This window comes from Bombina bombina, chromosome 7 (genome assembly GCF_027579735.1).
Source record: "Bombina bombina isolate aBomBom1 chromosome 7, aBomBom1.pri, whole genome shotgun sequence".
In the NCBI taxonomy this organism is placed as follows: domain Eukaryota; kingdom Metazoa; phylum Chordata; class Amphibia; order Anura; family Bombinatoridae; genus Bombina; species Bombina bombina.
The window spans coordinates 311248115-311773335 of NC_069505.1; the positions used below are offsets into that span (position 1 = coordinate 311248115).

The following is a 525221-nucleotide window of genomic DNA, read 5'->3' on the forward strand; positions in this document are numbered from 1 at the left end:
CAATCACACACAGAGGGTTAGAGAAAGAGAGAGAGAGACACAATCATACACAGAAGGTTAGAGAGAGAGAGAGAAAGAGAGACACAATCACACACAGAGGGTTAGAGAGAGAAACACACACAATCACACACAGTGGGTTAGAGAGACACATAAGGGATGAGAGTCAGAGGGGGAGGAAGAGAGACAGAGAGAGAAAGAGACCATGGGGGAGAACAACACATAAGGAGAGAGATGGATAGATAGAGAGACACACACACACACACACAAGGGGGGGGAGAGGGACCACTGCATTTTTAAGTAATAAAACAGCAGAGCTACAGAGAGTTCAGAAAATGAGTCTATAATTTAGTGTGAAGTACAGAGGCAAGCTGCTAAGTTAGTGGGTGTAAAGTTTGAGTAAACAAAATACAAAAATGACCCTGCTGTAAAAGAGTAAAAAAACACTAAACCACATTCATTAAATTATCATTTTCACTAACAGAATCACTTTCAGTAAAATCTTACTTTAATAAGATGTGGCTGAAACACTGCTCTCTCTGCCTCTCTTCCTGCTCTGTAAGGATTCAGGAAGTGACAGTGGCACATTCCACTACACTTAGAGGGGAAGAACAGAACTCTTTTTCACTTTAGCAAAGCTAGCAGGTTCACAGGACAGCAACAAAATATATGAAAGTGTTTTTTTCCGTTTTTGTTTTGTTTGATATGATTTAACATCCAGCCCCAACCCTATGTTCCACTTACTAATGCCTCTCACTGGATTGGTTCAGCCCAAATAGGACTGTCTCAAATAAGCAGTTAATGGGCCATGCAATGATCTTAACCACTTGCATCCAGTAGGTGGCGCAGCATGTTGTGTAATGGTGGGCAGACCTGCTTGTGCCTCTACATTACACAACATATAGCTGTGAGAAAAAAAAATGCTGGGGAAAAAAAAATACATTTTTTTTTTTTTTTTTTTTAAAGCCAATACAAAAAAATATATTTTTGCCCATATGAGAGGTGAAGCACTGCCTCACCTGCCTCTAGTGACTGCACATCACTGGTATGTGTATATATGTATGTAGGCAGGGCCGCCATCAGGGGGTGACAGGGGTGACTCCTGTCAGGGGCCCAATGGGCCAGGGGGGCCCCATGAAGCAAGAACTAAAAATAAAAAATAATTTATTTTTTTTTTTTTAACATTTTGGCAGCCACCAGTGGGTACTACAGCAGAGTGCTAATTGAGCATAGGAAATGTTATTACAAGGAGTAAAGTATTAGCATTTGAGAGGATTTCTGAGTGTGCACTAAACCACTATGCACAGTGTGAGACAGACTTGGCACTTTGTTTGTACAATGTGTGCCTGAGTCAGACGGCAGATCACTTTCATTTGCAGAGGAGGTAGGACTTAGCAAATGTTTTTTATTTCTTTGTGCAATTTCGGATTGTAACTTCAGTGTGGTAGTAGTTGTATGGTGGGGCCAGGGGTCCATAAAAACACATTTTTTGACAATGCTGTAGAAATTCTATAGTTAAACCATGCATAAATGTTTCCTCCTCAATACACAAATGGTAGGTGCCCTTTTGGCAGATATGCATTTTATATATGTATATATATATATATATATATATATATATTCCAATTTACTGCCCCTTTATTCAAGGACTTTCCAGATGCAAGGAGGCATTTTATCTAAGATTTTTACATCTGCATAAGATGTTATACTCTCAGACTAAGATTGCTCAGTGTTTGAAACGAGACAGGTTAACTTAAAACTGTTCAGTTTACACTACAGCTGACTTAATTTTGAAATACATACCAACAAGCCTAAATCCTGCATTTAACCAGATCTAATGGTATGAGGACCACAGCTTATGGTTCCACCAAGACCATATAGAGTAAAGCATTTTCAAAATCCATAAATACAGCTGACAGATGGGAACATTTGTAGACTATATTTGAAGTGGTGCTCTTGGTTGGGGAAAATGGGGAAAAAACAAACAAACATATGTCAACCTTTTAAAAGTACTTTTCTTCATCTAGCCATCTATCCAGATCATTAATGTACAATTTTGAATTCACAGAATTTTGTTTGCACATTTACAAATATGATTCTTCAAAAAGTGATCTCTAAATTTCTGCAATTTTTTTATCATGTATGTCACACACTGTTGATTTAGGGGATGCAAGGTGCATACATGTTTCCTCCTGTGAGTGTTTCTGTGGGTGTCTGTGTTTATGTCTTTGTGCTTTGGTTTGTGTCTCTATGAGTGTGTATGTTTTTTTTTTCTGTGGGTCTCTCTGTGAGGGTGGGTGTGTATGTCTTTGTGCATTTTCTGTGGATGTCTGTGAGGGTGTTTGCATATGTCTTTGAGCTTTTTCTATGGGTGTCTCTGTGAGGGTGTGTGTATGTTTGTCTTTGTGTATTTTCTTTGGATGCCTCTGTGCGGGTCTTTGTCTATGTCTGTGTTTTCTGTGGATGTCTCTGTGAGGGTGTGTGTTTTCTGTGGATGTCTCAGTGAGGGTGTGTGTATGTATGTCTTTCTGTGTTTTATGTGGTTGTCTTTGTGTGTTTTCTGTGGGTGTCTGTGTATGTGTGTATGTCTTTGTGTGTTTTCTGAGGTTGTCTCTGTCGGTGTTTCCTTGGGTGTATGTGCAAGTTTGAGTTTGTGTGTGTGTCCATTGTCTGTTCCTTTTTAGGACATTTTGACCTTACTACTGATTATTCACATCTTTCTACAGACTTTGAGACTAACAAGACCTTTACGGAAGTCACCAATCCACCATTTTACCTTTAAATTGTTTAGGCAGTTCAGGGCCCTTCCTTTTAGCCACTGCATGCTGTTGTCATCATTTAGTTGGGATCTTCCTTTACAAATAATCAGAACTCCATATTTTGTTTTCTAAATTTTTTTCTTTTTTTTTTACAAAACTGTAGTTTACCTCATTACTTGTCAGCTCAATGTAAACAAGTGCTGAGTGTCTGTTTGGGTGTCTGTGTCTGCGTGTGTTTCTTTGCGTGTCTGTTACAGTGTCTATATGTGAATCCTTATGTGTGAGTGTGTGTGTGTGTTGCAGTGTATGAATGTGTCTGTGTGTTTGTATGTTACTACCTTTACAACATTTCCAAGTTTAAATAGACACTTAAGAATAAAGTGCATATACGTTTTAGTCACTTGGTCAAAAATTGCACATGTCAAAGGAGGGGGGGGGTCCCTGATCAATGGTTGAGTCAGGGGCCCCAAAATTTCTAGTGGCGGCCCTGTATATAGGCATATATGTATGTATATATGTGTATATGTAATCTATGTATGTACTGTATATATATATATATATATATATATATATATATATATATGTGTGTGTATGCAAAATATGTATGAATGTATGTATATAAGTATGTATTGATGTATGAACGTATATATGTATGAATATTTACATTATGGGCCAGATTACAAGTGTAGCGCTATTTAACGCTCCCACTCAAGCATCAACTCCGCTAGAGGTAAACTTTTTGCGCACATTGAGTTGTGCTCATGCTATGAGTTGAAAGTAAAGTTTTCGCTTGCATGCTTACCCGATGCGCGTAAAAAGATGAAATTAGGATACCGTGCACGCGATAACCCATTCCCCTATAGAAGTTAATAAAGGAAAAAAAGTGGAAAAAACTTAACACTCTTCTCACGTACAAACACAATCGCATATTCTCATGCACTAACCCGGCATGGACATATCAATATTTCATGTTCTTCATTTAGAAGAAAGTACTCAAAATGTAACAGAAAACACAATTTTTTATTAAATGATTCTGATAGAGCATACAATTTTAAACAACTTTCCAATTCACTTCTGTTATCAAATTTGCTTCACTTTCTTGGTATCCTTTGTTAAAGGAGCAGCAATGCACTCTAGGGGACTAGCTAAGCACAATGGGTGAGCAGAAAATGGCATACATATACTTTCCAAAAAAGGATTCCAAGAGAACAAAGCAAACTAGACAATAGAAGTAAATTGGAAAATGACATGCTCTATCTGAATCATAAAAGTTTCATTTTAACTTTAAAGTGTCCCTTTAATAGAGGCAACACCCATAGTTTTGTTGCAAAGAGTGATAAGCCTCAACAAGCCTGGCATCGAATTTGGTTTATAAGCCGCAGGAACATCGCACGGCAAATAACTGTAATACATTTTGAAACATCCATTATTTTTTTTAAATGGAACAAATTTAAAAATAGAACTATAGTTCTTGATTTTAATAAAATGACGAAGAAACTAATATTATTTTCAACAGATCATATTCAATTTTCTCCATGCAAGACTATCACTGAAATCAACCAATCACAAAGCTTTCACTGGCAGTATCTAGGTTACAAGTCACCTAGATATATGTTGCTAAGAAATTTGAAATTTGGAGTTGCCAATTAACTTCACTAAACTGAAAGTACTTCTCAGCTTTAAAGGGACACTGAACCCAATTTATTTCTTTTGGAATTCAGAAAGAGCATGCAATTTTAAGCAACTTTCTAATGTACTCCTATTATCAATTTTTCTTCGTTCTCTTGCTATCATTATTTGAAAAAGAAGGCATCTAAGCTTTTTGTGGTTTCAGTACTCTGGACAGCACTTTTTTATTGGTGGATGAATTTATCCACCAATCAGCAAGGACAACCCAGGTTGTTCACCAAAAATGGCCCGGCATCTAAACTTACATTCTTGCATTTCAAATAAAGATACCAAGAGAATGAAGAAAATTTGATAATAGGAGTAAATTAGAAAGTTGCTTAAAATTTTATGCTCAATCTGAATAACGAAAGAAAATATTTGGGTACAGTGTCCCTTTAATAACTTAAAATGAGTTTACCATATGTCAATCTGAAACTCATTGTGATTGTAATTTATTTTAATTAGTTAATTAGTTTAATTATGCACAGAACAACTTTGTAATATGCTTTTTTTATTTATTTTGCTCCCTTTTCCCATCATTTAAAGGGACATAAAAACCAAAATATTTATTTTATGATTTATATAGAGCATACAATTTTAAACAACTTTCTAATTTACTTCTATTGTCAAATGTTATTTTTATTCTTCTTGTTATCCTCTGTTGAAAAGCAGGAATGCAAGCTCAGGAGTGTGCATGTGTCTGCAGCACTATATGGCACCAGTTTTTCCACATTGTTATACATTAGCAAGAGCACTAGGTGGCAGCACTGTTTCCTGTCATGTAGTGCTCCAGACGTGTGCACGCTACCTACCTAGGTATCTCTTCAACAAAAAATTAACATTAGAACAAAGTAAATTGGATAATAGAAGTAAAATTGAATTTTTTTTTTTAAATTGTATTCTGTAACTAAATAATTAAAAACAGATTTTGGGTTTATGTCTCTTTAATTCTGAAAGATGTAAAACATAGAGAGCTATGGGGCGCCACATAGCATAATCTTGTATTGATACAAATGAATGTAGATACACTAATAGGGGTAGATTAATCAATTGGTAAAATGCTTGTGCAATGCCGCCACCAATTGGCCGCTAGCAGGGGGTGTCAATCATCCCGATCATATCCGATTGGAATGATTGCTGTCCGCCACCTCTGAGGTGGAGTATGAGTTAGGGAGAAGCGTTATTACGACCACTGCTTCTTAAAGGGACATTCAGGTTAAATTATATTTTCATGATAAAGAACTAAAACTGTAATAAAGATGTGCACATTCAATATATTAAAAATAAATCATTTAAAAAAAGTGTCTAATACATATGCTTAAAGGGATACTAAACCCTAATTTTGTATTTCATGATTCAGACAGAGCATGCGATTTTAAGCAATTTTCTAATTTACTCCTATTATCAATTTTTCTTCATTCTCGTGCTAGCTTTATTTAAAAATCAGGAATTTAAAGCTTAGGAGCCAGCCCATTTTAGGTTCAGCACCATGGATAGTGCTTTCTTATTGGTGGCTGACATTTAGCCACCAATAAGCTAGCATAACCCAGGTTCTGAACCAAAAATGGCCAACTCCTATGCTTTACATTCCTGCTTTTCAAATAAAGATAGCAAGAGAACAAAGAAAATTTGATAATAGGAGTAAATTTGAAAATTGCTTAAAAATGCATGCTCTATCTGAATCATGAAAGAAAATATTTGGGTTTAGTATTCCTTTATTATACATGCAATAGGACATAAAAGTGCAAATGCACTATTACCTAGATTACGAGATTTGCGTTACGGTTTTAACGCTGAAAAATGGCCATTTCAACGTAAAAACAGTAAAGCAGCCAGTACGAGTTGTGTCGGAATATTTATACAGCAAGCATTTTAGCCTGTAACGCTACGTCAATCCCGCACTCAAAATAATGACATTTTTGTGTGGGATTTCCATAGCGGCGGAATTACAGGTTGTGCGGTGAGGCTAATATGCTTGCGTTACAGCCTATACCGACACAAGCTATTCCGCCATCTGAGAGCAGAGCAGTAGTTATGGATTTTGTTTAACAAAAATGTTTTACAAAACTCATAACTAAAGTGTTACAAAGTACACTAACACCCATAAACTACCTATTAACTCCTAAACCGAGGTCCTCCCGCATAGCAAACACTATTTCAAACTTATTAACCCCTAAGTAGTTATTTTAATTTTAGTATAATAGTTATGTTAGGTTAATTGTTAGTTTAAACTTAGTTTTTTTTATTTCACATGTAAGTTTTTATTTATTTTAAGATAGGAATATTGTAATTGTAATATAAAGTTAGGGGGTTGTTAGGTTTAGGGGTTAATAGTTTAATTTAGTTTTTTCCCAATGTGGGGGGCTGGTGGTTTAGGGGTTAATCAGTTTATTTATTAGCGATGATGTAGGAGGCCTGAGGTTTAGAGGTTATAATAATAACTTTATTTAGTGGTGGCGATGTTGGGGAGCGGCAGAATAGGGGGTTAATAGCTTTATTATAGTGTTGGCGATGTTGGGGTGCGGGGGGAATTGGCGGTTAATAACTTTTTTATAGTGGTGGCAATGTCAGGGAGCGGCGGAATAGGGGTTAATAGCTTTTATGAGTGGCGGCGATGTCGGGAGCGTCAGATTAGTGTTTAATAACTTTATTTACATGTCGGCAATGTCGGGGGCAGCAGATTAGGGGTGTTTAGACTTGGGGTTTATGTTAGGGTGTTAGGTTTAAACCTAACTTTTTTTTCCCATAGACATCAATGGGGTTGCGTTACAGAGCTTTTCATTCCGCGCTTTAGGTGTTTTTTTTCTCACACTCTCTCCCCATTAATGTCTATAGGTAAAGCGTGCATGAGCACGTCAAAGCAGCGCTTGGATTTTATGCGGTATGGAGCTTATCGCCACCATATCACATGCACAAGGATGCTTTTCAGAAACTTGTAATGGCAGCGCTATGGAGGGTGAAATAACGCAACTTTTGTTGTGTTCGTTTCGCACCCTCTATAGCGAAAATCTCGTAATCTAGGCGAATGTGTGCTAACAGCACCAAAACAGGCAATATTAATAGTCAAATTCACAGTTAAAACTCCCCCAATAGGGATGTTATTGATTAGGCAGAGAAAGACTTAAGATCTGTCCTATTGTATGTGTATTAAGCATATACACTTTTTTATAAATGATTTATTTTTAATATATTGGATGTGCACATCTTTATTACAGTATTAACTCTTTATGATTTAAATTTTTAATTGAGAAATAAACGTTTTTTCAGCATACTCTTTGGTTGCTTATTTAATCTTACATAAGTGCTGTCCTGAACACCCATTTATCTGTAGATTAAGCAATTTTTAATCATTTTTATATTTGATTCCACTAAAAAATTTGTTTGCGCCTATATAAAATACTTCCGTGTTAAGTGTTTAAATAGTCAACCCGTACGCAGTGCTAGTAGCCATAAACCTATCTAACTACGTGTATATAGTAAAGAGGAAAGTTAAAAGGGACACTAAACCCAAAAATGCTATTTCAGAATTCAGCATGAAAATTTCAAATATTTTTCCATCTATTATCAATTTTGCTTCATTCTCTTTGTATCCTTATTTGAAGGAGTAACAATGCACTACTGGGCGTTAGCTGAACATATCAAGTAAGCCAATTACAAGAAGTGTGTATGTGCAGCAACCAATCAGCAGCTAGTTCCCAGTATTTCATTGCTGCTCATAAGGCTACCTAGGTACGCTTTTCAACAAAGGATACCAAAATAATGAAGCAAATTTGATACTAGAAGTAAATTGGAACATTGCTTCTAACTGCATACCTTTAATTTTACTTTATAGTTCCATTATTCTTTTTTTCTTAAAGAATGGGAACCCCCTGAGTAAATGCCTAATGGTTATTCTGACTAACAAAATGACATCTTAACACAGAAACGCATACACAATTTTATGACAAAAAGAACACCATTAAAATAATTGCACCTGTGTTAATGTTTAATAGCTGCAGTACCAGCAAAATGTCACTCTGTAACAGAAGTCCAAATCTCACAAAATGAAGATAATCTCAAACTCTAATGGTGTATGCCAGGGGTTCAAAATACAGACAGAGCAGTCATAATCCCCACAATACGTATTCTGCAGCAGTTAACAGCACACCGCTGGGAAGCCAAAATTAAACATATGGGAGCTAGCTTTAAATCATTACATTCAGAATGTTTTGACTCTCCAAATGGCATTGGGGCGTTATCATAAATCAGCATAACCCCACATTTTGATGTGTGGATCTAGAGGCAGCAATTCCCTAAACACTAAAGATATAGCTACATCATTAAAAAAAACTAGCCGTAAAAACAAACAAAAGAAAAAGAAAATCCATTACGTTTTTTTTTGTTTTTTTTTTAACTGTTACTGCAAGTTGATTTTGGCCTCTCTAAGGAGCGTTGGACAAAACATACTTTTTAAACAATTGAAGTGTAATCTGGTAAATATTTGGGATATTAAAAGAGCTCATAAATAATTTGTGAATTAGACAGATCATAAAATTTTAAACAACTTACTTACTTACACTATAATTTACTTTTATTATTTAATTTGCTTCCTTTTTTTGTTATCCTTTGATGAAAGGTTTATCTAGGTAAACTCAGGAGCAGCAAAGAACCTAGCTGCTGATTGGTGGCTGCATATATATATATATATATATATACCGATTTTCATTGGCTCACCCATGTGTGCAGTTAGAAACCAGTAGTGCCTTGCTGCTCCTTCAACAAATGATACGTAGAAAATGAAGCAAATTTGATAATAGAAGTAAACTGGAAAGTTCTACCTAAATCAGGAAATAAAAATTTGGGGTTTTATGTCCCTTTAATTTCTCGTAAAATATTTGATTGGCTCTTTAACTGTAACTCAGTGATGCAGAGGAGCACTGAAAACACTTAAAGGGACACTGTACCCAATTTTTTTCTTTCATGATTCAGATAGAGCATGACATTTTAAGCAACTTTCTAATTTACTCCTATTATCAAATTTTCTTCATTCTCTTGGTATCTTTATTTGAAATGCAAGAAAGTAAGTTGAGATGCCGGCCCATTTTTGGTGATCAACCTGGGTTGTTCTTGCTGATTGGTGGATAAACTCATCCACCAATAAAAAAGTGCTGTCCATAGTTCTGAATGAAAAAAAAAGCTTAGATGTCTTGTTTTTAAAATAAAGATAGCAAGAGAACGAAGAAAATTTGATAATAGGAATAAATAAGAAAGTGGCTTAAAATTGCATGCTCTATCTGAATCATGATAGAAAAAAAATTGGGTTCAGTGTCCCTTTAAATAAGTCAGTGTAAATAGAGACCTCTGCAACACGTAACGTGCAGGCCTCTAGGGTGCTTTTGTGCCCCTAAAGGTACAGACCTCATCAGCATTTTTTTTATTTTTTTTAATACAAAGCCAGAGAGGTTGCACAGAGAAAATGTGAAAATGAATTGAAGTGCTGCATTGCTGTTTGGACGTGCTAGTCTGTCATGTGGAATAGATTAGTTTACACACGGTGTTACTGCAGTGAATTGATCTGTAATATATCCAGCACACCAGCAATTAAGGCTACACAATGCAGCCCCTGGAATCAAACTCTACTATCTATCTATCTATCTATCTATCTATCTATCATCTATTTATTTATCTTTATATCTATCTATCTGTATATATTGCTATCTATCTATCTATCTATCTATCTATCTATCTATCTATCTATCTCTATCATCTATTTATTTATTTATCTTTATGTCTATCTATCTATCTATCTATCTATCTATCTATCTATCTATCTATCTATCTATCTGTCTGTCTGTCTATCTATCGCTATTTATCTATCATCTATCTAGCTATCTATGTATCTATCCTCTATTTATTTATCTTTATATCTATCTATCTATCTATCTATCTATCAGTATATATCTATCTATCTATTTATCTTTATATCTATCTATCTATCTATCTATCTATCATCTATCTATCTATCTGTACATATCATCTATCTAACTACTGATATCTATCATCTATCTATCCATCTATCCATCTATCTATCAGTATCTATCAGTATTTATCAATCTATCTGTATCTATCTATCTATATCTATCTGTATATATCTATCTGCATCTATCTATCTATCTATATCTATCTATCTATCTATCTATCTGTATCTATCTATCTATCTATCTATCTATCTATCTATCTGTATCTATTTATATATCATCTATCTATCCATCTATATGTATGTCTATTTATCCTTCTATCTATTTTATATTTGCAGATGTCTGTCTTTATATCCTTCTATCCTTCTATCCATTTTATCTTTTGCAGATATAAAAAAGCAATCAATTAATGCTTTAGATATGTAAACGATATAAAAATAAAACAAAGCACAATAAAGAGATATTCAAGAGAGATGCCATAGTTTGTAAACAACACTAAGACACACAAACAGAGAACATATACCAGACAGGCAAAACCACCCCATTGACACAAACAATATTAAGTTATCAAATAAACACCTAATTCAGGCACACAGGCACACAATTCACATGAAACAGGCACACAAATGCTACTTGTACACAGATTCACACATATCAAGGCAATAAAAGCATACAAATACCATAAAAATACATAAGCATAGTTAAACAGACACTCAAGCAAACAAACACACTCATGCATTTAAAAAACACAAGAGACACACAAATAACAAATATAACAATCTACAGCTATGTGTCTTTTTATCCTATTTATTTAGAACGTGGTTCCATATTAAAGGGATACTAAACCCAATTTTTTTCTTTCATAATTCTGATAGAGCCTGCAATTTTAAGCAACTTTCTAATTTACTCCTATTATCATTTTTTTCTTTGTTCTCTTGCTTTCTTTATTTGAAAAATCAGGAATCTAAGCTAAGAAGCCGGCCCATTTTTAGTTCAGCACCCTGGATAGCGTTTGCTGATTTGTGGGTACATTTAGCCACCAATAAGTAAGCGTAACCAAGGTGCTGAACCGAAAATGGGCCGGCTTCTTAGCTTAGATTCCTGATTTTTCAAATAAAGATAGCAAGAGAATGAAGAAAAATTGATAATAGGAGTCAATTAGAAAGTTGCTTAAAATTCCATGCTCTGTCTCAATCATGAAAACAATTGGGTTTAATATCCCTTTGAACTAGGCTGAACTCTTGAGTTTTATGTATTATAGTGAGAGCTTAAACTGGGACATGAAACTCAAATTTCAACGTTCATGATTCAGAAATAGCATACGATTTTAATAGACTTTTCTGTTTACTTCCATTGTCAAGTTTACTTTGTTTTTCTTGGTATCCATTGCTGAAAAGCATATGCACATACATTCAGCAGCAGCAATCCATTACTGGGAGCCAGTAGCTTATTGGTGGCTACACACATTTGCCACTTGTCATAGGCTCACCAGATGTGTTCAGCTAGCTCTCAGTAATACTGGATCTGACTTTGTGCCTAATCCCTTTCCAGGTGTTAAACACAGTTATATGCAACTATGATATAAAACCCAAAGATTTTCTTTTGGGATTAGTCAGAGCATACAATTTTGAAAATTTGCTTTGTTCCCATGCATGTTATTAAGATATTTAGGTAGGTATCCTGCTTTTAGGTGTCCTGCTTTTCAACAAAGATACTAAGAGAACAAAGAGAATTTAATAATAGAAGTAACTCAGAAAGTTGTTTAAAGTTGCATGCTCTATCTAAATCATGAAAGAAAAGTTGTGAGTGTCATGTCCCTTTAAGTATAATGGAACCAGGTTAAGTAAATAGTGAATGCATAATGCAAAGTTGTTTTATTTTCATTAATTAACATTTTACAGCAAAATTAAATAATTAGTTTAATGTCCCCTTAATCACTCTCCTTACAGTATATATTATTAAATATCTCACAATATTATAAGCAGACCACAACTGCTCCTCTGAAATTGATGGTAGACTGGAAAATGTTGCTCCAAATAGGATCACAATCTAATACATGCAGGTGTCTAGATAAGGTAAATGTACAAAACGAGATGGCTAAATACAATTTATTACTAATAATAATAACTCATAATTTACAAATCTAGGATACTACTCCTTATGCACATCCAAAAATGCTCCACAGATACCACCACGCACCACCACCTCTGTTACTCTATGAAGAAAATGCACTAAAGAATGGAGAGATGGGGGTGCAACAATATATAAACTAATATGAATCTAGACCAAGAACTACTCTCATTTATTTACACTCCCCTGTGTTCATGAAAGGTGCTAATTCTATGTGCATTGCCATGATGTCTCACTGGTCACTACCCATGATCCCTCACCTGATTATCCCATGATACCTCATTGATCACTGACATTTTACCACTTTCCATTATCTTCCACTCAACTTGTACTCTTTAATCTTTCTCCTGTTTTTATTCACCACTCTGCCTGTGCTCATTGCCACTTGACCTGTCCTCTCCAAGTTAGTGCTTATTACTCTCTGTTTCCTAGCTCATACTCCTTTGCACATTCATGTCTGAGTTCTTCCATTCATCACTTACTCCTTCCTTCCTGTTCTCACTTGTTTTTACACCTCCAACCCCTTCTGTTCCCCATGTTCACTCATATCTCCACTCCCAAGCGCACAATCTGCTGTAACCTACTAAAACTCCCTCAGCTCACCGCTTGTACTCTCTATCTTATAGCCATTTGTGCTCAATAACCTTTTTCCTTCAACTTCTTGCATATTACTCTCTATCCATACCCTCTCATTGCTCCACCCAAGTGCTTGCTCACCTACCTGCTCACTCATCTCACAAAACTAATGCTAATTCACTTTCTTGCTCTTGTGTCATTAGCTCAGGAATAACTTGCATGCCTGCATGTGTCACTCACAAGTCACAGTGCAATCACATGTCACTGAGTGCACTCACATGTTACAGCATGCACTCACATGTTATAGAGTGCACTCACATGTTCCAATGCACACTAACCTCACAACATCAATGTCCCTTCCGCTTCTTGCTTTAGTGTCCTCTCATCCCCCTCCTAGTTATGTGTGTTAAACATTTGTAAGACTACAACTAACGTGCTTACTTACTGCAATACTCCACTGCCCACTCACATTCACTCCTTCAGTACTTACTTGTTTTCCTTCTCCAGGGTTCACTTTCCTCCCTGCTACTACTACTGCTCTAGCTCTCACTTATCAGAATCTAATAAAGTTCTCTATTCTTCCTGGTGCTTGCTCACCCCTGCACCAGTGCTTGGTTCACTGACTGTTCTAGTGCTCTCTCGTCCTACTGCTTTAATTCCAGTGTTTGTGCTCTCTCACCACTCAGATGCTCACTTACCTGTTTGTTTCAGTGCATGCACCATTGCTCACACATCTCCCTATTTCAGTGTTTGTCTAGTGCTCACTTGCATTCCTGTTTTAGTGTCTGTTCCTCACTCACTGTATCGCACTCACTGTATCAGTGCTCACACACTTCCCTGATGTAGTGCTTGCTCTGGTGCTCACTCACCTTCCTATCTCAGTGCCTGCATCTATGCTCACTCACTTCCCTGCTTCTGTGCCTCTCACTCAAGACTCTGATTTTGTGCTTCATCCAGTGCTCACTCACCTCCCTAACCCACTGCCTGCTTCAATGCTCACTCACATCCCTAGCCCACTGTCTGCTGCAGTGCTCGCTCACATTCCTGTTTTAGTGCCTGCCACAGTGTTCACTTATATCCCTATTTTAGTGCTTGATTTAATGCTCACTCACCTACCTGCATCAGTGCTCACTCACCTGTCTGCAGCTCAAGTAGCTAATTCAGTGCTTACTCATCACTCACCTGCCTGCTTCATTGCTCACTCACCTGCCTTCAGTTCAGGTGGCTGTTTCAGTGCTTACTCAGTTCCTTACTTCAGTGCTTACTCACCTATCTGCCCCAATGCTTACTCTGCTCCATGAGTCATTGCCTGCTCTCCTACCTATTCACTTCCATGCTGCAATGCTCACTCATTTTCCAATACACTGCCAACTAATTTCCCACATTAGTTCTTGCTCACCTACCTCCTCCAGTGCACACACTTCTGCTTTAGTACCCACTCCACCCATATTTCACTAGTGTTCACTCACCTCCCTGCTTCAGCACCCACTACCACCCCTATTCCACTAGTGTTCACTCACCTCTCTGCTTCAGTACACACTCACATCCCTATTCCACTAGTGTTCACTCACCTCTCTGCTTCAGTACCCACTCCCACCCCTATTCCACTAGTGTTCACTCACCTCTCTGCTTCAGTACTCACTCCCATCTCTATTCCACTAGTGTTCACTCACCTCTCTGCTTCAGTACCCACTCACATCCCTATTCCACTAGTGTTCACTCACCTCTCTGCTTCAGTACCCACTCCCACCCCTATTCCACTAGTGTTCACTCACCTCTCTGCTTCAGTACTCACTCCCATCCCTATTCCACTAGTGTTCACTCACCTCTCTGCTTCAGTACCCACTCCCACCCCTATTCCACTAGTGTTCACTCACCTCTCTGCTTCATTACCCACTCACATCCCTATTCCACTAGTATTCACTCACCTCTCTGCTTCAGTACTCACTCCCATCCCTATTCCACTAGTGTTCACTCACCTCTCTGCTTCATTACCCACTCACATCCCTATTCCACTAGTATTCACTCACCTCTCTGCTTCAGTACTCACTCCCATCCCTATTCCACTAGTGTTCACTCACCTCTCTGCTTCAGTACCCACTCCCATCTCTATTCCACTAGTGTTCACTCACCTCTCTGCTTCAGTACCCACTCACATCCCTATTCCACTAGTGTTCACTCACCTCTCTGCTTCAGTACCCACTCCCACCCCTTTTCCACTAGTGTTCACTCACCTCTCTGCTTCAGTACTCACTCCCATCCCTATTCCACTAGTGTTCACTCACCTCTCTGCTTCAGTACCCACTCCCACCCCTATTCCACTAGTGTTCACTCACCTCTCTGCTTCAGTACCCACTCACATCCCTATTCCACTAGTATTCACTCACCTCTCTGCTTCAGTACTCACTCCCATCCCTATTCCACTAGTGTTCACTCACCTCTCTGCTTCAGTACCCACTCACATCCCTATTCCACTAGTATTCACTCACCTCTCTGCTTCAGTACTCACTCCCATCCCTATTCCACTAGTATTCACTCACCTCTCTGCTTCAGTACTCACTCCCATCCCTATTCCACTAGTGTTCACTCACCTCTCTTCTTCAGTGCTGACTCATGCCTCCCACTTGTCTGCTCATCTGCTCTCCTTTCTCCTATCTGCTTGCTTCATATTTAGGATGCAGAATGTTTATTTCCTATCCACCTCCCTGTAGAGTCTTCAGTGTCTGCAGTTCTCAGGCCTTCCCCATTACTCAGATTCTTCAAAAAGCACCAGGGAGAATCGTGCCCAGAATACATAGCAGGGCCTTACTCACAGACGCCATAGCAACCGGTGTGAAGCTGCGGATATGTGAGCAAAAGAGGCCACTAGCAGGCTGTACACAGGCAGCAACAACAAGATGACAATGTGTGTGTATCTATGTGTTTACAAGGTGTTGTACAATGTTTTGTATATGTGTAAAAATAAAAAATCTCACATCAAAATATACTAAAAATGTATCCTCTATAATCATAAATAAAAAAGCAAATACTTATCTAAATAATAATAATAATAATAATAATAATAATAATAATACTTGTACATGTTAAAGGCAGACAATTTATATTCTAGAACAATTACTGAATATTTGTTGACAATCCACTTTTCATTACAGACATTTAGGTACATTGACAGTTCTTTTTTTTTAATTGTATAATGTGCAACTCTACTCTCCCGTATTAGTGATGGCAAATACCAGCACTGCATGAGGCTTTTCATTTGGGAGTGAAATCTATCAGATGTAAGATTGCCATCCAGCTGGTATGTGACTGGCAATGCCAGTATGCATAGGATTTGTGCCAATGTACAAATTATAAATTAAACATAGAAATAAGCTATGGCTATAACATATTGATGAAACCCATTTGGAAAAATATTGTCTTATGAAACAGATTTTATTTCTGTATGATGACACATAATTAATACTACAGTAATAAATTAGCACTGTGGGACCCTACACTTTGTTTTTCAAAATCTAGGAGACAGCCTAAACATGTTGGAGTCAGAAACATTTCTGCTTTTATGGTGTGCTTATATATATATATATATATATATATATATATATATACCCCAGTTCTTTCTTACCCTCACTTATACACTCCTGGTACTTTCCCTAGTGGCCGTTCAAGAACATAATATTTTTTTTTTTTTTGGTGGGGGGGCTAATTGGGGGCTAACAAAGGTGGTGAACATAATATATAGAGCCCTTTGTAGCTCAATGGGGGGGGGGGGGGTGCTACATGTTCATTTGGAAGTACCCTTCAGCAGCAACATAGAACTACCACTGACTCTCTCACACTTCTACTCTCCCCTAGACACCCTCCAACCCTCATGCAACACCTCCAGGTACTCTCTCACACTGCTACTCTTCCCTAAGCACCCTCCTACCCTTATGCAACATCTAGAGATACTTTGCCACACTTCTACCCTCCCCTAGACACCCTCCAACCCTCATGCTTAAAATTGCTGCTCTATCTGAATCACGATAGAAACAATTTGGGTTCAGTGTCCCTTTAAGCTCAGCGTTTAAGCTGCTGCCCTCAGAGCTCTGCGAGTCTGACTGACTACTGCCCACGCTGCAAAAACACTGCTGTCCCACTCACTGACTAAAATCAAGAAAATAGAGAGACCCACTCACTGAGACAGAACTATAGCTAGAAAAACTTCCGTGCTTGTCCACAAGGCCAGTGCCACTCAGGGTGCAGTCTCTTTTTGCACACTATGCCTTTTCACAGAGAAAAAATATCCTGTAGCATATCAGTCTGATCCTGCCCAATGACAGTCCAGCACCGAAATACCAGGCAATTCTTCTCTGAACAAGACAAACAATAAACCCCAGACGTACGTTTCCACTCACTGACTACACATGCAGTCACGAGCCGATTGAGGAGACTACACATGCAGTCAGGAGCCAAAGTGCCGCCAATAGGAATAGTTTCAGTTCCTGCTGAGCAGTACCAATAGGTTAAGATGATCTGTGACCCACTAGGTATCAATCACTTGTCAACCACGTGATATGCATAGCAGGCAGATGGAAAGTCGGAACCCCCCCCCCCCCCCAAAAAAATGTTAAATTAAAAAAAAATTGTGCTGTAGCAGAGACACACCTACACACTGCTGCCGACACACTAATGTGTCACGACACACAGTTTGGAAAGCACTGGACTAGAGTTTATATATAATGGCCTGGGGTGGACTCAGACCAACCAGGACCCATACTCAACAATTAGGAAAGGGCACCCCAATTGTCCCCCTTTTTCCTTCCCCCACCTGTGTCTTATGCCGCCTCACTGTTGTGCCCCACCGAGGCCCTCAAACTCTGGGGCCAGACCCCACACTTCAGGGCCCCCACATTGACAGACACCCTTTAGAGCTCCCACTCTCCAGACCCTTATGCAGGCACTGGGACTCCACTCCAGGGTCAAGAACAGGCTTCCCATTCCAGGATCAGGCACAGGGTCCCCAGTTTGCTGACCCTTAAAGTGATAGTAAACTCTCCCCTTTGGATAAATAGATCTGGAATGTTAGCAATATTTTAGAGGAAGTTTAATTCATCAGTTGTAATGAAGATACGCTATAACTTATTTTTCAATTTAGATATGAAATTTAAATAACCCGCACCTCAGCCGTCCATTTCAAAACTAATCTTTTTTATGATCTAAATAAAAAAGTGCCCTATGGCTAGAGTGCTGATTGGAGAACAATTCTAACCCATAGCTCACAAAAAAGATTAGTTTTGTAATTGGCAGCCAGAGCACAAGATATTTAAATTTCATATCTATATTAAAAAGTAAGTTATAGCGCCCCTTCATTACAACTGATGAATTAAACTCCATCTATAATATCACTAACATTCCAGATCTGTTTATCCAAAGGGGAGAGTTTGCTCTCACTTTAACATCTTTGTTCCTGCTTGCTTTGATGTCAGTGCTGTGCTAGCTCATGATTACCTGCCATTCTTCCAAGACCACAACTACTAATGCAGATGTGTGGGGGGGGGGGGGGGGGGCTGTAAGCAATCACTGTGTGGCGTGGTCCTATTCTTAGTGCTAAAATTTGCCTACCTGCTGCTGCCATCTCACACATAGTCACAAGCACTAGCACAATTTAGCTGTCAGCTTCTATGCTAGCGAATTTACAATCTGTGACTTGAAGCAGAGACAACGCACCAGATACAACTTCAGGGTGACTGGGTGGGCACAAAGGGGAAAACAAAATTATAGAGGGGGTGCTAGTGCCCTCCTTGGTGATGCAACTAGCAGTCCTCCCTATGTGCTGTGTTTTTCCGGCACAGTTTTTGTTATGTATTGCATCATATATTAACCAAAAACAAACATTGTTTAAAAGGCATCCAATGAAAGCTGAATAATTTAGTTTTACTGTGTGCATTTAAATCAGCACTTGGGATTCAAGTCTAAATGGATTTTGAAAATAATTTATCAAGATTGATGCTGGATAAAAAATAAAATCAACAACAACAAAAACCCTCTCAAACCTCAGGCACTGCTGAACTTAATTACAGTCACACCTCTGTTTCATTATTAGTGCAGCCTCACACAGCAAACACTTTCCGGTCAGACATTTGTATGACCCAGAGGGCTCTGTCTTTTTGTTTTCATTATTTTTGTTTACTTTTGTACCAAACTCTAGTTTGACTTATTGCAATTACTGCTGATTTGGAAACTATTTTATGTACCCTGAGCAAATTTATTTGATAGCATTCATTATAATCTGTAGGCTGCTAATTTTTTCCAATACTGCATTTTATTGCAACACAATTATATTCTTCAATTTCCTGGATTGGAGCAGGACACACCCTGGTGGATCTTTGTGGTACTACACAATATTTTTCTATTCAGTACATTTAGAACATTCAGTACAATTTTTTTATTTATTAGTGCTGCTTAATAAAATTTTGTATACGGCTGAAATATTTATCTATCGCTCGCTGTATTTTTAATTAATAATTTGATATTTGAAAGTTGTCCCATTTCCCTGACTTTGGGACAGATTACAAGTGGTGCGCTAATTAACGCTCCTGCTCGAGTGTTAATTGCATAAATATGCTTTAAAATGTTTTCAACTACTTTACTTTAAAGGGCTCCAATACACTTATATATATGTGTATATATCTGTCTGTAAATATATAAATACACATATAAATACATAATTACATATGTACACATATATGTATATATATATATATATATATATATATATATATATATATATATATATATATATATATATATATAAAGCACTCTCACCATACACCAAGTATCAAATATAAAGACCAGGGTGCTAAAAGTATAGATATAGGTCCTGAAAATAAATTGCACTTTCTGCATTTGAAAAAAAACTGTTTTACTGCATGACATTCGGGGGTTTTCACCCATTCCTCAGGTAAAAATATGAGTAGGAATTAAAACAAAACATTTTAAGTATGGGATTGCTAAAAGCCATTTCTAGATGTTGCTGTTGTGATTTGCGTTATCTTGCGTTTCCTACAGATCTCTTTAGCGGGAACACGTGTATGGCTATCAAATAAATCGACATATGTAAATTTCCATCCTGCTCACTACCGATGGATACTCACAAACATGTCAGAAAAAAAGGTTTCTCTTGTTAGGTGTATCCAGTCCACGGATCATCCATTACTTGTGGGATATTCTCCTTCCCAACAGGAAGTTGCAAGAGGATCACCCACAGCAGAGCTGCTATATAGCTCCTCCCCTAACTGCCATATCCAGTCATTCTCTTGCAAGCTCTCAACATAGCTGGAGGTAGTAAGAGGAAAGTGGTAAAATATAGTTAGTTTTTTCTTCAATCAAAAGTTTATTGTTTTTAAATGGTACCGGAGTGTACTATTTTATCTCAGGCAGCATTTAGAAGAAGAATCTGCCTGCGTTTTTCTATGATCTTAGCAGAAGTAACTAAGATCCACTGCTATTCTCACATATGTCTGAGGAGTGAGGTAACTTCAAAGGGAGAATGGCGTGCAGGGTATCCTGCAATAAGGTATGTGCAGTTAAGTTTTTCTAGGGATGGAATTTGCTAGAAAATGCTGCTGATACCGGATTAATGTAAGTTAAAGCCTAAATACAGTGATTTAATAGCGACTAGTATCAGGCTTGCTATCAGAGGTATATACTCTTATTAATGTGCAATATAAAACGTTTGCTGGCATGTTTAATCGTTTTTATATATGCTTTGGTGATAAAACTTATTGGGGCCTAGTTTTTTCCACATGGCTGGCTTTATTTTTGCCTAGAAACAGTTTCCTGAGGCTTTCCACTGTTATAGTATAAAAGTTACAGTTGGTGCAGTTAAAATTACAAACTGTGACATTCAGCTTCCCTCAGCAGTCCCCTGCATGCTATAGGACATCTCTGAAGGGCTCAAAAGGCTTCAAAAGTAGGAGCTGTGGCAGTTGTTATGACATTATGATATTTTTCGTTTTGTTAATCTGTTTTTTATATTAAGGGGTTAATCATCCATTTGCAAGTGGGTGCAATGCTCTGCTAACTTGTTACATACACTGTAAAAATGTTGTTAGTTTAACTGCCTTTTTTTCACTGTTATTTCAAATTTTGGCAAAATTTTTTCTCTTAAAGGCACAGTAACATTTTTTTATATTGCTTGTTAACTTGATTTAAGGTGTTTTCCAAGCTTGCTAGTCTCATTGCTAGTCTGTATAAACATGTCTGACATAGAGGAAACTCCTTGTTCATTATGTTTAAAAGCCATGGTGGAACCCCATAGGAGAATGTGTACTAAATGTATTGATTTCACTTTAAACAATAAAGATCAGCTGTTATCTTTAAAAGAATTATCACCAGAGGATTCTGACAAGGGGGAAGTTATGCCGACTAACTCTCCCCACGTGTCGGACCCTTTGACTCCCGCTCAAGGGACTCACGCTAAAATGGCGCCAAGTACATCAAAGACGCCCATAGCGATTACTTTGCAGGACATGGCGGCAATCATGGATAATACCCTGTCAGCGGTATTAGCCAGACTGCCTGAATTCAGAGGAAAGCGCAATAGCTCTGGGGTTAGACATAATACAGAGCACGCAGATGTTTTAAGGCCCATGTCTGATACTGCGTCACAATACGCAGAAGCTGAGGAAGAGCTTCAGTCTGTGGGTGACGTCTCTGACTCGGGGAAACCTGATTCAGATATGTCTACTTTTAAATTTAAGCTTGAGAACCTCCGGGTGTTGCTTGGAGAGGTTTTAGCTGCTCTGAATGACTGTGACACAATTGCAGTGCCAGAGAAATTGTGTAGACTGGATAAATACTATGCGGTGCCGGTGTGTGCTGACATTTTTCCAATACCTAAAAGGTTTACAGAAATTATTACTAAGGAGTGGGACCGTTTTCCCCCCTCCTATTTTTAGGAAAATGTTTCCAATAGACGCCACCACATGGGACTTATGGCAGACGGTCCCTAAGGTGGAGGGAGCAGTTTCTACTTTAGCAAAGCATACCACTATCCCTGTCGAGGACAGTTGTGCTTTTTCAGATCCAATGGATAAAAAATTAGAAGGTTACCTTAAGAAAATGTTTATTCAACAAGGTTTTATCCTGCAGCCCCTTGCATGCATTGCTCCTGTCACTGCTGCTGCGGCGTTCTGGTTTGAGTCTCTGGAAGAGGCCTTTCAGACAGCTACTCCATTGACTGAAATACTTGACAAGCTTAGAACACTTAAGCTAGCTAATTCTTTTGTTTCTGATGCCATTGTTCATTTGACTAAACTAACGGCTAAGAATTCTGGATTCGCCATCCAGGCGCGTAGAGCGCTATTGCTTAAATCTTGGTCAGCTGACGTGACTTCAAAGTCTAAATTACTTAACATTCCCTTCAAGCGGCAGACCCTATTCGGGCCTGGTTTGAAGGAAATTATTGCTGACATTACTGGAGGTAAAGGTCATACCCTTCCTCAGGACAGGGCCAAATCAAGGGCCAAACAGTCTAATTTTCGTGCCTTTCGAAACTTCAAGGCAGGTGCAGCATCAACTTCCTCTGCTACAAAACAAGAGGGAACTTTTGCGCAATCCAAGCCGGCCTGGAAATCTAACCAGGCCTGGAGCAAAGGCAAGCAGGCCAGAAAGCCTGCTGCTGCATATAAGACAGCATGAAGGAACGGCCCCCTATCCGGCAATGGATCTAGTAGGGGGCAGACTTTCTCTCTTCACCCAGGCGTGGGCAAGAGATGTTCAGGATCCCTGGGCGTTGGAGATCATATCTCAGGGATATCTTCTGGACTTCAAAGCTTCCCCCCCACAAGGAAGATTTCACCTTTCGAGATTATCTGTAAACCAGATAAAGAAAGAGGCATTCTTACGCTGTGTGCAAGACCTCCTAATAATGGGAGTGATCCATCCAGTTCCACAGATGGAACAAGGACAGGGATTTTTTTTTCAAATCTGTTTGTGGTTCCCAAAAAAGAGGGAACCTTCAGACCAATTTTGGATCTAAAGATCTTAAACAAATTCCTCAGAGTTCCATCGTTCAAAATGGAAACTATTCGGACAATCCTACCTATGATCCAGGAGGGTCAGTACATGACCACAGTGGATTTGAAGGATGCTTACCTTCACATACCGATTCACAAAGATCATCATCGGTTCCTAAGGTTTGCCTTTCTAGACAGGCATTACCAGTTTGTGGCTCTTCCCTTCGGGTTAGCTACAGCCCCAAGAATTTTTACAAAGGTTCTGGGGTCTCTTCTGGCGGTCCTAAGACCACGGGGCATAGCAGTGGCCCCTTATCTAGACGACATCCTGATACAGGCGTCAAACTTCCAAATTGCCAAATCTCATACGGACATAGTGTTGGCATTTCTGAGGTCGCATGGGTGGAAAGTGAACGAGGGAAAGAGTTCTCTATCACCCCTCACAAGGGTTTCCATCCTAGGAACTCTGATAGATTCTGTAGAAATGAAAATTTACCTGACGGAGTCCAGGTTATCAAAGCTTCTAAATTCCTGCCGTGTTCTTCACTACATTCCGCGCCCTTCGGTGGCTCAGTGCATGGAAGTGATCGGCTTAATGGTAGCGGCGATGGACATAGTGCCATTTGCGCGCCTACATCTCAGACCGCTGCAATTATGCATGCTCAGTCAGTTGAATGGGGATTACACAGATTTGTCCCCTCTGCTAAATCTGGATCAAGAGACCAGAGATTCTCTTCTCTGGTGGCTATCTCGGGTCCATCTGTCCAAAGGTATGACCTTTCGCAGGCCAGATTGGACAATTGTAACAACAGATGCCAGCCTTCTAGGTTGGGGTGCAGTCTGGAATTCCCTGAAGGCTCAGGGATCGTGGACTCAGGAGGAGAAACTCCGCCCAATAAATATTCTGGAGTTAAGAGCAATATTCAATGCTCTTCTAGCTTGGCCTCAGGTAGCAACCCTGAGGTTCATCAGATTTCAGTCGGATAACATCACGACTGTGGCTTACATCAACCATCAAGGGGGGACCAGGAGCTCCCTAGTGATGTTAGAAGTCTCCAAGATAATTCGCTGGGCAGAGACTCACTCTTGCCATCTATCAGCGATCCATATCCCAGGTGTAGAGAACTGGGAGGCGGATTTTCTAAGTCGTCAGACTTTTCATCCGGGGAAGTGGGAACTCCATCCGGAGGTGTTTGCGCAATTGGTTCATCGTTGGGGCACACCAGAATTGGATCTCATGGCGTCTCGCCAGAACGCCAAGCCTCCTTGTTACGGATCCAGGTCCAGGGACCCAGAAGCGACGCTGATAGATGCTCTAGCAGCACCGTGGTTCTTCAACCTGGCTTATGTGTATCCACCGTTTCCTCTGCTCCCTCGACTGATTGCCAAAATCAAACAGGAGAGAGCATCGGTGATCTTGATCGCGCCTGCGTGGCCACGCAGAACCTGGTATGCAGACCTGGTGGACATGTCATCCTTTCCACCTTGGCCTCTGCCTCTGAGACAAGACCTTCTACTACAAGGTCCTTTCAATCATCCAAATCTAATTTCTCTGAGACTGACTGCCTGGAGATTGAACGCTTGATTTTATCAAGGCGTGGCTTCTCCGAGTCAGTCATTGATACCTTAATACAGGCACGAAAGCCTGTAACCAGGAAAATCTACCATAAGATATGGCGCAAATATCTTCATTGGTGTGAATCCAAGAATTACTCATGGAGTAAGGTTAGGATTCCTAGGATATTGTCCTTTCTCCAAGAGGGTTTGGATAATGGATTATCAGCTAGTTCTTTAAAGGGACAGATTTCTGCTCTGTCTATCCTTTTGCACAAGCGTCTGGCAGGCTTTGGTTAGAATTAAGCCTGTGTTTAAACCTGTTGCTCCTCCATGGAGCTTAAACTTAGTTCTTAAGGTTCTTCAAGGAGTTCCGTTTGAACCCCTTCATTCCATTGATATCAAACTTTTATCTTGGAAAGTTCTGTTTTTGATGGCTATTTCCTCGGCTCGTAGAGTCTCTGAGTTATCAGCTTTACAATGTGATTCTCCTTATCTGATTTTCCATACAGATAAAGTAGTTCTGCGTACAAAACCTGGGTTTTTACCTAAGGTAGTTTCCAACAAGAATATCAATCAAGAGATTGTTGTTCCATCATTGTGTCCTAATCCTTCTTCAAAGAAGGAACGTCTTTTACATAATTTGGACGTAGTCCGTGCTTTAAAGTTTTACTTACAAGCGACTAAAGATTTTCGTCAAACATCTTCCCTGTTTGTTGTTTACTCTGGATAGAGGAGAGGTCAAAAGGCTTCGGCAACCTCTCTTTCTTTTTGGCTTCGGAGCGTAATACGCTTAGCCTATGAGACTGCTGGTCAGCAGCCCCCTGAAGGGATTACAGCTCATTCTACTAGAGCTGTGGCTTCCACCTGGGCCTTTAAAAATGAGGCTTCTGTTGAACAGATTTGCAAAGCGGCGACTTGGTCTTCGCTTCATACCTTTTCAAAATTTTACAAATTTGATACTTTTGCTTCTTCGGAGGCTATTTTTGGGAGAAAGGTTCTACAGGCAGTGGTTCCTTCCGTTTAAGTACCTGCCTTGTCCCTCCCTTCATCCGTGTACTTTAGCTTATGATCCGTGGACTGGATACACCTAACAAGAGAAAACATAATTTATGCTTACCTGATAAATTTATTTCTCTTGTGGTGTATCCAGTCCACGGCCCGCCCTGTCCTTTTAAGGCAGGTCTAAATTTTAAACTACAGTCACCACTGCACCCTATGGTTTCTCCTTTCTCGGCTAGTTTCGGTCGAATGACTGGATATGGCAGTTAGGGGAGGAGCTATATAGCAGCTCTGCTGTGGGTGATCCTCTTGCAACTTCCTGTTGGGAAGGAGAATATCCCATAAGTAATGGATGATCCGTGGACTGGATACACCGCAAGAGAAATAAATTTATCAGGTAAGCATAAATTATGTTTTTTGCGCTTAGCATTTGCTGACTTTTTAACAAGCTGGTAAAATGTAATGTAAAAGTATATAAACCGTGTTATAAAATGAAAGGTTATGGAGAATTTTATGAAGCAATCATTTTACCTGTCAATTATCAGCAACAATGTAAAATACACCAGTGGCATATTTAGCCTTTGTTAGGGTTGCCACATTTTCAGGGAAATACCTTTGCCTAAATAATAATACATCATATATCAGGAACTAATGCTGCTAGGACTGATTTTAGATGAGCATTTGTAGTAATTATGTTCTAATACACTCAGAATAAGTTTGACCATGATAACATTTTTATATCTGTATTTATATATTTATTTTTAACCTTGACTAGGACCTTAAACATACAGGTCATGTGGTAAAATACAGGCTGGGTGGCAACCCTAGACTTTGTTCTTACCTAGGCACTGAGAAATATGCCCCCCCCCCAATGCTAACAATTTTAGTTCGGATTTGCCTCACAACTCTCAACTGAAGCCAGAGACACATGTAGGGCTCATATACACCCCCTAGACAACCAGTAGAAATCTCAGATATCACAGCTACAGCACTTATTTTGAAATATAGGCTGTTCTCGTCACTACTTCAAAATTGCTGTTGTTTTTAGACTTGTTACCTGCTAAAAGACTACACATTATCACATTCTTCATGTCTACAGACAATTATATAATATAGCTGGCAATTATCGGGCAACTTTGTGTCTACTATGTATGCAACCACTAAATGGTGAAGTCTGTGTTCTTACATTGGAGGCCAGGGGGCATATTTATCAAGCGTCGTATGGAGCTTTATGCCCCTTGATTACGGCGAGCCGAAATAGAAGTTATGAAGCAGCGGTCTAAAGACCGCTTCTCCATAACTTGCCCACCTGCTCTGAGGCGGCGGACAGAAATCAACCCGATCGAATCAACCCTCAACACAAGAACTGCTGGTGCAATGATAAATGCCCACAGCGTATGCTGTGGGCATTTATCAATGTTTATCGATCTGCGGCGGACATGATACGCTACTACGTATCATGTCTGTTCACACATTGATAAATATGCCCCCAAGACTTCTATGTTACTTTCTAGTAGCCCTATCTACAATTGTAGAGAATGTCCTTTACAAATGACACTCTTTGGCAAATTTAACAATGTGCGAGCGGACATGATACAAAGTAGCATATCATGTCCACTACACTTCGATAAATGCCGACAGCATACACTGTCGGCATTTATCATTGCACCAGCAGTTCTTGTCGGCTGCTAGCAGGGGGTGTCAATCAACCTGATCGTATTTGATCAGGTTGATTTCTGTCTGCCGCATCAGAGCAGGTGGACAAGTTATGGAGCAGCGATCTTTAGACCGCTGCTTCATAACTTCTGTTTCCGGCGAGCCGGAAGGCTCATCGGAAACAAGGGGCGTCAAGCTTCATACGGAGCTTGATAAATATGACCCTCTGGGCAGACCAAAAATGAAACCAGAGGGACATACAAGTGATTTATTAAAGGAATATTTAAGGCATGATTTCCTGACACTTATAAGCAGTAACTCTTCCTTTTCATCCATTCAGTATGTTCTACGTTAGTTGATCCAATGTATAGGTCTTTGAGTACAATGTGGTCGATTTATCAAAGCTTTCAACAAGCTTCGCCCCATTACGACTGCAGGTTCTCACAAAAGAACCTGCAGTTCATATTTAACAAGCAGCGGTCATCAGACCGCTGCTTCCTTAACCTTTCGCCACCTCTCGTCTGACCTAGTGAGATTAACAGCTCCTGCCCGCACGTGATTGGCTGTGTGCAGGCAGGGGGTGGGAATGCACGTGAGCGCAAAATTGCACTTGTGTGCTATGCTGAATTCCGGCAGTGGAATTCAGCCCGCCAGAGGTTAGCTGTGGCTGGCAGGGGCGTGTATGTGCTCCCCTGTCTGCCGCAGCTTGATATATCGGCCCCAATATATATACATAGGTTCTGGCACCTGTTAAATAATTGCTCAGTTAAGAGTATAATTATATATTGATTATATGTTAATTATTCATTTATTTGGTTTTTAAATCAGAGGGTTATTCAATCACTGGGCTTCATCATTATGTTTTATTGAATGGTTCTACAATTCATTTCAATAAAATAGAGCACTTATCTTGGAATCTTCATTATCAAAATCAGCCACAAAATCAGATTATTGCATTGCCTCATTTGGAAAATTATACAAGATTTTAAGGTGTCTGCAAATATATCAACAGGAGGTAAATAGCAGTATAACATTATTTTTATTGCCCAGTATGATATAATTATTTTGGTAGACTGTGATAAATTAGATTTTCTGCTAAAATTACATTCAATTATCCTGGCAAATAAGGTTAACATCAAATGTCAGATAATATTTTTAATAGATATGAGCTAAACTCATTAGCATTACAGTGATGTCCCTTTAAGCTTAAAAGCGTATTAACTCATTGGTTGTGACATAGGTCTTCAGTGAATTACCACTCATACTTCTGCAGTAATCTGTCAACAAAGGAGTTAAAATGCTATGCAATGATTTTTATTTGCAGCCCTTAGTGAAGGTTAAACACATAGGACCGTTAGCCATAATTGAGTGAAAGCATCACTCTGACCCTTGTATAGACAGAATTCACCTTATTACCTAAAACATTACGGCCTAGATTTAGAGTTCGGCGGTAGCCGTGAAAACCAGCGTTAGAGGCTACCGCCGGTATTTGGAGTCAGTGATTAAAGGGTCTAACGCTCACTTTTCAGCCGCGACTTTTCCATACCGCAGATCCCCTTACGTCAATTGCGTATCCTATCTTTTCAATGGGATCTTTCTAACGCCGGTATTTAGAGTCGTTTCTGAAGTGAGCGTTAGACATCTAACGACAAAACTCCAGCCGCCTGAAAATAGCAGGAGTTAAGAGCTTTATGGGCTAACGCCGGTTTATAAAGCTCTTAACTACTGTACCCTAAAGTACACTAACACCCATAAACTACCTATGTACCCCTAAACCGAGGTCCCCCAACATCGCCGCCACTCGATTAAAATTTTTTAACCCCTAATCTGCCGACCGCCACCTACGTTATACTTATGTACCCCTAATCTGCTGCCCCTAACCCCGCCGACCCCTGTATTACATTTATTAACCCCTAACCTGCCCCCCACAACGTCGGCGCCAGCTACTTACAATAATTAATCCCTAATCTGCCGACCGCAAAGCGCCGCCACCTATGTTATCCTTATGTACCCCTAATCTGCTGCCCCTAACACCGCCGACCCCTATATTATATTTATTAACCCCTAATCTGCCCCCCTCAACGTTGCCGACACCTGCCTACACTTATTAACCCCTAATCTGCCGAGCGGACCTGAGCGCTACTATAATAAAGTTATTAACCCCTAACCCGCCTCACTAACCCTATCATAAATAGTATTAACCCCTAATCTGCCCTCCCTAACATCGCCGACACCTACCTTCAATTATTAACCCCTAATCTGACGACCGGAGCTCATCGCTACTATAATAAATGGATTAACCCCTAAAGCTAAGTCTAACCCTAACACTAACACCCCCCTAACTTAAATATAATTTAAATCTAACGAAATTAATTAACTCTTATTAAATAAATTATTCCTATTTAAAGATAAATACTTACCTGTAAAATAAATCCTAATATAGCTACAATATAAATTATAATTACATTGTAGCTATTTTAGGATTAATATTTATTTTACAGGCAACTTTGTAATTATTTTAACCAGGTACAATAGCTATTAAATAGTTAAGAACTATTTAATAGTTACCTAGTTAAAATAATAACAAATTTACCTGTAAAATAAATCCTAACCTAAGATATAATTAAACCTAACACTACCCTATCAATAAATTAATTAAATAAACTACCTACAATTAACCTAACACTACACTATCAATAAATAAATTAAATACAATTGCTACAAATAACTACAATTACATAAACTAACTAAAGTACAAAAAATAAAAAAGAACTAAGTTACAAAAAATAAAAAAATATTTACAAACATAAGAAAATTATTACAACAATTTTAAACTAATTACACCTACTCTAAGCCCCCTAATAAAATAACAAAGCCCCCCAAAATAATAAATGCCCTACCCTATTCTAAATTAAAAAAGTTAAAAGCTCTTTTACCTTACCAGCCCTGAACAGGGCCCTTTGCGGGGCATGCCCCAAGAATTTCAGCTCTTTTGCCTGTAAAAAAAAACATACAATACCCCCCCAACATTACAACCCACCACCCACATACCCCTAATCTAACCCAAACCCCCCTTAAATAAACCTAACACTAAGCCCCTGAAGATCTTCCTACCTTGTCTTCACCATCCAGGTATCACCTATCCGTCCTGGCTCCAACATCTTCATCCAACCCAAGCGGGGGTTGGCGATCCATCATCCGGTGGCTGAAGAGGTCCAGAAGAGGCTCCAAAGTCTTCCTCCTATCCGGCAAGAAGAGGACATCCGGACCGGCAAACATCTTCTCCAAGCGGCATCTTCGATCTTCTTGCATCCGGTGCGGAGCGGGTCCATCTTGAAGCAGCCGACTCGGATCCATCCTCTTCTTCCGTTGTCTCCCGACGAATGACGGTTCCTTTAAGGGACGTCATCCAAGATGGCGTCCCTTGAATTCCGATTGGCTGATAGGATTCTATCAGCCAATCGGAATTAAGGTAGGAAAATTCTGATTGGCTGATGGAATCAGCCAATCAGAATCAAGTTCAATCCTATTGGCTGATCCAATCAGCCAATCAGATTGAGCTCGCATTCTATTGGCTGATCGGAACAGCCAATAGAATGCGAGCTCAATCTGATTGGCTGATTGGATCAGCCAATCGGATTGAACTTGATTCTGATTGGCTGATTCCATCAGCCAATCAGAATATTCCTACCTTAATTCCGTTTGGCTGATAGAATCCTATCAGCCAATCGGAATTCAAGGGACGCCATCTTGGATGACGTCCCTTAAAGGAACCGTCATTCGTCGGGAGACAACGGAAGAAGAGGATGGATCCGCGTCGGCTGCTTCAAGATGGACCCGCTCCGCACCGGATGCAAGAAGATCGAAGATGCCGCTTGGAGAAGATGTTTGCCGGTCCGGATGTCCTCTTCTTGCCGGATAGGAGGAAGACTTTGGAGCCTCTTCTGGACCTCTTCAGCCACCGGATGATGGATCGCCAACCCCCGCTTGGGTTGGATGAAGATGTTGGAGCCAGGTTTATTTAAGTTTAAGGTTTGGGTTAGATTAGGGGTATGTGGGTGGTGGGTTGTAATGTTGGGGGGGGGTATTGTATGGTTTTTTTTTACAGGCAAAAGAGCTGAAATTCTTGGGGCATGCCCCGCAAAGGGCCCTGTTCAGGGCTGGTAAGGTAAAAGAGCTTTTAACTTTTTTAATTTAGAATAGGGTAGGGCATTTATTATTTTGGGGGGCTTTGTTATTTTATTAGGGGGCTTAGAGTAGGTGTAATTAGTTTAAAATTGTTGTAATATTTTTCTTATGTTTGTAAATATTTTTTTATTTTTTGTAACTTAGTTCTTTTTTATTTTTTGTACTTTAGTTAGTTTATGTAATTGTAGTTATTTGTAGCAATTGTATTTAATTTATTTATTGATAGTGTAGTGTTAGGTTAATTGTAGGTATTTTATTTAATTAATTTATTGATAGGGTAGTGTTAGGTTTAATTATAACTTAGGTTAGGATTTATTTTACAGGTAAATTTGTTATTATTTTAACTAGGTAACTATTAAATAGTTCTTAACTATTTAATAGCTATTGTACCTGGTTAAAATAATTACAAAGTTGCCTGTAAAATAAATATTAATCCTAAAATAGCTATAATATAATTATAATTTATATTGTAGCTATATTAGGATTTATTTTACAGGTAAGTATTTAGCTTAAAATAGGATTAATTTATTTAATAAGAAATAATTAATTTCGTTAGATGTAAATTATATTTAAGTTAGGGGGGTGTTAGTGTTAGGGTTAGACTTAGCTTTAGGGGTTAATCCATTTATTATAGTAGCGATGAGCTCCGGTCGGCAGATTAGGGGTTAATAATTGAAGTTAGGTGTCGGCGATGTTAGGGAGGGCAGATTAGGGGTTAATACTATTTATGATAGGGTTAGTGAGGCGGGTTAGGGGTTAATAACTTTATTATAGTAGCGGTGCGGTCCGCTCGGCAGATTAGGGGTTAATAAGTGTAGGCAGGTGTCGGCGACGTTGAGGGGGGCAGATTAGGGGTTAATAAATATAATATAGGGGTCGGCGATGTTAGAGCAGCAGATTAGGGGTACATAGGGATAACGTAAGTAGCGGCGGTTTACGGAGCGGCAGATTAGGGGTTAAAAAAATATGCAGGGGTCAGCAATAGCGGGAGCGGCAGATTAGGGGTTAATAAGTGTAAGGATAGGGGTGTTTAGACTCGGGGTACATGTTAGAGTGTTAGGTGCAGACGTAGGAAGTGTTTCCCCATAGGAAACAATGGGGCTGCGTTAGGAGCTGAACGCTGCTTTTTTGCAGGTGTTAGGTTTTTTTTCAGCTCAAACAGCCCCATTGTTTCCTATAGGAGAATCGTGCACGAGCACGTTTTTGAGGCTGGCCGCGTCCGTAAGCAACTCTGGTATCGAGAGTTGCATTTGCGGTAAAAATGCTCTACGCTCCTTTTTTGGAGCCTAACGCAGCATTTGTTTGAACTCTCGATACTAGAGTTAAATTTATGGTGCGGCCAGAAAAAAGCCCGCGGAGCGTTAACAGCCCATCTACCGCCAAACTCCAAATCTAGGCCTACAAATGGAGCGCTTACAAGTGGTGGTTATATCTACAGTGAGCTTGCAACAGCAATTAGTGCTCCAAAAATTAACCAGAGATTTCTCTGGTTAATTATTTAAAAGTGCCCCAAATGCCCTGAAAATAGAGGGCATTAAGGTTTTTTTTTTTAAATTTAAAAAATGTAGTATTTTTTTTAAGTAAAACAAACTGCACTAGGCAGCTTTGGGGCTTTAAAGTTGGTGGTAGTGGTGTGTAAGAAAAAAAATGGCACTGAAAAGTACCTTTAGATTGCGTTCTATGGGGACTGTGTGTTCCCTGTAAACATATATGTACTGTATATGTTTATATACATATATATTTATGTGTTAATATTTGTATATACACATATTAACACATAAATATATATATATATATATATATATATATATATATATATATATAATCATATACATATATAATTACAAATTTCTGCCCATGGCTGTGCTACTTACCCCCTGTGCGAATTATCATGGCGTGCCTTACGGCATGAAAACAAGTCTCCCATTTGAGCCTATGAAAGGGTGTTCTCATGAGTGCAATGCCTCCCAGCAATGCGAACGCGAGCTCGCGTTCGCATTGCTTTCAACTTGTAATACCAGTGCACATTCAAGAAAGCGATATTTAGCAAGGGGCAACAGCGTCAAATAGAAAGTGATGCAGCTCTCTGGAATGCAGAATCTTTCAGAGATAAATAAATGTAACAGAGCAAGCACCTTGCACTTTTTAAAGCATATACAAATTTATTTGTGCTGTTTTCAGCTTATTTCACATGCATTTGCTTCTAGTTTCACATACATATCTTTTCTGTTAATGCAAATAAGCACAGTGCATATTTTGAGACAAATTCTCCAGCTAAGATTTGGCAAGATAAAATAGTGAGAACTGCAGGTGTAACATGCTTAGTAAATACCATGGGACCTGTGAGAAAACTTCAGATGCACCCAGGGAATGCCACGTTGTGCCCACTCTCCAATGTTGTGTGACTTATTTTATAGTAGTAAAATAAACTTAATTTTGCACTATTTTGACTTTGTACTTCATCAATCATACCTCAGAGACAGTAATACACTACTGCAAGCTAGCTGGTAATTTGTGTCTACACACATATAGCTCTTGTCATTGGCTCCCATGCTGCTCTTTTCAACGAATTAACATATATTCCAAGACTTTTTTGAATGGAAGATAAGTTATACACATGGGCAAAATACACTGAAATGAGCCATTGATGCCATATTGACTGTATTTACAATAATCTAGATTAATTGAGGCTCTCTCCATCTATTTTTTATAATCCATCAACAGGGGCATTTCTGTAAGTAACATATGTTCAAACACTGCACAAAGATCAATCAAAGAATCTGTAATGTAATTGTTAAACCTGTGAAATGGCCATTGTATTTGTCACTTTGTGCTTGCATTTCATTTCATATTTTTGATGTGGTTTCTGTTAAAGTCTCTTTTGCGGCTAAGAGGTTTTAATGGTAAAAACAATTTGGGAATATTATCATTAAAAAATCTGGCAATACCGGGTGAAGTTTAAAACTCTGTATCTCCCACAATATATTGTGATCGACCCTAGAGTCAGTTATTTTTTATCTAAGATATTTTACCCCTAGGTGGCAATCTAACAATATCTCCATATTTCATTTAGCTACATTACTTAAATACTATATTAACTATATTATTGAAATGTATAAGATGAAACAGCCAATGGCTGGCTGAGAAACGCGTTGCTGTTTTTATTTGTTTTTATTAAAGTATGTTTTTTAACTTATCACTTATTGCCATTTGTTCATTCACCACCTACATCATTATTGAATGGAATAAAAACACTCTGGCGCATAGTATCCTGATCCATCCTATTGTTGTTGGAGTTTTGCTGGAGGCCAGTCTGCTGGATGACTGTTTGATTCCGGCCTGCGTTACTTGTTAAGAGGGTTGACTGTGAGTGGAATATTTCCTGCACATCTTCACACTAGTGCATACAATACTAGACCATGTGGCGCATCTGTTTCCTATCATCTTTTACAGACTATTGAAATGTGTCCTTATGATAGAATCCTATTTTTTCATGAAAGTGATGATAAATAATATAGCTGTATAATTTACCTGTGGAAACTACTTTCAATGAGCATCTAAACCGTTATATTATTATTAATTTTATTATTCATTTGTTTTACCAAATAATGGATACAATTATGTACTTTCTGCCCCCTTTCCATTTCCTATTAAAGGGACAGTCTACTCCAGAAGTTTTATTGTTTAAAGAGATAGATATTCCTTGTATTACCCATTCATCAGTTTTGCACAACCAACACAATTTTATTAATATACTTTTTACCTCTGCAGGCTGCCCCCTTATGTCAGTTCTTTTGACAGACTTGTATTTAAGTCAATCGGTGCTGACTCATAAATACCATCAAAGGAGAGAGCACAATGTTATCTATATGGTACACATGAACTAGTGCTGTCTAGCTGTCAAATTAATAAGAGGTGGCCTTCAACAGCTCAGAAATCAATTTATGAGCTTACCTAGGTTTGGCTTTCAACAAAGAATACCAAGAACAAAGCAAATATGATGGTATAAGTAATTTGGAACATTGTTTAAATTGCATGCCCTATCTAAATCCTAAAAGTTTAATTTTGACTAGACTGTATTGACGTAGAGAGTGGACCCACCCAATCGCTACATCGTCGTTAATGTGTGCTCCCGATAGTGGAGCTAATGTGTATGCAGAGTCTTTATGTAGCCATGTGAACAGATGCATGCACATATGGCCTGTCCAACCCTGAAAATAATTTGGCAATAGAGAGCATGTGTAGATCTTTCACATCATACGCTCATAAAGGAAAAAGAGGCATGCGTTAAGAAGCACAATTCAATTGGGTAAGTGGTGAAAATTTCACCCAAAGTATTGAGGGGGACAGATAGCAGTAGAATCTTGCTAAATTAATTATAATATTTATAATCTAAAGATAAAACATAGTGAGTACACCCCTCACATTTTTGTAAATATTTTATTATATCTTTTCATGTGACAACACTGAAGAAATGACACTTTTCTACACACAGCCTTTAATGTCTAAACTGTTGGCAACAAAAGTGAATACACCCCTAAGTGGAAATGTCAAAATTGGGCTCAAAGTGTCAATATTTTGTGTGGACACCATTATTTTCCGGCACTGCCTCAACCGTCCTGGGCATGGAGTTCACCAGAGCTTCCCAGGTTGCCACTGGAGTCCTCTTCCACTCCTCCATGACGACATCACAAAGCTGGTGGATGTTAGAGACCTTGCGCTCCCCCACCTTCTGTTTGAGGATGCCCCACAGATGCTCAATAGGGTTTAGGTCTGGAGACATGCTTGGTCAGTCCATCACCTTTACCCTCAGCATCTTTAGCAAGGCAGTGGTCGTCTTGGAGGTGTGTTTGGGATCATTATCATGTTGGAATACTGCCCTGGAGCCCAGTCCCCCAAAGGGAGGGGATCATGCTCTGCTTCAGTATGTCACAGTACATGTTGGCATTCATGGTTCCCTCAATGAACTGAAGCTCCCCAATGCCGACAGCAGGGGCAAAATTACAGGGGGTGCAGAGGTTGCAATTGCGACTGGGCCCCCAAGGGTGGGGGCCCAGCTTTAAAAATTGTTATTTTTTTTACAATAAAAAATGTTGACCTGCCACTGCCTGCACTGATATCATGTGAGTGTGACATGAGGCTTCACTAGTGTCTCTGACTACAAGGGTTAGTCTTTCTGTTTTACCCATTGGTGTCTATGTATGTATGTGACTGTGTGTATTTATGCATGCATGTGTGTGTGTCTATGTTTGTGGAACCAGCAAATAACAGACCTTATTACTACAGCATGGGGGGGGGGGCGGGGGGTAAACAGTGTCAGTAAACAGTACCACATATATACAGTATGGGGGGGCTGGACCATGTCACAGACTACTGTAGTCACTTTATAAAGTACTGGGGTGGGTGGGGTCAGGCCTGCCATCTCACTGGCAGTTTACAAACTGTGTCACTGACTCACTATATACAGTACTGGTGGGTTAAACAGTGATACTATATACAGTAATAGGGGGTCAGACCATCTCACAGACTGTGGGCACAGGGTACCTCCTTTTGCAGACATGTAATCTGATTCACATTTTTTTTTCTGTGTTAAATGTAAAAAAAAAAGATATGTATCAAATTCACTTTTTTTGGGGGGTGGGGGGGGCCCTTCTTAGATTCTTGCACCTGGGCCCTGTGGTTTTTAGTTACGCCTCTGGCCGACAGCACTCATGCAGGTCCAGACCATGACACTCCCACCACCATACTTGACTGTAGGCAAGACATACTTCTCTATGAACTCCTCACCTGGTTGCCGCCACACGCGTTTGACACCATCTGAACCAAATAAGTTTATCTTGGTCTCATTGGACCACAGGACATGGTTCCAGTAATCCATGTCCTTAGTCTGCTTGTCTTCAGCAAACTGTTTGCGGGCTTTCTTGTGCATCATCTTTAGAAGAGGCTTCCTTATGGGACGACAGCCATGCAGACCAATTTAAAGCAGTGTGAGCCGCATGGTCTGAGCACTGACAGGCTGACCCCCCCTACCCCTTCAACCTCTGCAGCAATGCTGGCAGCACTCATACGTCTATTTCCCAAAGACCACCTCTGGATATGACGCTGAGAACGTGCACTCAACTTCTTTGGTTGACCATGGTGAGGCCTGTTCTGAGAGGAACCTGTCCTTTGAAACCACTGTATGGTCTTGCCCATCGTGCTGCAGCTCAGTTTCAGGGTCTTGGCAATCTTCTTATAGCCTAGGCCATCTTTATGTAAAGCAACACATTTTTTTTCAGATCCTCAGAGAGTTCTTTTTTTTTTTTTTTTTTTTTTTTTATTTTTATTGACATGTCAACTTATGGTACTAAACAGAAAAGAAAACTAAAGATATTACAATCAGACAGGCAGTAACATTACAAAACCAAAATACAGAGCAAGAATATCTATATCACCTTTACAGGTTCTAGATCAAGAATATACAAATAATATTTTCTTACTAACATAGTTGTCTGTACTACTCATACTAATGCAAAAGAAATAATCATCTCTTATCTCGTAGACCAAATCAGAATACTCTAAGTACCAAAATTGCCACTTTTTATCCTATATAGCAAAACAGAAATCAAACACAGCATAACAAGACAAGACACGACAAGACAAAACAAGACAAGACAAGACACAGAAAAGGGGAAAGAAAGAAAAGGAAAAAAAAAAAAAAAAAAGGGGAAGGGGAAGGGAAAGGCATATGCCTTTACCAACTTCGAATATTATTTATTCCTCTCTGGCAGCGTAACTGGGCCTATCCTACAATTTATAACTCTTCTAGGCATACAAGACCTGATTCTCGCAGGGGGCCCAAAATTTCTACTTGCAACTCCACAGGTTGCCGTCTAATGACATTCTTCCATTTTAAATAAAACCTCCTGGCCTTTCTTTCATTATTGGGCTCCAGATTCATCTGCTCTATGATTAATTGGTCAATAATTTTTTGGCCAAATTCTGCTATAGTTGGGTATTTCTTAGCTTTCCAATAGCGAAAAATTAATAACCGCGCAATTTGTATGGCCGTGGTAATTAGTGCATATTCTTCTGATGTAAAGCGCTTATCAAATATAAAAAAGAAGATACTCACTGGTGTAAAGATCACCACTTGGCTCACAACTCTATTTAGCCAGAATGATATCTTCTCCCAAAATTGATATATTTTCGGACAACGCCATACACAATGAAGTATATCGGCCTGTGGAGCCAAGCAGTGAAAGCAATTCCCTTTACACTTCTTGTCCCATTTACCTAGACAAGTTGGAGTAATATAAGCCAAATTTATCAAATAGCTATGTGATTCTTTCCAGGAGGTGAACTTATAACCAACCACCTCAATACTCTGGTTTACATTCTTATCTACTAACTCTGGGATTATTTTTAACCATCTGGTATGCAGGGAATCGAGATGGCCTTTACCCAGATTTTTCATTATCATTCCATACCAAATTGATATGGAATGATACCCTGCGCGGTACATCTGAATACCACTTCCTATTATCCCTAGATGTAAGTTACCGGCAAACTTCTGAAGTGAGAGATTATAGAAATGTCTAACCTGCAAGAACGCAAAGAGGTGATGTTTTGGGATGTCAAATTCTTCCTGTATCTGTGTAAAGGATTTGAATAATCCTGACTCTTCCTCAATTAATTGCCCCATATACACTATACCTTTCCTTTGCCAGTTATGAAAAATCCCATAACTTAGTCCTGGTGCAAATTCTGGATGTCCCAAAATAGTGAGATATTTAGAGAACCTGAAATTAATTTTAAGCTCTGAGCAAAACCTCTGCCAGGCTGACACCACATTACTTATCACCTTAATATTTAATATCGGCAATGGCACTTTATCCATAGGCGTGTGTAGGATGGCTTTTAACTTGAAGGGCTTTATTAGGTTATCCTCTATATTTGGGAAAGAGCAGTAATCTTTTTCCGTAATCCAATCAATTGCTATTTTTAACATTGTGACCTGATTGTATAATTTAAGATTGGGGAGACCATAGCCTCCAGATTCTTTGTCAAGATATAAAATCTTTTTTGAAAGTCTCACCCTCCCTCCGTTCCATAAAAAAGTTTTACAGTCTTTGTCATATCTATTCAGATCTACATTTTTAATAGGGATTGGTAAATTCTGAAGTATGTACATAACCCGTGGAAATACAAATGTTTTCAACAACATTATTTTGGCCGATAACGAGATGGGCAGTGGTCTCCATTTTTCCATCAGTAGGCTAATATCTTGGAAAATTTTAAGATGGTTTAAAGTATACCATAATCCTGGATTTAAGCTTAAATATAGTCCAAGATATTTTATTTGTTCCACCTCTTGGAATGGGTGCTGACCTATGTATCTATTGGGGCGTCTGATCCAGAGTAGTTCTGATTTTGAATAATTTATTTTATACCCCGAAAAGGACCCATAATCATTAATTATTTCTAGTAATATTGGTATATCTCGTGCTGTCCTAGATAGAAAGAGTAACAAATCATCTGCATATAGAGATAAAATAACGTTATCACTTCCCAACTTAATTCCAGATAACATTTGTCTGAGTCTTACCGCTAGTGGTTCTATCGAGAGGTTGAACAATAAGGGGGATAGAGGGCACCCCTGTCTGGTTCCTTTCCTTAGTGTAATTTTAGGGGAGAATTGGCCGTTTACAAATAACGTAGAACACGGCGCTTTATATATTAATTTAACAAAGTTGAGAAGGTTACCGGTAATACCAAAACGGGATAATGCCGTAAATAAGTGTTCCCATACTATTGCATCAAATGCTTTTTCAGCATCCAGTGTTAAAAGGGCCAGGTCAACTTCCCCAGGTTTGGTTTTGGTGTTAATTTTGTTCCAATACTGACTTAGGACTAATAACACTTTCCGTATGTTTTTAGATGAATTCCTACCTGGCATGAATCCCGTTTGATCTGTATGGATCAGCTTATTAATGTATTTTTTTAGTCTATCTGCTACTATTGCTGTAAGAAGTTTATAATCGTTGTTTAGAAGTGATATTGGCCTGTAAGCATTAGGGTTCTCTGGATCTTTGTCTTTTTTATGTATAAGAATGACTGTGGAGGCAGAGAAAAGATTAGATTCTAGACAGTTTTTAACAAAATAGTGATTGAATAAATCTCTCAATGTATCTCCTATTTCGTTTTTAAGTATTCGGTAAAATTCAGCCGGTATTTGATCCGGACCGGGAGCTTTGTTTAATTTCACCTTCTCTATGGCTTTTAGAATTTCCAATTCCGATATTGGTTGGTTCAGCTCTGCCCTTTCATCCACTGTTAATTGTTGGAGAGAGACCTTTTCCCAGAACAAGTCTTTAGCCTTTTCATTACAGGGACCTGCCTCATATATTTCTGAATAGTGCTCATACATTATTCGACATATCTCCTTAGGTGCTGTATAACTTATATTTCCTTTTTTGATACTAACAATATTTTTCCTACCTTCTTTCCCTCCTTTAATTATTTTAGCTAGAAATTTTGCTGACCTCCCATGATAACTCGCAAAAAAGGCGTTTGCCCTTCTATCCTGCTTTATACTCTTTAATTTTAGGAATCCCTCTCTTTCATTTTTAGCTTTATTGTAACTAGCCCATGACATAGTATTGGGGTTATTAAGATATAATTTATAACTGTTTTTTAATTGATTTGCCAGTTGGATATCTTGCTCCCGAAATTTCTTTTTCCGTTTAACCAAGTATGCTTTTATTTCACCCCTTAAAACTGCTTTCGCAGCTTCCCAGAAGACCTCTATCTTCTTATAATAGTCTTTATTATCTATTTTATATTGGTTCCATTTATGGATTAGGAATCTATTAAACTCCATATCCAGTATAAGATGTTTTGGAAAAAAAAAGTTATTAGCTCCCCCCTTCCGGTGTCTAATATGATCCAAACTTAAACCAATTATTGCGTGGTCAGAAATGATTATCTCCTCTATTGTTGGATTTAAATCTAAAGACAGCATAGAGTCATTAATAAGAAATAAGTCTATACGGGACATTACCTTATGAGTTTTAGATATGCACGAAAACTCTCTGACATCTGGATTCTTAATTCGCCATATATCGTGGAGGTTTAATTTATTACGAAAAGACCCAAATAATCTTTCTTCTGCTTTCCTACCTACCGCCTGCTTACCAGGCCTGGTTCTATCTATCACTGGCGTCGTTGTCATATTGAAGTCCCCTGCGACAATCAGGTTCCCATTCAGGTATGGGGCAAGTTTAATGTACATGGTGTCCCAGAATTTTGGGTCTAACTCATTAGGGCCGTATACATTACAAATAATTATTACAGTATCACCATATTCTACTTCAATTATAATAAATCTCCCCCCCGTATCCCGATCTTTAACTAAAATTTTGCAATCCAGTTTTTTAGAGACTAAAATCGCTACTCCTCTTTTACGTTTAGGCCCAGGGGCAGCTATTACTTCTCCTACCCATCTACTTTTCAGTTTAGCCATCTCTACTTCTTGTAGATGGGTCTCCTGTAATAAAGCAATGTCTGGGTTCTTTTTTCTTAGTGTTTTTAGAATTAGAGACCTTTTAGTCGGGGAGGTTATTCCCCCCACGTTCCATGATACTATGTTAAGCATTCTATCTCCTGTGTCTTTCTACCCGTACTATGCCATCTTGGCCAAGGAAGAGAAAAAAAAAAAAGGGAGGAAAAGGAAACAACACACATAACATATAGACACATTGATTTAAACATTTCCAACATGTAGCTTCTAGTTAATGATAACTCAAAGATCCGACATAATCTGGCTTCTAGTTTCAACCTAGCACAACACCTTCCACAACACATTTTATCTATTTTATATTGCTTAGGGAGAACCGCTAATAAAAAACAAAAACAAAAAAAAAACAAAGAAAAAGTACAGCCCCTCCCTAACTATCTTATCATATACAACTAAAGGGTATTGATAAAATCCCTTGCTTCCTGGGGTGATTTCAGGGTCACATTTTCATTATTTATTCTGAAACAAATTTTCGCTGGGTACATAAGTCTTGCCTGAATACCTTTTTGGATTAATGTTGAACAAAAGGGGGACATCTCTCTACGTTTCTGGGAGGTTTCGCTGGAAAAATCTTGGAATAATAAAATATTCTCATGTTGTAACCTTATTGGTCTCTTTTGTTTAAATTGTCTCATAATCGTTACCTTATCTTGAAAATTTAGGTATTTCACCATGATAGGTCTAGGTCTTGTTAAACCATTAGTGTCTACTCTAGGGGCGCCTATCCTGTGTGCCCTTTCCACCAAAAATGATACTTCAGATGTTTGTAAACCCAACAGTGCTGGTAGGTCTTTAGAGGCAAATTTAATTAACTCAGCATCTTGCTGTTGGCCCGACTCAGGATAACCTATTATCTTAACATTATTTCTACGTGATCTGTCCTCTAGATCTTCTATCTTTGCCTGCATGGTTCTAATAATGTCATGTTGTGCTTTATTCCTATTTTCTTGGGCGCTCATCTGATCTTCCAGCTCCGAAATTCTAGTTTCTGCCTCTACTAATCTACCAGAAAACTGCCTAACTTCATCTGTAAGACCAGCTATTTCTGCTTTTATTGATGTAAGCTGTGGCAATATTAAGTCAGATATTTGTTGGACCAAATTTTGGGGGTCAAAATTGCCCGGCTGTAACCCTTGAACCTCCATACTCTGTTCTAAATCAGGGCTTTTTATTTTTTTATCTCTCTGTTTCGGTGGCATTGCTGGCGATTTATTTTTAGACGATGTGACAAATTTTTCCATTCAAGATGGAAAAATGATGTGAGAAAAAAAAAAAAAAAAAAAAAAAAAAAAAGGAAGGGAGAACTAGTTGTTCCCCGTACGTTATCAAATTTTAGTAAGTGTGTAATTAAACCAAACACAAGCAAGTGAAAAAAAAAAAACAAGTGCAGTAATATGCCCCTCTAGCAAGGTGGCAAAGTGAATATGACGCCTAGCAATTCCCCTAAATACTTAGTTACAGAGGTATACCCCAAATTTAAGGCCTGCCTATTTCTCTACGATCAATCTCTGGTATTGCTTGGTTATACACTGTCCTGACGCACTTTGTGGGAAAGAGGTACCCTTAATGTTACCTTGCAAATCAAAATGCTGGATTAACTAATCCAACAGTTACTCAAAAAGAGCTGTATCTTTAAATCACCTTCTACCGCTGTACAGCTACCCTCCCAGCAGTCTTTCTTACTCTTCGTATATACTTTTGGGTTTAGTCTGTATCCCTATCAGGCAGTACCTCTTAACACGCTGCTTCTATAATTTGAGCAGCTCAAGAGAAGGAGCGACAAAAAAAATAACACACACAGGCCCAACAGTCAAAAAAACCACCAACGGAGCCCCACACCTAGCAGAAAAATAATATGACAGTAATATAGTTGTCGTATAGCATCAATGTCACTTTATCTTAAGTCCCAGCTGTTTTATTTAACTTCTCACAGCCAAATTTAGTCAGCCAGTGTTCCCTGTTTTCTTCTGGTAAAAACTGTGCCTGCTGTGGACCAGGAACCCCCACTTTATCAAGCACACCTATCCTCTGTTATAATGCAGAGCCTCTCAAATACGTTCTTGAATACGTCTGGATGGTAGTCCAAACCTCTGCACATTCAGGGGCCTCGGCCAGCGTTATTATCCCAGCCGGCTTTTCTCTCCCAGTTTTTGCCTTTATCTAGCAGAGGTTTACCTGCTCACTATATACACAAATTTCAGCTGCTGACTACTAAGTAAGTTTCCTTTTTATGCAGGTGTAAATCCTTATTTTTTCCCTTCTCTCCTGTTGTAGATCTCACTTAAACAAAGTCCCAGAAAGAAGGAACAAACAGGGCCGTTCAGTCCAGTGTCAAAATAACCAGGTGATCCTGACCTCTCTTTATGTATAAGAAGCAGACATGTTTGTACATCCATTAAAATAGCTCACAACAAACACATACCGCCCGGGTGGTGTGACTAAACCATTGTTAAGTCTGTTATATTACATACAGGTTATTATTTTTTTCTTTTTCCTCCAGTGTATAGTAAAGTTAAAACTACCTGCTCGTTGCCACTTCACCGTCTCCTTCCTTACCAGGTTCAGGGCGAGATACCTCCCGTACTTTACCAGGTGTGGAGTCAGGCGGAATTATGAAGCTAAATCCGGCACAGCAGGAGCCGACCTTCTTCCCCGGTATCTTAACTTCGGGCTGCCGCGTTAACCTGTATCCAAGACTGTCACGGCTGATGACGCTGCACAGTGTGCGTCTCTTCTGTTACACCACCCGGCTCCGAGTCCGCCGTATGCGTTTGTGGCCAGTGCCTAACCGGCCTACGTAGGCAATTGGGGCTTCCGGCAAACCTCTCCGACCTCCGACTTCCCTGACCAGGATACTTGATCTCGGCTATAGGGAGCTTGTTTGTGGGGTAGTGTGGAACTAGCTCTTTGCACCTGAGCTGCTGAGCGTGCTACCTATTGCACGCCCCTCCCACCGGAACCCTCAGAGAGTTCTTTGCCATGAGGTGCCATGTTGAACTTCCAGTGACCAGTATGAGAGAGTGTGAGAGCGATAACACCAGATTTAACACACCTGCACCCCATTCACATATGAGACTTTGTAACACTAACGAGTCACATAACACTGGGGAGGGAAAATGGCTAATTGGGCCCAATTTGGACATTTCCACTTAGGGGTGTACTCACTTTTGTTGCCAATGGTTTAGACATGAATGGCTGTTTGTTGAGTTATTTTGAGGGGACAGCAAGTTTACACTGTTATACAGGCTGTGCACTCACTACTTTACATTGTAGCAAAGTGTCATTTCTACAGTGTTGTCACATGAAAAGTTATAATAACATATTTACAAAAATGTGAGGGGTGTACTCACTTTTGTGGGATAGGCTGCTTTTACAAATTCTAGTGGACACTGATGCCCATTAGTATAGAGGGTAAAACTATTGTGCGGTACCAGATAGATACAGAAGGTTTGAAGAAGGATTTTACTGCAATAGCAGACACAGGATACTCAGCAGGCACAGAATACACAGCAGGTAATCTTGGTGAGACTGTTATGGGATACCAGAAAGGTACAGCAGGCACAGCTGCTTTGAGAAAGGCTGTCACTGGTATAGAAGACACAGGATTCTCAGAAAGCACAGGATACCCAACAGGTACTGTTGGTGAGACTGTCACAGAATACCAGTTAGGTACAACAGACACAGCTTTAGAAACATGGTGAGCAGGCACAGGTATCAGGTAAGTTTGCTTCACTTTCACGAACCAGGTGAGCATACGCAGGTGCAAAATAAGTATGCTTGGTCTCTCTAACAAGGTGAGCATACACAAGTATCAGGTAAGAATGTTTGGTTTCTGGAATAAGGTAATCATACTTAGGTAACAGGTAAGTATGCTTGGTCTCTGGAACAAGGTGAGCATACGCAAGAAACAGGTAAGTATGCTTGGTCTCTGGTAATTAGGACATGGCCCCTTTAAATCTAGAGAGAATCAGATGCGGCAGCAGGAGAGGACTCTTCCACATGGGCCGAGGCTGGGAAGGCAGCTTCCAGCATCTCTCTGAAATGGGAGCAACGCTACCACTGCTGTTAAGTATCTGACAATAAACATATATGAAGCACAAGACATAATTCAAAATATATTAAGAAAGATCAGAAACTTTAACATCACTTTAAGAAAATGACAAACTTTATGGTTTACTAAGAACCAATGTCTGGGCCTGTTTGCCCAGACATCCCTATTTATTCTACAAATGCCAGAGAACTAAAAGATGAATATGTACCTTAGTTACAGAGAGACTGTGCAAACCAACAGCTGGAGTGTGCAAAAGACATCAGCTGTCTTAGAAGATAGCTTTGTGCACCCCCCCCCCCCCTTAACAGCTCAGTATCAAACCTGAGGTTTAGCTCTTTTGTGACTTTACAATGAAACTCTGTCAATATTGACATATTAAATGTCAAGTTCCTGGATGGTCAGATATAAATGTTACTACAGTTTAAAAATGTCTCAACTGAAATATTTATACAGAACATTTTTTTTTTCCAGGTTAATAAGTCCCCTTTGTAAACATTCTATGTTTCAGATATTATTTGGGTTATAATCCTGACAGTATTTTACTGACATGTCTGGTATTTTGAAGGTTCAGGTCAAAGTTGAAAACAAAGAATAGACACAGAAATAAAGATGCTATCATGGTCAAATGTCTTCTAAGGGGCATATTTATCAAGCTCGGTATGGAGCTTGATAAATATAGCTGGTGCAAAGACCGCTGCTCCATAACCTGTCCGCCTGCTCTGAGGCGGCGGACAAAGATCGCCGGAAATCAACACGATCGAATACGATCGAGTTGATTGACGCCCCCTGCTGGCAGCTGCACCAGAAGTTCACAAGAACTGCTGGTGCAATGATAAATGCCGACAGCACATGCTGTCGGCATTTATCGATGTGCAGTGGACATGATCCGCAATATCAGATCATGTCCGCTCGTGTTAAATCGGCCCCTAAGTGTATTGGAATCTAATTATAAAAAGATAAAAAAAATTCCCAAAAAAGGTAGCAACCCTAGATATTATTAAAGGGACAGTAAACGGTGTGAAAAAAAAGTGCATTATGTGCAGAACATAAATATAGAAGAACCTGTTAAAAAAGATGTGAAACTAAATATTTATGCACCCAAAAGTTTATTTACCTCGTATCACTGTATTTTTTTTCTTAAATAACTAGTCACAAGCTTGCTGCCCAATCACACTGTGCCTGACTGTCCCATTCAACTAAATATAGCGCATACCAGTGCTGGGCAAATCTATGGGCTGCTCTACTGAGCTCTGAAGGCCACAATCAGGTGCACTTTGATTAGATTAGGGTTGTCGCCATGGCCTTGTTTTCCAGGACACTTATGATTTATGCATGCTGCAGGGTAAGCAGGGCAGACCATGTATTGGGCCTCTGGACATAAATTAATAGTGCAATACATGTTCCTCTCCGTACACCCTGCAGCATGTGTAACTCATAAGTGCCCAGAAAACATAGCCGAGGTGGCAACCCTAGATTAAACATTGAGCCTGTGATGTTTTCTGCTTGTTTTTTTTAAAGGATGCCAAAACATGAGAGGCAAGCAAACTTTTAGGTGCATAAATCTTTTTTAACAGGTACGTTTTCTACAACATTTTCTGTCCCTTTAATAGCAGGCCTAATGAAAATTGTACCCTTGCCAACACCATAACAAATGACAAAGGCGAGCAAGCATATGTTTTATTAGGTTAAAAAAATAAGAGGCAATTGTGCATATCCCATAATATGACCAATTGGTATCAGATATAGATATATTATTTTAAAATCCAGTTTTACTGAATGAAAATGCAGCAAATCTGTGGATATATTAGCGAAGCAAATGATAAAGAAAGCAATTTATGGAGAAAACATACGCACAACGCACATTTATTTAATATTATGACACTAACATTATAAAAAAATTAAAAAAAAACATACTTATAGAACACGTTAACTGGCACATTTCATCATAACATATTTTCCTTGTGATATTTCACTGTGGCCCTATATCAGGCGCATGTCTCAGTGACACTTCCTTACAGTGATATACACTTTACCTGTGAGACACTTTATATTATCACTTCACAATCACAACTCCAGTCCTCAAATGTCACTAACTGTACACAGTCGAAAACAGTGAGGGAGCGGCTGACCAGCCCAGGCAGGGAATGAGGATCTGAACTGAAAGGGGTGATACCGTAAGAGACAGATTACAAGTGGAGCGCTAACTGTACACAGTCGAAAACAGTGAGTGAGTGGCTGACCAGCCCAGTCATGAGGATGAGGATCTGACCTGATAGGGGTGATAATGTAAGAGACAGATTACAAGTGGAGCGCTAAATATCGCTTGCATGCTAATGTGCACTGGTATTACAAGTAAATCACAGTGCATTGCTAGGAAGCATTGTGCTCACGAGAGCACTCTTCCATACGTTCCTATGGGAGCTTCGTTTTGATGCCATCAGAGACGTCATCAGGACCTCGCGCAGTGAAAGGGGTAAGTAGTGCAGCGATGGGCAGCATTTTTAAATATATAGATATATGACTATATACATAAATATTTATGTGTTATTATGTGTATATACACATATTAACACATAAATATATATGTAACTACGCAGATACATATGTATTTACTGGGAAGACACAGTTCCCTTAGACCGCTATGTAAAAAAGTCACTTTCAGTGCCATTTTTTTCTAACAACCCACACAAGCCAACTTTAAAGCCCAAAAACTGCCTAGTGCAGATTTTTTTTTTATTTAACAAAAATATTTTTTTTATATGAAACTAAAAGTCCCTCTATGTTGAAGGCATTGGGGGCACTTTTAGAAAATTAACTAGAGATTGGATCTCTGGTTATTTTTCTGAGCACTAATTGCTACCGAGAGCTTGCGGTAGCAATAACCAACCACTTGTAATGGCTGTTTAATTATCGTGCTCCTGCAAATGGGCAAATTTGTCCATTGGCGGAAGCATAATAATTTAGCACCCCACTTGTAAACTAGCCCTAAAGGTTTAAATTATTGGCATCAGGACAGAATATAAGAAAATGACAAGTCTCTGAGTACCCCAGATGCTCCGGGTACCCCAGGGGGAAAAACAAGGTCTTAGAGTTCTCAAAACCCATTCATTAAACTAATATCTTTTAGAAAGTACTTACTGCTATATTGCTGTTTAAAAGTGATGGAATTCATAAAGATTTGTTCTCACCCCTCATCATAATAATGAGTCATCTATTCAGCTCCCACCATATAACCTCTTCGCCCATAAACCAGTTCCACTGTGAAGAATTGTGGCTTCACAAAAACTCTTCCAAAACATAAAAAAAACAATTACATTAAAACATAAATAAAAATAAAAAAAACAAGGCTCTCTGTTAAAGCGGACCACTCTTACATGTGCAAAAACAGAAAACTTTAAAGGGATATGAAACCCAAATGTTTTATTTCAGATAGAGCATGCAATTTTAAGCAGCTTTCTATTTTGCTCATTTTATTATTTGTTCTTCATTCTCTTGGTGTCTTTATTTTAAAAGCAGGAATGTAAGCTTAGGAACAGGCCTATTTGTAGTGCAGCACCTGGGTAGCGCTTGCTCATTGGTGGCTAATGATTAAAGGAAGAGTAATGTTAAAATTAAGCTCAGATACATGCAATTTTTCATTTTCATTTTTTTTTTTTTTTTTTATTATTCAGCATAATAACTTCCTACATTTTGTTTATGCCATGCAAGGCCCATATTAGACAACAATAAGGAATTAAGTCAAAACTTGACTATCTTAATGATAGAACCTAAATTAACCATAACTAGATTAACAATTAATAATACAAAAGTAATATTGACATAAATTGACCCCTAGCTCTGCCAAGTTCAATAATTATCAAATATGGACCTGAATGTCTTTTTTACACTACTAAATTTTCTTTTCCAGATTATTTATTTCCAATTTAATAATAGATCACACACAGGGGATTTAGGAAAATTAAGACAAGTCAGAATCGATCAACCAATTTAAGATTACATTCAGCTGAATTTTATCTCTATATAAGGGGCGCCCAACCCCCACAGGAAGAAAAAAGAAAAAAAAAAGAAAAAAAAGAAAAAAGGAAAAACAACGTACATAAAAAAAAAAAGGGAAAAGAAAACCCCCTCCCATTCACTCCCCTCGCCCACCTAAAGGACTATAGTTGACGGGATCTCGTGGGAAATATACCCAGGACAGCGTGTTGGGTCAATTTTCGCTTACTTAATTGTTACCAGGCACCTAAGAGTATCAATTCGGGATTTTTGAATGGAAAAATTAGATCATTTATCTCCATGTCAGGCAGTGACCTAATAAACACTGACCAATTGCCAAAGAATAGTCTGATATCCGATTCGTTGTCTAAGTTGGTGTCTCTTTGTTCTAATAAACATTGTTTTTTCAGACAATTTTTAATCTCTGGGATAGATGGAGTTGCTCTCATCTTCCAATTTTTAAAAATAAGGTATCTAATTGCCAAAATGGACAAAAGAATTAGTTTATCATTTATGTGTTGTGAATTATGGTTCATCAAACCAAATATAATTTGTAACTGTGTTAGACCCGCAAGATGAATTTTGAGAGTTTTATTGAGCCAAAACTCTAGCTTCCACCAAAGATGACTTATTTTAGGGCATTCCCAGATCATATGCATTAAATCAGCTGCCGGAAACGAACATTTTGGACACTTATTGAAGCCAAGATTGCGAATTTTGCTGCCCTTTTTAGGGCATTATGTATAAGTCTAATATGCATCTCCAGCCAGGTAGCTGACAAGGTAGCCTGGGCCACTTTCTGAATTGATAATTGAACAGATTCAGTATCAATGTTGAAGTGAGGTATCATCTGGTTCCATAGTGAAGTGATTTTCTCTAGCTCCGGCTCACCTTTACTGGAATTGATCAATTGGTAGCACAAGGAAATGGATCTATGTCCATTTTTAAATAGTGTTAGCCAACTTTCCAGTTTGCCCAGGGACCAGGACCAGCCTGTTTCTTTCATAAGCTCTGTAAGAAAATGTCTGCTTTGCAAATATGCATAAAAATCCTTATTATTAATTTTGAAGTCTTTTTTTAATTCCTTAAAAGATTTAACACATTTCCTCTCTATATCAATAAAGTGTATTACCCTTTTCAAACCCTGATTATGCCAGGTCTTGAATAGTGCAGAGCTCAGGCCTGCAGGGAATTTCGGATTACCCAATAGTGGCAGATGCTGAGAAGCTTTGCAGTTTAAGGAGAGAAGTTCCCCTACTTTCCACCAAGCCTTCACTGGATTAGAAAAGATTTTGAGTAATTTAATTTCTCTTGGTAGTTCTTTGGGTGGACAGTGAATTAATGCTAGAGGAAGATAAGGATAGCATATAGTTTCCTCTAGTGGATTGTTTGTTACATAGTCGCTATGGAAAATCCAGTCAGCCACCACTCGCACAAGGAAAGCATAATTATAAAAACGAATATTAGGTAGCGAAAGACCGCCATTCTCTTTTGGAAGGGATAGTTTATTTAAAGATATCCTTGGTCTTTTCCCCTGCCATATGAATTTACTAAGTGCACTGTTGAGTATTCGAACATCAGTTTCCAGGAGAATTAATGGAGTATTCTGAAGTATATATAAGAGCTTTGGCAGTAAAACCATTTTAAATAGGGCTATCCGACCTGAAATAGATATTGGGAGGCACTGCCAGCTTTTCAATTTCTCCCTTATACTTGTTAAAATTGGAGTAATGTTAAGGTCATATAACTCCCCTGGTGTAGAGGGAATAAGAATTCCTAAATATTTCAGAGAATCTTTCGCCATACTAAAAGGAATGTTGGAAGGGGAGTTGTTATTTTTTCTAAGCCATAACAGCTCTGATTTTGCTTCATTAATCTTGTAGCCCGAAAAAGATCCGAACCGAGCGGCGATATCATATACATGCAATTTTAAACAACTTTCCAATTTACTTCTATTATCTAATTTGTTTTGTTCTTTTGGCATCTTTTGTTGAAAAGTCTACCTAGATAGGCTCAGAAGTAGCAATGGGAGCTAGCTAATGACTACTGGATTCACATACTGTATATATCTCTTGTCACTGGCTCACCTGTGTTCAATTAGCTCCTAATAAGGCATTGCTCCCCCTTCAACAAAAGATGCCAAGAGAATGAAGCAAAATTGATTATAGAAGTACTGTAAAAAATAAGAAAAGACACGAGCGCACAAAGCCACTCTAAAGGTAAAAGTTTTACTATACCCTTTAAATAGCGCAATACATAGAGAATGCACGTACAAAAGTTAAAATATAATATGCAATGTGTGAATAAATCACTGTGTGTTTCTCCTCTGCAAGCAAGAGTCCGTCTATGTTAATCGCCGTAGTAGCTCTTATTGTTTTCACCAGTCCGGAGTACAAGACAGCATAGAGACGTGTGTGAGACTTGTATCAGTAAAGAAACACGCTACCTCAACGCGTTTCCTCTGGTATCATCCAGACGTTTTCAAGAGGGAAATTACGGAGCCTCCTTACTCCTGAGATCTTTCCCGTGTATACACAGGAATATAATTGGCTGCTGTGTGTTCCATTTGCTATGATGTGTGATAGGGCTCATAGCAAACGGAACACACAGCAGCCAATCATATTCCTGTGAATACACTAGGAAAGATCTCACAATCACTATTTAAGTCAGGAATAAGGAGGCTCCGTAATAACCCTCTTGAAAAAGTCTGGATGATACCAGAGGAAACGCGTTGAGGTAGCGTGTTTCTTTACTGATGCAAGTCTCTATGCTGTCTTGTACTCCGGACTGGTGAAAACAATAGAAGCTACTAAGGCAATTAACAAAGACGGACTCTTGCTGGCAGAGGAAAAACACACAGTGATTTATTCCCATGTTGCATATTATATTTTAGCTTTTGTACGTGCATTTCTATGTATTGCGCTATTTAAAGTGTATAGTAAAACTTTTACCCTTGAGTGGCTTTGTGCGCTCGTGTCTTTTCTTGATTTTTACAGTGCTTCGTTGGGAAGTAGTTTACAGAGACCCTCCGTTTACACAGAGCAGCAGCCTCTATTCAGTTATAAGCAGCATTCTGGAAGATATGACCATATCTGAACAGCCAGATATTACTTTTTATCACTTCTGTTTTTTTAACCCAGGAATTTCCACAGTTCTAAGGTTGGTGACACTTTTGGAAATTAATATTCCAATATAAGACTTTGGATATGAGACTGTAGATATTCGTCTATTGGGACTCCTACTGAGGCCACTGACCTGTTTCATAGTTTTATGCTTTTATTTGAACATCATATGTGGATTGAATTAGTTGTTTTATTCGACATAACATACATTTGATTTATTTGTGTATTTATTTAGACACAGTATCACCTGTATAGGGAAGCGCAACTGTTTATTTACATTTTTTGATAATAGAAGTAAATTGGAAATTTGTATGCTCTTAAAAATAAAAGGAAATTAAAAATGTGGCAACCTCATCTGGCTTAAAAGACAATACACTTCACAGGGGAAAGTCCATGGCATCTATTTATCAAAGCGTCAACTTAAAATACGCCCGAATTCCGCATCGTACTTGTTGCGAGATTGCATCGCTGTAGTTATCAAAGCCTTAAGATCGCAAGAATTCAAAATTTGTGAAGTAACATATGATCCGACGGTCTCAATTCGACGCAGATCGTTGCGAATAGAAAACCTCTGGAATTCTCGCAGAATTCTGTGTATTCGCCGTGGTATTCGACACAATTTGAAGCTTTTCAAAAGTTATCAAAAAATGAACACTTACGCTCGCGTCTTATCCGATGCTGCGTATCTAGTTTTCAATCCGCCGCCTTAGAGGTCGCGGATGCTATAGTAGTCAATAGGAATCGCAAAAATGAAATCTTATGTTCGATGTTGCTATCTTGAAGCATATCACCTAATAAAACACCATGTATAAAACATTATTAAATATGTTTACCCTTAAAAAAAAATGCAAATATATTATTGATCTACATTTAATGCATTATTAGATATAAAGATAAAAGAAGTGCTTTGAATGGATTATGCTCCAACTTTGTCTCTCTTTAAAAATCAGGGATTACATATTTTGTACATAGTTTTGCACTTGACTTGTCGCAATAATAAAGATACAAAGACAACAAAAGAACTACATAACAGGCTCAATTAGCAGCTAGCTCCCACTATTGTAAATTAAATATTTTATTTCCTATCCCTTTCAAATAGTGATAGATTTTAAATAAATACATATTATACTCTGATTACGTTATATTTGCAACTTATATCTGTGTGTATATACATACTAAAATATGTATATACAATTTTGAAAAAAAACTCTCCATTTTGCTAATAATATGTCGCTACTTGCTATCTTTAAAATTTGATTTAAACAAACAAAATTACAATATCTATATACAATAATTTGCTGACAAGAAATGTGCTATGTTCGTGGACTGTACTGAAATTATATAAATAAAGTTGGGAAAAGCCTGAATAGCTGCGACATCGATGACTGTTAGTTAACACCAGTCCGATCCTCTTCGCAACGTACTTGACGCGTATGTTTTTGACGGGTTTTTTTATAATTATGGAGAGTGTATTTAGATCCGCGGCCGCGATGTGTAGCGAAGTTTGGCGAGCGTATTGACGCCCGCGAATGCACAATAGTTGACGCTTTGATAAGTAGATGCCCATATTTTTAGTCCCGCATGAAAAGTCAAGTTGTAAGGGCAAAATCCAGACCACGCTGCAGAACACTGTCAGTTAGTCCCTGTCTGAATTTAAACAGCACAAATATTTTTATCCCATGAAAGATAGTTTAACTAAACATACAAAACTTGATGCCATTTTGCAAGACAAGCAGATCTTTTCCAGTACTGAGTCCAACTTCTGCAAAAGTCCAATGAGTGCCTGAATTATACATTTCAATGGATGCTAAACCCATAAAAAATGTTTTGTGATTCAGATAGAGCATGCAATTTTAAGCAACTTTCTAATTTACTCCTATTATCATTTTTTCTTCATTCTCTTGCTATCTTTATTTGAAAAAGAAGGCATCTAAGCTAAGAAGTCAGCCAATTTTTGGTTCAGAATCCCTGGACAGCATTTAGCCACCAATCAGCAAGCACAACCCAGGTTGTGAACCAAAAATGGTCCGACTTCTAAACTTACATTCTTGCTTTTCAAATAAAGATAGCAAGTGAATGAAGGAAAATGAATAATAGAAGTAAATTAGAAAGTTGCTTAAAATTGCACACACTATCTGAATCATGAAAGATAAAATTTGGGTTCAGTGTCCTTTTAATGGCAATCACCATATTACAGAGGTACAGTTTCTGACAGGCTTGAAGAAGGTTGCTATTTTATGACATTGCTAGATGTTTCCAATGTGTTGCAGAACATATAAGAGTTTTATACATTTTCTTATTTTTAGGCAAAACTATTTTGCAATTTTCAAACCCATCTAATACATAAGATCATTTTATTTTTGAAGCTGTCTTTTTTTAAATATAAATCATGCAATAGTTTCCTTGTAAGTGTTGCACATATTCATACAAGTAGTATTTATAGAACTACAGATGTACTCCTACCTAGTAATGACTAATTCATATAAACTAGTAGCTATAGAACTAGAATTGTATTGCTTATGCAATGCCTGATTTCAATCACACGAGGGCACTGTTTCCCGTAGAATAAACAGGCACTTGAATTATTACCTAATTGTATTCTGTATAATCTAATGAATTATTATAAATAATCTGTTGTTAGCTACATTTCCCCATAACAAAATGTGATCCCAGATCATCACTGTTTCTACATTAAAAGGGACATAAACATATGTTTTTTTGTAATCCTAACAAATGTAATCATTTAAGTGCTACATGGTCTGCATACAAACAAAGGGCTAAATTTCAAGTGGAGTACAAAATATCGCTTTCTCTAAAGCGATATTTGTGCTCCACTGAGTAATACCAGTGCACGCAAATTTGCTCTGGTATTACAAGTTAACCGTAATGTGTACGCGGGCATAGAAGCCTTGTGCACATGAGAGCACGCTTCCATATCGCAGAGAAGGGGGTAAGTAGCGCAGTGATGGGCAGTAAATTGTTAATATATATGTATATGACTATATAAATATATATGTATGTGTTAATATGTGTATATACAAGCCATCATCCAATCACAGGCTAGAATATGTATACCCTGTGAGCGTGTGCACATGCTCAGTAAGAGCTTGGTTCCCCAGAAAGTGTGTATATAAAAAGACTGTGCAAAATTTGATAATGGAAGCAAATTGGAAAGTGTCTTAAAACTGCTTCTCTATCTGAATCATAAAAGTTTATTTTGACTTAAATGTGTCCCTTTAAGGGATGTAAAACTCACTTTAGAGCTGTGATTTTAATAATGCGGGACATACATCATTAGTTTAATGCAGTAATTGCTCCTGATGTTTCCTTCCTCTATAATGAAATCCATCCCTGCATTCAACCGGTTCATTTGTTATTTTATTTTTATTTTTCATTTACAATGAGGTTTTAATTATGTATTTTGGCCAAATATTTTTTTTTAAAAAAAATGCAACTATTTTTCAAGATGCTAGACAAAGCAGTCAGAGTGTATTTGTTTATCTTGTCACCCGAGATACGTTGCCTTGCTTTTTACACGATAATTAGTAGCGACAGACTGACAAACAATATGGTTCATGTCTTGAACTCTAAAAATTCCAGAGTAAGAGGATTATAAAGAATTCAAATCTGTTTTTAAAATTAAAAAAAAATAAAAAAATTACAGCTGGAGATTTTAATATTTCCTCCAATAAATACAACAATGTTTTTATTTTTTATATTATGTTTAGATTTAAGCTGTTTTGGCTACATTAATCTTCTAAATTTAATTATGTTTGAAGCGAGGGAACAAACTAAAAGAATCCATCACAAAAATAAAAGAACACATACAGGTAGATTACGAGTTTTGCATTTGTCTTTTAACGCTGAAAAAATGGTAATTTCAGCGTTAAAACAGCAACGTCGCCATTACAAGTCTTGTCGGTATAGCTGTACCGTAAGCCTTTTAGGCTGTAACGCAACGTCAGTCCCGCACTCGTAAAAATGACATTTTTTCATGGGACTTCCATAGCGCTGCCATTACAAGTTTTGCGGTGAGGCTAAAAAGCTTGCGTTACACTCTATAACGTCAAGATCCGTACCGGCATCTTAGAGCAGTAGTTATGAGTTTTACGCAACAAAACTGTTACATAAAACTCACATTGTTACAAAGTGCACTAAACACCCATAAACTTCCTATTAACCCCTAAACCGAGGCCCTCCCGCATCGCAAATACTATATTAAAGTTATTAACCCCTAATCTGCCGCTCCCGACATCACCGCCAATGATACAATTTATTAACCCCTATTCCGCCGCTCCCCGATAGCGACATCACTATAATAAAGTTATTAACCCCTCCCACATTGCAAACACTATTTAAATATTATTAACCCCTAATCTGCCATCCGCCCACATCACCCCCACTTTACTAAAGTTATTAACCCCTATTCCACCGCTCCCCAACACCTCTGCCACTATAATAAACCTATTAACCCCTAAACCTCAAGCCCCCCACAAAGAAATATACTAAATTAAACTATTAACACCTAACCCGAAAGCCCCCACATCGCAATAAACTAATTTAAACTAGTAACCTCTAAACCTAACGGCCCCCCTAACTTTATATTAAAATTATGATTTCCCTATCTTAAATGAAATAAAAAAATTTCTGTCAAATTAAAAAAAACGAAGTTTAAACTAACAATTAAACTAATATAACTATTAAACTAAAATGAAACGAACTACCAATTAAAGAAAACTAAAATACACATTAAAAATCTAACACTACTATAAAAATTACAAAGTATCTAATTACAAAAATAAAAAATACTAAAGTACAAAAACCCCACTAAATTACGAAAAATAACAGACGAAATTATCAAAAATAAAAAAGAATCACACCTAATCTAATAGCCCTATAAAAATAAAAAAGCTCACCCAAAATAAAAAAAAACCCTAGCCTACAATAAACTACCAATAGCCCTTAAAAGGGCCATTTCTAGGGCATTGCCCTAAGTTAAACAGCTCTTTTACCTGTAAGAAAAACCTGTAAGACCCCCCAACAGTAAAGCCCACCACCCAACCCACCCCCCAAAATAATAAACCTAACTCTAACAAAAACCTAAGCTGCCCATTGCCCCGAAAAGGGCATTTTTATGGGCATTGCCCTTAAAAGGGCATTCAGCTCTTTTTCTTGCCCTGAAAAGTGCATTTAGCTCTTTTAAGAAAAGCCCAAACCCTAAACAAAATTAAAAAAAAAAAAAAATAAATCCTAACACTAACCCCTGAAGATCCACTTACAGTTCCTGAAGTCTGGACATCCCGGCAGCGAGGTCTTCATCCATTCAGGCAGCAATAGGATGAGAGCTACTGAAATCCTATTGGCAACTCAAATCAGCCAATAGGATGAGAGCTACTGAAATTCTATTGGCTGATCTAACACATTCTCCCCATTGATGTCTATGGGAAAGCGTGCAGGAGTACGTCAAAACAACGCTTGTTTTTTGTGCGGTTTGGAGCTCAACGCAACCATATCGCACGCACAAGCCGGTTGTTTGAAAACTTGTATTGGCAGCGCTATGGAGGGTGAAATAGTTTGTTAAATACCCTCTATCTGATTATGAGCATGTTAAAATTTTCTTTTAGTGCATAAGAAAAGTTAAAGGGATATCAAACCCAAAAAATTGTGTTTGTGATTCAGACAGAGCATGCAATTTAAAAAAAAAGTTTCCAATTTACTTTTATTATCAAATTTGTTTTGTTCTCATGGTATTCTTTGTTGAAGAGAGCACTACATGGCAGGAAATAGTACTGCCCTCTAGTGCTCTTGTAAATGGATAACATTCTTGCAAAATTGCTGCCATATAGTGCTCCAAAATGGTCTGGCTTCTAAGTTTACCTCCCTGCTTTTCAACAAAAGATACCAAGAGAAAAAAAATATATACTAGAAGTAAATTAAAAAAGTTGTTCTTTCTGAATCATGAAAGAAAATATTTGTATATCGTATCCATTTAAGTTAAAGCTGTTAAAATACAGTTCGACAAATCCCTAAGGATAGATTGCTCATTTGCCCATAAGGATACTGAGTCCCACTGTTCTATTGGTGCGCACATGCAAAACAAAATGTATTTATACATTAATTAGGATTACTGTGCCTTTAATGTCAATAACTGCATTGCAATATGGGAAATTGTTATATTTGGAATCTCTGTGCCTTCTGGGACTGGCCAATATCTGTTGCACCTTGTAGATAGATATTAAGAGAAATATATATTAGGGAAGCTTTGTTATACATATTTACTGGACTTTACTGTTTCAACAATAGCTGTAAGTGAATAATACATTAGTGCTTATAAAGATGATTTGATGATTAAATATTTTTATTTCTAGCAAAATTATAAAAGAAAACAAATGACATAAGTCTACAGACGTATAATCCATATGGAACTATTTATAAAACATAATGGTGCTCTGTAATTGGAATCTACTGACAAAACCCTGGAAGAATATCATATTGCAGGAGTTTATTGGGTATGGCTCTGGGGTTTCATATAAGACTCTGTGGTTTCCCCTTAGATTAACCACAGGTCTACGAAGATCAAAAACATAAGAAACTGGCCATTTTTCTTTTTCCAATAAATCCCATTCACTTAATACTTGTCCCAATACAAAACACAGTGAATACCACAATTTATCCTGCACATAATAACTTAATGCTAAATAAATATTTGCCGTCATCTAGATTAATAACGGGATGTAAAGACAGGCAATTCCTTACACTTGCATGCGTATTTTAGTTTAAACAAGACCAGCTTTGTAATCTGAATAGAGAATATAATTCATTAGAGCATTTTATGATTAAACAAATGCTTGCTGGTAACTATGTATATAGTTCTTGCCAAGAGGTTAGACACATACTTAAATTCTGCTTAGAGGCAGTTTATATATTGCCACTTCTGAGCACAGTTCGGTTGGCCAATCAGAAGCAGTATACGCACATGGCAACCAAATACCAGTATTGCCTGGTCAGGACTGGCTTGAGAAATGCATGGGGAATATATGTTTATTCTCATTGGAAGGGTTAAACTCATATTTACCAGCAAGCAGTGAGCTACTAATAAAATAATGTAATGCATTTTAAAATGTAGATAAAAGACGGCCTTCAAGAGCTTAAAATTAGCACATGAGCCTACCTAGGTTAAGCTATCAACAAAGAATAACAAGAGAACAAAGCAAATGTGATGACAAAAGTAAATTGGAAAGTTTTTTTAAAATTGCATGCCCTATCTGAATCATGAAAGCATAATTTTGACTAGACTGTCCCTTTAAAGGGACACAAAACCCACATTTTTTTTATTTCATGAGCACACATTTTTAAGCAAATTTCCAATTTACTTCTATTATCAATTTTGCTTCATTCTCTTGATATCCTTTTTATTGAAGGAAAGCAATGCACTATTGGGAGCTAGCTCAAAACATTAAAAAAAACTATTACAAGAGGCATATATGTGCAGCCACCAATAAGCAGCTAGCTTTCAACTCTTGAGCCTACCTAAGTATATTTTTCAGCAAATTATACCAAGAGTACAACGCTATTTAGATAATAGACGTATATGGAAAGTTCTTTAAAATGGTATATTCTATCTGAATCATAAAAAGCATTTTTTTGGGTTTCATGTCATTTTAGACCATTTACTACTAAAACAGGCATGGAGACAAGACAGCCATTTTCATTTCTGGTACTAAAAATGTACATACATAAGGAATATTTAAAGGGATATGAAAGAGTGTTCCTTTAAAGGACCATAATACCCAAATGTTAAAACACTTGAAAGTGATGCAGCATAGCTTTAAAAAGCTGACTAGATAATATCACCTGAGCATTTCTATGTAAAAAAGAAAGATATTTTCAGTAGCCACATCCCATTGTAAAGGACTTCTAAGCAACAAATCAGTATGTCTGTCCCGGGACAGAGGAAGGAGCGAGCTTACGTGCACACTCATCTTATTTCCATATTCAGTGTAAGAAAGTTTACAATGAAATCTCATGAGAGTTAAAGGGACAGTCTAGTATAAATTAAACTTTCATTATTCAGATAGGACTTTTAATTTTAATCAACTTTCCAATTTACTTTTATCATCAAATTTGCTTTTTTCTCTTGGTATTCTTAGTTTAAACTAAACATAGGTAGGCTCATATGCTAATTTCTAAGCCTTTGAGGGCTGCCTCTTATCACATGCTTTTTAAATCTCTTTTCAACACAAAGAGACAGAAAGTACACGTGGGCCATATAACACTGTGTTCAGGCACAGGGGGTTATTTAAGATTTAGCACAAAACAATGCTAAATTTAAGACAATAGATAATAAACAGTCACAGTCATGTGATCGGGGGCTGGAAGGTTCCTAGATACAAGGTAATCACAGAGGTAAAAAGTATATTAATATAACTGTGTTGGTTATGCAAAACTGGGGAATGGGTAAGGGATTATCTATCTTTTAAAACAATAACAATTCTATGGTAGACTGTGCCTTTATGTCAAATCTCATGAGATCACAGTAAAAGAGTTCATAACCTCAGCACTGCTGATGCTGATTGACTGCAGTTCATTTCTTCATTTTTTATTTTTTTTTTACCTGCAGCTGAGCAACAGCTGAGTATAACTTTTTACACAGAACTTACTCTGCTGAGCTGAGGAAGTTGTGAGGTAAAATATCTTCTTTTTTTACATAGAGATGCTCAGGTGATATTTTCCTGTCAGCTTTTTACAGTTATACTGCATCAGTTTCAAGTGATTTAGCATATGAGTATTATGTCCCTTTAATAAGAAAAAAAATGTTAAATTGGAAGAAACATAAAAAAGTCATATTGTGTTAAAAACAGCAATAAACGTACTTGTTTTCTTGCACAATAAGTACTTAGAAATTCTCAGTGTAGCCACTGCCTTTAGTGAAATAAGGGAGCTTCCATTATAAAAGTTCTAATGTCACATGTTTTTTGCAGTAAAAGTTCTCTACTGATCATGGACAAGAAATTGACTGAACATGCATGTGTCTCCTAGCAACCACTTCAAAGGTTAAGCAACTAATTTGCCTTCCTGTAGAGACCACAGGCCCCTTGTGTGGATGTGACAGGAAGTAATGGACCCTACAAAGTTAAAAAAAAAAAAGTAACATCATTATAAAATGATGACTAATACATATTGCAATGATTTCTTTTAAATATAACCCTCTGCTTAGTTTTTTTCATTGCAACAAGACAGACTGCTTTATATCTCTTTAAAGGGACATTAAACTGCTAGATGTAACTACAGTAGTACCGTTACTACTCACCGTGGTAATGTTTTTCCCCTTGTGCATGCAGCTTACTATAAAGCTATTCTCTAATTCTAACCCTTTGCAAGTGCTGGTTAGTAAAGCTCTGCATCTTCACACTGGGTGCCGCCATCTTCGAATTTAAGTATACTCACACCATGTGACAGAAGTGGTGGGCATTCACAGGTCTCAGTGTTAATGTTGTCTTCTTGACAAACCTTATTGCACAATACAGAGTGGAAGCTATACATTTTGCAGTGGGTACATCGTTCTTTATTATTCCTGAGGCCTTTTTTATTTTTTAAGTAACTTTTAAACTGTGTAAAATAAACTGCAAATATGTAAAGCTTCTTTTTTCTGTTGTCTAAGCTAACCCAATGTGTACAGTACAGTTGTCAAAAGTCAGTAGCTTAATTAATCTGTGATAACCCACTGCTTCTGTCACATGATAAGGGGTCAAGTCAAGCGGGAACGCATGGGAACTGAGTTCCTGCACTATTTTGCAGGAGGAACTAAGTTTCCCCTGGACAAATACAGGAACACTTCAGTAAACACTGCTGCTGCTGGTGGGAGGAGCAGGAGTACAGTCTGGTTAGAGGGATAGTGAGATCATCTAGTAATGGGCAGTAGCACTTCCTACAATACACTAAATGCAAGCCTGTCAGCGGTCCTTCTGTGCAATTACCCCTGTACAGGATGTAACATTACACTAGCTACAAGATGGTGGTGCCCAGTATAACATGCAGAGCTTTACCAACAGGCTTCTGTAATGAGCTAAAGATTGGCTTTAAAGAGAGCTGCAGGTACAGTACCAAAAACAAAAGTATTGTGAGTAATAGCCATGGTACTGAAGTTTCCAGTTTTCTTCTATCATCAATTTTGCTTAGTTTTGTTGGTATCCTTTGTTAGAGAGTACTCTTAGGCAAGATCGGGAGTGTGCACATGTCTTTTGCAATCTGGCAGCTGTATTTGCAATATTTATAACAATGTTATACATTCAAAAAACTGCTGCCATAGACTGCTACAGAATCTCTATGGCAGCAGAGTTTGCAACTATGTACATAACATTGCTATAAACATTGTTGCAAACATTTTTGCAAGATGACTAAAAGGACACATGCACGGTCCTGAGCTTGCCTAGATTTACTTTTTTTAAAAAAAGAATACCGAGAGCTAAGAAAAATTAAAATAAAAGCACATTGAAGAGTTGTTTAAAATTGCATGTTCAACCTTAAAGGGACACTGAACCCAAAAAATGTCTTCCGTGATTCAGATAGAGCATGCAATTTTAAGCAACTTTCTAATTTACTCCTATTATCAATGTTTCTTCGTTCTCTTGCTATCTTTATATAAAAAGAAGCCAGCTAAGCTTTTTCCTTGTTTCAGAACTCTGGACAGCAGTTTTTGATTGGTGGATGAATGTATCCACCAATCAGCAAGGACATCCTAGGTTGTTCACTAAAAATGGGCCGGCATCTAAACTTACATTCTTGCATTTCAAATAAAGATACCAAGAGAATAAAGAACATTTGATAATAGGAGTAAATTAGAAAGTTGCTTAAAATTTCATGCTCTATCTGAATCACAAAAGAAAAAAATTGTGTTCAGTGTCCCTTTAATCATGAATATTTTAATTTTGACTTTACTGTCCCTTTAATTCCCATTTAATATACTCTCAGTTCATATCATATGATTCAAATGAATAGTTTAAGACCCCAGTAGACATGCTCTGCTGTGTAATCATTTAGGACATTCAAGGTCACTGAACTGTGTGACATGAAGACTTTCAAGGTCACTGAACTGTGTGACATGGAGAGGTGTTGTAAGACTGAAAAGATTTGGGGCTTTAGCCCACTGCAAAACTCGTGACCCTAACCAGATTTTATCCAGTTTTGCCATGGATGCTACTTCTTGTTTAAAACAATCTATAACCTTATATATATATTGATCTCAATCTTATAGAACTTCACTAATATAGGTGGTTGTTCAAACCACCCCACAAAGAGGAGTTTTATACAACCTACAGTAGCACAGACAAGAAAATATTTACAGAGATTAGTGACCGCCCAAAGAGGAGAATGTGAGCAGAAAATAAAAATAAAAATAACTCGGGAGATCTACTGTAGAATTTTTGTGCTTTTGGCTTTAAAGAGTGTACAGACAATCAGAAGAGACATATGAACATAGCTGCCAATCACAGTCCATATCTTGCTCAGGACTGTCACCAGAGTGCTTATTTAGACACATAGCTACCAACAGGCAGTTAGTGTCAGGTATATAAGACGTATACCTTATTAATTTGCATGTTCACTTTTTATTCATTTTATTTATTAACATACAAAATCAGCTCTGAAATGACTTATGCAGGTATAGTCTGCACATATGAGAGGAGGGGAAAAGTTCTTACCCGTGCTGATATTTTTTTACACTATAATGTCTCTGTAAATAGCTATTATTTAGGTGGCTATAGCTTCATTTTACTCAAGTTAGAATATTATAAAGATCAGTTTTGTTCCAAGCTCCTGAGATGATTCCAAAACTAATTTTCATCTGCACAACAACGTCAGGAAAGCCATGTTACAGCCATGCTATTACTATGGTGACAATGTAGAGATGGTCATAAGGTGACATTACAAATCTTGCCCACATGTCAATATCATTAGCAACTTTGTTGCAGTGGATAAAAACTACTGTTAAAGGGACATAAAAAAGCACCAACATTATTCAGATAGAGCATACAGTTTTAAAGGGACACTAAACCCACATTTTTTCTTTCATGATTTAGAAAAAGCATGCAATAATAAACAATTTTCCAATTTACTTCTATGATCTAATTGGCTTAAATCTCTTGATATCCTTTGTTGGAAAGCATATCTAAATAGGCACAGTAGCTGCTGATTGGTGGCTGCACAAAGATGCCTTGTGTGATTGGCTCACCCATGCCCATTGTTATTTATTCAACAAATAATATCTAATGAAGAAAAATTAGTTAAAGGGGCATGAAACCTAAAATTTTTCTTTCATGGTTTAGAAAGAGCATGCAGTTTTAAACAACTTTCTAATTTACTTCTATTATCTAATTTGCTTCATTCTCTTGATATTCTTAGCTGAAAAGCATATCTAGATAGGCTCAGTAGCTGCTGATTGATTGCTGCACATAGATGCCTCCTGTGATTGGCTCTCCCATGTGCATTGCTCTTTCTTCAACAAAGGATATCTAAAAAATGAAGCAAATTAGATAATAGAAGTAAATTGGAAAGTTGTTTAAAATTGTATGCTCTCTCTGAATCATAAAATAAATATTTGGGGTTGATGTCCCTTTAAAAATAGCTCTGATCCTAACCATGATGTTGCCACTCATTACAATATGGACAGCAAGATCTCAGACTTCTGCATTGCTGGCTGTGAGTATCTGATACCTCCTGAGTTTAGGGTCTTGACACCCCAAGTCTAAGTTGTAGAAAGAAACTGTTCCAATGTTCCTAATTCTGCTGCTTTGTTAAACGGATATTCCAGCCAAAATTGGAAACCACATGGGTGCATTTCGGTATTGAACAGAAGCAATTTTGTAATATACATGCATTAGCAAAAATGCTTCTAATAAAAGCAATAGCTGTTTCAAAAGAGTATTTAAGTATGCACCGTGCACGAGCATTTTAAACACAACACTTGTTCGGAGAGACTAAGGTGCTTGTACCATCTGGTAATGACTCATTTTGTTAATTGCTGACATGATGCAAGCCCCACCGATTATCCGAGCAGCTGCATTATTTAAAAAGTGGGTGCAGTGAAAATATCTAGCTATGCTTCACATGCACGTGCAGAGAAAAATGTTAACACTAAAACAGTGATAACCTAAAAGAAGCATTGTTTGCCAATACATGTATATTGCAAATATGTTTCTATTCAAAGATGTAATAAATCTATGTGCATTTATATTTTGACTGGAATGTCCCTTTAAGTCTGAAAAACTCTACTTTTTGTTGTTATTGTTTTGAAGAATCTCAGAAGTACGACACTTACTATGGGGCAGAACGGCTGTTCTTTGTTTATTATGTCTATAAAAGACACTGGTCTGGCCAGTTCTGCTGGAAGCCTGGAAGCAGAATTGTTTATTCAGGGTTTCTCAAGTAGGTATCCAATATAAATAGATGGCACATGTGGGAGGAATATTGATATATCCCATTCAGCTCACTCATTTTAAGTCAGACAACATAAATAGAATATTAATAAAGGGACATGAAACCCCAACATTTTCTTTTGAGAATTAGACAGAGCATACAAATTTAAAACATTTTCTGATTTAGTTCTATTAAACAATTTGCTTTGTTCCAATTATATTCTTTGTTGTAGAGATACCTTAGATGTCTGGAGCTCTATATGGCAGGAATAAATAGTGCAGCCGTATAGTGCTCTTGCAAATACATAGCATTGTTGTAAAACTGGTGCTCCAGACACTTTCCCTGCTTTTCAACAAAAAATACAAAGTGAAAGAAGAAAATAAGATCATAGAAAAAAATTAGAAAGTTGTTTAAAATGACATGCTCTAGGTGAATCATGAAAGAAAGAAAATTGGGTTTCATGTCTCTTTAAATCATTTGAAGCAATGTGTCAGCAATTATTTTTTCATTTGTTTTGTAAACCTTTTTCATTTGTTATGAAATGGCATTAAAATGATACCCAATATTGTAATATTAAATGTTTAATTAATTTTGGTTATATATATATATATATATATATATATATATATATATATATATATATATATATATATATATATATATATATATATATATTGCCATATACATTATTATTTTGTCCCATTTTCCTGTAAATTATGTCTGAAATTGTGGGCTTTCTAATTCCTACTAGAACTGGAAGTGCATATTCCCTATTTCACAAGCCTAACACTGCTATATTCCACACAGCCATTGTTTGCTCATTGTAGGACTCAGAGCACCCAATTCTCCCTATTTGAGAGGGACAGTCTGTAATTCTTAGCTCTGTCCTGCTGCCTCTCTGAGAAAGCCATATTTCCCTGTTTGCAAAATGTCCCTTAGTTCCAACCACAAATCACCCAGACACACCCACTGCCTGCCCAGGCACACCCACTGCCTGCCCAGACAAACCCACTGCCTGCCCAGGCACACCCACTGCCTGCCCAGGCACACCCACTACCTGTCCAGGCACACCCACTACCTGCCCAGACACATCCACTGACTACCCAGACACACCCACTGACTGCCAGGCACAGCCACTGACTGCCCAGGCACACCCACTACCTGCCCAGACACACCACCGACTGCCCAGGCACATCCACTACCTGCCCAGGCACACCCACTGACTGCCCAGGCACACCCACTACCTGCCCAGACACACCACCGACTGCCCAGGCACATCCACTACCTGCCCAGACACACCCACTGACTGCCCAGGCACATCCACTACCTGCCCAGACACACCCACTGACTGCCCAGGCACACCCACTACCTGCCCAGACACACCACCGACTGCCCAGGCACACCCACTACCTGCCCAGGCACACCCACTACCTGCCCAGACACACCCTCTGACAGCCCAGACACACCCACTGACTGCTGAGACATACCCACTGCCTGCCCAGACACACCAACTGACTGCCCAGGCATACCAACTGACAGTCCAGGCATACCCAATGACAGCCCAGACACACCCACTGACTGCCCAAGCACACCCAAGATCCAATCCACAAACCACATGTGACCCCACTCCTCCCAAAACAGCTCCACCTACAAAACAATGCCTGTTCTCCCTCAGCCTCATGCATCCCTAATACCCAGCCACAAATATTGAGAAGTAAAGTAACCTATTGATATCTGTAACAAAGTAGCCTCAGCAGAAAAGACAAGACAAACCTAGGTTAAAACATGGAGTAGACTTTTTGTTTTAAGTACAGTTTCATCAATTTTTAGTAAACTAATATAATTGAAAATGTATCTATCTACTATTCTCATGCTAAACTTTGTTTTGAAAACATCATTATGCCTAGCATTTATTTAATGTTTCATGTCTCTTTAAACAACCAGTAAACACAGTAGATTTGCATAATCAACAAATGCAAGATAACAAGACAATACAATAGCATTTACTCTGAATTTAAAAAGAGTAATAGATTCTTTTTTTAACACATTTCAAAGCTATGTATATTTCCACTCCCCCTGTACCATGTGATAGCAATCAGCCAATCACAAATGCATATATGTATAGTCTGAGTTCTTGCACATGCTCAGTAGGAGTTGGTGACTCAAAAAAGTGTAAATATCAAAGACTGTGCACATTTTTTTAATGGAAGTAAATTGGAAAGTTAATTACATGCTGTATCTGAATCATGAAAATGTAATAAAACCTGAGTGTGCCTTTAACTAAATCAACAAGCTACCTACTCAGTAATCTCCCCTTTTAATAAAAATGTTCCCATTCCCACCATTAGTAGAGCTCAATTTATACAATGGAATATTTGTAATTTACTATTGAGTCACATGAATCTTTGATCCAGTTTATAAAATAATAATCATCTCAGGATCAAACAACATAACATTCAGGCTGAAGTACCTTAAATGGACATTAAAGGGACACTGAACCCAAAATGTTTTCTTTCGTGATTCAGATAGAGCATAACATTTTTAGCAACTTTCTAATTTACTCATATTATCATTTTTTCTTCGTTCTCTTGCTATCTTTATTTGAAAAAGAATGCATCTAAGCTTTTTTGTTTTTGGGTTCAGAACACTGGACAGCACTTTTTTATTGGTGGATGAATTTATCTACCAATCAGCAAGAATAACCCAGGTTGTTCACCAAAAATCGGCATCTAAACTTACATTCTTGCATTTCAATAAAGATAGCAAGAGAATGAATACAATTTGATAATAGGAGTAAAATAGAAAGTTGCTTATAATGTCATGCTCTATCTGAATCACAAAAGAAAAAAAATTGGGTTCAGTGTCCCTTTAAATAAATGTTTCTATTATTACATGTTAAATAGGGTATATTAAAATGTTAAAGATTTTTTTGGTTGTTTTTATTTTGAGAATAGAATGTTCCTGCCCAGTGGTTCTTCTAAAGGGGGTGCATAGGATGCAGAAGTTCTCTTTTAGGTAGCGCTCCCATTGTGTTTAGTGGTCTGAAAGGGAAGATTAAAATCACCCCCTGCTACTGTTCCTTTTGATCTAGTCACACCCCATACGGCCTAATCACACCCCAAACCCCCTACTCATGCTCCTGAGCCACCCACTTAATGCATCTGACTCCACCTCCACCTATCTCTGCCCACTGACCACACACAGTCCCCTGTAGCACTTCAAATTATTTGCACTCCCCAAAGTTTACAATTTAGAACCTGAGTAAAGCTAACAAGGGAGTATTTTATGAATGCAGGTTTCATGTCTGTCTATCTGTTTAATGCATACAAAGAGAGAAGCGCTCTACCAGGAATGAACAACAGCTCAGTAGCTTGTTCTATAGCGAGTAGGGATGGGCGAATGTTTCTAAAAATTCTAAATTTAAAACGAATTTTGATACATTTGTTCGTTCGAATTGAATTTCAATGTTTATATAACATTCTAACATTCTATTTTTGTTTTGTTTTTAATATTTGTTCGAATAATAGAATATTTAGCTATCTATTCATTCAATTTCGAAATGTAATATTCAAATTTGAATGTGACATTCGAATTTGAAATAGTATTTCTAGTCTAATACTGTGTTTTAAATGTAATATTCGAATTTAAATGTAACATTCGAATTTGAAATAGTGTTTCTAGTCTAATACTGTGTTTTTTAAATGTAATATTCGAATTGGATGTGATATTCAATTTGAATGTGACATTCAAATTCGAAATAGTGTTTCTAATCTACAATTGTGTTTTATAAATGTAATATTCAAATTCGAAAGTGACATTCAAATTCAAATGTGACATTCGAAAACTGAAAATAACATTCGAAAATCGAATTTTTAAGAATATTCGTTCTTATCAACATTCTATTATGTAAATCGAATTTCTACAATAACATTCGTTCTAACATTCGAATTTGAATATAAACACATTCGCCCATCCCTAGTTACCACCTAGGAGCAGCCTCTTTTAGCCCAGTTGTGCTTTTCACAAAGGAAAACTTTCCTGAAGTATATCAGTCTGGTCCAGCCAAGTAAGGTCAGTCCAGGCCCGAAATACCAGGTAATTCGCCTCTGAACAAGGAACATGACAACCCCAGACCATCGTTTTGGCTTTCTGTGGGCCTCGTCAGTGAGGTGCAGCCACCTTCCTCTAAGCACACTGGGCAATGACTCCACATCTGATTTCCCCTATCCCCCTTGGGGAGACATCCCCAGGGTTATTATCTATCTATATTTCTAACTATCTTTCTTTCTATATATATATCTATCTATTTATCTATCTATATTTATTTTTATTTTTTTATCTTATCTTATTATCTATTTATCTTATCTTCTCTCTCTCTCTCTGTCTCTCTCTCTCTCAAAATCATTATAGAGAGCAGCATGTATAGTATTACTTTTGCTCACTACTGAGGTACCATTGTAGGGCACTAGGGCCCTCTGTTGCATTGGTGCAGTACTACTTGTACATTTGAATTTGTTTCCCTGCTCATGAAAAACAACTGTCCCTTTTTGTCCTTATAACTCAGTAAGAAATTAATTTCAAGGCATGTAATGTTAATTTCCTGTTAGATTTAAAGGGGCATTCTGGTCAAAATTGAAATGCACATAGATTAATTATATCTTTGAATAGAAACACATTTACAATATACATCAACTGGCAAATATGCTTATAGAAAAAGCTTAAACTCTTTAAGCATTTTGCTCTGCACATGCATGTGAAGCATATCTAGATAGTCTAATTACACCAGCATTTAAAATACTGCAGCTTCTCAGAGAGCCCCTGGGGCATGTATCATGTCAGCAATGATGCAAATGGAGTCATTACCAGATGATACAAGCACTTTAGGATCTGTGTGGAAGTGCTGAGTTTAAAATGCTGGTGCATGGAGCATACTTAAATATACTCCATATCTTTTACTGGATGCATTATTGCTAATACATGTATATTGCAAAAATGTTTCTATTCAAAAAGGAAATGCACCTGTGTGTATTCCAATTTTGTCTGGAATGCTCCTTTGCTATCAACTTTAACATGTCTTTTAGCTTGCAATATGACTTCTATTACAAAGCAAATTAGGTTTTCTTTAAAAGAAGAATACAAAAATAAAATTGAAAACATTCACAAGATATATATCCATGTTTCTGCTTTCGTCTGTAACATAATTTGCACTACAGTGCTGTTTAATGCATAATAGTGAACGTAATAACATGAAATAAATAATAACACAAATTAATTATCAGTGGTGCTGAGGGCCACACAGCAGAAATTCATGTTGGGCCAGGCAGCCCTGGTAACTCATTTGTAAAGTATAAAATGCAGGGTCATATGAGAGAGCACTTACCTAGACAGTGTGTTAGTTTAGCCCTCAGTGTTCCTGTGTGGCATCTGGTATCATACAGCACATATATGTCTCCTGCTTTTATTCATTTTAATGCTGTTTCTTGCACCATTATTGATGACTGATTCTGTCTCTAGACATTTTGAATGTCCTTCTTATTCCCATTTGCTATTTATGCACATTTCTTGTACTCACTACAGTTCCCAGTTGCCTTGAAGGCTTCCTGCAATGCAGAACATTCTCATACCTGCTTTTCTCGTTCCTAACTATGGTCTTTGCTTCCTGGCATGACCTTTTTGCCTTACGATTTGCTGTAGCGATCATGACCTTCTACATTACAATATCCCCTTCATTCCTCTTGCCTTCTAAACTAGTAAGGGATTTTACAGATTTCATATGAACTTATTTTATTTTGTTACTTTTACCTGCAAATAAAAGGGACATTAAGTATATGTGTGTGTGTATATATATATATATATATATATATATATATGAGAAGGAAGAGGACTGGGAAATATTCAGCACTAGATCTTAACTCGTATAATATCACTATTAACAAGTGCTCTGTGGATTGAGATCCACTAATATAGGATACACAAAACACAATATACAAAATACAAAAATATAAAAGTTTATAGGGATATAAAGCGTCCAGAAGGGATGTTTAAGCTTGAAAATATGTGTAGACAGTCTGTGCAGGTAATACAGATAGTATGTGTCCCCCGTAGTACTCTCTTATTGTAGTGTACTTACAAGCTAATACCTCAATCATATGAGGAAAGTAGGGCGCGATGTATATTCCAAAGGCCTCCGTGTGCAGCTGGCTGTCTGTGCTCACGATACAGGATTTCCCCACTTGATTAATTTTCGTAGCCCCACCGCTCCCAGACTCTGCGTATACTCCTCTCAATTCCCACCACAATTGGCGAAGGTCATATAATAGAGACAAGGGAGGGTGGCACAAATAGTATAATACCGTTTATTCACAAATATAATAGTATAACATATACTGCAGATCAATGCACACTTACAATTTAAAACCTCAATAAAAATTATATATATATAAATCAGCAAAGTAAGGGAGTCACTCACAGGGTCTTGTAGTGAAGAAAAAAGTCTTTGTTCTTCACTACAAGACCCTGTGACTGTGAGTGACTCCCTTACTTTGCTGATTTGTATTTCACTTGGAGTGCACGGTTTTTGGCCTTTACAATTTACGAGGAGTGCTTCTACCATCCTCCTTTGCTGTATATATATATGTATATAGTATGTATACACAATAAATAGGTTCAAATGTGTATGCACAAAATTGGTATGGTATAAGTCCAGCAATAATCAAATATATATAATATATATATATATATATATATATATATATATATATATATATATATATATATATAATGGAAATATAATATAATCACACAATATATATGATGGGAATACCAGCTGCTAAGAATATAACTGCCAGAAGTGCGGGATATCCTTCCCAAGATATCCCTAAACGAGTTTTAAAAAGGAAAATCATTTCCAGCACATTTGTAATTTTGGTGTCAATAAGACCGTGAGAATATGATTCTGTGTTAATATTGGCAGATAGTTTCTGATTTGATGATTGCGACTGTGTTTGTTTTTTCATATTTTTTTATTTTTTGTTTTGAATAACAATAAACACAACGCTCCTTCACAGATAATTGCCCTCACTCACTGGTTTGGCAGATTTTTAATAAGTCTGTTATTGAAGAGAACAATCCGTACGTTAAGGATTCACATCTGAAACTAGTTACCACTTATTCACGGAGCAGCTGCAAAATAGTTACAAGGTATCACAGTTTATAAATATCTTCTGGTTGAAAAAAATGTGTTTTTGTACAGACAGTAAAAATTGTTTTCTTCGCTCGTTGTTTTCCAAATTTTACTTTCATATGTGTTTAAAGGGACATTGTACTATAAAATTGATTTCTGATGACTTTTTATACCAGCTGCAGAGTTTAACATGTACCGAAAATTGAACATTTATGTTTATTTTTTTTATGAAATAGCTGTGTTTGAACCCACAACCTTTTCAAATGTGATGTACATGCAGGGAGAGCAGACATCCTTATCTTGTATTCCCCTATGTATACACAATGACCTCCTTACACAAAAACAGGTGCAATTGAAATTAAATATTTTAAGATAAATATCTCAAACCCCTTCCCCCCACACAATGGAAATGTAAATTATTCTGATTTTTGTTTACATCATATTATTTTTATTATTATTATCGGTTATTTGTAGAGCGCAAACAGATTCTGCAGCGCTTTAAACATAGGCGGTATACAAGGTAGCAATTTTATGGATCAAATGGGTAGAGGGCTCTGCCTAGAGTCGCATTGTTGTAGTCAGCTCTTGTGAAGGTGATCTGCAAGCAGTTGGACTCTTAAAGGGAGAGTCTACCATATAATTGTTATTGTTTTAAAAGATAGATAATCCCTTTATTACCCATTTCCCAGTTTTGCATAACCAACACAGTTATATTAATATACTTTTTACCTCTGTGATTATCTTGTATCTAAGCCTCTGCAAACTGCCACTTTTTTCAGTTCTTTTGACAGACTTGCAGTCTAGCAATCAGTGCCTGCTCCCAGATAACTTCATGTGCACGAGCACAGTGTTATCTATATGAAAAATGTGAACTAACACCCTCTAGTGGTGAAAAACTGTTAAAATGCAATCTGAAAAGAGGTGGGCTTCAAGTTTTCAACTAAGAATACCAAAAGAACAAAACAAAATTGGTGATAAAAGTAAATTGGAAAATTGTTTAAAATTACATGCTCTATCTGAATCATGAAAGTTTATTTTGACATAGACTGTCCCTTTAAGCTTACATGCTAAGGGGGTTCAGGAGATAGCAATGGAGGAGAGGAACTGGCATAAAGAAAGGTTAGTGTAGGTTGTATGCATCCCTGAACAGTAGAGTCTTTAGGGAGTGCTTGAAGCTTTCAAAACTAGGGGAGAGTCTTGTGGAGCGAGGCAGAGAGTTCCACAAGATAGGAGCCAGTCTGAAGAAGTCCTGTAAACGGGAGTGTGAGGAGGTAACAAGAGAGGAGGAGAGTAAGAGGTCATGAGCAGAGCGAAGGGGACAGGAGGGAGAGTATCTGGAGACAAGGTCTGAGATATAGAGGGGAGCAGTGCAGTTCAGGAACTTTAAGGATGAGAGAGTGGATTAAAATCTTAGTTGTGTCTTTAGTGTAAGGAAATGTCTAATTTTAGAGATGTTCTAAAGAACCATTAAATACGATAGAATTGCATAATAAACAAATGCATAATAATAAAAAAAATAGCAAAAGCACCATTTAGATTTTTTTCTGACAAATGTTAAAGTTAATTTAATTTTCCTTCCCTCCTCCATCATGTGACAGCCATCAGCCAATTACAAAATGTATATACTATGAATTCTTGAACATGAAAGTGTGCATATACAAATATTGTGTTGTAATACTGGAAATGAATGGGAAAGGTTTTTAAATGGCATGCTCAATCTGAATCCTGAACGTTTCCAATTTAATTTAGTGTTCTTTTAAGTACGGACATTTTCAGTATAGGTGGGGATATAAGGCAAAACTTGTTTTTTCAAATGTCAAAATAAAGGTAAATGAGCTATCTGTAAACAATTTAATACACTCCAGCAAGTAAAGTGGATTGTTAGGAACAAATTAAAGGGGAGAACGTTTTAAAATACACTGTACCTTTAAAGGGACAGTAAAATCTTTGAAATTGTAATTTAAAATGCTTCATTATGTCTTTGCAATACATTTGTATTATTTATTTGCAGATTTTCCAATCCTGAATACTGAAAGAGCAGATGGCAGGCCTCACAATCCTAACATGGAGATCATGTTAACATAATGACAGTGGCAAATACTGCAAGCTCCAGATTTAAATAATTAGCTCTTCCAGATAAGAAACGTGGTAGGTGGAGTCTGACTATTGAAAACCAATTACAGCAAACAAGGTGTTAATCTACTCTAATACTGTTCAGACACTACTGATATGTTAATCTATTGTTAGAATGTAAAAAATATAATTGCAATGTGTTTAAAGATCACTTAAAGGGACTTAATACACTAGATTTTTCTTTGCATAAATGTTTTGTAGATGATTAATTTAGATTTAGCCCATACAGTTTAAAAAAAAAAAAAAAAAAAAACATAATTTATGCTTACCTGATAAATGTATTTCTCTTGTAGTGTATCCAGTCCACGGATCATCCATTACTTGTGTGATATTCTCCTTCCCAACAGGAAGTTGCAAGAGGATCACCCACAGCAGAGCTGCTATATAGCTCCTCCCCTCACTGCCATATCCAGTCATTCGACCGAAACAAGCCGAGAAAGGAGAAACCATAGGGTGCAGTGGTGACTGTAGTTTAATTAAAATTTAGATCTGCCTGAAAAGGACAGGGCGGGCCGTGGACTGGATACACTACAAGAGAAATAAATTTATCAGGTAAGCATAAATTATGTTTTCTCTTGTTAAGTGTATCCAGTCCACGGATCATCCATTACTTGTGGGATACCAATACCAAAGCTAAAGTACACGGATGATGGGAGGGACAAGGCAGGAACTTAAACGGAAGGAACCACTGCCTGTAGAACCTTTCTCCCAAAAACAGCCTCCGAAGAAGCAAAAGTATCAAATTTGGAAAATTTGGAAAAAGTATGAAGGGAAGACCAAGTTGCAGCCTTGCAAATCTGTGCAACAGAGGCCTCATTTTTAAAGGCCCAGGTGGAAGCCACAGCTCTAGTAGAATGAGCTGTAATCCTTTCAGGAGGCTGCTGTCCAGCAGTCTCATAGGCTAAACGGATTATACTCCGAAGCCAAAAAGAAAGAGAGGTTGCCGAGGCCTTCTGACCTATCCTCTGTCCAGAGTAAACAACAAACAGGTTAGATGTTTGGCGAAAATCTTTAGTAGCCTGTAAGTAAAACTTTAAGGCACGGACTACGTCTAGATTATCTAAAAGATGTTCCTTCTTTGAAGAAGGATTAGGACATAATGATGGAACAACAATCTCTTGATTGATATTCTTGTTAGAAACCACTTTAGGTAAAAACCCAGGTTTTGTACGCAGAACAACTTTATCTGAATGAAAGATCAGATAAGGAGAATCACAATGTAAGGCAGATAACTCCGAGATTCTTCGAGCCGAGGAAATAGCCATCAGAAAAAGAACTTTCCATGAAAGAAGTTTAATATCAATAGAATGAAGGGGTTCAAATGGAACCCCTTGAAGAACTTTAAGAACCAAGTTTAAGCTCCATGGAGGAGCAACAGGTTTAAACACAGGCTTAATTCTAACTAAAGCCTGACAAAATGCCTGAACGTCTGGATCTTCTGCCAGACGCTTGTGTAAAAGAATAGACAGAGCAGAAATCTGTCCCTTTAAAGAACTAGCTGATAATCCTTTGTCCAAACCCTCTTGGAGGAAGGACAATATCCTGGGAATCCTAACCCTACTCCATGAGTAATTCTTGGATTCACACCAATGAAGATATTTACGCCATATCTTGTGGTAAATTTTCCTGGTGACAGGCTTTCGTGCCTGTATTAAGGTATCAATTACTGACTCGGAGAAGCCACGCTTTGATAAGATCAAGCGTTCAATCTCCATGCAGTCAGTCTCAGAGAAAGTAGATTTGGATGATTGAAAGGACCTTGTATTAGAAGGTCTTGTCTCAGAGGCAGAGTCCATGGTGGAAAGGATGACATGTCCACTAGGTCTGCATACCAGGTCCTGCGTGGCCACGCAGGCGCTATCAATATCACCGATGCTCTTTCCTGTTTGATTTTGGCAATCAGACAAGGGAGCAGAGGAAACGGTGGAAACACATAAGCCAGGTTGAAGAACCAAGGCGCTGCTAGAGCATCTATCAGTGCCGCTTCTGGGTCCCTGGACCTGGATCCGTAACAAGGAAGCTTGGCATTCTGGCGAGACGCCATGAGATCCAATTCTGGTTTAACCCAACGGAGAACAAATTGAGCAAACACGTCCGGATGGAGTTCCCATTCCCCCGGATGAAAAGTCTGACGACTTAGAAAATCCGCCTCCCAGTTCTCTACACCTGGGATATGGATCGCTGACAGGTGGCAAGAGTGAGTCTCTGCCCAGCGAATTATCTTGGAAACTTCTGACATCGCTAGGGAACTCCTGGTTCCCCCTTGATGGTTGATGTAAGCCACAGTCGTGATGTTGTCCGACTGAAATCTGATGAACCTCAGTGTTGCTAGCTGAGGCCAAGCCAGAAGAGCATTGAATATTGCTCTTAACTCCAGAATATTTATTGGGAGGAGTTTCTCCTCCTGAGTCCATGAACCCTGAGCCTTCAGGGAGTTCCAGACTGCACCCCAACCTAGAAGGCTGGCATCTGTTGTTACAATTGTCCAATCTGCGAAAGGTCATACCCTTGGACAGATGGGCCCGAAATAACCACCAGAGAAGAGAATCTCTGGTTTCCTGATCCAGATTTAGTAGAGGGGACAAATCTGTGTAATCCCCATTCCACTGACTGAGCATGCATAATTGCAGCGGTCTGAGATGCAGGCGCTCGAATGGCACTATGTCCATCGCCGCTACCATTAAGCCGATTACTTCCATGCACTAAGCCACCGTGGGGGCGCGGAATGGAGTGAAGAACACGGCAAGCATTTAGAAGTTTTGATAACCTGGACTCCGTCAGGTAAATTTTAATTTCTACAGAATCTATTAGAGTCCCTAGGAAGGAAAACCTCGTGAGAGGAGATAGAGAACTCTTTTCTTCGTTCACTTTCCACCCATGCAACCTCAGGAATGCCAGAACTATCTCTGTATGAGATTTGGCAATTTGAAAGCTTGACGCCTGTATCAGGATATTGTCCAGGTAAGGAGCCACCGCTATGCCTCGCGGTCTTAGGACCGCCAGAAGTGAGCCCAGAACCTTTGTAAAAATTCTTGGGGCTGTAGCCAACCCGAATGGAAGAGCTACAAATTGGTAATGCCTGTCTAGAAAGGCAAACCTCAGGAACTGATGATGATTCTTGTGAATCGGAATGTGAAGGTAGGCATCCTTTAAGTCCACTGTGGTCATGTACTGACCCTCTTGGATCATGGGTAAAATGGTTCGAATAGTTTCCATCTTGAATGATGGAACTCTGAGGAATTTGTTTAGGATCTTTAAATCCAAAATTGGTCTGAAGGTTCCCTCTTTTTTGGGAACCACAAACAGATTTGAATAAAACCCCTGTCCTTGTTCCGTCTGCGGAACTGGATGGATCACTCCCATTAAAAGGAGATCTTGTACGCAGCTTAGGAATTCCTCTTTCTTTATCTGGTTTGCAGATAATCTTGAAAGGTGAAATCTCCCTTGTGGAGGAGAAGCTTTGAAGTCCAGAAGATATCCCTGAGATATGATCTCCAACGCCCAGGGATCCTGAACATCTCTTGCCCACGCCTGGGCGAAGAGAGAGAGTCTGCCCCCTACTTGATCCGTTGTCAGATAGGGGGCCGCTCCTTCATGCTGTCTTAGAGGCAGCAGCAGGCTTTCTGGCCTGCTTGCCCTTGTTCCAGGACTGGTTAGGTTTCCAGGCCTGCTTGGATTGAGCAAAAGTTCCCTCTTGTTTTGAAGCAGAGGAAGTTAATGCTGCACCTGCCATGAAATTTCGAAAGGCACGAAAATTAGACTGTTTGGCCTTTGATTTTGCCCTGTCCTGAGGAAGGGTATGACCCTTACCTCCAGTAATGTCAGCAATAATTTCTTTCAAACCAGGCCCAAATATTTCTGCCCCTTGAAAGGAATGTTGAGTAATTTAGACTTTGAAGTCACATCAGCTGACCAGGATTTGAGCCATAGCGCCCTACGCGCCTGGATGGCGAATCCGGAATTCTTAGCCGTTAGTTTAGTCAAATGAACAATGGCATCAGAAACAAATGAGTTAGCTAGCTTAAGAGTTCTAAGCTTGTCAACAATTTCAGTCAATGGAGCTGTATGGATGGCCTCTTCCAGGGCCTCAAACCAGAATGCCGCCGCAGCAGTGACAGGCACAATGCATGCAAGGGGCTGTAAAATAAAACCTTGTTGAATAAACATTTTCTTAAGGTAACCCTCTAATTTTTTATCCATTGGATCTGAAAAAGCACAACTGTCCTCAACTGGGATAGTGGTACGCTTTGCTAAAGTAGAAACTGCTCCCTCCACCTTAGGGACAGTCTGCCATAAGTCCCGTGTAGTGGCATCTATTGGAAACATTTTTCTAAATATAGGAGGTGGGGAAAAGGGCACACCGGGCCTATTCCACTCCTTACTAATAATTTCTGTAAGCCTTTTATGTATTGGAAAAACATCAGTACTCACCGGCACTGCATAGTATTTATCCAGCCTACACTATTTATCTGGCACTGCAATTGTGTCACAGTCATTCAGAGCAGCTAATACCTCCCCAAGCAATACACAGAGGTTCTCAAGCTTAAATTTAAAATTAGAAATCTCTGAATTAGGTCTCCCCGATTCAGAGACGTCACCCACAGACTGAAGCTCTCCGTCCTCAGGTTCTGCATATTGTGACGCAGTATCAGACATGGCTCTTACAGCATCTACGCGCTCTGTATCTCGTCTAACCCCAGAGCTATTGCGCTTGCCTCTAAATTCAGGCAATCTGGATAATACCTCTGACAGGGTATTATTCATGATTGCAGCCATGTCCTGCAAAGTAATCGCTATGGGCGTCCCTGATGTACTTGGCGCCATATTAGCGTGCGTCCCTTGAGCGGGAGGCGAAGGGTCCGACACGTGGAGAGAGTTAGTCGGCATAACTTTCCCCTCGACAGACCCCTCTGGTGACAATTCTTTTATAGATAAAGACTGATCTTTACTGTTTAAGGTGAAATCAATACATTTAGTACACATTCTCCTATGGGGCTCCACCATGGCTTTTAAACATAATGAACAAGTATCCTCTGTTTCAGACATGTTTGTACAGACTAGCAATGAGACTAGCAAGCTTGGAAAACACTTTAACCCCTTAATGACCGAGGACGTGCAGGGTACGTCCTCAAAAAAAAGGCAGTTAACGCCTGAGGACATACCCTGCACGTCCTCGGTGTGGAAAGCAGCTGGAAGCAATCCTGCTTGCTTCCAGCTGCTTTCCGGTTATTGCAGTGATGCCTCGATATGGAGGCATCCTGCAATAACCTTACATGGCCATCCGATGCAGAGAGAGCCACTCTGTGGCCCTCTCTGCACCGGACATCGATGGCCGGTATCGTTGGTGGGTGGGAGCCGACTTGGGAGGCGGGTGGGCGGCCATCGGTGTGCCGTGTGACGTTGAGGGGGGCGGGATCGGGGGCAGGACCGCCGGGGGCGCGCACGGACGCGCGCGCGTGCACGGAGGGTGGCGGGTGGGCGCGTGCACGGGGCGGGAGCGGGTGGGAACCGCTACACTACGGAAAATTAATAAAAAGTATAAAGTTAAAAGTGCCATAAGCACACAAAAAAAAAAGCACAAAAAGAGATCGTGGAGGGGTGGGGGGTTGGTTTTTGTGTGGGGGGAAGCTACACTACAGAAAAGTTAAAAAAATGTAAAACAAAAACCTTTTTTCTTCTAAACTGGGTACTGGCAGACAGCTGCCAGTACCCAAGATGGCGCCCATTAAGTTAGAGTGGGAGGGTTAGGAAGCTGTTTGGGGGGGATCAGTGAGGTTGGGGGCTAAGGGGGGATAGTACACAGCAGCATATGTAAGTATGCTTTAAAAAAAACACCAAAAAAACAAATATAGCTTTTATTTTAGTACTGGCAGACTTTCTGCCAGTACTTAAGATGGCGGGGACAATTGTGGGGTGGGGGAGGGAAGAGAGCTGTTTGGGAGGGATCAGGGGCTCCCTACAAGCTACCTAATTAACCCCTTCACTGCTAGCCATAATACACGTGTGATGCGCAGCGGCATTTAGCGGCCTTCAAAATACCAAAAAGCAACGCCAAAGCCATATATGTCTGCTATTTCTGAACAAAGGGGATCCCAGAGAAGCATTTACAACCATTTGTGCCATAACTGCACAAGCTGTTTGTAAATGATTTCAGTGAGAAACCTAAAATTGTGAAAAATTTAACGTTTTTTTTAATTTGATCGCATTTGGCGGTGAAATGGTGGCATGAAATATACCAAAATGGGCCTAGATCAATATTTGGGGTTGTCTACTACACTACACTAAAGCTAAAATTACCCCAAAAAGCTCCCTACATGCTCCCTAATTAACCCCTTCACTGCTGGGCATAATACACGTGTGGTGCGCAGTGGCATTTAGTGGCATTCTAATTACCAAAAAGCAACGCCAAAGCCATATATGTCTGCTATTTCTGAACAAAGGGGATCCCAGAGAAGAATTTACAACCATTTGTGCCATAATTGCACAAGCTGTTTGCAAATAATTTCAGTGAGAAACCTAAAGTTTGTGAAAAAATTTGTGAAAAAGTGAACGATTTTTTGTATTTAATCGCATTTGGCGGTGAAATGGTGGCATGAAATATACCAAAATGGGCCTAGATCAATACTTTGGGTTGTCTACTAAAAAAAATATATACATGTCAATGGATATTCAGAGATTCCTGAAAGATATCAGTGTTCTAATGTAACTAGCGCTAATTTTGAAAAAAAAAATGGTTTGGAAATAACAAAGTGCTACTTGTATTTATTGCCCTATAACTTGCAAAAAAAAGCAAAGAACATGTAAACATTGGGTATATCTAAACTCAGGACAATATTTAGAAACTATTTAGCATAGATGTTTTTTGGTGGTTGTAGATATGTAACAGATTTTGGGGGTCAAAGTTAGAAAAAGTGGGGTTTTTTTCAATTTTTCCTCATATTTTATAATTTTTTTATAGTAAATTATAAGATATGATGAAAATAATGGTATCTTTATAAAGTCCATTTAATGACGAAAAAAACGGTATATAATATGTGTGGGTACAGTAAATGAGTAAGAGGAAAATTACAGCTAAACACAAACACCGCAAAAATGTAAAAGTAGCCTTGGTCCCAAACGGACAGAAAATGGAAAAGTGCTATGGTCATTAAGGGGTTAAAGCAAGTTAACAAGCAATATAAAAAAATGTTACTGTGCCTTTAAGAGAAACAAATTTTGACAAAATTTGAAATAACAGTGAAAAAAGGCAGTTACACTAACAAAAAGTTTACAGTGTATGTAACAAGTCAGCAGAGCATTGCACCCACTTGCAAATGGATGATTAACCCCTTAATAACAAAAACAGAATAATAAATGACAAAAACGTTTTTTAAACACAGTCACAACAACTGCCACAGTCTACTGTGATTGTTACCCTCCTCAAACATGACTTTGAAGCCTTTTGAGCCCTTCAGAGATGTCCTGTATCATGCAGAGGGAAGCTGAATGTCTCTGTCAGTATTTTTATCTGCACAGAAAAGCACTAAAATAGTCCCTTCCCACTCATATTGCAACAGTGGAAAGCCTGTTACTAGGCAAAAATCAAGCCAGCCATGTGGAAAAAAACTAGGCCCCAATAAGTTTTGTCACCAAACATATATAAAAACGATTAACATGCCAGCAAATGTTTTATATTACACTTTTATAAGAGTATGTATCTCTGTTAATAAGCCTGATACCAGTCGATATCACTGCATTTAAGGCTTAACTTACATTAATCCGGTATCAGCAGCATTTTTCTAGCAAATTCCATCCCTAGAAATATGTTAACTGCACGCCATTCCCCCTCTGAAGTTACCTCACTCCCCAGAATATGTGAGAACGGCAGTGGATCTTAGTTACTTCTGCTAAGATCATAGAAATCACAGGCAGATTCTTCTTCTAGTTAAAAAACTAACTATAATACACCACTCTCCTCTTACTACGTCCATCTTTGTTGAGAGTTGCAAGAGAATGACTGGATATGGCAGTGAGGGGAGGAGCTATATAGCAGCTCTGCTGTGGGTGATCCTCTTGCAACTTCCTGTTGGGAGGTAGAATATCCCACAAGTAATGGATGATCCGTGGACTGGATACACTTAACAAGAGAAATACAGTTTTGCTTATTTTAAAATAACATTGCTCTGATTTTCAGACTCCTAACTAAGCCCCAAAGTTTTAGGAGAATACTGACGTATACCTACTCCAGCTTGATCCTGTTTGTGTAAAGGGTCCTTTCATATGCAAAGGAAGGGGGAAGGGGGAGTGTCTGTTATTTGCCACTTGCAGTGGGCTTTCCAGCTACCTTTTAAACAGTGCTAAACTGGAAGCTTCTAAGTTTTTAAACGGTTCTATACTGGATTTGTATATCAGTATCTGCGTATTATTCTTTATAGTAGTGTCTATTACATGCAGTTATATGAAAATTGGTGTATACTGTCCCTTTAATACATATTCTGCTTACACTACAATGGAGCCTTCTAACTCTTGCCTCTAGCATGCACATCTATTATTAAAAAGGACATGAAACCCAGTTATTTTTTTCTTTCATGATTCAGATAGAACCTACAATTTTAAACAACTTTCCAATGTATTTCTATTATAAAATGTTCTTTATTTTCTTGTTATCCTTTGTTGAAAAGCAGGAAGGTAAATTCAAGAGTGTGCACTATATGGCAGCAGTTTTGCAAGAATGTTATACATCAGCAAGAGCACTAGATGGCAGCACTATTTCCTGTCACCTAGAGCTGCAGAAAAGTGCATGATGCCAATCTAGATATCTCTTCAGCAAAGAGTAACACGAGAACAAAGCGAATTTGATAATAGAAGTAACTTGGAAACTTTTTTTTAAATTGTATTCTCTATCTGAAAAATGAAAGAAAAAATGTGGGTTTCATGCCCCTTTAAAAAAACATTTATTTACTTTCAGCCAGATTACGAGTTTTGCATTATGGCTGGCTCGATAATAACTTGCAAGTTATTTCCACCGCTTACCTCCCTATAGCGCTGCTATTTAAGGTTTTCCAAAAACCTGCGTTAGCGGGCAATATGGTTGCGTTGAGCTCCATACCGCACACAAATACCAGCGCTGCTTTGAGCTGGTTTTAACGTGCTCGTGCATGATTTTCCCATAGACATCAATGGGGAGAGCCAGCTAAAAAAAAGCCTAACAACTGCAATAAAGGAGCTTAAAGCTCCGTAATGCAGCGCCATTGTTTCCTATGGGGAAAGAAAAGTTATGTTTACACCCAACACCCTAACATAAACCCTGAGTCTAAACACCCCTAATCTGCCGCCCCCGACATCGCCGCAACCTACATAAATGTATTAACCCCTAATCTGCCGCCCCCAACACTATACTAAAGTTATCAGCCCCTAAACCTCTGGCCTCCCACATCACTAACACTAAATAAATATATTAACCCCTAAACCTAACCCTAACCCTAACTCTAACTTTAATATAATTAAAATAAATCTAAATAAAAATTACTATCATTACCTAGCTAATTCCTATTTAAAACTAAATACTTACCTATAAAATAAACCCTAAGCTAGCTACAATATAACTAATAGTTACATTGTATCTATCTTAGGGTTTATTTTTATTTCACAGCTAAGTTTGTATTTATTTTAACTAGGTAGACTAGTTAGTAAATAGTTATTAACTATTTAATAACTACCTAGTTAAAATAAATACAAATTTACCTGTAAAATAAAACCTAACCTGTCTTACACTAACACCTAACATTACACTACAATTAAATAAATTACATGAATTAATTAAATACAATTAACTAAATTACAAAAAAAATAAACACTAAATTACACAAAATAAAAAAGAAATTATCAAATATTTAAACTAATTACACCTAATCTAATAGTCCTATCAAAATAAAAAAGCCCCCCCAAAATAAAAAAAAACCCTAGCCTAAACTAAACTGCCAATGGCCCTTAAAAGGGCCTTTTGCAGGGCATTGCCCCAAAGAAATCAGCTCTTTTACCTGTAAAAAAAAAATGCAAACAACCCCCCAACATTAAAACCCACCACCCACACAACCAATCCCCCCAAATAAGAGAATGAAGAAAACTTGATAATAGGTGTAAATTAGAAAGTTGCTAAAAATTGCATACTCAATGTGAATCACAAAAGAAAAAAATTTGGTTCAGTGTCCATTTAAGGTTTAATTAAAGAAGTCTTTTGCAGTCAAGGGGGTTTAAAGCATCAGCTCTTTCAAGCTCAAGGTCCCACATCAGGGCATGGGCATCCGCAGAAATTTTTCCCGGGAGGGGGGGAGCTTAGATATAAGGCAGAGCTTAAAAATCTCAAGCTTAAAAATATTTTTTGGGGGGACTGCAATATGATGAGAAAATATTTTATTTACAACACACACACACATCATATAAAAAGTCTGTCACTTGCAAGCACACAGCTAGATTAATAGCAAAATAATAGGGTTAGTTACAACAAAATTGTGATAGCCCAGGACCACATCAAAGTCTCTTCCTCCCTGGGTCCATAACATACTGCCACACAATGCATGCCTTCAAATAACACACTGAGATACAAACAAAGGTGACAAAGGCCTTTTGTAATTTATCTAGACACATACAAAATACAGAAATGGACTGCACTTTCAAACCGGACTGGGTGCACATCCCATGCCACTTGAAAACTCACAACCCTGGGTACTCTTCAGCACTCAGACAGCTGCACAATTCCCAACAACTCAGTTAACCCCAGACCAGCCTGCAAGCACACTGCTAGAGGAGTAAGGTTTATTTTAAAAGCAAAATAGAAGAGTAAGGTTTAATCTAGATGTGTAATTGCAAAAGGGTGCTTGACTTTTTATCTGTAGCAAAATTTCAAGAGGGGGGCAAGTGTCCCCCTTGACCCCTCTGCCCCCATCTGGATGCCCATGTTTCAGATGCTTCAAGGGTTACACTTAGGTTGCTGGAAATTATATGAGGTTGCCCTTCCATCTAATATTTAGCAGACAAGGGGTTAAATTCAGTACAGATGCTGGTAGTGTCATGTAATCAAACCTGCTAAAGAGATACTGAGAAACTTTACTAATGCAGGTGTTAAAGGTACTAATAAGAATATCACATTAAATCAAGTGACAAGCTGCAGCCCTTGATCTTGTTCAGTTAGGACTAACTTTAATAAGATTGTGCACTGCATTATTTTTTTCTTAATGGAAATATTTATGTTCTTTCTCTCTAACCCCCAACCAAATGTATCAAGTCTTTGAATAGGTCTATCATTACAAATTAATACTTTGTGTGTGTGTGGGGGGGGGGGGGGGTTCATTAAAGTTAATATTGTTTTGTATTTTTATTATATATTTTATTTTACTTTTTAATGCCAACCAGTTTACTAAATCCAGTGACTATAGCATACGCTCTTGGCATTTATCATTGCACCAGCAGTTCTTGTGAACTGCTGGTGCAATACCGCCCCCAGCAGGGGGTGTAAATCAACCCAATCGTATTCGATCGGATTGATTTCTGTCCGCCGTCTCAGAGCAGGCGGACAGGTTATGGAGCAGCGGTCTCTGGCGAGCCTGAAGACTCGCAAGAAACCCGGGGCATCAAGCTCCGTTCGGAGCTTGATAAATAGACCCCTTAGTCTCAGTCCAGCCCTTTATACAAACAACATCACAAGAATAAAATGGAGAACAAAGCTTTTTACCTCTACACTTGCTGACTTTTCCAATTTCCTTAAGTCTAGGACTATAGAAAAAGAAATCTAGTATATTTAAAGCCAGATCTTGAAATAGATCTACTGATTTTAGGTGACAGTTCCCCTTTGAACTATTATTTGATGGATTGCCTCTGAGATACTGTAAAAGAACCTCATGGAATAGCAGTGTTGCTCTTGGTTGTATAAAATCTGTTTTAGATTCAGAGCTATAAACAATTGTTTTCAGAAATGTTTCAGGAAGACCACATCATGTCTGCAATGTCTTTTGTTTATTATATTCTCATAACTTTGGCTTTCGCCTTCAGGAAATAAAAGAGCAGGATCATAACGGTTCCTCTGTCATGTTACATTTTTATCGGGTTTGGGTTATAAAGTTTTGTAATTCAGAAGAACATGAAAGTCAAAATTAAACTTTCAAGGCTTAGAAAAAGAATGCAATTTTAAAGGGACAGTCTAGTCCAAAATAAACGTTCATGATTCAGATAGGGCAGCTAGCTGTTGAAAAGCATACCTAGGCAGGATCAGGAGGTGCTGAAAAGCAAACCTAGGCAGGCTCAGGATCTGCTGAAAAGTATACCTAGGCAGGCTCAGGAGCTGTTGAAAAGCATACCTAGGCTGACTCAGGAGATGCTAAAAAGCATACCTAGGCAGGCTCAGGATCTGCTGAAAAGTAAACCTAGACAGGCTCAGGAGCTGCTGAAGAGCATACCTAGGCAGGCTCAGGAGCTGCTGAAAAGCATACCTAGGCAGGCTCAGGAACTGCTGAAAAGCATACCTAGGCAGGTTCAGGTGCTGCTGAAAAGCATACCTAGGCAGACTCAGAAGCTACTGAAAAACATACCTAGGCAGGCTCAGGAGCTGCTGAAAAGCATACCTAGGCAGGCTCAGGAGATGCTGAAAAGCAAACCTAGGCAGGCTCAGGATCTGCTGAAAAGTATACCTAGGCAGGCTCAGGAACTGCTGAAAAGCATACCTAGGCAGGCTCAGGAGCTGCTGAAAAGCATACCTAGGCAGGCTCAGAGGCTACTGAAAAACATACCTAGGCAGGCTCAGGAGCTGCTGAAAAGCATATCTAGGCAGGCTCAGGAGCTGCTAAAAAAGTATACCTAGGCAGGCTCAGGAGCTGCTAAAAAAGTATACCTAGGCAGGCTCAGGAGCTGCTAAAAAGTATACCTAGGCAGGAACAGGAGCTGCTAAAAAGTATACCTAGGCAGGCTCAAGAGATGCTGAAAAACATACATAGGCAGGCTCAGGAGCTGCTGTAAAGTATAACAAGGCAGGCTCAGGAGCTGCTGAAAAGCATACCTAGGTAGGCTCAGGAGCTGCTGTAAAGTATACCTAGGTAGGCTCAGGAACTGCTGAAGAGCATAGCTAGGCAGGCTAAGGAGCTGTAATGCACTAATGGGTGATAGATGGTGATATGAATGCTTAAAATTTCAAACAGTTACAACCTTAGTTCATATAAACCTTGTATTGATTTAAATTTTATACACTATGGACTAGATTACAAGTGGAGCGCAAAATATCGTGTTCGCCTTGCTACAATGGAAGCCTCGTTCTCATGCTGTGAGACACGGCATGAGAACTAGAGCGGCAAAGGGGTAAGTCAAGCAGCAAATTGTAAATATATATGTATGTGTGTGTATATACACTTGTAATGGATGGTTATTTATCACGCACTCGCAAACAGGCAAATTTCTCCATTTGCAGGCGCGCTATAAATTAGCACTCCACTTGTAATCTAGCCCTAAATTAAGATGTCTTACTATACACAATTTATCTTTGATAATGTCATAGCTAGATGGTAAAACTGTACAACATTGCTGTTTAGATTTAAATGCTTTTTGTGTTTGCATATTCCCCACAATCTTTTAACTCATAATATGTGCACAAATAATATTACGTTTTTGTTTAAGGGAATATGAAACAGATACTGTATGACTCAGATAGAGCATGTCATTTGAAACACCTTTCTAATTTCTTTCTCTTTGTATCTTTTATTGAAAAGCAGGGATGTAAGCTTGGGAATGTGCATGTGTCTGGTGCACTATATGGGAGCAGTTTTGCAAGAATCTTATCCATATGCAAGATCCATAGATGGCAGCACTTTTCTTGTCATGTTGTGCTATATGTTTTGCTCCAGGCATCTACCTAGGTATCTCTTTAAAATAATAATAAATTGGGAATGAAGCAAATTTGATTATAGAAGTAAATTGGGAACTTTTTTTTTTTAAATTGTATGCTCTGTATGTCTGAATCACAAAAGAACATTATTGGGTTTCGTATCCCTTTAAGGCAGTGTCCTTGTTTCAACTCTATTATTATACCTATTGGCTCCAAATCTTTAGAACTAACTACAATTAAAGGGACAGTCAACACCAGCATTTTTGTTGTTTCAAAAGTTTTGCATAACCAACACAGTTATAGAAATATACTTTTTACCTCTGTGATTACCTTGTATCTAAGCCTCTGCAAACTGCCCCTAATTTCAGTTCTTTTGACAGACTTGGATTTTAGCCAATCAGTGCTCACGCCAGGGTAACTTCACATGCATGAGCTCAATGTTATCTATATGAAACACATGAACCACAATGCCCTCTAGTGGTCAAAATGCATTCAGATTAGAGGCAGTCTTCAAGGTGTAAGAAATTAGCATATGAACCTCCTAGGTTTAGCTTTCAACTAAGAATACCAAGAGAACAAAGCAAAATTGGTGATAAATGTAAATTGGAAAGTTGTTTAAAATTACATTCCCTATTTAAATCATAAACGTTTTTTTTTTTTTTACTTGACTGTCCCTTTAACTCCTTGGTAGCAATTGTCCTCTCACGCTACTAAAAGGTCAAAGTTACAATAATTTACGGAATCAACAAGAAACGTCATTCTGTTTTATTAAATTCCAATACAGCAGGTCAAAAAAAATCCCTTTTTTATTGGAATCAGAAATTCCATGCTAGGCACCTGTGGATGTTTTGTTTCTTAAATCCCTTTCATGCAATTATTACAGTTTAGAATGGAATTAAATGTTAATCTTGTTTTGATCTAAAAAAAGAACTGATTAAACATAACCACTGCTATACTCATCATTTTAGATGAAAATAACTACATTAGCAGTAATATATCTATAATAAATTATTCTGTAAAGGAATAGGTCTGTATTGTTATATTTGAAAATCAGAACATGTTTTTCTTGACATGCAATTACTTTGATTCAATAAATACAGGAAATACCAACACTCAAACATAGAATTTGTTACCTGAATATCCAAAAATAACATTCAAATATTATATTTTGATTTTCATTTGATTTATATTGAAATATATGATATTATTATCAATTATTTGTGGAGCACCAACAGATTCAGCAGGACTATAAACATAGGTCTAATACACAAGGTAACAATTATAGGTAGGCTGACCATATTGCCGTTTTAAAAGGGGACACATATGAAAAATACATATGTCAGGGCTGTTTAAAGTTGTATAAGAACCCTCACATGTATTTTTCATATGTGTTCCTTCTTAAAGCGGCAATATGGTCAGCCTAATTATGGGAGACAAGTGGATAGAGGGCCCTGCCAAGAGTTGCACTGTTGTAAATCAGCTCTCATGAAGGTGATCTACAAAGCAGCTGGGCTCATTGGCTGACGTGCTAAGGGGTTTCACGGGGATGACAAAAGGAGGAGAGGAACTAAGATAGGAACATATAAGTGTATATTATATGCATCCCTGAACAGTAGAGTCTTTTAAGGGACATTATACACTCGATGTTTCCATGATGATCCATTTATATAGCCCATACAGGTTGTTGTTTTTAAAAAATACATAGTTTTGCTTATTTTTAAATAACATTGCTCTGATTTTCAGACTCCTAACCAAGCCCCAAACTTTTAGGAGAATACCGAGGTATACCTACTCGAGCTTGCTCCTGTTTGTCATATGCAGAGGAAGGAGGAGGGGGAGCGTCTGTTATTTCCCACTTAAAGTGGGTGTTCTAGCTACCTTTTTAACAGAGCTAAACTGGGATATTCTAATTAAGTTTTTAAACGGTTTTATACTGGATTTTTATATCAGTATCTGTCCATATACTTCTTTATAGTAGTGTCTATTACATGCAGTAATATGAAAATTGGTGTATACTGTCCCTTTAAGGAGCGCTTGAAAGTTTGAAAACTAGGAGAAAGTCTTGTGGAGTGGGGCAGAGAGTTCCACAAGATAGGGGCCAATCTGGAAAAGACCTGTAGACGGGAATGTGAAGAGGTAACAAGAGAGGAGGAGAGAAAGAAGTTGTGAGCAGAGTACAGGTTGCGTGATGACTAGTATCTGGAGACGAGGTCGGAGATATAGGGGGAAGCAGAGTTATTGAGGGCCTTGAATTCTGAGGATGCTAGTAAAGGGACTGGCAGAGAGGTGCAGCAGATGAGGAGTGACATGTAAGGAAAATCAGCCTGGCAGAGGCATTCATTATGGATTTAAGGGAGATAGACGGTAGCTAGGGAGGCCGGAGAAGAAGGAGTTGCAATAGTCAAGGTGGGAAATGACGAGAGAGTGGATTGAAGTCTTAGTTGTGTCTTGTGTGAGGAAGTGGCACATTTTGGAGATGTTTTTAAGGTGAAAGCAGCAGGAATTGGCCAAAGACTGGATGTGTGGAGTGAAACAGAGATCTAAATTGAGTGTGACCCCCAAAGCATTGGGCATGCAGGGTTGGGGTAATGATGTTAATTGGTTGAATCAGAAGAGTAGGGGACCAAGGACAGAGCCTTGTAGAACTCCAACAGGAAGTGGGAAAGGGGAAAATAATAATAAAAATTTGAAAAGTAAAATGTTAAATTCAATATTCAAATGTTACATTTGTTTAAGTGCATGTTAAAGGGCCCTGGAAGTCTAAATTAACCCTTTGTGACAGTTTTTGACAAGTATATTAAAATGTATTAAATATATTAAAATAAAAAATGCGGATCCATTATTCATATTCAGAATTTTTCATTGTTCTAATTTTTCATTGTTCCCCGACATCGCCGATACTAACTAAATCACTAAATAAAGCTATTAACCCCTAAACCGCCGTTCCCAGACGTTGCCGACACTAACTAAATCACTAAATTAAGCTATTAACCCCTAAACCGCCGTTCCCTGACATCGCCGACACCATCTAAATCACTAAATAAAGCTATTAACCTCTAAACCGCCTTTCCCCAACATTGCCGACACTAACTAAACCTATTAACCCCTAAACTGCAGTTCGCCGAAATCTGCGACACTAACTAAATCTATTAACCCGTAAACCGCCGTTCCCAGACGTCGCCAACACTTACTAAACCTATTAACCCCTAAACCGCAGTTCCCCGACATAGTCAACACTAACTGAAACACTAACTAAACCTATTAACCCCTATAATGCTGTTTCCAAACATCGCCAACACTAACTAAATCTATTAACCCCTAAACCGCCAACCCCCACATCGCAACAACCTAAATTCAACTATTAACCCCTAAACCTAACACCCCTTAACTTTAACATAATTAAAATAGACCTAAATTAAAGTTACAATTATTAACTAACTACCTATTTAAAAATAAATAGAAACTTACCTGTGAAATAAAAATAAAACCTAAGCTACCTACAATATAACTACTATCTATCGTTTCCAACTCCATCTGGAGGACGGACCTCCTGAAACGGATCAGGACTCAGGGTGGATTTGAAGCCCACAGAAGTCCCTACTAAGTTTAATTCATCGATCTGCAAACCTACTAAATAGGTAAAGATACCGGAAGATAAGTTCCTGGAGGAGTTTGTTAATAATCCGCAATAACCCTCAACACTTCATCTAGGAGTTCAGAACCCTCCTCCTCTAGTATCTACATACGGAGTGGAAAATAAGGTCAGATTGATTTACCTGCTAACTTTATTCCAGTAAAATAGGCTATCTGTAGCCACACTGCTATTGCTATATCAAAGACTGCAGCCTTAGCTCCAAATATATACATATGTCCTTATTCACATGAACTTTCAAGATAAATTTATAAGATGAATTTCTAATATTGAATTTTTAATAATGCACTTTTATTGTTTATGAATGTTCTACTCAGGAGTCCGACTCTCGGTTTCCGCTTTTTTAGCTTGAAGTTGATGACAAAAACCAATTTGTATTTTTAAAGGGAAATAGTATCAAAAAATCTATTTTATTTCTAAAGGGAAACAGTATTAATTTTTAAGTGAAATTGTTTTTTGATATTTGTTATGAAGTTGTATAAGGGTGGCCAACCTATTACTACCATTGTATTTGTTAGCAACATATTTGTATTATTCATATCTGCATTACACACAAACAGTATATACTATCAAATGTAGAAAATCAGTAAATAGATACCATTTCTACTAAGAGTAAACAATATTTATATGAATAAAATTATCTCCGATTTTATAAAAACATACGGCTAGATTACGAGTTTTTGTCGGTAAAGCTTGCGGTGCTAACACACAGTTTTCCCTCACCGCTCACCACAAACCCGGCGTTAACCGCAAAAAAGTGAGCGTAGAGCAAAATTTAGCTCCACATCTCACCTTAATACCAGCGCTGCTTATGGTAGCAGTAAGGTGGCAAAACGTGCTTGTGCACGATTTCCCCATAGGAATCAATGGGGGAGAGGTGGCTGAAAAAAAACTAACACCTGTAAAAAAAGCAGCGTAAAGCTCCTACCGCAGCCCCATTGATTCAACACCCTAACATGAACCCTGAGTCTAAACACCCATAATATTACACTTATTAACCCCTAATCTGCCGCCTCCGACATCGCCGACACCTGCATTATATTATTAACCCCTAATCTACCGCTCCGGACACCGCCGCCACTAACATTATACTTATTAACCCCTAATCTGCTGCCCCCAACATCGCCAACACCTATATTATATTTATTAGCCCCTAATCTGCCGCCCCCAATGTTGCTGCAACCTAACTACATTTATTAACCCCTAATCTGCCGCCCACAACGTCGCCACTACTATAATAAAGTTCTTAACCCCTAAACCTAAGTCTAACCCTAAACCTAACACCCCCTAACTTAAATATAATTTAAATAAATCTAAATAAAATTACTACAATTAACTAAATTACTCCTATTTAAAACTAAATACTTACCTATAAACCATAAGATAGCTACAATCTAACTAATAGTTACACTGTAGCTATCTTAAGGTTTATTTTTATTTTACAGGCAACTTTGTATTTATTTTAACTAGGTACAATAGTTATTAAATAACTATTATTACTATAGTAACTATTATAGTAACTATTACTATATTAACTATATATTTAGTAACTACCTAGTTAAAATAAATACATAAGTACCTGTAAAATAAATCCTAAGTTACAATTACACATAACACTACACTATAATTAAATGAATTCCCTAAACTAACTACAATTAAATACAATTATCTAAATTATGACAAAAAACAAACACTAAATTACAAAAAATAATAAAATAATTAAAAAAAAAATTAAACTAATTACACCTAATTTAATACCCCCTAATAAAATAAAAAAGCCCCCAAAAATAATAAAAAAGCCCTACACTAAATTATAAATAGCCCTTAAAAGGGCTTTTTGCGGGGCATTGCCCCAAAGTAATCAGCTCTGTTACCTGTAAAAAAAAAAAAAGGTACAAATACCCCCCCAACATTAAAACCCACCACCCACACAACCAACCCTACTCTAAAACCCACCCAATCCCCCCTTAATAAAACCTAACACTAACCCCCTGAAGATCACCCTTCCTTGAGACGTCTTCACCCAGCCGGGCCGAAGTCCTCAACGAAGCCGGGAGAAGTGGTCCTCCAGACGGGCAGAAGTCTTTTATCGAAGCCGGACAGAAGAGGTCCTCCAGATGGGCAGAAGTCTTCATCCAGGCGGCATCTTCTATCTTCATCCATCCGGAGGGGGTCCATCTTCAAGACATCCGACGCAGAGCATCCTCTTCATCCGACGGCTACTGGAACAATGACGGGTCCTTTAAATTACATCATCCAAGATGGCGTCCCTTGAATTCCACTTGGCTGATAGAATTCTATCAGCCAATCGGAATTAAGGTAGAAAAAATCCTATTGTTCCAATCAGCCAATAGGATTGAACTTTAATCCTATTGGCTGATTACATCAGCCAATAGGATTTTTTCTACCTTAATTCCGATTGGCTGATAGAATTCTATCAGCCAATCGAAATTCAAGGGATGCCATCTTGGATGACGTCATTTAAAGGACCCGTCATTGTTCCAGTAGCAATCGGATGAAGAGGATGCTCCGCATCGGATGTCTTGAAGATGGACCCGCTCCGTGCCGGATGGATGAAGATAGAAGATGCCGCCTGGATGAAGACTTCTGCCCGTCTGGAGGACCACGTCTAGAGGACCACTTCTGCCCGGTTGGGTGAAGACGTCTCAAGGTAGGATGATCTTCAGGGGGTTAGTGTTAGGTTTTATTAAGGGGGTATTGGGTGGGTTTTAGAGTAGGGTTGGGTGTGTGGGTGGTGGGTTTTAATGTTGGGGAGGTATTGTATTTTTTTTTACAGGTAAAAGTGCTGATTACTTTGGGGCAATGCCCCGCAAAAAGCCCTTTTAAGGGCTATTTATAATTTAGTGTAGGGTAGGGATTTTTATTATTTTGGGGGGCTTTTTTATTTTATTATGGGGATTAGATTAGGTGTAATTAGTTAAAAAAAATTATTATTATTATTATTTTCTGTAATTTAGTGTTTTTTTTCCGTAATTCATATAATTGTATTTAATTGTATTTAATTGTAGTTAGTTTAGGGAATTAATTTATAGTGTAGTGTTAGGTGTAATTGTAACTTAGGTTAGGTTTTATTTTACAGGTACTTTTGTATTATTTTAACTAGATAGTTATTAAATAGTTAATAACTATTTAATAACTATTGTACCTAGTTAAAATAAACTTGCCTGTAAAATAAAAATAAATCCAAAGCTAGCTACAATGTAACTATTAGTTATATTGTAGCTATTTTAGGGTTTATTTTACAGGTAAGTATTTTGTTTTAAATAGGAATTATTTAGTTAATTGTAGTAATTTTATTTCAATTTATTTAAATTATATTTAAGTTAGGGGGGGTGTTAGGGTTAGACTTAGGTTTAGAGGTTAATACATTTAATATAGTGGCAGCGACGTTGGGGGCGGCAGATTAGAGGTTAATAAATGTAAGTAGTTGTCGGCGATGTTAGGGATGGCAGATTAGGGGTTAATAAAATGTAACTAGTGTTTGAGATGCGGGAGGGCAGCTGTTTAGGGGTTAATAAATATTTTATAGTGGTGGCGATGTCCGGTTCGGCAGATTAGGGGTTAAATTTTTTTTAGAGTTTGCAATGTGGGGGGGGGGCTCGGTTTAAGGGTTAATAGGTAGTTTATGGGTGTTAGTGTACTTTTTAGCACTTTAATTAAGAGTTTTATGCTACGGCGTTAACCCATAAAACTCTTAACTACTGACTTTTAAATGTGGTACCAGTCTTGACAGAAGAGGCTGTACCACTCACTTTTTTGCAGACTCATAATACCGGTGTTGTGCAAGTCCCATTGAAAATATAGGATACGCAATTTACGTAAGTGGATTTGCAGTATTAACGACTCTGGCCAAAAAAGAGAGTGGTGAGCCTGTCATTTCAAGACTCGTAATACCAGCGTTAGGAAAAAAGCAGTGTTAGGACCTCTTAACACTGCTTTTTAACCCATAATGCAAGACTCGTAATCTCGCTGATAGTGTGTCATATATATTCTATCTCCATAGGGTTTTAGCTTTCTTAGCGCTCTTTTTCTATAATCTGTTCCCCCAACTATTTACTAACTACCTAGTTAAAATATTTACAAACTTACCTGTGAAATAAAAAATAAAACCTAAGCTTACACTATTAAAACCTGACATTACTAAAAATAAAAAGCTAACATTACTAAAAATAAAAAACCTAAGATTACTAAAAAATTAAAACTACAATTACAAAAAATAAAAAACTACCATTACAAAAATAACAAATTAAATTATCCAAAATAATAAAAATTATTCCTTTTCTAATACCCGTTTAAAAAATAATTAAAAAAAAATAATATATAATAAACTACCAAGGGCCCTTAAAAGGGTCTTTTGTAGGGCATTGCTCTTTTGCAAACAAATAAAAACAAACACCCCCTAACATTACAATCCCCCACACCCCAAACCCACAAAATACAATCTACCCATTGCCCTGAAAAGGGCATTTGTATGGGCATTGCCCTTAAAAGGGCATTCAGCTATTTTACTGCCATTAAAAGGGAATTCAGCTCTTTTTCGACCATTAAAATAAAAAAAGCCCTAATCTAAAAAATAAACCACCCCAAAAAAACAAAGAAATACCTAACACTAACCCCAAAATCAGTACTCACAGTTGCTGAAGTCCGGTCAAAAGATCTTCATCCCAGCGGCAAAGCATCTTCATCTAGGCGGCTCCATCTATATCCATCGCGGGACCGGCATCTTCTATCTTGATCCCAGCGGAGGCGGAGCGGTCGGTGGATGTGCGGAGGTGGAGGTCCAGATGGAGGTTCGTGCGGAGGTCCATCAGTCTGACATGGAGGTTCTTTTCATGCGATCATCCCCCGCACACTGAGGATTCAATGCAAGGTACCCCTTTTATATTGGAGTACCACTGCATTCCTATTGGATAAAAAAAAAAATTCAAATCAGCCAATAGGAATGAGAGCTGCTTAAATCCTATTGGACTTCAGCAACTGTGAGTACCTTTTCGGGGCAATGGATATATTAGGTTTATTTTTGTTTTGTGGGTTTGGGGGGTGGGGTTTTGTAATGTTAGGGGGTGTTTGTTTTTATTTTTTTGCAAAAGAGCTGTTAACTTTAGGGCAGTGCCCTACAAAAGGTCCTTTTAAGGGCCCTTGATAGTGTATTATAGATTAGTTTTTTTTAATTTCAGGTGTTTTTTTTTTTTTTTTAAAACGGGGTATTAAAATAGGAATAATTTTTATTTTTTTGGATAATTTAGTTTGTTATTTTTTGTAATGGTAGTTTTTTTTATTTTTGTAATTGTAGTTTTAATTTTTTAGTAATCTTAGGTTTTTTTATTTTTAGTAATGTTAGGTTTTTTTATTTTTGTAATGTTAGGTTTTATTAGTGTAAGCTTAGCTTTTATTTTTATTTTACAGGTAAGTTTGTATTTATTTTTAAATTGGTAGTTAATAATTGTAACTTTAAATTATATCTATTTTAATTATATTAAAGTTAGGGGGTGTTAGGTTTAGGGGTTAATATAGTTTAATTTAGGTTGTTGCAATGTGGGGGCCGGTGGTTTAGGGGTTAACAGGTTTAGTTAGTGTTGGCGATGTTTAGGAACAGCGGTTTAGGGATTAATAGGTTTAGTTAAAGTTGGTGATGTTTGGGAACTGCGGTTTAGGGGGTATTAGGTTAATTTAGTGTTTCAGTTAGTGTCTGCGATGTCGGGGGAACTGCGGTTTAGGGGCTGATAGGTTTAGTTAGTGCTGGCGACGTTTTGGAACGGCGGTTTAGGGGTTAATAGGTGTAGTTAGTGTCGGCGATGTCGGGGAACTGCGGTTTAGGGGTTAATAGGTTTAGTTAGTGTTGGCGATGTCGGGGAACTGCGGTTTTAAGGGTTAATAGTTTTTGGTAGTGCTAGTGATGTGGGGGGCGGCGGTTTAGGGGTTAATAGGTTTAGTTAGTGTTCACTATGTGGGGGGACGGCAGGTTGGGGGTTAATAGCTTTATTTAGTGTCAGCGATGTGGGTGGCAGCGGCCGTTTTAAATAATTTTGTTTATATTAGTTATGTAAAGTTAAATCGTTTTTTTGGAACCTTTCGTTTTTTCGGATCCATTCTTTATCCGTATGCATTATTCTATTCTAAACTTTAGAATAGAATAATGCATATAAATAAAGAATGGATCAGAGAAACGAACGGATCAGAAAAAACGATTTAACTTAACATAACTAGTTTGCCAAAACAATTTTTTTTTAAACTTAACTAAACTAATTTGTCGAAACAATTTTTTTTATTTAACTAATGAAAACTAAACGAAACAAAATTTTTAGCATTGCACATGTCTAGTAATCAAATAGAAAGAACCAAACCCAATATTTTTTAATAATAATAAAGGCCCTAATATATCATAAAATAATATCAAAGAAGCCATTAATCCTTTGCTCAAACGTATGTAAAAAATTCCCTTTTATAACTGTGTTTCACAGCTGCTATTAGCGGCATTCTAATTACCAAAAAAACGACAAGCCCATACATGTCTGCTATTTCTGATCAAAGAGGATCCTAAAAAAGCTTTTAAAATAATTGGTATTATCAGTTGACGTTATGAGTAAATAATGCCAGTGAGAAACCCAAAGTTAGTGAAAAAGTTATTATTTTCTTTTTTTTAAAGATTGTATTTGGCAAACGTCTGACTGCCAGCTGGTGACATGAAATATACCAAAATGGGCCTACAACATCAATATACTTTTAACATATATATAGTTTATTTGGACAATTATGTCATAAAAAACCATTAACCCTTTGCCTGAATGTATCTAAAAATATTTTGTATTATCACTCCACATGTTGTGTCTAAATAATTTTAGTAAGAAACTCAAGGTTTGTAAATGAATTTGGCATACATCTGAGCTTAACAGTTGCATGTAATTTACAAAAATGGGCCTAGATCAATACCTTGGGTTATGTACTTTAAAAAGTATATATAGTTTTGGGGGTACATTTTGGAAATTCATAACATTATGCTGTACCACATAGGCCCTGGACCCATTTTTATAATGTCTTAAAATTCTGTTTCAGAAGTGTGGTGCACAGCTGCAATTAGCAGCCTTTTAATTACCAAAATCAATGGCAAAGCCATGCATATCTGCTATTTCTGAACAAAGGGTATTCTAGAGAATCTTTTGCAGCCATTTGTCTTATGGCTGCACAAGTTGTGTGTAAATAATTTCAGTGAAAAATAATTTTTTATATGATCACATTTTGCATAATTCTGACGGCCAAATGGTGGGATATCAAATGTACCAAAATATGCCTAGATCAATACTTTTGGTTATCTTTTTTAAAAATATATATAGTTTTTGTGGTTGAGAAAGTCTTACTGGAAACCAGCTGCTGATTGGTGACTGCACATAAATGCCTCTTGTTATTGGTTCCTCACATGCATTAAGTTAGCTCCCAGTAGTACACTGCTGCTTATTCAACAAAAGATACAAAGACAATGATGCAAATTTGATAATATAAGTCAATTGGAAAGTTGTTTAAAATCTCATGCCCTATCTTAATAATGAAATTTAAAAAATTGGGTTTCATATCTCTTTAATACGTTCCCAATGATCAATTTTACATATTGAAGTGTATTAAATTGTTCACAAATAGCTCATTCACCTTTATTTCCTTATTTGTAATAGCTGATTTTGTCTATTTTTTTCCCACACCTACACTGAACATTGTTTAACTTAAGTTCTGGTTGCACAAAAACCATGTCAACAAAAAGATTTATATAAAATATTAATGCTCCCAATTGGTGGCTGTGACAAAGAGCTACTATAATGTTTATCTTTCCATTGTTCTCTTTAAGTACTGGCCTTTGAATAAACAGTAAAAAGCAGATAAGAAGGACGTGGGCAATTAATTAGATAAGATAATGAGACCTGCTTTCCCTGCTAGCTCAACCTATTTAATTGGGTTGTGATTTCAGTAGCAGTAGCAATTATTTCATATATACAATTATACATAAAGGTTCAATATCCACTACATTATATTGACTGCACTGAGATATTGGGTCGGACTGGGAATAAAAATCAGCCCTGGAAAATATGGAGACCAGCCCTATTTTACGTTGAGTCAGTAGAATGTGCACACCTGATTTTCCTCAAAGGGGATTACTGGGATACTCCTTCCCTAATATTTTTCTTAAAATGCCAGATTCTTGTTATATAGGTACCCTAAATTGTAAATTGTAGCTTTGCAGCCCCAGCTGCTGCAGTCCACCTGGAGATCAGCTGGTAGCCTGGTAGGCCAGTCTGCAGATGGTATAACAAGTAATTGTAAAGACATTAAAGGGAAATTATACACTCATTTTTTCTTTGCATAAATGTTTTGTAGATGATCTATTTATATAGCCCATAACGTTTTTTTTTTTTTTTTTTTTAAATGTATAGTTTTTCTTATTTTAAATAACATTGCACTGATTTTCAGACTCCTAACCAAGCCCCAAAGTTTTAGGAGAATACCGAAGTATATCTACTCCAGTTTGCTTCTTTTTGTGTAATAATGGGTCTTTGCAAATGCAGAGGAAGGGGGAGGGGGGAGTGTCTGCTATTTCCCACTTGCAGTGGGTGTTCCAGTAACCTTTTTAACAGTGCTAAACTGTGAGCTTCTAAGTAAGTTTGTAAACAGTTTTATACTAGATTTTTAGATCAGTATCTGTGCATATTATTCTTTATAGAAGTGTCTATTACATGCAGTTATATGAAAATTGGTGTATACTGTCCCTTTAAAGAGAAACCAATTTTACAGTATACTGTCCCGTTAACAACTATCGTTGCCTGAAGTGCCCAATAAATGACATCTCCCCCATTAAACAGGAACTGATAGCAACATGTGAAAACACTAATTACAACCGCAAGACTTTTGTAAACACACTTTCAAATCATTTTATGTAAATGTTTGTAATTGTAACATATTTGCATTGTTGTTCTGTTATGGTAATGTAGTTTTGTTGGATAGAACAAACAGTTTCTTGAGGGGTGGGCTGCTGGGATTCTGGGGGTGTGGTCAGAAACTTAGGACCAACACGAAGAATTTATAAAGAAACAGTGGGGCTGATTTATCAATGTCTGTCCGACATGATACGCTGTAGCGTATCATGTCCGACAGACATCCCTGAATGCTGACAGTAAGCATTCGCTGTTGGCATTTTACACTGCACAAGCAATTCATCAGAACTGCTTGTGCAATGCCGCCCCTGGGAGATTCACGGACAATTGGCCGATAGCAGGGGGTGTCAATCAGCCCGATCGTATGGGATCGGGTGGATTGCAGACTGCAGCCTCAGAGGCGGTGAACCAGTTATGGAGCAGCGGTCTTAAGACCGCTGCTTCATAACTACCGTTTCCGGTGAGCCTAAAGGCTCGCGCAGAAACAGGGGCATCAAGCTCCATTCGGAGCTTGATCATTCGGCCCCTATGTCTCACTATTTCAAAGCTAACAAGGTCTTGTTTTCATTTTTTAAAATTTATTTTTACAGTTTTCAGACTATTGTTTTTTGCTCACCAGATGTGTGCAGCTAGCTCTCAGTAGTGCATTGTTGTTCTGGGGCTGACTTTAACTATGTGTTTAATTCATTTAAAAGGGTTAAAGTTCTATGCAAGAAATAATAATATTCAGCGCTATACAAATAAATGATAATAATAATAATAGCCACTTTAATCATAGCAGACATGATCATGAGTTCTAGGGTTGTGTTTGTAGTTATATTGAGAGCATTTTTTTTTTCATTTTAATTAGTTCAGTAAGGTTTTAAAGGTGTGTTTATGATATTGGTATCCTTCACAATGGAATTATGTGCTGAGAAGTGAGCAATTGAGATAGACAAGGTTGGTAAGTTTCACAAAACAGGTAATTGTATTTAAAGGGACAGTTTAGTCAAATTATACTTTCCAATTCACTTTTATCATCAAATGCTCTTTGTTCTTTTGGTAAGTTGAAAGCTAAGCCTAATTTATAAACCCTTGAAGGCCGCCTATTATCTCAGTGCATTTGACAGTTTTTCACAGCAAGGGGGCGTTAGTTCATGTGTGCCATATATATAACATTATGCTCACGCCTTTGGTGTTACCTAGGAGTCAGCACTGATTGGATAAAATGCAAGTCTGTCAAAAGAGCTGAAATAAGGGGCAGTCTGCAGAAGCTTAGATAAAAGGTAATCACAGAGGTAAAAAGTATATTAATGTAACTCTGTTGGTTGTGCAAAACTGGGGAATGGGTACTAAAGCGATTATTCTTTTAAACAATAACAATTCTAGAGTAGACTGTCCCTTTAATAATGTTCTATGTATAGCACTTAAGACTCATACACATTCGTACAACTCTATCTAGATCATTACATTTTAATTAATTCCCATTCCTCTTTAACTTACATTTAAAAAAACAACAATAACAAATGCTGAATGTTTAGCCATGCACTTAAGTCATCCAGAACAAATGCATTCAGACAGCAGAAGTTAATTTTACAAATGTGCTGAGGCATTCTCCTATGCGTGCAGTGGGCTAGCTCTGTCACTGTGTAAACAAGTCAGGACTATAGGGGTGCTCAAAACTATTGGTAAGTTACCTGCTTGTTCAAGCTGGAACCTGGTTAGAAACATAGATATTGACGGCAGATAAGAGCCATAGGCCCAGCAAGTCTGTCTGATATTATCTAACAGTATAAACTTATCTAGTTTGTAGGATAGCCTTATGCTTGTCCCATGCATTTTTAAAGTCCCCCACAGTGTTTGTTGCTACTACCTCTTGAGGAAGTTTATTCCATAAATCAATCACTCTTTCTGTAAAGAAGTGCTTCCTCAAATTACTCCTGAATCTACTACCCTTCAGCTTGAGATCATGACCCCTTGTTCTTGAATTTTCCATTTTATGTAAAATACCCACAGCCTCAGTTTTACTAAGCCCTTGTTGCTATTTTATGTAAAATACCCACAGCCTCAGTTTTACTTGAAAGTTGCTATCATATCACCTCGTTCTCTTCTCTCCTCTAAGCTATACATATTTAGGTCATTGAGCCTATCCTGGTAAATTTTATTTTTTAGACCATGTACCATTTTGGTAGCCCTCCTTTGCACAGATTCAAGTTTGTTAATATCCTTCTGAAGATATGGTCTCCAGAACTGCACACAATACTCAAGATGACGCCTAACTAATGTTCTGTAAGTGGCATAAGAACCTTACTATTTCTGCTGCAAATACCTCTACCAATACATCCAAGCATTCTGCTAGCCTTACTCACTGCATTACTACATTGTTTACTAAGTTTTAAATCATCTGAAATAATAATTCCCAAGTCCTGTTCCTAATCTGTAACTGTCAGTAAAGTGTCATTGAGTCTGTAATTAGCATTTGGATTTTTCTTCCCTAAATGCATTATTTTACACTTTGCTGTAATACACTTTAGATCCCAGTCATTTGTCCAATCCTCCAATTGTTGTATATCACTTCTGATTTTGTCTAGCCCCCCTCCCCCCTGGAACATCCACTCTGTTACAAATTTTTGTATCATCTGCAAACAGACATACTTTCCCCTGTAGCCCTTTGATGATATCACAGATAAATATGTTAAACATAACAGGCCCCAGAACTGACCCCTGAGGAACACCACTAGTAACAGTCCCCTCTGCTGAATAAACTCCATTTACTAAGACACTTTGTTTTCTGTCCTTAAGCCAGCATTCCACCCAGTTCACAATTTTTGAATCTAGACCAAGGAGATACAGTTTGTGAATTAGTTTATTGTGTGGGACGGTGTCAAGCATTCACCTATAAAAAGAGCTTAGCCTATAAACCCTAGCATGCACCTATAACAAGAGCTACCTATAAAGATGAAAAATGTTTTCCAAAAGTAAAGTTGTAGAGAAGATAGACAAAGCAAAGTCAGGATTCAGGCCAAGGGCAAAACCAGGTAGTCAGACAGCTGAGCATCAAAACAAATGAGGAAAGCAGAGTTATGTCAAGTCCAGGAAGCAAGTCAGGGGTCCAAACAGCAAATACCAAAATAATTAGTAGATCAAAGATACAGGAAGCTCTCAGGGATGGAGTCAGTTAGGTCTAGGAAGAAGGTTAATGGTTGCAGGATCTTCTGATGCAGAATAATCAGAGCACCTGAGCATTGATGGAAGTGCATCATATGAAATTATAGGTTATGCCCTTGCCAACATGCAAACATCACATATAAAAATATGCATTATTTTAGACGCATTCAATAACATGATAAAGACATTGCCAAAACTGAAAACTTGTGTTAGTTCACAAGTACAGAATTTGATCAACATTACATAGTTACACCATTACTAATGTGAGTTTATTAGGATGCAGCAGAACCAGTTTGATGCTGGTGGTTGCAAATTCAGTGTTGGGAGGCAGGTAAGTGACCCCCTATAAGGTTGCAACCCTGACAAACTTGTATGGTTAGCCTTTCTGGCTGGTCACATAATGCAGATATGAAACGCTCTCCCTATTTTCTCAGTTTGGGCTAGATTACAAGTGGAGCGCTAATTTATTGCGTGCCCACAAACAGGCAAATTTACCCGTTTGCTGGCGTGGGATAATTAATCAGCCATAACAAGTGGCTGGTTATTGCTACCGCAAGATCGTGGTAGCAATTAGTGGTCAGAAAAATAACCAGAGATCTGGGGGTCGATCCGATAAAAATCGTCGCCCGCAAAAGCCGGCGACGCAAATATTTGCGCTGGTTTGGTATCCTATATACGGCGTAACCTAGAAGTTACGCCCGTATATTTCTGCCGTCGCCCGTAGTTTTTTTGGCCATAGGCAGGTATACCAAACCATCACAGTTTGGTATCCAATATGCAGCGTAAGGACTTACGTGGCGAAAATGGAGAAATCTTACTCCATTTTCACCTCACCACAAAAAGCAGCCGTAAGAAGCCTTACGCTGACTATTGGAGCCCCGTAACTCCCTAAACTAGCTAGAAAATAAACCTAACACCTAACGCATGCGCAATGTCTATCTAGCTGTCACCCGCGATCTGCTAAATAAAACCTAACACCTAACGCATGCGCAATGTCTATCTACCTGTCAACCGCGATCCCCCGCCACAATCCCTAATAAAGTTATTAACCCCTAAACCGCCGCCATCTACATAAACTAACCCCCTACTGTGAGCCCCTAAAACCGCCGCCACCTACCTTATCTATCGCCTAATGTGAACCCCTAAAACCGCCGCCATCTACCTTATCTATCCTTTGTTTCGCTAGTTCTCATGCCATGTCTCATAGCATAAGAATGAGGCTCCCATTGTAGACTATGCAATGCGAGCTTGCGTTCGCATTGCTGACAACCTGTAATACCAGCGAACATTAGCGTGCTCTGGTATTACATAGTGGAGCTCAAATAGTGATTTCATGAAAGCGATATTTAATGCTCTACTTGTAATCTGGCCATTTATGTGTAACAATATTGTCTGCATTGAGATATTGGTAAACTTGGTATGTAGGATCCTGTTTGATTGTGGACAGGAAGGATAAATTATATCAAGAATAAGTAAGGCATTTGAATAGACATACTTTATATCAGCACTTAAAGGGACACTATACAGCCTGCAATTACAAGATATTTCCGTTATCTTCTTCTGGAATAACATATTAGCTAAGTGTAAATATTTTCAAAACAAATTAATACCGTGCTTGCTGCAATTGATTTTCAGTAGCCAAACTCAATACACCACTTGTCTTATTTGAGAAGCTAATCCGGGCTTGTTAGTTACTAGACTACATTCAAAGAAAAAGTTCAGGAGTCGCAATAAAAGTGATTTTCAGCTTTATTCCATAAAACAGATGTGAAACAAAAAGACAGAAGACATGCCCTTTAGTGTGAAGATCAGCTTACGCGTTTCAGCATATTTGCCGTACTCATAGCTTCCTAGACTAGCCTTAACAAAGCAAGTAATGGTGACTATGTTAGAAAAAACTGTTTTGCAGTTATTATTGCAATTATGTAACCCTCTCCCTGCTGAGGTCAGTTAAGGACAGATATGTAGCAGGGTATGATTAGTGTGCTTTTCTATTTTATTATTTTAATTAGAAACCCCACAATTTTCCATTACATGACAAGCAGGCAAAATAAATAATAAAAGTATATTTACTACACACTTTTATATTACAATCTGAATATGGTTAACAAACTTTATAGCACTGCTTTGCAAACCATCTATGTACAACATAAATATTTTAAAAGAGAAATTCTAAATATTGTGTTAACAAACCACAGTAGTAGTAAACCACTTGAGAACGCAAGAGTGCATACTTGTCTTATTTACCTTCATTTTGATCAGTTAGGTTTACTTGTAAACAAGTTTGTTTACTGCTCTATAAAAAATAAATGTATATTACAATGATGTTTTTATTTTCATTTGATAAATTAAAGAGACAATCTCCAAATTTGTATATCGTGATTCAGATAGAGCATACAATTGTAAACAATTATCCAATTTTACTTCTGTTACCTAATTTACTTTGTTCTCTTGATATCCTTGAAAAGAATACCTAGGTAGGCACAAGAAGTGGGAGCTAGCTGCTAATTGGTTGCTGCTCATATATGCCTGTTGTCATTGGTTCACAGTAGTGCATTGCTGCTCCTTTAATAAAGAATGCCAAGACAATTAAGCAAAATTGATAATAAAAGTTAATTGGAAAGTTGTTTAAAATTGTATGCTGTATCTGAATCTTATCTTAAAATATATGTTGGGTTTCATATCCCTTTAATTAGTTTATGGAGGATTAATTTTTTTAGTTTAAAGGGATACTAAACCCAACTTTTTTTCTTTAATTCTGATAGAGCATGCAATTTTAAGCAACTTTCTTTTTTACTCCTATTATCAATTTTTCTTTGTTCTCTTGCTATCTTTATTTTAAAAAAGAATGTAAAGCTTAAAGGGACACTGAACCCAAATTTTTTCTTTCGTGATTCAGCTAGAGCAGGCAATTTTAAGAAACTTTCTAAGTTACTCCTATTACCAAATGTTCTTCATTCTCTTGGTATCTTTATTTGAAAAGCAAGAATGTAAGTTTAGATGCCGGACCATTTTTGGTGAACAACCTGGGTTGTTCTTGCTGATTGGTGGATAAATTCACCCACCAATAAACAAGTGCTGTCCAGGGTCTGAACCAAAAATTGACTAGCTCCTTAGCTTAGATGCCTTCTTTTTCAAATAAAGATAGCAAGAGAGTTGCTGAACCCCTTAATGACCGACAACGTACGCTATACATCCTCAGAAAAAATACAGTTAACGCCTGAGGACGTATGGCATACGTCGTCGGTCTGGAAAGCAGCTGGAAGCTATCCTGATCGCTTCCAGCTGCTTTCCGGTTATTGCAGTGATGCCTCGATATCGAGGCATCCTGCAATAACCATTTTTACCCTTCGGGTGCAGAGAGAGTCACTCTGTGGCCCTCTCTGCACCGGACATTGATGGCCGCATTCGTTGGTGGGTGGGAGCTGAAGTGGGAGGCGGGTGGGCGGCCATCGATGGGTTCTGAGTCTGAGAGGGGGGTGGGATCGGGGGCGGGGTCATCGGAGGCGCGCACGGACGCGCACACGTGAACGGGGAGGGAGCGGGTGTGAACCACTACACTACAGAAAAAAAAAGTTTTATAAGTGGGAGAAAGGGGGGAGGGAATGCCTAAAAAAATAATCTAAGGGATCTGGGAGAGGGTGGGGGTTGGTCTTGGGGGGGGGGGCTACACTACATAAAAAAATAAAAAAATAAAAAAATACATCAATTATATTGTAAACTGGGTACTGGCAGACAGCTGCCAGTACCCAAGATGGCTCCCAAGAAGGTAGAGGGGGAGGTTAGAGATCTGTTTGGGGAGGGTCAGGAAGGTTGGGGGCTAAGGGGGATCCTACACAGCAGCATATGTAAATATGCAAAGAAAAAAAAGAAAGGAAAAAAAGGATACCTTTTATTTTAGTACTGGCAGACTTTCTGCCAGTACTTAAGATGGCGGGGACAATTGTGGGGTGGGGGAGGTAAGAGAGCTGTTTGGGAGGGATCAGGGGGTGAGATGTGTCAGGTGGGAGGCTGATCTCTACACTAAAGCTAAAATTAACCCTGCAAGCTCCCTACAAGCTACCTAATTAACCCCTTCACTGCTAGCCATAATACACGTGTGATGCGCAGCGGCATTTAGCGGCCTTCTAGTTCTAAATACCAAAAAGCAACGCCAAAGCCATATATGTCTGCTATTTCTGAACAAAGGGGATCCCAGAGAAGCATTTACAACCATTTGTGCAATAATTGCACAAGCTCTTTGTAAATGATTTCAGTGAGAAACCTAAAGTTTGTGAAAAAGTTGACTATTTTTTTTTATTTGATCGCATTTGGCAGTGAAATGGTGGCATGAAATATACCAAAATGGGCCTAGATCAATACTTGGGGTTGTCTACTACACTACACTAAAGCTAAAATTAACCCTACAAGCTCCCTACAAGCTCCCTAATTAACCCCTGCACTGCTGGGCATAATACACGTGTGGTGCGCAGCAGCATTTAGCGGCCTTCTAATTACCAAAAAGCAACGCCAAAGCCTTATATGTCTGCTATTTCTGAGCAAAAGGGATCCCAGAGAAGCATTTACAACCATTTGTGCCATAATTGCACAAGCTGTTTGTAAATAATTTCAGTGAGAAGCCTAAAATTTGTGAAAAAAATTGTGAAAAAGTGAACGATTTTTTTTATTTGATCGCATCTGGTTGTGAAATGGTGGCATGAAATATACCAAAATTGGCCTAGATCAATACTTTGGGATGTCTTCTAAAAAAAATATATACATGTCAAGGGATATTCAGGGATTCCTGAAAGATATCAGTGTTCCAATGTAACGTGCTAATTTTGAAAAAAAGTGGTTTGGAAATAGCAAAGTGCTACTTGTATTTATGGCCCTATAACTTGCAAAAAAAGTAAAGAACATGTAAACATTGGGTATTTCTAAATTCTGTACAAAATTTAGAAACTATTTAGCATGGGTGTTTTTTGGTGGTTGTAGATGTGTAACAGATTTTGGGGGTCAAATTTAGAAAAGTGTGTTTTTTTTTAATTTTTCCTCATATTTTATAATCTTTTTATAGTAAATGATAAGATATGATGAAAATAATGGTATCTTTAGAAAGTCCATTTAATGGCAAGAAAAACAGTATATAATATGTGTGGGTACAGTAAATGAGTAAGAGGAAAATTATAGCTAAACACAAACACCGCAAAAATGTAAAAATAGCCTTGGTCCCAAACGGACAGAAAATGGAAAAGTGCTGTGGTCATTAAGGGGTTAAAATTGCATGCTCTATCTGAATCACGAAAAAAAAATGGGCTTAGTATCACTTTAAAGTTCCTTTAAACAATGATATATATATATATATATATATATATATATACACATATATATATGTGTATATATACAGTATATATATATATATATATATATATATATAGTATATAACACATAATAATTTAAATAACACATAATAATTTATATTACGTATAAATGAGAAAGCAATTAGAACATTAATTATTTTATTTCCCATATGTCTATTAATTAAATCAAAACCAGGTCAATAAAAAAACAGTATATTAAAAGATCAAGTGGAAACGAATAAGTAATATTTCCCATAGCAAATAGCAGACAAATGGATTTCAGACAAAATTAAAGTTTTTATGTTGTTTTTTTTTTAATGCAATGAATGATTTTTCAAAACAGTGTTTTGTCTGTGCACATATCTAATTAGTTCTGCTTTTACATATTCATATTATAAATCTCTGTCTTTAAAAAAATAAAACAAAATAAAAAAATAAATAATTTTTGTGTGATACTGCTGGCTTTTAGCAGTAGCACTAGTATTTTTGTGTTCTTCTGCTGCCATGAAGATGTTTTCCATAACAAATAGCAGACAAATGGATTTTCATTAACAAATTGACCCCTTAACAGATATGCAATTTTTTTAATTTTTTTTATACATTGAATGGTTTGCTCCAATTTTTTTTTGTCTGTACACATAATGGGCTAGATAAAAAGTGGTGTGATAAAGTATGCACGCCTGCAATATTAGGACATCATGGGCATGTTAATTTGGATGCGTATTAAAAGTTGAAAGTAATAGCACTCTTGAATTTGATGCACATCGGGTTTGAGTGACTGTAGACCTCACCTAAAAGGTTAGGGCTAAAAAAAAAAAAATGCACCAGACACAACATAAATACATTAAAATTTGAAACAATATCTGCTAAAAATTATTTATATAAATAAAAAATAAATTGTTATAAGAGTTCAAAGGTGTATGGTACCTTAGGGATGGGCGAATGTTTCGCAACATTCGAAAAACGGCACGAATTTTAACACATTCGTTCGTTCGAATCGAATTTCGAATGTTTACATAACATTCTAACATTCGATTTTCGAATGTACGGTTTTGAATTTTACGATTACATTAGAAAATATTCGAATTCGAAAAATTTGAATTTAGATTGTAATAGTATTTCTAATGCTTTTTCTTTAAATGTAATATTCGAATTATGCAATATTCGAATTTGAAAAATTCGAATTTAGATTGTAATAGTATTTCTAATGCTTTTTCTTTAAATGTAATATTCGAATTATGCAATATTCGAATTCGAAAAATTCGAATTTAGATTGTAATAGTATTTCTAATGCTTTTTCTTTAAATGTAATATTCAAATTATGCAATATTCGAATTCGAAAAATTCGAATTTAGATTGTAATAGTATTTCTAATGCTTTTTCTTTAAATGTAATATTCGAATTATGCAATACGTGTATTCGAATTCGAAAAATTCGAATTTAGATTGTAATAGTATTTCTAATGCTTTAAAATGTAATATTCGAATTATGCAATATTCGAATTCGAAAAATTCGAATTTATATTCGAATTCAAAAAATTCGAATTTATGTTTGTAATAGTATTTGTAATGTTTTCTTTAAATGTAATATTCGAATTATGCAATATTCTATATGGAAACATTCGAAATGATATATTTGTATCTATTATGTATCAATTTACTAAATTCCCACCCTACCACATGAACTATTGAACTTCTGAATAGTATTTGTTAAATAGAATGTTAAATTCAAAATTTCGAATGTGGACATTCGATATAATTATAAACATTCGAATTCTAAAGTGACATTCGAAAACTGTAAATAACATTCGATTTTCAAATTTTTAAGAATATTCGTTCTTATCGACATTTGAATTTAGAATTCGAATTTCGGTAATAACATTCGTTCTACATTCGAAATTCGAAAATTTACACATTCGCCCATCCCTAGGTACAGTATATGCTCATGTACTTAAAGGGACACTGAACCCAATTTTTTTTTCTTTCGTGATTCAGATAGGGCATGAAATTTTAAGCAACTTTCTAATTTACTCCTATTATCAACTTTTCTTCATTCTCTTGGTATCTTTATTTGAAATGCAAAAATTTAAGTTTAGATGCCGGACCATTTTTGGTGAACAACCTGGGTTGTTCTTGCTGATGGGTGGATAAATTCATCCACCAATAAAAAAGTGCTGTCCAGAGCTCTGAATAAAAAAAAAGCTTAGATGCCTTCTTTTTCAAATAAAGATAGGAAGAGAACAAAGAAAAATTGATAATAGGAGTAAATTAGAAAGTTGCTTAAAATTGTATGAATCACAAAAGAAAAAAATTTGGGTGCAGTGTCCCTTTAACTGCAAAGAGCTATAATGTATGTATATATATATATATATATATATATATATATATATATATATATATATATATATATATATATATACAGTATATATATATAATAATTCTATAATAATATTTTAAAATTGTGTTTTACTGTGTATTTATAGTAAATATTTCACATTTCAATGTTATTTTAATTTAAATAAATGTTTCTATATACATTTGTATATACTCACACCTATATATCTATTACTACATATATATAGGTACAGATATCATTATTAGATAAATATATATTTTCCTGTATGTGAAGAACATGGGAATGTCAAATATTAATAACTCCTGTTTGGTCAGGGCACAAGCGATAAGTGTTAGATTTTTTTCTTCAGCACTCTCCATTGAAGTCTATAGCTCACTCGCAAAAGGTTTACTTTCAACTTGTAATACGCATGCTAACCAGCACACACAAAAAGATTACTGAAGGTGTTAACGTTCAAGCAAAAGCGCCAAATAGTTTGTCACTTGTAATCTAACCCAATAAGTTCTGCTTTTCTTATGCATATTAAAAATGTCTGGCTTTTAAGGGACACTAAACCTATTTTTTTTCTTTCATGAGTCAGATAGAGCATGAAATTTTAAGCAACTATCACATTTACTCCTATTATCAATTTTTCTACGTTTTCTTGCTATCTTTATTTGAAAAAGCATGAATCTAAGCTAGCCTATTTTTGGTACAGCACCCTGGATAGCGCTTACATGTCTGCTTTTTCAAATAAAGATAGCAAGATAATGAAGAAATATTAGGAGTAAATTTGAAAGTCCCTTAAAATTGCATGTTCTATCTGAATCATTAAAGAAAAAAATTGGGTTTAGTGTCCCTTTAAAGTTCCTTTAAATGTATTTTTATAGTAATAGATTTTAAGCAACGTGTTAATGTCCTGAAAATGTAAGTGTCTTAATCAGTTGGAGGAAGTGTAGATAGAAAAGTATTAAACATAATTTCAAACCATGCAGCTGTAAATTGTAACTAAAATCTAGAAATCCCTTTTCACATTTTGTTATTACCAATGTTTATTTAGATTGTTAGCTCAGCCATCAACCTCATATTGATGATACCCCCTCTGTAGCTTCTCAGACTATAATTATAAGTGCATTATGTGCTGTGCCACAATTTCACAGCTGCTGTCGCAATAATACTAAGTGATTGGGATGCATATGTGGGATCACTCAGCAGTGATTCTCCCAGAGGCACAAAATGACCTATATCTTATTTTCAGCTTGGCAAAATGCGCTATAAATTCATAGACATGTGTACACCCTCAAACTGTGCCACAAATGTGGGACAGAAAACAATATGAGCGTAATTAGTTCAACTGAAGTTTGCACACTAATATTTAGGGGTCAATTTTTAAACCCCTCGGCAGGCTTCATCTTCCTACGACTGCAGGTTCTCACAAGAGAACCTGCAGTCCGTATTTAACAAGCAGCGGTAATTAGACCGCTGCTTCCCTAACCTTTCGCCACCTCTTAAGTGGCAAATATCAATTTCCCCGGTCTCGTACGACTGGGAGATTGACAGCTCCTGCCCACGCGTGATAGGCTGTGCGCAGGCAGGGGGCGGGATTTCACAAAAGCGTAAAATAGCGCTTGTGTGCAATGCTGAATTCTGGCAGCGGAATTCAGCCCACCAAAGGCAAGCTGTGGCGGACAGGGGTGCATATGTGCGCCCCTGTCCATAGTAGCTTGATAAATTGACCACATACTGTACTGGCATCTCAGTCTATTGATGCACAAAAAGACTACAGAATTTGTTGGGACTATAGAAATAATAGAAAAAGAATAATAATAATAATAATAATAATAATAATGCCGCTTAAAGGGATAGGAAGCTCTTTTTTTTCATTCTTGAGTCAGATAGAACATACAATTTGTTTGTTTTTTTAAATTTACTTCTATTATCTAATTTGCTTCATTCTCTTGGTATCCTTTGTTGAAGAAAAGCAATGCACATAAGTGAGCCAATAACATGAGGCATATATGTGCAACCACCAATAAGCAGCTCCTGAGCCTACCTAGGTATCCTTTTCAACAAAGGAAACAAAGGCCTAGATTTGGAGTTCGGCGGTAGCCGTCAAAACCAGCGTTAGAGGCTCCTAACGCTGGTTTTGGCCGCCCGCTGGTATTTGGAGTCAGTGATTAAAGGGTCTAACGCTCACTTTTCAGACGCGACTTTTCCATACCGCAGATCCCCCTACGCCATTTGCGTAGCCTATCTTTTCAATGGGATCTTTCTAACGCTGGTATTTAGAGTCGTTTCTGAAGTGAGCGTTAGAGCTCTAACGACAAGATTCCAGCCGCCTGAAAATAGCAGGAGTTAAGAGCTTTCTGGCTAACGCCGGTTCATAAAGCTCTTAACTACTGTACCCTAAAGTACACTAACACCCATAAACTACCTATGTACCCCTAAACCGAGGTCCCCCCACACCGCCGCCACTCGATTAAAATTTTTAACCCCTAATCTGCCGACCGCCACCTACGTTATACTTATGTACCCCTAATCTGCTGCCCCTAACCCCGCCGACCCCTGTATTACATTTATTAACCCTAACCTGCCCCCCACAACGTCGCCGCCAGCTACTTAAAATAATTAACCCCTAATCTTCCGACCGCAAAGCGCCGCCACCTACGTTATCCCTATGTACCCCTAATCTGCTACCCCTAACACCGCCGACCCCTATATTATATTTATTAACCCCTAATCTGCCCCCCTCAACGTCGCCGACACCTGCCTACACTTATTAACCCCTAATCTGCCGAGCGGACCTGAGCGCTACTATAATAAAGTTATTAACCCCTAACCCGCCTCACTAACCCTATCATAAATAGTATTAACCCCTAATCTGCCCTCCCTAACATCGCCAACACCTAACTTCAATTATTAACCCCTAATCTGACGACCGGAGCTCACCGCTATTCTAATAAATTGATTAACCCCTAAAGCTAAGTCTAACCCTAACACTAACACCCCCCTAAGTTAAATATAATTTAAATCTAACGAAATAAATTAACTCTTATTAAATAACTTATTCCTATTTAAAGCTAAATACTTACCTGTAAAATAAATCCTAATATAGCTACAATATAAATTATAATTATATTATAGCTATTTTAGGATTAATATTTATTTTACAGGCAACTTTGTAATTATTTTAACCAGGTACAATAGCCATTAAATAGTTAAGAACTATTTAATAGTTACCTAGTTAAAATAATAACAAATTTACCTGTAAAATAAATCCTAACCTAAGATATAATTAAACCTAACACTACCCTATCAATAAATTAATTAAATAAACTACCTACAATTACCTACAATTAACCTAACACTACACTATCAATAAATTAATTAAACACAATTGCTACAAATAAATACCATTAAATAAACTAGCTAAAGTACAAAAAATAAAAAAGAACTAAGTTACAAAAAATAATAAAATATTTACAAACATAAGAAAAATATTACAACAATTTTAAACTAATTACACCTACTCTAAGCCCCCTAATAAAATAACAAAGCCCCCCAAAATAAAAAATTCCCTACCCTATTCTAAATTAAAAAAGTTACAAGCTCTTTTACCTTACCAGCCCTGAACAGGGCCCTTTGCGGGGCATGCCCCAAGGATTTCAGCTCTTTTGCCTGTAAAAAAAAACATACCATACCCCCCCCCAACATTACAACCCACCACCCACATACCCCTAATCTAACCCAAACCCCCCTTAAATAAACCTAACACTAAGCCCCTGAAGATCTTCCTACCTTGTCTTCACCATACCAGGTTCACCGATCCGTCCTGGCTCCAACATCTTCATCCAACCCAAGCGGGGGTTGGCGATCCATCATCCGGTGCTGAAGAGGTCCAGAAGAGGCTCCAAAGTCTTCCTCCTATCCGGCAAGAAGAGGACATCCGGACTGGCAAACATCTTCTCCAAGCGGCATCTTCAATCTTCTTCCATCCGGTGCGGAGCGGGTCCATCTTGAAGCAGGCGACGCGGATCCATCCTCTTCTTCCGTTGTCTCCCGACGAATGACGGTTCCTTTAAGGGACGTCATCCAAGATGGCGTCCCTCGAATTCCGATTGGCTGATAGGATTCTATCAGCCAATCGGAATTAAGGTAGGAATTTTCTGATTGGCTGATGGAATCAGCCAATCAGAATCAAGTTCAATCCGATTGGCTGATCCAATCAGCCAATCAGATTGAGCTCGCATTCTATTGGCTGTTCCGATCAGCCAATAGAATGCGAGCTCAATCTGATTGATCTGATTGTAGTGTTAGGTTAATTGTAGGTAATTGTAGGTAGTTTATTTAATTAATTTATTGATAGGGTAGTGTTAGGTTTAATTATATCTTAGGTTAGGATTTATTTTACAGGTAAATTTGTTATTATTTTAACTAGGTAACTATTAAATAGTTCTTAACTATTTAATAGCTATTGTACCTGGTTAAAATAATTACAAAGTTGCCTGTAAAATAAATATTAATCCTAAAATAGCTATAATATAATTATAATTTATATTGTAGCTATATTAGGATTTATTTTACAGGTAAGTATTTAGCTTTAAATAGGAATAAGTTATTTAATAAGAGTTAATTTATTTCGTTAGATGTAAATTATATTTAACTTAGGGGGGTGTTAGTATTAGGGTTAGACTTAGCTTTAGGGGTTAATACATTTATTATAGTAGCGGTGAGGTCCGCTCGGCAGATTAGGAGTTAATAAGTGTAGGCAGGTGTCGGCGACGTTGAGGGGGGCAGATTAGGGGTTAATAAATATAATATAGGGGTCGGCGATGTTAGGGCAGCAGATTAGGGGTACATAGGGATAACGTAGGTTGCGGCGGTTTACGGAGCGGCAGATTAGGGGTTAAAAAAAATATGCAGGGGTCAGCGATAGCGGGGGCGGCAGATTAGGGGTTAATAAGTGTAAGGTTAGGGGTGTTTAGACTCGGAGTACATGTTAGGGTGTTAGGTGCAGACGTAGGAAGTGTTTCCCCATAGGAAACAATGGGGCTGCGTTAGGAGCTGAACGCTGCTTTTTTGCAGGTGTTAGGTTTTTTTTCAGCTCAAACAGCCCCATTGTTTCCTATGGGAGAATCGTGCACGAGCACGTTTTTGAGGCCGGCCGCGTCCGTAAGCAACTCTGGTATCGAGAGTTGCATTTGCGGTAAAAATGCTCTACGCTCCTTTTTTGGAGCCTAACGCAGCATTTGATTAAACTCTCGATACCAGAGTTAAATTTATGGTGCGGCCAGAAAAAAGCCCGCGGAGCGTTAACAGCCCTTTTACCGCCGAACTCCAAATCTAGGCCAAAGAGACCAAAACAAATATGATAATAGAAGTAAATTGGAAAATTGTTTTGACAGGGTATCTGTAGATGTCAGTGGACAATATATATATATATATATATATATATATATACAGATATATATATAGATAGATAGATAGATAGATATATATAGATATATATAATAAGATAAAATAAGTAGGAAATCTCTCAAATAGTAAGTTTGAGCATGCTCATTTAATCACTGAATACATTCTGTGTCTTCCAAATCTTAGATCAGACATAAGATACATTTCTCCTGATTAACATATCATCTAAGAGTTCAAAAGAGAGCATCTTTCTCATTATCCAGCACAAACCCCTGGGTTGATGGAGCCAATAGTCTGTGTTTTGGTGGAAAATATGCTCAAAAACCCTTTGAAAATTCTTAATATACATTCTGATCTGGGAGAAGCATATGCCAACTTTCACTAACAGACACATGTGATAATATAACACCATGGCTCACTGGATTTCATTTGAAGCTTAATTAGATTCAGGAAAAAACAGTCTAGCTGGAGAAATGACTAAATGTCACCTAGATGTTAAGTGCCCCCTATTGAGTTTTGAATACACGAAGTTCAGACATACGTCTGAATTTTAAAAAAAAATAGCTAAACAGAGACACATGTGACATTGCAGCTGTTAAATTCAGTTTGAAAACACAGCCTGTATAATTTTAAATATTGTATAAAAATGTGTATTTGTGGACATAAAAAGCAGTAACTAATAGTAACATATTAGATAAGTATTTGCTAAGCTTGATAAATACTGCAAATAGATGTATAAATGTTTGACATTTTTGACAACAGTTGTTTCTTTATTTTACAGACATCAAGATGTCCTATGAATATTAGCCATAAACATGGATATCTTGATAAAATACTGGTGTTTGGTGTCAGATTGTACATGTTCTGGTATGCTAAATGAAATATAGATGCTGACAAGAGAGGTTTATTAATGCAAGAAGTCATAGTATGTTAAATAATCACTTTATAAAAATAATTAGACTGTTAGCAATATTTGATGATGGGGCTATATTTCTGGTTGTCTGCTGCCACCTATAGATCAGAAGCAGTATTGCAGCCAAGAGGCATTTGGCTGCTCAGGGAGGCATTTCCCAAAATAACCTATGAGATGTTCAGATCCAGGGGCGAATCAGAGACAAGCTTCCGAAGGGCCTATCATCCTATTTCACTAATGATTAGAATAAAAAGGGGTGGGACTATATTGCGTTATATAACCTCAATGCAAGAAGATAAATAGGCTGGCTGACAGTTTGCTGAATTTTGGACTGATAACTTGCTTCGTTGGGATACAGTTACTTTAAGCAAAACTGGGCTACCCTTTCTTATCCATATTGCAATACCCTTATTTCATATGAGGTGAAACAAGAAGTTTGTGAAGCTGAAATATCGATTTGTTATTTTTGGTGAAGTATACGCGATTGATAAATATATATATAATATTTAAATCAAAGGTTTTTGGTAACTATAACTAGATTGCAGTTAGTAATTTTAAAAGGGCACTTTGTATTTTAGCTTGCATTCATAATCCTGTGTAGTCTTAAAGGGACAGTATACACTCATTTTCATATAACTGCATGTAATAGACACTACTATAAAGAATAAGATGCACAGATACTGATATAAAAATCCAGTTTTTTGTTAAAAAAATTACTTAGAAGGTGTCAGTTTGGCTCTGTTGAAAAGGTAGTTGGAAAGCCCACTGCAAGTGGCAAATAAGACACTCCCCCTCCCCCTTCTTTTGCATATGAAAAGACCCTTTACACAAACAGGAGCAAGCTGGAGAAGGTAGCTGACGGTATTCTCATAAAACTTTGGGGCTTGGTTAGGAGTCTGAAAATCAGAGTAATGTTATTTAAAAATAAGCAAAACTATATATTTATTTAAAAAAAAACCTTTATGGGCTATATAAATAGATCATCTACAAAACATTTATGTAAAGAAAAAATTAGTGAATAATGTCCCTTTAACTAGTCACTATTGCTAAATAATTTATTTGCTAAACCAAGGTCCTTTGTATTTCATATTTCTAGGTCAGGCTTATTAATAAGAATAAATCTCTCTGGTGTGTATTAAGTTATTTGCTCTCTCTCTCTCTCTCTCTCTCTCTCTCTCTCTATATATATATATATATATATATATATATATATATATATTATATATATATTTATATATATATATATATATATATATATATATATATATATATATATATATATATATATATATATATGAAGAGAGGGAGTAGGTAGTTGCGCCAAAATTGGAGAAGAGTTGTTTTAGAGCTGGATGCTTTATGGAAAAGTCTAATGTATGCTGCTATTAGTGGTGTCTCAACCCTCCTTGGTAAGACTAAAAGGGAAAGTGGTGAACAGGGTTTGGTCTAATAGCGCTTGCAGAAGAAGTTCCTCGTATGCATGTGATGGGAAGGGTACAAAAAGATACAAATATCCCAAATGAGTGATAGATCAAGTGGATCAAATAAATGCTTATAAATTCTCACCTGTTGATTCACAGGGGAGTAGTTATCAACGTGTCAACTTTCCTGCCTTCACCGGCCCAATACGCCCGCCTAAGCTCGCCTACCATCGCCGCTGCGGACCTGAAAAAATTTGCCTAAGTTATCAATAAATCTGTCAAAAACCTGCGCACCAAGTACGGGGCGATGAGCAGTGGACTGTGAGAGTTATCACTCATCCAATCTCGCTGCTCTTCGGCTTTTTTACAGCTTTATTGCTAGCCTGTCACTAAGCAGCCACACTAACTACACTGTTCTACCCCTATACTGGCGCCCCCGGAGCCCCCCGCAACTCAATAAAGTTACTAACCCCTAAACCGCCGCTCCTAGACCCCGCCGCAACTCTTATAAATGTATTAACCCCTAAACCGCCACTCCCGGACACCGCCGCAACCTACATTATACCTAGTAACCCCTACCCTGCCCCCCTATACCGCCGCCCTCTATAATAAAGTTATTAACCCTTATCCTGCTGATCCCACACCTCGCCGCAACTAAATAAATAGTTTAACCCCTAAACCGCCACTCCTGGACCCCGCCACAACCTATATTAAATGTATTTACCCCTAATCTGCCCCCCTACACCGTCGCCACCTATAATACATTTATTAACCCCTATCCTGCCCCCCACTACACCGCCACCACTGTAATAAATTTATTAACCCCTAAACCTAAGTCTAACACTAACCCTAACACGCCCCTAACTTAAATATTAATTAAATAAATCTAAATAATATTTCTATTATTAACTAAATTAATCCTATTTAAAACTAAATACTTACCTTTAAAATAAACCCTAATATAGCTACAATATAAATAATAATTTATAAGGTTAGGATTTATTTTACAGGTAATTTTGTATTTCTTTTAGCTAGGTAGTTATTAAATAGTTAATAACTATTTAATAACTATTCTAACTAGCTAAAATAAATACAAAGTTACCTTTAAAATAAATATAAATCCTAAAATAGCTACAATGTAATTATTAATTACATTGTAGCTATCTTAGGTTTTTTTTTACAGGTAAGTATTTAGTTTTAAATAAGAATAATTTATTTAATGATAGTGTAGTGTTAGGTGTAATTGTAACTTAGGTTAGTTTTTATTTAACAGGTAAATTTTTCTTTATTTTAGCTAGGTAGCTATTAAATAGTTAATAACTATTTAATAGCTATTGTACCTAGTTAAAATAAATTGAAATTTACCAGTAAAATAAAAATAAATCCTAAGATAGCTACAATATAATTATTGTTTATATTGTAGCTATATTAGGGTTTATTTTAAAGGTAAGTATTTAGTTTTACATAGGATTAATTTAGTTAATAATAGAAATATTATTTAGATTTATTTAATTAATATTTAAGTTAGGCGCGTGTGGGTTAGTGTTAGACTTAGGTTTAGGGGTTAATAAATTTATTACAGTGGCGGCGGTGTGGGGGGGCAGGATAGGGGTTAATAAATGTATTATAGGTGGCGACGGTGTAGGGGGAGCAGATTAGGGGTTAATAAGTTTAATATAGGTTGTGGCGGGGTCCGGGAGCGGTGGTTTAGGGGTTAATATGTATAGAGTAGCTTGCGGTGGGCTCCAGGAGTGGCGGTTTAGGGGGTAATACATTTATTTAGTTGCGGCGGTGTAGGGGGAGACAGATTAGGGGTGTTTAGACTCGGGGTACATGTTAGGGATTTAGGTGTAGACAGCTCCCATAGAAATCAATGGGATGTCTGGCAGCAGCGAACTTGTACTTTCGCTATGGTCAGACTCCCATTGATTCCTATGGGATCCACCGCCTCCAGGGCGGCGGATTGAAAACCAGGTACGCTGGGCCGGAAAAGTGCCGAGCGTACCTGCTAGTTTTTTGATAACTAGCAAAAGTAGTCAGATTGTGCCGCACTTGTGTGCGGAACATCTGGAGTGACGTAAGAATCGATCTGTGTCGGACTGAGTCCGGCGGATCGAAGCTTACGTCACAAAATTCTACTTTTGCCGGTCTCTAGCCTTTGATAACTAAGGCGAATCATCCTCGCCCCAAATACGCTGCGGAATTCCAGCGTATTTGAGGTTGACGGCTTGATAACTACCCCCCACAGGGTCCAGTTGTCAGCGTCGTGTGACCTATATTAATACTAGTAATCACAAAATAGGCAACAAAGAATACACCATTGAGGATGGAAAACAATATGACAAAAATATATATGTGTTGATATATTATTAGTAATCTTGACCGGGAGATAGCAAGGAGTATTTGTAGGACTTTCCTACTCTTACCACTCTGTATGATTGGACAGAGGGTAGATGGTATGGAAATTCCTAATTAATATTAGCTGAGATCCAGAAAGATAAAAAAAGTACACTTTTATTTTTAATATTAAAAAATGATTCGCCTTAGTTATCAAAGGCTAGAGACCGGCAAAAGTAGAATTTTGTGACGTAAGCTTCGATTCGCCGGACTCAGTCCGACACAGATCGATTCTTACGTCACTCCAGATGTTCCGCACACAAGTGCGGCACAATCTGACTACTTTTGCTAGTTATCAAAAAACTAGCAGGTACGCTCGGCACTTTTCCGGCCCAGCGTACCTGGTTTTCAATCCGCCGCCCTGGAGGCTGTAGAGGGGTGGCGATGTGCTGTACTGTGAGAAGGCTGAATGAACAATATATCCATTTTTTAATATTAAAAATAAAAGTGTACTTTTCTTCTGTTAAGTGTGATCAGTCCACGGGTCATCATTACTTCTGGGATATTACTCCTCCCCAACAGGAAGTGCAAGAGGATTCACCCAGCAGAGCTGCATATAGCTCCTCCCCTCTACGTCACTCCCAGTCATTCTCTTGCACCCAACGACTAGATAGGATGTGTGAGAGGACTATGGTGATTATACTTAGTTTTATATCTTCAATCAAAAGTTTGTTATTTTAAAATAGCACCGGAGTGTGTTATTATCTCTCTGGCAGAGTTTGAAGAAGAATCTACCAGAGTTTTTGTTATGATTTTAGCCGGAGTAGTTAAGATCATATTGCTGTTTCTCGGCCATCTGAGGAGAGGTAAACTTCAGATCAGGTGACAGCGGGCAGATGAATCTGCATAGAGGTATGTAGCAGCTTTTATTTTCTGACAATGGAATTGATGAGAAAATCCTGCCATACCGATATAATGTCATGTATGTATACTTTACACTTCAGTATTCTGGGGAATGGTACTTCACTAGAATTACACTGTAAGAAATACATAAAGCTGTTTAATAACTAGAGATTATGTTTAACGTTTTTGCTGGAATGTAAAATCGTTTTCATTTACTGAGGTACTGAGTGAATAAATGTTTGGGCACTATTTTTCCACTTGGCAGTTGCTTAATCTGTTTTCTGACAGTTTCTGTTCTCCCTCACTGCTGTGTGTGAGGGGGAGGGGCCGTTTTTTGGCGCTTTTACTACACATCAAATATTTCAGTCAGCAACTCATTGTATTCCCTGCATGATCCGGTTCATCTCTACAGAGCTCAGGGGTCTTCAAAACTTATTTTGAGGGAGGTAATTTCTCTCAGCAGAGCTGTGAGAATTATAGTTTGACTGAGATAAAAAACGTTTATTCTGTAATTTGTTTCCTGCTTTCAGAATTTGTTATCTTTGCTAATGGGATTAAACCTTTGCTAAAGTTGTGTTATTTACAAGGATTGAGGCTATAACTGTTTCAATTTATTAATTTTCAACTGTCATAGATCTTCTGTGCTTCTTAAAGGCACAGTACGTTTTAATATTATTCTAATTGAATTGTATTTCCAAGTTACAAGTTTATTTGCTAGTGTGTTAAACATGTCTGATTCAGAGGATGATACCTGTGTCATTTGTTGCAATGCCAAAGTGGAGCCCAATAGAAATTTATGTACTAACTGTATTGATGCTACTTTAAATAAAAGTCAATCTGTACAAATTGAACAAATTTCACCAAACAACGAGGGGAGAGTTATGCCGACTAACTCGCCTCACGTGTCAGTACCTACATCTCCCGCTCAGAGGGAGGTGCGTGATATTGTAGCGCCGAGTACATCTGGGCGGCCATTACAAATCACATTACAGGATATGGCTACTGTTATGACTGAGGTTTTGGCTAAATTACCAGAGCTAAGAGGTAAGCGTGATCACTCTGGGGTGAGAACAGAGTGCGCTGATAATATTAGGGCCATGTCAGACACTGCGTCACAGGTGGCAGAACATGAGGACGGAGAGCTTCATTCTGTGGGTGACGGTTCTGATCCAAACAGACTGGATTCAGATATTTCAAATTTTAAATTTAAACTGGAAAACCTCCGTGTATTACTAGGGGAGGTGTTAGCGGCTCTGAATGATTGTAACACAGTTGCAATACCAGAGAAAATGTGTAGGTTGGATAAATATTTTGCGGTACCGACGAGTACTGAGGTTTTTCCTATACCTAAGAGACTTACTGAAATTGTTACTAAGGAGTGGGATAGACCCGGTGTGCCGTTCTCACCCCCTCCGATATTTAGAAAAATGTTTCCAATAGACGCCACCACAAGGGACTTATGGCAAACGGTCCCTAAGGTGGAGGGAGCAGTTTCTACCTTAGCTAAGCGTACCACTATCCCGGTGGAGGATAGCTGTGCTTTTTCAGATCCAATGGATAAAAAATTAGAGGGTTACCTTAAGAAAATGTTTGTTCAACAAGGTTTTATATTGCAACCCCTTGCATGCATTGCGCCGATCACGGCTGCAGCGGCATTCTGGATTGAGTCTCTGGAAGAGAACATTGGTTCAGCTACTCTGGACGACATTACGGACAGGCTTAGAGTCCTTAAACTAGCTAATTCATTCATTTCGGAGGCCGTAGTACATCTTACTAAACTTACGGCGAAGAATTCAGGATTCGCCATTCAGGCACGCAGGGCGCTGTGGCTAAAATCCTGGTCAGCTGATGTTACTTCTAAGTCTAAATTGCTTAATATACCTTTCAAAGGGCAGACCTTATTCGGGCCCGGGTTGAAAGAGATTATCGCTGACATTACAGGAGGTAAAGGCCATGCCCTGCCTCAGGACAAAGCCAAAGCCAAGACTAGACAGTCTAATTTTCGTTCCTTTCGTAATTTCAAAGCAGGAGCAGCATCAACTTCCTCTGCACCAAAACAGGAAGGAGCTGTTGCTCGCTACAGACAAGGCTGGAAACCTAACCAGTCCTGGAACAAGGGCAAGCATACTAGGAAACCTGCTGCTGCCCCTAAAACAGCATGAATTGAGGGCCCCCGATCCGGGATCGGATCTAGTGGGGGGCAGACTTTCTCTCTTCGCCCAGGCTTGGGCAAGAGATGTTCAGGATCCCTGGGCGCTAGAGATAATATCTCAGGGATACCTTCTGGACTTCAAATACTCTCCTCCAAGAGAGAGATTTCATCTGTCAAGATTGTCAACAATCCAGACAAAGAAAGAGGCGTTTCTACGCTGCGTACAAGAGCTCTTGTTAATGGGAGTAATCCATCCAGTTCCACGATCGGAACAGGGACAGGGGTTTTACTCAAATCTGTTTGTGGTTCCCAAAAAAGAGGGAACTTTCAGACCAATCCTGGACTTAAAGATCCTAAACAAATTCCTAAGAGTTCCATCGTTCAAGATGGAGACTATTCGGACAATTTTACCTATGATCCAAGAGGGTCAGTACATGACCACTGTAGATTTAAAAGATGCTTACCTTCACATACCGATTCACAAAGATCATTATCGGTACCTAAGGTTTGCCTTCCTAGACAGGCATTACCAGTTTGTGGCTCTTCCATTCGGATTGGCTACAGCTCCAAGAATCTTCACAAAGGTTCTGGGTGCTCTTCTGGCGGTACTAAGACCGCGGGGAATCTCGGTAGCTCCATACCTAGACGACATTCTGATACAAGCTTCAAGCTTTCAAACTGCCAAGTCTCATACAGAGTTAGTGCTGGCATTTCTAAGGTCACATGGATGGAAGGTGAACGAAAAGAAAAGTTCACTCGTTCCACTCACAAGAGTTCCCTTCCTGGGGACTCTTATAGATTCTGTAGAAATGAAGATTTACCTGACAGAGGACAGGCTAACAAGACTTCAAAGTGCTTGCCGCACCCTTCATTCCATTCAACACCCGTCAGTGGCTCAATGCATGGAGGTAATCGGCTTAATGGTAGCGGCAATGGACATAGTACCCTTTGCACGCTTACACCTCAGACCACTGCAACTGTGCATGCTAAGTCAGTGGAATGGGGATTACTCAGACTTATCCCCTTCTCTGAATCTGGATCAAGAGACCAGAAATTCTCTTCTATGGTGGCTTTCTCGGCCACATCTGTCCAGGGGGATGCCATTCAGCAGACCAGACTGGACAATTGTAACAACAGACGCCAGCCTTCTAGGTTGGGGTGCCGTCTGGAATTCTCTGAAGGCTCAGGGACAATGGAGTCAGGAGGAGAGTCTCCTGCCAATAAACATTCTGGAATTGAGAGCAGTTCTCAATGCCCTCCTGGCTTGGCCCCAGTTGACAACTCGGGGGTTCATCAGGTTTCAGTCGGACAACATCACGACTGTAGCTTACATCAACCATCAGGGAGGGACAAGAAGCTCCCTAGCTATGATGGAAGTATCAAAGATAATTCGCTGGGCAGAGTCTCACTCTTGCCACCTGTCAGCAATCCACATCCCGGGAGTGGAGAACTGGGAGGCGGATTTCTTAAGTCGTCAGACTTTTCATCCGGGGGAGTGGGAACTTCATCCGGAGGTCTTTGCCCAAATACTTCGACGTTGGGGCAAACCAGAGATAGATCTCATGGCGTCTCGACAGAACGCCAAGCTTCCTCGTTACGGGTCCAGATCCAGGGATCCAGGAGCAGTCCTGATAGATGCTCTGACAGCACCTTGGGACTTTAGGATGGCTTACGTGTTTCCACCCTTCCCGTTACTTCCTCGATTGATTGCCAGAATCAAACAAGAGAGAGCATCAGTGATTCTAATAGCACCTGCGTGGCCACGCAGGACTTGGTATGCAGACCTGGTGGACTTGTCATCCTGTCCACCTTGGTCTCTACCTCTGAAACAGGACCTTCTGATACAGGGTCCCTTCAAACATCAAAATCTAACTTCTCTGAAGCTGACTGCTTGGAAATTGAACGCTTGATTTTATCAAGACGTGGGTTTTCTGAGTCAGTTATTGATACCTTAATACAGGCTAGGAAACCTGTTACCAGAAAGATTTACCATAAGATATGGCGTAAATACCTATATTGGTGTGAATCCAAAGGTTACTCTTGGAGTAAGGTTAGGATTCCTAGGATATTGTCTTTTCTACAAGAAGGTTTAGAAAAGGGTTTATCTGCTAGTTCATTAAAGGGACAGATCTCAGCTCTGTCCATTCTGTTACACAAACGTCTGTCAGAAGTTCCTGACGTCCAGGCTTTTTGTCAGGCTTTGGCCAGGATTAAGCCTGTGTTTAAAACTGTTGCTCCACCATGGAGTTTAAACCTTGTTCTTAATGTTTTACAGGGCGTTCCGTTTGAACCCCTTCATTCCATTGATATAAAGTTGTTATCTTGGAAAGTTCTATTTTTAATGGCTATTTCCTCGGCTCGAAGAGTCTCTGAATTATCAGCCTTACATTGTGATTCTCCTTATTTGATTTTTCATTCGGATAAGGTAGTCCTGCGTACTAAACCTGGGTTCTTACCTAAGGTAGTTACTAACAGGAATATCAATCAAGAGATTGTTGTTCCTTCTTTATGCCCAAATCCTTCTTCAAAGAAGGAACGTCTACTGCACAACCTGGATGTAGTCCGTGCTCTAAAATTTTACTTACAGGCAACTAAGGAATTTCGACAAACGTCTTCTCTGTTTGTCATTTACTCTGGGCAGAGGAGAGGTCAAAAAGCTTCCGCTACCTCTCTTTCTTTTTGGCTTCGTAGCATAATTCGTTTAGCTTATGAGACTGCTGGACAGCAGCCTCCTGAAAGAATTACAGCTCATTCTACTAGAGCTGTGGCTTCCACTTGGGCCTTCAAGAATGAGGCCTCTGTTGAACAGATTTGCAAGGCTGCAACTTGGTCTTCGCTTCATACTTTTTCCAAATTTTACAAATTTGACACTTTTGCTTCATCGGAGGCTATTTTTGGGAGAAAGGTTCTTCAGGCAGTGGTTCCTTCTGTATAAAGAGCCTGCCTATCCCTCCCGTCATCCGTGTACTTTTGCTTTGGTATTGGTATCCCAGAAGTAATGATGACCCGTGGACTGATCACACTTAACAGAAGAAAACATAATTTATGCTTACCTGATAAATTCCTTTCTTCTGTAGTGTGATCAGTCCACGGCCCGCCCTGTTTTTAAGGCAGGTAAATATTTTTTAATTTATACTCCAGTCACCACTTCACCCTTGGCTTTTCCTTTCTCGTTGGTCCTTGGTCGAATGACTGGGAGTGACGTAGAGGGGAGGAGCTATATGCAGCTCTGCTGGGTGAATCATCTTGCACTTCCTGTTGGGTGAGGAGTAATATCCCAGAAGTAATGATGACCCGTGGACTGATCACACTACAGAAGAAAGGAATTTATCAGGTAAGCATAAATTATGTTTTTTTATCTTTCTGGATCTCAGCTAATATTAATTAGGAATTTCCATACCATCTACCCTCTGTCCAATCATATAGAGTGGTAAGAGTAGGAAAGTCCTACAAATACTCCTTGCTGTCTCCCGGTCAAGATTACTAATAATATATCAACACATATATATTTTTGTCATATTGTTTTCCATCCTCAATGGTGTACTCTTTGTTGCCTATTTTGTGATTACTAGTATTAATATAGGTCACACGACACTGATAACTGGACCCTGTGAATCAACAGGTGAGCATTTATAAGCATTTATTTGATCCACTTGATCTATCACTCATTTGGGATATTTGTATCTTTTTGTACCCTTCCCATCACATGCATATGAGGAACTTCTTCTGCAAGCGCTATTAGAACAAACCCTGTTCACCATATATATATTAGAATTTGCCTTATTGCTGTTAAAGAGTTTATTTCAGCTCAATGAAATTGGCATAGGAATTGGTTGTTTGCACAAATAATATATATAATTTCTGATGTTTTAAATTAGAGTTATATAGGATAACTTGTAGGCTAAATAGTTTAATTGTGCTGGTCTGAAAGTTAGTGACCCATACTGTGGTATTTCCTTGTGGTAATGTAATGCAATTCAATTGTGAATAAGGTAAATTCTAAAGGTATATTTGGTTTGCTTTGTAAAGAATATTGTAACAGTTTACGCTTGTATAGTTTGATTCATAATCTGGTTCCTATAAATATAATTCAATGTGTTTATAAATTTAACTAATATAAAGAATTTAGGAATGTACATTCATTTTAATTGTTTTGTATATGCATTTTATTGGGGGTTTGTTTTAAAGAATAATTATTAAATATATTGTATTATAACCCGGCCATATACTGACAGTTTAAAATTGCATGCTCATTCTAAATGATGAAAGAATTTGGGTTTCATGTTCTTTTAAGATCAAATTTTAACTTACAAAAACAACATAAAATTTGATCTTTGTCTCTAATCTCTCAATTTACTGATCCTAAAATGAAATGCACAGGATTAAGCACACACAAAATAGTAATTTGGGGGGTTTAGTGATAACATCACAGGTTGAAAGGTCTGCATGTTAATTATTACATTTGAAAATTGGGGTGATTCGAAATACTTCTAAAAATATTGTTCTGAGTTTATCAGGTCCTTTTAGCAGTGGAATTTTATAAGTGAATTTGGACCTATAAACATGTCATTAAAGGGACATGAAACCCTCATTTTTTTCTTTTATGTTTTAGATAGAACATGCAGTTTTAAACAACTTTTTAATTTAATTCTATTATCAAATTGGCATCGTTCTCTTGTTATTTTTTTGTTGGAAAGCAGTTTTGCAAAAATGTTATCCGTGTGCAAGGGCACTAGATGGCAGCACTATTGTTTACCATATAGTGTCCCAAACAACTACCTAGGTATCTCTTCAATAAAGAATACCCTGGGAACAAAGCAAATTTGATAAAAGAATAGAATGGAAACTTTTTTTAAATTGTATGCTCTGTCTGAATCACAAAAGAAAATGTTTGGGTTTCATATCCCATTAAGTAAAGAGAATTTGGATCGTACTCAGTCAAACAAGAGGGTACATGTTAAAGGGACATGAAACCCAATTTTTTGTTTCACAATTCAGATAGAGAATACAATTTTAAAAAACTTCTTATTTACTTCTATTATCAAATTTGTTTCATTCTCTTTGATGTCATTGGGGCAGAAATGCACTACTGGTTTCTAACTGAACACATGGATGAGCCAATGACCATCGGTATATATATATGCAGCCACCAATCAGCAGCTAGAACCTAGGTTCTTTGCTGCTCCTGAGCTTGCCAAGATAAACCTTTCAGCAAAGGATAATGAGAGAAGGAAGCAAATTAAATAATAGAAGTAAATTGGAAAGCTGTTTAAAATTGTATTCTCTATCTGAATCATGAAAGAAAATGTTTGGGTTTCATGTCCCTTAAAGTATAGGGCCAGTTTTCCCCAAACTGATAATGAAAAAAGTCCAGACAATGAAAATGTCTCATTGTAATTATATCAACATTTAAAAGGGTGCATCATCAGCTGTCAAAATTCAATATTTATCAAACAAAAGATGCCAAGAGGGAAGGGAGCCAACCGCCGAGCTGACTGGATGCAGTGGTGTAGAGCTCCGTGTATTATACTTTTATTAACTTAAGATCTCCTCAGAATATTAAGCTACTATATATGATACTACAACCAATAATTCTGAGAGTATCTAGTGGTCAACACCAGACGCTAAATCTCTTTCCACAAAGCCAATTTAGAGAACTAAAGGGAGATTTCAGCACCCCCTCCCGGGGAACTAGGCCTGAGGAGGCAGGCTCACAGCCACAATCACACCGCAAGCAAGCCAAAATGGAGGCAGACTACGCGACTATTCAAGCTCTCCTGGCTGACTTTGAACACCAGATGTGTAAGAGATTTGATCACCTCCAGCATCTCATTGAAAGCACACATCTACAAGTCGAGGCTTCTGGGCCTGCTGAAGAAGTGGTAGAGAAGCCGGCAACTCAGAGTGCAGTTGAGCAGATGAACCTCGCGGATTCCTGGAGACCTATCTTGATGCCAGAGGGAAGAGAGGAGACTGGCTTGCTGCGGGAGGCTGACAACGGCTTCCAAGTATGGAGAGAATGTTCTGCAGCTGAGGCGATGGCTCAGTTGAGCGATCTGTCTGATTGCCAACCTGAAGGTGATTACCAGCATGGCACTGACATAGACGGCTGTGGAGGTCTCGCTGAGCCACCATTGCGGATGCACGGACAGGCTGGTCCACTCAGTACTCGAACCGGCATAGGATGAACTTGTTTTTATCTAAGAGACCTGCCTTCGAGTGCTTTGGCCCCATGACCCTTAATGACGGCTCTCTAACCAGAATGACCCGACTTATGGGCCCCAAGGCATGCTGACCGGCTGTTTGATAGTACCGCAGACTTTCCCGCATGGGTCTTACTTTAAGTACAATTCTCTATATTTGAAGGCAGCAGCTCCCAGCGCACACGTAGCAAGTTACTATGTTGATTTGTGTGGGGAGTATTTGTATTTCTATATGACTGTAGGGGTTTGGATCTTTTCTGACATTACATACATCTATACGTATTTACCTGGTCCTCCCAGTCATATACAGCTTAACCCAACTGTCGCTGCCTCTGGGACCCGCACTCTTTGACTTGAGCAAAAAAGCTAATCGTTACCCTCTGTGTTGTGCTTCCTACTTTAAAGTCGGGGGCAACACAAGAGGGTCTCAGTTTTTTGTTATACACATTATGCTTCTCACAAAATTCCCTGTAACTTGCTTTACATACTGTATAGTCCATTATGCTAACCTTAATGTTATTATTCTGCACTGTGTATTATAATGATATGTTGACCTGCCTAAAACTGCATAAATAGTACTTGCTGTGCTAGAACTGAGATTTGAGCTATGAGCAGTAGGGGGCTAGACTTTAGGGCTGGGTAATGTAGTGAGATGAGATTTTGACATATATTAGAGTTTCATTTACCTCAATGCACATTGTTATTCCACACTGCATTGTATATTTCCTATCCCCTATCTGCTCTAGACATGAGCTTTAGTGTTCCAAATGACTTTAGAGGTACAAATAGTTTTCTTTCCTCTCCTGTAAGTATCCCAAGTGATTGATCTGTATAACCAAGCGTATAACACCTTTAATATGCTCCCCCATAAGCTCCATGGTGGCTTTGTCACCGTTATCATTGTTGCCTGCAATAACCTATTATACTTGAAGAAGTTCTATTTCACTATCTGTACTCTAGATCAGAATTAGATGAGCCCATCCTAGCATAGACTTAGGATAGATGAACGAACATTGCCTATGAGTCTCATATTTAACAACCTATCTCAGGGAGATATTCTCTACGTGTGCTCCAGTATGTAAGAGCACAATGCTCATGGTATTGGTTGCTTGTTTTTTTATTTTTTGTGTTCTTTTTTTTTTTTTATCTATATGTATATATGCTTCTGAGCAACTTTATAACACTCACTGACGTGAGAACTTATGTTATTGGGGTCCTCACTGGGCACAAAGCATTCATTTTTGGTATTACCTAAAGCCCATCTCAGCTATAAAGGTTTTGCCTATGGGGCAGGTCAATGTATATAGAGAACGATATAATTAAATATACTTACTACTCCGCCCCCCCTCCTCCTCCCCCCCCCCCTCTTATGCGGTAAGGGATGTATCCTCTCCTCCGCATTCACACTTTGACAGAGTTACGTAGTCTCTGTCCTACCCGTAAGGCCTTTGATTGAGATTGTTCCCACATACGTGTAAATAGGCGCTGCGGGTTTTATTAGTGAGAATTATACCCCACTACTATTCTGAGTTCTAAAGTTTATGGAATGCCCATCCGTGTACTTTTGCTACATATTAGCCCCTGCATATATTCAATTTATGGGATTGAGCCCTTGTTGGGCAACTCAGTTGTTAGAAGTTATAAGATAACCAACATAAGCGTCTCTTGAGTTCTTTATAGACTTTGATCTTCCCGACCTGAATGCTATCTAACAAGGGGATAATAATGCTATTGTGTGTATATATACATACTCTTCTTTGCATGTAGCTTTCTAACTGCTGTAACTTTATATTTTCTATTCATATCACTGTGTCTTATTGTCCACGGTCTAACATCCTTGGGAAGAAGGACATTTTTCTTTTTAAAATTCCATTGCCCTCCCTATAGTTTGGTTAATTTCTGGACCCACGTGTGGTCCTGGTGACATAAGAGGGTGGCTGGTTGATATAGGCCCAAAAGTGGCCTATCTTCTGTTTAAACTATCCCCAGCTTAGTAGTGCATCTGGACCTGCAAGAGGTCCCTGTTGTCATAGATAAATGGGGACAAAAATGAGGGTAGTGGAGGGTTTGCTCTTACAATAATGTACCATGGTCTATATAACCAGCAATTTGATATGTTTACTGTGAATCTCTTGTCATTTGAGCAAACTGTTTGTATGTTTTTGTTTCCCTCAATAAAAATATTAAATATATAAAAAAAAAGATGCCAAGAGAACAATGAAAATTTGATCGTAGAAGTAAATTATATATTTTTTTACAATTATATGTTCTATCTGAATTATGAAAGAAAAAAATTGGGGTTTAATGTCCCTTTAAAATAAAATGCTGTATGGAGATAAAATATTTTATTTTTCCAGAATGTTTCTTTAAATTGCAATCAATTAAAGTGAATGTAAATTTTGATGCTAAAGTGCCCATTTTTTAAAAATTTGATTAAAAACAGGGGCACTTTAATTCATAAAAATTTACATTTCACTCGTGCTTTGAAAAAAACCTTACCTTTTAATATTGACAGCAGATCCAGCTTCCTCCACCCGTCGTAAAGCTTGTTCCTGGGTATAAAATTAGGTATCCGGCTTCCTCCAATCACGGCATTGAATCAGACACTGATTCCCCCAGGAGGGAAGCTGTGATTGGAGGATGACCGATCTATCATTTCTGACATCAGAAATGACTTGCGACGACCGGAGGAAGCTGGAGCAGCTGTCAAGTTTAAAAGGTAAGTATTTCTTCACAACAGGAGTGAAATGTAAATTTTGATGAATTAAAGTGCCCCTGTTTTTAATAAAAAATTTAAAAACCGGGCACTTTAGCTTCAAAATTGACATTCACTTTAATTGGCGGATCATAGTACCAAAGTTTATATAAATCCTGCTATAAATTTGCGACCTTCTTTATTTGCCTATTCTATGCAGTGCCAGCAAAAATATATTATTTTAATTTTTCCATGAACTCTCATAAACTAAGAAAAAGATATGTGCTTGGCTAAACCACCCATTATTATCAAGGTGAATAAGTTTAATTAATCCATGCTGTAACCATTATATGGGACAACTCAGTATTAATAAAGAGTGGGTTACAGGATGCACATTTGAACTAGGTGGTATTTATAAACATATGTATAAGAACCATTTCTGGGGTGTGGAAGGAAATCAGCTTGTTTCCTTAAGCAAATTCCAAACTAATGTGTAAAATGTGCGGTTGGGAATATCAGGTTTTAAGTGGTTGAGGGACAGGGAGTTCCTAAAATTATATAGGGTAATAATTTATATCTTTTTTAAGTGAAAGGAAAAAATAATAGTTACAAATCTGCTCTCTCAATTCTCTTTGTGAAAGACTATACATCACAGTTCATTTGATATATTTCATATAATTACACAACTGCACACATACATTGCCCCCCCAAAAAAACATTCATAATCATTAAATGTCATCCACAGAAAAAACACACACAAACATACACACACATATACATACATACACACACAAACATACACAAAAAAAAAAACTCTCAAACATATATACATACACACATATACATACATACACACACACATTCCCACACAAACACACACATATACATACATACACACACAAACATGTACACACACACACATATACATACATACACACACAAACATACACACACACACACACACACACACATATACATACATAAACATGCACACATTCACACACACACAAAAACATACACACACATATAGATACATACACACACAAACATGTACACACACACACATATACATACATACACACACACACACATATACATACATACACACACAAACACACACCCACATTCACACACACATATACATACATACACACACACATATATATACACACACACAAACATATACACACACACATATTCATATATACACACACAAACACACACATACACACATACACAAAAAGATACACACATGTACCTAAACCGTGCAATATTTTATGTGCCCCAATGGAATATGTAAGTCAGATGGAAGCTATAAAAAAGCAAATCTTAGGTAAACTCAAAAAGTAAATCTCTCAGTATATTATCTACTATATGATCTAGTTATAAAAAAAAAGATCTTGATTAAAATAAAAAGAAAGTCCGGGCCAGACAAGGCCAATACTAAAGGAACTTAAAACTGATAAATGCACAATTGCGCGACAGAATCCTTTTTTACAATAATTTATTTTTTGACTAAAATGCTTCTAGTAAAATTAATGGGTCAGTAAAGGCAAAATTAAACTTTCATGATTCAGATAGAACATGCATTTTTAAACAACTTTCCAATTTACCTCCATTTTCTTATTTGCTTTGTTGTCTTAGTATCCTTTATGGAAGAGCATACCTAGGTAGGCTAAGGAGCGGCTTGGTAGTTGCATATAAAGCTGCTGTTGCTTAAATATGCCTCTTGTCATTGGCTCACACAATGCATTCAGATAGCTCCCAGTAGTGCATTCCTGTTCCTAAACCTACTCTTCAACAAAAGATTCCAAAACAACAAAGCGAATTTGATAATGTACACAATTTAGAACGTCTTTTAAAATTGCATTCTTCATCTTTTTTTACTCTCCTTTTAAACATTATTTGATTGCTTTTATTGTACATGTAACATATTTCCAAGGCACCTGCATTCTAACACTGCACCTGCTCAGAGAACACATACTTTGTATATTCTGTTAACAATGACACAATTTTCATAATCACTGATAAATACATACCACAATTGCAGTATGTGAATGAGGGTGCACAAGACATATATACATATGCTCCATACACTATAAAGTCTGTGACACACTGCAAGCGGAGCGGCACGCAGCGTGTACATGCAGCTGTGTGCACTCAGTGTGTCCTGCCTTTTCATCTCTGAGCACTCTGCTGCATCAGGTCGCGTAGCTAAGCGGCTCAGAGATGAAATATATGAACTTCAGAAGCAATGCGACACGGAGCGAAGCAGCTGCTTTGCCTCGCGCCGCATCGCTTGCAGTGTGTCATATCCTTAAAAGATACCACTTAAACAGTAAAAATGTTTTATGAGAAGCATTATTGCTAATATATGTGCACTGGAAATTGTTTCTTTTCACATGTAAAATGCATTCATGTTTTTTGAGTTCTAAGTCCCTTTAAATCTGTCTTAAAATCTTTTATGTGTGAAATAAGAAAAAACGAAAATGAAATGAATTGAGGTCATGTGACTTAATAACTAAATTACCTTATAAACATAACACATCTCTCTGCCCCATGACATAATCATTCTTAGTGAATAGCTAGAGAGATGTAGGGTTATGCAAATTAATGATTTTACCATTGTAATTAATCTGTCCACTGTCAAAATAGAAGCATCACTGAATACGATTTTTATATATAACATACCACACTGATCAATATGCATAGCCTGCAGGAAATATACCTTTTCTCACTCAGTCATTTTTGCCCATTCTTCATACCTCAATGACTTAACAATGTTAATGCAGAAACAAAACGAATTGGACTCTATCCTCAGTTGCAATAAGTTATGGCTTACTTAACTGACTGTAAAGTCAAAATAAAATGTCAATTATTCAGATAGAATGATTCTGTACGGACAGGGCCGCCATCAGGGGGTGACAGGGGTGACTCCTGTCAGGGGCCCAATGGGCCAGGGGGGCCCCATGAGCCAAGAACTAAAAAAAAAAAAAAAAATTTTTTTTTTACATTTTGGCAGCAACCAGTGGGTACTACAGCAGAGTACTAATTGAGCATGGGAAATGTTATTACAATGAGTAAAGTATTAGCATTTGAGAGAATTTCTGAGTGTGCACTAAACCACTATGCACAGTGTGAGACAGACTTGGCACTTTGTTTGTACAGTGTGTGTCAGACGGCAGATCACTTTCATTTGCAGAGGAGGTAGGACTTACTTAGCAAAATGTTTTTTATTTTTTTGTGCAATATTGAATTGTAACTTCAGTGTGGTAGTAGTTGTAGGGTGGGGCCAGGGGTCCGTAAAAACATTTTTTTTAGCAGCAGTGTATTTATGATTATTTGACAATGCTGTAAAAATTCTATATTTAAAACCATGCAGAAATGTTTCCTCCTCAATACACAATGGTAGGTGCCCTTTTGGCAGATATGCATTTATATATATATATATATATATATATATATATATATATATATATATATATATATATATACATATATATATATATATATATATATTACATTCCAGTTTACTGCCCCTTTATGCAAGGACTTTCCAAACGCAAGGAGGCATTTTATCTAAGATTTTTACATCTGCATAAAATGTTATACTCTCAGACTAAGATTGCTCAGTGTTTGAAATGAGACAGGTCAACTTAAAACTGTTTAGTTTACACTACAGCTGACTTAATTTTGAAATGCACACCAACAAGCCTAAATCCTGCATTTAACCAGATCTAATGGTATGAGTACCACAGCTTATGGTTCCACCAAGACCATATAGAGTACAGCATTTTCAAAATCCATAATTACAGCTGAAAGATGGGAACATTTGTACACTATATTTGAAGTGGTGCTCTTGGTTGGGGAAAATGGGGAAAAACAAACAAACATATGTCAACCTTTTAAAAGTACTTTTCTTCATCTAGTCATCTACCCAGATCATTAATGTACAATTTTGAATTCACAGAATTATTTTTGTTTACACATTTACAAATATGATTCTTTAAAAAGTGATCTCTTAATTTCTGCATTTTTTTATCATGCATGTCACACACTGTTGATTTAGGGGATGCAAGGCGCATACATGATTCCTCATGTGAGTTTTTCTTTAGGTGTCTGTGTTTATGTCTTTGTGTTTTGGTTTGTGTCTCTATGAGTGTGTATGTATTTTTTTTCTGTGGGTCTCTCTGTGAGGGTGTGTGTGTATGTATTTGTGTATTTTCTGTGGATGTCTGTGAGGGTGTGTGCATATGTCTTTGAGCTTTTTCTATGGGTGTCTCTGCGAGGGTGTGTGTATGTTTGCCTTTATGTATTTTCTCTGGATGCCTCTGTGAGGGTGGGTGTGTATGACTGTGTTTCCTGTAGATGTCTCTGTGAGGGTGTGTGTGTATGTACAGTATGTATGTCTGTGTTTTCTGTGGATTTCTCTGTGAGGGTGTGTGTTTTCTGTGGGTGTCTCTGTGAGGGTGTGTGTATGTCTTTGTGTGTTTTCTGTGGATGTCTCGGTGAGGGTGTGTGTATGTATGTCTTTCTGTGTTTTCTATGGTTGTCTCTCTGTGTGTGTATGTCTGTGTGTGTTTTCTGTGGGTGTGTATGTCTTTGTGTGTTTTCTGAGGCTGTCTCTGTCGGTGTTTCCTTGGTTATATGTGCAAGTTGTAGTTTGTGTGTGTGTGTGTCCATTGTCTGTTCCTTTTTAGGACATTTTGAACTTACTACTGATTATTCACATCTTTCTACAGACTTTGAGACTAATGAGACCTTTCCAGAAGTCACAAATCCACCATTTAACCTTTAAATTATTGTTTAGGTAGTTCAGGGTCCTTCCTTTCAGCCACTGCATGCTGTTGTCATCATTTAGTTGGCATCTTCCTTTACAAATAGATAATCAGAACACCATATTTTGTTTTACAAATCTCCTTTTTTTTTTTTACAAAACTGTAGTCTACCTCATTACTTTTCAGGTCAATGTAATCAAGTGCTGAGTGTCTGTTTGGGTGTCTGTGTCTGAGTGTGTTTGTGTGTTTCTTTGCGTGTCTGCTAGAGTGTCTATATGTGAATCCTCGTGTGTGAGTGTGTGTGTGTGTTTCAGTGTATGAGTGTGACTGTGTGTTTGTATGTTACTACCTTTACAGCATTTCCAGGTTTAAATAGACACTTAAGAATAAAGTGCATATACGTTTTAGTCACGTGGTCAAAAATTGCACATGTCAAAGGGGGGGGGGCCTGATTAATGGTTAAGTCAGGGGCCCCAAAATTTCTAGTGGTGGCCCTGCGTACGGAGCTTGATACTCTGTGTTTCCAGGCTCGCCGGAAACAGAAGTTATGAAGCAGCGGTCTAAAGACTGCTGCTCCATAACCTGTTTGCCTTCTCTGAGACCGTGGACAGAAACTGCCAGAAATCAACCCAATCGAATTCGATCAAGTTGATTGACACCCCTGTTAGCGGCCGATTGGCTGCAAATCTGCAGGGGGCGGCATTGCACCAGCAGTTCACAAGAACTGCTGGTGCAATGATAAATGCCAACAGCATATGCTTTCGGCATTTATCGATGTTCAGCGGACAAGATTCGCTATATCTGATCATTTCCGCTCACACAATCATAAATATTGCCCAGAGCATACAGTTTTTAAACAGCTTTCCAATTTACTTCTATCATATTTGCTTTGTTCTCTTGGTATCCTTGAAGACTTAACCTTGGCAGGCTTATAGGACCTTAGGAGCATACTCGTGTCTATAGCAGTCTATGGCTGCAGTGTTTGTAACTATGTATAACATTGCTATAAACAATGTTGCAATGTTGCACCCCAAAACCGCGACCTAGCTATGGTGGGATCCCTATGTGACTATTGTTCCTATGGAGGTGCCAGCCTGCCTGGGGGGCAGAATGTTGGGATCAGATAAGGCTCTTATCAAGATTACAAATGTGTATATAAGCAGTGTGTTTGTCCCAATAAAGTCTGTTCGTGTTTCACCTTAATACTGGTCTTCTCTGGTTATTAGGGTGGGCTGTTGCTAAAATCACTTTCCGTGCTTTACAGCTAGAGGTTCCAGGCTAAAGAAGTCAAGGTATCCAGAGTCCGTCACATTTGGTGTTAGCGGTGGGATGTTGCCTTTTACCTGGAAAATTCAAACCACCAATAGTACCCCTTCAGATAGAATTCTCCCATTTAAATTGTTTCCAATGATCCTTTTTACCTGCTGGAAGGTAATTAAATTGTTTACAGCCTTAGGTAGCTTCTGTACTCCTATTTTGGCCTTTGAACTTACTGATTTAGCTTGTGGTTTCCCAACCTATACTGAACATTTTGCTACTGGAGTCTCAGCTATTGAATAGCCTAAGTAAACACAACCAGCAGAAGAAATTAAACTCACAGTGGGGTGCATGATAGCAAAGTAATACAATGATAATTTTCCATTGTTCTCCCTATATTTTAAGCTTTAGTTTCCCAGACAAATATATAATAAGGAAGCAATTGTTTGTACACAAAGTGATAACATAAGGAGATATGATATTACCTGAAGCTCAACCCATTGTATTAGGCTGTGGTTTAAAATCCCAAAACCATCTACTTCATATACACAAATAAACCTGAAAATGCAATTTCTCATACATTTTATACTCTGCAACTGGTATAACAAGTCATTGAAAATACATTAATATAAAAACAATTTTACAGTGTAATGTCCCTTTAAGAGGAGTACCCTAAAGGTTTGCTAGAAGTTCGTGGACAAGTGGCCAGAAACAAATCCAAGTTAGTGATCATTGCAGAGCTGATGGAGGGCGATTGGGCCAGTGATCAGGCCATGAAGCCAGGCAGTAGCTGGGGCAGTGACCAAGCCAGCTAACCCTCAACTGGGGGGACAGAAATGTCTTAGGTCCAGCAGGAGATCCAGTGGCAGCTGGCGCTTTATGGAACCACCCCACCACAGGAAATCATCACCAGATCATTGTCGACACTACTCTCCTCAGAATGTTGGAGGTCCAGAAAGCTATGGGGGGAGCCACAGCGGCCGATCTGAGGCCTGCTCCCCCCAAAAAGTTACCTCATGAGGCTTTCCAAGACTTTAAAGACAGAGAGGAAGAGATCAACCAGTACCTCCAGGTATTTGAGACTCAATGCAAGTTACAGGGCAATGCTGAGACCAACTAGGTCACCTTCCTGATCTGTAAACTGTCAGGCTTTTCCTCTGGAAGACAAGTGGAGCTATGACCGGGTGAAGGAACGCATCCTGGCCAGGTATGCCATCACTCCCTTTACTGAGTGGGCCCATCAGTTCAACTGCTCACTGGACTATTGGTTCTCAGGGTGCCAAGTCACCACCCTGGCCCAAGTCTCCCAGCTCATCTTGCTTGAGCACTTCTATGACCACTTCCTGCCGGGGGTACAAGAATGGGTCCAGGATTGTAAACCTGCCATGGTAGACCAAGCAACCATTTTGGTGGACCAGTTCCTAGATGCCTGGTTCGACCTGAACCCTGTCCAACGATCTTCACTCTTCATCCTCCAGTGACCCACCAATACCCCTCTGCTCCACCCACGCAACCCCACACTTCTAACTCCATTTGGCCCCGGAAAACCGGAATCCGGTGCTATGGGTGCAACCAGATGGGTCATGTACAATTACACTGATCAAGAAATCCGTCGCCTCCCAACTGGACCAGGGCAACCGCTGGGGGTTCCAGGGTAGCCATCAACTATTTGGAGTCAGAGGGCCCCAATGATCCCGCCCCTTGGGCCAAAGAGGAATTTGGGGTCTTGCACAAAGTGGGCCCAGTACAAGCAGCAACTTACGACAATCGTCTGCCATCGGCAGTCAGTATGGATTAACAGTTGGCAGGCACAAGGACTACAGGACAGCGGACCAGACTAGGAAATCTGTTACAGTTCGTGTGGCTGGGGGTAAGATGCTCTGGATCCCCACAGCAGGGGTCCTTTTGGACTGGGGTGCCAGCTCCCATGCTGTGGAAATGGGGGTCATGGCCCACTTGCCAGCGGAAGTTCTGTTAGGGAACCATTTGGGAGACCTGGCATTCTTCTTTGTTATGGATGGTCCTATGGATGTTTGCGCCGTTACAACAAGCCCGGCTACAGCACTTGACAATTGGACCCAGGTAAGCCACCCCACCTGATTTCTTCCCCCGACTGTTTACCCTGTCCACTGGGCTTCCCCCACTGGTCACTCAACGCCCAGGAGACGTTGAGTGACCCGACGTTAGCTTCATAACATGCCCGGGCTGGGATCGACCCAGTGGGGTTAGGAGGGGACCACTTTCAGTGGGACAGAGGACTCATGTAACGGGTTACTGAGGGTGGTGGAAGCAGGCAGATCCCCAAGCAACAGTTGGTGGTACCACAAAAGTATCAGTACGACATGCTCTGCATAGGGCATCTAGGGATTACTAGGATCCGCCACTGACTTAACCATACTTTTTTCTGGCCAGGCATTACTGGGGACATTAGGCAGTACTGCTGCACCTGTGACATTTGTCATAGAGTAGGGAAGACCGGGGACCACTCTAAAGCCTCTCTACATCCCCTTACTATCATCAATGAACCGTTCAGCAGGGTAGCTGTTGACATCGTCGGTCCCTTGCCCTGTCCCAGTCCCTCAGGAAAGAGATATAGCCTGACAGTAGTGGTCTATGCTACCCAGTACCCAGAGGCAATTGCCCTGCCCAACATCCAGGCAGAGACAGTAGCTTATGCGCTGCTCCGGATCTTTGCCAGAGTGGGTTTCCCTCGAGAGATTATCTCGGACCAAGGGACTCAATTTACTGCTGAGCTCACCCAGCAGCTATGGAGGCTTTGCGGGATAAGACACCAGCCAAGCTATCCATACCACCCCAAACCAACTGGTTGTGCAAGAGGTTTAGCAGGACACTGAACCAGCTGCTTCTGACATTCTTGACATCTAACAAGGACTGGGAGAGATAGCTGCCGCACCTCCTGTTCGCTTACAGGGAGGTGCCACAGGAATCTACTGAGTTTTCCCCCTTTGAGTTAATGTATGGCCAGAGGGTGAGGGGGCCCCTAGACCTGCTTAGAGCCCACTGGGAAGGATCAGTTGGGAAAGAGGGACCCTCCATTGTAGGGTATGTCCTGAAATTAAGGGACCAACTGAAGGACCTCGCTGCTAGAATGCGAGAGAATCTTCAGATTGTCCAAGGTAGGCAGAAGCGGTGGTATGACGTAATGCTCATAATCGCACCCTAGAAGTGGGGCAAAAGGTTCTGGCCCTAAAACCAACCAAGACAGACAAGCTGCAGGCTGCTTGGCAGGGACCATATTGAGTGATAGAGCAGCTTTGTGATACTACCTACCTGGTAGTTGAATGTTCAGATGAACAAGTCTGGCGGACCTTTCATGTGAACATGCTGAAGGCATACCAGGAGAGGCCAGAGGAGGTTTCCACCATATGCTTTCCAGCCATGGAGGACTCGGAGAGTCTCCCCATGCGGGAGCTACCTGGGCGGAGTAGGGCACCCACAGGCATCCTTGCGGCAGCCGGCGTACTGGGTCCTCAAGTCAGTTAGGAAAGGCATGGGCAGGGAAATTAGGGAGATGCTTGATATGGGGATTATTGAACCGTCCAACAGTCCCGTGCTGGTGCCCAAGCTGGATGGCACGACCCACTTCTGTATAGACTACCGTAGGCTTAATGACCGGACCACGACCGACGCCTATCCTATGCCCGGGGTAGATGAACTATTAGATTGCATCGTCCAGGGTAACTTCCTAATGATGTTAGATCTCTGCAAGGGTTACTGGCAGACTCCCTTGGGCCCAGAATCCATCCCGAAGTCGGCATTTATCACCCCATTCGGCCTGTACCAGTTTAAAGTCATGCCTTTGGGATGAAGAATGCTCTGGCGATGTTCGAAAGGATGGTAGATTGCCTCTTTGATGGCCTCCAGGATAATGCCTGTGCATACCTGGATGACATTGCAATCTACAACGATACCTAGAAGGAACACTTAGTCCACTTAGGCACCATTTTGGACCGCATCAGGGCTGCGGGTCTAACTCTGAAGCCAGACAAGTGCACAGTAGGGTGCTTGGAGCAAGTCCTGTGGTCCCCTGAGTGCAAGGCTGCCTTCCAGCAACTGAAGAGAGCACTTGTTTCTGCCCCTATCCTGGCCGCTCCTAACCCATCCAAACATGTTTGTGTTTATACAGATGCCTCCATGTTCGGGTTGGGAGCAGTGCTGAGCCATGTGGATGAGGAGGGTCGTGAACATTAGCAGAAAACTACTACCTAGGGAAGAAGGCTACGCGGCAGTGGAGAAGAAATTTTTGGCACTGGTGTGGGCTCTCAAGAAACTGCAGCCATACTTATACTGAAAGACCTTCACAGTGCTCACTGACCACAACCCACTGGTATGGCTTAACTGGGTTTCCGAGGACAATGGACATCTGTTGTGGTGGAGCTTAGCCTTGCAGCCCTTCAACTTTACAGTTCAGTATCGGCCGGGAAGGAGTAAGGCAATGCAGATGGCCTCTCCCAGCAAACTGAATTGAAATAGTGCCACCAGACAGCCCCAAGCAGACCTGTCAGGATCTAGCGGGGTCTACCGGACTATGAGGAGGGGCACTGTCATGGATACAAGGCTGTGGATTGTTTTCTTTCCTCAGCTCCCCGTATTCATTGTTACTATGATTACACCTTGCCCAGAAAGAGCTAATCACTGCCTGCTGGCCCCTTCCTGACTCGCTGAGACCTAGCCAGGATCTTATGGAACTACTCGCTGGCTGGGCTTGCTAGGGATCCCCGCTGAATTTTGATCTAGGTCCCTCCAGTGGCCCTTTGTCCCAGAGCTCCGCTATTTTGGGGATTTGTACTACCTTTGAGGGGCAAGGGTTGATTGCCATGAAGGACCTCCTTCCGGAACCTAGGGTTTCAAAACCCCTCTACCGATGGCTGACCCAGCGTGCCCTTTGTCCACTGCCACTCCGGCCCCCAGCAACAGATCATGATGCTTTTTGGACTGAGACATATAGGGCCCGGAGCTCTCCAATGATACCTGGGAATAGCCGCCATCTTCTTGGAATCACCCCAAAACTGCAACCTAGCTATGGTGGGATCCCTATGTGACTATTATTTCTATGGAGGCACCAGTCTGTCTGGAGGGATGGGAATCTTGGGCTCAGATAAGACTCTTATCAATATGGCAAATTGTTATATAAGCAATGTGTTTGTCACAATAAAGTCTGTTCATGTTTCACCTTAATACTGATCTTGTCTGGTTATTAGGGTGGGCTCTTGCTTAAATCACTTCTCCTTCTCTAGAGCTACAGGTCCCTGGCTAAAGAAGGATCATTTGGCGGGGATACCTAGTTGTCTGTCACAGTGACCCAGACAAATGATAAATAGCCACTGTGACTCCACCCCTTTGTGATGTCACTACATGTTTGAGTCAACAGCACTCCTATTGAAGGCTTGGAGGCTCCACCCACTAGGGATTTAAAAAAATAGGTTCTGATGAGAGACCCCCTGCATTACATGAACGCCTCATCATATGCATACAGGCTGAGATGCACGTGACAAAAACGCCTCATGCGCATGATGAGAACGCCTTTTCATGTGCATCAAAGTGGTTAAACATGTTGAATTCTTTTTTCCTTAAAAAAAATATTGTTTACATTTAAAGCACTTGTATACTTTCTACTAAAGCTCATTGGTTGATATAGACCGTTCCCAAAGCTTCTATTGGTGTAAAGGGACACGCCTCTGCATTATTGAAAAAGAAAATGTTGGTTTATTCATGGGACAGGAACATGCATTAAAAACTGTAATACATTTTCAAATAACCTCTTGTACAGTAGTTGTAGAAAACCAATACTGCAATGTGCCTTTAAATAAATTAGAATTAAATTAGAATTCTGATTTAAACCAAAACTTTCAATATGATAAAGTTTCCAGAAGCTTTTTTTGTTTGGTTTTGTTATTTAGATTTACAGTTTCCCAGATGCAGCCCTGTTTTCAAGTCATTGGGCTTTGTTTTGAAATACTGAGAGGAACAGCTGGTACATAGACATCGTGGATCCTAGGTTGCGTCCCGAATTACACCTGCTTAGGAAGAACCTGATCTCTCAGTGGCACAGAATCAAGGTGAACTCACATTAAGCTCAGTTACAATAATTACATTAAAGAGCTGATTAACTGGCAAAACAAAATCACTTGAAATATAAAGGAATATAAAAATGTTCAGCCCTCTGGGTATGTGAGTCTCTATTGAATTGCTGCTAATAATTGCCAAGCAAAAAAAATGGTAAGTGGTGGAGGTAAGCCATATTTAAAGGGACACTAAACCCATTTTTTTATTTCATGATTAAAATAGAGCAGCAATTTTAAGCAACTTTCTAATTTACTCCGTTTATAATTTTTTCTTTGTTCCTTTGCTATCTTTATTTAAAAAGCAGGAATCTAAAGCTTAGGAGCCGGCCCATTTTTTATACCCTTTTTTCCATTTAATGGCGTTTTTTTTTTGTTGAAAATTATTAGATACATTTTTCTAAAGTATTGAAATCTACTTCTATATGTTTGTAAAACAAATCATGAAAAGCAGGTTAGACACTCAGACCAACACTTTGTTTATATATCTAATATTTTTTTTAACATAAGTAAGTAGAACTATGGGCAAATTAAATTCTTACGGCTAGATTTAGAGTTCTGCGGCCAAAAGGGTGCGTTAGCTACGCATGCTTTTTTTCCCCCGCACCTTTTAAATACCGCTGGTATTTAGAGTTCACAGAATGGCTGGGTTTTCAGTGTATTAGGCTCCAAAAAGGGAGCGTAGAGCATAATTTAACACCACTACAACTCTCGATACCAGCGGTGCTTACGGACGTGGCCAGCTTCAAAAACGTGCTTGTGCACGATTCCCACATAGAAAACAATGGGGCTGTTTGAGCTGAAAAAAAACCTAACACCTGCAAAAAAGCAGCGTTCAGCTCCTAACGCAGCCCCATTGTTTACTATGGGAAAACACTTCCTACGTCTGCACCTAACACTCTAACATGTACCCCGAGTCTAAACACCCCTAACCTTACACTTATTAACCCCTAATCTGCCGCCCCCGCTATCGCTGACACCTGCATATTTTTTTTAACCCCTAATCTGCCGCTCCGTATACCGCCACAACATACATTATAGTTATGTACCCCTAATCTGCTGCCCCTAACACCACCGACCCCTATATTATATTTATTAACCCCTAATCTGCCCCCCACAATGTCGCCGCCAGCTACCTACACTTATTAACCCCTAATCTGCCGATCGGATCTCGCCGCTAGTCTAATAAATGGATTAACCCCTAAAGCTAAGTCTAACCCTAACACTAACACCCCCCTAAATTAAATATAATTTTATTCTAACTCTTATTAAATAAATTATTCCTATTTAAAACTAAACACTTACCTGTAAAATAAACGCTAATATAGCTACAATATAAATTATAATTATATTGTAGCTATTTTAGGATTAATATTTATTTTACAGGCAACTTTGTAATTATTTTAACCAGGTACAATAGCTATTAAATAGTTAATAATAGCTAAAATAGTTAAAATAATTACAAAATTACCTGTAAAATAAATCCTAACCTAAGTTACAATTAAACCTAACACTACACTATCAATAAATTAATTAAATAAAATACCTACAATTATCTACAATTAAACCTAACACTACACTATCAATAAATTAATTAAATAAACTACCTACAATTAACTGCAATGAAATAAACTAACTAAAGTACAAAAAATAAAAAAGAACTAAGTTACAAAAAATAAAAAAATATTTACCAACATTAGAAAAATATTACAACAATTTTAAACTAATTACACCTACTCTAAGCCCCCTATTAAAATAACAAAGACCCCCAAAATAAAAAAATGCCCTACCCTATTCTAAATTAAAAAAGTTCAACTCTCTTTTACCTTACCAGCCCTGAAAAGGGCCCTTTGCGGGGCATGCCCCAAAGAATTCAGCTCTTTTGCCTGTAAAAAAAAACCATACAATACCCCCCCCAACATTACAACCCACCACCCACATACCTCTAATCTAACCCAAACCCCCCTTAAATAAACCTAACACTAAGCCCCTGAAGATCTCCCTACCTTGTCTTCACCATGCCAGGTTCACCGATCGGTCCAGAAGAGGGTCCGAAGTATTGATCCAAGCCCAAGCGGGGGGCTGAAGAGTGACGTCCATCCTCGGGATGAAGTCTGGATCCAAGCGGCGGCTGAAGAAATCCATCATCGGGCTGAAGTCTGGATCCAAGCGGCGGCTGAAGAAGTCCATCATCGGGATGAAGTCTTCTATGAAGCAGCATCTTCAATCTTCTTTCTTCTGGAGCCATCATCTTCCAGCCGATGCGGAGCCATCCTTCTTCACCGACAGACTAACGACGAATGGAGGTTCCTTTAAGGGACATCATCCAAGATGGCGTCCCTCGAATTCCGATTGGCTGATAGGATTTTATCAGCCAATCGGAATTAAGGTAGGAAAATTCTGATTGGCTGATGGAATCAGCCAATCAGATTCAAGTTCAATCCGATTGGCTGATCCAATCAGCCAATCAGATTGAGCTCGCATTCTATTGGCTGATCAGAACAGCCAATAGAATGCAAACTCAATCTGATTGGCTGATTGGATCAGCCAATCGTATTGAACTTGAATCTGATTGGCTGATTCCATCAGCCAATCAGAATATTCCTACCTTAATTCCGATTGGCTGATAGAATCCTATCAGCCATTTGGAATTCGAGGGACGCCATCTTGGATGACGTCATTTAAAGGAACCGTCATTCGTCGTTAGTCCGTCAGTGAAGAAGGATGGCTCCGCGTCTGCTGGAAGATTATGGCTCCGGAAGAAAGAAGATTGAAGATGCTGCTTCATAGAAGACTTCATCCCGATGATGGATTTCTTCAGCCGCCGCTTGGATCCAGACTTCAGCCCGATGATGGATTTCTTCAGCCGCCGCTTGGATCCAGACTTCAGCCCGAGGATGGATGTCACTCTTCAGCCCCCCGCTTGGGCTTGGATCAACACTTCTGAGGCTTGGATCAAGACTTCCGAGGACGGATCGGTGAACCTCGCATAGTGAAGATAAGGTAGGAAGATCTTCAGGGGCTTAGTGTTAGGTTTATTTAAGGGGGGTTTGGGTTAGATTATGGGTATGTGGGTGGTGGGTTGTAATGTTGGGGGGGGGTATTGTATGTTTTATTTTACAGGCAAAAGAGCTGAATTCTTTGGGGCATGCCCCGCAAAGGGCCCTGTTCAGGGCTGGTAAGGTAAAAGAGCTTTGAACTTTTTTAATTTAGAATAGGGTAGGGCATTTTTTTTATTTTGGGGGGCTTTGTTATTTTATTAGGGGGCTTAGAGTAGGTGTAATTAGTTTAAAATTGTTGTAATATTTTTCTAATGTTTGTAAATATTTTTTTATTTTTTGTAACTTAGTTCTTTTTTATTTTTTGTACTTTAGTTAGTTTATTTAATTGTAGTTATTTGTAGGTATTTTATTTAATTAATTTATTGATAGTGTAGTGTTAGGTTTAATTGTAGATAATTGTAGGTAGTTTATTTAATTTATTTATTGATAGTGTAGTGTTAGGTTTAATTGTAGATAATTGAAGTTAATTTATTTAATTAATTTATTGATAGTGTAGTGTTAGGTTTAATTGTAACTTAGGTTAGGATTTATTTTACAGGTAATTTTGTAATTATTTTAACTAGGTAGCTATTAAATAGTTATTAACTATTCAATAGCTATTGTACCTGGTTAAAATAAATACAAAGTTGCCTGTAAAATAAATATTAATCCTAAAATAGCTACAATATAATTATTATTCATATTGTAGCTATATTAGGGTTTATTTTACAGGTAAGTATTAAGATTTAAATAGGAATAATTTATTTAATAAGAGTTAATTTATTTAGTTAGAATAAAATTATATTTAACTTAGGGGGGTGTTAGGGTTAGAATTAGCTTTAGGGGTTAAAAAATTTATTAGAGTAGCGGTGAGCTCCGATCGGCAGATTAGGGGTTAATACTTGAAGTTAGGTGTCGGCGATGTTAGGGAGGGCATATTAGGGGTTAATACTATTTATTATAGGGTTATTGAGGCGGGAGTGAGGCGGATTAGGGGTTAATAACTTTATTATAGTAGCGGTGCGGTCCGCTCGGCAGATTAGGGGTTAATAAGTGTAGGCAGGTGGAGGCGACGTTGAGGGGGGCAGATTAGGGGTTAATAAATATAATATAGGGGTCGGCGGTGTTATGCGCAGCAGATTAGGGGTACATAGCTATAATGTAGGTGGCAGCGGTGTACGGAGCGGCAGATTAGGGGTTAATAATAATATGCAGGGGTCAGCGATATCGGGGGCGGCAGATTAGGGGTTAATAAATATAATATAGGGGTCGGCGGTGTTAGGGGCAGCAGATTAGGGGTTCATAGGGATAATGTAGGTGGCAGCGGTGTGCGGTCGGCAGATTAGGGGTTAAAAATTTTTAATAGAGTGGCGGCGATGTGGGGGGACCTCGGTTTAGGGGTACATAGGTAGTTTATGGGTGTTAGTGTACTTTAGAGCACAGTAGTTAAGAGCTTTATAAACCGGCGTTAGCCCAGGAAGCTCTTAACTACTGTTTTTTTTCTGCGGCTGGAGTTTTGTCGTTAGATTTCTAACGCTCACTTCAGCCACGACTCTAAATACCAGCGTTAGAAAGATCCCATTGAAAAGATAGGATACGCAATTGACGTAAGGGGATCTGCGGTATGGAAAAGTTGCGGCTGGAAAGTGAGCGTTTGACCCTTTAATGACTGGCTCCAAATACCAGAGGGCGGTAAAAACCAGCGTTAGGAGCCTCTAACGCTGGTTTTGACGGCTACCGCCCAACTCTAAATCTAGGCCTTAGTCTGTTCAGTGCAAGAGCTTAATAAAATAAATACATTAATATTAACAGCTCACATTAGCATATGGATGGATAACTGATTGCAGGATATTAATAGGCATTCTAAAAATACCATATTCTAACTGGAGTAGTCAGTATGAACATAATTAGTTTCATGTTTATTAATGATTTTGAAGAATGATTAGAAGCAGTAATTCTATTTCAGTAATTCTATTAGGTTATTTAAGGTTCCTTCAAGAGAAAGCAGGAGAATCCAGCCGTGAGTGCAGTAAAAAACAAAATCTTTTGTTCTTTAAAAACAGCAAAGCAATCCAGAAAAAAAGTCAAACAAGCTGGCGATAGATCAGGTCTAACGCGTTTCAGCTCACAGGAGCTGTACTCATAGACCACTGATCCATCGCCAAAGCGGCTCTGATTTATAGCAATACAATTAAGGTCAACTAAAGCCAAATGTGCTAGTTTGATGTTACCTCTTAACCCTTTAGTGTGTACTTTTTACTAAATACTTTTTAAAGTCAACTAGGTTTGGTTATGCATATGCTGTGGAGGTGCTGTGGAGGTGATTATGATATATGATTAGCAATTTTGCTCTTTATGGTCCTTATTATATTGTACCAAATAAGTAGCCCATATATATAACCATACAGAGATCATATCTTACCTTAAATAACCTAATAGAATTACCAAAATAGAATTACTGCTTCTAATTATTCTTCAAAATCATTAATAAACATGAAACTAAACTAAGATGGGTGTCCATTCAATTTTAGAATGGGTTATTTGGTGGCACATGATGTTTAACACATAACAAATTAATTTAACATTATGCATTTCAGAAAGAAGAATAAACTTATATTACAAATAGAACAAAAAATAAAATAAGATATTGTTACTTCTTTAATAATTTAGTAATAAGCAATATTCATGTTAGGCAACAGCTTCAATAATAAAATAAAGGACATAGAAAAAAAGCAAACAGCAGTCTAATTTGCTTCCGTTTAGATTCCTGGATAATTGTTTTTAAGAACAAGAAGTAGCGTTTTATCCATGAAGAAGCTTTTCATAATAGTGACACTGAAAAAGAAAAAAATGTTCAGAAAAAGGCAACCATCATTAAAGGGACATTAAACTCCAAATAAATGCTAGATAGAATGATGCATTTAAAGAAAAGATTAGTCTGAGAATAACATGTAGATGTATTTTTAAAGTTTCATTAGCTGTTTAAATATTGACAAAATGTAAAGTTTTAGTGTCTATAAAACAAAGGGAGCTGCCATGTTGTAACTTAGGTTTCCTTCTCTGCTGCAGCCAATTAGAGACAGTTATAAATAGGTAACAAAAGTGTGCAGCCAATGGCTGTGTGGAATATAAGAGTGTTCTACACTTCCATTTCTTACAGGAACTGAAAAAAGCTCACAATTTCATAATAAAATTACAGGAAAGGGGACAAAATAAATACTGAAAGTATATTGCAGAATTTTTTATATACAGGTGGCCCTCGGTTTACAACGGTTCAATTTGCACCGTTTCAGAATAACAACCTTTTTTTCAGTCATGTGACTGCTATTGAAAAGCATTGAGAAGCAGTGGATTGATTAAATAAAGCCAGTAGGTGGATCTGTCCACTTGTGTTGCAGCAAAGATATGCAAGCCAAGCAAGCTGAAATTAATCAGTTTAACCAGACCTGAGCTATTGAGCAGATTTCAAAGGAACAAGATCTTCCTGTCTATAAATCAGTCCAGACTGGAATGCATAGAAAGAACTTTTTGCAGAAAAATGCAAGTAAAGTCTGTGTTGTGTGATTATTTTATTAGGTTTATAATGCTGTTTAGCATGTAAAGTCTTAATTTCAAAGCTTTAAAAATAATGTATTAGGTGTTACTTATGACAATTTTGAGAGGGGCTTGGAACCTAACTCCCTCACTTCCCATTGACTTACATTATAAACTGGGTTTCACAACGGTTTCGATTTACAACCATTCCTTCTGGAACCTAACCCCGGCGTAAACTGAGGGCTACCTGTATATCAATTATCATTTTATATTACAATCTCAAAGTGTTTAATGACCCTTTAAAGAGCCTGCACGTTTTATATTAGTGCAGGCCAACTGATGCCTATGGGCCACATGTGTCCCACTGTACTCGTCTTTGTGGCCCTGGGAAAAAGCAGCACTAAGAAAGTGTGCCATAGGTTTTTCAAAAGTGCCTTCTAAAAGGGAGAACAGTAGACATTTATTTCCATAAAATGTCCAGTGGAACAGGGCCATATTTTGGTAAGGTTAGTAAGTACCCACTAACCTTACCTAAATCTGGCCCTGTACCACTGGACATTTTATGGAAATATATTATTATTTGTGTGTTTAATAGCCATAAATGTATATGTGCGCCATAAGGCTACTAAAATACTGATCTGCAGGCTGCAGCCCCTATGTAGAAAGTTTTACTGTTTTAAATTATAAAGAGAAGCTGGACAATTTGGATTATTGTCTTTGGAAAAAGAACGCTCATGGAAAGATATATATATATGTTATATCCTAAGTCACTATAAGGGATTGCCATTAAAAGTGCATTTTAGAGAGTATCACCGTTTGATCCTATTAAAAAGAGTTCATCTCTCATGTTTTAATGAGGATGCTTTGCCTTTTGTTCTATTAATACAAATAAAAAAATTCTAACTGAAAAGGCAGCTTAATTAAAATCAGTAAAAATAAATGGGGTTGTGGGCATCCGTATACATTTTTTGAGGGCAAAAAAAAATGCCCCAAACAAAATAATATCAGTGGCAACTTGTGCCGTAGAAGAGACTTTCATCATGAGTTGTGCATCATTTTAAACATGGTGATTCAGTGGAATCCAGAAAGTAACTCAGTAACTCAGGCTCTAATGTTTGAATATAAAGAGCAAATTTCTGGGAGTGGGGGTATTTACCTCTTCTTAGCCCCCTCTGGAAACCTATGAATGGGCAGATGGTATACTACAAATATAGCTGTAAATTATGCATTTGTTTGTAATATATTTGAGATAAAACATGAGTTGTTCTTTTCCTTTTTGTTGCTTCTTTTCCATCTGCATTAGTTTTATTTATTTATTTTGTTTAGAACAATTATCCCTCGCACTTTTCTCAGTTTTCTGCAGAAACACAGCTGTTTTCCAACCCATCACCATGTTGTTGTTGGTACAAGCATAAATGTATATCATAAAAACGATGTGTTCCCTTGGCTAAGGAGATCTCAAACTGTTCTTTTATATGAGCTGTTTGACAGCTTCCCAACATCAGAGTATAACGAGTGGGTGGATGTTATTTGCCTGTGAAAACCATTTATTTAAAGTTTTCTTTCTATTCAATAATTACCATTTTTGTGAGCCTGGAAAAGTCAGATTTGCTTAAAGCATTGTTAAGGGTCTCAACTCAAAGTGTAAATCCATATAAATGACCAGATTGCAAGAGGTTTGCAAAAATTACAAAAAAATACAGATTGCTCAAAATTCATAAACATTCTATTTATTCACTCAAATTGATTCATTTTTTGCATGTCCCTCATGGTAGTTCTACAAGCAGTATTTATTACTCTAACACAAACAAAAAAGTTTGCATTAGCACAATGTATAGGGAAGGCAAAAAAAAGTTAACCAAACAAAATTTTTTTGACCATTCCCTTACTATTGTCTCATTGAAATCTTAACCCCTAAACTGCCAAACACCCCAACAAATAAAACCCCTCACGGCTAAAACATCCTCCGCTATTAATTCCCAAAACAACCACAACCCTCAAAGCATAAATCCCGTTCAGCTAAACATACCCCCCACTATTAACCTATAAACCACCACAACAACCATTAATGCAAAAAAAAAAAAAACTTCACTATTAATACCCCATACCTAAACTAACCCAATCAAACTCTAAGACCCCTAAGATATAAAAAAAATATAATTGAAAAAAAACTTACTGATAAAAAACAATCTACAATGAAAAACTAAAAAAGAACCCCCTAAAATGAATCTCCACTAACAAAAAAAAAATGATCTTGATTCAACATAATCCACATTCTAGTGCTGGACAGAATCCTAATCCTTTATTCACACACCTTAGTCAGTGTCTTCTCCATCATTTATTTGCTTTTATAGAGCTTTCCTATTCTGTATTAATTGATTAACCCAACAACCCTTATCTTCTTGATCAACCTTAGACTTCACAAACCAAAATAAGAACACTCTGCTCTCAGCTCTAACATCTCGGGCCTGCAATCACCCATTTTCTCTTACTAGCTTGTATTAGCTTAGGCACTCAAAAAGCTATGAAGAAGAATGCCAAAATACATGCCACATTAAAAAATAAAAATTGACCACAGAGACCATAGTCAAATCCTCACTAACCCATCAATGGGATAGTATATCAACAATCATGTTGACCCTTCCTAGACCATGCACCGCCTAAAGGAAACTATTCTTGCATGTCGTGGAGCTGAGGCAGCGCGGAGCAGAGACGGATTGGTGGCAGCACGGTCATCCGATGTGGAGGCTCCTCTTCATGTGATCGTCCGCCGCAAACTGAAGATTAAATGCGAGGTACCCGTTTTATATTGGGTATCTTGAATTCCTATTGGCTGAAAATTTCAAATCAGCCAATCGGATGAGAGCTGCTTAAATCTAATTTGCTGTTCAAATCAGTCACCTCAGCTCCGCCACACCTGGATGAAGATTGAAGATGGCACCGCCTCTGCTCTGCGACACCGGGATGAAGATTGAAGATGGACCCCCCTGGAAGAAGAGCTTCACCGCCGGACTTCAGAAATGGTAATTACCTATTTCGGGTTAGTTTTATTTTTTTGGATGGTTTTTGTTTTTTAGATTAGGGTTTTTTATTTTTTTTAATGGGCACTAAAACAGCTGATTACCCTAGTGTTAGATTGGGGGGGGGGTATTTTGGGGTGGCTTTTTTGTTTTTATAGGGGTATTAGATTAGGTTTATTTTTTTTATTTTGGATAATGTCGTTTATTTTTTTCTTGGATTTTTTTTATTTTTCGTATTATTAGATTTTTTTATTTTCATGTAATCTTTTTTTTTACTGTAATGTTAGGTTTTTTATTTTACTGTAAGGTTAGGATTTTTTATTTTAATGTGGGGAGTTAGCAGTTTAGGGGTTAATAGTGTTATTGGGTATTTTGTGATGTGGAGGGTTAGCGGTTTAGGGGTTAATAGTGTTTATAGGTAGTTTGCGATGTGGGGGTTGGCGGATTAGGGGTAAATAACTTAATTTGGTAGATAGTGATGTGGGGGGTTGGTGGATTAGGGGTTAATACATTAGTTATTGCTGTGGGGGGATGACATATTGTGCATGCCTTAGGTGTTTGATAAGGCGTCTAGGGAGTTACGGTACTTATATATTCAGCCAGTGGCGGCTCGTGGGTTATTCAAATAGGGGTTCACAATACATGAACTGGGGCTAAATACCACCTAGCAAGTTTTATAATTGGTTTCAACTATAGCAGTGGAGATAAAAGCAATACAGCAGTATTCATATTATCTGTATAGGTGGTGGCTTTAACAAGCAAAAACAGCTACTTCAAATGACAAAATAAAGGTAAAGGAGCTAACTCCAGGGGGTGGGGGGTTATTCATTTCCCCCCCTCAAGTTTTATTAAATCATTCTTACATTTTTTACTCTTATGAGTGGCGCGATGTGGTTACTGAAGTTTTAGTAAACTGATTTTACTTATTTCACTGCAGACTGTAATGCCTCCTGGCAGTGGAATGGTTAAAAAAAAGTGCTTAAAGCTAAAATAGCAAGATGAGGGGGATATTATTAAATCTGCCTATAACAACAACCTTTTAAATAAGCAGAAGCAGTTATTTTAATAAGTGTGTAGCAGCAGGGAAAAGTAACAGCACATACCTTACACACATGGGAGGGAGGAACTCCAGTTTTAGGTTGTAAACTGTTTGTTCTCTGCCGTTATCAGCACTTTAGATGTGGGGTTGGCATCTGACAGCTAGACAGACCCCTACTCTGGAATGTTTCTAAATGATAAAAGCCAGTTTTCCCCCCATAGACTGCAAAGTCACAGAAGCTCCAGAGGCAAGAGTTGATGCATAGGTAGATGTGGCTTAGACTTTTGCCCGGTATTGTTCATAAGCAGGCTCCTTCTGAATCTGCTCGTGGGAATGAAGAGGGAGGCCAGAGGGGTGGAGACTACACGTGGTTAGTGATGACTGATGAGTATGCGATATCACACTATGAAGGTTGCAGTTACTCAGGCAGGCAATAATGGTAAATCATTAGCAGCAGCTTTTTTGACAACTTGCAAGTAACTATTTGGTCTCTGGCTGTTGCTGAGTGTTTCGTCATCACTGCCTTGCCTGCCGCCTGTCATTGATCGCACTGAGCTCACCTCAGTCTCACCCTCTTTAGCACAGCCCTGACTCTGCTGTAGCACCTCTCCTTGCAGAATTTGCACCACGGGCAGCTGGTACTCTACAGTCAGCTCCTGCCAACTGCCGGCTCGACAGGATTTTTCCTAGTATCCTGACGTCCCAAACCGACCCTGGCCACAGGACGCTCCCATCTCACTAGCTCCAACTCAATTTTGTGCCGACCAGGCTCCTCCTCATGCATGCCATCATCACGTGCTCTCACTCAAAAATTGTGTGATTAAAGGGACATGAGACCCACATTTTTTCTTTCATGATTTAGAAAGAGAATGCAATTTTAACCCCTTAATGACCAAGGACGTACGCCACACGTCCTCAAAAAAAAGACAGTTAATGACCGAGGACGTGTGGCGTACGTCCTTGGTCTGGAAAGCAGCTGGAAGCGATCCTGCACGCTTCCAGCTGCTTTCCGGTTATTGCAGTGATGCCTCGACATCGAGGCATCCTGCAATAACCCCCCTTGGCCATCCGATGCAGAGAGAGCCACTCTGTGGCCCTCTCTGCACCGGACATCGGTGGCCGGTATCGTTGGTGGGTGGGAGCAAGTCTGGGAGGCGGGTGGTCGGCCATCAATGTGCCGAATGGAGTGGAGGGGGGCGGGATCGGGGGCGGGAGGGGCGGGAGCGCGCACGGGAGCGCGCGCGTGCACGGGGGGCGGCGGGCGGGCGCGTGCACGGGGCGGGAGCGGGAGGGAACCGCTGCACTACAGAAAATAAACTGGGAAAAGTAAAACCAAATAAAGTTTTTAAAGCTGTAAATAAACAGCTAAGGGACCTGGAAGGGGTGGGGGGTTGATCTTGGGGGGGGGGAAGCTACACTACAGAAAAGATCATTTAAAAAAATAAAAAGGCACATTTTTTTTACTACACTGGGTACTGGCAGACAGCTGCCAGTACCCAAGATGGCGCCCATTAAGGCAGAGGGGGAGGGTTAGAGAGCTGTTTGGTGGGGGATCAGTGAGACTGGGAGCTAAGGGGGGATCCTACACAGCAGCATATGTAAATATGCTAAAAAAACACAAAAAAAGCCCAAATATAGCTTTTATTTTAGTACTGGCAGAGTTTCTGCCAGTACTTAAGATGGCGGGGACAATTGTGGGGTGGGGGAGGGAAGAGAGCTGTTTGGGAGGGATCAGGGGGTCTCATGTTTCAGGTGGGAGGCTGAGCTCTACACTAAAGCTAAAATTAACCCTGCAAGCTCCCTACAAGCTACATAATTAACCCCTTCACTGCTAGCCATAATACACGTGTGAAATGCAGCGGCATTTGGCGGCCTTCTAATTACCAAAAAGCAACGCCAAAGCCATATATGTCTGCTATTTTCTGAACAAAGGGGATCCCAGAGAAGCATTTACAACCATTTGTGCCATAATTGCACAAGCTGTTTGTAAATGATTTCAGTGAGAAACCTAAAATTGTGAAAAATTTAACGTTTTATTTAATTGATCGCATTTGGCGGTGAAATGGTGGCATGAAATATACCAAAATTGGCCTAGATCAATACTAGGGGTTGTCTACTACACTACACTAAAGCTAAAATTATCCCTAAAGGCTCCCTACATGCTCCATAATTAACCCCTTCACTGCTTGGCATAATACACGTGTAGTGCGCAGTGGCATTTAGCAGCCTTCTAATTACTAAAAAGCAACGCCAAAGCCATATATGTCTGCTATTTCTGAACAAAGGGGATCCTAAGAGAAGAATTTACAACCATTTAAGCCATAATTACACAAGCTGTTTGTAAATAATTTCAGTGAGAAACCAAAAGTTTGTGAAAAAATTAGTAAAAAAGTGAACGATTTTTTGTATTTAATCGCATTTGGCGGTGAAATGGTGGCATGAAATATACCAAAATGGGCCTAGATGAATACTTTGGGATGTCTACTAAAAAAAAATATATACATGTCAATGGATATTCAGAGATTCCTGAAAGATATTAGTGTTCTAATGTAACTAGCGCTAATTTTGAAAAATAATGGTTTGGAAATAGCAAAGTGCTAATTGTATTTATGGCCCTATAACTTACAAAAAAAGCAAAGAACATGTAAACATTGGGTATTTCTAAACTCAGGACAAAATTTAGAAACTATTTAGCATGGGTGTTTTTTGGTAGTTGTAGATGTGTAACAGATTTTGGGGGTCATAGTTAGAAAAAGTGTGTTTTTTTCAATTTTTTCCTCATATTTTATATTTTTTTTTATAGTAAATGATAAGATATGATGAAAATAATGGTATCTTTAGAAAGTCCATTTAATGGCGAGAAAAACGGTATATAATATGTGTGGGTACAGTAAATGAGTAAGAGGAAAATTACAGCTAAACACAAACACCGCAGAAATGTAAAAATAGCCTTGGTCCCAAACGGACAGAAAATGGAAAAGTGCTGTGGTCATTAAGGGGTTAAACATCTTTCTAATTTACTTCTATTATCTAATTTGTTTTATTCTCTTGATATTCTTTGCTGAAAAGCATATCTAGATATGCTCAGTAGCTGCTGATTGGTTGCTGCACATAGAAGCCTCATGTGATTGGCTCACCATGTGTATTGCTTTTTCTTCAACTAAGGATATCTAAAAAATGAAGCAAAATAAATAATATAAGTAAATTGTAATTGTGTTTAAATTTCTATTCTCTATCTGAATCATGAAAGAAAGATTTTGGGTTTAGTGGCCCTTTAACAAGGTATAGGGCTGGGTTGGGGGCGGCGCTGCATGCACTTTGAAGCATGTGCGGTGTGATATATAGAAGTATTTTTTTATTTTTTTTTAACAAAACTGGACTGGAACATTTTTGTCTGTATAAATATACATTTTCCAATAGGTGGGCTATTGGAAAAAATATATTTATTCAGCCAAAAAGTTTTTTTTCTTTCTTTTTTTCTCTCTCAGAAGGTTCATGTGCGCCTGTGCTCCTATAGAGGAGCCTCCACTGTATTCAGCGCAAGGCTTGCTGCGTCTGCCTATGTGTGGCGAGGTAAAAATGGAGTAAAATTTCTCCATTCTTGCCGTGTAAGTTCTTGCACTGAATATATTATGCTGACTTGCAACGCCGGTTCTATGTTAGTTTATGGGTATAAAAACAGTGGGCAACAGGTAAAATATATGCGGCGCCATATATGTGATCGCTAGATTAAAAAAAGGCTTTTGCGCCTGACGCCGAATATGTGATCAGGCCCCAGTTTCCAGTGATACCTGCCACAAGTTTCCAGTGATACCTGCCACAAGTTCCCAGTGATACCTGCCACAAGTTTCCAGTGATACCTGCCACAAGTTCCCAGTGATACCTGCCACAAGTTTCCAGTGATACCTGCCACACCTGCCACAAGTTTCTAGTGATACCTGTCTTAGCCCAAGCTGACGGACAAACATCTTCACACACCATAGTATTAAAATATGTTTCAAATAAATAACTAAATAAATAAATAAAGCTTATCATTCGCAAACCAAAAAAAAGTGTAAGCAACATTTGTCACACAAAAAGTAAACAGAATAACTAAGAGATAAATAATTTAAAAATTCTTGTAATAAATAAAGTTCAATTAACAAGACACGGACACATTGTTACTTTAAGCATTTGGTATGCATAGACATATCCTTTATTTGTTACAAATATTTGTAAAATATTTGTCACTTATTTTTTGTCACCCGTAATTGCTGATTGCTTCATGATAGCCATGACTGAATTCATCCAAGAACATCAGCCATGCTTTTAGGTTGTCCTTCATCTCCCTTGTTACTTGAATCTAAGGCCAAAGATAGTCTTTTAAAGAAAAATCTTCGCACCAGGATAGCCTTACATGCAAACTTGATCTTACTGAGCAGCAACTCAAGGCCCTTTTCTTTTTCTGCAACCTCTCTGCTTTGATTTTCTGTAGGTCCACCAACTTATCAGTTGGTAAACAGTACTCCTATACCAACAATATTAATCTGGATATAATATTAATATCTAATCCCTAGGAAATATGTTGTCCTCCACAGTCCATGCAAACAAAACATCATATAATAATGGACAACTGATTAGAGACCCATAAACATCTTGACCACCCACTCCACAAAAAGGTATAACACCCCATAGGCAAACAGTGGTCCATATAGAATTCTGCTTGGAACTAACCTTATACCACCCTGACCCACTTGATGCCCACCTGCTAATGATCCCACACCCGCCAGGTTCTCCACCACAACAACCAGGGCAACCCACACTGCTTCTGCAGAACAAATAATACCCACACTCACTGTCCCCTTAGCAGCCTTTTCACTAGCTTGCATATACAGTTGAATCAACCATATGCTATGCATACCAGCCATGTGCACTCACTCCTGTTGACATGCAGCCCCCTTACCTGCAGGTTTAAGTGGTTTACCTGGTCCAAAGCCACCTCTGCCAGTCACTGTAGCCTGCCAGCCTCTTCAGTCACAGCTTCTACCAGTCTCTGCATATCCACAACCATTTCACACTTCTTCTGCTACACAGAGGCCACAACCATCCCAATCACAGTCCTCCTCTACTCTGTCTCATGCGCAATGGTAACCAGGACCTATACCAAACTGTGCAGCCCAGACTCACTGCCATTAGACCTCCCTGTATGCTCACATTAGACCTTTATCCTTCCCTGTGAATGTAAGAGTAATTACCCTGGATCTTAATTCCTGTTCCTCTTTTGACCTACCTTAACCTCCTTTCCACTGCTCCTGCCACCATTCTACCCTCTTTCCTACCTGCTGACCCCCACCCCAGACCCTGATGAACTGAGCAACTGCAACAAGGTAGCTAAGTCCCCTACCTGGCATGCTACACCTGGTCCTGCAGATGTTGCTTCTCCAGGACCATCTCCCCCGCGATCACTACAGGTATCCTCCACCGATATTGATCACACGCCAGGTCCAGATTAGCATATTAAAAAGCAGGCAACATCCACACGACAGATAACCACCACACAGCCAAACCAGTATTTCAGTAAAAAAATGTGGATTATAAGAGCCAACTGTATCCAAATGACAAAGAACCCCTTGCCCCCTTATTAACCACCTGACCCGTCAACCCTGTCTCTGGTTTACCCCTAGCCCTCACTGCCTGTATCTGCCAGTGCAACACTGTTTAGCTCCACTAAGCCCTTTGCCTATCAACCCCTTCCCTGACTCAACTTTGTCTCCTATCTGCTCCTCCACACCACAGGCTTATGTACAAGCAGAATGCCCCATCATTTAATGAACCCTAACTGGCACCAGTCCTCCTCTCCAATGGTCACTGCTGTTATATTCAACCCCTCTACTCTTAATGCCTCCTGCACCATAGCACTAAACCATTCCAGCACACAACAGCTTTTGCTACCCCTAAATTTCACACTTTGACTTCTAGCTAAGCTAACCAATTCACAGTCCTGGCCTATGGGCTAGATTTATTAAGCCCCTACGGCAGCAAGTTCTCTCAAGAACTTGCTCGCTGGGATTTATCAAGCAGCGGTCACCAGACCACTGCTTCCCTAACATCTATGCCACCTCTATTGTGGCGAAATTCAATCTCCTCGGTCGAGTCCGACCGAGTAGATTGACAGCTCCTGCCCGCGCGTGATTGGCTGTGCGCGGGCAGGGAGCGGGATTGCATGCGAGTGCAAAATTGCGCTCGTGTGCAATGTTAATTACCTGCGGGTAATTTCGCCCCACCAAAGGCGAGCTGAGGCGTACAGGGGCACGTATACGTGCCCCTGTATACCTCACGTTGATAAATCTAGCCCTATGTGCTGTCAAAAACACCTCCCTCAAGTGCCCTTCATGCAGGATTGCATGGAAGTATGTTTAACCACCTCAAAGTCTGCAACACACTGCCTGCCATGAGCTGGACATGGGCGATAAGCCAGGAAATCAGATTAAATCAGGAACAACATATTTGTGAATCTGCCTATCACCACCTGTGTCCAGCTCCAAGCTCAAAATTGCTATTTCTGAGCAGCCATCTGTTTAAGGCACACAGTATAAGTAACTGCTCTAGCTCAGTCATCTCAGTCATCTTTATTTAAAGGGATACTAAACCCAAATTCTTTGATTATTCGGATAGAGCATGCAATTTTGAGCAACGTTCTAATTTACTCCTTTTATCAGTCTGTCTTCGTTCTCTTGCTATCTTTATTTGAATAGCACCTGGGTTGCACTTGCTGATTGGTGGCTAAATGCAGCCACCAATCAGCAAGCACTATCTATGGTGCTGAACCAAAAATGGGCCGGCTCCTTAGCTTAGATTCCTGCTTTTTCAAATAAAGATAGCAAGAGAATGAAGAAAAATTGATAATAAGAGTAAATTAGAAAGTTGCTTAAAATGTCATGTTCTATCTGAATCATGAACTAAAAAAATGTGGGTTTAGTATTCATTTAATATTGAGTCAGATGTGAGACTTAATTTCACATTGAAGACTGCTTTTTTTAAACAATTTTGTCTAGATTATATTCCAGTATAATATCCCATCTCAGCTTAAAAGTGTCATTTAACTTACTCTTAAATATTTTTGCTTATAATGGAATATTAGACTTGTGAGTTTGTCTTGTGTTTATCTAATTGGCATTCAAAGACACCTTTACAGTTTCAGATGGTGCATTTGAAGATGTTCTGATGCATCATCTGAATACAAAATAGTTTCAATTTCTGATCGAATGAAGCCTCTTACAAAAACAGCTTAAAAACAGAGTCACTGTAGTGTTGTGTATCTATTTTATTTATATCTCATTATCTGCATTTCTTTGTTCATAGATGTAAGATTGTTGGTGTATTATGGAAATGTGTTTTGTTTTATACAGTAAATATCACCTGAAATATTGGATTACTTTATTTCATATTAAAGGGATAGAAATGTCAAAATTGAAATGTGCATGCGTGCATTTCAATTTTAAATAGAAGCATTTTTACAATATACATCCAATAGCAAAAATACTTTTAGTAAAAGTTATTACTGGTTTTAAGGGTCATATGCACATATGCTGTGAGTGCCCATGCACCACTATTCAAACTCAAATCTTCTCAGAGAATCAGCTCAGCAGTGGCTTATATGACACAAATTAAGTATTTACAGGCACAATATTACACCATCGCCAGTTCTGTGAGCTTTGATTACGTTGATAGTGTGTTTAACCTCTGTAAAACATTTAAGCACTTAGACAAACATATATACCCCTCTTGCTTCCTTGCCTCCCAAGGAAAACACAAGTGGATTTCTACAGCCAATAAAAGACTGATCTGTATGTATCCCTTTCTTTGGAGGTATGAGAGGAAGTCAGGTGCATGTGTTTATTTACCCCTTAAAGGGACAGTCTACCCCAGAATTTTTATTGTTTTAAAAAGATAATTAATCCCTTTATTACCTATTCCCTAAATTTGCATAACCAACACAGTTATATTAATATACTTTTAACCTCTGTGATTACCTTGTATCTAAGCATCTGCAAACTGTTCCTTTATTTCAGTTCTTTTGACAGACTGGCATTTTAGACAATCAGTGCTGACTCCTAGGTAACTTCATGTGCGTGAGCACAATGTTATCTATAAGACACACATGAACTAACACCCTCTAGTGGTGAAAACTGTCAAATGCCTTCATGTAAGAGGCGACCTTCAAGGTCTAAGAAATTAGCATATAAACATCCTAGGTTTAGCTTTCAACTAAGAATACCAAGAGAACAAATCAAAATTGGTGATAAAATTAAATTGGAAAGTTGTTTCAAATGACATGCCCTATCTGAATCATGAAAGTTTATTTTTAGACTAGACTGTCCCTTTAAGCATGAGTTAAACATATGGTAGAGGGAAAATCTTTTTTTTTTTTTTTTTTTTTTAAGTAATCTCTTAGGAATTCTGGCAAAATGTCTGCAGCCAGATACATTCAACCTCAGATTATAACCTTAATTAGACTGTCCTGTGCTTTACGTGGTTTCCATTTCTACCTGCATGTGGTATACTGTCTTGCAAGTGGCTCAGGCTCTCTGTGCAAGAGGAGACCACTGAGCCTGGCTGCCACACTGCCTGACAGACAGGGATTTGGAGAGCCCCAGCAGCAGTGGTAGTATACGCCGATTTACTGGAATTATACTGGCATTTTGGAAGGCCCTGGATTTTAGCTCTCCTTGCATACAGATGCTCGGTGGATTCAAGATTGCATTGCCATTTGCTACTGAAGATAAAGAGATCGTTCCACACCGAGAGGGCATTGTCTGGGTGAGTCCTTACCTACATGTTATTTGTACTTGGAATTTGTATTGCATATAAGAGGTGACATCCGCATTAGTGGGACTCATTGATAGAGTTGGTTTCACCTATGAATTTTCATACATCATGCAAAGTTGTTTGTACAGCAATATTACTGAGAAGTCTTTTTCTTTGAATAATATCTGCCTGACAGACAGACAGAAATAGAAGTGGAGCCAGAATGTGAAGACGAGAGACACCAAACGTCATGTGACCTCATTGCTGGCCATCAGCGCTGCTGCACAGGAAATTTAACAAATCTGGTACATGTATATATTTTACTGGACAGCTTATTGAAATACTGAACTGTCTGGTACCATACTAGACACCTGGCAACTCTATTTCTAGGCAAAATACAAAACACATATTTTTGTTTTTTTTAATGCACATGTAAGGTGTGAGACACACAGAATTGTATAGTGTTTTTTCTTTTCTTTTTTTAAGTTAAAGGGACAGTATACACATGTTTTCAAATAACTGCATGTAATAGACACTAGTATAAAGAATAATATGCACATATACTGATTTAAAAATCCAGTATAAAAACTTTTAGAAACTTACTTAGAAGCCCCCAGTTTAGCACTTGTTGAAAGGTTAGTCTGCGACACACACTGAAATGAGCTGGAAAGCAAAAAGAGTAGACCACCCCCCTCCCCCCGAATATGAAAAGACCCTTTACACAAACAGGAGCAAGCTGAAGTAGGTAGACAACAGTCAACTTCTAAACTTCGAGGCTTGGTTAAACTATACATTAAAACAACTCTGTATGGGCTGTATAAATGGATAATCTACAAAACATTTATGCAAAGAAATGTCTAGTATACAATGTCCCTTTAATATGGCAAATATCATTCAGAATGTGTCTCCGTGAAGTTGCTGTATAAATTATTCACAAATGACTAAAAATGACTGAGTAGGCATAATCTTGACTTCAGAGTGAAGAATTCTCTAGAGGGATGAAATATCTACTCTAGAATAAGGACACATCTAAGGAGGGAGAGATTTAGACTCTAAATGAATGTGAGAAAATACTTAGAGAGGAGTTATATGGGAAATAAGTCAAACATTCAAGGCAAACCCCAAGAGCTGTGTAGTCGGGATAAAGTCCAAGAATCTAAACAAGAACACAAACAAACAATACACCAGTGACTTCCTGACGCGTAAAACATATTTTCATAACCCCACAATAAATAATTCTATAAAACCTGAATTTTGTTATATTATAATATTTTACAGTGACTATAACATTTATATTTGTATTGATACATTTATCTGAGTAAAGGTCCAAGGTCATGATTTGAGGAAGCTAGGTCATAGCATATTCGATAAACCCTTAGCACCCCAATATATTTCTTATTTCTAATAACTACATGTATAAAATGCAGGTCTTCTATTACATCTAGTAAAAATATTTTTTTATTATAAACGTTTCAAGGGGCAAGGGCGGATTCATTACAGTGCTCTGGCATAAAATGAAAACAACATAATGTATGTAAGAATTTACAAGTTAAATTCATTTCTTTCATATTGGCAAGAGGCCATGAGCTAGTGACGTATGGCATATACAATCCTACCAGGAGGGGCAAAGTTTCCCAAACTTCAAAATGCCTATAAATACACCCACCCACAATTCAGTTTAACGAATAGCCAAGTAGTGGGGTGATAAAGAAACATCATCAAAGGAATTTGGAAATAATTGTGCTTTATACAAAAAAATCATAACCACCATAAAAAGGGTGGGCCTCATGGACTCTTTCCAATATGAAAGAAATTAATTTATCTTGTAAATTCTTACATAAATTATGTTTTCTTTCATGTAATTGGCAAGAGCTAGTGACGTATGGGATATCAATACCCAAGATGTGGAACTCCACGCAAGAGTCACTAGAGAGGGAGGGATAAAAATAAACAAGAGCCATTTTCCGCTGAAAAAATAATCCACAACTCAAAAAAAAAGTTTATTCTTCAAATGACAAGAAAAACTTAAAACATCAGCAGATGAATCAAACTGAAACAGCTGCCTGAAGAACTTTTCTACCAAAAACTGCTTCTGAAGAAGCAAATACAACAAAACGGTAGATTTTAGTAAATGAATGTAAAGAAGACCAAGTTGCCGCTTGCAAATTTGATCAACTGAAGCTTAATTCTTAAAAGCCCACGAAGTGGAGACTGATCTAGTAGAATGAGCTGTAATTCTCTGAGGCGGGTCCTGGCCCGACTCCAATAAGCTTGAAGAATCAAAAGCTTTAACCAAGAAGCCAAGGAAATAGCAGAAGCCTTCTGACCTTTCCTAGGACCAGAAAATATAACAAATAGACTAGAAGTATTCCTTAAATCTTTAGTAGCTTCAAAATAATATTTCAAAGCTCTCACCACATCCAAAGAATGTAAGGATCTTTCCAAAGAATTCTTAGGATTAGGACACAAGAAAGGGACAACAATTTCTCTACTAATGTTGTTAGGATTCACAACTTCAGGAAAAAATATAAATGAAGTCCGCAAACCGCCTTATCCTGATGAAAAATCAGAAAAGGAGATTCACAAGAAAGAGCAGATAGCTCAGAAACTCTTCTAGCAGAAGAGATGGCCAAAATGAACAACACTTTCCAAGAAAGTAGTTAAATGTCCAAAGAATTACATAGGCTCAAAATGGAGGAACCTGTAAAGGCCTCAAAACCAAATTAAGACTCCAAGGAGGAGAGATTGATTTAATGACAGGCTTAATATGAACTAAAGCCTGTACAAAATAGCGAATATCAGGAAGTTTAGCAATGTTTCTGTGAAATAAAACAGCAAGAGCAGAGATTTGTCCCTTTAAGGAACTTGCAGACAAACCCTTATCCAAACCATCCTAAAGAAACTGTGAAATTCTTACAATTCTAGCTTGTGGACTGAGTCCTACCCTGGTGATTGACAAATGCCACTGTTTGTGATATTGTCTGTCTGAAAACAAATGAACGGTTCTCTCTTCAACAGAGGCCAAAACTGAAGAGCTCTGAGAATTGCACAGAGTTCTAAAATATTGATTGGTAATCTCGCCTCTTGAGATTTCCAAACCCCTTGTGCTTTCAGAGATCCCCAAACAGCTCCCCAACCTGAAAGACTTGCATCTGTAGTGAATATAGTCCAGGTTAGCTGAACAAAAGAAGCCCCTTGAACTAAACGCTGGTGATTTAACCACCACGTCAGATAGAGTCAAACATTGGGATTTAAGGATATTAATTGTGATATCTTTGTATAATCCCTGCATCATGGATTCACCATGCACATAACCACTGAAGGGAATGACTGAGACTGAAGGTGCCGACAGGCTGCAACCAATTTCAAATGTCTCTTGTCTGTTAGAGTCATGGACACTGAATCTATCTGGAAACCTAAAAAAGGTGACCTTTGTGTGAGGAATCAAGAAACGTTTGGTAAATTGATCCTCCAACCATGTTTCCGAAGAAAAAACACTAGTTGATTTGTGAGAGATTCTGCAGAACGTAAAGACTGAGCTAGTAAATAAAGCAGGGCACCTAGAACCTTTAAAAAGATTATTTGAGCGGTTGCTAGTCCAAATGGAAGAGCAAAGAATTGGTAATGCGTGTCTAGAAAAGAGAATCTCAGGAACTGAAAATTATCTGAATAAATTGGAAAATATGAAGGTATACATCCTGCAAGTCCATTGAGGGCATAAAATGTTCTTGCTGAACAAAAGGCAGAATAGTACTGAAAGTCACCATTTGAATGAAATTTCCTTCTTTGGGACAAATGAATAGATTTGAATAAAACTCCAGACCCTGTTCCTGAAAAGGAACTGGCATGACTATCCCTGAAATTCCAGGACTGAAACAAACTTCAGGAAAGCCTGAGCTTTAACTGGATTTGCTGGGATGCGTGAGAGAAAAAAATCTTCTCACAGAAGAACTTACTCAGAATCATATTTGATACCCTTGAGAGACAATACTCTGAAACCATAGATTTTGGACAGAATTTATCCAAACATCCTTGAAAAAAACCTTAATCTGCCCTCTACCAGCTGAGCTGGAATGAGAGTCGCACCTTCATGCGGATTAGGGGCTGGCTTTTGGTTTCTTAAATGGCTTGGATTTATTCCATTTAATGAAGGTTTCCAATTGGAAACAGATTCCATAGGGAAGGAATAGATTTTTGTTCCTTAATTGACAAAAAGAACGAAAACGATTAGAAGCTTTATATTTACCAGTTAGGTCTCTTATTACCTTGGAAAAAAAGAGATAGCAATCTAGACTTAAAAAGTCATATTAGCATTCCAAGATTAAAGCCACAAAACTCTTCTAGCTAAAAATAGCTAAATACATAGATCTAACATCAATCTTGATGATATAAAAAAAATGGCATCAGAACTGATTAGTATGTTGCAGTAAGCGAACAATGCTAGATAAATCAGAATCCAATACTTGTTGCGCTAATTCTCCAACAAAAATGTTGATGCAGTTGCAACATCAGCCAACGAAATTGCAGGCCTGAAATGACCTGAATATAAATAAGCTTTCCTTAGAAAAGATTCAAGTTTCCTATCTAAAGGAACTTAAGTACTATCTTCCATAGGAATAGAGGTACGTTCAGCAAGAGTAGAAATAGCCCCATCAACTTGAGGATCTTTTCCCAAACTCTATAGTAATTGCTGGTAAAGGATACAATTTTTAAAACCTTGAAGAAGGAAAAAAAGAAGTACCCGGCTTATTCCATTCCTTATAAATCATATCAGAAATAGCATCAGGAATAGGAAATAAACCTCTGGAGTAACCACAGGAGGTTTAAAAAACAGAATTTACTAGTTCTAATATCAAGAGGACTAGTTTCCACAATATCCAAAAATAATTAACACTTCTAACAAAGAACGAAAATACTTCATTTAAAATAAGTAAGTAGGATTGTTAGTGTCAATATCTGAGGAATGATCTTATGAATCATATAGATCTTCATCAGAGGAGGATAATTCATTATGTTGTCGGTCATTTGAAATTTCATCAACCTTATTAGAAGTTTTAAAAGACCTTATAATAATTAGAAGGCAGAATAGCAGACAAAGCCTTCTGAACAGAATCAGTAACAAATTCTTTAAATTTCATAGGTATAACATGTACATTAAAAGTTGAAGGAACGGGGGCGGAGTTAACTGCCAGAGTGAGAGGACGTGTTGTTTGGGAGCTCCTCAATTTTTCTCCTAAAAACTGTTAAAATCTAACTGAAAATCTACAATTTTGTGCTAAAAAGTGGAGATCCTATCTCTGGGAAGCTTTGAGATTTTAGAGAACTTGGATTGAGGATTCCGGAGAGCTTTATTTCACCAGTATATGGAACCGGGGTGCTGCGCACTTGGATTTGCTCTAGGGAGCTGAGGATTTATTTGTGCCCTCCACACCACTGAAAGACCAGCTTGAGGCTTAACTTCACTCCAGAGGGTCGGGACTCCGCTCTGGAGTGTTAGGATTCCACCTACTTATGGCTGGGACTGTGACCGCAGGAATCTAGAGGTACCTTAGCTGCCGCACACTCAGGCAACCACCCGTCGCAGCTTCCCTGACTATTCTGTGGGCCCCGGTGCCAGCCATCGATCCGGGACCTCAGTTGGGTATGCGGGTTGGTGGCGACATCGTCCAGCTAAGAGTGAGGCCTGTTTGCCCGTAAGTGCGCCATCTCTGCTCTGGCGCGAACATCCGCCATTTTCAGCGCTCACAGGCTGCTTAAAAGAAAAGGAACAAACTACCAACACTGGTCCTGGTCAATCTTCACTAGCTCTGGTTGGAGGGTAAGATGTGTTATATACACAGTGTGTTTTGAATATTCCCTGAACCAGACTTATTTTGCTTTCTTGATAGATTTTGAGGCCTATAAGTGGCCGGTGGAGACTGTTAATTTTATCTCTCTGGCACCAGAGTAAATATGAGAGGCCTGAACTTTGCACTATAGTATGACAATATTCAGCTCTAATACTGTGTTAATTATAAGAGACTGTGTTTTAAGAGTGATACGTGTTAACACTGCTGCTTACAGCTCAGATCATGAGCTTGTTTATTGCATTTAGCCTGCAGATTTACATGTTATAAAGTTTGAAATGTAAATACAGTTACAGAATCAAGTTGTGCATCAGGTGAAGTTCTACAATCAAGCCTGTATTTAAAGAGGAGCTTTTACGTAATTGCTGAAAGTATATAAAGTGTGGAAAGAAGTACTAGAGGTTTATTTCCTTGTGCCACTTTTTAAAACCAATAATATAACAGCACCATTTCTAACAGTTAACAAGTCTCTCTCCTCTGAAAAAGAAAAAAGCGCAAAGAGAGACTCAAGTGCAATAAATAACACAGACACTGCTGCTCTTAAAAATATGCACTTACAATGTTTTATTAATAATACAGCAGTTTAAAAAACACAGCTTTCTCCTTTAGAGTAAAATATCCAAATACTCAGCTGCTCCGGTCTGCTTTCACAGCCTGGTTGTCTTTTTTCAATGTCCGCTCCCTTCAGCTGTTCACCGGAACTTTCAGTGTATGGGAAATCCTTGTTCCAAAAAGCAAAGCGTTCTATTCCTAGAACTACGGCTCCTCTGAAGAACCAAAGTACAATCCTATGATACCTCTACGCGTTTCTTCTGCTATCGTGCAGACTTTCTCAAGAGGATGAAGAGTCAAATGCTAGGTGGATACAATGTCCGTCACAATAAAAACCCTCATGGCAGATCCTATTGGTTAAGGTTTCCTCTATGTTATGCAAGTAAAAGATACGCTCTGGGTCCTAGAGACCAAATTCCAGAATGCTACGTTCCTTTTAGTGATAACAAAAATGTTCAGTTTAATAACAACATATCTAAAATTGATAAATGCTGCAATTCAAAAAACAATTAATTTGCACCAAAGATATAAAAATAAATACCCTAAAACATAAAAATGTGGCAATAATACTATAATCCTAAAACTAGGTAAAATTTAATAGACCAAGAAATATATTTAAAATTAATATGAAATATATTATGCGCATATTAAAAAGTCGAATCCCTGCAAACCAAACAAAATTCATCTATATGTGAAGGACATTCACAGTCTGGAGATCACATTTAAAAGGTATTTTATATATATATATATATATATATATTTGTAACCTTCCTATTAAAAATGGGTGATTTAATCATAAGTACCCAAAATAATCTGGAGTATGGAGGGATAGAGGTGTAGAAATGGATTTTAAAATTTTTTAATTGCATGTACATTGTTACATTCAATTCAAAACTTCATTATTACCAAAACTTAAAATAAAATATATTGGAGCCAGCAGCCGATGCAGCAAGTCATGAATCTCCTGAGCTCCCAATCTCTGTTCAAATAAATCACTTTAACATGTAAGCAAACAAATTTTCTACATAAATTCTTTATTAATTGAGCCCTGGGACTCTGGACAAACCTTTTGGGACTTTGACAATAAGAAATTGGGGCCTTTAGTGCCGTTTCAAAATGGAAGAGTACCATGCCACGCTTATCACTTTGCTGACTGCGCTCGAATCTAAGATAGACAAGAGTTATGGAGACCTTATGGTTATAGCTAAGGGTGACTGCGTCGAAGAGGAGACCGGTCCATCAGCGTGTCATAAACAAGACACATCTATATCTCTTGGGGTACACCCTGGCACAGACCGGATCATTGCACCACAGAAGGAGGCATTTGAACAACCCGGTGTCCCTACAAGCTCTCACGCTAAGGAGGAAGTGTGCGACCACATGTATGCTCTCGCTGAGCTTGAGATTACCAGTGCAGCTGCAGAAGGTATCTTTCTGGCTCTGGTCCCTGGCGGGGGAGATGCGGCCGGCTCCCGCGGCTGGGCTCCAGAGTGGCTTGGCTGCGGCCCTCCAGTTGGCAGATCTGCGTGGTCAGCGCATGTGAAAGGAAGAGCAGCAGCGATGTCTCTATATGTGTTAGAGGGCTTCCTACCTTCAATTGCCCTGGACATTCTAAACTCCGGCTGCAAGGAGCCAGATCTTTGTGGCAACATGCAGTACAGCTACCGCTCTGGTGTAGGGTAAGCAGGAGAACATTGCGGTATTACAAGGCCAGCCTGCACATGGCTATATGGACAAATGGACCCTCTTTATCGTTTTGAGTTATCAGAATAAAGTTTAATGACATGTTTTGTTATGCTCCCAGTTATATGCTACTCATTCTTGTTAATTACTGTTATTTGAGAATCCTAGTGCATGGATGCCTATTGAATGTTTATTTTGGAGTGTAATCTTGCCACGTGTAAACTAACTTCACATGCTGATATTCGCTCTTCCTAATCAAAATAGCTATATTACCTATATGTTTCGTGTCTTCTGGGCTATATTTACGTTTGTATGCATGCTCACTTAAGCTAGGTTTATCTCCTTTCATATGAACTTTATGCTTTATGAGGACTGTAGGGGTTAATTTTTTAGTAGATGCCTCGGTGTGGGGTTGCTGTTAGTATGCCTTTGCACTCATGGAGGGGGGATTTATGTATATCAATCAGCAGCTCATTATGCAGGTTTTACTATGTGTTACCTCTATACTTGCTTAAGCTTCCCCACTACCACCCCTTATTGCCTTATTGTTATTTTATAATATCTGTATACCATTAGTTGGGAGTGATAGGATAGAGCTATCTTTCTGTATTTCTATAGACTAGTCTAATATTGCTTTATTTCAAGTGATTAGATAATTCTCTGTTTCAACTGAATTCTGGGGTATCTGGGGCAGTTTGGAGGTGCTGGACCAGTCTCTAGCTCAGCTTATTTATCCTCAGTATACTGAGGGTTACATATGATAATCCTAATTTCTTACACTAAATATGTAATTTATTTCAATTGAGTCTGCCCCCCATGTGCTGTTCTCCTCACCATAAAGCCTTTACATATCAAAGCCCTTGTCAGGTGGAGTAGCAACCTCATTTAGCTTCATGTAGATTCACTTGTCAGTTACAGTCCTACTTTGACTCATATAACCTATAATTGGCAATGCTATGATTTAAGAGCTTGAAAGTTTTATCTATGATACCCTTTTCTCAGCGTTTATTATATTATCAGCTTAATGTTTTCTATATTTTCTCTTCCAGAATCAAGGGCTATATATCATATTAACCCCTCCCCCCCCATATTCCTTATCTATTCACCCAATTTGGTGAAATGTTTAATGGTATTAATCCATTACTATGTACCAGAAACTCTATTTTGGGAAAAAAGTACCTCTCAGTTGGAATACTTATTCTATGTATGTCAGACGAAAGTATCCTACCAAAGGACGGAATGTCTCACTAAAGAGGTTTTATAATAACATTCAGTAAAAAATAAATTAAGGTATCAATGCAAATCTTACCATGTATATTTCTGAAGTATGTGAGTAATAAGCTAGGATATACTTGTGTTCAGAGAATTTATCATGATTTATCACTTTAGTTTGTTATACTCATCTTGAAACCATTTGATTTGCTGTTTATTTGTGAATATTGCCATTCTAAAATACCTTAATAAAAATACTTGATTATAAAAAAAATATATATATATATATTTAAGTTCCATCCTTAATGAGCCAAATATATAACACCATATTATTAAAAAATTAATTCCATAATAAAAATATTAAGAATGTGATTATTACATAACACCATATTATTAAAAAATTAATTTTATATTAAAAATATGATTATTAGAGGTTATTTAAACATTGTTTAAAACCGAGGTAAAATGAAAAAGAAAAAGTTATACAAGGAGTGTTACTAAAGGAACCCTAAATCTATTTAAAACAAATCAGATCAATAATCACATGAAAGCTGCTATGTCAATGTCTATGTTCAATCCTTTTGGATGTAAACTGTTAAGTTTTTGTATCCAAAAGGTTTCTTGCTTCCTTAGGCTCATCAACCTATTACTACAACTATTAGGTATCCAATCAATCGCTTGTATTCTTAGAGACCTAGAGTCTCCCCCATGATGTTCTGCGAAATGTAATGGTACACTGTGATTATCTACTTTTTCTTTTATATTGTATAAATGTTCTGTCAGTCTACTTCTTATCTTCCTTTTAGTGCGTCCTACGTAGATTTTATTACACCCACAGGTTAAGAGGTACGCTACATAAGTGGTGTCACATGTACACCTACTCTTAATATTAAAAGACTTAATGCCTTCGCTGTCTTTAAATTGATTATCCTTATTGATATGTTTGCACATACTACAGATTTTCTTTCCACACTTGTATGTGCCTGGTTTTAGACTAAGCCAATTACTTTTTCTATTGATTTCTGTTGTTTCAGACTTCCTCAATTTACTGGGAGCTAGAAGGTTTTTCAAACTTCTCCCTTTCTTAAAGGTGAACACAGGTTCTTCTGTCAAAATAGGAGCCAGTACAGGGTCTGTCTTAAGAACACCCCAATGTTTTTTAATTACATTCTTAATAATCTTATGACCCTCGTTATAAGTAGTAATAAACCTTAAAGTATCCTTGTTATCTTGAATTGATTTATTATTTTTAGGTTTTAGAATAGAGTCTCTATCTGCTTCCTGCGCCCTATTGTATGCTAGTTCTATTGTATTTCTGTTATAGCCCTTTTCTCTGAACTTAGTACTCATATTTTCAGCCTCTTTTTTAAACATCTCTATATCCGTGCAGTTGCGTCTGAGTCTTAAAAACTGTCCATATTTTATTTTTGAAAATGTGTTCTATAAACAGGTCAAAGGAACAGCGATGGGGACTACATTTGCCCCATCGTATGCTAATATTTATATGCACAGATTCAAAATTGAGAAGGTTTGGAACAATAATCCTTTTATAAATAATATTATAAAATATTATCGTTACATAGATGACGTAATTATCCTCTGGGATGGTGACGAATCATTGATTAATAACTTTTTATCACATATGAACAATAATGTTTTTAACTTAAATTTTACAGGTAGACACTCAAGAACAAGAATTGAATTTTTAGACCTTTGGTTATATGTAGATGCCAACTTAAAAACAGCGGTGAGTAATTTCAGTAAACCAACCGATAGAAATAGTTACATAGACAATGGAAGTGCCCACCTTAAAAGGTGGAAAGACAATGTGCCATATGGACAGTTTTTAAGACTCAGACGCAACTGCACGGATATAGAGATGTTTAAAAAAGAGGCTGAAAATATGAGTACTAAGTTCAGAGAAAAGGGCTATAACAGAAATACAATAGAACTAGCATACAATAGGGCGCAGGAAGCAGATAGAGACTCTATTCTAAAACCTAAAAATAATAAATCAATTCAAGATAACAAGGATACTTTAAGGTTTATTACTACTTATAACGAGGGTCATAAGATTATTAAGAATGTAATTAAAAAACATTGGGGTGTTCTTAAGACAGACCCTGTACTGGCTCCTATTTTGACAGAAGAACCTGTGTTCACCTTTAAGAAAGGGAGAAGTTTGAAAAACCTTCTAGCTCCCAGTAAATTGAGGAAGTCTGAAACAACAGAAATCAATAGAAAAAGTAATTGGCTTAGTCTAAAACCAGGCACATACAAGTGTGGAAAGAAAATCTGTAGTATGTGCAAACATATCAATAAGGATAATCAATTTAAAGACAGCGAAGGCATTAAGTCTTTTAATATTAAGAGTAGGTGTACATGTGACACCACTTATGTAGTGTACCTCTTAACCTGTGGGTGTAATAAAATCTACGTAGGACGCACTAAAAGGAAGATAAGAAGTAGACTGACAGAACATTTATACAATATAAAAGAAAAAGTAGATAATCACAGTGTACCATTACATTTCGCAGAACATCATGGGGGAGACTCTAGGTCTCTAAGAATACAAGCGATTGATTGGATACCTAATAGTTGTAGTAATAGGTTGATGAGCCTAAGGAAGCAAGAAACCTATTGGATACAAAAACTTAACAGTTTACATCCAAAAGGACTGAACATAGACATTGACATAGCAGCTTTCATGTGATTATTGATCTGATTTGTTTTAAATAGATTTAGGGTTCCTTTAGTAACACTCCTTGTATAACTTTTTCTTTTTCATTTCTCCTCGGTTTTAAACAATGTTTAAATAACCTCTAATAATCATATTTTTAATATAAAATTAATTTTTTAATAATATGGTGTTATGTAATAATCACATTCTTAATATTTTTATTATGGAATGAATTTTTTAATAATATGGTGTTATATATTTGGCTCATTAAGGATGGAACTTAAATATATTTTATTTTAAGTTTTGGTAATAATGAAGTTTTTAAATGAATGTAACAATGTACATACAATTAAAAAAAAAATTAAATCCATTTCTACACCTCTATCCCTCCATACTCCAGATTATTTTGGGTACTTATGATTAAATCACCCATTTTTAATAGGAAGGTTACAAATATATATATATATATATATATATATATATATATATATATATATATAAAATACCTTTTAAATGTGATCTCCAGACTGTGAATGTCCTTCACATATAGATGAATTTTGTTTGGTTTGCAGGGATTCGACTTTTTAATATGCGCATAATATATTTCATATTAATTTTAGATATATTTCTTGGTCTATTAAATTTTACCTAGTTTTAGGATTATAGTATTATTGCCACATTTTTATGTTTTAGGGTATTTAATTTTATATCTTTGGTGCAAATTAATTGTTTCTTTGAATTGCAGCATTTATCAATTTTAGATATGTTGTTATTAAACTGTACATTTTTGTTATCACTAAAAGGAACGTAGCATTCTGGAATTTGGTCTCTAGGACCCAGAGCGTATCTTTTACTTGCATAACATAGAGGAAACCTTAACCAATAGGATCTGCCATGAGGGTTTTTATTGTGATGGACATTGTATCCACCTAGCATTTGACTCTTCATCCTCTTGAGAAAGTCTGCACGATAGCAGAAGAAACGCGTAGAGGTGTCATAGGATTGTACTTTGGTTCTTCAGAGGAGCCGTAGTTCTAGAAATAGAACGCTTTGCTTTTTGGACACTTAGGGATACCATAGCCCCAGGAACAAGGATTTCCCATACACTGAAAGTTCCGGTGAACAGCTGAAGGGAGCGGACATTGAAAAAAGACAACCAGGCTGTGAAAGCAGACCGGAGCAGCTGAGTATTTGGATATTTTACTCTAAAGGAGAAAGCTGTGTTTTTTAAACTGCTGTATTATTAATAAAACATTGTAAGTGCATATTTTTAAGAGCAGCAGTGTCTGTGTTATTTATTGCACTTGAGTCTCTCTTTGCGCTTTTTTCTTTTTCAGAGTGAAAGTTCTTGCCCTACTTCATTTGGTGTGAAGGATCCATTTGGTAAACAAGCAGCAGAGAACTATAGTGGCTTATGGACTGACATTTTTTGGAAAGTGGTAAAACGTTTTGTTATTCCATTTTGTTTTATTTTTAACCTGTTTGTATTTTATTGATTACCCTATAATTGCATACAGGGATTTGATTTATTTATTATTTTTTAGATATCACACATGTTTGTTGTAAGAATTGGCAAATAGAATTGACATTAGTGTTTTTATTATATTTTAAGAGGGGGTTAGCGCCACTGTTATTTATTTTTTTGGTGTGTAAGTCTCTCTCCTCCCTTTCCCGTTGGCCCACGTGTCCACGGGTAATAACCACTCTCCCTTTTCCCTACGTGGTTCAGAAAGAACGCCTCCCCAGGAGAGAGACTTTGGACAGTTGCACTAGAGGATTCTGCAAGCAAGTACCACCCCTGCTGAGAAGTTGCTTAATTAATATTTAAGGCACTCTTAACATAAGGAACTCTTTCAGTTCAATTTCCCTCTCAGCATTCCACTGGCCTTAGACACCTTCCTTTTGATGGAAAACTTCGGAATTGCTGATCTATAATTCTGAGGCAAATGGGGTGCTACTGTACTTGTGCCGGGGGGGGGGGGGCTATGACCCACTGATTCTTTTTTTTTATTGTCTTTTTTCTTTCTTTTTTTTTAATTTTTTGTCACATGGAAACCTAGTTTGACTAAACAGTCAATAAACATTGTGGATTGATCTCCTGTGGGCCCTTTGTTTGGATACTCATGGCGCACCTCAACAAAAGAAAGCCCAAAACACAAGCTGCGGGGCCTAAAAGAACAGTAGCAGACCACTTTAACACTATTTCTCCCTCATCTCCAGAAGATCAACAGGAGGTTTTAACCATGTCCCAACCTGAATCTGATGCTGTTGCTACAACTTTTCAGGCACTCCAAGAGGTGGCTCCGGCTACAGTGACTCCAAATTTTATCTTGGATTCTCTCAAATCATTATTGGCGGCACATCACTCTGCTTTTCAAACCCAAATTACAGCATCATTAGCTGACCTGAGAAGAGATCTCACCTCCACTACGGAGAGGTTGGATACAGTGGAGAGGAAACAGGAGGATATGGTAGTGGATCAAGCTAACATTCTAAGTTATGCTCAAAGTCTAGCGGAGCAGTTAACCACATTGGAAAATTGGCGGACATGGAGGACCGCTCCCGCCGCAACAACTTGCGGCTACGCGGTATCCCAGAAAGTGTGGCCACCGGAGATCTAATACCACTTCTGACGGAGTACTTTGGATGTTTGCCCCGACCTACAGATTATACTGAAGGCCTCATTGACAGGGCCTATAGAGCTTTGAGGCCTAGAAGTCTGGCATCTGAAAAGCCTAGAGATGTCATTGTTCGTTTACACTTTTATACATACAAGGAATGGCTGGTGAGGGCATCTCTTGCTAAGCCTACTCTCCCAGCTCAATTTCAGGACATTAATGTGTTTGCAGATCTTTCATATCGCACACTCCAGCAGAGGAAATAATTTGGAGACTTCACTAAGTTCCTAAGGATCCACATCATCAAGTACCGGTGGGGGCACCCCAATAGGCTTATAGTCCACAGAGACAATCAACAACATACTATCACTACTCTAGATCAGAGTCAAAGGCTAATGAAACTCTGGGATACCCAAGCGTTAACAAGTTGCCCTTCAAAGACTTCATTAGATCCAGCGGCCCCGCTATGGGTTTCCTCTTTGCAAGGAGCTTCTGATAGCTCACATCCTACTAACTCTACACAAGAGGCTGATGGTGATTAAGGACAGCTTGTCTATAAGGGTAACATGTCTGTTAACCTTTTTCTACATTTCAGGTACCCTATTGAGAATTAAGGGTGAAGAAGATCAGAATAAATGCTCAGTGAAAGTGTTATAAAAGTGTTTCTCTAGTTTCCTTTTTCTTTTTGTTATTGTTAGGCTGAAATGTGACATGTTGTTTTATTGTTTGTTTTGCTGCTATGTGTTTTTTTTTTCTGTCAAGATTGTGTTTAAAACAGGCAGATTCTGAAAATGTGTGTTGTTATAGTATCCTGTATGTTACCATATATTTCTTTCAAAGGGCTCCATGTACTAAGCCGTCAATTCATCCGTCATTTTAGACGCGGATAAACTCGCCGTTACTCGCCGCGGGCGAAATGGTGTCCGCTGTCACTATGTACTAATAATCCCCCAATAAATAGACAAGTCTAGCTAGCCGCGAGCAGTGGCGGATTATTGATAAATTTGACGCTTCGCTCGCCGCGACTAAGCTGATGTACTTAACTTTCAGTTGAATTGTCTGGCCAATTATTAACACGTGACATGCAAGGTGTCACGAACATCATAGTAGTCGCGGGAATAGAATTTTGCTCCTATAAAAGTTCAACTTATCTAAACAACTTTATTATTGTTCAAAATTTTTTGAAGAGTGATAACAGAGCGTTATTTTTGTAATATTTATTTACAATTTGGATATGGCTTCATCTGGATCTGATAATATATAAATATTAATATAAAAATAATTATAAAGATTGACAACTATACAATACAAATTTAAAATATAGATTACTCTTTAATTACAGTCGACAAATTTGGCGCAATTTATGTACATGGAAATGAGAGACAAATTAGACGCCAGTTATGCTGTACAATGCTGATATTACTGCCTTTTATATATGTCTAGACTGGCGTCTAGATTGACTTTCCTATTGTTTTGTACCTTGCCCGCCACCTAAAAGGTGGCGAGGCAAAAATAACGAGGTGGGAGCGGAAATTGTAGCGAGCGGACAAATAGATTTTTTAGTACATTCGTTTTTGGCGAGTTGGTGGTCAAATGTGTCTAATTACAGTGAAAAATGGAGAGGTAGCGAGGTTTGGCGGATAAGTACGCTCGCAATTTTAAAGATGCGAGTTTGAACATAGTTGACGACTTTGTACATATCAGTTTGCGAGTTTTGACGCGAGATTTGTTGCGGGTAGCTCGCTGACTGCTTAGTACATGGAGCCCAAAGTGTTCAGCTACACATTCTCTACTAGTTGTTAATATATACACATAGATTAGGTATATCCACTCCATTTTAGGTACATTCCAATACACCTAGCTACATCATTACCTACGGTCAGGCAAAGACCTACCCTGCTCTGTTACTAATGTTCTTGACTCTATGTATTTATTGTTTGCTCTACCTTGATAGGGTGTGACATTTTGTAATTGAATATTTGTACCTATGTGTTCAACTTTGCATAGAGGGTTAATTGAGTTTTGTTCTAGGTAAGTTAAATATATGATAAGATGTTGCTATTTTTTATTACTCAGGGAAGTATCCCGCCTTTCTCCCTACACCCCTCACTTTGACTGTTAGTTCTAATAATGTGCTACCTTTTCGCATGATGTTTGTGGGTGCTGAATGTGTTGGTTTTTTTGTGTGTGTTTGTGTTTGTGTGTATGAGTGTGTTTTCGTTGGTATGTGATTCAGTGGCTCCCCCCCCCCCCGCTTTTTTCCTATTACTGGTGCTCCCTGATATCCACTCTCAACTGGTTGCCAACTTGTGTTGGCTTATGTTATCTCCCCCTCCTTAAAGTACTCTGAATAGTAGTTTGTGGCTACCAAAGCGGATTATCGCTTTCAAATACCGCACAACCCTGTCTCATATTTTCAGGTTAAGACTTATCTATAAGATCTTCCTTCAGTACTCTCTGACTTTCCTCCTTCTCTAGATTCTTCTCTTATTTTTTCTTCTCTCCTTGCCTTCTCTCCCTCCCTTTTTTTTTTCTTTTTTTTGTTTGTTTTCTTTCTCCCAAAACCCAACTTTCTGCTACAATGCCATATAACTGTGTTACTCAAAACATTAGGGGGCTCAATTCCCCGACCAAGCGAAGTATCTTTTTAAGGTCTCTCTATAAGAGCAAGGTCCACTTGGTCTTTTTTCAAGAGACTCATTGACTAAGGGATGCAAAAGTTCCCTTACAATCTAAGCTGTTCCCAATGGTTGAGACGGCAAGCTTTTCCCAAAAATCGAGAGGGGTTGCTATCCTTATTCATAAAGATATAGCGTACGAATCTATCCATACTGAAATTGACTCACAAGGTAGATACCTAATTGTTATTTGTAAATTAGATGGTGTGATCTACACATTGGCCTCTTACTACGGTCCTAATAAACAGCATATACGGATGCTCCGCAGATTCTTAAATAAGCTAGACAGCCTACGCCAAGGTTTTCTCCTTGTTGCCGGAGATTTTAACACTGTCTGGGATCCTTCACTGGATAAAAAATCGGATAAGGCCCGTAAGACTGATAAAGCTCTAGTAGATCTCTCATACAAGTTTAGAACTCTCATTTCTCAATTTAATTTGTTCGATGTTTGGCAAGCTCTTAATGCGACATTGCGCGACTACACCTATTTCTCATCGGTACATCATTCTTTTTCACTAATAGATTTTTTCTTTTGTGAACCGAGACTCTTGGATTGTATATCTAGATCATGGATCCCTCAATGCTCTTGGTCCGACCATGACCCTGTACATGTTACTCTTAAATCACCACTGGAATTGCAGTGTCCCCCGGTGTGGCGGCTTTCACCAACTGTGTTTTCGGATCCAGGCATGGTTCCTTCTCTCGTTAAGGATATAACTGAGTTTATTCAAGTTAATGATAATGGCTTGGTGGATGATTTCACCTTATGGGCCTCATTGAAGGCATATGTGAGGGAGTCCTTTATCAGAATTGCGGCAGAGCAAAAGAAACGTAGAGGCGAGACGTTAGCACAACTAATGGTAAGCCTCCGCAAACTCACTACCGAGCATAAAAATGACCCGTCGCCAAGCCTATCTGTACAACTAGTGAATCTTAAAAACAAAATAGTCCAATTAGAAACTGATAGATCTGCGGGTAGACTTCTTAGACTCAAAGGGATCTTCTACTACAAGGGCAATAAGGCCGATAGGCTTTTAGCTAATAGGCTACGTCAACGAACAGCAGCAGCTCGTATCCACTCCATAAAAATAAAAAACCAGCACATTACTCACCCGAGAGAGATAGGTACAGCCTTCGCTAATTATTACTCATCGCTCTACAAGCTGTCAAAAGATTCTATGACCCCCCCTCCAGCTGTAGATAGTATTAATAATTTTCTTTCTACATTAGATCTCCCCACTGTTCCTACAACCCAGATGGAGACATTGCAGGTCCCTATCTCCAGCTTCGAAGTTAAAACAGCTATTCAGTCTCTCAAAACACTCAAATCACCAGGGCAGGATGGTTTTTTGGACCTTTTTTATAAAAAATTTCAACTACAGCTGATACCTCTTTTATTACGATTTTTCACTAAGGCTAGTTCCTGTGGTACATTCCCTGCTGAGTTCCTTCAGGCTACCATTATTACTCTACCCAAACAAGGGAAAGATCCTGCTGATTGTTCAAGCTATAGGCCTATTTCACTGCTAAACTTGGACGTTAAGCTGTATGCCAAAATTTTGGCTTCACGCCTTAACCTCCTTTTACCATCTTTGATCAACTGTGATCAAGTAGGCTTTGTAAGAGGTCGCCAAGGGCCTGATAACACCAGGAGATTGTTAAATATATATTTTGAGGCTGACAGACTAGGCCTTCCATGTGTCACCCTGTCGTTGGACGCTGAAAAGGCCTTCGACAGGGTGAACTGGGAATATATGTTCGCTGTCTTACGATGGGTTGCCTTCCCTACATCGTTCATAACATCCATAGCGGCCTTATATTCGAATCCTTCGGCTAAGGTTAGAGAACTAGGATTCTGTTCTGAGCCCTTTGAGATCACAAACGGAACAAGACAGGGTTGTCCCCTGTCACCGCTTATTTTTACTCTTGTCATGGAACCGCTAGCTACTGCTATTAGGTCCTCCCCCCAAATAATAGGAGTGGACATACATCATACCACCCAGACGACGGCACTATTTGCTGATGATTTGACAGTGTTGCTCTCAGATCCTGTCAAGTCCCTCCCTCATCTCTTTTCTTTACTGGAGAGTTTCGCTTTGGTTAGTTATTATAAACTTAACATCATTGCCTATTCCAATATCTAAAGCTCTGATACGCAAATTCCAGCAACAATGTAATAAATTCACATGGCGTAACAAGGTTCCCAGAATCGCCACCAGTACCTTGCAACAACCTATATCTGCTGGAGGGGTGGCTGCCCCCAATATCCTATATTACCACGAGGCTGCGCGCCTGTCTCATGTGACGCAATGGGGAACGCCGATTAATAGTAGATGGGCAGAATTGGAGCAAGCTTCACTCCCGTCAGGGTACTCTCTCGGGGATTTGATTTGGCTCCCTAAGCATGCTAGACCACAAACTATTATGATCAATTATATTATTGCTTCTAACCTGAAGTTCTGGGACAAGATTCATAACCTACCCACAATTGCTCCTCATCCCTCCCCGTCACATAAGATTAGGGGGCTTCTTCTAGCACTACCAGATACTCATCCGTCCCTTTGATCGGACTTGGGCATTGGGGACATAATAGATCTCTATGAGGGGACTCAGCTGATTTCATACCAGTCCTTTCTCCAGAAGTATAACCCACCTCTACTCTTACACTTCGAGTTCTGGAGATTGCAGAGCTTCCTTAGATCCTGGGGCTTTGACAAAGATCCGCTACGGCCTAAAACTAAGTGGGAGATGAAATGGGACTCAAAAACCTTATATAAAAAATTGCTCTCATCCTCTTACCAGGATATATTACACCCGCCAATTTTTATAAATCTTCACCGATAAGACAATGGGAATCTTCTTTGGGTACAATTCATGAACCATTATCATGGCACCTGGCAACTCGATTGACAAAAAAAGCAGTTCATTGTGTTACTCTTTATGAATTATTTCTCAAAACACTATTGCCGTGGCATATGACACCGGTCCGCCTGTTTAAAATATAAAACTCTAACTCTACCAAGTGCTGGAGGGGCTGCGATGCACTAGGCACCCCAGCCCACATTTGGTGGTATTGTCTGGTCATTGCATCTTTATGGCAGAAGGCTGTCCAATATTGCAATTTACAGGGTATTTCCATACCAATGTCACCCAGTGTGGGCCTATTCCATATTCTACCTACAAAATTATACTTGTCGCAAAAATTGTTCTGCATCTACTTATTCCTGGCAGTTAAGCTGTCCATTGCCAGGATGTGGCTTCAGTCAACCTCTCCACTCTGGGAACAAGTTGTGGACACCTTGCGATACATTAAATTAATGGAAGCATATGTCTTTCATATACATGGCTCAGAAGACCTTCATGCCTTGGTCTGGGACTTTAGCCCCGGGTAATTTCATTCTCTCTTTTTTGTTCCAGATTATGTGGCCTTTACCTTAACCTACCTATAGTATTGTGTTATAGTTGAAACCTACAGCCACCACGGTGCTGTAATATACATTCTAGTCATCTGCTCTTAGTAATATATCACTCCCCTCCCCCTTTTTTTTTTTTCTTCTCCTCTGACCCTCCTTTTCTTCCTTTTTCTTTCTTATCTCTTTCCTCCTTCCCTTACTTCTACGATGTATACCTTTTTCTTTCTTATTTCTACTCATAGATATCTTATCAAATAGAGGAACTCTTGTTATGAAACAACTTACTGAATTGTTGTGATTTGTTATGTTATGTATGTTTATTATAAGTCAACTTTGAAATATATTCATCATATGTTTGTTTCACGATTAGAATGTTGTCATAAATGGATGTTGATATTGGACATAAGCACTGTCTTCCTGTTTGAGTTAAAGGACATTGGACTATGATGGGATTTGTGAGGTTTGGGTCTCTAATGTTACATACCATGGACTATGTGGAGACCACCTCATTATTACTATTATAGAAACTCTCTTGGATGTTGTTTTTTGTTACTATAGGCATTACTGTGTAATGTTTCTCATTATGTCTGTATTACATATGTCCTAATAAAAACGTATTTAAAAAAAAAAAAAAAAAAAAGAAAGTTGAAGGAACAACAACAGGCAATGTACTATTTACTGATGGACACAATATCTGCATGTAAAAGTTTATCATGATAACCAATACAAATGACATTCGGAAATATAATGCACTTAGCTTTAGTAGAACCGACATCAGGCAGGAAAGTTCCAACAGATACTTCTGAGGCAGGATCAGATTGAGACATCTTGCAAAATGTAAAATAAAAAACAACATATAAAGCAAAATTGTCAATTTCCTTATATGACAGTTTCAGGAATGGGAAAAAAATGCAATAGCATAGCCCTCTGACATAGAAAAAGACAAGAGGCAAATAGCAATGGGGTATTAAAATAATGAAAAAAAATTGGCGCCAAGTATGATGCACAACATCCGGGAATGACACACTCACGTCACAAACGACGCAACCCTGTGTAAGGAACTCAGCGTCAACTATGACGCCGGAAATGACGAACTTGCGTCAACGGACGTACCTTCACGCCAAAAAAGAAGAATGACGCAATAAAGTCTAGCATTTGGCACACCCGCGGGACTAATCCTGCCCGCAATTTGCAAGAAAAATGTAGTCAATTTGAAAAAAAAAGACTAAACCCCAGGTAAGAAAAAATATTTCTTAATATGTTAATCTTCCCCAAATATGAAACTGACAGTCTGCAAAAGGAAAAACATGAACCTGACTCATGGCAAATATAAGTACAATACATATATTTAGAACTTTATATTAATGCATAAAGTGCCAAACCATAGCTGAGGTGTCTTAAGTAATAAAAAACATACTTACTGAAAGACACCCATCCACATATAGCAGATAGCCAAACCAGTACTGAAACAGTTATCAGTAGAGGTAATGGTATATGAGAGTATATCGTCGATCTGAAAAGGGAGGTAGGAGATGAATCTCTACGACCGATAACAGAGAACCTATGAAATAGACCCCCGTTAGGAAAATCATTGCATTCAATAGGTGATACTCTCTTCACATCCCTCTGATATTCGCTGTACTCTGAGAGGAATCGGGCTTCAAAATACTGAGAAGCGCATGTCAATGTAGAAATCTTAGCACAAACTTACTTCACCACCTCCATAGGAGGCAAAGTTTGTAAAACTGAATTGTGGGTGTGGTGAGGGGTGTATTTATAGGCATTTTGAGGTTTGGGAAATTTTGCCCCTCCTGGTAGGATTGTATATCCCATACGTCACTAGCTCATGGACTCTTGCCAATTACATGAAATAAATCACAATTAGACATGTGCACAGGTAAAAAAAGTTAGTTCAGCCGAATCTTTCAGGCCAAATATTACGATAAAATGGTTTTCTGAATATTTGGTTGCCATGCTATTCAATATTTGTTTTGTTTTAAATCAAACAAAACTGAATATTTGTGGACAATTTACATTTGTTTTCGTTGAACAAATGTAAATGTTCCTTTGCTACAGGTGAAACTTCACACGTAGAGGTATATACCTATAGCAGTTGGAGAGCCGCACTAATCCAGAAAATTCGTCACAGAGCCCAGGATCACAGTAATAGGAGGTTTAGCGAGCTCTAAACCTCATATTAGCAAAGCCCTAGGCTCTGTGAAGAAAAGTCGGGATTAACTCAGCTCCACATCAAGCTATAGGTAAGGGTTTTAACCCCTAAGGTAATTGAAAGGAAATTAATGAATAATGATGAATTCAGTCAATATTTATTCATTTTCTTTCAATTTCGTGGTGGCATTCGTTCGGATATTCATTTCGTAAAAGTGAAACAAATATCCGTGTATCGTTAATGAATTTCCATTCATAACGAAATTAATGCAAATGTCTAATCACAATGATCTTCATATGGGTAGACCTAGTTGCAAGGACAGTAAACAGTTTGAGATTTAAACAACTTAACAATTTATTTTGATCATTTATTTTGGCCCCTTTTCATGTAATTTAGTTATGGAATTATTATTATTTTTTTTAATTCTCAGAACTTTAAATGCACTCTGCTGACTTCTCAAGGATAACCCTTCTACATATTGACTTTAACAGATAACAACTGCAAAACAATGTACTTTATAGTAACATTATGACTGGGACTAGCCTTGTTATCTGCAAACTAAAGTCTGGATTGGCTCCTCCAAATAAAGCAAATTGTGGGTGGAGCTTTGTTACTGATAAACAATTGTAGTAAAACTTCTACTAGACTCATACCCCTCCCTTAACTATGTATCTCCCGGAAACAGACTCTCAGTATGCGCTGGTAAGGTGGCCGCTGTGTTTTTAATGTGCTGTCTACCAGAAACTGCAATTAGGCTATAAAACACTAAAAATATAATTTTCAACAACAGAATTATATATACTAGTGTTAAAGCCTGTGTACATGGGCAAAAATGTCCCTCTCCAAGATCCTTTCCCTAGCCTTTTTCCCACTCCCCCACACTCAAGGATTCACCTGTACCTCATTCTCTCTTCTCCCACCTCCCTCCTTCCACTTCCTTGCCACGCTTAGCATACATTTTTTCTGTAGTGTAGCAGTCCCACCTGTTCCCACCCCTCCCGTCCCCTCCAGCAATAAGCCATCCACCCATCTCCCTCCTAACCCTCCCACGCCACCAACAATCGGCACCACCGCTGCCCAATGCAGAGAGGGACACCGAGTATTTCTGCACTGCCTCACTCGTAGAGCATGCAGAAATAGCACAATCTTGCTACTTTTAGCAAGATCACGGTAGATGTCCTTAAGGGCTTAACGACAAGCAATGTCCTAACACTTGTTTCACACAGTCTCTACTGCGCATCGGCGCTGGTCATTAAGGGGTTAAGGCCAAGTATATTTTTCTCGTGCAGTCTCTACTGTGCATGACTTCGTTGGACAAACAAACATACTTGGCCTTTTATTATATAGGATATATATGTGTGTGTGTATGTATGAATATATACTTTTAATAATTATAAGACTTTCTCCAAATATAGACTCTGATATTTTATAGTACAAATTCCCAAATATGGAATTCCAAAATCCAAACATTCTAAAATCCAACTTTTTCACTAATACATTTTTGTAAAAGAAAATGATTAAACAAATTACTATTGTCCTTGCCTGTAAGTCACAAAAGTATTAGAAAATGATGTACAATTACCTGTAGCTACATGTATAAGCTGTATTATGAAATTGAACTATTGCCAAAATGACATAAGATATTGTTGTTTACACTTGGTTCCAAGCCCTCTTCTAACTGAACTGTCCCATTTTAAAGATGCAAATATTCCAAAATAGAAACTGTTCCAAAATCCAAACCTTTTCTGGTCCCAAGCAGTTTGGATAAAGGGTTTTCTAATTTCTACCAGCCGTTCCTTTCTGCCTATAATAAAGTATAACCTGCAATAAAGGGAAATACTATGTAATAAATATTTCAGACTGCAAAAACAATTTGGTTGATTGCTAATAATGGGTGTGTGTGTCTGAGTATTTTTGTCTTCATATATACTGCTAATTAAGGGTGTGACTCAGTGAGTAAAGGTACACGATTCGGAACATTTTTATGCTAATGTAGAAATAAAAAAAATGATTGGCAGAGAAGCATTACTTAATACACATTAACCATCATTTCCTAATAATGGATGATAGTGTTCACGTCTCTGTTTCTCAGTCTAACACACCTGTCAAAACATAGGCCTGGATTAAATATCTAATGGAAAAAAAAATTGCTGCAACATATCAAGTTGAAAATTGTGCACTTAAAAGATATTTGTACCTGGCCATTGCCACATTTGTGAGTTGCAAGTGACTCTCCAATATAACCAATGGAGCGGGAGCTATCTCATAAGTATTCTCTTCTTGGTGCATACAACAAACTCTACTGTGAAGAATATGGGCATCAACAAAATGACTTTAATTCATATTTTCATGGATATATATATATATATATATATATATAGAGAGAGAGAGAGAGAGAGATATATATATATATATATATATATATAGAGATATATATATATATATATATATATAGATAGAGATAGAGATAGATAGATAGATAGATAGATAGATATATATATATATACAGTGTATATGTGTATATGTGTGTATGTATATGTATACAATAACATTTAAAATTAGGGGGAGGTAAAAGATGAGTTTAAAATCCTCCACTACGCACAAAATATAGAGAAAATAACTAATTGTGTAGTTCATTATCAAATCTAGACAGACCAGAAGGCTTGTTTTTCCCATAGAAAACTTCTGGAATACATTGTTTCCAATGCAGCAACGGATTCTGGGTAAGATATGCAAATTAGGTTCACAATGGGCTTAGCTAGGGTTAAAAAGGTGTGTCATTGTGCACCTAATTTGCATATCTTACCCAGAATCCGTTGCTGCATTGGAAACAATCGGCTAGATCACGAGTCTTGCGTTAGCCTTAAAAAGCAGCGTTGAGAGGTCCCAACGCTGCTTTTTAACGCCCGCTAGTATTACGAGTCTAGCAGGTACAGGTGCACCGCTCACTTTTCTTCTGCAACTCGAGGCTACCACAAATCCCCTTATGTCAATTGCGTATCCTATCTTTTTAATGGGATTTTCCTAACACCGGTATTACGAGTCTTAGAAGAAGTGAGTGGTAGACCCTCTCCTGTCAAGACTCCTACCGCATTTGAAAGTCAGTAGTTAAGAGTTTTATGGGCTAACGCCGGAACATAAAGCTCTTAACTAAAGTGCTAAAAAGTACACTAAACACCCATAAACTACCTATTAACCCCTAAACCGAGGCCCCCCCACATCGCAAACACTAAAATATTTTTTTTTAACCCCTAATCTGCTGACCGGACATCGCCGCCACCTACATTATACCTATGAACCCCTAATCTGCTGCCCCTAACATCATCGACACGTACATTATATTTATTAACCCCTAATCTGCTGCCCCCAACGTCGCCGCCACCTACCTACAATTATTAACCCCTAATCTGCCAACCGGACATCGCCGTCACTTTAATAAATGTATTAACCCCTAAACCACCGCACTCCCACCTCGCAAACACTAGTTAAATTTTATTAACCCCTAATCTGCCGTCCCTAACATTGCTAACACCTATCTATATTTATTAACCCCTAATCTGCCGCACCCAACGTCGCCGCTACTATACTAAATGTATTAACCCCTAAACCTAAGTCTAACCCTAACCCCCCATAACTTAAATCTAATTTAAATAAATCTAATGAAAATTACTATTATTAACTAAATTATTCCTATTTAAAACTAAATACTTACCTATAAAATAAACCCCAATATAGCTACAATATAACTAATAGTTACATTGTAGCTATTTTAGAATTTATTTTTATTTGACAGGCAACTTTGTATTTATTTTAACTAGGTAGAATAGTTATTAAATAATTATTAACTATTTAATAGCTACCTAGCTAAAATAATACAAATTTACCTGTAAAATAAATCCTAACCTAAGTTACAAATACACTTAACACTACACTATAATTAAACTAATTACCTAAACTACCTACAATTAATTACAATTAAATTAAATAAACTAAACTACAAAAACAAACACTAAATTACAGAAAATAAAAAAAGAATTACAAGAATTTTAAACTAATTACACTTAATCTAATCCCCCTAATAAAATAACCCCCCCCCAAAATAATAAAATTCCCTACCCTATACTAAATTACAAATAGCCCTTAAAAGGGCCTTTTGCGGGGCATTGCCCCAAAGTAATCAGCACTTTTACCTCCAAAAAAAATACAATACCCCCCAACATTACAACCCACTACCCACACACCCCTACTCTAAAACCCACCCAATCCCCCCTTAAAAAAAACTAACACTAACCCCCTGAAGATCACCCTACCTTGAGCCATCTTCACCCAGCCGGGCACAAATGGTCCTCCATATGGCAGAAGTCTTCATCCGATCGGGGCAGAAGAGGTCCTCCAGATGGCAGAAGGCTTCATCCAGGCAGCATCTTCTATCTTCATCCTTCCGGAGCGGAGCGGGTCCATCTTCAATCCAGCCGACGTGGAGCATCCTCTTCAAACGAAGTCCTAACGAAGAATGAAGGTTCTTTTAAATGACATCATCCAAGATGGCGTCCCTTGAATTCCGATTGGCTGATAGAATCCTTTCAGCCAATCGGAATTAAGGTAGGAAAAATCCTATTGGCTGATGATATCAGCCAATCGGATTGAAGTTCAATCCGATTGGCTGATCCAATCAGCCAATAGGATTGACCTTGCATTCTATTGGCTGATTGGAACAGCCAATAGAATGTGAGGTCAATCCTATTGTCTGATTGGATCAGCCAATCGGATTGAACTTCAATCCTATTGTCTGATTGGATCAGCCAATCGGATTGAACTTCAATCCTATTGTCTGATTACATCAGCCAATAGGATTTTTCCTACCTTAATTCCGATTTGCTTATAGGACTCTATCAACCAATCAGAATTCAAGGGGCGCCATCTTGGTTGATGTCATTTAAAGGAACCTTCATTCTTCGTTAGGACTTTTTTTGAAGCGGATGCTCCGCGTCGGCTGGATTGAAGATGGACCCGCTCCGGAAGGATGAAGATAGAAGATACCGCCTGGATGAAGCCTTCTGCCATCTGGAGGACCTCTTCTGTCCCGATCGGATGAAGACTTCTGCTGTATGTAGGACCACTTGTGCCCGGCTGGGTGAAGAAGGCTCAAGGTAGGGTGATCTTTAGGGGGTTAGTGTTAGTTTTTTTTAAGGGGGATTGGGTGGGTTTTAGAGTAGGGGTGTGTGGGTGGTGGGTTGTAATGTTGGGGGGTATTGTATTTTTTTTTTGCAGGTAAAAGAGCTGATTACTTTGGGGCAATGCCCCACAAAAGGCCCTTTTAAGGGCTATTTGTAATTTAGTATAGGGTAGGGAATTTTATTATTTTGGGGGGCTTTTTTATTTTATTAGGGGGATTAAATTAGGTGTAATTAGTTTAAAATTCTTGTAATTCTTTTTTTATTTTCTGTAATTTAGTGGGGGGTTTTTGTAATTTAGTTTATTTAATTTAATTGTAATTAATGGTAGGTAGTTTAGATAATTAGTTTAATTACAGTGTAGTGTTAGGTGTATTTGTAACTTAGGTTAGGATTCATTTTACAGGTAAATTTGTATTTATTTTAGCAAGGTAGTTATTAAATAGTTAATAACTATTTAATAACTATTCTACCTAGTTAAAATAAATACAAAGTTGCCTGTAAAATAAAAATAAATCCTAAAATAGCTACAATGTAACTATTAGTTATATTGTAGCTATATTAGGGTTTATTTTATAGGTAAGTATTTAGTTTTAAATAGGAATAATTTAGTTAATAATAGTAATTTTCATTAGATTTATTTAAAATAGATTTAAGTTAGGGGGGTTAGGGTTAGACTTAGGTTTAGGGGTTAATAAATTTAGTATAGTAGCGGCGACGTTGGGTGCGGCAGATTAGGGGTTAATAAATGTAGGTAGGTGTCGGCGATGTTAGGGACGGCAGATTAGGGGTTAATAAAATTTAACTAGTGTTTGCGAGGCAGGAGTGCAGTGGTTTAGGGGTTAATACATTTATAAAAGTGGCGGCGATGTCCGGTCGGCAGATTAGGGGTTAATAATTGAAGGTAGGTGGCGGCGACGTTGGGGGGGCAGATTAGGGGTTAATAAATATAATGAAGGTCTCGGCGATGTTAGGGGCAGAAGACTAGGGGTTCATAGGTATAATGTAGGTGGCGGCGGTTTCCGGAGCGGCAGATTAGGGGTTAATAGTATAATGCAGGTGGCGACGATGTTCGGGGCAGCAGATTTGGGGTTAATAAGTGTAAGATTAGGGGTGTTTAGACTCGGGGTTCATGTTAGGGTGTAGACATAAATATATTTTCCCCATAGGAATCAATGGGGCTGTGTTAGGAGTTGAACGCTGTTTTTTTGAAGGTGTTAGGTTTTTTTCAGCCGGCTCAGCCCCATTGTTTCCTATGGGGAAATCGTGCATGAGCACGTTTAGCCAGCTTACCGCTGACTTAAGCAACGCTGGTATCGAGGTGAGATGTGGAGCTAAATTTTGCTCAACGCTCACTTTTCTGAGGCTAATGCAGCCATTCAGAAAACTCGTAATACCAGCATTGTTTTAAGTGAGCAGAGAAACAAAAAGGCTCGTTAGCACCGCATGGCTCTACCGACAAAACTCATGATCTAGCCGAATGTATTCCAGAGGTTTTCTGTAGGAAAAACAAACCTTCTGGTGTGTCTAGATTTGTTAATGAACTACACAATGAGTTATTTCTCTCTCTCTCTCTCTCTCTCTCTCTCTCTCTCTCTCGCTCTCTCTCTCTCTCTCTCTCTCTCTCTCTCTATATATATATATATATATATATATATATTTATTTATTTTTATTTATTTTTTTTTTTTTTTATTTTAGTTTATTTTTTTAAATGGTCATGGATATTGAAAAGTTTCTATGATGACTTTTTTTAAACTTACAAACTAGTTTATACTGTGATTAAAGGGTCAGTAAAGTTAAAATGAAACTTTCACGATTCAGATAGTGCATGTAGTTTTAAACAACTTTTCAATGTACTTCAATTATCTAATTTGCTTGGTTCTCTTGGTATCCTTTTTTGAAAAGCATATCTAGGTAGGCAGGCTCAGGAGCAGCATGCACTGCTGGCAGCTAGCTGTAGACTGGTGGCTGCACATATTTTCCTCTTGCCATTGGCTCACCTGATGTTTTCAGCTAGTTCCCTATAGTGCATTGCTGCTCCTTCAACAAATGATACCAAGAGAACAAAGCAAATTTGATAATAGAAGTAAACTGGGATGATGTTTAAAACTGTATGCAGTTTCTGCATCATTAAAGAAATATAACGAGTTTCATGTCCCTTTAGTATAAACATTTTTCTAGTATAATTGTAACCTCCTCTGGCACCATAAGGCAAAACCACTGACTAAGCGTACAAATGATGAGTCAGTAAATATATAAAAGATTTCTTAGTACACATGCAATTACAAAAATAGATAGATGTGGCAATTAAGGTAAGGCCAGGAGTTTTGCAATGTACAAAATACGTAAGAACTACAACTTGGATTCCAGTGTTGGATAATAAAATGTATCCATATAATTGGTTACAAGGTGAGAGTTCTATTTACTGTGTAAAAATAACAAAAAACAAAATAGGAATTGCCGATGCCATATAAAACAACCAACGCGTTTCGTTTCGGACACACCAAAGAGGGGGAGAACCTTCAGACAGGAGGCAATAGAAGCTATAGGTAGCTTGGAAGTGGGTCTTGGTGTTCACCTTTACTATCCCATATGAGATAGCACCTTTACTATCCCAGAGATAGCATCTCTGGGATTTGGTTTCAGTTGGGACAAAGGTTTCCAGCTGTCTTCTTAAAAAAAATACTAGGGTAATCAGGAGAAGCTGTAGGTAGAGTTGGAATTAAATCTAGATAAGACCATATGGCCTTGAAGCTCCTGTAGCAATATGACCAAACAGAACCAGACAGTAACCAGAGCTCACTGGATCCCAGGGCCAAAGGCTGTGCCCCCATTTAAACAATGCTCTTTCTTTCTGTTTTCAGTCAGCAAAAGTCAGCACCATTCAGAATCCTTCCATCTTGGTTAGTTACCACCGGAGTATATGCATTCCCTGTACAAATATGTTGACAGGTTAATTTTCAGTAAACATTGAAGTGGCCATCTTGGAAACCCTGACGCTATATTTGTAAAGTCAAATCCAAACACTTTAATTACACTGTGAGCCCTGTCTTACAAGGGAATATAAAGAGGGGCCAGGCATCATGCAGGTGAAGCATAGGACTCACCATGCCCTCCTGTAGTGACACCACTACTGATTTCAGGATCAGATGGGCCCCTTGGAGGTGGTCTCAATTGAGACCTCTGTAGTTACACCCTGCAGATGGGATTCCCTGCAGCTCCTGTCAGCCATATTCCCATATCAGACCTCAGATCAGTTCAGAGCCTATTCCTTCAACCTCTGACAGTTATATACCTATGTCAGACCTCATATCAGACTTATAACTCTGAAGTCCATGTCAGCCTTATGCTCAAAAGAAACCTCAAATTAGCCCTACTCCCTGCATCCCCTGTCACTTTTATGCCTGTATCAGACCTCTCCTCAGACATGTGATCATCTCCTGTAAACTTATGGTCCTGATGTCTCTTTCAGCCATATACCCACCTTCATAGCAGATATCTTTTCCTGCAGACCCTGTCAATTATAACGTTTGTGTGTCCATTTTTTTTTACATTTATTCTTCCAGACAGGCAGGTGCAATACCAGACTGCTTGGTTAAATAATACACACCAGGTAACCCTACTTGAGACTGTGACACAACATCAGTAAAGCCTAATTGTTATAAAAACATCAAGCTTACAAATAGTCTTATCAAACTGCTCTGAATGGCTATTTTAAAGCAAAAGCCAAACAAAAAGTGCCTGCTAAATTCCCATTTAAAAAATTATTTACAGTAAATTTTATTTAAAACATAATATAGGTCTTAAAATTATTCTTTATTAGAAATATGACACTTAAAGTAGTTTTGTAATTAATCTATTAAACATCACAATATGTTAGGCACATTATATATATATATATATATATATATATATATATATATATATATATACTGAATATCAAAATATATTAATCTATTAATGTGTTATGATGTGTCACATTCCCTATGGTTTAAGGAGTTACATTGTAAGTTGCCCAGTTTCTTCATTGTTTACTGCTCTTCAGTATCACAAATAGGAAATACTGGAGCCACATCAAGTTTCAATAATGTACATAAAATGCTCTAACTGCATCAATGAATTGTAAAGAGCACAGCACAGATACAGCAGGAAGTTGTCATACTGTGACCATGCCAGTCTGGCACATAATATTGAGAGTTAGATGTCTTATGATCAATAAATACTGTTGTAAATATAGATACGTTAGGCATAAATGTATACAGTACTTTGATGGCAGATAAGATATGCAAATTATATATACAATATTTCATGCTTTTTGCTTCCATGTGTGATACCCTTTTTTATTATTATTATTATTATTATTATACTTTATTTATGAAGCACCAACATATTCCGCAGCGCTGTCCATGGGTACAATTCATTTAAATACAACAATGATGTAAAACTTGTAAGAGACAAGACAAAATTTGACAAACACATACAGGAGGAATTGAGGGCTCTATTCCTGTGGGAACTTACAATCTAGAAGGGTAGGAAGTTGAGAAACAGGAGGTGAGGTCTGCAAGACAGATGTTAATAAAAGTTAGATGAGGGAAATGTTGATAGGTAACTAAAATTCATTTATTATTGAGTTGGGTGGTAGGCTTCTCTGAACAAAAAAGTCTTCAGGGAGCATTTAAAGGAAGAAAGATTAGGGCAAAGCCTGACAGCACGAGAGAGTGTACCAGAGGGTAGGTGATGCCCGACAGAAGTCCTGCAGTCTAGCATGAGAGGAGGTGATAGTTGCGGATGCAAGGAGCAGGTCATTGTTGGATCTTAGTGGACGGGCTGGAGCATACTTGTTAATTAGAGAGGATAGGTAGTGGGGGGCGGCATTGGTGAGAGCTTTATATGTAAGGGTGAGAATTTTGAATTTACTTCTGCTGTGAATGGGGAGCCAATGAAGGGACTTGCAGAGAGGTGCAGCAAATACAGAGCGACGGGAAAGGTGGATTAGCCTGGCAGAGGCATTTAGGATGGATTGAAGGGGGAGAGGCGGGAAAAAGTAAGGCCTTTATGGGGTGGGTGCAGCAAAAAACAAACCACTTCTGCACCCACCTCATAAAGGGGATTACACTTGGAAGCAAAAAGCATGAGATATGGTATATCTAATTTGCATATCTTACCCAGAGTTCCATGTTGCATTGGTAAAAATGTATACAGAGTACTTCTGGGGAACAGCAAGGGGGATACTTGCCTTGATTTGCTAGTTTTCTACACAATAATTATATGGTTTTTACTTTTATGGAATGAAGGATTTGAATCTCATGCTTTTTTCTCCACCATGGGGGATATTTATCAAAGGTCTGGAGGACCTGATCCGACAGTGCGAATCAGGTCCGCTAGACCTCGCTGAATGTGGAGAGCAATACGCTCTCCGTATTCAGCATTGCACCAGCAGCTCTTGTGAGCTGCTTGTGCAACGCCGCCCCCTGCAGATTAGCAGTCAATCGGTTGCCAGCAGGGGGGTGTCAATCAACCCGATCGTACTCTAGCGGGTTGAATTGCAGAGATGTCTGTCCGCCTGCTCAGAGCAGGCAGACAGGTTAGGGAGCAGCGGTCTTTAGACCGCTGCTTCATAACTGCTGTTTCTGGCGAGCTTTAAGGCTCGCCAGAAACACAAGCCCTCAAGCTCCGTCTGGAGTTTGATAAATGGGCCCCCATAATTCAAATGAGTATTGTTTTTTTTATTTCGTTTTTATTTTTACTATGTTTATTATGCTTATGAAACAGCATCCATTAACATTGTTTAAACACAGATCTAAAACTGATATTGAAATTAATTGAATTTTAAAAAAACCTCTAATATTCAAGGATCAGCGCTGACTGGATAACAAAGACAACTCCCACTTGTTGACAGTGCATACTTCTATAAGCATAGAAACAAAATAATTTCAATGCCTTGTAAAATGTATTTTTTATATGCAACAAACAGTATTTTCATACATTTCAGTAACAAATATTTTTTAACAGAAGAAAACAAAGATGAAAATGTATTAATAAACTGTCTTTGTCTTGGCCACATTCCTTCATATGACATGAAATAGCTTTCAAGGCGAAAGTTTTTTTTCTTCCTGTTTCCTGGCAGAGGTTAAAAAGTGTAGGAGCAAGAAGGCTTTTCCCTAAGCAGATCCCTGTTCCTGGCTCAGTGTAATTTGAAGGTGTAACCCTTAGCTGTATTTCACTGTGTGCAGCTTATTGAAGTCACTACACAAGAGAGAGAGGGAGTGAGAGAAACACACACACAGACACATACTAAAAAGCTAGAAACACGGGTTGCAGATAAAGAAAAATATACAAAAACTGCAAGAAAAAAAGCATAAAGCAAAAAAGGACAAAAACAAACATTTAGGACAAAACAAAAGTGAAAAATTCCAGAAAAAAATTCCTTTCCTTTTATTTTCCTTGGGGAATTTACATCTGTTTGCCTTTGGCCAGAAATCTGAACAAGGTTTATGCACATTCACTGGGAGCAGATACTGGATTTGGAGACAGGACCGATGACAAATTCTAGCAGATGGTGAGTCTGATTTCTTATCTTCAGAATGATCTTTAGCTTAAATAGATTAGTGGGTTCTTGTTGATCAATGTTTCATTGTATTTTAAAATGATGTCTTTAACATTTATTTTATTATGGTCTTAATCAGGCATGTTGTTGATTTTATATACCAAACTATGTACATCAGAATTTGTAACAATATACTCATCCATTATTGCTACATGTTATTTATATTTAATACTGCAATGTAACTATGTGTGTAAATGTTCTATTGGTGTGGAATAATCTTAAAACTTATAGATATCAGAAAAGATGTTATGTAATAATAATGTAGAAAGGTAAATATAGAAGCAGGAGATATCTGCTGAACTTGATTGATCTTAAAATGATTGTAAAGTATTTCCACTGTTAATAACTGGGGTTAACCACCTGTTGAAATATTTCCCACTGGTGGGATATAATGACAAAAGTTATAGTCAATAATTACAGCTCTAGAATGTCAATTTAAACAAAGTATTATAGGTCACTTTAATGCTAGGAAGTTTTATCTCAGAAAAAAAAAACATCTTTTTTTTCCTGTTCAACCCAGTGCTGATTTGTATCTTTACTTGCTTTAGAAAAATAATCAAGCATTGGTTCATTACTGGTTGGACAGCATTATTTTGTTTTGTTTTATCTTGTAGATGTTTTTCAGAACACGTTTAACCATTTCAACAGAAGTCTTCAATATATTACAAATGTCTCTGTAGCTGAAAGAGTTAATATAGAACAACATAAATGCATATTTAATAACTACTTTACCTCTCAACCCTCCTAAGGTGGGATATTTATTCTGTGCAAAGCAGTTGTATTATTTGATGTTGTTCATGATATAGTAAAATGGCTCCCTCTACATCAGACTTTACCAATTTTTATGATATATGTATTGTACGCTAAACCTGTACTTCATTATCTATAAACACATGCTACACAGCAGACACCCCTGGTATACTTTTTTATGGACTGTGGAATAAAACAGCATAGAAATCAAGAAATAAAGTGGATTTTTAGGGTACTAGAGCTTTGTGATTTGCTATAAAATGGGGACACTTTTTGGTGTTAGGAAGGACAAAGAGATTTGCCTTGAATAGATACAAAGACAAATATAGAATCATTTTGCACTAATATCTTTATTTAACACCAGTTCTCTTGTTGCACTTTTGCTTTCACCGAACTGTGTTATCCCCAAAACGTGTTAAGAACATAAAGGCACATGAAACCCAAAAATGTTCTTTCATAATTTGGATAGAGCATACATTGTTCAACAATTTTCCAATTTGCTTCATTCTCTTGGTATACTTTGCTGAAGGAGCAGCAATGCACTACTAGGAGCAAGCTGAACACTTAGTATTGGAAGTTTAATTTTGACTTTACTGTCCCTTTAAAGCCAATGGAGGACCAGCAATTCATTACACAGCTTCTAAGCCAATCAAGGGAAGCATTTGTGTGTAGCTGACAATCACTGCCCATGTTTACTTAAAGGGACACTGAACCCAATTTTTTTCTTTCGTGATTCAGATAGAGCATGCAATTTTATGCAACTTTCTAATTTACTCCTATTATCAAATTTTCTTCATTCTCTTGGTATGTTTATTTGAAAAGCAAGAATGTAAGTTTAGATGCCGGCCCATTTTTGGTGAACAACCTGGGTTGTCCTTGCTGATTGGACAGCACCATGGTTCTGAACCAAAAATTTGCTGGCTCCTTAGCTTAGATGCCTTCTTTTTCAAATAAAGATAGCAAGAGAATGAAGAAAAAATGATAATAGAAGTAAATTAGAAAGTTGCTTAAAATAGCATGTTCTATCTGAAACATGAAATAAAAAAATTTGGGTTCAGTATCCCTTTAAGGATCAACAGTGCATTGCCAATCCAAAGCTACATTTTAAAGGACCAGTAAATACAGTAGATTTGCATAATCAACAGATGCATGATAACAAGACAATGCAATAGCACTTAGTCTGAACTTCAAATTAGTAGATTTTTTTTCTGACAAATGTCAAAGTTATGTCTATATAAAAAGTCTGTGCACATTTTGTTAATGGAAGTAAATTGGAAAGTTGTTTAAAAATGTCATGCTCTATCTGAATCATGAAAATTTGATTTTGACTTGAGTGTCCCTTTAAGGAACATTCTAATGTGAAAATTGTATGCTCCAATTGGTTATAGCATGTAATTTTGCATTACTTGTAACTCTATATGTTTAACTCAAACAAAAAGGTCAAACACATAGATAAAGCCTTCTTGATCCTCAAGCACTGTAGCTCCTTAACTGAACACAAACAGTGATTGGTGGGGCCGTGTGACTGCCGCTGCTGAATGGCTCTCAGGCCATTTCCTGTTTAGGAGCAGCAGTTCTCTGTAGCTCCACAGCACAACGTTATCCTTTGCAAAGGTTAAATACAGAGTCCCACATCAAGTAGTACAAAAATGGCATGTGTTGATGACTGAGAGCATGTAATTGTTATACATCAATTTATCTTTAAAGGGACATTCTGGTCAAATTGAAATGCACATAGATGAATTACATTTTTGGATATATTTACAATATACATATAAAATATTTACTGTTTCAGTGTTAGCATTTCTCCCTGCACGTGCATATGAATCATAGCTAGATATTGTCAGTGCACCAGCATGTTAAATACTGCAGCTGCTCAAAGAGCCAGTGGGGCTTGTAGCAAGTCAGCAATGAAGCAAGCTGAGTCATTACCAGCTGATACAAGTACCTTATTCTCTCAGAACAAGTGGTGTGTTAAAAATGCTGGTGTATAGAGCATATTTAAGTATACTCTTGATATATCTGTAACTTTTACTAGAAGCATTTTTGCTTATACTTGTTTATTGCTTCTATTCAAAAGTGAAATCCACTTGTGTGCATTTCAATTTTGTCTGGAATGTCCCTTTAACTATGTGTTTAACCACTTTGCAGAGTTTAAACACCTGGGGTAAATTTTATGTCTATGTAGAAGCAGGTTCACAAAATTGCATCTTTTTTCCTCTCCACGACCACCTGAGAAATGGCAATATCAATTACCCCAACACTTGCTCATTTCGGGTGATGGATGTTCCCTGCTCTAGTGCAATTGGCTGTGCCAGAGCATGGGGCAGCATTGCACAATAATTCTCTTGTGCAATGATAAAAATGCTATAGCACATTAACCCCTTTTTGGGGGTTAATACCTAGTTCTGATCAAGCAATAGTGCAATGATTAAATATGATTAAATACTGTAGCACAATAGAATATTTTAATATTGCTCCTTTATGACCCTTTAAAGGGACATTAAACCCACATTTTTTTCTTTCATGATTTAGAAAGAGCATGGAATTTTAAACACCTTTCCAATTTACTTCTATTTTCTAATTTGCTTCATTCTCTAGATATCCTTTTTTAAAGCATATCTAAATAGGCTTAGTAGCTGCTGATTGGTTGTTGCACATAGATTTCTCGTTTGATTGGCTCACCTATGTGCATTTCTATTTCTTCAACAAAGGATATCTGAAGAATGAATCAAAATAAATAATAGAACAAAATTGGAATGTTGTTTACAATTGTATTCTCTATATCTGAATCATGAAATAAATATTTTGGGTTTCATGTCCCTTTAAGCTTGCAAACTTGCAGGCAAGCAGTAAGTAGCCTTGTAATGGTTGCCTTTGGTTTAATTACAGTGCCCTCTGCCCCAGAAATCACATCCAATTAGTGTCACTCTGTGAAGAGAAGTGGCTGATTCGGCTCAGAATAGCAAACAGTCGTGTGCAATTATTATTTGTGTATCAGATGCATACAGCATGGAATACAGCATTTTCAGCCTCAGGAGATCTATAAAGAAGTAATTTCTAAATAAGTTATGCTTTTCATATACTGCATTATAAAACATTGTTAAACATTTGTTTCTGTAAACTGCTGATTTCCAAAACTCTTTTTAGAACAGTTAAATTTTAACTGCACACAGTGATGATCTTCTCTAGAGCTGTGTGGCAATGTTTTGTATCAGAGTATTTCTTTTAGACTTTGTCAGACATTTTAAACATCATAGAGTTAAATGGACAGTAAACAGTTTGTTTCAAGACATCTCTGCCAAGTCTTCACAATTTAAAAAAATATTAATACCCTTTTTAGTGCAGTTCTTTTTTTTAGTAGCTAAACTTCACACACTTTTCTTTTTTTTTTTTTTTGAGGAACCAATATGGAATTTAGACTACAGTCAACAAGGCTAACGGCTGTCATAAAGTTAGTATCGTTTTGCAGTTGTTATCTGATGAAGCCAATAAGGGACATGTATGTAGCAGAGTTAGCCTTGAAAAGTCAGAATGGTGCATTTGATGGTCTGAGAATTAGAAATTGCTCAGTTTTCACGGCTAAATTACATGAAAAGGGGACAAAATACATTATTAAAATATAATGCAAAGTTGTTTCCTTTTGTAATGATTAACATTTTATATACAAATCACAAGGTGTTTATTGTCTCTTTAAATGGTCAATAAAGGGATAGTCTAGTTAAAATCAAATGTAACATTATGCTCACTCCCATGGAGTCAGCACTGATTGGCTAAAATGCAAGTCTGTCAAAATAACTGAAATAAGGGGGCAGTCTGCAGAGACTTAGATACAAGGTAATCACCGAGGTAAAAAGTATATTAACATAATTGTGTTGGTTATGCAAAACTGGGGAATGGGTTATAAAGGGATTATCTATGTTTTTAAACCATAACAATTCTGGAGTAGACTGTCCCTTTAAACACAGATTGTAGTATAATTATATGTAGTAAAACTACTTAGCAATTATTTTACACCCTTTTTTTATCATTTCATTTTGAAAATTGTGTACATTCCACTCACTGTTAAAAGTGGAAGTGTAGACTCCAGATGTTTAACACTGCTATATTCCAGACATTCATTGGTTGCACACTCTAGTGACTCATTTATAACTGTCCCTGACTGGCTTCAGCAGAAAATGAAACCTAGGTTACATCATGACATCACTCACTGCTTTATAGACAGTAACATTTACAATTATTTTTTTAATATTAAAACAACTAATATAAATATATAATGCATATTATTCTCAAATGAATCTGTATTTTGAATACATTTTTCTATCTAGATTTTGTTTGGTGTTTAAATCAACATCTTGCTAAAAGTGTTCTACCATGTAATATTAAAGAGTAGCATTTAAACCAAAAATATTTTTTTTCCTGAAAAAATATGTAATAAAAATTGTTTAAAGGGACATTCCGGTCAAAATTTAAATGCACATAGATGAATTACATCTTTGAATAGAAACATATTTGTAATATACATGCATTGGCAAAAATGCTTCTTATAAAAGTTATCACAGTTATCATTTCTCTCTGCATGTGCATGTAAAGCATAGCTAGATATTGTCAGTGCACCAGCATTTTATATACTGCAACTGCTCAGAGGACCAGTGGGGCTTGTATCATGTCAGAAATTAACAAATTGAGTCATTACCAGATTGCACAAGTTAGCTCCAGAGCAGCAATAGACTACTGTGAGCTAGCTAAACATATCTGGTGAGCCAATGACAAAAGACAAATGTGTGAAGCCACCAATTACGAGCTAGGTGTTGGTAGTGCATTGCTGCTGCTGAGGATATGTACAATATGCTTTTCAACAAACGATACCAAGAGAACAAAGTACATTTGTGGATTTATAGTGTTTGTTGAGTTAAGGGGGGGTTGCCCCTAAAGCTCTTGTCCTTGTCATCAAGTCATGTCTATGGATAACCCTATGTCTGTCATGATATTGTTGTCTTAGACATAGAGCTCTGAAGGGTAAGTGTTTGGCGTCCCCAAAGTTCTAATTCTAGAGCTGCCCTAATGCATGCCAGGTGCCGATCTTGGAATTTCCTAAGGCACTGATTAGTAAGTGTTGCTCGGTGCACTGTGCAATGAACATACTTTGTAATTAGCATTAGAGTGTGCTCTGAAATTGCCACCCAACGCATGCATGTGGCGCCAACTGAGGCATTATAGCTGCTTCACTATAGTATACTACAGCTGTACAACTCAGCACTCTATTAACCTTTTATATAGATTTAAATCAGAAGTTTTCACATGGCAGAGAGCCCACTGACATCAATTTCAGACTTCATATTCTGGAAGGAGCAAGCTACTTTGTGTAATTCACATTTGTATGACTAAACAAAAGCAAATAATAAAGCCTTTTCTAGAGTGTTATTTTATAGCACTTAAGATAAACCACCTGTCATGACTCTGATTGCTATAGTTACCCATAACTTTAGGTCTCTATTTTTGGCTTCGGAACAAACAAAATAACCTTTTTCCTCATGATTCCTCCTACAACTAAATCAATAACAGCAGAGAGGACCTCAGAAGTTCACTGAGGTGTATGATATCAGACTGTAATCACTTGCATGTAGAAATAAGCCTGAAAATGAAATGTGCTTTAAATTTTAAAAATGCTGCAAGTTGTCTAAATCAGCTGTTTGATTTAAAGCATTTGCAGGTTAAAAAATTTGCTTTTAGGCCTCACTAGGGAGCAAGAAACAAAGCACAAATTCTATATAAAAGAAAGTAGTGTTTTAAAGGGACACTGTACCCAAAAATTTTCTTTCGTGATTCAGATTGAGCATGAAATTTTAAGCAACTTTCTAATTTACTCCTATTATCAAATTTTCTTCATTCTCTTGGTATCTTTATTTGAAATGCAAGAATGTAAGTTTAGATGCCAGCCCATTTTTGGTGAACAACCTGGGTTGTCCTTGCTGATTGGTGGATAAATTCATCCACCAATAAAAAAAAGTGCTGTCCAGAGTACTAAAACCAAAAAAAAGCTTAGATGCCTTCTTTTTCAAATAATGATAGCAAGAGAACGAAGAAAAATTGATAATAGGAGTAAATTAGAAAGTTGCTTAAAATTGCATGCTCTTTCTGAATTACAAAATAAAAAAATTGGGTACAGTGTCCCTTTAAGGAACATTAAATTCTAAGGACCAGCACTATTCGTATTCCTCCCTGCACACCCTGCAGCATGTGTAATTTATAAGTGTTCTGTATTTTAAGGGACGTGGGGATTACAAGTGGAGTGCTAAATTATCATGCCACAAATGGGCAAATTTGCAAGTTTGCAGGAACGCAATAAATAACCAGCCATTACAATAAAAAAACAACTGCTTTAGACAGTTTGGGGCTTTTAAGTTGGCAGGTTTGACAACTGCCTTTACATTGTGGTCTATGGAAACTGTATATTCCCAATAAATATATATGCATATGCTTATATATATGTATATGCTGTATATACACATATTAACACACAAATATATATGTATATAATCATATACATATATATTTAAAAAGGCTGCAATCACTGCGCTACTTACCCCTTCACTGCGCTTAGGTTCTGATGCCGTCTCCGACCGGCATCAGAACGAAGCTCCTATTGGAGCCAATGTTAGTGTGCTCTTGTGAGCGCAATGCTTCCTAGCAATGCGAATGCAAGCTTGCATTAGCATTGCACTTAACTTGTCATACCAGCGCACATTAGCATGCGCTGGTATTACTCACTGGAGCGCTAATATCACTTGAGCAATATTTAGTGCTCCACTTGTTATCTAGCCCTAAATACATTTCATGCACCTCCCTATAAACATGGGTGCTGCCATTATGTAACCTAGATTACACTGCAGGTATCTGAAGGAGAGTTACTGCACATGTGCAAACACATCAGCACTGGAATGCAGTGAAAGACAGATTTTAACATGGCGGCACTTGTGACTAAAGGTAAGATGGGAATAACCTCAATACTATGCTTATAAAATGTATTTTGTGTTTAATATCCCTTTAATGTACTTTTAAGAGCATTTTTTTTTTGCCACCCTCCCCAAACTTCCGCCTACACCCATGGCTGTATTTTGTGCGTTGCTGGCAAATGTGAAAAGAAGATATATATATATATATATATATATATATATATATATACATTCTCAGTGTGAGATGTGCAGATAAATGAAAATCTTATGCTACAGGATTATTATTATACTTTATTTATGAAGCGCCAACATATTCCGCAGCGCTGTCCATGGATAACAAGATTTATAGCCTTTTTACATAGTAGACCATTGTGACAATATGAGGGAATACAGTAAACAAAGTATCAGATAATATTAAAAGAATTAGTCTTCAATGTTATCTTTAAGATGATGGACAGTAGATCAAACATGAAAGAAACTAAATGTTTTTTATTGACCCATAAACTAAGTACATTGCATATTTAAGCTCTAATTTCCAGAGAGCTTTACCAGTGTCAGTCATCTTCAGAAAGAAACTGACATCAAAATAAATAAACTGAGCACCTGGCTACTGCCATAGACACATCAAAGGAAAAACTTCCTGCAATTTTATGCTATTTAATTTGTCATTCTGAACACTCATTGGGGAGGAGGCAGCTGTTATGTTGTAAAAGAGAATCTGCCTGTGTGACAGAAAGCTAAACTTACATGAATGCTGGCGGTCTTCTGTATCCATTCATGACTGTGTCTTATCTAAGGGAGACTCTGAAGTATGACTAAGGGTACCATTCTGCATAGAAAAATAATGCCAACCTGACACTACTTATCCTACCATATTTTTATCAGGGCATGACTGAACAGCATAGGGGCAGATTTAAAGGGACAGTCTACTTGAAATGGTTTATTGCTTAAAAAAGATAGATAATCCCTTTATTATCCATTCTCCAGTTTTGCATAACCAACACTGTTAAATTATATGCAGACTGCCCCATTATATCAGTTCTTTTGACAGACTTGCATTTTAGCCAATCAGTGCTGACTCATAAATAACTCCATGGGAGCGAGCACAATGTTATCTATATGGCACACATGAACTAGTGCTCTCTAGCTGTGAAATACTCAAAATGCACTGCAATAGGAGGTGGCCTTCAACAGCTTAGAAATCAGTTTAAGCCTACCTAGGTTTAGCTTTTAACAAAAAATACCAAGGGAACACAGCACATTTGATGATCAAAGTAAATAGGAAAGTTGTTTAAAATTGCATGCCCTATCTGAATCATGCAAGTTTAATTTTGACTTAACATCACTTTAATTCAGAGTGTACACATGGACGCCATAGAGGCCCATGGGAGTTGCAGGCCAGTTTAAAGAAAGAGCAGGGAGTTCTATGCGATTGATTGGGCAGTTCACTGCTACGGTCAAGGAGTTTCTGGGCAGTGAAATGATATTTCACCATATTAAAACAGGATATAATAAAACACATATTGTAATTCAAATAAACCAAATGCCTTTTTGGTATTTATATAATATCAGCAGACATAAAAATACCAGGTGTTCCAGCCAGATGTCAAACATAAGTGCAATAACCCTTGAGACCAAACTTTGCTGTTGAGAAAGGTCCACTCAGAGCACAGCACTCTGTATAGTGAAGCCCTATAATACCCTATAACAACCTATAATGCCCAAAACTAGACAAGTGACTTCAGCATGCTCTAGATTCACTAAAAAAATGAAAGAAATGTCCATGAGAATCATTTATCCCTTTCTTATATTATGATATGGGGCTCATTAACCTAGATTTGGGAAGCTACCAAATTTTTTGATGTCATAAAAAAAGAAAGGAGATACTTGTCGGTGTTGTTCTCTGAATTATTAGTGAATCTCCTGGGCTAAAGTTGTAAAGGTAACACAAACTACATTTTATACGATTTCAAAAAACAATCCAGTGAGCTACATTTCTTAAAGTGAATGTCAATTTTGATGCTAAAGTGCCCGGTTTTTAAAAATTTGATTAAAAACAGGGGCACTTTAATTCATCAAAATTTACATTTCACTCCTGTTGTGAAAAAAAACTTACCTTTCTTCTGTTAAGTGTGATCAGTCCACGGGTCATCATTACTTCTGGGATATTACTCCTCCCCAACAGGAAGTGCAAGAGGATTCACCCAGCAGAGCTGCATATAGCTCCTCCCCTCTACGTCAATCCCAGTCATTCTCTTGCACCCAACGACTAGATAGGATGTGTGAGAGGACTATGGTGATTATACTTAGTTTTATATCTTCAATCAAAAGTTTGTTATTTTAAAATAGCACCGGAGTGTGTTATTACCTCTCTGGCAGAGTTTGAAGAAGAATCTACCAGAGTTTTTGCTATGATTTTAGCCGGAGTAGTTAAGATCATATTGCTGTTTCTCGGCCATCTGAGGAGAGGTAAACTTCAGATCAGGGGACAGCGGGCAGATGAATCTGCATAGAGGTATGTAGCAGCTTTTATTTTCTGACAATGGAATTGATGAGAAAATCCTGCCATACCGATATAATGTCATGTATGTATACTTTACACTTCAGTATTCTGGGGAATGGTACTTCACTAGAATTACACTGTAAGAAGTACATAAAGCTGTTTAATAACTAGAAATTATGTTTAACGTTTTTGCTGGAATGTAAAATCGTTTTCATTTGCTGAGGTACTGAGTGAATAAATGTTTGGGCACTATTTTTCCACTTGGCAGTTGCTTAATTTTTTTTTTCTGACAGTTTCTGTTCTCTCTCACTGCTGTGTGTGAGGGGGAGGGGCCGTTTTTTGGCGCTTTTGCTACGCATCAGATATTTCAGTCAGCAGCTCATTGTATTTCCTGCATGATCCGGTTCATCTCTACAGAGCTCAGGGGTCTTCAAAACTTATTTTGAGGGAGGTAATTTCTCTCAGCAGAGCTGTGAGAATTATAGTTGACTGAGATAAAAAACGTTTATTCTGTAATTTGTTTCCTGCTTTCAGAATTTGTTATCTTTGCTAATGGGATTAAACCTTTGCTAAAGTTGTGTTGTTTACAGGGATTGAGGCTATAACTGTTTCAATTTATTAATTTTCAACTGTCATAGATCTTCTGTGCTTCTTAAAGGCACAGTACGTTTTTAATATTATTCTAATTGAATTGTATTCCAAGTTGCAAGTTTATTTGCTAGTGTGTTAAACATGTCTGATTCAGAGGATGATACCTGTGTCATTTGTTGCAATGCCAAAGTGGAGCCCAATAGAAATTTATGTACTAACTGTATTGATGCTACTTTAAATAAAAGTCAATCTGTACAAATTGAACAAATTTCACCAAACAACGAGGGGAGAGTTATGCCGACTAACTCGCCTCACGTGTCAGTACCTGCATCTCCCGATCGGGAGGTGCGTGATATTGTAGCGCCGAGTACATCTGGGCGGCCATTACAAATCACATTACAGGATATGGCTACTGTTATGACTGAAGTTTTGGCTAAATTACCAGAACTAAGAGGTAAGCGTGATCACTCTGGGGTGAGAACAGAGTGCGCTGATAATATTAGGGCCATGTCAGACACTGCGTCACAGGTGGCAGAACATGAGGACGGAGAACTTCATTCTGTGGGTGACGGTTCTGATCCAAACAGACTGGATTCAGATATTTCAAATTTTAAATTTAAACTGGAAAACCTCCGTGTATTACTAGGGGAGGTGTTAGCGGCTCTGAATGATTGTAACACAGTTGCAATACCAGAGAAAATGTGTAGGTTGGATAAATATTTTGCGGTACCGGCGAGTACTGAGGTTTTTCCTATACCTAAGAGACTTACTGAAATTGTTACTAAGGAGTGGGATAGACCCGGTGTGCCGTTCTCACCCCCTCCGATATTTAGAAAAATGTTTCCAATAGACGCCACCACACGGGACTTATGGCAAACGGTCCCTAAGGTGGAGGGAGCAGTTTCTACTTTAGCTAAGCGTACCACTATCCCGGTGGAGGATAGCTGTGCTTTTTCAGATCCAATGGATAAAAAATTAGAGGGTTACCTTAAGTAAATGTTTGTTCAACAAGGTTTTATATTGCAACCCCTTGCATGCATTGCGCCGATCACGGCTGCAGCGGCATTCTGGATTGAGTCTCTGGAAGAGAACATTAGTTCAGCTACTCTGGACGACATTACGGACAGGCTTAGAGTCCTTAAACTAGCTAATTCATTCATTTCGGAGGCCGTAGTACATCTTACTAAACTTACGGCGAAGAATTCAGGATTCGCCATTCAGGCACGCAGGGCGCTGTGGCTAAAATCCTGGTCAGCTGATGTTACTTCTAAGTCTAAATTGCTTAATATACCTTTCAAAGGGCAGACCTTATTCGGGCCCGGGTTGAAAGAGATTATCGCTGACATTACAGGAGGTAAAGGCCATGCCCTGCCTCAGGACAAAGCCAAAGCTAAGACTAGACAGTCTAATTTTCGTTCCTTTCGTAATTTCAAAGCAGGAGCAGCATCAACTTCCTCTGCACCAAAACAGGAAGGAGCTGTTGCTCGCTACAGACAAGGCTGGAAACCTAACCAGTCCTGGAACAAGGGCAAGCAGACCAGGAAACCTGCTGCTGCCCCTAAAACAGCATGAATTGAGGGCCCCCGATCCGGGATCGGATCTAGTGGGGGGCAGACTTTCTCTCTTCGCCCAGGCTTGGGCAAGAGATGTCCAGGATCCCTGGGCGCTAGAGATAATATCTCAGGGATACCTTCTGGACTTCAAATACTCTCCTCCAAGAGAGAGATTTCATCTGTCAAGGTTGTCAACAATCCAGACAAAAAAAAGAGGCGTTTCTACGCTGCGTACAAGAGCTTTTGTTAATGGGAGTAATCCATCCAGTTCCACGATCGGAACAGGGACAGGGGTTTTACTCAAATCTGTTTGTGGTTCCCAAAAAAGAGGGAACTTTCAGACCAATCCTGGACTTAAAGATCCTAAACAAATTCCTAAGAGTTCCATCGTTCAAGATGGAGACTATTCGGACAATTTTACCTATGATCCAAGAGGGTCAGTACATGACCACTGTAGATTTAAAAGATGCTTACCTTCACATACCGATTCACAAAGATCATTACCGGTACCTAAGGTTTGCCTTCCTAGACAGGCATTACCAGTTTGTGGCTCTTCCATTCGGATTGGCTACAGCTCCAAGAATCTTCACAAAGGTTCTGGGTGCTCTTCTGGCGGTACTAAGACCGCGGGGAATCTCGGTAGCTCCATACCTAGACGACATTCTGATACAAGCTTCAAGCTTTCAAACTGCCAAGTCTCATACAGAGTTAGTACTGGCATTTCTAAGGTCACATGGATGGAAGGTGAACGAAAAGAAAAGTTCACTCGTTCCACTCACAAGAGTTCCCTTCCTGGGGACTCTTATAGATTCTGTAGAAATGAAGATTTACCTGACAGAGGACAGGCTAACAAGACTTCAAAGTGCTTGCCGCACCCTTCATTCCATTCAACACCCGTCAGTGGCTCAATACATGGAGGTAATCGGCTTAATGGTAGCGGCAATGGACATAGTACCCTTTGCACGCTTACACCTCAGACCACTGCAACTGTGCATGCTAAGTCAGTGGAATGGGGATTACTCAGACTTATCCCCTTCTCTGAATCTGGATCAAGAGACCAGAAATTCTCTTCTATGGTGGCTTTCTCGGCCACATCTGTCCAGGGGGATGCCATTCAGCAGACCAGACTGGACAATTGTAACAACAGACGCCAGCCTTCTAGGTTGGGGTGCCGTCTGGAATTCTCTGAAGGCTCAGGGACAATGGAGTCAGGAGGAGAGTCTCCTGCCAATAAACATTCTGGAATTGAGAGCAGTTCTCAATGCCCTCCTGGCTTGGCCCCAGTTGACAACTCGGGGGTTCATCAGGTTTCAGTCGGACAACATCACGACTGTAGCTTACATCAACCATCAGGGAGGGACAAGAAGCTCCCTAGCTATGATGGAAGTATCAAAGATAATTCGCTGGGCAGAGTCTCACTCTTGCCACCTGTCAGCAATCCACATCCCGGGAGTGGAGACCTGGGAGGCGGATTTCTTAAGTCGTCAGACTTTTCATCCGGGGGAGTGGGAACTTCATCCGGAGGTCTTTGCCCAAATACTTCGACGTTGGGGCAAACCAGAGATAGATCTCATGGCGTCTCGACAGAACGCCAAGCTTCCTCGTTACGGGTCCAGATCCAGGGATCCAGGAGCAGTCCTGATAGATGCTCTGACAGCACCTTGGGACTTCAGGATGGCTTACGTGTTTCCACCCTTCCCGTTGCTTCCTCGATTGATTGCCAGAATCAAACAAGAGAGAGCATCAGTGATTCTAATAGCACCTGCGTGGCCACGCAGGACTTGGTATGCAGACCTGGTGGACATGTCATCCTGTCCACCTTGGTTTCTACCTCTGAAACAGGACCTTCTGATACAGAGTCCCTTCAAACATCAAAATCTAACTTCTCTGAAGCTGACTGCTTGGAAATTGAACGCTTGATTTTATCAAGACGTGGGTTTTCTGAGTCAGTTATTGATACCTTAATACAGGCTAGGAAACCTGTTACCAGAAAGATTTACCATAAGATATGGCGTAAATACCTATATTGGTGTGAATCCAAAGGTTACTCTTGGAGTAAGGTTAGGATTCCTAGGATATTGTCTTTTCTACAAGAAGGTTTAGAAAAGGGTTTATCTGCTAGTTCATTAAAGGGACAGATCTCAGCTCTGTCCATTCTGTTACACAAACGTCTGTCAGAAGTTCCTGACGTCCAGGCTTTTTGTCAGGCTTGGGCCAGGATTAAGCCTGTGTTTAAAACTGTTGCTCCACCATGGAGTTTAAACCTTGTTCTTAATGTTTTACAGGGCGTTCCGTTTGAACCCCTTCATTCCATTGATATAAAGTTGTTATCTTGGAAAGTTCTATTTTTAATGGCTATTTCCTCGGCTCGAAGAGTCTCTGAATTATCAGCCTTACATTGTGATTCTCCTTATTTGATTTTTCATTCGGATAAGGTAGTTCTGCGTACTAAACCTGGGTTCTTACCTAAGGTAGTTACTAACAGGAATATCAATCAAGAGATTGTTGTTCCTTCTTTATGCCCAAATCCTTCTTCGAAGAAGGAACGTCTACTGCACAACCTGGATGTAGTCTGTGCTCTAAAATTTTACTTACAGGCAACTAAGGAATTTCGACAAACGTCTTCTCTGTTTGTCGTTTACTCTGGGCAGAGGAGAGGTCAAAAAGCTTCTGCTACCTCTCTTTCTTTTTGGCTTCGTAGCATAATTCGTTTAGCTTATGAGACTGCTGGACAGCAGCCTCCTGAAAGAATTACAGCTCATTCTACTAGAGCTGTGGCTTCCACTTGGGCCTTCAAGAATGAGGCCTCTGTTGAGCAGATTTGCAAGGCTGCAACTTGGTCTTCGCTTCATACTTTTTCCAAATTTTCCAAATTTGACACTTTTGCTTCATCGGAGGCTATTTTTGGGAGAAAGGTTCTTCAGGCAGTGGTTCCTTCTGTATAAAGAGCCTGCCTATCCCTCCCGTCATCCGTGTACTTTTGCTTTGGTATTGGTATCCCAGAAGTAATGATGACCCGTGGACTGATCACACTTAACAGAAGAAAACATAATTTATGCTTACCTGATAAATTCCTTTCTTCTGTAGTGTGATCAGTCCACGGCCCGCCCTGTTTTTAAGGCAGGTAAATATTTTTTAATTTATACTCCAGTCACCACTTCACCCTTGGCTTTTCCTTTCTCGTTGGTCCTTGGTCGAATGACTGGGAGTGACGTAGAGGGGAGGAGCTATATGCAGCTCTGCTGGGTGAATCCTCTTGCACTTCCTGTTGGGGAGGAGTAATATCCCAGAAGTAATGATGACCCGTGGACTGATCACACTACAGAAGAAAGGAATTTTATCAGGTAAGCATAAATTATGTTTTTAATCTTCACAGCAGCTCCAGCTTCCCCCGGTCTTTGCAAGCCATTTCTGACATCAGAAACGATGGATAGTTCATCCGCCAATCACGACTTCCCCCCCGGGGGAATCAATGTCTGATTTAACGCTGTGATTGGAGGAAGCCGGATTCCTCATTTTAGACCCAGGAAGAGGCTTTATGACGGGTGGAGGAAGCTGGAGCTGCTGTGAAGATTAAAAGGTAAGTTTTTTTTCCTCAACAGGAGTGAAATGTAAATTTAGATGAATTAAAGTGCCCGTGTTTTTAATCGAATTTTTAAAAACCGGGCACTTTAGCATCAAAATTGGCATTCACTTTAAAGGGACAGTCTACTTGGGGGTTTTCTATTGTTCAAAAATATAGATAAAGCCTTTACTACCCATTACACCAGCTTTGCATAATCAACATTGTTATATTAAAGGGACACTGAACTCAAATTTTTTCTTTCATGATTCAGATAGGCAAAATGTCTATTAATATAACAGTATTGAGTATGGAAAACTGGAGAATGAGTAATAAAGGGACTATCTATCTTTTTAATTTTTAAGTAGGCTGTCCCTTTAAACTGATCCTAGAGACCTGATTCATTAAAGCACAAAGGAACCCTTCAGAACATAATCCTTGAACAACAATAAAGAGATTTTTCTTTACTTTAGAACACTGAATTCTTAGAAAATGTAGCCAACTGACTTATTTTTTATCTTTTTATGTATTGGAGCATGAGCTCTCTTCATATTAGTGAAATGTTCCCATAAAAGATAAGGACAAGGACAAATGTATCTAATTTGAAATAAAGCTCTCTTCCTCTCTTGGTTATATACAAATCTGTGTATGCCTCGTAGTATGAACATCATAAAAACATAATGCATTCAGCGTGATGAGGAGGGTGTGAGTGATTATGGAACAATAGAAGTATAGATTGTGTACGACTGGGTGTGATAACTTATATTTCCCACTTACACAAAGGCCCAGCTTATAAAAGCTGCTGCTGCAAACAGGACCCATTGTTAACTAGCTCCAAACCTGTTATTGAATGAATTCACTTAGGGCCCGATCATCAAAACATTGCAAGATTAGATGTGAAAAAACACTTAAAAAAAAAAAATAAGATGTCACCCTGCAAGTTGCAAGATGTCTCCCGTAGAAAGTTATTGCAGTCGCTGCAAAGCAGAGATTGAGCAAATTTTCACTTGAGGGAGTTAGCAGGAAGTGCACTTTAAAAATTAAATCCTGCAGCTAAATTAGATTACTCTGTTTTCACTGTATAATATATTGCAATCTCCTTTATTTTAATATGGATGTGTCTTTCTGTTAGGGTGTTTAGTGTTTTTTGTCTTGCCAAATGTGAGTAAAAAACAGCGAGAACTGCAGTGGGGAAACACAGAGAATACACCAGACCAGGCTGTGAAATATCAGCCACACCCATGGAATGCCCCTGTTCAGCCGACTAGCAAAGGTTTTACAATAAATAAAATTATATGCTTTGAATTTTGTTTTTCAAATACAAATTTTACATTTATTTTTTTTGCATGTTCAATTTAGTTTTATTATGATTTCTTCTGTGCACCTTAAAGTGGATGTAAAGTCAATGGTATCGCACAATCTGAAAATGTTTATCAATAAAAATTATCTTAAGTTTAAGTCATCGTTTATTTTAAAAAGTTCAATTATATCGATCTATATACTTATTTAATGTGAATCTTCTTGCTCGCTTCCTCCGCCCGCCATTTTGGACCGCGTTTATAACCTTGATTGACACTGTAGTCAACGAATAATCAGTCATACCCCGTGGCGTCCAGCCCCTTTTCGTGTACATCACTATTTATTTATGCGCATGCATCTTTCTGTATGCACATGTGTAAACAAACTGCTCTTTGATTTAGAAGCGCTGCGCGTCCACGATTAGACAGTGGATTAGATTAGGCAGTTAGGCAGTGGATGTTAAACGCATGCGCAAAAGAACAATACATCTTGAACAAGCATTTCAAATACGTCATAGAGCGGGTGGGACCACTCTATACGTTATGAGGAATAAATAGAGGAAGTAATGGATGGGAGGAGCTACAAGCAAAACGGAGATAAGTTTTAATATAAAATATATAGTGATATTTTGCAAATTTGGTAAAAAAAAATAATGGGTTTTGACTAATACACTGACTATGAATAAATATATGTTCTTTAAAACTGCAAAATTTACATTCACTTTAAATCATTTTTTTCCTGCTCAATATTGTTACCAATTTTAATTTTTCCAAATCTTTGCAGAGTAATTTCATTATGCTTTTTCATGCAATTTAAACAATACAATTTTTTTACCCTATATTTACTTATTTTATATGGATTTAAATTATGATTTATTGTGAGCCCTATTATAATATATGCATCTCCTTTACGTACCTAAATGCCAAGAACACCCCTTTGTGAGACACACTGTTCTCAAAGTAAAAACTGCATTTTGAGAATTACGACAGCGGCTTTATAGTACTACAGATATTTCTTATAGAATCTCACAAGCCCAGAGAGTTTTCAAGAATAATGCCCTTAGACTTATGATTTTTTACTTATTTATTTTTCATTTTTCAATGTAATCACCCTTCAGCTCAAAACAATTCTGCTAAAGATGATGCAACATTTTTATGTCTTTCAAAAAAAAAAAAAAGTTTTAACTTGTCTGTCCAGCCCTTAATGGACAGCTACCATCACTTCATAAACATATGTAAAACTTGTTTCTTGCAAATGATCCTTTAAAGCAGGTAATAGTCACTTGGGGCTAGGTCTGGTGAATAAGGTGGTTGGGATGATCCATCAGTTTAAAGTCAGCTTTAGCAATGGTAGACATGGCAATAAAATACAAGTTTCTCCTCGAGTTGGAGTAGTAGTCACCTGTTAAGATCTCTCCAATCTGTAGAAGCCAAATCTTCACAATTCCATCTGTACCCCAAAATATGGATGCCGTAACCTTGCCAGCACTTGCTTAAATATGAAATTTCTGAAGGAGAGGGGATTCATGGTGCTTTCTCTACTTGGTTTGTGCTTTTATCTCAGGATTTAATTGGTGTATCCACGACTCATCACCTTTGAATACTCATCTTGCGAACTCATCATCAGCTGTCATTTTTGGTCTGCACTAAAAATTTGGAGGAACCACGTTGTCAATTTTCTCATGTCCAAAACATCTACTAAAATAGACTATACTGTGCAATATGACACCCCTGAGGAGGTATTTTGCTTATTGGTTACCCATCACCATGTCATGAATTTTCTTCATGGTTTCTTCAATAGCAGCTGTTGTTGGCAACCAGAGAGATTGGCATCTTCTCAGCTTAAAATCATGTCACCACTTTTTAACTCTGGGGTAAGATTGAGCACAGTATTCTTATGTATCAGTCATATCCCTATGGTTTTCTGCAGGATTTAAGTTTTTTCATCAAGTACTTGATGACTGCACAATATTCACTTTGCACCATTTTCTATTCTACCCATTTCTTAACAGCTCCCACAAAGTGTCCTGTAAATAAGCAAAGGATAACATTAGACGCTTGATATTTGGCATCTGCACACTGAAAACAACATAGCGCAATTTACTTTCAGAGTTTCCCAGCTAGAATTAAGACTTGTTGAACTTGTCTTGTGTTACAGTAGATTGCAAAAGCTCATTAGAAGACAACACGCAAAAGGGACCTGCTAATATACAAAAATAAATATTATGCATATGATGGATCACTTAGACATTATGCAGTATACATATAAAAAGATGACTAGAAAATATAATATGAATGTCTCTACGTACAAATAAAGAAAGAAATCTTACCTAAAAATGTCCCACTAACCACATCCTTTTTAAAAAGGACTGTAAATGTATGGCAAAATCCCAAGAGATCACAACAATGCAAATTATGAGGTAAGCTCTGATGATGTTGATTGGCTGTTCATTTCTTTCACCATGCAGATGAAAGTTAGAAGAGTTGATAAGTGGTAACTGCTCACTGAGCAGTTACTCTGGTTAGTTGATCTTAGTTTTAAATATACACAATACATCATTAAACTATTTATTTTCCCCCATGGATAAAGAAGAATTTATGTTGAGTAACATGTTCCTTTAAGACCAATTATGACTATTATTGTTGCCATTAAAGCCCCCAATCAATTACTAAATTATACTAAATGTATTTTAAGTCCCATTAAAATACATTGGAAAAAAAAATAATACAAACATAACTGAAAGTAGAAAGGATTTTTTGGAGGAATTTAAAAAACAAAATTTCATCACTAAAAGTAAAGGTGCCTATAAGACGCTGCATGCTGTGCATAATCAATAATACTTTCCAAATCTATACTATACTATACTCGCACTTGTAACCCGTCCGTCGCCGTCGTCAGTTGTGCACGCATTCAAAGAGGAATGTTGGCTGTGCGCAGCCAAAAGAATCCACCTGCCATTTTCAGAATCCACTTGGATGCAGAGTAGGCAAACGAAGCATTAAGAAAAAAAACACGGAACTGCCCTCACAAAATATTTTAAAAAAACGCAACCGCCCACACAAAATAACAAAAAATCCTAACCGGCTGCACAAAATAATAAAAAAAACTAACCGCCCGTACAAAGTATAACAAAAAAAACTAACTGCCCGTATGAAGTATTAACAAAAAAAACACCTAAGCACCCTCAAGAAATATTAACAAACACCTAAACCGCCAACCCCCACATCGCAAAATAATAAAGTAATTAACCCCTAAACCACAAATAACATTATTAAAATATTAACCCCTAAATCGCCAAGCCCCCACATCGCAATAAACCTAATTAACCTATTAACCGCTAAACTGCCAATCCCCACATTGCAATAAACCTAATTAATCTATTAACCCCTAAACCAGCAACCCCCACATCGCAATAAACCTAATTAACCTATTGACTCCTAACCCCCCACAATGCAAATAACTAATTTAATTACTAAGCCCCCTAACCTAACACCCCCTAAATTAACTCCAATTACATAAAATAAAAAAACTAAATAACAATTAAAATAAAAATTGTAACATTAATAACATTAATTTAAAAATAAAACCTAATATTAAATTACAAAAATTATTCTAAAATTACAAAAAAATAAAAAAGCCCCCCCAAATAAAATCAATAAAATCACCCCCTAATCTAAACTAAACTACCAATAGCCCTTAAAAGGACTTTTTGTAGGGCATTGCCCTAAGTTAAACAGCTCTTTTACATAAAAAGTAACTAAGTCCCCCCAACACTAAAACAACCCCACCCAACCAACCCCCCAAATAAAAAAATCTAAGTATAAAAAAGCCTTAAGCTACCCATTGCCCCTAAAGGGGCATTTGTATGGGCATTGCCCTTAAAAGGGCAATCAGCTCTTTTACTGCCCATTAAAATAAAAAAGCCCTAATCTAAAAAAAAACCCACCCAAATAAAACAATAAAAAAACCTAAATTTAACCCCGAAAAATATACTCACAGTTCCTGAAGTCCAGCGTTGATGTCTTCTTCCAGGCGGCTCCATCATCTTCTATCTTCATTCAGACTTCAGGAACTGTGAGTACCTATTTTGGGGTTAGACAAAAAAAACTTATTTGTTTTTTGGGTATTTTTTTTTTTTTTTTTTAGATTAGGGCTTTTTTAATTTTTGAATGGGCACTTAAGAGCTGAGGGGGTTTTACTGTTAGGGGGTAATTGGTAATTTTTATTAGGTAAAAGAGCTGTTTAACTTAGGGCAATGCCCTACAAAAGCCATTTTAAGGGCAATTGGTAGTTTAGTATTAGATAAGGGGGTATTTTTATTTTGGGGTGGATTTTTTATTTTTATAGGGGTATTAGTTTAGGTTTAAATGTTTTTGTTTTGGATAGCTTTGTTTATTATTTTCTGTGATTTAAATGTTTTTTATTTTTTGTAATATTAGCATTTTGTATTTTTTTTAAGACTGCCCTCTGGGCAAGCTTATCGCCTAGTATAACATAAAGTTCTAATATTTCTTTTACATTTTCTTTAAAAATTAATAATTTTAAAAATATATTTTTATAAGCTTTATAACCTTAAAGGGACATACAAGTGCAAAATAAAATGCTGTTATGTGTTAGAGCATTTTATTATTGCACTGTTGTTTGCATATAACTATGGGCTAGATTTATCAAGCCCTTGCGGCAGCAAGTTCTCACAAGAACTTGCTCGCCGCGATTTATCAAGCAGCGGTCACCATCATCTTCGCCACATCTATTCTGGCGAAATTCAATCTCCTCGGTCGAGTCCGACCGAGGAGATTGACAGCTCCTACCCGCGCGTGATTGGCTGTGCGCGGGCAGGGGGCGGGATTGCACGCAAGCGCAAATTTGCGCTCGTGTGCAATGTTAATTACCTGCGGGTAATTGCGCCCCGCCACAGGCGAGCTCAGGCGTACAGGGGCGCGTATACACACCCCTGTACGCCTCAGGGTTGATAAATCTAGCCCTATATGTGTTTCAGTCCTGCAGGGATTTAACACATACTTAGGGCTAGATTTATCATAGCTGAGACATACAGGGGCACGTATACACACCCCTGAATGCCTCAGCTCACCTGTGGCGGGGCGAAATTACCCATAGGTAATTAACATTGCACATGAGCGCAATTTTGCGTTCGCGTACAATCCTGCCCACGCACAGCCAATCACGCGCGGGCAGGAGCTGTCAATCTCCTCGGTCGGACCGAGGAGATTGAATTTCACCACCTTAGAGGTGGCGAAGAGCTTAGGGAAGCAGCGGTCTGGTGACCGATGCTTGATAAATCACGGCGAGCAAGTTCTTGTGAGAACTTGCTGCCATAGGGGCTTGATAAATCTAGCTCTAAAAGTCAGTTACCAAGAGCAATGCACTGCTGGAAGCTAGCTGAACACATCTGGTTAGCCAATGACAAGAAGCAAATCTGTGCAGCCCCAGGTACCAGCTAGCTCCCAGTTGTATATTGCTGTTCCTAAACATAAATAGGTATACTTTTCAACAAAGGACACCAAGGGCATACAGAAACAGAAGCATTCTACTAGAAATGAACAACAGCTCAGTAGCTTAATCTATGGTTAGTTACCACTTAGGAACAACCTCTTTTAGCCCAGTTGTGCTTTTCACAGAGGAGAACGTTCCTGAAGTATATCAGTCTGATCCCATCAGGTCAGTCCAGCCCTGAAATACCAGGCAATTCTCCTTTGAACAAGGAACATGAAAACCTCATACGATTGTCTCGGACTTCTTTGGGCCTCATCAGTGAGGTGCAGCCATATTCCTCTAAGCACATTGAGCAAGGAGTCCAAGTCTGGTTTCCCCCATCACCCTTAGACTTCCCCAGGGTTACAAATGTATACAGAAAGAGAAGCAGTCTGCCAGGAATAAACAACAGCTTAATGGCTTGTTTTATGGCGAGTTATCACCTGGGAGAAGCTTCTTTTAGCCCAATTCTGCTTTTCACAGAGGAGATCTTTTCTAAAGTATATGCAACATTGCAACCCAAGACAATCGTTTTGGCCTTCTTTAAGCCTCATCAGTGAGGTGCAGCCATATCCATCTAAGCCACTGGTTTTCAAATCTGTCCTGAGACCTCCTCAACAGTCTAGGCTTTCTGGATTACCTTGGATGAGAGCAGATAAAATAACCATGGTTGCTAATCAGCTGATTGTTTCACCTGAGCTCTAGTTCAGATATCCACAAAATGTGGCCTGTTAGGGAGGCCTGAAGACAGGTTTGAAAACCAGTGCTCTAAGCATATTGGGCAACAAAGTTCACACCTGGATTCTCCCATAACCCTTTGGGAGACTTCCCCGGGGTCATAATTCAAATATATACAGAAAGAGAAGGGCTCAACTAGGAATGAACAACAGCAGGAATGAATTAAAATTATTAACAGAATCAAATTAAAAGTCTGTTTAAATTGCATGCTATATAGCAAATAGAGAGGCAGGCACACCTAAATATTCCTTCATCAATTTATTAAATTCATGGGCTGCATGCTATATCGGAACCATAAAAGTTTAATTTTCTTTACTTATGTCCCTTTAAATAAATAAATGTTTAGCAATGTATTTTTTCTTACTTTTATATTTTTTTCAAGAGTAGTATCTGGTGTCGCAATTATATAGCAACAGCTTTTTAATGCCTATGCCCAATATTGGTTACAGATCCCAGAGACATTAATAGCCGCGGCTACTTATTGTGCACAACAGAACCAAGCTAACCTCTAATGGAATGGCTTGTGATACAATTAATAAAATGGAAGTGGTTTTCATACTTTATGGCTCATCCATTTTAGTCTAGACCAAAGTCTGCTATGAAAGTGATAACAGCAGTTGTATAATTTTTTTAAAGGGACAGTCTAGGCCAAAATAAATGTTCATGATTCAGATAGAGCATGTAATTTTAAACAATTTTCCAATTTACTTTTATCACCAATTTTGCTTTTTTCTCTTGGTATTCTTAGTTGAAAGCTTAACCTAGGAGGTTCATATGCTTATTTCTTAGACCTTGAAGTCCACCTCTTTCAGATTGCATTTTAACAGTTTTTCACCACTAGATGGTGTTAGTTCACGTATTTCATATAGATAACACTGTGCTCGTGCACGAGAAGTAATCTGGGAGCAGGCACTGATTGGCTAGACTGCAAGTCTGTCAAAAGAACTGAAAAAAGGGGCAGTTTACAGAGGCTTAGATACAAGATAATCACAGAGGTAAAAAGTATATTAATATAACTGTGTTGGTTATGCAAAACTGGGAAATGGGTAATAAAGGGATTATCTATCTTTTAAAACAATAAAAATTCTGGTGTAGACTGTCCCTTTAAAGTATTTAGTTATTTACCGTATATATGTTTATTTGTTACAATACAGAGACAAATATTAAGCATACAGTTACAGGCATGAGGAAGCTGCGCAAGACGAGTTTGTAGTACAATTGTTTAAAATGGGAGGGGGGGGGCACAATGGAATTTTATATGATGCTAAATAAGTAAACTTAAAAAGAGCATTGCTTTATTAAAGGGACATGACACCTCAAAGTCTTTTGTTCATGATTCAGATAGAGCATGCAATTTTAAACAACTTTCTAATTTTCTTCTGTTATCAATTTTTTTTCTGTTCTCTTGGTATCTTTTGTTGAAAAGCAGCAACATAAGTTTAGGAGCTGGCCCATGTCTGGAGCACTATATGGCAGTAATTCTGCAAGAATGTTATCCAATTGCAAGATCACTAGATTGCAGCACTATTTCCTGCTATGTAATGCTCCAGATGCCTACCTAGGTATCTCTTCAACACAGAATATCATGGGGACTAAGCAAATTTGGTAGTAAAAGTACATTGGAAACTTTTTTTAAAATGTTATGCTCTGTCTGAATTACAGATTATTTTTTTTTGGATTTCATATCCCTTTAAGACAAATGCCATTACATCTGGCTGCACAGATGTGTGAATCCTACATAAACACACAGACAGAGAAACACATATATGAGATGTTACCAGACGTAGCAGGAATAATCCATCAGCAGAGGAGAATGAGTCACTGGGGTGTATAAACATAGAAATGAAAACAGCAACAATCTAAAAGGTTTGTTAATTCCTTTGATATTTTCTTTCCTATACTTAAAGGGATAGAAAGGTCAAAACGGAAATTTGTATGGGTGAATTTCAATGTGAAATAGAAGCATTTTTGTGATATACTTCCATTAGAAAAACTGCTTCTAGTGAAAGCTACTACTGTGTTTCAGTGGCATACGCACATATCCCGTGAGGGCTCGTGCGCCAGTATTCGGACACTACACCTTCTCAGAGAGTCAGTGGTGACTTGTATGACACAATTTACGTCTACTGAAACAATACACACCACCGGCAGCTCTCTGGGCAGGCATGGTGTTTGAATGCTAGTGCACGGGCTCTCACAGGATATGTGCATATGCTGCAGGAAAACTGTAATAGCTTTTACTAGAAGCATTTTTGCTAATGGAAGTATAATGCAAAAATGTTTCTATTTCAAATTGCAATACATTTCAGTTTTGACCTATCCATCCCTTAAATTCATATTTATGATTGCTTTATGGGCTCAATTTATCAATCCTTAATGGACAGGGGCGTACATATCTGCCCCAGCTCTCCTCTTGTAGGCAGTAATCCGCTGCCGGAATTTAACATTGTACACGAGCGATATTTTGCGCTCATGTGCAATACCACCCCCTAAATGCGCAGAGCCAATCATGCGCAGGCCGGAGCTGTCAATCTCCCTGGTTTGACGAGACCGGGGATATTGAAATTCTTCACCTAATAGGTGAAGAAGAGGGTAGGAAGCAGCCTGATGACCACTGCTTGATAAATCGTGACTGCAGGTTCTCTTATCTGTGGTCATAGGGAGGAGAAGGGCTTGATAAATCGAGCCCTATGTATATCCCACACATTCTTAATCTTGAATTCCCTTAGTATTTGTCCTTGTCACCTTTTTTGGGAATCTACTCCATAGGGTCAATTTATCAAGCTCCGTCTAAAGACCGCTGCACCCATAACTTGTCTGCCTGCTCTGAGGCGGTGGAAAGAAGTCAACCCGATCGAATACAATCAGGTTGATTGACACCCCCTGCTAGCGGCTGATTGGCCGCAAATCTGCAGGGGGCGGCATTGCACCAGCAGTTCACAAGAACTGCTGGTGCAATGATAAATGCCGATAGCGTATGCTGTCAGCATTTATCGATGTGCAGCGGACATGATACGCTACTTCGTATCATGTCCGCTCGCACATTAGTAAATTGACCCCCATGAATTGACCACTATTTATGCAACAAAAAACCTTCTGGAATTTTAAACCTACCAGCTTACAACTTGATATCATGACACCTTGTTTTAGGGTTGCTCTATGTGTTGCAAACAGAAAGTGATATATGAGTAATGCATGATTATATCTCTGTAATTGGGTTGTAGTGCTGGTTTGAGCTCTATACATTTTAGGATAAACAATACTGATGAAACAGTTACAAACACATATATAGATTGTTGTGGGACATGCTATATATTACATAATAATTATTTTTATAATAGCTGGGAGCCAATGCATTATGGAGACATTTTGCATTCTTCATGGCAGAAAAGGGGTTATTTAATACTATTTATTTGTGATGTTGATGGCAAGAAATGGGTTATTCATTGTTATGTAATGCTAATGAGAAGAAATTAGTTATTAAAGGTAATGCATTCCTTGATTAATGGAAAGGGCTTATTCAATGCCATACATTGCACATAGTTAAAGGAACAGTCTACTCCAGAATTATTGTTTAAAAATATAGATAATCCCTTTATTACCCATTCCCCTGTTTTGCATAACCAACATGGTTATATTAATATACATTTTACCTCTGTGATTACCTTGTATCTAAGCCTCTGCAGACTGCCCCCTTGTTTCAGTTCTTTTGACAGAAATGCATTTTAGTCAATCAGTGCTGACTCCTAAGTATCTCTACGGGAGTGATCACAATGTTATCTATATGCCACACATGAACTAACGCTGTCTAGCTGTAAAACAACTGTCAAAATGCACTGAGATAAGAGGTGACCTTCAAGGGCTTAGAAATGAGCATATGAGCCTACCTAGGTTTAGCTTTCAACAAAGAATACCAAAAGAACAAAGCACATTTGATGATAAAAGTAGATTATAAAGTTGTTTAAAACTGTATCTGAATCATGAAAGTTTAATTTTGATTAGACTCTCTCTTCAAAGTGCAAACAGAAAATACTATAATGTATTTTTAATGTACTAATGCGTGCATATAACTATGTCTGTAACACATGCAAAGGGGTTAAATATAGGGTTGCACCGATACCATTTTTTTAAGACCGAGTACAAGTACGATACCTTTTTTCAAATACTCACCGATACCAATTACCGATACTTTTTTATGTCATGACAGTTTACCTAGCACATTACAGAGTAATGATTTAAGATCACTTCTTTATAATTATGAACTGTATCTCAAAAGACATTTTGAAATAATAAAACAGTTTTATATGCTTGTTGTCACAAAGTTTACAGAACATGTTTATAAATAAAAATATTACAATAACATGTTAATAATAACAACAATAAATATAAGCTGCAGCAGCTAGGGCTGGAAAGCTACAATTTAAAGGGGGGATTACTGGATGCAATTGGGTTGTAGGGTGCCTATGTAACTCATCAATCTAACATTTGTACTTAATACAAAGTAATATAATTTAATTCTGAAAATAATATTGAGGAAGGAGTATCCCAGTTATCCCCTTTGAGAAAAATGGGGCATTCTACTGACTCAACAGAAAATAGGGCTGGTCTTCATATTTTTCCAGGGCTGCTTTTTATTCCCAGTCCAGCCCTGGTTAAGGTTGTTCCTCAGAGTACAGTATGTTTTGAGCATAATTGTGCAAGAGGAGAACTAGTAGTATAACAGACAATCTAGCAATTAGAATATTTTTTCAAAAGTTAGTGGAAAGTTCTTATTAAGGAACAGAAGCATCTCTGCATGTTCAGCTGTAAGTCTGCTTCTGCTAACAACAAGGACGTTTGACGCTAAGCTGAACAGTCTTTCACTTTTCACACTACTGCATGGGTTAGAAAGATATTTTTGGGCCATTAAATCTCAGTTTATTAACTGCCCAGTACTTCAGGGGTTTATCTGAATGACTGTTCTGATGTACAATAATACAAATAATAGCAATTTGTATTGGCAGAACAATTTTTAGTTAAGTCTCCACTCCAGCTTAAAATGAAATGGGAACATGCAGTTTGAAAAATGCCACAAGATGGCGTATGAGTAGGAATTGGAGGTATCGGTTTAAGTATCGGTGCATTTGCACGAGTACAAGTACTCATGCAAATACTTGGTATCGGCACCGATACCGATACTAGTATCGGCATCGGTGCAACCCTAGTTAAATACATAATTTAAATATATTCCAGTGCAGCAATGCACTACAGGGAGCTAGCTGGTGCTCTTGCTATACACATGTTTTTAGTCATTGGCTCACCAGATGTGTTCAGCTACATCCAAGTAGCGCATTGCTGCTCTGGGACTGACTTTAATTTTGTGTTTAACCTGTTTTCAGGAGGTTTTTTGATGCACCCTCCCTTTAAATGAATTCATTGAATTAATTGATAGAAGGGACTAGGGTATTTGGTCCATTGTAACAGTCTGTATCAGGGATGTAGTTTTTCAGTGCTATGTGATGCTTGATGACAGAGAAGTGGTTATTTGATGCTGTGTGTTCCTTAATGGTTTGGGAGGGGTTATGGGATTCCATGCATTCCTCTGTGCAAGGAAAGGGTTATTCAGCTGCATGCATTAGTCTATGATATAGAAGGGATTATTCATTCCTATAAATTCCTCTGTGCCAGGGAGTGCCTTAAAGGGACATTGCACTAAAAATATCAATGTGGACGAGCTGCAGTTAAACATGTTATAATTATATTTTTACTTAAAAAAGGATTAAATACAAGTTATGTAAATTGAAAGTGAGACGAACGTGAAGTGCATGATTTCATACAACAGTCCAGGGATTCAACAGTTCACTGGCTGCAAGAGACAATTACCCACAGATCAGGTTGGTTTATTTAGCACCTAAACCTTTTCTTTTAGATGGAATAGAGATTTAAATGGTATGTCCCTTTAACAAAATGCTTTTTTTCAGCATTGAATAGGCTACTGAAGTGCAACAAAGAGGTTAAAAGGACATGAAACCCAAGATAATTCAGATAGATTTAACATTTTTAAACAACTTTCCAACTGATATTCTGTCATCAATTTTGTTTCATTCTCTTTGTATCTTTTATTGAAGCAGCAGCAATGCACTCCTGAGAGCTAGCTGAACACATGTGTAAGCCAATGAAAATGGGCAAACAAGTTCAGCCACCAATTAGCAGTTAGCTTCAAGGTCCTGAGCCTATCTAGATATGCTTTTCAACAAAGAATTCCAAGATAATGAAGCAAATTAGATAATAGAAGTAAATTGGAAAATTGTTTAAAATTGTATTCTCTATCTGAATCATGAAATAAAAACTGTGGGTTTTGTGTCCCTTTAAGCTTCATGCATATTAAGTTTCTGCTAAAGTTTATAACAATGTTCCACGCTTCCAGTTATAAATCACAACCTCTACAGCCCAACATTACATTCCAGCAAACCCCTTTGCTTCCACATACAATCCCTCTTATTTATTGGCTGCAAGTGGGATTTCCCTCTACCAGCTATGGATTGTTTTTATTTCATACTCTGCTTTTTGCTCAGTTCATGTCCTTTCTCTTTGTTCTGAAAAACGTCCAGAACAGTTACGGCTCCACATGGTATCTGTCCAGTGAGGAACCAGGAGAATCTGGGAGCTATGAGGATACATTTGTGTAGCAGGTAAACTTTGAGTGCTCTGAGCAGATGTTAAAAGGGAATTATGGTTCCTCCAGTCTAATTTAACTGCTACATTTTCATAGAACAAATTTTCTAGTAAAGCAAGAGAATGAAAATAAGTGTGTGAGAAATCAAATACACGTAATAGTAAAAATATGTTTTTTTTAGCCAAGCAGTAATGTAATCTTTCATAATTGATATATTAAAGGTGATTGATCGATCGATTGAGCACAATTTTCCGCTCCACTCATAATCAAGGCTGAATGCACAGAAAACATTTCAAACAGTGGAAGGTTAGTGTGTATGTCTATATATATAATATATAGCTGATAGACAGAGAGATAGACAGAGAGATAGATAGATAGAGAGATAGATAGATAGATGATATATAGTTATATGGATAGATAGACAGACAAATAGATAGATAGATAGATAGATAGACAGATGATTGATTGATAGATAGACAGACAGATGATAGATAGATAGATAGATAGATAGATAGATAGATAGATAGATAGATATATAGATAGATAGACAGATGATTGATTGATTGATAGATAGATAGATAGATAGATAGAAAGATAGACAGACAGACAGATGATTGATAGATAGATAGATAGATAGATATATAGATAGATAGACAGATGATTGATTGATTGATTGATTGATTGATAGATAGATAGATAGATAGAAAGATAGACAGACAGATGATTGATTGATAGATAGATAGATAGATAGATAGATAGATAGATAGATATATCACTATAGATAAGGCAGTGTTTAATTGATTGTAAAAAAATGTAATAATAATAATTATTTAAATAATTATTAATAATGAATTTAATAATTATTCTCTTGTGTTGAAAAGCAGGAAGGTAAGCTCAGGAGCGTGCATGTGTCGGGGCACTATATGGCAGCAGTTTTGAAATAATTTTATACATTAGAGCACTAGATGACTTCACTATCTCCTGCGATGCTCCAGACGCCTGCTTAGGTATCTCTTCAACAAAGAATACCATGGGAACAAAGCAAATTAGAAAATGTTTTATAATTCTATGCTCTGTCTGAATTACAAACTGTTTTTGGGGATTTCATATGGGGCGTGTCACTATCTACCAATAGAGTTGATTTCTGGTTATCACCTAACAAGCTTCTATCCCACAGAACTGTATTACACAAACATTCTCTTTAATAAGTTGCAAAATAAAAATAAATAGTTTAAGTAAACCTATTTTTAATGCATTTTTTTCATACACTTTTTATAAATCATTTTGCAGCAAGCAGTTCACATCCTCAGTTCACCATTCATTTTTGTTTTATTTAGCCAATCAGGGAACAGCAAAAGGCATTTAACATTTGCTAATCATCTCTGTCTTTATAAAATACAGATTCTCAAGCTGTGAGTTCATCACTTTGCAATCTGCTAAGCAATTAGTCAAATCCCACTACCCGCATTCTTAGCATTTGCTGTTTCAGGTAGACATGTGCATTTTGTTTCGACCGAATTTCGTTTTTGGACGAATTTTGGCAAATTCGGAGATTCAAATGCATCCGAATTTCCGAATTGGCACCATAACTAAAATCCTGAAAAATTCTGAAAATTAATAAATCAGTTTCCAAATGTTCGGATCTATTATTCATATTCTGAATTTGTCATTGTTCTAATCTAAACCGCAGTTCCCCGAGATCCCCGACACTAACTAAATCACTAAATAAAGCTATTAACCCCTAAACTGCTGTTCTGACATCGCCGACTCACTAAATAAAGCTATTAACCACAAAACCGCCATTCTCCAACATCGCCGACAGTAACTAAACATATTAACCCCTAAACCACCGTTCCCATACATCGCTGACACTAACTAAACCTATTAACCCCTAAACCACAGCTCTCCGACATCGCCGACACTAACTAAACCTATAAACCCCTAAACCCCCGTTCCCAAACATTGCCAACACTAACTAAACTTATTAACCCCTAAACCGCAGTTCCCAAACATCGCCAACAATAATGAAACACTAAATAAACCTATTAACCCCTAAACCGCCGTTCCCAAACATTGTCAACACTAACTAAACCTATTAACCCCTAAACCGCTGTTCACAAACATCGCCAACACTAACTAAACCTATTAACCCCTAAACCGCAGGCCCCCACATCGCAACAACCTAAATTAAACTATTAACCCCTAAACCTAACACCCCCTAACTTTAACATAATTTAAATAGACCTAAATTAAAACTACCTATTTAAAAATAAATACAAACTTTCCTGTGAAATAAAAATAAAACCTAAGCTAGCTACAATATAACTATTTACTAACTATCTAGTTAAAATAAATACAAACTTACCTGTGAAATAAAAATAAAACCTTAGCTTAGACATATAAAACCTAACATCACTAAAAAAAAAAACTAAGATTACTAAAAAGCTAAAACTACAATTACAAAAAATAATAAACAAAAAATAACAAACTAAATTATCCAAAAAAAATAAAAATGATTCCTATTCTAATACCCCATTTAAAAAAAAAAAAACAGACCAAAATAAAATAAACCTAATCTATTATAATAAACTACCAATAGCCCTTAAAAGGGCCATTTGCAGGGCATTGCCCTGAAGTTAACAGCTTTTATGCAAAAAATTAAAACAAACACCCCCTAACATTACAAACCCCTACCCCACCAAACCCACAAAATAAAAAAATAAATAAAAAAAAACCTAATCTACCCATTGCCTTGAAAAGGGCATTTTGTATGGGCATTACCCTTAAAAGGGAATTCAGCTCTTTTACTGCCCTTAAAAGGGCATTCAGCTCTTTTTCAGCCCATTAAAATAAAAAAAGCCCTAATCAAAAAAGAACACCCCAAAAAACAAAAAAGAAATACCTAACACTAACCCCGAATTCAGTACTCACAGTTGCGGAAGTCCGGCGAAAGATCTTCATCCCAGCGGCGAAGCATCTTCATCCAGGCGGCTCTATCTGTATCTATTGTGGGACCGGCATCTTCTATCTTCATCCCAGCGGAGGCAGAGCGATCGGTGGATACGCGGAGGTGGAGGTCCATCGGTCCGACGTGGAGGTCCACTTCATGCGATAGTCTGCCGCAGACTTAGAATTCAATGCAAGGTACCCCTTTTATATTGGGGTACCGTTGCATTCCTTTTGGCTGAAAAATTTAAATTAGCCAATATGAATAAGAGCTGCTTAAATCCTATTGGCTGATTGTATACCCCGTTTAATAAAAAAAGATTTTTTTTTTTTTTTTTAAACGGGGTATAAGAATAGGAATAATTTTTATTTTTTTTGGATAATTGTGTTTGTTATTTTTTGTAATGGTAGTTTTTTTTATTTTTTGTAATGTTAGTGTATATTATTTTTTGCAATTGTAGTTTTAATTTTTTTAGTAATCTTAGGGTTATTAATGTTAGGTTTTTTATTTTTAGTAATCTTAGGTTTTATTAGTGTAAGCTTAGGTTTTATTTTTATTTCAATTTCACAGGTAAGTTTGTATTTTTTTTAAATAGGTAGTTAGTTAATAATTGTAACTTTAATTTTGGTGTATTTTAATTATGTTAAAGTTAGGGGGTGTTAGGTTTAGGGGTTAATTAATAATTTAGGTTGTTGCGATGTGGGGGCCGGCGTTTTAGGGGTTAATAGGTTTAGTTAGTGTTGGCGACGTTTGGGAACGGCGGATTAGGGGTTAATAGGTTTATTTAGTGTTGGAGATCTTTGGGAACGGCAGTTTAGGGGTTAATAGGTTTAGTTAGTGTCGGCGATGTTTGGGAACAGTGGTTTAGGGGTTAATATGTTTATTTAGTGTTTCAGTTAGTGTCAGCGATGTCGGGGAACTGCGGTTTAGGGGTCAATAGGCTTAGTTAATGTCGGCAATGTTTGGGAACGGCGGTTTAGGGGTTAATAGGTTTAGTTAGTGTTGGAGACGTTTGGGAATGGTGGTTTAGGGGTTAATATGTTTATTTCATGTCGGGGAACTGCGGTTTAGGAGTTAATAGCTCTATTTAGTGATTTAGTTAGTGTTGACGATGTTGGGGAACTGCGGTTTAGGGGTTAATAGGTTTAGGTAGTGTTGGCAATGTAGGGGGGCGGTTTAGGGGTTAATAGGTTTAGTTAGTGTCAACTATGTGGGGGGATGGCGGTTTAGGGGTTAATGGCTTTATTAAGTGTCAGTGATGTGGGTGGCTGCGGCGGTTTTAGATAATTTTGTTTCGGCAATCGCCGGCATTTTAGTTATGTTTAGTTCAATCGTTTTTTCAGATCCTTTAGTTTTTTCGGATCCATTCTTTATTCATATGCATTATTCTATTCTAACCTTCAGAAGAGAATAATGCATATGAATAAAGAATGAATCCGAAAAAACGAACGGATCCGAAAAAAACTATTTAACTTAACATAAATAATTTGCCAAAACAATTTTTTTTTTAAACTTAAAAGGACTGTCTACACCAGAATTTTTATTGTTTTAAAAGATAGATAATTCCTTTATTACCCATTCCCCAATTTTGCATAACCAACACAGTTATATTTATATACTTTTTACCTCTGTGATTATCTTGTATCTAAGCCTCTGCAAACTGCCCCTTTATTTCGGTTCTTTTGACAGACTTGCAGTTTAGCTAATCAGTGCTGGCTCCCAGATAACTTCACGTGCATGAGCACAGTGTTATCTATATGAAACACATGAACTAACACCCTCTAGTGGGGAAAAACTGTTAAAATGCATTCTGAAAAGAGGTGGCCTTCAAGGCTAACGGCTAGATTTAGAGTTTTGTCGGTAACGACCGTAGCTAACGCTGGCTTTTTTCTGGCCGCACCTTTAAAATAACTCTGGTATTGAGAGTCCACAGAATGGCTGCGTTAGGCTCCAAAAAAGGAGCGTAGAGCATTTTTAACGCAACTGCAACTCTCGATACCAGAGTTGCTTACGGACGCGGCCAGCCTCAAAAACGTGCTCGTGCACGATTCCCCCATAGGAAACAATGGGGCTGTTTGAGCTGAAAAAAAAACCTAACACCTGCAAAAAAGCCGCGTTCAGCTCCTAACGCAGCCCCATTGTTTGCTATGGGGAAACACTTCCTACGTCTGCACCTAACACTCTAACATGTACCCCGAGTCTAAACACCCCTAACCTTACACTTATTAACCCCTATTCTGCCGCCCCCGCTATCGCTGACCCCTACATATTATTTTTAACCCCTAATCTGCCGCTCCGTAAACCGCCGCTACTTACATTATCCTTATGTACCCCTAATCTGCTGCCCCTAACACCGCCAACCCCTATATTATATTTATTAACCCCTAATCTGCCCCCCACAACGTCGCCTCCACCTGCCTACACTTATTAACCCCTAATCTGCCGAGCGGACCGCACCGCTATCATAATAAAGTTATTAACCTCTAATCCGCCTCACTAACCCTATAATAAATAGTATTAACCCCTAATCTGCCCTCCCTAACATCGCCGACACCTAACTTCAAACATTAACCCCTAATCTGATGACTGGAGCTCACCGCTATTCTAATAAATGTATTAACCCCTAAAGCTAAGTTTAACCCTAACACTAACACCCCCCTAACTTAAATATAATTTAAATCTAACGAAATAAATTAAATCTTATTAAATAAATTATTCCTATTTAAAGCTAAATACTTACCTGTAAAATAAATCCTAATATAGCTACAATATAAATTATAATTATATTATAGCTATTTTAGGATTAATATTTATTTTACAGGTAACTTTGTATTTATTTTAAACAGGTACAATAGCTATTAAATAGTTAAGAACTATTTAATAGCTAAAATAGTTAAAATAATTACAAAATGACCTGTAAAATAAATCCTAACCTAAGTTACAATTAAAGCTAACACTATACTATCATTAAATTAATTAAATAAAATACCTACAATTACCTACAATTAAACCTAACACTACACTATCAATAAATTAATTAAATACAATATGTACAAATAACTACAATGAAATAAACTAACTAAAGTACAAAAAATAAAAAAGAACTAAGTTACAAAAAATAAAAAAATATTTACAAACATAAGAAAAATATTACAACAATTTTAAACTAATTACACCTACTCTAAGCCCCCTAATAAAATAACAAAGACCCCCAAAATAAAAAATGCCCTACCCTATTCTAAATTACTAAAGTTCAAAGCTCTTTTACCTTACCAGCCCTGAACAGGGCCCTTTGCGGGGCATGCCCCAAAGAATTCAGCTCTTTTGCCTGTAAAAAAAAACATACAATACCCCCCCAACATTACAACCCACCACCCACATACCCCTAATCTAACCCAAACCCCCCTTAAATAAACCTAACACTAAGCCCCTGAAGATCTTCCTACCTTGTCTTCACCATGCCAGGTTTGACCGTCCGTTCCAGGCTCCGATATCTTCATCTAAGCCCAAGCGGGGGCTAGACATCCATCATCCGACGGCTGAAGAAGTCCAGAAGAGGCTCCAAAGTCTTCATCCTATCCGGGAAGAAGAGTAGATCCGGACCGGCAACCATCATCTTCCAAGCGGCATCTTCTATCTTCATCCGATGAGGACCGGCTCCATCCTGAAGACCTCCACCGCGGACCCATCTTCATCCGGCGACGTCCAACTGAAGAATGACGGTTCCTTTAAGGGACGTCATCCAAGATGGCGTCCCTCAAATTTCGATTGGCTGATAGAATTCTATCAGCCAATCGGAATTAAGGTAGGAAAATTCTGATTGGCTGATGGAATCAGCCAATCAGAATCAAGTTCAATCCGATTGGCTGATCCAATCAGCCAATCAGATTGAGCTTGCATTCTATTGGCTGTTCCGATCAGCCAATAGAATGCGAGCTCAATCTGATTGGCTGATCGGATCAGCCAATCGGATTGAACTTGATTCTGATTGGCTGATTCCATCAGCCAATCAGAATTTTCCTACCTTTATTCTGATTGGCTGATAGAATCCTATCAGCCAATCGGAATTCGAGGGACGCCATCTTGGGTGACGTCCCTTAAAGGAACCGTCATTCTTCAGTTGGACGTCGCCGGATGAAGATGGGTCCGCGGTGGAGGTCTTCAGGATGGAGCCGGTCCTCATCGGATGAAGATAGAAGATGCCGCTTGGAAGATGATGGTTGCCGGTCCGGATCTACTCTTCTTCCCGGATAGGATGAAGACTTTGGAGCCTCTTCTGGACTTCTTCAGCCGTCGGATGATGGATGTCTAGCCCCCGCTTGGGCTTAGATGAAGATATCTGAGCCTGGAACGGACGGTCATACCTGGCATGGTGAAGACAAGGTAGGAAGATCTTCAGGGGCTTAGTGTTAGGTTTATTTAAGGGGGGTTTGGGTTAGATTAGGGGTATGTGGGTGGTGGGTTGTAATGTTGGGGGGGGGTATTGTATTTTTTTTTTACAGGCAAAAGAGCTGAATTCTTTGGGGCATGCCCCGCAAAGGGCCCTGTTCAGGGCTGGTAAGGTAAAAGAGCTTTGAACTTTAGTAATTTAGAATAGGGTAGGGCATTTTTTATTTTGGGGGTCTTTGCTATTTTATTAGGGGGCTTAGAGTAGGTGTAATTAGTTTAAAATTGTTGTAATATTTTTCTTATGTTTGTAAATATTTTTTTATTTTTTGTAACTTAGTTCTTTTTTATTTTTTGTACTTTAGTTAGTTTATTTCATTGTAGTTATTTGTACATATTGTATTTAATTAATTTATTGATAGTGTAGTGTTAGGTTTAATTGTAACTTAGGTTAGGATTTATTTTACAGGTAATTTTGTTATTATTTTAACTAGGTAACTATTAAATAGTTCTTAACTATTTAATAGCTATTGTACCTGGTTAAAATAATTACAAAGTTGCCTGTAAAATAAATATTAATCCTAAAATAGCTACAATGTAATTATTCGTTATATTGTAGCTATATTAGAGTTTATTTTACAGGTAAGTATTTAGCTTTAAATAGGAATAAGTTATTTAATAAGAGTTAATTTATTTCGTTAGAATAAAATTATATTTAACTTAGGGGGGTGTTAGGGTTAGGGTTAGAATTAGCTTTAGGGGTTAATAAATTTAATAGAGTAGCGGTGCGGTCCGCTCGGCAGATTAGGGGTTAATAAGTGTAGGCGACGTTGTGGGGGGCAGATTTGGGGTTAATAAATATAATATAGGGGTCGGCGGTGTTAGGGGCAGCAGATTAGGGGTACATAAGGATAACTTAAGTAGCGGCGCTTTGCGGTCGGCAGATTAGGGGTTAATTATTGTAGGTAGTTGGCGGCGACATTGTGGGGGGCAGATTAGGGGTTAATAAATATAATATAGGGGTCGGCGGTGTTAGGGGCAGCAGATTAGGGGTACATAAGCATAACGTAGGTGGCGGTCGGCAGATTAGGGGTTAAAAAAATTTAATCGAGTGGCGGCGATGTGGGGGGACCTCGGTTTAGGGGTACATAGGTAGTTTATGGGTGTTAGTGTACTTTAGAGCACAGTAGTTAAGAGCTTTATGAACCGGCGTTAGCCCAAAAAGCTCTTAACTACTGACTTTTTTCTGCGGCTGGAGTTTTGTCGTTAGAATTCTAACGCTCACTTCAGCCACTACTCTAAATACCGGAGTTAGAAAGATCCCATTGAAAAGATAGGATACGCAATTGACTTAAAGGGATCTGCGGTATGGAAAAGTCGCAGCTGGAAAGTGAGCGTTAGACCCTTTTTTGACTGACTCCAAATACCGGCGGTAGCCTAAAACCAGCGTTAGGAGCCTCTAACGCTGGTTTTCACGGCTACCGCCAAACTCCAAATCTAGGCCTTAGAAATTAGCATATGAACCTCCTAGGTTAAGCTTTCAACTAAGAATACCAAGAGAACAAAGCAAAATTGGTGATAAAAGTAAATTGGAAAATTGTTTAAAATTACATGCCCTATCTGAATCATGAAAGTTTATTTTGGACTAGACTGTCCCTTTAACTAAACTAATTTGCTGAAATAAAATTATTTATTTTACTAATGAAAACGAAACAAAACAAATTTTTAAGCGTTGCACATGTCTAGTTTCAGGAACTGCTGTTCTTTTATAATACGTGGTACCAAGTGTTTTTCACAGAAAGTTTTGCCAGCTAGGTGGCATTATGAAGTATCTGAGTGGGGGCAGAGTAACACTTTACAATATTATAAAATTTTCTGTTATTTATAAATATTAGTTAAGTTATCCAAAGCACAATTTCATTGCAATATGTAACACAAATTAATTTGATGATAATTTGTGCAACAAACATTGATAAAATGTAATATTAGATCATTTTAGCTTAAAGGGACATGAAACCCCCAAAAATTCTTCCATGATTCAGCTAGAGAATACAATTTAAAAAAGTTTCCAATTTACTTCTATTATCAAATTTGCATTGTTCTAATGTTATTCTTTGTTGAAGAGATAACTAGATAGCGTGCACATATCAGGAGTCACCACTACATGACAGGAAATAATGCTGCCATCTAGTGCTCTTGCTAATGTATAAAATTATTGCAAACCTGCTGCCATATATTGCTGCAGACACCTGTACACTCCTGAGCTTTTCTTCCTGCTTTTTAACAAAGGACAACAAGAAAACGAAGAAAAAAAATTGATAATAGATGTAAATTGTAAAGTTGTTTAAATTATATGTTCTACCTGAATCATGAAAGAAAAAATGTGGGTTTTATGCCCCTTTATAGAAACAGTAAACAAACCATAAGTTATCAACTAAATATCAACAACAAAATAGATACATGAAATTTAAACATTAAATTTAACATTGAATTTAAGTCAAAGGCAGTTCGATCAACACCCACACATCAACCGATAACACATTGAATAAATGATAATGATATGTTCAGTGTGATACGTGCAAGCTCAGACCTGAAAAACAAGATGACGCTGTCCTTGCCAACAACAGAAACAGCCCTTTTTGATAATGATCAAATGGCAGTTAATAACAAACTAAAACTTCAGCACCATCACTATAGTGTAAGAACATATCTACAAGATATCAACAGTTGCAAACTCAATACAGATATCAGTATTAATATATATCTATGTGAACTGATGCGCATCAGAAAATTGAGGAGCGCTATTTTGTTTAAAGGGCCATGATACCCAAATGTTGAAACACTTGAAAGTGATGCAGCATAGCTGTAAAAAGCTGACTAGAAAATATCACCTGAACATCTCTATGTAAAAAAGAAAGATATTTTGCCTAAAAAATTCCTCAGTAGCCACATCCCATTGTAAAGGACTTCTAAGCATCAAATCTGTATGTCTGTCCCAGGACAGCTAAGGGAGTGAGCTTTCGTGCACTCTCATGTTATTTCCCTATTCAGTTTAAGTAAGTTTACTATGACATCTCATGAGAGTTAAGTGAAATCTCATGTGATCACAGTAAAAGAGGTCATGACCTCAGCATTGCTGATGCAGATTGGCTGCTGTTCATTTCTTTTCTTTTCTTTTTTTTACCTGCAGCTGGGCAGCAGCTGAGTATAACTTTTTACACAGAACTTACTCTGCTGAGCTGAGGAAATTGTGAGGTAAAATATCTTCCTTTTTTACATAGAGATGCTCAGGTGATATTTTCCTGTCAGCTTTTTACAGTTATACTGCATCAGTTTCAAGTGATTTAGCATATGAGTGTTATGTCCCTTTAAGTGTGCAAGGAAGTTGCATGTCAGCTCTTTTGTCAATTAGTGTGATTGGCTGGGAAGTCTATAGGAATGTGATGTAAAAAAAAGAGTGCAAAATCAGCCATTTTGGGTTTGGATGTTTGTTGCAGAATTTGCTTTTCAGTGATAGCGAAAATAGAGAACAAATATCAACTGAGTTATCAAGCTTGGCTGTGTTTGAATGTGATTGTTTTAGCTTAAAAAAAAAAAAAATATCCAATCCTTTTATCTCAATATCAAATTAGAATTTCCGAAAAATTGGAATCAAAACTATTGTTGAAAATATTGTGGACGCTCCTGAGCTTACCTAGGTATGCTCTAATGGAAAGAGGTAAATTTGCTAACAAGTAAACTGCATCATTTTTAAAACTATATGCTCTTTCGGAATCATGAACGTTTAATTTTGACTTTCATGCCCCTTAAAGGGACATAGTATGCTTAGAATATTGTCCCTTTACACACTTTACAATAAGATGATACAAGTCTTTTAAATATATCAATTGGCCGGATCATATATAGGACCTTAGGAGAGTGAAAGTGTCTTTACCAGTCTAGGGCAGCAGTGTTTACAACAATGTAATGCACTGTTGCAAAATACTGCTACCATTGAGTGTTAAAGAAACAAGCATGTTCCTGAGGTCATACAAGCCTACATAGGATTACTCTTCAAAAAAAGAATACTAATAAAACAAAGCAAATGTGTTAATAGAAGAATACTGGAAAGTTTTGTTTTTTAAGACATTTTACACTTTTTTGAATTATTAAAGCGACACTCAAGTCAAAATTAAACTTTAATGATTCAGATAGAGCAGGCAATTTTAAACAACTTTCCAATTTACTTCTATTAACAAAATGTGCACAGTCTTTTTATATTTACACTTTTTGAGTCACCAGCTCCTACTGAGCATGTGCAAGAATTCACAGAATATACGTATATGCATTTGTGATTGGCTGATGGCTGTCACATGATACAGGAGGAGTGGAAATAGACATAACTATATGTTGGGGAAAAAAATTCTTCTATCCAGTGCTATTACATTGTCTTTTTATCATGCATTTGTTGGTTATGCAAATTTACTGTATTTACTGCTCCTTTAAAATTTAACTATTACTTTGTTATCCCTTTAAGAACTGTAAAATAATTAACAGTTGGTTATTTTCCAGCTCAGGGTGTCACTGTCAGAAACATATTGACTTAGACAGGGCGGGGGGGGTTGACGGATAGCTAGCACTCTTTAAACATTTGCTCACGTGGTATACTAAGCTGCATACTCGGAGCGTAATAAACTGACGACACGAATGCATATTTTTCATTAGCATAGTGTAATCCTTTCTATAAAGATGTGTGTTCCTTACTCCCACTGTTTATATTAATTACTCTGTTAGTGAGGAATGTTAAGCTCCAAATTTCTTCTACATTTTATGGGTTAAACATTTCTTTCTCCATTGTGGTGCTGTGTAAACTGCAGTATTTTACAGAAAAATTCAACTGGAATGAAAACTGTCCACTACCACCAACATTGATATTTACTATTGTTCTAACTCATAGGTAATTTAAAGTTGGGATTTAAAAATTGCAATTCAGTCAAGCGTTAACTGCACTAGAAGTAAGCTTTTTGCGCTCGTCGGGTTGCTCTTGTATTATGAGTTAAAAGTAAACTGTTTCCGCTCGCGCACTAACCCAATGAGTGCAAAAAAACGAACTTAGAATATTGCATATTCTCATCAGATCACTGCTTCACTACCTAACGAGATTGACAGCTCCTGCCCGTGCGTGATTAGCTGTGTGCGGGCAGGGGACGGGGTTGCACGCAAGCGCAAAGTATCGCTCGTGTACAATTTTAAATGCGGGCAACAAATTGCTGCCCGCCAGAGGAGAGGTCGGGAAGACAGGGGTAAATATGTCCGCCACTGTCCGCCATAGATTGATAGATTGAGCTCTTAGTATTAAAGAAATAGTCATATACAATAATATTAACTAGTACTAAAGTATTTTTTTTTTCACTACACAAAGGTTTTTCTGGAAGCTTATACTACAGAGGGGACCAGCCATTTTGCATGTGGGACAACAACAGTTTTTTTTTTCTTCTTCGTCTTTTTTTCACTCAAAGGGCCAAAGAGCATATTTTAGAAAGATTACTCAATTCAACAAAAATATCTACTGCACTTTTATAGAAACAATGTTTTATCTAGATATATGCCATTGGTTTGGCTTGCACTAGTACCAAAATCTGCCTGGCAAGATGATGTGTTGATGTATCATTGATATTTTATAGATCAGACAGACACATATACAGAATCTACTTTGATTTTCTGTCTACTATATCTGTACACATTTGCTGCTAGAATAGCGATATTGATATTGTAAAATCAAAGTATTGAAAATTTCCACCCTGATCCAGACAGTATTCAACTTTGTAGGTCATATAAAAAGCTGTAGATAGTCACATGGTGCTCCGCAGGGTCTAGGTTCAACAAGCATCTAGTGCTAACTAAAATTGAATGCATGTGATGTACCTTGCATAGTTCTGATTTTGAACCTTACTAAAATATCTTTCAGCTTAAATAAATTAGGCACAACATGGTTAAAGGGTCATAAGGCTAGAATTAAAAAATGCTCTTAGGAATTAAAGGAATAGTCTAGTCAAATTTAAACTTTTCTGATTCAGATAGAGCATGCAATTTTAAGCAACTTTCTAATTTACTCCTATTATCAATTTTTCTTATTTATCTTGCTATCTTTATATGAAAAATAAAAAATGTAAACATAGTAGCCGGCCAATTTTTGGTTCAGCACTTGGGTAGCACTTTATAATTGGTGTCTAAATGTAGCCACCAATCAGCAAGTGCTACCCAAGTGCTGAACCAAAAATGTGCCTGCTCCTAAGCTTACGTTCAAATAAAGATAGCAAGAGAATGTAGAAAAATTGATAATAGGAGTAAATTAGAAAGTTGCTTAAAATTGCATTCTCTATCTGAATCATGGCAGTTTAATTTTGACTAGAGTATCCCTTTAAAACATTTTCTTATTGCACTATTTCTTGAATAAAACTATTTGTTTTATCACCAAAAATGGGGGTAAGTAAGATCTGGAGTGGCAATGCTCTGAATATCCTTCGCTGACCATGGATAGTGATTGGTAGATACACACATATGCTACCCCTGATTTGATCAGCAACCAAGTTTAGCTCTGCACCCATATTGCAGTGTGTTTTTTTGGGTTTTCCAAAAAGTATATAGGATAATGCAGCAATCACACAATGTGCTACCTGCACAATTGTACACTATAGAAAGCTGCAATGATGCTTATGGCTGAAGTGCTACTATACATGCACAAAAAGCATTGTCAATAATAGGCCAATAAGGGGACAATGGTTGCAGGTCATAACCACTAAAAATGAATAGTTAAAATGCATGTAAAATACAAGATTTGTATTTATCTTAATCAAAAAGATTCTACTCTATCTAAAAAAACAATAATTTACAACAATTGAGCGTTTTATGCTTTTGTTTTAAATGTTCAAATTGTGGAGGCTTGTACCTGTCAGCCAATAACAGCTGTGGGTTAAAACTATAAGCCAATGAACAACTGATACATTAGTACCAGCTGTGTGCAAACATATTTTCTGCTATTTTAAAATAAACAATTCTCTATATTTATTAGCTGCTTTTTCATATATACAGGACAAAAACTTTCTGCCTTTAATATCCTTTAAAGAACTCTAATCTGTTAATGAGACTTGACACTCAATCCCTTTAATGTCCTTGTGCAGAATCTTTGATCTCTCTGACAATTTAAAATGTGTTGCAGTGATCTGTAAACACATCTCACCTCTAATGTTGCTAACCTCTCTAAATTTAGTGAATCTTGGACAGTCCTGCTTTAACCTCTTGGCTGGCACTTAAGTGCTGCAGAAGATTGTGTAGCAAGGCACTGCTGCCAGTCATGAGGTTGATAACAAAGAAATTGTGATAATTTTAGCATCTACAAGAAAGAGATAATGGAAAACATCCTATAACCCAAAGCAGCCTGTCATAAAAAGTGTTGCAAGAGATGTGCCAGTTTTCTGAGCATCTGCTGTTGGCAATTAGCTAGGAGATGGCATCAGGCAAACCACAAATCCCAGTATGATTCAGTGCTGGTTTTACACAATTTCTACCATGTAACCAGTATAAAGCAACTGCACATTGATAAATGATTCAGGAATGCCCACTTGTCCTGTATATGCTTCTTGCCTCTATAAATGGATCTCAATACAGATGAACATTTTGCTTCATGAGACGTCTGCAGAAGATTTCAACAAGTTAAAGGTATATTCTTATATTTTTCTCATAAACATTTTTCCAAATTTTATAAATGATAGATAAAATAATGCAGTCACAAGACTAGCACAGCATTGCTGACAGCGGTAAACTCCTAACTGACCGTGCAATGCAGTCAGTCGTTAAGGGGTCAATAAGGTGGTTTAGTACTGATGCAGCTTAGTTTATTAGTAAAAAAAATATTTAATATATATTTAAATAAACAGACATATGTTCCTGTTTTTACCTTTATGTTATAGATAAATATAAATAAATATTTATTTATACACAATAATATTAAAATCAAATGAGTACAGAGAATGTGAGGTGGGGGGGGGGGGGGGGGGGTAAAGAAAACCTCACAGATCAATTTGCTAAAAATATTAACCCAAGTCTCCCTGGGAGAAAGTGGAACAAGTACAATTTTCCAATGTGTTTTACAACAAAAGGAAGCAAAATAAATAATGAATATATTTTGCAATAATGTTTCATTTTCAACCTGCCCCTAGTGAGGAGTTAAGTACAAACATATACATCTTGTTAGTTTTCATCATAAAAATAATAATAATAATAATAATAATAATAATAATAATAATATAATATAATATTATACAGCTTAAACTTAGGGGCTATTATTGTAAAAAAAATTACATGCTCTATTTCATTAAAACATGTAATTTCATCACTAGTGAGCCTATGTGTTTAAGTCCTGTAAATGGGTTAAACACATAGTAGCAGTACCACCCAAGACCTGCAGAACACTGCTGGTCCCGAGTAGAATCTGCCTCTGACCCAATCAGCATTGCTGGTTACGCTGTCCAACTGTGTATGCCTTTAACTCCTTTGTTTTGCTAAATCTGGTTTAAATAACAGGTAGCCTACATATTTTACCTCCAAAATGTAGAGCCTTTTACCATTATTAAATATCATTTTGCCATTTACTAGACCATTTTTCAATTACATCCTGCACTGATTTAATCCCTTTACACAAATGTGTATCTTCTGCAAAAATAGAGATGTTGCTATTTAGTCCTTCCCCCAAGTCATTTATAAAAATAATAAAAAGAACAGGGCTCAGTACTGATCATTGGGAATCAGACTAATATTACAATCTGAGTATGATCCATTTACTACTACTCTTTGCTCCCTGTCTTCTATTCAGTTATTTATTGATGAGCTACAGTTTCCAGCTTTTTACAGTCCTTTTATGTTGAATAATAATCTCTCCCATGACACTATATCAAGCGCCTTTGCAAAATCTGAGTATATCTCATCAACTGGTCAACCTTTCTCTATATTCACGCTTAGTTTCTCATAGAATGTATAAATCTTTGTAAATAAAAAAAATAGAATTCAAAATCCTTTTATTCATGTGTGTAATCAAACAAGTTATCATTTACTATCACTTGATACAAACAAACTCTTTGTTTTTGATTATTGATATTTTGAGGAGTTATCTTTAGCATAACATTGAGAATAATGTTATGTGACCCCCAGCAAGTCCCTACCAGTCCTCCATACAAAATAATTTTGGATGCCCCTGATTTAAAGATACATGAAACCCAAAACATTTTCTGTCATGATTCAGATAGCGCAAACAATTTTAAACTTTCCATATTACTTATTTACTTCTATGACCTAATGTGCTTTGTTCTTTTGTTATCCTTTGTTGAAAATCTTACCTAGGGAGTTAGGTTTAGGAGCTGGGTGCTAGCTGCTGATTGGTGGCCACACATAGATGCCTCTTGTCACTGGCTTACTGATGTGTTCAGCTACTTCCCAAGAGTGCATTGCTGCTGCTTCAATAAAAGATAAGAGAATTAAGCTAAATTAACAATACAAATAAACTGAAAAGTTGTTTAAAAACCTATGCTCTCTCTGTACAATAAAATTATTATTTTGGGTTTCATGTCCCTTTAAAATCTTTATTTTCATTAAATTGTCGCTTTATCAAGCCCTATGCTGTACCCAGGGCAAGTGCAGATATAAAGGAAGGAGATTGCACAGTCACACTTTCTGGGGAACAAGATCCTACTGAGCATGTGCACAAGCTCACAGGGTATACGTATACTAGTCTGTGATTGGCTGATGTCTGTCACATGATACAGGGGCTAGAAAATGGGAGAGAAAAAAATAATTTGTCAGAAGAAAAATCTACTGCTTATTTGAAATTCAGAGTAATTGCTATTGCATTGTCTTTTTATTATGCACTTGTTAGTTATGTAATTCTACTGCATTGAGTGTTAATGTGTTAGAACATTTTATTACTACACTGTCTCTTGCATATATTTGATTAACCCCTGCAAAGGGGTTCAAGACATAGATAAAGTCAGCTCAAGTCTAAGATCTAACTGAGTACATCTGTTGAGCCAATCATGGGCGCGATCCGATATAGATCGCAGTTTGCGGCTCAAGCGAGGGAACCCACGTCGCCCGCAGTTTCAGCTCGCAACTCGAGCCATCCAATATGCGGCGCCGTCACTTGCTAAAGTGGCGCAAGTCTCACAAACCAGCGATGTCCAGAAATCTGCGTAAGTACAGATTTTTGGAGTCGCCAGTGACTTGCGCCACGTTAGAAACTGCCGGCGCCTATAAAACCTGACTAAAGTCTAAATCACCCGCACTGTCTAACACGCCTCCTAAACATAGCCCGACACGTCTAACACGCCTCCCTAACATAGCCCGACACGTCTAACCCTCTATCCGATATCCCCCCTCACTATCCTAACAATAAAAAAGCTATTAACCCCTAAACCACCGCTCCCGTACCCCGCCGCAACCTAATAAAGTTATTAACCCCTAAACCGTCGCTCCCGTACCCCGCCACCATCTATATTATATCTATAACCCCCTAAAGTGAGCCCCTAACACCGCCGCCATCTATATTAAAATTATTAACCCCTAATGTAAGCCCCTAACACCGCCGCCATCTCTATTAAAATGATTAACCCCTAATTTAATCTACCTACCCCGCCGCCAGCTATATTATCTATATTAACCCTAAGTATATTATAGTTAATATAGGTATTACATTATATATATTAACTATATTAACCCTAATTATATTAGGGTTAATATAGTTAATATAGTTACTATAGTATTAATATTAACTAAATTAACTCTATCTAACCCTTACACCACTAACTAAATTTATATTAAATTAATCTAATTCATTTATAAACTAAAATATTCCTATTTAAATCTAAATACTTACCTATAAAATAAACCCTAAGATAGCTACAATATAATTAATAATTACATTGTAGCTATGTTAGGGTTAATATTTATTTTACAGGTAAATTGTTAATTATTTTAACTAGGTATAATAGCTATTAAATAATTATTACCTATTTAATAGCTACCTAGTTAAAATAATTACCCAATTACCTGTAAAATAAATCCTAACCTAAGTTACAAATACACCTACACTATCAATAAATTAAATAAACTACAAACATATATCTAAAAATACAATTAAATTAACTAAACTAAATTACAAAAACAAACAAACACTAAATCACAAAAAATAAAAAAAAGATTACAAGATTTTTAAGCTAATTACACCTATTCTAAGCCCCCTAATAAAATAATAAACCCCCAAAATAAAAAAAATTCCCTGCCCTATTCTAAATTAAAAAAAGTTAAAAGCTCTTTACCTTACCAGCCCTTAAAAGGGCCTTTTGTGGGGCATGCCCCAAAGAATTCAGCTCTTTTGCATACAAATACAATACCCCCCCCCCATTACAACCCACCACCCACATACCCCTATTCTAAAACCACCCAAACCCCCCTTAAAAAAGCCTAACACTACCCCCCTGAAGATCTCCCTACCTTGTCTTCACCACACCGGGCCAAACTCCTGATCCGATCCGGGCGATGTCTTCCTCCAAGCGGCAAAGAAGAATTCTTCCTCCGGCGATGTCTTCCTCCAAGCGACAAAGAAGAATTCTTCCTCCGGCGACGTCTTCCTCCAAGCGGCAGCAAAGTCTTCATTCTTCCGGCGGCATCTTCAATCTTCTTTCTTCGCTACGCCGCCGCGGAGCATCCATCCCGGCCGACGACTGAACGACGAATGAGGTACCTTTAAATGACGTCATCCAAGATGGCGTCCGCCGAATTCCGATTGGCTGATAGGATTCTATCAGCCAATCGGAATTAAGTTAGAAAAATCTGATTGGCTGATTGAATCAGCCAATCAGATTCAAGTTCAATCCGATTGGCTGATCCAATCAGCCAATCAGATTGAGCTTGCATTCTATTGGCTGTTCCGATCAGAGGAAGACATCGCCCGGATCGGATCAGGAGTTCGGCCCGGTGTGGTGAAGACAAGGTAGGGAGATCTTCAGGGGGGTAGTGTTAGGCTTTTTTAAGGGGGGTTTGGGTGGTTTTAGAATAGGGGTATGTGGGTGGTGGGTTGTAATGGGGGGGGGTATTGTATTTGTATGCAAAAGAGCTGAATTCTTTGGGGCATGCCCCACAAAAGGCCCTTTTAAGGGCTGGTAAGGTAAAGAGCTTTGAACTTTTTTTAATTTAGAATAGGGCAGGGATTTTTTTTTTATTTTGGGGGTTTATTATTTTATTAGGGGGCTTAGAATAGTTGTAATTAGCTTAAAAATCTTGTAATCTTTTTTTTATTTTTTGTAATTTAGTGTTTGGTTTTTTTTGTAATTTAGTTTAGTTAATTTAATTGTATTTTTAGATAGATGTTTGTAGTTTATTTAATTTATTGATAGTGTAGGTGTATTTGTAACTTAGGTTAGGATTTATTTTACAGGTAATTGGGTAATTATTTTAACTAGGTATATATTAAATAGTTAATAACTATTTAATAGCTATTATACCTAGTTAAAATAATTAACAATTTACCTGTAAAATAAATATTAACCCTAACATAGCTACAATGTAATTATTAATTATATTGTAGCTATCTTAGGGTTTATTTTATAGGTAAGTATTTAGATTTAAATAGGAATATTTTAGTTTATAAATGAATTAGATTAATTTAATATAAATTTAGTTAGGGGTGTTAGGGTTAGATAGAGTTAATATAGTTAATATAAATACTATAGTAACTATATTAACTATATTAACCCTAATATAATTAGGGTTAATATAGTTAATATATATAATGTAATACCTATATTAACTATAATATACTTAGGGTTAATATAGATAATATAGCTGGCGGCGGGGTAGGTAGATTAAATTAGGGGTTAATCATTTTAATAGAGATGGCGGCGGTGTAAGGGGCTTACATTAGGGGTTAATAATATTAATATAGCTGGCGGCGGTATAGGGGGATTAGATTAGGGGTTAATAATTTTTATATAGGTGGCGGCGGTGTAAGGGGTCAGATTAGGGGATAGATAAGGTAGATGGCGGCGGTTTTAGGGGCTCACAGTAGGGGGTTAGTTTATGTAGATGGCGGCGGGGTCCGGGAGCGGCGGTTTAGGGGTTAATAACTTTATTAGGGATTTCGGGGGGGGATCGCGGTTGACAGGTAGATAGACATTGCGCATGCGTTAGATGTTAGGTTTATTTTAGAAGATCGCGGTTGACAGGGAGATAGACATTGTGCATGCGTTAGGTGTTAGGTTTATTTTAGCAGCCAGTTTAGGGAGTTACGGGGCTCCAATAGTCAGCGTAAGGCTTCTTACGGCTGCTTTTTGTGGCGAGGTGAAAGTTTTCTCCATTTTCGCCACGTAAGTCCTTACGCTGCATATTGGATACCAAACTGCGCTGGTTTGGTATACCTGCCTATAGCCCAAAAAACTACGGGCGACGGCAGAAATATACGCGCGTAACTTCTAGGTTACGCCGTATATAGGATACCAAACCAGTGTAAATCTTGGCGTCGCCGGCTTTTGCGGGAGACGATTTTTATCGGATGGACCCCCATAGGTGCATGTATGTGGTCACTTATCACCATCTAGCTCACAGTAGTGCATTGCTGCCTTCGACTCTTCCTAGGTATTTATTCAACAAAAGATACCAAGAAAACAAAGCAAATTATATTATGTAAGTAAATTTAAAAGTATCTTAAAATGACCTGCTCTGTCTAACCCATGAACGTTTATTTCTGACTTTGTAGATGTAACAAAAGCTATTTTAGGCTTATATGGTGCTTAACAATGGCTTTATAAATGTAATCTTTGTACATACAACTTCTGCTACATAAATCTGATAGATTGTAAAACTTAAAGGGACAGTCAACACCAAAATCGTTGTTTAAAAAGATAGATAATGCCTCTATATATCTGCTTGTTTCTAAGCCACTATAGACAGCTTCTTATCACATGTTATTGTATCTGCTTTTGTCAACAGGAGACTGCTAGTTCATGTGGGCCATATAGATAGCATTGTGCTCACGCCCGGGGAGTTATTTAAGAGTCAGGACAACACAGCACTAATTGGCTAAAATGCAAGTCAAAAGATAATAAATAAAAAGTAATGTGATCAGGGGGCTGTCAGAAAAGGCAAAAATACAAGGTAATTACAGAGGTAAAAAGTATAATAGTATAACCTTTTTGGTTATGCAAAACTGGGGAATGGGTAATAAACTGATTATTTATCTTTTAAACAATAAACATTCTGGAGTTGACTGTCCCTTTAAGAGCTGAATGGATCATGTGTTTATATACAATTGTTGTTTTGTCTATTTCATGCCAGAGAAGACTTTAATTCATTGCTATGAAATACTTTTTGTCTGTCTGGCAACCATAGGGTTAAACTTTTTTTACTTTCATAGGATCCATGGTAATCTCCTGTTTTATTGTAACTGTCTGTTTTGTCACAATTCCAGTAAACTAAGTCCTTGGCTAAAAATGTTTGTCTGCTTCCCTTCTGTACAGCCTCCTACACAGGACAAACAGCTTTTAGTCCAGAAAGTCTCCTATTAGGTCATACTTTGCCATAATGGATGAAACAGCTACTAAATCCTTTATCCCTGTGTTGTTTAATTTGATCTGAAGCCTGATTGTATTGCTATCAACTCAGTGTGTAACACTTTATACTTTATGTTTAACAAATACTCAAATGCATTTGAAATACTCCTGCCCTGACAAAAACAATAGAGGATATGAGTTGTATAATTTAGATGTGTGTGTGTGTATATATATATATATTACCTGGAATAAACCTTTTTTTTCATTTATAAGTCCAGAGAGTGTAGGTTTTGTGCTGCCCTAGGCACTCAAAATTCTGCTGATCCATCTACCTCAGGTTTTAGGCCTTTTTTTGCTACAATATTTTTTGGTCTGGTGTTACCATACTTTTTTACATGGCAATTCAAAACAAAATGTTTATGTTCAAGTGCGGGTGTGTGTAGTGAGTGTGTGTGTGTGTATTTGGTGAGTGTCTGTGTGTTTATAGTGAGTGTGTGTAGTGCAATGTGCATGTATGTGTGTGTGTGTAGTGAGTGCGTGAAGTGTATTTGGTGAGTGTATGTGTTTATAGTGAGTGTGTGAAGTGCGGTGTGCGTGTATGTGTGTGTAGTGAGTGTGTGTGTGTGTATTTGGTGAGTGTCTGTGTGTTTATAGTGAGTGTGTGTAGTGCAATGTGCATGTATGTGTGTGTGTGTAGTGAGTGCGTGAAGTGTATTTGGTGAGTGTATGTGTTTATAGTGAGTGTGTGAAGTGCGGTGTGCGTGTATGTGTGTGTGTGTAGTGAGTGTGTGAAGAGTATTTGGTGAGTGGATGTGTTTATAGTGAGTGTGTGAAGTGCAGTGTGTGTGTGTGTAGTGAGTGTGTGAAGAGTATTTGGTGAGTGTATGTGTTTATAGTGAGTGTGTGAAGTGCAGTGTGTCTGTATGTAGTGAGTGTGTGAAGAGTATTTGGTGAGGGTATGTGTTTATAGTGAGTGTGTGTAGTGCAGTGTGTGTGTATGTAGTGAGTGTGTGAAGAGTATTTGGTGAGTGTATGTGTTTATAGTGAGTGTGTGAAGTGCAGTGTGTGTGTATGTAGTGAGTGTGTGAAGAGTATTTGGTGAGGGTATGTGTTTATAGTGAGTGTGTGTAGTGCAGTGTGTGTGTATGTAGTGAGTGTGTGAAGAGTATTTGGTGAGGGTATGTGTTTATAGTGAGTGTGTGTAGTGCAGTGTGCGTGCATATGTTTGTAGTGAGACACAAAAAGTGCTGCCCCCCACCCCCAATATGCCGAACTAGGGAAGTGTTTTGTTTGCCTAGGCCAAAATACACACCTGATATATATATATATATATATATATATATATATATATATATATATATATATATATTATACAAACTATTACAAATAGTAGCATTAAAATAATATATACAGTGATTGCTTAGATCAGAGCACAAGCTCATTTATAAGTTTCCCTAATTAGGGTTGTCAGTAGACTAGTATTTAAAGGGACAGTCTACACTAAAATTTGTATTGTTTAAAAAGATAGATAATCCCTTTATTACCCATTCCCCAATTTTGCATAACCAACACTGTTATATTAATACACATTTTACCTCTGTGATTACCTTGTATCTAAGCCACTGCAAAATGCCCATTTAGAAATTAGCATATGAGCCTACCTAGGTTTAGCTTTTAACAAAGAATACAAAGATAACAAAGCAAATTTGACTATATAAGTGCATTGGAACATTGTTTAAAATTGCATGTCCTATCTGTATCATGAAAGTTTAATTTTGACTTGACTATCCCTTTAACTGGACTGCTCAGTATTTCAGCAGGCTGTTCAGCAAAATTTATACAAAAAATACTGGACACTTAAATGTCCCCTTTTTATCAGTCCCCTAAATGGTAGCTAAATTTTAAAAGCATTTTATGCCTCTATGTATTACAAATAGAACGTATGTAAGCAAAGGTGTAACCCCCCCCCCCCCCCCCACCACCACCACCACCACTGTCCTATGGCAGACTTTGTTTAGCCACTGGGGTAAAGCTCTTTTCTGTGTTTTTATTTGCAGCCATGGTTGGTAACACTGCTCTGTGTGTGCTACTGACAGCCCAGGGGGAGGTCAGATCAATGTTGTGTATGTTACTGGCACACAAAGAGGTAAAATTATTGATTTTATGTTCAAGGGAAAAAAAAATTCTGCTCAGTTGTGAAAACTATATATGACAGGGTGGAGCTTAAGGGGACATTATACACTAAGGTTTTTCTTTGCATAAATGTTTTGTAGATGATCCATTTATATAGCCCATACAGCTTTTTTTTTTTTTAACAAAATGCATAGTTTTGCTTATTTTTATATTTTTCAGACTCCTAACCAAGCCCCAAAGTTTTAGGAGCATACTGATGTATACCTACTCCAGCTTGCACCTGTTTGTGTAAAGAGTCTCTTCCTATGCAGAGAAAAGGGGAGGGGGGAGTGTCTGCTGTTTTTTCTATACAACCACTTTCAGTGGGTGTTCCAGCTAACCATTTTAACAGTGCTAAACTGGGAGCTTCTAAGTAAGTTTTTAAACGGTTTTATACTGGATTTTTAAATCAGTATATGTGCATCTTATTCTTTATAGTAGAATCCATTACATGCAGTTAAATGAAAATTGGTGTATACTGTCCCTTTAAGTAGAGCTTTGGCGAAGAGCCATTATGTGACCTTCCCCCTCCACCAACTGCTTTTACCCAGTCACAGGTCTACAGTTTTTTTGTGGAGGAAAGTTGGCAACCCTATTACTAACTGGTCTAGCAAAGGTTTCACAATGGGTGTATACCTGAACTGCTCTACATTTTTACAACCTTGTAAACTGTGCTAACAAAATAAATCACGTTAAATTATTATATATTATTATATATTATTATATATATTATACATAAAAATGTAATTGTTCACAAATTTTTAACTAGAGCTTTTTATATGAATGATAACACAGTTCAATGTCCTGTTAAAAGGAGATCAAGTTTTTCTATCACAATGCAGACAGAGCATACAAACTTTTTTTTATTAAAGTTCCCTGTTTTGCTTCTATTGTCAAATTTACTTTGTTTTCAATGTATTCTTGGTTGAATAGCATATCTAGGTAGGTAGACTGCACATGCCTGGAGAACTATATGGCCGCAGTTTTAAAAGAAGTTTTTGAGTACTAGATCGCAGCAGTGCCTGCATAATGGCTAACACTGTTAAAAGCATTCTTGCAAAACTGTGTCATACAGTGCTTTAGAACAGTGCAAACTCCTCAGCCTACCTACCTGCTTTCAACAAAGGAGATAAACAGGACAAAGTAAATTTGATGATAGAAGTAAAAAGGGAACTTTTTTTAAAACAAGTTTGAAAATTGAAAAGTTTTTATTAACCCCTTAAAATCAGTGGCCTACCCTTCCAGGGATGCTGAGGCTGAGGCATGCTGAAATACTGCTGTTGGTGTTTTAGGCAGTATTAACCCTAGAAGTGTAACAATCAGCATGCTGTCTGTCATTAAGGGGTTAAAATGGGAAACTAAATCACAAAATAAAAATTTGGGGTTTTATGTCCATTTAAATTCTGTGTTGCCAAGTGATCCTGTTATATATTCCAAAGACACATGCTCTGCCAATTGCCTGCAATATATATATTTTTTCTATGCGTATTAGTCACATTCCCCTTCCTCTGTGCAGTCAGCTCCATTTTGCACACACACACAATACCTCACATCATTCTGTAACATGTCAGAAGACTGCAGTATATAATACCAATGGAATCAGGAAGATATTAAGTCATAATATTAATAATGGGAGAAAAATCCACAGCTTTTCCATGGACTGACTTAATGCATCACTAGACCAGCTTCTGATCTGCAGCACTGAGCTCTGCTAGCTGAGTCTGAGCATCGGAAATAGCTGCATACTTCCAGCAAAGAGAGAATATGCTGTGTCGTATGAGCTGCAGGGACATTGCCAAGGTGAGCTCACAATTTTTAGCTCTATAAAGACCATGTGGCATTGAATTTCTGTGCCCACAGCCAATGGCTGCTACATATAGATGTAGTGGATACTTGGGTATGTAATTCCAGCTACACTTCTGCATACAGTGAGGATAGTGACACGTGCCTGCTGGCTAAAGGAATGGGGGTAAAGTATAATCTCATTAAAATTATTCATCTAAAAAAATATCATTATAGACTTTAATGAATAACTATATATAGAAAAATGATTATATATATATATATATATATATATATATATATATATATATATAAACATGAAAAATACACTGACAATGTTTTTTCAGTGAAATAAGAAAATTCTATATATGAATTAAATGGTTTTATAATAATTATTTTGTTTCTATGAATTATTCAGGGCTTATAATATTCACACAGTAATAGATTTTTTTATTTCTCTGTGGAAAATAGATTGTGTTTTAGAATTATTCTAATTGTTTTTGCAGCATGAAAACTGCAGAGTGGGTAGCTGTGGCTGCAGCAAAATATAATTGGTTTAGGATAAGGCATGGTGAGGAATATCTTGGGGTGAAAGCAAGCACAAGCAATTCACTGGTTAATTAAGAAGGATTGGGCTTGTAGGTTTGCAGTCAGGATGATGCTGTGTGATCTTGTAACATTACAGGGACACAAGATGAAATGACAAACTGCATATGAAGGGACAGGAGAGGAAGCTGCAGGAGATGAGCTGCAAGGGGTGAGATACTAAGTGGGTCTGACATAGCTTCCTAATCCTTTAATATGGACATTGGCATACAGGAGTCCGCACTGCAGGAAGAGCTCACAAAGATGAGGATAAGTGTCATTTAGCAGGGATCAAGGTGACTGCGTCAAATTAAAATGATTTAAAGAAACACTGACTGATGACTTTTAAAACCAGGGATATTGTGATTGCCAAAACATACATTTGGTTATATTCCCTAAAATAGGTTTCTCTGTCCATTATATCAGAATCCTGTTTAAAATGTATATCAGATACTAAAAGACATGTCCTATGTTAGATGATGGAATCTAATATTCTTTCTTGCTAGGTAATAATCTGACACCAAGTGCTGGCAGGCGGTACTCTGGCTTTTTCTGCTATACAGTTGTCTGCAGAGGAAATTGCTGCTACAGTACTACAGAAAAAAATGGTTTTAAAGACCAAATAAGATTATATCAGTAACAGACTAAACAAGTATCTTTATCAGAGCACAATTTAGCAGATGTTATGGCGACTCTGTCCCTTTAAGATCTGTAGTGTTCTACCTGTACCTGATATGATTGGCCCATCTGTCACAGAGCTCTATATGTTGCACTTGTTGCATCGATCTTTAAAGGGACAATCTACTTGACAATCTACTTGATTTTTTATTATTGTTTAAAAAGATAGATAACATATTAAAGGGATACTGAACCCAAAACTTTGTTCTCATGATTCAGATAGAGCATGCAATTTTAAGCAACTTTCTAATTTACTCTTGTTATCAATTTTTCTTTGTTCTCTTGCTATCTTTATTTGAAAAAGTAGGCATCTAAGCTAAGGAGCCAGTCACACTGGACAGCACTTCTTTATTGGTGGGTGAATTTATCCACCAATTAGCAAGAACAACCCAGGTTGTTCACCAAAAATGGGCCGGCTTCTAAACATACATTCTTTCTTTTCAATCAAAGATATCAAGAGAATGAAGAAAATTTGATAATAGGAGTAAATTAGAAAGTTGCTTAAAATTGCATGCTCTGTCTGAATCACGAAATAAAAAAAATTGTGTTCAGTGTCCCTTTAACCCTTTGAGTGCTAACGACTGCTCTGAGCCGTCGCAAATCTTCCCAGTCAGGTGCTGACAATGGCTCGGAGCCGTCGCTAGCACTCACCCACCTTGAGGGCAATCTGGGGGCTCTCATCGACTCCCACCCCGGCGATCGGGCCTGTATAGTGACAGGCATTGCCAGGGCTTCACGTTTTGCGTGGTGATGTCACGTCCAATGACGTGATGACGTCACCGCGCAACTTTATTGAAAAATTACAATAGACAAAATAGGGAAATGGGGGCATGCTGCTTAGAAGCCTGTATCTCAGGCATCTAAGCAGCTACATACCACCAAGACCCACCGTTGGAAAGGTAATCGCCTAACCTTTCCAACGGTATAAGTCTTGGGGATCTGAAAAAAATAAATAAAAAAGTAAAAAAATATATATATTTAAAGGGAAACTAAACCCAATTTATTTTATTTAATGATTTAGACAGAGCAGCAATTTTAAGCAACTTTCTAATTTACTCCTATTATAATTTGTTCTTTGTTCTCTCGCTACCTTTATGTGAATCTAGGCTTAGGAGCCGGCCCATTTTTGGTTCAGAACCTGGGTAGCGCTTGCTGATTGGTGTCTAAATGTAGCCACCAATCAGAAAGTACTACCCAGGTGCTGAACTAAAAATGGGCCAGCTCCTAAAGTTACATTCTTGCTTTTTCAAATAAAGATACCAAGAGAACAAGAAAAATTGATAATAGGAGTAAATTAGAAAGTTGCTTAAAATTGCTGCTCTATCTGAATCATGAAAGAAAAAAAAATGGGTTTAGTTTCCTTTTAAAGAAACAAAAAAAAAAAAAAACTCAAAGCAGCGTAGCACCCAGACAGTCAACACCAGAATTTTTGTTGTTTAAAAATAAAGATAATCCCTTTATTACCCATTTCCCAGTTTTTCATAACCAACACAGTTATAATAATACACATTTTACCTCTGTGATTACCTTGTAGCTAAGCCTCTGCAGACTGCCCCCTTATTTCAGTTCTTTTGACAGACTTGCATTTTAGTCAATCAGTGCTTACTCCTCAGTAAATTCACGTGCGTGAGCTCAATGTTATTTATATGAAATACATGAACTAACGCCCTCTAGTGGTTAGCTTTCAACTAAGAATACCAGGTGAACAAAGAAAAATTGGTTATAAAAGTAAATTGGAAAGTTCTTTAAAATGACATGCCCTATTTGAGTCATGAAAGTTTTTTTTGGACTTGACTGTCTCTTTAACTACCAATTTTCCAGCTTTGCATAACCAACATTGTTATATTAATATATTTTATAACCTCTAAGTTTGCCTGTTTCTAAGCCCCTGCAGGCCGCCCCTTATACCTCTAAGTTTGCCTGTTTCTAAGCCCCTGCAGGTCGCCCCTTATCTCAGTGCATTTTATTAGCTGAGCAGACAGATAGTGCTAGGTCATGTGTGCTACGTAGCTAACATTGCACTAACCCCTGTGGAGAATGATAATGGTTATACAGGAACCAGCACTAATTGGCTAAAATAGAAGTTTGTAAAAAGCACTGAGACAAGGGGCAGTCTACAAAGGCTTAGGTATAAGGTAATCATAGAGGTAAAAAGTATATTATTATAACAGTGTTGGTTATGCAAAACTGGGGAATGGGTAATAAAGGGATTATCTATCTTTTTAAACAATAACAATTTTCAAGTAGAACTGTCCCTTTAATATATATATATATATATATATATATATATATATATATATATATATATATGCCAGTGAACAAGGGCTAAGATTGGGCCCGAAACATGTTTGGCTATCTTGTCCTGAACATCTTGTTGCAGGCTTGCGCTTGTTTTTTCATGTTTTTACATGCTTTTTAATATTTTTTGATCAATAAAATGTAAACTGTTTTTTTTACATACATTTTTCTCAGTCTTTTTCTCTGGAGTAGCGGGTTAACAGAGTGTGTTTACTATATATATATATATATATATATATATATATATATATATATATATATATATATATATATATATATATATATATATATATTATGCTCCTATCCTAAATTAAACTATTTAGTGTGGCTTTATGCTTGTGGAGGCATATCCCTGCACCAATAGTACTGGGACTGTTGTCCTCATCGGCCAGTGAGCAATATGTTCCTATGGATAACTTTAATACCCTTGCGTACCTTATAAAAGTTTCAGTATTAAAAAGCTGTAGCTACTTTTTTTGGATGTAAAATGTTAATGTCCCTTTAAATTGTACATTAGGTGGGCTCAGGTTTCTTTGAGAGTAACTGTGTATTTTTTGGTGACTACATATTGCATTTATATGAAAACATGTGACCAGGGCTGGACTGGGAGTAAAAAGCAGCCCTGGAAAAATATGAAGACCAGCCCTATTTTCCGTTGAGTCGATAGAATTCACATGCTCCATTTTTCTCAAAGGGGATTACTGGGACACTTCTTATCCAATATTGTTTCAGAATTAAATTATATTACTTTGTATTAATAATTAATAATAATAATTATATTACTTTCCAGCCCCAGCTGCTGCAGCCCACCGGGAAATCTCCTGGTATCCTGGTAGGCCAATCCGGCCCTGCATGTGACCAACTCTGGGAAAAAAAGATGCATTTCATTCTTCCCTCCTTACATGCAAAACATTTTCATTTTTTTGTGGCTAAGTTTGCAAAAATATTACACCTCCTTCAAATATTTTAAAGAGGCATGAAACCCAAAAAGTTTCTTTCATGATTCAGATAGAATACAATTTTACACATTCAGATTTACAGCCACCAATCAGCAGCTACTGAGCCTATTTAGATATGTTTTTTTTAACCAAGGATATCATGAAAATGAAGCCAATTAGATAATATAAGTAAATTGGAAAGTTGTTTAAAATTGTATGTTCTATCTGAATCATAAAAGAAAAATGTTGGGGTCCATGTCCCTTTAAATGGACATTTCAGGACAAAAGTGAAATTCACATGAGTGCATTCCAATTAATGATAGAAGCATTTTTGCAGTACATTTTATCTATTGACTTGCATTTAGTACTTTGAAGTTTGAACACAATGTTGTCTATATGGCCCACATGAACTAGCAGTCTCCTGTTGTGAAAAGCTAATAAAAAAAGCATGCGATAAGAGGCTGCCTATAGTGGCTTCGAAACAGGCAGACATTTAGAGGTTTAAATGTTATAAAGTATATTAATATGACAGTGTTGGTTGTGCAAAGGCTCATATGCTAATTTATAAGCTCTTGAAGGTTGCCTCTTATCTGAATGCATTTGACAGTTTTCACAGCTAGAGGGCGTTAGTTCATGTGTGCCATATAGATAACATTGCGCTCATGCCCTTGTAGTTACTTATGAGAGGGTACTGATTGGCTAAAATGCAAGTCTGTCAAAATAACTGAGATAAGGGAGCAGTCTGCAGAGGCTTAGATACAAGGTAATCAGAGAGGTAAAAAGTATATTATTATAACTGTGTTGGTTGTGCAAAACTGGGGAATGGGTAATAAAGGAATTATCTATCTGTTTAAACAATAACAATTCTGTACTTCTCTCTTTTTTAACGGTTTCTAGACTTAAAAGACATCATTTAAAAAGAATGTGCACAATATGAGGCAGATACAAAAGTAGATTACTAATAGTTAGTTTTGGGAGTAGTAAGATTATTTGTACAGTGAGGGGAGTGAGCAATTTTGAAGGGTAGCTGACAGCTGGGTTTAAGGTTAAGCACGGATCAAACATGATTAATAAAGTATACTTTCATTTGTTTTAAATGAATAAATGGACATAATTGTCTGGAAAACTCTTGAGACTGGTTGTGAACTCCTGTCTTTACTTTGTTTTGTTTTTTAATTTAAAGGGACATTCTACAGAAATATTAAACACAGAGGTTAATCAAAATACTTTAGAAACAAAATATTAAACATAATAAATTATTAAATTAACAAACAAAAAATACTGGAAGATATTTGAAATATATATAAAAAAAAATGATATTGGGACATTAAATGCATCGATTTTCTAGAATGGATACAAAAGAGAATTATGCAAATAGAGATGTGCATTCGAGCTTCGGACTAATGCAAATTTGGAAAATGTTTGCTGATTCGTTGAGTTGTGTGATATACGAACAGCTGAATATATTACTGGACGAAATGGTCAAAAAACAAATTATTGCGGGACAGAATAGATTTGTTCACTGGTTCATGCCATTTGGTAGCAAATAAAAGGTACAGGAAAGGTGCAAGGAGTTATATTATTTGGTTTACAAGAATCTTTTTTTGTAATGGCGTACAGGGGGTCTCACCAGTCATTTGTCTATCGTCCCCTGTACAATCCTGCCCTAGTATTACTAATAACTGATGTTATGGGCAGCTGGTCAGGCACTAAATACTGGGTTTTAGTCATACAGGAGTTGTATTTTCTTTTAACATTGAAAAATAGGTTATTTGAATTGCTCTAATCCTATAATGTAAGATTTTTGTTAATATTAAAGGGACAGTAAAGTCACAAAAAAATTGTTCATGATTTAAATAGGGCATGTAATTTTAAACAACTTTCCAATTTACTTTTATTACTAATTTTGCTTTGTTCTCTTGGTATTCTTAGTTGAAAGCTAAATCTAGCAGGTTCATGTGCTAATTTCTTAGACCTTGAAGACTGCCTCTAATCGGAAAGCATTTTGAAAGGTTTTTCACCACTAGAGGGCGTTAGTTCATGTGTTTAATATAGATAACATTGAGCTCCGGCACGTGAAGCTCCTAAGAGCAAGCACTGATTGGCTAAAAATGCATGTCTGTCAAAAGAACTGAAATAAGGGGGCAGTTTGCAGAGGCTTAGTTACAAGATAATCACAGAGGTAAAAAGTGTATTATTATAACTGTATTGGTTATGCAAAACTGGGGAATGGGTAATAAAGGGATTATCTACCTTTTTAAACAACAAAAATTCTGGTGTTTACTGTCCCTTTAATTGTATATATTAGCTGTTCCCATTGGTAATAACAGTAACAAATCTAATTCCACTATTCATCCGAACTGAATGCCTGCATGGATGAAATTTGTTTTAACTTCCTATAGAATGAATTGGTGTTTTCTGCTGAAAATCATTAGATATAATTTGATTGTGGTCAACCTCTATGTGTTTAAAGGGACATGAAATGCAAAAAAAAATTGTTATAATTCAGATAGAGAATGCAATTTTAAACAACTTTCCAATTTACTTCTATTATCTAATTTGCTTCATTCTCTTTGTATCCTTTGTTGAAGGAGCAGCAATGCACTACTGGAGTAAGCTGAAAGCCAATGGCAAGATGCATATATGTGCAGCCACCAATCAGCAGCTTCTGAGTTTACCTAGGTATATTTTTCTGCAAGGGATACAAAGAAAATGAAACAAATTAGATAAAAAAAAGTAAATTGTAAAGTTATTCAAAATGGCATGCTCTATCTGAATAATGAAAAAACATTGAGTTTTATGTCCCTTTAAACCATATAAAGGGGTTAAATGTATAGTCAATGCCAATGCAGCAATGCACTACTGGGACCTAGCTGAAGACATCTGGTGACCCAATGGCATGAGACAAATGTTTGGAGCCACCAATCAGCAGAACATTGTTGTCCCATAGCCTCCTAGGTATGCTTTTATAGAAAGAATACTAAGAGAACAAAGTCAATTTGATAACAGAATAAAATGGTAAAATATCTTTAAATTTTGAGCTCTTTCTAATCCATGAAACTTTAAATTTGTCTTTCATGTTCCTTTAAGGGGATATTTCAGCCTCTGTGATGTATTGTTCTCAGCAACACTCAGCATTCCCATTTACACTACATCCAATTAGCAAAGTTCATGCAAACTTGAGAACCATTACCATGAGATTTGGCATCCTATGGTACCTGTTGGTATAGTGGCAGGTTGGGTGATTCAAACAATTGGACATTGTTTGTCTTTGTTGATGGCAGTTACAGCCCTTTACAAATGGTGAAGGCACTGGCACCAACTGTCCCAGAAACCACATTAAAAGGATGCAGATAGAATGGTGCATTCAAAGAAAAGAATAGTCTGTAAATAACATGTAGATGTATTTTTTAAAGATTCATTAGCAGTTTAAATAATGACAAAATATGTGTAAAATTTTAGAGTCTATAAAACAATGGGAGCTGCCATGTTGTAACTTAGGTTACCTTCTCTGCTGTGGCCAATTAGGGACAGTTATAAATAGGTCACAGAATGTGCAGCCAATGGCTGTGTTGAATATAACAGTGTTCGACACTTCCATTTCTAAGATCACTGTTCAGAATGGAATTACAGGAAAAGAGGACAAATTAAATAATGAAAGTATATTGCAAAGTTTTTTTTATATATTTATATATATATATATATATACACACAACTTATCATTTTATATCACCATCATGTTTAATGTCCATTTTAATCCTGCAGTCTCAGCTGCTCCATTTTTAAAATTAAAACAAAAAATCTTGTAGCACTTCTTGTACATTGAAATAGGATTGCTGCCTACAGCCTATCACAGCCTTCAAAAGCTCTGCACATCAAAATAGTTTTGATTTGAGTTAGGGTGAGTCAATCTTTTTTTCTTCAATAGAAATCTACAGTTGTGCTAGAGTAGCCTTTAAATCACTAGAGTGAAAACTTAGTTTATGAGAGAGGTCCTAAGAGTTGTGTTTGAAAGTAATTTTCTTGTATGCCAAAAAATTGCACTTCAAAGTGCATGATGGGGCAGCAACTTGAAGCACCCGATGATGTTGGATTAGAGTCAGTTGCCTGAGGTTAGAACTTTAAAGATCAAAGACAGTTTGTGTTAAGTAAAACTAAAGCTATAATTGTGTTTGTAAGTACAGAGTGCTTTAATGCTGGAGTAATAAGTCCTTTTAAGTTTCAGTGATTTGCCCTTCCGAATAAGAAAGAAAATATGAAAAAGAATCAGAACTTAAATGGTTAAACAAACATACAACTGCAATAAGATAATACTGTGATGTGTTATAACATATTCTTAAAGTGAATGTAACGTTTCATCAAGTAGTGCCCGGTTTTTAAAAATACTATTAAAAACAGGGGCACTTTCATTGATTAAACTTTACATTGCACCATATTTGTATAAATACTTACCTCTTCGCCTTGAAAGCTGTTCCTGCCCGTTGCAAGCCTCTTCCTACGTCAGCAATGACGATTCCGGCATCCTCCAATCATGGCTCCCCCCCCCCCAAAGCAACACCGTGATTGGAGGAAGGCCGGAATCGTCATTTGTGACGTAGGAAGAGGCTTGCAACGGGCTGACGAAGCGCTGGAGAGGCCTTCAAGACGAAGAGGTAAGTATTTCTACAAATATGGTGCAATGTAAAGTTTCATCAATGAAAGTGCCCCTGGGCACTACTTGATGAAAATTTACATTGACTTTAATGTACTAAGCTGTACCTTTGTGTTTAACTCCTGGACTGCTGGTACAAAAATCAACATGAAGCTGAGTAAACTGGGTGCAGTATATTACATAACAATCAATCACCGTACGTATTCAGCAAATGAGCTGGCTTTAACTATGTTTTTAACATGTTTGCAGGGGTTAAACACACAGGTATAGGCGAGCAGAATTGCTAAATGCTCTAACGCACCGCTGGGTTCTTTGCCGTGTCTGACGGCATGAGAATGAGGCTCCAAGTGTAGCCTTTGGGAGCGCGCTCACGTGAACACAAGGCTTCCAGGCAATTTGAATGCGAGGTTGCGTTTGCCTTGTGCTTAACTTGTAATACTAGCACACATTTGCATGCCCTGGTATTACTGAGTTTAGCGCAAATATCGAGCTCGCGAAAGCACAATTTTCCGCTCAACTCAAAATCTAGGCTGTGTGCACAGAAAACATTTTAACAGTGAAAAGTTAGTGTGTATGTCGAATTTGCATATCTAATTTGCATATCTTACCCACGATTCTCTTGTGCATTGGTAACATTGTATATTAAGAATTTCTGTTGAAAAGCAAGTGGGGATACTTGCCTAGATGTGCTAATTTCCTATGAAAATATTAACATTGATTTAATTTTGAGACATGGAGGATTTTAATTTCAGTTTTTTATCTCCCCCCATAATTTTAATGAATTTTGGTTTAACCATGAAAATAGCTTTACCAATGCAGCAACCAGAAATATATCTCCTACTGATGAGTTCCAAAAAGAACAAAACAGGCTTGTCTAGTGAGTGATTTCTGGTTTGCTGTAATAATCCTGTTAAAAGGATCGCTGTGTCAAAACAGTATTTTGAAGCAAAAAAAATATGAGAATTTGCATATCTAATTTGCATATCTTACCCACAATTCTCTTACGCATTGGTAACATTTTATATTAAGAATTTTTGGGGAAAAGCAAGCGGGGATACTTGCCTAGATGTGCTAATTTCCTATGCAAATATTTACATTGATATAATTTTGAGACATGGAGGATTTTAATTTCAGTTTTTTATCTCCCCCCCATAATTTTAATGAATTTTGGTTTAACCATGAAAATAGCTTTACCAATGCAGCAACCAGAAATATATCTCCTACTGATGAGTTCCAAAAAGAACAAAACAGGCTTGTCTAGTGAGTGATTTCTGGTTTGCTGTAATAATTCTGTTAAAAGAATCGCTGTGTCAAAACAGTATTTTGAAGCAAAAAAAAATATGAGAATTTGCATATCTAATTTGCATATCTTACCCACAATTCTCTTGTGCATTGGTAACATTGTATATTAAGAATTTCTGGGGAAAAGCAAGCGGGGATACTTGCCTAGATGTGCTAATTTCCTATGCAAATATTTACATTGATATATATATATATATATATATATATATATATATATATATATGATGAAAGATAGATGAAAGACAGAGAGAGATAGATAGATATATAATATTTCCAATAACCTTTGCACTGTAGACAGACAGACATAGATAGATAGAAAGATAGATAGATAAGATTTACAGTAACCTTTGCACTGTAGACAGACAGACATAGATAGATAAATAGATGATAGATAGATAGATAGATAGATAGATAGATAGATAAGATTTCCAGTAACCTTTGCATTGTAGACAGACAGACAGACATAGATAGATAGATAAATAGATGATAGATAGATAGATAGATAGATAGATAAGATTTCCAATAACCTTTGCACTGTAGACAGACAGACATAGATAGATAAATAGATGATAGATAGATAGATAGATAGATAGATAGATAGATAAACCTGCACATTATTTGTGCTCAGAAGTTATGTATTTTTGTATTTTTAATCTGACAATTTGAATGAATTTTAGAAAAAAAATCATCATTTGAAGGATACATATGTTGCAATTTCAGGGGATATTCAGTCTAACTATTTGTAAAGTGTATAATTTTTGTCCTTTTTTGGTGCTTTTTCTCTTTCCTCAATTTTTTTTCCACTCCCCACCACATGCAATCTTTACAGTATAGTCATTTTTTATTATATGTTTATAAGAACTCTCTTTTGAGAGTCTTTTACCGGAATTGCTTTTTTCTTTGGTGCTGTTTTAGTTTTAACCATTATGTAATCACTTTCTAACTGAATTATTTGATTTAGTTGATCTAAATCTAGTATCTTATACTATTGTGTTGGCTGTATTGACTCTTAGTTTTGGTGTATTCTTTGTAATAATGGAGCTGTGTCTCAATATTTTTCATGTTTTTCTTATGGTGTTTAATTTAAAAAGTATGTGATTTATTGTATATTACCTGGTACAAGGCTGCTATTCAACTGACTCAGCGATTCAGCTGATATTAAACTATAATTTGTTATTTATTTTGCTGTAACATTGAACTGAAAGAGACCGGGCAGGCTATGCTCTAACAACAAGCAGATTTGTACCAATATTTTTTATTTTTTTGTTCTTAATAAACCTTTTTTTATTGAGAATGTGGATGTGTGCAGGGGCAGAACTACCATTGGTGCAACAAGTACAGTGGCACTGGGGCCCAAGTGTGGGGGGGGGGGGCAAAAGCTGGAGAGTGGTGGGCTATTAGTTATGTGCACGATAGGGCAAATTTGTGCCCTTTCGGAAACACATTAAAGAATTTTGTATTACAAGTTGAAAGTAAATGCGACCGCAAGAGCGCAATTGCATGAAACGCGCTTCGGAATAGTGCGACTGAAAAGCTCTGGTTAACTGACATGCGAGTAAAATATAGTGCCACAAAACACATCAAAAATACATGTTACAGTTTAGTTAGTTACATTCAAGTTAACACTATCTGATAAAAATAATTTTAAACCAAATTGCACAAAAGTATGAGATGTAAGGGTTAAAGTGCTTTTACATAGGGATCCATAGGAACACATGTAAAAATAATTTTATGTATTAAAATGTATATGTATATACATATATACATATGTATTTATGTATTTATATGTGTATATATGTATTTATATGTGTATATATGTATTTATATGTCTATATATGTATTTATGTATTTATATGTGTATATATGTATTTATATGTGTATATATGTATTTATATGTGTATATATGTATTTATGTATTTATATGTGTATATATGTATTTATATGTGTATACAGGTGGCCCTCGTTTTACAACGGTTCAATTTACACCGTTTCAGAATAACAACCTTTTTTTCCAGTCATGTGACTGCTATTGAAAAGCATTGATAAGCAGTGCATTTATTAAAATAGCCAGTAAGTGGAGCTGTCTGCTTGTGTTGCAGCAAAGCCATGCAAGCTAAAATTAATTAGTTTAACCAGACCTGAGCTATCGAGTAGATTTTAAAGGAACAAGATCTTCCTGTCTATAAATCAGTCCAGATTGGAATGCATAGAAAGAACTGTTTGCAGAAAAATGCAAGTGAAGTCTGTGTTATTTTATTAGTTTTATAATGCTGTTTAGCAAATGTTTTTGTTCATTTAACTTAGTTTAATTATATATTCTGTGTTGTGTGATTATTTTATTAGGTTTATAATGCTGTTTAGCATTTAAAGTCTTCATTTCAAAGCTTTAAAAATAATGTATTAGGTGTTACTTATGACAATTTTGAGAGGGGCCTGGAACCTATCTCCCTCACTTCCCATTGACTTACATTATAAACTGGGTTTCAATTTACAACAGTTTCGATTTACAACCATTCTTTCTGGAACCTAACCCTGGCGTAAACTGAGGGCTACCTGTATATGTATTTATGTATTTATATGTGTATATATGTATTTATATGTGTATATATGTATTTATGTATTTATATGTGTATATATGTATTTACATACACACACACACACACACACACACACATATACTGTATATCCCAGTCATTTGTCTAAACCTCCAGTTTTTTTATATCACTTCTCATTTATTCCACCTCATTTGTTAGCATTTTTCTCTGCACGTGCATGCAAAGCATTGCTAGATATTCTCAGTGCACCAGCATTGTAAATACTGCAGCTGCTCAGAGTGCCAGTGGGGCTTGTATCATGTCTGCAATTAACAAATTGAGTAATTACCAGGTGGTACAAACAGCTTAGGCTCTCTGTGTAAGTGATGTATTTAAAATGCTGGTGCACGGTGCATACTTAAATACACCTTTGAAACAGCTATAGCTTTTATTAGAAGCATTTTTGCTAATTAATGTATTTTACAAAAATTCTTCTGTTCAAAACTGAAATGCATCCATGTGAATTCCAATTTTGTCTGGAATGTCCCTTTAAGCCAGCATTCTATCCAGTTTTCAATTTTTGAGACTAGACCAAGATACAGTTTGTGAATTAGTTTATTGTGTGGAAGTCTAGGTATGCTACAACAACTGCTCCACCCCAGTATAATACTTTTGTTACATAATCAAAGAAGTTGGTCTGACATGACGTCCCTGCAGTAAAACGACGCTGATTTTGTTCCTCTAAATTGTTTGTCTTTATGCAAGTCATATTTCTTTCTTTACAGGGAGTTTCTATTGTCAGTAAAAGAAAGTCTTCCATTACACTAGTTAACTGCAATTTCTTTGGAACAGGATCTTTAAATACTCTACTGAACTGTACTTTCTCTTTAATATCAGTTTGCAAGACAAGGTCCTTGAGTGCAGGATCACGCATTTCACCATAAGCTCTTTGGGACAGGAAATCACCTTCACATTATGCATAATATTATAAAATATATTTGATTATTATATGTTGCTAAAGAAAACATTAAACTCAAATATTTTCTATTATTCATTAAAGTGACACAAGTCATTTTCCCCCTTCATGATTCAGATATAGAGCATGCAATTCTAAACAACTTTCAAATTTACTTTTATTATCTCATTTTGCTTTGTTCTGTTGGTATCCTTTGTTGAAGAGTAAAGCTATGTAGACTGATAGGAGCTCAGGAGTGTGCACGTGTCTTTAGCAGTCTTTACAGACCTGTAACAAAAAGTAACGTGTGCAATGTGTCAAGCATTTTGCTTCTAACTTGCAAAGTATTATGCTGATCATATTACATAGATAATAAGCAGTAATAAGCAATGTGGTTAAACTAACTTTTGTAGTTTTGCATGTTGAGAACTGCTCTGTTTATTTAGCTGAGATTGTGCCTCGGTCATGCAGTGTGGGGGCACTTGCATGCAACACAGAGAGCATTGCTATTGGCTGTTTATGCACAACTGATTCAACATACAATGAGAGCTTTTATCTCACACAGTCTCCTTTTATGAACAGCAGCAATCTGGGTAAAAACAAAATAGCAGGCAGTTTTCTCTTATGGTGTTGCGCACCGCTGACATTTAACTGTAAGTTGAATACATTTCGATAGCATATAATTCTAGTCGGAGTGATTCATGCCTGTGACTCACAATTATGTCTGATTAATTTGTAACATAAATTGACAGCATGTTAGCTTGGTGAGCTTAAAGAGATTGATTTACAGCCAGGGTGTCCGGACATTGTAGTGTGGCACAGCACGTGGCTGAAAGTGTCACAAAATTATTGCTGGAGGTGATGAATGTGAAAATCTGTTGGACATAGGTACAGAGAGATTGGGGCTGTGGCACCATATATTAAATACTAAATATATTTTAACTTTTATAATTGTTTTATGATGGTTGTACTCTTGCACGTAACTTGGCTTATACTGTATGTGTTTAATCATTAATAATTATTTTTCAGATTTGGGTGTCACTGACATTTAAAAATAAAAACAAGTCAGAGGTGTCACAAAGCAAAATGGATAATGTACTAAGCAGAGTAGCAATTACTTATTTATTATGTATTTTTTATTTGTGTACTCCCTGTTGTAAGGTCTATATTTGGGGTGCCAGTTTAATTCTGTGTTCTTGTATACTCATATTTTGTATCAGAAATTCATGCTGAACATCTGATTTCACAATAAATCTTAAGACTGCTCCTCTGAGGCGACGGACAGAAATCCACCTGATTGATTGATTGACACCCCCTGCTAGAAGCCAATTGGCCACAAATCTGCAGGGGGCGGCATTGCACAAGCATTTCACAAGGAATGCTTGTGCCATGATAAATGCAGACAGTGTATGATGTCGGCATTTATCAATGTCTGGCGGACATGATAAATCGGGCCGTATGTGTTTAAAAATGGCTTAAATGTCCCTTTAAGTATGTAGAATCAGACTCATCTTTTCTCGGGGACTGAAAAAGTTGAATTTTCAGAGCTAAATTGTAATCAAAGTAGAGAAAATATGTAATGAATACTCTTTACAATTGCATTTATTATATTTTCTATTTTATGAGCTACTTTATTTTAAGTTTATTGTTAGTTTATCTGAATCCATTCTATATATAAAGCACCAACTGAAGTGCATGCATCTTTCTGTATAAATGGTGCTAGTTTAAAGGGATATGAAACTCAATTTTTTTCTTCTTTAATGATTCAGATAGAGCAGGCAATTTTAAGCAGCTTTCTAATTTACTCCTATTATCAATTTTTCTTCATTCTCTTTGTATCTTTATTTGAAAAATCAGGAATGAAAGCTTAGAAGCCGGCCCATGTTTGGTTCAGCACCTGGTTAGCGCTTTCTGATTGGTGATTAAATGTAGCCACCAATCAGCAAGCACTACTCAGGGTGCTGAAACAAAAATGGGCCAGCTGCTAAGCTTACACTCCTGCTTTTTTCAAATAAAGGTACCAAGAGAATGAAGAAAAATTGATAATAGGAGTAAATTAGAAAGCTGCTTAAAATTGCCTGCTCTCTCTGAATCATGAAAGAAGAAAAAAATAGTTTCATATCCCTTTAACTGCAGGCACCATATGTGACCAGTTTAGTTGCTTACTCCATTATATAAATATGCCAGTATTTAATAACTTTTCTTCTTATAAGGTACCATAGGCATACGTGTAAAACTACCTACCATAGGTACCGTGTAGGTACAGGGCGTGCAGCTGATACTCTATCTGAATCTTTTAATTGTCATATGAAACTATAATGTCAGCCTATACACTGGCATAGTTCCAAAACATTATGGTGTCATGCTGTAAATCTACATGAAATCCAGGATACTGTTTCTTTTCTTTTTTTGTTTTTTTATAATTATAGGCTAAGCTTCCCTTGTTGGCCTTTAGGTAATATTCAAGCTAGACTATTAAGGAGTCATACTGATGTATTAGATGTCATGAGTGAAATAGGATTTTTGTGATTCATAAGTGGGTCGATATGGAAATTTAAAAGTAAAGTAGAGCGTCTGGAGGGATAGCAGTAAGAGGGTGATGCTGGCACCATCCTTGATCTGGGAAAGCATTGGGGTACAAGGGGTGGTGGGGAAAAGGACCTTACCCTTTTCCACAGGCTTAGTCATTTATAGTTACTTCTCTGAGCAAATCAATGGACAGTAACCATAATGCACTATGCAGATGAGACATACACCAACAGTTAAAGGGACAGTCTAGTCAAAATTAAACTTTCATGATTCAGATAGGGCATGCAATTTTAAACAACTTTCAAAATGATTTTTATCATTAAATTTGCCTTGTTCCCTTGGTGGTATATTTGAAAAGCTAAACCTAGGTAGACTCAAACTGAATTTAAAACAGTTGAAAACCGCCTCTTAGTTATTATTATTATTATTCTTATCAGGTATTTGTAGAGCGCCAACAGATTCTGCAGCGCTGTAAACATAGTCAGTGTACAGGATAGCTTTTGTAGGGGTCAAGTGGGTAGAGAGCCCTGCCGAGAGTTTCACTGTTGTAGTCGGGTCTTATGAAGGTGATCTGCAAACAGCTGGGCTCATAGGCTTACAATCTAAGGGGTTCAAGGGGAAAGCAATGGAGTTAGGAAGGTTAGTGTTGGTTGTATGCATCCCTGAATAGTAGAGTTTTTAGGGAGTGCTTGAAGCTGTTAAAACTAGGGGAGAGTCTTATGGAGCGAGGCAGGGAATTCCACAAGATGGGGGCCAGTCTGGAGAAGTCCTGTAAACGGGAGTGTGAGGAAGTAACAAGAGAGGAGCAGAGGAGGAGATCCTGAGCTGATCGAAGGGGACGGGAGGGAGAGTATCTAGAGACAAGTTCTGAGATGTAGGGTGGAGCAGTGCAGTTAATGGCTTTATATGTCAGAATGAGAATTTTGTGTTTGATCCTAGAGGCAAGAGGAAGCCAGTGAAGGGATTGGCAGAGAGGTGCAGCAGATGAAGAGCGACGATTGTAAAGGAGCTATGCGGCAGCTAGGTAGACCAGAGAGGACGGAGTTGCAGTAGTCGAGGCGGGAAAGGATGAGAGACTGGATTAAAATCTTGGTTGTATCTTCTGTAAGGAAATGTCTAATTTTAGCAAGGTTTTAAGGTGGAAGCGGCAGGCTTTAGCCAAGGACTGAATGTGAGGAGTGAAGGAAAGATCTGAGTCAAGTGTGACCCCAAGACATCTGGCGTGCGGGTTAGGGGTAATGATAGAATTATCAACAGTTATAGAAATTTTGGGGGTGGAGACATTGGAAGAAGGGGGAAAATAAGGAGTTCAGTTTTGGAGAGATTTAGCTTAAGGTAGTGAGAGGACATCCAAGATGAGATGTGAGAAAGACAGTTAGTGACACGGGTTAGTAAGGAAGGAGGTAAGTCTGGTGCAGAGAGGTAGATTTGGGTGTCATCAGCATACAAATGGTATTGAAACCCATGGGACTTTATTAAGGAACCTAGTGACAATGTGTAGATTGAAAAGAGAAGGGGACCAAGGACAGAGCCTTGAGGTACCCCAACAGAAAGTGGTAACGGGGCAGAGGATGCTCCGGAGAAGGCTACACTAAATGTACGGTTAGTCAGATAGGAAGAGAACCACGAGAGAGCTGTGTCACAGATGCCGAAGGATTGGAGGGTTTGGAGCAGAAGAGGGTGGTCAACAGTGTCAAAGGCTGCAGACAGGTCAAGGAGGATAAGCAGAGAGAAGTGGCCTTTGGATTTTGCTGTAAGTAGGTCAGAGCATTTTGAAAGTTTTTCACAGTTAGACAGTACTAGTTCATGTGTGTCATATAGATAACATTGTGCTCACTCCCGTGGAGTTATTTAGGAGTCTGCACTGATTGGCTACATTGCATGTCTGTCAAAAGAACTGAGGTAAGGGGGTAGTCTGCAGATGCTTAGATACAAGGTAATAACAGAGGTAAAACATATATTGATATAACAGTGTTGGTTATGCAAAACTGGAGAATGGGTAATACAGGGATTATCTATCTTTTTAAACAATAAAAATTCTGGTGTAGACTGTCCCTTTAATTCATTACTGGTGCATTAAAATAACAGTGCTATATATATGTGTCTTTGTAACCTACAGAAGTTAAAGGGACATTCCAGACAAAATTAGAATTCACATCAATGCATTTCTGTTTTGAATAGAAGCATTTTTGTAATATACATGTATTAGCCAAAATGCTTCTAATAAAAGTTATAGTGGTTTTAAAGGTGTATTTAAGTGTGCACCAGAATTTTAAACACAGCACTTGCTCAGCCTAAGGTATTTGTACCATCTGGTATTGACTCAATTTGTTAATTGCTGACATGATACAAGCCCCACTGACACGCTGATCAGCTGCAGTATTTACAATGCTGATGCACTGAGAATATCTAGCTATGCTTCACATGCACGTGCAGAGAAAAATGCTAACAATAAAATAGTAATAACTTTTACTAGAAGCATTATTGCCAATACATGTACAGTATATTGCACGTTTCTATTCAAATATGTAATTCATATATGTGCATTTCAATTTTGACCGTAATGTCCCTTTAAATGGATATAAAGATTAAAATTAAAATGTGCATGGGTGCATTTCATTTTTAAATAGAAGCATTTTTGCAATATACTTCCATTAGCAAAAATGCTTCTAGTAAATGTTATGCTCAGTATTCAAACACTACACTATAATCAGCGGTGGCTTGTATGGCATAAATTAAAGAGCCATTCAAATCAAAATTAAACTTTAATGAATCAAATAGAGCACACAAATTTAAACAACTTTCCAATTCACTTCTAAATGTGTGCAATCTTTTTACATGCACACTTTTTGAGGCACCAAATCCTACAGAGCATGTGCAAGATTCACAGGATATACGTTTATGCATTTTGTGATTGGCTGATGACTGTCACATGGTGTATTAGGAAAGAAAATGTAACTAACTCAGAAAAAGAAAAAACTATTACTCATTTGAAATTCAAACTAAATGCTCTTGCATTGTGTTTTTATTATGGATTTACTGCTTATGCTAATCTACTGTTCCAAAGCACAATACACACATGCAAGTTGTGCATATGCCGATAAAAAATAGTAATAACTTTTACTAGAAGCATTTTTGTTAATGGAAGTATATTGCAAAAATGCTTCTATTTAAAAATGAAATTCACCTATATACATTTAAATGTTGACCTATGTAGGCAACCGCACAATATGCATAAAAGTAGACATTTAGGGCTAGATTTACAAGTGGAGCTCTAAATTATTCCACGCCCGTAAACAGGCAAATTTGCCCATTTGCAGGAGTGCAATAATTAATCAACCATTCTAAGTGGCTGGTTATTGCCACCGTGAGCAATCAGCGCTTTTAAAATTAACCAAGGAATAGATCTCTGGTTAATTTTATAAATGTGCCCCAAATGCCCCCAAAATACAGTCTAGTGTATTTTATTAAAAAATAAAGATAGCAGCATCTTTATTTTTTGTTTAAAAGGATTTTTATTGAGAAAATTATGTACAAACATGTAAAACTACAATATCCACGCAGAGATATAATTATATTTGTACAATTACATTTTCAGAGTAATTTAAGACTAAATTGAAAACCCGTCATGAACAAATAATGAATACCAATATTTGAGCCTTAAACATCTTGAGGCAACAAATAAATAAAGAAAAAGAAGCTAAATCACTGACAGGGAATTAATAGAGAACACTGTCTCCAAAGTTACATAATTATTCCTCATTTTCTGATATTAAACATCATATTCAAATGCTTCTCGTAGATTGTTGGGAGAGAGAAAAAAAAAAAAAAGTGGGAGGGAAAAAAGGGTTAGGGTAAGGCGACTCTATTTTCATAAAGAGTCTTAGTTGGAGAACTTCTCCACCCAGGGTCTCCATATATCGAGGTAAGTGTCCGTCGCATCCAGAGCAGCATAAGCATAAGATTCCATGTTATGTAGATATGTGGCAGTGGTAATGACTTGCTTAATAGATGGAGGGGATTTCTGTTTCCAGGCTTTCGCTATTTCAAGTTTGGTAGACATTAGCAAATAAATGGTTAGAGATTTTTGTGCTGTGGTGAGTGGGGGAAAATCTAAATGGAGGATACAAGTTTGGGGGCTAAATGGGAGAGTGATGTCAAGCCGGCTGAGGATATTAAAAAGTTGAGCCCATAGGGTGTGAGGAGAGGACAGTACCACCAGATATGACTCTGTGTACCGATAAGGCCACAACCTCTCCAACAAGTAGGCGGGTGAGTGTTATATATCTTGTGCAGAGTGGCCGGGACCAGATGCCAGCGTACCGTCCGGGACCAGATGCCAGCGTACCGTTATCTTGAAATGTAATTCCCATAATGTAGCGCAGTGCAGAATCTTTCTAGTGAATAAAATCTCTCTATGCCATGAGTCTATGTCAATGGTAAAATTCAACTCTCTTTCCCATGCTATATCCTGAGAAATCTTGTGATGTGAATAAGGGTCAAGGAGTAGATCATAATGATATGAGAGAGCTCCCCTAATCATAAGGGCTAACGACCATCTCCTTTCCCAATTAGTGATTTCTCTAAGGGCAGTACTAGGGAATCCCCAAGACTTAAGGACAGAACAAAGGCGAAACGCCTCAAATCTCAGAGGGCGTGGTATTTGAAGGTCTGTACAGAGGCTATTATGAGAAAGTATGTTTGTCCGGTCATATAAGTCTGAGATACATTTAACATTGAATTTGTTCCATGCAAGGATGTGTGAGTCAGGGAGGCAGACAAGGGTACTGGCAATTGTCTGACATGGTGAAGGATGAGGCGCTATAGTAGGGAGATGTCTGGATTATTCCCAAAATTGTAAGGTGTCAAAAATCACAGCTTAAGATCTTCCCTATAGTGTGTAGGCACCCAAGGTAAATCTTATAAGTGTAACCCGACTGGCAGTAAAGACTGCTCAATTATTCTCCACAAAGCTGCGTTAGTCGTATAGCTCCAGCTCAACAGATGGGTTAGGCAAGCTGCTTGGTAGTATAGGATAATGTTCGGGAAACTCAAACCGCCTTTAATAACATTTCTTTGTAGTGTCTGCGTGGCTGTCCTTGGCTTTTTACCTTTCCAAATATAGGAGGTGATGAGGCTCTGCAGTCTGTTAAGAATGGGTCTGGGGACATTAATTGTAAGGGACCGGAATAGGTAAATAATCTTAGGAATAAAGGACATCTTAATCACAGCTATCCTGCCTGTCCAAGAGATCTCTCGATATTCCCATGAGTTTATGCCATTCAGGGAGTCTGTCTGAAATTTTTTTGGAGATGATTATGGGGGCATTCATACTTAGATGTATACCTAATAATTTAACGGACTGAGCAGACCATTGAAACTAATATAGTTTCTGTAATCTAGCTAAGTCAGTAGGTGGGATGTTTAAATGAAGGGCCTCAGTCTTGGAAAGATTCAATTTTTAATGACTTAAAGAGGTAAATAACTTGAGTAGTTCAAATACGGCCGGGAGAGACCTAAGTGGTTGTGTCAACAGTAATGTGATGTCATCTGCATATTGTGAGATTTTATGCTGGGCCTCAGTCGTAAAGAACCCTGAGATATTCGGATCTAATCTAATTGCCTGAGCTATGGGTTCTATTGAAAGCGCAAATAATAATGGCGAGAGGGGGCACCCCTGTCTGGTCCCATTAGAGATTTGAAAGGGGTCAGATTGGAAACCTACTCCTTTAACCGTAGCAGAAGGATTCGAGAAGAGTGCTTGTACAGCCGTGATAAAAGTGGTTGGGAACTGAAACACCTTCATTGTTTCCCATAAATAATCCCATCTCACCCTGTCGAAGGCCTTCTCGGCGTCCAACGACAGGGCGAGCATAGGAGTCTCCAGTTCAGCTGCTCTAAATAGGACATCCATTACACGTCTTGTAGCATCAGGGCCCTCTCTCATGGGGATGAAGCCTACCTGATCAGGGTGGATTAGAGAAGAAATTATTTTGGAGAGATGGTTAGCTATGATTTTGGCGTATAGTTTAGTGTCAAGGTTTAGTAAGGAAATAGGACGGTAACTACCGCAATCTAAAGGGTCTTTGCCTGGCTTAAGGATGGTGGTAATAGTAGCTTCTAGGTATTCCTAGGTGTAAGAAAAAAAAACAGCACTGAAAAGTGCCTTTACATTGCGGTCTATAGAAACTGTGTGTTCCCAGTAAATATATATATATATATTCTTATATACATATATATTTATGTGTTAATATGTGTATATATACATATAAACATATAAACACATAAATATTTACACTCACCGGCTACTTTATTAGGTACACCTTGCTAGTACCGAGATGGGCCCCCCTTTTGCCTTCAGAAGTGCCTTAATTCTTCGTGGCATAGATTCAACAAGGTGTTGGAAACATTCCTCAGAGATTTTGGTCCATATTGACGTGATAGCATCACGCAGTTGCTGCAGATTTGTCGGCTGCACATGCATGATGCAAATCTCCTGTTACCCCACCTTAAAAGGTGCCCTATTGGAATGAGATCTGGTGACTGTGAAGGCCATTGGAGTACATTGTCATGTTCAAGAAACAGGTTTGAGATGATTTGAGCTTTGTGACATGGTGCATTATCCTGCTGGAAGTAGCCATCAGAAGATGGGTAAACTGTAGTCAAAAAGGGATGGACATGGTCAGCAACAATACTCAGGTAGGCCGTGGCGTTTAAACTATGCTCAATTGGTACTAAGGGGCCCAAAGTGTGCCAAGAAAATATCCCCCACACCATTTCACCACCACCACCAGCCTGAACCATTGATACAAGGCAAGATGGATCCATGCTTTTATGTTGTTTACACCAAATTCTGACCCTACAATCTAAATGTCGCAGCTGAAATTGAGACTCATCAATCAGACCAGGCAACGTTTTTCCAATTTTTTATTGTCCAATTTTGTTGAGCTTGTGCAAATTGTAGCTTCAGTTTCCTGTTCTTAGCTGACAGAAGTGGCACCCGGTGTGGTCTTCTGCTGCTGTAGCCCATCTGCTTCAAGGTTCGACATGTTCTGCGGTCAGAGATGGTATTCTGCATTTCCTGGTTGTAACGAGTGGTTATTTGAGTTAATGTTGCCTTCCTATCATCTCAAACCAGGCTGCCCATTCTCCTCTGACCTTTGACATCAACAAGGCATTGTCATCCACACAGCTGACACTAACTGTATATTTTCTCTTTTTTGGACCATTCTCTGTAATCCCTAGAGATGGTTGTGCGTGAAAATCCCAGTAGATTAGCGTTTTTTTAAATACTCAGACCAGCCCGTCTGGCACCAACAACCATGCCACGTTCAAAGTCACTTAAATCCCCTTTCTTCCCCATTTGGATGCTCGGTTTGAACTTCAGCAAGTCGTCTTCACCACGTTTAGATGACTAAATGCATTGAGTTGCTACCATGTTATTGGCTGATTAGCAATTTCTGTTACCAAGCAATTGAACAGGTGCACCTAATAAAATGGGCGGTGAGTGTATGTATATAATCATATACATATATATTTAAATTTGCTGCCATCGCTGCGCTACTTACCCCCTTCGCTGTGCTTAGGTTCTGATGCCGTCTCAGATGGCATCAGAACAAGGCTCCCATTGGAGCCTATGGAAGTACGCTCTCGTGAACGCAATGCTTCCCAGCAATGCGAACGCAAGCTGACAGCTAATGGTATTACACAGTGGAGCGTAAATATCACTTTCATGAAAGCAATATTTAGTGCTCCACTTGTAATCTGTCCCTTAGTATTTTAATAGTTTACCCTAATTCCCTGCCATTGTTATACTTTACCCTAATGTTGCCTTCTGCTAGGGTCAGTCTGTAATGTCTAGTGCCTTTATGAAATGATTGTACGATACCTTGAAATATTATCTGACATGAGATCATTTCCCTTCCTGTAGTGTAATATTTTATGCAGTGTTTTTATTCTGCCTTAGGTTTTTTGAAACTTTGATAAATGACTTCCATAGAAAAACACAGTCTTTAGAGATAGTTAGAAAGTATTTAGGCCAGGTGCCCTAAAGGTGGAGGGAGTTCTGTGGTTATTGATGTCTGTAAAAGACTATGATCAAATAGGTATTTAAATTTCATTTTGTACTAGGGGCCCCTTTCTTCCCCATTCCCTCACTTATATTTTTTCCTAGCTTATTTAACACCTGACTACCAGTGAGAGCTGCAATACATAGGTTGCTTATCAATGGATTAAAGGGACAGAGTATTGTAATTTTTCTCTCCCCTTTTATAATCTATTTACATTGTTACATTGTTTACATTTGGCTCATCTATCTTTATTTTGACATTTGAAATAGCTGCTGTTGCCTGTTGTATCCCCACCTGTACTCACAATTTCAGTACTTAAGTACTGGTTATAGAAATGTTATGTAAACAAGAATGTTTAGAAATAATCATGCTCCCAGTGGGGGTGTAACAGAGAGGTACTAAAAGTTTTACTTTCCAATGTTCTGTCTACGTATTGGTCTTTGAGTAAACAGTGAGAAATATTTAGACAGATAAGATAAGGATGTCTGTTCTCGGTACAGGCTCAGTCAGATTTTATTTCATACACAAAAATAAACCTAAAAGAACATTTTCCCATACTTTTTATTCTGCAGGCGGTATAACAAGTAATTTGAAACACATTAAGGGGAACCAATTTCACAGTACACCATGCCTTTAAGAGCCTTCTCTTGTTCCTAATAGATAATGAGACCAAATGTGCAAGCTCACAAAGTGTGTCTGCATTTAGAGCTCATGTCCCTCTATTACTTTATTTTTATAGCACCCATTTTTATAACAAGTATTTAATAACATTGATTATTTTTTATATTTCATTGGATTCCTGTTTCCCTGCATTACCATAATGCAGAAGCTATTGGATTACAGACTGTGTTTAGACAAATAATCTATTTGATTTTTTTTATTTTGAGAATTTGGAATTCTAATTTACTTTTATATATTTCTGAAATGCCCTTAAAGGGACATTTTTCTTTGCATAAATGATTGTTAGATGATCAATTTTTATAGCCCATCTGGGAGTGTTGTTATAAAAATGTATAGTTTTGCTTATTTTTAATAACATTGTGCTGATTTTTAGACTCCTAACCAAGCCCCACAGTGTCAGATGTATACTCGTGTTTACAGACTCCTGCTAGCTCCTGTTTATGTTATCAGTCTTTTCATATGCAGGGAAGGGGGGAAGTGTCTGCTCTTCTCAGCCTCTTTCAGTGAGTGTCCCAGACTAACCTCATCAGCAATGCTAAACTGGGAGCTTCTAAGTAAGTTTTTAAAAGGTTTTATACTGGATTTTTAGATCAGTATCTGTGCATATTCTTCTTTATAGTAGTGTCTATACATGCTGTTATATGAAAATTGGTGTAAACTGTCCCTTTAACATATTAATGCTTACTCTCAGAACTTCAGGAATCGTTATCTAAAAAGTAATTTGCATCCCTTTTCCTCCTTTCCATGCCATAGCTCCAGCTCTCTGTAAAGAGACTTCTTTTTATTTTTATCAGGGATGGGGAACCTTTACACTCCTGATGTTTCAGAACTACATTACAAATGATGCTTGGGCACTCTGAAGTCCAGTTGAGCATCATGGGAAATGAAGTTCTGAAACATCTGGAGGGCCAAGGTCCCCACCCCTGCTTTAAATAGACATATGAGCAAAGGATTTACTTTGCTGTACATAAAACAGCAATGCAATGTAGTGTTCCTGTGCTTAAAGAAGTACTTTTTGTTTTCATTATGTCACTGTCCTTCAATAGAGCTACCAGGGTTCTCCTATGAGCCATTGAACAAATGATCTCTAGAGATTAGTTGAAAACAAAAATACATTTCCTGTTTCACTCAATATCAGTTTTAACAGCTTTAATGTGACCTTGTTTCATTTTTTACATATTTATTTGCTGCTCTTTTATATACACAAAATACTGTATGACCATTGTATGCCTAAAGTAAAACAGACGTAATGTATTAAAGGGATACCCAAAAACTTTCTTTCACTATTCAAAAACAAACAAGCAAATAAACAACTTTCTAATTTACTTCTATTATTAATCTTTCTTTGTTCTCTTGGTATCTTTGGTTGAAAAGCAGGGACGTATGTTTAGGAACCCAACCCATTTCTGGAGCATTATATAGCAGCAGTTATGCAAGAATGTTATCCATTTGCAAGAGCATTAGATGGCAGCACTATTTCCTGCCTTGTAGTGCACCAGATGCCTACCTAGGTATCTCTTAAAAATAGAATATCATGGGAACTAAGTAAAAATAGAAGTCAATTGGAAACTTTTTTAAATGGTATGCTCTGTCTAAATAACAAAAGAAAAAAATTGAGTTTCATATCCCTTTAACTCTAACTTTAGCTGCACACTCTAGGAAAACATATGGATTTGTTTTAGAATTCCAAAAAAAAAAAAAAAGACGACCAAAATAGAGCTATAATTAAGATCAAATGTCAAGGGGCTAAGGGTCAACTGCAGTCAAAGTAAACAACTAGAGATTGTTCCAAGGGGCCTATTTATTAATGTGCGATCGGACATGATATGATGTAGCGTATCATGTCCGCCGCGCATTGATAAATGCCTTCAGCTGTGAACTGCTGGTGCAATACAGGCCTCTGCAGATTCGCGGCCACTAGCAGGGTGTGTCAATCAACCCAATCGTATTCGATTGGGTTGATTTTTGTCCGCGGCCTCAGAGCAGGCGGACAAGTTATGGAGCAGTGGTCGCCGGAAAAAAGGGGCATCAAGCTCCATTCAGAGCTTGATAATTCGGCCCCCAAGTCTTTATCACCGGAGCACTGCTCCTGACATTAGGAGCCATAGTATTTTTTTGCAGAGAAAACAAATGAACCTCAAAGTAATTTTTACACATTCTATGTCTATCTTGTCCTGGAAATGATCCCAGGATCTAATAGTTTAGTATCAGAGCCTATACTAAGGAATGTGACCCTGAGCTGCTTGAGTATGTATCATATCTAACTGACGAGGTGGTAATTAAACATTGGTGTCTAATTTTGGTTTTGTACAAGGGAAGAGGAAACTGGTAGAGCTACAGATAATGTGGGCAAAATAAACTTGTGGTCTTTCACATCAGACAATGTAATAAGGAGTTTGTACTTGGAGAATCATCCACAAAGTAACAAACATTTTATTTTGAATGATGTAGGATCTTGTAAGTTACAAATTCTTTCTAGGTTTCATAACCAGAAGTCCTCATCTTTAACTTGACTGTTAAACAACCCTTAACATGTTTCATTATTGCAACTTAGTAAACATTATTGCATTACTTATTCATTATTTAGTTTGCAGTTTGTTGTAAAATACATCTAAAAAATGTGTTTTTTTTTTGTTTCACTTACTCCCAGGGAGACTCGGGTTAATACTTTAAGGCAATTTATTCAAGCTTTTGTCTACTTTTCCCTCCCTCCCTAAGCTTCTATGGTGTCATATGCTTTTAAAAGGTGGATTATCAGTTTTGCATCAGCAACCATGATAGGCAAATCATTCTTTGCAATAGTAATGTCGATGAAACAGTGCTAAACCTCCTTAAAGGGATAGTAAACCCCATAATGTTCTTTTATGATTCAGATAGAACATACAATTTTAAACAACTTTACAATTTAATTCTATTATCAATTTTTTTAAATTCTCTTGTTATCCATTGTTGAAGGGCCAGCATTGCACTACTGACAGGAAGCTGAAAATATCTATGTAGCCAATCACAAGAGACAAATGTTTGCAGACACCAATTAGCAACAGCTCCCACTAGTGTATGATATGTGCATATTCATGTTTTAACAAGGGATACTAAGAGAACGAAGCACATTTGAAAATAGAAGTGAATTTAAAAGTGTCTTAAAATGACCCGCTCTATCTGAATCAGTTTAATTTTGACTTTCCTATCCATTTAAGGGAATGCAGGAGTGCAGGCTACCCCAGTCTGCACACGTGCAAACAGAGTTTGTGCTATAACTGAATATTAGTTTGTAATTGGTTAGCAGGGGTTCTTTTGTTCTGGGGGACAGGGAAATCAGTGAAAAGAATAAAGATAAAACAATATACTCATTTGACAAAATAAAGCTTCCGTTTTCATAGCAAAATTATTCTTGTATATGAAGGTTTATACTGATGTAGTTTACAATTTGTGTTTAGTGTCCCTTTAAACCAAGCTCTTCAAAACTAGTATGTTCATGTGATAGGTAACAGCATTTGCATAGGTAGTGATTACTTGTGCATGTGCCTTGGCCCTATAGTTTGTAGATATTGATTTACTAGTAAAATGTCATCAAAAAAATGTTTTGTTGTGTTGTAATTGTTGTCTTTAAAACAGCAACAGCAAAATATGAATTCTATCCCTCCCATCTCATGTGACAGGCATCAGCCAATTAAAAATCGCATATACTCTTGCACATGCTCAGTAGGAACTAGTGCCTTAGAAAGTATACATATAAAAAGATTTTGCACATTTTGATAATATAATTACATTTGGAAGTTTTGTAGAATTTCATGCTCTTTTGGAATCTTAAAAGTTTAATTTTGACTTTAATATCCCTTTAAAGGGATATAGTATCCTGCAGCTGTGCAATTCTAGCATACTATTGTGTACCATTGTCTGCTAAAGAGCGCTTAAATAAAGGTTGATATTAGAGTTAAACCTGAGTACTTATAAGTAAGTATTTTGTGCACAATGTGCACCTAAAACCAACACCTCAGTAAACTGGGAGATTGGCACCTGGCCCATGCATGTGATGCCAATATCTCCTTTAAGTAATACAGACTTTTTTTTCAACACACTTTTTATAGCACCAGTATACTTTTGACTTCTATGTTTCTTTAAATTTGATTCATGTCATTATGTCACTGGTGTTTTAGCAGGATACCTTATAAACTTCATTGGTAACAGACAGTCATAAAAATGAACAAGTTATATGTTTAACTTAAAATGTTTGTATATCATGTGACTTTGCTAACCTGTTTTCTTCTGTGCTATTAATAGCAGTGTTCTTATTTCATTTGACAGGTTTCCTGGGTGTCTCCTTGTTCAGGCAACAAGTTGTCTTAGGTCAGTGGATAAATGAGATAATAATTACTTTATGAGGGAATACAATGGCTGAGATTGCAGTACTCACAATGTGGCTTTTTCTGGCACCATTTGTAGTTATGGAGTTATCAGTCTCTTTAGCTGACAATAGCATTCAGTTAAAACCAGTTCATGGATTCCTAGAGGAGAGATTAATGAAGAGCCAATCAGAGGACACGTCTAATTATACAGCACTAGTCCATGATATTGAAAGCTCAAAGATTTCCCATCTGAAGGAGAATGGGAATGTTGAAGAAATTTTAACACACACACAACCAGGTGTCAATAGTTTTGGCAATGCCCCTTCACCAACTGTATTTATAAACTTAGAGAAAATAGAGGACTATCCAAAGGAACAGAAAGAAATGGCTTCTGATGGAATTTTTAAAAGTGACAGTAAAGAGTTGGCTGATTTAAAAATGTATGATAATATTGGAACTAAAAATGCCACAACTCTAAATCCTCTTCTTAAGATGTCATCTAGTATTTCTGAAGTGTTTGATAAGAATTCCAGCCTTGCTATACAACATTTCAAAGGGACACAACTTTACCCATCTCGTGAACTATTAACTTCCCAAGACAAAGCTGAATCAGCGCAAATAAAAAATTATATTGAACCTGAAAAAGAAGAGAGTAAAATGATACTCAGCACTGCTCAGCCAACTGTGTCCACAATATTGTTTGCCACCTCACCACAGAAGGATAGACCAATCACACAAATACAAAAACTTCAAATTGCAAGTGGCAATGAGCAGGCAAGCAAGGAACTAACAGAGAACACATTGGGTTTTCATCATGATGTGGAACTTGGCACTCATGGAACCTTGAGACAAACAGAAGAGAATAATTTTCTTGATGATAATTTCATACCAAAAATGAATGCAATGCAGTCTTCAGAAATGTACCAGGCGGCTGCATACAGGACTACAGAGAGCTACTCTGTACTACAAGACACTGGGCCAGTGAACAATGAGGTACTAACAGAAGGTGCTGATGAATTACATCTCACAGAGGATCATTTGCAGTATCAGAAGGACAGTGATAGTCTGGAGTCAGCAGAAAATGAAACTGTAGACCTTCAACCCAAGCAGAGAGCAGGATTTGCTGATCAGAGAGTGGATCTGGAACTCTCAAGTAAGAACCATCCAAAACTATCCACAATGGTTCCATTTCTTGATAAGCTCAATCTGTCACATGGCACAAAGCATGTCACTTTGGAATCTAAGGCAAGTGTGCAAACTGAGAGGATCCCTGCAGCTACTCATGAAGTCAAGAAGGAAGAGAAAGATAACAATGAGCTATCCACCAATAAGATGCATCCACATGAAAAACTGATGTCTTCTATGCCACCTCATGAAACTCCAACGCCTGCAATGCAAGTGCTTGGTAAAGGTATGCTTAATTTACTATTTGTTAAACAGCATATTTAAAGAGCATGCAGCATTTACAGTATTAATAGGAGGCTAATAGAACCCTATTTTTATCATAATTAAATATTATCTTGCTGAAGCTTCAGATATTTATATTAGTCTAGTAGTGAGTTCTGGTCAACCAAAAAACATTAATTTATTCTTTTATTTACAAATATTTGTATCAACAAAAGGGACATGAAACCTAAAATCTTTCTTCAGGATTCAGACAGAACATGCAATTTTAACCAACTTTCCAATTAACATTTATTATCAAATTTGCTTCATTCTCTTTGTATACTTTGTTGAAGAGCATACTTAGTTAGGCTCAGAAGCAGCAATGCACTGCTGGGAGCTAGCTGCTCTTTTTTTTTTTATAAAAGGATACTAATAAAATTAGACAAATTTAATAACAAAAGCAAACTGGAAAGTTGGTTATAAATGCAAGCGCTATCTGTGAATCAAGAAAGTTTATTTTTTACTTCACTGTCCCTTTAAACGTTCATAACTCAGATAGAGCAACCAGTTTTAAAATACTTTTCAATATACTTCTATTGGCAAGTTTACTTATTCTACAGGAGCTTACATGTACAAACTGCTCAGCACTGGAATGTAGTGACAGATTTCAACATGGCGGCATTCATGGGAGGTGGAGAATAACCTCAATACTATGCTTGTAAAATGTATATATTGTTTAATATCCTAACTATAGCAAGTCAGCAGATGAAGAATGTGATTTTTAAAATCCCCTAACTTTATCTCTAGAGCCAGCATGATTGGACGAGTGACTTGATGTCATTTGCAAGTCAGTCATTTTTGGATAGTCAACTTAATATACTTGTATTAAAGGGATACTGAACCCAGTTTTTTTCTTTTGTGATTCAGAACGCATGTAAGCAACTTTCTTATTTACTCCTATTATCATTTTTTCTTCTTTTTCTTTCTTGCTATCTTTATTTGAAAAAGAAAGTTAAGAACCCTGGACAGCACTTGTTTATGAATTTATTCACCAATCAGCAAGAACAACCCTGTTCATCAAAAATGGGCCGGCATCTAAATGTACATTCTTGCTTTTCAAATAAAAATACCAAGAGAATGAAGAACATTTGATAATAGGAGTAAATTAGAATGTTGCCTAAAATTGCATGCTCTATGTGAATCACAAAAGAAAAAAATTGGGTTCAGTGTCCCTTTAAGTCTGCAATTATTTTTCTAAACTGCCTTGATACACCTTGGGACATGCAAGTCAGTTGTAAAGGTGAACTTGTAAGCTTCCTATTTCCACCAAATTAGGCTAATTCAGGAGACTGTTACTGCATATTCACATGACTGTGAATTGACCCCAATATATAATGCATTAGAAAAGCAGTAAAAAAAAAACGAATGCATCATTTGAATTTACTGCTCAGAAGAACCATCTCAATCAGAAACTTTTGTAATGTTTTTGTGTATTGTGATTGCCCTCCAGTCCTTTGTAATTGAGCAATAAAATGTAATTTTTGCATTTGATACATTTTTTGGCCTATTTATATTTTGATAATTATCTCTATTTAGAGAAGGGATCATCTGGTGTACACGCTCTGCACAAAATATAAAGAAAATAACCTTTCTCCATTCTGTCTACAAGATACAAAATGTTAATACTTTCTTGTTTACACATTACTAAAAGTATTTAAAAGGAAATATTAGGGGCTAAAGCCCCATGTTCTGCAAATTAGCCCCAAGTGTTTAAAAAGGAGGTCATGGTGTTGTGAATGACTAAGCTGTGCTCAAGTAGGATTATGTTTGAAAAGAGATTTGAATGCAATAATAAAATGTTCTAATCATTTTACTATTGCACAAATGCATGCATGTGGCTATGTGCAGGGTTGAAACTACAGGGGGTGCAGAGGTCGCAAGCTTAAAAAAAAAAAACGTTGACCTGCCACTGCCTGCACTGATATCATGTGAATGTGACGTGATGCTTCACTAGTGTCTGACTACAGGGGTTAGTCTTTCTGTTTTACCCATTGTTGTTTATGTGTGTGTGTATGTATGTATGTAACTGTGTGTGTATTAATGTGTATGTTTGTGGAACCAGCCAATTACAGATCTTATTACTACAGCATGGGGGAGGGGGTAAACAGTGTCATTATACAGTACCACTATATACAGTACAGGGGGGCTGAACTATGTCACAGACTACTGTGGTCACTTTATAAAGTACTGGGGCGGGTAGGGTCAGGCCAGCCATCTCACCGGCAGATTACAGACTGTGTCACTAACTCACTATATACAGTACTGGTGGGTTAAACGGTGTCACTATATACAGTAATAGGGGGTCAGACCATCTCACAGACTGTAGGCACAGGGTACCTCCTTTTTCAGACATGTAATCTGATTCACAATTTTTTCTGTGTTAAATATAAAATACAAAAAAGATATGTATCAAATTCACTTTTTTTGTGGGGGGCCCTTCTTAGATTCTTGCACCTGGGCCCTGTGGTTTCTAGTAACGCCTCTGGCTATGTGTTTAACATAGTGGGTTTCCTGTGCAATATATTGCCATACCTGAGAACATATGCTGGTGCTGCAATCAGTAGCAGAAAACACACATAGCAGCCATCAGTTTGCCGCTCAGAAGATTAATTATTTGTTTAACCTCTTTGCAGATTACACACATGCATGTGCCCAATAATAAAGGGCAATAGACTATAGTATTATTGCATTAATATGTCCCTTTAAACCTGGTCTGTTAGCGGCACATGAGGACTTGAAGTGTAAAACACTCTATTAAATTTCTGTTTATATTTTCAGACCCTGATAAACTTAAGGAGCCATTGCAGAGCTCAGCTCAGCCAGGAAGTGCTCTTGTTGCTCCGGCAATGACGCAGAGGAGCCCAGATACAGGTAGTGCTCCTCCTGGGCTTGTGATGTCTACAACATGGAATATACTGGCAACCAGGCAGACAGGTAGGAAATTATATTTAAACCCATTAAAGGGACACTGAGCTTAAATTTTTTCTTTCATGATTCAGATAGAGCATGCAATTGTAAGCAACTTTCTAATTTACTCCTATTATCACATTTTCTTCATTCTCTTGGTATCTATATTTGAAAAACAAGAATGTAAGTTTAGATGCCGGCCCATTTTTGGTAAACAACCTGGGTTGTCCTTGCTGATTGGACAGAACCAATAAAAAGTGCTGTCCATGGTTCTAAACCAAAAATTGGCTGGCTCCTTAGCTTCGATGCCTTTATTTTCAAATAAAGTAGCAAGAGAATGAAGAAAAAATGATAATAGAAGTAAATTCGAAAGTTGCTTAAAATGGCATGCTCTATCTGAATCATGAAAGAAAAAAAAATGGGTTAAGTGTCCCTTTAACCTTCTCGAGGAAGCCATTAACCCTCTCACTGAACTGTCACCAAGTTAAATGCTTTTATTTTGTGATCAACGCAGGAGAAATATTTTCTGTTTACTCATTTTATTTCTACCAATGTTATAAAATTAATTTGTTTATTAATGAAATGTATTTTGTAGATTTGAAATATACATATCAGTAGAACTCAGGACATGGTCTCCTAGGAATTGTTAAAATTTACAAAGCTGTTAAGTCAAGATAAAAGGGACAGGAAACCCCAAAATGTTCTTGATAGAACATACAATTTTAAACAACTTTCCAATTTACTTCTATTATCAAATTTGCCTCATTATCTTGTTATCCTCTGCTGAAGGAACAGCATTGCAAGAGTGGCAGCTATCTAAATGAATGTAGTTAGCCAATCACAAGAGCCAAATGTGTGCAGGGCCCAATCAGCAACTAGTTCCCACTAGTGTAGGATATGTGTGTATATTTTTTTCAACAACTGATAATAAGAGAACAAAGCTCATTTGAACATAGAAGTGAATTTCAAATTGTCTTAAAATTACATGCTCTATCTGAATCATGCACGTTTAATGTTGACTTTCCTATCCCTTTAAGTTAGCACTATGAGAAGATTTTCCTTTATTCTACATGCATGTTGAGAGCATGCTTCCTTATTCTGCAAGTACAAAGAGAGGGAATATACTCCATTATTCTGCAACTAAATACAAATAGAACATGCCTTGTTTTTATGTAAGTACATAAGGAGGGAACATCCTGCTAATCCAGAAAGTAAATAGCGAAAAGCATAATCCCTTATTCTGCAAATAAAGAGGGAGCAAACACACTCTAATATTCTACAAGCACACTGGGTGAGAAGATGGTCCTATATTCTTTAAGTACTAACTCTAAGCAATCCAGTGTTTATGAACAACATTTGGGTGGTCTCGAGATCCTTCTGCAATTGGAAGCCATAAGTGCCATGTCTATATGTCCAAAATGGTTGGAAAACCATAGACCCCTCCTGTGTATATTTGAATGTGTATCTCCTTATCTAAATCATTGTGCAGCTTACTAAGGTTTTAAAAACTCAAAAACAATACACATCTAATTTCTATGTTAAAGGGACCTTCAGGTAATAAATGGAAATGAAAATAGACAAATTACATCTTTGAATAGAAAAATATTTTCAATATACATGTATTAGCAAAATGCTTCTAGTGTTAACATTTTTCTCTGCACGTGCATGTGAAGCATAGCTAGATATACTCAGTGCACCAGCATTTTAAATACTACAACTGCTCAGAGTGCCAGTGGGGCTTGTATCATGTCAGCATTAACAAATGCAGTTATTATCAGATGGTACAAGCACTTTAGGCTCTCTGAGCAAGTGCTGTGTTTAAATGCTTGTGCACGGTGCATACTTAAATAGACTTTTGAAACAGCTATAGCTTTTATTAGAAGCATTATTGCTAATACGTTTATATTACAAAAATGCTTCTATTCAAAAATGAAATGCATCCCTGTGGATTCCAATATTGGCTGCAATGTCCCTTTAACCTACTGAACTGATTCACTAAGATTTTGAGAGCAACATCACCTTATTGGTCCTCCAGATAACTTAGAAATTGTTGAACCAGTTAGCAATAAAAGGGTTACAATTTTGTGCCTGTTTTTTTTCCTATTAATGTGCCTTAAGGCCTACAAAAGCTGCTCATACATTGAAGAGAAAATATGGATTAAATAAAATGATCCATAAGTTTGGCTGTTTGCCGAAAGAAAACTATATGCATATATATTTAAATAGAAAAAAAGAGTTCCACATTTCATAACGTTTCTAACTAATGATGCGTGAAACTGTATGGCCGCGAGAAAAGGAGCCAAATATCTACCACAATAAATATCAATAGTGTAGGGTTTTTATTTTCTGTCAATGGCAGAGAAATGTATAAGAAATAAGCACTGAAATTAGTCAAAAAAGTAACAAGAAACAGATGGAGAGAAAAAGAGAGATCAGGAAGCAGAAAGGGAGTTGCTGTATTAACCATTTACTGCCCAGAATTTGGGAAGTCAAACATTTCAGTAAAAGGGTTAAACAGCTGAGGCTTTTTAATGTATAATAGTAATAGAAATTGGAAACCTAAACTTTTTCTTTCATGATTCAAAAAGAGAATACAAATTTTAAACAACTTTCCAATTTATATCTGTTTTCAAATTTGCTTCATTTTTGTTGGAAGCCTTTTGTTGAAGGAGCAGCAATGCACTAGTGTGAGCTAGCTGAACACATCCGGTGTGCCAAAGACAAGTGACATGTATGTGCAGGCACCAATCATCAGCTAGCTCTGAGTAGTAGTGCATTTCTGTCCCTAAGCCTACCTATGAATGCTTTTCAACAGAGGATACCAAGAGAGTAAATCAAATTAGATAATATAAGTGAATTGGAAAGTTTAAAATTGTGTGTTCTATCTTAATCCTAAAACTTTAGTTTTGAATTTACTGTCAATTTAAATGTGGGCCAAGATATTATCCACTAGGAAACATTGATATAATACAGGAGTCTCAGTTGTCTCACATGCTGCAGGACTGAACTGAGACTTATATCGTGTTGGCCTGCCCTGTTCCTGTGCTTCCAACCATCTTGCTGCTCTGAGCCCTGCTGCCATGTAAGCCTAGCCTCCAGCCACAATTGCCTTAAAACACACAGATCTGCCCCAGTGCTGCCTAGGGTTGCCACCTTGGCCATGTTTTCCTGGATACTTATGAGTTACACATGCTGAAGAGTGTGCAGAGGGGAATATGAATACTGCTGTCCCCAGAGGCAGAACTTTTTTTCACTTTCTGAGATGAGATTTTTTTAGTGAAAAATTTTCTGCAGGTCATTTTTTAAAATAAAATTCAATTTTAAATTAGGCAGTTACACTAAAGCACCAGTTAAATTGTAATGTGTTAGTTAACTGGAGAATAAAGCAATACTTAAAGTTTTATAATATAGTGCATTAGTTGAAAATTGCATTGCAAATTAGGTGCATTGCTCATACGAACGTCTTACATTTAGAAAAAAAACAGCTTTGCAAACTGTGAAAGGCTAGGGGACGGGCTTGAAACAATCTCTGAGAGACAGTCAATTAATTCCCTACTGCTTGGCAGCGCTGCTGAATATTTGACTGTTCACTTCAAAGAGCACTTTGCTCTGTATGAACTGTGGTAAGGAAAACTTACACAGTGCAGCCAGAGAACAGCTCTATTTGAAGAGAACAGCCTAATGTGGAGCAGCGATTATAAGTTAAATGAACAGTTCCTGCAAGTGTCCTGTTCTTTCTGCAGACCTGCTGCATTTTCTGCGATGACATCTCAGATCACTGTATGTTCTGCCTTGGGACTGCTGTCCAGGGCTCACTGTTTTTGTGCTGTGCAGCAGCACAATGCATGGTCCCCCGTACACACCCTGCAGCATGTGTAACTCATAAGTGTCCAGGAAAACATGGCTGAGGTGGCAAACCTAGTGCTGCCTAAAATCCACTCTTAGAATGGCAACCTTATCCATATGTTTAAAATGCCCCATATTTACCAGGGCACACCTGTACTCATGGTTTTTGGCCTCCCTTCCTATAGTATGATTGGCATGTGCATTTGGAGGTTTTGGATGCTTTTGAATGCAGAAGGCGGCGGCCACTCATGGCATTCAGCTCTTTTCAAAGCCAGAGTTCTCCTTGTTAAAGTGCAACACACTAAGATCTAGATTTGCACAACGCTGCAAGCGGCGGTCTTCTTCCACATTTAGAGGCATCCGAAACCTCCAAATGCACATGCCAAATAATTGTCCTGGAAGACTGTGCCACATTGTAAAAATCTACCTTGAGGTGTGGGTTTGGAATGAGGATAATTAGGTCTTTGTTGGTCAGATACTGTATATGTGTCATATTGTGGCATCTGAATCTCCTCAAATTCACATTAGAATAGCACAATAACAGAATCATATTTCTACAAGGGGAACAGACATTTGTGAATGTCTTGCAGTTTATAAATTAGAACAAAGAAAGCAATATTTAAAGTGATAGTAAACTCTCCCTTTAATAGAAACAGATCTGCAATGTTAGTGATATTTTAGCTGGTTTAATTCAACAGATTTAATGAAGATGAGCTATAAGTTACTTTTTAATAAAGATATGAAATTCAAATACCCTGCACTAAGACAGTGTTTGCAACAATGTATAACATTATGGGTAATGGTACTATTTTTTTTTGTATGAAAGGAACATATGCATCAAGAATTTCCAGTATAATTTATAGCCAGAAATTCAGGGACACTTTGCAACAGAACAATTAAGTAAGTAGGTTATAAGGGTATTCACCAATCACCATGTCCACCATCAGTTTCCTAACATACCAGGATGTCAACAATATTCACAAAATATTAAAGGGATGGTAAAATCTCCTCTTTATAAAAACTTTGTGAATCTTAGTGATATTTTAGATGGCGTTTATTTCATCAAATGTAATGAAATTGCGCTATAACGTACTTTATAGTATAGATATGAAATTTAAATTCACCACGCTCCGCCGCCCACTTCAAAAGTAATGTTTTCTGTGAGCTAACGGTTTGAACTGTTTGATTCATTTAGAGCATGCCGTTTTAATCAACTTTCTAATTTACTCCTATTATCAATTTTTCTTCATTCTCTTGGTATCTTTATTTTAAAATCAGTCAGCAATGTAAGCTTAGGAACCAGACCCATTTTGGTCCAGTACCCTGTGTAGAGCTTCTTGATTGGTGGCTACATTAAAGGGACAATAAAGTCAAAATTAAACTTATATGGACTGGATAGAGCATGACATTTTAAACAACTTTCTAATATACTTCTATGAGAATGCATAGTTTGCAACTATATATAACATTGTTTTAAGCATTTTTGCCTGATGGCTATATACGTGCACACTCCTGAGCGCACCTATTATTACTCTTTAACAAAGGATACCAGACGAACTAAGCAAAATTGCTAACAGAAGTAAGTTGGAAAGTTGTTTAGAATTGCATGCTCCATCGGAATAATGACCGTTTATTGTCACTTTAAGGCATTTTTTTTATAAACCAGTTTGTGAGAAATTAGAAAGAAAAAAAAATTCCAATAGGAAAATATGTTGTTTTCTTTAGATTTGTTCATATTTTAAGATTAGTAAATCCGATCCGTTTTGTAAAACATAGATCTTTTTCTGCAGTATGGAGAAATTTGGAATTCCTTTTAATCCAGTAATGCTCCTTTAAGATTTCAGACAGAATTCCAAAAAGAATTAAACATTTCCTGAGCACAGTCCCAGATCTGCTGTCTCCAGAGTAAGGAAATGATGGAAACTGAAGACAGACAATTGAAAGAACACAGAATGACTGTGTTACTGTAGAAGGTATGCAGGTGTCTGTGTTAGCTGCAATTCCAGAGTTTCTTCAATAGGAAATGACTCAGTGTCTGGATTATAGGTCTGGGCTCTGGGGGAGATCGGGCCCCTAGCTGCCAAAATTATGGAAGGGGTCCACTGAACGAAGGCAGAATCTTGACTCCAGCCCAAACATTTATAATGACTTTTATAATAAACAGATTAAAGGGACATGAAAGACAAAATTAAACTTTCATGATTCAGACACAGCATTCAATTGTAAAAGACATTTAAATTGACTTCTGTTGTCAAATTTGCTTTGTTCTCTTGGTAGCCTTTGTTGAAAAGTATACCTAGGAAAGTTCCAGAGCAGCACTGTATGTGGCTGCACATATGACATTCTCTAATTCATTAGAGGATGTAATTTTAAGACTATTGATCCTGCACTAGTGTGCATTTAAGCACCGCAAAGAGGTTAAACACATACGGCTAGATTTGGAGTTTTGTCGGTAACGACCCGAAAATCTAACGGCGGCTTTTTTCTGGCCACACCAAAATAACTCTGGTATTGAGAGTCCACATAAAGGCTGCGTTAGGCTCCAAAAAAGGAGCGTAGAGCATTTTTAACGCAGCTTCAACTCTCGATACCAGAGTTGCTTACGCAAGCGGCCAGCCTCAAAAACGTGCTCGTGCACGATTCCCCCATAGAAAACAATGGGGCTGTTTGAGCTGAAAAAAAACCTAACACCTGCAAAAAAGCCGCGTTCAGCTCCTAACGCAGCCCCATTGTTTGCTATGCGGAAACACTTCCTACGTCTACACCTAACACTCTAACATGTACCCCGAGTCTAAACACCCCTAACCTTACACTTATTAACCCCTAATCTGCCGCCCCCGCTATCGCTGACCCCTGCATATTATTTTTAACCCCTAATCTGCCGCTCCGTAAACCGCCGCTACTTACATTATCCCTATGTACCCCTAATCTGCTGCCCCTAACACCGCCGACTCCTATATTATATTTATTAACCCCTAATCTGCCCCCCACAACGTCGCCTCCACCTGCCTACACTTATTAACCCCTAATCTGCCGAGCGGACCTGAGCGCTACTATAATAAAGTTATTAACCCCTAATCCGCCTCACTAACCCTATAAATAGGTAATTGTAGGTATTTTATTTAATTAATTTAATGATAGTATAGTGTTAGGTTTAATTGTAACTTAGGTTAGGATTTATTTTACAGGTAATGTTGTAATTATTTTAACTAGGTAACTATTAAATAGTTCTTAACTATTTAATAGCTATTGTACCTGGTTAAAATAATTACAAAGTTGCCTGTAAAATAAATATTAATCCTAAAATAGCTACAATGTTATTATAATTTATATTGTAGCTATATTAGGATTTATTTTACAGGTAAGTATTTAGCTTTAAATAGGAATAATTTATTTAGTAAGAGTTAATTAATTTCGTTAGATTAAAATTTTATTTAGGGGGGTGTTAGTGTTAGGGTTAGACTTAGCTTTAGGGGTTAATCCATTTATTAGAATAGCGGTGAGCTCCGGTCGGCAGATTAGGGGTTAATAATTGAAGTTAGGTGTCGGCGATGTTAGGGAGGGCAGATTAGGGGTTAATACTATTTATTATAGGGTTAGTGAGGCGGATTAGGGGTTAATAACTTTATAATAGTAGCGGTGCGGTCCGCTCGGCAGATTAGGGGTTAATAAGTGTAGGCAGGTGGAGGCGACGTTGAGGGGGGTAGATTAGGGGTTAATAAATATAATATAGGGGTCGGCGGTGTTAGGGGCAGCAGATTAGGGGTACATAGCTATAATGTAGGTGGCGGCGCTTTGCGGTCGGCAGATTAGGGGTTAATTATTGTAGGTAGCTGGCGGCGACATTGTGGGGGGCAGATTAGGGGTTAATAAATATAAGATAAACAATGAAAGTTACCTTGTGTTGGGACAAATTGCAGCCGCAGGGTGTGTGCAGGTAAAAAGTGATGTCTTTATTGTAAGATCAAAACAGGGTGTCAAACAAACTCAGGGGTACATTGAAACAATGGCTAACGTCCGACGCGTTTCCTGCCCGGAGGCACTTCGTCAGGGACTTGGAATCAGTGGTTTACTTACAAAGTGCAGCATCTGCATCTGTTTGTGTTTTTGGTTAATAAATATAATACAGGGGTCGGCGGTGTTAGGGGCAGCAGATTAGGGGTACATAAGTATAACGTAGGTGGCGGTCGGCAGATTAGGGGTTAAAAAAATGTAATCGAGTGGCGGCTATGTGGGGGGGCCTCGGTTTAGGGGTACATAGGTAGTTTATGGGTGTTAGTGTACTTTAGAGCACAGTAGTTAAGAGCTTTATGAACCGGCGTTAGCCCAGAAAGCTCTTAACTACTGACTTTTTTCCTGCGGCTGGAGTTTTGTCGTTAGATGTCTAACGCTCACTTCAGAAACGACTCTAAATACCGGAGTTAGGAAGATCCCATTGAAAAGATAGGATACGCAATTGACGTAAGGGGATCTGCGGTATGGAAAAGTTGCGGCTGAAAAGTGAGCGTTAGACCCTATTTTGAGTGACTCCAAATACCGGAGTTAGCCTAAAACCAGCGTTAGGAGCCTCTAACGCTGGTTTTCACGGCTACCGCCCAACTCTAAATCTAGGCCTTAGTAAAGGTACTGCTCTGGACCCACCGAGTACTGCTAGTACTGAGCGGAAACCGTCGCTGATCCAATCAGCAGTGCTAGTCGCAACTACATTACAAAAGCAGGCAAAATAAATAAAGTGCTATGTAAAGTTGTTTCACTTATACCTAAACAATTCAGGAGTATTTTTTTTGAGAATAAAGAGACATTATATTCAGCTTGTTCTTCATTTTATATAAAAGAGGGCATTTCAAAATATGCTTCAGTTTTTTAAACACTTACTTTCCTGAATAAACTGATGTTTTCTTGTCATGATCAGTTGCCCTTATCTATTACCTGCTATTATATAGAAGTAAATTGGAAAGTTGTTTGAAACTGCATGCTCTGTCTGAAATTTTAAAGGGGCATAAAACCCCAAAAAAATATTTCAGGATTTAAAAAGAGCTTATAATTTTAAACAACTTTCTAATTTACTTCTATCCTATTTTCTTTGTTTTCTTATTATCTTTTGTTGAAAAGTAGGAAGGTAAGTTCAGGAGCGAGCACGTTTGTGCTTCAGGCATGGGCACGGTGCCTATCTAGATATCTCTTCAACAAAGAATATCAAGACAAAAAGCAAATTTGATAATAGAATTAAATTAGAAACTTATTTAAAATTGTATTCTCTTTCTGAATAATGAAAGAAAACATCTTTATTTAATTTTGACTTCCCTGTCCCTTTAAAGGGAAACAAAACAACATTGTTTAATGTGTTCATTCATGAGCCAATGACAATAGGCATATGGTTGTAGCCACTAGTTACCATCTTGCACACAATAGGGCATTCCTGCTAATGACCCTACCTAGGTAGGCTTTTCAACAAAGGATACCAAGAGAATTAAGTATTTGATAATAGAAGTGAATTAAAAAGTCTCTTAAAATTTCATGCTCTATCCAAACCATTACAATTTAATTTTGACTTGTGTCCCTTCAATTATGGTGACATTTACCAGAACCTTTAGCATTCTACAGAATGATTAATTAGAGGATACAATTTGAAAAATAGTTTCCAATTTACTTCTAATATCAAATTTGCTTCGTTCCCATGATATTGTGTGTTGAAGAAATACCTAGGTAGGCATCTGGAGCGCTACATGACAGGAAATAGTGCTGCCCTCTAGTACTTTTGCAAATGGATAACATTCTTGTAAAACTGCTGCCATCTAGTGCTCCAGAAATAAGCATACATCATTGCTTTCCAACAAAAGATACCAAGAGAATGAAGAAAAATTGATAATAGAAGTAAATTAGAAATTTGTTTAAAATTGCATGCCCTGTATGAATCATGTTTTTTTTAAAATGTGTTTCATATCCCTTTAATGTCCCTTTAATTCTACTAAACAGAAGTATGTTCAACAAGACAGAGTGGCTTTTAAATCTTTAACCAGTTTTCCTTATAGGTCTTATTTTTACTCTTCTTTTTTTCTTATTATTCTTTGACTAATCACAGTTGATATTTTACTGTTATTAAGGAACAAAGTTTTTACTGTGACTCATTCGTTACATTGATCTGTACCATATGCTTATAAGAGTATGTTTTTGAATAATTGCCAGTGCTGGAACAAGATTATGTCAGACATAAATGGAAAACAGATTGAACGCACAATGCAATAAAAACAAAAACACATTTGCTTTATGAATTGCATTATTAAAATAGCAAACCAAAAATGCTCTGCTGAATTAATACTGGCACATGCCTGTTACCCTGAGGAGAGCTATACAAAGTAGTTCAGTTGTTCCAAAAAAGCTGTTTTTACTATTATTATTATTCAAAGGAAAATGATGTGGTATTTAAAAAACATGAATAATAATTAAAAAGGTAAACGCATTTTATTGCTGAGCGTATAAAAAAAGTATTATTATAAAAGTGTTATGCACTCGCAAGGTTGGCTCATAAATATTTATTTGGTCTAGAACATGGGGTTAGTAACGTATAGCACTAGTAATGCTTGTGCCACTCTGAGGCCCTGATGATCAAAACATTCACAATGTGGTGATATATTCAAAAGAGATCCGTCGCAGGATCGAGAAAGCCGATTAAATATTCAAAAGAGCTGAAATCAGTGTTTGAAGGCTAACTCGCTGAGAAGCGTTTTACTATACATCTCTTCCCCTACATTGCTGTTGTTACCAAACTTGTAGCATTTCTACCTGGCTGTCAGGACGTGTGGCAGCCAGACCTAACACTATCCTCCTTTTCAGTCCCCCCCCCATGCACAGGACCCATGCAGAGTTCTTGAAAGACAGCACACTACGTGCAGAAAAAAAGTCAAAGCAGCAAACAGGTGGTTGGTTAAAGCAAAAATTAAGGAAACGGGTTAACAAAGGGATCAGGGAGCGGATTCAGATGTCTGTATTGTGGCTGACAGAGAGACTGAAGGCCCATGTGGCTGATTTGGCTGTGGATATGGGACTAAAAGATGGCCTGCAGGGCTAAGGGGGTTATTTCAGATGTGGGTATGGGATTGATAAAGGGACTGCAGCGCAAAAGGGATGATTAACCTGTGTGTATGGGACAAAGAGAGGGGCTGCAGGGCCAGGTGGCTGATTCAGGTGCGGATATGTGACTAAATTATGGGCTGCAGGCCCAAGGGGCTGATTTCAGAGGTGGGTATAGGACTGATAGAGGGACTGTCTACAGGACCAGGGGGATGATTCACCTGCGGGTATGGGACTGAGAGAGGGGCTGCAGGGGCCAGGTTGCTGATTCAGAAGCAGATATGTGATTAAAATATGGGCTGCAGAGCCAAGGGACTGATTTCATATGTGGGTATGGGACTAACAGAGGGAATGCAGGGGGGCTGATTTCAGATGTGGGTTTATGACTGATAGAGGGGCTGCGGGGCACAGGGGTGATATAGTGTCTTATCTATCATTCTTTTCTTTATCTTCCTCATTATCTAACCTGATGCCAAATACATTAAATGTACATTAAAGTCATGTTGTTATTTATTCAAATAATATATCAACAATCAAAATGGCACTACAGAAAAAAAAAAAGTTGAGAGCGGCAGGGAGGGAGAAGGAGGGAGGGAGAGGGGATTTTGGCCCGTGTACACGTGCTTTAGGTCTAGTATCTAATAAAAGAGGGACTCTAGGGGCATGTCTTGGGCAGCACCTTCAATGGTCACAATATCAGTTGCTCTGAGTGAAACATTAATTATATGCCTTTAATTAACGTTTAAGAGGACCATCCATCTTCCTCAACCTGATATCTAGGACCCACTTATCAAGCTGAATCGAATGATACAACAATATTGGGAACATCACACTTAATAGCCGATCTGGAGCATTGAGGCCTAAGGCAGACTCCTACGTGAGAGGCCCTCAACACCCCCTCCCCCCAAGGGTATCTTGTACACCGGGTATGCAGTGCAAAGACACTGAAAACTTTTGCTACAGAATGGAGCCTAATGCAGCTATCCTGATAAAGGAGATACGTAAAATTTTAAATGACCACCTTTTTCAACAAGAGAGACGGATGGCGGCAGCATGGACATTAGTGATGTCGCGAATTGTTCGCCGGCGAATAGTTCCCGGCGAACATAGCTTGTTTGCGTTCGCAACGGCGGGCGAACATATGCGATGTTCGATCCGCCCCCTATTCGTCATCATTGAGTAAACTTTGACCCTGTATTTCACAGTCTGCAGACACATTCCAGCCAATCAGCAGCAGACCCTCCCTCGCAGACCCTCCCAGCTCCTGGACAGCAGCCATTTTAGATTCATTCGGAAGCTGCTTTCTTAGTGAGAGGAGGGACAGTGTAGCTGCTGCTGATTTTATAGGGAAATCGATAGCTAGGCTAGTGTGTTCAGTGTCCACTACAGTCCTGAAGGACTCATCTGATCTCTGCTGTAAGGACAGCACCCCAAAAAGCCCTTTTTAGGGCTAGAACATGAGTCTGGTTTTTTTTTTTTTTCCTGTGTAATCTAATTGCAGTTGCCTGCCTTTGCTGAAAGGTTTATCTAGGCAAGCTCAGGAGCAGCAGAGAACCTAGGTTCTAGCTGTTGATTGGTGGTTGCATATATATATTGATTGTGATTGGCTCACCCATGTGTTCAATTAGAAACCATTAGTGCATTGCTGCTCCTTCAACAAATGATACAGAGAGAATGAAACAAATTAGATAATAGAAGTAAATTAGAAAGTTGCTTAAAATTATATTCTTAATCTGAATCATGAAAGAAAAAATTTGGGTTTCATGTTCCTTTAAGTTCTGTAATGGTAGTTCTGTTATCTAGCTGCAGGCAGTGGCTGTACTGAGAATTGCTCATTTTGCAAGTTGTTTGCTATTTTTAGCACAATCTGTTTCTTTTTTATATTTATTTTGATTTAACACTTTTTTTTTTTTTTTTTTAACTAAAGAAGCATTGATTCATATCCCTTGAAATGGTCTGGGGATTTTTGTAGATAAACCAGTTGATAAGTCTAAAAGAATTAATATTGACCCCTATGTTTTTTGTTGGTGTACAATATGCATCCTTTTCGGTGAAATACTGGTTCCACACCATAGTAATATTTCTTTTTGAATAGATATGAAAATATGGTTTGGTGCTTATGGACACATTTTGCCAAAATGTTTCCATTCACAAGGTGGATATTTTGAAATATTGCTGTATGTGAAACTGCACATAGCTCCAGGCCAGTAGGGATTTAAAGGTAAATAATACCCAAATGTTGAAGCACATGAAAGTGATGCAGCATAGTTGTAAAAAGCTGCCTAGAAAATATCACCTGAACATCTTTATATAAAAAAAGGAAGATATTTTACTTACTATTTCATAAGTATTCAAACCCCATTGTAAAGAGATATTAAGCAGCCAGTCAGGATTATTGTCCCAGGACAACCTAATGTGTGTGCATCTGTCATGTGCAAGCACAGTCATGTTATTTTCCTATTCCGTTTAAAGGGACATGAAACACCACATTTTTCTTTCATGATTCAGATAGAGAATACAATTTTCAACAACCTTTAATTTTACTTCCATTATCTAATTTGCTTCATTCTTTAGATATCCATTGTTGAAGAAATAGCAATGCACATGGGTGAGCCAATCACACGAGGCATCTATGTGCAGCCACCAGTCAGCAGCTACTGAGCCAATTTAGATATGCTTTCAACAAAGAATATTAAGAGAATTAAGCAAATTTGATAATAGAAGTAAATTGGAAAGTTGTTTAAAATTGCATGCCCTTTCTAAATCATGAAAGAAAAAATGTGGGTTTCATGTCCCTTTAAGTAAGTTTGAGATCACAGCAAAGGCAAAGCATTACCTCAGCACTGCTGATGCTGATTGTTTATTTTTTTTCCCCAACTTGCAGCTGGATAGCAGCTGAATTATAACTGTTTACATAACACTTACTCTGGTGAGCTGAAGAAAATTTGAGGTAATGAGTCCTATTTATCAAAGGTCTGTCGGACCTGATCTGACAGTGCAGATCAGGTCCGACAGACCTCACTGAATGCGGAGAGCAATATGCTCTCCGTATTCAGCATTGCAGATTCGCCAGCAGGGGGGTGTCAATCAACCCGATCGTACTCGATAGGGTTGAATTGTGGCGATCTCTGTCCGCCTCATCAGAGCAGGCGGACAGGGTTATGGAGCAGCAGTCTTTATGCCGCTGCTTCATAACTGGTGTCTCTGGCGAACCTGCACCAGAAACACGGGCCCTCAAGCTCCATTCAGAGCTTGATAAATGGGCCTCAAAATATGTTCCTTTTTTACATAGAGATTTTCAGGTGATATTTTCTTGTCAGCTTTTTACAGTTATGCTGCATCACTTTCACATGATTTAGCATATGAGTATTATGTCCCTTTAAGCGAAATCTCATGAGATCACAGTAAAAGAGTTCATGACCTCAGCACTGTTGATGCTGATTGGCTGCAGTTCATTTCTTCATTTATTTATTTTTTTTACCTGCAGCTGGACAGCAGCTGAGTATAACTTTTTACAGAACACTTACTCTGGCGAGCTGAGGAAATTATGAGGTAAAATATCTTCCTTTTTTACATAGAGATGCTCAGGTGATATTTTCCTGTAAGCTTTTTACAGTTATACTGCATCACTTTCAAGTGATTTAGCATATGAGTAGTATGTCCCTTTAGGTGGGAAAAAAGTGTCTGCTTTTTTTGAATAAAACAGTGAAAAGAATTGATTTTACTCCAATAGTATCTTTTGTGCAATGATGTTTTTTACATTACTGTGCTCCAGGCAGATAAACTAGGACTGGCTGCCACATGGCTTCTGATAAAAAGCAACTTGTGATCACAGGGATGAATCAAATACTAAAGAGGTTTAACTACTCGGCGGCCAACTGAAAATGTAGCAATTTTGTGGTTAAACTTGGCACAACGATCTACCCTAAACAGATAGCTTGAGGCAGATAGAACTTGGATAGACAGCTGTATGTTATATATTTCATGTAACAATCCAAAGGCATATATGCAAATCGCCCTCTTTAGATCAGTGTGGAATATAACAAGGGGCTATATCTGATTAATTCATCTTGTAGAAAAGCTGCCAAAGCGAACTCTGGAATTACTTTCCAGCCATCCAAGGTCCCATTCTTATGAAAGTTCCCATTAATTGTACTGTGCAGAAAAACTATTATTTTGGTTCAGACCCAGGAAAAAACTCAGCTTTGTAGATTGTGTAATGTTGGCTACAGTAACGCTGGAGGACTAACAGAATAAATCAGTGCTGAAACTGTCTCTCTGTATCTATCTTGTCTACAGGAATATAAATATAATCAATATAAGCAGAACAGTACAACATTTTTTTTTGTATGTTTATTTTATTCAGTGTAGTGCTTTATTGTTGATATAAACTATGCATTTATATAACAATAACATTAATGTGCTTTAACTTTAACCATTAATGATGAAACAATACATGATCACTTCAATAATTTTCCATTGTCAAGCCTGTTACACAGGCTGTACACTCACTACTTTACATTATAACAAAGTGTAATTTCTTTAGTGTTGTCACATGAAAAGATGTTATAAAATACAGTATTTACAAAAATGTGAGGGGTGTACTCACTTTTGTGAGATACTGTATATATTAGTAGACAGCCCAAGGTATTGATCTAGGCCCACTGTGTTGCTGCCAAATGCGATCATATTAAAAAAAAATTGTTAACTTTTTTACAAACTTTGGGTTTCTCACTGAAATTATTTACTTAGTGCTTCTGCAGTCATAACACAAATGGTTGTAAACGCTTCTCTGAGATCCTCTTTGTTAAGAAATAGCAGACATGCATGGCTTTGCCACTGCTTTTTGGTAATTATAAGGCCATTAATTGCAGCTGGCAATGAAGGGGTTAATCATGTAGCTTGTAAGGTAAATTTTAGCTGTAGTTTACAAATTATATATATATATAAAGTCCATGTATTTAAAGGTGAAAAATTATTTTATTAAGGTACAACAACCATAAAAAGGCGACGTTTCGGACCTACATGGTCCTTATTCATGCATGAATAAGGACTATGTAGGTCCGAAACGTCGCCTTTTTATGGTTGTTGTACCTTAATAAAAGAATTTTTCACCTTTAAAGAAGCAAGACTGTGCTGTGGTGCTGTTACACTTTGTATACATGGACTGTATTTTTTGGAGTGTGGCTGATACTCCACAGTAACGGGCACACAGGCTGGAAGCCACTATTGAAATTTATGGTGCTGGGCTCTAACTATCTATCGTTTATATATATATATATATATATATATATATATATATATATATATATATATATATATGTATATATATATATATATAGCAGCCAAAGAAAGGTGCACTCACAGGACTTTCACAACAAATATGGAGTTACTTTATTTGTAACGTTTTCGGAGATCAGGTCCCCTTCATCAGCATATATATATATATATATACATATATATATATATATATATATATATATATTTAAATTTCTGTAGTGTAGGGAACCCGCCTTACCCACCCACCTCCCTAATCCCCCCAAACAGCTCTCTAACCCTCCCCCCGCTATCTAATAGCTGCCATCTTAGCTACTGGCAGTACCTAATTTATATGTTTTTTTTTAATTTTTTTATTAATTATTTATATAATTTTTTTCTATGTAGTGTAGTGATTCCCTAGTCCCCTTTCCCTTCCAAATGATTGTCTCTGGGCCCCCCTCCCTCCTTCACCCATTTCTGTAGTGTAGCGGCCCATCGCTCCCTCACCCATAGGAAAGGAATCCTCCCCCCTCCCGCTATGTAAAATTGATCATAGTTGTAAATTGGAAAGTTGTTTAAGCCATTAAATTTAAGTTTAATTTTCACTTTACTGTCCATTAAAGTTTACTAAAATAACTAAGTTAACCTAATTATTTATAACTGTGGTCTAGATTCACTAAAATCTTTGCACTTATTTTCTATGGATATCAATGTTCATCTGTCCATACTTGACTGAATATATTTATATTATAACATAGGAGCTGGACATAAAATAACAGAAGAGGTTAGAGGCTGTAAGTAAATCCAGTCAAGTGATGGTATAACTGCCCGTTCTGCTAAATAACTGAAATCCCTTGTTATGGGATCAGTGTGTCCCCAAGATATCTGGCAATAATCTGATCAAAACAACATTTCCAGATGTGTGTGTCCCACATAGAAGTAAAGCTGGTTTTAGTTAGTGCCTCTTCTGTCACTGCAGCTCTAATGAGGGAAACAGAGTGGTTGACGCCAGTGACTGGAAGTTAAATGTTCAACTCCAACCATAGACATATTAAATTCATTTTAGAGACAATGAAAACTAGCTTTATATAGTAATACAGATTGTTTTATTAAAAGGACTATCAAGTCAGAATTAAACTTTTATGATTCATCTTTTTCTCTTTGTATTCTTTGTTGCAAGCTAATCCTAGGTAGGTTTATATGCTAATTTCTAAGCCCTTGAAGGCCACCTCTTATCTTATTTTGACAGTTCATGTTTGTCATATATATATATATATATATAACATTGTGCTCACTCCTGTGGAGTTATTTATGAGTCAGCACTGATTGGCTAAAATACAAGTTTGACAGAAGAACTGAAATAAGAGAGCAGTGCGCAGAGGCTTAGATACAAGGTAATCACAGAGGTAAAAAATATATTAATATAACTTTGCTGATTATGCAAAAATGGGGAGATGGTAATAAATGGATAATCTATCTTTTTAAACAATAAACCATTTTCATGTAGACTGTCCTTTTAAGCCAAATCACACATTAGAGGGACAGTTTACTCAAAAATGTTCTCCCGTTTAATGTGTTTCAAATTATCCACTTTACCTGCTGGAGTGTATTACATTTTTTACAAGTATTTTCATTACCCTTATATTTGCATATGAAATAGTTTATTTAGTCTGTGGTATCCCCACCCATCCTTAAAGTTTTTGGCCTTAAGGCCAAGCTCTGTAAACAAAGCCAGCAGAAGAAATTACACCCCCAGTGGGCTATAGAAGAGATAAGGTAATACAATGTTAATTGTCCATTGTTCTCTCCAAGTATTGGTGATTAGTTTATGGACAGATATAAGATAAAAAGGCAGGTATATGTACACAATGTGATAAAGTTATGAGATCTGATTATACCTACAAGCTCAACCCATTTTATTAGGTTGTGGTTTCAAAACACAAAATCAGCTAATTCATATACACAAATAAGCCTTAAAAAAGCAAATCTCATACATTTTATACTCTGCAGCTGGTAAAAAAAAGTAATTGGAAAGACATTAAGGGAAAAACAATTTTACAGTATACTTTCCCTTTAAAGAACCCATAAAGATAAATATATATGTAGATATATAGATGATAGATAGATGATAGATAGATAGATAGATAGATAGATAGATAGATAGATGCAGTAGAGTCTCTTTGGGGGAGGGTTAAGAACACAATTTTGAGACCAAATTACAACAAAAAATGGCATGAAATGTTGTATCCCCACCATTGATTGGAAGAAGCATTCATTGACCCTGGCCACATGGCTCCTACAGGTTAGCCGTTTGCTCCTCCTCCCTCTTTGCAGAATCTCCCTTAGTCCTGCCCACTGCCCAGATACACCAACAGACTGTTCAAACATGGCCATAACTCTGCCCACTATCTGTCTGTGATCCACTCCTTCTGACATGTCCGTGCTCACAAAACAGTAATGACTCCCCTCAACCTCCCAAGACCCCAATACCTAGCCGCAAATGTTAGGAAGTTGGATTATATAGGTGAATGCCCATATGCAGAAGTATGTTACACTCAATGGGCCCCAGGGTATAGGTTGTGATGGGCCCCCCCATTTCAACAGCACCCTTTCTATCTATTTGAAATCAGAATTAGCTAAGCCAGTAGCCGCAAGAGATGCATACTACTTGTTTATTATTGTAAGTTGTTATTCCTCCTTGATTAGTCTGCACCTGAAGATATGCACTTGTGCAGCCTTCCTGTACAAATATGGTGGCAGGTTTTCCTTTAGGGCAAAACTGTAACAGTCATCTTGGAAGCCCTGCCACCATAATTGTAAAGGCAAATCCATGCACTGTTCTTACACTGAGCCATATTCTGCGAGGGTGCGCACAGTCGCATACAGAGGGGCCCACCAAGCCCAACTGTAGCTAAACTAGTGCTGATTGCAGGGCCAGATGGGCTCCCTAGTGGTGCAGGCCCAGTCTTGATTGGCACATCTGAGAATCCAGTCCTGTAGTTATGCCACTGTCTCAATGAGAAATGTATTCTTGGTTCCCAGGTATTCTTTTGCACTAATCTATAGACTTATCATTTCAGATCATATAACCTTTTCTATAGTGGATCATTATTCAAGTGAAAAGGACACTTCTATAGTTTTAGAGCTATTGAACAAAACAGATCTTTCTGTTGTTTGCAGTCCAAATGTAGAATATTATGCTGTAAACAGAAGCAGTCAGTGACAAATGGCAAATGTTTTATATTTTAGAGCTATTTAACCCTTATATATCACAGGGGTCTCTCACTGGGTATTCAGTACAGTTTATTGTATGCATTAGGATTATTTGTGAAGTTCTCTTTATCCAATAGCAAAATTACTCAAGTTACTAGGAGCTTGGCTTGTAACATATTTAGGGGTATATTTAGCATAGTGCGAGCGGACATGATAATATGTAGCGTATCATGTCCGCTGCACATTGATAAATGCCGACAGCGCCCCCTGCAGATTCGCAGCCAATCGGCCGCTAGCAGGGGGTGTCAATCAACCCGATCGTATTCGATCGGACAAGTTATGGAACAGCGGTCCTAATGTTCCTTAACCACACTTCATTAGAGAAGGAAAGGACATTTAATCATTTTATTGACAATCTAAGTAAAATGTTAATTAGGTGCAATAAATAAATACTCTTATTTTGCAAATATCCCTGTAACCTAACTCTGAAAACTTCCTTTTTCCCCCAACTACCACTATAAAGGCTGCAATGCATATTGCAGAATTCAGAACCCTGCAACATGCTACACATGTATTGCTTTATAAGTGTAGGAACCTATTTATATTTGTCCCTAACTGTCCGCAAACAGTTGAAAAGACTGTGATATGTTTGTTTCCATGTATTAAATATGTTTGAATAAGAAAACCCAGTCTTTGGAAAGTTAGGGCCAAAATTAGGAGCTTTAATTGGTTTAAAACTTGTTTAATATGAATATATTTGATTTTATAATTCAGACAGAGCATATACTTTTATTATCAAATTTGCTTTATTCACATGTCATTCTTTGTTGAAGATCTATCTAGATAGGTAGCGTTCACATTTCTGTTACACTGCATGGAAGGAGAAAGTGCTGGCATCTAGTGCCCTTGCTATTGTATAACATTATTCCCAAACTGTTGTCATATAGTGCTGCAGATATGCATGTTCCTGAGCTTACCGTCCTGCTTTTCAACAAAGGATACCAATAAAACAAAGACAGTTTGATAAAAGAAGTAAATTGGAAAGTTGGGTTAAATTGCATGCTCTACCGGAATCATGAATCAAAATTTGTGTTTCATTTGTATTAAAAATAACTTTAAAGGGATATTCCAGCCAAAATTGGAACCCACATGGATGCATTTCAGCTTTGAATAAAAGCATTGTTTGTAATATACAGGTATTAGCAAAAATGCTTCTAATAAAAGCTATAGCTGTTTCAAAAGTGTATTTAAGTATGCACCGTGCACCAGCATTTTAAATACAGGCTCTGAGAGCCAAAGGTGCTTGTACCATTTGGTAATGACTTGGTAATCAATTTGTTAATTGCTGACATGATACAAACCCCTTTGGCTCTCTGAGTAAGTGCTGTATTTAAATGCTGGTGCACTGACAATATCTAGCTATGCTTCACATGCACGTGCAGAGAGAAATACTAACACTAAAACAACTTTTACTAGAAGCTTTTTTGCCAATACATGTTTATTGCAAATATGTTTCTGTTCGAATATGTAATTAATCTACATGCATTTAAATTTTGATCGGAATGTCCCTTTAATATCCTTTAAGTGTGATTAAAATGTATGTTTCTCAGTTTAAAGGGACATAATACTCATATGCTAAATCACTTGAAACTGATGCAGTATAACTATAAAAGCTGACAGGAAAATATCACCTGAGCATCTCTATGTAAAAAAGGAAGATATTTAACCTCATAATCTCCTCAGCTCAGCAGAGTAAGTTCTGTGTAAAAACTTATACTCAGCTGCTACCCAGCTGCAGGTAAAAAAAAATATGAAGAAATGAACAGCAGCCAATCAGCATCAGCAGTGCTGAGGTCATGAACTCTTACTGTGATCTCATGAGATTTGACTTAACTCTCATGAGATTTCATAGTAAGCTTCCTTTACCTGATTGGTGAAATAATATGAGAGTTCACGAGGCTCATCCTTTCAGCTGTCCCAGGACAGACACACTAAAATGCTGCTTAGAAATCCTTTACAATGGATGTGGCTACTGAGGAACTTTTGAGGTAAAATATCTTTCTTTTTTACATAGATATGTTCAGGTTATTTTTTACAGCTATACTGCATCACTTTCAAGTGTTTAAACATTTGGGTATTATGGCCCTTTAAAGAATTTTAGAGTATTTTTTAAATATTTTATGAAAAAATGTAGCATTTCAGAGGAAAAGCAATAAACAATTACCTCCCATCTTTGATTAGAGGCTATGATATGCACATATGCCTTTTTGTCAGCCCCTGGAGTTCATTGTGTTAGCTTGACTGTTCCTCCAGCAGCATCTGCAAGAGTTTTTCCATCACCTCATCAAGTACGTACACCCTACCAAAGGTTTTTTATCTCAGCTTTCTGCAGTCACACGTTTCAGAAAGGTTTAGTCTGCCTAAGCCCACCCAAGTCAAGAAAGGAAACACTTTCCAGAATTCTTTAGAAATGTGTCAGTTTAAGAGTCAGGGGAAATTTGGGAACCAGGCAAATAATCTAAAATTTGTTTTAGCAGATCTCTCTCTCTATGTGCAACCATATGGAGTATCCAGGGGAATAGTTTACCTTCCAAATCCTTAGAATATTCACCAGATGTAAATTATCTCTTCATTGTAAAGAAATATGGCAATGATCAGAACTTATAGTATTGTCAGTGTGTTTATCAGTGGTCACAATCCTGAAATGCTTCTGCAGTTAAAGGGATAGTCTAGTCAAAATGAAACTTTCATGATTTAGATAGAACATGCAATTTTAAGCAACTTTTTAATTTATTCCTATCATCAATTTTTCTTTGTTCTCTTGGTATCTACATTTGAGAAATCAGGAATGTAAGCTTAGAAGCCAGCCATTTTTGGTTCAGCACCCTGGGTAGCGATTGCTGATTGGTGGCTACATTTAGGCACCAATCAGCAATCACTACCCAGGTGCTGAACCAAAAATGTGCCGACTCCTAACCTTACATTCTTGCTATTTGAAATAAAGATACCAAGAGAACAAAAACTGATAATAGGAGTAAATTAGAAAGTTGATTAAAATTGCATGCTCTATCTGAACCATGAAAGTTTAATGTTAAACAAATGTCTTTCTTTATTCAGGTAGAGCATACAATTTTAAACAACTTTCTAATTTATTTGTATTATCTATATGCTTTATTCTCTTTGTATCTTTTGTTAAAAAGCATACCCAGGTAGGCTCAGGAGCAGCAATGCACTACTGGGAGCTAGCTGCTTATTGGTGGCTGCACATACATGCCTCTTGTCATTGGCTTGCCTGATGTGCTCAGCTATTTATCAGCAGTGTGTTGCTGCTCCTTCAACAAGGAATACCAAGAGAATGAAAGGGATATGAAATCCAGCACCTCAGCACAATTTCCTGCAATGTGGTTCTCCATAAATAAAGAAAATTTGATAAAAGGAGTAAATTGGAAACTTTTAAAAAAAATTTATGCTCTGTCTGAATAACAAAAGAAAATGTCCCTTGAAGCAAATTTGATATTAGAAGTAAATTAGAATGTTGTTTAAAAGTGTATGCTCTACTAAATCATGAAAAAATGTGTGTCACGTCCCTTTAATACACCTGAAGCTGAAAATCTCTAATTTTCAAAAACATAAAAAAATTATTATCTGCTTCATCATTCCCTCGAAAAACCAAATGCATAAGATTAACTCCAAACAAACAAAATGTTGACTTGGTGGGTATAGTGATTAAATCATAGGTTGAAGGACCTCTATGTATGTATTGTGTAGTGATGCTAATAGGTTAGCGCTGTTAAATCTGTTGGCGCTCTACAAATATCCGATAATAATAATAATAAGGTGATGTGTGCAATGAAACTGTTGTGTTTTAGACATATCTGTGTATGTTTGTTTAAGGGATTTAACTAGGGCCATTATAGGCATAGTGAGCAGGTGTGTTTTTTGGGTTATTAATTTTGCTCATTTTTATTAGTATAAAACTAATTCTATTTTAACTATAATTGATTGAGAAGATAGCGTTTGTATCTATTTAGTGACATTGCTCTCTAATGTCATACAATATGGCGAGGGGGGGTAATTTAACCACTTCAACGATCTGTATGCGCATGACAAGCCCTTCTCGTCATGCGCCTACAACTTTTCATACGCATGATAGGATATATTTGAATATAATGTTCCGTTAACTAGTGTTGACATCTATAACAGAAGAACAATACCAATGTTAGTTTAAAATAATCTGTTCTAATTTTTGAAAAATAATGCAGACAAATATAAAAATGATGATTCATCTCGGATGTGGATATAGTTTGTTTAAAATGAACCTACATATTGACATTTTATGACCTTGCCTATACTGATTACTTCATTCTGTGCGTGTATACTGTCTGCCGGCTGAGCTGTGTTCACTAATCAGTTTTGTGGGAACACCCTTGGCAGTCTGTGATCTCAGCCGCCTTTACACCAGAGTAGAGCGATTTCCATTGCTCCAGTGATTTTTGAGCAAATAAAACTCAAGCTGTTAAGCATTCATGTGTAATCATATCACCCCAAAGTCAGTTATACATTCAAACATGTATTAAATGTGCAATGACTCAAAATCTGATAGCTGCTGAGTCAGTTTTGTATACTACAGTCATTTAAATAAAATGACTGAATATATATATATATAAATATATATATATATATATATATATATATATATATATATATACAGTATATATATATATATATATATATATATATATGTACATTTTCTTCTTAAACGGGAAGAGTCCACAGCTGCATTCATTACTTTTGGGAATTCAGAACCTGGCTACCAGGAGCAGGCAAAGACACCCCAGCCAAAGGATTCAAATACCTCACCCACTTCCCTTATCCCCCAGTCATTCTTTGCCTTTCGTCACAGGAGGTTGGCAGAGAAGTGTCAGAAGTTCGAGATAGTCTCTTGTGAGTTTTAAGTAATCCTGTCAGCATGGATGAAGGTTAGAGTCCGGAGATGCAGGGAGAGTCTTTCTACTAAACCATCCCGACTCATATTAACAGCTCCTTGGCAATCAGTGTTGATGAGCTTCACTGTCTGACTTTATTCACTCAAGTCCATGTCAGAAGCAAGGCTACTATCTGTCACACTTGAAGGGCCGTGTTCCTTTTCCACGGCGCAGATTCTGGTAAGGTCGTTTCATTTTATTTCATTATGGAAATGTAAAGGTAACGAGAGAAGGTAGGGTCCTAGTGAGACTCCTTTTATCTTAAAATAGGAATCATGGGTTAATATCTCCTGAGGGGGGTTATTGAACAGGGGGGACTTTAATCATGTTTGTTATTGCTGCTAATGTGTAGTCATACTTTGGCTCTTGGCTTTTCAGAACATAACGGCCTTATCAATTGGCACAATCTCTTTAGATTTGCGTGCTCTTTTTGTGACTGGCATGGTGCACCTCGTGACCGGGTGTGATTGAGTTGTTTTCCCCTTCCGTATGCTGACTGGGTGGCGACAGAGTCTGCTCGTTGGTTGTCTGGTTCACAGGAGGTGGTGAGTGCTCCAGCCATTGGGTGTGTAAAAAGGGTGGAGGATTCTGATTTTTTAGACACGGATGTCTCCGATGCGGGGAATGCGTCTTGTGATGAATATGAAATGGCCCGGGTTATCCATGCCCATCAGTTATGTTCCGATTGCCGTTCTAGAGTACTCTCTTCTCCCGACTCAGGGACCTTAGAGTGTGTTGAGCCATTTGCCCCAGAGGATTCCATGGCTGGTGAGGCGCGTGCCCCAGAACCTTCCTTTGCTACAGAAGCAGGTGTCCCTATAGCCTATACTCCTTCTCTGGAAGATGGCTTGTTTCCTCCAGAGGTTACGGCACGGTTCCGCATGGCCATATCTATGGAACTGGCTCACTTATATTTCCCAAGTGAAATATTTTTTCCTTTTGCAGTGGCAGAGTTTTCCTTCCTTCCCGTTTTGGGTTGGATCATCTTTTCTGGAAGTGCAGAGCATGTCCTTCTTCCTTTTTCTCAGCGTTTCGTTTGCTCCAGTACGTGGAGTGCAGGAGTCACCCTGCCTTTTCTGCCAGGAGCTGAGAGGCTCCCATTGTTATTCCTGTTGCAGGGATTTCGGGAGACCGATCCGGTAAGGATTTCTGGAGACTGTCATCTTCTCAATCTAAGAACTGCCCCTTATCATACCATGGTCTTTAGACTCTTGGTGCTATCCTTCGACCTTATGCAGATCTAGCCTTTTGGGCTTGAGGGTAGGCGGTCCAAAGTCAGTCACAGACTTTCACTTTTCTGGGGTCAGGGAGATGTCCTTCCTCTTCACTAGCGTGTGGATCAGGTCGTTCGGCCTGTCTACAGAGGATAGCCTTGCGATCCAAGGATACGGGTTGCCCATTTCTTCTACTGGTCAGGAGTTTTTTCAAACTCTTGGGTTTGAGACTGTTGCTAGGTAATCTACGTCTACGGACTTTAGATGGTGGAGGGCTCTGTCTTGGGTGCGCTCCTACCATGGAAGGCAGCTGATAGATTCCTCAGGAAGTTAGATCTTTTGATCGGTTCCATTTTTCGAGGACTCTGGCTTAGGACCACGTTTCTTGCCTGGAACTGCTTAACCTCTTGTGTTTGGTTCCCCCACGTGTACTTTGAGAATGGGGTTTCTGACTCTCATGGGAGATTACTGTCTACCTGAGGCTTAAGTTTGAGGTCTCTCTGATGGGTCCCTACTTGTCTTCTGGGACATCTGTGCTTCCTTGTAGACTCCAGTAGTCGTTTCAACTGGGCTGGCCATATTGGCCGAAGGGTCTCGCCTATATTGGTAGGGTGGTTACCGTGGTTTTGCTCCCTTTTCTTCTCACCTAGGGTGGAGGATGGGTTCTTGCGTGTTCTCCTTGTCTTGGAGGTACCTCAGTATCTGTGAAGGCCCATGGGTCCTTGTTTTCTCACCTCGTAGGATCTCGAATCACAGAACTGGATTCTGGTATTAGGATACAGGGGGTCAGAGTACTTTCTTTCCTGGGGTAGTGTTCCTTCTTCTGGAAGGCTGCAGTGTAGGTGTTTTCGGACCCGAGCACAAAGTTACTGTCAGCTCATGGAGCATGCCAGTTTTAGTAGCGGTCAGAGTTCTACTCCGGGGTTTTTGATTCCTTGTAGATCCATCCTTTTTTCTCTGACGGTCCGGAACTCTTGTCTTATGTCTTTAACTAGCCTTTGGACTGGGACTGTTATACTGGAAGGTTGGGGATTGGTCTGCACTGTGCAGTGTTGACCGTTTACTATTATTGAGTTTGTCCTTCCCTTCGGTGGGGGGACTCTTGGTGCCCATCTCTCTACTGGTGGCGTCTGCTGCTGGGATGGGACGCTCCCTAGAGCCCGGAAATTTCTGGTCAGGAGCTGTTGTCGAGTTTTTTCAGTGCTTCTTGGTGGGACGAGTACCACGATGGCTTAGGGTCAGCTTAGCTGCCTGGAGATTGGTCATAGCAAGTTCTTGTTTACAGGTGACTCTGTGTTCTCTTGGAGAGCTCTTTTTTAACTGCTAGGACAGTTATCCTGTCTCTGCTTGTCTAACCTGACGGGTTTTGACTTGGCTATGATTCAATAGGGAACTTGTGGTTTTCTGGAACACCATATGTGATATGGTGCTGTGTTAGGGATATGAGGGTAGCCTTCTGGAAATCCTAGTGATATTTTTTCCTGAGTATGGACTTATTGTTCTGGTCCTTGTCCTTCTAGGGAGTTAATCTCCCTGGGCAGTGGTCCTGTGGCAACCTTGAGTTGCTCTAAGTTTGATTGAGCCCATGTTGGATGGTCCTTTGGATCTCTTATGGGGTCCTCTATTCTCCCCCTCGGGGGTAGATAGAGGTTTTTTACTTTTAGGGGTACTTTTCATGGGAGTCGAGAGCCGCTGGGCTGGCTCCTCAGAGGCCTTGGTGCTCAGCAGACTCTGGGTCTGAGTGGTCTCTAGCACGGCTTTGCAGGTTATGTAACTGATGAGCAGTTACCTGGGCTTCCGGTTTTTCCCTTGTCATTTAGAGTTTTTGTAGGGTGTCGAGTAATTTCAGACTGTGGTGCCTTTCGAAGGGGCCGCCTTTTTGTACCCGCCCTTTGTTTGCATTCAGTGTCCTCTAGCTTGGGTATAGTTTACCCAAAAGTAATGAATGCAGCTGTGGACTCTTCCCGTTTAAGAAGAAAAACATAAATTATGCTTACCTGATAATTTTCTTTTCTTCTGACGGTAAGAGTCCACAGTTCCCGCCCGCGTTTTATCTATGAGGTGGCAGTAAATTTTTTGTTCTTCTGGCACCTTTTTTTACCCTGATATTTCTCCTATTGTTCCTTGTTCCCTTGGCAGAATGACTGGGGATGAGGGAAGTGGGAGAGGTATTTGAAGCCTTTGGCTGGGGTATCTTTGCCTCCTCCTGGTGGCCAGGTTCTGAATTCTCAAAAGTAATGAATGCAGCTGTGGATTTAGATAGAGCATATAATTTCCAATTTACTTCTATTATCAATTTTGCTTTATTCTCTTGTTATCCATTATTGAAGAAGTAGCAATGCACTTCTGGGAGCTAGCTGAGCACATCAGTAAGCCAATGAGAAGAGGCATATATGTGTAGCCACCATTTAGAAGCTAGCTCACAGCTGCTAAGTCTATTCGTTTCAACAAAGGATATCAAGAGCGCAACACAAATTAGATAATAGAAGTAATTTGGAAAGTTGTTAAAAATTGTATCTTCAATCTGAATCAAACATTTTTTTTCCCATTGCATGTGTTTTAATCACACATAAATACCCTGCACTGTAATGCCCCCATTTTCACTATCTTTTTTGCCTCCGCCTTTGGGGTTCAAGGACGGCGCTTCGCCGATCCTCTGGCTTCTACCCCAAGTGAAATTCGGGAATGAGGTTTACAAGGGGGGCTTCGCATACACTGGGCATTTTATTGTGTGAGTTAGGAACTCCCCCACCAGCAGTTACAGCCAATCAGCGGTCGTCAAGATTTGCTACCTGCATCTCCTGCTTATTACGTAATCACATGCCACACATTCTTTTCAAACATATGAGGAGTGCGATTACGTCATTGTGAGCATGCACACATTGAGGTAGCAAATCTTGACAAGGTAGCTATTTTCGACAGGACACCAGTTTATAAATAATTTACAGAAGCATTTGTTGAAGGTTGATAAGTGCATTGTAAAGACCACTAGTAGAGGTTGTGGTAAATTAAAAAATACATGGAATTAGGGTTGACGGGTGTCCATACTTTAACCGGACAGTTCAGTATTTTAGCAGGCTGTCCAGTAAAAACTGTACAAAAATATCGGACAGTTAAATGTCCAGTATTTTTAAAGCCCCTGTCAGTTAAATGTAAAGGGCCTCAAATGCCTGTATTTATTACACATATGGCCAAAAAGAGAAGTAACCCTGTGCAGTTTCTGTTACAGGCAACCATGGGAGTGTTAAATAATGGCTGTGTGCGTGCTCATGTGTTACTGTCAACCAAGGGGATAACATGACTGCTCAGTTGGGAAAAATATAGATGATGGGATCAAGGGTGTGGCCTAAGGTTAAGCTTTTAGGGGGACGTTATGTGTCCCAACCTACAACCTGTGCTCTTTTATAGGTGGTCCGGTGTTTTATGGAGCACAACTTTCAACCCTAAATGGGATATACAGAAGGCTACAATCAGGACTAATTAAGCCAATACTAGTCAATATAAACTAGATGGACTTATCGTTCTTATATGCCATCTATTTCATCCTATATTGAAAAGAGATTGGCGGCAGCGAGGTATATTTAAAAACAAACAAAATAAAAAAAATCTTTTAGGACAAATTTGTGCTCCTGCAAGGGCTTTATCTGTGCTCAACGGTTTTTACCATTGTGCGCCTTGTTGCGCCCGTATTACAGGTCACAAGTCAAACTTTTGTGCTCTTGTGGTCGCATCCTTGCGCAAAAAAAAGACTTTGTGAAGTTGCGAATGCAGGATCGTATTTCTCCGTAGACTTGTTTTGAAAAAAAAAAATGATAGCTGAAGCAAATACGAGCGCAGGATTACAATGAGATATATGTATTTATTTCTATACATATGTATATATGTATTTATATGTGTATATATGTCTGTAAATACATATATAAGCATAGAAATATATATATATATATATATATATATATATATACATATAAATAGAAATAAATGCATATACATTTATATACATACATATATTTATACATGTGTTCCTATGGATTCCTATGTAAAAGCACTTTTGGACGTTTTTTTTTTTTTTCTGACATCTCATATCTTTTATTGTAATTTTTTAAAAATAATTTGTATTATAGTGTTTCTATGACTGTAACTGTAGTTTTAAATGTAATTTTGATGTGTTTTGTGACACTTTTTTGACTCGTCAATCATTCTAGCGTAAATCGCAATTGCATTCACGCAAGGCATAGATGATACACAAACATGCATTTCCTGTTTTCATATTATTTAAAATAAATAACAAATAAATATTTTTACATATTTAGTCACTGTATTATTATACACAATCCATTTTTTTGGTTTTATGTATCTTTAAAGGGACACTGAACCCAATTTTTTTCTTTCATGATTTAGATAGAGCATGAAATTTTAAGCAACTTTCTATTTTACTCCTATTATCAATTTTTCTTTGCTCTCTTGCTATCTTTATTTTAAAAGCAGGAATGTAAATCTTAGCAGCCAGCCCATTTTAGGCTCAGCACCATGGATAGCGCTTGCTTATTAGAGGCTTACTTTTACTCACAAATAAGCAAGCATAACCCAGGTTCTCAACCAAAAATGGGCCGGCTCATATGCATCACATTCCTGCTTTTTAAATAAAGATAGCAAGAGAATGAAGAAAATATGATAATAGGAGTAAATTAGAAAGTTGCTTATAATTGCACGCTCTATCTGAATCATGAAAGAAAAAAATTGGGTTTAGTGTCCCTTTAATAACTGAGTAGATTTGTAGATTAGAATAATGGCAGGATTGAGAGATTTTCATTATTATACACCTTGTTAGTCTTTATCATTAGTCACTGAACATTTTTTTGTTGTTGTAAAATTCTCTAAATTGTATTTTATCTAAATTGTACATTAAATGTACTTGAAACCAAATGTTTATTTTATTATTCAGATAGAGCATACCACATTAAACAACTTTCTAATTTACTTCAATTATCTAATTTGTTTCATTCTGTTAGTATCCTATTGAAAAGCATACCTTGGTAGGCTCAGGAGCTGCAATGCACTAGAAGAAGCTAGCTGCTGATTGTTGGTTGCACACATATGCGACTTGTTGGTTCACCAGATATGTTCAACTAGCTCCCAAGTAGTGCATTGCTGCTCCTTCAACAAAGGATACCAAGAAAATGAAGCAGATTTGATAATAGAAGTAAATTGGTAAGCTATTTAAAATTGTATGCTCTAGCTGAACCATGAAAGAAAAGATCTGGGTTTCATTTCCCTTTAATATGTGATTTGTTTGCTATTAGTACATTGAAATTAACTCTGAGTATTTTTATATAGGTGCAGCTGACAACGACAGACCTTCTTCTGGCTTCAATCCACTACAGAAGGGAGATCAAGCAAATTCAAATACTACAAAAAGAACTGGGAGGAGAGGCGAAATAAGAGTTACAACTCAACGAGCTTTTCAGAAACCCCATCTTCTAGAGGCTCCAACCAGCTTTCCGAGCAGAAAATCCAACATGGAGACACCAATATGTACCAAGACAGGTGGAACATGTGAATTTCTGGGATCCAACATGACCTTACTGAAGTGGGACCACCTGCATAACACTTTAAGTTTTGCTTGGGATATGCACGTTTATGGAACAGGAGTCCTCTTTGTCTTGTTATCGGTAATTGCCATGGTAAATCTCATAGGATCTCCAATACTACAAGTGCCCTACCTTCCATATATTTTAATGTCTAATTCACTTCTGTTTGCTGTTGGTGTTCTTCGAGCAGTTCTATTTTTTTTAGATCCTTATGGGACAAAATCCATAATCTCATACAGAGTTTCTCTGGTACTCTACAATGTAACTTTTCCCCTCATACTTACAACATTTGCGACCTTGGTCCTGCTGGTTTTAAATATAGGCTGTCTTCAACTGCTTCCTCCAAAGATTCAAAGTCTTCCTTTGCTTGCAGTGGTTGGAGTCATTCACTTTATCATCCTTCTAAGTGCAGACCTCCTAACGCATTTCCTAAACCCTTCTGTAAACATTGTCTTACAGATACTCTCAATCTCATGGGGTATATTCCTAATGGTTGGTACCTTTGTAGTGTACTATCGGCTGAGGAAATGTAGCAAAGATATTGTGAATGAGACACAGAGAGTTTCACCGACCACAGAAGATATTGTGTCAATGCAAACTCAAGGGAGGAATATCAAATGTCTCTTCACATCATCAAGGGTATTGCTTGTCAGCAGTGTGTTTGGACTTCTCTGCTGTGGTTTGCAGGTTTATGCTTTACTGTGGCTATATGGTTTGCTTGGAAAGAAAAATGAGTTTTCTTGGTCCTGGTGGTTTGTACAATTCTGGTTCCGGATTTTTGAACTTGCTCTGTGCTTTTCCATGATGTTTATAGCCTCACATAGTTTTTGTCTGCAGTGCAGTACTAGTGATCATACTTGCTGGTCCAAAATAATAAGTTATTTTTGTGTCTACAACAAAACTGAAATTCCAGAATATCCAAACAACTGCTATGACTGGACAAACAACATCCAAGACAGGGTCATCAATAACAATATTAGCAAAAGTATTATTCGTAACCAAGCTGAAAATGTTCCTCTCCGAATCCTGAAGGAAACCAATGAAAATAAACCTAATGTAGCACTCAATAGCAGATCTGCTTCCCCACTTGCTAGACCTAAACCAGAGCACATCTTTGGACCAAAATCACAAAATGTAACCATGGGGCGCTCCTATACCAGCATTTGCTTTGAAAGGGAATCTATGCTGTCACTCGCTGATCTGGAGTTTCGCCCACCATCTCCAATAAATTTGAGCAGAAGCATTGATGAAGCCTTGTTTAGAGAGCACTTGGTCAGAGACAGTATCTTCCTAGATTCCAGTCTTCAATATCCCAGTTATATAACCAGACAGGACTCGTGCTCCTCTCTAAAAGAATGCTCAGCCTTGAATCAGACAGTTGACCCACTGATTTCATCAGATCTAAAAATGAGAAGATGTAGCAACCCAGACTATATGTACAGCTTAGCAAGACATAGCTCACAGACAGAGGTTGACTCCACAAGTGAGAGTCTTCCACAGAGCAAGGATCTACCCCGTGATGTGACCACAGAGGCAGAAGCTTCAGTCAGTTCCTTGGACAGTGTTTCCAAAGGATCCATCAAAATCAGCTGGAATCCTTGGCGACATGGTCGGCTGTCCTCGGTGGAAAGCCTTCCAATGGAAGATACACCTAACACACAGCTCCTTAAGCAAGGTTCACAACCAAGCATTCCTTCCAAAGGCAGTGAGCCGGAGAAAATATTTGGCAGGAGACTTATTGAAAGGAGTCAAACAACAGACTCACATAGTATTGCAAGTGACACTATCGAACTGTGAAGAAGCCAGTTTAAGTCATTTCCTTTAAAATTCAAGACTCTTCTACACAATGTTTGAATTTTTTTTAAGTTTATATAAAATAAACTAATTTGTGAACATGGTGTGATACAAAGGCGGCAATTTCCCCCCCCCGCCATGTTTTTTTTAATATCATAATCTTCAATAATAAGCACATATATTCACAATGATTTCACATTGTTGGAACACTAATCATTTATTTTCTGTGAATATATCTTAAATTGCCGAACTTTTTATGCTAACCTCATCATATTAAAAAAATAGATGGCTGTTTTTGTGACTTTCTCTTAGCAACGGCTGTAACCTGTTTTACAAAAGCACTTAAAGGCAGATTGGTTATGAATTTCTGCCACTCCATCTAAACTGGACATAATCCCCTGAATCACTGATGTACTAGAGCATAAAACATACAGGATTTAAATACAAAATGCGGTACTTTGAGTAATGACATACTGTACGTGTCAGGCAAGCTGAAAACAGACACGTACTTAGGATATGCAGCAAGTGTTTCCATAGTAACCTGTAAAGGACTTTTATGTAGAACCCAAAACCAAAAATGTGTTTACTTTTATTAACTATGTTCTATGACAATCAGACCTTCTCTCAACAATAAGGTATGTCGTTTCTGAAGCACACAAGCAGAATTGGTACAAACAGAAGAACAGGGTCTAATCTCTACATGTGTGTATATATGAATGTATATTGTATATATGGTTCTGTTGTAAAAGTGGTGATACATTTTTTTACATATGTATATTAGTTATAGAAAATAAAAATGTATTAAATTGTCAGGAGGCAATATTCACTAAACGTCAGTTAGGTGCACATTTTAACTATGATGGCAAACATTGTTAAATATTCCTGAAATAGGACTTTTACCCAGTAGTGTTGCCCTCCCCATATGTATTAAAGGGACACTCAAGTCAAAATAAACTTTTATGATTCAGATAGATCATGTAGTTTTAAGACACTTTCCAATTTTCTTCCATTATCACATTTTGCACATTCTTTTTTTCTGCAAAACAGGATCCTATTAAGTATGTGCTCAAGCTCACAGGGTATGTATAATAGTCTGTGATTGGCTGATGTCTGTCACATGATACAGAGGATTCTGTCACATGATACAGAGGACCGGAAAATATAAGAAAAAGTGGCCTGCATTAGAAATGCATGTAAAACATGTTTTAAGAACCCTAAGTACTTAAAGGGACACAAAACCCAATTTTTTATGATTCAGCTAGAGCATGCGATTTTAAGCAACTTTCTAATCTACTCCTATTATACATTTTTCTTGCTCCCTTTATTTGAAAAAGCAGGAATGTAAGCATAGGAGCCAGTCCATTTTTGGTTCAGCACCTGGGTAGTGCTTGCTGATTGGTAGTTACATTTAGCCACCAAACAGCAAGCACTAACCAAGCGCTGAACCAAAAATGGCCGGCTCCTATGCTTACATTCCTGCTTTTTCAAATAAAGATAGCAAGAGAACGAAGAAAAAATTATAATCGGAGTAAATTAGAAAGTTGCTTAAAATGGCATCCTCTATCTGAATCATGACAGAAATAATTGGGGTTTTGTGTCCCTTATCAAGTGAAGATAAGCCAAACCTTATTTATTTTTTTATTCTAATTGCTGTCTTTAAAGAGTGACAAGTCAGGTACATTGGTTTATGCAAATGAACAGCTCTGATGACTTGTTTATTTGAAAGTCAGGTCCTATTTTACTTTAAATAGACAGGGAAACTTTAGGGTAATAAATGTGCATTTCTATACCTTTGGGGGTTTTTTGTAGACCATATATTGTACTGTAGGTGTCTGTCCTTCACATCCAGAACCCTAAATAGGACCACATAATCTAAGACTCTCCTTTCAGTGGAGATGATCTTAGAAGTTTTATCAGTATACAGTGAGGTCCCTCAAATAATTTTATAGAGGTTAATTTTTGCTTAAGTGATGTTGATCCTTTTATAAGGTTTTCTGAATGTAAATCAGAGACACATACTATATAAGGTCTACAAAAATTCCAAACATTTGTGTGATTTATCTCCATCATCTCGCCCATAGTGTGATAAACAGCTCTAAATAAATGTATAGGGACCTCACTCTACTGATGAGGCATCTAAGATTATCTCACCAGTCTAGAGAGCTTTAGTGAAACCGGCCGGTATGTCAGATGATCAAAACCTCGCCAGAACGGAGAGAAATCATGAAAAATCTGTGGGATTTTTTTACAACTTATATTGTAATGTAGAAGTCTCCTTAATAACCAGAACCCTGCATTGAGAGATAAACACGGGAACTTGCAGCACTTATAAGAATGAGTAGAAAGCTTTAGATCATTGGACCCTTAGAGAGAACAAGATATTGTTACCCATAAGGTTCAGGGTTCTGTAAATTATTCTTGGATGACATTAAAGAAACAGTCTACCCTAGAATTGTTATTGTTTAAAAAGATAGATAATCCCTTTATTTACCATTCCCCAGTTTTGCATAACCAACATTGTTATATCAGTCTACTTTTTACCTCTGTGATTACCTTGTATCTAATCCTCTGCATACCTTATCTCAGTTCCTTTGACAGACTTGCATTTTAGCCATCAGTGCTGACTCCTAGGTAACTCCACGGGCATGAGCACAATGTTATCTAATATGGCACACATGAACTAATGCCCTCTAGTTGTGAAAAAGTTTCAAAATGCATTCAGATAAGAGGCGGCCTTCAAGGGCTAAGAAATTAGCATATGAGCCTACCTAGGTTTAGCTTTCAACTAAGAATACCAATAGAACAGAAGAAAAATGGATGATAAAAGTAAATTGGAAAGTTGTTTAAAATTGCATGCCCTATCTGAATTTTAAAAGTTTATTTTTGACTAGACTGTCCCTTTAAAAGATGTTCTGAAAAATTGCTTCAGTGTTATAATAGTTTGATGAAGAAGTATTAATGAGTTTTTGGACAAAATAAAGACAAATTTGGTATGGAATCTCACTCTATTAAGACTGTCCTATTGTTAACCGACAGGCAGTAGGATACATTTTTGTTTTTACTTTAACTAGTAGAGGCAGTATGGAGTCTTTTGAGGTAAGAACCAATCTTGGTACATGATTGAAAAGACCCAGCTTCCCAAGATAGAATTAATTGTTTAGCACTGATATATGTAAAATGTAAGGGAAATGTATCACCATTCTAGTTTGTATATACTGTATGTAAGTGTGTGACTGTACAGATCTAATAAATATGTCATTTTTATAGAGCCTTCAAGGCATACTTTTAAACATAAAATATTAAACCTACGACTTGTTAAGTATATGTTAAAATCTCTGAAATCTCACAATGCTGGAGAATCAAGGAGAGGAAGGTTTTTGGCAGCTAAATGAAGATGGAGAACTTGATATATGGCATCTGCCTGTAACTGAGACTTCTTTTAAAAGGAATGTGGCACTAAAGCTGTGACAATCGGAGAAAGAGAGGTCACATGAGATGCAAGATGACTCTCTGTACATGCACAGATGCCTACTCATGTGTACATGTTAAACTGAGACTTAGGTATGCCAGCCTACTAACTGTGTGCCAAATCGTACATGTAAATAAAATACCTCTCTGAAACAAGACCATGAACATGTAGTTTTAGTTCCTTTATTTCATTAAATTCAATCTAAAATAGAGATATTTGAACAAGAATATATCATTTAAAGGTACTAAGACTTGAGAAATTTGCAACATTACTACTTTGCAGAAAAGAATAATATAGATGTGGAAAACTGTCCTACAGAAATGTTAGGAAAAGTAAAGAAAGACTGTAACAATTACTTTAAATCTGAAAGGGACACTGAACCCAAATTTCTTCTTTCGTGATTCAGATAGAGCATGCAATTTTAAGCAACTTTCTAATTTACTCCTATTATCAATTTTTCTTCGTTCTCTTGCTATCTTTATTTGAAAAAGAAGGCATCTAAGCTAAGGAGCCAGCCTATTTTTGGTTCAGACCATGGACAGCACTTGTTTATTGGTCGTTGAATTTATCCACCAATCAGCAAGAACAACCCAGGTTGTTCACCAAAAATGGGCCGGCATCTAAACTTACATTCTTGCTTTTCAAATTAAGATACAAAGAGAATGAAGAAAATTTGATAATAGGAGTAAATTAGAAAGTTCCTTAAAATTGCATGCTCTATGAATCACAAAAGAAAAAAAATTGGGTTCAGTGTCCCTTTAAAATGTATCTAAACCATAAAGGGCTAGATTACAAGTGGAGCGCTAATTTATTGCGCGCCCACAAACGGGAAAATTCGCCTGTTTATGGGCGTTCGATAAATAACCAGTTAATACTAATTAACACTCAAAAAATTAACCAGAGGTCAGACCTCTGGTTAATTTTTTAAATGCCTGCCAATTGCCCCTCAAAAAACATGTGAGGTCCCTTTTTAAAAAACTGCACTAAGCAGTTTTGGGGGAACTAAAGTTGGCGGTAGTGGGGTGTTAGAAAAAATCCGGCACTGAAAAGTACCTTTACATTGTGGTCTATGGAAACTGTATGATCCCAGTAAATATATATGTATATGCTTATATGCATATATATTTATGTGTTAATATGTGTATATACACATATTAAACACATAAATATATATGTATATAAGCATATACATATATATTTGCTGCCCATCACTGCGTGCCTTACCCCCTTCACTGCGCTAGTTCTCATACCGGGTCTGATGGCATGAGAACGAGGCTCCCATTAGAGCCTATGGAAGTGTGCTCTCGTGAGCACAATGCTTCTGTGCAACGCGAACATGAGTTTGCGTTCGCATTGCACCTCACTTGTAATACCAGTGCAAATTTGTGTGCGCTGGTATAACTAAGTTGAGTGCAAATATCGCCTTTGCAGAAGCGATATTTTGCATTCAACTTGTAATCTGGCACAAAATGTTTAATCACCTGTTGTAAATTTTAACATCAAACGCGTCAGGTTAATTTGACCCTGTAATGTCCTATACAGTAATTGCTTTATTAGAGTATGAGGGAAGGGACGCTACACTTCAGAAAAAAATTGGGAACTGGGGAGCCTACAGTAGCGATCACGGGGGGGGGGGGATGCTACACTACAGAAAAATGTGAAAGATTAATAAATAATAAAATAAAATGTAAAAATTAAGCTATAAACTAAGATGGCAGACACTGTTGGGAGGGTTAGAGAGCTGTTTGGGAGGGATCAGGAAGGTGAGAAGGGTAACGGGTGATCCTACACTGCAGAAAATAATTAAATTAGTTAATTTATTTAAAACACAAAAACTAAAACTTCATAGTGGCAAAATCATCTTTATACTGATGACACACAATTTAATCTATTAGTGGTGCTTCTAGAGTAGGGGTGCCCAATAGCTAGATCGGGATCTACTAGTAGATCCTGAAAGCGCTGTTGGTAGATTGCAGCCAATGGGATCAAAATGATGTGGTCAAGTTACACAATCTCAACACTGGGGAGCGAGTAGAGTATGGTTGCTAGGGATACCGCTTTATCTACCACAGTGTGTGAAGGGGCAGGTCATTAAATAGTTTGATGGTCGGACATGAAAAACGCTACCGGATTGGATCTTGAGGGACATCGATTTCAACCAATCAATGTAGATGATTTTTGAACAACAACACAATTGGCCTATCAAAAGCATGGTTGAGTGAGTACGCAATAGATTATAGTTAGGAGGGTAAGCGTCAATAGATAGACAAAGTAAAGGTGGAAGCTGCTGTGCTATGCTAATGGAACAAGTCTGACTGACGGCTGGCAAATTAACGCGTTGACCCGGTAAGAAATGGCCTGCATGACGCGCTATTGAAACTTATTTGTTTAAGCCTCACTGGGTCATATCAGGCCAAGACCACAGCGTAAAGTAAAGAGGGTCAGTGGCAGTAATTTGAATTCAGTGTTTTGTAATATAGCACAAGGGGTTGCTCATGTTAACCCAAATTAAAGTCAGTGCTACTTTCTTTGCAATGAAAAAAGGGTTTAATATAGCTGGCACTAGTTACAAGTGTTCTAAAGAGAATAATAAACACCAGGTCCGGTGCTACCCCCCAATGCAATACTATAAATAATACAAGAAGTTGGGAAAGAACCAACAAAAAGTGGGGGTTTGAAAAATAAGCACTCTTCCCTAAAGGATGAGTAGTGATGATTACTTAAAATCTATACACTATTGTTATTAATTAAAATAAAAGGAGAATAAAAATTCTCCAAATATGCACCAAGTCAAATTAAGCTAAAAGCAATTATGTACAATCACCTCCCTGTTTCCTAGCCGATATCTGAAGCCGTCGGTATTTTGAATCACACACAATATGTTGTTATCAGTGAGGTGTTATATTTCCTAACGTAATTGTAGCTAAGCCTTGCGATACTGAGCACACAATATAGATAACATAGGCATGTTCGGTGACTTTACAACGCAGACGTATTATTACTTCTGATAAGCTATGTCAAGGTGTTGTGAGTATGACTATCACAAGACGAGTATACGATGAGCCCTATGACGCTTCTAAACAATAACAACAAAAGGACACCACGCCCCTAATCGTACGTCACTAGCCAACCACGATAGCTTTGTTATTTACCACACTCCCCTATCCCTCACGGACATATATGATTGGGTATTAGAGGGGCTGGACCGGCAAACTGAAGCATTGAATGGTTTAACAATTTCTGCTGTCTGGTTGGCGGAGGAGTGGGCGGTGTTCGGATGCGTGTCCTTTGATTGTGAATTACACAGTGTATATTACCGGGTGGCACCCGGGCTTCGGCTTGCTTATTTTCTAAACATTGATTAAGGCTGATTAGACAGCTGAAACGCGTTTGTTATACCATAACACCTCACCTATGTCTCTAACCCCTGTCACCTAATGCCGACGGCTGCAGATATCGGCCAGGAAACGGGGGGTGATTGTACATAATTGCTTTTAGCTTAATTTGACTTGGTGCATATTTGGAAAAATTTTATTCTCCTTTTATTTTAATTAAAAACAATAGTGTATAGATTTTAAGCAATTATCACTACTCATCCTCTAGGGAAGAGTACTTATTTTTCAAACCCCCACTTTTTGTTGGTTCTTTCCCAGCTTCTTGTATTATTTATAGAGCTACTTTTTTGTCAGGATTAATATGTTGTATCTTTATGCTTTTGCACATCCATGTGTTGCTAAATCATGCAACCTTAAAGGGATATGAAACACACATTTTATTTTTTTCATGATTCAGATATAGAACATTCAATTTGAAACAACTTTCTAATTTACTCCTATTATCAATTTTTCTTCATTCTCTTGGTATCTTTATTTGAAAAAGCAGGAATGTTAGCTTAGTAGCTAGTGCATATTTAGTAGGTAGATCTCGTTGAGCTGGTCATTTGAAAAGTAGATCCCAACACAAAAAAGTGTGGGCACCCCTGTTTTAGAGGGTGCTGAGGGTTTAATTAATCTTCAATAAACATAACTGCATTATGATCAAACTATAAGCAGCTAACTAATACAGAAATGACCCCTTTACCAAATTACCACCGGGTTTGTAAGCTTACACAGGATTATAACCATGAGCTCCTTCTGTGTCACTCTATTTACTCATATTGGATATTGAATGTATCATGCATTGATTGGGCTTTTGTTTAACACAAATGAATATGCTTTATATTTTAGCATACCCTAGCCATGTATTGTGACACAGCCTACATAGAGTTACCAGATGTCTTCCACAAACATACTAGACAGCTAGAGAAATAGGTGGGTGGTGTTATATAGACACCAGTTCTGACCGGAACGTCACAACATCAGATCTCTCACTTATACGTCTATATGAGCCCACAGATCAGACCTGCATCCCTGTACCCCATTAATCATTTGCCAAAATCAGGTCTCAAATAAATATTTTACTGGACAGCTAGTTGAAATACCGAGATATTCAGACAGAACATAACATTTTAAACAACTTTCCAATTTCCTTCGGATATCTCATTTGCTTTGTTCTCTTGGGATTCTTTGATGAAAATGATACCTCCCATGCTAGACTACAGGACTTCCCTCTGGAACGCACTTCCTCACGCTGTCAAACTTTCCCCTAACCTGTCCTCCTTTAAACGCTCCCTAAAGACCTTTTCTTTCAGGGAAGCTTATCACCCAAATCAATAACAAATTAATTCCACTTACCTAATAGTTGCCCTCATGTAACTCCACACTAACATCATTCTCACCTTTACAGTCCCCACCTCCTGTTTTCCATCCTCTTACCCACTTAGATTGTAAGTTCCCACGGGAATAGGGCCCTCAAACTCCCCTATATTTGTTTGTTAAATTGTGTCATATTTACTGTTGTAATTATCTCTGTACCCATGGACAGCGATACGGAATCTGCTGGTGCTTTATAAATAAAGAATAATAATTGGGATTCTTTGATGAAAATGATACCTCCCATGCTAGACTACAGGACTAGGGAGCAAGCTGCTTATTGGTGGTTGAACATACAGTATATGCATTTTCTCATTGGCTCATTGGAAGTGTTCAGCTAGCTCCCAGAAGTGCATTGCTGCTCCTTAAACATAATTATAGGGACATGAAACACAATTTTTTTCTTTCATGATTCAGATACAGCATGCAATTTTAAATAACTTTTCAGGTTATTGCTAATATCCAAGCCTGTGTCATTCTTTTAGTATCCTTTGTTAAAAATATATACCTAGGTAGGCTCAGAAGCTGCTGATTGGAGGCTGCGCCTATATGCCCTTGCCATTGGCTCTTAGCTAGCTCCCAGTAGTGCAATCATGCTCCTTCAGCAAAGGATACCAAGAGAATAAAGCAAATTAGATAATAGAAGTAAAATGGAAAGTTGATTAAAATTGTATGACCTATTTGAATCATGAAAAAAAAAATGAGTTTCATGTCCCTTTAAGAAAATTATATAAACATACACAGGGGTTGAAAAATTTGCCGAGTGGTCCATTGAAATTTCTTAGTTGACAACTTTTTCAACTCCAAATTTTCACGATGTTATATGTAAACTTGTAATACACATTTGTATTAAGAATAAAACACTTTTTATATCGTTATAAACTTATTCTCTTACCTAAACATAGCTGTGTCTTCTTCAGATGCTATCAAGTTGAGGCAGTAATAGAGAGGCACACGATCAGTTAGAGACAGACACGCACACACCCCTCACACACAGACTCCTCTAATAACAATCGGCTAGATTACGAGATTTGCGGTATGGGTGAAAAAGAAGCGTTAAGGCTCATAACGCTGCTTTTTCACTACCGCTGGTATTAGGAGTAGGGTTGCCACCCGCCCCGGTTTCACCGGGACAATCCCGGTCTGAGGCTCTGTGTCCCGGAACTAGCAGCAATGACTCAAGCAAAGAATTTGCAAAAAATAAACTGGCCAGAGGAGCGCTTAGCCCGGGGTTACTAACCAGGACCGGGTAGGGGACCATACAGCTCTCAGTATTATCCATTCACCCTCAGTATTAGCCTTACTGACAGGCAGCTCCAGGTTGCCATGGTGACAACGCTATCTATGCTGGGTGATCACGTGGTGTCGACAGTCGCAAACCGCTTCTCATTGATGTGTGAGGTGAAAATCGCCGTGCGGCTGAGGGAGAGAGTACATTGGCTGGGAGTGGGACAGCTATATATATATATATATATATATATATATATATATATTATACAGCTATATATATAATATATATATATATATATATATTATATTATATATTATATATATATATATATTATATTATATATATATATATTATATTATATTATATATATACAGGTAGCCCTCAGTTTACACTGGGGTTAGGTTCCAGAAGGAATGGTTGTAAATCGAAACCGTTGTAAATTGAAACCCAGTTTATAATGTAAGTCAATGGGAAGTGAGGGAGATAGGTTCCAGGCTCCTCTCAAAATTGTCATAAGTAACCCCTAATACATTATTTTTAAAGCTAAGAAATTAAGACTTTAAATGCTAAACAGCATTATAAACCTAATAAAATAATCACCCAACACAGAATATATAATTAAACTAAGTTAAATGAACAAAAACATTTGCTAAACAGCATTATAAACCTTATAAAATAATCACACAACACAGACTTCACTTGGATTTTTCTGCAAACAGTTATTTCTATGCATTCCAATCTGGACTGATTTATAGACAGGAAGATCTTGTTCCTTTGAAATCTGCTTGATAGCTCAGGTCTGGTTAAACTAGTTAATTTCAGCTTGCTTGGCTTTGCTGCAACACAAGCGGACAGCTCCACCTACTGGCTATTTTAATAAATGCACTGCTTCTCAATGCTTTTCAATAGCAGTCACATGACTGGAAAAAAAGGTTGTTATTCTGAAACGGTGTAAATTGAACCGTTGTAAAACGAGGGCCACCTGTATATTATATTATATATATATATATATATATATATATATATATATATATATATATTTTATATTATATATATATATATATATAATATTATATATATATATATATATAACAAAAATGAATTCCATAATGAATTTAAGGCCGCGACAAGCCACGCCCCCAAACCACGCCCTCTCCACGCCCACTTAGAAAGTGTCCAGGATTTTTTTGGGCAAAAGGTGGCAACCCTAATTAGGAGTCTTGCAGGTTTAGGGGCACCGCACACTTTTGGCCGTAACGCAAATTAACTTACGCAATTTGCGTAAAGTCTTTTTTTCAATGGGACTTCCATAGCGCCGATATTACAAGCTTTTTCTGGGAGGCCAAAAAGTTAGCGGTGCAGCCTATCCTGCAAGATTTGTGACGCAATATAAAGTCAGTAGTTATGAGTTTTACACTACAACGCTGTAGCATAAAACTCATAACTAAAGTGATAAAAAGTACACTAACACCCATAAACTACCTATTAACCCCTAAACCTAGGCCCTCCCGCATTGCAAACACTAAAATAAAATTATTAACCTCTAATCTGCTGCTCCGGACATCGCCGCCACTAGAATAAACATATTAACCCCTAAACTGCCGCACTCCCGCATCGCAAACACTAGTTAAATATTCTTGCAGAACAATTGGGATAAAATCCCTGGAAAGAAATGCTGTGTAGCACTCTCTGCCCAGACTGGGGTAGAGCCACTAGTACAATTTTAAAATTTAACTTTTATTTCTTAACTTTAAAAAGAATGGGTGAACATGAACAATTTAAAAACACTCTATCTCTTAATTGCCAACGACAATTCTCTCTAGTTGTTATTTACTAATTCGAGAGACCGGTTAGTTTTTATATTAATATTAGCTATGTAGCTGAACTAATCGGTGCTCCCTTATTTACGTAAAGTAGGGGTGTTAAGAGCCCTGTAATAGGTATCTGTGGTGTTTAATTTCTCATATAATTATTGAGGCTAGTATTAGTGTTTAATTTGTTTATTTTGGCCTGGGATAGCAGAAGGGATTTTCAAGTTTTATTCACATATATACACAGACCCTGGTTATAAGGTTCTTAGTGTTATTGAAATTCACTTCCCTTTATTGGATTAGTGTGTAAATGACCCCGTTTTTGTATCAATTATACTCAGAGGATGTATATTGTGTTTTCCACTTGTATTTTTTGTATATTCTGCATTCATTATCTCACTAGTTCATTATTTTATTTCCCATGTGGGATTGATCCTATAGTGAGTTTAAACAGACGTTTTACTGATAAATTCAGTGGCAATGCGGTTACAATCTCACCGCTTGAAAATGAAGCGATTTATATATGTATAACATATGTTCCTTCATACACTGTTAGGTGATTCATTAAATAATAGCGTCTACATGCGTGAATTTCTTTGTTAATAATGTTTTTTGTGAGCTCCCCAGGTTGCAATGTTTCCTTTATTGTTACAATTCCTGTTATTGCTGGCTGGTTACTTTGTGTTACATATGTTTCACAATACGTATTGTGTGGTTATAAAAGGATACTGTCAATACACACTCTCACAACACCCACAACCAGACTCCTTTCTGGGGATTCAGAGGCTAGTTATAATTATATTCTTTTGATGGTGGCTGGTTACTTTGTGTTACATATATTTCACAACACGTATTGTGTGATTATAAGATGATATTGTCAGTACACAATCTTACAATATTATGTCTCCTTTTGGGGACTCAGGGGTTAGTTATGATTATATTTGCAGCATCCGTCTTCAACTTCAGATTGCACTCGATAATACTTTTTATCATCTATGTTTGTATTTTCGTCGAGATCGCTACACGTTTACTCATTACTCAGTATGTCAGATATAATTTGTAATTTGTGTTCCGAATCACCTAACCATACAGTACTGTGTACTTTTGGATTGCGGCAATGGCACTAGCATTCATTCCCCAACTGCCACCATAAGCTGTCCTCTCTGCGATTAGGTTTCGTAATCTTATCACTAATACTGGGTATTATATAGTTGCAATTGTGTTAGCAACCAATGCTTTTTGTAACTGCATTCCCATTAACCTCATTAGGATGCACTGTTAGCTATTGTTCAAAATAATATTAACTTGTAATTCTGCTTGAAATATTTTCACACTCAGACGTTTTTATCGCTAACATGCACTCACACACTGTGTCGAATGTAATTGACACCAACACCCCTTTACTATTCGATTTAGCAATTGTGATAGATTAAATTAAAAAACATTTAACATTCTAATGGGACCCCATCGTCCCACGCAACCCCCCTGACGCGTTTCGCCAGTTACGGCTTTATCTGCAAGTTCAGTACCAGATGCTAGCACCACTCCTCAAAAGAAACATAATATAGTGATACTAAAATAAAATATAGTATCCCATACAATCCAAACTAATGAGGAGCTTGCCTATATAGTGCCCTTGTTATCTTTGTGTGTCAAATTACTAGTTAAATATTATTAACCCCTAATCTGCTGTCCCTAACATCGCCACAACCTACATTACAGTTATTAACCCCTAATCTGCCGCCCCCAACGTCACCGCCACTATACTAAAGTTATTAACCCCTAAACCTAAGTTTAACCCTAACCCTAACACCCCCTAACTTAAATATAATTAAAATAAATCTAAATAAAAATTACTATCATTACCTAAATAATTCATATTTAAAACTAAATACTTACCTATAAAATAAACCCTAAGCTAGCTACAATATAACTAATAGTTACATTGTATCTAGCTTAGGGTTTATTTTTATTTTACAGGCAAGTTTGTATTTATTTTACCTAGGTAGAATAGTTAATAAATAGTTATTAACTATTTACTAACTACCTAGCTAAAATAAATACAAATGTACCTGTAAAATAAAACCTAACCTGAGTTACACTAACACCTAACCTTACACTACAATTAAATTAATTACCTAAATTAAATAAAATTACCTAAATTACAAAAAAACCCCACTAAATTACACAAAGTAAAAAAAGACATTATCAGATATTAAAATAATTACACTTAATCTAATAGCCCTATCAAAATAAAAAAGCCCCCCCAAATAAAAAAAAAACCCTAGCCTAAACTACTGTTGGTGATATACTCACCCTGGACTGAATAACTCCTTCAGACCAAGACAGGTTAAAAAGAGTTTGTTTATTGATTACACACTGCAGTATGGAGAGAAACAATACAAAGTTTTCTCTGAGGGGGTCAGTCCCCTTCCCAGGTATTTATACATTCCACATCATCTAGGCTATTTACAGTTTATGATTAGCTAGCTATAAAAATGCAAGGGTTTTAACAAATATGGTTACAACATAAGTAAATAACAGTTACACATCAAAATTGTGTTTGAGAATACATCAAAACAAAACAAAGGTCAGAGATGAACTAGATACATTCCCAATGTTTACAATGAGTTGTGTACATACATTCATATATTTGGCCTATCAAGATAACCAGGATTTAAGTATTTACTGATACTAGCTGGAATGCAAGAACTTAAACAAGGATAGAAAAAGATTAGATTGAGAAACAAATAAACAGACACTCTAAGATTTTATGATCCCATTAACCAGAGTGGCCCTCCTGACTAATAATGCCCACATATAAATTAACCCATTCAGACCTCACAAGGCACTGCAGAAAACAGAGACAGATATTGCTTATTATTTTCAACAGTCCCTCCTCTGATGCTGTTAAACTCTGTGACAATAGCATCAAACAGCAATATGATTTAGTCGCCGTCGGGTGAACTCCATTTCAAACTGCAGTATAGAGTCGCCGTGGCCATAGCGAATGGGCACATGCGGGGCTGAATTTTCACAGGAGGGCATCAGTCTGCTGGTTGCTGGGCTGACAAGGCTACAGAGCTTGTGTAGCATTAGTTTGAGACAGATTACTACGAGAGAAAGAAAAACAATTAGTACGACAAAGATTAGAAAACCTTGCAGTATCTGTACCCCCAATTTTCCCAGCCATCCTGACAGGCCAAAAGTTAAATCAACATCAAAACACTAAACTAAGTATCATGCAGAATGGGTAAGTAATAAAATTATATTTTTTCCATTTTTCTCTCTAAGTATTGAGCTTTGGTTCTCCACATAATTAAAAGATAAGGATGTAAGTGTAAACAAAGTGATAACATAATGGAATATGATATTACCTGAAGATAGGCTGTAGTTTTAAAGCACAAAACCAGCTACTTAATATACACAAATAAACCCGAAAATGCAATTTCTCATACATTTTATACTCTGCAGCTGCTCTTACAAGTCTAAAATAGTAATATAAAAATAATTTTTCAATGTACTGTCCCTTTAAGAGACTGGGGTTGCCACAGACATACAATATATTGCTTTGTAGTCTCTATCTAATAGCTAAACATAAGTACATACGTATTTGAGCACAATTATATTAACACCAAAACTACCTTGAATGCTCACTGCTATTAAATGGATTCAAAACTAATAATCCATCTGAAATAAACAAAAAACAAATAGAGAATGTGGGGAAGGTGCAATATACAAAACTTCCCAGATACATTAGCTAAAATAATTAATCCAATCATCACTGGGAGAAAATGTAACAAGTATAATTTGTATATGTACTTTACAAAAAATTAAGCAAAATAAAAATGAATGTATAGTAATGTTTCATTAATAGTGAAACATTGTATACATTGTTGAAATGCCTAATTTAATAGTATTTTAACTGAAAGGACATTAATACAGAGGTACCAGACTCATGGATATGTGGTATGAAACCACAGATCCATCATGCACCTGTACCATCAGTGTGGCATTAACAATAAATGCATTGTCTTGTTCACATGGGTATTATGGCAGACATAACTGGGAACAATGAGAATGCACAAAAATATAAAAGGATACATGGTGAGTTTGGTATACATATAACAATTACACAGTAATAGAATAAATAAATCATACAAAAATGAACTATTATCTAAGTGACTATTAGAAGGTATATAAATCAGGGATTTTTCTTTACACTCTAGTAAACATCACCAGAGTGTAAATGCAGCATACAGGAATAATAACAAGTAAAATGAGTCAAATCTCAGGAAACAGTCAGGCACTGTCAAAGAATAATACTTCCCAAACGCTCAGTCTTTTTGGATTTCCTTGCCAGTGATAGGATCAGTCTGTAGTGGCACCATTTTACAATGAGATACGTAGATCCACGATTTAACTTCTGCAACTTTAATGGCTGTATGCGTGATAAGTAGTACACGGAAAAGTCCCTTCCATTTTGGCTGTAGAGCTGTTTTTCTAGAAAAACTTTTAACCATTTTAAGATCACCAGGTGAGATGGCATGCACTGCACAATTATCATTCTTTAACTGTGCAGCAAGTACCTGGATATGAAAAGACTTAAGCATTGATGTTAGTTGTATGTCAGTCTCCAAAATCAACATAACAGATATTATATTTACAGCCTGTTTCTGAGCAATGTTAAACTAATAGTCATCAGCATTTTACACAGGGGGTATTGTAAAATACAGGGTAATTTACATTTTTCTTTACAGGGTCAATAAAATTAAACTTTAATGATTTAGATAGGGCATGCAATTCCAAACAACCTTCAAATTTACTCTTATCATCAAATCTGCTTGGTTCGCTTGGTATTCTTTGTTAAAGGCTAAAACTAGGCAGGCTCATAGGCTGCAGCACTAATTGCCAAATTGCAAGTTTATAAAAAAGCACTGAGATAAGTGGGTAGTCTGCAGAGATTTGGATACTAAGTAATCACAGCGGTAAAAGAAGTTTATCAATACTACCGTGTTGATCATGTAAAATTGGGGAATGGGTAACAAAGTGACCATCTATTTTTTTATTTATTTATTTTTAAACAATAAAAATGTCAAGTACACTGTCCCTTTAATTTCAAAACCACTTCCCCTGCTGATTGTATTAGTGACAAATCTTTAATACATAGATTCTGCAATTATCACTCCAAGGCAGGTATACACTTTCTTGTTCTCCTCCAGACACATTAAGGAAAACTTTCCCTAGTTCACACAGTAAGTCTTTCCTAATGACATTATTGAACAGTTTTGGAACATGCCATTCTGTTTCAGGACCTACAGTTACACTCAAAGGTTCTGGTATGTGCTTATTCCCAACTCCAATAATCATTAAAGCTTTTGGCTATATTTACAAAGGGCTATGTACTTTGTCTATCAAGAACTGACAGTCAGTCAGAGCCTACATTCTCCCCTCCTCCCTTTTTCTTATAGCACGCAGCTCCTATGTCTATACTGTCTGACTGCTCAAAAGTCTTATCTGTATCAGATTTTTCTATAGTTAAAACATTTTATTCCACTTAAAAAACTTAAGTAAAAGAAGTTAGACAACCATATACAAACATCTTCATTAAGATTATACCTGGTTTAATTGCATTCATCCACTAAATATTATTTGAACTAAATATTGTCTTTGCATAATTATTGCAGCTGGCCAGTTCTGCAAATCAATACAAGACAACATGTATATATGAAAATTTGCGGCATATAATTTACCATCAATAATTCTGTGTAATTTCAGTGGAGAACACAATAAACCTTATACACAAAAGTTCAAAATACAACATTTACCTTCAACTGCACATTGTGCACTATTGCTCTGAAAAAATCATACAGCAGAGACACATTGAACACTGACAATCAACCACTAATTAAAACTTCAAAAATATTCACTCCTAAGGTAGAAAACCCACCATGCAAACTTCTAATATCTCCTTACATATCTCCAGCACCTCTTCAATATTTATACACATTTTTATGAGCATTATATTCTGAACCATCTAACAAAGAAATACATTTCCTCTCAATTATTCCTATTTTTACAAAATTGTGTAATATACACTTACTTTGTCCATGGGTACTCCCTGATAAAGAACACTAAAACATGATTTACCCACTTAAAATGTCACTTAAGGAATATAAAGCACAGTTGTAATTTATTACTTAATCTTTTAATCATTAAAACACAAACTTTTCTACCACATACTTTTACCAGTCCATCTATCAGTATTCCTATACCCCTCTTACATGCAGCTATTGTGTCTGTATTTTAGTGCTGCTGGAGTGACCAACAATCTTTGCTCATGTGTCCCACCTTTCCACATTTGAAACATTTTATTCTTTTACCCCTTGCACTCTTTTTCTTATTTTTTTGCTCTTTTTCTTCCCTTACTGGGAGATTTAATTTTAAGTTTTTAATTTCTTTTTGATAATCCTCTAGTGAAGTCTTTAACGACTCACACTGTCTTTTTACTGCCTCAGCATTCCATTTAATATCTGCTTTCCACTCTTCTGATGTAGGGTTGTTCTTTTTTGAAACCTCTATTAAAACATTACTTAGGGTATTTATTTTATCTAGGTTCCAAGAACCACCCTCTGGCCATATATTGGACCCTTTGTTTTGAGTTAGTCGGGACCATTTAGTATGGTACTTATTACAAAAAGGGCCATGGTGTTGATTCATATATTCTGCTGGGGAACCTTTTAGCCATATAGGATTAGTGGAACAGCCTTTAGAGGAACTATGTTCCATTTTAAATTGACTTTTACTTTTTACTATTTTATTTTTTATTTTTTAAATGTCACTTGGGGTTTTTACTTACAATTAACACAAATTCTTAAAAACTAAAACAACAAAAAACAACAAAACAGAACAAAAGAGAATTGTATTGTATCAGGGGAACCTCCACCCCAACCTGGCAACACTACACCACGTGTTTGCCCTCAAAGGAACATTATACACTCAGTTTTATACTGGATTTTTATATCAATATCTGTGCATCTTATTCTTTATAGTAGTGTCTATTACATGCAGTTATATGAAAATGAGTATATATGAGTGTATACTGTCCCCTTAAATGACTGCTGCAGTCTTACGTCTACCCAGGATAGCCCCTTCCTAAGATTAACAATATTTTCTTATCAGCGCTCTCACAAAAAATAAAGCTGTCTAATCAGGACTTATCCAAGAGCCAGGATAGCCCCTTCCTAAGATTAACAATATTTTCTTATCAGTGCTCTCACAAAAAATAAAGCTGTCTAATCAGGACTTATCCAAGAGGTTTTCCTAAACATATAATCAGAACAGGTAACTATGTGTCCTTTTAGGGTGTCTGCCAGGTCACAGTTTCGGATATAGGTTTGTCACAGTTCCCTTTGCATTCCAACACTGACTGGTTAACATCTGGTGGGACTTGCAACCCAGTTTCCTAATCCCAGTTGCCTTTAAATAGACACCATCCTAGGTCACAAGTTTTAACTTTTTTACAAAAACAATTTACACAATACAACACATAACATTAATAAATCAATAAACAAAGCCTCTTAGGATAGCGTCACCCAGAACGCCAAACAGCTCTGACCCCTTACCCAGAGACACTCAATTACTGTTAAACTAAAAACAAAAATGTTCTTACCATTCAGAAGACCGGTCTAAATTGAGTGTCCTTGGAGCAGAAAGTCTTTGCCACTTGGACTGCTGTCTGAGATTTTGCCATCCTGCCGACTACGCCATGTGTTGGTGATATACTCACCCTGGACTGAATAACTCCTTCAGACCAAGACAGGTTAAAAAGAGTTTGTTTATTGATTACACACTGCAGTATGGAGAGAAACAATACAAAGTTTTCTCTGAGGGGGTCAGTCCCCTTCCCAGGTATTTATACATTCCACATCATCTAGGCTATTTACAGTTTATGATTAGCTAGCTATAAAAATGCAAGGGTTTTAACAAATATGGTTACAACATAAGTAAATAACAGTTACACATCAAAATTGTGTTTGAGAATACATCAAAACAAAACAAAGGTCAGAGATGAACTAGATACATTCCCAATGTTTACAATGAGTTGTGTACATACATTCATATATTTGGCCTATCAAGATAACCAGGATTTAAGTATTTACTGATACTAGCTGGAATGCAAGAACTTAAACAAGGATAGAAAAGATTAGATTGAGAAACAAATAAACAGACACTCTAAGATTTTATGATCCCATTAACCAGAGTGGCCCTCCTGACTAATAATGCCCACATATAAATTAACCCATTCAGACCTCACAAGGCACTGCAGAAAACAGAGACAGATATTGCTTATTATTTTCAACACTACCAATAGCCCTTAAAAGGGCCTTTTGCGGGGCATTGCCCCAAAGAAATCAGCTCTTTTACCTGTAAAAATAAAAAATACAAAAAAAACCCCAACAGTAAAACCCATCACCCACACAACCAACCCCCCAAATAAAATCCTAACTAAAAAAACCTAAGCTCCCCATTGCCCTGAAAAGGGTATTTGTAATGGCATTGCCCTTAAAAGGGCATTTAGCTCATTTTCAATTGCCCAAACCCTAAGCTAAAAATAAAACCCACCCAATAAACCCTTAAAAAAGCCTAACACTAACCCCCGAAGATCCACTTACAGTTTTGAAGACCGGACATCCATCCTCAACAAAGCCGGGAGAAGTCTTCATCCAAGCGGCAAGAAGTTCTTAACGAAGCCAGGGAAGTCTTCATCCAAGCTGGCAGAAGTGGTCCTCCAGACGGGCAGAAGACTTCATCCAGAAGGCATCTTCTATCTTCATCCTTCTGACGCGGTGCGGCTCCACCTTCAAGACATCCGGCGCGGAGCATCCTCTTCAATTGAAGTCTTCTTCCCGAATGAAGGTTCCTTTAAGTGATGTCATTCAAGATGGCATCCCTTGAGTTCCGATTGGCTGATAGAATTCTATCAGACAATCGGAATTAAAGGTGAAAAAGTCCTATTGGCTGATGCAATAAGCCAACAGGATTGAGCTTCAATCCTATTGGCTGATCCAATCGGCCAATAGGATTGAGCTTGCATTCTATTGGCTGTTCGAATCAGCGAACTTAAAGGAACCTTCATTCGGGAAGAAGACTTCGATTGAAGAGGATACTCTGCGCCGGATGTCTTGAAGATGGAGATAGAAGATGCCGTCTGGATGAAGACTTCTGCCTGTCTGGAGGACCACTTCTGCCAGCTTGGATGAAGACTTCCCCCGGCTTCGTTGAGGACTTCTTGCCACTTGGATGAAGACTTCTCCTGGCTTCGTTGAGAATGGATGTCCGGTCTTCAAAACTGTAAGTGGATCTTCGGGGGTTAGTGTTAGGCTTTTTTAAGGGTTTATTAGGTGGGTTTTATTTTTAGCTTAGGGTTTGGGCAATTGAAAATGAGCTAAATGCCATTTTAAGGGCAATGCCCATACAAATGGGGAGCTTTGTTTTTTTTAGTTAGGATTTTATTTGGGGGGGTTGGTTGAGTGGGTGGTGGGTTTAACTGTTGGGGGTGTGTTTGTATTATTTTTAAAAGGTAAAAGAGCTGATTTATTTGGGGCAATGTCCCGCAAAAAGGCCCTTTTAAGGGCTATTGGTAGTTTAGTTTAGGCTAGGTTTTTTTTTTTTTTTTTGGGGGGGGCTATTTTATTTTGATAGGGCTATTAGATTAGGTGTAATTAGTTTAAATATCTGATAATTTCTTTTTTTATTTTGTGTAATTTAGTGTTTGTTTTTGTAATTTAGGTAATTTAATTTAATTTAGGTAATTTATTTAATTGTAGTGTAAGGTTAGGTGTTAGTGTAACTCAGTTTAGGTTTTATTTTACAGGTAAATTTGTATTTATTTTAGCTAGGTAGTTAGTAAATAGTTAATAACTATTTATTAACTATTCTACCTAGGTAAAATTATATTATATTTAAGTTAGGGGGTGTTAGGGTTAGGGTTAGACTTAGGTTTAAGAGTTAATAAATTTAGTATAGTGGCGGCGATGTTGGGGGCAGCAGATTAGGGGTTAATAATATTTAACTAGTGTTTGCGAGGCGGGAGTATGGCGGTTTAGGGGTTAATATGTTTATTATAGTGGCAGCGACGTTGGGGGCGGCAGATTAGGGGTTAATAAGCGTAGGTAGGTGGCGGTGACATTGGGGCGGGAGATTAGGGGTTAATAAGTATAATGTAGGTGTCGGTAATGTCAGGGGCGGCAGATTAGGGGTTAATAAGTGTAAGATTAGGGGTGTTTAGACTCGGGGTTCATGTTAGGGTGTTAGGTGTAAACATAAATTTTGTTTCCCCATAGGAATCAATGGGGCTGCGTTACGGAGCTTTACGCTGCTTTTTTGCAGGTGTTAGACTTTTTTTCTGCCGGCTCTCCCCATTGATGTCTATGGGGAAATCGTGCACGAGCATGTAAAACCAGCTCACCCCGGCTTTCAGCAGCGCTGGTATTGGAGTGCGGTATGGAGCACAATTTTGCTCTACGCTCACTTCTAGCCTGATAACGCCGGGTTTATGAAAACCTGTAATACCAGTGCTGTAGGAAAGTGAGCGGTGACAATAACTTGCAAGTTATCAACGCACCCCTCATAACGCAAAACTCGTAATCTAGCCGATTAACATTTATAATGCCTTTAAATGAAGTTAGGGTCATACTTTTCTTTAAAGAGTATCAAAGCAATGAATGACAAACAAGCACCAATCAGGTTATAAATGCTTCTGAGCCAATCAGAGATAAGCACCAGTGAGTAGTACCTTTTAAAGCATTGGATATCTGTTGCTAGAGTTTCAACAGCAAAAAATAAAAATGGTGCTGTGAAAGCCGGTACACAGGGCGTACATAATGTAGAAGGAAGGCTAGAGGCTTCCCCCACACCCTACATTGCAGTACGTCTGGTCCAGGCACCCCCACTTTTCCTAACCACGTAGGAAGTCCCTCAGCTTAACTGGGGAACCTATCGTTGTGTAACCGCCACAAGTTCCATGGGGGTAAATAAGTCATTACGTAGAAGTATTAGTTACATGTGGTCAAAAACCGCAACCAACAGTGGGTATCCCGGTGCAGTTGGAAAGCACACAATAGTTCTCTGTGTGCAATATCACTCTAGTTGTTACAGCGTTACAGTCATGTGATTTGGAACCTGTAGCAGCCATGATAGCGTCAGTAGCGCGCTAAATGCTAGATGATGGCTGGCAACTCTATGTGCTTCAAACCTTTCTACTGTTCAAAGTCAGCTGATAACAGAAAGTAAGCTTAAATGTAAATGTACTGTCCTCATTAACTGATAACTAGACAGCTAGTTAACAAACCAGACAGAAATAGCTTTGTGTTTATTCCAAACTAATTTTACTTCTGAATAGTTAATTTTGTAAAACTGCAATACAATAAGAAAAGTTTAAATTACAATATGTAGTTACATGTGGTGCTTGCAATACATACAATAATACATGTTTCTAACACAGAGAGCTTACATTTAATCCTTACAGCAAATAGCAATGCAATTCAAATGTACAATGAACTCTTAGCAAAAAACAAATAACTTACAGGCATATGTATGTTTAGAGGCAAATGTTTAAGAGCTGATTTCCATGCTTCTTGAAGCTAAGATGGCTGCTGAGAAACTGAGAGTAACTTTTTATTAACAAACTTTATTAACACTTCCTGTTTAATTCTTGAGAGGAACCAAGCTGTAATTGCAACATGAAACCACCAGATGTCATCAACATGAACATAATAAGCATATAATAGACAGAACACTCCCCGCCTGGTATAAACATATACCACTATGACATGATCTATAAATTATTATTAAATTCAACCAGATAACTTTTTACTTTGAAAAAGAACAATCAAATCTGACACAAGTCTAAGGTATACTTTAGCAGTCCTTTGTTTAATGATTTTGACCTCTACTTTGCGAATTTTACCATCACCACTAGGAATGGTTTTTACAATAAGAGCCATTGGCCATTCATTGCGCTTTACTTGAGAGTCTTTCAACAATACAAGATCTCCTTCTTGAACATTTGGTTTCTCCTCATTCAATTTTCTTCTTGTTTGAAGTGATGACAGGTACTCTTGCCTCCAATGTTTCCAAAAGGTTTCAGCAAGATTCTGAACTTGCTTCCACTGGCACTTGTAAAGTTCCTTCAAGGTAAACTCACCAGGTGGAGCTGATGTTGCACAAGCCTTTTGAGTCAAGAGCATTGCTGGTGTAAGAATTTCAGGTCTCTCAGGGTCTGTTGAAATAGAAACCAATGGTCTAGCGTTCATTATAGCTGTAACTTCAGCCATCAATGTAGTAAGCACTTCATGGGACAGTCAAGTGTTTTTGCTTTGCATCAACATTGAGTCTAGAATACGTCTAGCCACACCAATCATTCTCTCCCACACTCCTCCCATATGAGATGAGTGGGGGGCATTGAAAGTCCAGGTGCATCCCTGATCCAGTAGATAATTTGAATCTCAGGATCATCTGAGTTAATTTGTAGTTCCTTACAGGCTCCTACAAAGTTTGTCCCTTTGTCAGATCAGAATTGCTTAACTGGTCCACGAAGGGAGAGAAATCTTCTCAGAGCATTAATGAAGCTTGAAGATGACATAGATTCAATCAGCTCCAAATGAACTGCTCTAGTGCTTAAACAAGTGAACATCACAGCCCATATCTTACTCTCTGCAGAGTGTCCTCTAGTATAGCAAGATACTATGTTCCAAGGACCAAAAACATCAAGCCCTACATGCAAAAATGGAGGAGCTACAGTAAGTCTGTCTGTTGGGAGATCTGACATTTTCTGTTCCTGCAGCTTTCCTCTCAGCTTCTTACAGGTGACACACTTGTGAACAACACTGGAAATGAGTTTGTTGGCTCTAATGATCCACAAGCCTACTGAACGTAGAGCACCTTCAGTGAAATGACGACCTTGATGTGCTACCTTTTCATGATAATGTTTAACTAAGAGTGTAGCTATGTGATGGTTGGCAGGAATTATAAGAGGATGTTTCTCATTTTCAGTCATGTCTGCATTAAGCAAACGCCCTCCTACTCTAATCAATCCGCCTTTGTCAATTATAGGATTCAAACATTTGATTAGGCTTTGATCAGGGATTTTCTTTCCTTTTAATAAAGACCTTTTCTCTACTGAAAACACCTCTGGTTGGATACATTTGATAATCACTGTTTCAGCTTGCAAGAAATCTAAGGAATGGCATAACCCTTTGCAGCAATGCCAGCCTATACACGACTCCTTTTGAGTGCTGCTGGAAAATGACTTAGCAATGTGAATAAGTGTTGCTATACCTCTCACAGGGGACTTCCACTTTGAGAATATGAGAAATCTATGTGAGTCTAACTGGCATTCATACACTTTAGTTATTAAAGCTGTCACTTCAGGTCTGATCTCACTGTCAGAATCTGGTTCAATGAGGTCAAATACTTCAGCTTCAGATTGATCTCCTAACTCTGCCTGATGTAAGAAATCTGGGCCTGAGAACCAGTTGGTATGTTTTAGGTGAGCTGCCTGAATTGGTCTAGTACCATGATCTGCTGGATTCTGACTGGTGTTAATATAATGCCACTGATCTGGATTAGTAGATTTTCTAATACGAATTATTCTGTTTGAGACATATACATGAAATCTCCTACAAGTATTGTGAATATAACCTAACATAATTTTGCTATCAGTGTAATATTTAACTGCATAAAGTTCAATGTCCATTTCTTCAGTAATAAGTTCAGCTAGCTCAACTGACAAAACAGCTGCACATAATTCTAGACGTGGCACTGTATGGGCTGGTCTTGGAGCTAGTTTAGATTTGCCCATAATAAAGCCTACATGAAATTGACCGCTACTGTCTATGACTCTGAGATATGCCACAGCTGCTATCGCTATAGTAGAAGCATCAGAAAAAACACATACCTCCTTTCTTACTGTGGACGATAGTGACACTGGCGCATAGGGTCTGGGAACACTGAGATCTTCAAGATGGATCAGGTCTTCTGTCCATGCTCTCCATTGAGCTTCTCTATCTGGTAAGAGTGGGGAATCCCATTCACATTGGTCTGTTGAGAGTTCTCTGACTAAAGATTTACCTTCCATAGTGATTGGAGATGCAAACCCAAGTCGGTCTGTAAGTTCCAACTTACTCCTAAGCTCCTTTGGAGGGGTAGAGGATCAACACCTAAAACAAGGTCCTTTAGATCTTTAGCTCTGTCATCTGCAGGAAATGCTTCCATTACTGGACTTTTGTTGGATGCCACTTTGTGTAGCTTGAGATTTGATCCTGCGAGCATATCCTTAGCTCTCTGCAGGAGACTGACTGCTTCAGCTTCAGTAGGCACAGATGCGAGTCCATCATCTACATAGAAATTCCTCAAGATAAACTGTTCTACATCTTCACCATACTCACTTTTTCCTTGCTTTGCTATTTGTCTTAGACCATAAATGGCTATGGCTGGGGAAGGGCTGTTCCCAAAGACATGTACCTTCATCCTGAACTCTGTAATTTCTTTGTTAAGGTCATTGTCATGAAACCAAAGAAATCTCAAATAGTAACGGTGATCTTCTCTAACCATGAAACAGTAAAACATTTGTTGTACATCAGTGGTAATTGCAACTTGCTCTTTGCAGAAACGTAAAAGGACACCTAGTAGAGTATTATTTAAATCAGGCCCACTGAGGAGTGTGTCATTCAGTGAGATGCCTTCAAACTGAGCACTTGAGTCAAAATCTACTCTGATCTGTCCTGGCTTCTGAGGGTGATATACACCAAAGATTGGTAGGTACCAACACTCCTCACCTGCTTCCAATGGTGGGGCAGGTTCTGCTTGGTCATGGTCAAAGATCTTTTGCATAAAGTTAACAAAATGTTCTTTCATTTCAGGTTTTTTCACAAAGGAAAGCTGTAGAGCAAGTAGTCTTTTCTGGGCTTGCTCTATGTTGTTTGGTAGTCTAAGATGAGGTGAGCGAAATGGTAGGGGTGCTACCCAGTAATTCGCTTCATCAAGGAACATACCATCTTGAATAGACATAGCAGGTTTGTCATCGTTTGGAGTAGTAACAAACACATTATCATCTAAACTGCCCACATTGTGAGTTGCAGTTCCTAAATAACACAATGAGGGGATGTATGACTGTTGTTTACAAGCATTAAAAGTATCTTTTACCTGTATATAGCTAGTGCATGGGCTGAACAGAGAAGTGCGCCCACTAGGCAACACATTTGTCTTGAAAGAGTTCACATCTGCTGGTCTATGAGCTCCTCCTAAGCATACTTCCCCAACTATGACCCAACCTAAGTCTAAATGTTGTGCATAAGGACTGTTGTGAGGCCCATTAATCTGGTCATGTACTTTGTGCACCTTCAGAATGTCTCTTCCTAACAAGAGAAGTATTTGTGCGTTAGGGTCAAGTGCTGGGATCTTGTTAAGGATTTCAGATGAGGGAAATGCTGTGTAATCTCAGGTGTTGGAATTTCTGACCTGTCATCAGGTATCATGTCACATTCAATGAGTGTGGGGAGTTTTATGTTTGTTTTCCCATCAATAGACTGAACAGTGAAGTTGGGTACCCTACGCCCTGTTTTCTCTGTAATGCCTGAGCATGTTCTTAGAGTGTAGGAAAATGTTTCACCACTAATGTTAAACACATCAAAAAACTTTTTTGATTTTGGCTAAAGAACGGTTACTTTGATCATCTAACACTGCATACATTTTTACAGAACAGTCAGGTTTGTTAGAGGGATATACAGTCACTAAACAAATCTTGGAACATGATCTGGGCCTTGTCCCTTTCCCGCATACCTCTGTACACTTGGATACAATAGTGGGTGGAGTAGCTTCCTCTTGCTCCCCGCCTTGCTCTCCCTTTGGTAAAGGAGTCTCTACTGCCCAGGGAGCTGGACCTGGATGCAAAGCTGAAGTATGCTGGTCACTGTTGCATTCTCTGCATCTTATGTTATTTTTGCAGTCTTTGGCAATGTGTCTGGTGGATGCACAACATCTAAAGCAGATAGAATTCTCCTTCAGGTAAGCTTTACGTTCATCAATGTGCTTGCTTCTGAACCCACAACACTTTGACAGTGGGTGTGGTTTATTATGAATTGGACATGGACTGTCTGATTCCATGGATTTCCACGAAGGGCTTTTCACTTGTGGAGTTGCATTAGTAGCTGACACTTCTGTCTTTCTTACTGACACCATTGGTCTGTTGCTGTACCTTGTTCCTGACTTCTCTGTATTTACTGGAAATTGGTTGCTGCATGTTGAGAATATGAAGCTTGGATCATTTCTGGTCTTTGCTTGGTTGACAATAAATCTGGTGAAGAAACTGAATGGTGGAAAGGAGACATGATGGTCTTCTTTGTACTTGGAACCTTGAAAAATCCACTTTTCTTGCAGGCTATATGGCAGTTTTTCAATAATTGTTTTGATGCCACGAGCTGTGTCTAGGTATGCCAGTCCTGGCAAAAAGCCTCCTGTCTTAGCTGCATTCACCTCCAACAACATGTCCCCAAGTTCTCTTAACTTTATGTTGTCTTTGTTTGAGATTTTGGGGAAGTTTTCAAGCTTCTTTAACAGTGCATTCTCAATAGCTTCAGGGCTGCCATAACATTCTTCTAGTCTCTACAATACCATTTTAATTCCATCAATTGGGTTATGAACATGCACTGACCTCAGTCTCTTAGCCTGTTGGGATTACTCTGGTCCAAGCCACTTAGTCAAAATATCTAGCTCTTCTCTGGCTGTAAGATTAAGATCTCTGGTGACACCTTGGAATGATGTCTTCCATGCCCAGTAGTTCTCTGGTTGATCATCAAATGTTAGTAGTCCTGTACTCACTAACTCTCAACGAATCAGGTGCTTTGCTAGGTCAGTAGTCTCTGAAGTTCCTAATGTGCTATTTCTGAGAGGGGATATGTGAGAGTCCATATAATGTGATGGATATTGTGGATCAGCGTAACCTCTGCTTTCTTGAAAGCGCACTCTTGGTGTAGAGACATTTGCAGTGTCAGTCTGGGAAGGAGGGTGCAAGTCAGGAATACTTGGAGTAGACTGTAAATATGTTGAGTCAGGAAACTGTGGCATTATGCTGGACATATGTTGGATAGGAGCATTTTTCTTGGTCTAGAGCATAGTTCTGTACATACTCACGAGTCCTTTGTACTGAATCATGGGCAGTTATTTCTGAAAAATCTTGGAGTGGTTCCTCATCTAGTTCAGCTGCTGCTTCATAGACTGCTGCTTCTGCAGATGCTGCAACTGCTGCCCTTTGAATCTTTAGCACATGCATATTAGCTTCTAACTCTGCCTTGCATTGCACTGTTTCAGCTTCACACCTTGCTGTCTCTGCTTCCATATCTGCTTTGCGTCTAGCTGCCTCTGCTTTGCACCTTGCTGCTTCTGCTTCGCACCTTGCTGCCTCTGCTTCCATATCTGCTTTGCACCTTGCTGCCTCTGCTTCCATATCTGCTTTGTGCCTAGCTGCCTTTGCTTCTAGTGATGCTTTTTGCTTTATCATGTCTGCTTCTTTTTCAGCATAAGAAATTTGTGCCTGGGCTGCTTGCGCTTTAGCACGGGCTCTGAGTCCTGCAGAACTGGCTGATGATCTGCTGGAGCGCATTGAATATTTAGAGCCAGAGGCATATGATCTGGTCTCAAAAGTTTGCTGCGTCATATCAACACTCTTATCTTGGTTCATAGTGATCAGGTTAAAGTAGCACAATATTTTAAATGCAGTTCTTGTGCAAATTATTTTTACTGCCTTTCACTTTAAATTGCAGGTCTTGTATGTTTGCTTGTTATTTACTGCTTTTTACTTTAAAATTCAGCCTTTGTATCTTGCTTGTTATTGCTTCTCACTTTTCAATGCAGCTCCTATATCTTCCCTTAATATAGCATGCTTCTTACTTTACAATGCAGCTCTGCATCTTCCCCTGATATAGCCTGCCTTTTTACTTGAAAATGCAGCCCTTGTATCTTGCCTTGATATAGCCTGCCTTTTTACTGTACTGTCCTCATTAACTGATAACTAGACAGCTAGTTAACAAACCAGACAGAAATAGCTTTGTGTTTATTCCAAACTGATTTTACTTCTGAATAGTTTTTTTTGTAAAACTGCAATACAATAAGAAAAGTTGAAATTACAATATGTAGTTACACGTGGTGCTTGCAATACATACAATAATACATGTTTCTAACACAGAGAGCTTACATTTAATCCTTACAGCAAATAGCAATGCAATTCAAATGTACAATGAACTCTTAGCAAAAAACAAATAACTTACAGGCATATGTATGTTTAGAGGCAAATGTTTAAGAGCTGATTTCCATGCTTCTTGAAGCTAAGATGGCTGCTGAGAAACTGAAAGTAACTTTTTATTAACAAACTTTATTAACACTTCCTGTTTTATTCTTGAGAGGAACCAAGCTGTAATTGCAACATGAAACCACCAGATGTCATCAACATGAACATAATAAGCATATAATAGAAAGAACAGTAAACATCAGCACCGAGATGTGCTGCAAACCCCATGTCTCTCCTTCTACCCATGGTGCTGAACCAGAAATGTGGCAGCTCCTATTATTATTATCATTTATTAATAGAGCGACAACAGATTACGCAGTGCTATAAACATAGGCGATATTTAAGGTAACATTTATAGGGATAAAATGGGTAGATAGCCCTGCCGAGAGTTGCACTGTTGTAGTCAGCACTTATAAGGGTGGCCTGCAAACAGTAGGCCTCTTAGGCTTACATGCTAAGGGGGTTCAAGGGGATAGCAATGGAGGAGAGGAACTGGTATAAAGAAAAGTTGGTGTAGGTTGTATGCATCCCTGAACAGTGGAGTCTTTAGGGAGCGCTTGAAGCTTTCAGAACTAGGGGAGAGTCTTGTGGAGCGAGATTGAGAGTTCCACAAGATGGGAGCCAGTCTGTAGAAGTCTTGTAGTGTAGACAGGAATGTGAGGAGGTAACAAGAGAGAAGGAGAGTAGGAGGTTGTGAGCAGAGCGAAGGGGAGGGAGAGTATCTGGAAACAAGGTCTGAGATGTAGGGGGGAGCATTCCTGTTTTTTCAAATAAAGATACCAAGAAAACAAAGAAAAATTGATAAATAGGAATAAATTAGAAAGTTGCTTAAAATGGTATGCTCTATCTGAATCAAAAAAAAAAAAAATGGGTTTCATATCCATTTAATACTTGAATATATGCAAAGCAAAACACATGCATAATATATACAAATAAAGTATGTCAAATATTTATACATGAATTAAAGTTTATTATAGAAGACAATGGTTTAAAGGGATATGGTCTATGATTAAGTGCTGGAATGGAATAGACTAAAATATCAGACATCCTCAATCTTGGCCCTCCAGAGGTTTTGGAACTACATTTCCCATGATGCTCAGCCAGCATATGCTGGCTGAGCATCATGGGAAATGTAGTTCCAAAACCTCTGATGGGCCAAGTTTGAGGAGGTCTGGACTAAAAAGTATATATGTATATATGTGTGCAGTGCTTTAAAGGGACATAAAAGACCATTTTTTTTTCAAACCATTGCAAAATTTACCAGCAGTAAAATAATTATGCAAATTACTTTATTTATTAAATATTAGCCGTTTTGTTGCATTATTCATCTGAAATCTGCATTATTTCCAATCTTATATTTAAATTAATTATACAGTTCTATGTTTATTCTCTATCCGGATAGGTATGATTGTGTACGCGCATCTCTTGCGCATGCTCTATGCAAATTTGCAGACATTGTTACCTGGTGATGTCTCTGGCATTGCTTCCCTTCGCTTGCCGCTTGCCACTTGCGCAAGCTACATTTGCATCAGCAGCACTAGCTTCATTGCCTGTTAATGGTTTCAGAGCAGACAGGCTATAGAAGCAGCAAAGCATATTCTGCCAAACTTTGGTAGGTATATGAATTCATTTTAGTTCCCCTACACTAATGAGCGTTAAAAATTGCACAATATAGAGCAATTCATTTGGGCGGGGACTCGACCCAGAGTTCCCAAAATAACTATGTACTTGCCTAAACACAGTGGAGGATTGAGTCTACCTAAATTGACAGACTACAGAAAGGCGATTATGCTTCAACACATAGTTGAGTGGTCCCATAACACCAATCACAAAGCCTGGGTTGACCTTGACAGACAAATCTTTAAACTTAATAACTTGGGTGCCTTGGCCTGGATTCCACCCCAGAAAAGACCTAGAACTTTATCTAATTACCCTATACCTCTAGCGACTCTAGCTGAATGGGATAAAACCATTGCTTCAAGCACCCACATCTCTTCTAGACAGGGCCCTTTAACCCCAATCATAGAAAATCCAGATCTCCCTTATAATCAATTGGGACATCATATTAAACAACCATATAGCATTAGAATAAGCTCCATGCACTATCTCCTGGAAGACGGGAAACCAAATCACGTGCTGCACTTGAGGAAACCCACAAGGAAATTTTCACGTCATGGCTCCATTACAACCAGCTCATCCGTTATATAATACATCACAGACACAAAGCTGAGATGGGTAGGGAGATTACACCATTTGAACAGCTATGCATTTCACCCACCATACCTAAACACCTAATTTCAACCCTATATAAATTGACATTGACACTTGGATTAAAGCTTTTAAAGCTACTATTAAATCTTCGGTCTCAGCACAAGTTCAGGAAATGCACATAAAATTTTTGAGTAGGTGGTATCTCCCTCCGGCGAGACTCAACAAAATATTTCCTGCACTGAACGCTTCCTGCTGGAGGGGGTGCAGCGAGGAGGGCTCCATTCTCCATATTTGGTGGTCCTGCCCCAAGATTCAAAACTTTTGGACAGAGGTGTTTCATGAAATGTCTGATATACTTACCACACATATTCCAAAATGCCCAGAGACCCTTTTACTGTGTTCTATACCCAAAACAAATAGCTCGGCCCATAGGGCTCTTCTGCTGATTATGCTGACCGCAGCTAAAAAACTTATCCCAAAACACTGGAAGATTCAGATCATTCCTTCCACTCATGACTGGAAAAAGCAGGTAGCAGAACTTATCACAATGGAAAAGTACCATTACCTTAAAACACACAATTTGGCAGCCCATGAGATGATTTTATCCATCTGGAGCACTCACCTGCACCCTAAAACTACACTATGACCGCACTCTCATATTGCCCCCTCCCTTGCGACCTGAGAATTCCCTGCCCTTTTTTTTTTCTCCCCTTTTCTCTCTTACTTCTGTACTTTCCTATTCCTCATGTATCTCTTTATATTATTCTAAGCTACATTGCTCGAAGATACCTTTGAATATTTTCTTTCTCAAAAGCATAGTATGTTATGCAATTTCTACTGATGAACAATTCTATGCAACTGTACAATTTCTGCTCCGATTGTTAAGCTCTCAATTGACAGATGTATGATTTCACAGCAAATTCTAATAGGCTACTTGTCATTTTTTTATTGTACTTGTTAACCCTTTGTATTTCCTTATATTTCAATAAAGCTTCTTTGAAAACAAAACAAAACAAAACAAAAAAAATTGCACAATATAAAACTTCTATTCCAGATGCGCTGTGCCTCACATAATTTCTTTTGTGCATGTGACTTTGGAGCGAGAAGGTTGTGTGGAGTAGGGAATTACATCACACTTTGCGCATGCATATAACACAATAATCTAATGCGCATGCATTTGGGAGCATGCAATAAAGATATGAATATGTAGATTAGCACACAACAACAGCTCCGTGATTGGATTCATATCAAATAAGGAGGCTTGGACAAAAAAACATAATTTATGTAAGAACTTACCTGATAAATTCATTTCTTTTATATTAGCAAGAGTCCATGAGCTAGTGACGTATGGGATATACATTCCTACCAGGAGGGGCAAAGTTTCCCAAACCTTAAAATGCCTATAAATACACCCCTCACCACACCCACAATTCAGTTTAACGAATAGCCAAGAAGTGGGGTGATAAGAAAGGAGCGAAAGCATCAAAAATAAGGAATTGGAATAATTGTGCTTTATACAAAAAAATCATAACCACCACAAAAAGGGTGGGCCTCATGGACTCTTGCTAATATGAAAGAAATGAATTTATCAGGTAAGTTCTTACATAAAATATGTTTTCTTTCATGTAATTAGCAAGAGTCCATGAGCTAGTGACGTATGGGATAGCAGATACCCAAGATGTGGAACTTCCATGCAAGAGTCACTAGATAGGGAGGGATAAAATAAAGACAGCCAATTCCGCTGAAAAATTAATCCACAACCCAAATCAAAAGTTTCAATTTTTATAATGAAAAAAACTGAAATTATAAGCAGAAGAATCAAACTGAAACAGCTGCCTGAAGTACTATTCTACCAAAAACTACTTCTGAAGAAGAGAAAACATCAAAATGGTAGAATTTAGTAAAAGTATGCAAAGAAGACCAAGTTGTTGCTTTGCAAATCTGATCAACAGAAGCTTCATTCTTAAAAGCCCAGGAAGTAGAAACTGACCTAGTAGAATGAGCCGTAATCCTCCGGAAACGGGGATTAACCCGACTCCAAGTAAGCATGATAAATCAAAAGCTTTAACCAAGATGCCAAAGAAATGGCAGAAGCTTTCTGACCTTTCCTAAAACCAGAAAATATAACAAATAGACTAGAAGTCTTTCTGAAATCTGAGTAGCTTCAACATAATATTTCAAAACTCTTACCACATCCAAAGAATGTAAGAATCTTTCCAAAGATTAGGACACAAGGAAGGGACAATAATTCCTCTACTAATGTTGTTAGAATTCAAAACTTTAGGTAAAAATTGAAATGAAGACAGCAAAACCACCTTATCCTGATGAAAAATCAGAAAAAGGAGACTCACAAGAAAGAGCAGATAATTCAAAAACGGTTCTAGCTGAAGAGATGTCTAAAAGGAACAATACTTTCCATGAAAGTAATTTTAATGTCCAAAGAAAGCATATGCTCAAACGGAAGAGCCTGTAAAGCCCTCAGAACCAAATTAAGACTCCAAGGAGGAGAAATTGGCTTAATGACAGGCTTGATACGAATCAAAGCCTGAACAAAACAATGAATAACAGAAAGATTAGCAAATTTTTCTGTGAAAACAGTACAGAAAAAGCAGAGATTTGTCCTTTCAAGGAACTTGCAGACAAAAAACCCTTATCCAAACCATCCTGAAGAAACTATAAAATCCTAGGAATTCTAAAAGAATGCCAAGAGAATTTATGAGAAGAGCATCATGAGATGTAAATCTTCCAAACTCGATAATAAATCTTACTAGACACAGATTTACGAGCCTGCAACATAGTATTAATCACTGAGTCAGAGAAACTTCTATGACTAAGTACTAAGCATTAAATTTCCATACCATCAAATTAATAATTTGAGTTCCTGATGGAAAAAACGAATGGAAGTGACCAAGACTGGCAACTGGACATCCGAACAAGAACCATATACCAAAACCTGTGCGGCCATGCTGGAGCCACCAGCAACACAAAAGATTGCTCCCTGATGATTTTGAAAATCACTCTAAAAAGAAGAACCAGAGGCGAAAAAATATAGGCAGATTGATAACTCCAAGGAAGTGTCAATGCATACACTGCTTCCACCTGAGGATCCCCGGGCCTGAATAGGTCCTGAATAGATCTATTTCTGGAAGCCCTCACATTTGAACAATTTAAAAAAACACATCTGGGTAAAGAGACTATTCTCCCGGATGTAAAGCTTGATTGACAGAGATAATCCGCTTCCCAATTGTCTATACCTGGGAAATGGACCGCAGAAATTAGACAGGAGCTGGATTTAGCCCAAGCAAGTATCCTAGATACGTCTTTCACAGCCTAAGGACTGAGAGTCCCACCCTGATGATTGACATACACCACAGTTGTGACATTGTCTGTCTGAAAAACAATAAACGTCTCTTTCTTCAAAAAGAAGCCAAAACTGAAGAACTCTGAGAAATGCACCGAGTTCCAAAATATCGAATGGTAATCTTGCCTCCTGAGATTTCCAAACACCTTGTGCTGACAGAGATCCCCAGACAGCCTCCCAACCTAAAAGACTCGCATCTGTAGTGATCATGGTCCAGGTTGAATGAACTGAAGAGACCCGTAGAACTATGTGATGGTGATCTAACCACCAAGTCAAAGATAGTTGAACATTGGGATTCAAAGATATAAAAAGTGATATCCTAGAATTCCTGCACCATTAATTCAGCATAAAAAACTGGAAAGGTTTCCTATGAAAATGAGCAAAGGGAATCGAATCCAATGCTGCAGCCATGAGACCCAAAACTTCCATGCATATAGCAACTGAAGGAAATAATAGAGACTGAAGGTTCCGACAAACTAAACCCAATAAAATTGTCACTTGTCTGTTAGAGACAAAGACATTGACACAATCTATCTGGAAACCTAAAAAAGGTGACCCTTGTCTGAGGAATCAAGGAGCTTTTGATAAAAAGATCCTCTAACCATGTCTTGAAGAAACAACAAAAGTTGAATCGTATGAGATTCCGCAGAACGAAAAGACTGAGCCAGTACCACGAGACCGTCCAAATAAGGAAACACTGAGAACCTTGAAAAGATTCTTAGAGTTGTCGCTAGACCAGGAAGGAAAAGCAACAAATTGGTAATGCTTGTCAAAAATAGAGAATCTCAGAAAATGAAAATAATCTGAATGAAAACAGAAAATGAAGATATGTAACTATTATAAACAAATAATGCCCTCACTGACCAAAAGGCAGAATAGACCATATAAACACCATTCTAAAAGATGGTACACTTATATGACAATTCAAAAAGATTTTCTATCTTTGGGACACTGAATAGTTTTGAATAAAACCCCCAAACCCTGTTCCTAAAATGGAACTGGTATAAATACCCCAGAAAACTCCAGGTCTGAGCAGCGCCTTGAGCCCCAACGGGTGACCAGCCGCACTTCACAAGTACCCAATACATACAGGTCTGAAACACACTTCAGGAAAGTGTGAGCCTTACTGGAATAGCTGGAATATGTTAGAGAAAAAAGACTTCTCACAGGCGGTTTTACTCTGAATCCTATTCTGTACCCAAATCTAAGAAGATTGGACCAAATTGAACCAAACAAATTTTAAAAAAGTCTTAACCTTCCCTTACCAGCTAAGATGGAATAAGAACCGCACCTACATGCAAATTTGGGGAGCTGACTTTGATCTTTTAAATGGCTTAAATTGAATGAAGAAAACTTCCAATTTTAAACATGTTACCTAGGGAAGAATTAGGATTCCGTTCCTTAGTAAGAACAAAAACTAATATAAGCTTAAGATTTAGTCTTAGAACTCAATCTTGAAGCCCTGAGTAACAGTAGAAGAATTGAATCCAATTGTGAACCAAATAATTGATTACCTTGGGAAAAAAAGAAATATGGAATTTAGAAATCAAATAAGCATTCCAAGATTGAAATCACAAAGTTCTTCTAGCTAAAATAGCTAAAGACATAGATTAAACCTCATTTGCGAAAATATAAATAAAATGACGACACAAATTATTAGCATGTTGATCAACTTAACAATGCTAAACAAATCATAATCCGATACTTGTTGCACTAAAGTATGCAACCAGAAAGTTGAAGCAGTTGCAACATCAGCCAAATAAATTACAGGTCTAAGAAAAGTACCTGAAAATAAATAATTTTCCTTAAATAAGATACAAGTTTCCCATCTGAAGGAAAAAAATAAATACTATTTGCTATAGGAATAGTAGTATGTTTAGCAAGAGTAGAGATAGCCCCATTAACTTGGGGGATCTTTCCTCAAAACTTAAAACTAACTGCAGGCAATGGATACAATTTAAAAACCTTAAAGAAGGAATAAAAGAAATTCATGGCCTATTCCATTCCCTAGTATCAGGAACTGAAAAAAAACCTCTGAAGAAACCACAGAAGGTTAATAAGCAGAATTTAAATGTTAGCTAGTCTTAAAATCAAAAGAACTAGTTACTTCAATATCCAAAATAATCAACACCTTTTCAACAAAGAACGAATGTACTCTATTTAAAAATAAAAAAAGTAGATTTGTTAGTGTCAATATCTGATTAAGAATATTTTGAATGAGAAAAAAACCCATCAGAGAAGGATAATTCAGTATGTTGTTGGTCATTTGAAACTTCATCAACTAAATGAGAAGTTTAAAAAAGACCTAAAAATTTTATTAGAAGGCGGGATGGCAGACAAAACCTTTAGAATAGAATCAGAAAAATATTCTTATAAATTCCTAAGTATATCTTGTACATAAGATGTAAAAAGAATAGCAATAGATAATGCATAAATACTAATGGACTCTGCATGTAAACGTTTATCATAATAACTTATAACAAACCATAGCTAAAGATAAACATTCATAACATTAAAATAAATGAACTTAGCTTTGGTAGGACTGATATCAGTCATCAGGAATCCCTCAGTATTTTCTGATACAAGAACAGTTTTTGGAATATCTTGCAATATGTAATAGAAAAAAACAACATATAAAGCAAAATTATCAAATTCCTTAAATGACAGTTTCAGGAATGGGAAAAAAATGCAAACAGAACAGGCCTCTAGAAACCAGAAGCAACTAAAAAATGAGACTTAAATAATGTTAAAAATCTGGCGCCAAGGGGGGACTTCCGGGCGGCGGCCATCTTTGGACGCAAAACTGTCGGCTGCTCACACCTTCCTGCTATGATAACTAAATATCGCCAGAAAAAGTCATCTTTGGGGCTTCAAACTGCTGGATTCAGGATTATCATAGGTTCAGCTCTCATTTGATACCCCCACCTCTAGGATTGTGTGGCGCTTAAGGTTACCGGAGCTTTTCAAAGGCTGAGGCCTTCTCAAAACCCCCCCAGTGACTTTCCTAAGGGCAATCACTGTAGCGCAGCCCACATTGTCAGCTGCTCAATACCTCCTTGCAAAGGAGCCTTCTGACAAACTGGTCGCCTTTACATTATGGCAGCCGCAAACCGGATTATCTTGGAGGAAGTGGAGCGCCTTCTAAGCTTCCACTACTTACAGTTCTGCCCACGGCTGGAATCAGAATGGGGATCACCACGTATCACTGCTGCACAAACTATCTGTCTAGATATCAGACAGGACAGTGTGGGTGACCTCCCGAACGCTGCTGAAATGCCTTTGAATGAACCGGAATTTAGTTGTACGGTTAAGGAAGGGGAACAACCGAATCCTATGGGGGCCATGTGCTCCCTTACCTTTAAATCCAGAAGCAGCGTATCCTCTTCTGCTGAGGACGAGATAATACCCTTACCAAGCCCATGCAAACATCACCTAATGCCGGACCTTTTCATTGCGGATACTAATGGGAGCAGGAGGAGAGACCCGCACTGCCGTAGATTGGAAGCCGCAGCAAGCCACACCATCTGTGCCAGTTCTTTCAGCTCAGACCTGCAGACAACTTGGACCGCTACTGTTTTGTCTCTACATGTTCGCTTGGTCCCGGTACAGAAAGATTGGAGTTGGGTGAACTAAATACACTCCGTATCTGACATACATACACCCCAGAAGGCCTGCCACTAACTTTAATATAGGGGCATTATGACAGTCTAAATGCATAAACTCGAAGCACTCAACCTTTGAAGCTCTGTGTTTTGTACCTTGATCCTCACCATTTCCTATGAGTTGCACTCTCCTATTGCTGTTTATGGTGGAACACGGTATTTAAGGATTGGAAGTGCTTTGGGGTGGGGTGTTGGGGGATAACAGTAGTGTATGTAATCCAAATTTGCTTTTATTTTTCATCTTTCACTATTTCTTTTCTATAAAGTTATTGTATATTGTCAGCTTATACTCCGGTTGAAGCATCAATGCAGTGACTCATGTTTAATGCTCTATAGTACTGCGCAGTAGCACTTTTATGTATTTTCTTTTGCAGTTTGTTTACTCATACTCATTCTTTTCAAAAATGATGTGCTTGTAAATTCCAATTTCCTGTCTCCAATATAAGTCCCAAGTTATGTGATTCAATATGAGGTTATGGTAAGATGAGATATGAGTTGTAATCATATATGTTTCCCTAACGCAGCTCTGCAAAACTGGTTGTACTACACGGATTTTTCTGATAATTATTTGTGACATCCACATTATACTATTGCTCTGTAATCCTACATGTGGTGGGAGTTTCTCAAACCAAAGATATGCCTCCTGATATGTACACGCAACATCAAGGTTAACTTTTCCCACTAGTCAGGTAGTGGTTGAGATTAGATAGGGTATTCTAGTAACAATGTTTTCACATGGGATATTTAGTCACATGCTATTTTTTAATGTAATTATAGCTGCGTATACTACCTAGTTTCCAGGCAGTCTTTCAACAATAAAAATCGGCAGTTTTCCTACATACTCCCCCTTGCCCAGTTATAAGCTACCTGTTTAGTAAACTTAGCTTGGTCAAGGATGTTTGGACCCTTTACTAGCCATTTGACGACCAGGCAGAAATTAGCTTTACTACCTGGAGGCTCCTCTGCTACCTCATCAGATTGCTCACACATCAGATTGTTTCTACTAAACTGTTTTCAATAATAGTTAACAGGGATTTGGATTGGTTAAGTTTGCATGTTTTTCTCCTGTTATAATCCCTTAGAATTTTTTTTTTTTTTGCCCCCTAAAATACACAAATAGGTATAAGTTAGGTGTACCCCGACTAAGAATTTGTAGGCACTCTTAGACCCCGGGGTTTGAATATAAACGAGGAGTACAGATGGGGGGAAGTTTTATCAGGGCCACTCTGGAACCCAGTCTATGCGAGGTCGTCTAAGAAAAGATATGTAGGCCCCTGCTAGGCCTCTATATGTTACTCAATACAGCATAGCTTGTGGATAGCCTTCACGGAACATACAGGAAAACAAATGCATACCTGTACAAACCTCTGTATAATTAAATAAATATAGAGGAAGTGTTAACAGGGCCACTTTTGGACCCCTTCTGACATAGCTACCCAGCAGAAGTTAAATGAGCAACTCCTGGGTTTCTATATATCATTTAGTACAGCATACATTTTTAGAAACATTCACAGTATATACACATATGCACGTACAGCTCTTGGGCCCTGTATGTATGTACTGTGTTAACGATAATCAAGAATCCCCCCCAAGAGGTAATGTGAAACGTACCCCCCTTAAGAAAATAACAATATTTGGCTGCTCTCAGGCTACAGACAATCATTGTAATTAAGGGGTAGATGTTGGGGTACCTAATAGCATATATCCCGGTACCAGCACATATTTAACAAGCAATATACATTTGAACCTAGCAGTCCTGCTACTACCACTAAGTCCTGCGTCACATAGTCCAGGGAGAACTCCACAGCTAGAAGGGTTTTGGTATCGGATCACTAGATCGTCATTTATATTCACCGTAGCGATACAAGAGTCCTCACAGGAACCCAGCAGCTCAGACACTGTTTACCCGACTCCAGTTCGGGTGCTGATTATGTGGGGAGCGTTAGAGCACAATTCCCGTAGGCCGCCACTCACACTTCCGATTGAGTCTCTAGGCTCCTGGATATGATCAATCAGTCCACCTACGTTTGCACAAGGGAGCCAACAGCTCAGGTAAGCCGCCCCTTCATTCTCCCTCTTCAGAGCCGTCAGGTCGGTAATATAATGGGCAGAGGCAGTAAAGCTGCACACGGGGGAGCCGGCCGCTCTCCCCCGCACAGCTCCATGAGGCCAAATGTCGATACTGCGGCAGCCCTCAGCCTTGTCTAGCTGACACTGAGCCATAGGGGATCCTTGGCCCCATCCCGTGTAAGGGATGTATGTAGGAAGGTCGCACTTCTGCAGGCCAACTGCCTCACAAGCCTCTTCTCTGTTATAATTTCCTGCAGCTTCTCCAGCCTGCAGCCACTTCATCTCCTCGCAGGTAGGCTGCTCCTTGCTTGAACCAGTATAGATAATTGGAGCGGGGGTTTTCTTAGTAGCTTGGAGTGCAATATCCCTTTTCCCTGACACATTACAGCAGAGCTCCGTAAGGTCATCAAATCTGGCACATATTTTGTATTCAAAATCCTCCATGAGGGATTGAAAGATAGCGCACAGCTCCTCCATAGTAATATATATATGTCAACGTTATCAGATTAACAGGTACGAATAGGTGCAGAGGCACAGTATTTACTCTGCTTAGCATACCCTGGTTTTCCAGGGGGGGGTGCTGAGTTCTCCTTCCTTGCAGGCCGCCAAGAGATCTCTGCGGTCCAGTCTGGGAGGCTGATTTTCTCACAATATAGGTATAGTCCAAACCAGTAAAGCGTTATGCACTTCATGGAGGTCAATTTTCTTCTGGATGGACTTGAAAAATCTTAATTACAAGGCGGATTGTAATTTTTTCCATACAGAGCTCCCAGTTTAGCAGCCATCTTAGGCCAAAGCCCGGACATGCCCCCCCCCCTTAGAATTTTTAATGCCTAGTATAAAATTTTATAAAACTCAGGTTCATCATCATCTGAGATCCAAAAGTGGTCTCCTTAGTCTTTTTATTCTCAGGAGGTCCAAGAGTGGCCTTTAGCGTCATTTAGAACGTTTTTATGTAACTGACATCTTACTTATGCAATGATCACATGGTACACATTTTATTAGCATTGTGTTTTTTGTTTCTGAATTTAACTGTTTACATTGCTTGCAAAATTGTCATTTTATTTCATGTGAATTTATCTTTATGACATTGTATGTCTTTGAATGAACCCTGAATAAAAAAAATAAAATAAAAAAAAAAAATCTGGCGCCAAGAATGACGCCCACATATTTTTTGGCGCCAAAAACGTCTGCAACAAACACAAGAGTCAAAAATGATGCAACTACGGGAAAACTTGCGGCATCAACTACGACACCGGAAATGACGTCATTGACGTCAGACAAACGTCAATCTCGCGCCAAAAAAGTCTCGCGCCAAAAATGACGCAATAAATTCTAGCATTTTTTGCACCCGCAAGCCTAACAGCCCGCAATTTAAAGGAAAAAAGTCAATTGAAAATTTAGGTAAGAAAAATATTTTAATTCATATGCATTTTCCCAAAAAAATGAAACTGACAGTCTGAAAGAAGGAAAATAAACTGATTGACCTGAATCATGGCAAATATAAGTATAAAACATATATTTAGAACTTTACATAGAAAGTGCCAAACCATAGCTGAGAGTGTCATAAATAAAAGATAAGACTTACTTACCCAAAGACACTCATCTACATAAAGTAGATAGCCAAACCAGTACTGAAACGAGAATCAGTAGAGGTAATGGTATATAAGAGTATATCGTCGATCTGAAAAGGGAGGTAGGAGAAGAAATCTCTACGACCGATAACAGAGAACCTATGAAATAGATCCTAGAGGAAGACCATGGTATTCAAATAGGCAATACTCTCTTCACATCCCTCTGACATTCACTGCACTCTGAGAGGAAAACCGGGCTTCAGCCTGCTGCGAAGCGCATATCAACGTATAAATCTAGCACAAACTTACTTCACCACCTCCATGGGAGGCAAAGTTTGTAAAACTGAATTGTGGGTGTGGTGAGGGGTGTATTTATAGGCATTTTAAGGTTTGGGAAACTTTGCCCCTCCTGGTAGGAATGTATATCCCATACGTCACTAGCTCATGGACTCTTGCTAATTACATGAAAGAAAGGGGTCTGGGCTTGCAAAAGAAAAAAACGTTTTATAATGATTATAAATGTATTATTTTGGAAGCTTCATTTTTATAATTAGGTGAGTGATTTCTATTTATTAAATAACAAACTATAAAGGACAACCATTGTTCTGCTAACAATTACACTTCTTTTCATGGTCTTTCTTTCAATAGAAAACCATAGTCTAAAAGTAAGTGAAGAATTCCACTATTTGACCTTCATCTTAACGCATAGCGCTTGAGCGATAGCCGTCATGCGTTTTTCCTATTCACCCCCATATTATAACGTGAGACATTTAGTTCCCTAGTGCTATCCAACATGCAGATGTTAGCTCACCCTAGACTTTTGCTTAAGAGCTAATATATTACTTTCAACTTGTAATATGAGCACAAAAAATAAAAGCTTTATCGATTTTGTTCAAGGGAAGTTAGCGCACAGTCTGCTTCACTTGGTGGCCAAAATGGCTGAGATTTATAAAATAGTTTTCACATTAAAAAATTGTGCTTTGTCCCACGTTCCCTTAAAGGGACATGAAACCCATTTTTTTTATTTCATGATATAGAAAGAGCATGCAATTTTAAACAACTTTCTAATTTACTTCTATTATCTAATTTGTTTTATTCTCTGGATATTCTTTGCTGAAAAGCATATCTAGATAGGCTCAGTAGCTCTTGATTGGTTGCTGCACTTAGAAGCCTCATGTGATTGACTCACCCATGTGCATTGCTTTTTCTTCAACTAAGGATATCTAAAACAATTAAGCAAAATAAATAATGGAAGTAAATTGGATTGTTGTTTAAATGTGTATTCTCTTTCTGAATCATGAAAGAAAATGTTTGGGTTTAGTGTTCCTTTAAGAAGCCAAACAGCAAATTCTGTAACCTCCAAATGCTGCAAATGAAATGGCAGATTTAGACAATTTGCAACATTTTGAAAACTTAGGTTACAATCTTTAAACTTGAACTTGAAGCAAGAGGTGTGTATGTCACTAAATACATTTCATGCCCCTATTTCTAATGGTGCTGCCGCCTGCCGGTATCTGAAGGAGAGTTAGTGCTAGATTTCAACATGGCTGCACCTATGACTAGAGTGAGGCAGAGAATAACCTTAATACATGCTTATAAAATGTATTATTTAGTGTTTAATGTCCCTTCAGCGCATAGACTAATATTTATGTGCATTGCCTGGGCAGTGTACACTGTAACAATAGCATATGTTCACATTTTCAAAGTGAACATTTTATAAGTGAGGCACTAACAATAGAATTATACAAGAATTGGACAAGGATTGGGCAAGGGGCAAGAAAAAGGCAGGTACTTTTGTAATATTATGTTTGATATACCTTACTGTTTTCTTATGCAATTGCTACTGTAATACTGTGCCTTATGTGTTTAACTGGTTCCCTCTTTTGTATAAATGCCTAATATCTTCATATTCCTTTTTGCTGCCTTTTGTCTCTATAACAAACTACATTATTCAATTACTCCTTCTCCCTCTCCACCTTTACTGTTCATTAGCCCATCTCTCTTAGGCCTCGATGATTGAAAGCTGGTTTTTAAAATGATATGATGTAAAGATGTTCGCACCGGAGTGCGAATATAATATCGGAATGAATGAAAGTGTTCGAAATTGATTGCGTGTATGTATTCGAAATGGGCGTTTTTTCGTCATTCGACATACGCTGCGAATGGTTTTTTTGGTTTGCGTAATGTTAAATACCCACTTCGTATGTGTAATTCTGTATTCGTAATTTTGTTAAAAAGGGTCTATTGATCAATTGTATTATCAACTTTGAACTTTGTTTAAAACATATACGCAATTTCGTAATAAGACAAATGAGTGAAAATATCTAAATAAAGAGCGTAAAAATATTTATTGTACGATTTCAATAAAAAAGAATAACAAAATATAACCAGAACAGTAAAAGCAGAATTCATTGAGAAGGAGAGTTTCATTGCGAAGGAGAGGGCGTAAAATGGGCGTTCCATGGGCGTAACCTGAGTAAATCTCGCAAGTTTCACAGATATGTTACGATGATATAAAAACATACGCCATACGAATCGCACATTCAACTCACATACATATCTCGCCAGACATCCTTTGGCGAAATAACATGAATAACATTATTTACAATATTTATTTCATTTTAAAAATAATACGATATAACGTATTTAGACAATATACTATAACTGTAGTTTTACATTTTGAAATATGCAAACACAAACTGAAATAAAGTGATTCATTAAAATTACGAAGCGACGCAATGATATATGGAAACCCATTTCGAGGTTCGTGAAATGATATAAGGAGGCGAAGTCTATAGTTTACTATGGACAGCTTATCGCGTAACGTATTGTTTACAATGGACTGCCCACTTTATACGATCATTACGCAAGGCGTGAAATTTGCGAGAGTTGCGAGACAGAAATACACATTTCTCGCCGCAAATTATGAACTTTCAATCATCGAGGCCTTAAACTCACCTTACTTTTGTACTCACAAACTTTACCTATTCCTAAACACTCTCTCTCCCCCCTGCACCTTGTCTCAAAAGCAGTCTAACTACTGCAAATCTGTATCTCATCTCATGTCACTCTCCCTTTTGCTTTTACCAACTGCTGGTGACATCTCCCCTAATCCTGGTCCCCAACAACTGCCTAGCCATGCACATCCATGTATACCATCCCACAGACTCAAAAAACATAACTCTGACAACCTTACTCACATTCCTCTTGCATCAAAAGCCACTACCCCTTTCACTTGTGCACTCTGGAACTCTCGCTCTGTTTGCAACAAACTCACTTCTATACATGACCTCTTTATCTCCCACTCCCTCAACCTTCTGGCCCTAACAGAAACCTGGCTCTCTCCCCTAGACACAGCATCCACTGCTGCTCTGTCACATGGAGGTCTCCACTTCAGCCACACTCCTAGGTCTGGTAATAGACAAGGAGGTGGTGTAGGTATTTTACTTTCTTCTCATTGCACCTTTCAACAAATACATCCCATCTCTTCTCTCACATATTCCTCATTCGAAACACACATGATTCGTTTATTCTCTCCTCTTTCTATACGTGTTGCAGTCATATACTGTCCTCCTGGCTCCTCAACTCAATTTCTAGATCACTTGGCTGCCTGGCTACCTTATTTCCTTTCCTCAGACACCTCTTCCCTCATTCTTGGTGACTTCAACATCTCTCTTGAAAATCCCACTGCCTCCTTTGCAAAACAACTTCTGCAACTCACTTCCTCTTTCATTTTGTCACAATGGACTGATTCTCCCACTCACAAAGATGGTCACTCCCTTGACCTGATCTTTAGCTATCGATGGACTCTCTCAAACTTCACTAACTCCCCCTTTCCTCTTTCTGACCACCATCTCCAACATATCATCCCTCCCTACAACTCTCCCTCCTTCTGCTCCTCACACCAAACTTCACAGAAGCATTATGTCATTAGATCAACAACAGCTTTCTAATTCCCTCAAACCTCTCCTCTCATCCTTCTCCTCCTTTTCCTGCCCTGACCAATCTATCTGCCACTATACATCCATCCTTGACAATCTCGCCCCTCTTACCATAGCTCGGAAATCAAACACTCATCCTCAGCCCTGGCATACTCCTCTGACACGATACCTACGCAGATGTTCCCGTACTGCTGAGCAGCACTGGAGAAAATCTAGGAGTTCAGCTGATTTTTAACATTACAAATTCATCTTGAACTCCTACTACTCTGCCCTTAATTTCCATAAGCAACACTACTTCTCTACTCTTATCTCTAATCTTTCTTCAAACCCAAAATGTTTGTTCTCCACTTTCAATACTCTTCTCCGCCCTCCCCCACATACTAATACAACTTCTCTGTCAGCTCAAGACTTTGCCAACCACTTCAATAACAAAATCGACTCCATCAGAAATTAAATCAGCTCTCAACATAATTCCATTCTCTCACCCCCTCAAATGCTCTCAATCAACCACAACCCACAGAACCTTAAACTTAGCTCATTCTCCCCTGTTACTGAGGAAGACGTTTCAGCACTTATACTGCGCTCTCACCTCACTACCTGTCCCTGTGGCAAACCTAGCCACTTCTGGACTATAATGTAAGAAAGGTTGTCTATAGGCTGTATTGTGTGCTATGTAGATGTGACAGACCCTTCTGCCAGTACTGAAGGAGTTAACTGTGTTCCACTTTAAGAAGCTATTGTGTACTGTCATTAAAGTTAGTGATAAACAGTCCTAGAGCAGACGCTAGGTGATAAGACAAGCCAAATGTGTTTTGTGTTTAAGTTGTTATCTGCCTAAGTAAAGTATGTGATTCTATTGTGGTCTGTCCAAGGGTGTGGGCCCTCCATCTAATGTACAACATTCTTTCAACCCCCCCCCCATCTGGGGGGTCAGACCTGCATAAATACTAGGCATAGCCTTTTAATAAATGTCATTCTGTTTTAAACCTGAAAACTGGCTGGGTTGTGAGTTATTGACTCCCAAACTGTGTTTCGTCTGGTTATTGGGAGTATTTTAATATTGCTCTCCGCTACAATTGGTGGCAAGCGTTGGGATCTGACCTTACAGCCGAATAAGAAAAGGGAATGGCAAGCAGAATACAGCGAAAGAACCGACTACCGAAGTGAATGGAGACGGATTATTCTAAGCTAAAGAGACAAACGTTAAAGGAACTGCTAGAAGCCAGGGGAAAGATAGCCAGCAGCAAACCCAAGGCTATATTAATTGCCGAGCTGGTGGAGGGAGACAGAGCTCGCAGCGCTACGCCTCCAGCAGCCATGGAGGAGACCCTATACCAGAGGGAAATGAGGACCAGGCTGGAGTTTTAACCCCAACCTGTACCACGGGACATGCTATCCGTGGTAATGGCAGATGTGCAGGAGTACGTGATGGCACACAGTCCGCGGAATGCATCCTCCTGAGCAGAATCCATTTCGGAAGCACTCAGTAACCCAGTAAGACCCAAAATCCCATACCATGCCTTTAAAATGTTTTGTGAGGAGAAGGATGAGATCGATGGATATTTACAGGATTTTGAGAGACTGTGCGAGTTACATGATTTGGAGCAGTACGTATGGGTGCCGGTGCTAGCAGGCAAGCTAGCCGGTAGGGCAGCGGAAGCGTATCGCGCTGTACCCAGGGAGGACAGCAAGGATTACGCTAAAGTGAAGAGAGCGATCTTGGAAAGATATGCCATTACCCCAGAGGCATACCAGCGCAAGTTTAGAGGCCTGCGCAAGCCAGAAAGAGATTCCCATTCAGAGTAGGCCCACAAGCTGGATCAAGCATCTCAGGGGTGGATACAGGCCAGCCAAGCTACCACCATGGAAGAATTGCGACAACTGATGCTGTTGGAGCAATTCTTTAACGGCTTGTCCCCAGAAGCCCAAGAATGGGTGAGAGATCGAAAACCCCTCACTTTAACCGAAGCAGCCAGAGTAGCAGACCAGCATTTTGATGCCAGGAGGCACCATGGACTACTACCTAAGACGTACGCTCGACCCACGGGACAACCCAGTCCTCTACAGCCTAACAACCCCACAGCGGCACCGTTTCGCCCAGCCCCAGGGAATCCACCACCCCCCTCACGATACAATGGACGGGCGAATATACAATGCCACACCTGCAAGCAGTGGGGACATATGGCATGTGAGTGCACCCAAAATTGGAGCAGACAAGCTTGGAACCAGGTCAGACAGAACCTGGCCCCAAGGGCGGCTGCTCACCATTACCAAACGGAGCCAGCCGCTCATGAGGTGTTGAGCACCCCAGCCGGGGAACCCCTGGGAATTCTGCATGAGGTGATGTTGGTCCGGGCCACCAATAACCGGCAACATCATTGTCAGCTGGTGACCGTGGAGGGGAAGGAGGTCCAGGGACTTCGGGATTCGGGAGCTACTTTAACCCTGATAGCTCCCCATTTGGTGCCAGATACAGCACACACTGGCGGATCCATGGCAGTACGAGTGGCAGGGGGAGCAGTATACCAATTGCCCACTGCTAAGATTCATTTGGATTGGGGTGCGGGGAGGGCATGGTAGAGGTGGGCTTAATGCAAAACCTACCAGCGGATGTTGAACTGGGGAATGACCTGGGTCAGATGACCTCTGCTTTTTTACCTCAGGCTCCACATCAGGAGGTCCACCCAGTAACCACCCGGCAGCAGGCACGCACTACGGCCCCACCAGCTCACAACGAGGCTCAGGTAAGAGACCATGACACCCCCTTGACACGTATGACCTGGGATACCCCCACCCAATTTAAGGCAGAGGTGAAAGCTGACCCCACGCTGCAGGTATACCGGGATAAAGGGAACACCGATCAGGCTGGGTTAGAAGGTACATCTGGGAGAAAGGGTTATTGTACCGCATAGCCGAACGGGGGGTAGGCAGAGCAGTCACCATGACCACTAAGCAACTGGTAGTACCCCAGAAGTATAGGCAGGAGCTGCTCAGGATAGCTCACGACATTCCCCTGTCAGGCCACCTGGGAATGACATGCACCCGCTACAGATTGACCCACGCCTTTTTCTGGCCTGGGATCTCTAAAGATGTACGGCAATATTGCACCTCCTGTGACGTGTGCCAACGAGTAGGCAAACGAGGTGACCGCCATAAGGCTAAATTATGCCCGTTACCCATTATTGAGGAACCCTTTAGCAGGGTAGCAGTAGATATCGTAGGGCCTCTACCCAAGCCCAGTCCCTCCGGGAAGAGGTACATTTTAACCGTAGTGGACTATGCCACTAGGTACCCCGAGGCCATTGCTCTCTCCAACATCCATGCAGAGACGGTAGCTGAAGCCTTAATAAAAATATTTTCCCGGGTAGGGTTCCCCCAGGAGATAATATCAGATAGGGGCACCCAGTTTACCGCAGAGGTGACCCAACAACTTTGGAGGGTATGTGGTGTTAGACCCATAATTAACTCAGCCTACCATGTGAGAGATTTAATGGGACGCTAAAACAGATGCTCCGTACATTTGGCGAGACTCATAAGGACTGGAAGCGCTACCTACCCCATCTGCTTTTCGCATATTGGGAAGTACCCCAAGAGTCGACAGGTTTTTCCCCCTTCGAATTGCTATTTGGGAGAAGGGTGCGGGGGCCATTAAACCTCATTAGGGAGCATTGGGAGGGAGAAAGTAGCCCCGATGGTAACCCCATTGTATCTTACGTGCTGGAGTTCAGGGACCGACTGGAGGCATTAAACCAGGCTGTACGCACCAACCTCCAGGCGGCTCAACAACGCCAGCGCCGCTGGTACGATAGGGGAGCCAGGGACCGCAGCTTTCAAGTGGGGCAGAAAGTTTTAATTTTAGAACCTGTACATACCGACAAGCTGCAGGCCGTCTGGCAAGGCCCATACCGGGTAGTAGAGCAGCGATGCGACACTACCTATGTGATTGGCCCCTGCTCAGGGGTAGGGAAGCAACGCATGCTTCATGTGAACATGCTCAAACCCTACCATGAGAGGATAGAGGACATGGCGGCAATATGCGCCTCGGCCTCTGAGGATCAGGAGAATCTGCCTCTACCTGACCTATTAGAATCAGAGGACCAGATAGAGCCCTCCAGGGGCGTTCAGCTGGGGGAGCGGCTAAGCCCTTCGGAGCGTGCCCAAGTACAGGAGTTGATAGTAGCTAAAGGGGCTATCTTCTCCCATTTACCTGGGTACACTCCACTGGCCACTCACCGAGTTGAAACCCCAGGACAGCTACCTATGCGGCAGACCCTGTATCGTGTCCCTGAAGCAGTCAAGGCACATATGAAGGCAGAAATTGACGAGATGTTGCAACTAGGGGTTATCGAACCTTCAGACAGCCCCTGGGCATCGCCGGTAGTGTTGGTACCCAAGAAAGACGGCACCACACGCTTCTGCGTCGACTAACGGAGGCTAAATGACAAAACGGTGTCTGATGCCTATCCGATGCCCCGTATAGACGAGTTGCTTGATAAAATGGCTAGGGGGCAGCATCTTACGACCATAGACTTATGCAAGGGATACTGGCAAATTCCGCTAGCCGATGACGCCATCCCCAAGTCGGCGTTTGTCACCCCGTTTGGCCTGTACCAATTTCAGGTCATGCCTTTCGGGATGAAGAACGCTCCGGCGACCTTTCAAAGGATGGTAGATCGGCTACTGGATGGGTTCCAGGAGTATGCCTGTGCATACCTGGACGATATTGCCATATATAGCCAGAACTGGGCAGAACACCTACAGCATATAGGAGCGGTTATTGACCGTATAGGGGAGGCAGTGCTGACCCTGAAACCTAGTAAATGCCATATCGGGATGGCAGAGGTGCAGTATTTAGGTCACCGGGTGGGGAGCGGGCACCAGAAACCCGAACCGGCCAAAATTGAAGCTGTTGCCAGGTGGCCCACCCCTAGGACCAAGACCCAAGTACTGGCATTTCTAGGTACGGCGGGGTACTACAGAAAGTTTGTGCCCAATTATAGTGCCCTAGCCAAACCCCTGACTGACTTGACACGTAAGAACCTTCCCCGACAGGCTACTTGGGCCCCAGAGTGTGAGCAGGCATTCCAACAACTAAAGACGGCTCTAACTAATGCGCCTGTACTTGCTGCACCCGATCCAACTAAAAGATTTCTTGTTCACACAGACGCTTCAATGTTTGGAGTGGGGGCAGTGCTGAGCCAAGTTGGAGCAGATGGCAGAGAACACCCCGTAGCTTACTTGAGCCGAAAGTTGTTGCTCCGTGAAGTAAGCTACGCCGCCATCGAAAAAGAATGCCTGGCCGTGGTGTGGGCCCTCAAAAAGTTGCAGCCGTACCTGTATGGACAACCTTTTTCCTTACTAACAGATCACAACCCGTTGGTGTGGCTGAACCGTGTGGCCGGGGACAATGCCAGGCTGCTGCGCTGGAGTTTGGCGCTACAGCCCTTCGACTTTACCATCCATTACCGCCCAGGGAAACAAAACGGTAACGCCGACGGGTTGTCCAGACAAACTGAACTTGAAAAGTGATCTGTGAGTACTTCCCCGGACATCCCCAAGCCGATCCGTTGGGATCAGACTGTGTATGCCGGCTTGGTTCTGGGGGAGCATTGTGGCAAACCTAGCCACTTCTGGACTATAATGTAAGAAAGGTTGTCTATAGGCTGTATTGTGTGCTATGTAGATGTGACAGACCCTTCTGCCAGTACTGAAGGAGTTAACTGTGTTCCACTTTAAGAAGCTATTGTGAACTGTCATTAAAGTTAGTGATAAACAGTCCATTGTTTAATCACCCTCAGAGAGCAGACGCTAGGTGATAAGACAAGCCAAATGTGTTTTGTGTTTAAGTTGTTATCTGCCTAAGTAAAGTATGTGATTCTATTGTGGTCTGTAAAAGGGTGTGGGCCCTCCATCTAATGTACAACATTCTTTCAAACCCCCCCCCCCCCACTGTAAAAGGGTGTGGGCCCTCCATCTAATGTACAACATTCTTTCAAACCCCCCCCCCCATCTGGGGGGTCAGACCTGCATAAATACTAGGCATAGCCTTTTAATAAATGTCATTCTGTTTTAAACCTGAAAACTGGCTGGGTTGTGAGTTATTGACTCCCAAACTGTGTTTTGTCCGGCTATTGGGAGTATTTTAATATTGCTCTCCGCTACAGTCCCCTTGACCCTATCCCCTCACAGCTACTCCCCTCCCTCTCTGCCACCCTTACCCCTATACTCACACACACTTTCAACCTTTCCCTCAGCACCGGTATATTTCCCTCATCTCTTAAACATGCACTAGTCACACCTATCCTCAAAAACCTTCCCTTTATCCTACCTCCCCATCCAACTACCGCCCTATTTCCCTCCTCCCTCTTGCATCAAAGCTTCTTGAAAAACTAGTATATGCAAACCTATCCCATTTCCTTACAATAAACTCCCTCCTTGACCCATTGCAATCTGGATTTCATCCCCATCACTCCACAGAGACAGCAATTGTTAAGGTTACCAACGACCTACTTACAGCAAAATCAAAAGTCCACTTCTCTCTGCTTATCCTCCTTGATCTGTTCCCAGCCTTTGACACTGTTGACCACCCTCTTTTGCTCCAAACCCTCCAATCCTTCGGCATCTGTGACACAGCCCTCTCGTGGCTCTCTTCCTACCTGTCAAACCATACCTTTAGTGTAGCCTTCTCTGGGGCCTCCTCTGCCCCGTCATCACTTTCTGTTGAAGTACCGCAAGGCTCTGTCCTTGGTCCCCTTCTCTTCTCAATCTACACGTCATCACTAGGTTCCCTAATAAAGTCTTCTTAGCTCAATGAATTGGATGCATCGGAAGCCAGATTGGTGAAACAAGTAACTTTATTCAAAGAAATCTTTAAAAAGCATTACAATGCTTAAATAGCAATAGATTCTCCCACTATAGCGGGAGTGGTGTGTGTCCCACTCCAGGGACTGCTTGCTGACGCGTTTTGGCAGGCCGTAATCGTAGCTGCAGTCACTTGTCCTAATGATCCTTATATATCCATTCGAACAAGCTAATAGGTTAAAATCAAACTCCACCTCCTTTTACCTGTAGTGGAACTTTAAACACACCCACAATATGGTTTATTAGATATCTTAAAGGTAAAGAGAATATATCAACTCCTTTCCCATTATCTACAAATATATGTATAAAACCATAGCCTCACTTACAGTTGTTTTGACTCCTGTCTTACATGCTGCAAAAATTTAGGACCTCTAATAAGTTAAAACATTTATACACTTTTACTCTGTAAAACGTAGTTATTCTAATCTTACTAGAGAAGATTCTATTCTATACCAATTAATGTGAAAACATATATAAGTTTAGCTTTCATGTTCAGTTTAGATTAGTATAATAATACAGAAACAATTCTAGTGTAAATTATCACTTATAACAGTTCTAAAACTCTGTCACCATCTTACAATGAATGATGTTTCTCTCAAAGAAATGGTCTATGTACAAAGGATGGGTCCTTTTAAACACTCTTGACTTTCCAAAAATCATGTCAATGCTAACAACACTCCAATGTGAATAATATCAATCAAAACCTTTATGGTATTTACCGGTTATTCTGCATAATCACTTATATGCTTGTGTATCTTATATATAATGTAGCTCTTCACTCCATTGCTTTAAATTCTAGAGACTTATGCTCTCCCAAAAATACCATTTTAACAGTACACTGATGTGTAACGACTAGAATTCACTGTAATAATATTACGATAAATTGAAAAAATGTATAAATAAATAAATGGGTGAATTTCTATTAAATACACAGGCTCAGATATTCTATTCCCAAAAATGTATCAAATCGAACTCGGAATTTAACCCACTGGGAATTCTTGTTCTGAGCCTATGTATCCAATAAGCTTCTCTTTTGTATAACACTTTTTCTCTATCACCTCCTCTGGACCCACATTTCACTAGTTCAATAATTTTCCATCTAAAGGATTTGGTATTGCTACCATGTTCTCTCTTAAAATGTTGTACCAGAGGTGTGGTGAGTTTGCCAGCTTTAATATTTGTTAAGTGCTCCCTAATCCTTTCTCTGGTTTCTCTCGTTGTTAAACCTGTACACTGCACCCCACATTCAATGCAGGTTATAAGATATACAGCAAAACTTGATCTACAATTTGAACACGAGGGTCATCTATATACCTTTTATAATACCAAACGTTCTTTTCCCAGGGTCCATCACCCGCATAGATGTGGGACAGCTCCCACCAACCCATGAACAGGTTGGCGTAAGAGGGGGCAAACTTTGCCCCCATAGCTGTCCCATATCTCTGCAGGTAATGGACCCCTTCAAAGACAAACATATTGTGTGTCAGCAAGAATTGCATTACCCGCAACACATATGATCGGAAACCTTGATCATAGTTAGTGTACCTATCCAAACAATACCCTAGTGCTTCCAAACCCTTGTTGTGTGGTATGGATGAGTATGGATGAGTACAGGAAAGTGACATCAATTGTGAGCCACCCATAACCCTGTTGCCATTGTATCTCATCCATTTCTTCCAACAATTGTTTTGTATCACGTAGGTAGCTTGGTAATTGTTTTACAAGTGGCTGTAAAAAAACAAAGTACAACTAACATCAGTAATCAATTTGTCATCACATGTACTCAGTGATTTGGAATTAAAAGTACTCAGCTATGGACTCAATTTTGTTCCAGCTGAGAACTTAAATTTATTCCAGACACTGGTGGACGTGAACAAATTGATTAGAAATCTGACATTAAAGAAACATTACAGCAAAGCACAAACAGATGGGGAGATAAGAAATGCAGACAATGACCAACATTTAGTAACAACGAATGTTGCCTTATCTTTTCAAGAGGTTAGTGATGTACAGGTTTTGGAGTCTCTTTTTGAAGAAGGGTCAATAGAAATGGGTGAGAATTGTCCCAGAGAGTCTGACAAGGGTCCTTCTTTGTCTGGAGCCTCCAAATTCTATCCTATACATTCACGTTGCAACATATTAGAACAATTCCAAAAACGAGTAGAATGAGATCTAACACAGTTAGCATACTCAACACAAAGGAAGAAACACTCTAATCTAACTAGACTTGAGTCCATTACATTAAAAAATTTACAAGATAACGATACACTGGTAATACGTTCTGCGGACAAGGGGGGGTTTGTAGTGGTAATGGACAAAAGTTTTTTTGTCCAAGAGGCACTACGGCAACTTACAGACCCAAAACAATAGCAAACATTAGATTTCAATCCAACTGGAAGGTTTAAACGTGAATTAAGTCATCTAATTGATGAAGGATATGAAGCAGGTTTTGTAGACAAACAAACCAGTTTTTACCTCATAGTTGAGAATCCGGTTACCCCTATATTTAACTTTCTACCCAAGGTTCATAAATCCTTGGTAGAAGTTAAAGGCAGACCAATAATTAGTGGGATTGGTTCTATGATTGAACCACTATCAAAATGGTTGGATGAAATCTTACAGCCACTTGTAAAGCAATTACCAAGCTACCTACGTGATACAAAACAATTGTTGGAAGAAATGGATGAGGTACAATGGCAACAGGGTTATGGGTGGCTCACAATTGATGTCACTTCCCTGTACTCATCCATACCACACAACAAGGGTTTGGAAGCACTAGGGTATTGTTTGGATAGGTACACTAACTATGATCAAGGTTTCCGATCATATGTGTTGCGGGTAACGCAATTCTTGCTGACACACAATATGTTTGTCTTTGAAGGGGTCCATTACCTGCAGAGATGTGGGACAGCTATGGGGGCGAAGTTTGCCCCCTCTTACGCCAACCTGTTTATGGGTTGGTGGGAGCTGTCCCACATCTATGCGGGTGATGGACCCTGGAAAAAGAACATTTTGTATTATAAAAGGTATATAGATGACCTTTTGGTCATCTGGAAAGGTAGTGATGTGGAGGCAGCAGAATTTGTTGAGACCCTCAATACTAATGATACTGGCATTAGGTTCACTTATGAATTTAATGCTGAAAGCATTAACTATTTAGATGTGAACATGTCTGGCATCAATGATGGGAAAGTGGTCACTAAAGTGTATAGGAAACCTATATCGGGAAACACTCTCCTCCATGCCCAGAGAAGTCATCCAAAACGGGTCTTTAGGTCTGTCCTTAATGGGCAGCTCATTAGATTAAGGAGAAATTGTACATTGGATATGGAATTTGAAAGACAAGCTCTGGAGCTGGAGGAGAGGTTTCGAAATAGAGGATACAAGTACAGTGAGATTAAAGCTTCAAAAGATAGGATTGCTGCAACAGACAGAATATCTTTTTTCAAACATAAGGAAAGAAGTAATGATAAGTTTGAGGGACTCACATTCATTATAGAATATAGTTTACAATATCATCAAATTTGTAATATACTAAGGAAGCACTTCTCTATGTTAACAGCGGATGATAAACTAACACATAATACCGAAAGGCTGTAGATATGCCTTCAGAAGAGGGAGGAGTATAGGCAACATATTAGCACCTACACAGCTAAAATCTGAGAAACCAAATAATTCTTCCTGGTTAAGATTTAAAGGCACTTATAAATGTAGTTATTCACAGTGCACAGCGTGTGAATTCTTACAACAGGGTGATGGATTTGAGAGTACTGTAACTGGGGAAAAATGTGATCATTCCTCGTGTTCAAATTGTAGATCAAGTTTTGCTGTATATCTTATAACCTGCATTGAATGTGGGGTGCAGTATACAGGTTTAGCAACGAGAGAAACCAGAGAAAGGATTAGGGAGCACTTAACAAATATTAAAGCTGGCAAACTCACCACCCCTCTGGTACAACATTTTAAGAGAGAACATGGTAACAATACCAAATCCTTTAGATGGAAAATTATTGAATTAGTGAAATGTGGGTCCAGAGGAGGTGATAGAGAAAAAGTGTTATACAAAAGAGAAGCTTATTGGATACATAGGCTCAGAACAAGAATTCCCAGTGGGTTAAATTCCGAGTTCGATTTGATCAATTTTTGGGAATAGAATCTCTGGGCCTGTGTATTTAATAGAAATTCACCCATTTATTTATTTATACATTTTTTCAATTTATCGTAATATTATTACAGTGAATTCTAGTCGTTACACATCAGTGTACTGTTAAAATGGTATTTTTGGGAGAGCATATGTCTCTAGAATTTAAAGCAATGGAGTGAAGAGCTACATTATATATAAGATACACAAGCATATAAGTGGTTATGCAGAATAACCGGTAAATACCATAAAGGTTTTGATTGATATTATTCACATTGGAGTGTTGTTAGCATTGACATGATTTTTGAAAAGGCAAGAGTGTTTAAAAGGACCCATCCTTTGTACATAGACCATTTCTTTGAGAGAAACATCATTCATTGTAAGATGGTGACAGAGTTTTAGAACTGTTATAAGTGATAATTTACACTAGAATTGTTTCTGTATTATTATACTAATCTAAACTGAACATGAAAGCTAAACTTATATATGTTTTCACATTAATTGGTATAGAATAGAATCTTCTCTCTCAAATGTAATGGTGTAAGTTACTCTACAGTGTTTAGAAAAAAAAGGGCAAGAAATCTGGAGTTTTTTGTTTGGTAATCAGGCAGTTTTTATTTCTGCAGAGTTCCCTCCTATTTCTGGTTGCAAACTTGGATATTATAGGGGCCAGATCACGCTAAATCATTAACTAGTCCACACAATTGGTTTATTTAATAGGCAATGCTAGTGATCTCTAAAGTTTTGTATAGAGGAGATTTTAATAGTCAAATGCCTATTTAACACTGTTGAATCTTTCTATCTTACTATAAAGAACTTGGTTGATAGCTGGTGACCACGATAAAGGAAGGGAAAAGCTCTCCCTCATTTGTGACTTGTCTAAATATTTTTTCAAGAAGAGCAGGATGTATAGGAGCTTAGAAAATTTTACTGTAAATCCTGTATGTTGGCTCTAAGAAACCACAATAGGTATAACATTGATTAACTTTATACTCTATAAGTAGCTTGTTCATTTCTCACAAAATACATAGGCGTGGGGAAATCTCCCCATATTACATGTTCCCTCTTTCTGGGTATCTATCTAACTGGTTATTAGGGTCCGGAAAAGTTTATTTGTCTTAGAGATTGCAGGCTTTATTTATCACCTTAAATTTTTTTTTTTTTTTTCTCACGGGAATTTTTATAAATTAAATAAGGGAAAAGGGAAAGTAATAAAGAAGGACAAAAAAGGAAAAAACACAAAAGAAACCCATAAGAAAAAGAATAAGACATAAGACACATAAGAAAAAAAGGAGGAGGAAAAAGAAAGAAAAAAAAAAAAAAAATATATATATATATATCTTTTTTTTTATTTACACGTATTTAAGCTACATTTTTTGCACGTCTACTTTGCCAGGCTCCAGTCTGGCATTTTATGTGGGGTGGGGGGCGTTTTTTCTCCCACGCTTTCAATGGAAAAATTTATCACGCAGGGGAAATCTAATTCTCCTAAAATGCCTGTGAAAACGAAAGACAAGAAAAATAAAACAATTGACACCAGTTTAGATAGTACAATGGAACCTAGCAGGTCCCCATTTGATTCGCAAGCTCTTATAGCTAAAATATTAGAAGTGTTTTCACCGCAATTTGAAGATATCAAAAAAGAGCTAGGCTCAATTGCTACCGAAATAGGCTCACTGTCTGTTGAAGTAAGACAGTTTTCAGCGAGGTTAACAGAAGCAGAGGCTAGGATCTCTGATATAGAAGATCAGACGCATATTCAGGCTGACACTCTACGAAAACAAGAATCTAAAATTAAAAATATGCAGTTACGCCTGGAGGATTTTGAGGATCGCTCCAGGCGTAATAATATTAGACTAGTAGGGCTTCCCGAACAGTCAGAATTTGAAGATTTAATAAAATTTACGTCCACTACACTACCCCTTTCACTTGGTATGCCATCCCACTTGCTACCATTCACGATTGAGCGTGCCCATAGATTGGGCCCCAAGAAGTCTTCTCCAGATGGAGTCACAAAGAGTAGAGTTTGTTTATTTAAACTTTTTAGATTTCAAGATAAAGTTGATCTATTGAAACTGTTTAAAAAATCTGATCCTCCAGTATTTGGAGATAGCAGGATACTATAGTTTCAGGACTTCTCCTTTGAGACCTTGTCTAAAAGAAGACTGATGGCCCCCCATTGCACGCAAGTAATAAATAAAGGGTTAAAGGCTTGTATGGTTTACCCTGACAGAATTATAGTAGAGGATCACTCTGGTACTAGACATGTATTTGATGAGGTTACAGAAGTTAAAAAATACATTTTTTAACTTTCTTCAGTTGGACGTCGGAAGAAGAAGATGGATCCGCGCTGGAGGTCTTCAAGATGGAGCCGTTCGTCATCGGATGAAGATAAAAGATGCCGCTTGGATCAAGATGGTTGCCGGTCTGGATCTCCTCTTCTTCCCGGATAGGATGAAGACTTTGGAGCCTCTTCTGGACCTCTTCAGCCGCCGCTTGATAGAAGACTTCAGCCGGTTTATGGATCGCCAGCCCCCGCTTGGGCTTGGATGAAGACTTTGGAGGCTTGGATCAAGACTTCGGAGGACGGATCGGTGAACCTGGCATGGTGAAGATAAGGTAGGAAGATCTTCAGGGGCTTAGTGTTAGGTTTATTTAAGGGGGGTTTGGGTTAGATTAGGGGTATGTGGGTGGTGGGTTGTAATGTTGGGGGGGGGTATTGTATGTTTTTTTTACAGGCAAAAGAGCTGAATTATTTGGGGCATGCCCCGCAAATGGCCCTTTTCAGGGCTGGTAAGGTAAAAGAGCTTTGAACTTTTTTAATTTAGAATAGGGTAGGGCATTTTTTTTATTTTGGGGGTCTTTGTTATTTTATTAGGGGGCTTAGAGTAGGTGTAGTTAGTTTAAAATTGTAATATTTTTCTAATGTTTGTAAATATTTTTTTATTTTTTGTAACTTAGTTCTTTTTTATTTTTTGTACTTTAGTTAGTTTATTTAATTGTAGTTATTTGTAGGTATAGTATTTAATTAATTTATTGATAGTGTAGTGTTAGGTTTAATTGTAACTTAGGTTAGGATTTATTTTACAGGTAATTTTGTAATTATTTTAACTATTTTAGCTATTAAATAGTTAATAACTATTTAATAGCTATTGTACCTGGTTAAAATAAATACAAAGTTGCCTGTAAAATAAATATTAATCCTAAAATAGCTACAATATAATTATAATTTATATTGTAGCTATATTAGGGTTTATTTTACAGGTAAGTATTTAGCTTTAAATAGGAATAATTTATTTAATAAGAGTTAATTTATTTCGTTAGATTTAAATTATATTTAACTTAGGGGGGTGTTAGTGTTAGGTTTAGACTTAGCTTTAGGGGTTAATACATTTATTAGAGTAGCGGTGTGCTCCGGTCGGCAGATTAGGAGTTAATAAGTGTAGGTAGGTGGAGGCGACGTTGGGGGCGGCAGATTAGGGGTTAATAAATATAATATAGGGGTCGGCGGTGTTAGGGGCAGCAGATTAGGGGTACATAGGGATAACGTAGGTTGCGGCGGTGTACGGAGCGGCAGATTAGGGGTTAATAATAATATGCAGGGTTCAGCGATAGCGGCAGCGGCAGATTAGGGGTTAATTAGTGTAAGGCTAGGGGTGTTTAGACTCGGGGTACATGTTAGGGTGTTAGGTGCAGACTTAGGAAGTGTTTCCCCATAGGAAACAATGGGGCTGCGTTAGGAGCTGAACGCTGCTTTTTTTGCAGGTGTTAGGTTTTTTTCAGCTCAAACAGCCCCATTGTCTCCTATGGGGGAATCATGCACGAGCACGTTTTTGAAGCTGGCCGCGTCCGTAAGCACCGCTGGTATCGAGAGTTGCAGTGGCATTAAATATGCTCTACGCTCCCTTTTTTGGAGCCTAACGCAGCCCTTCTGTGAACTCTAAATACCAGCGGTATTTAAAAGGTGCGGGGAAAAAAAAGCACGCGTAGCTAACGCACCCCTTTGGCCGCAGAACTCTAAATCTAGCTGTGTGGTAGCATCAATTATTTAATAAAAGAAAAAAGGGAAGAAAAGAAAAGGAAAAAAGAAAAAAAAAACTTGCCTAAGAGATTGTACATGGTAGTGTATAGGATGGCCTGAGTAATTGTTGATAAGAATATTATTATGCTGTATCCTGTTATACATTTGTGCTGTCCTAATTGTAGTTATATGTGTTATGCAGTTTGAAACATATACTGTTCTATTTAAAATATTTCAATCTTTTAGATATGTAATTGCTGTCGTGAACATCCCCCCTATCTCATGTAAACCAATGGCCTTTAGTAATAAGTATATCTTTGCTATAACTTATGTGTTTTAAGGCTACTATATTCATGTGTAATGATTATTTCTCATTTGTATTTTGAAAATGTGAGGTTCAAAGTTTTCCTTCTCTATGTAACAAAAATAGAAAATGTGAGGTTTATTTATAGTATTTCTTGCATAACTGTGATGTAACAGATTTGTTTATTTTGTGGCAACTTGATTGCTATGTTCTTTTCTGCATATGTATCTGATTGCTGTAACTCATCACGTCTGATATTTCATATTTAACCTCAATAAAAAAAAAAAAAATATTTAAAAAAAAAAAAAAAATGTTCTCTAGTAAGATTAGAATAACTACGTTTTACAGAGTAAAAGTGTATAAATGTTTTAACTTATTAGCGGTCCTAAATTTTTGCAGCATGTAAGACAGGAGTCAAAACAACTGTAAGTGAGGCTATGGTTTTATACATATATTTGTAGATAATGGTAAAGGAGTTGATATATTCTCTTTACCTTTAAGATATCTAATAAACCATATTGTGGGTGTGTTTAAAGTTCCACTACAGGTAAAAGGAGGTGGAGTTTGATTTTAACCTATTAGCTTGTTCTAATGGATATATAAGGATCATTAGGACAAGTGACTGCAGCTACGATTACGGCCTTTTGCACTGAAACGCGTCAGCAAGCAGTCCCTGGAGTGGGACACACACCACTCCCGCTATAGTGGGAGAATCTATTGCTATTTAAGCATTGTAATGCTTTTTAAAGATTTCTTTGAATAAAGTTACTTGTTTCACCAATCTGGCTTCCAGTGCATCCAATTCATTGAGCTAAGAAGTTTTTGGAAACAGAGGTTTGCACGGCAAAGGATTGGTATCCTGCACGCATTAGTCCACTCACCTCACAAGACGGCTGTGACACGCGATACCGGAAGTGAGGTCTGATGACGTCAGACACCGAAGGATCGATGGAGACCTGAAGCAAGGTGAGCTAGACAAGTCACTGAGGGTCAGTTCCTTGTTTAACACAAGAGGATAGAATTAACACTTACAGTGTGAAGCGGCTCTGCTTCCAGAGGGACGGTCACATTAATATCCTGGCAGAGAGGTAGCAGCCGGTGTCGATGACCAAAACGGAGGAGAGTGGTGAAGACATTATTGAATAGTTCTTTACATTATATCTGGAACAGCATTGTTTGTGAGGTAAACCCAAACATTCAAGTTGCGGAGGTAACTTTTAAGTATATATAGATGCTGACACTGTATGCATGTTCACTTTCCCTAATAAAGTCCCATGGTTTACAATATCATTTGTATGCCGACGACACCCAAATCTACTTCTCTGCACCAGACCTATCTCCTTCCTTGCTAACCCGTGTCACTAACTGTCTTTCTCACATCTCTAACTGGATGTCCTCTCAATACCTCAAGCTAAATCTCTCCAAAACTGAGCTCCTTATTTCCCCCCTTCTTCTAAACTCTCCACCCCCAATCTCTCTATAACTGTCGACAACTCCATCATTACCCCTACCCCGCATGCCCGATGTCTCGGGGGTCACATTTGACTCAAATCTTTCTTTCACTCCTCACATTCAGTCATTGGCTAAAGCCTGCCGCTTCCACCTTAAAAACATCTCTAAAATTAGACACTTCTTTACACAAGATACAACTAAGATTTTAATCCACTCTCTCATTCTTTCCCGCCTCGATTACTGCAACTCTGTCCTCTCTGGTCTCCCCACCTGCCGCCTAGCTCCTTTACAATCCATAATGAATGCCTCTGCCAGACTCATCTTCTGTCAGGATTCTTCTCTATGTGTATGTACCTTTAATTCTCAGGTCTATGACACATCCTGCCCTGCCCACAAAATCTTTAAGTTCACCTGTCTCCCAACCAACGGTGCTTAGTATTTTGGCTGTAGTTGTGTTTGCATCTGCTCCTACTGAGCTCCTATTGATATCTACTATCTAAATTAAAAGCTAACGTTAGTTTCAGCCTGTAATCAGGATTCTCTTGAAAGCTTCTACTGACTGCTGTCTGCCTTATTGGAATTATTGCTACTGTCAGACTCAAGCACACCATCGGATCATAGTCCTCCCTGCCTTTTCAAACTTACAGCTCAACTATTAATCCATCTCCGGTTTCTGCTTCGGATCACCTATCCCATAAGTCTGGAACTCAGCGGTCTCTCTCCAAACTTTCCACGCTGCTGAACAAGGAGTCTCAGAGCCGCCTAACAACCGCCTGGCTCACGGAGTAAAACTCTGCCCCTTTCTCCCTTTACATTCAGGACTGACTGATCATTGCAGCGCAGCATCAGCTGCTTGCGGTAAGAGTGTTGGTAGTAGCTGCTTACCAAATTGTCCTCTCTGTGTACCGGACTGCCTTACACCACCTTGCACACTTTATTGAACTCTCGGGGAACCAGTTTCTACATTAAGTGGATAACGTAATCATTGAGACACTCTTAGTACTCACTTCCATTCTCTGCTATTCCTGTTGCTAGAACCAGTTCCGATACCAACTATATATATATTTAAATATATCTGGATTCAGTTTAGCTTGTGACCTAATCTTTCATACCTCTGAGATACCTAATCTCAAGGTCTTGCTCCACTATTAAAACTTCTCCTCTTCCTGGAATTTGATATCACTTTTCTAACCATAGTGATACCATACAGCGGGGTGATACGTTTGTGCCACTTAGTTACATATCTGCAGTTGCGTTTTATAATCCTTCTAAGCGTAATCACAACGTTACATCTTCCTTGCACGTCGCTCTTCATCTGCTTCACCTCTCTGCCAATCCCTTCACTGGCTTCTTCTTGCCTCTAGGATCAAACACAAAATTCTCATTCTGACATACAAAGCCCTCAACTGCACTGCTCCCCCCTATATCTCAGACCTTGTTTCCAGATATTCTCCCTCCCGTCCCCTTCGCTCTGCTCACGACCTCTTACTCTCCTCCTCTCTTGTCACCTCATCACACTTTTCCAGACTGGCTCCCATCTTGTGGAACTCTCTGCCTTGCTCCACAAGACTCTCTTCTAGTTTTAAAAGCTTCAAGTGCTTCCTAAAGACTCTACTGTTCAGGGATGCATACAACCTACGCTAACCTTTCTTTATACCAGTTCCTCTCCTCCATTGCTATCCCCTGAACCCCCTTAGCATGTAAGCCTAAGAGTCCAGCTGTTTGTAGATCACTTTCTTAAGAGCTGACTACAACAGTGCAACTCTTGGCAGGACCCTCTACCCATTTGATCCCTATAATTGTTTTGTTGTACTCTGCATTTGTTTATAGCGCTGCGGAATCTGTTGGCACTCTACAAATAACCGATAATAATAATAATAATATTTATGTGCTAAATCGTTGTTTTTTTTAAATTGTGGACACTGTAGTGTCCCTTTAAAATATCCCTGGCTCTGAACAACTGTGAATAAACCTTTGACTGACAAGAAATCCACATTTCCTGCCTTATCAGTATAAAATCGGTTGAATTTCTTCATAAAAAATCACTAGTTCGTATCATTACACACTGTCCCATAACTCTGTTTTTTCTGTGTATTTCTTGGCCCTTTTATTGATTCTTTTTTTAAAATTGATGCATTTTGAGGGAAATCTGTTTTATTTCTGGAAGGCAGCAAATCTAAGCAGAAGAGATATATTATTCTGTATTATTTCTATATTTATAAGTTAATTAATCATGGGCTTGTTCTGAATGATTTTTTTCTTCTTCTTAGAGCCCTACATAAGATAAATGACAGTGTTTTTAAGATATGAATACAGATTATAAACTGTGGTATCCCTGGTTTATATATTTAAGAGCTTCTCAAAACAGGGGCTCATAGGGAATCAGTCACTATAAGGAATCTCTTACACCATGTTTACACTGCAGCTGCATTTATGCCTACACAAATGGTGTGACAGAGAGGGCTGTGATTATGAACTATGGTTTTAAATAACAGCGCCATCATGTGGCTTAAATAGAAATAACAGCACTTAAGTATGATCTAATGCCTTGTTTCTCAACTTGTCATACATTTTCAGGGCAAGACAAGCAATAATCAGATATAAAAGCAAAAAAATCCAGGCCAACAGAACCTTTGTAGGACTATCTCTCTTGTTTTCTCAATGCCTAAATAAATGGATGTAGCTATGTGCAAGATTTAGGTTGAGGAACTAGTTGTTTTAATATATCGGTGCCCTTTTTTTTTTTAATAAGTAAATCAAATCATTTACAATCTCAAAATAAGGATAAGAGCTGTACCGGAGCGTAATTAGGAACCTGAATATTCTTTCAAGCCTCTGTAAGAGTGGAGTTTTCCCACTGTGTTTTTAAAGTTAAAGGGACAGTGTACTTGAAAAAATGTTATGGTTTCAAAAGATAGATAATCTTAACTTTTCTACCCATTTCCCAGTTTTGCATAACTAATACTCAGGTAGAGTTATGCGCGCTATAGGGAATTTAACAAACGCAACAAAAGTTGCGTTGAGCTCCATACCGCACAAAATACAAGCGCTGCTTTGACGTGTATGTGCACGCTTTACCAATAGACATCAATGGGGAGAGCGTCTTAGAAAAAAAACACCTGCGATCCCGGAATGAAAAGCTCTGTAACGCAGCCCCATTGATGATTATGGGGGAAAAAACTAACATTTAAACCTAACACCCTGTTATAAACCCCAAGTCTAAACACCCCTAATCTGCCGCCCTGACATCGCCGACACCTACATAATGTTATTAACCCCTAATCTGCTGCTCCTGATATCTCTGCTACCTAAATAAATCTAATAACCCCTAATCTGCCGCTCCCGATATCTCCGCCACAATACTAAAGTTATTAATCCCTATTCCTCCGCGCCCCAACATCGCCCACTCTATAATAAATCTATTAACCCCTATTCCGCTGCTCCCCGACATCGCTGCCACTAAATAAAGCTATTAACCCATTAACCTCTGGCTTCCTACATCACTACCACTAAATAAACCTATTAACCCCTAAACCGCCAGCCCACCACATTGCAACAACCTAAATTAAACTATTAACCCCTAAACCTAATTCTAACCTAATGTAACCCTAACGGTAACCCTAAACCTAACACCCCCTAACTTTAACATAATTAAAATAGAGCTACATTAAAGTTACAAATATTAACTAAATAATCCCTTTTTAAAACTAAATACATACCTGTGAAATAAAACCTAAGTTGGCTACAATATAACTAATAGTTATATTGTAGCTAGCTTAGGTTTTATTTTTATTTCACAGGTAACTTTGTATTTATTTTAACTAGGTAGAGTAGTTAGTGAATAATTTTTAACTATTTAATAGCTACCTAGTTAACATAAATACAAAGTTACCTATAAAATAAAACCTAGCCCGCCTTACACTAAAACCTAACATAACCAAATAAAAAACCTACCATTACAAAAAATAACGAACACCAAAATTACAAAAAATAAAAAAATTACCATTACAAAAAATAACAAACGAAATTATCCAAAATAATAAAAATTATTCCTATTCTAATACCCTTTTAAAAAAATAAAAAACCCACCCCCTTTTGTAGGGCATTGCCCTAAAGAAATCAGCTCTTTTCCTACAAAAGAAAAACAAACAACCCCTAACAGTATACAAACCCCCACCCCCCAAAGCCAATAGAATGAGATCTGCTGAAATCGTATTGGCTGATTTGAACAGCCAATAGGATTTTAGCAGCCCTAATTCCTATTGGCTGATTCAAATTTTAAAGCCAATAGGAATGCAATGGTACCCCCTAGTATTAAAGGGGTACCTTGCATTTCAATCCTCAGTGTGCTGGGGACGATCGCATGAAGAAGACCTCCTCGTCTGATCGATGGACCTCCGCCAGGACCTCCACATTGGACCTCTGCCTGAACCTCCGCCTTGGACCTTCGCCTGGACCTCCGCACATCTCCGCTCCGCCTACGCAGGGATGAAGAAGATGCCATTCCCGCGATGGATGAAGATGAAGCTGTTTGGATGAAGATGCCGTCTGGATGAAGATGGAGCCGCTGGGATGAAGATCGTCCAAGCGGGACTTCAACAACTGTGAGTACCTAAAAGAGGGCTTAGTGTTCGGTTTTTTTAAGGTTTTTTGGGGTGGGTTTTTTTTTTAGTTTAGGGTGGGCACTCTTAAAAGAGCTGAATGTCATTTTAAGGGCAGCAAAAGAACTGTATGCCCTTTTCAGGGCAATGCTCATACAAATGCCCTTTTCAGAGCAATGGGTAGATTAGGTTTTTTAGATAGTTTTTTTTATTTTGGAGGTTTGGGGGTTTTCAGGTAAAAGAGATGTTTAACTTAGGGGAATGCCCTACAAAAAGCCCTTATAAGGTTTATTCTAGATAAGGTTTATTTTATTTTGGGGTGTTTTTTTTTTTTTTTTTAAATGGGTAATAGAATAGGAATAATTTTTATTATTTTGGATAATTCATTTGTTATTTTGTGTAATTTTTTTATTTATTTTTTTCGTTTTGAGGTGGGTTTTTCTTTTTAGATTAGGGGTTGAGCTGATTGCCCTTTTAAGGGCAGAGAAAAGAGCTGAATGCCCTTTTGAGGGCAATGCCCATACAAATGTCCTCTTCAGGACAATGGGTAGATTAGATTTTACTTTATTTTTATTTTGTTTGTTTGGGGGGGTTGGGTTTGTATACTGTTAGGGGGTGTTTGCTTTTCTTTTGTAGGAAAAGAGCTGATTTCTTTAGGGTTATGCCCTACAAAAGGCCCTTTTAAGGGCCCTTGGTAGTTTATTATAGATTAGGGTTTTTTATTTTGGGGTGGGTTTTTTATTTTTTTAAAAGGGTATTAGAATAGAAATATTTGTTATTATTTTGGATAATTTTGTTAGTTATTTTGCAGTTAGCTTAGGTTTTATTTCACAGGTAAGTATGTATTTAGTTTTAAATAGGTATTATTTAGTTAATAATTGTAACTTTAATTTAGCTCTATTTTAATTATGTTAAAGTTAGGGGGTGTTAGGTTTAGGTTTAGGGTTACAGTTAGGATTAGGTTTAGGGGTTAATAGTAAATTTAGGTTGTTGCGATGTGGGGGGCTGGTGGTTTAGGGGTTAATAGGTTTATTTAGTGGTAGTGATGTGGGAGGCCATAGGTTTAGGGGTTAATAGGTTTATTATAGTGCCGGCGGTGTCAGGGAGCAGCGGAATAGGGGTTAATAGATTTATTATAGTATGGGCGATGTCGAGGAGCGGCGGAATAGGGGTTAATAACTTTAATATAGTATTTGCGATGCAGGAGGGCCTTGGTTTAGGGGTTAATAGGAAGTTTATAGATGTTAGTGTACTTTGTAACACTTTAGATATGAGTTTTATGTAACAGTTTTGTAGCGTAAAACTCATAAATACTGGATTTTAGTTTGCGAAACGGATGTTGTCGGTATAGGCTGGAACGCAAGCTTTTTAGCCTAACCGCAAAACTTGTAATGGCTGCGCTATTGAAGTCCCATGAATAAACTTAATTTTTACGTGTGCGGGACTGACATTGCGTTACAGACTAAAAGGCTTGCGGTAATTTCAGCGTTAAAACTGTTATATTAATATACTTTTTACCTCTGTGATTACCTTGTATCAAAGTCTCTAAAGACTGCCCCCTTATCTCAGTGCTTTTATAAAAACTTCCATTTCAGCCAATTAGTGCTGGCTCGTGAGTCAAAAAACCCATGAGTAAGCACAATGTTATGTATATGACACACATGAAATAGCACTGTCTGCCTGTGAAAAGCTAATACATCGCACTGAGATAAGAGGCGGACTTCAACGTTTTAGAAATCAGTTTATGAGCCTACCTAGGTTTAGTGATTAAAAAAGACTACCAACAGAACACAGCAAATTTGATGATAAAAGTAAACTGGAAAGTTGTTTAAAATTGCATACCCAGCCTATCTGAATCATGAAAGTTTAATTTTGACTTGACAGTCCCTTTAACATGACATAGATATCTATCTCTGGTATTGTACTGTCATTTTCCTGACTGCTACCTGTTTTTGTGGCATCTTTTCCCACTAAAGCAGTTAAGCAGGCACATTTCCGTTGTCACTTTTGTTTTTGAACCTTGTTCCTCATATTCTAGTTAAGAAAAAAAAATACATTTTTTTTTTTTGAAAAATATTTTTTTATTGAGGTTAAATATAGCAATACAAATAAAGACACCCATAAACAAAGATTCCAATAAATCATACAAGATTAATATAGAGGCACAATAGACATATGAATCTATTACAGTTCTAGACATAAATTCTATGAATCTTTGGGGTAGTGTGGACATTCTACTTATAGGGCTTATGAAGTAGTCCGCTGTCTCACCATCAAGTGATAGGACAAGCCAGTCTACCTTATAGGGCTAGTGGAAAGGAATGATAGTCTAAAATAAGCTAACTTAGAATGTCCAAGAGAATGTTATATAGGGTGATATGAAACCTCTTTTTTTATAATCTGAAGAAAATAAAAATGGTCCCCGTTTTACATTGGGCATTATGAGCTAGTTTAACTAGGAGAGAGATAGGAAATAGAGGCAAAAGGGGGAGTTGGTAATATAGATAATGGGGTAAGGGTATTTCAGCGGACAAGAGCCGCTCTAGGTGGGATAAGGTGAGGGAAAGGGAGGGGCGGAGCCAAGAGTGATATTAAGGGAGGGGGTAATTAAAGGCTACAGTTGTTGTGAATAGCACCGAATTTAAACTTTAAGATAGCATAGTAAGAGATGTTTATAGGTAGATACCACATAAAAAAAAAAGAAAAAATGAAGGAACATATAACATAACTCTACAGGTCTCTCACTGGTGTACTAGATATTCAGTGTACAGTGTCCCTTGTATTTTACAGAGTAAATTAATTAGATCAAATACATTAGCAAATGTAGGGTACAGCTTACTACAATTGTGAGAATTAGGAAGGGGTCACTCCTATATATATATAGACCATGAAACATAAACAGTGGCAACAAATAAGCTGCTAATTACCAGTCTCATATGTTCCCAAAACTTTTTTCAAAAAATATATTATTGGAATGTTTAATTGCTATTAATGTATATGCGGTCCTGAAACCTTCAAAAATATTTATCTGCCCCCTCAGTGTATTAAAAAGCAGGTCCTTGTCAAGTGACCCTCAGACTTAGTCACCCCTTTGGACAAGCAAGGCAAATGAGGCATAATGGATCTTATTATCTTCAGATGACATACCTTACTTAACAATAGGGAAATGAGTACTTTAAAATCTGTAAGTCTATCTCCCAGTATACGCAGGAGTTAGAGGCTGTTCTGGGTACAGGTTGATTGCTTAGGGGACCGGGCAAAGCTTGCTAATGGTTAAAGTCCCAGGAACTACATACCTCACTAGTGTAGGGAAAATATGGCCAGTAGGAGCTATTTAAATATAAACTTACAATAAGATACAAATATAGGACGTAAGATAATAACAAGTGAGACAATAAACGACATTAATACAACGATGAGATAGAAAGTGAACAGCAAAACTAGATAAGAACTATCACAACATGAAATACAGTAAATATCAGCGTTCCTGAAGTCCACTGAGTCAAATATAAGAGCACAGTTAGCGTGTCAACCTATGCCCTCCCTTGTATAGAGGTTTATAAGACCAGTATAGTCAGATGTGTGTGGGTAACTTTGTAAGCAGGGAACATGGCGCTGGGTAAAAATCAGGCATGTCTCACTCCGTACGCTAGGGATCCGCATATGAGAGAAACATGTGGAGCAGAGACCTATATTCCCCTGCTTGGGGGCAAGAAAGTACTCAGTGCATGTCCGAGGTTCCAGGGCCTCTGTGTTGTAACTGGGCCACTCAGGGCACCTTGTGTGGGAAAGAGCATGTTCAGCAGAGATCGGGCCAAAAAGAGCTGCTGCAAGTGTCCTCTGATTGCTAATGGAAGACAGCTTGGCTCTCTGTGCAGGCGTCAGAATCTCTTCTGCAAGGTGAGAGACACCGCTATTTGGTACCTGTCCCTCCAGAGCAGACTTGTGATGAATGGAGCTGGGTGCCTCTTGTGCAGTTATGACTCTCGCGGCAATAGAGATCTCCCGGGCCCGGGGGCTGGCCGCATCCCCCGGGGCCTGGGCAAGTGAAAAGGCTGTGGGATCGGTAAATGGTAGAGACTCTGAGGAGTGCTTGATGACTGTGCCCTCTAGCAGCAAAGAAGCCGGTCTTAGTCGGGTCTCTAATCCTCCCTTTTCTAGGGTCTCTGCAGCATCGCAGTTTACACTAGATGGCCATCGGTCAGTCTTCCTGGGCCACTTCTCTTGCGGTTCAGGTAGGAGATCAATCAGTGACATTATATCCATAGCTAGGCATCAAAAATGCTGCTCAAAAAGTCGGTGAATCTTCTGTTCCCAGGCCTGTAACGCCTCCATGTTAGGTAGGTTAGTTGTAAGTAGATGGGATTTAGTGGCTCCACGTGGCAGCTTTGGGTGAGGTGTAGCGATGAAAATACACAATTAGAGCATGCCATACACTACACGTAGTTTGAAGTAGTCAGTATCTGTGTTCAGATGACTAATAGAGAAATCTCAGGCTTTTAGATAAGGATTATTTCTTAATTTTATAGTTGAAAGCCTGGAGCTGCTCTAAAACACGTCTGGCTGCTTAGACAGTTGGCTCCGCCCCCCCCCCAAAAAAAAAAAAAATACATTTTCAGAACAAACATCACCTCCATAAGTTATTTTCTCAGAGGATCCACATAAAATTAAAAACTTGGGAAAATCTCTTCCCAATACTATGTCATGGGCTGGATCATCTACCACAGTGTTCAACCGCAGTCCTCATGAAACCTCTAACAGGCCAGGTTTTCATTATAGTTGAACTAGAGCACAGGTGATATAATCAGCTGATGGGTTAGTTACCATGGTTACTGATCAGCTGATTATTTCACCTGTGCTCTAGTTCAGCTATAATGAAAACCTGGCCTGTTGGGGAAACTTGAGGACCGTGGTTGAGAAATAATGATCTACCACAAAAACTCTATAATTTATAGAACCAGAAAAACACTCTCAATGTCAACAATTGCTGTGGAATATTCATTTGTATCCTCATAAACACAAATCACTCAAATTTTATGAAATCGATCAATTTCTATTTCAGGCAAAAAAGGAATTTTGCTACCAGTGTAGCCACACCACCAGAATCTAATAATGCTTTTATTTATTTTTTACCATTCACAATCACGTATCTGGGGATTTTTAATTTATGATAGCAGATCCTATGTAATTTAACATGCATGAATTTAGTCCACTATTATTACCAATGCCACATGGCATAGGTTTATTCCTTAAAGGACAGACTTTTGCTTTATGACCAAGTTCATTACAATGAATTTTATAACGTAGTCTGTACCCGACCAAGATCCTTTTAAATGATTACCACTCCTATGGGTATATATATAGGGTCCCTGATGATATACCCTATGTTACTCAGTGTCTCTCAAACCCAGAACAGTATTGCCAGGTGCACAATATGGCTAGAAGAATTAACCTCTAGTTATAGCCACTTCCGAGCAACATGTATATGATAAACATCTGAGACTGAATAGGTTTTTCTGGATAGAAGGCCCATGCATTAAATCTTTGGTCACTTCCACTCTTGCCAGGATCTCAGCTTTCAACTTGGAGTAGATTCTTGCTTGTTCTGGCTCCAAATCATAAAACACCTTCTGTTGTTCTCTACTCAAAAAAGGTGCCAGTATGCTTGCCTGTTGACTTGCTGGCCATCCTTCTCTCTCAGCAGTGCATTTTTAATTTGTAAAAGCAGATCCTATGTAAATTAACATGTATGAATTTTGTCCACCAGTGTTACCAAAGCCTCATGGCATAGGTTCATCTATTAAAGGACAGAATTTTGCTTTATGACCAAGTTCAATACAACAAAAACATTGTATAGCGTAGTCTGTTCCACGCCAAGATCCTTTTAAAGGATTACCATTCCTATGAGAAGATTTATAGGACCCCTGAGGGTACATCCTATGTTCCTCATTATCTCTCAAAGCCAGAACAGTCTTGCCAGGTCTTGCAGTATCTTGATTTCTCACTTTCTACACTCACTCTGTTAAAGCAGGCTCCTGCTTGTCCTCCTCAGCAACATATCTCTCCATCAAACCAATCAACTGATCTGCAAACAGGGGATCACTCTGGCTTACCCAACATCACATGGCAACAGGTAAACGTCTCAGGAACTGGTCTATCATGAACAGTTCCACAATACATTTAGAAGAATTAACCTCTGGTTGTAGCCACTTCCAAGGGAGATGTATATGATAAAACATCTGAGACCGGAAAGGTTTCTCTGGAGAGAAGGCCCATGCATGAAATCTTTGGTCACTCCCAGCCTTGCCAGGATCTCAGCTTTCAACTTAGAGTAGCTCCTTGCTTGTTCTGGCTCCAAATCATAAAAGGCCTTCTGTGGTTCTCTACTCCAAAAAGGTGCCAGTATGCTTGCCTGTTCACTTGCTGGCTATCCTTCTCTCTCAACAGTCCATTCAAGTATCATCAGATAACAAAAGCAGCTTGTAAATATAAGAAAACCACTCACATGCGGTGAAGCACACAATAGTGCTAATGGGGCAGGCCGAGACTTCTGAGCCTCTCAGCTGACTCAACAACCAGCTCTCCTAGACACAGGTTCCCAGCAGGTAGCGATGTCACTCTCCTGGTGATACTGTCTCTTAGTATGCGATATCAATTCTTGGCCACAGGATCCTTGTACTTGTATTATTTGTATACCCGTTTTTTGTGGTTAAAGAGTGCTACATATTTACCTCTAATAGGGTCCATTGTTAGGATGCTCCCTATCAGTACTTGAGTGACACAGTTGTGACTCTCTTCTACTTTATTTTACATTATGGATCATCTTGGCCTCTGGGTGTGTCCCCTCAGGGATTCTAGTCAAGCCAAGGCCTGAATATCCTGCTGTATGATGCTGGTAGCCGGAAGCATGTGGTTTACCTTTATTTGAGAAACCACAACTTGCTAAATCATGGCATCTGTACTTGCCATTTGGGCAACAACCAGTTATGCAGTGCTCACCTATATTCTCTTGCTGTGTAACTGTAACCTGATGTTGTTTAGCCATAGTTTGCAGTAAAGCATTCACATCTTCATTCCTTTTGCAGTCTGGACGTTCCTCCTCAAACAAAATAATCTGATTCAAAGCAGGGCCGACAAACTCCAAAACATGTACAAGAATGTAACAGAGTACTTGTCTGTCTGTGTTTTATATATTTATATTGCAGTGTCTTAATAGTACCGACTAGGGAAGGAAAAAATGTTTCACAACATTCAAAAAATAAAACAAATTTTAACACATTCCTTCATTTGAATTGAAATTTTTAAATGTTTGTACAACATTCTAACATTCGTTTAATGTAATAGTTTTTCTAATGCTTTTTTAAATATTCGAATTCCCTACCACATGAACTATTAAAGTGAAAGTAAATCCTAGCGTTTTACAAACGCTAGGATTTACTATTGAAACAAATAAAGGGCACTTTCATTCATGAAGTATAAGATACTTCATATAGAAAGCTCCTTTATTTGATTCAATCGATCGCCGCTCTTAGCTCCTACCGCAGCCCACGGCTAAAAAATTTTTTGGCTAAGAGGTGACGTTTTCACCTCTTAGTCAATAGCTGTGCGGTAAATCCGGCTTGGGGCCCATGGGAGCCGGATTTACAGCACGGCTATTGGCTAATAGGTGAAAACGTTACCTCTTAGCCAAATTTTTTTTAGCCATGCACTGCTGTAGGAGCTAAGAGTGGCGATCGATTGAATCAAATAAAAGAGCTTTCTACATGAAGTATCTTAAACTTCATGAATGAAAGTGCCCTTTATTTGTTTCAATAGTAAATCCTAGCATTTGTAAAACGCTAGGATTTACTTTCACTTTAAGCTTCTGAATAGTATTTGTTAACTCGAATGTTACATTCGAAATTTTTAATGTGGATATTCAATCTAATTATGAATATTCGAAATCGAAAGTGACATTGGAAAACTGTAAATAGCATTCAATCACAGAATTTTTAAGAATATTTGTTCTTATCAACATTCGATTATGTAAATCGAATTTCTACAATAATATTTGTTCTAACATTCCAATTCGAATATAAACACATTCGCCCATCTCTAGTACCAACCAGTATGTTATTCAGATACATGTAGCTCTCTATTACATTCATATACACATAGTACAGCACCAGTATGTTATTCAGATGCCTGTCCATTTAATATACACGCAGAAACTCTCTCTCTTACATTCATATACACGTAGTACAGCCCCAGTATATCATAGTCCCATGAGCCTCTAATTAAATAAATGGACATTTATACCTGCCAGGGTTGTTTTTTTTTTACCACAGTCATCACTTGGCTATAAAAACCTATATATGAGCTAGAGATGTGTAGCCGAATATATTCGTTGGCTGCACTATTGGGTGTTTGCTTTGTTTAGAACAAAACCAATGCTGAATATTCATTAAACATTTTTTTTTTAGTGCAGGTCCTGGGAGCCACCGCTCTAAGCCTCCTGTTAGCTAGACGAATTTTATCAATATTTTTTTCTTTTGTTTAAATTTCCTTGGTGCATTCATTTGGATATTCGTTTCATTAAAACTAAACGCATATGCGATTTTCGTTCATGACAAAAGTAATGTACAACTCTAATATAAGCTTTCATAAAAAGAAGGTCTTCTAGGCTTTAAATAAGGGGTTATTGAGGTCTGTAGCATTTTTGATTACATTATCACCCCCAGTCTGCAAACCATGTGGGATAGTGTTTTTTTTTTTTTTTTTTAAATATGTGCTTAAACAGTATACACCCAAAAACAAGTGATTGCCTTTCAAATTGTGGTTCTTTGGGCTTCCTGGGACTTAAGGAAGCTAAGATTAAGGGGTTTAAATACTTACCTTTGACTATCCAGCATCCCTGTATTCCCCCAGTGATGTTGGTCCACTTGACCACCAGGGATGAGGAGTTATGTGCAGGGGGTTGTAATGAGCTCCGAAACCAAACCTCCCCACCCGGGATGATGACACATGGTTGTCATCAGCACTAAACACATTTGGTAGATGATGACAACATGTCATCATGTGCACTTAAAGGATTAACCCCATCCTAACATGCTATCAACTCTACTCAATTCTTGTAAACCCCCTTGGGCTCATTAAATATTATTTGTAAACTGCAGTGTCTGCAAATCCCCTCTTCAAAGTCCATGCAGGTAACTCTTATACACACACCAGGTCATATCCCTCTCACCTATAGAACATCATTTTCAGTTACTTCAGCACAGAAGGGTTTGGAAGAAGATGAATAGTTATGCAGGTGTGAGGAAATGAAACAGCATTTTGTTCTTATAGGGACACTAAACCCAAATAGTTTATTTCATGATTCAGATAGATAATGCAATTTTAAGAAACTTTCTAATTTACTCCTATTGTCAATTCTTCTTTGTTCTCTTGGTATCTTCAAAAGGAATGGAAGCTTAGAAGCCGGCCCATTTTTAGTTCAGCACCTGGGTAGAGCTTGCTGTTTGGTGGCTACATTTGGCCACCAATCAGCCAGCTCTACCCAGGTGCTGAACCAAAAATGGGCCGACTCCTAAGCTTCCTTTAACCTTTCTCTGAACCTAAGTGATGTAGATGCAGGGGCAGGTCACAAGCAGGGACCAAGGGTAATGAGTGGGTTCATGACCTCCCATGGCCCCCCTATAGAGATGCTAGAGTCTCTTGGTCTGCTTTATTGAAACTTAGCCTCTTTTCATGCAAGCATATATAGACAGGCTCAGGAGAATTTGTGTATCTTGACCACTATGTGTATAACATTGTTAGAATTGTACTACCAAGTTTTGTTTGTATTATTTTATTTTTAAATTCAGTTCTCTATCCACTTCATTAACGTTTAATTCTCACAACCATGTCCCTTTATAAAGTACCCTTTAATATAGATGATAAGCTTAATGTCCCTTTAAAGCAATGTTTTCCCACCTTTTTTAATAGGAAAAAATTAAACAGTGCATAAAGAGTATCTATACTATAATTGTGTTTGTAATGTCCGTTGCCGTCGGCAGTTGCGCACGCATCCTCAATGGAATGTTAGCAGCGGAAGGACAAAATAATTCACCTGGATGCAGCATGCAGTGTAAGCTGCATCCCGGTGGATGCAGCGAAGGCAAAAGGAGCATTTCAAAAGCATCAACTAATCGCCCCCATTAAAGTATTTAAAAAAATTAAAAAAAACGCCCGCAAGTATTAAAAAAAAAAAAAATGCCTGCATCAAGTATTTGAAAAAAAAAACACAGCCCGCGCGAAATATAACAAAAAAAAATCCTACACGAAGTATTAACCCCTAAACCGCAAAAACCTCTACATCGCAATAAACCTATTTTCCCTATTAACTCTTTAACCGCAAAACGCCCACATTGCCATATACCTATTTACCCTATTAACCCCTAAACTGCAAAACTCCCACATCACAATAAACCTAATTAACTTCTTAACCCTTTAAACCGCCAAAAACCAAAACGCAAATAACTATCTAAATTACTAAGTACCCTAAATCAACCCCATTAAATAAACCAAAATTACCTAAATTAATACATTCTAAAGTTACAAAAAATAAAAAGGCTAATCTCCGTGAAAATAAAAAAGACCCCCAAAATAAAAACATCCCCTACTCTAAGAATAAACTACCAGTAGCCCTTAAAGGGGCTTTTTACAGGGCATTACCCCAAGATAATCAGCTCTTTTACAAAAAATATACAAAGTCCCACCTAACATTAAACCCCCCCACCCCCCAAAATAAAAGATCCTAACACTAAAAAATCTAAACTACCCATTGCCCTGAAAAGGGCATTTGTTTGGGCATTGCCCTTAAAAGGGCATTTGATTTTTTTACTGCCCATCCCTAATCTAAATAAAACAACCCCCTCCCAAAAAAAAACCTTAAAAAATCCTAAGTCTAACCCCCAGGTTGGTACTCACTGTACCTGAAGTCCAGCGGAGAAGGTCCTGTTCCAGGCGGTGAAGTCTTCTTCCAAGTGTAACCTCTTCTTCATCCAGAAACAACCTACGCAGAGCAGAGCTGAAAACTGAAGACCGCAGAACTGAAGATCGGCAACCCTGGAACTGCAGACCATCGACCGCGGAGCCATGGAGCGTGGAGGATCCTCTTCGTATGATCTCCGCCGTACATTGAATAGTGAATTTAAGGTACACGATTAAAGATGGCGACCCTTGAATTCCTATTGGCTGATTTGATTCTTCAAATACAAATCATACAATAGGATGAAAGCAACTCAAATTCTATTGGCTGTTTAAATTAGCCAATAGGATGGGAGCAAGTGAAATTCTATTGGCTCATTTGAATAGCCAATACAATTTCACTTGCTGTCATCCTGATTTAAACAGCCAATAGGATTGAGTTGCTCTCATCCTATTGGACGATTTGAATTGGAAGAATTAAATCAGCCTATAGGAATTCAAGGGACGCCATCTTTAATCGCGTACCTTGAATTCACTATTCAGTGTACGGTGGAGATCGTATGAAGAGGATCCCCCACGCTCCATGGCTCCGTGGTCACCGGCCTGCAGTTCCAGGGTTGCCAGTCTTCAGCTCTGCGGTCTTCAGTCTTCAGCACCGCTCCGCACAGGATGTTCCTGGAAGAAGAAGAGGTTGCGCTTGGAAGAAGACTTCACCGCCTGGAACAGGACTTTCTCCAACGGACTTCGGGAACCGTGAGTACCAACCTGGGGGTTAGATTTAGTATTTTTTTAATTTTTTTTTTTTTGGGGGGGGGTTGTTTTATTTAAATTAGGAATGGGCAGTAAAAGAGCTAAATGTCCTTTTAAGGGCAATGCCAAAACAAATGCCCTTTTCAGGGCAATGGGTAGTTTAGATTTTTTTGTGTTAGGTTCTTTTATTTCGGGGGGTGGGGGAGTTTAATGTTAGGTGGGACTTGTATATTTTTTGTAAAAGAGCTGATTATCTTGGGGCAATGCCCTGCAAAAAGCCCTTTTAAGGGCTACTGGTATCTTATTCTTAGATTAGGGGGTGTTTTTATTTTGGGGGGTCTTTTTTATTTTCATAGGGATTAGGTTTAATTTTGTTAAATTTGGTAATTTGATTTTGTATTTTCTGTAATGTTAGCCTTTTTTATTTTTTGTAAACTTTTTTTTTTTTTTTTTTTTTGTAACTTTAGAATGTATTAGTTTGGGTAATTTGGGTTTATTTAATGGGGTGTTAGGTTTGGGGTTTTTAAGTTAGGGGGTGTTAGGTAAGTGTACTTATGGTTAGATTATGAGTTTTGCGTTATGATCAGTAATAACTTGCAAGTTATTTCCACCGCTCACCTTTAATAGCGCTGCTATTACAGGTTTTCCAAAAACCTGCGTTAGCGGGCAATATGGTGGCATTGAGCACCACACTGCACACAAATACAAGCGCTGCTTTGAGCTGGTTTTAAGTGCTCGTGCACGATTTCCCCATAGGCATCCATAGGGAGAGCTGGCTAAAAAATAGCCTAACACCTGCAATAAAGGAGCGTAAAGCTCCGTAACGCAGCCCCATTGATTCCTATGGGGAAAGAAATTTTATGTTTACACTTAGCACCCTAACATAAACCCTGAGTCTAAACACCCCTAATCTGCCGACCCCAACATCGCCGACACCTACATTACACTTATTAACCCCTAATCTGCTGCCCCTGACATTGCCGCTACCTACATTACACTTATTAACCCCTAATCTGCCGCCCCCAATTACATAAATTTATTAACCCTTAATCTGCCGCCCCCAATGTCGCTTCCGCCACTATACTAAGGTTATTAACCCCTAAACCTCTGGCCTCCCACATCACTAACACTAAATAAATATATTAACCCCTAAACCTAACCCTAAATCTAACCCTAACACCCCTAATTTAAATATAATTAAAATAAATCAAAATAAAAATTACTATCATTAACTAAATAATTCCTATTTAAAACTAAACACTTACCCTCCCGCATCACAAATACCATAATAAAATTATTAACCCCTAATCCGGACATCGCTACCACTATAATAAACATATTAACCCCTAAACTGCCGCATCACAAACACTAGTTAAATATTATTAACCCCTAATCTGCCGCCCCAACGTCACCGCCGCCACTATACTAAAGTTATTAACCCCCTAAACCTAACCCTAACCCTAACACCCCTAACTTAAATATAATTAAAATAAATCAAAATAAAAATTACTATCATTAACTAAATAATTCCTATTTAAAACTAAATACTTACCTATAAAATAAACCCTAAGCTAGCTACAATATAACTAATAGTTACATTGTGGCTATCTTACGGCTAGATTTAGAGTTCTGCGGCCAAAGGGGTGCGTTAGCTACGCTGGCTTTTTTTCTCCTGCACCTTTTAAATACCGCTGGTATTTAGAGTTCACAGAAGGGCTGCGTTAGGCTCCAAAAAAGGAGCGTAGAGCATATTTACCGCCACTGCAACTCTAGATACCAGCGGTGCTTACGGACGCGGCCAGCTTCAAAAACGTGCTCGTGCACGATTCCCCCATAGGAAACAATGGGGCTGTTTGAGCTGAAAAAAAACTAACACCTGCAAAAAAGCAGCATTCAGCTCCTAACGCAGCCCTATTGTTTCCTATGGGGAAACACTTCCTATGTCTGCACCTAACACCCTAACATGAACCCTGAGTCTAAACACCCCTAACCTTACACTTATTAACCCCTAATCTGCCACCCCCGCTATCGCTGACCCCTGCATATTATTATTAACCCCTAATCTGCCGCTCCGTACACCGCCGCAAGCTACGTTATCCCTATGTACCCCTAATCTGCTGCCCCTAACATCGCCAACCACTATGTTATATTTATTAACCCCTAATCTGCAGCCCCCGCTATCGCTGACACCTGCATATTATTATTAACCCCTAATCTGCCGCTCCGTACACCGCCGCAACATACATTATAGTTATGTACCCCTAATCTGCTGCCCCTAACACCGCCGAGCCCTATATTATATTTATTAACCCCTAATCTGCCCCCCACAACGTCGCCGCCAGTTACCTACACTTATTAACCCCTAATCTGCCGACCGGATCTCGCCGCTACTATAATAAATTTATTAACCCCTAAAGCTAAGTCTAACCCTAACACTAACACCCCCCTAAGTTAAATATAATTTAAATCTAACGAAATAAATTAACTCTTATTAAATAAATTATTCCTATTTAAAGCTAAATACTTACCTGTAAAATAAACCCTAATATAGCTACAATATAAATTATAATTATATTGTAGCTATTTTAGGATTAATATTTATTTTACATGCAACTTTGTATTTATTTTAACCAGGTACAATAGCTATTAAATAGTTAATAACTATTTAATAGCTAAAATAGTTAAAATAATTACAAAATTACCTGTAAAATAAATCCTAACCTAAGTTACAATTAAACCTAACACTACACTATCAATAAATAAATTAAATAAACTACCTACAATTATCTACAATTAAACCTAACACTACACTATCAATAAATTAATTAAATACAATACCTACAAATAACTACAATTAAATAAACTAACTAAAGTACAAAAAATAAAAAAAGAACTAAGTTACAAAAAATAAAAAAATATTTACAAACATTAGAAAAATATTAAAACAATTTTAAACTAATTACACCTACTCTAAGCCCCCTAATAAAATAACAAAGACCCCCAAAATAAAAAAATGCCCTAGCCTATTCTAAATTTAAAAAGTTCAAAGCTCTTTTACCTTACCAGCCCTGAAAAGGGCCATTTGCAGGGCATGCCCCAAATAATTCAGCTCTTTTGCCTGTAAAAAAAACATACAATACCCCCCCCCAACATTACAACCCACCACCCACATACCCCTAATCTAACCCAAACCCCCCTTAAATAAACCTAACACTAAGCCCCTGAAGATCTCCCTACCTTGTCTTCACCTCACCGGGTTCAGCGATCGGTCCAGAAGAGGGTCCGAAGTCTTGATCCAAGCGACGGCTGAAGAACTCCATCATCGGGCTGAAGTCGGAAGTCCATCATCAGGATGAAGTCTTCTATCAAGCGGCATCTTCAATCTTCTTTCTTCCGGAGCGGAGCGGAGCCATCTTCTTCCCAGCCGACGCGGATCCATCCTCTTCAACTGACGCCTACTCGCCGAATGACGGTTCCTTTAAATGACGTCATCCAAGATGACGTCCCTCGAATTCCGATTGGCTGATAGGATTCAATCAGCCAATCGGAATTAAGGTAGGAATAGGAGTAGGTGTAATTATTTTAAAATTGTTGTAATATTTTTCTAATGTTTGTAAATATTTTTTTATTTTTTGTAACTTAGTTCTTTTTTATTTTTTGTACTTTAGTTAGTTTATTTCATTGTATTTATTTGTAGGTATTGTATTTAATTAATTTATTGATAGTGTAGTGTTAGGTTTAATTGTAGATAATTGTAGGTATTTTATTTAATTTATTTATTGATAGTGTAGTGTTAGGTTTCATTGTAACTTAGGTTAGGATTTATTTTACAGGTAATTTTGTAATTATTTTAACTAGGTAACTATTAAATAGTTCTTAACTATTTAATAGCTATTGTACCTGGTTAAAATAATTACAAAGTTGCCTGTAAAATAAATATTAATCCTAAAATAGCTACAATATAATTATAATTTATATTGTAGCTATATTAGGGTTTATTTTACAAGTAAGTATTTAGATTTAAATAGGAATAATTTATTTAATAAGAGTTAATTTATTTCGTTAGATAAAAATTATATTTAACTTAGGGGGGTGTTAGGGTTAGGGTTAGACTTAGCTTTAGGGGTTAAAAAATTTAGTAGAGTAGCGGTGAGCTCCGGTCGGCAGATTAGGGGTTAATACTTGAAGTTAGGTGTCGGCGATGTTAGGGAGAGCAGATTAGGGGTTAATACTATTTATTATAGGGTTATTGAGGCGGGAGTGAGGCGGGAGTGAGGCGGATTAGGGGTTAATACATTTATTATAGTAGCGGTGAGCTCCGGTCGGCAGATTAGGGGTTAATTATTGTAGGTAGGTGGAGGCGACGTTGGGGACGGCATATTAGGGGTTAATAAATATAATATAGGGTTCAGCGTTGTTAGGGGCAGCAGATTAGGGGTACATAGGGATAACGTAGGTGGCCGCGGTGTACGGAGCGGCAGATTAGGGGTTAAAACATTTTAATATAGTGGCGGCGATGTGGGGGGACCTCGGTTTAGGGGTACATAGGTAGTTTATGGGTGTTAGTGTACTTTAGAGCACAGTAGTTAAGAGCTTTATAAACCGGCGTTAGCCCAGAAAGCTCTTAACTACTGACTTTTTTCTGCGGCTGGAATTTTGTCGTTAGATTTCTAATGCTCACTTCAGCCAAGACTCTAAATATCAGCGTTAGAAAGATCCCATTGAAAAGATAGGATACGCAAATGGCATAGGGGGATCTGCGGTAAAGTGAGCGTTAGACCCTTTCCTGACTGACTCCAAATACCAGCGGGTGGTAAAAACCAGCGTTAGGACCCTCTAACGCTGGTTTTGACGGCTACCGCCCAACTCTAAACCTGAGGATTTATTTTTATTTCACAGCTAAGTTTGTATTTATTTTAACTAGGTAGATTAGTTAGTAAATAGTTATTAACTATTTACTAACTGCCTAGTTAAAATAAATACAAATTTACCTGTAAAATAAAACCTAACCTGTCTTACACTAACACCTAACATTACACTAAAATTAACTAAATTGCATTAATAAATACAATTAACTAAATTACAAAAAAAATAAACACTAAATTACAAAAAATAAAAAAGAAATTATCAAATATTTAAACTAATTAACCTAATCTAATAGCCCTATCAAAATAAAAAATCCCCCAAAATAAAAAAAAACCCTAGCCTAAACTAGACTGCCAATAGCCCTTAAAAGGGCCTTTTGCTGGGCATTGCCCCAAAGAAATCAGCTATTTTACCTTTAAAAAAAAAATACAAACAACCCCCCAACAGTAAAACCCACCACCCACACAAACAACCCCCCCCAAAAAAAACTACCTAAAAAACCTAAGCTCCCCATTTTCCTGAAAAGGGCATTTGGATGGACATTACCCTTAAAAAGGGCATTTAGCTCTTTTTCGTTGCCCAAAGTCCCTAAGCTAAAAATAAAACCCACCCAAGAAACCCTTAAAAAAAACTAACACTAACCCCCAAATATCCACTTAAAGATTTTGAAGACCAGACATCCATCCTCATCCAAGCGGGCAGAAGTCCTCATTGCAGCGGCAAGAAGTCCTCAACGAAGCCGGGAGAAGTCTTCATCCAAGCGGTAAGACAGCATCTTCTATCTTCATCCTTCCGACGCGGAGCGGCTCCATCTTCAAGACATCCGGCGCGGAGCATCCTCTTCTTTCGGCTCCTCTTGAAGAATGACATTTCCTTTAAATGATTTCATCCAAGATAGCGTCCCTTGAATTCCGATTGGCTAATAGAGGTCTATCAGCCAATCTGAATTATAGGGTAAAAAATCCTATTGGCTGAGGCAATCAGAAAAATAGGATTGAGCTTCAATCCTATTGGCTGATTGGATCAGCCAATAGGATTGAGCTCACATTCTATTGGCTGATTTGAACAGCCAATAGAATGCAAGCTCAATCCTATTGGCTGATTGCATCAGCCAATAGGATTTTTTACCCTTTAATTCTGATTGGCTGATAGAATTCTATCAGCCAATCGGAATTTAAGAGACGCCATCTTGGATGACGTCATTTAAAGGAAACTTCATTCTTCAAGAGGAGTCGAAAGAAGAGGATGCTCCACGTTGGAAGGATGAAGATAGAAGATGCCGTCTGGATGAAGACTTCTGCCCGCCTTGAGGACGATTTCTTGCCGCTTGGATGAAGACTTCTCCCGGCTTTGTTGAGGACTTCTTGCCGCTTCGATGAGGACTTCTGCCTGCTTGGATGTGGATGAATGTCCGGTCTTCAAAAACTGTAAGTGGATCTTCAGGGGTTAGTGTTAGGTTTTTTTTAAGGGTTTCTTGGGTGGGTTTAATTTTTAGCTTAGGGACTTTGGGCAACAAAAAAGAGCTAAATGCCCTTTTAAGGGCAATGACCATCCAAATGCCGTTTTCAGGGCAATGGGGAGCTTAGGTTTTTTAGGTAGGATTTTTTTGGGGGGGATTGGTTGTGTAGCGGGTGGGTTTTACTGTTGGGGGGTTGTTTGTATTTTTTTTTACAGGTAAAAGAGCTGATTTCTTTGGGCCAAAGCCCCGCAAAAGGCACTTTTAAGGGCTATTGGCAGTTTAGTTTAGGCTAGGGTTTTCTTTATTTTGGGGGGGCTTTTTTATTTTGATAGGGCTATTAGATTAGGTGTAATCAGTTTAAATATTTGATCATTTCTTTTGTATTTTTTGTAATTTAGTGGGGTTTTTTGTGATTTAGTTAATTGTATTTAATTAATGTAATTTATTTAATTTTAGTGTAATGTTAGGTGTTAGTGTAAGATAGGTTAGGTTTTATTTTACAGGTAAATTTGTATTTATTTTAACTAGGTAGTTAGTAAATAGTTAATAACTATTTACTAACTAATCTACCTAGTTAAAATAAATACAAGCTGTGAAATAAAAATAAAACCTAAGATAGCCACAATGTAACTATTAGTTATATTGTAGCTAGCTTAGGGTTTATTTTATAGGTACGTATTTAGTTTTAAATAGGAATTTTTTAGTTAATGATAGTAATTTTTATTTTGATTTATTTTAAGTTAGGGGTGTTAGACTTAGGGTTAGGTTTAGGGGGTTAATAACTTTAGTATAGTGGCGCGGGGTGATGTTGGGGCAGCAGATTAGGGGTTAATAATATTTAACTAGTGTTTGTGATGCGGCAGTTTAGGGGTTAATATGTTTATTATAGTGGTGGCGATGTCCGGAGCGGCAGATTAGGGGTTAATAATTTTATTATGGTATTTGTGATGCGGGAGGGCCTCGGTTTAGGGGTTAATAGGTAGTTTATGGGTGTTAGTGTACTTTTTAACACGTTAGTTATGAGTTTTATGCTACAGCTTTGTAGCGCAAAACCCATAACTACTGACTTTAGATGGAGGTACGAATCTTGTCGGTATAGGGTGTACCGCTCACTTTTTGGCCTCCCAGGCAAAACTCGTAATACCAGCGCTATGGAAGTCCCATTGAAAAAGGACTTTTTGAAAGGTGCGGTAGTTACGTTGCGTTACGGCCAAAAAGGTGTGCGGTACAGCTATACCTACAATCCTTGTAATAGCAGCGGTAGTGAAAAAGCAGCGTTATGAGCCATAACGCAAAACTCGTAATATGGCCGTTAGTTATTTAAATAGTTATTTGTGTTGTGGGTTTTGGTGGTTTAAAGGGTTAATAAGTTAAATAGGTTTATTACGATGTAAGGGTTTTGTGGTTTAGGGGTAAATAGGGAAAAACATAATTTATGTAAGAACTTACCTGATAAATTAATTTCTTTCATATTAGCAAGAGTCCATGAGCTAGTGACATATGGGATATACATTCCTACCAGGAGGGGCAAAGTTTCCCAAACCTCAAAATGCCTATAAATACACCCCTCACCACACCCACAATTCAGTTTAATGAATAGCCAAGAAGTGGGGTGATAAAAAAGGAGCGAAAGCATCAAAAAAATAAGGAATTGGAATAATTGTGCTTTATACAAAAAAATCATAACCACCACAAAAAGGGTGGGCCTCATGGACTCTTGCTAATATGAAAGAAATTAATTTATCAGGTAAGTTCTTACATAAATTATGTTTTCTTTCATGTAATTAGCAAGAGTCCATGAGCTAGTGACGTATGGGATAGCAGATACCCAAGATGTGGAACTTCCACGCAAGAGTCACTAGAGAGGGAGGGATAAAATAAAGACAGCCAATTCCGCTGAAAAAATAATCCACAACCCAAATCAAAAAGTTTTAATCTTATAATGAAAAAAACTGAAATTATAAGCAGAAGAATCAAACTGAAACAGCTGCCTGAAGTACTTTTCTACCAAAAACTGCTTCAGAAGAAGAGAAAACATCAAAATGGTAGAATTTAGTAAAAGTATGCAAAGAAGACCAAGTTGCTGCTTTGCAAACCTGATCAACAGAAGCTTCATTCCTAAAAGCCCAGGAAGTAGAAACTGACCTAGTAGAATGAGCCGTAATCCTTTGAGGCAGGGATTTACCCGACTCCACATAAGCATGATGAATCAAAGACTTTAACCAAGACGCCAAAGAAATGGCAGAAGCCTTCTGACCTTTCCTAGAACCAGAAAAGATAACAAATAGACTAGAAGTCTTCCTGAAATCTTTAGTTGCTTCAACATAATATTTCAAAGCTCTAACTACATCCAAAGAATGTAAAGATTTCTCCAGAGAATTCTTAAAATTAGGACATAATGAAGGGACAACAATTTCTCTACTAATGTTGTTAGAATTCACAACTTTAGGTAAAAATTTAAATGAAGTCCGCAACACCGCCTTATCCTGATGAAAAAATCAGAAAAGGAGATTCACAAGAAAGAGCAGATAATTCAGAAACTCTTCTAGCAGAAGAGATGGCCAAAAGGAACAAAACTTTCCAGGAAAGTAATTTAATATCCAGAGAATACATAGGTTCAAACAGAGGAGCCTGTAAAGCACTCAGAACCAAATTGAGACTCCAAGGAGGAGAAATTGACTTAATGACAGGCTTGATTCGAACCAAAGTCTGTACAAAACAATGAATATCAGGATAATTAGCAATCTTTCTGTGAAAAAGAACCGAAAGAGCAGAGATTTGTCCTTTCAAGGAACTTGCAGACATACCCCTATCCAAACCATCTTTAAGAAATTGTAAAATTCTAGGAATTCTAAAAGAATGCCAAGAGAATTTATGTGAAGAACACCAAAAAATATAAGTCTTCCAGACTCGGTAATAGATCTTCCTAGACACAGATTTACGAGCCTGTAACATAGTATTAATCACTGAATCAGAGAAACCTCTATGACTAAGTATTAAGCGTTCAATATCCATACCTTCAAATTTAATGATTTGAGATCCTGATGGAAAAATGGGCCTTGAGATAGAAGGTCTGGCCTTAACGGAAGTGTCCAAGGTTGGCAACTTGCCATCCGAATGAGATCCACATACCAAAACCTGTGCGGCCATGCTGGAGCCACCAGCAGTACAAACGAACGCTCCATTAGGATTTTGGAAATCACTCTTAGAAGAAGAACTAGAGGCGGAAAGATATAAGCAGGTTGATAATTCCAAGGAAGTGAGAACGCGTCCACCGCTTCCGTCTGAGGATCCCTGGATCTGGACAGATACCTGGGAAGTTTCTTGTTTAGATGAGAGGCCATCAGATCTATTTCTGGAAGCCCCTAGATTTGTACAATCTGAAGAAATACCTCTGGGTGAAGAGACCATTCGCCCGGATGTAACGTCTGGCAACTGAGATAATCCGCTTACCAATTGTCTATACCTGGGATGTGAACCACAGAAATTAGACAGGAGCTGGATTCCGCCCATACAAGTATCCGAGATACTTCTTTCATAGCCTGAGGACTGTGAGTCCCCCCCTTGATGATTGACATATGCCACAGTTGTGACATTGTCTGTCTGAAAACAAATAAACGATTCTCTCTTCAGAAGAGGCCAGAACTGAAGACCTCTGAAAATCGCACGGAGTTCCAAAATATTGATTGGCAATCTCACCTCCTGAGATTCCCAAACCCCCTGTGCTGTCAGAGATCCCTATACAGCTCCCCAACCTAAAAGACTCACATCTGTTGAGATCACAGTCCAGGTTGGACGAAAAAAAGAGGCCCCTTTAACTAAACGATGGTGATCCAACCACCAAGTCAGAGAAGAATGAACATTGGGATTTAAGGATATTAATTGTGATATCTTTGTATAATCCCTGCACCAGTGATTCAGCATACAAAGCTGGAGAGGTCTCATGTGAAAACGAGCAAAAGCGATTGCGTCCGATGCAGCAGTCATGAGACCTAAAATTTCCATGCATAAAGTTACCGAAGGGAAAGATTGAGACTGAAGGTTTCGACAAGCTGAAACCAATTTCAGACATCTCTTTTCTGTAAGAGACAAAGTCATGGACACTGAATCTATTTGGAAACCTAAAAATGTTACCCTTGTCTGAGGAATCAAGGAACTCTTTGGTAAATTGATCCTCCAATCATGTCTTTGAAGAAACAACACAAGTTGATTTGTGTGAGATTCTGCAGAATGTAAAGACTGAGCAAGTACCAAGATATCGTCCAAATAAGGAAATACCGCAATACCCTGCTCACAGAGAGAAGGGCACCGAGAACCTTCGAAAAGATCCTTGGGGCTGTAGCTAGACCAAAAGGAAGAGCAACAAACTGGTAATGCTTGTCTAGAAAAGAGAATCTCAGGAACTGATAGTGATCCGGATGAATTGGAATATGAAGATATGCATCCTGTAAGTCTATTGTGGACATATAATGCCCTTGCTGAACAAAAGGCAGAATAGTCCTTATAGTCACCATCTTGAATGTTGGTATCCTTACATAACGATTCAATATTTTTAGATCCAGAACTGGTCTGAAAGAATTCTCTTTCTTTGGAACAATGAACAGATTTGAATAAAACCCCAGGCCCCGTTCCAGAACTGGAGCTGGCATAATTACCCCAGCTGACTCCAGATCTGAAACACATTTCAGAAACGCTTGAGCCTTCAATGGGTTTACTGGAATGCGTGAAAGAAAAAATCTTCTCACAGGCGGTCTTACCTTGAAACCTATTCTGTACCCTTGTGAAACAATGTTCTGAATCTAAAGACTTTGAATTGAATTGATCCAAACATCTTTGAAAAATCGTAACCTGCCCCCTACCAGCTGAGCTGGAATGAGGGCCGCACCTTCATGCGGATTTGGAAGCTGGTTTTGACTTTCTAAAAGGCTTGTATTTATTCCAGACTGGAGAAGGTTTCCAAACGGAAATAGTTCCTTTAGAGCAAGGGTCAGGCTTTTGTTCCTTATTCTGACGAAAGGAACGAAAACGATTAGCAGCCTTATATTTACCTTTAGATTTTTTATCCTGAGGTAAAAAGGCTCCCTTTCCCCCAGTAACAGTTGAAATTATTGAGTCTAACTGAGAACCAAAACAATTTATTACCTTGGAAAGAAAGAGAAAGCAATGTTGACTTAGAAGTCATATCTGCATTCCAAGACTTAAGCCATAAAGCTCTTCTAGCTAAAATAGCTAAAGACATATACCTGATATCAATTCTAATGATATCGAAAATGGCATCACACATAAAGTTATTAGCATGTTGAAGGAGTTTAATAAAGCTATAAACATTATGGTCTGACACTTGTTGCGCTAAAGCCTCCAACCAGAAAGTTGAAGCTGCAGCAACATCAGCCAAAGAAATAGCAGGTCTAAGAAGATTACCTGAACATAAATAAGCCTTCCTTAGAAAGGATTCAAGCTTTCTATCTAAAGGATCTTTAAATGAAGTACTATCTGCCGTAGGAATAGTAGTACGTTTAGCAAGAGTAGAAATAGCCCCATCAACTTTGGGGATTTTATCCCAAAACTCTAATCTGTCAGATGGCAAAGGGTACAATTTCTTAAACCTTGGAGAAGGAGTAAATGAAGTACCCAGACTATTCCATTCCCTAGAAATTACTTCTGAAATAGCATCAGGAACTGGAAAAACTTCTGGAATAACCACAGAAGGTTTAAAAACTGCATTTAAACGCTTAGTAGTTTTAATATCAAGAGGACTAGACTCCTCCATATCTAAAGCAATCAAGACTTCCTTAAGTAAAGAACGAATAAACTCCATCTTAAATAAATATGAAGATTTATCAGTGTCAATATCTGAGGTAGAATCTTCTGAATCGGATAGATCCATATCAGAAATAGATAAGTCAGAATGATGGCGGTCATCTAAAAATTAATCTGAAATATGTGAAGTTTTAAAAGACCTCTTACATTTAGCAGAAGGAGGAATAACAGACAGAGCCTTCCGAATAGATTTAGAAACAAATTCTTTAACATTAACAGGAATATCCTGAACATTAGATGTTGAAGGAACAACAACAGGTAATGGATTATTACTAATGGAAATACTATCTGCGTTTGAAAGCTTATCATGACAAGAATCACAAACAACAGCCGGAGGAACAGTTACCAAAGGTTTACAAAAATGCACTTAGCTTTGGTAGAACTGACATCAGGCAGCGTCTTTCCAGAAGTAGATTCTGATCCAGGGTCAGGTAATGACATCTTGCAATATGTAAAAGAAAAAACAACATATAAAGCAAAATTATCAAATTCCTTAAATGGCAGTTTTAGGAATGGGAAAAAATGCAAAATGAAACAAGCTTCTAGAAACCAGAAGCAACTGAATAGTGAGACTGAAATAGTGTGAAAAAAACTGGCGCCAGTAATGACACCCATATTTTTGGCGCCAAGATAACGCCCACACATTTTGGCACCAAGAATGACGCCCATATTTTTGGCGCCAAAAAAAAACGTCCGCAATACACATACGTAAAAAATTATGCAATTACGTAAAAACCTCCGGCGCCAACTATGACACCGGAAATGACTAAATTTTTGCACCAAAAAAGTCTTGCGCCAAAAATGACGCAATAATTAGAAGCATTTCCTGCACCCGCGAGCCTAACAGCCAGCAATTTTTGAAAAAAAGTCAATTGAAAATTGAAGGTAAGAAAAAAGAAATTTATATGCATTTTCCCAAAAAATTAAACTGACAGTCTGAATGAAGGAATACTGATTATCCTGAATCATGGCAAATATAAGTTTAAACACATATATTTAGAACTTTACATATAAAGTGCCCAACCCTAGCTTTGAGTGTCATAAATAGAAATAAGACTTACTTACCCTAAGACACTCATCTACATAAAGTAGATAGCCAAACCAGTACTGAAACGAGAATCAGTAGAGGTAATGGTATATAAGAGTATATTGTCGATCTGAAAAGGGAGGTAGGAGAAGAAATTTCTACGACCGATAACAGAGAACCTATGAAATAGATCCCCTAGAGGAAGACCATTGTATTCAAATAGGCAATACTCTCTCACATCCCTCTGACATTCACTGCACTCTGAGAGGAAAACCGGGCTTCAGCATGCGCATATCAACGTAGAATCAAGCACAAACTTACTTCACCACCTCCATGGGAGGCAAAGTTTGTAAAACTGAATTGTGGGTGTGGTGAGGGGTGTATTTATAGGCATTTTGAGGTTTGGGAAACTTTGCCCCTCCTGGTAGGAATGTATATCCCATACGTCACTAGCTCATGGACTCTTGCTAATTACATGAAAGAAATAGGTTTATTGCCATGTAGGGGTTTTGCGGTTTAGGGGTTAATAGGGTAATTAGGTATATAGTGACGTGGGGGTTTTGCTGTTTAGGGGTTAACAGGGTAATTAGGTTTATATATGTGTAATTTATTATATAAAAAATATTTTTGATATATTTAAGACAGTAGTCCATTATAATTATAGTATTGCTACACCTGTATCTTAAATATTTATATAAAAGAACATTTACAAAATAGGTTGTTCTACATCTGTAGTTTAAAAAATAATTAGACTGCCCTCTGGGCAGACTTATCGACTTGTGTTTTTATGAAAACATACATAAGATTAAAAAAGAGATTCTTCTGCAAATTATAAATATTTACAGATTTGCTTCAGATCTGTAAACCCAGGCAAGAATATGAAATTAAGATATATTTCTCTAAATTCAGGACCTATTTTAAAGTGCCATAATAGTCAAAAAATTTGTTAGAAATGTCATTTTAATTCTATCGACCCTGCACTACTGTGTGCTTAAAGTTGTTTAAAATCACGTGCTCTATCTGAATCATGAAAGGCTTTACTGTGCCTTTAATGTGAGACTGTTTTTCTCTTATAAGTTGGAAGGATATCCATCTCCCTTATCAGACTATTGATAACAACAACGTGCATTGTATATTTAATAACAGTAGGGTCCAATTTCATTTGTCTAGATCATAATGCTTGATACTAACATGCTGCAGTGTATTGACCTTGAGCTAATCCTCTTGCCTTACACTATGGCTACCGTTTCTATGGTTTTGTGTTAAAGGGCCAAAATAGTCAAATAATGACTTTTTCTTATTCGTTAAGGCTATCAACCCTACACTACTGTGTGTTTAACACCTGCAAAGAGGGTTCCAATGTTCTGTACATAGCAGAATACTTTCTATGTATTTATAAATTCCCATATACATATCTGTATATATCTATTCTTGAGGACGAGGATAACATCCCCGAAACGTTACTATGTATGATTAAAGTTTGATTTTTTATTTGTTAAAGACCTGGTGAATGCTTTCTACTCGTACTATATATATACCATCAGATATATGTAGAAATATATATTTATAAATAACTAGAACATATTCTGCTATGAAATACTCATATTTTCATGTCCGGTTAGTGCACTTGAGAATATGCGATTGGGTTTGCGCACAAGTAGGGTGTTTTTTTTCCCACTTTTTTTGCTTCATTGACTTTTATGGGGGGAATACAATTATGCTTGCACAATATTTGAAGTTCGTCTTTTTAAGAGGGTTTGGTTAGCCAAAACTTTCTACTTTTAACTTCTAATACGAGTGCTATCTGACGCATGCAAAAAGCTTACTTCTAGTGGAGTTAGCGCTCAAGTGGGAGCGTTCAATACCACTCCACTTGTAATATGGTGCTCTATTGGTCTTTAATCTCTGTCAATCTTTTTCCTTTACAATGATATAATGTATCTCACATAAAACTGACTCTATATATTGTTATAGTTTGTGTAGCATATTCCCCAGTGCATATACTGTAGGTTGTACTGTACTCTTGTATACTCTACTTCAAAGGAGCACTTGGTTACTTTTTGATAGCTGGCCAGTGATTGCATATCTCTTGTCTTTCCTCCATTAAAGGGACACTAAACCCATTTTTTTGTTGTTTCATGGTTCAGATAGAGCATGCAATTGTAAGCAACTTTATAATTTACTCGTATTATCAATTTTTCTCTGTTCTCTTGCTATCTTTATTTAAAAAGCAGGAATGTGATGCATAGGAGCCGGCTTATTGGTGAGTAAATGTAGGCCTCCAATAAGCAAGTGCTATCCATGGTGCTGAACCTAAAATGGGCTGGCTGCTAAGATTTAAATTCCTGCTTTTAAAATAAAGATAGCAAGAGAACAAAGAAAAATTGATAATAGGTGTAAATTAGAAAGTTGCTTAAAATTTCATGCTCTATCTGAATCATGCAAGAAATAATTTAGGTTCAGTGTCCCTTTAAGTACTGGCTTTTTAATGGACAGGTAACAAATTTCTGGATTAGAAGATCATAATATAATAACCGTGGTGCTGGGGTTTATCTTTAGGATCCTTAAAGAATTACTCTGTACGACTCCATAACCAGCTTCTCTAACTCAAGAGTTGTTGCTTGTGCTGATGCAAGTCTATATGCTTACTTTGTTTATTTACATCAGTTTAATTTGATATCTATTGCTATATTCTCAAATTTTCTTTATGCTATAATAATACATTTCAGATTATAGGTCCAAAAGTGGCCCCTTTCTTTTCCGTATTTTACCCAAAGAATTATCTCTATGTTATTAATATGTGTAAGCTGGTCCAAAAGTGGCCAATGTGTTTTCTTTATTGAGGGGAATTTCTAAATATTGTATCTAATGTGTACAAGGGACAGTAATGTTCAAATAGAAATCCCCATAGTCAGTGGTGTATTTAGGTTTTGTGCTGCCCTGGGCACTCAAAATTCTGCTTAATGTGTGTAGAGGTCAGCAATGTTCAAATAATAATCAGAAATAGAGGTTTGTCAGATGTTTCCTGTTAGCTAGCTGGGCAATATAATTGGTATTTGCCTAATTTCATTTTGTATTTCTCTTTTGATGTACACATTTGAAATAAATCTATGATGTATCTACATTGAATGTATATACTGTACAAGTGATTTACATTTGTAAATTGCCTGTAATGTTTTCATGTTTAAACCTCAATAAACAACAACAATAAAGTCATTAATACATAATTATATTTTTTATTTTTGTGATATATTTAACTAATTTGGTCACATACCCTTCAGAAGTCCCAAAATGTTCATTGTCTTAAAGGGACAGTCTACACTAAAATTTTAATTGTTTTAAAAGACAGATAATGCCTTTATTACCGATTCCCCAGCTTTGCACAACCAACATTGTTATATTAAAGGGACACTGTACCCAAAAATTTTCTTTCGTGATTCAGATTGAGCATGAAATTTTAAGCAACTTTCTAATTTACTCCTATTATCAAATTTTCTTCATTCTCTTGGTATCTTTATTTGAAATCCAAGAATGTAAGTTTAGATGCCGGCCCATTTTTGGTTAACAACCTAGGTTGTCCTTGCTGATTGGTGGATAAATTCATCCACCAATAGAAAAGTGCTGTCCAGAGTACTGAAACCAAAAAAAAAGCTTAGATGCCTTCTTTTTCAAATAATGATAGCAAGAGAACGAAGAAAAATTGATAATAGGAGTAAATTAGAAAGTTGCTTAAAATTGCATGCTCTTTCTAAATTACAAAAGAAAAAAGTTGGGTTCAGTGTCCCTTTAATATACTTTATAACATTTAAACCTCTACATTTCTAAGCCACTGTAGACAGCCTCTTAATCACATGCTTTTTTATTTGCTTTTCACAACAGGAGAGTACTAGTTCATGTGGGCCATATAGATAACATTGTGTTAACACCCGAGGAGTTATTTCACAATACTAAATGCAACTCAATAGATAATAAATATAAAAGTCATGTGATCAGGGGGCTGACAGAAGATGCTTAGCTACAAGGTAATCACAGAGGTAAAAAGTATATTAATATAACTGTGTTGGTTATGCAAAACTGGGGAATGGGTAATAAAGGGATTATCTATCTTTCAAAACAATCAAAATTATATTGTAGAGATTGTCCCTTTAAATATCTTCTCCATATATTTGTGTTTCTTTCCACTGTAGGGAGAAAAGACATTATACAGTTGTTGAGTTTGCAGGATATGAGCAAAATCAAAAACACCCAATCTGTTTCATATTTCTACATTTTTATTTATGTAACTAAAATGAAACAAATGCTTGAATGGTTGTAATTCCTTAGGTGGTCTTGGCAGAAGATCAACTTGACTTGTATAAATAGTCACACAACATTTATCAGATGCAAGATGATGTCAACAGAATAATGTTTATTTAACAAAATGTCAAATTTGGCCTTGAAATCCCTCTGCTGCTACTCAGTATAGGGTAGACTTCAAATGTATATCTACAGTCTACAATTGCAATACAAACATTTTTATGTTTTCCTCAAATTTACTATGTGGTTCCACTTAGAATTAGTAACCTTTGATAGAGAAAGCCTGATTTATCATTTAGCCATGATGCCATTAAAAACAACTGAGTTTATACAAACCTGGTGTTATTTTTTTTTATACTGATATAAATCCATGGGTCTACAGGAAAAAGGAATAAATGTATCCAAAAGAAGTAATTTGCAGAAGAGCTAGGAAGGAAGGAACAGGTCAACTGTGCCAAGCAGAGGTGATCCCATAGTGGATCACTTGTGCCACAGGAAAAAGGGATCCAAGGATGTTTGCCAAATCTAGGTTCTGTCTTAGATATTCAAAGCAAAAGCCATAGACGCCAACATGTATATATAAAAAAAAAAAACAGATTAAAGGCACACTAAACCCAATTTTTTTATTTCATGGATAAGATAGAGCATGCAATTTTAAGCAACTTTCTAATATACTCCTACTATCAATTTTCATTAGTTCTCTTGCTATCTTTATTTAAAAAAGCAGGAATGTAATGCATAGGAGCCGGCCCATTTTTTGTTGAGAACCTTGGTTATGCTTGATTATTTGTGGGTAAATGTAAGCCACCAATAAGCAAGCGCTATCCATGGTGCTGAACCTAAAATGGGCTGGCGGCTAAGATTTACATTCCTGCTTTTAAAATAAAGATAGCAAGAGAACGAAGAATAAATGATAATAGGAGTAAATTAGAAAGTTGCTTAAAATGTCATGCTCTGTCTGAATCATGAAAGAAAAAATTCAGTGTCCCTTTAACTACACATTGACTAGAGTGTGCAGTAATGCTGTAGCAATTATCTACTATTGTCATGTCTCCTTCTGAAAGATTTTGATGGTTTTCTTTCAAGTAAGAAAATGCTGTAATCTCTCATAAGAATACAGACAAATGGGCCAATTAACGAGTGGAACGATAACACTTACGTACGAGCACTAAGGCATTTATCGCAGGTGTATGCACTCGGGTTTACCACTCATATCACAAGTTGAAAGTAAACGAGATAGCTTGAGCACAATCATGATTTACCTCTAAAATGGCGTGTCCTCAGAGCTCTGGTTAAAGGGACAGTAACACCACAATTTTTGTTGTTTTAAAAGATAGATAATCCCTTTATTACCCATTCCCCAGTTTTGCACAGCCACCACGGTTATATTAATATACTTTTTAGCTCTGTTATTACCTTGTATCTAAGCATCTTCTGACAGCCCACTGGTCACATGACATTTTATTTATTATGTATTGACTTTCATTTTAGCCAATTAGTGCAGTGTCTGCCAAAATCCACGGGCGTGCTCACAATCGGCTAGATTACAAGTTTTGCTTTCCCAAAGTCGACTACCCGAAGAATGAAGGTACCTTTAAGGGACGTCATCCAAGATGGTGTTCCTTAGATTCTGATTGGCTGATAGAATTCTATCAGCCAATCGGAATTAAGATTGAAAAAAATCCCTATTGGCTGATGCAATCAGCCAATAGGATTGATCTTCAATCCTATTGGCTTATCCAATCAGCCAATAGGATTGAGCTTGCATTCTATTGGCTTTTCTAATCAGCCAATAGAATGTGAGCTCAATCCTATTGGCTGATTGCATCAGCCAATAGGATTTTTTTCAACCATAATTCCAATTGGCTGATAGAATCCTATCAGCTAATCGGAATCTAAGGGACGCCATCTTGGATGACGTCACTTAAAGGTACCTTCATTCATCGGGTAGTCGTCGTTGGAAAAGGATGCTCCATGCCGGATGTCTTGAAGATGGACCCGCTCCGCGTCTGCCGGCTTCGTTGAGGACATCTTGCCGCTTGGATGAAGACTTCTCACGGTAAGTGGATCTTTGGGGGTTAGTGTTAGGAATTTTTAAGGGTGTATTCGGTGGGTTTTATTTTTAGGGTTAGGGCTTTGGGCCACAATAGAGCTAAATGCCCATTTAAGGGCAATGCCCATCCAAATGCCCTTTTCAGGGTAATGGGGAGCTTAGGTTTTTTTAGTTAGGGTTTTATTTGGGGGTTGGTTGTGTGGGTGGTGGGTTTTACTGTTGGGGGGTTGTGTCTATTTTTTTTTACAGGTAAAAGAGCTAATTTCTTGGGGGCAATGCCCTGCAAAAGGCCCTTTTAAGGGCTATTGGTAGTTTAGTTTACCCTAGGGTTTTTTTATTTTGGGTGTTTATTTTTATTTTGATAGGGCTATTAGATTAGGTGTAAATAGTTTAAAGATCTTGTAATTTGTTTTTATTTTCTTAATTTAGTGTTTTTTGTTTTTTTTGTATTTAGCTAATTGTATTTGATTTATTTAATTGTATTTCATTTAGGTAATTTATTTAATTGTAGTGTAGTGTTAGGTGTTAGTGTAACCTAGGTTAGATTTTATTTTACAGGTAAATTTGTATTTATTTTAGCTAGGTAGTTAGTAAATAGTTAATAACTATTTAGTAACTATTCTACCTAGGTTACAATAAATACAAACTTGCCTGTAAAATAAAAATAAACCCTAAGCTAGATACAATGTAACTATTAGTTATATTGTAGCTAGCTTAGGGTTTATTTTACAGGTAAGTATTTAGTTTTAAATAGGAATTATTTAGGTAATGAATAGTAATTTGATTTAGATTTATTTAAATTATATTTAAGTTATGGGGGTTAGGGTTAGACTTAGGTTTAAGGGTTAATAAATTTAGAATAGTGGCAGTGACGTTGGGGGGGTGGCAGATTAGGGGTTAATAAATGTAGGTAGGTTGCGGCGACATCGGGGGAGGGAGATTAGGGGTTAATAAATATAATGTAGGTGTCTGCGATGTAGGGGCGGGCAGATTAGAGGTTAAAAAGTATATAGATTAGGGGTGTTTAGACTCGGGTTCATGTTAGGGTGTTAGGTGTAAACATAAATTTTGTTTCCCCATAGGAATCAATGGGGCTGCGTTAATGAGTTTTACGCTGCTTTTTTACAGGTGTTAGACTTTTTGTCTGCCGGCTCTCCCCATTGATGTCTATGGGGAAATCGTGCACGACAACGTAAAACCAGCTCACCGCTCACTTAAGCCGCGCTGGTATTGGAGTGCAGTGTGGAGCTCAATTTTGCTCTACGCTCACTTCTTCGCCTGTTAACGACGGGTTGATAAAAAACCGTAATACCAGTGCTGCAGGTAAGTGAGCAGTGAGAATAACGTGCAAGTTAGCAACGCACCCCTCATAACACAAAACTCGTAATCTAGCTGTATGTTATCTATATGGTTTACTTGGAAGTAGCTCTCCCCTGTTTGTGAAAGGCAAACACAAAAGCATGGGATTAGAGGAGGCCTTCAAGGGTTTAGAAATTATCATATGAACTTTCCTTCCTTCCTTTTCAACTAAGAATACCAAAAGAACAAAGCAAAAATGGTGATAAAAGTAAATTGGAAAGTTGTTTAAAATTAGATGCCCCATTTGAAACATGCAATTTTTTTTTGGACTTGACTGTCCCAAAAAAAGTTGCAAAAAAAGTTGCACAAAACTTACATAAAAAAGGACATTACAAGGTACACTTACACTCATAATAACACCATCTACTAACAATTAAAAAAAAAAATTGCACACAAAAGTTTTAAGGGCTCAAAGATATGAGACTTTCGGCTAGATTACGAGTTTTGGGTTAGGAGCTGTGCGGTGCTAACGAGCAGTTTTTTCTCACCACTCACTTACCTACAGCGCTGGTATTACGGGGTTTTTTACAAACCCGGCGTTATAACAGGCAAGAAGTGAGCATAGAGCACTCCAATACCAGCGCTGCGTTAAGTCAGCGGTGAGCTGGTCATACGTGCTCGTGCACGATTTCCCCATAATTATCAATGGGGAGAGCCGGCTGAAAAAAAGTCTAACACCTGCCAAAAAGCAGCGTAAAACTCAGTAACGCAGCCCCCATTGATTCCTATGGGGAAACACATTTTATGTTAACACCCTAACATGAACCCAGAGTCTAAACACCCCTAATCTTATACTTATTAACCCCTAATCTGCCTACCCTGACATCGCCGACACCTGCATTATACTTATTAACACCCAAATCTGCCGCTCCGGACACCACCGCGACCTACATTAATACTTATTAACCCCTAATCTGCTGCCCCCAACATCGGCGACACCTACATTATATTAATTATCCCCTAATCTCCCTCCCCCAAATGTTGCCACAACCTACCTACACTTATTAACCCCTAATCTGCGCGCCCCCAACGTCTCCACCCCTAAACCTAAGTCTAACCCTAACCCTAACACCCCCCTAATTGAAATATAATTTAAAATAAATCTAAATAAAATACTATCATTAACTACATTATTCCTATTTAAAACTTATACTTACCTATAAAATAAACCCTAAACTAGCTACAATATAGCTAATAGTTACATTGTAGCTATCTTAGGGTTTATTTTTTATTTTACAGGCAAGTTTGCATTTATTTTAACTTGGTAGAATAGTTATTAAATAGTTATTAACTATTAATAACTACCTAGCTAAAATAAATACAAATGTACCTGTAAAATAAAACCTAACCTAAGTTACAATAACAACTAACACTACACTATAATTAAATCAATTCCCTAAATTAAATATAATTAAATAAATTAAATAAAATTATCTAAATCACAAAAACAAAAAACACTAATTACAGAAAATAAAAAACAAATTACAGATCTTTAAACTAATTACACCTAATCTAATAGCCCTATCAAATTAAATAAAATAAAAAAACCTAGCCTAAACTAAATACCAATAGCCCTTAAAAGGGCCTTTTGCGGGGCATTGCCCCAAAAGAAATCAGCTCTTTTTCCTGTAAAAAAAATACAAACACCCCCCAACAGTAAAACCCACCACCCACACAACCAACCCCCCAAATAAAATACTAATTAAAAAAACCTAAGCTCCCCATTGCCCTGAAAAGGGCATTTGGATGGGCATTGCCCTTAAAAGGGAGCGAAGTAGGGAAAGAAGTGGCGCTAAGGACCCCTTATATGCCAAGTACGAAAAGGATCCCTCATACAAAGATCCAGGGGTTAGTGAGGACAGATTCGGCAAGGTAGTACTTGCGCTTGGAAGCCTAAGGGTTAATGAGTATTGTTTTTTTTTTTTTGTAATAATTAATAAATCATATTCAATATAGCTATAAGCTCATGTGTATTAATCAGTTGTGTGGACCCGATCCACACAACTGATTAATACACATGAGCTTATAGCTATATTAAATTATCTCAGTACAACTTATATTTATTGTCTCCCTTTACCAAACCTAAAAAAGGGTCCTCTGAGAATATATTAATGTACTTTATATTGATCTAATCAATACTCATAATCACTTTATGAAATCATTTTTTCCTTGATATAACTATCTAAAGGTTCTTATTTATATTGAGAATATTTATGATTTATTAATTATTACAAAAACAATACTCATTAACCCTTAGGCTTCCAAGCGCCAGTACTACCTTGCCAAATTGCCCTTAAAAGGGCATTTAGCCTCTATTGCGGCCCAAAGTCCCTAATCTAAAAAATAAACCCATCCAATACACCCTTAAAAATCCTAACACTAACCCCCGAAGATTCACTTACCAGGAGAAGTCTTCATCCAAGTGGCAAGATGTCCTCAACGAAGCCGGCAGAAGTGGTCCTCCAGACGGGCAGAAGTGGTCCTCCAGACAGGCAGACAGTCTTCATCCAGACGGCATTACTATCTTCATCCTTCAAGGCGCAGAGCGGGTCCATCTTCAAGACATCCGACACGGAGCATCCTCTTCAAACGACGTCTTACTAGCCTGAGGAAACAGCGTGTTTAACGCCGAGAAATGCGTAGTGTGTCTTACTGATATATTTTTTCAAAAAAACCATTTTTTTATTGTAATTTGCAATTTCTTTTAGCATTTATATAAGTTTTTTATTTTTTAATACCTAGAGTCTCCCTGTTCTTTCACGGCTGTTTGTATCTACAATCATAGGATACTTTTGGTCTACACACATACATTTTCGATATCCAAAGATGCACTGGGTCACTGTAATACACCCAGTAGGCGAAACTTGCACTATTGTGTGCTCTTCATATTGTGAGTATCCATTCACTTGGGATCCACTTACGGGGTTCATATACCTGATTGCTCTGCACTAGGAGTCGCCCTCTTCTCTTTCCACTTTCTAGACTGCTGAATCTTCCATCAATTCCAGGAGGAGCTGCCCTTACTTGTGCACATCCTTGGCATTATCTTTGCTGCTATACTTTGTGAGTATTATTTCATTATTTGTACTTCCCATGCAATAACACCTATTGGCTCCACTAGAAGGCGCCCTTTCTTTTTCTTTGTATCTATATATACACAATAAATACATAAATACAGATGTACTCATATATAGACATATATATAAGTGCATTGGAGCCCTTTGTAGTTAACTACAGGGAGTGCAGAATTATTAGGCAAGTTGTATTTTTGAAGATTAATTTTATTATTGAACAACAACCATGTTCTCAATGAACCCAAAAAACTCATTAATATCAAAGCTGAATAGTTTTGGAAGTAGTTTTTAGTTTGTTTTTAGTTATAGCTATTTTAGGGGGATATCTGTGTGTGCAGGTGACTATTACTGTGCATAATTATTAGGCAACTTAACAAAAAACAAATATATACCCATTTCAATTATTTATTTTTACCAGTGAAACCAATATAACATCTCAACATTCACAAATATACATTTCTGACATTCAAAAACAAAACGAAAAACAAATCAGTGACCAATATAGCCACCTTTCTTTGCAAGGACACTCAAAAGCCTGCCATCCATGGATTCTGTCAGGTGTTTTGATCTGTTCACCATCAACATTGCGTGCAGCAGCAACCACAGCCTCCCAGACACTGTTCAGAGAGGTGTACTGTTTTCCCTCCTTGTAAATCTCACATTTGATGATGGACCACAGGTTCTCAATAGGGTTCAGATCAGGTGAACAAGGAGGCCATGTCATTAGATTTTCTTCTTTTATACCCTTTCTTGCCAGCCACGCTGTGGAGTACTTGGACGCGTGTGATGGAGCATTGTCCTGCATGAAAATCATGTTTTTCTTGAAGGATGCAGACTTCTTCCTGTACCACTGCTTGAAGAAGGTGTCTTCCAGAAACTGGCAGTAGGACTGGGAGTTGAGCTTGACTTCATCCTCAACCCGAAAAGGCCCCACAAGCTCATCTTTGATGATACCAGTCCAAACCAGTACTCCACCTCCACCTTGCTGGCGTCTGAGTCGGACTGGAGCTCTCTGCCCTTTACCAATCCAGCCACGGGGCCCATCCATCTGGCCCATCAAGACTCACTCTCATTTCATCAGTCCATAAAACCTTAGAAAAATCAGTCTTGAGATATTTCTTGGCCCAGTCTTGACGTTTCAGCTTGTGTGTCTTGTTCAGTGGGGGTCGTCTTTCAGCCTTTCTTACCTTGGCCATGTCTCTGAGTATTGCACACCTTGTGCTTTTGGGCACTCCAGTGATGTTGCAGCTCTGAAATATGGCCAAACTGGTAGCAAGTGGCATCTTGGCAGCTGCACGCTTGACTTTTCTCAGTTCATGGGCAGTTATTTTGCGCCTTGGTTTTTCCACATGCTTCTTGCGACCCTGTTGACTATTTTGAATGAAACGCTTTGATTGTTTGATGATCACGCTTCAGAAGCTTTGCAATTTTAAGAGTGCTGCATCCCTCTGCAAGATATCTCACTAATTTTTGACTTTTCTGAGCCTGTCAAGTCCTTCTTTTGACCCATTTTGCCAAAGGAAAAGAAGTTGCCTAATAATTATGCACACCTGATATAGGGTGTTGATGTCATTAGACCACACCCCTTCTCATTACAGAGATGCAGATCACCTAATATGCTTAATTGGTAGTAGGCTTTTGAGCCTATACAGCTTGGAGTAAGACAACATGCATAAAGAGGATGATGTGGTCAAAATACTAATTTGCCTAATAACTCCTGCACTCCCTGTAGATGAAAACAATGTAAAAGCATATTTATGCAATATTAATTTTTAATAAAGTGTTATACCTGTGTATTTACTGGAAATATTTCACATTGCAATGTTCTGCACAAAGAATAATATGTTCTATGTATTTTCAAATAGATATTCTATATATATATATATATATATATAATCGTGTATAAATATAGGTATAGATACTATAGATATATATAGCACAAAAATAGCATTGGTTATATGTAGAAATATGTATTTAATAATAAATAGAACGTATTCTTGCATGTGAAGAACACTGGAATGTGAAATATTCATATTTTCATGTCAGGCTAGCACACATGAGAATATGCGATCCGGTTTGTGTACAAATTGGTGTTTTTTTGTTTTTGCTCCATTGACTTCATTTGAGAATACGTGAATGTGCACGCATCTATGTTCGACTTCTTGCGCTCGTTGGGTTAGAACACAAGTGAAAACAGTTTACTTTCAACTCAAAAGCTTACTTCTAGCACAGTTAATGCTCGAGTGGGAGCGTGAAATATTGTAATCTTGGCCATAATCATCTATCCCTTAGGTTTGGAGAAGAAGTTCTTAAATGAGAACTGAAATGTGTTCACTGGCTTCATCTTGCTGCAGTGTAGTTACTAGGAAGCCTCTTGGATGATATGAGCCCAAGTCTGGCAAAGTTTCACAACCTGCACAGAGGAAGTGTCAAGCTAAATAGGACCCAGGGTCTAAGGCCAGATGGATAGAAGACTGACCTATGGTTCTAGATGATGTCCACATGTTGACTGCCTTTGCACAATATTGAATAGGCAGTAAAAAAATAGTACTTTGATAAACCAAGGCAGGCTAACAGTAGTATGTGGAGCAATGTGGCCTATCTGGAACAGGATGTATACCAGTAGCTATTGCACTGTGGTCAGGAAACAAGCCAAAGGTTGGTTGCAGCATGACAATAATAATTCCAGGGGGGGGGGGGGGGGGAGGTCAACTACAAGGTCAGGTACAGGCCAAGATTCGGTAACAGAGGTTTCAGTCCAACTTTGCAAAGTTCAAAGGCAGAAGACAAGTCAGGAACAGGAACAGTCCAATGTTTTTCAATGGGTATCAGGCAGCCAGGGTTTGGCAACGGCTAAAGCAGTCCAAGGGTAAACCAATAGAATGGTCAGGCAGGCAGGGTTTGGCAACAGAGAGGCAATCCAGAACAATAGGAGTTAATCAAGCAGAGTGGTCAGACAAGCAGAGATCAGCAGCAAGTATATCAATCCAGAAATTTAAGGGTTAACAGGCAGAGTGGTCAGACAAGCAGAGTTCAGCAGCAGTATATCAATCCAGCAATTTAGGGGTTAACAGGCAAAATGGTTAGACAAGCAGAGTTCAGCAGCAGTATATCAATCCAGCAATAGAGCAACAATAACACCCAGGAGAACAGAAAGTAACACCTATACTTGGGCCCAAGGTGAATGTAAGTGAAGTACTCACATAGCTGCAAGGGTTCCTGCCACAGGAGGAATCCAGACCGGCATCAGGAAGTAGGGAGCATGTGGCGATGAGGTCACCACCGCCGCATGCAGACAATAGCCAACTCCCCCTAGGCAACGAGCAGCAAGCGCCGCGTCCCTAGCAAACAGCTAGAGTGGCACAGCACGACATAGCCCACCTCTCAAGGGTTCCTTCCAGGAACCAGAGTCGGCCCTCAAAGGATGAGCAGCATGGATTTGGAGACCAAAGATGGAGCATGCACATCACAGGCAGGAACCCAGTAATGATCTGCCACAGAGTAACCCTTCCAATGTAAAAGTCCAGATACTGCAGTTGTCTGTGCCTGTATCTGGAGTCCAGGATCTTAGCAACCTCATATTCAGGGTCACCATGGACCAGGAGCAGAGGAGGAGGAGGAGGAGCAGGGTATATCTATTCTTGATGTAAGGCTTGAGGTAGTGAGATGTGAAAGACTGGGTGTATGCACAGGGTTTTGGGCAAGGCCACTTTGTAGACAACAGGAGACAGTCTTTTCACGACTTTGTAAGAACCAATAAACTAGGCCTAATTTGTGACAGGGTTGACGTAGATGAATTATGTCGAGTGGAGACCAAAACATGTTCACCAACTGAGATGGCATGTACAGAAGGCTCTATGATTATCAGAAAAACTTTTTATATCTAGAGACCAGCTGAACGTAGCTGAGAGCGAATACGTTGCCAATGAGTGCTGAGTTCAGTAATGTGTCAGTCTGCAGCAGGAACCCCAGTGGACTGAGCAGAAAGAGGGAAGGCACAAGGTTGATACCCTGCTGCAGCTTGAAATGGAGGAACATCGAAGAGAAGAGTGCCAATGAGTGTTTCTTGCCAGCTCCGCTAGGGGTAACAACTTACCAGTTGGTATGGAGAGCATTAACAAAGGCTCTAAGGTAGGCTTCAAGATCCTGGTTTACTATCTCAGTTAGTCCATTGGTCTGAGGATGGTAGCCAGAAGATAAGGAAACAGTGGTTCCAATCAACTTACAAAAGGCTCTCCAAAGGGTAGAGAATGAACTTGTGGACCTCATGTCGGAAATGATATTCACAGGAATGCCATGGAGTCGTACCACATACAAGAGAAATAGAGATGATAATTCTTGGGCAGAAAGCAGTTTTTTGTTTAGGGAACAAAATGAGCCAGTCTGGAAAAGCGATCCACCACAACCCAGAATAACCATATGGTAGTCAGAAGGAGGAAGTTCCACACACGAAATCCTTGTTATGTGAGTCCATCGGCTGTTTTGGGAATGTACAATGGTTGGAGCAAGCCAGGAGGCAAGCATCGGGGAGTTTTGTTGGCAGCACAAGTTGTGCAAGCTTTCACATAATCCCTAAGCATCAGACTTCATAGTAGGCCACCATACGTGTTGGGAAAGACGCTTAAAAGTTCTTGTTGAACCAGGATGTCCTGAGAGTTACAATCATGAGCCCAGGACAGCACAGGAGTACATAGGTTCAGAGGTACAAAAAGATATCGGAAGCCAAGGGAGCTTCAGGAGGTTTACCTAGACTGGGCACGTTGCAGTCTTTGAAGAAGGGTGGCATTCAGTTGAGCAACCACACAGGAGGAGGTATGATGTGTTTAATAGAGAGCTTCAGAGGAATCACTTGAGTGAGGAAACTAACAAGAAAGGGTTGTCAGCCTTATTGTTTTTGGTCCAGCAAAATAGGAGACCACAAAGTTAAAATGGGAAAGAACAAGGCCCACCTGGCCTGACCCACAAAGTTAAATTGGGGAAAAGAACAAGGCCCACCTTGCCTGTCAAGGATTGTCTAGGTAAGTCAGATTCTTGTGGTCGGTGAGAAAGCTGAATGTGATTGGCGGTGCCTTCTAACCAATGATGCCATTTAGTCAAGGCCATCTTAATGGCTAAGAGTTCACGATTACCCACATCGTAATTCCTCTCAGCAGGAGTAAAGCGTTTAGAGAAAAAGACTACAGGATGCGATTGGAGGTTAAAGGATCCCTTTTAGTTAAAACTGCTCCAGCCCCTATCTCGGACGCATCAACCTCTTAAGTGAACTGTAGGTCAGGATCAGGATGGCTGAGCACAGGAGCAGAACAGAAAGCCTTTTTTAGGCGAGAGGCATATATGGCCTCAAGGGGACCAATGTTTACAGTCTTTGTTCTGTTTGTTAATTCCGTAAGAGGAGCGACTGTTTGAGAAAAGTTTTTTATAAACTTGCAGTAATAATTGGAGAACCCCAAGAATCTCTGTAACTCCCTTATAAAGAAGTAAGTTGAGGCCATTCTAAAACTGCAGTTTTCCATGGCAAAACCTTCTGTCGAGATGACATAACCAAGGAACTGGATCTGAACTTGGTCAAAATCACATTTTTTTTTTAGTTTGGATACCAAGGAATTGTCTCTGAGACTTTGAAGTACCTGTCTCACGTGCTTATGATGCTCCTCCAGAGTGGAAGAAAAAATAAGGATGTCATCTAAGTAGACAATGACAGTGCGATTGAGAAAGACCACGGAAGGAGGCCTGGAAGACAGCAGGGGAGTTACACAGTCCAAAGGGCATTACATGGTATTCGTAATGCCCAGATCTTGTGTTAAAGGCGGTCTTCCTTTCGTTGCCTGGGAAGATACGAATCAGATTGTATGCCCCACATAAGTCCAGCTTGGTGAAGAAGCGAGCATTCTGGAGTAAGTCATAGAGTTCGGTGATCAACGGAATGGGATAGCAATTCTTGATAGTGATGTTGTTCAAGGCCCTGTAGTCGATGCAGGGTATGAGCCCACCATCCTTCTTACTGACAAAAAAGAAGCCTGCCACAGCAGGAGAGGAGGAAGGGCAAATGAAACCTTTAGATAGGTTCTCTTGGATATACTCATCCATGGATTTGGTTTCCGCTTTGGAGAGAGGATAAGTCCTCCCTTCAGGAAGTGGGGCTCTGGGAAAAAGGTCAATTTTGCAATCATAAGGATGGTGGGGTGAGAGCACCATCGGCTGCTTTTTTCTCAAACACATCTGCGAAGTCTGCATATCTGAGGGAAGGTTTGGAGGAGTCTGTATACTGGCTATGGGGATTTGGAGCAGAGGAGTGACTTTAGCAAGGCAGGAGTGGAAACAGGAGGTTACCCCAGGAGGCCCAGTTGTCCTTCAGCCCAGTCAAACTGTGGATTGTGTATACAAAGCCAAGGAAGACCAAGGATGACAGACTGTGCTGGGGAATGAATGACCTCGAACTGCAGCCTGTTCGGTATGAAAGACTCCCACAGTAAGGGTCAGGGGTGCTGACCTCAAAAGGATCAACCTCGAACCAAGGAGGGTGCCATCAAGAGTAGTTATTTTGAGACAGTGTCTTTTCTGCAGAAGAGGCAAGCCAGCTTGAATCATAAAACGGTGATCCAGAAAGTTTCCAGCTGCGCCTGAATCAATATAGGCTTGAGTGTGGACAGAATTCTGAAGGAAGGTAAGGGTTACAGGTACCAGAATCCGGAAGAGTGAGGGGATTTAGTAGTGATCATGCTTAGGGGTACTCCAGTGTTATCCCCCTAAGCATTGCCTTTTCCAAGGCCGAATGTCACAATTCTTTAATTGATGGTTGTTTGATCCACAATAAAAGCATAGTCTCAATCTCCCTTCTCTGTCTTTCAGACTCTGAGGGTTTGAACGAGGCGAGATCCATGGGTTTTCTCTGTTGGGGTAACTGGAGCTGTTGAAGCAGTAGAGGACACTGCAGAAAACGGGACGAATAGAAGGATGGGAGGGAAGGATCCTCCGAGTTCTGTTCTCTCTCGGCTTGTCTCTCCTGGAAGCAAGAGTCCAAACTGATACAAAAGTGTTATGAAGTCATCCAAAGAAGAAGGAATATTCATGATAAGTGAGTTCATCTTTGATGCATTCAAACAGACCCCCTCCTAAAGGCTGCCTTGAGAGCACTGCCATCCCAAGTGGGTTCAAGTACCAAGGTGCGAATCTTGATGGCGAATTGTGCCACAATTCTATTGCCCTGGCGGAGATCCAGGAGAGAAAATTCTGCAGCAGAGGTTCGGCAAGGACGTCCCAAAGACAGAAGATAATCCAGAAATGAAAGCATCAGTATCATGCAGGAGTGGAGCATTCTGTTCCAAAAGGGGAGAGAACCTTGTCTTTAGTAAGGAAATGATAAAGGTAACCTTGATTGGTGAGACTGAAAGGTGCGAGGATCGTTACGGGAAGTGCAGCCTTGCACTGGTTAAGAAAACCCCTGCAATCAGTGGTACCTTCATATTTGTTCAGGCAATGGTATCCGGGGAATGCTTCAGAAGCAGGGGAAGAAGCGCTGTACTAGGAGCAGAGACTGGCGGTACAACAACTAGGAGTGGTATTGCTTGCTGTAACTAGTGCAGAGAGTTGAGCGGTTATAGCCTCTAGTTTGGGAATCCAGACTCTGCAACTGTGTGTGGTTGAGGTTCCCAACATCTGTCCCTGAAGATAAACCGCTCTTGCTGCCTCATTTGGCTCCACGGCCCAAGTATAATGTAAGGCTCGTGGGATATTCCACTATCTGACCAAACTCGGCAAGTAGTCCTTCTTATACCAGCGTCGAGCCGGAATGATATGGAATATCCCAGAGCAGAGAAAGTTTTGCAAGATGAGGTAGGCGGCACTCACCACAGGCAGGGTAGTCTTCGGCGCGGCCACAGCAGAGAATCAGAGCAGTCCAAGGGTAAACCACTAGAATAGTCAGGCAGGCAGGGTTTGGCAGCAGAGATGCAATCCAGAACAATAGGGGTTAATCAAGCAGAGTGGTCAGACAAGCAGAGTTCAGCAGCAGTATATCAATCCAGCAATTTAGGGGTTAACAGGCAGAGTGGTTTAGACAAGCAGAGTTCAGCAGCAGTATATCAATCCAGCAATTAATGGGGTTAACAGGCAGAGTGGTCAGATAAGCAGAGTTCAGCAGCAGTATATCAATCCAGCAATAGAGCAACAATAACACCCAGGAGAACAGAAAGTAACACCTATACTTGGGCACCAGGTGAATGTAAGCAAAGTACTTACATAGCTGCAGGGTCCGCGCCACAGGAGGAATCCAGACCGGCATCAGGAAGGAGGGAGCATTGCGGCGATGACGTCAATGCTGCACGCAGACAGGAGCTGTCTCCCCCTTAGGCAACGAGAGCAGCAAGCAACGACCCTAGCAACAGCTAGAGCGGTGCCAGCACAACAGTGTGGTGCTCTTCCATATATATTAAAGTAATCTATCGGTATATATATATATATATATATATATATATATATATATATATATAAATATAATTATTGTATAAAAAAGTCCAAGTTCAGGTGCACTCACTAATCCAATATTACAACAGGCCAGAGTGCTGCGTATCCACATATATAAATTCCTTTATCCTTATAAAGAATAGACGCTGCACTAACCGGTCTTGAGAAGAATATTCACCTTAATTTACCTTCACAAAGATATGTTAAATACCCCCAGACATTTCGGTAAAAGACTGGTACCTTTCTTAATGGATAAACGCTTGAGACACAGTTTGGGTTACCCATTGAGAAAGGTACCAGTCCGGTACCGAAACGTCTGAGGGTATTTTGTCATATCTATGTGATGTAAATTAAAGTGAATATTCATCTCCAGAACGGTGAAGTGCAGCGTCTATTCTTTACAAGGATAAAATAATTTAGATATAAATATATATATATATATATTCAAATTCTTTTATTGATAAGCAGTTGAAAATTATGTAAATTACAGCTTATAAAAACTTTGAACAAAAACCTCAAATATTCTCAATTACAACAAATATTTCTCCAAATCTACACATGTTCCCACCAACCAGAAAATATAGTGATACATTTTATTGGACCCAAAAGAGCAAAAACCCACCTGCATGAACAATGAAAGTACACCAGGCGGTCTTGTGCAAGAAAAGGAAATTTGCAAATAGACTTTGAAGTCATCTTGGCAAGTGCGGAACAATGAAAAGCCACAGATTTATAGTGTTACACAAAGCAAAGAAGCAGAAATAAAGCCAATCTTTTTGAGGTGGTTAGTTGAGAAAATACACAAAACCACACAAAACTAAGTCTGAAGAAGAAAGCAAGAATATAATATTATGGGAAGGAGGCTTCGGTATAACCATACATAATAAGAATGATAGACCACAAGCCAAAGCCAACACCCTCTTCAAAAATGAGAGTGTTGGAATCAGGAGTGATGAAATAGATGCTGAATAGGCAGCACGGAGGGGCGAGTAAGGGTGAATGCACCCCCAGCATTGACACACATCTAGGGCAAGATTAAATATTCGTCATAGGTTTCAGCGTAACTTCTGAAACCCACGTCGCCCGTAAGTTCACCTCGCACATTGGGTGAATCACATATACTGTGCCAGCAGATCAGATACTGCCGTAAGTCGGATAAACGGGCAACGTTCAGAAAATGTGCGGAAATTGACATTTTCTGGAGTTGCCAGTGATTTACGGCAGATTATGAACTGCCGGCGTCTAAGGTAAAAAAACAAAAAAAGTTTAAAACACACGTATAAGTCTAAGCCGCCTCCCAAAAATTAACCAACACGTCAAAACCCCTAATCCCACCATCCCCCCCCCCCCACATCGCAACTAATAATTAAATGTAATAAACCCCAATTCCGCCATCCCCACCACATTGCAACTAATAATAAAATGTATTAACCTCTAAACTGCCACCCCCCACAACACAACTACCTAAATATTAACTCCACATCCGCTAACCCCTACATCGCCAACGTAAGCTAATAAATGTATACTAACCCCTAAACCGCCATTCCCCCCCATGCAAAGTACCTATTACCCTATATAATTCCCTAATCTGCCAACCCCCCACATCGCAAACTACCTTAAAACTGTTAACCCCTAATCCGCCAACCCCCCAAGATGCAATCTACCTAATAACCTATTAACCCCCAAAACTGCCATCCCCCACAACGCAAAGTATTAATCTAATCACTAAGTCCCTAACCTAACACCCCCTAAATTTACCCTAATTAGACTATCTCCCTAAAAATAAATTAAAATTTACCAAAAATAAAAAAATCCTAATTTAACATTAAAATAAAAAATCCTAAACCATTACCATTTAAAAAAAACAACCTAAGATTAACTAAAATAAAATAAAAAAATTACAAAAATTAAAAAATCTAAAATTACAGAAAAAAATAACAAAATTATCCAAAATAAAAAAAAAATGTGCGTGTGTGTATGAGTGTGTGCTTGTAAATGAGTGTGCACTTGTGTATGATTGTGTGTATCAATGTGGGCGTGTGTAATGAGTGAGGGCTTGTGTATGTGTATGAGTGTGCGCTTGTGTATGTGTGTGCGCTAGAGTATGAGTGTTGTGCTTGTATATGAGTGTGCGCTTGTGTATGAGTGTGTTGTAAAAGGATGTGCGTGTGTGTATTGGTGTTCACCCTGTGTATGAGTGTGTGTCTAGTGTGGGCTTGTGTATAAGTTTGTGCATGTGTGTGAGTGTGGGCATGTGTATCAGTGTGCACTTGTGTATGAGTGTGTGTATAAGTGTGCGCTTGTGTATGAGTGTGGCTTGTGTATGAGGGTGTACGTGGTGTAAGACGTGTGCTTGTGTGTATTAGTGTACGTGTGTAAGAGTGTGCATGTGTGTATAAGTTGGTGTGTACATGAGTGAGGAGTTGTGTATGAGTGTGCGCTTGTGTATGAGTGCACGTTTGTGTAATGTGATTATAGCACAAATCAGGAGCACCAGATAGTCTGTTTAAAAAATAAAAACATAACTTTTATTCTGAGGATACAGCTATGTTAAAATGTTACAACATGTTACCAGGACATTCAGTAAGCGACATGCGCAATGCTCATTCTGCTAAGGCGTTTTGGCATTAGCCGTAGACATAGCTATTTACCTGATAAGCCCTCAAGAGTTTTGGGACACAGAGCAGTAAATGTAAAATAACAGTCCTTGATACAAATTAAAACTAACCTCACTAACAGTGCTACGACTATCCTTTCTGAATGTTATTTGTGTATGAGTGTGGGCTTGTGTATGAGTGTGTGCTTGTGTATTAATGTGTGTGCTTGTGTAATGAGTGTGTGTGTGTATGGGTGTGCACTTGTGTATGAGTTTGCACCAATGTGTATGAGTGTGGGCATGTGTATCAGTGTGGGCTTGTGTATGAGTGTGCGCTTGTCTATGAGTGTGTGTATGAGTGTGCACATGTGTATGAATCTGGGATAGTGTATGAGTGTGTACATGTGTGTATTATTGGGTATGTGTGTAATGAGTGTGGGTGTTTATATGAGGGTGCGCTTGTGTATGAATGTGTGCATGTATATGAGTGAGGGCTTGTGTATGAGTGTGTGCTTGTGTATTAAGTGTGTGTTTGTATATGATTGTGCACTTGTGTATGAGTAAGTGCTTGTGTATAAGTGTGTGCTTGTGTATGAGTGCATGTAAGAGGGTGCGCGTTGTGTATGGTTGTCCACTTGTGTATAAGTGTGTGTATAAATGTGTGGGCTTGTGTATGAGTTTGCGCATATGTGATGAGTGTGGGCAGGTGTATGAGTGTGCGCTGTGTATGAGTACTGGTGTGTTTATGAGTGTGGGCTTGTGTATTAGTGTGTAAGTGTGCATGTGTGTTTTAATGGGTATGTGTGTATGAGTGTACACACATGTATATGTGGGTGCGCGTGTATATGAGGGTGCGCTTGTGTATGATTGCCTGCATGTGTATGAGTGTTGTGCGGTGTATATGAGTGTGCACTTGTGCTATGAGTGTTGTATGAGTGTGCGCAGTGTGTTTATGAGTGTGGATTTGGGTATGAGTGTGTGCTTGTGTATGAGTGTGCACTTGTGTATGGAGTGTGTGCATGAGTGTGTGCGCGTTGTGTATGGAGTGTGGGCTTGTGTATGAGTGTGTATGTATGTATGAGTGTGCATGTGTGTATTAGTGGATATGTGGTGTATGAGTGTGGGCGTGTATATTAGGGTGTGCTTGTGTATGAGTGTATGCAAGTATGAGTGCATGCGTTTTATTATGAGTGTGTGCTTGTGCATGAGTGTGTATGAGTGTATGTATAGTGTGTTCTTGTATATGAGTGAGGGCTTGTGTATGAGTTTGCGCATATATATGAGTGTGGGTATGTGTATGAGTGTGTGCATGTGTGTATGAATGTGCATGTGTGTAGGAGTATGTGTATGAGTGTGTGCTTGTGTATGAGTGTGTGCGTGTGTATGAGTGTGTGCTTGTGTATGAGTGTGTGCGTGTGTATGAGTGTGTGCTTGTGTATGAGTGTGGGCATGTCTATAGTGGGTTATTGTGTGTATGAGTGTGCATGTGTGTATGAATGTGGGCTTGTGTATGAGTGTGTACATGTGTATGAGTGTACATGTGTGTATTATTGGGTATGTGTGTATGAGTGTGGGTGTTTATATGAGTGTGCGCTTATGTATGATTGCATGTGTGTGTATGAGTGTGTGCATGTAATGAGTGAGGGCTTGTGTATGAGTTGTGCGCTTGTGCATCAATGTGTGTGCTTGTATATAGTGTGCACTTGTGTATGAGTAAGTGCTTGTGTATAAGTGTGTGCTTGTGGATGAGTGCATGTAAGAGGGTGTGCGTGTTTATGGTGTCCACTTGTGTATAAGTGTGTGTATGAGTGTGAGCTTGTGTATGAGTTTGTGCATATGTATGAGTGTGGGCAGGTGTATGAGTGTGTGCTTGTGTATGAGTATGTGTGTGTTTATGAGTGTGGGCTTGTGTATGAGTGTGTAAGGTGCATTGTGTGTATTAATGGGTATGTGTGTATGAGTGTACATATGTATGAGGGTGCGCGTGTATATGAGGGTGCGCTTGTGTTTTGATTTGCCTGCATGTGTAATGGAGGGTTGTGCGTGTATATGAGTGTGCACTTGTGTATGAGTGTGCGTGTGTGTATGAGTGTGGGTTTGTGTATGAAGTATGTGCTTTGTGTTATGAGTGTGCGCTTTGTGTATGAGTGGTGTGTATGAGTGTGCGCGAGGTGTATGAGTGTGGGCTTGTGTATGGAGTGTATATGTATGGTATGAGTGTGCATGTGTGTAATTATGGGTATGTGTATATGAGTGTGGGCGTGTATATTAGGGTGCACTTGTGTATGATTGCATGCAATGTGTATGAGGTGTTGCATGGTATGAGTGCATGAGTTTTTATGAGTGTGTGCTTGTGCATGAGTGTGTGGTGTGTATGATTGTGCATGTGTATATGAGTGTATGTAATAGTGTGATCTTGTATATGAGTGAGGGCTTGTGTATGAGTTTGCGTATATCTATGAGTGTGGGCAAGTGTATGTGTGTATAAATGTGCATGTGTGTAGGGGTATGTGTATGAGTGTGTGCTTGTGTATGAGTGTGTGCTTGTTTATGAGTGTGTGTGTGTGTATGAGTGTGTGCATGTGTATGAGTGTGTGCGTGTGTATGAGTGTGTGTGTGTGTGTGTATGAGTGAGTGCTTGTGTATGAGTGTGTGTGTGTGTGTATGAATGTGTGTGTGCGTGTGTATGAGTGTGTGAGTGTGTGTGTGTATGAGTGTGTGCTTGTGTATGAGTGTGTGTGTGTGTAATGAGTGTGTGCGTGTGTATGAGTGTGTGTGTGTGTGTGTATGAGTGTGTGTGTGTGTGTATGAGTGTGTGCGTGTGTATGAGTGTGTGCGTGTGGATGAGTGTGTGTGTGTGTGTATGAGTGTGTGCTTGTGTATGAGTGTGGGCGTGTGTATTAGTGTGTGCATGTCTATTAGTGGATATGTGTGTATGAGTGTGTGTGTGTGTATGAGTGTGTGCGTGTGTGTATGAGTGTGTGTGTGTGTGTATGAGTGTGTGCTTGTGTATGAGTGTGTGTGTGTGTATGAGTGTGTGCGTGTGGTATGAGTGTGTGTGTGTATGAGTGTGTGCGTGTGTATGAGTGTGTGTGTGTGTGTGTATGAGTGTGTGTGTGTGTATGAGTGTGTGCTTGTGTATGAGTGTGGGCGTGTGTATTAGTGTGTGCATGTCTATTAGTGGATATGTGTGTATGAGTGTGGCGTGTATATGATGGGTGTGCTGTGTGTTGGATTGCATGCATGAGTTTGTCTTTAATTTTTCTTTATTTGATACCTTATAAAAGTAATGGTAAATACTGGTGTTTTAAAAATGCTAGGATTTACCAGTGCTATAAATAAAAGAGACCTTCAGTCATAAAGTGTAAAAAAAAGTGTTTAAAAAGTACCTTTATTTGTGTTGCAACCTTATTCCTAAATGTACCTTATGGCTAGCACGGCTATTGGCTAAGAGGGGGGAAACGTCACCTCATTGGAAAAAATAAAGAGTTTTGCAGTGGGTGAAATGCTAGGATTTACCATCACTTTAAGAGTGGGATAATTTTATATGACAATATATATTGTCTGTAGTTCTATTATTAGGATTTTTAATGCACATTATGTGTGCTTTATAATATATTTAATAACATCTATTGCAGGGGGGGGGTCATCTTGAAAGTTTTGCAGATGGATTAAACCCACTATGTAAGACTTTATAAACCTCAGAATTATACTGGGTGAATGAAGATTATTTGTATGAAGAATTTTCTTTTACCAAACTGTATCAAATTGTACAATACAGTGTTATTTTTTTCAGTAACAACTGTATAACTTTGTTTGTTACATGAAATTTGTCAAATTCTTTGTCTCCCCTTATCTTCTTTAAAATATCTATAATACTAACAAAAACAGAGTGCTCTGCTTGGCTTAAATACAGGTTTTCCATGTATCTGTAAATATTTACTATTGCTTAATTAAATATAACAATCTATACACAAAAAAAAAAACAAAGGAGCTGTGTTTTGTGCAAATGTATAGGCCACAAATCTCCAGCTTAAGGGATGGTACTTACAGCTGAATGAATAGGGAATTTTGTGTGAATAATTGCAATACAAATAATGTTTGTCTACCATGCTGCAGACAGACAGGTGCATTGCAGACATACTAACAGTTCAAAAAAGAACTTATGCAACACAGAATAAGACCTATCCTTACAAGTTTTGGATGACATTGATGCCGTTGACAGTTATAATCTGTTGCTATTATTCTTTACACACACAAAACAACATGCTGAGCAATAAATCACCAATAAATAATTTTGGCTTCTTTATCACTTTTTGGGTTTCAAAAGTGGCATTGCTAGGCTGCAAAAATATCAGGGGCTTCAGAATGTATGTATATTCAATGACCCATCCCCAAACTATTATATATAGTGTTCTTCCATATTTAATGAGCATGCCACTCAGCTGATTTATTGACCACCCTCCTAAAATGTAAGGGCAATATTAAAGGGACATTAAACCCAAAAAATGTATTTCATGATTCAGATAGAAAATACAATTTTAAACAACATTCCAATTTACTTCTATGATCTAATTCACTTTATTCTTTAGATATCTTTTGTTAAAGAAATAGCAATGCAAATGGGGTGAGCCAATCACATGAGGCCATCTATGTGGAGCCACCAATCAGAAGTTTACTGAGCCTATCTAGATATGCTTTTCAGGAAAGAATATCAAGAGAATTAGGCAAATTAGATAATAGAAGTAAATTAGAAAGTTGTTTAAAATGGTATTCTCCATCTGAATCCATGAAAGAAAATTTTTGGGTTTAATGTCCCTTTAAGTTAAATTTGCTTAATACATTATTTCAATGTTGTGGCAAACTATCAGTAACTCAATTTATGTTAAATTATGCAACTACATGTTGCATTGTATAGCTTAAGATAATATATATAAATAACAAAAAAATGTTATAATATTGTCCTTACCTGGATACATTATAATGCCACCCAGATGGCCAACATTTCCAGTGTAAATATATATGTGTGAAGTTTAACTATGTCGACCCATTTGCATACTATTTGTTTAATGACAAAAAGTTCAAATGAATTACAATATATTATTATTATTATTATTATTATTATCATTATTATTACACATATTTCCTTTAATATCAAACATACTAAAACAGGAGAGAAAAGTTAAAGGGACAGTTTACTAAAATGTTCTCCCCTTTTACCCTGCTGGAGTGTATTAAATTGTTTACAAGTATTTCCATTACCCTTATATTGGCATTTGAAATAGTTTATTTAGCCTGTGGTATCCCCACCCATCTTGAAAGTTTTTGGCCTCAAGACAGCAAGCTGTGTTAACACAGATAATAGAAGAAATTACACTCCCAGTGGAGTATAAAAGAGATAAGGTAATAAAATAATAATTTTCCATTGTTCTCGCCAATTGGTGATTGGTCAAATATAAGATAAAGAAGCAGGTATATGTACACAATGTGATAAAGTAATGAGATCTGATTATACCTACAAGAGCTCAACCCATTTTATTAGGTTGTGGCTTCAAAACTCAAAATCAGCTAATTCATATACACAAATAAGTCTTAAAAAAAACTAATCTCATACATTTTATACTCTGCAGCTGGTAAAGAAAGTTATTGGGAAACACATTAAGGGAAAAACAATTGTATAGTATATGGTCCCTTTAAGAAAAAGAAGGTTAAAAAAAAGGATTGTCACAGTCAAATTATGCCTAAAGTACAGCTGTGTCCTGGCTCCTGAAAAAAGCATCCAATTTTCTTTGCACCATCAAAAAGACAGTATTTCAAAATGTACATTTTTTAAATAAAGATTCCTATCTTGATTAACCCAGATTGTTTGTTTTTATGATATATGTGGTGTGTCCCTCTACACCAATAAAATTGTTGCAGTTGTTCGGATCAGCCAGTGAACATGGTAACCTAGCAATTGCAATGGTGTATTTCCAGTCTGTTTCAATATAAATGAAAACATTTTTTTTTAAACCTTTTTTATGTAAAAATATTTTTAGCTTTTAGAATGCTTCAGCATGCATGATAAACATTTTTTAGAGTACAATGTCCCTTTAACCCCTAAACTGTGGATGAAGACACTTGGTTGTCTTCCACACAATGCCGTTAGTGTTGTCATCCTAGGCGGCTTAAGAGGAGGCATCAGGTTAGGTGCCAGTTGGTGAATCTAGGCATGTGATGCCACCACTTGTGGCCATGGTGATGTCACTTAGAAGCTGAAACCCAAAAGTGGCAGGGACAGTGAAACAGGAAAAAGGAGCAGGGTAGTGGGGGTGCATAGAAAAACACCCCAATCTCCACTCCTTTAACCCCTACAAAGCCCCAATGTATGCTTTGGAAGAGTGAAATGTAAACATGCATTTATTAAAAAAAATAAAAAAATAAATTAAACACATATTTTGTAGGATGGGGAAATCTAAGTGCCTGTAACAGGTTATCAAAAAGGCCTAGAAATGCCTTGACCCTTTTTTATAGCCCAGAAGCCCCTCATTAAAATAAACCCCCTGTATATGTTTTTTATATCCAGATGATCACTATGGTAATGGTTACCTGGCATGTATAAATGTGAATTTATTTGAGCAGAGAATCATGGGAGCGCCTAAGTGTAGATCAAAGTTATATACATATACCCAAAGGCTCTAATTTATATGAGGATAACCCCTTCATCTACATTTACATTTATGTAAGTTTAACAATATTATTTAGAAAAGAAAAAAAAACACAATTAGAAAAGAATAAAAATATACATTTTTTTGTATTGTTGACACATGTCATGATATACACTAAAAATAATTGTTTCATTTGAATATGCTGGATCTGCTGAAAATAAAATAATAATATATAATATATATGTGTGGGATTCTCACAAAAAAAAATGACCTAGGGTGAGAAGCACCTAAAACACCAAAACAGCTCAGCACAGGGATGGAAATGGCTCAGCAGTTAAAGGGTTAATGATTAATTCTGCACTACAGCACCCCTGTATATGTTTGAAATCTTAATTTAGCACTTAATTTTCTACATGTTTTTGCCCTGAACCTTTTTCAGTTGTATAATATATGTAATTGTAGCGACTACAGACAGCTACTTTTCACAAATAAATAATTTCTAAAACTATGCAACTTAGGTTCCATCCCCCTCCCTGCACAAATGTGACACATTCTCTTGGACTGCTTTGGTTCCAGGCATATTATCCAATCAGTGGGAGTCCTTAGATGAGCCCTTAGCTTTGGGCGAAAGGCATTTGAAAAGTCCATTGTAATTTTCTCTCTGGTTTCCAGGAGAAGTTGCTGGTCACGTGACACAAACAGTCTGGCAATGAGAGTGGAGATAACAGAAAGTATCAGCTCTCATGAATTAAAAGTCTTTTCAGTGTGTTCCAGTTTTAGTGTTCTATTAATGAACAAGAGACATTCTGAGCAGCAAATCCATCGTTGGATTGCAAAGCACAAAAGGTGAGCACATAAATATTTTATTTTCTAATTCATTTTATTGAAAAGAAAGAATGTTAAACAGACCCTGTTTTGTAGTGCTACAGCGAGAGTCACATAACAGAGACCTTTTTTGAGATTGTGTGCCCAAACTTAAAATGTATTTTGTTTTTGTTTTTTAAATAAAGGGGCCTAAAAGAAAAAAATTGATTTTGTTTTAAATACACTATATATATATATATATACTGTATATACGTATATATATATACTATATTATATATATATATATATATATATAATATATATATATATATCCATATCTATATATATTGGAACAACTTTCTGAGTTATTTCTAATATGAAATGTGCTTACTTATCTTGGTATCCTTTGTTGATGAAACATTATTTATTTTTAAACAGTAATGCGCTACTGGGAGCTAGCTAAACACATCAGGTGAGCAAATGACATGAGACATATATGTGCAGTCACATACAAGCAGTTAGCTCCCAATAGTCAATTCTGCTCCTGAGGTAACATAGGTATACTTTTCTCAACAAAGGAAATCAAGAGAACAAAATACATTAGATAATAGAAATAAATTGGAAAGTTGAAGCATAAAGTTTAATTTTGACTTTCCTTTTAAACTGAAATTGCTTATATGTTGCCTGGATTCATAAGAAGCATAATTTATGAAGTACTACAATTGCAGTAAGTAAACCCAATCAGGAGGTTTTCATCCTAGATAAGGAGTGCCGGCAATTTATCAGTTCAGCAAATTACCCCCCTTACCATAAGGAATCAAATTAATGAGCAGTTATTTTTTAGGTTTCTTTTTTCACAGAGACTAGAGTCATTTCTGCTTTCACAACTTTTTTTAAAATATATTCTTTCCTATTAAATTATGTTTTTGTTTCTCCTTACAAAGTTTGATTTTCTCTGTTTTTCCGGCCTGTTGCAATTTGCAGTCAATCTAACGGTAAAAAACAATTTGATAAAGTATAACAAAATCATTGATTTGATTTTTTGTGTCTAAATAACTAAACCAGCAACCAATTATGAGATTTTAAACCACATTTAAAATTAAGGCCCAGCAATAAAAGTGATTATTTAAATCTGTAACTTTTATTTGAAATCCAATTATGAGCACTGAGAGAGAGAGAGAGAGAGAGAGAGAGAGAGAGAGAGAGAGAGAGATAAAGGCCCTAATTCTACAAAATGTACCTGTCAAGACATGGGGGCCTATTTATGAAATGTCTGTCCGACATGATCCGATCAGCGGATCATGACCGACAGACATCACTGAATGCGGAGAGCAATACGCTCTCCGCATTCAGCATTGCACCAGCAGCTCTTGTGAACTGCTGGTGCGACGCCGCGCCCCTGCAGATTCGCAATAAACCCGATCGTATTCGATCAGGTTGATTTCATGCGATCTCTGTCCGCCTCCTCAGAGCAGGTGGACAGGTTATGGAGCAGCGGTCTTCAAGCTCCATACGGGGCCCCATGGTATTCACTCCAACATTCGGAATTCTATAAAAAAAGGGGCTGTCCCTGCAAGTGGCGAGATGTCTCCCATATAAATATTGAGAACTCTCTGTAAAAGTTTGCAAGGGAGAGCGAAGTATAGAGGTAGAAACCGGGCGTGTTTTAAATCATCAATATTGCGCGTAATACAAATCACTGTACCTAAAATTCACTGTAATGTTTGTATGCATAGGTTTTCCTTTCAGAGTAGTTAGAGCTAGATTACAAGTGGAGTGCTATTTTAACATGCGCCCATAAAGGGACACATTTGCCTGTTTACTGGCGCACATTAAATATCCAGCCATTACAAATGGATGGTAAATGCTCCTGCAAGCTCGCGGGAGCACTTTGAATTTAGCACAATTAACCAGAGGTCAGACCTCTGGTTAAAGGGACACTCAAGTCAAAATAAACTTTTAAAATTCAGATAGAGCAGCAGTTTTAAGACACTTTCCAATTTACTTCCATTATCAAATTTGTACAGTCTTTTTATAGTCACACTTTCTGGGGAACAAGCTCTTACTGAGCATGTGCACAAACTCACAGGGTATACGTATACTAGTCTGTGATTGGCTGATGTCTGTCACATGATACAGGGTGCCAGAAAATATGAGAAAAAAATAAATTTGTCAGAAAACAAATCTACTGCTTATTTGAAATTCACTGTAAGTGTTATTGCATTGTCTTTTTATCATGCACTTGTTAATTATGTAATTCTACAGAATTTAATGGTCTTTTAATAAAAAAAAATGCCCCAATTGCCCTCCAAATAAAATGGACAGTTCCCTTACATAAAAAAATAATATAAGCATTTGTATGTTTTTAATAAAACACTGCACAAAGCACTTATAAGGGGTTAAAGTGAGGTGAATGGTGGACTGTGATTTTACTAAAAATAATATCTATATATTCATATATTTTTTTTTTTGCTGCTCAACGCTGCACAAATTGCCCCCAATACTAAGTACTTTGCCGTGTCTCATGGCATGAGAACGAAACTCCCATTGGAGTCCATGGAAGTGCGCTCTTGTGAGTGCAAGGCTTCCAGGCAATGTAAACGCAAGGTCGTGTTTGCATTGTGCCTAACTTGTAATACGAGCGTACATTTACATGTGCTGGTATTACTGCGTGGAGTGCAAATATTGTGTTCCACTCGTAATTTAGAAGAGTTTTGAGTATTTTGGTAAAATCTCAAAACTTTTTACTTGGCGCGAAAAATAGCGAGAACTGTAATGCGAAAATGTTTTTAGAATTACGCTGGGATTTGGGAGAAAATTCATCCCATTTTACAAAAAAACAACAATTACACAAGTTATGATTTACACTGTGCATAGTTATTATGATTTATCCCTGTGTCATTTACATACAAATTAAAAAAAAAAATACAATTTGATGCACCGTAACAATATAATTATTTACTGTGTCTATTTGTGCGAATGGTTCTATTATTCATTTCATTGTGCACTTTAATAATGTATGCACCTCCTTCCCATATGAAAATGCGAGTACATGCCCATGTAGCGAGACACCCTGGGTAAAAAGTGTCTTTATATAATACCACCAGGGAAATAGAAGGACTTCTTGTAGAATTCTTATAGAATCTCACAAGCTCAAGGACAGAGAGAACAATATGTATATAATTTAGAAAACTTCTCTCTGTGTGTATTTAGTCTCCCTATGGGAAAAAGGGGCAACCAGACGTGGACTCCTTGCTCAGTGTGCTTAGAGGAGCATGGCTACACCTCACTGACAAGGACCAATGTAGGCCGAAACAATTGTCTGGGGTTGCTGTGTTCCTTGTTCAGAGAGGAATTGCCTGGTATTTTTGGTGCTGGACTGACTGTAATAGGCGGGATCAGACTGATATACTACAGGAAAATTCTACTCTGTGAAAAGCATTACTGGGCTAAAAGAAGCTGCACCCAGGGGGTAAATCGCCATAGAACAGGCTAACAATGGTATTGAGCCAGTTGTTCGTTCCTGTGAGTGTGCTTCTCTCTGTGTGTATTTAGTCTCCCTATGGGCAAAAGGGGAACCAGACATGGACTCCTTGCTCAGTGTGCTTAGAGGAATATGGCTACACCCGCACTGACAGAGGCCAATGAAGGACGAAACGATTGTCTGGGGTTGCTGCGTTCCTTGTTCAGAAAGGAATTGCCTGGTATTTGGGCGCTGGACTGACTGTAATAGGCGGGATCAGACTGATATACTACAGGAGAGTTTCTACTCTGTGAAAAGCATTACTGGGCTAAAAGAAGCTGCAACCAGGTGCTAATCGCCATAGAACAGGCTAAAAATGGTATTGAGCGCAGTTGTTCGTTCCTGTGAGTGCACTTCTCTCTGTATGTATTTCTTGTCGCCCTATGGGAAAAAGGAGGAAACCAGATGTGGATTCCCTTGCTCAGTGTGCTTAGAGGAATATGGCTACACCTCACTGACGAGGCCCAATGAAGGCCGAAACGATTGTCTGGGGTTGCTGCGTTCCTTGTTCAGAAAAGGAATTGCCTGGTATTTCGGCGCTGGACTGACCGTAATAGGCGGGATCAGACTGATATACTACAGGAGAGTTCTACTCTGTGAAAAGCATTACTGGGCTAAAAGAAGCTGCACCCAGGTGGTAAATCGCCATAGAACAGGCTAACAATAGTATTGAGCTGGTTGTTCGTTCCTGTGACGTGTGCTTCTCTCTGTGTGTATAATTTAGAAAACAACATTACAGGAAAAGGGAAGAAAATAAATAATAAAAATATATTGCAAAGTTTTTTAATTATATATATAATCAAACAATTTATATTACAATCTCCTACTGTTTAAATATCCCTTTAATTTGGTTTACAATCAATGCATTTTCACAACTCCATGATAGTCCCCCTGACTGTGTTTTAAAAAGAATATAAAACCGAAAAATCTTATTTCGTGATTCAGAGCAGACTATTTTAAAAAAGGTTTCCAATTGACTTCTATGACCAAATTTGCTTCATTCCCAAGATATTCTGTGTTGAAGAGATACCTAGGTAGGAATCTGGAGCACTACATGCTGGAAATAGTGCTGCCCTCTAGTGCTCTGCAAATAGACAGCATTCTTGCAAAACTGATGCCATATAATGCTCTAGAAATTGGGTCGTCTCTTAAGCATATGTCCCTGCTTTTCATCAAAAGATACCAAGAGAATGAAGAACATGCGCTAATAGAAGTAAATTAGAATGCTGTTTAAAATTGCATGCTCTATCTGAATCATGAAACAAAATAAATTGGGTTTCATATTACTTTAACCCCTTTTGTCAACACTAAATTCCTCCAGGGTAGCAGTGCTCTTGCATACTGTGAGGTTTACATAGTTAGCCAAGGTTAGTAATCCAAAAATGAATGTACTGTACATAATATCTCATTTTGAATATCCATTTGAAATAAATGAGAATAGTGAATTTGTTACAAAAGACACTGTACTGTGAATTTTTTGTCCACATGATTTGATGTACCTGCTGCAGAGAATTAAATGTGTGGGGAATTGTTATTTCATGCTTATTTTTGTGTTTAAATTGCTGGTGTTGCTCATCAAAGCCACCACATATTGTTCACAAGGACATGCCCATTTAAATAGGCTTAGCCTACAGGAAACACAGACATGCGTTGTGTTATTTCTCTATATAAACACAAAGCCTAATAGTAAGGTTTTGTAATGCTAATTATGGCTAAGGGTTCAGTGAGCAAAGCCAGCTATTTCATATACAAAAAAATCTCTCTATCTACCACCCTCACTGGGAGGTTAATTTATGCTGCGGTCTCCTGTTTACATATCTTCTACAGAGAATACAGCAGTATTCATATTTTCAACATAGGTGGTATATTTCCAGAGGCCAATAAGGCTATTTCACATAATAAAATAAAGGGAAATAAAGGTAGCAAAATTATTTGTAAATAATTGAATACACCCCAGCAAGTAAAATGGATCATTAGCAACACAATAAAAGTGAGAACATTTCTGTTTAACAAGTATTATTTGTTTGTGATACAATGTCCTGTAACAATATCTATTTTAATTGATACAGCTAAATCAACAGCCAGGAGTGTGCAGTGATTTATTATAGTCTAGAATGTTGTTACATGGTAGCTGTTAGAAACCTTTCAATAAAGGGCAGCTAAATGGTTCATGGTCTGAAAAAACAAACCTTAAAGTGAAAACTCCATAACCTTAAAGGGACAGGTAACTGATACTTTAAAAGGACATGCAATAAGGCAACACCTTTAATATATCACATACAGTCCAAGTTGAAAGAGGTTAATAATATATCATTATATATGGAAGCAAACAATATTTTTTGTACATTAAAAGGACAGTCTACTTGATTTTGTTTAATTGTTTAAAAAGATAACGCCTTTATTACCCATTTCCCAGCTTTGCACAACCAACATGTTTATATTAACATACTTTATATCCTTTAAACCTCTAAATTTGTGTCTGTTTTAAAGTCCCTAAAGACAGCCCCATGATCACATGCTTTTGTATTTGCTTTTCACATCAAGGGAAGCTAGTTCATGTGAGCCATATAGATAACATTGTGCTCACGCCCGTGGATTCTAAAAACACAGCACTAATTGGCTTAAATGCAAGTCAATAGATAAAGTCATGTGATCAGGGGGTCGTCAGAAGATGCTTAGAAACAAGGTAATCACAGAGATAAAAAGTGTATCAATATAACCATGTTTTCTGTGCAAAACTGCGGGGCATTGGTAATAAAGGGATTATCTATCTTTTAAATCAATAAAAAAAATTGAGTTAACTGTCCCTTGAATGCCCAGCTTTGCACAACCTACATTGTTATATTAATATAAGTTATAATTTCTAAACCACTAATTTTCTGCCTGTTTATGAGCCCCTGCAGGACGCATCTTATCTCAGCGCATTTTATTAGCTTGTCACAGCCAGACAGTGCTATTTCATGTGTACCATATTAGATAACATTGTGATCACTCCTGTGGAGTTATACATGAGTCAGCACTAATGGGCTAAAATGCAAGTCTATAAATAGCACTGAGATAAGAGGGCAATCTGCAGAGGCATAGATACAGGGTAATTACAGAGGTAAAACATATTTATATAACTAGTGAATGGATAAAGAAGGGATTATCTATCTTTTTAAACAATAACAATTTTCAAGTATACTGTCCCTTTTAAAATTGCAAAATTGCTTGTTTTCTAACACAATATCTTATCTAAGCTTCTTTCACATAGTTTTGAAGACAGCAAAAACACAGCCAATCAAATGCTTTATATCAGGAATTGTTGTCCATGTGGCTAAATTATGCAAGCACCTCCATGCTTAGATATTCAGCAACACAGACCCCAGCAATAAGATTCAACAGCCCAGATATTTTTCAGTTGTATATTAAAGGAATATAAAACAGTCTATTTCATTTTTTGTAATAAAAGAGCACTAAGTAGTGGCTTATACTTAATAGAAGTAATTGAAATATATATTAAATGGATTTCATCTTTTATTTTATTTTTTAAACTTTTACTTCCTATCACAGTCCTACATGGAGGCTGGGGTAAGGGTTATATTTCGTAATGTCCTAAAACTTCTAGAGTAGCATGAGCTGGTTTACAATTTAGTAAATTCTAGATAAAAAGAGAGTCAGATTTGCCTATGCTCGGGAGTGGTAGAATGCAAGCTAAGTTGCCAATGTGTCAACTCTTTTATATTCCTGAGGGCAGTAGCTACACTGAGAATAAAGAAGTGCTCATTTTGCAAGAAAATACATAAATTGTTTGCTATTGTTTTTTCACGATCTGTTTCAATTTATGTTTATTTTGCATATGGTTTTTTACTAAAGGAGCGTTGTATAATATTCCTTTAAGCTGACATATTTTTATATTATATATAATCATGTAGTTTACAGTTTGTGTTTAACGTCCCTTTAAATGTGTGTGCAGCCTACAAGTGAAACTGGTAAAAAGCACAATTAATGCAGATTTGCCTTTTAGGGATTTAGTATCTTCCTCCCCCACGTTGTTTGTATACCTCTCTGCCTAGTGATGAAGGTCAGCTAACATATATCATTGTCTCCACAGGTTCACATTTGTCACACCTCCCTCCTGAGAGTTCAAAGAATGAGTCTAAGTAAGTCTAAGAAATTATTGTAACTATGAAGAATTAATCCTTAAAGGATTGTTTTTCAGTGTTATGAATTCAAGCAAAAAATAAATAAATAAGACGCACTCATAATTTATAATACATTTAAATATGTGAGCAATGTAAGGAACGTGCCCTTTTTATATAAAATGTTTATTTAGGAACATTAAAATAACTTTGTAATGTACTTTCATTTATATTTATATGTCTTAAAATTGTGGGTTTTCTGGGGGGCGGAGCCAACTGCCTGAACAGCAAGACGTGCCAAAACAGAGCTCCTTAAATTTAATTCATAAAATACTATTTTGTGGCACCCTACGAACTTATAAATCTATATAATCGGTTCCTATTATGTTTCAAAATATAGCTCATGCAGCTAGAGACTAGGATTCTATGTTATCGGCAAAATATCAGCACTGAGGCCTGAGTGAGACCTGAAACCATTATAAGCGTACTCCATTATATCTGAAGAAGCCCGCGCCGCGCGACATCTTGGCAGACAGAGATATACCTTCTGCACTTGCCCTTTTAGCGGTCCAATGGAGCAGCAAATTATTGGGGCACTACATACTTTGTTATGCTCTCTGGATCTACATCACCAAGATCTCATTGCTGAATTGAGAGCTGCGGTGGATCCGTCGCAGAATGCAGTGAGAGAGGAGACAGACTGGCCGGAACTAGGCCTGCCGCAGTCTAACATTGCCTTGCACCAGGATCCTGAAGATGGGTACACGGTGAATACAGAGGCCCCCTATCAGGAGATTACGGAACAGCCAGCAACCGCTCTTGATGATTGTACCCGTTTGCCTCACCTGGTTCCCATGAGGCCGGGGTTATGGAGCGCAACAGTTAGGAAGCTGACACAGACACAGCTGCTAGAAAAGGCCAGTACACGCAGTAGTGAGATGGCGATATGTGGTCCCTCTAGTCCTGTGGCGACTGACATATTCGTAGACCCTCCTGTGGACTCTGAAGCCAAACTGGGTGAGGCTGCTAAACCGGGAACCGGGAGCAGCATATCGTTCCCCAGAAATACAACACCTCAGAGGTCAGAACAAAATGAAGCCTCTTACAATGGAGATGAGGCACTACTTAACCCTCACATTAAACTGTCAAAATTATCTTCTCGAGGGTTTGACTCCCGTACAATCCCTAATATGAGCAACCTTAACTTGTTAGTGCAGATGCCGGGTCTAACGAGCAAACTGATCAGTGAGTGTAACCATCCCCTAAGTCGCCATACAAGGGCCGGGGTAGGATGAAGTGGACGCTACGCTATTGAAATCATAGGTTTCTGCACCTACATAAGGCTTCCTTGTATCTATGTCTACCAGACATTTATATGACAATTTATAGTTAGCTGCACTAAGTTCCTAAATCGGATCTCAATGTCCTGTAGTCTAACCATAAGCAGCCATATTTTTGAGACTATTTTTTTTTTTTTTTTTCTTATTATACATATATGGTAAACCCTATTTAGCACCCAATAGCAGGTCTCAAGTACATTCCACTCACTGTCTGCTGAAAACTCATATTTTATGCATATTATTTATACCTATTATTATACTGTTAGTGTCACATGTCATGATGTATTCTAATTAGGTAATGTCCAGACGGTACTTGTTGTTTCTTTCCTATAGTATATGTGGTTAAAGCTTAGGACTTTATTGCCTGTATATAAACCTGCATGTTAGGACCGCATTTATTTCTCTTTATCTTTCCACCCTGCACTCAGAAAATACCTAATACGTTGTTGTTGGTGACATGTATCATAATAAGTTTTATCTAGGAAATGTACAGGCAGCGCTTGATATTCTCTGCTTTATAATTTTAATAGCTAAACCTTAGGACTTATATATCTGCTCATATATGTTTAGCTAATAACACACTCATTTAAGCCCAATAACATATCCTGTGTTATAGCCTAATTCTACTGCACTAGTTGAAACTTGTTCAGGGCGGCGCTATTTTTAATAAGATGTGGTAGTGGTACTCTTTTTTTTTTTCATGCTCCAATATTTTTGAGTAGGAAGTCTGCTACTGCAATATGTTCAAGACTTTTTTGCACCAAACTGTTGGTGTGTCTATTTTTCACTCATGCCCTTATTACATGTTAGATTCCTGGTTCTAACCTTGTTCAATATACCTATTACTAGCAGCTCAGGTCTGGTTTATGATTTATTAATTTTCTGTGGTCACATATTAATGTATACTACTATATTGCTTCTCTGCTCAAATGTCTACTACGCCAAACTGATACAGATATTGTGATTAGAGCTTCTCAGAGATTAGCAGTAAAAATGAGGGATTCAACTTGTTAAGAAATGTTCACTGCTGACTAACTGAATGTGGTTAACCTGATAGCTTCCAGCTAATCTATACATGTGACCCTTCTCACTTTCTGGGTAAATTAGTGACATCCATGTCATTTTTTCTTTATTTCTTTATCAGTATGTATATGTGTTCTGTTTGTGCATTGTTATAATGTGAGAGCTATCTACATGTATCACTACTGCAGTTCAAACTGCCTTCTGTGTCTGTGTACCTGATATTTCTTTTCTTTTTTTTTTTCTCTCTCTCTGTCTCCCTCATACTCATGCAATATACTCTGAAATAAGTTACTGTAGTTTTGAAATTGTGGCATGTCAGCTACGGGTCACGTTCATCCAGCTCTGCTATAAGGTGAAAGACTAGTGACTATATGTTAGTGGCAACCCAACTATTTGGTAATATTAGCATACTTACATATGTTTATAGCTTGCATTTGAATGTTATATGTGCTCCTCATGTTAAAGTAGCGATAGCTGACTATTTCTTATTACCTCTGGGCAGTATGTTCACATCTGGCTAGGGTGTTATTTATTTTTCTAGGATTAAGTAGTCTGAGATAACTGTAAAAATAAGAGGAATTCATAACCTACTACTCACTCGCTCCCTGGGCTGCCATGTTGAGATATGATGGTACTATTTTTCCCTTATATGTTCTAAAAAGTTTACATATAGTAAGGTTATATTTACTAAGCATGTGTAATTCCTGAATAGGCGCTAACATTATCCTAGATGCTTGACAAATTCTTCACCTCACCACAATAGTCAGCATTAGTTCCACCAGGGGTTTACTATATAGAGCCAGAACATATTGGCGGGTTTGATGCCCTTTGTCTTTCCATAAGTGTTTCCTGGTTCCTAGGCTACATAGCGTTGCTAACCTCATAAACTTGAGCTAGATTTCCTGCCTAGTTTACCTTGTAAATGAACCTCAGGTATGACCATATAACCTTAACTAGTTTAAATCTTTATGTTTGCAAGATATAAGGGAGATTATATATTAGTAGTATTCTGTGATAGCTTATAGTTTATGTTTAAGTCTAAATATTGGTCTTAGCACAAAGCTACAAAGTACTGATTACCTCCAAAAGTCCCTGAGGTACAATATTGTTAAGATTAATCAACCCATCTGTTCTGATCTTCCCTTAGGGCTTTAATGTACTTCCCTACCTGTCACTAACCCAACCCCTGTTAATATACTGTATTATAGTTCCCTAGACTACCCAAGTTTGTAACTGATACATGGTCCTCATTGACTCTGTTCTAACACTCTTTGAGGCCCTACTATATCTATATAAGACGTCCGCATAGAAAGATATATAAAAGTGTTTACACATATGGCTCCGCCCCTCCAGCCCCCCCTCATTCTAAGAGCGGTGCTTATCCGCTGAAATTCCCCCATCCCCCATAATGCATACTCAATCTTTTTCTTTTTGCAGCTCTTGAAGAGCTATCCATCTGACCACTAGTTATTAGATATATCAGCAGGCCATTTGGCCCAAAAATCAGTATTTAATAGGTCAGCCGCTTATGCTACTATATTATAAATCGAGGTTCTATCTGGCTATCTATGTTGAATACTATAAATATTGAAATATGTTGTTCAATTGTATTTATACTCTGTTATGTTATCAAAAGGCAATCCATGTTCTATGTTTCATTTTTATTGCACAAAACCTCAATAAAAAAATATTAATTAAAAAAAAAAAAAAAAAATTGTGGGTTTTCTAAGTCTCAGAACTGTCAATGCACCCTGCAGACTTCTAAATGCCAACCCAGCTACATATATGTTGATAATTGGCCGTAGCAAAGGTTTTCAGAGCTGCAAAACAATACAGATTTTGCTAATAATTACCATGGGTAACCTTGTGTTCTCCACACGCTACAATAAGTTGTCCCCTATAAAATTTTATTTATGAATAATGAAAAAATCTTTGCTTTTATTTTTTATTATTTTGTCTGCTTTTCCTGTAATTTAACACTGAAAATTGTAGTGTTTCCACATTATTTAGTGAGACTAATGTGCATTCTGTAGAATGCAGAACCCTCATGGGTTTGGCTGATATGGGCAGAAGCTTGTTTATATCTGTCCTTGACTGGGCACCACAACAGGTGTGAGATAATGAATATTTGAGATACTTTTTCTAGGGTTATGTCCTTGACATAGAAACAATGCATTTTTTAAAAGAAAATAGCTTTTAAAAGCTAAAACATTAATGTTGTATGCAGATCTTTTGCAGTGAATAATTTCTGATACATAAATAAAACATTAAGGGGCAGATTACAAGTGGGATCAGTATTTAACGCTCCCGCTTATGCGCTAACTACGCTAGAAGTAAGCATTTGTTTGTGCGCGTCAGGTGTATGCGCTCCTATTACAAGTTGAAAAGTATCACTGTTTTCGCTTGCGCTCTATCCCTATGTGCGCAAAAAGCCAAACGTAGAATATTGTGCGGGATAATTTATTCTCCCATAGAAGTCAATAGAACAAAGTGTGCTTACCCAACATGAAAAAATATAAATATTTCACATTCCAATGTTCTTCACATAAAATAATTTGCTCTATTTATTAATAAATACATATTTCTATATACATCTGATGTTTTTTTGCACAAATATATATATATATATATATATATACAGTATACAGTATATATATATATATATATATATATATATATACACACAAACATATACGCATGATTATATAGGTATAGATATACACAGAGATATATATACAATATATATTTTAAATACATAAACATATTAAGATTAGAACATTGGAATGTGAAATATTTACTGTAAATACATAGTTAAACAAATTATTAAAAATGAATATCGCATAAAAAGTGCTTTTACACGATTTTCATCTACTTGACAGCAAAGGGCTCCAATGCACTAATATACAGTATATGTCTATAGGTGTGTACATATGTATTTATGTATTTATTTATACATACATATACATTTTTAACTGCTGAGACCAAATTTCTTTGAGCCCTTATAACTTTTTTTGTAATAAATTTTATTAGATAGTGTTATTATGAGCGTAACTTTACTTTGTAATGTATTTGTAATGTATAAAGTGTTTTGTGACATTTTTTTGTTTTGCGAAACAGTTAACCAAAGCTCTAAGGATGCGGTAATCATTCTAGCATAAATCGCGATTGCGCTCAAGCGATTGCATTTACTTGCAACTTGTAATATGAGCAGTAAACCCGATGAGCACAAGTACCTGCAATAAACCCCTTTTTGATCACGCGTAACTGTTAGGGCTCCACTTTTAATCTGGCCCTAAGTTTATTATCCCAAAGTTTACTGGAATTAATATTTAAATATAATATTTAAATGTTAAAAATTGTTCTATAATACATTCAGATATGAAAAAGAAGGTAAAGTGGAACATTTTTTTCTGCCCTTTTTAAATGTCAAACTTCTAACATTTGCACATACCTAACTTTTGAGGGAAGGCAATGAAAAAAGTGAGAGACAAAATGCTTTTAAAACTAAGCTAAGTAGCAGTTTTGCAAAAGGTAAATCATAAAAGACAATAGCACTTTGTCTGCATTTCAAATTAGTAGATTTTTTTGACAAACTTCAAAGTTACTTCCATTATACCTGCCCCATTTCATGTGACCACCATCAGCCAATTACAAATCCATATACTTATATGCTGTAAAATCTTGCACATGCCCAGTGAGAGCTGGTACCACAAAAAAGAAAAAGCGAGCGTACATAATAATTGTGCACATTTTGATAATAAAATAAAATTGACTTTAGCATATGCAAAATGTAGTTGATGTTTTTTTAAATGTATTTTATTGATGAGATTGTTTTTCCCGTTAACATAAAGTTGCTTATTGTTAGGTAGTTTTTGTTTTTTTTAAAGGGATATGAAACTTAAAAATGTTCTTTCATGATCCAGAGAATACAATTTTAAACAGCTTTCCAATTTACTTCTATTATCTAATTTGCTTCATTCTCTTTGAATCCTTAGTTGAAGAAAAAGCAATGCACATGAGTGAGCCAATAACATGAGGCATATATGTGCTGCCACTAATCAGCAGCTATTGAGCCTACCTAGGTATCCTTTTCAACAAAGGATACCAAGAGAACAAAACAAATTAGATAATAGAAGTCAATTACAAAGTTGTTTAAAATCACATGATCTAGCTGAATAATTAAAGAAAAAATGTGGATTTCATATCCCTTTAAGAATTACTATATATCACATTCATTTATCCATCTTTTTTGCCCATTCTCTGTCCACTTCACATATACATGTAATTTCTAATATATCTAAAATAATTATTGATTCCATGGCATCCACTGATGATACACAACACTTGTGATATGTGCATTAAAAAAAAAAAATCTGATATATTTGTATACCAGTTTGTATTATAATCATTATATTTTATAATTTTTAGAGAGGGTTGTCTTTGCCTAGCACACCCGTGGTTACCATAGGAAATTTCAGTAATCCTAAGCGAAGATGCCCTGTGACGCCCCTGTGTCTCCCTCCTGTGCCCACTCAAGCAGTTCCCTTTACAATGCACATGGTAAGAGCACAGTTATGCCTGAGAGTGGTATTATTATGGCTGTATATGGGATTAGGAGTAAGTATGGGATTATTGTTGAGTGTGGGATTTTAAAAGGATATGGGATTATGGTTAAGGATGTCATTAGGACTGAGGTGAGAAATGTTAAATGTGTGGGATCATGACTATGTGTCACTTTGTTATATAGAGGATAATGGTTGTTAAATGATTAAAGTTTAGTGTGTTTAATTATAGGATTATAAATGACATTGTACTAAAAAATGGAATTACTCATTAAAGGGACAGTTTATTCAAGAAATGTTTTCCCCTTTAATTTGTTCCCAATGATCCCCTTTACATGCTGGAGTGTATTACAATTATTTACAAGTATTTTCTTTACCCTTATATCAGCTTTGAAATAGTTGATTTAGCCTGGTGGTATCCCCACCTATTCTGAAAGTTTCTGGCCTTGGGTCCAAGCTATTGCGATTAGCTGTGTAAACACCAGCTTGCAGAAGATATTACACTCCAGTGGGGTATAGAAGAGATAAGGTAATACAATGTTACTGTTCCATTGTTCTCTCCAAGTATTGGTCTTTGGTTCACAGACAGATATAAGAGTAAAGAGAGCATGTATATGTACACAATGTGATAAAGTAATGAGGTCTAGATTATACCTACAAGCTCAACCCATTTTATTAGGTTGTAGCCTCAAAACACAAAAATCAGTTAATTCATATACACAAATAAACCTAAAAAAAGCTAATTTTCAAACATTTTATACTCTGCAGCTGGTAACACATTAAGGGAAAAATAATTTTACAGTATACCGTCCTTTTAATGTGATTCCAATGACTTGTTATTCTAGCTATAGAATACAATATATATCGGAATTTGATCCTTTGTGTTTATTTTTGTATATGAAACAACTGCTTTTCACATTAAAATACAACCTATTTAAATGTCCTGAGCATGCAGAAAGAGCTGGCATCCTTATCTTATCAATTTTTCTATAATCACATGCCTCCTTATCTTTGTGTCTATACACAATGGCTGATACTTGGGGCCCAATTATCTAAAACTCTCCGGCATGAAGATAAATCTTCAGACTTTCTTTTACTGAGTAATATACTGTAAAGCAAGTGCATATTAGGTGAGCTCAAAAGGGACAGTTTACTCAAAAATGTTCTCCCCTTTAATTTGTTCCCAATGATCCATTTTACCTGCTAGAGTGTATTCAATTGTTTACAAGTAGCTCCTTTACCCTTATATTGGCATTTGAAATAGTTGATTTAGCATGTGGTATCCCCACCTATTCTGAAAGTTTGTGGCCGCAGGTCCAAGCTATAGATAAGCTTTGTAAACACAGCCAGCAGAAGGAGATATACACTCCCAGTGGGATATAGCAGAGATAAGGTAATAAAATGTTGATTTACCATTGTTCTCTCCAAGTACTGGTGACTGTTTTATGGACAGATATAAGATAAAGAAGAATGTATATGTATACAATGTGATACAGTAATAAGATCAGATTATACCTACAAGCTCAACCCATTTTATTAGGCTGTGGTTTCAAAGCACAAAATCAGAGCTTTAATATACACAAATAAGCCTTAAAAAGCTAATTTTCATACATTTTATACTCTGCAGTTGGTAAAAAAAAGCAATTGTAAACACATTAAGGGAAAAACTATTTTACAGTATACTGTCCCTTTAATGAGTTACACAATTCCCAAAAAAAACAAAAAAACAAAATAAAATCCCTAGTAATACTGGGCATCACATTATCTGATTGTATTAGATCAAAGCAGAGTGTGGCTAGGTATGGGATACATGATAAAACATAAATTTAGCCAGTAGTGTATCTACTCTACAGAGGACCCTAGTGAAAATGTAACTCAGAAGTAAGAAATAGAAATAATTTACATGCTGCTCTGTATAATGATTTTGAGGTTAGATAGATGACAGATTGATAGATATAGATAGATAGATAGATAGATAGATAGATAGATAGATAGATAGATAGATAGATAGATAGATAGTTAAAAGGCTACCCCTGCATTAGAATTGTACTCATTGTGCACACACCTATGTATAGACTGGCTTCTATGGGCCCCTTCAGCGCTTGGGAAATTTTGCCACTGAACCAATAGTAGATCTGACCCTGATTTAAGCAGTGTGGTTAAATAGGGTTAAAGGGACAGTCTAGCCAAAAATAAACTTTCAGGATTCAGATAGGGCGTGTCATTTTAAACAACTTTCCAATTTACTTTTATCATCAATTTTGCTTTTGTACACCTTGGTATTCTTAGCTGAAAGTTAAACTAGGTAGGCTCATATGCTAATTTGAAGGCCACCTCTTATCTGAATGCATTTTGACAGTTTTTCACAACTAGAAGGCGCTAGTTCATGTGTGCCATATATATAACATTGTGCTCATGCACATAGAGTTACCTAGGAGTTAACACTGATCGTCTAAAATGCATGTCTGTCAAAAAAACTGAAATAAGGGCCAGTCTGCAGAAGCTTAGATACAAGGTAATCACAGAGGTAAAAAGTAAATTAATATAACCGCGTTGGTTGTGCAAAACTGGGGAGATGGGTAATAAAGGGATTATCTATCTTTTTAAACAATAACAATTCTGGTGTAGACTGTCCCTTTAATGTTGCTAGATGGATTATATGAGAACCTAGCAGAATGTGGTTAAAGGGACATAAAGTTAAGATTGGTCTATCTGGGCTGCGCTGGACTAGCCCTGAGGTGGGCGAGTTACTCCTCATTTTGGGAGATAGGCGATGTCCTACAATCATAGAACTAATATTTCCTAACTTATGATCTCTCCTCTATCCCCACTTGGCTTAAACGTAATTATTTGTTTTCCTTTTCTTTTCTTATTGGCCAGGAAGGGTTTGTCTTTGAGTTACAAACTTCACTGTATATTTGGATTATTTCAGAATGACTTTGTTTATTTGGAATTTAGATAATTGTATTTTTTGCAAAAACCTTTGACAATTAGGTTATCAGTTAGAGCTTTGTATAAAAGGGCTGTGCACAGGTCAAAATAAACTCAACGCCAAAGCAGCAAAGTTGATGGGAACTATAAAAGCCTTGTAAAAGACAATCTTCCAGTTTGCCTTTTGTGTTGATCACATGCATTTCTGGTTGTACAAAAGACTAGACAGCAAACAACTAGCAAAAAATAAAAGAAACAGAATTGAGGAAAGTCTGTAAAATAAATAGGAGTTTGCAGCACAAAAGCCAAAGCTACAGCCGCAAAAAGAAGTTCTGATGTTTTATGTAAAACACAAAACTGGTAGGTTTTCAAATTCATGCTTTGGGAGTAAACCTGCTGATGGTCTACAAACCTGTCCCCCCAGGCCTCCCTAACAGGTCAGATTATCAGGAGTTACCTTGGGTGAGAGCAGGGTAATAATCATGTTTACATAATCAGCTGATTATTTCACCAGTGCTCCAGTTCAGATATCCTGAAAATCTGTCCTGTTAGGGAGGCCTGAGGACAGGTTTAAAAACCCCTGGTCTACACTGATCTGACTGAATAAAACGTCAAACAAAAATACAGTCATATGAGCAGAGGTGGATTTGGTCGGGGGTGGGGCACGTAACAATTGCCACCAGGTCTCCATTGGTGGTGGAATCAGGGCTGGTGCAGGTGTAGTGCCAGCAATTTATTTTTCATCACTGTACCCATGGAATGTTTCTAGACTGCACAGTAAATCACCAAATAGGGGCATTAAAGCACATTTATAGTATGAAGAATCCAATCAGCTTTTTACTTTAGTTTTATAAGTGCCCACAATGGTCAAAAAGTGTGTATCATTTGTGTATGTGTATATATGTATATATATATATATATATATATATATATATATATATATATATATATATTCATACCTCGTATGTTACCTGTCTGACACTATCCCTCACTAATATAGGATAGCATGTGCAGCTAGGGTATAGTGTGTTTGGAATATTTATAAACCATTAGCATATTTTGTGCTATTTGTACTAGGTGTGCACACCTTCAGGGTTAAATAATTTGATGTCATGTGTTGGTATAAATATATTATGTCTTGACTATTGGTGATATATGGATTAGAGATGTAACTCCATTATTTAGATATTAAATCTTTTGATTCATTTATAAAAGAGTGCTTGATTCCCTATCTCCTATATAGTTCATTGAATTGTATGTCCTATTTCTTTTCTTATAGTTTGATGTAAAAAAAAAAAAAAAAAAAAAAAAAAAAAAATATATATATATATATATATATATATATATATACAGTATATACAGTGATTTTTTGTAAAAAATAAGGTGCCGGTACTCAAAAAAAGGCGCCGGTACTCATTGATTATTGATTTATATATTCTGCTCAGTAACTTTGAGAAAAGCAAAGGGACAACATTAGTTACAATGTTTGATGTATTTTGCAGCCCCTCCTGTGAAAACTAGAGTATTTACATGATGATTACAAATTTTACCTGTTATGAGTTGGCAGAGGTGGGGGTACTAAGTACCGGTGAGTACCCCACAAAAAAGCCCTGTATATATATATATGTAATAGGAGAAAGAGCCACTCAACAGGACTTGTCATCAATATGTTCCCCTTTTTATTGTGGTGTGTGCCTCTTTCTCCTATAGAGAGACTACACAGAGAGTCTTCACTATAGACACATGTACCAACTGTACAACCAAATCTGTGGTCTATTTAGCTTGGTGTCAGATATGTTAGAGAGAGTATGTTGGTCGTACTACACATGAAACTTGTGGTGAGCGGATAAGAGAAAACTTAAATTATTTTGAGAACTCAATATACTGTTCAGCCTTGGCTTCTCCTTTTATCACTGAACATCAAGGACTAACAACAGATTTTAAATGGTGTATTATTAAAAAAAGTTAGTCAGCCCTACGAGGGGGTGATGTTCAATCAGTACTTGCTAAAAGAGAAGCCTTCTGGATTTTTAATCTTGGAACTCGGGTTCCTCTGGGTTTCATAGAAACAGATATAATTAATTTCTGTCAGTAATAAAAACATAAATTATGCTTACCTGATAATTTCCTTTTCTTCTGATGGAAAGAGTCCACAGCTGCAATCATTACTTTTGGGAAATAAGAACCTGGCCACCAGGAGGAGGCAAAGACACACCAGCCAAAGGCTTAAATACTCCTCCCACTCCCCTCATCCCCCAGTCATTCTGCCGAGGAACAAGGAACAGTAGAAGAAATATCAGGGTGAAAGATGTCAGAAGAATAATAAGGACGCCCCACATAAAAGTACGGGTGGGGAGCTGTGGACTCTTTCCATCAGAAGAAAAGGAAATTATCAGGTAAGCATAATTTATGTTTTTCTTCTTAAATGGAAAGAGTTCACAGCTGCATTCATTACTTTTGGGAAATCAATACCCAAGCTATAGAGGACACTGAATGCCAAGACGGGAGGGTACAATAGGCGGCCCATAATGAGGGCACCAGGCCTGAACCTCTACCCAATAAAAAAAAACGCTTCGTCCGAAGCCGATAATTTTTTTTAAAGGAAAAGCCCCAAGGACACTGACTCGCAGCTAGTCCAGAAGCCAAACTAGAGACCGCAAAATGGACTCGACTGAGCCAACAGTCCTCCAGGAGACACTGTCACCCAACAGATGTCCCCCACCACTCACCCCCTACTAATGAAGGGGACACCAGCCGAAACCCCCAAGGGGACAAGGCAAAGGAGAACTGAGGAAACTGAAAGGTCCCCTAATACAAAAAAGAACACCTCCAAGAGTGAGCCCAGCTCACAGAGACCCAATGGGCCCAAACAGGGAAAGGAGGCCACGCCTATACCAAGTGAAACCCGGGATAAGACTGGGCACAGAGACAGAACAGAAGTCTCTCTAACATCCTGCAAGCACGAAATGCAACTGAAGAGGCAAAGTCCTCCCAGTGTCTGAACCTAGAATACCAAAGTATTTGACCATGAAAAAGTGTGCAATAGACTCAGGCGAAAAACCCCAAGTTTGAGAACACAGAGTCCATAACAGGACGACACAGATAGTACTTGCGAGGAAGAAGAAGCAGTCAAGCAAGAAAGACCACAAAAGCAACCCCCAGACGGAGGGCACGCTCCAGGCAACCTAAGCCGCCGGACCTACACACAGGTCCCTAAGAAGGGGAACACAAAAACCTCAATTGAGGCCCCCCGAGAAGGAGCGTATACCCTCAGAACATGAAGGAAGAGTAAACCCTCTTCTGAAATCAATAGAGCAAGTTGAAAGGAAAATCTATATCCTACCAGACTGAGCTAACAGGATAGATTTAACAAAGCTCACACATCCAGAGGAGACTGCGACTGCGCCTTAGTCCGCTCGGCCATCCTGACCTGAAGACCCACACCCAGTTGGACCAACTCAGCCTCAGGGATCCAAAACAGCGGAACAGAAGAATCCCGAAACTGGTACAGGAACGAGCGTAAGGATAGCACAAGTACAACCCAACTCTGAAACAGACGACAAGGCCATAGACCTAAGAATCTATCAAAATAAAGGCCCAACAAGTCCAGGAGAAGCCCTAAGAAAGGATTCAATCTCCATAGGGAGGCGAATATCCCCTAAAGAAAAGGGATGAGGCCAGAAGGGCAACACTTGCCCTCAAGGCCCGAAGCCACTGGCTAATGGGAAAATAAATCCCCAACACAAATATCCTAGAAACGGACCCCCCTACACGTAGCTTGCCAAGCAGAGGAACAGCCAACCCATTCCCAGGCAGAGCAGGGAATCCATGGGTACACGGGCAAGCTGACCAGGCGAATGCAACCCTAAGGCGCACCAGAAATTGAACCAGAAATTGAATGCCAGCAGCTGGACATGAACCAACAACCCTTGAGGCGCAAGACACACAGCTAACCACTAGTTAACATGGGCTACTCTGTTGCAAAGAGTAATAAATACTCCAAAAACCTGGCCAACCATGACCAGGTCAGGTAGATGGAGCAAGGACATAGCCCAAGTTCCCACTACTGTGGAACACCCCGATCAGCCCTGAGATCCAAGATTCCAAAACAACCCAGGACTGGGTCAGGAAAAAAGCCAAGCGAAGCCTCAGCAACCGGAAATCTCAGGGAGAAAAACAGGTCCGGGCACCTAATAGTTCAGGCAAACCTTACCCTAGAACTAAACACCCCAACTGGCCAAAAAGCCAGATACAAGGGACATGGATATGCAGAGAATCCGGATAGCGAGAAGAACTCGAAAACCCAGACTAAAGGAAGGAACCACCCTTATCTAAATTCCAACGTTCCAAAGAGCAAGGCTAGAAGTCGATGAAGAAACTTCTCAAAGCCTGAGGATAACCAAGGGATACCTAGAGGTCAAAAAAATCCTTCTAGCAAGGCTAGTCTCCCCACCACCTCCGCACAAGCAGAGGACACAGGGAAGAGAAAGGCGCTAAGCCTTCCCAGCTTCGGGAAACCCCAAGCTAAACAAAGTCCCCACAGGGATCAACCATCACCCGGAACACAGATCCCTAAAAGGAGATCCAATTCACCCTGAGACAATGGAAGAAGACCCAAAGGTCTCATAAAACTCAGACAGACAGTACACATCAAAGAGTAAGAGCTGCATCTCGATACACTATAAACAACTTACGCGTACACCTGCAAGGTGTCAAGAGCTGCAACAGGTTTTAAACTGTAAACCTTCCGCATGCTAGACAGCTATCCTGTACAAGCTGTTGGATCAAGCCCAAAAGGACAAATCCAGAGTCCTAAAACTGAAGGCTAAACCGCACAAACTGCGGTAAAGGGGCGCTAAGCCCTCCAACCCTCCAACGCTTGGGGAGGAAAAACTCTAGGTTCTGATGATATCAGATATCAGATAGAATGACGCAGCAGAAAACTCCCCTGCCCGGTCATCTATGACAGAAGGCTATAAGGACTGAAACAATCCTTCCCACCTCACGGACCCACAGGTCCTCTCGAAAGCTTAGTTGAACATGAAAACCAATGATAATCTGAGCACTCGGCACTTCTACTGAATCAGCCAAGCAGAACAGCGCCACGTGTCTGAACAGCCGCAAGACCGAACGAACCTGACAAGGGTCCTAATCAGTAAGCTGCATAAATTCTCCCTCATAGGGGAAAAAAAAAGAAAACAGACAGTTTTAACATAGGACTAACGTGTCCAAAACAACTTCTGAAGAAGTAATAAAGAGTATCAATCCCAGAAGGTTCCAGAAGGAAACAAAAAACAAATAAAAGACATCCCATCGGATACAAATAAAATACAAGGCAACCCAGAGGTTAACGCCCAAAATGACACAGGCCTACCTACAGGACCAGCCAACGGAGCCCTATCTCTCAAAAACTGGGAAAGATCTCATTCAAATGACAATCAGGAGATTACCTTATCCCCACATGTCTAATGAGGTGCACCATTCGAATTAGCAGACAGAAAATCCCCGTATATGGTAATGATAGGGTCATTCAATAACTGAAAAACATGTCTAAGCAATACTCAAAGGCGCGCAATCCTGTAATGAAAGGCACAACACTCACCAACAGTTACACCCGCGGGGAACTGTAGAGGCCCTCCACAAGGTGGAAGGCCCGGGACAATAGGGCATGAGCACATTCTCAAATAAACATCTGGACTCTGCAGACGAACAATTGCCAACATTATGTGGAAGCGAAAACGTGCTGCAACCTCCGGGGGGAACACACCACCCTGCATGGAGGAATCATAAACTGATTTACCCGAGTGTGTAGAAGTATGAATTGGTAGGGAACTCGCCTCTCGGAGGACAGGACCCTCAGAGGCAGATGGCTCAGCTGTCCCTTGATTCCCCAAGCCCGAGGAACAAGGCGCTCTCATATGGCATACAGAACAAAACTGGTTGACCATCCGAATTCATCACCAGACACAGAATCTGAATCTGAAATCAAAATAGTCTCAGTATTAGATTCCTCCGTAACTGAACCTGAAATTAGCACAGTCTCAGCATCAGAATCCTCCATAACTGGATAGAGGATATATAAATATGGACTAAAATAATAAAACAAAAACGGCACCTGACACCCACAATGGCTGGGGCACTCACCACCTCCTATGACCAGACCCCTGCGGACTAGAATATTTCCTTCACCACACGGTCAGGAATGTGGAAATGGAAAACAGAACGTAACCATGCCCGAACACAAGGTAAACCGTACAGTCCAAAAAAGCATGCCCAACCAAAAGGCCACGCCACTTCCAAAGGCCTCGATGTTCCAAACCCCAAGCCCATAAACATCACACATAAGCAGGTTGAATCACATAAAAAACATGATTATACCCCCCCTGTTCAATAACCCCCCTCAGGAGATATTTACCCTCGATTCCAAGATACTAAAAGAGACTCAATGAGACCCTTATGTTAAGTTAGACCCACAAGGTGGTAGCCTCTCAGGAAAACATTCACATTACAGTACATTCAGAAATAAATTAAAATGAAATGATCTTACCAGAATCTACGCCGTGGAACAGGAACACAGCCTTTCAAGTGTGACGGATAGTAGCATTGCCTCCGCCATGGACTTGAGAGAAGAAAGCAGTCAGCGGAGCAAAGTGCAACAACGCCGATTGCATGAGGAGCTGTTAACATGAGTTGGGATGGTTTCGCAGAAAGACTCTACCTGCATCGCCAGACTCTAACTTTCATCCAAGCCCTCACTGAGAGACTGAAATCTCTCCAAAACTGAACTCCTTATTTTCCCCCATTCTTCCAATGTCTCCACCCCAAAATTTCTATAACTGTTGATAATTCCATAATTACTCCTACAACGCATACCCGATGTCTTGGGGTCACACTTGACTCAGATCTTTCCTTCACTCCTCACATTCAGTCCTTGGCTAAAGCCTGCCGCTTCCACCTTAAAAACATCTCTAAAATTAGACATTTCCTTACACAAGATACAACTAAGATTTTAATCCACTCTCTCATCCTTTCCCATCTCGACTACTGCAACTCCGTCCTCTCTGGTCTACCTATCTCCTGCATAGCTCCTTTACAATCCATTATGAATGCCTCTGCCAGGCTCACCTTCCTTACTCGACGCTCTTCATCTGCTGCACCTCTCTGCCAATACCTTCACTGGCTTCCTCTTGCCTCTAGGATTAAACACAAAATCCTCACTCTGACATACAAAGCTCTCAACTGCACTGCTTCCCCCTACATTTCAGAACTTGTCTCCAGATACTCTCCCTCAGCTCAGGATCTCCTCCTCTCCTCCTCTCTTGTTACTTCCTCACATTCCTGTTTACAGGACTTCTCCAGACTGGCCCCCATCTTGTGGAACTCCCTGCCTCGCTCCACAAGACTCTCCCCTAGTTTTAAGCTTCAAGGGCTCCATAAAAACTCTACTATTCAGGGATGCTTACAACCAACACTAACCTTTCCTAACTCCATTGCTTTCCCCTTGAACCCCTTAGAATGTAAGCCTATGAGCCCAGCTGTTTGCAGATCACCTTCATAAGAGCCGACTACAACAGTGAAACTCTCAGCAGGGCCCTCTACCCACTTGATACCTACAAAAGCTATCCTGTATACGACTATGTTTACAGCACTGCAGAATCTGTTGGCGCTCTACAAATACCTGATAATAATAATAATAATAACTCCTGCCCCATGCCTAAGAGTACTACCCTCCATAAGAGACAAAAAAAAAAAATTCTGACACTTCTCTGTCAACCTCCTGGGACGAAGGGCAAAGAATGACTGGGGAGTGGGAGGAGTATTTAAGCCTTTGGCTGGGTTGTCTTTGCCTCCTCCAGGTTCTTATTTCCCAAAAGTAATGAATGCAGCTGTGGACTCTTTCCATTTGAGAAGAAAATAAAATATAAAAAAACTTGTAATCTACTGTAAATACTGTAAATATATGACATATATCAAGTTTTGACCTTCTCTTAGTATTTTTATAATACTATTGAGTTCATTTTCTACCACAATGTAGGGTCTTTGGATTAATTCATGCACTTTGACTGTATCTATGTATGACTATAGCTGTTCTCTTAGTGTTTATAAAGAATGTTAGATCAACAGTATTGTATTATAATCTTTGTAATTATCAAGATGTGAATTGCTTCCAAACTACGAATGGGTAACACAAGAGATCATTTGTATAATCTTATGAACGAATGTATTACACAGGAGATCCCTCCTTCTTTTCGTGTGTACTACTTTAAATGTTCAATGTCATTGTTTAGCCAATCACGGTGCAGGTATGTCTTTAAATACCCGTGGGAAGGTGTTAGGAGATACTGGTCTATGAGTAGGGCAATACTTAGCCAAAACGCGTAAGACCGCATCTCCTACCCTATGGATGTTTTTTTTTATCTTTGTCAACTCTGCTATTAAATGAATGGACATTTCTCTCCATGCCCACTTGTCTTGTTTACTTTCACCTATTACCTATCTGTTTATGTGGAAGCACCCTGGGCATTTGTTGTTTGATCTGTGAGTTATATCTTACTACTGCATATATATATATATATATATATATATTGGTATATGTTGGTTTGAGGATGGGGGAAACCCTGAAAAGTCACCTTATTAAGGAGATTTTCTTCATTTAAAGACCCAGTGAGTCCCTTTCTTTTTGGACTGTTTGTATTGTACTTTAAAGTGCACCCTGGGCAGAAAAAAAACTTGATTATAGGTTGCTTAGAGTGCTGCACCACCATTGATTATATATATAAATATATATATATATATATATATATATATATATATATATATAAAAATATATATATATATATATATATATTGTGTCTAACTCTTCCTTTTTGCTTTTAATCTAGCTTGCAGAAGAGTGTCAGAGCACTAGGCTTGTCTGAGTTAACTGCGTCACTGAAACTGTGCAGCTGGCTATGAGTGCTGGTTAGCACGCAGAGTCATGGGATGAGTACCCAGTCCTGTTTGTGGATGTAGTCAATTTCTGTGATTTGTATGCATCTAGGGAAATTATAAAGGGCATGTGTCATCCTTGTTTGTAGTTCAGTGTGTTAGTTTGAAGGCATGTAATTGTGTGGCTATAGGTTAGGGACCCAGGGAGGAAGAGACCTTGATGTGGTCCTGGGCCTCTCACCTTTGGCCAAATACTGTAACTAACTCTTCCATTTTGCTTTTCATTTAACTGTGTGCTTGCAAGAGGGTGCCAGACTTTCAATGTGTTGATAAATTTTATTTGTAATTTACCCTACAGGCTTTGCACCCAGGATTGTCTTGGGGTTACCTGCTGAGTCAACTGAAAAGTTGTCTGCGAGTGCTGGTGAGCACCAAGGGCTGTGAGTTTTGCAGTCATGGGATGTTTACCCAGTCCAGTTTGAGAGTGCAGTTCCATTTCTGTGATTTTCATATACATATATATCTATATATTATGCACACCATACTGTCTGAACTTACACTGCCCTGCTTATTGACAAAGCCTGTGCCTGCCCCACCCAGTGCCTAATTTACTGGGCACCTCGGCATGTTTTTGCTACCTATATCTCCTCTCAGAGGCTCTGGGTACCTTTAGCTGTAGGCTGCCTATGTATGAGGTGCCGCAGTATTGGCCACATGATACCCAATGAGGCTGCTACAATGCAGAGTAGCAATGAGTAATCTGGAATCCTATAAAAGTAGCCTTACGTATTATTTCTTATGGGTTACTATACCTGTGCCACTGTACATAACCTAAATTGCCTCCCCTTCATATAAGATTGTGTGAGAATTCCTTACAGATTGATTTTTGTAGAAAAACCTGTTTGTCATGTGTCATTTAAACAGCACTGGTTTTGTGTGGTAACCTACTACAAAAACATCTATACATGCTAAATATCCCAGAAGGCTTCCTCATTTTTTTCGTACGTGTAACTATGAGACACATTGTCATTAAAATACAATGAAACTTTTAACTAGCTATTGTCTTGTAACCAACAATTGAGTTGTATTAAAGGGACAGTCAAGTCTCCCCCCCAAAAAATTCTGGTGTTGACTGTCCCTTTAAACTAAAATGATGGACCGTGGTTCTGGGTATTTAGCTTCTGTGCTGCCCTAGGCACAGTGAATCTGCTGGCAACCCCCCCCCCCCCTCTATTTAACTCAGAACTGAGGCCAGAGACATATGTTAGAGTTAAGCTCCTTCACAAGACTATCAGGGACCACTCATTTGTATTAAATTAAATAAATAGAGCATTTGTAAAGTATCTACCATAGATATACCCCTCTGCAGCTCTAGGCACATGCCCAATGGCCTAGGCCAAATTAGTCTCTTGCTCCAATCACATGTATTCCACTTGCATCGTGTGATTTGTGTGATGTGTGGTTTGTGTGGATTTGTGTGATGTGTGATTTTTGAGTGTGATGTGTGATTTGTGTGATGTGTGATTTGTGTGATTGTGTGATTTGTGTGATGTGTGATTTGTGTGACGTGTGATTTGTGTGATTGTGTGATGTGTGATTTGTGTGATTTGTGTGATTTGTGTGATGTGTGATTTGTGTGGTTTGTGTGATGTGTGTTGATGTGTGTGATGTGTGATTTGTGTGATGTGTGATTTGTGTGATGTGTGATTTGTGTGATGTGTGATTTGTGTGACGTGTGATACGTGTGATGTGTGATTTGTGTGATTTGTGTGATTTGTGTGATTTGTGTGATTTGTGTGATGTGTGATTTGTGTGATGTGTGATTTGTGTGATGTGTGATTTGGGTGATTTGTGTGGTTTGTGTGATGTGTGATTTGTGTGATGTTTGTGTGATGTGTGTTTGTGGGATGTTTGTGTGGGAGTAGAACATTTTGAGAATTTGGTGACGACAATTTATTACTCATATCTATGCCCCTTCAAATGTTTTACTTTATTTATTAAGAGGGACAGTCTAGTCTTTAAATGATTCAGATAGGGCAGGCGATTTTAAACAACTTTCTAGTTTACTTTTATCATCAAATTTGCTTTGTTCTCTTGGCATCTTTGTTGAAAGTTGCATCTAGTATTCTCAAACTGATTTATAAGCCGTTAAAGGCTGCCTCAACAGCTAGACAGAGCTAGGTCATGTGTGTCATAAAGATAAAGTTGTGTTCACTTCCCGTGGAGTTATTTATGAGTCACAAAGTAAACAATACCTGCTCACTCTATACACTGACTTAACAGCAGTTATGGCGTTGGAGTCCCTTTCAAACTCCACAACTGAGGAGATATATAAAAAAAAAATTAAAACTCTTGCGCAAAAAAAGGTGATAATGCCCATAAGACCTTAAAGGGACAATTATACATCAATTTTCCTGCATGTAAATAGACAACTACTACCAAGAAACAATATGCAGAGATACTGGTATAAAAATCAGTGTTAAAACCTTAGAAGCTCCCAGTTCTAGCTCTGCCTGAATATGGTTATCTGGAACGCCCACCTTTAAGTGGGAAATAGCACGACACTCCCCCCCTCCCCCTTCCTCTGCATTATTTATTTTATATATCTTTATTTATAAAATATTTTACCAGGAAGGGATACATTGAGATTTCTCTCGTTTTCAAGTATGTCCTGGGTCCACAAAATATAAAAAAGTCCTTTACACAAACAGGAGCAAAGGTAGAGTAGGTATAACTCAGTATTCTCATAAAACGTTGGGCTTGGCTAGGAGTCTGAAAATCTGAGCCATGTTATTTAAAAATAGCAAAACTATATTAAAATAACAAAACAAAATAAAAAACACCTGATTGGCTAATATAAATTAGATCATCTACAAAACATTTATGCAAAGAAAAATCTAGTGTATAATGTCCCTTTAAATAAGTATATTCATTTTTAAAATAAAAATATGTGCATACACACTAAGAAAGCACTCATCAATATATACATATATTCAATAAAAATACAAAGATAAAATGAAAAGTCCCAGATACAGAAAGTCCAAAATCTTCTATTTCCTGTATTCTCCTATGGGGCTGGTCTTATAGGAGTTGTAAAGACCCTTCAGTATAAGATACCTAGAAGAAGAGCAAATAAACCCCTCATGTGCAGAATGTATATATACAAATGCCCAGTCCACTGGGTATTGCACTCACTGGGATTAGCTGGGCCAATGCATTGTATGAGATCCCAGTCGCTCTCCTTCTGCTTCAAACCATTATTCACTATGTGCCACTGTGTCTTGTTATCGGACGTCTGTAAATAATACACCAGTTCCCAGCGTAAAAAGCAATGGACTGGTCCTTCTTGTTAAAATGAAATTGTTTTTTAAAAGCAGAAGTGCCATATACATTTAAAATGTACGTAAATTGTTGTTATTTATGAGTCAGCACTGATTGGCTAAAATACAAGTCTGTCAAAAGAACTGAAATAAGGGGCAGTCTGCAGAGACTTAGATACAAGGTAATCACAAAGGTAAAAAATATATTAATATAACTGTGTTGGTTATGCAAAACTGGTGAATGGGTAATTAAGGGATTATCTATCTTTTTAAGCAATAACAATCTAATGGTACCATTTTCTTACCACAATTTACAAGGTTTTTGAAATCAGGAGCAGCTCAGGGATATACTTCTTGAAATACCTGGTGAGACCTATGGCCCTGGTCTTTTTTGCTAGGACTATTTAGGGACAAATGCTCTATGATTCAGATAGAGCATGCAATTTTAAGCAATTTTCTAATTTACTCCTATTATAAAAAAAGCCGGAAATCTCAGGGAGAAAAACAGGTCCGGGCACCTAATAGTTCAGGCAAACCTTACCCTAGAACTAAACACCCCAACTGGCCAAAAAGCCAGATACAAGGGACATGGATATGCAGAGAATCCGGATAGCGAGAAGAACTCGAAAACCCAGACTAAAGGAAGGAACCACCCTTATCTAAATTCCAACGTTCCAAAGAGCAAGGCTAGAAGTCGATGAAGAAACTTCTCAAAGCCTGAGGATAACCAAGGGATACCTAGAGGTCAAAAAAATCCTTCTAGCAAGGCTAGTCTCCCCACCACCTCCGCACAAGCAGAGGACACAGGGAAGAGAAAGGCGCTAAGCCTTCCCAGCTTCGGGAAACCCCAAGCTAAACAAAGTCCCCACAGGGATCAACCATCACCCGGAACACAGATCCCTAAAAGGAGATCCAATTCACCCTGAGACAATGGAAGAAGACCCAAAGGTCTCATAAAACTCAGACAGACAGTACACATCAAAGAGTAAGAGCTGCATCTCGATACACTATAAACAACTTACGCGTACACCTGCAAGGTGTCAAGAGCTGCAACAGGTTTTAAACTGTAAACCTTCTGCATGCTAGACAGCTATCCTGTACAAGCTGTTGGATCAAGCCCAAAAGGACAAATCCAGAGTCCTAAAACTGAAGGCTAAACCGCACAAACTGCGGTAAAGGGGCGCTAAGCCCTCCAACCCTCCAACGCATGGGGAGGAAGGCCCGGGACAATAGGGCATGAGCACATTCTCAAATAAACATCTGGACTCTGCAGACGAACAATTGCCAACATTATGTGGAAGCGAAAACGTGCTGCAACCTCCGGGGGGAACACACCACCCTGCATGGAGGAATCATAAACTGATTTACCCGAGTGTGTAGAAGTATGAATTGGTAGGGAACTCGCCTCTCGGAGGACAGGACCCTCAGAGGCGGATGGCTCAGCTGTCCCTTGATTCCCCAAGCCCGAGGAACAAGGCGCTCTCATATGGCATACAGAACAAAACTGGTTGACCATCCGAATTCATCACCAGACACAGAATCTGAATCTGAAATCAAAATAGTCTCAGTATTAGATTCCTCCGTAACTGAACCTGAAATTAGCACAGTCTCAGCATCAGAATCCTCCATAACTGGATAGAGGATATATAAATATGGACTAAAATAATAAAACAAAAACGGCACCTGACACCCACAATGGCTGGGGCACTCACCACCTCCTATGACCAGACCCCTGCGGACTAGAATATTTCCTTCACCACACGGTCAGGAATGTGGAAATGGAAAACAGAACGTAACCATGCCCGAACACAAGGTAAACCGTACAGTCCAAAAAAGCATGCCCAACCAAAAGGCCACGCCACTTCCAAAGGCCTCGATGTTCCAAGCCCATAAACATCACACATAAGCAGGTTGAATCACATAAAAAACATGATTATACCCCCCCTGTTCAATAACCCCCCTCAGGAGATATTTACCCTCGATTCCAAGATACTAAAAGAGACTCAATGAGACCCTTATGTTAAGTTAGACCCACAAGGTGGTAGCCTCTCAGGAAAACATTCACATTACAGTACATTCAGAAATAAATTAAAATGAAATGATCTTACCAGAATCTACGCCGTGGAACAGGAACACAGCCTTTCAAGTGTGACGGATAGTAGCATTGCCTCCGCCATGGACTTGAGAGAAGAAAGCAGTCAGCGGAGCAAAGTTCAACAACGCCGATTGCATGAGGAGCTGTTAACATGAGTTGGGGTGGTTTCGCAGAAAGACTCTCCCTGCATCTCCAGACTCTAACTTTCATCCAAGCCCTCACTGAGGGACTGAAATCTCTCCAAAACTGAACTCCTTATTTTCCCCCATTCTTCCAATGTCTCCACCCCAAAATTTCTATAACTGTTGATAATTCCATAATTACTCCTACCCCGCATACCCGATGTCTTGGGGTCACACTTGACTCAGATCTTTCCTTCACTCCTCACATTCAGTCCTTGGCTAAAGCCTGCCGCTTCCACCTTAAAAACATCTCTAAAATTAGACATTTCCTTACACAAGATACAACTAAGATTTTAATCCACTCTCTCATCCTTTCCCATCTCGACTACTGCAACTCCGTCCTCTCTGGTCTACCTATCTCCTGCATAGCTCCTTTACAATCCATTATGAATGCCTCTGCCAGGCTCACCTTCCTTACTCGACGCTCTTCATCTGCTGCACCTCTCTGCCAATACCTTCACTGGCTTCCTCTTGCCTCTAGGATTAAACACAAAATCCTCACTCTGACATACAAAGCTCTCAACTGCACTGCTCCCCCCTACATTTCAGAACTTGTCTCCAGATACTCTCCCTCAGCTCAGGATCTCCTCCTCTCCTCCTCTCTTGTTACTTCCTCACATTCCTGTTTACAGGACTTCTCCAGACTGGCCCCCATCTTGTGGAACTCCCTGCCTCGCTCCACAAGACTCTCCCCTAGTTTTAAGCTTCAAGGGCTCCATAAATCTCTACTATTCAGGGATGCTTACAACCAACACTAACCTTTCCTAACTCCATTGCTTTCCCCTTGAACCCCTTAGAATGTAAGCCTATGAGCCCAGCTGTTTGCAGATCACCTTCATAAGAGCCGACTACAACAGTGAAACTCTCAGCAGGGCCCTCTACCCACTTGATACCTACAAAAGCTATCCCGTATACGACTATGTTTACAGCACTGCAGAATCTGTTGGCGCTCTACAAATACCTGATAATAATAATAATAATAACTCCTGCCCCATGCCTAAGAGTACTACCCTCCATAAGAGACAAAAAAAAAAAATTCTGACACTTCTCTGCCAACCTCCTGGGACGAAGGGCAAAGAATGACTGGGGAATGAGGGGAGTGGGAGGAGTATTTAAGCCTTTGGCTGGGTTGTCTTTGCCTCCTCCAGGTTCTTATTTCCCAAAAGTAATGAATGCAGCTGTGGACTCTTTCCATTTGAGAAGAAAATAAAATATAAAAAAACTTGTAATCTACTGTAAATACTGTAAATATATGACATATATCAAGTTTTGACCTTCTCTTAGTATTTTTATAATACTATTGAGTTCATTTTCTACCACAATGTAGGGTCTTTGGATTAATTCATGCACTTTGACTGTATCTATGTATGACTATAGCTGTTCTCTTAGTGTTTATAAAGAATGTTAGATCAACAGTATTGTATTATAATCTTTGTAATTATCAAGATGTGAATTGCTTCCAAACTACGAATGGGTAACACAAGAGATCATTTGTATAATCTTATGAACGAATGTATTACACAGGAGATCCCTCCTTCTTTTCGTGTGTACTACTTTAAATGTTCAATGTCATTGTTTAGCCAATCACGTTGCAGGTATGTCTTTAAATACCCGTGGGAAGGTGTTAGGAGATACTGGTCTATGAGTAGGGCAATACTTAGCCAAAACGCGTAAGACCGCATCTCCTACCCTATGGATGTTTTTTTTATCTTTGTCAACTCTGCTATTAAATGAATGGACATTTCTCTCCATGCCCACTTGTCTTGTTTACTTTCACCTATTACCTATCTGTTTATGTGGAAGCACCCTGGGCATTTGTTGTTTGATCTGTGAGTTATATCTTACTACTGCATATATATATATATATATATATTGGTATATGTTGGTTTGAGGATGGGGGAAACCCTGAAAAGTCACCTTATTAAGGAGATTTTCTTCATTTAAAGACCCAGTGAGTCCCTTTCTTTTTGGACTGTTTGTATTGTACTTTAAAGTGCACCCTGGGCAGAAAAAAAACTTGATTATAGGTTGCTTAGAGTGCTGCACCACCATTGATTATATATATAAATATATATATATATATATATATATATATATATATATATATATTGTGTCTAACTCTTCCTTTTTGCTTTTAATCTAGCTTGCAGAAGAGTGTCAGAGCACTAGGCTTGTCTGAGTTAACTGCGTCACTGAAACTGTGCAGCTGGCTATGAGTGCTGGTTAGCACGCAGAGTCATGGGATGAGTACCCAGTCCTGTTTGTGGATGTAGTCAATTTCTGTGATTTGTATGCATCTAGGGAAATTATAAAGGGCATGTGTCATCCTTGTTTGTAGTTCAGTGTGTTAGTTTGAAGGCATGTATTGTGTGGCTATAGGTTAGGGACCCAGGGAGGAAGAGACCTTGATGTGGTCCTGGGCCTCTCACCTTTGGCCAAATACTGTAACTAACTCTTCCATTTTGCTTTTCATTTAACTGTGTGCTTGCAAGAGGGTGCCAGACTTTCAATGTGTTGATAAATTTTATTTTGTAATTTACCCTACAGGCTTTGCACCCAGGATTGTCTGGGGTTAACTGCCTGAGTCACTGAAAGTTGTCTGCGAGTGCTGATGAGCACCAAGGGCTGTGAGTTTTGCAGTCATGGGATGTTTACCCAGTCCAGTTTGAGAGTGCAGTCCATTTCTGTGATTTTCATATACATATATATCTATATATTATGCACACCATACTGTCTGAACTTATACTGCCCTGCTTATTGACAAAGCTGTGCCTGCCCCACCCAGTGCCTAATTTACTGGGCACCTCAGCATGTTTTTGCTACCTATATCTCCCTCAGAGGCTCTGGGTACCTTTAGCTGTAGGCTGCCTTATGTGAGTGCCGCAGTATTGGCCACATGATACCCAATGAGCTGCTACCAATGCAGAGTAGCAATGAGTAATCTGGAATCCTATAAAAGTAGCCTTACGTTATTATTTCTTATGGGTTACTATACCTGTGCCACTGTACATAACCTAAATTGCCTCCCCTTCATATAAGATTGTGTGAGAATTCCTTACAGATTGATTTTTGTAGAAATACCTGTTTGTCATGTGTCATTTAAACAGCACATGGTTTTGTGTGGTAACCTAACTACAAAAACATCTATACATGCTAAATATCCCAGAAGGCTTCCTCATTTGTTTCGTACATGTAACTATGAGACACATTGTCATTAAAATACAATGGAAACTTTTAACTAGCTATTGTCTTTAACCAACAATGAGTTGTATTAAAGGGACAGTCAAGTCCCCCCCCCAAAAAAAAATTCTGGTGTTGACTGTCCCTTTAACTAAATGATGACCGTGGTTCTGGGTATTTAGCTTCTGTGCTGCCCTAGGCACAGTGAATCTGCTGCCCCCCCCCCCTCTATTTAACTCAGAACTGGAGGCCAGAGACATATGTTAGAGTTAAGCTCCTTCACAAGACTATCAGGGACCACTCATTTGTATTAAATTAAATAAATAGAGCATTTGTAAAGTATCATACCATAGATATACCCCTCTGCAGCTCTAGGCACATGCCCAATTGGCCTAGGCCAAATTATGCTCTTGCTCCAATCACATGTATTCCACTTGCATCGTGTGATTTGTGTGATGTGTGGTATGTGTGATTTGTGTGATGTGTGATTTGTGTGATGTGTGATTTGTGTGATGTGTGATTTGTGTGATTTGTGTGATGTGTGATTTGTGTGATTTGTGTGGGGAGTAGAACATTTTGAGAATTTGGTGACGACAATTTATTACTCATATCTATGCCCTTCAAATGTTTTACTTTATTTATTAAAGGGACAGTCTAGTCTTTAATGATTCAGATAGGGCAGGCGATTTTAAACAACTTTCTAGTTTACTTTTATCATCAAATTTGCTTTGTTCTCTTGGCATTCTTTGTTGAAAGTTGCATCTAGGTATTCTCAAACTGATTTATAAGCCGTTAAAGGCTGCCTCACAGCTAGACAGAGCTAGGTCATGTGTGTCATAAAGATAAAGTTGTGTTCACTCCCGTGGAGTTATTTATGAGTCACAAAGTAAACAATACCTGCTCACTCTATACACTGACTTAACAGCAGTTATGGCGTGGAGTCCCTTTCAAACTCCACAACTGAGGAGATATATAAAAAAAAATTTTAAAACTCTTGCGCAAAAAAAGGTGTTAATGCCAAAAGTCCTTAAAGGGACAATATACATCAATTTTCTGCATGTAATAGACACTACTACAAAGAACAATATGCAGAGATACTGGTATAAAAATCCAGTGTAAAACCTTAGAAGCTCCCAGTTTAGCTCTGCTGAAATGGTTATCTGGAACACCCACCTTTAAGTGGGAAATAGCAGACACTCCCCCCTCCCTCTGCATATTTATTTTATTTATTTATTTATAAAATATTTTACCAGGAAGGATACATTGAGATTTCTCTCTTTTTCAAGTATGTCCTGGGTCCACAAAATATAAAAAGACCTTTACACAAACAGGAGCAAGGTAGAGTAGGTATACCTCAGTATTCTCATAAAACGTTGGGGCTTGGCTAGGAGTCTGAAAATCAGAGCAATGTTATTTAAAAATAAGCAAAACTATATTAAAAAAACAAACAAAAAAAAAACACCTGTATGGGCTATATAAATGGATCATCTACAAAACATTTATGCAAAGAAAAATCTAGTGTATAATGTCCCTTTAAATAAGTATATTCATTTTTAAAATAAAAATATGTGCATCGACACTAAGAAAGCACTCATCAATATATACATATATTCAATAAAAATACAAAGATAAAATGAAAAGTCCCAGATACAGAAAGTCCAAAATCTTCTATTTCCTGTATTCTCCTATGGGGCTGGTCTTATAGGAGTTGTAAAGACCCTTCAGTATAAGATACCTAGAAGAAGAGCAAAAAAAACCCTCATGTGCAGAATGTATATATACAAATGCCCAGTCCACTGGGTATTGCACTCACTGGGATTAGCTGGGCCAATGCATTGTATGAGATCCCAGTCGCTCTCCTTCTGCTTCAAACCATTATTCACTATGTGCCACTGTGTCTTGTTATCGGACGTCTGTAAATAATACACCAGTTCCCAGCGTAAAAAGCAATTGACTGGTCCTTCTTGTTAAAATGAAATTGTTTTTTAAAAGCAGAAGTGCCATATACATTTAAAATGTACGTAAATTGTTGTTATTTATGAGTCAGCACTGATTGGCTAAAATACAAGTCTGTCAAAAGAACTGAAATAAGGGGCAGTCTGCAGAGACTTAGATACAAGGTAATCACAAAGGTAAAAAATATATTAATATAACTGTGTTGGTTATGCAAAACTGGTGAATGGGTAATTAAGGGATTATCTATCTTTTTAAGCAATAACAATCTAATGGTACCATTTTCTTACCACAATTTACAAGGTTTTTGAAATCAGGAGCAGCTCAGGGATATACTTCTTGAAATACCTGGTGAGACCTATGGCCCTGGTCTTTTTTGCTAGGACTATTTAGGGACAAATGCTCTATGATTCAGATAGAGCATGCAATTTTAAGCAATTTTCTAATTTACTCCTATTATAAAAAAAGCCGGAAATCTCAGGGAGAAAAACAGGTCCGGGCACCTAATAGTTCAGGCAAACCTTACCCTAGAACTAAACACCCCAACTGGCCAAAAAGCCAGATACAAGGGACATGGATATGCAGAGAATCCGGATAGCGAGAAGAACTCGAAAACCCAGACTAAAGGAAGGAACCACCCTTATCTAAATTCCAACGTTCCAAAGAGCAAGGCTAGAAGTCGATGAAGAAACTTCTCAAAGCCTGAGGATAACCAAGGGATACCTAGAGGTCAAAAAAATCCTTCTAGCAAGGCTAGTCTCCCCACCACCTCCGCACAAGCAGAGGACACAGGGAAGAGAAAGGCGCTAAGCCTTCCCAGCTTCGGGAAACCCCAAGCTAAACAAAGTCCCCACAGGGATCAACCATCACCCGGAACACAGATCCCTAAAAGGAGATCCAATTCACCCTGAGACAATGGAAGAAGACCCAAAGGTCTCATAAAACTCAGACAGACAGTACACATCAAAGAGTAAGAGCTGCATCTCGATACACTAAAAACAACTAACGCGTACACCTGCAAGGTGTCAAGAGCTGCAACAGGTTTTAAACTGTAAACCTTCTGCATGCTAGACAGCTATCCTGTACAAGCTGTTGGATCAAGCCCAAAAGGACAAATCCAGAGTCCTAAAACTGAAGGCTAAACCGCACAAACTGCGGTAAAGGGGCGCTAAGCCCTCCAACCCTCCAACGCATGGGGAGGAAGGCCCGGGACAATAGGGCATGAGCACATTCTCAAATAAACATCTGGACTCTGCAGACGAACAATTGCCAACATTATGTGGAAGCGAAAATGTGCTGCAACCTCCGGGGGGAACACACCACCCTGCATGGAGGAATCATAAACTGATTTACCCGAGTGTGTAGAAGTATGAATTGGTAGGGAACTCGCCTCTCGGAGGACAGGACCCTCAGAGGCGGATGGCTCAGCTGTCCCTTGATTCCCCAAGCCCGAGGAACAAGGCGCTCTCATATGGCATACAGAACAAAACTGGTTGACCATCCGAATTCATCACCAGACACAGAATCTGAATCTGAAATCAAAATAGTCTCAGTATTAGATTCCTCCGTAACTGAACCTGAAATTAGCACAGTCTCAGCATCAGAATCCTCCATAACTGGATAGAGGATATATAAATATGGACTAAAATAATAAAACAAAAACGGCACCTGACACCCACAATGGCTGGGGCACTCACCACCTCCTATGACCAGACCCCTGCGGACTAGAATATTTCCTTCACCACATGGTCAGGAATGTGGAAATGGAAAACAGAACGTAACCATGCCCGAACACAAGGTAAACCGTACAGTCCAAAAAAGCATGCCCAACCAAAAGGCCACGCCACTTCCAAAGGCCTCGATGTTCCAAACCCCAAGCCCATAAACATCACACATAAGCAGGTTGAATCACATAAAAAACATGATTATACGCCCCCTGTTCAATAACCCCCCTCAGGAGAAATTTACCCTCGATTCCAAGATACTAAAAGAGACTCAATGAGACCCTTATGTTAAGTTAGACCCACAAGGTGGTAGCCTCTCAGGAAAACATTCACATTACAGTACATTCAGAAATAAATTAAAATGAAATGATCTTACCAGAATCTACGCCGTGGAACAGGAACACAGCCTTTCAAGTGTGACGGATAGTAGCATTGCCTCCGCCATGGACTTGAGAGAAGAAAGCAGTCAGCGGAGCAAAGTTCAACAACGCCGATTGCATGAGGAGCTGTTAACATGAGTTGGGGTGGTTTCGCAGAAAGACTCTCCCTGCATCTCCAGACTCTAACTTTCATCCAAGCCCTCACTGAGAGACTGAAAACTCTCCAAAACTGAACTCCTTATTTTCCCCCATTCTTCCAATGTCTCCACCCCAAAATTTCTATAACTGTTGATAATTCCATAATTACTCCTACCCCGCATACCCGATGTCTTGGGGTCACACTTGACTCAGATCTTTCCTTCACTCCTCACATTCAGTCCTTGGCTAAAGCCTGCCGCTTTCACCTTAAAAACATCTCTAAAATTAGACATTTCCTTACACAAGATACAACTAAGATTTTAATCCACTCTCTCATCCTTTCCCATCTCGACTACTGCAACTCCGTCCTCTCTGGTCTACCTATCTCCTGCATAGCTCCTTTACAATCCATTATGAATGCCTCTGCCAGGCTCACCTTCCTTACTCGACGCTCTTCATCTGCTGCACCTCTCTGCCAATACCTTCACTGGCTTCCTCTTGCCTCTAGGATTAAACACAAAATCCTCACTCTGACATACAAAGCTCTCAACTGCACTGCTCCCCCCTACATTTCAGAACTTGTCTCCAGATACTCTCCCTCAGCTCAGGATCTCCTCCTCTCCTCCTCTCTTGTTACTTCCTCACATTCCTGTTTACAGGACTTCTCCAGACTGGCCCCCATCTTGTGGAACTCCCTGCCTCGCTCCACAAGACTCTCCCCTAGTTTTAAGCTTCAAGGGCTCCATAAAAACTCTACTATTCAGGGATGCTTACAACCAACACTAACCTTTCCTAACTCCATTGCTTTCCCCTTGAACCCCTTAGAATGTAAGCCTATGAGCCCAGCTGTTTGCAGATCACCTTCATAAGAGCCGACTACAACAGTGAAACTCTCAGCAGGGCCCTCTACCCACTTGATACCTACAAAAGCTATCCTGTATACGACTATGTTTACAGCACTGCAGAATCTGTTGGCGCTCTACAAATACCTGATAATAATAATAATAATAACTCCTGCCCCATGCCTAAGAGTACTACCCTCCATAAGAGACAAAAAAAAAAAATTCTGACACTTCTCTGCCAACCTCCTGGGACGAAGGGCAAAGAATGACTGGGGAATGAGGGGAGTGGGAGGAGTATTTAAGCCTTTGGCTGGGTTGTCTTTGCCTCCTCCAGGTTCTTATTTCCCAAAAGTAATGAATGCAGCTGTGGACTCTTTCCATTTGAGAAGAAAATAAAATATAAAAAAAACTTGTAATTTACTGTAAATACTGTAAATATATGACATATATCAAGTTTTGACCTTCTCTTAGTATTTTTATAATACTATTGAGTTCATTTTCTACCACAATGTAGGGTCTTTGGATTAATTCATGCACTTTGACTGTATCTATGTATGACTATAGCTGTTCTCTTAGTGTTTATAAAGAATGTTAGATCAACAGTATTGTATTATAATATTTGTAATTATCAAGATGTGAATTGCTTCCAAACTACGAATGGGTAACACAAGAGATCATTTGTATAATCTTATGAACGAATGTATTACACAGGAGATCCCTCCTTCTTTTCGTGTGTACTACTTTAAATGTTCAATGTCATTGTTTAGCCAATCACGTTGCAGGTATGTCTTTAAATACCCGTGGGAAGGTGTTAGGAGATACTGGTCTATGAGTAGGGCAATACTTAGCCAAAACGCGTAAGACCGCATCTCCTACCCTATGGATGTTTTTTTTATCTTTGTCAACTCTGCTATTAAATGAATGGACATTTCTCTCCATGCCCACTTGTCTTGTTTACTTTCACCTATTACCTATCTGTTTATGTGGAAGCACCCTGGGCATTTGTTGTTTGATCTGTGAGTTATATCTTACTACTGCATATATATATATATTGGTATATGTTGGTTTGAGGATGGGGGAAACCCTGAAAAGTCACCTTATTAAGGAGATTTTCTTCATTTAAAGACCCAGTGAGTCCCTTTCTTTTTGGACTGTTTGTATTGTACTTTAAAGTGCACCCTGGGCAGAAAAAAAACTTGATTATAGGTTGCTTAGAGTGCTGCACCACCATTGATTATATATATAAATATATATATATATATATATATATATATATATATATTGTGTCTAACTCTTCCTTTTTGCTTTTAATCTAGCTTGCAGAAGAGTGTCAGAGCACTAGGCTTGTCTGAGTTAACTGCGTCACTGAAACTGTGCAGCTGGCTATGAGTGCTGGTTAGCACGCAGAGTCATGGGATGAGTACCCAGTCCTGTTTGTGGATGTAGTCAATTTCTGTGATTTGTATGCATCTAGGGAAATTATAAAGGGCATGTGTCATCCTTGTTTGTAGTTCAGTGTGTTAGTTTGAAGGCATGTATTGTGTGGCTATAGGTTAGGTACCCAGGGAGGAAGAGACCTTGATGTGGTCCTGGGCCTCTCACCTTTGGCCAAATACTGTAACTAACTCTTCCATTTTGCTTTTCATTTAACTGTGTGCTTGCAAGAGGGTGCCAGACTTTCAATGTGTTGATAAATTTTATTTTGTAATTTACCCTACAGGTTTTGCACCCAGGATTGTCTGGGGTTAACTGCCTGAGTCACTGAAAGTTGTCTGCGAGTGCTGGTGAGCACCAAGGGCTGTGAGTTTTGCAGTCATGGGATGTTTACCCAGTCCAGTTTGAGAGTGCAGTCCATTTCTGTGATTTTCATATACATATATATCTATATATTATGCACACCATACTGTCTGAACTTACACTGCCCTGCTTATTGACAAAGCTGTGCCTGCCCCACCCAGTGCCTAATTTACTGGGCACCTCAGCATGTTTTTGCTACCTATATCTCCCTCAGAGGCTCTGGGTACCTTTAGCTGTAGGCTGCCTTATGTGAGTGCCGCAGTATTGGCCACATGATACCCAATGAGCTGCTACCAATGCAGAGTAGCAATGAGTAATCTGGAATCCTATAAAAGTAGCCTTACGTTATTATTTCTTATGGGTTACTATACCTGTGCCACTGTACATAACCTAAATTGCCTCCCCTTCATATAAGATTGTGTGAGAATTCCTTACAGATTGATTTTTGTAGAAATTCCTGTTTGTCATGTGTCATTTAAACAGCACATGGTTTTGTGTGGTAACCTAACTACAAAAACATCTATACATGCTAAATATCCCAGAAGGCTTCCTCATTTGTTTCGTACGTGTAACTATGAGACACATTGTCATTAAAATACAATGGAAACTTTTAACTAGCTATTGTCTTTAACCAACAATGAGTTGTATTAAAGGGACAGTCAAGTCCCCCCCAAAAAAAATTCTGGTGTTGACTGTCCCTTTAACTAAATGATGACCGTGGTTCTGGGTATTTAGCTTCTGTGCTGCCCTAGGCACAGTGAATCTGCTGGCACCCCCCCCCCCCTCTATTTAACTCAGAACTGGAGGCCAGAGACATATGTTAGAGTTAAGCTCCTTCACAAGACTATCAGGGACCACTCATTTCTTTGTATTAAATTAAATAAATAGAGCATTTGTAAAGTATCATACCATAGATATACCCCTCTGCAGCTCTAGGCACATGCCCAATTGGCCTAGGCCAAATTATGCTCTTGCTCCAATCACATGTATTCCACTTGCATCGTGTGATTTGTGTGATGTGTGGTTTGTGTGATTTGTGTGATGTGTGATTTGTGTGATGTGTGATTTGTGTGATGTGTGATTTGTGTGATGTGTGATTTGTGTGATGTGTGATTTGTGTGATTTGTGTGATGTGTGTGATGTGTGATTTGTGTGATGTGTGATTTGTGTGATTTGTGTGGTTTGTGTGATGTGTGATTTGTGTGATTTGTGTGATGTGTGATTTGTGTGGTTTGTGTGATTTGTGTGATGTGTGGTTTGTGTGATTTGTGTGATGTGTGATTTGTGTGATGTGTGATTTGTGTGATGTGTGATTTGTGTGATGTGTGATTTGTGATTTGTGTGATTTGTGTGATTTGTGTGATGTGTGATTTGTGTGATGTGTGGTTTGTGTGATGTGTGTGATGTGTGATTTGTGTGATGTGTGATTTGTGTGATTTGTGTGGGTAGTAGAACATTTTGACAATTTATTACTCATATCTATGCCCTTCAAATGTTTTACTTTATTTATTAAAGGGACAGTCTAGTCTTTAATGATTCAGATAGGGCAGGCGATTTTAAACAACTTTCTAGTTTACTTTTATCATCAAATTTGCTTTGTTCTCTTGGCATTCTTTGTTGAAAGTTGCATCTAGGTATTCTCAAACTGATTTATAAGCCGTTAAAGGCTGCCTCACAGCTAGACAGAGCTAGGTCATGTGTGTCATAAAGATAAAGTTGTGTTCACTCCCGTGGAGTTATTTATGAGTCACAAAGTAAACAATACCTGCTCACTCTATACACTGACTTAACAGCAGTTATGGCGTGGAGTCCCTTTCAAACTCCACAACTGAGGAGATATATAAAAAAAATTTTTAAAACTCTTGCGCAAAAAAAGGTGTTAATGCCAAAAGTCCTTAAAGGGACAATATACATCAATTTTCTGCATGTAATAGACACTACTACAAAGAACAATATGCAGAGATACTGGTATAAAAATCCAGTGTAAAACCTTTTAAAAACTTACTTAGAAGCTCCCAGTTTAGCTCTGCTGAAATGGTTATCTGGAACACCCACCTTTAAGTGGGAAATAGCAGACACTTCCCCCTTCCTCTGCATATTTATTTTATTTATTTATTTATAAAATATTTTACCAGGAAGGATACATTGAGATTTCTCTCATTTTCAAGTATGTCCTGGGTCCACAAAATATAAAAAGACCTTTACACAAACAGGAGCAAGGTAGAGTAGGTATACCTCAGTATTCTCATAAAACGTTGGGGCTTGGCTAGGAGTCTGAAAATCAGAGCAATGTTATTTAAAAATAAGCAAAACTATATTAAAAAAACAAACAAAAAAAAACACCTGTATGGGCTATATAAATGGATCATCTACAAAACATTTATGCAAAGAAAAATCTAGTGTATAATGTCCCTTTAAATAAGTATATTCATTTTTAAAATAAAAATATGTGCATACACACTAAGAAAGCACTCATCAATATAACATAATTTATGTAAGAACTTACCTGATAAATTCATTTCTTTCATATTAGCAAGAGTCCATGAGCTAGTGACGTATGGGATATACATTCCTACCAGGAGGGGCAAAGTTTCCCAAACCTCAAAATGCCTATAAATACACCCCTCACCACACCCACAATTCAGTTTAACGAATAGCCAAGAAGTGGGGTGATAAAAAAGTGCGAAAGCATATAAAATAAGGAATTGGAATAATTGTGCTTTATACAAAATCATAACCACCACAAAAAAGGGCGGGCCTCATGGACTCTTGCTAATATGAAAGAAATGAATTTATCAGGTAAGTTCTTACATAAATTATGTTTTCTTTCATGTAATTAGCAAGAGTCCATGAGCTAGTGACGTATGGGATAATGATTACCCAAGATGTGGATCTTTCCACACAAGAGTCACTAGAGAGGGAGGGATAAAATAAAGACAGCCAATTCCTGCTGAAAATAATCCACACCCAAAATAAAGTTTAATGAAAAACATAAGCAGAAGATTCAAACTGAAACCGCTGCCTGAAGTACTTTTCTACCAAAAACTGCTTCAGAAGAAGAAAATACATCAAAATGGTAGAAATTAGTAAAAGTATGCAAAGAGGACCAAGTTGCTGCTTTGCAAATCTGATCAACCGAAGCTTCATTCCTAAACGCCCAGGAAGTAGAAACTGACTTAGTAGAATGAGCTGTAATTCTCTGAGGCGGAGTTTTACCCGACTCAACATAGGCAAGATGAATTAAAGATTTCAACCAAGATGCCAAAGAAATGGCAGAAGCTTTCTGGCCTTTTCTAGAACCGGAAAAGATAACAAATAGACTAGAAGTCTTTCGGAAAGATTTAGTAGCTTCAACATAATATTTCAAAGCTCTAACAACATCCAAAGAATGCAACGATTTCTCCTTAGAATTCTTAGGATTAGGACATAATGAAGGAACCACAATTTCTCTACTAATGTTGTTGGAATTCACAACTTTAGGTAAAAATTCAAAAGAAGTTCGCAACACCGCCTTATCCTGATGAAAAATCAGAAAAGGAGACTCACAAGAAAGAGCAGATAATTCAGAAACTCTTCTGGCAGAAGAGATGGCCAAAAGGAACAAAACTTTCCAAGAAAGTAATTTAATGTCCAATGAATGCATAGGTTCAAACGGAGGAGCTTGAAGAGCTCCCAGAACCAAATTCAAACTCCAAGGAGGAGAAATTGACTTAATGACAGGTTTTATACGAACCAAAGCTTGTACAAAACAATGAATATCAGGAAGAATAGCAATCTTTCTGTGAAAAAGAACAGAAAGAGCAGAGATTTGTCCTTTCAAGGAACTTGCGGACAAACCCTTATCTAAACCATCCTGAAGAAACTGTAAAATTCTCGGTATTCTAAAAGAATGCCAAGAAAAATGATGAGAAAGACACCAAGAAATATAAGTCTTCCAGACTCTATAATATATCTCTCTAGATACAGATTTACGAGCCTGTAACATAGTATTAATCACAGAGTCAGAGAAACCTCTTTGACCAAGAATCAAGCGTTCAATCTCCATACCTTTAAATTTAAGGATTTCAGATCCTGATGGAAAAAAGGACCTTGTGACAGAAGGTCTGGTCTTAACGGAAGAGTCCACGGTTGGCAAGAGGCCATCCGGACAAGATCCGCATACCAAAACCTGTGAGGCCATGCCGGAGCTACCAGCAGAACAAACGAGCATTCCTTCAGAATCTTGGAGATTACTCTTGGAAGAAGAACTAGAGGCGGAAAGATATAGGCAGGATGATACTTCCAAGGAAGTGATAATGCATCCACTGCCTCCGCCTGAGGATCCCGGGATCTGGACAGATACCTGGGAAGTTTCTTGTTTAGATGGGACGCCATCAGATCTATTTCTGGAAGTTCCCACATTTGAATCATCTGAAGAAATACCTCTGGGTGAAGAGACCATTCGCCCGGATGCAACGTTTGGCGACTGAGATAATCCGCTTCCCAATTGTCTACACCTGGGATATGAACCGCAGAGATTAGACAGGAGCTGGATTCCGCCCAAACCAAAATTCGAGATACTTCTTTCATAGCCAGAGGACTGTGAGTCCCTCCTTGATGATTGATGTATGCCACAGTTGTGACATTGTCTGTCTGAAAACAAATGAACGATTCTCTCTTCAGAAGAGGCCAAAACTGAAGAGCTCTGAAAATTGCACGGAGTTCCAAAATATTGATCGGTAATCTCACCTCCTGAGATTCCCAAACTCCTTGTGCCGTCAGAGATCCCCACACAGCTCCCCAACCTGTGAGACTTGCATCTGTTGAAATTACAGTCCAGGTCGGAAGCACAAAAGAAGCCCCCTGAATTAAATGATGGTGATCTGTCCACCACGTTAGAGAGTGTCGAACAATCGGTTTTAAAGATATTAAATGAGATATCTTTGTGTAATCCTTGCACCATTGATTCAGCATACAGAGCTGAAGAGGTTGCATGTGAAAACGAGCAAAGGGGATCGCGTCCGATGCAGCAGTCATAAGACCTAGAATTTCCATGCATAAGGCTACCGAAGGGAATGATTGTGACTGAAGGTTTCGACAAGCTGCAATCAGTTTTAGACGTCTCTTGTCTGTTAAAGACAGAGTCATGGACACTGAATCTATCTGGAAACCCAGAAGGGTAACCCTTGTCTGAGGAATCAATGAACTTTTTGGTAAATTGATCTTCCAACCATGATCTTGAAGAAACAACACAAGTCGATTCGTATGAGATTCTGCTAAATGTAAAGACTGAGCAAGTACCAAGATATCGTCCAAATAAGGAAATACCACAATACCCTGTTCTCTGATTACAGACAGAAGGGCACCGAGAACCTTTGTAAAAATTCTTGGAGCTGTAGCTAGGCCAAACGGCAGAGCCACAAACTGGTAATGCTTGTCCAGAAAAGAGAATCTCAGGAACTGATAATGATCTGGATGAATCGGAATATGCATATATGCATCCTGTAAATCTATTGTGGACATATAATTCCCTTGCTGAACAAAAGGCAAGATAGTCCTTACAGTTACCATCTTGAACGTTGGTATCCTTACATAACAATTCAATATTTTTAGATCCAGAACTGGTCTGAAGGAATTCTCCTTCTTTGGTACAATGAAGAGATTTGAATAAAACCCCATCCCCTGTTCCGGAACTGGAACTGGCATAATTACTCCAGTCAACTCTAGATCTGAAACACAATTCAGAAATGCTTGAGCTTTTACTGGATTTACTGGGACACGGGAAAGAAAAAATCTCTTTGCAGGAGGTCTCATCTTGAAACCAATTCTGTACCCTTCTGAAACAATGTTCTGAATCCAAAGATTGTGAACAGAATTGATCCAAATTTCTTTGAAAAAACGTAACCTGCCCCCTACCAGCTGAGCTGGAATGAGGGCCGCACCTTCATGTGGACTTAGAAGCAGGCTTTGCCTTTCTAGCTGGTTTGGATTTATTCCAGACTGGAGATGGTTTCCAAACTGAAACTGCTCCTGAGGATGAAGGATTAGGCTTTTGTTCTTTGTTGAAACGAAAGGAACGAAAACGATTATTAGCCCTGTTTTTACCTTTAGATTTTTTATCCTGTGGTAAAAAAGTTCCTTTCCCACCAGTAACAGTTGAAATAATAGAATCCAACTGAGAACCAAATAATTTGTTACCCTGGAAAGAAATGGAAAGTAGAGTTGATTTAGAAGCCATATCAGCATTCCAAGTCTTAAGCCATAAAGCTCTTCTAGCTAAAATAGCTAGAGACATAAACCTGACATCAACTCTGATAATATCAAAAATGGCATCACAGATAAAATTATTAGCATGCTGAAGAAGAATAATAATATCATGAGAATGATGATGTGTTACTTGTTGCGCTAAAGTTTCCAACCAAAAAGTTGAAGCTGCAGCAACATCAGCCAAAGATATAGCAGGTCTAAGAAGATTACCTGAACACAGATAAGCTTTTCTTAGAAAGGATTCAATTTTCCTATCTAAAGGATCCTTAAACGAAGTACCATCTGACGTAGGAATAGTAGTACGTTTAGCAAGGGTAGAAATAGCCCCATCAACTTTAGGGATTTTGTCCCAAAATTCTAATCTGTCAGACGGCACAGGATATAATTGCTTAAAACTTTTAGAAGGAGTAAATGAATTACCCAATTTATCCCATTCTTTGGAAATTACTGCAGAAATAGCATTAGGAACAGGAAAAACTTCTGGAATAACCACAGGAGATTTAAATACCTTATCCAAACGTTTAGAATTAGTATCAAGAGGACCAGAATCCTCTATTTCTAAAGCAATTAGTACTTCTTTAAGTAAAGAACGAATAAATTACATTTTAAATAAATATGAAGATTTATCAGCATCAACCTCTGAGACAGAATCCTCTGAACCAGAGGAGTCATCAGAATCAGAATGATGATGTTCATTTAAAAATTCATCTGTAGGGAGAGAAGTTTTAAAAGATTTTTTACGTTTACTAGAAGGAGAAATAACAGACATAGCCTTCTTTATGGATTCAGAAACAAAATCTCTTATGTTATCAGGAACATTCTGCACCTTAGATGTTGAAGGAACTGCAACAGGCAATGGTACTTTACTAAAGGAAATATTATCTGCATTAACAAGTTTGTCATGACAATCAATACAAACAACAGCCGGAGGAATAGCTACCAAAAGTTTACAGCAGATACACTTAGCTTTGGTAGATCCAGCACTAGACAGCGATTTTCCTGTAGTATCTTCTGACTCAGATGCAACGTGAGACATCTTGCAATATGTAAGAGAAAAAAACAACATAAAAAGCAAAATTGATCAAATTCCTTAAATGACAGTTTCAGGAATGGGAAAAAATGCCAAAGAACAAGCTTCTAGCAACCAGAAGCAATAAAAAATAAGACTTAAATAATGTGGAGACAAAAGCGACACCCATATTTTTTTTAGCGCCAAATCAGACGCCCACATTATTTGGCGCCTAAATGCTTTTGGCGCCAAAAATGACGCCACATCCGGAACGCCGACATCTTTGGCGCAAAATAACGTCAAAAAATGACGCAACTTCCGGCGACACGTATGACGCCGGAAACGGAAAAGAATTTTTGCGCCAAAAAAGTCCGCGCCAAGAATGACGCAATAAAATGAAGCATTTTCAGCCCCCGCGAGCCTAACAGCCCACAGGGAAAAAAGAGTCACATTTTTGAAGGTAAGAAAAAAATGATAAATTCAAATGCATTATCCCAAATATGAAACTGACTGTCTGAAAAATAAGGAAAGTTGAACATTCTGAGTCAAGGCAAATAAATGTTTGAATACATATATTTAGAACTTTATAAACAAAGTGCCCAACCATAGCTTAGAGTGTCACAGAAAATAAGATTTACTTACCCCAGGACACTCATCTACATGTTTGTAGAAAGCCAAACCAGTACTGAAACGAGAATCAGCAGAGGTAATGGTATATATAAGAGTATATCGTCGATCTGAAAAGGGAGGTAAGAGATGAATCTCTACGACCGATAACAGAGAACCTATGAAATAGACCCCGTAGAAGGAGATCACTGCATTCAAATAGGCAATACTCTCCTCACATCCCTCTGACATTCACTGCACGCTGAGAGGAAAACCGGGCTCCAACTTGCTGCGGAGCGCATATCAACGTAGAATCTAGCACAAACTTACTTCACCACCTCCATCGGAGGCAAAGTTTGTAAAACTGAATTGTGGGTGTGGTTAGGGGTGTATTTATAGGCATTTTGAGGTTTGGGAAACTTTGCCCCTCCTGGTAGGAATGTATATCCCATACGTCACTAGCTCATGGACTCTTGCTAATTACATGAAAGAAATACATATATTCAATAAAAATACAAAGATAAAATGAAAAGTCCCAGATACAGAAAGTCCAAAATCTTGTATTTCCTGTATTCTCCTATGGGGCTGGTCTTATAGGAGTTGTAAAGACCCTTCAGTATAAGATACCTAGAAGAAGAGCAAATAAACCCCTCATGTGCAGAATGTATATACACAAATGCCCAGTCCACTGGGTATTGCACTCACTGGGATTAGCTGGGCCAATGCATTGTATGAGATCCCAGTTGCTCTCCTTCTGCTTCAAACCATTATTCACTATGTGCCACTGTGTCTTGTTATCGGACGTCTGTAAATAATACACCAGTTCCCAGCGTAAAAAGCAATGGACTGGTCCTTCTTGTTAAAATGAAATTGTTTTTTAAAAGCAGAAGTGCCATATACATTTAAAATGTACGTAAATTGTTGTTATTTATGAGTCAGCACTGATTGGCTAAAATACAAGTCTGTCAAAAGAACTGAAATAAGGGGCAGTCTGCAGAGACTTAGATACAAGGTAATCACAAAGGTAAAAAATATATTAATATAACTGTGTTGGTTATGCAAAACTGGTGAATGGGTAATTAAGGGATTATCTATCTTTTTAAGCAATAACAATCTAATGGTACCATTTTCTTACCACAATTTACAAGGTTTTTGAAATCAGGAGCAGCTCAGGGATATACTTCTTGAAATACCTGGTGAGACCTATGGCCCTGGTCTTTTTTGCTAGGACTATTTAGGGACAAATGCTCTATGATTCAGATAGAGCATGCAATTTTAAGCAATTTTCTAATTTACTCCTATTATAAAAAAAGCTTAGGAGCCAGCCCACTTTTGGTTCAGAACCCTGAGTAGTGTTTGCTGATTGGTGGCTACATTTAGCCATGGTTACCCGCGTATTGAACCAAAAGGCTCCTAAACTTACATTCCTGCTTTTCAAATAAGATACCAAGAGAACGAAGAAAAATTGTTAATAGGAGTAAATTAGAAAGTTGCTTAAAATGGCATGCTCTATCTGAATCATGAAAGAAAAAAACTGGGTTTCATATCCCTTTAACAATGCAAATAGCTGAGTTTATCCTGACTATAAGAGTTTTTGTATCTACAGAGTCTCCCTCGGCTCAATCCATTGCACCCTCCAGGCGTGAGGAGACGGACTGTGGCGCTTGAAACGGTAGCAGCACATTACCATAACCAGCAAAGAGTCCAGAATATGCAGCAAAAAGAATATTTCAGGTGAACCTGGGCATGACATGAGATACACTTCTCTCCTAGAGAGAGAGCTCAGGGATAATAAAAGGGATCTTTATAGTGTTTACAAAATACATTCCCACCATATTTTAAAAGACTGCTTATACTTTTTTTTGTAATGCTCTGATTGGTAGATGTAACATTGATATTAGAGCATAAAGAGATGCTGATTGGTTTGTATGTGCAGTTCATGCATTTGATTGCTGTAAAGTCTCAGCTCATTATAACATACATTTAATTAATTAATAATACATAATAATATTAACCATTTGAGTGCTAAGCTGGATTTATTTATTTTTTGTTTTGAACTATTTAAAATTTTTCTTTTTTTTTCTTTTTACCCCAGATCCCCAAGACATATACCGTTGGAAAGGTTAGGCTAATACCTTTCCAATGGTGGTTCTTGGGGGTCTGTAGCTGCTTAGATGCCTGAGATACAGGCTTCTAAGCAGCATGCCCCCTTTCCCTATCTTGTCCATTGTAATTTTTAAATAAAGTTGCGCGGTGACGTCATCACGTCATTGCGCGTGACGTCACCGCATGTAACGGGAAGCCCCAGCGATGCCTGTCACTATACAGTGGAAGTTGATGGGAGCCCCCAGATTGCTCTCAAGGTAGGTGAGTGCTAGCGACGGCTCTGAGCCATCGTTAGCATTGTTTTATTAGCCAAGTAATTCAGATTTTTGTTATTATTATTATTTGGAGTTGGTGGACTCGCCTAATTGTAATAATTGTATTGGGGAGGTCAATATTTTTAAATTAAAGTTACTATTTGGCATATTAACTGTAATATTTGAATATTGAATGTAAAATTCCATTAAAAATACATCTGAAATATCAATATTCATATTTTAGACATGTAAATGTCACCGCGGTTGAGAAACACGGGTGTATGAGAATTTGACAACTATTGACCATTCTCACTTGACAGATATCACCAAGGCTGGAGGAGACCATTCTATGGAAGTGCAAATGAAAAGGAAGAATACAGGTAATGACTAAGGATCTACAAAGCAATTATAAATAAGCTTTATGTTTAAAAACTTTGTCATGATGATGACTGCCATAAAGCCCCCTGTATAGGATTAAAGGGATTTATATTTGCAGTAAGTAAATGCTATAATGAATTATGGCAGTTTCTTTTTGCATTATTGTTTGCAGAAAACTGTACCTTTAAATATTCACACAAAAAATAGAGAAAATAAATATATACAAAATGACAAACATATCATGCTACAAACTTGTCACATATATTTAGCATAATGGCAGAGGGTTGCTAGATGCAGTACAAAATATTTACAATCATAGAGGACAGGGGAATATTTCATAGCACTCACTCTCCAAACATCAGATTAATTTAATATTTAATACATGTCAGGCCAGCACAATAAAATATAACTAGTAATATTCATTATTATAAATGGTCTACATGTGACCAGAACAATACAATATGACAATTAATCTAATTACACCAGACATTCTAATTGTATACTCACTAATTAAATACTTCCTTATCAAAAGTAAGTGTGGCAAACCTAGCCACTTCTGGACTATAACATAAGAAAGGTTGTCTATAGGCTGTATATTGTGCTATGTAGATGTGACAGACCCTTCTGTCAGCACTGAAAGAGTTAACTGTGTTCAGCTTTAGCCTCAGCTATTGTGCACTGTCATTAATGTTATTGACACACAGTCCATTGTTTAATCAACCTCAGAGAGCAGACCCTAGATGATAAGGAAAGCCAAGTGTGTGTCTGTGTTTAAATTGTTATCAGCTTGAGCAAGGTATTCTATTGTATCATGTAAAAGGGCGTGTTCCCTCCATCTAATGTACAACATTCTTTCAACCCCCCTTCTGGGGGGGGTCAGACCTGCATAAATACTGGGCATATGAGCCTTAATAAAAGTCATTCTGTTTAAAACCTGAAAACTGGCTGGGTTGTGAATTGCTGATTCCCTATGCAGGACATTGTTCCCTGGTGTTAACCCTTGGTATCCGGTTGGTACCGTTACAATTGGTGGCAAGCGACGGAATGAACCTTATCGCCCAGAAGAGCAACTACACAAGCCAGTAACCTCAGGAAGAGGGGGATTACTACAATACTGACTAAGATGGAAGGAGTACCAGGGACCGAAGTGAATGGAGATGGATTATTCTAAGCTAAAGAGACAAACGTAAAAGGAACTGCTAGAAGCCAGGGGAAAGATAGGCAGCAGCAAACCCAAGGCTATATTAATTGCTGAGCTGATGGAGGGAGACAGAGCTCGCAGCGCTACGCCTCCAGCAGCCATGGAGGAGACCCTATACCAGAGGGAAATGAGGACCAGGCTGGAATTTTTACCCCAACCTGTACCACGGGATATGCTATCCGTGGTAATGGCAGATGTGCAGGAGTACGTGATGGCACACAGTCCGCGGAATGCATCCTCCCGAGCAGAATCCATTTTGGACGCACTCAGCAACCCAGTAAGACCCAAAATCCCATACCATGCATTTAAAATGTTTTGTGAGGAGAAGGATGAGATTGATGGGTATTTACAGGATTTTGAGAGACTGTGCGAGTTACATGATTTGGAGCAGTCCGTATGGGTGCCGGTGCTAGCAGGCAAGCTAGCCGGTAGGGCAGCGGAAGCGTATCGCGCTGTACCCAGGGAGGACAGCAAGGATTACGCTAAAGTGAAGAGAGCGATCTTGGAAAGATATGCCATTACCTCAGAGGCATACCGGCGCAAGTTTAGAGGCCTGCGCAAGCCAGAAAGAGATTCCCATGCAGAGTGGGCCCACAAGCTGGATCAAGCATCTCAGGGGTGGATACAGGCCAGCCAAGCTACCACCATGGAAGAATTGCGACAACTGATGCTGTTGGAGCAATTCTTTAACGGCTTGTCCCCAGAAGCCCAAGAATGGGTGAGAGATCGAAAACCCCTCACCTTAACCGAAGCAGCCAGATTAGCAGACCAGCATTTTGATGCCAGGAGGCACCATGGACTACAGCCTAACAACGGACGGGCTAATATACAATGCCACACCTGCAAGCAGTGGGGACATATGGCACGTGAGTGCACCCAAAATCGGAGCAGACAAGCTTGAAACCAGGTCAGACAGAACCTGGCCCCAAGGGCGGCTGCTCACCATTACCAAACAGAGCCAGCCGCTCATGAGGTGTTGAGCACCCAAGCCGAGGAACCCCTGGGAATTCTGCATGAGGTGATGTCGGTCCAGGGACTTCGGGATTCGGGAGCTACTTTAACCCTGATAGCTCCCCATTTGGTGCCGGATACAGCACCCACTGGCAGATCCGTGGCAGTACGAGGGGCAGGGGGAGCAGTATACCGATTGCCCACTGCTAGAGTGGAGTACAGACCCCCAGTCACCCCAGCAGCTGCCAGTTACCAACCCCCGGCGCACCGCTATACCACACGGCCTCCGGCCACGAACTACCCTCAGAGAGCCCGGTTCAATTCGCGGGGCTACTCACAACCTATTCGGTGCTTTGGATGTAAGCAACTAGGGCACAAAAGACCAGAGTGTCCCCTAAACGCAGCGAATCAAGCACAGTCCTGGAGAAGACCCGCTGGCGGAATCCCACATAATCCTCAGCCTGTGGCCCGCTACGTAGAGGCGCCAGAATGCTGGGGCAGCCTACATGAAGCAGACCCCGTGCAAGCTGCCCACCGGAATAACCGGCAACGGGTTAAAGTGAATGGGAAGGAGGTCAGTTGTCTACGGGATACTGGTGCTACCATGACCTTGCTTCAAGAGAACTTGGTGTCTGAGAAACAGCACACTGGAGACACTGTGGCTGTGAGGGTAGCAGGGGGCACTGTGTTCCGCCTACCTGTTGCCAGGGTACATTTGGATTGGGGAGTGGGCGCTAGACTTGTGAATGTGGGGGTCAAGAAGGACTTACCTGCTGATGTTCTCCTTGGAAATGACTTGGCCCCCCTTGTTTCTGCCTATGCTCCCATGGATCCCGCTGATGTTAACCCTGTGACTACCCAAGCCCAGTCCCTCCGGGAAGAGACGCTTCCATGTTTGGGGTGGGGGCAGTACTGAGCCAAGTTGGAGCAGATGGCGGAGAACACCCCGTAGCTTACTTGAGCCGAAAGTTGTTGCCCCGGACATCCCCAAGCCGATCCGTTGGGATCAGACTGTGTATGCCGGCTTGGTTCTGGGGGAGCATTGTGGCAAACCTAGCCACTTCTGGACTATAACATAAGAAAGGTTGTCTATAGGCTGTATATTGTGCTATGTAGATGTGACAGACCCTTCTGTCAGCACTGAAAGAGTTAACTGTGTTCAGCTTTAGCCTCAGCTATTGTGCACTGTCATTAATGTTATTGACACACAGTCCATTGTTTAATCAACCTCAGAGAGCAGACCCTAGATGATAAGGAAAGCCAAGTGTGTGTCTGTGTTTAAATTGTTATCAGCTTGAGCAAGGTATTCTATTGTATCATGTAAAAGGGCGTGTTCCCTCCATCTAATGTACAACATTCTTTCAACCCCCCTTCTGGGGGGGGTCAGACCTGCATAAATACTGGGCATATGAGCCTTAATAAAAGTCATTCTGTTTAAAACCTGAAAACTGGCTGGGTTGTGAATTGCTGATTCCCTATGCAGGACATTGTTCCCTGGTGTTAACCCTTGGTATCCGGTTGGTACCGTTACAGTAAGTCAGTTTTAAAGGGATACTGAACCCAAATTTTGTCTTTCATGATTTAAATGGATCACGCAATTTTAAGCAACTTTCTTATTTACTTCCATTAACAAGTCTTTTTATAATTGCAAATTTTGAGTCACCAGCTCATACTGAGCATGTGCAAGAATTCACAAAATATACTTACATTGTGATTGGCTGATGGATGTCACGTGATACAGGAGGAGTGGAAATAGACATAACTTTGAAATTTGTATGAAAAAAAAATTCTACTAGTCATTTGAAGTTCAGACTAAGTGCTATTGCATTGTCTTTTTGTCATACATTTGTTGATTCTGCAAATCTGCTGTATTTACTGTTTTTTTAAGTAACTTTCTAATTTACTCCTATTATCAATTGTTCTTCGTTCTTTTGGTATCTTTATTTGAAAAGCAGAAATTTAAGCTTATCAGCCGGTGTTCTGTCGAGAACTCCAATTCCTCAAAAACTCCAATCTGACATCACTTCCGGTGACTCTTCTATTTTAATATCTGTTTTGCCTCTGTCTGGGGGGGGCGCACCGCCAATCCTCTGGCATACACCCCAAGTAAACTTTGGGAAATGAGGTTTACAAGGGGGGCTTTGCCCCCCTTGAATCCCCCGGGCAGAGGCAAAATAGATAGTGGAGATAGGCGATTACAGTGCCCATCTGATTGGTTGTAAATCCTGTCACTCACTGGACACGGACCAATCAGATGTATGGAATCACCTGAAATGACGACAGATTGGAGTTTTCAATATATTGGAATTCTCTATAGAACACCGGCCCATCTTTGGTTCAGCACCTGGGTAGTGCTTGCTAACAAGCGTTACCATGGGTGCTGAACCAAATATGGGCCGGCTCCTAAGATTACTTTCCTGCTTTTTCAAATAAAGATACCAAGAGAACGAAGAAAATTTGATAATAGGAGTAAATTAGAATGTTGTTTAAAATTGCATGATCTATCTGAATCATGAAATACATTTTTTAGGTTCATTATCCCTTTTTCAATAAAACTGTTATAAACTACTATTTGCTGTCAATCTCTTAACTGAAAATATTCCATAATAATTTCTTATTGATGATTGTTATGGTTTTTTTTTTTAAAGCTACACTCTACATTAACAATTGTTTCCCCTTTATGTGCTCAAACTGTTAAAATCCAAACTATTTCTTAAAATACAAACTTTTAAGCTTATACAAAAATATTTGGCAAAAAACAACACTTTGTACAGCACTGCATTGCAGTCCTCTCGGATTTATTTAGGGTTAAAGGGACACTGAACCCACATTTTTTCTTTCATGATTCAGATAGAGCATGCAATTTTAAGCAACTTTTTAAGTTACTCCTACTTTCAATTTTTCTTCGTTCTCTTGGTATCCTTATTTAAAAAAGCAGGAATATAAGCTTACGATCCTGCCCATCTTTGGTTCAGCACCTAGGTTGTACTTGCTGATTGGTAGCTTAATGGTATTCACCAATAAGCAAGCGCTTTCCAGGGTCTGAACCAAAAATGGGCCGGCTCGTAAGTTTACATTCCTGCTTTTTCAAATAAAGATAGCAAGAAAATGAAGAAAAATTGATAATAGGAGTAAATTAGAATGTTGCTTAAAATTGCATGCTCTTTCTGAATCATGAAAGAAATTTGGGTTCAGTATCCCTTTAAGATGCATCTAAAGGGTCAGTCTACGCCAGAATTTGTATTGTTAAAAAAGATAGATAATCCCTATATTACCCATTCCCCAGTTTTGCATAACCAACACAGTTATATTAATACACTTTTTATCTATGTGATTACCTTATATCTAAGCTTCTGCAGACTGACCCATTATCTCAGTTCTTATGACAGACTTGCATTTAGTGCTAATCATGAATAACTCCACAGGAGTGAGCACAATGTTATCTATACGACACACATGAACTATCGCTGTCTAACTGTGAAAAACTGTCAAAATGCACTGAGTTAAAAGGCAGCCTTCAAGGGCTTAGAAATTAGCATATGAGCCTACCTTGGTTTAGATTTCAACAAAGAATACCAGGGGAACAAAGCAAATTTGATGATAAAAGTAAATTGAAAAGTTGTTTAAAATTGCATGCCCTATCTGAATCATGAAAGTTTAATTTTGACTAGTCTGTCCCTTTAAATACATAACCTTGCAGATTTATATATTTTTTTTATCAAGAGTTAAATTTGATATGTTGTAATAATCTGAAGTTTTCAGAGGATTTTTACTACATTTGATTAAATCTCAATCTATTCACTCCTTAAGAAATACACGTATATATTATTTTTTAAATATTAGTAATGACTGATACTGATTAACTGCTTATTAAACTGGGAGTCTTGTGTAATTTGAATTAATCATTAGAAGAATAGAGGGAGAACATAACAATTGATTAACCTGTGTATTTGTTATCCAAAAGGAACCTTTCTTTCACTGTGCCCAGATTTGGGGGCAGAGGAAATACATTTATAGTGGGAGTTGATCTGAGATGTGATTGGCCAGCTTCTACTATTATATGCTAGAAGATGTAGTAATCTCATATTTTATTATCTGGGGCTTTGAAAAGTTTACATTGAAGAAACAGGAAGAGGAGGGGCTACAAATAAGTTTGATTCATGGGGCATTTTAAGAATTGCCCATAATGCTGGAAGGGAGAAAAAAAAGAAGGGAAATAAGAAATGCTATTTCAATGATTCATAATTGCTTTTAGAAACTCATAAACATTCAATAAAAATTACACTACCAAATTAAAAATTAATCAGAACAATTGAGAACATGGAAAAAAACATTATGAAAAATGTAATAAAATAACGGGATATTTGAGGGCATTTGGAGGGGCACTGCCCCAAAGGACCAGCCATCATTGTAGGGGTCTGTTCATTAAAGGGCCATGATACCCAAATGTTGAAACACTTGAAAGTGATGCAGCATAGCTGTAAAAACCTGACTAGAAAATATCACCTGAACATCTCTATGTGAAAAAGAAAGATATTTTACCTCAAAAGTTCCTCAGTAGCCACATCCCATTGTAAAGGACTTCTAAGCAGCAAATCAGTATGTCTGTCCCGGGACAGCTAAGGGAGTGAGCTTCCGTGCACACTCATCTTATTTCCCTATTCAGTTTAAGGAAGTTTACTATGAAATCTCATGAGAGTTAAGTCAAATCTCATGAGATCACAGTAAAAGAGTTCATGACCTCAGCACTGTTGATGCTGATTGGCTGCTGTTCATATCTTATTTTATTTTTTTTACCTGCTGCTGGACAGCAGCTAAAGTATAACTTTTCACACAGAACTTTCTCTGGTGAGCTCAGTAAATTGTGAGGTAAAATATCTTATTTTTTTACATAGAGATGCTCAGGTGATATTTTCCTGTCAGCTTTTTACAGTTATACTGCATTCATTTCAAGTGATTTAGCATAGAGTATTATGTCCCTTTAAAAACAAAATACCATCAATAAAAAATACTTGTGTACTAAATTATTAGAACTTATCTTAAAATCTTAAAATTGTATTTGTGATTTATTTATTTTGTATGATACATTGTTTTTTAATTAAATATTGAAACCTACCAACTGTCCTGCATTTTGCAGGACTCTCAGGGGTTGCCTGCCCCATTGTTCCTACCATCAATTCTCTAATTTATATATTGGTTTCACAATATAAACTGAAGACAATCTAAATTCAACCACAAATGTCCTATCCAGGCATGCCTATAAATTCCCATATCTCCACCCCAAACCGCTAAGCCCCACCCATCAACCTTTTCAACTCCTCCCTATAATCACCCAACTACACACCCTAACCTCCTGGTCCTGTATTTAGGAGATATTTTAAATGCAATATTTTATATGTGAGACTCATCAAGAGACACCTATAGTACAGAGAATAAAATGCTCAACTTTCAATCCTAGGAATGACATCCGACAGCTTCTTAAAAAACAAATGAGTGAGAAGTGGGCTCTGCAGAGGGAGATGCTGATCAGTCAGAGCAAAGAATTAGATGCGCTGAAAGAGGCTGATCGGACAGCTATTCTCAAAGACATTGAAGAGGAAAGAGCAAAGGCCATGTTCATGAGAAGATATCGTGATGAGAATAAGAGGGTGAGTGTCCATGATTTAATGGTTACTGACCGGGCCTCCCTATTGGGCAAGGGCAAGAGGATCACCCGCCCAGGGACCACAATTTTTGGGACCCCAAACTGTCAAGTTGAGGGTATAAGAAGATGCATTTAGTATTTATTTAGTTATGAAGAAGTGTTTATGGTACCAGGAGATGTAATATATAAGGTTATTCTTTATACAGGAGACCTTGAATGTTGGGACAAGGGTGGGCGATAAAGGGGCCAGGGCATACAGGGAGAGGGGAATAAATGGGCTGGGCTTAGGGAGCCCACAAATTTGTCTTGCCCAGGATCCCTCAAATGCTAAGGGTGGTCGTGGTACTGAACCAATGGTTATTTACTGTTACATAATTTACTTTTACTCATCTGTACATATAAAATTTATGAACCTGTGGCTATAGTTTCAAATCTGGTTAGTTTATTAAAGCTGATTTACATCTTATTGACTTTAGCGGTTGATTTAAGATTCTAGCAGCGTATCTTTATAGTTCTAAATGCCTAGCTCTATTTATAGTACTCCTACTGAGGCCAAGATTACATGTCCAGTGAAAATAATAATGTGTGGTGTGTGATTTTACGCTTGAACTCGCTTAAACAATAACACTTGCTCAGGTATTGCAAGTAGCTGATTAAAACAAAATAAATTATCACGTACCAGACACTTATATAGTGTGCCCTATATTTTCAATGGGAAGCTGTAGTAATACACTCATCGTGCTCGCATGATAAGTTTTGCACTTGTGCTCAATCAGAAATTCCCTTTTCACATTTAAAGGGACAGTCTACTCCAAAAATGTTATTGTTTAAATAGATAGATAATCCCTTTATTACCCATTTCCCAGTTTTGCACAACCAACACAGTTATATTAATATACTTTTTACCTCTGTGATTAACTTGTATCTAAGCCTTTTGTGACAGCCCCCTGATTACATGACTTTTTATTTATTATCTATTGGCTTGCATTTTATCCTTTTAGTGCTGTGTTGTGCACAACCCACGGGCGTCAGCACAATGTTATCTATATGGCCCACATGAACTAACAGTCTCCTGTTGTGAAAAGCAAAAAAAATGTTATAAAGTATATTAATCTATCAATGTTGGTTGTGCAAAGTTGGGGAATGGGTAGTAAAGGTGTTGCCTATCTTTTTAAGCAATAACAATTCTGGTGTAGACTGTCCCTTTAATGCGTTTGAAAACCTGGCCAGTAAAATCCATGATTAAACTTTCATGATTCAGATAGAATATGCAATTTTATACAACATATGCAATTTTATTTGAGTAGATGCTCATAGGAGTCGCTATGTGTATATTAAATTATATAACTATACCCAAAGAAGGCCCTTATTTCTATGAGGATAACCCCTTCTTTTAACTATACTGTTTAAAATAAACACTGCCACATAATGGATTAAAACCTTGTTTATTAAAATTGTAATGAAAATATAAATGATATATAGATAAAACAATGGTATAGTTTGAATCTGCTGTGTCTGGTAAAACGAATATATAATAAAATATAACAATATAGAAGCCTATTTATGATGGTGCTGGCGGACATGATCTGATATAGCGTATCATGTCCGCTGCAAATCCATAAATGCAGACAGCATACGCTATCGGCATTTATCATTGCACCAGCAGTTCTTGTAAACTGCTGGTGCAATGCCACCCCCCTGGAGATTCGCGGCCCTAGCAGGGGGTGTCAATCAACCCGATCGTATTCATTTCTGTCGATTTCTGTCCTCCGCCTCAGAGCAGGCAGACAGGTTATGGAGCAGGCATCAAACTCCATACGGCGCTTGATAAATATGCCCCATAGTATAACAACAACAACCTATAATATGTCGGTTTCTCACTAAAAATGGCCTGCAGAAGGGCTTAAAGGGATATGAAACCCAAAATTTTTCTTTCATGAGTCTGATATAAAACATGCGATTTTAAACAACTTTCTAATGCACTTTTTCTTCGTTCTCTTGGTATCTTTTGTTGAAAAGCAGGGATGTATGCTTAGGAGCCGGCCTGTTTCTGGAGCACTATTTAGTTGGCAGTAGTTTTGCAAGAATATTATTCATTTGCAAGAGCACCAGAGGGCAGCACTATTTTCTGCAATGTAGTGCTCCAGATGCCTACCTAGGTATCTCTTCAACACTGAATATTATGGGAATGAAGCAAATTTGATAATAGAAGTAAATTGGAAAGTTGTTCTAAAGTATTATGCTTTGTCTGAATCACAAAATATTTTTGGGGGTTTTCATATCCCTTTAAATGTCAACAGCATCTAAAAACTCCAAAACAGCTCAGCACAGGAGTGGAGATGGCATAGCAGTTAAGGGGTTAAACAGCTCTCGGATGGAGAAAAAAAAATGGTCTCCCCAGCATAAGCAGAATAATATCTTTAACCAAAGTACTGAACTATCCATTTTTGGCTTTGGTACTTACATTATTTTCTTATTTTAGTTAATGGAGACAAAGTGGCAAGCAAATCGATTGACAAAGTCCTTGGAGACACTAAAGGAAAGGGAACTTCTTCAATATAACCCCATTAACTGGAGCGGAACATTGAAATGAACCGTGCTAGATCTACATGCAACGCTCTAGATTTCTAAAAACCGGGACAGAATCTTGTAATTATTTTACTCATTAACAAACTGTGATGACTCCATCAGGATTTCATGCAGCATTATTATTATTATTAATATTTTTTCTTTTTTTTTTCTTAGCTGAAGCAATTTGTAGTCAAACCATTGAGTTACAAATGTTTTTATCTTCCCTCATACAACAATAAAGTATCATGAATAGCAAATTCCTGTTGGATTTACATCTCTAGGCAAAGGTTCCACTAACACAATAGACATAGGCTTTTCCGATTTCCTTAAGGTGAGATTTGACCTATATATTTTAACACTTAGGGCTAGATTTATCAAAGCTGAGGCGTACAGGGGCGCGTATACAAGCCCCTGTATTCCTCAGCTCGCCTGTGGCGGGGGTATTCACCATTGAACACAAGCGCAATTTTGCGCTCACATGCAATCCCGCCCCCTGCCCGCGCACAGCCAATCACAGGCGGGCAGGAGCTGTCAATCTCCTCGGTTGGACTCGACCGCGGAGATTGAATTTTGCCACCTTAGAGGTGGCGAAGAGTTTAGGGAAGCGGCGGTCTAGTGACCGCTGCTTGTTAAATTACGGCGAGCAAGTTGTTATGAGAACTTGCAGCCGTTGGGCTTTAATAAATCGAGCCCTAAAAGGGACAGTCAAGTCAAAATTAAACGTTCATGATTCAGATAGAGCACACAATTTTAAACAACTTTCAAATTCACTTCCATTATATAAATGTGCACACTTTCTGAGACACCAGCTCCTACTTACCATGTGCAAATTTCACAGGATATACATATATACATTTTCTGATTGGCTGATGGCTGTCACATGATGCAGTGGGAATGAAAATGTACTTAAACTTTAACATTTGTCAGGAAAAAAAATCTACTGTTCATTTGAAAATCAAACTAAATGTTTTTGCATTGTCTTTTTTTTATTATGGTTTTATTGATGTTATTCTACTATGTTCAGTGGTCCTTTAAAGGGACATGTAACACCTTGTAATTACAAGACATTTTTGTTGTGTTGCTATAGAATAACATACCAGTTAAGTCTAACAGGCCCATTTATCAAGCTCCGTACAGAGCTTGAAGGGCCGTGTTTCTGGCGAGTCTTCAGACTCAACAGAAACACAACTTATGAAGCAGCGGTCTAAAGACCGCTGCTCCATAACCCTGTCCGCCTGCTCTGAACAGGCGGACAAGAATCGCCGGACATCAACCCGATCGAATACGATCGGGTTGATTGACAGCTCCCTGCTGGCGGCCGATTGGCCGCGAGTCAGCAGGGGGCGGCGTTGCACCAGCAGCTCTTGTGAGCTGCTGGTGCAATGTTAAATGCGGAGAGCGTATTGCTCTCCGCATTTAGCGAGGTCTTGCGGACCTGATCCGCAGTGTCGGATCAGGTCCGCAAGCCCTTTGATAAATGGGCCTGCATATGATTTTAAACAACATCCTTTATTCTGCAACTGTTTATTATAATAACTAAACTCCGACCATCATTTGCCTTATTTGAAGGAACCAATCTGAGCTTTACTCTGCAGACAACAAGGCTACTGAAATAAAGTTAATATAAAGTAAATTGTTTGCTCAGTTGCTATCTAATAAAGGATAACAGTTGTGGAATTGAGGTGCTCCTCTCCCTCAGTCAACCATTTCAGAAGTGGAAGGAAGATCTCAAAGAACCAAAACCATAGTAGTGTAATACCTTCAAAACTGGCAAAGCACTCAAAGAATGATCAAGTTTAAATACCTTTATTGCATCTTTAGTGTGATAAAACAACATAAAAAAATAAAAGCTCAGATCATAATCGAATAGATAAAAAAGTTAAAGCATATTTTAATAAAGCTGTAGTAAAAAAAACACTTTAACATATAGGTTAAAGCTGTTTTAGTATAAAGTTTTAGTTTTTATAAAATAATGGGTTGACTTGACAGCATTTTGTAACTTAGATTTACCCTATAAACGGCTAGATTACGAGAGGCGCACTAACTGTCGCTCTCAAGCAATATGGGGTAATTTGTGGATCTTTGCACTCAATAGAAATAGCGCGCATATTACAAGTTGAAAGTAAACATTTAGTACAATAGAATTTAATGCACATCGGGTTAGTGCGACTTCAGAGCTTTGGTTAACTGTTATGCAAGACAAAAGTTTCACAAAACACATCGTAAAATGCTTTTAAAAGTACAGTTAAACTCATAATAAAAAGTTATACGGGCTCAAGGATATGAAGTCTCAGGTGTTAGGGGAAAAAAACCTTACAAGCTCTCAGCTAAGATTTAAAAGCAAAATGGAAAGGTTAGTTACCGCATCTGGCCAAATGGGACAAGCCCAGGTACCTCGTCAAGGTCCTTTCCAATACCTGGGACCATAAAACAGCCACACAATGCAAGCTCTAAATCCAAACAAACTGGGAACAAGAGAAGGGTGCACAGGCTTATGTAATCACCCTAGTCATGGGCTGAGCATGTTGCAGGGTCATGGGATGTGTACCCGGTCCGGTATGAGAGTGCAGTCCCCTTCCGTGTTTTGTATATGTCTAGGGTAATTACATAAGCCTGTGCACCCTTCTCTTGTTCCCAGTTTGTTTGGATTTGAGAGCTTGCATTGTATGGCTGTTTTAGGGTCCCAGGTATTGGAAAGGACCTTGACGAGGTACCTGGGCTTGTCCCATTTGGCCAGATGCGGTAACTAACCTTTCCATTTTTGCTTTTAAATCTTAGCTGAGAGCTTGTAAGTGAGTGCTGGACTTTCTCTGTGTGTTGTATTAATTTGTTTTGTAATTTTCCCTATGGTTCTTGCACCTGTCTGGGGTTAACTGCCTGTGACTCTGGGGACAGCACAGCTTCCTGTGAGTGCCAGTGAGCACCCAGGGCTGAGCATGTTGCAGGGTCATGGGATGTGTACCCGGTCCGGTATGAGAGTGCAGTCCCCTTCCGTGTTTTGTATATGTCTAGGGTAATTACATAAGCCTGTGCACCCTTCTCTTGTTCCCAGTTTGTTTGGATTTGAGAGCTTGCATTGTGTGGCTGTTTTAGGGTCCCAGGTATTGGAAAGGACCTTGACAAGGTACCTGGGCTTGTCCCATTTGGCCAGATGCGGTAAATAACCTTTCCATTTTTGCTTTTAAATCTTAGCTGAGAGCTTGTAAGTGAGTGCTCGGTTTTCTCTGTATGTTGTATTAATTTGTTTTGTAATTTTCCCTATGGTTCTTGCACGCAGACCTGTCTGGGGTTAACTGCTTGTGGCTCTGGGGACAGCACAGCTTCCTGTGAGTGCCAGTGGCACCCAGGGCTGAGCATGTTGCAGGGTCATGGGATGTGTACCCGGTCCGGTATGAGAGTGCAGTTCCCTTCCGTGTTTTGTATATGTCTAGGGTGATTACATATTCCTGTGCACCCTTCCCTTGTTCCCAGTTTGTTTGGATTTGAAAGCTTGCATTGTGTGGCTGTTTTAGGGTCCCAGGTATTGGAAAGGACCTTGACGTGGTACCTGGGCTTGTCCCATTTGGCCAGATGCGGTAACTAACCTTTCCATTTTTGCTTTTAAATCTTAGCTGAGAGCTTGTGAGTGCTGGGTTTTCTCTGTGTGTTGTATATATATATGTTTTTATGTGTGTACATATGTATTTAGTATTTATGTATTTTTCCATAAATTTGCATAGAATACAATATATTATATCATTACAAGATTTAAGTACAGCTTATAGACCAATAGCTATTACAAATTTCAAGTATTCCTGTATGGTTTGCAACATTTCAATTCTTTAATAACTGTCCTATACTTTTACATAGATATTGAATATTTTGCAGTCCAGCCCTACATTTCAGTAGGTGGAGCTAAAAAGAAAAAGGGGCCTATCTATCAAGCTCCGAATGGAGCTTGAGGGCCCGTGTTTCTGACGAGTCTTCAGACTCGCCAGAAACACCAGTTATAAAGACCGCTGCTCCATAACCCTGTCCGTCTGCTCTGATGAGGCAGACAGAGATTGCCACAATTCAACCCGATCGAGTACGATCGGGTTGATTGACACCCCCTTGCTGGCGGATTGTCCGCGAGTCTGCAGGGGGCAGCGTTGCACCAGCAGCTCACAAGAGCTGCTGGTGCAATGTTGAATACGGAGAGCGTATTGCTCTCCGCATTCAGCGAGGTCTGTCGGACCTGATCCGCACTGTCGGATCAGGTCCGACAGACATTTGATAAATAGGCCTCAAAGTTTCAAGTTTATGTGCCAGTAATCAAAAGCATAACACAGTTAACTTAGTGCTATTAATAATAAAATAAAGAAAAAAGGAAATAACGATAACAATAATAATGAAAATAAAGTATTGAAGAGAACAATAAACAAAACTATAACAACAATAAACATTTGAGAATCACTGAATTACAGTTTGGAGGTTGGATGTAATACATAAAGTGCAGATGGTATATGTTGCATGGGGATAAGTTGCCTATGATAAGAAGGTCCATAGCCCCGAAAAGCTTGTGTTTTTGTTGATGTAGGTGTTTAAGGCTTAGAGCAGGAATCCCATAGAAACATTAACTCATAGTACTTGTCAAGAGTGTTAGTTAATAGATAATGATATCTTTCCAGTTTGAGGTTTTGGCAAAATTATTGAAGCCACATTTGTAAAGTTGGTGTGTCTGGCTTTTTCCAGAATCTGGGTATTAATTGATGAGCACTATTTATCATCAGGTTAAATAAAGCTATGTGCAGTTAAGATTGGAATTTGGGAGCAAACCTAAATAGGAAAATATAAGAATCTATCGAAATAGAGCAATTAAGGGTAGTTTGAATCTAGTCTCGAAGTTGAGACCAAAAATTTTGGATTTTGGGACAGGCCCACCATATATGATATAATGGCACAATCGCCAGCACTTATCGGTGGCCTCAGGAAACATATATTTCAATTTTTGTGGTGTTAGGTACCATCTAGTTAATAATTTACTGTTTGTCTCTATTAGTTTGGCAGAGTGGGTTGACTTGCAAAGTTTCCCAAAGATTGAGTGCCATTCTTTGAGTCATAGGGTAAAGGGTAGCCCTTTGTTCCAAGCTTTTGTATATGAAGGTAGTGTGTTGGGAGAAGGTGCCAATAATATTTTGTAAATTAAGGAAATTGTGTGTCTTATTAGCGTTGTAGAACAACATAAAACTTCAAATGGGGTTTTAGATCTCAAGAGATCCGATTTATGTGGGTGGGAAGATATAAAATGGTGAAGCTGGTGGTATCTAAACCATGGTTTGAAAAAAACATCTACCAAGTGTTCAATCAACTGTTTGGTCTGTATTGTCTCACATTCTGTAAGAAGGTGTATCGGAAGTAGATAATTTAGATCTCGTGTTGTATTGGAATGCATTAGCCTTCCTGGCATAGTATTTATGTATTTTACTGTATATGTACTGAAAATATTTCACATTCCAATGTTCTTCACTTACAGAACAATGTCATTTTTATTGTAAATATATATTTCTCTCTCTCTCTCTCTCTCTCTCTCTCTCTCTCTCTCTCTCTCTCTCTCTCTCTCTCTCTCTCTCTCTCTCTCTCTCTCTATATATATATATATATATATATATATATATATATATACCTATACCTGTACCTGTATATCTATTCCTATAGATATATATGTATATATGTATATTAAATGAACATTATCAGATATATATAGCAATATATTTAATAATAAAAAGTATGTTATTTTATATATGAATATAGGAATGTAAAATATGTGTAATGTGCATCTGGGTTAACAATTTTGGACTAACAGGGTCGGGTTAGAGCACATGAAAAATTGCACGTTAACCTGACCGCATTAGTCCTAAATTGCGAACCCCGATGTGCGTTACACATATTTTACATTCCTATGTTCTTCACATAAAATACAATGTACTTTTTATTATTAAATATATATTTTTATATAAATCTGCTAATGCTCATTAAAATACATGTATATATATTTATATAGATATATAGGTATAGATAAGTATAGGTATATATAGAAATATGCATTTACAATAAAAATTACATTGTTCTATATGTGAAGAACATTGGAATGTGACATTTTTATAACTCTTATCGGGTTAGAGCACAAGTATAGGTGTTTGGGTTTTTTTCTGTTAGCGCTCGCCATTGACTTTTATGGGGAGAATTACTTTGTTAGCGCGCTTTGGGTTTTGATTACACGCAAACTTTTTACTTTCAACTCATAATATGAGCACAACCAAACACATGCAAAAAGCCTGCACATAGAAAAGTTAACGTGTGAGCGGGAGCGCTGAATAGCGCTCTATTTATAATCTAGCCCATAATCCTCTGTGGACAATTAGGGACAGCACCAGGAACAGGGAAAATCTCAGGAAGATTGACAACTGTTTTATACACTGAATGTAAACGATTACAGGGTTTATCATCAGAAGGTTTAGCTTCTTCAATTCCTAAAGTGACTAAAACTTCCTTTTAAAGAGACTGAATATGCTTAATCCTAAATAAAAAAGACGAATTTTCAGGTTCTTGTGTTTTCCTATACAAATAATATGGATGAGAAAATAGAACCTGTCCCTAGGTCTCTACATAAGATATACATAGAATAACTTTGACAAAGTAACCAAACCAAAGCAGTGAGTATCCATAAAATACATTTTCATACTTACCCCATAGACACTCGTCCACTGAAAGCAGACAGCCAAACCAGTACTGAAACATAGCAGAGGTAATGGAATAGGAGTATAAAGTTGATCTGTAAAGGGAGGCAGAAGATGAATTCCCGTAACTGAATTTACAGAGAGCCTATGAAAAATATTTCCTGTGAGGCGAAAACATGGTGGCATGGGGCTGTACTCCCTTCACTTACCTCTGACAAGCACAGTACTCTGAAGGGAACCGGACCCTTCACTGAAGAAAATAAGCACATCATGCTTCAACCACATCCTAAGGAATACTTGGGTATTCGTAAAACTGAGGTATGTTTGAGGTGGGAGGGGTATTTATAGGCTTTGAGGTTTGGGAAACTTTGCCTCCTCCTGGTAGGAATGTATATCCCCTACATAAAAGCTTGTGAACTCTCGCCACCTATATGAAAGAAAAACATAATTTATTTTTACCAAATAAATTAATCTCTTTCATGGTGGTGAGAGTCCACGATCCGTTACATATGGGAATTACTTCTCTACCACTAGGAGGAGGCAAAGTTTCCCAAACACCAAGAGCTCCATAAAACCCCTCCCACCTCACACATACCTTAGTCCAGGGATGGGGAACCTTGGCACTCCTGATGTTTCAGAACTACATTACCCATGATGCTTAGGCACTCTGAAGTCCAGTTGAGCATCATGGGAAATGTAGTTCTGAAACATCTGGAGGGCCAAGGTTCCCCATCCCTGCCTTAGTCTAACATATAGCAAAGCAAGTGAGGTAAAAAAGGAATAAGAGCCAAAAAAAGGAACAGGGAAAAAAAGATGTACTCAAAATAAATAAACCCCAGGAAAATAACAAATGGTGGGTGCTCAGGGACTCTCACTACCATGAAAGAAATTAATTTCAGGCAAGCATAAATTATGTTTTCTTTTTATACAGGTGGTGGGAGTCCACGATCCGTTACATATGGGAACTAATACCCAAGCTGTGGAAGTCCACAAACAGTAACATAAAGGGAGGGATTGAAAAACAGCTTTTTTCACTGAGAAAATAAATCCACAACCCAAAAAATCTCTTATATTGAACTAAAAAAAGAAGAAGGTATAACTGAGACAAATGCCTGAAGGACCTATCTACCAAAGGCTGCTTCAGATTAAACAAAAACATCTAAATGGTAAAATTAAGTAAAGGTATGCAATGAAGACCAAGTAGTTGCCTTGCAAATGTGATCAACTGAACCCTCGTTCTTGAATGCCCAAGAAGTGGCAACTGACCTAGTAGAATAAGTCGTAATCCGCTGTGGCGGAGGCTAATTTGCCTCCAAATAAGCTCCGTGAATCAAAAGTTTCAACCAAGGGGCTAAAGAAAACATAATTTATGCTTACCTGATAAATTTATTTCTCTTGTGGTGTATCCAGTCCATGGATCATCCATTACTTGTGGGATATTCTCATTCCCAACAGGAAGTTGCAAGAGGACACCCAAAGCAGAGCTGTCTATATAGCTCCTCCCCTCACTACCATATCCAGTCATTCGACCGAAAACAAGCAGAGAAAGGAGAAACCATAGGGTGCAGTGGTGACTGTAGTTTAAAATTAAAAATACCTGCCTTAAAATGACAGGGCGGGCCGTGGACTGGATACACCACAAGAGAAATAAATTTATCAGGTAAGCATAAATTATGTTTTCTCTTGTAAGGTGTATCCAGTCCACGGATCATCCATTACTTGTGGGATACCAATACCAAAGCTAAAGTACACGGATGAAGGGAGGGACAAGGCAGGTACTTAAACGGAAGGTACCACTGCCTGTAAAACCTTTCTCCCAAAAATAGCCTCCGAAGAAGCAAAAGTATCAAATTTGTAGAATTTTGAAAAAGTATGAAGCGAAGACCAAGTCGCCGCCTTGCAAATCTGTTCAACAGAAGCCTCATTCTTAAAGGCCCATGTGGAAGCCACAGCTCTAGTAGAATGAGCTGTAATCCTTTCAGGAGGCTGCTGGCCAGCAGTCTCATAAGCCAAGCGTATTATACTCCTTAGCCAAAAAGAAAGAGAAGTTGCCGAAGCCTTTTGGCCTCTCCTCTGTCCAGAGTAGACAACAAACAAAGCAGATGTTTGACGAAAATCTTTAGTAGCTTGTAAGTAAAACTTTAAAGCACGAACCACGTCCAGATTGTGTAATAGACGCTCCTTCTTTGAAGAAGGATTAGGACACAAAGATGGAACAACAATCTCCTGATTGATATTCTTATTAGATACCACCTTAGGTAAAAACCCAGGTTTGGTACGCAGAACTACCTTATCCGCATGGAAGATCAGATAAGGAGAATCACATTGTAAGGCAGATAACTCAGAAACTCTACGAGCCAAGGAAATAGCTACCAAAAAAAGAACTTTCCAAGATAAAAGTTTGATATCTATGGAATGAAGAGGTTCAAACGGAACCCCCTGAAGAACTTTAAGAACCAAATTTAAGCTCCAAGGTGGAGCAACAGGTTTAAACACAGGCTTAATTCTAACTAAAGCCTGACAAAATGCCTGAACGTCTGGGACATCCGCCAGACGCTTGTGCAAAAGAATAGATAGCGCATAAATCTGTCCCTTTAAGGAAGTAGCTGACAATCCTTTCTCCAATCCTTCTTGGAGAAAAGATAATATCCTGGGAATCCTGACCTTACTCCATGAGTAGCCCTTGGATTCACACCATAAAGATATTTACGCCATATTTTATGATAGATTTTCCTGGTGACAGGCTTTCGTGCCTGAATTAAGGTATCAATGACTGACTCGGAGAAACCACGCTTTGATAAAATCAAGCGTTCAATCTCCATGCAGTCAGCTTCAGAGAAATTAGATTTGGATGGTTGAAAGGACCTTGAAGTAGAAGGTCCTGTCTCAATGGCAGAGTCCATGGTGGAAAGGCTGACATGTCCACCAGATCTGCATACCAAGTCCTGCGTGGCCACGCAGGCGCTATCAAGATCACAGATGCTCTCTCCTGCTTGATTTTGGCAATCAGACGAGGGAGCAGAGAAACGGTGGAAACACATAAGCCAGGTTGAAGGACCAAGGCGCTGCTAGAGCATCTATCAGCGTTGCCTTGGGGTCCCTGGACCTGGATCCGTAACAAGGAAGCTTGGCGTTCTGGCGAGACGCCATGAGATCCAGTTCTGGTTTGCCCCAACGATGAACCAATTGTGCAAACACCTCCAGATGGAGTTCCCACTCCCCCGGATGAAAAGTCTGTCGACTTAGAAAATCCGCCTCCCAGTTCTCTACACCTGGGATATGGATAGCTGATAGGTGGCAAGAGTGAATCTCTGCCCAGCGAATTATCTTTGAGACTTCTAACATCGCTATGGAACTCCTTGTTCCCCCTTGATGGTTGATGAAAGCCACAGTCGTGATGTTGTCCGACTGAAATCTGATGAACCTCATTGTAGCATTGAATATCGCTCTTAGTTCCAGAATGTTTATTGGAAGGAGAGACTCCTCCTGAGTCCACGATCCCTGAGCCTTCAGGGAGTTCCAGACTGCACCCCAACCTAGAAGGCTGGCATCTGTCGTTACAATTGTCCAATCTGGCCTGCGAAAGGTCATACCTTTGGACAGATGGACCCGAGATAGCCACCAGAGAAGAGAATCCCTGGTTTCTTGATCCAGATTCAGTAAAGGGGACAAATCTGTGTAATCTCCATTCCACTGACTGAGCATGCATAGTTGCAGCGGTCTGAGATGTAGGCGTGCAAACGGCACTATGTCCATTGCCACTACCATTAAGCCGATTACTTCCATGCACTGAGCCACCGAAGGGCGAGGAATGGAATAAAGAACACGGCAGGAATTTAGAAGTTTTGATAACCTGGACTCCGTCAGGTAAATTTTCATTTCTACTTCCTAGGAAGGAAACTCTTTTGAGGGGGGATAGAGAACTCTTTTCCTCGTTCACCTTCCACCCATGCGACCTCAGAAATGCCAACACTATGTCCGTATGAGACTTGGCAATTTGGAAGTTTGACGCCTGAATCAGGATGTCGTCTAAATAAGGGGCCACTGCTATGCCCCGTGGCCTTAGGACCACCAGAAGCGACCCCAGAACCTTTGTAAAAATTCTTGGGGCTGTAGCTAACACAAAGGGAAGAGCTACAAACTGGTAGTGCCTGTCTAGGAAGGCAAACCTGAGAAACCGATGATGATCTTTGTGTATCGGAATGTGCAGATAAGCATCCTTTAAATCCACTGTAGTCATGTATTGACCCTCCTGGATCAGTGGTAGGATGGTACGAATAGTCTCCATCTTGAATGATGGAACTCTGAGGAATTTGTTTAAGATCTTTAGATCCAAAATTGGTCTGAAGGTTCCCACAAAAAGATTTAAGTAAAATCCCTGTCCCTGTTCCTCCTTTGGAACTGGATGGATCACTCCCATAACTAGGAGGTCTTGTAAACAGTGTAAGAATGCCTCTCTCTTTATCTGGTTTGCAGATAATTGTGAAAGGTGAAATCTCCCTTTTGGGGGGGAAGCCTTGAAGTCCAGAAAGATATCCCTGGGATATAATTTCCAACGCCCAGGGATCCTGGACATCTCTTTCCTACGCCTGGGCGAAGAGCGAAAGTCTGCCCCCTACTAGATCCATTACCGGATAGGGGGCCTTTCCTTCATACTGTCTTAGAGGCAGCAGCAGGCTTTTTGGCCTGCTTACCCTTGTTCCAGGTCTGGTTAGGTCTCCAGACCGTCTTGGACTGAGCAAAAGTTCCCTCTTGTTTTGCATTAGAGGAAGTTGATGCCGCACTTGCCTTGAAGTTTCGAAAGGCACGAAAATTAGACTGTTTGGCCCTTGGATTGGACCTATCCTCAGGAAGGGCATGACCTTTTCCTCCAGTGATATCAGCAATAATCTCCTTCAAACCAGGCCCGAATAGGGTCTGCCCCTTGAAGGGAATGTTAAGCAGCTTCGATTTTGAAGTAACGTCAGCTGACCATGATTTAAGCCATAACGCTCTGCGCGCCTGGATAGCAAAACCAGAATTCTTAGCCGTTAGTTTAGTCAAAGGAACAATGGCATCAGAAACAAAAGAATTGGCTAGCTTAAGTGCTCTAAGCTTGTCAAGTATTTCATCCAATGGAGTCGCTACCTGTAAAGCCTCTTCCAGAGACTCAAACCAGAATGCCGCAGCAGCAGTGACAGGCGCAATGCATGCAAGGGGCTGTAGGATAAAACCTTGTCGAATAAACATTTTCTTAAGGTAACCCTCTAACTTTTTATCCATTGGATCTAAGAAAGCACAACTGTCCTCGACAGGGATAGTAGTATGCTTTGCTAGAGTAGAAACTGCTCCCTCCACCTTAGGAACTGTCTGCCATAAGTCCCGTGTGGTGGCGTCTATTGAAAACATTTTTCTAAAAATAGGAGGGGGAGAGAACGGCACACCTGGTCTATGCCATTCCTTAGTAGTAATTTCTGTAAACCTTTTAGGTATTGGAAAAACATCAGTGCACACCGGCACTGCATAGTATTTATCCAGTCTACACAATTTCTCTGGCACTGCAATTGTATCACAGTCATTCAGAGCAGCTAAAACCTCCCTGAGTAACACGCGGAGGTGTTCAAGCTTAAATTTAAATGTAGAAACATCAGAATCAGGTTGCATCATCTTCCCTGAGTCAGAAACATCACCCACAGAAAGAAGCTCTCCTTATTCAGCTTCTGCATATTGTAAGGCAGTATCAGACATAGTTCTTAAAGCGTCAGTATGCTCTGTATTTCGTCTAACTCCAGAGCTATCTCGCTTTCCTCTAAATACAGGTAGTCTGGCTAATACCGCTGACAGTGTATTATCCATGACTGCCGCCATGTCTTGTAAAGTAAACGCTATGGGCGCCCTGGATGTACTTGGCGCCATTTGAGTGTGAGTCCCTTGAGCGGCAGTCAAAGGATCTGACACGTGGGGAGAGTTAGTCGGCATAACTTCCCCCTCATCAGATTCCTCTAGTGATAAATTTTTTAAAGACAGAATATGATCTTTATTGCTTTAAGTGAAATCAGTATATCTGGTACACATTCTAAGAGGGGGTTCCACCATGGCTTTTAAACATAATGAACAAGGAGTTTCCTCTATGTCAGACATGTTTATACAGACTAGCAATGAGACTAGCAAGCTTGGAAAACACTTTAAATCAAGTTAACAAGCAAATATAAAAAACGGTACTGTGCCTTTAAAAGAAACAAATTTTGTCAGAATTTTAAAAACAGTGAAAAAAGGCAGTAAATCAAACGAAATTTTTACAGTGTGTATAATAAGCTAACAGAGCATTGCACCCACTTGCAAATGGATGATTAACCCCTTAGTTCAAAAAAACGGATCAAAAAAACGATATAGACGTTTTTTAACAGTCACACCAAACTGCCACAGCCTTGCTGTGGGCCTACCTTCCCCAACAAACGATTTTGGAAGCCTAAGAGCCCTTTAGAGATGTCCTATAGCATTCAGGGGACTCCTGGAGGAAGGTGGATGTCTCAATCTGTAATAGTTAATGCGCAAAAAAGCGCTAAACTAGGCCCCTCCCACTCATAGTAACACAGTGGAAAGCCTCATGAACCTGTTTCTAGGCAAATTTAAGCCAGCCATGTGGAAAAAAAACTAGGCCCCAATAAAGTTTTATCACCAAAGTATATATATAAACGTTTAAACATGCCAGCAAACGTTTTATATTGTAAATATAAAAGAGTATTACCTCAGAAAGTAAGCATGATACCAGTCGTTATTAAATCACTGTATTCAGGCTTACCTTACATAAATTTGGTATCAGCAGCATTTTCTAGCCTTCACATCTTCTAGAAAAATATTAACTGCACATACCTCATAGCAGGATAACCTGCACGCCATTCCCCCGCTGAAGTTATCTCTCTCTTCAGTCATGTGTGAGAACAGCAATGGATCTTAGTTACAACCTGCTAAGATCATAGAAATCACAGGCAGATTCTTCTTTTTTTCTGCCTGGAACAAAATAGCACAACTCCGGTACCATTTAAAAATAATAAACTCTTGATTGAAGCAAAATAACAGCTACATTTCACCACTTATCTCTTACTACCTCCATGCGTGTTGAGAGTTGCAAGAGAATGACTGGATATGGTAGTGAGGGGAGGAGCTATATAGACAGCTCTGTTGTGGGTGTCCTCTTGCAACTTCCTGTTGGGAATGAGAATATCCCACAAGTAATGGATGATCCGTGGACTGGATACACCTTACAAGAGAAATAGGAGGCTTTCTGACTTTCCTAGGTCCAGAGAAAAGAACAAACTAGAGGTTTGTCTGAAATCCTTAGTAGCATTAACATAACATTTAAAAGCTTTACCAACATCCAGAAAATGCAAAGATCTTTTAGAAGCATTATTAGGATCAGGACACAAAGAGGGAACAACAATTTCCGTACCAAAGTTGAGTGAGGAAGCAACGTTAGGCAAACAATTAAATGCAGTCCGTAAAACAGCTTTATCCTGATTAACAATCAGATAAGGAGACTCAAAAGAGAGAGCAGACAATTCAGAAACTCATCTTGCAGAAGAGATGGCCAAAAGAAACAACACTTTCCATGAAAGTAATTTAATGTCCAATTTATGCCTAGGCTCAAAGGGAGAAGCCTGCAAAACAACTAGGTTAAGACTCCAAGTTGGAGAAATAGGCTTGATAACAGGATTAATTCAGATGAAAGCTTGAACAAAACAATGAACATCAGGAAGACTAGCAATCTTCCTGTGAAACAAAACCAAACAAGCAGAAATCTAACCTTTCAGGGAGCAGTCAGATAAACTCTTATCCAAACCATCCTTCAAAAACTGAAGAATCCTAGGGATTCTAAAAGAATGCCAGGAAAAATAATGGTCTATACACCAATACATGTACATTTTCAAAACTTTGTTGTAAATATTCATAGAAAAAGGTTTACAAGCCTGAATCATAGTGTCAATCACAAAATCTGGAAAACCTCTATGTCTCAGAACTAAGTGTTCAATTTCCATGCCATCAAGTTTAGAGACAATAGATCTGGATGGAAGAAAGGACCTTGAGATAGGTCTGACCGCAGAGGAAGAGGCCAAGAAGGGCAACTGGACATTAGAACCAGATCTGCATGCCAAATCCTGCGAGGCCATGCTGGGGCAATCAGGATTACAAATTACGTTTTTAACTTTATCTTGGAAATCACTCTGGAAAAAAGAACCAGAGGAGGAAACAGATAAGCAGGCTGGAATGACCAAGGAACTACAAGAACATCCAGAACCTCTGAATCCCTGGACCCCGCAAAGTATATGGAAAGTTTGTTGTTCAAATGAGAGGCCATCTGATCTATTTTTGGTAGGCCCCAAAGATCCACAATCAGATAGAACACATCCTGATGAAGAGACCACTCCCCTGGATGTAGGGTCTGACGACTGAGAAAGTCTGCATCCCAATTGTTAACTCCTTGGATGTGAATTGCAGAGATTAGGCAAGTATAGTCTTCTGCCCAAGAGAGAATTTGAGATACCGGCATCATAGCCAGGGAACTGTGAGTCCCCCCCCTGATGGTTGACATAAGCTACTACTGAAACATTGTCTGTCTGAAAACGTAGATAAGATTCCCTTTTTAATAGAGGCCAAGCTTGACGGGCCCTGAAGATTGCAGGGAGTTCCAGAATATTGATTGGCAACCTTGCCTTCCAAGGATCCTAAACACCCTGTGCTGTCAGAAGCCCACCACCAACAGTTTCCCAATCTTAAAGACTTGCATCTGTGGTGATCACAGACCAGGTAGGATGAAAAAAAGAAGCCCCCTTAAAAATAAACTGATGATTCCGCCACCAAGTCAGAGAATGGTTTGTGCTAGAATCTAAGAATATCTTTTGAAATAGTTGTGCATAATCCCTGATCCATTGAGGCAGCATACAAAGCTGAAGAGGCCTCATGAAAAATAAAGCAAATGGAATTGCATCCAAATCTGTAATCAGGAGACCTAGTACTTCCATACACAGAGCCACTGAAGTAAAGGAAAGAGACTGAAGGTTCAGACGGGCTAATACTAATTTTATGTGTCTCTGCTCTGTGAGGGTAAGATTCATGGACACTGAATCTCTCTGGAAACCTAGGAAAGTAACCTTTGTCTAAGGAATCAAAGAAATTGATCTTCCAACCATGTCTTTGAAGAAACAACAATAGTTGCTTTGCATGAAATTCTGCTAATGGAAAAGACTGAGCTAGTATCAAGATATTGTCTAGCTAAGAAAATACTGTAATACCCTGAGCTCTGACTAGAGACCA

The 525221-nt window shown here is 38.3% G+C and overlaps 1 protein-coding gene across 2 annotated transcripts; it reads left to right on the forward strand.

Moving 5' to 3' along the window:
- Positions 1 to 73752: 73752 nt before the first annotated feature.
- Positions 73753 to 324571, forward strand: PRRT3 (proline rich transmembrane protein 3). 2 transcript variants are annotated; one of them, XM_053720937.1, is made up of 6 exons: positions 73753 to 73822; positions 75817 to 75953; positions 201275 to 201356; positions 286890 to 288341; positions 291155 to 291310; positions 322209 to 324571. In XM_053720937.1, exons 4-6 carry the CDS (start codon positions 286976 to 286978, stop codon positions 324257 to 324259), a joined length of 3573 nt encoding a protein of 1190 aa, XP_053576912.1. In that variant the 5' UTR covers positions 73753 to 73822; positions 75817 to 75953; positions 201275 to 201356; positions 286890 to 286975; the 3' UTR covers positions 324260 to 324571. The 2 variants fall into 2 exon arrangements, with proteins under 2 accessions (XP_053576912.1, XP_053576910.1); XM_053720935.1 differs by lacking the exons at positions 73753 to 73822; positions 75817 to 75953 and having other exon boundaries at positions 200900 to 201356.
- The last annotated feature ends 200650 nt before the right edge of the window (positions 324572 to 525221 follow it).

Bases quoted from the DNA above. Each gene is read 5' to 3' on its own strand.
- PRRT3 (XM_053720937.1), top strand. From the start codon at position 286,976: ATGGCTGAGATTGCAGTACTCACAATGTGGCTTTTTCTGGCACCATTT. The intron at 288,342-291,154 runs GTATGCTTAATT...TTATATTTTCAG, and splicing joins AATGCAAGTGCTTGGTAAAG to ACCCTGATAAACTTAAGGAG. The intron at 291,311-322,208 runs GTAGGAAATTAT...ATTTTTATATAG, and splicing joins ACTGGCAACCAGGCAGACAG to GTGCAGCTGACAACGACAGA.